The 432,995-nt window shown below is 33.7% G+C and overlaps 6 protein-coding genes across 12 annotated transcripts; 3 read left to right on the top strand and 3 right to left on the bottom strand.

Annotated features, from left to right (window-relative positions):
- Nucleotides 1-17,711: 17,711 nt before the first annotated feature.
- LOC147074532 (WD repeat-containing protein CG11141) lies at nt 17,712-41,821 on the bottom strand. Its single transcript, XM_085943417.1, has 9 exons — nt 41,499-41,821; nt 40,943-41,106; nt 36,462-36,585; nt 35,401-35,564; nt 35,183-35,318; nt 33,008-33,207; nt 30,954-31,054; nt 21,853-22,426; nt 17,712-21,108 (listed from the first exon to the last, which is right to left on the bottom strand). Exons 1-9 carry the CDS (start codon nt 41,721-41,723, stop codon nt 20,637-20,639), a joined length of 2,160 nt encoding a protein of 719 aa, XP_085799543.1. The 5' UTR covers nt 41,724-41,821; the 3' UTR covers nt 17,712-20,636.
- A 312-nt stretch (nt 41,822-42,133) lies between these two features.
- Src42A (Tyrosine-protein kinase Src42A) lies at nt 42,134-209,451 on the top strand. 2 transcript variants are annotated; one of them, XM_085943766.1, is made up of 7 exons: nt 42,134-42,717; nt 189,433-189,554; nt 190,969-191,132; nt 204,810-205,137; nt 205,889-206,067; nt 207,004-207,160; nt 208,026-209,451. In XM_085943766.1, the coding sequence occupies exons 1-7, from the start codon at nt 42,359-42,361 to the stop codon at nt 208,232-208,234; spliced, it is 1,518 nt and encodes a 505-aa protein (XP_085799892.1). In that variant the 5' UTR covers nt 42,134-42,358; the 3' UTR covers nt 208,235-209,451. The 2 variants fall into 2 exon arrangements, with proteins under 2 accessions (XP_085799892.1, XP_085799891.1); XM_085943765.1 differs by lacking the exon at nt 42,134-42,717 and adding an exon at nt 137,204-138,867 and having other exon boundaries at nt 208,026-208,863.
- Nucleotides 209,452-218,716: 9,265 nt separating this feature from the next.
- LOC147074530 (FIGNL1-interacting regulator of recombination and mitosis-like) lies at nt 218,717-236,753 on the bottom strand. Its single transcript, XM_085943463.1, has 12 exons — nt 236,581-236,753; nt 236,256-236,406; nt 235,170-235,402; nt 234,675-234,832; nt 232,340-232,530; nt 231,138-231,283; nt 225,920-226,046; nt 225,070-225,250; nt 224,671-224,878; nt 222,105-222,444; nt 221,309-221,563; nt 218,717-219,424 (listed from the first exon to the last, which is right to left on the bottom strand). Exons 1-12 carry the CDS (start codon nt 236,667-236,669, stop codon nt 218,795-218,797), a joined length of 2,709 nt encoding a protein of 902 aa, XP_085799589.1. The 5' UTR covers nt 236,670-236,753; the 3' UTR covers nt 218,717-218,794.
- A 12,678-nt stretch (nt 236,754-249,431) lies between these two features.
- Nucleotides 249,432-259,236, bottom strand: LOC147074529 (uncharacterized). The gene is made up of 10 exons (XM_085943767.1): nt 259,002-259,236; nt 258,608-258,820; nt 257,372-257,555; nt 256,935-257,170; nt 256,292-256,402; nt 255,437-255,595; nt 254,225-254,402; nt 253,241-253,431; nt 252,061-252,226; nt 249,432-249,759 (listed from the first exon to the last, which is right to left on the bottom strand). Exons 1-10 carry the CDS (start codon nt 259,163-259,165, stop codon nt 249,649-249,651), a joined length of 1,713 nt encoding a protein of 570 aa, XP_085799893.1. The 5' UTR covers nt 259,166-259,236; the 3' UTR covers nt 249,432-249,648.
- A 6,498-nt stretch (nt 259,237-265,734) lies between these two features.
- On the top strand, nt 265,735-275,460 carry LOC147074528 (protein KRI1 homolog). Its single transcript, XM_085943764.1, has 11 exons — nt 265,735-265,923; nt 266,095-266,379; nt 268,293-268,462; nt 269,571-269,731; nt 270,274-270,430; nt 271,124-271,336; nt 271,543-271,681; nt 272,249-272,319; nt 273,297-273,581; nt 274,163-274,332; nt 274,650-275,460. The coding sequence occupies exons 1-11, from the start codon at nt 265,809-265,811 to the stop codon at nt 275,290-275,292; spliced, it is 2,409 nt and encodes an 802-aa protein (XP_085799890.1). The 5' UTR covers nt 265,735-265,808; the 3' UTR covers nt 275,293-275,460.
- Nucleotides 275,461-295,606: 20,146 nt separating this feature from the next.
- LOC147074527 (glycerol kinase 5) lies at nt 295,607-364,282 on the top strand. Of its 6 annotated transcripts, none has more exons than XM_085943768.1 (12): nt 295,607-295,668; nt 297,529-297,833; nt 302,125-302,218; nt 344,370-344,539; nt 353,648-353,737; nt 355,359-355,465; nt 356,223-356,430; nt 357,357-357,588; nt 359,146-359,240; nt 360,625-360,788; nt 362,559-362,692; nt 363,135-364,282. In XM_085943768.1, exons 2-12 carry the CDS (start codon nt 297,732-297,734, stop codon nt 363,341-363,343), a joined length of 1,605 nt encoding a protein of 534 aa, XP_085799894.1. In that variant the 5' UTR covers nt 295,607-295,668; nt 297,529-297,731; the 3' UTR covers nt 363,344-364,282. The 6 variants fall into 6 exon arrangements, with proteins under 6 accessions (XP_085799894.1, XP_085799895.1, XP_085799897.1 ...); XM_085943769.1 differs by having other exon boundaries at nt 295,607-295,672; nt 363,135-364,071; XM_085943771.1 differs by having other exon boundaries at nt 295,607-295,634; nt 363,135-363,862.
- Nucleotides 364,283-432,995: the final 68,713 nt, after the last annotated feature.

Raw genomic sequence — 432,995 nt, 5'->3', positions numbered from 1 at the left:
ATAGTGTATATTTACTAAAAAATATAAGTTTACACAATGAAATATTTTTTTTTTTTTTTTGCCTTATGTTTTTTAAAAACAGAAAATATTTACAAAAGAAAGGGCGGCCCACCAATAGTTTTGATTTCAAAATTGTCCCTTTGACGAAAAAGTTTGTGAACCCCTGCTCTTAACGAACATGATGACTATCTTTGATTACCCGGCTATCTTGTAATAGATAATTTTCATCATTACCATTTTCATTCGGATCTAACTTTCAAGACGGCAGAACAATATTTTATTTCGAATAAAAATATAAATTATATTAAAAATAACGTTAAGAAAGTTAACAGAAACAAATTTGCAGCAAACAGCGATTAATATTTCAAAGTTTTACGCAACCCGAATGCAATATAAATTATAAAAATTATGTGTTACATCGCGATTGGTCACACGCGAAAAATACACTCTGATCTGTTTTCCCAAACGCGTCAAAAGAAGTACAACTTCAAAAAGTTTCGTGAAGAAAAGGGCGTACAGCCAGAAAAACCGAGCATGTCTCGAATTTTTTTCAATAGAAACTACAACTACAGTTTTCATCTTCCTAAAAAGGATCAATGCGATAGATGGATAGATGCACAACTTTCACAAATATGAATGAAAGTGACCAAGCAATAGCAAAAACCGAATAAGATGAACACTTGCCCAGAAATATAATGCTCGAAAACACAAGTAAGAAGACAAAGTAAAATGTTGTCTTCCGACCACTCTACAACATTGTGTTTCGATATGCAAAAGATGCTGTTAACATCAAACCTCAAAGTGGGTAAACTGTACTGCAAAAGAAAACTACAAGTATTTAATTTCACATTATAAAACTTAAAAAACAAGAAGGTTGTTTGTTACACGTGTAGCGAAGTTGATGGCAAGAAGGGATCAGCAGAAACGGCGATTTACATGTGGAATTTTTTAGCAATTAATTGTGCCGACTACAACCAAATAAGTTGTTTCTGACTTTTATACTCAGCCGGACGAAATCGTAATCAAAATATGGCAATGTCCTGTCTTTGGGCTCTCCAAAAAATACTTTACATGGAAGTAAGAGTCAAGCCATTCTGAAATAGAATGCGATTCAGTACACTCCGCCATCGAAAGAACTTCTTGAGACACCACCATCGAAGTGCCAGCAGGATGGTATGCTGCGGTAAGCTTGCAGGACGAAACGGAGCCCCTTATAAAGTTGAAGAAATGGGGTAGACAGATTTTTTAATTTTTTTTTCAGTCACGGAAAAAGTTTTTAAAATAGGACCAACGCAATGGATGGAACTAACATACACTGGTTGAATCTAAAGTGGATTCAGCAGAGCCAAGGCACATCTCAAGGAAAAGTATAATGATGAATTTAAAAGTATTAACCTATACAGAAACTGCCGTAAGTCTTTAAGACAACCTGTACCATATGCAGAGATCAATCCTGAGATATTACATTAATTAATCAGCGTTGCCGATATCAGACCAAGAAGGGTCTCTGCGAATCACGGTCTATGCAATTGTCATAAAAATTTTAAAATAATATTATTATATCGATACTATCGACCGAAGGTAGGTACTTGATTGAATTTGAATTTAAATTCAAATGAATTTAAGTTTTGTACTATTCCAATTGAGTTGTTTTTTGCAACCCGGGTTTTGCCTTTCGGCATCTTCAGGTAGTGTGCATTTGCCTTTTGGTGAGTGTATGCAGTGCCGACATGCACGACTCAAATTGAATAGTACAAAACTTAAATCCATTATAATTTAAAAATAATATAGTTTGACGAATGGTTGGCGACCAGCGCGTAACGATTAGGTGGCCATTCGATATAATTACCATGCTACTTAAATGTGGTAATTGAAAAGTAATTACCTAGTCAGCAGTCAATGTGTTCCGGAGAAAAACATCATTTACCACTATTATTGATCATAATAGATTGACCCAAAAATTCATTACGATAACAAACAACCGTGAATATTTAATTGAATTATCGGTTTTTATAATCAGATGCCAATTGACAGTCTATATTTAAAGAATATGTATATCAAAAGGGAAATGGAATGTGAAATAAAAAGGGAGAAAATAATTGCAAAAGTTTATTAGAGTTTTTAATATAACAACAATATAAAGGAATTGTTAATTGATTCGATACATAATAAGAAAATACTTTATTAGGTGTTTGTACTTCATAAACAATGTCTACTAAAACGAGACATTCAATCACAGTAAATAAGTTTCATACTATATATTTATCTACTATCGACAGTCAAGATTTTATCACATATTAAATGGCAAGGTAATTCAAAATTGACTAAAAAAACTAGATATTTAATATTATATTAATATCACATGAATAGTAAGTACCTAGTAGTAAATTGTAAGTTTTTAAATACAATAACATGACAATTGTATAATTTATTTACAGGAATGTGTACATCGGCCTGTACTAGAGTTATTAAAAAAATAGCAATATATAATAGAAAAGTATTAATTGCAAACTGCACATATGATAAAACTATGGTGGCGATGTGCTTTAATAATTAAATAATGTTATTCAGAGACAAAACCACATTCACCATCACAAAATATAGATATTAAATGCTGCCAAAGATGTTTAATTGTTTAAAAAATAACAATACTATTTTTTTCAAAAAATAAAAATGGTGTGTGTACTTATGTACGCGTGTTAGAAGTTATACTTCTTTGGCGTAACAAAACAAAAACAAATAAATTATGACAACAGGCAAGTTCATCGGGTGCATTGAATCGTAGAGAATTATGAATTCCACCCGATTCCGTTTCACCCAGCCAGGAGTTTCATATACTTACCTGAAAAAAAAAGAAATAGGAACATTAGACTTTTAGCTCTAAAACTCTAAAGAATGTATACAACAGCACAACATACAATTATTGATGACTAATCTCGACAACAGATGGCATTATGAGTATTATTAGAGTTTAAATCATTAATATAATGCTATTTTTCCAGAGAAGGGCTCAATTATTGTAACTATATTTGACAAGATAATCAGAAATGTCAGCAAAAACATCTCCGCAAGACAATGCTGATCGAAGATTTATACTCGTAAATTAGCTAGGTATCAAATATTTTTGTTAGTCATTACAACTAGAGTTGGGTTTCGGGAATTTCCCGACGGGAATTCTCGAGAAATTTTCGAGATTTTCAATCCCGAATCTCGAGAATTGAAATTTTTAAGATTTAGGGTAATCCCGGATCTCGAGAATCTTTTCTCGGGAATCGGGATTTCTTTATTATCAAATATTAATTGAAAAACGATTTTTCCATATGAAAAAAGTAGACAGAAAAAACAACGAGAAATAATTATATAATTTAGTAATATAGGTTAAAGTGTATAGAAATAAACCAACGGCGCTCCAATAAGCGGCCCCTTTTCTTGAGTGTGTAATTTAACAAGACAATTAAGAGCTAGTCGAAGAATCTAGGTTATCACAAGTTTTGTTTTTGTTTTGTTACGCCAAAGAAGTATAACTTCTTATGCGCGTTCATAAGTAGGTATACACACCGATTTTTTTTAAACAAAATTAGTATTATTGTTTTTTAAACACTTAAACATCTTTAACAGCATCTATATTTTGTGACGGTGAATGTGGTTTTGTCTCTGAATAACATTATTTAATTATTAAAGCACATCGCCATATTATTATCATATGTGTAGTATGCAATACTTTTCTATTATATATTGCCACATTTTTTTAATAACTCTAGCACAGGCCGATGTACACATTCCTGTAAATAAATTATACAATTGTCTTTATACTTTTACCTCTATACAAGTGCACTCGCAGAAACACTGCAAGCATTGCTATCAACTTAAATATAATTTGGACAGTATTTTGCTCAATTTAATTAAAACACCATTTAAAAATTGTGCATTTGTTTACAGGCATTTGTGTGTCGGTCTATACTAAAAATCTGACTTAATTATTTGATAATATCACTTACAACATGCTTTTCTTTGTTACAGAGAAGGGGACGGCTGCGGCTAGAGGCGAAGGCGAAAACGAGTTCAGCTCAGCCCAGAGTTCACGGGAGTAAGTTATTATTTTAATTGTTTTTGATAAACATTAACTGCATGGTTGTAATTAGAGTTGGATATTTCCCGAGAAAATCTCAATCTCGAGATTCGGGATTTCCCGAAATGATGAAATTTTGATTTCTCGAGATTCGGGATTTCCAGAAAAGAATTCTCGAGATAGATATTGGAAAATTTTAAAAAAACCTGTAAAAAATCCTAAAATCAGTGTAAAACAGAAATTCCAAAAATGTGATTTTTATTTATTTATGTAAGAAGACAAACAAATAGAAGTAGGAAAACAAAAATAATTCAAAACATTACTTATTAAATAGAATTTCAAAAAACACGGACTGTCAATCGCTGCGTCTGACAATCGCGTCGTTTTTGAGACACAAAATTCCCTGACGTTGAAAAATTGCGGTCATTTTGATCCGAAGTTGGCTTAATTGTGTTAAATGTCCCGATTAGTCTGTGAACGTTTTATGTTTTCTGTCTACTTTTTTCATATAGAAAAATCGTTTTTCAATTAATATTTGATAATAAAGAAATCCCGATTCCCGAGAAAAGATTCTCGAGATCCTGGATTACCCGAAATCTTAAAAATTTCAATTCTCGAGATTCCGGATTGAAAATCTCGAAAATTTCTCGAGAATTCCCGTCGGGAAATTCCCGAAACCCAACTCTAGTTGTAATGACTAACAAAATATTTGATACCTAGTGATAAATCCAGGGTTCTGGTCTAGCTCAGACAAAGTTCAATTCGAACCCTGGTATCACAATTTTTTGTTAGTAACTGGTAAACGATCACTTTTTATTCTTAGTATGGTTTTTTTTTTTTAGGATTTGGGCTGGGTAAAATAACGCACCGGAATTAATTTTATAACGGCAGGGTATATTTACGTCGATGTCATATAATTATTATATAGTTTTATAATTTGTTTTACGGACACAATATGTCTTTTTTTTAAAGAATTATTATAGGTTATTCATCACACACAATTTATAAGCGCAATTGATTCCAAAATTTTTATATCCCCGAGCTGGTTACTTATAATATACAATAGCCGCGAAATGCTATCGACACGCGATTTTTTTTTAATAGTTTATGTTACCGAGTACGAAATACGTGTCCCGCATCTTACTATTTTCGTCATACTCACGCCATCTTGAAATTCATCCCCAACGGTTTTTCTTGGGCGACGTTGCATATCTCCAACGGTCAAAGACAATGTTGCCGGCCGACTTTTAACATTATTTTCTATTTCGGAATCAACGCTGTTAAATTGTTTACATTTATTTTGTACGGCACACTTACGCGTTATTACAACGTAGTGTCCGTACTGCGGATTTTTTTATAGATCTTAATTTTACATATCTTACGATTTAGTTATGACGTAATACTCTTTTTCTTCTCCTAGCACTGCCTAACATTCCTCTCTTTCATTCACAATACAAGTTATTACAATCTATTGGCGTTTTGCCTACACATTCTACTGACATGTTTAAGTGGCAAAAGCCCAATTTCATTCGTCGTCTCGCATGTTTTCTTATTTATTCAGGCCTGGTCTTCCACGAACCGTGTCCTCAGCCTCAAAGACACGGGCCGTGGGACTTATTTCTGGAAAGAAACGTCCCTCTGGGTGGTCAAGGGTGCGGCTCGGTGCAGTTTATTTGACTACGAGGCCAAGGGCGTGTTCAGGCCACTCTACACCCCTAAAAGGTACTCTAGGTATAAGACCCGAAGTCCGAGGTCGTGACAATTCGACCTCTCTGGATTTTGGCGTGAACATAATCCTTGGTCTCAAATAGGCCACCGTTCCCACCACTTGACAAACCGTTGGGTATATCGTATACAGTGTTTAGTTTTACATTTATTTTAATTATTTTTAGTTCAATAATTACTCATATATTCCAGCCTCGGAATGTTTACTTTAATCAGATTTCTATTATTTATATTCAGTATTCTACAAGTTATTTCGTCAATAGACTTCTCCAGAATCAGAGTGTCTAAGGTCTAGGCGTTCGTTCTAGAGGGTGACACGATCGGGGCTATGACTCGCCACATCCAACCTATTTAGAACGTGAGTCGCGAATCTCAAGAACCGAAAAGGGAGGCAGACGTCGTCTCGGCTTGTAATCAAGCATCACTCCTAAAGGACCGATGTAGACACCAGCATGCGCCTTTTTAGTCCGCCCAGCCGAGGAGAGGGTTATTACCAATGCATTGGTCGCAATCCATGGGTTTAGACGGGACTTCCAGTTCGCTTGGGTGACGATACATACACATGTATTCGTTTACATATTTATATATTTCCAGATCTACTAAAGATCTAGCAAATACATCAGAGAAATTCAAATCGAACTTAATTCTCAGGTAGGCTATCAGGGTGTCGGGTTATATGTTTTATTAAGCCATATCGTGTGATCAGTGGACTCGCTTATCCGTCCAAATTTAATATGCAGGCATCAGTTAGACCGATGTGAGAATTGCAAACTAATTTATTCCCCCTTTCTACGGCATCGGCTCTCATCTGATCACGTGGCCATACGTCTTACCCTCTGATAGTCTAGAAGATACATTTTATAATAGTTACCTATCGAACCTAAATAGATACTAAAAGGAATCTAGCTTAATACTCTAATTTAACATCTAATCGTGGGACAATTACTTGCTTACCTAGTTTTAACTTGTGGTTTATGCATAATATTATTAATGTTATATCTAAATTAAGTATATATATTTTTTTTAACTAACAAGTAGGTATCGTCTTGACGATCTCAGTATGGTTTCTTTGATATTATTTATATGGGCATCAGATGGTGAATATTGTTTATTTTTCTTTGTTTTCACGGCCGAACAATCCTGTCAATATCTAGCTCGTGATACTGGGAGGTTGTCGGCGCAAATGGGCGTATTTTTTTTCAAGTCATCCACATATACAGCCTGTGGTTTTGGTCGTAATATGTGGGTCCGGATGCATGTTTATAAAGTTAAGTATTAGTATAATATATTATTTTTCATAATTCTAAGTGTAATCGCCTTTCGTTCCCGCGCGTGACGTCTTATGTCACTATGCAGAAGTCCGCATTTATTTTCGTAAAATTGGTTAAGTTTATATTATATTATGCTGATATAGTAATAAGTTTGATTCTGATCTCTCTCGTGCGCGGCGTCCTACGCCACAACACGAGGGTCCGGGTTTTATATTTTATGTGGTTACATACAATACGTATCGCGTCTTTCGTTTCTTTTTATTTCTTATTTTTTTTTATTACTCGTTTTTGTTAGTTATTTCGTACGTGTTTCAGTGACCTTCTGGTACGTCGATTCACGTAGAACGATCCGCAGGGAAAAAGCGTTTCGGCAGTCGGCGCCTCCCGCTACGTCTAAGTTCTTGAGGGTTTAGGTCGACAGACCTATGTCTTGTAACCGCCCTTTCATTGTCCGAAGTGGTCGTGTCCACTGTCGGATCATTTGCAGCTGAGGGGGGTGAGAGAGGCCTTCTAGCACGCCCCTTCTTTCCGCTCCTAGGGCATTTAAGTGGCTTTTTGATAGGTTGGTGTTCGACTTCTGTTGAAGGCGTCCCCTGAACGAAAGTATCTAACACGTTTTCAATCCTATCGTACGTCACTAGTCCGTCAGACGTTGCTTGCGCGGCGTGATCGTCGACGGACGTCACCTTGGCAACGTCGATCATCGAATCAGCTTCGCAGGGCACAGACGTCGTTGATTTAGCACCTTGTCGTTTCTTTCTTTTCTTCGCTCCCTTACGAGCGACCGGCAATGCTCTTGGCGAGCCTCCTGTTATCTCCTGTTCCACTCGTGACGGGTCGCTTTCAGGTCGGTCGTGTTGCGATGACGTATTCGGAGAGTGATCAATTCTCATGTCTACATCAGGCGTCTTTGACCCGAGTTGTTCTAGGACGTCGTCTCGAGGGTTGGGGTTTAGAGGAGGCGGTACCCTGGGCTCCGTCGGATCGCTTCCTTCTCCAGCGTCCGCGTTTTCGTCTCCTTCTGTTTCTACTAGTGGAAATCGCTTCCTTATCTGGTCTACGTGGAACTTGTATGGTCGCCCCCGTCGTTCCACGTAGTACATGGCACGTCCAGCCTTCCAGATTACCTGGTGCGGACCAGACCACCTTGGTAACAAACCGACGCAAATTCCAGGTTTCTGGTTAGGGTGCTCCTTGGTGTATACCATCTCGCCAACCTCGTAAGAGGGGGGTCCTGGTCCAGAGACAGGTCTGCGTCGCCTGAAGTATGCCTGTTGGTTGGCCATCACTGCTTCGTTCATTTCTTCTCTGTTTAATGCTGCTCTGTCGCTAGCACTGGTCCTCAACGGGTTATCCCAGTATCCCGGTCGACACATACGGAATCCCCACAAGACTTCCGCGGGTGTAAACCCAGTCGCTTCATTTCGTCTGCAGCGCAAGTCGGCCAGAATGTCTACGAGGGTTTCGTCCCAGCGGTCTTGGCTCGGGCCCCACGTTGGGCGCCACATGATAAATCCAGGGTTCCGGTCTAGCTCAGACAAAGTTCAATTCGAACCCTGGTATCACAATTTTTTGTTAGTAACTGGTAAACGATCACTTTTTATTCTTAGTATGGTTTTTTTTTTTTAGGATTTGGGCTGGGTAAAATAACGCACCGGAATTAATTTTATAACGGCAGGGTATATTTACGTCGATGTCATATAATTATTATATAGTTTTATAATTTGTTTTACGGACACAATATGTCTTTTTTTTAAAGAATTATTATAGGTTATTCATCACACACAATTTATAAGCGCAATTGATTCCAAAATTTTTATATCCCCGAGCTGGTTACTTATAATATACAATAGCCGCGAAATGCTATCGACACGCGATTTTTTTTTAATAGTTTATGTTACCGAGTACGAAATACGTGTCCCGCATCTTACTATTTTCGTCATACTCACGCCATCTTGAAATTCATCCCCAACGGTTTTTCTTGGGCGACGTTGCATATCTCCAACGGTCAAAGACAATGTTGCCGGCCGACTTTTAACATTATTTTCTATTTCGGAATCAACGCTGTTAAATTGTTTACATTTATTTTGTACGGCACACTTACGCGTTATTACAACGTAGTGTCCGTACTGCGGATTTTTTTATAGATCTTAATTTTACATATCTTACGATTTAGTTATGACGTAATACTCTTTTTCTTCTCCTAGCACTGCCTAACATTCCTCTCTTTCATTCACAATACAAGTTATTACAATCTATTGGCGTTTTGCCTACACATTCTACTGACATGTTTAAGTGGCAAAAGCCCAATTTCATTCGTCGTCTCGCATGTTTTCTTATTTATTCAGGCCTGGTCTTCCACGAACCGTGTCCTCAGCCTCAAAGACACGGGCCGTGGGACTTATTTCTGGAAAGAAACGTCCCTCTGGGTGGTCAAGGGTGCGGCTCGGTGCAGTTTATTTGACTACGAGGCCAAGGGCGTGTTCAGGCCACTCTACACCCCTAAAAGGTACTCTAGGTATAAGACCCGAAGTCCGAGGTCGTGACACTAGCTAATTTACGAGTATAAATCTTCGATCAGCATTGTCTTGCGGAGATGTTTTTGCTGACATTTCTGATTATCTTGTCAAATATAGTTACAATAATTGAGCCCTTCTCTGGAAAAATAGCATTATCCTTATTCTTAATTTTGAGAAATTAATGATTCAAACTCTAATAATACTCATAATGCCATCTGTTGTCGACAGGATCTTTTTTATATTTATTAACCACCCTAAAGACTGTAGGAAGGTTATCTTGTATTCCACCTGAACCTAACTATTTCTCGGATTGGTTGGCTACTAAGAAGTCGTCTAGGTAAGTGAATATTCTCAGCCATTCTTTCGTAGTCGTTCGGCGACCCAATTGGTCAGGGATGCAAACATAATCGGAGCGGCTGACAGGACGAACGGGAGACACGTGAATTGTAGGAGCTTCCCTTGATAGGCTAGTCGAACGAATCGACGATGTTGAGAAGCCATGGGTACCTGGAGGTACGCCTGGCTTAGATCTATTATTACTAGCCAGTCTTCTTTTTGTAAGACGGCTGGAACCTCGTAATGGTGAATTAGTTTGAATGGCTTTGGCTGTAGGAACGCATTCAAACGCTTTCGTTTGAAAACAGGGCATAGGGTCCCGTCTTGTTTCTTGATCAGAAACAGGGTTGAGAGAAAACTGGGGGTTGGACCCGCTTCTTCTAGAACCTCTGAGTTCTTTAACTCCTCGATCTCGAGAGTGACCTCTGCTGATTGTTGCGTTTGAAATTCTTTCGGTAAAAGTAAAGAAGAACTTACCAATGGTGGAGTCCGCACAAAAAGTATGCGGGCTACGGCTTTTTTTCTGTTTTTTTTACCAATGTTGGAGGGGGGTACCCTACGCCATCCAGACTCCCCGAAAGTCTCTTAGGCGGCCCCCAATGTTGTTGGTCGTCCAGATGCGGTCATCTCCGCTTAGAGTACGGACCCCTGGTGGAGCCCGTGCCTCCCCTCGAGAACTCCCTTTCCACAGGACGTCTCCCCTTGGGAGTACCCCGGCTATAATGTGAGTTCGAGGGCCTTCCGGGACTTTGAGCTCGGAGGAATCCTTGATAGTGCCTCCCGAGTGAAGGTATCCTTCACTGAGGACGAAATCACCTGGCGCCGAGCTTGTATAATCTCGGCGCGCTTCCCGGTAAGCATCTGAGTCATGTCCTCGCAAATTTGATTATGCGTTGTCCCCAAAACACTCTTCGATTTATTTTTGGTACAGGCCAAAATAATGTTTTGAGGTTTGGTTTCCCAATCCACTAACCATTGCATACCCTTCCAGAAGCTGTCACGTTAGGAAAAACATCACATTCTGGAGGGCCGCGATGGTCCTCTCCATCAGATGGTTAGCTGATGACGAGTGGTCATACCGACGCAACTCGTCATTTAGACCTAACTCTACGAACGCCAAGAATTGTTTTTGGGCGTTGTGCCACTCCTTGCCGGTCCCCCTGCTGAAATAAGGTACGTAACGAGGATACCTCAAACATCCGCATCTTAATCGACGCTCGTACGTTGAACTTTTCCTCCTGTAGCAGTTCTGCTTCGCTGTCTGGTGTCCATTGCTTTTAGAATATCCTCCTCACGGTCATTCAGATGTTGCGCCATAATCAATGATCACTTAGCGTTCACTTAACTATCACTTAACGGTCGTCCAAGATATTTTTTTTTTATAGTTAGAAATGAAATGTCAGTCGCAACATCTAAACAGTAAGAAAGCCAAATCCAGAAAGAAGACAAAGGAGTCCCAAACTCCCTACATAAAAAAAGGGACGCGCGGGTATGACCAGTAAATAAAAAAGGAAGAATGACCAACGACAAGAAAGAGGAAAATAAATTAGTAGATTATAACCTCACGCGAAGAAGGAAGAGCAAACCCTATCTCAAGGACTTCAAAGTCAAATTCGAATAATGATAAATGCCAATCGCGGCGTATAAATTATAATTTTAATATTAGAAATTACCCACTATCATCACTAGTCAAACTCTCTATTTAAAATATGTTTTTTTCTTCCGACCTATTTTTTTCCTCCGAAAAAATATTCTAGAGTTTCAGAAAACCATAGACTAATATAGTTTTGGAATATATCCACCGCTTGGTAGGTAATTAGTAGTAGTACCAACTAATAGCTGTACAAATATAAAAGACAATATAATAAATTGAAGAAATAATGGTTTTAAACAAATTCCTAATCTATCACTTCGAATATCCAGAGCCAGATTTGTTATGCTCATTGCGTTCACAGGATGAATGGGAAGAGAAAAGTTTATTTTCAAAATAAAAAATAATTCATTTCTTCGATTTTCCGGATTTATTATCTCCTGGAGTACCTGGGACTCAAAATTCTACTCGGTCAAAACCAAATGCTGCCTATTCGACGTTTGCATTCTGATGATGCTGCTTTACGGTAATGAATCATGGCACTTTACTCAGAGCAACCATGTACTGAGCTTCGAAAACAGATGTTTTTCGACGGATGCTGTGATGGAGTGGTATGACTTTAGGTGTGACGAGGAGATAATTGAACAAACGATGCAGTCTCTCATCACGCTGAGAGTAAAAAGGCGACTTTGGACCTGGTTCGGCCGTGTCCTGCGGATGCCAGAAGACAATCTCAACCTGGCTTGCCTGTTCTTCAAGCCAACTGGATCCCGGCGTCCTGGAATGCTGCTAAATACTATCTATAGAGTGTACACGGCAGAACTACAGGATGCTGGTATGACCTGGAACGGTGTAAGAAGACTGGCAAGGGACAAGGATTCTTGGAGCCGCCGCATGTTATCCATATGATCCAACTAAGAGACGGATATAGCCGAAGAAGAAGAAGCAATACCTTTAACGAAAATTCATCCAGATAATTTAGGTTCTATTATTTATAGAAGAATACAGTTTCCAAAAATATACTGACATTTAAACAAATAATATTATGGTAGATTTTGAGGACAGTTACACTAAATTTTATTTACCTAATTGATTTAAGAAATACATACAATTTTCATATAATTCTTCCTTTATTATATTACAATAATATTATAAATATTATCTAATGCAACTACAAAGATTATAATTATTGAAGAATTAAAAAACAAAAAAGTTTAGAGCTATGGGAAGCTATGATAAATAAAAGAAAAATATTGTATTACTAATGTTTTTATTTACATTACATTTGCACACACAATATTGTTAGCAGAATAAAAGAAAAATATAATATCAAATGGCAGTAAACGAAATTGTTGATGTTGAATAACAGACTAGGGGAAATTATTATGAAATCACAAGTGGGCCTGGATGTACCATATGGTTAAAAGGGTTGTAGCCTAGCAGACCTGAATTTATCATACTAAAGGGAGCATCCCTGAAAAAAATATTTACCGATGAGGGGTGGAATCTGTAACTAGATTATCACGAATATTATAAATCATTCACGCATCGCTTCCTCTAATATCAAGAGTCTGAAATGTCAAATTGACTAGATTTTGAATGATAATACATTTTACGATTTTTGGAAAAATTAAAAAGACGGAATCGTTAAATATTTTTTTAAATTAGTCACCTACCTACCTGGTAATATTTTTTTTTGAACCCTCCATATGTATTCTACCCTTCAATGGTAAATCCAGCTCTAGTGACACAATATGAACTTACAAAAAATTAATATTGCATTTAAAAGCACATTTTCACCCAAAATATCTTAAATAATTATTATTACAAGCAATAATATTATTAAATATTATGCTCAGTGAAAGGTACAAGTAAGTTATTAGATCTATATAGTAGAAGCAACATTTTTGTGCATTTTTTTAATATAAAAAGTATATTATAAAATAACTAGGTATAATATCAGTAGTAGTAAAATGTTATTTTTTATAATTACGTATTAGATAGATACTACAATATAATATCATATTATTATAAATATCATAAAATCACATTTTTAATGCTAGACTAGCTTATTTGATTAACCAAATGCCACGTTATAAAGTAAAAAAAATATCACTATATGCCACAAAAAGTGGGACGATTACAATCTATTTGAACATAAAAAGTTGTTTTTATCCGGTTCTATGCCTTCAGCGAATTACCTCGTTCTATGAGACCGTGATCAACAGGCTTCGAGTTATCTCATGTTGATTTTTATCTCAAATTACTAGCCACTGTCGATTGATTTGCATAATCTAAAAAATTAAACACCCAGTGACATCTGTCATAATTATGAAATACTAAGTCACAAATTATCAGTTTTACAGTGATTGTAGTAAGAGCTTCGCTCTACATTCAACATGTGTCGTTAAAAATCTGCAGCCTGTCAGATACTGCCATAGTAATATCTTAAGGCATAGAAAAGGTTAAGCAATGAATTTTATTATAATCATAATATGTCAATAAAAAAACAATCGGTAGGTATCAATCATAAATTGTTACAAGAATTTTAAAAAATAAAGCCAAATCACAATAATTAATGAATACCAAGTCTAAAGAATTAGATATTATTACAAAACAGAAGAATTACAATACACATTACAAATGACCCAAATTTAATTTGATGTTATTATATAGGAAAGTCTAAAATTATAGAAGACATCTTGCAAATTACTGTATTGTCCTAAATGTAACTGGAGATTTAAAAAAAGTATCGAAACTTTTTATTTCAATACGAATACCATAAATATAATGCGTTGTTTTAAATTTAAAAGGTTTCCGGTAAAAAATATTCACATTATTTTTATATTTTTATAAAACAATAGTGTCAAAAGAATAGTTGCCGTACAGATTAATTTGTTATGCCTAAGAAAATGGTTCAATTAAAGAGGAGGTTCAAATGATTTCTCAATTGCAGGTTTTGGATGAAGTCGTAATAAACTATTTAAAAATCGTTAACAGAGGATTGGTGGCTCATAGCAGGAAATCATTCATTGACACCTACAAAAAACTATTCATTTTATACATATAAATTACGCAGAAAATTAGTTCAGCGTCTATAGAAAAGGGTTTTAATAATAATATAACATTGATAACAATTTGGATGAAAATATAAATTATATTTTTAAGATTGGTTCTTAAAAAACACCTGTAGAATTTAATATAATTTATATTATGATTTGTAAAATGGAATTCTGCCGAGTAAATGCTGACAGAGACAATGAGGATGAAATTTTATGAAAATAACATATTAATATGTTATTTTATAATAATAATAAAATATAATAAATATAATAATAAGTATTATAATATATCGAGCAGTAGGTACCTAATGATTTAGGCGACACAGAGCATATCTGAATGAAACCGCGTGAACCGGGTATCACCGCAACTGGCCATTAGATATAATGACATTTAAATGTGGTAATTAAGTATTAATTAACAGGTCCGCAGTGATTGTGTTAAAGTAGTTGGCTAAAACAACCAATGTCATTTTGTAGTTGAAAAATAGAAAATGTGTAGAGCAGCGTGCGAATTTATGCCGGCAATCACATCAGAATTCGCCTCATGCGCCGCATGTCGAATTCGTCGATGTGATGTCATCGTCATTAACATAAACACACATTGTCACACACACAATAAGACAGCTCACAGTGAACTGTGTTACGGCAAAATTTAATACATAAAATTTGCAAGTAACTCATTCAGTGCGGCTGTTTGAATGAATCCAAATTATATATATTTAAATTTGAAAAAAACACCAAAACGGTAAAATAATAAATTAGATAGGTACATATCATTCTTTTGCTGTCTTTTCTAATGGTGTCACACTAAATAACATTAGGTACATCTATTTAGATCCAAAATAAACTGGAACATTTCAAAAAGGGAATGAAAGAACACATGGTACCTATTTATATAGATTTTCAGATAAAATATTTTTTTAGAAAGTATCTGAAGGAATTGGAAAAAAAATATTTTTCACAAAACATCCTCTGTGTACAGTGTATATTTTAAATAGTTCTTTCTTGTTTTCAGACTTGTAAAGTAATGTCATGAAAATTTTCATTAATCTTTCAGTAGCAATTATAAAATATTTAGAATTACAATATTATCTAATCACATGGAAACCCCAGCAAACGGAAAATTTAAAACAGGCACCTAATGATATTATATTATATTTATGACAGACATTACAGTACAATCATTTCGTTTTACTTACGTAACATAACTTAATTAAGTATGCATGTACAGACTCATTAATTTGTTGTATCAAGAATTTAACAAGCATTTAACATGGAAAGTTAATAGTTACTAGTGACATCTATTGACAGATTTACTAAAGAATTACATTTGATATAACACATTATTATAATAAGAAATAATTTTAGAATATAAATAGCTTTATAAAGCAAGGTAATTATTATCAAAGTAACATTAGCAGATCAAATTATAAATTTGAAACTCAATTATAATATCTAGTAAACTATGCCAAAAATTGTTCACAATGATTGCTACATTGTTGGACTATTATACTAAATGATTTAAGTTAACTATACAACAAAATCTTAAAAAGGTATAAAAATTATAATATTTTATTAACTAGTGTATATATTATGTGATTATTTTGAATTATGAATACTTTAAAATTATGATATTTTAGTGTAAAATTATAATAGATAATAATATATTGTCAGTGTAAGTGCAATACCACATAAGAACCTGAAAAATTAAAATACCTTTTCTGTCGGAATCTATTAAATGTGACAAGACACGTGTATTAAAATTTCAGAATTGACCAATTTTTGAAAAATTATATTTAAATCAATACTGGCAAAATCACATATGAACCTTGCAAAACCATATTCAGATTACGCAAAAGCTAACTCGCACGGAAACAAGGTTATAAGGTTTTACGTCTATCCTGAACATTTTCATAAATGATTCATTTGCAATACTGCACTTACACCAACAATGTTGAAAAAACAATATCTTAGATTTACACTGACAATGTTTATTTAATTTTCGTATATTTTACGTATGGTCAAAAAGAATTCCTAATATATTTAGAAATGAATTGATAATTTAAAATTTACTGATTCAGTAAATTTCTATTTAATTGCACGTTTCGTAATCATTTCACTAGATGTCCATAGTGGCATTGCACTCTCCATAAATATTTAATTGGTTTTTAAGTCTCCTCTGCCGTATCTATGGGTCTGTCAGGTTCAGCAAAAAATGGTGAAAAAGATTGTGGACAACTCTGACCTTACCCTGCAGAGTGTTACAAGAGCAATGTACAGCCTACAGAGTTGATATAGCAAGCGGTTTGAAAATATTACACAACGAGCTTGCTCTATGCTTTGAGAATGAACCGTGGCAGTGTGAAGTAAGTAAATGCTAATATAACACCTAATCCATATTTAGGATAAATTCTTTACCAAACTCGAAGTCACAATAAAATGAAGAAAGCACACAATACGATAAGACGACAAATTATACAGGTGTATAAGTTTCAGGTAATACATCTATAAGAACATTTAGTTATCATTATTATGTGAGTCACATTAGCTAATTTCACATAGGTTGTGACCAAAGAATTTGGATTATAAAAGGAGCCTTATACATTATAACTGTTATGATATTTGAAATTCATAATGAAGCGCGAAAAGCATGTTGGTAGTAATATTAACACCGCTCAGTTGAGATTCCGATTTTCTTATTCACGAAATACGGCGGCCATTTTTTAATTACTTACTCAAGTGCAGTTATAAACGGTTTTACAAAAATTTAAAGGATTTTTCAACTGAATAATAATACAGGAGGACCTCGACTTTCGCACATAATTGGTTCCTGAAAAGGTGTGCGAATGTTGAATGTTCGAAAGTAGAGGGAAGTAAAAAAAAATTAAATTGTATGTATTTTGAAATATGTATTTATCAAGTAAATATAAGATGTTTAAGAGACATGTTTAAGTGGGGTTTGCGGATGTTTCCCTTAAAAAGTCATCAAGAGTTAACTGTTTGCCACTATTCTTTTTCTTATTTTAAGTGGTAAATTATTAACTTTACAATATTGCTTAACTGCTGGCACGAAATGTAAAGTGAACCAATCTTTTAATATTAACGCAGTAAGCCCAGGGTTTTTTTTTATCTTTATTTGATTACTGGATACAATTCTTTATCCTTCCCTTTCAATGCCCTGGTATTTTCTGGTTGATAAATTAACATTGGCATCAATTTTAAGTCACCAGCCAAGTTTCCACCAAGAAGCAATGTCAATCGGTTTTTAGAAGGTTTATGCCCAGGGGCAACTGATTCTTCCTTAGATAAGAATGTACGACTAGGCATTTTTTTTCAAAATAAACCTGTGTCATCTACATTAAATATTTGGCTAGAGGAATATTCTCCATCTTCAATAATTTTGGATAATGAGGAAATAAATTCTCCGCGAAAATCAGCCGATTCTCCAGTGAATTTAATATAAACCAACCGTTACTTGCTTGAAAATTGTGTTAGAATCTTCTTTTAATCTAGCCTTCCAATCTCTGTGCAAACTAAGAGCCTTCGCTTGAATAATTGAAATATTCAGAGGGACATCTTTTTGATGTTGGTCGTCGATCCATGATGACAAATATTTTTCCATTTCATCCATAACTATGCCGTGTCTTTTGGAAACAACCTTTAAAGATATATTTCCACAATTTTGAACGTATTCCTTAATTTTTATTTTATTTTTCAAAATTGAACATAATATAGTAGTAGACCTGTTTGTATCATACGAACGTCCGATTGAAGAAGTCGTGCGAAGTTTATAAGTCCTTGATTTCTCTTTGTTCGTACCTATCAACACTGCAGTTTTTCTCTTTCTCACTCTTGTTTATAAATCTTATTATGTCTTAACCCCACGGCCAGCGCGACGTTTTAAAAAAACGTTTTTTTTTGAAATGTGCGAAATAGCGAATTGTGCGAAAGTCGAACGTTCGTAAGTCGAGGTCCGCCTGTACTTGAAATATCATAGCAGTAGTGTGAAGTTCTCTGAGAAATGACCCTGCAATGCAGTCACTGGTAGCTAAATTAATCAGTGGACCTTTTTTTTGCTACAATTTCATATATTTAGGCTCCATCTCTACAGAAGGAGATTTTCAACAATTTTGGTTTTAACCATATACAATTTTTGACCCTTAACAACTTCACTCCGGTGATGGCCATTTCTGATATTGCACATTGTTACACCCCAGAATGGTCCCCATTTGGGGATGTCTCTGTGGATCTAGAGAAGCTCGAACCATTATCAAGCCGACACATAGTAAGGGTTGATTGCGAAAATAAATGATAATAAACCGGCACCAGTACTTGTTTGCCGCCAAAATTTAATAACAACGGCAACGCCGCATTCTTGTTCAATGCTTTTAGCGTAAAATTATCACTTAAAAGCGATGCGAGATCGCTCATAGCGCTAAATGATTGTAGCAGCAGGATCGAAAGGCAAACTATCTTGGCGCGCAGAAGCAGAAGCAGCTATTTTGAAAACAGAGAGCAGAATCGATTTATCATCGTAACCGTAAACATATTCATACCGCGCTCAAAAAAAATTATAAATATGTAGTCATATAGTAATGTTAACTAAATAAAAATCGCCATTTTCGACCATTCCAGTGTTATTTGTTCACCTCCCAAGCCCCAAAATATACCAGATGATGACGATAATCAGTATACCGCCAGGAAGCAAGAAAAATGCATCTCACTACACGCATTTTGATGGGAGATGGCAACATGTTTTAAAAACTGCATGTTACTTCTGTTGTTTGCTATAAATTTTAATATCCGAGGTGCTGAGAATTAAACAAGTACAAGTGACTAGAAATCATGTTTTCCTGTTATTTGTGCATAGTTTCTGCAGTCCCGTTTCATTTTAGTACTATGTAAAATTTTGAAAATTCATTTTAAATTACGTACCTATTACAATTAAAAATCCAATTTATTTTAATACTCATTTCAATGCACAACATCATTGAAATTCCAGACCCATGTATATATTTACAGATATATCTTTATTGGCCAATACCGAGATTACACAATTTGATTGTAAAATTTTCTTATTGGTGTTTTGTTTACCCGTTCAAATAATATCACAGCAAAGAAAAACAATGTCATGTCAAAAGAAAACAAACATTTTCGATAACGTGAAAGACGCTGACATTGACATAATATGATGACATAATTTCACTGCACTACTTAAAAATTACTTAGAAATTGTTTTCACACCACCACATATCCATTAGTGATTGAAACAGGATTCAAACACGTAATTGCTTTGTAAGAGAAGATATTATAAGGTGTATGAAATGTCATTGTTATTTTCATTACAATCATTTACAATTTCAATGTTTTGTCTAGATTTATCCTCCTTCAAACACTTAATAATATGTACATTATTAAAAATAAAAATAAATCTTTTCGTGGAATAGTAATAAAAGATCATTCGAGAATAAGACCGCATTTAAAACAGAATTTACAATAGCGTAATAATTGGCCCCAGTTGCTCATCAGATTCTTGAAGGTGCCGTGTCGTGTTCGTATGCTCCAATTGAGAGGAGCGGACATAGTAAAAGGATATGTATTTAATTGATATCTTCACTTGTATTTGTCCAATCAGCACCTCAATTGGATTCAATTAATCCTCTAGTTTATTTGAAAGAAGATCATAATATTATTTACAATTAAATCAAGTTGACTTGTATGCAAAAATACACCTGTAAAAGATCAGTTAGAAGTTACTTTTCACAGCTGATTGAATTTGTTTGGTATTTTGCTTTAACTTGTTTTAGATCATTTTTCCGTTTATATTCTATTAAAAATGATTTCGTGTTGTCTCAAATTAATTTCATTACTAATTCACAATATCAAATAACAATTTGATTGATTAGTTTACCATTTAATATATTTTCACCCCATTGGTATAAAAAAATTGCAAATTCATGTTTGACCAAACTATGGCTGTGGTCAAAAAACAATTTTTGTCGATATTGACGCCCCTAGAAGCAATTGCGACTCAATGTAAACAATTAACATGACTTTAAATCTTCAAATCAGCTCCCAATCACCGTCGAGAGTTTCAGTAGACACATCGCTAACAAAACTTCCATTCGACAAGCTGTCATTTTTACTTAAACTGACCTTGATCTCTTTCAGATTCCACACGTTAGGAATAGACACGCACTTCGGAGGCGTTTCAATAAAGACAATAGGCTGTGGAGTTTTGTCATCAATGTCGATAGGTTTGCTTTTAGGGATCTTGTTGATTACTGGTACATTAATTAATTTCTTACTTGTAGTAATATTATCGCTATCAATGGCTACAGGTGTTGGAATATGTTTACTAGTGTAAGTATTCGTGTTTGACAGGCAAATTGAATTTATTAACAGAGATTCAGGGGATGGTGGCATAATCACACTCATCGTGATGGGTTCTAGGTCGAGTATTTTGGCCAATATCCCTTCTTTATTTCTTATTTCTTTTTCTATTGTTTCAGGGCTTCTTTCGTCCGGGAGTAATCTGTAATTAAAAAAATCACACTCATGATAATGAAAACCAGTAAAGCAAAAATATCTAGCAACACAGATTATTTTAAAAGAATTTTGACTCTACCAAGAGTTCATTTGTAGACAACTTCACACTAGTGCGTAACATTTATTTACCAATTTGCAGGACATAAAAAGAAAATCCGTCACGAAGAGTAGATGGGCAGCCAATAACACTACACTTCGGCATTATTATTTAAGTGAAAAATCATGTGAAATTGGTGTGAAACCGTTTATAACCGCACTCAAGTAAATAATCACAATGAACCTAAAAAATGGCTGCCGTTGCGTATGACGTAAGAAAATCAGAATGGCATTTGTAGTGTAAATAATTTCAAATATAGGACTCTATTTATTTATAGTCCAAATTCTTTGAGTAGAAAAGAGGTCAAATAATTGTTTTTAGAATTGTATAATTTAGTATCCAAAAAGTCTCATTAGTAATAGTTATTTCGTGACGAAATTAATTATTATTTTGAAGGAACGTTTATAATGTCAAAATTGACATGGTATCTAGAGAATGAATCTAATAAGTTGAGTAAGTTGCTGAAATCCGTTTTTCGTAAAAACCAAAATCTGTCAATACAACCTCAAATCCATGGGAGTCCATATGATGTTCTTAGGATTGGATATGGTAAAAAAAAATAGATTTAAAGTTCACATCTTCAAAATTTAAATATTCTAAAAATAGTATTGCAAATCAACACATATAACTTGCCTGTTTTCACTGCAAAAACTCACATCCAACAAACATGGCTTGGTCATTTTATCGGATGAATTATCACTATTAATTTGTAACTTTTTATTAAGTGGAGAGCTTTTCGGGTCAATTAACTTTTTAGATGGGGTTTTCTTAATTCTTTTACTAGTATACAAGATATCCTCTTCGTAGTTTTTAACATTAATTGATTCATATTTCTTTATATTTAATTCTCTCTCCCGTTTAAATTTCTCAGCGTTGACTGACTCCTGATTATCAGATTCATTGCCGCCTTCCAACTCTCCTTCTTTATCTCCGATAAAAGTATGCATCAGCTTCTCCAGAATGTTGATGTCAATTTCAGTGCTGAGATCTCTGAGGGGCGGCAACTCAAAGCATTCCTCCGCTTTGGTGACGCTCGAGGGTTCATTCAATGACGCAATCGTGGAGTCTTTTAAGGTGCTAAGAAACTGGTCGCATTGATAAGTCATGTCGGACAGATGTATCTGGGATTCTGTGTTTTTCAAATCTTTTATGGTGTTCACGGCAAACTGTATGGGGTTGGTCAGGGATTTTGTCATCAGATTTTCGTCTGGGAAAAATGAAAAAAATGTTCTCAGGTGAATGTGATATATTATTTTATAAAAATAAAAATTAATACAGCATGCGGTAAGTACAGTTGATACATAGTAATAAAATAAAAACAATATTTACTACATAAAATATTACAGGTGAAAAATCTACTCAGTACTATAAAATACATCTACATACAATGCTAGTTACAGAATGAGGTAGTTATGAAGGTCATAAAGAATTAATTATATTTTGCATCTAATTTAAAAATTAATCTTTTGGTTAATGATTAATATCTTATTGCATTGATTATAAGACGCCTGTGGATTTTATGATTTTAAAATACCTACCAATAATTAATAAAATTAAAATATAAATGATCATAAAACTAAAAAAACTTAACTGCAAAGATAAGTCATGCAATGAAAATAAAAAGCAGTACATATCGACACCCCCTATGTATAAGGTCGGAACTGCAAAATAGTAACTTTTCAGTAGTACGATTTCAATAAATTTTAATGACACCAAAACGTTAATTTAAATGCCGGAATCATAATTTTTTAGTTATGCCTATAAAATACTTATTGAATTTTTTTTTTTTTATATTATCGTTCGTTATATTATTTAATAAAGGCAATGAAGTCAAGATAGCCAAAAACATGCTTCTGACCATTTATGTAGGAGGTGTCGATATATTATTATTTATGTACTTTTGTGTATATTACCATCAGAATCTGAAATATTTTGATACGGGGATTGCAGATCCCGTAAAATATCGTTTTTGACAGTAATTGTGAGACACAATTAATTATAAGATGTACCCTAAATTCAGAGACGCCGAATAAGAAGAAAACATGCATCTTATAATTCATGCAATACAGTAATAATTAAAATGATAAATAAATTATTAACTGTTCTAAACATCTAGCAAATACTGCGTCAATAAAAATCATATCTCAAAAGCACGTTAACCTCACTTGAAGGGTAGTAAAAATTCAACAGCATAACAAAAATGTGTAATACACTAATATTTAAAAAAAAAACAAAAATATAATTGTAATAATAATTAAAATCAATTACTTAATAAAAAAAATTGCAATTGAATTGTTGTGGTAGTTGATTGGATATATTAAATTTATCATCAATCAAGTAAATAAAGATGCTTGTTCAACCATAAACAAGCATCGTAATTTACCAGACTTAATCAACATAAATGCACCACATTTTACTATGTACCTCGAAAATTTTTTAGAACAATTTGACGTTAATGAACTTGTGGTTAACATAGTTACATATTTTTTCTAATTATTTGTCATTCGATGGTATACAAAAAATAGGGCGAATGATATCCACTTATTTCACTAATACTGGTGAGCGCAACAAAAAGTGTTACACACCGTTCTTACTCTACCCGCCTCTCTATTATTGCGCGTGCCAAGTTTGGTTTATGTTGCACTTTTTAGTATGCTCGGATAGCCATTGAATGAACATGCACTATATTCCCTTAAGTATCATTTAAAAAAAATCTTCAATCAGGTATTGAGGAGTCCATTTCTCATACACATTTTTAACACTTATGCATTGTCATGATATGTTTATATATCAATAATATGACACCTATAATATTGGATTCTGTACAAGTACAAAAGTGTAAAAAATACAGTATTTCTATACAGTAAAACCCCGTTAATAGGAACACGGATAATTCAAAATTCGCCGTAATTAGAAATTTTCGCAAAAAAACAGTCCCGTGAACATTATTTTCATATAAAACCCTACCTTTAATTCGAATTTGGTAATTCAAAATTATTTCAGAGTCCTGGCATACAAAAATTTTCAATAAATCGTAATAAAGTACACTATTTCATGAGCCAGTCATTAAAAATTGTGACGGATTTATCTTAAAACATCATAAATTACTTATTTTAAGAAGGTAAAACATAAATTTAGTAAGTTTTCCATACAAAAAAATAGTGTATTTCCATTCCAGGCTTTTATCATCATTTTTTTTTTAAATTTATTATATGATTACTGCGTTACTCAATAATAAAGAAAAAGAAAAATCAACTTGTGCACTAAAATTATTCAAAATTCTAAAGGAGATGCTCCAACCTTACTATTAAACATTATTTGGCATGAAATAAAATGGTCAATACAGACAAAATAATAATATAATTAATACACAATTACTGTTTTGTAATGCCATAATTAATTTTCTTCAATATCACAATGAGTAGGTAATAGTTATTTGAATAAACTTGCAAATCCGTCCGCGCGATCAATAATTGTCCGGATATGCATTTGGATGATTTCACAATTCGGCCCCTTAGGGTCAAATAAACGTATATCATTTTCAACACAATCTTGTAAATTTACATTCCACTGACATTAACAAGATAGTGTTTTCAGGAGATACGCATTGAACCATGTTTGTATCCGTTGATTTTTCAAGTCTCTTATATTATTTTATGTGTAACTAAAAATCATTGAGGTAATTTTCTTTGACCATAAGGGGCTGAATTGAAAAATTAAAGTGAATAACTTCTATTTTTCCAAATTATTTAATAATACATCACAATAACAGAACGTTTGATGAACATCTGATGTTTTAGTGTATTCAAAAAAAGCTATTGACAATATAATTTAACAGAAGTTATATATCGTGGGTATTCTGCGAAAAAGCACTAAGTCAAAATTTTGCTGTTTTGACTTAATGATGAGGTAATCTTATTAAGAGTACGCTCTATAGTCTACAAAAACACACACAGTCATATCTATAAAACTGGCGAAGATAATTTATGTTATAAGTCAAAAAGACATACATCTATTCAGAGAAAAAGCACTAAATGGACTTAGTGCATTTGCTTCTCTCATTCTCAGGCTATATTCACAAAATTCTGCGTGCGAAGCTGCACTAAGTCATACTCAAAGCAATATCGCAGAAAGGAATTTGCCTTTTATATATATAAAAAAAGTTAAGACCGTCCAAACTTTCAAACTCGATTATCTCAAAACTAGTATTTTTGACTTAATGCTTATTCGCAGAATACCCACGAATTATTATATACCCACCCACGATAGCCGCGTGGCTTAAGCGCCGGTCTATAGTATCGAGGGTCCCAGGTTTGAATCCTGGGTCTGGCAAGTACACATATTGTTTATCAATTTGTGTCTGTCAGGGTATGGACCTAATAGGTTGAGCAAGTGGCTGACATCCATTTCTCGTAAAAAACAAAATCTGTTAATACAAACCTCTACTCTGTGGAGGCCCATATGATCCTATTAGGATCGGACATGGTCGAAAGAAGATATATTTTATATATATTATGGAATGAACGAATAACCAACTAAATTATAACACCTCAAAAACATACGTAGGTGTTAGAAAAATATTTCTACCAAATTGGACTTGAACTCATAACCAACGTAATCTGGTTGCTGTATTTAATTATTTAAGCTATCAATGCAATAATCATGTTGATTAATATGTCCTAACAATAATGCAACTTTTTTTAATAAAATTAATTATTAAGTTGAAAGATAGGTACTATATTACAAGGTAAGTACATAATATTATGTACATATGTAAACACAAAATTATAAAAATATAGTGCTGTTTTTGATGAAATGGTAATTCATAAAAAATCTAAATGACACAAGTAATAATATTGGTATTATAAAAAATAAATGTGTAATACTTTAAAATAATGTTTTCTGTCAATTTGCATAACAACAAACAATTAAGACAATTCTAATCAATCAACTTCAGTTATAAAAATATTTGTAATATGTAATATATTGTAATACATAAATATGCTTTTGATAAATATGTCTATTTTTGTTTTTATAACATTTTAATCAATATTATAAATAATATATATAACAATTCTATATATGTATTGATATGTATGAACTTTTAATTCACAATAAACTATTACAGCCAACGATAAATGCTAAACAGAAATATATTCTATAGCTGTTTTGGTGTTAGATAATTAAAAAATATAATAGCTAAAAATACCCACAACCATATTTTATTAAAATAATGGGTAGATACTTGTTACAAATAGCCCGGCTGCTGTGAAACATACACATAACGAACTCAATGTCAAGCATTTATATTAACACAATGCTTACGGGCCCTTTTAATTAATTTTGTAATTAACGTGTTAATTTGCATTTGAAAAGTAATTAGCAAAAACAGAATTTTGTGCGGCCCGTAAGCATTGGGTTAAGATGGATCATCGCATACATAGCAGTACGTGTCAAAAAGATCTGTCATCGGTCACTTTATCGGAAGATTATTTTTAGTATTCAAAAACATAGAAAACTTAAAACAACCTAACAATTAGGTGGTTGTTCTTAGATTGAAAGTTTTATAAGGTTTTGGTTTGTTTTTTTTTCCAAAACTAACGCACTTCTCAAGTCAGTTTGCGTTGCGCCAGGCTATTAATTAAAAGGTACATAATAAAAAATTTCAAACATTATATGGCTATTTGCCAATCAATTTTTTTAGACAGTTATGATTAGGACTAATAAGTCAATGGATTAGGTCTACTAAAAATGTCCAACACAATTTATAGAAGGCAAGTATGTCATGTAATAGATTGATCATAAAACAAACATTTTTAGCAACTTAGTAATGATAACTGATTACATATCGTCGGTCCCTATTAAAAAAGTCGGATCTGAAATTTTGTCATTTTCGGATTATTACGTAAAAGTTGTTTAAACACTTTAAACATTTATACCACAATCACAGTTTTTTTTGTTTGTTTGAAAAATTTCAAGATACTCAAGTTAAAAATGACGGATCTGCCGAGTGTCCGAATAACAATGTCGGTTCTTACCAACCGACATTGTTGGCTGGGCGTGGGTGAGCAAGATGCGTCGAATCTGACAGTTGCTGCTATGTTCACCGGACAGACGGATGTTTTTATAAACGTTTAGAAATGTTTCTATAACCCGTATTTTTATTGATTTTTATTCATTATGGCATGCAATAAGTCACAAAAGATATTTGATGAAACATCTTTGATTGCTCGTACTGAAAAATAGCATTTTGCAGATCCGACTTTTTTAATAGCGACCGACGATATTAACTAAGGGGTTGTCCATATAAATGATGTCATGCTCTAGGGAAGAGGAGGGGGCCTGATATAATGTGATGAAGGGGGGAGGGGCGGTCAGAGAAAATGTAATATCACAAAGTAAACAATATGTATATTATCATCGATAGGGGATTTAAGGATAAATATTAATAAAAAAAAAATGTTTTCTTTCATATGTGACGATGGGGAGGGTCAAAAATAGCCAAAATCGTGTGACGTCATATATGGACGGTTCCTAATATGCATTTACTGAAAGTATTATTCAATAAATATGTTGTTAATAAAATTGTTATAAGTGAAAAAAATATTATTACAAACAACTGAGCACATAATATGAACAACTTTAAATATGGTACAATGCTCAATCTATTACAAGACCTTTTTAGATTTTTTTCTAATAACTAATAATATATATACCTAACATTATTTCTGTGGAATGGTACCTACCAGCCTGTGTACTATAAAGGCTCTGACACACAGAATGCGATCCAATTGTATACACAAGATTGCATCATTCCCGCTACATACAGGGCGATATGTCGCAGCGAGCCAGTCGTGATCGCAGCGGGCAGCAATACGGTTGTACAAAATTATATAATCGACCACGCGATCTGGACAATGGCGGAAGAAATGGAGTTATTTATCGAAAATCTTCAGTTTTATCCAGTCATGTAGTTCCTTGAAACTTACACGTGACATACGAAAATATAGAAAACATCTAACTTCATGAAATTGATGCTCAATATGGTGGTACTCCCCAAATCTTTACTTTTTCATATTAATGTCATGTACCCAACATCGTCTTTTTTCTATTACTTTGTAGGGCTAATAGAAAAAGGAGTTGCTCCCCGTTCGAATTACTCATTCCGAAAAAATCCGTTTGGAAGTAACACAAAGATTTTACGCCCTTTGTGACGTTCTTATATCACTGACCGCCGCGATATATTGCATTCTGTGTGCCCAAGCCTTTAGATACAAATTAAAATAAAACAATAATAAAATAAATTGGTTCTCTATATAACTAAATTAATTAATTCCACTTAAGTTACTACAAAACATTAATGTAATGAAAAATTTATAAATAATATTATAATATAAGGTGGCATCGACTAGTTCAAATGAAAAAAACAAGGACTAATTTAACTTTGGAAACAATTATTATTTATTTCATAAATTAATGAATTTGTTTATATTTTACTCATATGAGTTTAAATTTATATAATATTGTTGGTGTAAGTGCAATATGTACCCATTTTTTTTTTAAATATTCAGGAGAGGCAAAAAGCCTCTTTATGTATTATTAATCCGGTATAATTTTGTTTTTTCAAATGCGAGTTTGATATAAGAAAACTATTGTTCGATTCTGATATTGTAATACACCAACCAACGTGTCATGTCACACTTAAAAGGCTAAAGCGGCAAGAAACATGTTTTTAAAAAAAATGGTACTACCCATGATAAATATAAAATATATTATGTTATCTAAGACTTGATATTATTTATTATTTGAAAAAAACAAAGGAATGTATTTAATTACTAAATTCTAAGAAACATGTTATATTAATGTTAAACATGATGATAATAAGTACAATTTGATAATGTGTTAGTTATGCTTGTAGAAATTGACGTCAACACAAATGAGAAAAAAGGTAGGTACTAAAGGTAAGTATACACTCATTTAGAAGAGTGAACATTTTGTAAATCACAGTATAAGTACCTATGTACAGTAATTATTATTATGTATTTGATATGAGTTGTATTAGATTGCTGTCAAATGAATAATTTTATCAATTATTTAATAAAACCAAATGTATTATTACAAAGGATTTCGCATAATATAAAATTATCAACCAACATTTTTATATTTACGAAATGATTTACATCCAAAAATATTATATGTTAATATTATTTTACAATACATATAATATATGAGGATATCATAAATGTAAGAGTTGGTGCACATATTATATTGCATGTTCAGTTTTGTATGTTTTGAATCTATTGAAAATTGAAGATGAAATGGACATTCGACTGTGTTTAGGAAAAAGGGCGTAACCCTCGATTTTTCGAAAGTGCTTTTATTAGATATTAACAATGTATACAATTAAATACATGTTTTATCAAGAGGAAGTAAGCCGCAAATGCCGAATTATTATCTAAATTCAGGTTTTAATTGAGATTAATTAATTTTTAATTTATGGAAAAAAGCATTTATCCTCAATTTTAATGATTTTTCTGTAATAACTTCTTTAATTATTATTAGATAGAAAATATATTACACCAAATCATCAATCATTATGCACCCAATGTCTGTGCCTATTTTTTAAAAGATATTAAACTAAAAACTCTCGAAAAACGTTTTTTGCCTCTCCTGTAAAATTTGTTCAGTGAGGGTTACGTCCTTTTTCCTAAACACGGTATGAATAAGACAATATCTTCTCAAATACTCTACAATACACTACAATCAGGCCGTGACACGAAACTGTAAACTTTGATGGTAATGCTAGTCATTGCTCATACTTCAAACGCTAAATGACTGTTTGTAGAAAATGACGATTGTTGAATATTGAAATAAATGGTAATAATTTGAACAAAATGTGAAGTCGAAAACCTTGATTTTTTGCGAACAGGGTTATAGCATTACATTTGAAGATAATCAATAACTAGCACTGCTATCGTAATTCGCAATTCAGGGCCACGTCCTGAATATAGTCGACCATGCACGCAGACAAGAGTTTTGTGTATAACTCAATTTAAAAAAAAAAAAAAAGGTCATACAATATAATATGTGTACTAATCCATCAATAAAGTTCACGTCTTTCATTTCTTAAATTTAAACCTACATAAATTTTTATTATTTCGTCTCATATATAAAATAAAAATATATATGTTGGTACGTTAAAATATCTTTATTGAAAGTATTGCAATTTTTGCTGACTTCAAAAGTTTATGAATACTTTAGGCTAAGAAACTGAAACCAGTTGTCATTTACATTGGTAACGTGTGTGTTAACTGTCAACTCTTAGTGTAAGGCCTGATTGGACAGCGTTCAGGGTGTAAGCAGCGTGCGCAACCCAAACGTATAACTGTGTGTGAAAATGTTCATAGACAATGTCTTATTTTTGGTTATACGTTTATATGGTGACACGTTTGAGTTGCTCACGCCCGCCGAACGCTGTCCACTCAGGCCTTACACTTAGTGGAAAAATTTTATATTAATTAAATTAAAATGTGTAATAAATAATTGGTATTTTAAACCACTTTGTCAAACTTTGTATGAAAATGAAAATTGATAAAAGTTTACTTATATGTAAAGCTACCTTATATTTAAGTACTACATTCAATGGACAACTAGGGGCACGATCAATATATTCTACTTATTAAAAAAATCTACGATAACACTTCAAATACCAATAAATCAGATACTAGACAAACCTGTCTCTAATTGGTAATCCGGGGAATACGCTAATCTCACAATGCTTCGATCGCCTTCTAATATTACAACTTCTTCTTTACTGACGGCGACAGACAATATCCTAAAACAAAAATAAAAAGAGTCAATTAGTAATAACTCTCATACCTTTGGAGACATTATGTCTGAAATGGATTGGTGAATGTAGGACATAACGTAAAAAGAGCAAAAGGGAAAGCAATACAGTAGCACCTCGATATAACAGACTAATGCGGGTGAGGGGGGTTACCGTTAAATACAAAAGTCCGTTATATAAAAACACTAATAAAATCCTGTTTATTCATCTTCAGATGATATATCCAGACACACCCGTTGTGGAGTGACGTTATGTTCGATGTCGACGCACTTGTTTTCAGTAATCCTACTTTGAAAAAAGAATCTAGTTTTGTTTGCACATTTGAAGTCTGCTGTTTTCATAATTAACTCTCTAAAATTATGAAAATTCGTGTCATATAGTTGAATTTTATTAGATGACGAATAGTTCATACATGTTATTAGATCCTCGAGATGCGATCTTATCACTGATAACTTTGTCCTTAGGCGTGTTGTTTCTTCCTAACTATCTTTACTTCCATCCTCATTTTCCAGGATCATAACTTAATCTGGTATTTCACTTTCACTCATTATATGATATCTACGGTCACCTTCATTTTCTTCTAACCATTGTAAACTCATTGAATGGAGTAATAAATGTATCCATTCACTTCAAGTAAACAAATTAAACTGCTGTGCAGCTGTGCGAATTAGCGGCCAGCGTTGCAAACGTCAGTGCTGCGTTCAGTCTACAAGCAGGATGGCATTATGACTCGAATTCGAGTGCGAGAGGTATGACGTGATTATCACGCGCAGAATATTGTTTACAAGTGGTGACATTTGTATTTAAACATGTATAACATTAAGGCGAAGTCTTCACTGAGCCTTTTTTAAAGAGGCACCTAGCGGAAAAATACGAAGCTTGCAATTTGAGACATTTTTTTGATAATTTACAATTTCAACTGTATTAATGAATACATATGTATCTGAAAACATTAAAAATAAAAATATTTTTTATTTTAAGTCAAAGACAAACTTACAATTGTAAAAAATGTAATAAAATGTGAATTTGTTCTATCGGTCCGCACCCTATTATTACATATATTTTATGGTCATATTTATTATTAAAATTTAGTTTATTAAGTTTTCTAAGCATCACCTAAGCGATTTTTGACAAATTCATAGTTTTAATATTTTTTATATCTATTTTAAAAAACATCGATTTTTATAAAAAATATAAATGTGTATAACTTGAAATCCTTTATATTTATATTAATATAAATATTTTATTTATATTTATAAAAATAATTGATTTGATATAAATAAAAAGGATTTCAAGTTATACACATTTATATTTTTTATAAAAATCGATGTTTTTTAAAATAGATATAAAAAATATTAAAACTATGAAAATGTCAAAAATCGCTTAGGTGATGCTTAGAAAACTTAATAAACTAAATTTTAATAATAAATATGACCATAAAATATATGTAATAATAGGGTGCGGACCGATAGAACAAATTCACATTTTATTACATTTTTTACAATTGTAAGTTTGTCTTTGACTTAAAATAAAAAATATTTTTATTTTTAATGTTTTCAGATACATATTTATTCATTAATATAGTTGAAATTGTAAATTATCAAAAAAATGTCTCAAATTGCAAGCTTCGTATTTTTCCGCTAGGTGCCTCTTTAAAAAAGGCTCAGTGAAGACTTCGCCTTAACAGCATGTTTTTAGCAATCCTCAAATTGACCGGATATTTTGTGGGTTATATCCAAAGTCCGTTATATCGAGGTTCTACTGTACAGTGTGATAGATGTCGGAAAACCGTTCACATTACAATGGGCTGGATTATCGCTTGTGAGTCGATAACCATTGGATAAATACTGTCATATAGTGACAATCATGAGACATTAAGTGGTTACAAGGCAGTCAAAATACCTGCTGGGGTGTTGGATGTGAGTTTACTAAATATTTTACCTTCTTAGTTTATCGACCACGGCAACAGCAGACAAAGTGTCTGGATTCAATATGTAGAGTTGGTCCTCATTGTAGCTGACGATAAATTTGTCTTTGAATATACGTAACGGCCCGAAATTTGCTTCTTTCATAGGTTTTACGGGCTTTCTCTGTGCAGGATTCAAAAGTTCTACATGGTTGCAGGGATTTGAAATGGGTTCCTGAAAACAACCGTTTGGTTACTATACAATCTGTACTATAATATTTTCATTATATTATGTCAATTATCTTTCCATTAAATACTCTTCAGATAAATGTATTAAACAAATATGCATCTTGAATTGTACATACATTATAATCCATTTATCATGTACTACTTATAAAATATTTATTATAAAAACAACGCTCTCAGAAGTCTTACATTTTACATGAAACTGATTACAGCAGTTATCAGAATTAGTATTTGAAAAACGTTAAGTGAAAACAGTGTTTAAAGTTGACTCTTATTAAATGTCAATAAAAACATATCGTCACTGTTCTGGCAGAAGACACTAATTCGAAAAAATTACATATTGAGTTAGTTATACCAAAATGTTCTTTATTTCAAACTTTACCGTCTGGAAACCTTCTTAATGAATAAACAGTCTTTATTTTAAAGTCATCCTTTTTACGATTACTTAATAAACTCACATGATAGACCATTTCAAACATTTTAACAACTTCAAAGTCAAATTACTCAAAACTAGTATTCTCCAGTTAGTGTGTTCTGCCAGAACAGAGACGATATTATGTCAGTTATTTTAGTATTAATCATCTAATAGTACTATCTTCTATCGAAGGTTGGCAACCAGCTTGCAGTACGCCTCCCTATCCTGGACCAGTCCTACCAGATCACCGATACATTAGACATTGAGCCACTTACAGAGGTTAAGTAGCCAAGAGAATCTCATTCTACCTATGCTTCCTCTACCGTCCCTTGCATTATGAATTGGAGTAAATCATACTTATACTAAATCTTGTTTTATGGATAATGTGATCAGCTTTGGATATATTCATGGTACTTCAATACAGTCACATCTCGAAAGTCTCTCGTCTTCTTATTGTCCGTTTCTTTAAAATCAACTGCGTATACGATTAGCGGGTATGATGTAGCACTTGATCACCCTCTATCGAGTACCCAGAGCTGTCTCAATTGCAGAAAAGATGTTTTATTTTTTCAAAAGTACTTCTTACCATTCCATAATGAATATATTTTAGTTATATTGTCTAATATTATTCACTGATCATGTCCATGAGCATTCCGTATCTCTACCATATATACACTCTACGAATATTATTTAGCGGTCTATCGGGATGCTGAAATTCGGTTGGCTAAAAGAACTGGCAAGCCAGGTTGAAATTCTTTTGAGGCGTCCACAGTAGGTGGCCGCCTCTACACCCTCAGTGTGATGAGAGGCTGCTAGATTCGCTCTCTAGTCATTGTCATCTTGTCATTGCTCCTAAAGTTACACCAGTGTACACCCTGTATCTGCCGCAAACGTCTGTTCTCGAAGCTCAGTATATGATTGCTCTAAACCTTCATAAGGTTCGATAACTCACCAATCAGATCAGAATACAAGCGTCGAATTGGGAACATTTGGTATCAATTTAAAACAGCTATTTATTAGGTATTCTAGGTTATTAGGTGGTTGGCCATTTATGTTCCCATTCCACTCCTTATCTCCTCACCCACCTCCTAATCCCCAGTGTTATTGTAACCAGACATTCAATAAGCAATTAGGGGTCATGAGAGACGGTGTTACAAAGAACATGCAGTTGCATCTCGACAGCGGACGCGTGCGGGCTTCTAATAGCTTTCCATCGCTTAAGTGATTGACTCAATAGATACAGACTCATTCATAAACTATCATCATCATTCATACACCCTCACATATAATCCATAAAACTGTGTCATAAAGTGCGGGAGAGTACGAACCGGGTGACCCAAAACAACTATACCGCTCGAGCGAAAGTTGAAACCAGACCACGGAGCCATCATACATCATCACAAAGGTCAGTGTCTGCCACTCTGTTCCATTGGACCTCCTCATCTTCCCTTAAAATAATTATAGTACACTTAAAAAGCTCGACCAATGACATTAAAAAATGTGTCATATTATTATAGTTTTAAATGTGATAAAAATAAAATGAGCATACCCGAAATAGAAGTGTTTGCAAAACTTCTCCTTGCCTATCAGAAGTCCATATTCTTAGACCTGGTCTGGCACAATATACGGTAACATCATTAGGTTTATCATAATTATAGTGAAATATGCCTCCCAATTTCATAAGACTGTAAAAAGATAAAAGAGAATGGTTATAGAAAGACAGATCCATGTGTATGTCAAATAGAAATAAATGGAAGAGTAACTGACCATTTTCTATCCTTCTTCCCTATTTGGTTCACGTCCCACTTAGGGCCAGTTTTATGGCAAATAATACTTCTGTATACACTTGAGACGAGTAAATAATTTTGATAGTAACTTATTTGTACAATTTCGTCCGATTCATGAATAATTTCTGAGGACTTGCAGAGGTGCTGAAATATATAAAATTAAATTGGTAATAGTTTCAGAGTAATTACCTAGTTCTATTGATTACCAGTCATTATAATTTAATTAATGCGTTTACTAAATGTATTAATAGTGATATGGGTTTTTACAAACATTTCAAATATTCAAAATTTGATTTCATACTTAATACTTTACTTAGTACCTAGGTAATAACGTTTTTATTTTATTGTATTAATTTATTATATAATTGAGAATTAACTGTATTCATTGTTAATGTGCATCTATCCTCCGTGAGTGTCATGCCGAAAAGCAAAATCAGGGTCACAATTAGAATTTCTATTCAAATTCCATCAAATAACTTATAAAATAGTATTAATTATTAGTTGTGAATTTTAGGCCGAATGGACTATTCATTTATTTTTTGTCGAAGACTGATTAATAAACAAAATATAAGAATGCGACATACTTTATAATTAATAATTTTAAATAGCCGCATAACTTTTTTTTCATTCGCTCTGCAATCTGATGCATTGCTATTTTCAGGTATGCATTGAAAAAAAACTTAAATTTTTTCTGTTCGCCTATGAAGCCATGCAACTTGAAACTAGCTCAAGTGTATGAAAAATGAATGTTAAAAATAATAGATTTTGATGGAATAATAAATGCACTATCAAAAAGCAAGAAAGTTAGATTTTTGAGGCCCCAATATGTATTAGCCCAGGGCCCTTTTAAGTTTGAATTCGGCCCTGGTCATTCATGTTGTTATTATCTAAAAAAATATTTAAAGAATAAATAAAAGGCATATTTATTTTGTTAAAACATGTCGACACATAATAGCACTTGAACCAATAGCTTAATTGGTAAAGTTCTCGCCTGAATCCATGTCCCAAGTTATGAATAGGTTATTAACTTCTTTAACTAACCATATAAAAGTCTATTTCAGTGATAACGATCAATCCACTCTTATCACCAGAGAAGAGTTTCATTCCATTCTTTGACCATTCAATGGCAGTTATTTCACTTTTATGAAGGTCTCCAATGGTATATCTGAAACACCAGAAAGGTTAACAGTACGTAGAGGTAGACCACCAGGAAATAAGACATATTTGTAAAAACAAGAAGTCCTGTTCAGAGCCACAGTAAATGAAATGAAATTGGCACCGACGACAAAAAAAAATCGGTGTGTGTACTTATGTACGTGCGTTAGAAGTTATAGTTCTTTGGTGTAACAAAAAAATAATTATTGTATTGGACCGAAACTCATCTTTGCCATGCAGCGGTTATAATCGATCCAGAAGTGCCCAATAAAAAATCAAATTTTATTGGCGTGTTATTATGATTATATTCATTTTTGTCTTAAGGGTATTTTATCGATATAGGTACCGTCGCAATAATATTATGTAAGCGAATAAATAATATTATTGCAGAATGTACCTACTATGGAAAAAAAAAATCTCAAAACCTGTGTTTGAAAAATTTAGCAAACCGCTATTTGGACCATATTTGCAAACACATGACTGTACAACTATTTTCGTGAACATTAATAATTTATTACAAATCAAAAGTAAAACATAGCCTATTTAATGGTTTAACTGAAACGTGATATTGGCTTTTGTGATGAAACATAATAATTATTATTGTCTTCAATTATTATAAGCCGCTAATAAATAAATTGACATAGGATATATGACAAATATTATCCTAAACTGTAAAAATATGTATTTTTGTGTATGAAGTGTCTAAATATTGTAAATTTACAACATACCATTGTTTGAATTATTTACCAACTCAACATTCACAAAATTTATTTATTTATTGATATATAATAATACTTACATAAATATAGCCTCACATCTTGATACACAATCTTTACAATGAAAGATAAATATACTTACACTACAATATAAATGAAGTTTTATGAATATAAATTAATAGTGTAGAACGTTATAATAATTATAAGAATGAATAATCATAATAATAAATTGTGTTGCAACTTCTGTCACACGCCAAATGCGTTACATCGGCGCGCGCAACTTTTTCATACGCCAAAAATACACTCTGATCTGATTTCCCAAACGCGCCAAAAGAAGTATAACTTCAAAAATATTTCTTAAAAACCGTATGACATTCTTAGTCAATATTGACTGACATTGTGTCAATGGTATCATTAACATAATAGAAAAATCATACATTGGAGACTTTGGTGGGGAATTTTTACATTTTAGTATAATTTTGGTTCTGACAGTTAAAAGTTAGGCTATGTATCCACCATGACCAAAATTGCAGAGGTCAATCGTTTGTCAAGTGTTTCCCAAAGGGAGTGATTCAGGGGGCAGTAATCACCTCAGAAACAAAAGCAGGGCGTTAAATATAAATAAGGCAAAAAGAAAACAGAAGAAAAAATGTAATTGCAAGTCCTGCATCATATTTAGTGGAACAAGGTTTCAGCATAGTTACAAATCTGTTAAATATAAAAATCTGGTGATTTAAGAATGCAACTGACAAAAATATAGCTGAACATTAATAAATTAATAGCAACAGATTAATGTTAGTTATATTTTTTATTCTACATAATAATTATTTTTTTACAATAAAATCTTTCGTTAATATAATCTGTAGACAGATAGATTCATAAAAGAACACAAATTTGTCACTGCATTAAGAAAGTAGATTTCCAGAGGGGCATTGTATATTTTTATTGCTGAAAAGGGGGCAGCGGGTCAAATAGATTTGGGAATCTATGTTCTAATCTAATATCTCCTATATATTATTATCCTAAGAGATTTTGGAAAACGCACCAAAAGCCCATTTAAGCGACATTTTATTGTTATTTTTACATCTTCTGTCAAATGTTCTGTGAAAATGTGTCATATTGTATAATATCTACCTATTTTTATCGTCCCTATCATCATCAATCTTGACCTATCCACTGCTGGATGAAGGCCTCCTCAGCGTTATTCGACTCCTTACTTACACATGAATTGTTATATTTATCAAAATCAGTAATATTATATTATTATCTACCTATCTATATATAATGCCATTATTATCACGAGCCTCAATTAATCCACTGCTGGATGAAGGCCTCTCTATGTTGATTGTATTCTTGACAGTATTGAATTTCTAATGTTATTTATCTACATATTGATATCGTCATCATAATCATCATCATCATCAACCAGGATCAATCCACTGCTGGATGAAGAGTTCCGCAACCTGATTCTACTACTATTGGTTTAACGAATTTGTGATATTATACATATTTCTATCCATCTTATCATCATCGACTTGAACCAATCCACTGCTGGATAATGGCCTCCCTAGCCCGAATGTACTCCTTTCTATCATATGGATTGCTGTATTTATCAAAATCGTTGATATTATATTTATCTACATATTCATATCGTCATTATCATCATTATCATCATCGTCATCATCGACCTGAACCAATCCACTGCTTAATAAAGACCTCGCTAGCCTGATTCTACTCCTTTCTGTCATATGAATTTCTGTATTTATCAAAATCGGTGATATTATATTTATTTACATATTCATATCGTCATCATCATCATCATCGACCTGAACCAATCCACTGCTTAATAAAGACCTCCTTAGCCTGATTCTACTCCTTTCTGTGATATGAATTTCTGTATTTATCAAAATCGGTGATATTACATTTATCTACATGTTCATATCGTCATCATCAACCAGGATCAATCCACTGCTGGATGAAGGGTTCTGCAACCTGACTCTACTACTATAGTATACCTATTTCTATCGCCCTTATCATCATTGATCTGAACCCATCTACTGCTGGATAAAGGCCTCCCATGCCTGATGCTACTCCTTTCTGTCATTTGAACTGCTGTATTTATCAAAATCGGTGATACTATATTATATCTATTTATATTTCCATTATCATTATGAGCCTGAATCAATCCACCGGTGGATGAAGACCTCTCTAAGTTGTTTGAATTTCTGTCGGTCATATGAATTGCTATATTTATCAAAATTGCTGATATTATATTTAACCATTCATAATATCGTCATTATCATCATCAACCAAGATTAATCCACTGCTGGATGAAGGTTATCCCAACCTAGCACTTTTTAATTTCTGTATTGATGTAATAAAAAGAATAAAAATAATAAATGGTGACATGTAAAGATGATTCATGCCTTTCAGATCCAGTGACTGCAATCATATAAGATAGGATAAGTATATACTTAGAATATCAGTCCTATGCGACATTTCTTTTACCACGGGAAAAAACTCGACTACAAATCGCAGTCCTCAGTTCCCAATGAATACGACAAAAGATTCATCAGAATCACCTCCGCCTTGCGCTACTAAGAATTTTCCAGGGTTTTTGCAAGGCGGTTTCATAGGCCCTTGCCGAATTCAAATTAGCAATACCCGATGCGGGTAGAAGGACAGTTTTCAATAAGGCATATTCTCTCAGCCGGCACAATTTTCATTTGACTAGCATCAAGTAGAGTAGTTTGCGTGCCAAAGTCTTTAAGAAACCTCGATAGTAAATGCGAGGTATCCATAAAGGCATCTAGAAAAAAAAAAAAAAAAAAAAACCTAATTCTACTCTTCATGGTCATATAAACTGCTATATTTTTTTTAATTTGTGATTTTATATACCTACCCATTTATATCGTCATTATCGTTATCAACCTATATCAATCCACTGCTGGATGAAGGCCTCTTTAAGCTGATTCCACATCTTTAGGTCTTATAAATTCCTATTCTTATCAGATATAATATGTATTGCTTCATTATTTATCAACATTTGTCTCGATATGAATGTCCCGCACCGGGAAACTATATTGTTTAAGGTTAATTTTTAATTCAAATTTTGATTTTTTTAAATATTATTCTAAGGCTGCAAGCATTTATTTTTTATAGACAATGAAACAAAATAATGTTTAAATTCATTTTTTACACTGCTAACCTTCTTCTATTATCTCAATGGGATCCGAAGGAGATTAATATCACGTTATATTGGATCGCTATTTATGATAATCATATAATATATTGCTTTATATTCGAATGATTGAGATGTATAATTATTTATCATATTTAACTGCACATACTTACACATAGGTATATTGTATTAAAATTAAAATGTCAGCGGTAGCCCATCCCGAAGGGAAAAATATGGCGCCATCTATGCATACTTCACAATTATATTAAAATCCAACACCGCCAAGCCGTCTGCAAGTCCTAGCGAGACAGACTGGCGACCGCCAGCTGGCTCAGCTAGTCTTTAATAATTATTGTAGTAAATCTATTTTTTTCTTTTTACTTGGGTACCTAGATGTTATCAAAAATAGTAATCAAAATCATGTGACCATTCTATTTTAATTATATGATATAAATATAAATAATACTGACCTCTCAACTTGCTGTGAATTCTTCGGTTTTAGTGAGTCAGGAATGTTTTCTGGAGGTACTTTTGGAACTTGAAAGACTGTAATTTGGCCATTCTTATTACCGGCCGCCACCATAAAGTCCACCGTGGACACAATTTTTACAAACGTTATCGCGCTGTTGGAAACCTGAAATAAATGAACAATAGTTAATAATGGACAATACCAGCCAAGCAAGGGCAACCTACATGCAGTTAGAATAATATAGTTATGGCGTGTAATTTGTCTATATCCAGAGGCTGGACCACAATAGGATAATGATAATAATTATGTTGTATCGCAGTTTTGTGAAATATTCTTTGATTAAAGCGTGCAAATTTGTATGATGTGAACCATCAAACAAATGATTGTACACATGTAGTTGTTTAGCAGCATAGATTTAAAAACCATTGTATAATAATTTATAAGTGAAAATATTCTTATAATGTATTTGCGCTGTTTACATTCGAAACACATTGCATATAAACGTATGTAGGTGGTACTTATTTACCTAATTAGAAAAACAGTGATCACTATTATACCTCACACCGTAGCCTTTGCAGGTCCCCTTTCTTCCTTCCATACCAATACACAAGCCCAAAATTAGTTCCTAATGCCAAGTATTCATCTGATGTGTCGACACACGTCAGATTCAAATCTTGAGGGAACAGACCAGATTGCATTTTCAATGGAATTTGGTTAATTAAATTGGTAAACGGCGCCCATTCCATAAGAACTCCTTCATCTTCACTCGATGGCACCTCCATGATTCAATTTGCTCTGATAGTGTAAATAATATGGGTCAATAATATTCACATTCTTACGTCAAACAACACTTTTCACGAAATTTTGACAGCCAACGACTGACGACACCAATTCACAGAATACAGATGATAACAAACATTCGGAAAATATTCGTGAACGTTCGTAAATAAAATGAAAGTGTGTTTAGTATTGCCATTCGAGGTGTTGAATAAATTTTTAATTTCATTTTTCTAAAAATTGTCCCCAACCGGTGTCTTGGAAGAAATATTTATTGTTTTACTTGAAATATTATAAAAAAAATATATTTTGTTTTCTACTAATAACATTTCATTACGGAACAATTATTATTTCTGTCATTTCGAAATCATTTGAAAAATCAAATTTTACTGACTGCAAGTTTTTCTGTAATGGTAATACATCTTTGGGCAGTTCTGATATGGCTGCGACTTGTGTTATTTTACTACAATATTTTCATGTTTGTTTATTTTAAATCGTTTTCTTGACCGTATTTTCGCAACGGGGGTGTGTAGTTAACAATGAAAAGACATTTCAGTTATTAAAAATTGACGGTGTTCTATGTGAAACTGTGAACTTTGATTATCGGTTGCGCTGGACGACCTCACCTAATTTGCTCAAAATGGGGAATTGCTTCAGCAGTCCCGCAGAAAAGGAAGGGAAGGATAAAAATGAAAGAGTCAATCCTTTGGAGGAAGCGCCGTCTTTCCAGCACACTCCCGTACCGACGCCGCCCCCGGATCCAGTTCGGACTGGAGTGATTCAGGTATCGGAAACAGACGTGCCAAATAGGATTTTCGTAGCACTCTATGACTACGATGCCCGAACTGACGAGGACCTTAGTTTCCGAAAAGGTGAACATCTAGAAATATTGAACGATACTCAAGGAGATTGGTGGCTGGCGCGAAGCAAGAAGACCAAACAGGAAGGCTACATTCCATCCAACTATGTTGCACGGCTGCAGTCAATCGAAGCAGAGCCGTAAGTATTTTTTTACTGTCCTTAATTACCTGTATGTATCTAAATATTAACCAATCTATCAACAGGAATATTATTCAGACCTGTAGTAAACACATAACTCATAAGTACCTACCTACTTGCTCCTACCGATCATACTTGGTAGTTTCATGTTTGCATGGAGAAGTGTCAAAAATGACAATGAAAATGTCTGGAACATGGCTTCATTTAGTATAAACCTAAATGTTTTACTCAAGACTTCATTCAATTCTCTAAAATATTCCATTTACATATACTTAATGTAATGTTTATATCATTAGACATTATAAGTACGTATAATTTGTTTGAAATATGAATATAAATCTTTGTGAAAGTCACTTTAATGTAAGCAGTAGGAAGTATGGAAGTATTATCAAATCGTTTTTTGTAAGATCACTTTCTACGTTTTTTTATTATATTTATTTTGATAGCAGAACAGTTTAATTTCCTTGTTTGCAGTGTAGGTATTCATTTAATTATAGTTGTTTTGAGCTAACTGTTTTGTCAAAGATTCTTAAAGTTAAATCATTTTCTACTTCCAATTAAGTACTTACTTAATAAATTTATTCTTTCCAAATTTTTTTTTATCACTTTAATGGGCTCAGCTTATGATCATTACATATTACATGTTATGATTATTCATTTATTTTATTTATCTCACATAACTACTAAATGAGCAATACATTTATTATATTAATAAAATTATTCAACTGTAAACCAGGTAGGTATTGTCATCTTTTCTAGTGTGCACTTAATTTTTACTTGTATATTGATACTAGGTGCTTTTTTATATAGGTATTATTTTATTTAATTACTTGGTGATACCGTTGGTTTATGGAGCTGAAGTGCACCCCGACTTCTTTAAATAGTTCTTACTTATTACTTACAATATTATGTTAGGTACACACAATAATTTTGAATGCCATGAATATAGAAAATTGTGATACGGGAAAAAAATCAAGATTAATAGGTATATTCTAATCTAGTAAATGGGGCTTAAAAAGACTAGAGACTTGATTAGTCAGTCCATTTCCCAAGTGAATCTAGGAAGATTATTGGAGAAAGACTACATACTTACATACACGTGGAAAAAAAAACTATCTTTGGAGTATCGTATGTAAATCTAGAATCATCGGTGGTCAATAATATGCCAATCAAAAGAGTATTTCTAAATTAAAATAACAGTGTCCTGGATATTCCCGTATTTTGAGAGAATGGAACTCTGGTACACTTCTAGTAGGTCATGTAGTAATTCTGCCAGGTTATTTTTAACAACTTCCAATGTACTACTTTTTAAAATTACTATCTTTCTCTAATGCGCCATCTGTGGTAAAGAAGAAATTATACAATGACAGTATCTCTTCCATCGTTGCATCAAATTAAATATAATTCGGTTGAACGGGCAACTTAATAATATCTTAATCATAGATATATCGCATTCGATTGAATTCATGGTTACTTACTCTAGAACCCATAGTTTGTAAACAACCTACAACAGGAGAATGTGATCCTAAACAATGTGTGTTTGACCGTTGTGTCATATACAAACATTCGCTGTGAAGACTTTTTTGCTTTTTCCAGAAATATTTTTTGAATAAAAAAATAACAATTTACTTTTTTATCATATGAATAGGTACAGTAGTTGGTACCTGTATTCACATAATTTGAAACATAAAAAACTAACCTATTACTTCGCAAAAATATATTCAAGAAATATGGGTACCGAGCTGGACTTGAACCGGCATCCGTCGGATTCCAGCTGATATTTTGTAATTTTGAATCAAGGTATTTCACCTTAATTCCTAGATGGCAGCATTCTGTATTACATTATATTATTGTATTGGTTCTAAAACAGGAACTAAAAATTAATATAATTGAGTAATTTACTTTAATAATTTTAACTTAACAAATTATTGACAGTGGAACGATATTATATTATTAGTTTAAAAATATAACACAATAGAATATTATAGTAAGTACTTTATACTTGATCCATGTAATTGACGGTCAGCACCATTGGTTTTGTTTGCTTAGAAGGGCACTCTCAACTAACTCGGTTGACAATGGCATTCTAAACGGATGAAATTGGTCCTGATAGTTATTTTACTACGATAATCATCCATGTACTATTTTAATTAACAGTTCATTGTTTAGACTTCTGATGGTAAAAAGCCTCTCTATGTATATTTTGAAGTATATTACCGTGACGACCCTTAATTCTTTGAAACATTTATTATATAGAATTAATTTTAAATGCTTATATTGATGGTAAGTACATTATATTATGTATCTACAAATACCTAGGTCTTCTCCCTTTAATCAATAGTAACAGTTGTCCTATTTTCCTCAAAATAGGTATTGTAAGTATTTACTTACCTACTTTTATATTGAGAATTTCACAATAATAGTCTTATCATTTGTTTTTGTCTGATTTAATATTGACAGTTGCAAAACCATTTCATATTGATATTATCTTTCAGGCAGATTATAAAATACTATTTTCATTATTTTGAAATGTAAAATTAATTGAGACTACATACTGGCTAGGATGAGAAGTGTTGTAACTTACTAGATTATCTGTATTAATTGTGATATTAATGAAATTTGAGTGCTATTATCTCATGCATTCCATTGATTAATTCTAGATTGTTGATAGTCGATACAAACGAGTAAGAACATTGTTTTTACTTTTTGAATCTAGTTTTATTCTTTTTTTGAATATTTAAATCATATATTCATTAGGTAAATAAGTGCTTGTTTAGTAGTTTGACAATAAGAAGAGATTATTTAGTATACTACCAAAATGATTATGAGGTAAGTTATCTTCAGAGTATTTACTATACTTTGTACATAATGTTATCACTTATCTATATCAAACCGGGGCCGTGATTAAAAATAAAAATAGATACTTAATTAGGTATCTAAAAAAATACCTACATACTTCACTAGATTTGCTTAGTGAAGTTATAGGTATTGTAATTTGTATTAAACTTCTGAAAGATCCAGACTGTTTAATTATATTATTGACGTACTTACCCATTAAATCAAATTTAAGAAATAGTGCCTGCTTTAGTATAATATGATAATTCATATACATTTTTAATATATTCTTTTTATACTACATAGGTACTTAGCTAATCAAGTATTTTCATAAGATTAATATATACAAATTCAATACAACCACAATTCTTCAATTTGATCCATGGAATTTTAACTATAAGTGCAAAGTAGATGTGCTACTACATACACCGAATTAACACGACATTGTTGTTTATAGGAAGATATTTTACTTCCAACAATATTGTTCGATTGTCATTCGTACTCAATATCCACCCTCGTAGTCCAATACTTACGGCACTGGATTCTCGTAGCAGGGATTCTGAATTCGATTCCCGTTGAGTTCGCAATACTTCATCTGGAAATTTTCGTGATTGCTCTCTGCCACAAATTTCATCGGCGTCTCTGGAGAGAACAATAACGTGTTTTTTTTAACATTGTTTCGAACACTACGTACCTACCTCTTTCACGTCTGATTTCATTTTGCTCACAATAACGTTTCATACATTTAACGTCAGATGTTTAGATTGGAATATTACAGCTGTGTGCAATATAAGTATCAATATGGGAAATTTAATTAAAATTTTATGTTGATATTGCTTTGATTGACGGTGTGCAAGCTACTTCAATGCGACTTCACAACTATTCCTTATTATAAGCTATAGTCGAAGTAATTAAGTACCTACTTAATATCATTGATTTTATATGTTGTTATATGAAAATCTATTAAAAAAACATTCAGATGATTAATATTAAGTACTTATTACTAATATTCAATTAAATCTGATAATACTTAGGTACTGCTTACATGATTTAATTTATTAAATGGTAGGTATTGTTGGATAACAACTTAGTATTTTAAACACAATACGTATCAAAACATGCATCATAATATTTTAATGTACAAACCGAATGTATACTATGATCAGAAATGGATAAAATTATCTGACAATGATGTAATACTTAGTTGGTATAATTTTGATTGCCTGGTTAAGCTTTATTACTTCTGCAAGCAAGTCATTAATCATTATATGTTTTATTGGTTTATATTATATTGAGTATGTTAAATACTTACCAAAAACCTACATACGGATATGGGTTACCTATATAAGTTAATTTTTTGTTATTAATATATTTTATTATCTGAATTTCTTGCATGTACGCTTGCCTCAGTTCCGCATTTGGAATTGACTAAGGATGCAGAGAAAAGTTATCAATACATTTATTTGGGAAAACATAAAATAAAGGATTAATCATACTATTTTTTTCAATAAGTACAATACTGATGTCGATGTTCTCATTTCGATACCGCATCGTTGATAATGTTTTATTCATTTATTTAAACCCTTCACTACTCTTTCAATTATTAATCTTCTCAAAACCACAAAAGCATCACACCGGTTATATTAATCTATAGTTTTTGTTCAACGATATAATTGTATTGTTTGAGAAATATTGTTAGCCATTATATTTTCAGTTGAAGTTGCACGTCATTCTTGTGTATATAGAATATACTTACATAATAATCTAACAGTGATTTTAGTCATTTGTAATATTAATACTATCGACCGAGGGTACCTAGTTGGTGGAATTTGAATTTAAATTCTAATGGATTTAAGTTTTGTACTACATATTCCATTCGACCCGGATTTCGCCTTTCAAAAAGTTGCATATTTGGTTAAATACTTAATATAACTTTTTTAAAGCCTGACATTTACCAATTATTGTGGATTATCATTACTTATATTATTAATATATCTCATTGGTCAACTCCATTAAATTCCCAATACATTGCCATTGTTTTTCCAGTATTCACGTTTTTACACCTATTATTATTGATTATTATCTAATGATCTATCATTAGGGGTTTCACTATGTATATGCGCCTAAACTGGGTATTCATGATTTGTTTGTTATATTTTTTTATTGTGATCCTTGACTTAATGGGTAGGTGATGATGATAGAGTTTTTACATATTTTATTGTTTTAATGTATTATATAAGTTGGAATTAACTGTACTCGTTGTCAGTGTGTATTTACTATTGGTGAGTGCGCATAGTGCCCGAAGATGCCAAAAAGGCGAAACCCGGGTCGCTAAAAACTACTCATGGAATAGTACAACACTTAAATCCATTAGTATTTAGTCATTTGTATCGAAAGAAAAAAAAAGTCGATACTTATCTTTTTGACATCCCTACCTGTATGTAGTTAAGTTTTATTACGTCATCATCAGATTCCGTAAAAAACACATCTCCGAGCGTAGCATAATGTACCCCCATAATGTATTTAACGACCATTATTTTGCTCAACCCCTATTTAGGGGGCGTCCGTAGAGTAGAGAAAACGGAAAACAATTCTAACACCAATAATTACGTTTATTACCTACTTATCCCGAATGATTGAAATTAACGATCGAATAGGATTCTAGCCTGGAGCCACCATCACCAATGCAATGTGCCTATGTACATCCGTAAGTACTAATTTACTAATACTCAAACAAAGTTTAGTTTAACCGTCAGAGCAAGAGTACAGTTGGACTAATCAATAAGCCATTCATTAATCACCTCTCGACTCTTTCAAACAGCTCTACCTCATTTGATTGTGCAAAAATGGCTAGTTATACTTCAAGGCCGAATTGTCACGGAGCACAGCTTAATTTTGTTAACCGGTGGCCAGTCAAGCAATCATTGTAGTTGCTGTTCCATCACAATGCGGATCCGATTTTGGGTGTAAGTAAAGCGACTCGTATGTAGATCGCGCGTGGGTTCGGCCACTGCGTGAAAACAATACAATTATTAATATTTTTTTCGCTAACTAAGTGCTCGACATCTTCTTGCCGATCACTTGAATGGTGACAACTGGTGGTTATTGTTGGAGAGCCGTTGTGTAATTTATATTAAAACACAATACATATTATAGTCAATAGGTACTTACACTTCTTAGCAGTTCATTTTCATCTGATGAAAAATATTCTATTAAATATAGGTATACTATAATATGAGGCACCAAGGCCAAACGGACTTTTATTATCGTCATATTATTATTTAGTACTCACGATTGTGTACCTAAACCCAATGATGCTCATGGCCCTTCGTCGTGGGTCTGAGGGAAGAATAAACAAGTTGAAAATAGGGGTAATATGAGGTTTTAAAAGCAATACTTATTGCTCATGGTCTCAAAAAATCTGTAGGAATGGCTGAATCGTAATTTTTAAGATCTTTGATCAACGAGTTGGGGACTTACTAAAAAAATACATGTACTTACCTATATTTATACTAATAATTATTATTGACGTCATGAAAACTAATTAAATACACAGGTACAATATTCTAAGAAAAATCTTTGTTAACAATAATTCAATTTTATTCACAGAATTCATTAGATACTATAAATAGGTAGAAAGACACTTCAGGCTATTTAAAATTAATGAAACAAGAGTTATAACGAAATCAGTCGATGAAGAATTCATTATTTTGTCACTTAAATTTACCTAGTGTTTACATGCCTATCTTCATGCAATACCCTATTGCATCATACACACGTGTATATCCCTAGACGTGCATAAGAGCCCACCATATTAGTTTCACAGAACTGAAGGGTTTTCATAAAAGTAGGTCACGCTGGCTCTACCTTACTGAATACAAAGTGGTTGGTATTCCGGCAGGGTTATTTTAAGCTGGCTTCAGTTGAACAGCAAAACTATCTGGATACATTTAAAATAGGTTGGTGCTTATGCAGATTAAGGAAACAAACTCCCTTGGAAAGTTACACATATACATATATACATATTATATACTTACATTATAATTACACAATATGCTACACAGGTTAATTGAACCAACAGATTTATGTAATATATTTCATCATAATATTATGGCTTAATCATATATTTTAAATCTCAGACTTATTTTATAAAATAATCATGGGCTATTAATATTATAAGTTCATTAATAACTATGTTTGCATTAGACAGGTAGGTACCTAGGTATATAATAGCCTAATAGGTACGAATTGAAATTTGATCAGCTAGAGTTAAACATACTTACTCATATACACCAGTAATATGAATATTACAACATTTTAGAATTTAGTACGTTAGTTGATTCGGTGATGTGTTTGCTCTTAAATTGGTCAGGTCAATCAGAGATATTCTACATATTCGCTGATCACCTATAAATGTCTTTTAGCAGCATTTTGTGTTGCTGTAAGGTATTTTTTACGGTCTATGGACATTAGTTTCATATTGGCTATATTATTTATCATTAGGCCTATCGATTGACTTTCTTTTTCAAGATAGCAATGTCTTAGCAGCATTCTACAATGCGCAGTGTGTCATCTGTGTATTGGAAATTCTAATAATTCGTTAACCGTGAATATTGAATGGATTTGGGGAGAGTGCACATTCCTAGCGAACCCCTTTTTATATTTGACATAATTTGCTATGACGGATACACGATGTACCGGAATCCCCATCTCATAGGAGGACCTCTCGCATTGGCTGCCTTTGCATACAGTAGTCAAAAGCTTATACCTATAATTCGGACAATGAATCACAACTCCGCTGACATATATTATGTATATATACATTTCATAATAATATATACCTACAAACCTACTGACCACCGGTCAACTGTGAACTGATTCTAACGTATGGGGTTATTTTCACCGTGAATCTAACTAATTACTGTTGTATCTTATTTTCGTTTCCCGTTTCCCAATAGCCTTGCTTCATTATAATGGCATTATATTAGACAATATATATATATATATATATTTAATTTTACGCTTTCCAAAATTATTTTTCCTTATCACCGAGTTACTTACGTTTACAAAAATAATCAATGATGCTGTTAGACACGGACGTTCAGTTTTAATAAGGCGGATAATACGATAGTTGCTATAATACGAACCGACACGACATATAAAACAACGCAAACACATGACAGGATGATTTGCCGCAAAATAAACCAAGGCTGAGAAATGTTCTAGTTGTGAGAGACTGTTCTCATATAATATGTTAGTATTATTAGGCTACGATTGAATGGACACCGCTACATACATTTTGCTTAACTTGCTGCGTGCCAGCGTATACGTGATTTATAATACTGAGATTCGTTCAATAAATCATTGTAAATTTATTTTTAATCTTATCAAATCATCAATCATAGGAGGTCCTCCGACATCGATAATAATTTATCATTGCCAGTGATGTGTGCTTACGCCATTACATAAATACTTATTTATACATCGTTTATTTAAACATTACTCTTCGGTATTCATATATGCATGATTAAGGACATTGGTGGTGTAGCTTCTTTTTCTCTGGCACTGCAGTCTGCAGTGAACCTTGCCTGGTTTTTTTATAGGCCTTCCAGCCACCGAACTCACTCTTCCCACACTCTGTTTTACTTCTGGATCAATAAAGTGAGACGATTTGTTTATGCTTGTGTGTCCATACATGTCACATGGCAGTCGTCGGGTTATGTTACGAGGTAGAGCTCATTATTATAGCGACGTCACCATATGCTATCATCGCAGATTGACCAAAGACCGTTCGCAAGATTCTGCGCTCAAACACCTGTGGAATCGCTGACAATTAATGTCCACGTGTCTTGATAGTCCAAAGTCCAGAGGATTTATGGTGCACCACTATTATAGATGGTACTTGTTTGTGCTTACAACTTACAACCCTCTTTTAAATTATTTCGTCGCACATACTATCATTGACATATATCGTGATCCGAAGTGGACAAACTTACATACTACAAGAAATGAAAATATAATTAATATTAAATTCTACAGGTTTTTTTAAAAAGGTTTGTCGATAGCTATTTCGGTTGTAACACCATTATCAAGACTATTCAGATAGGTCGTTTGCCTTTGCTTAAATACTATACGTGTATAGATAGAGACAGAATACATTTTCTTATTCGTTCCAGCAATATTATGAATTTTTACATTATTATTAATTGTAATATTATTAATACTTTGAAAACCCTAAGTGGGTTTTTTAAAATGGATATCGAAATTTTCAAAATTTATCAAAATTACAGTATTCGATGGTTATTTATTGACATTATTGATCAATTAAAATATTATTAGTATAATTGTGTTAATCGTGTGTTTAGATTATATTTAATAGTGGCGACGAATACATTACCAAATTTTCATTAATTATGTCATTACTTTTGGATAATTCGCGATTAATTTCCAACTGTTCAAGTAAATTTAATTTTAAACCTTTATTGTTAAAATTAAATTTACTTGAACAGTTGGAAATTAATCGCGAATTATCCAAAAGTAATGACATAATTTATGAAAATTTGGTAATGTATTCGTCGCCACTATTAAATATAATCTAAACACACGATTAAGACAATTATACTAATAATATTTTAATTGATCAATAATGTCAATAAATAACCATCGAATACTGTAATTTTGATAAATTTTGAAAATTTCGATATCCATTTTAAAAAACCCACTTAGGGTTTTCAAAGTATTAATAATATTACAATTAATAATAATGTAAAAATTCATAATATTGCTGGAACGAATAAGAAAATGTATTCTGTCTCTATCTATACACGTATAGTATTTAAGCAAAGGCAAACGGCCTATCTGAATAGTCTTGATAATGGTGTTACAACCGAAATAGCTATCGACAAACCTTTTTAAAAAAACCTGTAGAATTTAATATTAATTATATTTTCATTTCTTGTAAAATGGAATTCTACCAAGTAAATGCTAACTCAATTAATAACTTACATACTGTTTCGATACATTCGTTTGTTGGAGTTACATGTTACAGATGACTGAATATCAAACAGATGCAAACAGATTATGTAGTGTCTTTCCACTGTAATGATGTTTTGCTTAGTAAACGACCAAGTCACTCAATAAAGAATAATCGTTTATATAATTTAGAAAAACACTTTCTGAGAGAGTATATTATTATAACTTATAACCAATAGAAAAAATCTTTTTTGAAAAAAGTAAGCCACCCCGGCCGAGAATCGAACCCTGCATCTCCACGGGTTTACGCCCCATTCCGTCGCATTTAACCAATATGCTACGGCGTGACATACTAATTGCGACAAATTTTAACTATTGGTCAATTTTAATACCTACTCATCAGCGCTCTTCCAAATCAAGCTACTTTGGCAATCGATTTTTGTTTCTTAAATCAAAATAGGTAACTATTTACTATTACTTTGATTACTTACCGACGTCGTGGAATTTCTCGAATATTTTGACCAATTGACCAATAGTTAAAATTTGTCGCAATTAGTATGTCACGCCGTAGCATATTGGTTAAATGCGACGGAATGGGGCGTAAACCCGTGGAGATGCAGGGTTCGATTCCCGGCCGGGGTGGCTTACTTTTTTCAAAAAAGATTTTTTCTATTGGTTATAATAATATACTCTCCCAGAAAGTGTTTTTCTAAATTATATATGTTTAATAATCAGAATGATATATTCTTAAATCTTGTTAATTGTTCGTTGAATAAAAGAAATAGTTAATAATCGTTTAATTCATTGACCACTTTCTGATTGCGAACCGAAGTCTGTGATTGAGATAGTGTACTAACCATTAATCTATAGGATTCTCAGTTAAAACATTAATACTATGTTTTCTCTACAAATAAGTTATTTAAAATATTACTCCGCGCATTAGAAGGGTCAGATTGTATATAAATTTATTACTACAGCCGTCGTAATGGGCTCATAGTTGTAATGTGAAATATTTGGCTGGGGGCCCATTTTGCTTTTTCGTTTGAATTGACTTCTGTTAGCAGATACAATGTTAAGTTATTACAGCGCTTTGAATAGTTTTTTTTTTAATTCATGTGTTTTGATTATTATTTATGACAAAGATTCATTAGTTAAATTTTTCTTGTATCCTAGATAACTGCATAATATGATTCAATGTCTAGCCCGGATATAATATATTAAATATACCTACATATTTATATATGTTTTAAACACAACAGAACAATGACGAGAAAATCACATATTATATTATATTAGATATACTTATATTGTTACCTCACTAGGAATCGAACCCATAGTCCTCGGATAAGAGGCTAGTGACTTACGCATTGGACGATCGTGGGTCGCAATTCGTACACAACCTACCTACAAACTTATCTCCCGTTTCGTGATTTGATATATTTACTTGTATCAATGAAGCTCAGTTGTGGAATTATTTTTATTCGCGTCCTTGACCTTTGAAATATACGGTGAGCAATTATGTTTGGCAACCGATCCCGTAGTCCGATTTCAAGATTCGGCGGCATAACTATCTTAGAAATCGGGAACATCAGTTGTTTGTTCTCCCAAGGTGCAGACCTAACATGCCATTGGTGATGCAAATCGATTCGGATGTTGATATATTCCATCTACGTGAGGATAAGTATATGGGTGGACTTTGTTTCATAAATTCGTAAAGTACGGTCCACTCAGCTCATTCGGTGTAGGTACTTCCATTTAGGTATCCACATTTTTTAAATGTCATATTGTGAACGTCTTAAGTTTATAATTAATATATGTAAAAATAAATAAATTTTAATACATAGGTACTCTGTCGGACTTATACCTATAGTACGTTTGGAGCAGATAGGTATACAGTCCTAATACTTACATAAAATGTTAATTTCATGTGTTGAGTTATTATTATTTTTTTAAATACTGCTTTAAAACTTAATACCTCAATAATTGTGCATCATCATCGTATTATTATTGTACCTATTTCCTTTTATTATTGGTAATGTAATGTTTTTATATATCAATAATGACAATTCTTGCATCTTAATCAAGCCTATTTTAGCGACCACCTCGCCTTGACATCGTCTTGAAGAACACACTTATTCTTATTAATTACTTATTGTAAAAAATAAATAATTAATCGATTCCGAGGAAAAATATGCCACCCATATCACTGATAATTCTTAGAAACTATATGTATGTACGTCCTAGTGCCGCATTAATAGGCAGGTAGGGTGTGCTGTATGGACCCATAGTCTTACAATTAGTAATTAGGACACTGATTTAGATACAAACTATGTATCGTACTTATGGAAATATTTAAGCAAACATGCGGACGCGTCAACAGAATATGAAAAAAATGTAGGTACATAACGCGAATTTACAATATGCACCCTTAGGTTAAACGTTAAAAAGGCCACATCGCGGAAAATTTTGATAACATCAGTAAAAACATCAGTCATAGTTTTATTGTGAGAAGATAAAGTATCCATAGCAGAGAAAGATGCCGCATTTAGTGGCCTAACAACGTCCGTGATCGGTACGAGTGTAGTTCCACCGCACTGTAGCTGTCATCCGTAGGGATGGCACAGGAAGAAGAAGACTTTTATTTTGTGTTTATTTTTCAAATAGATTCTGATTTTTGTATAAGCGGTCCCAGATGTATATGCGAATGGTTCAAGTGTAGGTGTATCTATTCATAATTTGACAGTTATTTCTTTCTCGGCGCTACACTCCAGGACGGGGCTTGGCCTCCTTATCAAGTGTCCTCTACCGACTCCTGTCCCTAGCCAATATTTGTCAGTTTCCGGGCATTTTTAGTCTGGGTCAGTTCTCTTCCACACAGTCAATCAACCTTTTCTAAGTATGCATATATAGTTCAGTTCCTCTAGGGTCCTCTCCCGGTGAGAATCTTCTTCAGTCTCGTCTGCCATTGTTCAATATGAATCATTGCAGTCTTTGGGGTCTAGCACAATTTGAACGTGCTATCTGGACATTTATAATTCTGTTTATCAACGTTCGGTCATTTTTATTTTTTAATTTTCTAGTAGGTACTTACTTACCAATGTTACTCTACTGTATGTATAACAATTATTTTTCATTTCCGGTCGGTATGGCAGAAAAATACTTGCATAGGCACTTAGGTACCTACATACACATGTTTATTAAATAGCACCTGTCAGTGTTCTTGTCAAAGCATAAATTTAATATTACACGCAAACTGAGTCGGTAACGTCAGTATCTACTTTTGACAGTCCGTCAGTAATAATATTAGGTACCTACATATGTACTAATTACTTACGTCACAGTCATTGAAGTCAAGTAGGTACGTATTAATAATACATTAGGTTGATATCCACTCAGTGTTGTTATCTTTTTCTATTCTGATTCCTGAAACAAACTAGTACACCCAATATTTTTCCTATTTAATCATTCAAAATTATTGTATTTTGTTAATTATAGTATAACTTACCGATTGTAATATTTCATATAATGAAGTATACTTATTATTTAAAACCTCTTTTGTACAATTAATAATATTAATTACTGAATTATAGTATGGTTAGCAACACTGGGTTAACATTATTCCACTGTAACTTCGTAGATAGGTAGGCACCTACTACCTACTTCATTGAGATTTATTATTACGTACGCCGGAGACTCAAACGGTAGGACAAGCTAGCAAATTTGAATACTTACATACATTTTCTGAAACACCGAACGTCTTAGAGGGGGGGTACTTAGCGGTTATTTAACGTTTTTCGACTTCTAAATATACCAACATTTATTAACCACTTATTCCACTCGTAAATAAATAACTAATCTATATTATAATAATATTATTATAGTCGTAACATAACCAATATCAAAAATATGCCACACTTTGGAGAAATATACCTAAAACATCGTTTTATATAAGTAAAAAATAATATTTTAAATAAACGGACTAGGTAGGTATGTTAAATTTATTTGCAATTTTCTTTCTGTAAATAAATTGACATTACCTATATATTATTTACCTATTCAAAATGTAGCGCTAATAACATATGGCTATTATTGTTTACGATTGCAGATTCAATATTTTAATAGTATTTAAAGATGGCACTAGTTTCTCACGTGGTAATTTCATTATTTACCGGTAGAATAATACAGCATATCTATATGTTGATATTATGTTAGATTTAATTATATTTACGGCTCAAGTTGAACATTTTGATAATCGCTTTGTATCTAGTCCTCGTCACTGAATTGTTTGCTGCCCATCATCCACGTAACAATACTCGATCATCGATCGCCATGGCAACTGGTGATACTGCCGCGTCATGTCACCGTCATTCTCGCCGACCCCATTCCTCGAGTCTCGGCATCGCGGTGCCATATAAACGATCCGATAATTAAATTTCTATACCTCCTTAACTTGCTTCTATAAATAAATATCCGTCGGCCGCCGGCCCTACTTTCTCGCCATCATCATCAGCTCCAGCGGGTTCACAATTGCCGTGGAAAGCCATTTTCCTTATTGAGTGTACTTATATACATAGTTTTTCCCGCGACTGTCGGTAATATAAATTTATGGTTTTTTTTAATTGACATAACCACTAGGTATTTTTTTAAATTTAGTTAGTGTGGGTTTAAGTTGAGTCATATTTACTAGGTACTTACGCTGTAGGCACACACCATTCGGGTCCATGGCCGACTGCACAACCATCCTTAAGACATCTCGACCCTCAGCTCTCTCTCCTCTCCAGTCGGTCATATTCTAGCTCTCTGCCTAGATATCCGCTTATCCGCCCATCTTCTTCGGGTTTCTTCATTAACTTTACGAAGCTCTAGATCTATCGCATCTAACAAATATCGAGTCTTCGCAACCTCAAGACATTGACTACGTTGGGCTTAAATTGTAATACGCCATAAAGAAGAAATTCCTTAACGTAGACTTTAAACTTTACCCCTAATGCGGTAAAAATGAATATTCGGGACAATTTAGGCACACAAATAAAAGTATGTAGGTAAGTAGGTATCTACCCACCTAGGTTGATATATTTTAAAAATCGTATGGCTTTTTAAATTGTGCACGTGGAAATAAGACATAGGTACCTAATATGTATGTGGCTTACCTGTGTGATCAAGAATTTTCCACCTCTACGAACTTTCAAACAAATTAGGTACCTCCAGAAATCGGGTTGACTCCGAAAACAGCATCCAAGTTGCTCTGAAATAAAAAGATTGAAAATATGAAACAGCACAATTTTTCCCAAACCTTTGGGTAATGCCCGAAAAGGTTACTTTGTATGAATGTGTCGTAGTCGGGTAATTCTCAGATATGACAGAATATAGTGCGCCAGTTTGACCGCTCAGTAGCGTCAGATCACTCGGCTTTAATAATAATTGATAGTGCACATATAAATCAATCATTTTAATATTTTACCTGACAAACGTTTGTTTGTGATAGAAAATTCCAACGGTAAAAACAAACTGTTCCTCATTCATATTCCTCGTGTAGTTATTAATTTCGCTTTATACATACCTGCTTACTAATTTTCGACCCAGGATGATGGTGACTATACTATAAAATCAAACGGTGGATATATAAGATGATAGTACATCTGCAGTGTACGGCGAGATGTTGATGAATAAATACTACGGAGTTCGGCGAACCGCAATCAGTCAGCCGGGGCCGGCGAGGAATGTCGCTCGAGAAAATTGTGACCAGGCTGAGTAACTGACTCGGGCGCCGGCGCCGGCGTCGTTTTGTTTTCTTTCGAAGAAAGTGTCCGGCGACATGGACCGCTGTTGGAAGGTGGGTCGGTTAGCCAACAGATGTCGCTGGCAAACAGCCTCGCAAACAAATTATTTAATATGCAATATGTACCTACATACTGAATGTATTTATTATTTAACTTATATTAGCCGTGGTAGTATAAATACGCTTATAAATTGGTGCGAAACTTAAATTCGTCACTAAATATTATACTATCGTGTAGGGGTAGCGTGGTATAAGATAAGAGGAGGTGTTCGATTCCGACGTAAACAAATCTAAAAAAAATAAAGACAAATTTAAAATATTTTTCAAATCTGATGAATAACACAAATTCCCACGTTCATTATGTAAATATTTTTTCGGTGCAAGAAGGCAATTTCCCAGTCTTAAAAATCGAATTAATACTTCTATAATATTCATAAAATTAATAATAAAGTACTTAGGTTAATTTGTATTTTAATGTCGTTATTAAACTTTACTTCTCCCGTGCGAGAAGGTCACTTACATTATAATCATTGACTTACTAATGAATGTAGGACGTGAAGAATTAAAGGGCTATCGTGAACGAGCCTGATCAATGATCATATACATCTGGACGTTTGGTCAATCAGTGATATTTCGTAAATGCCTACATTATTATAAATATGATTGAAAATTTAACTCTAACCGCTAATTTATTAAAATAAAACAAAATATGTAGTACCAGTGCCACTTATTTGCCTTTTATTTTAATTAATACAATGCATGCGAAGAATTGACAGTTAACACTATAAAAAGAAAAAAAGGATCGTTAATGCAAATCCGCGTTCATGTCTTTACAGTGTTGATTTCCTATTGCTACCTACATAAATATACAATAGATTAATATTTAGTTGACAAATGGTTGGTTTTTACTAAATGTTTTATCGTTTACTAAAGCCTCACAGGTATTGTTTTTCCAGTATTCGATGCATGGCAGAGTTCTCTCGCGAATATCACCTGTAAGAGATCTTGGCATTACGTTTGATAGTAAACTGACGTTTAGTGGTCATATAGATACCATTTGTAAAAAGGCGCTAAAGATGTTGGGCTTTGTCTTGCGTACTTCCCGGGTCTTTTCAGATGTTACGGTAGTAAAAATTCTCTATAACTCCTTAGTAAGAAGCAGACTTGAGAGTGGGAATTATCGTTTGGGCCCCGCATCAGTTGAAGTACGGCCTTATGGTGGAGAGAATCCAAAAGAAATTTTTGAGACTCCTTTACTTTCAGCTGTATGGATATTATCCGTGGCTCTATCCGACTGACTTTCTCTCAGGTATGCTTACATACTGTAGCTTAAAATTTAGAAGGGATCCTTATTACATATTTTTTCAGACTTATACGTGGCGTAAATGTGAACTCTGCCATTCTTGGTAGTGTTGGCTTGCTAGGAATCGAGGGCATCCGTTGTTTGTTCTCCCAAGGTGCAGAACTAACCTTCCATTAGTAATGCCAATTGGGAGGGCAATAACCATGTTTAATGAAATCGCTTCGGATATTGATATATTCCACTTACGTGAGGGTGAATTTAGGTGGACGTTGTTTTATAAGTTTTTAAGATAGGGTGGATCAAAGTTCACTCTGTGTGCTTCCATCTACTTTTATTTTTATTATTTTATTTTATTACTTATTGTATTATTAACTCACATTTCTCTGTATTTTTATTTTTAAAATTGTTAACACTTATTTTATGTCATGTCGTGAACGCTTTAAATTTATAATTTGTTATGTTCATTATATGTAAAATAAATTTGAATTTGAATTTAAAAGACCGTAAAATTAAAACGTCTCGCGTCGAGCAAATATCCTGATACCTGCCAACATTAATGATATTCTTTATCACTTCAAATACAAATATAATCATCAACTGTCAATTTTGGTATCTATTATCACATAAATTTATTTTTTATTTAAATTTATCGCTATTTTGGAGCTGCTGTTGGCAATACTGTCTTTCGTGATTGGTTTTTAAAATAAGTACTTACCTAGGTGCCTACTTAAACCGTCTTCAAATTGAATAAGTGCAACCTGGAAATATTATCACGACTTGCCGTTTTCGTACGCAGCTGTCTTTTATGACGCGGAAATCAATGCTACATCTTTCGCGTACCACTGAATAATTGGCCACGGGCGGATCGCATGATCGATGATTTATGAGGTTATATTATTTATTTATAATATATGTAGGTACCTGCAAACGTACACCTTTGGATGTTTTACATGTACATTTTAAAATCGGGACACGGACATTTCGCTGTACAGTTGACCGTTTGTTCATATTTAATTCCTGGGACACTAAGAGCGCGATGCAGAACCATCTGGATTATATTGGCAGTAATGGCTAATTTATCTTAATTTATAGTTAAGCAACATTTTGGTCGCATTAATCCTTATTCCCCTCCTACTCAAATCCCCTTATTTAGTATTGTTACAAGACCAGACGATAAGCAATTATGGGTTAAAGAAGACCGTAATTGCAAACAACACTCAGTTACATCCACACAGCGGACGCGAGCGGGCTTCTGATAGCTTACCGTCGCTAGTGATTCAATTGAAAATACTGACTGATTCAGAAGTAGTTCTTCATCTTGAATGTAGTGTGACCCTCGGATACTTCTGAATACCTGCCAAGCCGTGATACCGGCTCTCATCATTCATGTCACCAATCGTCATCATTCATCAACCCCATATTATATCAAGCATAAAACAGTGTACCGTCAAATGCCGCACACCGGGTAACCCCAAACAAACAATACCGCGCGAGTGAGAGTGCAACTAGACCACGGAGCCATTTCAGTGTCTGGCATTCTGTTAAATCGCCCCCACCCCTAGATCCGGAATCCACATCAACCTTCAAAATTATACCGTATATTGCAAAAAGCGCCACCAATTTATTTAGGCGTGCGTATCTTGACCGCATTTTAAATGCTTTCGTTCTTTCTGTAGATTTACTAACTTCTACGTATTTATTATGCATGGGTACCGTAGGCGACGCAATCTACGTTGCCGATATTGGCCTCTTAAAGATAGGCGCGTATCTTAGCGACTTACGCGCCTAAGTATGGTTCTGCATCGCGCTCTAAGAATATAAACCTTTTAAAGCTATAGTGCAGTTACCAAATGTGTGCATTCTGCTGGTGTGGAATCATGTAGTACCCAATTCATAATATAAAATGCGTCTTCAAATTTTCTGACCTTTAAAATAGAAGGTACCAATAACTTACAACCGTTCACGTCGGTAAGTACCTATATGAAAAAATCTCTCTATAGCCATTTAAATATCAGCGAACCTTCTATCTGTCATTTTACCTATTTGATTTTCTCCCAGTCTAATTATTCATCTATGATATCATGGGTGCCTATATTATAAATCCTTTCACCACGTTATGTCAAAGGTCGATGATTTTCCTTTAATGTTCACTGTTTCTTAATGGTCACCAGTCAATAAAATATCGTTAGTGAGAAATTACTAAATACATCTAAAATGTGGTCAGCCCACAGTAGGTAGTCACGGCGAACCTTGCCTACATAATACATTACTTTAATTTCTTTAATCTAATAGTGTTAATAATCAATTCTTGCTGGAAGTAGATATACCTATATACTACCTAGGTAATTAAAATAAAACACATATATATATATACCTATTTACTTGCTAATTATTCAAAATCATTAATTACAGATCAGATCAGGACCGTATTCGTCCGCTTAGCAAAACGTTCTCAACTAATAATAATAATGATCGGTTGAGAATGCTCTGCTAAACGGATGAAAGCGTCCTCATGTTTGTTAAGTTTTATTAAAGAATTAATATAAGTATGTATGCTTTTGTCAACTGGAATGATTAAGTAAATAATTACTAAAGATTATACCTACTTACAAATGTGAGTATTATTCTTCATAGTCGTGACTTCATGGCTGGGGATCGTCGGGCAGTTTTCTCTGCGGCTTGGCTCCACCCACTGCATTCTAAATTGCGCAGAGTGTCAGTGGAAAACCTGTAGCGTTATTCCGTTCATCTGGAGACGGCTCTTTCTCGTCTTCTCCGGTCTTCGACGTGACCAAATACTAGCTTTTACAAGTTTTCATTGTTCCTGCGGGCTATACGATGAAAAACTTAGTAAGTTCAGTACATGCAAACCGATGAGATATCTCTAATCTGGAGCTCGCTGATGGAACCATTTATTCGTTTACCCATTCACGAGGCTCTCAGCATTCGCCTTCAGCATCACATTTCAAACGTGTCTAGTTGTTTTCTGTTTTTTGCCTTCATCGCTGAAGTCGCTGAGACATTTATATAAATTAGGAAGATAGAAATTTTAATCGCTCTTTTGCTTTTCCAAATTGGTTGCATTTTCGACATTTCATTTTGTTGTCATTGCTACTTTCCTTGGTATCAACATCGTATCGACTTCTACCAGAGATGCTCGACCCGAAGTAAACATATTCCACCGTTCCCGCCGATTTGTTGATCCGCCAAAAGATATTGAAATTTATACTGATAAAATTCGTCAGGGTTAATATTTTAATCCTGATATACGATTTCGACTAAAGAAATGTAAGTATGTAACTAAACCAATATCTACGTTATTCGGCATTTTATTTTTTGTTTTCAAACAGTGGGTTAAAGGCGCCACCGAAGAGTATATTATTTTTTGTAAGTATAGTTACCAATTTAACCATACTAAAAGCGTTCTAGAATCACTATCAAATTCGTATCACCCCTCCCTACTCTTTGGATCTATTTTATTTGGTTTACTGTGAATGTTCTCCATCGCTGGTTAGGTGCATTTACGTGCATGATGGAATTCGCGTGTTGGTCCAGCCGGCGCCTGCACGATGCAGCACCGGCGCCTCGGCCTCACCATCCTGTCTTGTTATCTCACGGTGCGCCATCGCATTGGTTGTTACCGAGAGGCCCGAAGCCAACTTTCCTTAAAACGTTCATAGCGCTTGAATTAATCGTATGCGATTATCTCAAAAACTCCGAATCCTGTGATACAATAGATTAATAGAATATAGATGTATTAGATTGAACTAGATAACGCATAGCTTTCGTGCAATAAAAATTGAACCAATTGTTGTATTCTATGTATTGAAACAATTGACAATCAATTTTAAGATTAATTGTTTTTTTCGCATGCTTAGTGACATGAAAATAATGCGTCTAGGAATAGAGCTAAATACAATACGCAGCAAAGATTTTAAAGAATTTATCGTGTACAGACGCAGCCTAAAAGTATAGCAAAAAAGGGACCTCTACGACATCTAATTCGCATAAAAACTTTCCATATTATCCATTGTGTTGTTTCTTTTTTCCTCACAACAATGGCACTTCCTTTAAACTGAAACTTGCTTCAGTGATTTTAAAATGGAAATCACCGAAGGTTCCACCTGGAAGACGATTCAACAGAGTGTATACTATACCGTGAGGCTACGGGGTGACCTAGAAATACGCAACTGTCGAGCATCAATGATTCTTGGAGGCGCACCTTTTGTCCATGTGATCCACTTAAAGAGTGGGTTTATACAAATAAAAAGGAGCCCAGAAAAACAGGCTATCCCAAAATAAGAGATGAATCGTCAAATGCTTCTCATTATGAAGTTGAATCATAGTTTATCACTTATTAGACAAGCTCACAGATTCAGCTTATCGTATCCAGATATTGCCAAGATACCTATTTAAAGAATTTCAAATGTGTAGTTATGGCATTCGTATGGGAAAATGAGACCAAATATTATTATGTTTTGATGTGATTATCGAACATATAACTATATACATATATTAAATGTTCTACACATGCGATCGAGTGTTTTAATACAATACTTACATATTTTCACAATAAACCTAAAACAATTTTGATTATGTCACCATTTATTTATATTAAATCACCGAAACAAACAATCCGTTTCCAGTAATAAAAAAAAACACCGTAACGGCGGGGGGAGGCATGCATATATTACCGTGATGTTGAACGAACACTCCAAGGTTTTAGATCGCGATATTTTCTACATACGTACAATTAAATTATTATTGCAAATGTTGTTTTGCGGGTACTGTATTCTGTGTACGGAAGCTTGGATTGAAGCGGCCTTGCCGGCGCGGGGGAGGATTTCCTATCGGCAGCTGTTTCCGGTGTTCGGCGCGATGACTTCGCAATTCGTAGACGCCCTGTCTGTCTGCATGATTGCACAATATCATCTGGACTAATGCGAAAGCCCAAGCTGTACGCACTGCTTAAGTTACATCAGTATAGTTGTAGAAGTCAACAGTTTAATTTATCAATAATACAAAACTTAAATCAATTAGAATTTAGCACTTTATTGTGTATTTAATATTATACTAGGTAGGTACTAGCGAATATTACGAAGTGGCAGTACCTACCACCTGTTAAGGTCCCTTTTTCCTTCTCTCTCATACGTTTACGTGTATATTCTGTCTTACTGTCTTTGTTCTGATGTTTCAGACTCAATTATTTGTTTGTGTCTTTTTGCATCAGTCTGGCAGATTTTGCGTAGTCTCCTGACTTGGCCGAGCACGCCACCACTTAACTCGTTCATTTCTCAAACGGCAACGCTTAAGCCGCGTTGACACGATCCAAGTTGACTTGGACCGAGCGCCCTCGTACGAGACATCTTAATACTAATTACTCTGAAGATGTCTCGTACGAGTGCGCTCGGATGGCGCTCGGCCCAAGTCAACTTGGATCGTGTCAACGCGGCTTTAGCCAACTGGTTCTGCCTCACTAATAATGTTTTTATTTTTTTAATTGATTCTGTATGTTGCCTAAGGTTACAGTAGGCTACAGCACCATATCCCTATTATAATTACCCTTAAATCTCTTGGATAACACACTAATTTCCTGATACTTCAATCATTTTCAATAATATGCTTTTATCGCACTGTGAGCACTGTGTAGTTTAAAGAAATTTATGTTGTTGGGAGTTGAGAATAAACAGTTGGTTGTTAGTTTTTACTAAATGCATTTTTTCTTACTAGTAGTGCCGTACTCTGAATCAGATCTATGTGCAGAATATGGGTGAAAGAGAGGCATAAGTGATTGACTATAGTTTTGAGAAAATATCATTTTAAATAATACAAAGATGGTTTATCCGGTTAATGACAATCTGCGATATGTATCTACCTGTTGTGATTCTTACAGCAGAACTCCACTCTTCAGCCGTTTCTTTATTTTAATTACGGTGAAATGGGGGTTAACTTATGGCCAAACCTGCTAGTATGGTGAAATGCTAAGTATGGGAGACATATTTTCATAGCAGGGATATCTGCTAATATGCAATTTCAACGAGATTCAATAAGTTTAGGAAAATTTTCTTGGTTTACTAATTGCTAGAGCGACACCCTTTACCCTCTGAAGAACCAACGAAACGAAGAATACCGCAAAAGCAGAAAATTAATACTAAAGTAACGCAACTCGTTAGTTTGCCTTGGCTTTTTGCTACCACGTTATTCTGTTGAACTTACACAATTTTCCGTTTCAGCTAATTTTAACTTCCTAACAGCCCATTGCCATAAATTTGACAATATCATGTTGCCACATTATATCAAATCGCGTTTGTAGGTATATTGGTACATTGATTTCCTATGTGGCCTAACTGTAATCCTTAATACAATAAGATTATACATAATTTGAAAACACCCGTGAGAAATATATTATTACCACTAGAAAAAACTTTTTGAAAAGCGGAATTCATACCCATGTGCACTGACCGCTAAGCTATGTGTGTCCTCTCTAATTGTGACGAAATTAAATAGCAGCTCTTATAATTCTCACTGAAGCGCTTTCTAAATTGCGTTATTGTTGTAAATTAAAATGATGTATGGTTAAATGAAGAATGTTATATTCTTTAATCTTGTGAATTCGTTGCATAAAAAATTGTTTGCATTAAGATTAATATTGAAAATGAGAGTAAATACTTTACAAAGGAAAAAATAGACTTACGGAAATCACGCGAGAAAGGTCATTATTGTTTTGTTTCTGGCGAAAGATTGAACGAACACAATTAATCAAAATTTATATTATTCAATACTTCCACATAGGCTTGGCTTGGCCACCTGCTTTTTAAATTATTATGCGTAGCCACTCGTGTTCCTATTTGTATTTTGTATTTTGTATTTTGTATGTGCTGAAATGTATTGATTATCTGTTTTCAAACGATTTATCGTCCTTGCTTTATAAGTCGATTTTTTCATCGAATGCATAATACCTATACCATTAGATTGTGCGTGATATGAAAACTGGCTGCCAATATAATTACTTAATCGCTACAGGCTTAATTTATTTATGTAGTGAGGCTCTGTAGGAATGATCTACTCACTGCTGACTAATCGAATTTTATAAAAATGTCTAATCAAACCATAAAATCAAATTTAAGTATTTCGGTTTATTAGCGCCGTCACGAACGAATTATTAGTATGCTAATTATCAGGTGGTGACATGGCCTCTTCAAGAACCAGACTAAACTAGGCGGCCCACCGAGTCCCGGGTCTGTCAGCTTGTCTTCGTCCTCTAGGGATACTTGCATGACTCGAAATAATTATATGACTCGTGCTTAAAAAAATCAATCATTTACTAACTCCTAGCTCAGCAACCAATGTTTTATTGGTCAGACACACGACACGACAGTTCCGCAGTTCACAGTTCGACAGATTCCAAATACATATTCTGATTGGATAAAAAAATCCAATTGGAGATTTTAATTTAATGCATTTGGAATCGAGTGAGACCTGCGTCGACCCACGCACACTGCAGTGTCGTGTGTATACTGTATGAGCCCTTAAAAATTTACCAATATATTATGACATACAACAAGAATATGCATCAAAATACAACTGAACTTTAAAAAGTTCAGTTTTTTTTAGTTGACACAAACTACACAATATGACTATCAAAGTATTTAACTGAATATATAAAATTAAACGTAAACGACTTTATCTACGTTTTCTTTCTTAGTAATAGGTTGCCTTTCGTGAATTTGGCTTCATGAATCTATCAATCAATTTCGTGTTAGGTAGGAAGTAATGAACTAATATATTCTGGTCACTGTACGTTTTCTGAATAAGACTATTGTTTCCTCTTGCAATTATTATTACTGCGATGTAATTTACTGCATCGAATTGATTATTTCTATGTTTGAATGTAAAAATCATTATACTTTTAATAAACCTCTATTAATATCACTAAGTAGTGAGTAATTGTAGTACATAATTATTTTCACGTAGGATGGTACCTATTTACTAGGGATTACAATCCCGGAGTATTGTAAATCGCGGAGCTCAAATTACGATCATTTGAGATCGTTACCGGACCATGATTATTTTTTTTTAATATGAATGATATTGATCCGAACGAGATGTGTTTTCAACAGGATGGCGCTATGTGCCATACGGCGACTGCAACCATTGGTTTGTTAAAATTAAAATTTGGCGAGAAGTTTATATCGAGAAATGGATCTGTCAATTGGCCTCCAAGATCGTGCGATTTAACACCTCTGGAGTATTTGATGATAAACGCCTTGGAAGCGTTGTTATTCGTGATATACGGCCGGCAGTGTCGAAAAACTGACCCAAAATTAGACATCCAGAATGCGCTTCGCGATGCCGCGGTGGCCATATGCCCGAAATCATTTTTTTAAAAAAATGATGTAAGATATTAAGTTAATTTTTATGTTATTTTTTTACAATTTCATGTTATATTGAGCTTAGAAAAAAAACTATATCTATTATTCATATAAATACTCTATCTTTGACAAAAAAAATCGGAATTTCTGAATCACGAATTTAAATAGAATCCCGGAATTGTGAACCCTAGTGCTGACACTAGAATTACTGACTCTCGGCTGTGTGCACAACATTAACTGAACCGTATCACAAGTAAACGTCCCATTGTTTTATTTGCTTTGAGTATTCAGTGTCCCGAAGGTCGTCTTATTAACATAGAACACAATTTTGGCATTTTTTTTACTATTTTTGATTCTGTTTTTGTCATAGAAATTCAAAATATAATATTATAGTGACTGCAAAGTATGTAGTACAATTATTTATTACTGTACTGTAAAAGAAATCGTCTAGAGAAAACTGCGGTTTTTCAAAGGGCGTCTCGTGATGTTACTTTTCTCAGCACATTGTGAAAGTGGCGAAAGAAACTTAATGTATGTAAATATAATTAAATTCTTACATATTGATTTGTGTGAAGGCCTATTAGACGCTGTGGCTAGTTCGGTAAAGCACAAAACAACACGTTGCGCTACTCGTAATTTTTGGATTTCTCTTATTATTAAGAGTCCACGTTTCACACTCTTACGTGGGCGTTGGTAGCACACATTGGTTGAACACTCGGCGCTTAAGACACACTGGTAGGTCACTTTTGAAGATACCTTACTATTCAGGCGCCTAAATGCACTCCATGCCAGTTTGCTTCTGCGAGCAATCTCAATATGTATTTTTGGAACATAAACATATAAATATCATTATTGATTATTAAAATTACCTCATATAGATATAGAATATCCATGAAGAAATTACAACTTTGAAGTCGCGTTCCTGAGCTAGGTTACAATCATGGACCTCAAAAATGGGGGGGGGGTTACAAGGATATAGCCTGGGGCCCGGCGTGACGGGTCGACCAGATAAGTGAAATAAACATAACAAATTTAATAAAAAAAAAAATTTACCAAGGTTTTACATTTTACAATGATTGCGCGATGAAATTTTTGATTGTTTGTCGATGCTCGGTGTCGATAACTTCATAATTCAAGTTGCTTTATTGTAGAACTACTGTAGAGCGTCACTCTGCCTTTAACGTTAGCGATAGGTAAGGGGTCGCTACAGGATGATGGGACATAGTTACAACCTACACTAATTAGATCTTTTTAATCCTGAGCTCCACATAATTCTATAAGAAAAATATCACTGATATAATCGTACACTAATGTAATTTTAATTGCTCCAGTGATCTCTAAAAAGTGCAGCGCCACATTCGTCAAATGCAACTTTTCTTCGATCACTTTCTATACACGCGAGCCCGTTTAATTCTGCCAGTGGCTCGCTAATTATTGGCAGTACCTATAATAGCAGAGTGTTTATTCTTGAGTTCGCGTTAAAAGTATAACAACAATATTGCAATCGACGACACGCTCCGCCCGGTCTATTTATAGAAGCGCACTCTCTACTGACTACTCGCTCACTGATATTTCCTTTTTGCGATAGTAGAAAATGTATTGCCATAGAAAGGAATCCGAGCTTGTACGTCTTGTTCAGCGATTGTGGATTAGAAGGCGATTATCTCCACTTATAGCACGGCGCTTGGATAACAAACTGTCGTGTTATTCATTTTACCCTTTGATTTATCAATTAATTAATCCTATCGAACGAGAGTAAATTTAATACTTCACATAATTTGAATTTAAATATTCATCACTCAAAGTTTTGTACTTTATCGTTTATAGCGAGCCGGGTTGCGACTTGCAAACCCTAATTCCAGTTGCTCACTTGCCAAATCTCGCGTCTACATTGATGTAGCTTTTGGCGACCTCAATTTAACGTCGCCCATACAAACTATTGTTTTTAAACTGATAATTAGACGTACTTAATTATATGACTAAATAGAGTCCAAACCTAATTTAAGTTTTTTATTATTATTTTGTATGATCACTTGTATAATCTCAATTACACATTGTTAGCATAGTATCCTTGGATGATACCTGTTTTTGGTGTATTTAAAAATAAATAAATGCAACCAAAACATTGACATATCGACTACTTCATGGAATAACACGGTTGCCAAAGGCTACATTGATATAGGCGCGTAAATTTTTTTGTCTTGCCTTTCTATTATTAAGTAGGGTTTGTCAAGACGCAGCTGGATTTTGCGTTTCGAACACTTGAGACTTTTCAATAATGTCTGAGAAGTCTTTTAATAAATATGTTAATATATTAAATAAACAAACAGTTGTCAGTGATATACTTACGAGAGCCATGTTATGCATAATTATTCACTATTCTCGTTAGAATCTGACCACAGTTTTCTTTTGAATTGCTCGATTACAAGAAGGCTTTAACCCTAAACTAAATTGAGACCGCATAGTAAAAAGGGTTACTACCGCAACTAACGTCACTGGCGAAATTCCTTCATTGTACAGGCAAACGCTGTGTAGTTCTATTGTAATATGAATGTGGTTATTACAGCTCGAACGTTTTTTAGTAAAACGGCAAGTATTTTTTTTGTTATGAGACTACAATAGATTTCATTACTTTATTAACATTAGCCGGATCCATTGCTGGACGAAGACCTTTCACTCCTTGCAATCTTATTGGTTCCTAGTTCTTCGCTGCCACGTTACCACTTGAAGGATTCGTCGATCTAGTGAGTTTTGGGGGTCTCTATGGCAGTTTAAAGCCCCTTGGGTACCACTGTATGACAGGGCGTTGAGCGTCCAGCGATTACCCACTAGCCGTCAGCCCATTCTTATTTCATCAGCTTGGCGACGAATACTGTTATAAAGAAGTTTTGAATAATCCTAATTTAGTAATTTTATAGACTAATGTGGTATGAAAGTTTACCACAATTATCTATTGTCGACTACCAAACATTGCTTTAACCTACATGATTGCTTTTGTTACATGGCTGGTATTGTATTCCCTCATTGCACTAGTAGAGGAAGGGTGCCTATTATGAGATACTTTTTTTTGAGACATTCTCAAATCTAAAATAAACGCATTGCAGGGTATCTATTATTATAAATACATCAAACATACTGTTTACTAATAAATTTGTAGTCATGAGATTTTTCTTTCAGCCAGTTTATTTTAGATTCACATTTTAGTGAAAAATGTCAAATAAGCTGTTCTCCAAAAAGTGTTCCTAATTTGAGATAGTCACTGTTCCTAATATGAGACTATCTCATATTGGGAACATTATGAAAAAAAAAAAAACAATAGCTGTAATTGATATGAATAATTATATATTTGTTTACATTTCACATGGTCTCATTTAATCCATATCCACCTTTTATTCAAATATTATCATAACAAAATACACAAATAAAAACATCTCCTGCTGTTAAATTACCACAATCTTCGTGACTCCATTTCAAACACCTGCGTCCATTTTTCTACTCTTGTATCTTCCATAAAATTCCAACTACAGTAAATAAATACACATCGCATTATTTTCTTCATCGTCGTCATCAGCACTATCATCTTTTCTCCACCTTCGCTTGACGACGACTCAGATTCCTCCTTCTTCTTTCTTTTAATTTATATCTAATTTTTCTTTCCCATCGCTTTTTCCATTCTAGTTTTTTTTTCCTCAGCCGTCTTTTCTTTTTGTATTTTGATTTCGTTCGCTTACTGGGTCTCGATCATCTTTGACATAACGCTTCAGTGTGCCTTTTGGTACTCCGAACTGTTTGGCAGCTTTCAGATAGCCCATTTCTTTCTTGCAAACGGCATTCATAGCTTGAAACATAGACCCGGGGTCCCAGCTTTTCTTTTTTGACGGAGGCATCTATGGACAATATAATATAAAACATACACACGTTATAAACGTTGATATGGTTTCAAAGTAAAATGTGTCCCTAATATGAGATATCTCATATTGGGCACACTCAAGTATCTCATTTTAGGCACATTCAAAATTTGACATAATAAAATTAACTATTCTTCTTCTAGAGTCGATAATGATACAGAAGATACTCAAATATAAATTTAACTACCAAACTACGTGTTTAATTAAGAAATAAGCATTGTACGATACCTTAGAGATGTTCTACGATCATCAAAAGTAGCATGCGGCAAAATTTCTTGGACGAGTGATCGACGAAAACACACATACATCACCAAAGACAGGCGCTGCACCCTGCGCACCGACAGTCGTTTGGAGCTATTACTCCTCGCTACCGTGTGACACCATCACCATATTTTATTATCGTCCGGTTTCTGAGTTATTGCTATATCTCATATTAGGCACCTATCTCATAATAGGCACCCTTCCTCTACTAGTTAGTATTGTCATTTTGTTAAGATTCTGAGTAAAGCATTAGATTAGAAGTAGGTACCTGCTGCTTAAGTTATTAATTATTATAATAATTTCATAATATGTATTACATTTTGTATTAATGGTATTATAATAAAGTTTCACATACTCTATCATAATACAGTTTTGCAACACACGGCGTTGTATTTATGTCCATCCCGTCGAATGGCGAATAATTCAGCGCGATTTGCAGCGATGGGCATTTTGCGGCTGATGGCTGGCGGTTTACATGGACAGTGCAGTAGGTATAATATAAGTGCAACTTTACCTTACTGCCAATGACTTCGTTCGCATAGTAAAGTTGCTGCCGGGCGATACTGGACGGCGGACTAGCCACTTCGACGTGTATTTTTGCCCTGTTACGTCCAAGTATACCGGGTGTTTCTAGACAATAGTTCGTAATCGTCGAATTTATTTATGCAATATGTAGTTGAAACCGTCTATGTATTAATGTATTTACTTTTGATGTTTGTTTTGCTTCAATGGATAACTCTAGTCAAAGTCTATCACGGATTAATCCAATTAATTCGCATACCCAGTAAAATATTGTTATAAGTAAATATTGATATACCTACTTAGTTGGATTCATTATTTTTTGCTATTTTCATCAAATACTTTCGTATCCCAAATTCAAACTGTGTCAGCAAAAAGGCACTGTTTACAGTATGTTATTAATTTGCAAACAATATTCAATATAGACAATACTGTTATAAAAGATACAACACCAAACGCTGTCCAAAAATTTCAAATCAATGATCCAAAAATGTCAAATACCTACTCTAATAAAATACTGACCTAGCTCAAAAATATTACAATTGCTCCATTTTCTTATGTTTTAGACAAACATGAAAAAATTAGTTTTAAAAAATCACACTTTTCTATAAAAATAAGTTCTTATTTATATATCCAGACTTTTCCTGTATTTTAGAGATCATTTGAAAGATTTTAATTTTAAACGCAAAACAAAGGCAAGCAAAATTGCATTGTTCGACTTAAATACTATAGTATTTTACTGAGTAGGTATTCTTTATGTCGCGTACGGTATTATACAATTGAATATTGGTCAAGACTTGAGTCGAATGTGAATCATTTTGGATTTCAACTAAATATTGAAAATAATCGGTAATGATAATATGTACCTATTTTCTTTTCAATGGTATTGAGTGGAAAGTCTTAATGGAAATGCATTATATTGATTAAAATAAAACACTATATGTCCTTACTTATTTATTGTACATAATTCAACAACAATCTAGACCGGCTTAGTTCACTTCAGTTGCACATTCTCAACTGATACAATCCGGCTATTTTCTTTCAGCTCACATTTTGCCAGTAAATAGCAGATCAATACGTATTTACAATAATAAAATACATCTACTTCTTTGTACCCATACTATACTTAAACGATTATCTATATGTGGCTCTGTACTCGCAAGCTCAGTACGATAGATAATAATAACATAATAATAATCTTCTCTATTATGTTAATACCAGAAACATCTACTTTTTCGATGAAATTTTCTAGGCCTCAATTATTCGTACATGTGCCTTAATGAATATGTTCAACTATTTATTTGCGAAGCAATTACATAACTTAACATTTCTAATTTTATTCCAATTATTAATTTTGCTCTGTTCCTCTTTGATATTATTTTAATCTAATATTTTCATTATTGATAACGATATTTTTGCAATGGCCACAGTCTACATTGTACACATAGTTATATTAGGCAAATGAAACCTCATATTTGAACATCTGATAAGAATGCGATAGAAATTGTTGATTCCACGCAGTCGTTCTTATCTTTGAGTAGTGATACTATAAGCAAATATTTTTCATACAACACGAATCATGCAATAAACGTCTTGTTTCCCCATTTTTCTGCGTGCCAGAATCCTTTTGGCCACATCTCATATTCATGTATCGATACTCAACTTATATAGGGAAACAACTCAAAATTTCAAGGTTTTGAGTTAATAATGCCATTCGGTCTTTTCTTTATAAGTAATTCAACAAAAAAAATCATCTAACATTTCTTCAGCGGGTCCGGTCATAAAATTGAATAACTCTTTCTGCAAGTAATCATTAATTCAATAATTATAAACAGGAATGTCTTGGTTGATTATTAATTGTTAAACTGTAAAATTTCATTGTGCATCATTGCTAAGTTCGTTTGAACTAAATAAAAAATAAACACATTCACTTTAAAAAAAAAACAAGGCATTGACATTGAAATGAGGTGAACAAAGTGTAATGAGTTGTTTCCCTATAGAAGTTGTGTATCGATATGTTTACTTAATTCAATTATTTACAAGCATAACTATTACGGCCATCATATTATTATCTTCATTAAATGGGTCGATCAAGTTCGATCTTTATTAATATTGGACTTAATTTTTGACGTGGAGGAAAACCGCAGTTGAAAATTTGTCGCGATATCGCCTGTGTTACGGTAAACTTCTCTCTGTGTCGTCAGATGCAAGCAATCACCTAAGTAGGTATTCAATAAAGTTGTCGTAAAACAGCGTGCGTGTGCTTTGCGAACATGGAAATCTTTCGAGACATTAAAAACTTTTTTTCGCGCATATCGACGCGCCACACAACCTACCTTTCACATAGTTGAATTATTATCTAACTGATTTTATGGGCAATGGCGCCACTGCAATGCAGATATTGTTGTTTTATCATTAAATCTGTGTGAGAACGATTATCTCCCTATCTTGAATATTACATCGATTGATATTTTTGACTCGTGAATGTTCTGAATACAACTCGCAGATTTTCCTCAGTATTAAGTGTAAATTATCTCTTACACACTTAATATAATAATATTTCAAAGCAACACTGACGTTCAAACTCTAATAAGTACCTACTTATTACTTTAAATGGGGTTCTAAAACCCCTTTTGTTCAATTATTTTTCGTTTACTAGGTACGTGAGAGTTTCGAATGTAAAATATATTATTTGAAATGTGTCAGATAGAAGAGTAGTCATGAAAATTTATTCGCAATGAGTACCTATAGGTATTCGGGTAGGTTACTTGTTCACAGATTCCAGGTTCTCTCGTTTCATCCAGCGCACAGTGACTAGTAAAAATATCATTAATTGACGATTTGTCTCACTAAAAAAATACTTGCTGTAAATTACCATCCTACCCATTTAAAACAAATAATATTGAGTCCAGGGAACTCTGAAATCATGGGAACTGAAAAACCTAACTGGTAAGGAGAAGCAGGCAACCGATCTCGAGTAAGGAAGAATACGGGATAAATTTAAACACGTGTCAAGAATACGTCATACGTCGAATACAGATGACTGCTCTCGGTTTATGTATTGACGCTCATTTAATATTGGTGTATTACACACACTATTGCACGTCTATAGTGCGTGGTTCATCTTCGTAGGACACTCACACATCCAAAACCCTGCGTCAAAATTTTCTGTATTGGTATAGGTACATATAGCCTATCGGAATTCTATTTATTCTCTGTTCTGTGATTGAATCTATATTGGATGATCAGGATTTAAACGACTAAAAAAGTTTTAGACATACAATTCTGCAAATTCTTATGTAGGTAAATACTTATAAGATATCATTAAACATTTATACAAGATTTGTTTTAATCGTGAAAACGTGCATAATATTAGGGCAGTTTGCCGTGCAATGTTTATTATATTTGGGTTTAATTGAATTGCAAAAGGTTGGGTAGCGCTGCTCTAGCCGGTGGCAGACAGCTGAGAGCGGAGCATCGCGGCCCTTCGACGGCGGCTGTGTCAGCATTTAGCGAACAACAATAATTCTTGGAAAGCATCTCGCGATTGAGCGAAGGGGCGCCGCTCCACTCTATTTACCTGCACATCCGTGTCTGCGCGCTGACGGATTAACAACGGGCGAATCAAACCAACAATATAGTCGTAATATAACCCTTTAATTAATTTTAATCCATCGCGATGGCGTGTCAGGTGATGTATTATTGAATTTAGGAGTACATACTTTACCAAAACCCTCGGCTTGATTATATTTCGCACGATTTTGTGACAAGCGACGTTCGATTGAAAACCTACTGCCGCCTCCCTAATCGCAGACTTTAACCGTTTTTTCGCCAGTCGACAGCAATCAACGCTCCCGTAATATATATATATATATATATATCCGTGGCGAAGGGTGGAGGTAGGCTGTTAAGATCCGCCATAAATAGTGCACAATAAACTTTTTCAGACATACATATTTTTTTTCATTGAAATAAGACTACAATTCACAGAAAGTGTTGGTTAGTTTTTAAAATTAAATTAAACCCTGAGAAACCAAGCGATATTAGATAATAGTCAAAAAATACATGTCTATCTATAAAATATCTAAAATTATGCAATTAAATCATACATAACTTTGAATATTTTATAGATAGAATAATATTTTTTATTTATTATAGTTTGGTTTAGGCAGGGCTTAATGAAATAAAAAAAATGAACCAACAATATGTGTAATATGTATTTTTAATCCAACGAAAACAAATAACTATGAATGAAAAAGTGTGCACAATTTTGTTGTATCGCCCAAATTAGGCCAAAACTATTATGGTTTCGTTTGGGCAGGGTTTAATTGATTTTCAAAAACTAACTAACACCATCTGTAAATTGTAGTCTTAGTTCAATAAAAACAAATACATATGACTAACAAAGTTTAGTGTGCACTATTTATAGCGAATCTTAACAGCCTACCTCCACCCTTCGCCACTGATATATATATATGTGTGATCAATAATTGCAACTCGACTCAAATGTTATATTATTTTCATCATGTAGAATGTTCAACTAATCGATCAATCTTCAAAATAAAATAAATACGTTAGGCGACATTTGCACTTTGTATGACTTCGTTAGATTTTTTTTTAGTCCGCCTCGTGCCCGACAATTACATTACAGTGCCTCGTTGCTTCCGCAGTGGTACCCTAGCATTCTCCGTAACCACAGCTCATGTCCAGACGGTCCGTCCAATACGTTTCATCCGTTGGCTTCCGCTTCAAGATGTTACTGTCACACCTACTAGTGGTTGTCGTGTGCGGCGAGCCTTAGATCTGATTCAATTTAAGAACTTTAAGGTTTGTTGCCCATATTGAAGACGTTACGAACAAAAAATGTAACTTTATTACACCACAAATTATTTTAACATTTTTTTAGCTATGTTGACTTTTTTTTTATTGCCAGCTCCGATCACACATTTACGTTTTCACAATTTTATTCTCGATGATTGTGAAAATAATCTGTCTAATATAAACAGTACATTTTAATATGAATTAAACTAAAATAAGTTATTAAGCCAACATTTCTCTCGTAGCTGAAGCGTCTGAATCATTTCAGCCATCTGAATACATTGTTATTTTTGGTTTTGTGACTGATCTCAGAGGTTTTTCCATGACTCGTCGAGATCACGTTAAATTTAACCAGTCAGTTATTCGTGCAAAACTGAGTTAAATCTGTCATGGTGAATGGCGTGTTGTGAATCATTAATCAAAATTAATAGTTAAAAAGAAACAGCGTTAATTTTACTGTTATGAGTTGTCAAAACTGCTCATTACGAAGATGTTTTCAATCGTACTCTGTAACCCACCTGAGTTCCACTAGCATGGTGAGAGAGCCATCAAGCGAGGATTTAATCGTGGGGGTTGGTGTAATACACAAACTTTCACATATACGGTTTATTAAGAAGAGAAAAAACTTACAATTATACAGTTTAAATTACTATAAAACATAATTACCTAAAACTTACACGGGGTGGAGTGCTTCATTTCCGCGAGTATACTAAAATTTCACTTACCAAAAACGCCTCCTAAAACAGGCACTTATGCTCCTATGAAAAGTACACCCTTTAAATCCAAGACAACGGTCATTTTATTTCAGTGTTTATTTATTTAAGAAAACAAAACATTGTAGACATAACAAATCAACATGCAGGACACACAATGAGATTTACATTATAACAAATATTAACCTAAAATAAAAAATAAAAAAACAAAAACAATTTTATACAGTAAAATAAAGTTTGAAAAACATTTCTGTCTTTCTGTTGATGTCTTTGGGGAGCGCATTGACTAGTCTCGCACCCCTCGCTAATGGTACCTGATAGGCTTGACACGAGGAAACGGTTTCGACCCAGAATATGTCATGGCTGTGTGTTTTCAGTTATTAATAAAAATCAAAAACATACAGTTGACTAATGCATTGTCCATGGCCCCCAGAAGGGTTGGCTGACAGGGCTCTAGTATAGATAAGTGAGATAAACACAGACCACAAATTTGCTCTAATAGTAAAAAAGTCGCCTGTGGCGCTATTTTAGTCCAATAATTATCAATAATTAAAATATTTGATTGTACGATGCAATTTTTAACTGTGTGCCTGTACTTGACAACTCCATAATTCAAATGGATGTACATATTAAAAATACAAAAAATCCCCAAAAATACACCTTAATTTTACCGCGTACACCATGGAAAACGCTACTGTAGCGCGTCACGCTGCCTTTACCCTTAGCGATAGGTAGGGGGGCCGCCAATCATCCTAGCCTGGGGGCCCGCTTCAGGATGTGGGGGCCATGGCATTGTCATATTACATAATATTACATAATTTGTAAATGAGGTTTTATATTGTTTTTTTCATCAATTTGCAAAGCTAAAGTCCACGAGATACTGCCAGGCACTGGCATAACGGCAATTTGTCGGCATACATCCCATACTTGTCGGCTATACGGAATACAACTCACGTTCACTGCACCTCGAATCAATCATGATTTTTATCCCGAGAAAATGTAGTTGCCTATTATTTATTCCCAGACGCTGTGCGTTTGGACTTAGCTTTGACATTGATTTATGCCATGGAGATGCAGTTTCACACATTATTATAGTCCATGGAAATATAACGTGTTTATCTATTATTTTTATAATGATCATTGTACTCAAAGACGATTGGGCTATCGCGTGTTTGTATTCCCTACTCGACGTTTATAATCGAATCATTAGATTAACTTGTTCAAGGGCAAGTAATTCAATGATCATTAAATGATAGGAACCATAAAAAATGCAAATAGCTGCTCTCAATATTGTTCCACCAAGAAAATTGTCATATACCTAAATACAATATAACAAAATGATTAAAGTACTATTGCAGGTGTTGCTCATCACCAGTTTCACTTAACAATTATGTATTACCACCGTCAGTTTAATATTTGTACCTAATTAGTTAACTTGAATATATTTTCGTGTGTGGCTGTGGCTATCATTAACAATACACCCGTACTCGTGGCATTTTTGAATCAATAGAAGTTAGGTATATAATTTATTTCGACATAACCAAAACATTTTTCAAAACAGAAGTTGCAAAGTGACAATATACAACTTTACAAGAAAGTAATTTTATTTTTAATAAGAATTTTAATGGTTTTGTCTCATATTTTTTTACTAACTATCAAAAACATTGTTATAACTTTAATGTAATCTTGTGACACTCTAAGACAGGGGAGGGCAAACTTTTTGGATGGAGGGCCAAATTCAAGAATTCAAAATGAACGGCGGGCCGCAAGTAAAATACCATTTTTAGATATACACTATTTATTATCACGAAAAATAAACATTTCAAAAAAAATTAATGAGAAGAATGAAATTGTTGTTTATTTTTTTTAATTCAGGTGTTAATTTTGTAGTTGATATTCTCAAAACTGCTTGTAAATGGGCATCGGCGATATTTGATCGTATAGAATTTTTATTGAGGTTCATGATCGAAAATGTTTGTTCACATATATAAATTGATCCAAAAATGACGAACATTTTTCTTGCATAATCTTTAAGTTGGTCGAATTTGTCTGAATTAAGGGCATTGTAAAATTTGGAGATTTTTTCACGACGATGCAATTCTCTTAAATCAGTGTCACACTGCTGATCAACAATCTCAAGTTGTAGCTTTGTCGGTACACTATCAATATCTATTGAAATCGATGTTCAACGTAGAAAATAGTGGTTACATAGTGTGAGACGAGACGCAAGGAAGACGTACTGAGATAATACATTTACGAAATAACAAATTCTTCAAATTTTTCATCTATTGTCAATATTTTTTAAAAAATTATAAAAAAAGTTATTCGTAATCAGAAGTACAATTAATGATGGCGGGCCGCAAAAAAATACCCGGCGGGCCACATGCGGCCCGCGGGCCGCAGTTTGCCCTCCCCTGCTCTAAGACAAGATGACATTCTAAACAATCTCACCCCATAAATATATAATTTTAGCCTAGAATTACTCTATAAATCCAGTTTGATAAACCGAAATGGCGTTAGTGACAATTTTTCAATTCGACAGGAAAGTAAGTAATTTAAAAAAGATGTCATATTTTTTCTCCGAATGCCAACAAATAGTTATAACCTCTGATGATAATGAAAATGATAAATAATATGCTTTGTCATATTAAGCGACTTAATTATCCCGGGAAGTTAACGTTAACAACCACGTTAACAGCGAGTTGTCGTTATATAGTAGGTACCTACTGTAAAATATTTTTAACACGTCATCCAATCGAATTGGATAATGTTCTAATCGGATGTATTTTCCAAAGTAGGGCGCAATGCTGTATGTTAAAAATATTGTAGATCACCGCCTAATGTATGGAATTGCTCGCGAGTGATATCCGTGCTATTTTGGATCAATAAATATAACGGAAACGTGTTACCTTGTTAAATATTTAGAATGGCCCTGTTAAAATTGTTCGTTTATATTCCCAGCCTCCTCTGAGTGGGCACTTTACTACTCTGTACGATTGCCATCTCAATGTATACAAACTAGTGAACGTTTATGACGCAATCGCAATTGGCTTTCCATGGGAAGCGGCAGGTGCCGTTCATCTCCAGGCTGTTAATCTTCTTCCCCGCTCGGTGCGAAAATAATTGCCGCCATTCTATTTTTATACCGGAAGCGCGCGTTTTATTTCATCGCGCTGCGCATGCGTTCGGCAGCTCGGATATCTCCCATCAGTCATGGAAATGAAAAAATGGAAACATTCAATCCGTTTTCAATGCTCAAACAGGTAGATACTTACATTATTTAATATTAGTACCAACAGTAGGTACTTACAGTTTCTAACAAGTATTATAATTAGGATTGTCAACTATTGAGATAATTTCGGTGGCATGTAGTCGGGACCACGACAGGAATTGAAATATAAAAAAAACACAGCTGTAGTTATTCTCCTTCACTCAACAATAACTGACAATTGTGTTATTGTTATATCTCTATATGAGGAAATTATGGATAATGTGTAGCATTTCGACTAAGTAGATTTTTCAGGACTAAAATCGACTGGTTTTATGACCAGAAGACTTCCAAATGATTATGATAACCATATTCTCCAACTTTGGATCGAAATAATGCTTTTAAAACTAACAACATTAAATGCAATCCGATCTTCTGCTGCTGGACGAGATTTGCCGCCTTGTTGTCATATGATGCAATTGTGCTCAATATCGACGAATTCCCAAAATTTTAAAGTTGTGTGCGTTAGGAAGAATTCTTTTGAAAACTTAGGTGATATTGGTCGGTGGATGTGTGTAAAATAATGGTATATATTACGTTACAGATATTATACAACCAGAATCCTGTACATGGACTACTCTGAGACGGTTTGCAACCCCAAATGTAATATAGCCGGATGCTATGGTTCGGTCAGAACGTTCAGGTTAACGAGATATTTGACTACTAGTCAAGTATTTACCAACTAGGTTCAAAACTACTGGTGTTATGTGCTCTATCTTCGTCCTCCATTCCCGATGTTTTGCGTTAGTTACATGTTAGATGTAGCTAGGTATGTACATTCATAACGAGACCGAAACATAAAATACGGGAGAAGGTTTTAGTTTGATAATCAAGACGTGACCTGAAGCTAAGAATAACAGCGAAAAGCATTATAATTTACTTTAATATGCGCACCTACGCACAAGTATTGTTGACTATTTATTACCTATAAAATAATAAACAGGATTTAAAATCTGATTTTGACGTGGAAAGAGGGGTAATATATTCACAGGATTGTAAACCCGTTGTTTAAGAATACAGTCATTCTCAATAAGAAAGGGAAGACAAATGTCTCATGACAGGAAATCAATTCAAAGGGACTGAGATAGCTAGTACGGGTTGCCGCTCCGGCTGAATCATGAATACCTGAATCGCAATCGTCGAACTGATATATCTCTACGGCGTATTTTTCAATCCACAACATTATAATATTCACAGTCAATCTCTTAGTTTAATACAAATACATTCGTGTACATATAACCTAAATAGATACAAAATGTAACCAACGTTCCATCTACTCTGAGGTGTACGCACATCCAGAAATTTCGCAGAAAGTGGAATGCAATACTAGATTTTTGGTTTGCCTAAATGCCCTAAATAGACACACGATGGCCGAACGGGTGAAGTGTCGGCCTATAATGTCGTGGATCCCGGGTTCGAATTCCGGGTTTGGCAGAAATAAATCACATGTTGTTTTTTAACATGTGCTTGGACCCAGAATATGGACCCAAAGGGTTAAGCATGTGGCTAACATCCATTTCCAGTAAAAACAAAAATTTTGTTAATTCTACTGTAGAGGCCCATATCATCTTAGGATCGGACATGGTTTGAAAAAATTAGACTAAAAACTGTTCGGTCGGTATTTTCGTTTATGGTATAATTATTTGACGAGTTCATTTATTTACGCAAAAGAGTAAATATTATTTAACGACTTATCTACTTTTGTAGCAAATCAACATTTGTTTTTCAAACGCTCTTCCCTTACCGTACAAATTTCCGAACCGATTCAAAACTACATAAACCTAAATGTAGTTGTGTAAAGTCAAGTCGTGTCCACCTCCACGCCTCTGAGGATCATCGTGGATGCGCCGCTAACAATTTCCTACCTACGTTTAATTTTATATTCAACAATCTTATCTCTTATCACATGACATTCTGTTATCTAGCAAGCTACGACAACGTTATATGCGTTCAATGAACGCATTAACTAAATCCCGGCTTTAACCATGACCATGATGACCACGTGACGTACTTTATAATAAATATTAGAAGAACTCATACAATACACTGATAACAAGTATGTTTGAAATAATTGTTTTCTGGGAAGTATATCAGCGCTAGTGTATAAAAAAATAAATATGTAACATTTAATTATAATTTGGGCTTGTCACACAAGCTTCCCACGTCGTAAAAACGAGTCATGTTTCCATATGCTAATTCCGCTCGCGAATATTTTATCAAGATGGGCGTTTCGGAAGAGAGAAAAAAACGTCAATAACGTTTTATTTCCGATGCGTCGCGCGCGTGAGGAGGTCGAAGACATTTTCCGATGTGTCGGCGAGCAGCTGATGGCGACCGCCGCTTCCGGCCGGGGACGCCGCGCCGCGACGGCCTTCCGGGTAACTGCGCCGGAAGATCACCGCGGCTCGCAACAACAATTCGAATGCAGCGCTTTCGGGGAATTAGCTAATTATTTTTTTATGCGTTAGCAATTTTTATCACGACCGTTTTTGCTTACGCGTCCGGAAATTCGATGCTTGATTGTCAAAAACGTGATTCGTAATAATTAATTTAAACACAGTTGATGGTGGATTTTTCTTATGACCATATTTTGTTGGTTTAAATTTAAATAAAGGACGTATGATTTCTTCCTAATAAATAGTCCCAATTTTTCGTCCAGATGAAATGTCAATAATTATTAAATAGTTGTTAGGTACTCTCAATTCTTTCCCCGTTCGAACCAAAATTCCAGAGCTTTGTTTTTATCCCTCGACTACCACTTATGCCACAAATGTAAACACAGTTTTATAGATGAGCTTACATATTTCTGAAAATATAAAAATCATATTATTTAGTAGGTGACAGTGACACTTTCGTAGTAAAAAAGATAAAAAGTGAGAGTAAAAGATAAAAAAAGATGACAGACGTTCACAGTATAAAACAAATAATAGGTATAAGTAAATAATACAAAGTATTAACTAAAATAAGCGTAAAAATAGCTTATCATGCCTATCCCCTGACGGAGTTCGACTGCTACAGTCCGCGTATGACTGATAAATGAAGCGCCTAGTTTCAAAAGCCCCTAAAACGGTTTTTGAAAAATTTTGAGTTAGATATGTATTTAGATGGATATTTTTTTTACCTGTATGATGGCCAAAGATTGAACTTTATAAAACGCCAAAAACCGTCAATACGTATGATCAAAAATTAGGGTAAATTTCAAAACCCGCTAAAATGGTTGGGTGTACTTTTCAAATACCCGTAAAAGGAAAAGCCAAAATACTCTTTTAGGATGTAACGAATTAAAAAATAAATACATAAAGTTCACAGATTTAATAGATACGAGTTTTTCTCATTTTTCTCAGAACTACCTAAAATCATTTTAGGGGCTTTTGAAACTAGGCGCTTCAGATATACTTATCTATCTTGGATGCATACTATCATTACTATCCATTCCAACGTATAAAAATGTCGGTCACGAATTCGTGACCTTAAAAGAGGTGATTGCATAGCTCAAAAGTGGAGCTTCCATTTTTCAATTTGGCAATTTAGAAGGAAAAATATTCCCAATATCATCCCTTTGTACATATTCATTTACGGAGAAATCATTAAATATTGTTTTAACGAAAGAAATTTGATCATTATACCTGTTTTTATTGTACTGGCAGTTTAGATGCTATGGCACCAGAGTGTGTATAGTGTATGCCTACCTACATGCCGTATTGGATGGACGTACCTATGTACATGCTTGGTTGATCTCGATCGTAATTATACGGCCGTATACTTTCATAGTATTATGATGCGGTTGTGTTGTAAACAAGTGGCAAAAAAATGTTGGCAGTGTCCTCAAAAGCGATTCAGCAGCAGGGAGAGGCGGTCACCAACCTTCTCGCGAATTAACCTTCGCTTCTTTCACGTGACGATTTTTACGTCTATCACTTACTTTTACGGCGTCGCAATGTTGCTGTGAATGAAAATCTCTATCGTGACTCGTGCCTCAATCTACTGCCTATCAGAAGATATTGTATGGCTGATCTGAAAAGTTAAATTAACACTACAAATAACCGATTCCACTCAATGAAGGACCATAGATAGATCCATCGTGTGGGAGTATTTTAACAGACTTTTGACGAAGATTATTTTGTGCATTTTAAGTGGTGTCCATTGGGGGTCGGGTGAAACATCTTCGCATCCAATCGAATGTCAGTCCGGTGTCTTTTAATGTTATGTAGCGCAGTCAAGACAGACGTTTTCTTCCTACACGTCGCGGTCCCTCTTTGCTCTACGGTATCTTCCATCGGTTCTGTTTGGGCATAACCTGTTAACTGCAAAATGTTGAATTTATAGGAGAGTCATTTTAAGCCTTGATCCCACATAAATTTCAGTTCATTTTTTTGTTTAAAATTGAAAAAAAAAACATTCAAAAATAAATAACTGAAGAAGAATATGACAATACTTAGATTGTCAATTATTTCACTAATTATGAAAATAATGTCACTTATCAGTGATCAAACTATGATAAGGTCTTTGGTCATGTTTTGACCAAACTAACCACTGTGTTTGTTCACATAGTCATGTCATCATATTATTACAATAGCGTTCTGAGTATTTTAAGTGAAATATAGATATCGGGTTATTACCAAATGGAAGATAATACTGTAGTGACCCAATTTTTACTCTTAACATAAAATGACCAAAAAAGCAGTTATCAGGTTATGCCCAAACAACACCGAATATCTACTTTAATGTAGAATTAACAAATAATAAACTTTGTTACATGACGTTGACGTGGTTAACGATCGAGATTCGACACTTACTCTATGTGTAACGATATATATCATATCACACACGCATATGTATATATATATATATATATATATATATAAGACATAAGCGTATGTATATAAGTTTAATTAGTTTTCTAACCTTTATCAGATATAACTGATAACAGAATCTCACGCTTATCAGACGCCTATGAGCGGTTTTCTGGTGGAAATGAAATTGGTTTTATTTTGCCATTGCGGATTTTCTTATGAGATACGTGTAGTATTTCTTCTTTCGTCCATGTCCGATCCTAATAGGATTATATGGGCCTCCAAAAATAACAAATTATTAATATCTAAAAGGCTTACTTAAGTATTTCCCTATCCTCTGCAAGCCTTTTGGCAAATAGTATATGTTTTCCGGCGAATTCCTTCATCTGGCTACTCCACCTCACGAATGTTCGCATTTGACTAAAACTTGGAGGCTTTCTGGGCGTAGGCGAACAGTGTATTCAAAAAATCGTATGATACGACTCAGACGTGCAGAGGTTAGTTCTTCCGTGACAAAAACTGGACATCGAATAAAAATATTTATGTTGTAGTAAATATATTTTTTATTTTAAAATCTAATTCTATCGAATACCACCAATCGACGTTATTAATGTTAGTAAGTACTTACAGGTTGAATATGGTGATAAGAATGGATTTATTTTCATTCATATTTAGGTTTATTATTTTAATAACAATTTCTATTCATATCTACGTAATCCTTTATTTTTATTGTTATACCTACTACAAAGGACATCAGGGTACTGAACACTAATACATTTTTCATGTTGTAGTACCTGCTTTCGTATAAAGTTAATGAACCGCGTACACAAGAATTGCCAAAAGCATTCGTCTCTCGCTGCGAGGTATTTGTCAGATATTTTCGCGTACATCCGTCGCATGGCCTTCCTCTGCCAATAAACAACAATTACAATAAACACTTAAATTGAAGGTGTTGCCCGTAATAATATCCTTTAGTAATAAAATGGATAATATAAAACATACAGTAGATACCTAAGTAATTATCGTAGTATATTCTTGGGTTTCCACCGTGTCTCCTTCTTCCTTCTTTACACGACGTTTCGGGCTCGTTGCAGAGGCCATTATCAAGAGATGATATATGCCTAAGTAATTGTATCCTTAAACGCACTTGTAAATCCTCAATGCCGGCCATTTCAACACTCAATAATAACAGTCAATTTCTAACTAAATCTACCACTTAGATTTTACGAACTTTTATTTGTCTGCTGATTTCCGAGAAGAAATGATCATTTTTCCAATGTAAAAAGTGACTCCCGTGCACATACACATTTACTTTAACAGTCGGCGCCTAACTTGTATATTTCATGAATCCCACTGCCAACAAACATCTGATCTGGGGCCTTATGTTGTAACTTGCGACTTGAAGTCGCCCGGCGACATGACATCATATGACATCATTGTGACGTACTACCGGAGTGAGTCAATAGCATTCGAAAAATTAACGCTACTCTAATACTGGCGTTATTCATTGTCCCCATACACAAATAGGTGTTTCAGCATAATAATATCTATGGTGAGCTGTGTGCATTGGGCGGCTCGCCTCGATGCGTGTATTGAGCTTACGTCACAATTACGTCATGTCGTCGGGTGACTTCATGTCACAAGTTACAACATAGGGCACGGTGTGCCGCAACAGAAGAAGTCTGTGTATCTTTTTGTATTGTTTATTACACTATATTTAAAACTCATTTCAATTGCTTTTCAGGCGTGTATACTTCCTCAAACAAATTTAAAAAATTGTCAGAAGTGTAAAAGACAGTGGAAAACATCTCTGCAATATTTTCCTCGTGTGATTATGAAATGTATCTACGAGTGGATGACAGTGGCGAAGGGTGACTTTTTGAAAGAGGTAGGCTGTGGAAGTAACCATGCTTGTCAGATATATTTGCGGGAAATAAGAAGATAACCCAATATTACTACTGATGAATAGGTACGCTACAACGAAGAAATTTCAAAAGCTTAATTGGTTTGTTATAAATAGTTCATACAAATAAGCAATTAGTTTTAATTACTTATGTGTTTTCCTAAACATTTATAAACGTAACATACGCTCAAAATATATTAATTACCTATCATCTATGAAAATATCCGTTGTTATTATATATTAATTATGTTCCATAACAATTTATAATTTAACCTGTAAAACTAGACATTTTAAAATACTTCTATATTTAAAACACAGACTTAGGTAGGTACAATATCATATATCTAAATTGTCTAATGAGTGAACTAATAAATAAATAAAAATCACGAGATAAATTATTTTATATTTTTAACAACAATCAATACATATTTATGTGATTGAATCCCATAGAAATTATTTTTTAAATTATCTTCTTATTAAGTATTTTGAATATATGTGCTCTCGCGACGTGAGCGCTAACGAAACAACTTGTACATTTGTATGCGGGACGCCAGACATTTTGAAATAATGAGAAAAAAACTTCATATTGAAAAACCCGTCGATTCACGCGAAAATAATCCTATACAATATGTGAAGCGAAACGCGGTATGTTCTATTTTTTTAAAACTTTCGAGAGATGCCATAGATGGTGCTTATTGAAATATGGGAAAAGATCGTAAAATTATGACAATTATACGATAGATGTCTTTGGGCTTATTGAATATATTATTATTTGTGATTATATAAATACGTCAACATGAAAATAAAAATTATTTTTCTTAAGAAGGTAGGCTTTAAATAATCGCCTAGTATGGAGTCTTCGCCACTGGTGGATGATCAATCCTTTCGTAAGATACGATGGAACACAGTGGTACACACCTATCATTAACAGTTTTCAGAGTTGTCAGTAGGTATTTTGGATTTCGTTTTTAAGTCGATGCTTTCGATTGACTACTATAACAAATCTGTTCCTATTTGGATCATCGTATATTTGTAAATACTAAGTTTTTTAGGGTTCATTGAAATGAAATATTAAAAAAACGGGAACAATCACAGGTAGTAGATGAGAAGTTACGTGTTTGTTTATCTACTTTAGAGATGCGTTTTGGCATACCTACTTGTTTCACAAAATCAATTTCATCCTTCTCGCTAAATGATTATCATATTTATTAATAATAACTTTAGTATATTTATTTTTTGGAGATTTTTATTTGGTGTGCCATACAACATATTCCCCTTCCCCAATTTGCCGTCAGATAAAAAAAGTTTGGTAGACACTTTTCGCTAGTATTATCGATTCTACACCTATAACATGTCTAATCATTTAAATGTATTATATAAATCCAGAAATACTTCATAACTAATGTAAGTACAAATTTAAACCTGCCTCCCTAGCTTACCGGGAAGCATCATTTTGTAAAGAATTTTCTTTGTTTTCATTTCAAACTTATATTTAAAACGACTATAAATTTATTGACGTTTTATCATGTTAATACTTTGGACGCGGAAGACGCACACGGTGCGTAATGACCAGGCGGCCAATCGATGTAATTAACGTGCATTTTAAAGGGGGCAATTAAAATCTCATTATCTATTCAGCAGCGAAAGCGTTAATCCTGTAAATTCAAAAGCCTTTTTTAAGGGGACCTTAAAAACCGTCCAATTTTAGTTTTACAACATCGAGTTGCCAGACGGTATTATGCACTCCGGTTATTTCGACGGTATTAGCATACATCCAATCAGGCTTGTACGGTATGTACCTACGCCTTTGCATTATAATTCATTAATTTTCCTCCATTTAAGGGGCGGATTATTTTGTAGCTGGTTTTTGTTTTCAATACCACAGCGAAGACTTTAGTAGACATCTCAAATTTTAATAACCGAGCTTGACAACTCCCCCGGTCAATGAAAATTTATTTGCGGTTTTTAACCAATAGGAATAGGTACTTGAGCTTGAACTTAAATTGAGCCAATGTCTTTATGGGCATAGTATGATATTAATTTTAATTTTATAATTCATACAACGCCCACGGTGGCCGCGTGGCTTAAGCTTTGGACTACCACGCCGTGGGTCCCAGGTTCGAATCCTGGGTCTGGCAAGTACACATATTGTTTTTCAATTTGTGTGTGAGTCAGGGTATGGACCTAATAGGTTGAGCAAGTGGCTGACATCCATTTCTCGTAAAAAACAAAATCTGTTAATACAAACCTCTCCTCTGTGGAGGCCCGTATGATCCCATTAGGATCGGACATGGTCGGAAAAATTCATAAGTTAGTAATTTTTTTTTTCATTTATGCGCTTACACAATAAAAATATACGTTGTTTTCGGGAATGTGATAACTGGACGCCAAGACAATTGGGCGCCGTACTGCCAAATGAAATAAATATACTTTCGTTACGATTTAATATAGAAATTAGACGAAGAATTTTAATTAGTCTCTATCTACTATTTAATAGTTTTAATTCATTTTACTCTTAATATAATGTTTGTTTTTTTTTTACTTATTTTTGCATATTTAAATTATCACCACGTAGGTATTAATTAATAACATAATAATTTAAATATAAATAATTATATTACATAATATATATTTTTTAAAGTACCTACATATAATTCACGAACGTCTATTTATTTTCGAATTTCATTCGATTGCGTGGCGCCCAGTTGTCTCGACGCCAAATCGACCTAGATACTTATTTTCTATGTTACATTATAATGACTTGGCCAATAATTGACAGTATGGCTGTTTTCTATGTATGATTTTTATTTTATGTTTTAATACTAAACTATTGTCCATGCGAGAGGTGCATGAATTAAAATAATATTATTTAAATAAAATAATCCGATTGATTGTGTAAGTATCTTCTTTTCTATCAACGTTTTCATATTAAATTCCGTTTTATAAGTCGCGTAGTATTTTCAAACGCTCATTGGTATATTTTATGACTGCAAGGATAAAACAGCTGAGCTGTCGTCGCGCTGTGTTGCGTAATGGTGAATATTGACATCGTCAACGACTCCTTCGCTCCTCCTTCTATGGAAGCAGTTTTATTATCAAACTCGGTTTCTCCTTTTAAGGAATTGCTATCATTTGTTACGATGCTCTCGGGACTCGGATAACGTGAACTCTGGAAAGATATCGGGGATATGATATCAAGCATACCTCTTTTAACATAGGTAAGTATATATTCTATAATAAGCATTTTGTTAATATCATATGTATGGTTTAATGTTTAATGCATAGCTAGTCTGTCTAGTTTTGTATGTTTTTGGATAATCGAATTTGAAGGATCCAAATCCATTAAAAATTGAAGACGAATAGCTCATTATTGAATAAGTCAAACCTGGACATATTATAATATATTATGTTCACTAACCTGTCCACGTGTAGGTAGGTACTACTCGACGATTGTATCGATGTGTCATTACTAGGGAGCGGATTTATATGCAACAAAAAACATGATTATATGCATGCACTCAAAATCATTGAAATATGCACTAAAACCAAAGAAATGTGCAGTTAAAATTGACATTTTTATGGAAAAATATTGTAAATACCCACTTCATCCAATATTACAGATAAAAAATCGAATAACAAATTAATACCTAATCTTTAGCTATATAATACAATAACAAAAAACACAAATAATCAATATAAAGTTAATCAATTACAATTTTCAAAATAGTTTGTTTACAATTAGGTACAAAAAATTGAACAAGAAATGCAAAATGTAAATGTAAACTATTGCAACTAAACACAACTTAAAAAAACAAAAACCACACACTTAACTATTCCTAAATATTATTTGCTGTTTCTTTGTCCGAAAAAATAAGTTACAATATTTTTTTCAATATTCTCTGGCATTATTAAAATTTCCGCATATCTGTCAGTATTTTGTTCATATGCAGAAAATGATCTCTCAACGTCCACAGAGGTGATAGCGCAAAATTTAAATAAAGGTGTCCGAGTTGACTTCACTTATTCTGATAAATTAATGAAATGCTCGGGGATGCCATTAAAAATGCAAGTGCATCTACCTGATTTAGTTATGTTTCGATAAAATTACAAATGCAAAAATCCCTAAAATATGCATTTATTAATGAAATATGCACTAATGTCTCAAATATGCGTTTATATGCACAATAAAATTTTATTTTTGGATTCTGCGTCTTTCGAATCGGGTTTATGTGCGACTCCCATAGCTGTGCATACACCCTAACAAAACATGCACTAGCATATAAATCCGGGCCCTAGTCATTACCACCATCAATAATTACTACATACATAGTAGATTTTAACTAAATGGACCACGAGAGAAACACATTCATATACCAAATTAGCACGAGTGTATTGTAGTGCTTACAATCGACTATACGCCAAGCGTTTCAATTATTGATTCTTGATTTCGCAAATATCTTTATGATCATTGCGCCATTAATGTACGATGTCGTATTCGTCAGTGCTCAGGACTGTGTGATATTCCTATATATAATTTAACATTTTCCCATTTTTCAAGCCTGAAATGCATGCGGGTGTTTTCTGCGTAGCTCCAGTTTTAATAACATCATTTTGAAGTCAAAAGAACAAAACAATAGGAAATAGCATTTCTGTCATTCGCATTACGCGCTGAAAAAATGGGTATTAATTAAGTTAAATGTGCACATTATATTGTATTGTGGTGGCTCTTTAAAAATATAATAGAGAACATTTATTTTTACAAAGCCTAAAAAATATTAACTTTTACATACGCAAGACATTTATTTCTCTTGACAGCGGTAAAAAAGAATGAAAGGATTAGTTACCAACTTTCTTGAAGGATTTTAGGCAATCTTTTCTGTTATTTTACATAAGACACCTTCCTAAATTATAGATGTCAGATGTTCATAATAATTAACAAAAGTTTAGATATTATTTCGTACATCCGTTAATGGGTTTTCCACTTGGTAAGATATAGTATGTATATAATTACTTACGTACTTTGTAGGGGCGTTGGGTTGTTTCATCCCAATATTTTTCAAACGTTTCGGGCCCTTCAAGGTTCACATGGGTAGGCCTGCGTAGCGTTATCAAAGCGATAATAATTCAAGCCTAAAAAAAATCCGTACGCATATAAACACAGCATGTCCGACGGACATTGTCTGCCGGTTTACATGTCGTGATTTATTTCGGCCGAGGCAAGGACCGAACCCGGGTCAACGAATCTGTGGACGCATACTTGCGCACCTGCCTGCCTACTTTTATGCTCAAAAGTGAGCCTGCACTTACTTGCTCTCGGGCAAGTTCACCGAGTCAGGTTTGCTTTATTATGTTATTCCGTAGAAGCCTCTTTCTCCTGTTGGCTGCGTCAAAAGTGCGGCGAGTCGCATTCCGGTCGATTGCGCAGTGGCCCCTGTCACTTCCTCCACACTTTTTTGCACAAGCTGTTCGCGTCTGATATAATCGGGTTAACGTCTTTTGTTCAGCTCAAAGCGTCTTGACTGTAAACTGCCCACAACACCGAACCTCGATAAAGTAAAAATAGATTTCATGTTATGTATAAGTACACATTTTTTTTAGATTTAGTCCTTTTCGTCTTTTAGCCTTTTTTTAGATTTAGTCTTTTTTAATTTAGTTTTAAAATAATCTCTTTACATCTTTAAAGCACTTATTCGGCTACATTTGAATGATAAAAATAATCATAACGAGAAGGAACACCTTTTTATAACGGTGATTTTACTAACTAGTAAAATTGTGTTTAAACACCCACGATAGCCGCGTGGCTTGAGCGCCGGTCTATGAGTCTTGTGATATTGTGTATGAGTCAGAGTATGTACCTAATAGGTTGAGCAAGTGGCTGACATCCATTTCTCGTGAAAATAAAATCTGTTAATACAAACCTCCACTCTGTGGGGGGCCATATGATCCTATTAGGATCGAACATGGTCGAAAGGAAAAAAAATGTGTTTGATTTTTTTAAATGTTTTTATTTACAAAATTAATATTAATACTATCGACTGACGATACCTACTTGATGGAATTTGAATTTATATGCTAACGAATTTAAGTTTTGTACTATACTCAAATGGAATAGTACAAAACTTAAATCGATTGGAATTTACATAATTAAATTGCTTGCTTCTGTACCACTGTATTTCGCCAAGTTTTCTTATTCGGGTGACAATAATAGTGCTACAAACGAATCCGCAATGCGATATGGACTTGCATCTAATTTGGTAATTGTTGACAAGTATAAAGACGTCAAGAATAAATTTTCTTTAACCGATTAGCTACCGTCTACGAATCGTGTTCCTTAGTAGTACTTCCTTAGTACCTAATACCTATAATTAATTGCCTTGTTTTAATAACAAAGCCGGCCGCTTCAAATTGGCGAAAATTTTAATACTATTGTAATTCGTACGATAATCAGTCACCCGTATCAGATCTATTCGTTTTGTAGGATTTTCTAATGCATATGTCTTCATTGTCTTCTGGTGTATTTCAAAATGATGTATAGGTACTTTACATTTTTAGCCCCTTATTTAATCATTAATGCAGATTTACGTATCTGCACCAGGAAAAGTAAAAGTTAATAAATAAAGGCATTTAATTTTATATATAGATATTTACTTAAAACCTAAAATTATTATAATTAAATAACGTATATTCTTTATTCTTGCTCAGTACCAAGTCATTCATTCAAACTTGATTCGATCCCTATTTTTGAATCGTTTAATTCCCCCTAGATAGGTACGAAATCTCTTCTTACTTACTCTGTGACAATTTAAACCAATTCGCTTTACATATAAATAGGTACCTAAATGTCCTGTGCTCTGTCACTGTAGATAGGGCTTCTCCTGTTTGTTTGTCCGTGACACAAAGTCACAACTGACAGATGAAATTAGATTACACGATTCGTACAATAGGGCTTTGTTTATCTCCAGTCATTCTAACTTGATTTAATTCTTAAGATTGTATCTAATTTGTAACGTCAATCAAGCATTATTTATCAATTATTATCGCTGGTTTAACAAAATGATTCACTATAGGTATAATTTACAATATGTCACGTCATACAATATTTATGCAATGCGCCCTATTATTATACCTATTTATTTTTAAGCAGTGGAATTTTAAAAATGCCAATGTTTTATAACACCGTGCAATGGTATACGGCAATGGGAAAAGTTAGTTGACTTTGAGACAATCACCATCATCGTCAGCCTGTTTCACTGCTGAATCAAGGCCTCTTCACGCTCTCCCTGCTCTTTTCGGTTTCTTGTTCTTCGTTTCCGCGCAATTCCGCCGAACCTTAATATGTTGTCGATTCATCGTAGGTACTTTGGAGCGACCGTACAGTCGTCTTATATCCCTCGGGTACCACTGGATTATCGCATAAGTCCAGCATTTAACGGCTTATATACCACCTACTTTGGCACTTGTTGTCTTGGATAGTTTCAGACCTGGTTGAACTGGACACCATTGCCTACAATTGTCTTCGGAATAATTCTGATTAAGATAATAATACATTTTATATAAATTTATTAAAAACTAATATGGATTGTTATTTTATAATATATTATCAGTAAATGTTGATTTTAAGTCCTATGGCAATGTCCTATAGTAAGAAAAGACGGAGCATCATAATGACATAAACATATTTGCTACGTAGTATATACATATACAGATTGTTCAGGCTTCGCTACCGTATTCTTCATATTGGACCTTTATACAGCACGTGGCCCCGTAAGTACCGTCAGTTTATTCGTGTAATTTTGCTATTATATCAGAATATCACATTTGTGTCTGGTTTTTCAACTATTATTTATTATACTTTCATAATGACTTTTTTACCAAGAAGGGATTAGTCGTCGAGGTGTAATTGAACGTAATTTTTATAACTATATTGTTGTAAAATATTTATGCACATTACAGGATTATGCTATTTTTTATGCTGTAAAGTAATTTGCTTGTAAAATGAAGCAAGTCGACTCCAATAAAAAGACATTTCTCATTATCAGATTTTACAGTTATCGACTATTAATAGATCGATAATTTATTATCCAATACATATATAGAAAAATTGTATATAAAGATAACGATACTATTTTAATGGGTGATGCCATTAAAATTCTATTTTTAGGTTTTTTTTATCAAGCTGAATTTAATATTAATGTTAATTTGAAAAACACTATAACACTAGAAATTAAACAAAGGTATATGAAACACAATATCACTAAGACATGCCATAAACTGTCACTTGTGTGTTAAAAGTACAGTAATATATGTTTCCAGTTTATTTGAAAATTTTGATTGGTTTATGTTATGCTCTGCTTGATTTTTACACTCAGTTTATGAAAAATATGCATCTTTGGTTTCCGCAGTGAACGCAAAGCTTCGCTAGCGGTTGCAAACAATAACAACCAATAAAATGTATTAACTGAGAAAACATTCTATCTATATAAATAGTATACTTACTTAATAATATTAATATTATCAAAATGTCTTTGGATAGTATTTTATTGGATAGATATTTCGGTTGTAAGAGCAAACCTAAACGGTTTGTCCTTAGTTACATAATGTTACTTGCAGAAAGTAAAAGATATCGTCTTTCTTATTAACGTACTTAATTATTTTTTTTTAAATAGGTTTCTATCACTACATATTCTAAAGTTTTTAGAATAATAGTATTATGTTTTTTAATTGATATATATAGAGAATAAGATAGATTATCCACTCTCTTTGTATAAGTAACATATTATATAAGCAACCATAAATCGTTTATGCATATTGTCTACATAGTGATGTTACAACCGAAATAGCCATCGCTGAATAACAAAATTTGTGGAAATTTTATGCCAGACAGCTCTAGTAGTTCATATAACGTACGGTGGCATGCGGTCCATATATGCTGTACATGTACAGCATCCAGATAAATATTCGATCTATTTATTATAATAAATAATAGTATTGCAAATTAATACTGCAATTTTGTGCTAATTTTTTTAGTGGCAAAAGGTTATATTAAACATTTAGTTATTATTTTCCGAAAAAATGTTTATAATATCACAGAGCTAGACACGTTATACTACTAAATCAGCTGTTAAGGTGTAATTGGTCACAACTTAGATAATAATATAGCAATACGATGTTTTTCAACAGCATCCCTACAAATAGAAGTAACCACAGGTCACTGATACAGAATTTGTATTAAAAATATATATTTTAGTGGTCTCTCCGCATAGTGATTTTTTATTTCGTTTGTACCTACAGTAGATATGGATAAAAACATTGACACCGTCGGCGTTGCGATTTTTCGAAGCAGGGTTGTTCTGCCAATAAACACATTCTCCGTTTAAATGTGGCCTAAAAGGTAGATTAAATCACAAAAATTCGCGGATTTTATTTGCAAATATAATTGACTTCATGTCGATAAACAATCGAATTAAAACTTAAAAGTCCTACACACATAAAGCGCGGTGGCGCCTCAACTCACAGAATTCTCTCAAATGTATCATTATCTTGGCATATTTCGGCAGAGGTCACTCACTATTAGCCGATATCGTCTTTTTGGAACGCCTTGTCGTTCATCTCTCGCTGCCGTTGTGCATCATGTCCTGCTGGGAGCTTTGCGACCTTGATGAAGGTCGCCTGAGATACCGAAGGCTTGCAGGCTATACTCCTGTTACGTGGACGCTCTCGTTATCGTTGTGATTCATGAAAGATGATGACAGTTTAGCTCATAAAAAAATATTTACCTAATGTTTTTCCCCTGTCACGTATATTAAATTGAAAATGACAGGTTAATTTAATAAAAAAAAAACCAACTGGATAATTTTACACACGTAGGTAATGCGCTGTGAAAATACCACCTTCTACCATCAAACAAGGGAATAATCCAGGAAAAAGAGTTCGAGAAAATGGCGAATATCATGACAGAAGAATCCCGGCTTATTGGTAAGATCAGCGGTGACAAAAGTGAAGATCACGTTGATGATTAACACCCTTCGTGGAGATACGGCATATAAATAAGAATACTTCTCATACTAAAATCGGTACGCCAAAATGATGTAAGGGACATTTTGCCGAAAATGGGTCAGTTACGGAGTTAGATTGTTCAGAAATTTTTATCTTCATCGTCCCAAAAGTTCGTCAGCGATCATTATTCCGCGGCGAAGTTACAACTTATTTTTGTTAGTACTTCGGAAACATAAAATCAGTGGGATTTAGCTTACCCTACCGGGTGTGTAACAGGATACGAATCTCCTGTGTGGAGAATTATGGGAGAAACTTAAAGAAGTCTTAAAGAATATGTTATTTTCATTAGTTACGTCTGTATCGTAATATGCATTAAAGTGTCACGTAAACGAAATATTTCGGGACAGTCAGCGTGCTTTGTGTCCTAAAGTAATAAAGCGAACTCTGATTCAAAACTTGTCACTTCATTCCATTATTCCCATCGTATGTCTTGTATCTATTACCGTACCACATGTCTACTGCAAACTCGATTCGCTACATCGGTTTCAAACATTATAGCTAACCAATTAATGCGACCTTCTAACACGAAAATGTTCCCCGCCGAATTCTAATTAAGATTTAAAATATTAAATGCATCGCTTAACCTCGGTGAATCCAACCTTTTGCGAGCGTTTTTACTCTTCTTCTTGGAATTATGAAATACGCGAGCGATGCGCGAACCTTCCGAAAAAATACTTTATAGCGCGGTTTATTTTTAACATCACGTTTTCCTCGAGTATATTTTCGGGTATAGTCTTTTTTTTCTCCGTGGGTAATAGCCGCCCTTCGCTTTCGTTCCTCCCTCGGATCGGTTACCATGGAAATAAGTAACAATTATTTGAAACCTGCAGTCCGGATTAATGTTTCGAAATTACACGGATGCATGTTCATGTGCATTTGAATTCACCCCAAAAATTGCATGGACCATTATTTCAATAATCACGCATTATAAAATTTGCCGTGTCCGGAAATTTGCATGTGTAAATATATTGAGACAAAATTGATCTATAAATAAAACATTTCAAAAATACAAGGGAAATATTGAAGAATATAAGTAAATGACAACTTTATTATCAAGTAGTTGTTAATACCAACCAATATCAAATTAATGTTCTTCTTGAATCTCACTGCGAAATGTAATACGTACCTACCTACAAATTTACATGCAATCAAAATTTGCACACAGTACGATTTGATAGAATGAAACTTACAGTAGGTAGTCATTTCAATGAATCGCTCGGCGGAAAAACTAACCCCCGTTTCAGACGGGACACCGGTGTCGCGCTCGTATATAATATAGTGGGCCTTTGTATTCGAATAAAGGGGCCTTTGTATTATGTTTATGAACGCCCAGAGCTAATGAGTCAACGCATAATTTCGCGATATAAATTAGAACATAAAACTGCCTGCGATCATAAAAACAGGTGTACCGGCGGCTTGAGAATGTAGCGGCCGACGGAAAAGTGTACCATACACGCTTTGACTCATTAGCTCGGGGCGTTCATAAACATAATACAAATACCCTTTTGTTCGAATACAAAGACCTCCTTATTATATACGAGCGCGACACCGGTATCCCGTCTGAAAGCGGGGTAAGTCGATACACAAAATCGTCAGCAGTGCACACAAACTGATACAATCTAATCTCATTTTTCTTCAAATATTAGCCACTTTCCAATAAACAAACCGATACCGGTGTGACTATTTTTTAGCCGATGCTCTCCGGTCTTACCGGATTAATTTCTTGGAATTACAATCCTACATACGTGTTGGTCTTCTCTAGTATCAGCCTACGTAGTTTCTACTGTCTGGATTCGATCTCCTGACTAACCTTGGAATATTACATTCTCCAGCCCTCAACTGGCGAGTGAATTAATCCACCAGTTCTCGCCCCCACTTTTACTTCCGGACGTTCGATTTCTAGGGGGTAGAAAGTATGTATGTAGGTACGTTGGCGTTAATTTCACTCTAACAAAGATTCGCATTAAAATACGTCCTAAGCGATTAAATTTATTTTTTGTCCAAAAAGTCTTCAGCGAATTTACATAAAACTTCACTTTAGACTTTTTTCATGTCCAATACGGTCGTAGCTAGTGTAAATTCAATCCAGCGAGTAGGTACTTACTTTATCTTTATTTACAAAGGTTGCTCCCTAAGTTTATCTATTGCAATCTTATAAAAAAAGTGTCGGGTAGACGCTCATGATTCACCACAAGCTTACCTGAGCAAACCGGTTTGTATCGTGAAGCCCGTGTGTATGGACGGGAAAACTGTAGCTCGCGCAAACCGAAAAGCGCTGTAAAGGGGAATGGGACGACTGGACTCCGGACAATTGGACGCCGCACTGTCGTAGACACGTATACAGCACGTAGACGAGGTATTTTAATCAGTTTCTATCTACTACTTAGTAGTTTTAATTCATTTTACTCTTAACATAATGTATTCTTTATTGCGGATTGAGAATTACCATGCCTAAGGCTTTATATAAAATAAAAAACTCTTTTTTCGTGGGAACTTAAACATATGCACGATTAAATCATTATTTACGTCTGCATATTTAAATTCTCACCAACTATTAATAAATCATAATATAATCATTTAAATATAAATAATAATATTAAATATTTTTTATAAGTACCTAACGTCTATTTATTTTCGAATTCCGTGGCGTCTAGTTGTCCCGGTGCCAAATCGTCCTAGACCCCTTGTAAAGGTAGTTTGCACAACTATACCGCGCAAGCAAGTCGCTGCCGTATAGCCGGCGCTTGTATTACAGAATTCTGTTCTCTACACGTATACAAAATTCATACTCATACCCTAAATGCCATGGCTCGATTTAACCGTAAATGAGAACCCTAAAAGTCCCCGATGTCTTGCCCAGTCCTTGTGTCTTCTGACCATCCGTGTATTGCAATTAAATGGTAGGTAATTTATTCAATTCGTAAAAAAACTATTGTCTATTCAAATTTATATTCGCTTAATCATGTCCAATATCTATGTCAGGTGAAACAGAAAGTTCAATAAAAAAAGTTCATTTGTTTTGCGCACCGTTGGAGAAGTCTTTTTATGTTTCGGACGAAATCGTCACTTCATTTAAATACGCGAACTGAATTCGATATTTTATATTGTGCCCACGATGGCCGAGTGGTTACCGCGTCGGTTTATAATGTTAAGGGTCCCGGGTTTGAATCCCGGGTCAGGCAAAAATCACATATTGTTTTTCAACGGGTGTTTACATCCAGAGTATGGACCTAATAGGATGAACGAGTGACTAACGTCCATTTCTCGTAAAACCTAAATCTGTTAAGTAACACAATCTCCATCCCATGGACACCCATATCTCAAGATCGGTCATGATAAAAAACATTATTATTGAAGAAAATACGATTTTATGCCTCTTTTCTTGTTTGGTTTTCTCGTAATCCAATACTCATAGTTAGATCATATTAGTTTATGCTGTGTCCTGCTTTTTTAAATTTGTCTCCAGGATTTCTCATGTAAATAGATTTTTTTATTGTGTTAACTGTCAATTCATAGCAGAACTGCAGTGTATTATTGATTAATTAAAACGCAATTTTTTTTCAGTACTTATTCCACTTTTATTATTAAATACATTTGGACCGGTTTCGTCCGCCTCAAAGGGACATTTTTGTGAGGATATGGGAATTAATCAATAATAAGTAGATAGGTTGATATTATATTACTATATATATATATATACTTATATTACTATAGTATACTCTAATCGTATCTACCAAACGTTTTACAGATTGTTTATAGGATAAATTCTTGTAATTTCAAACACTTTAACGTTTCACACACATTTCTTTGTATCATGCTGTCTTTATATTGTTCTGTCAAGAATTAATTAATTAACTTTGTTTGTATTATTTACCAATGAGAGAAATTTTAGGGTACTCTTTTGATTTCTTACCTACTTGACACTACTAGTTACCAGCATGGTTTTATTTGCACTGTAAGCGGTCACTTGGAGAAAGAATGCTATGCCTAGGCAGAACCCTTTAGTCATAAAGTTAACACCTTCTTCTGTAATTAGTGTTTCGTTACTTTTACAAACAGTATCCAACCCTAAGAAAATGCGACCGCTTGAATTGTTTCTGAATACATAATTTAGTTGAGATCGTTGATTTGCTTTAATAAGATCGGCTTTTAGGTAAATTCGCATGTTTGATGCTTGCATAATTGTTAACATTTCGTAAAGTAATCGGGGCCCGTTCTGTTGCAGGTTGAACTATTGGTATGGGACGGTTTTCAGCTATTAGGGCAGGGGAGGGCAAACTGCGGCCCGCGGGCCGCATGTGGCCCGCCGGGTATTTTTTTGCGGCCCGCCATCATTAATTGTACTTCTGATTACGAATACCTTTTTTATATATTTTTTTAAAAATATTGACAATAGATTAAAATTTGAAGAATTTGTTGTTTCGTTAATGTATTATCTCAGTACGTCTTCCTTGCGTCTCGTCTCACACTATGCAACCACTATTTTCTATGTTGAACATCGTGACACATTTAAATACTTTTAACTCTGCGTTGCAAGGAAAAAAAATATATGCCCACGATATGGTGAAGAGTTTGAATGGATTTCAATTAAAACTCAAGTTGTTCCTTCGACAAATATCGAATAAGAACGTGGACCACTTTCCAACTTTGAAGTTGCTGAATATACCAGAATATAAAATTGAAAAATATGGTAAAATTATTAAAGCTCTGAATGACGATTTTTTACAAAGATTTGGTGACTTCCGAAAAATTGAGACAAGTTTAGTAACAGTACGCGATCCATTTTCAATAGATATTGATAGTGTACTGACAGAGCTACAACTTGAGAGTATTGGTCTGCAGTGTGACACTGATTTAAGAGAATTGCATCGTCGTGAAGATATATCCAAATTTTACAATGCCCTTAATTCAGACAAATTCGAACAACTTAAAGATTATGCAAGAAAAATGTTCGTTGTTTTTGGATCAACCTATATATGTGAACAAACATTTTCGATCATGAACCTCAATAAAAATTCTTTACGATCAAATATCTCCGATGCCCATTTACAAGCAGTTTTGAAAATATCAACCACAAAATTAACACCTGAATTTGAAAAAATGTACAACACTTTCATTCTTCTCATTAATTTTTTTGTAATGTTTATTTTTCGTGATAATAAATAGTGTATATCTAAAAATGGTATTTTACTTGCGGCCCGCCGCTCATTTTGAATTCTCGAATTTGGCCCTCCATCCAAAAAGTTTACCCGCCCCTGTATTAGGGTCTTGGAGCGGTATGCACAATCTTAAGATTTCGATCCTAAGGATAAGTCGCCGAAAAGCATGACTTAACTATAGACAATCCTGAGTATAGAGTTAAGGAATCCTTAACCATTGACTACTTTTGTTATGAACACGCCCCCCCCCCCCCCCCCTTCTGTATTACCATTTACCACTGACAAAATAAATTCGCATGTCTATAAAACAGTCCATACACTCAAATTCATTTAACAATGTATCTCAATGTGGATATTGATAGTGTTAATTCGTTTGGCATGTACTTGCAGAATATCATTTTACTTTTATACGCCAGCCCGCAGAAATACAAGATGTCAGGTGATAGAATGACACTTGACGCTAGTGTTACCATGTTAAAAAAATATCTTGTGGTGCCTGTGGAATCACGTATAATGACTTATAACGGAAACATAAGAGTATTATAATTAAATATTAGTATGTATTTATAGTTATTGCATTTATAAAATGCAGTTGTCATATTTTTGTCATCGTTTAACAATTATAAAATAATTTACCTAAACTATAGGAAAGAGAATTTTTAAATATGGTATTATTTTCAATAAAAATGATCTTAACTAAGGACAATGTTTCTGCATAGTGTTTTCTGCTAAGGAAATTTTAGTTATGACAAATGTTTCTGCATTCCGCTCTTAATCATAAAGCTACATATTATGTACCTTCTTATGCTTCGGTATTCCGTCAATAATTTGTATTCTCTTAGCAGTCTTTCACATCACACCATCGACATCATAAAAACTATGAATGAATGTTTGAATATACCTACATCATACATTTTGATTCATACAAACTCTCTATTGCGAAATATATTTTTTTTATCAATTGAATCCATCCGCGTTTCAATCCGTGAATGCTAAATCAAATAGAATTAAACTATCAAACTAGACATAGCGTTAATGTAATTTGATGTATGTTCGTAGTTTCTCGTCCTCCAGCGGTAAATAATAAAATAATTAAACCACTCGTTTCATTCATGAGCGCACACCGGTGTCCATACAATTTATTCCCGTCAGGAATCCGTCTGACAAATTAAATCACAGGCCCGATGTTTTTATCGAATATTAAGTATAGCCGGCTTAGTATGCGCATGAAAATGTGTTGATTGGTTCATCTAACTGGCTAACATTGCATGTACACGTACCAGAGACGTGGCCTTCTCGATTTTTTTTATTCTAACGCCACGCAAGGATTTGATTCAATTGTTTTTTTTTTGTTGGTAAATTCTGGGTAGAAACAGCGACTGCACCGGGCCGAATTTTTCACAGTAAGCTTGACGCATCGCTTTTCCATGCAGCACACGACTAGAGATGTCAACACAGTACAGTGTCGATTCTTTTCCTACGGTGAGTATTGATAGGATGCGAATATAATTCGCTACTTTGATATCGGTATAACACACCTCCAATACGGCACACGTTGTATCGCTATACCTACAATTTAAATCTCTACGCAATACTATTTTTATTAACTTAGGTACTATTATTGTTTATTCGTCACAATCTAGATTCTATGATATATACTTATGCAGATTTAGGAGATGATCAATAATTAACACATGGACGCCTGCCATTTTCCGGATATACCTAATTTCTTTCTCCACATTGATAAAGAAGAATAATGAAGCAAAATTTCTGCTTGCGACATAATTATTTAAATTATTGGAATTATATAAGTATCTACGACAAAAATTAATCTAACTATGTGAATAACTAATTTTATTTCTCCTGCGGCGCTACTACCTGTTCTCAAAATCAATTTTAAATGTTTAAGTTTAAAGTTTGATTTTGCACAAATTTATCTTCCGGTCTTAGTACCTAATGTTATCTTATATATATACGTTTAAATGTGCACCACTTGAAAAATATTAAATAGATACGAATTACGTACGTACACATTGTATTGGATAGGATAGGTATATCGACTCCTTATCAAATTATGTTTAATAAGTTATTTCCCCATTCGTCGACACGGCTACCCGGAAGTGGAATAGGTTATTTTTCTCATAATTTAGGATGTGGGTATCTAATCTCCCTTTTGTCGATGGCTTATGTGCACCAGTGGTGCCAACCGTACTATAATTATAGTACAATACTATAATTTTGATTTCGCGAAAAATGTAAAATACTATAATTTTACGCGAAATATACCAAAATACTGTAATTTTAAAGGATTCAAGACGAAAAATGTTCCTGTACTATATATTTTTCAGAAATACTATGTTTTTTACGCCTTTGTACTATATTCAGCATAGATAATTATGGCAACACTGATGTGCACACACATAATATAGTATGATATTTTGCCTACATATCAATAACGTTATCTGAACAAAATCATGTTCACTAATATATCTTTCAGTATTTAAAACCAGTGGACCGTGCGGGGTGAAAAGTCTCAAAAGTACTCGCAGAGAACAACAGGGGAGAAGAAGAATGCATATTAATTGCTGGTACAGTAAAAGTTTTTAAAAACCTCTTTTGAAATGTGATCCGAAAGTTCGTACCTACTGTGAACTTTGCATTTGACGCAAGGGCCCCATTATTGTTTTCTGTATCTGTACGTATAGGCAGCGGCAATTTTCTGTAATATAGATTGTAGACGACGCAATCGATCGGAAATGTCAGCGCGAATGGGGGCCTCGAAACAGTTCAAATTACAATTTGTATTTATTACAAATTGGGTATGAAATATTGACCAACCTAGCCACTCACCAAATTTATTTTTATCGTTTATTAAAACATGTTATTTACCATAATATGGTTTCATATTTGCTTCATGTGTGCATGTGCCGTTTATAAATAAAAATAAATTGTTATTTATTTAATTTTCAAAAGTATTCTAATACATATTATTTTCTATTGTGAAAAAAGTGGTAGCCAATTAACGAAAAAAAATGCAATAGGACGAAATTGATATACTTATTGTTATGTCCAAAGTTGGATGTTACGGTTTTTTTATCTTGTAGGCTTCAAAATAAGTTAATTCGTTGTGTACAAGATACATGCTTGATTAATCGTCACTCCTGCTGTTGTCCGTGCTATAAGTAAATCGGTCTTGTAGCACAGCCGCGGCGTGATTATTTGTCTACCGGAGTGTTAAATGACACGACGCTCATCAGCAGTGTTGCAATACTTATGAATAAAGATCACTTGAGGGAAATGGCTTCGGATATTATTATGCGTGAATATTATCAGTAGATATTGCATCGGTTGGAAACAGGTGTCAGGCGCGTGCGACGGCCGGACACGATTGGGGAGCGGCCAATTGGTAACCACGGCGGCGTTAGAAATCGATTAGTCGACCGCTCTTCCGAAACACCTCCATAAGGTCAACTGCACTCATGATAACGATAACATGGCGAATAATAATTATTAATAATAATCTCGTGAGCCGCTAGCTATATATAAAACGGAAATAACAATTGAAAGATGATTTCTGTGATTAATCAAATTGATATATAATTTATTACAAGCCATAAAACACTTAATCAATATGTGGGAATTCAATGAATTGTATTTTATTCTTTTAGTTTAAACTTTTATAGACATTACATTTTTTGTGTCTATATTGTATCAATTAATGGGAATATTTCCGGTAAGCGATATCCAGTGACCGATGGAAGGCCGGCCACACGCTCATGCTTCACCACGGTGTTGCCTGCGCAAACCGATTTGCGCAGGCAAACTCGTGCGTGTGGACGGCAAAACTGTACACCGCGCAAACCAAAAAGTGCGGTCTGCATAAAATTCAACTTGCTTGAAATTTTAACTGCGCAAACCGAGTTTTACAAGCCTCGCTCAGTTCGTCGAAGGTTACGGTCTTTTTTCATTCATACTTTTTGTTTTCGTTGGATTAAGAATACATAATATTACGCATATTATTGTTGGTACGTTTTTTAAATTCATTAAGCTCTGCCTAAACAAAATCACAATAAACAAAAAAATATTATATCTAAGTATAAAATATTCATATGTATGTATGATTTAATTGCATAATTTTAGATATTTTATAGATAGACTAGTATTTTTTGACTATTATCTATTATGGCTTGGTTTTCGCAGGGTTTAATTGAATTTTAAAAACTAACCAATGCCAATTGTAGTCTTATTTCAATGAAAACAAATACGTATGACTGACAAAGTTTAGTGTGCACCATTTATGGCGGATCTTAACAGCGTACCTCCACTCTTCGCCACTATTATATATTATATTTAAGCACAAAATGCTGATATATATGCGAGTGTGTGTTTCTTCTCAATAGCCATTGTTTGGTCCACTTGGATCTGGAGGATTTGATTTCTCTTTTATTAACCAATAAACAATAGAAAAACGCTTGTGACAAAAACAAATCGTCACTTGATGACATTGCACAGGCAAAACCGCGCAGGCAAGTCGCTGCCGTGTAGCCAGCGCATTAGGCATATTTAGAATCTTATCGCTTTTGATTTTTTTGGTAGTATCTACCTACATTCATACCTATTTTATGACTTTTTTATTTTCGGCTGTATTAAACAGACAGGTGCAACAAAAAACTTTTTAAAAAAAAATACGGTCACACACCATCTGAGGACTAGAGCACGAAACCTAGTCTCAAACAGCAGTAGAGTAGGTACTGATGCGCTGACAAGTTTGCATACCTCCTTGTGAACATTTTAATCCAAACTATCGGTACTTTCTAACGAAGTGACCGCTTCCAAAGCTGTGATAATCTTATCGTTTCTGAGAAACGCATGACTTATCTACCACCACATGACATCACTGGCGATGTCCTAGCAATAAAAGGATATCCTAGCTTAATAATCACAGAAACTGGCTTGATATCAGCGTCCCACCCCTTTTCTGAAATAATGAGAAGACATATGATTTACTCCAACAGTCCAACTCATAATGCATGGAAGATAGAAGAAGATCGTCTTGGCTACGCAATCACCGTGAGTTGATCAACGTCCAAGGCGTTGGGATCGGATATAACTGGCCTATGATAAGGAAGTGTACTGCAATCTAGTGCAAGAAAGGTGGCAAGCGGCACGGCCTGCTGGATGCTATAATAATAGTATTTTCCAGTTTTTTTCTCTATTGTCATTTATATTTACTAGAAGTATTGTCAAATTATGCATGTTCAATAAAAGAATGTTACATTCTTAAATATTATGAATTATTCATTGAATAAAAAATAGTTTATTACATTATTAGCAAAGTACTGTCGTAACAAAAATATTGGATCTGACACCGGTTAGTAATTAATGAAATTCAATACTACGATTTAAAATACAATGGTTACGATTAACGCAATTTAGAGATCGCTTCAGAACAAACAGCTTTAGTTAACTTTGTCATTAATTATATAGGACATATAGCTTAGTGGCCAGATCCTGCTGGAATTAGATTCTGGTGGTTATTTCTCAGAAGTATTTTCAAATTATGTTTATTCAATAAAAGAATGTTGCATTCTTAAATCTTGTGAATAATTCGTTGAATAAAAAAAATGTTTTATAATACGTAGGTAGTATCAATTATGTTTAAAAAGAGAAATGGGTATACACAATTGGAATAAATTCCACTACAATATATGGGTATGTAGGTATAGGGAGGACAATACCAAATGAAAATACCAATACCGATATTTCCTATTGAATACCGGTATTCGTAAAATAATTGAAAAAAACAGAAGTAGGTATTTACCAATAAATATAATATGTATATGTAAAATCTCTTTAAACTATTAATATTTTATAGCATGTATCGTTGCTGGTCACCAAGGACGACGAAGGGCCACGGAGGTAAACTAGACATCGCGTAACCTGACAAAATTACAATCCTGTTATGCCTTTTATGTTAATTAATACATTTTGTTTCCATTGGCAATACCGAATATATCAGTATTGTATGATTTTTAAAATCGGTATTTCGGTATCGAAAAATACTGAGATTCCGGTTTTGAAATACCGGTATTGCAATCCCTATGTGGGTATACCTAATAGCAAGTTGGACAATGGCTACATAACAGTCTACTTATTTGTCAATAATGAATTTTCTTGCCATTTATTCAAGTAAGTGGCGCTTTGAATATTGCTTTACATTTACATAATCAGCTGTGGTTATTTTTTCGTTTTGTTTTCTGAATAATTTTATATTCATAGCGGTAAGCATACTGATTTATTTTGTCTGTGATGTATGTATGGTTATTTGGACACTTTTGATTTCGTTAGTCGTGTGATCAAAATGAATTTCTGTTGAATAATCTCATTCTGGTATTATCCAAGTATTATAATGTTTTTTTTCATCAGTTTACTAAGTTCATAGCACACTCTAAAATTTGGGTCTAATAACTCTAATACCTGACATAATTAATTGTTGGCGACCTGTTGATTGGCAAACCTACCTATACGAAAAGTCTTGGGTTGAAATTCCGTCTCACCAATTTCTCGTGGATTTTTCAATTATATTGTGTATTCTTCTGAACTTCTATTGAACACCTTCCAAAATAAACACAACAATTCGTAAACAAATCTATTAAAATCCACCAACAGCTCCCCATTGTCAAGTCTTTATTATATGATGCATTTAAAACGAATTCGTACATAAGTAGGTATCGTATGCGACTTATTTAATAGTTTATTTAAACTATTTTTATTTAATGAATAATAAATAAAATGCATTATTTTGGAAAACCATTATAAACAATCCTGGAAAATATTTGCGTGTCCAGGTGAATGGTTTTATCCTTTAAGCTACCGATGCGTATATCAGTTACAATTACGTTATCTTAGGTGTTTCAAATTCCGCTGGTGGAAGTTTATTCAGCTGTGTAGTTAATAAAGGTATAATATCACTAAGATACTAACAAATTTATTAACATTTTTTTATTCAATACTGAATATTCGCACGATTTACAATATTAGATTCTTATCAATGAAAACATATACTTACCAATAATTATAAGATTACTCTGAGCAACGTTCGCTGTCAACGAAAGTGAACCCTTTTTGCACACTTTTATTCATCACGCATAAATACATCCTACAGCAGGGATGGCGAACCTATGGCACGCGAATTTTTCATTTTGAAGAGAAAAGAAATATTGCTATTTTATATATTTAAAAAATGTAAATGTATATTTATAAAAAAAAGTTTTACAAATAAATACTTATATATGTACTTAGTAAGTACTTACTTATATAAATAATATATTAAAAAAATGATGACATAGCCATGCGTATTTTCTTCGGTTTTTCATATTATGTTTAGGTACCAATCGATGCGGAAACGGAAACGACGAAATACATCCATAAATAATCACAAATCGCATTGTATAAAAAATTGCAGGCAAATCATTTTAAAGAATAATCATTACGTTTAATGTAAATATACGATTGCATAGGTTGGTCCTTAGCATCGGGGAATTAAATATAAAAATATACAAGCAACAAACCTCATGAAATTAATTATCGGCAGTCACTCAAATATAATAACTGCTCGTTATTTTACCTCAAACATAATCTCTAAAAATGGAAAACCGTTCAGTGATGGAGAATATAATATGAAAGAAGAGTAGTTTAAATGCTTCCACGATCTCTTTGAGTGATTTGAAAAGAAGGGAAACAATATTCAAAGAATAAATGATATGCCTTCGGCTAGAATTACGGTGAAAGATAAGATATCAATAACCCAATTGTAATTTCCAAACATTCTTAATAGAACTCTTAAAAACTATTTTTTAATTTTTGGTCGAACAGTCGAAAAATATGATTTGGAAAATTTTGGCACGCGTACGTTTAAATCCGTCATCCCTGCCCTACAGTATAGTTACATCATTTCATTATCTCTTGAAAATATCCTCTGAACGAGCCCGATACGTCGAGGAAAGAAGGAGGAAAAATACACGACAATATCCTAAAAATCAAATAAGTACGATAATGTTATTTTGCTATCAGTAATCACAGTTGAAAGTGCCAAGTAAAGAATAATATCATAATATTATCTAAGTGAAAAGGGTGATATTATGTTGTCATATTTAGGGATAAGCTCTGCGAAAAGGGTAAGAAGGAAAATGGTGTGTACATATTATATGTACCCACGGGATTGGCCAACATTTAAAAATCCCGTAGATAAAAGTAACATACGCACTAATAAAATTAGGATTTTATGCACGGAATAGCACTAACGCAGGTCGCCGAATCCTTGGAATGGCTGTCCCTATTTCGTTCGGCGGGACCCGGCACGTGGATCTCCACGTGAGCACGTGTCTCCTGACAATAATTTTCACGGTCCATTATTATTTAACTTCGGACGTTTCGTTGCGCAACCAGAGTTTCGTAAATCCCCGCCGTGCGCCATTGGGCTCATTCACCTTGACTCAGTTTGTGATTAATTAATTAAATTAGCGTTGGGCGCAAATTATTTGACATTTATTTGTTGCGCTACGCTCAGAAAATGTTAATCGTATGCATTTGTTTACACTATTTTTATTGTTTTAGCGAAAAACGTTGACGTTGTCATGGACGATTAAGTAATGTGGCTGTAACAATTTTTTCAATATATCATTCAATTTTATCGCCAGCATAATATTTAAATTGTGTATATAGCCAACGATGACTAATCAATTGACAATTCAATATAAATTATGAATAGATAATATGTCTCGTAGACTAATCGCTATCATATATATTCACAAGCACCATCTTGCATCCACAAATCATGAATAAGATTTTGTATTTTTGAATCTTTCTATAGCTAAAAGAATTGTTTATACCGCAAATTAGACAATGTTTCGTTGTTTACGCTGCATGTATTTAAATATATTTACAGTAGCTTTCAAAAAAACTTATTTTCGGCGAATTCTCTAAATGCTCAAAGTACACAAATTATATTTTCCATTGAAGAGTTGAACCGATATAGCGTATTGTCATTTGTCAAGTTATATGAAGCCGTTTTCTTTGCGTATGACGCCCAGTAAAACCTCAGTTTTATTATTAACTTAGCAATCCAATGTTATACTATCATCTTGCTTCTCAATACGGCTACCAAATTTAAACACAACCCAGTTAACCATATTTTCTACTAAATTAACTAAAAATATTAACCAGTTACTTTATATTTCACATTAAAAAAAAACTATATATTTCAGGACATACGCCAACACAGTATGTCCTGGTTCCACTTCTAAATTCACTAAATCGGTTATTAATATGTTTTCTATCTTACTTTAATACGCATTTCGGAGATTATACGGGTGCCGAATGCATTCTCACTCGCACCTGTGGTTAGTTATTTGTTATTATAATTTATTATAAATTGACCAAATGCCGTAGAAGTATGGGATTATTTTTGTATATATTTTCTTTTATAGAGTTACTGTATATGGTCTGTATTCTAGTGGTGCCCTAGAGTGAATTTTAAAAAGTGTCTGCAGCAGATTAAATCGTACCATAATAATATCGCATATTGCAGCTGGTACGTTTTGTTTAATTGTTTGTTTACGCAACAATTTAATTGCATTATTAACGTTTGTGTGCGTTATTTTAGACGTCAAATTACTCGCGTAAATATAGTTACCAGTCAACGTGTATATTAATCATGGATAGTAGTTGCTGAGATATCTCAATGGCTTATTATTTTTCATGATTGGTTCTTAGAATAGAAATTTTATTATAGAATGTCGCCTACAACCGGCGATCAAAATTTCTCCTTTTCCTGCTTTTAATCTTGTCATAATACACGCTTCTTTAATTATTGGGTTAACGTTAAAATATTATTAACCTATTCACTTTCCATGATAACCGAACAATGCGGAATACATCAACGACGACTAAGAATACTAGACGTAACATAAATACATACCCTATAATTGAAAGTGAAACTGTAAAAACGACTAATGGATCCTTTGGTTTAATTAAATCGTCTTCAATTAATTTTACATTGCGCGGATTTATTGCTAACAATTTTCTTCCACACCTGTCAAAAATCATGACCATTTCAATGATTTGTTGCAACCATCAATAAATTATTACTATTCACAAAGTAGCCGAACTCGTGTAGTTTTAACTATATATTATTATGGCATAATATGATAATAGGTGGCGATTATGAGTTACATGCTAGACACACTATCCTGAAATGATTCGACAGACAAGCTTATTATCAAGCAGGAAACATGCATGATATTAAGACATTCGTACTGTAACGTCAATACAACGAATGCAGTAATTATAAACAGGTTGTCATTTTTTAAATTTCAATCGGCCAGCTTACAAATTGTAAGTTTAGCTCTGTCTACCAAATTTAATCTACCACACTAAAAATTTACAAAGTGTTTTAATACTACAATTTCATTCTCATTGGTTGTGTACATCGAAAATAATGTGTATCCCTCACCCGACTGTCACCAACAATATAAAATAAAAATAGAATCACTCCCGTGGCATTTTTGTCAAATTCTCGACATCGATTGCATATTACCTGTGAATGAATAGTTCACAAACGTCAAATTAGAAATAAGTATTACGTGATGCAATAAAAAGCACATTACTTAATCGGGCCATGAAAAAACTCGATTTATTATATTGTGAACATGGGTTTAAAAAAATAATATAACAAAAAACTTGCTCCCAGGTCTTCCGCCTATTACCGATACTTGCATATCCTTGAATTCATTTCTTTGTGAATTACTTTTACTGATTAAACTGCTCTTATGACATACCTTACCAATGCGTGGACCATATTCAAATAATTAACAGATTAGGTACATATTATTTATCATATTTTTGTTTGGTTATTTTTACGGCGGTTATCTTGGTTGGACTTTCATCGAGGACTGTTTTATTACTCAACCGCTACAGTTATAATGGCGAAATTTATCAATGTGGAATACCTGATTGATCAATGCCGCCAGTGCATTCCACGGTTCAATTAATGACAGAATAATATCATGCTTAGGAAATCGAACTTATCTCGCAAATGCATTTCGGGTAATATATTTAAGGATTTCAATACCGAATGAAAATACTTATAAGTACCAGAATTTCCTATTAAATACCGGTATTCGTGAAACATATTGAAAAAACCGAAGTATCTACCAATATATTATTTTATAATACGTTTCATTGCTGGTCTCCGAGGGCATTGAAGGGCAACGGAAGCAAACCAGGCATCACGTAACCCGACAAAAATACGGTTATGTTAAACCTACTACGTTAATTAATACATTTTGTTTCCACGTTCAATACAGAATATATCAGTATTCTCTAATTTTTGTAACCGGTCTTTCGGTATGGAAAATATTGAGATACCGGTTTTGAAATACCCGTATTGCAATTCCTAAATATATTCTAGTTAATATTATATGAATCATATTAATTCAAAATAGTCTCCTGTAATGTTTCAGTGAATTCGGTTTTCTTTGAATCTAATTGTATAGTTGTTTATACATATACCATTCTTCCACGCCCACGATGGCCGAGCGGTCACCACATCGGCTTATAATGTCGTGGGTCCCGGGGTAAAATCGTTGTTTAATAAGACAATAGACTGGTTTTTTCAACAGCTCTTCCCTTACCGTACAAATGTTAGGACTTTTCTAGAGAATGTCGATAATAACCCCCGATTCAATGCTACATGTGCGTACTTATACTATGTAGTTGTGGAAAGTCACGAAGTGTCCACCTCCTCGCCTCTGAGGACCATTGTGGATGCGCCGCGAATGATTTGTGTGGATGAACTGCTTACAATTTCCATCTACCAAGAAATCGGTAGATATGTAGTTATCGCACCGAATGAGAAATATTTATTCTTTTTTGACATCCCTACCTGCACGGTTAAGTTGAAATAATATATTATACTTATTAAACAGCGGACGTATTTAATTTAATTTTACTAGCCCCGATCTGTGGACGTAATAATATAAACACTCGTGATATAATACAAACTGTACGGATGGAATTTTTGACAGGCTATCAATGCATAAGCTAAGCTATGAAGGTCGTCCTGTTTTCCTCGCTGCATATGCAGCTGTATGTATTTACTACCCACACGTATCTATTGAAGTACCTACAAGTATACTAAACTGTTGAAATATTTTGTTTAAATTATTAAAATGCTCTGGATATAAAGTGTTGATTTGTAGTACATATCCAATGTTAAAATTATAAAATTTACTAGTTCACACTCATGTTGCGTTTATTTATTTACTTAATAATATTTTCCTTATCAACAATGTACCTATTGGTCAATGAAAGCAATTTTTTCAATACCTACTCGAGTGCGTAAAGACAGGACGTCATACAAATAATAATTATTGATAAAAAAAAACTAGTCATTCGCTATGAAAACAATAATAAACAGTATTATTATACAATTATTATTCGTAAACATGCTAATTTACTTACATACACACAATATGTGTAGATATATGTATACATTGTTTGCATTGCAAACGAGCATTTTTATCGTATTGCCACTATCAAAAAATATGTATTATTTATTAATTTTTAAATACATCATCATCGTCATTTATGGTAATACAACCCTTGGCGGGTATTGATTTTCATCAAAAACTTCCTCCATCCTGGACGATTAAGCACCTACACTCTCCAGTAGTTTTGACCGAGCATTATTATAATTTCTATGGCGCTGTCCAGCCATCTCAGTTTCGGTCTTCCTCATCTCCGGCATTCTATGCATGTGGCCGATCCAGAGCAGTCTGCATTTTCATATGCCACGTGATCTTTAAGTGTGTCCCGCGCCCCATTATATCTCGACCTTTTGAACAGTCCCAAAGATTCTTCTCTAAAATATTTATATTTCTGTCATCCTATTTTCTGAGTGCCTAGCATTCTGATCAATACGTTAATACTGGACGCATGCAAGTTACAATTTAAAAAATTGCAACATTTCTTAGAATAGTATTAACCGTCAATTCAACATTCTTCTTTGAAAATACTTTGAAAAAAGCCATTGTATAATGTAATTTAAAATATACGTTACAGAATTCTTCATTTTCGACCTTTATTTGATACGCGGGCCCTTAAGAGTAAGTATGTATTTAACTGTCTGCATATCATTTAAATGTTTATTTAAAATCTTACACTTAGGACGTACCTATCATAATCTACAATCTACATAAATTTGCAACATTTGCTTATTATTACGTACAGTTTCCGCGCTCTATATAAACGGCAAAGTAAGCGTCTGAGGGAAATTAATTAATTAATTGTTTGTATGTAAGATGTAACGCGAACGACTCGGTTGAAAAGTGTTGGGCGCCGAGTCGCCGACCGTCCAACTTTGATTGCACACTGCGACGCCGCAGTCGACTCTATTCCAATAATTAACATAATCGTAATAATTATTACGATTCGAGAAACACTTTCTATTTCGCGCCGGCTAGAGCAGGAGCCTCTAAACTTTTGAGCCATAAGCCCCAACTCTTGAGTAGCACTATTATTTAATTATTTTGTTGACAGATGAATATATATTTTTTAATTAGTTGATTTTAAATGAATTGATAGCAAGTCAATATTGTCCTTTTCATTAAAATTAGAAGATTTTCTGAATACGCCTAAACTACACCTAATAAATGTATTACGTCAGTAATAAGAGTCAACAAAGGCAACTTTTCAGAAGAGGTATTTCAAATTACAACTTGGCTAACTGGACAGCCTAGCTCCCATTGGGTGATTTAACATAATGAATTTTCTCGTTTTATTTCTAATGAATGCTACATATTTTTTAATAAGACGAAGCTGTCCACTTGAAGGGATATCCTTCTGATTCATTGTATAAAAATAGGAAACATCAAGAAACCTACGATGTCTGACAGCTTTTCCCATATCAAGATTAGGTATGTATCGAATATTCCAAAAATGACTAAAACTGAAAAGTCCTTTTGGACTACATCACATACAATAGGTACATAATATTTTTAGCATAGCATTATTTTTTTTTATTATTCAATGAATAATTCACATGATTTAAGAATGTAATATTCCTTTTATTGAACATACATAATTCCTGCTGAGTGTCATATTTTTCCAAAAAAGATTTTTTCTATTGGTTATATATTTTCTCAGAAGTGCTTTCAAAATTATGTGTATTTAGTATTATTTAACAATATATTTTTTTAAATGATTTTAAATTTATGAATGTTATGTACCTATCTAATAGTTTTTTGTAAGTTCCTATCGGTTAAATGGGTCCTCAATATTATACCTACCCTTAGTATGGTTCATGATTGAAAATGAATGTTCACAATATGTAAATAAGTATATTTAAAGCGGGAAACAGCTAAAACTGCATTTTCCTATTTTTTACTGTGACAATTTTATTTATTATCCGGTACATGAAGTTGCCAGGATAGTCACCATTATCAAATATGAGTACCCTTCTAATTACCAGATTTTTTATGACAGTATATTTCCGTCATTTTATCGTAATATAACTAATAACACATTTCATACTAGGTATGTGACTAATACTATAATTTAAAAAAAATGTATATTAAAATAATCATAAAAGCGTAGTTCACACTACTGATATCATTATTATTTATTATGAACGCATGAAACGATAGAAAAAAAACAGTGATTAAAAATAATATGACGTATTGCAATTTGATATAATTAATGTTATGTTAACGAAATTATATTCACGCAAAATAAATCAAAATATATGTTCATATGTTACAATAGGAAAGGTGAAGTAAATATAGAGCTATTACTTTCATTTTGTGGAATTAGATCTTGAAACCCATATTATATTTTGTTACTTATACTTTTTGACAGCCCTAATCATACCATTATTAATTATGAAAATCATTATAAGTATTGCATTCCGACTATGCAATGTGCGATATTAGTACCTTAGTGGTAACATTGGGTGAATTACTTGTCCTTTCTCAAATAATTTAAAAACAATAAACATATGTATCAATTTAGTAGACTTTCCTATTGATAATATCATTAGATTAAGCGAAAAATAGCCGATAATGAATCGATAAAACATTAATGACATTTTGACTGCATTGAGAAAAAATAACAAAGCAAACGATATTTACATACAAAATTTAAAGGCCGTCAACTTTTCAGAGTTTTTTTTTCTTCGTCCATTCACGCGGAGACAGTCGCTGACATTTCAACTCCCGCGGCACTTAGCCGGTTACATATTATTATTATTTATTTTATTGAAACGTTCAACTTTACTTACATAATATTATTATTTTGTGTGTATTCGCGCTGTCAATTTTGTGCGCTTCCGTTTCCACTAAAATTACCCACTTTCAATGTTGACCATGTCCTTTTATTTTCTTTTTTAGAATGTCTAAACATGTCTGTTGTCATCATCGGCTTTGAACTATAGATTGATTCTTGACACAGCTATGTCAAATAAAGCTGTACAAAACACAAAAAACGACAAACGCAGTACCTATACAATATGTTTATTTGCAGATCTATGATAGAATTGAACATAGTAATTATGGTTAAACTCTCTATTTCGAACGAATTAAGTATGAACCGTATGACGTGTTACTTGAGCAAACCCACCGGTGGCTTACACTCTCTTAGAAGCAATCCATGGACTGAATACGCATGTAGTGTTGTACTTCCGGCCATACAAAATTTATTTTCATGAAAATATATTTTATTCTTTTATATACTTACCGAATAGGCGTTTAACTACTTAATGAACGTACATTTTCATGAATAGAAATATGTTTAGTATGGCGTACGGTTCAATCTATGGATAACCTCTTAATTAATGGACTATGGGGCGTTTTCAACGCGCAGTTGATCGACCCGGCTGATGAAAGTAATTATTATGATACACTATTGAAGTATGTACATATTCTACATTATACTTGAAAGCTCCCCGTATAGCCACATTTGGGTACTATTGACGGTTGTTATATTGTGTTAACTAGTAAATCTTTCCAAGCCTTTTCTGTTCGACCGACGTAAGAAGTTGTACTAATTTGGAGCGGCGCCCTGGAGTCATGCACATCCTTATTAAAAGGTTCGATGTAACTGGTGATAAGATCAGTTGAATTTGTTAGTTACAACTGTTTAGTTAACACCACAGGCACCTTTCAGATATGACTTCAATTGGGTGTCGCGCGTTTGCAGATCAAGCGAGAATGATAAAAAATTAATTATAAATGAAATTAATCAATACGAAATCAATCGTTATAGATAGTAAGTAGTAGAAGTATTATTGTGTATTAGTTAGTTTTTCAGTTGGTGACCTACATAAACAATCCCACATGTATGTTTGAATTTAAATTCAAATTTTACTTCACATGTAAACCTATATATTAAAGAGATTGTAAATAAAAAACCTAACCTAACCGATTTCTAAACATTGTTTTTCTCTCCAGTATAATGTTTTCCAGGCGATATTCCATTTTACATTACAGTACCTACCTACAGAGGTATTTTGCCAATACCCGCAATTGAGTATTGGCAAAATTCCCCCTTCTAATGCCTTCTGGCAGATGGCAGTTTCTCGTGTTATTTTTTCAATATTCGTTTTAGGCATAGCTTTAATCTAATGGGTTGAACGAATGACTAATAACCACGAAAAAGTACATTAAAACAACCTGCCCTCTATGGAGGCGACACTTATAATATAATATGTATTCCGCTTTGGAGAGAAAATTACTAAAATTTCCCTAGTGATACAAATATGGAATTTGAGATACACATTGGGATTCCTAGACACACGACACACGAGTATGTTTTAATTTTAAAGGATATTTCTCTGCTAGATTTATTTGTCTTCCGCGAACTCAAACGGGTTTTCTTGTTTAAGTATGCAGAAATTTTACATAAATTTAATAATAATATAATTTTATATATTAGTAGACTCAATACAAGTTTAATTAAAATAATAAAGTGTTCTACCTACATGGTTTTATTTAGTCACTAGTATTGGGTTTTCTCGTATAATACTATTTTCGATACATCTACGTTATTGGTATTCTGAGAAGGGAAGTTTGAATGGATTACATGAATATGAAATTTAACCAGATAATCAATATTACCCACGTAAATATTTTCCAGAAGAAACATTTTACATGATTCCATTTAAATGAATTAAAGAATCGGGTATATTTAATAACTATATACGTGTAGGTAATGCATAATATATTATTTTAAATATGTTTTGGAATAAGTACCATCATTGTAGATAACTGAATTTATTATTAAGGTAATTTGGTTAAAAACCTACTTCCTGTAGTTTTACTATTCTCTATGTACCTAGGTACCAATGGCGGGGGTGTCTTTTGAGATGGGGCATACCCTTCAAAAGCGAATGCCTATATTGAAATTACAAGGGGTATTTTAAGATACCTTTTTAACATTTTTTGTTACGCTGGATATTCCAATTTTGAAATAAGTAGGTACATCATTCTATCGAATACTCGATGAAAGGTTTCTTTGAATGTAGTGGTGCTGTCATTAGCTTCTAATGATATTATACGTTTCCACCGCTATCTTAAAATAATGGGAAACTATTTGTAAATGTAAAGCATGAAAAGGATACTATCGAATAGCAAATTCCACACCACTCCTGGTCCTCTGTTTATATCAGGGCAGATTGGAGACTATTCTCAATAACTCAGTCATTTAATCAATCTAATCATTCTCTGCTTCGCCTTCCTTGAAGGCTACATGTGTTAAATATTATAATGATTATAATATCCATTTAATTTTTAATTAAACCTGAATAAGTATTGATAATGACTCATGTTATCCGATAATATGCATAATATGGTAAAATTGATCTCTATTTTATTATATACTTACCTACTTAGTCATTAATTTAGTCTAATCAATATATCGTATTCAAATATTTGTTTTGTTTGTATGGAAATGTTTTCTCAATGATAATTGTTTTTTTCTAAGCTAAGGTCCGCCCAGACGTGATGCCCACATATTATGTCAAAGCCTCGAAGGGCTCATTTGCGTTCGAGCTCTGTCTCGTTAGTCGGTCGTTTATTGAACTCGAGACCTTCTGGTTTCTCTTCGCTTCGACCTTCGCCAGGTTGAGAAAATTTCGGTTACAGTTATGGTCTATTAACTGTTCGTTCGGACACGCTTTGGAAAAATACGGTCCGATCGCTTTGTTACGAAGTATTTGTATCAAATCAATGTAGTATAATGGAGGTGTCCACAGTTTTGCACGCTATTTGTATGTCTGATTAAATAAAAACCTATTAACTAGGTATATCTTAATTATACAATACTGTCTCGGTTATTCATTATTGTGTATTATCAAAGATATTAAACAACATTCTGCGTGTTCTGTTTCGTTATAATTTATAATTTTACAAAATCGTTTGACCTACACAACACCACTTGGAATAAAATTAAACAATATTATTATTAGTCTGCAGTATCCCTATAATATGTTGTCATTTGTCACTAAGCGGTAGATTTTGAAGAAAATAATATTATGCATTCAATGCCTAAGGACACATTTGTTAGTATGTATTGTGAATTATGCTGATTTATCTTTTTGGTTTATACCTGGTAATTCCCGTTATATAGTTTTCAATGAAACATTATTTTTACGTTTTTAGAGGTTTTCGAATGAAATGCATAACATTATTGTATCAAGGAAAATATTTGCAATCTGTAAATAACATATATGATTGATTATTCTGACAGCGTTTAATTCGTTTTACTGAAGGTTTTCCACGTATTTGGTTGAACGCGTTTTTCGTCCGCCTAAAGCTCTTACCGTTTTTAGCATTTTCACTGTAGAAATGTGAATGTTTATTTCAGATACCACATCAATCCCCATGGCTTCCAGATATTATTCTATTATAACTCTTTGGATTTAGATTCTAAAACAAGTTTCCATATATGCTTTAAAAACCAGCTTGAAACTCTAAATCCTACAATATAATATAATCAAATACACTATTTTCTTTTATGCAATGAATAATTCACGTGATTTAAGTATGTTACATTCTTTATTGAGCATACATAATTTGAAAACACGTCAGAGAAATATATTACCATTAGAAAAGATCTTTTTCATATTTTTTATTCAGGTGAAAGTGACGAAGAGTAGGTACATATTGGACGGAGATAAACGATTACAACGAAAATGAAAACAATTACAATGTTTTATCATATTTTCATATTGTATCAAATAACAATTGGCAATTGTTATATCATTTTTAGTTTAACTCTAAAGTTTCGGAATAAACTGAATATGTTTGTTTAATTAAATTATTTTGTGTTTGATAAACTATTTCTTTTGTTCAACGAATAATTCAAAAGATTTGTAGAAGTACCATTCTTTATTTTGAAAACACCTTGGTAGGTACCTACTTACTAGAAAAATCTTTTTCGAAAAAATGCGACGCCCGTATGGACTTGAACGTGTATTAGATTTTATAACAATGTGCTTTGCCAATTGCTACGAGCGTATAATTATAGCGATATAATAACGACAAAATTAACTAGTATGTAGTTTCACGTGAAATGCTTATCAATGGTAAAGCACATTGGCGCGAATCCAGTGAGTATAGGTTCAAATTACGTCAGACAAAAGATTATTTTCTAGTGGGTATTATTATATCTGAGGTGTTTTAAAATTATGTATGTCCAATATTAGGTGTTGTATAAAAACTAATCTTGCTTATTTATCTCGTAAATGCAATTACATAACAAATCGTCACTGTTCTGGCAGAAGACACTAATTCGAAAAAATGACATATTGAGTTAGTACCAAAATGTTCCTTATTTCAAACTTTACCGTCTGGAAACCTTCTTAATAAATAAACAGTCTTTATTTTAAAGTCATCCTTTTTACGATTACTTAATAAACTCACATGATAGACCATTATTTCAAACATTTTAACAACTTCAAAGTCAAATTACTCAAAACTAGTATTCTCCAGTTAGTGTGTTCTGCCAGGGCCCCGATTTCCTAACTATCGACTCGTGTGGCACCAGACGACATGACGTAATTGTGACGTCAGCCAATCCACGCTCGAGGCATGTCGCCCGCGCGCAGTGCTCACCGCAGATAATTATTACGATGAAACACCTATATGTGTATGGTGACAATGAATAGCGCCGATGTCTGAGTAGCGTGATTTTCTCGAGTGCTATTATCACTCCGGTAGTACGTCACAATGATGTCATATGACGTCATGTCGACCGGGAAGCTTGCGCTCGCAAGTTCTAACATAGGGCCCCAGGGGCCCGATTTCCTAACTATCGTCTGGTGCCACACGAGACGATAGTTAGGAAATCGGGCTGCAGAACAGAGACGAAATATTCCATTATAGACCTAATAAGAATTCGCCAGTTTCTCGCGAACATTAGGTACGTAATCGTTTAGTGTCAAGCTTCACTGTTGGGTGATTATCTCTAATCGTTGTACGGAATCCGTGTTCTTTATTTTTAAATAAAAACATTTTTATCCATAATTATATTGACTCTTAACCGGCCCATGGTATGTCTGTTACTTGTAACTAGTATTCAGTATATTGAAGTTAAAGTCCCTCCACCAAACCCGCCCCGTACCACCCTCGGTCTTAATCGAGAGTATCACGGGAACCATCAATTGGTGATGTGAAGTATCTAAGAATTGGCCTGGGAGTGTCCTGGGAGAAGATGCCCAAGACTTAGATTGCTACGCTCAAAGTGAGCTCTGACTGAGTATTCAGTATAATATAACTTACTAGGTACGCATTATTATAAGACACTGTGCGTAAAATGAAACCATGACAAGTTCATTTCCAAGTATGTATCTTCGCTGCATCCATCTTCTCGATTATTTCCGAGAACATTTCTCGGTCAACACTTCCGAAAGAAACTCTCCTCTTGTTGGCGATGTCAACACAGTGGCCATTCAGGTGACACGACGGTACCGTTCGTCGAGGAATGCCTTTGAGGCCGCGGACAGGACTGGGTTTATTAGTAAATAAATAATTACAAGATAAAAAGAACTTTTTATATTCCACGTTTTTAAATTGTCTATAAACTTGACAATTCTATGTGTTAATAAATACTTTTTTTGTACTTGATAGAAATACGAAATAAATATAGAATACTGAAATGTCATTTTGACATTTCATATTGATTTCCATAGTAACGCACGTATATATTAATAATTTAGTTGCTAGGACCCCCTTAGCAACCAATAATAGTGTTTTACTTTTTACGACTTTTTTCCGAAATAACTTCCATACAAAACAGAATTAACTAAAAATGAAAATTCAATTCTGCTTAAAGATGGCTAAAAGTATTAAAAGAATGCATTATCATCATGTTCTGATATATTCTAAAAGCTTCAAATGTCTTGCTAGTCGGGAAGTTAGTTAAAAATCGATTGCAAGATTTGTATTGGACAAAAAAGAAAAAAATTGTACTGGACCAACAAGAATACGAGCTAATAAAAACGTGGTAAAATAAGTATTTGCCTTTTCAGTAAACGCATAGCAGTGCGGCGGGGTCCAAACGCAATAAGGGACGCATTTTGAAATATGTACATGGAAACATTTACAATTTATGCATTATCCGATCATTCCTGTCATAAAATTTTGATACTAACGGTATAACAATAAAACGAAAAAAAATATCTCAAATATAGTCTTTCAGAAAATATTAAAGTAGTCGTATTTCGAGTAATCTCTATTATGGTTATAATTACTTAATATACTGAAATTATATAAATTATAAAGCACCAATTATTGTTAACGCGACCTTGTTGGTCTCATAGAGCTGTCAATGTAAAATACCAGAGCGTTGGAGCGCAGCTCGGAGCAGGAGCACGGAGCACTGGAGCAATGGGATTTTACCCGGACCAGGGGCGAAGCCGGAGCACCTAAAGTTTGTAGTGCTCCACTGCTCCGGATGTTTTTTTATTATTAAATTTTCGTCCTAAAATCCAATGATAATAGTACCTATATTTTGACGCTTTGCTACGCTGGAATTATTTGAAATATGGCATAACTGCCGAGTGATAAATAACCTCACTTTTTTGACAAAAGAGGCAAATAATGAGAGACGATTTGCTTTCCGAAATTTTGTTTAATAGAATTAATAATGAAAATGACGATTATTTTAAAACTACTTATTTTTAACATTAATTTGTATAAGTACTTACATATAATATTTATTAAAACCCCGGATTTACCTGGAGCGGAGCAGATCCTGGAGCGGAGCTGGAGCAAGTATTAGGTCCCGGAGCGGAGCAACTCAAAAAAGGGTCCGCTCCAATACTTCATGAGTGTTGTGTATTAATTTAGTGACATGTGCCTAACCTAATATCTTTTACAAAAAAAAATAATTATTTTTATGTTGGGTATAAAATAAGGGTATCTAATTTGATGGCAGTTGAAGCTCCGTCACTGTCGATCAGTTACAAAGTTCTATGGCAAGTATATAAGTATTTATTTAAGTAAAAGTAAACACTAAACTTGGGCCGATAACATGCTGAACGAGGAGGTATATCCGAGCTGGACAATGCAATGTGTGGGTAATATAATATAATACGGATATATACCTACAGTGGAAGGTTTAGCGGTATTGTGATTTCTAGGTGAATCGGTGTTTCTGTTCTACATAATCAATAAGACGGTTTAATAAACAAAACACTCGAACAGTTGGTATTATTAATAGACAAACTCCCAAATAATTCACTTACCTATGTATGTTAACTGATTTTCATATGTATATTATAATGGTACCTACGTGTATTCCCCTTTCGGCACGTTTAGAGCGGCGATTGGATTCATATACCTAACAGGACCTACTATCTATTTAGAATTGCACTGCAACATCTAGGAAAGAATGAGGAAGAGTACACAGTAAGTAAGCCTAATAACAATCAACCGTGAAAGTCTCAAACAGTATAATAGTTTAGCTATTTTGCAAAAGACATAGGTCAGTTTGTGCATGTCCAAAAACTGTGTCATTTGACAGTAAAAAACAACTGATTTTTTTCTTTTCTACACGTATTTTATATCCGGGATAAAAAAAACTAATTTGGATTCACAATGCAAATAAAAACATCAATAACTCGGTAATTTGTACTAAAAAAAATATTTGTCGGAATGTAAAGCTCGCGTGTAGTACCTACCTACAGGTTATAATGACTTATACTTTTTATCATACTTTTACCGAACTCTTTAAAAATGTGGTACAATCATTAGACCTGGGTTTTCCTTTAAAATAAAACTTCAAAATGCATGTTTAAGGTGTTGTTATTAGGTATCATACTTCTACTGTGTGCTTTTTTATGACGACTATCATTAAACAAAACACTTTCAAAAAATAATATATGGAATGCACCACAATTGCACGGTACAACTAGGAGGATGGTTGCTTCAGCATTCTTTTCTAAAAACACATCTCAACGCTTGCTTGAAGAAAATCTAAGCATACCTACGTGATAGGAGAAAACGTTTGTCACTGTGAATATGCGTTAGGTTAGGATAAGATAGAATTCATCGGAATGCTCAATAATTGAGAATATTAGCCTTATATCTTCTTATGAGTGATAAGGCAATTTTTGAATTTTATTGCGTGTTTCTTTTTTACCTACAACTTTGCTTTGCTTTCGATTAAACGTTTTTCACTGTGATTATAATTTTTATTTATGCTAGGAAGAAAAATGTATGATTTTTCCGGAATCCGAATTTATCATAATCTTTTCTACTTAAATTGTCAGCTCTTTCACTTGGTCGCATCAATTGCCTTCCGTTCTCTTGCCTTCAGGGTCCACGACTCGACTCCGTATAGAAATATCGATAACACTAATGTTTGCACAAGCATCATTTTTGTGGCAATCAAAATTCCCCGATCCTTCCATATAGTGGTAAGGCGTGTCATCGCATTTTTTTGCAATCTGTGTGCGCCTTCTTATTTCCGCTTCGCATCCGCCCTTTCCACTGATGATAATAATTTAATCAAATTAATTAATACGCACAGCAATTGGCCGCATACAGCCGGACAATGTAATATTACATTTTAACAATGTGTATAATATTATAGTGTTGCTTATTTTAGCAATTCCTGAGTTAGTCGAGTAGAAGCTCGGTTGGTTTTTTTCTTCAAGAAAAGTATATTATATTGCATATAAGTGCGTATACCTGTGATGCGCTTAGTAAGTTGGATATATGCGTTTTGCAGGCACTGGCTGCTGAGCGGCATGTCACCGGTTATGATGACGAAAGGGGCACACGCGGCTGTGAACTGTTGACCTGTTTGCCGGTAGTCAATCGCTTAACGAACGAGCCACCTCTGCGTGTTGTCTTGATCGTGTTGACTTTATTATGGCCGCTCGTCTAATATTGCAGAATCAAACAATGGGCCCATGGCGTTCTTATCGAATTGCCAATGTGGGAGTCGCGCACACCATGATTTTGAACAAAGATTATTGAAGAAAATATTAAATAATGCTGGACAACCGACGACCCTATTGTGTGTAGATTTTTATTTCTTCTCGTCGCTTATCATTGGGTAGGCAGGCGCTGGAATTGACAGTTGCGCTTGGAGTCAAGACTTGCAAAGTTGTGTAAAATCATCTTATTTAAATTAAGGCACGGTTATTTTAAATATTCTACCCATCCCTCTTCCTAGTTACTTCCCTGTCACCTCACCATCCTACTTATAAAATTTATGAGTAGTATGGTAATAGGAATATTTTAAATACCTCCATATTATGGATACCTTTACTTCCCTGCTGTTGTCATTTTCATTTTTATGGAGAGCAGCCCATTCGTCAAATCTGTTTTATTAGAAACGGACGCTCTGCGACTAGTCAAGCGTGGGGAATAAATAGTGAATCCCAATATAAATTAAACAAGTTACCGTGACATAATTAATTATCTATTTTATGGACCTCTATATATTTTCCTGCATAACTTAGTATACTAAAACTGTAATTTGGCAAATTGAAAATGTATATGTACAGAGCCACCTGTTCATTTTTTGTGGTACCTACTTATAATTAATTCAAATACCTTATCGGTGCCTATTTTCATAATTATTATTTTGTTTCATAAATATAATGTATTTAATTGTTTACGGAAATTTGTATCGTATCAATTGATAATTAATTGCTGATAAGAATGATTATTTTTTTTCTATAACGTGTTGTAATGTGCATTTTAATAATATAATGGCTTTGTTTTATGTCGATAACAAAAGTATTGAATTAATTGTTATGTATTGACTGTTTTCATTATTGTCTTACAATTTATTTTTGTATCACATTCTTACACAAGTATCATAATCAATTTTTAGAAGATCTACCTCATAGGCATTGAATAAACAATGTATTATTTTCACGTAATCATTTACATTAACTTGTTATTATGGATACTACGTATTTTAGTATTTACCGCAATATTCAGAAAGAAGTGAAATGCTTTGCTTACTAAATAATCGTTCTTTTATAATGCGACTATAAAGGAGGGCCTTTTGAATGCAATGTTTACTGTCAAAGATCGCTCTACTTATGCAAATGTGAATCCCTTTTGTCGAATTTCCTTTCAACTGCACTTGCTTCGCAATACGCGATTAATATTCATACAATAGTGCGAATTTACGAGGCGAATCCAACGCGACCATTGTGTGCAGAACCTTTGATATTGTAGACACGTTTGATTCGGAATCAATACAACAAAGTCAAAGATTGACACAGCTGGCGGTAATTCACGAGAACGAGTTGCCTTGACATCTAAAAATAATAACATGCATTTTGCTCATATCAAAAACAAATCTAAAAGTAAGCGAAACCTGATTATTTTCAAATATATTTTATACATCTTCTGGGGTGACTCATATAAATATTTGGAATTTTCTTTTTGATTAGCCACGTAAATGATTATGTTGTTTACAAGCCTTTTGGTATCAATCAATATCAGGAGATATCATGATAGTTTACAACACAACGTCTAATCGTGCCACAATTAATTTTAAAGAAAAAAGTTTGAACAAACTACTCGTAATCTGTTATGTGAAATTTGGTTGAATTATTGTAGAATCTTGACAAGTTGATTTTCACTTTGCTATTTACTATTTTTCATTTTAGACATAATATTTAAATTTTGAAAATAAACTCATTGCTAGAAAAATGACTGTATAAATTTCTAAGAATTTATGAGTAATACGTTTTAATAGGATGGATATTAGCTACCTACTGTTTTAAAAAATATCATTTAATATTTTTATTCTTTCGTGGCATTAAACTTTGCCGTATTATAAGTATATATTCATGTCTGCCATCTGTATACATAATATTGTAAATGTAGGTACTGATCGAAATGGATTTATTTATTTTAATTATAAAGTTATTAATCAGAAATGAATCCTATCAATTATTTTTACTGGTAATTCTTGGTGAGACGGCTTGTTATTATAAATAACAGAATGAATCCGTTCTTAGTTTCGTTTGTGGAAAAATATACCTACACAAACTAATCTTTGACAAGATATTTGAGTATTGAGATATTTGAGTATATTTTTATTCACGCCTCATCTGCATTTAATTTCAAAAATGTCGCATAATTATTACGTACCTATGTTAATTTATCGTTTTGGCATAGAAACGATCTATTAAATTTACTTTTTATTTATTTATTGGTGCAATTAATCTTTGATTGTCGCTAATCTCATCCAAAGGCACAATAAATCACCGTGAATAATGTAAATAACTTCGTTGGTAAATATGTATTCATCGCTGTTTATTTGCAATAAAAACATTTCCCTATAATATAGACGCAGTTACGCAAAAACGTACAAACCCATAATTTCCCCCAATTTTTTTGTTTTTTTTTTGTTTTAGGGTCACCAAATGTAGCTATATTTTACATTACCTACGCAAAACAAAACAACGGTGTCTGTGGAATTGCTTATACGATCATTTAGAGTATTTAGACCATACAAGATTTAATTTCGAAACAAAACTCATTTAGTAAGAAACCACAATGATGCATAATAAATTTTGAAGAATTTCAAATATTTTATTTCCATGCACGCCGAGTAAGACACATTGTTGTATCGTATCTACGTTTTCCTGATTTTCTATTATTTTATTGTTAGTCACCGCTTATTGGCCACAGAAGTAGATAGTAAACAGTGTACAACTTAAATTGTATTTTATTTATTAGGTAGGTATTAGTTCATATTACGCGGTACGCCTAATAAATGTTTCGATATACTTATTGAGGTAGCTTTTCTCTGGTCACAAAACAGCAAAATGTACTCTTCCATTTTTTTTATGAAGCATATACTTTGAAATCACAAATATCACAAAAATACATAATTGTTTTTTTCTATTACTTATATAATATAATATTTGAAAAACATACCACCACATGACTTTGATTAAAAGTGTTAACTGTAAATTTCTAACAGAAAGACATCGTTTTAAATGAAATAAAACACAATATATTATTATAATGAGTAGGTACATATTTCACATAATTTAATAACAGTCGTGATCGGTTTCATCCTCAGCAATAGGATAATCAACTGATACACTCTTGGAGCTATTTACACTGAAAAATATTTGTTGAAGACATTTACACTAATTAAATACAATATTATAAGAAAATTCTTAACTAAAATATAATTCGATTACATTTAGGTTATTTATATATTATAATAACAGTATATAGTTAGGTATATAAGGATATATAAATTAAGTAGGTATAGGAAACAAGTTTGTATCATTATTAAATTGTACCTTCTCAGTCAACTTTTAGCGAAATATAGTTCTTTACTAAAAATAATTCGATTACATTTAGGTACATAGCTTCTCAGAATACATTATAATAACAGTAGGTAGTTAGGTATATAAGGATATTTATAAATTAAGTATAGGAAACAAGTTTTTATCATTATAAAATTATACCATCTCAGTCAAGTTTTCGCAAAATATATCTAGTGTGGGTTAGTGCATCTGTGTGTAACTACGCAACGATAATCAATGTGAATATTAATAATCTCTATATATATAAAAATCTCGTGTCACGATGTTTGTGGTCGAACTCCTCCGAAATGGCTTGACCGATTTTTATGAATTTTTTTATATATATTTCTTAGGTATGAGAATAGGTCAACAAGTATATTTCATACCGCTAGGTGATTAGGGTATCTCTATCCAGAAAAATTTTCTTTTATTTTTTTGACAATTTTTTTTTATTATTTGGCATAAAAAATACATATAACCCCAAATTTTCACCCTCCTACCCTCACCCTCCCATTTTTAATCGCGATTTTATTATTTTTGTATGAACAAATTTAACCGTCGTTAGTATTTCAAACAGAATGAAATTGTTTATGTTGTTGAATGACAGATGGCGCTACGTCCGAGAAGAATTCAAGAGAAGCGTCGCGTCATTTTGACATTTCATTCGAAATATCACAACGCAGTGCGTGCAAAATTTTGTACGATTTATTTTAATTTATCTATTTTTATGTGCGTGTATTACAGTGCATAATGCCAGCAAGACGCAAGGGGGGCCATTTGGGCCGTCGAACGAATAAAGCAACAAACATGCGAAATAGCAGAAAGAGCAGAAAAAACAGACGAACAAATCCAACAAGATAACAAAAACGTGGGTGTAAGCATGTTGCAATTGCGTGCATCTCAATCACAAGAGGCACGAGCTGAACAAAATCAACAACGACAATTGGAACGGAGCCAAGCGCGCCGGTTCGTAGTTAACACACGCAGAGCAAATGACCGACAACGCCAACAAGTACATCGAATATTTACATCCGCTTCGTTCCTTCGTCTCGCATTCGAGTACGAGCCAGATATTGAATATTCGGCCCATCCGAAAGTGCTGATTGGAGCTATGGACAAAGAATGTCCCCATTGTCATGCGCTCAAATTCAAACATGAGTCAGCCGGGGTGTGTTGCGCATCAGGACAAGTGCAACTACCAGAAATTGAGATACCACCAGAACCATTGAACGGCTTGCTCATCGGCACGGTTCCAGATTCAAACCTGTTACTGAAGTCCATTCGCACATTCAATTCATGCTTCCAAATGACTTTGTTCGGAGCAACAGAAATAGTTTACAATACTGCGGCAAATGGTCAACAATTCCATTCTACGTTCAAAATCAAAGGCCAAGTATACCACAAAGTAGGCTCATTGCTGCCAATGCCAAACGAACCACATACATTTTTACAAATCTACTTCATGGGCGGTGAGGACATCAATCATGTGGATGCACGTTACGGCTACAATAGCCTCAATTCGCCTAATGCCAGGCGCATTGTCGGCGAACTGGACGCCCTGTTGAATGAGCACAATGAATTATTGAAATTCTTCAAAGAAAACATGCACGAATTGCAAAGTGACAATCACGCTATTGTTATTAATTCTGATAAAACACCAGCTGGAGAGCACGTGCGTCAATTAAATGTGCCTGTTGTTGACGACATTGCTGGAATCATGGTTGGTGACCGCACATCGACGCGAGAAATCGTGATTCGAAGAAGAAACAATAATCTGGAGTTCATCGCTGACACACACCGTTCATACGACGCTTTCCAATATCCGATAATTTTCTGGAAGGGACAAGACGGATATTACATAAACATTAAACAACCAGAACCTGTCACAGGTAATTCATTCATTATGAACATCATTACTCATTTTGAATTGAGAAAGTGAATGGTTGATGTTTTTTTGTTTTTATCGGCGGTCATCGTCTACAGTGCTCTATTCCTCTTTCTGTCATAGATCCCATCCACACACAGTTACGATACATTCGTTACTTTTTATTTAACAACCAAAATATTCACTAGAAATAATTTATATGGCAGAACAACGTTTGCCGGGTCAGCTAGTTAATTTATAAAGATTAACTGACGCAAATAAAGCTGGCAATCTGAAACGGGGTCAGTTTCAGATGTTGCGTAATCTTCCAGTGGCGGGAGCATTATACTAGTCTCTAAACCTCTCGTCGGCCACAGCGGATATGGTGTTATTAAGTACGAATAGATAGATAGGTATGTGAGTAGTTAGATGAAAAATACCGGCGTACATACCTACCTATTCCTGTTCCACACCATAATAATGTAAACGTAAACAGTCCCGTCTTCTGTCAGAGCAGCAGCAACGAGAGAACGTCTCGCTTGCTTCGTTGGTTCATTTTTCAACAAGTGCATCGACACAACGCACAGTGAACACTTTATCTATTAGTAGTCAAATAACTTAAATGCTGTCAACTAACAAATCTAATTTGATATAAAATTTAAAAAATCTTATTAGTATGTGTTAGTTACTTTATGTGGGTGTTATACCTACCTCCTATTAACTTATATAGATACCTATCTGTATCTTTACAACATTATATTCTCGTTTTATCCTTTGGTAATTCATGATAAATAAATATACTCAAGCTCAACTAATAATGGCGTACGACTCAGTCGATGATCGTTGACATCCAGGGGCCTTATGTTAGAACTTGCGAGTTGTAGTCGCCCGGTCGACATGGCGTCATATGACATCATTGTGACGTACTACCGGAGTGATAATAGCATTCGAGAAAATAACGCTAGTCAAATGCTGGCGTTATTCATTGTCCCCATACACAAATAGGTGTTTCAGCGTAATAATATCTATGGTGAGCAGTGTGTGTTGGGCGGCTTGCCTCGAGCGTGTATTGGCTTTCGTCACAATTACATCATGTCGGGTGACTTAATGTCACAAGTTAGAACATAAGGCCCCAGGTCGACGATTTCCATACGCTCTCAGTAATCGGATCGATCCTAAAGAATATTTCACAGTTGGGTACGATCAGCGTGAATCGTTGGATCTGATCATAGAGGTATTAAATAAAAAGAGGGGCAAGGAATCGGCTTTCTCATACAACTGAATGAAGCAGGCCAATAATAGCCGACAACTTACGAGACATAGCGACGCGATAAAAAAATGTAGGGCATCACGGAGGTTTACTTTGGTCATTATAACGTAGGTACCCATATAATTAATAATGTTAACGTTAATTTTCCCGCAAATTGATTACCAGCCCGCTTCACCATACTTTTTTATATAACCTGCCTGCTTCACCATACTTTCATATAACCTGCCGCCCCTAGGATCTGATTATTGATATACTTCGATCTTTAAGGGGACGCTCTACAGAATTGCCCTTGAGAATTGAAAATATGATTTTTTTACATGTGGTCCGGAATTGTTGCTCTACTGGTAATATGCAAAGGTCGCCGACAATGCTTTGGTCTAAAGTAATAATAATGATCTCTTATTTAATTTAAATCATAACACTGTCAAAGTGTATAAAATATGGGGTGACCAAAAAATGATATCTTCTAATATACGTAAATGTTACTAAATTCAATTTGTTAATCAGGTGTTTGGTGGAAAACATTGCAACCAATATGATGGATAGCCACGATATAAACTTAATAATAATATATTAATAACGTTTTAACCTGAAATTGTCCGAGAGCTAAACATACGAAGGATGTTGAAATACATATCTACCTACATTTTTATTTCATGTGCTATCCAAAAAACATTATTAATGAATAGTATTTATTTTGAATATGTAAGACCTATTACATAACTATTTAAAAAAAAAATGGGTACATATTGTTTAATTCTAATGCATATTTAAAAAAAAAATTAATATAGTGATGTCTGTTTATTATAAAAGAAAGTGACTTTTTATTAAAAGAAATGAAAATATAATTAATTATATTTTCATTTCTTTTAAAATGGAATTCTACCAAGTAAATGCTAACTCAATTAATGACTTTTTATTACTTACCCGATTAGTTTAATTAATTTAGTCTGACACTTTTACAAACAAGTAACGCAACTTTACTTTTAGTTGGTAGGTACAATAATTATTAATTAATAAAAGCCAATGCAAGAAATAATTTATACTCATAAAAAATGGTCACCCATAGATTTTTTTATTCAAAGCTAGCGATCGCAGAGAACAAGACAAAAAAAACTGCCGACTTTATCGAATCAATCACCCAGGGCTGTCGAAGACGTCTTACTTGTTTTTATGATAAATTGTTTTTAATTGTGTGCAATTTGGCGGGAAAATATAATATATACAGTTGCTTACCATTCGGTTATCCCATGAGCTGGGTTTTGTTTACTCTTTTGCTGACATTCTACAGTTTTATCTGATATTATAAAAGTCACACAGTACAACAGTGTTTAAATCTAATATGTAATTGCACCGGTTTAATTAAAAACTATAACGAAATTAACATTTTAATGATTTACAGATTTTCCTATGTTATATCAACTTAATAGCAATTTTAATGAGACCAGATACATATTACGATATATCCAAAATACACATCGTCAGATAATGTGTGAAATATTTTGATAAGCAAAAAAATAAGAACAATACAAAAATAACATAACATAATCAGCTAGTCTTTTCATAATTATTTTAGATGAATGTTGTATGCCGTTTGACGCTTGGAAGTATGTAATTATTCCATCTGTACAGTAAGCTATTTTTAACTTTAAATTTTTTGACAGCCCTGTATTCGTTCGGCGGGCTTCAGGTTACGTCGCATACATGTTATGTTTGAAGGGAATAATAATAATGATATTCGTTCGACCGAGAATTGTAATTAATAATTATTGCGTTTCTTAAAATAAATCCCCGATGGTTAGAGGTTTTTGAGGTTAGACTGAATTAAAATGACGTCCTTTCAACGTTGAGGTTTATTTCTGACTAAACTATGAATGACCTTGTTCCTGTTCAGCTGAGTCTTAAGGTAACTATTCTTCTTTTACTTAAGAGGGCTGTCATTTATTTGAGCGTGGTGCCCTTTATATTTATTTTATTATGACACGCCACTTTTGTCCTTTATTTAGAAAACTGCCTACTTTGTTTTTACCGACCCGGATAAAACACCCGATTTTCTCTATTAGCAACAAGCGCCTAAAAAGATAAACTATCTGGACAGAAAAAAATTAAAAGCAGGAAAGCTTGAAAATTTTCGAATCTCACAGGCGCGGACTAGTCTCAGAAATACTCTATCTCGGCTTGTAAACTAAATAATATATTCGATATGCACACTTAGATGTGTATATAGCTTGGTGAAAGGGGAGATTCCTAAAAGCAATTCCTATTGTATAGTAAATAAATTATGTTTTGTTGGAAAAATAAACGGCTGTAAAAAAAATTCTAAAAATAAATTCTTTACCCACGCATGTGTGAACATTATATTATATATTATTATCGTCTTTAATTTTCTACAACCCCCGTATCTCAACAACTTTTCAGGAGAGGCGAAAAACAACTTTATTCTCTAGTTTTTAATTCAGAAATAATTGTTTAATAATATTTATTACATTTTAATATATCAACCTAATTTACTATTAGAGTCAATCGTAGCGTCGTGACGTCGAAACAGGTGTGCCGATCACTACAGTATTGTTTATATTACTAATGCCTCTTTCTACTTAAATGTTTTTGGATAAATTATAAGCATATCGTGTCAAATAAATATAAGAAAACACATAGGATTGTATAACTCCTGTTGGGATGGTAAAACGGTCCGAGGTGCATCGGGCTGCATTGGGCTGCAGCGTGTAGTCGCTGCGGTGGCGGCGAGTCGGGCCCCGCCAGAGTTCATTACCTCGCCCCTCGAGCGCGAGTCGCCCGCGCCAGCCAGCATCGGCTTCCGCTTACCATCCATTGACAGTCTATCGATCGACGCGACCGAGTCGACAGCTTTCGCGCCGCATTCCCGAACGATCAACTTATGTCAACGCGAACATTGCATTATCACACCGCGCGGCGACTCCAATCGAAACGTAAACAATAATATTGAAGAGAAGAGATACGTCGTGACTGACCCTTTGTCAGCGCCACCACGGTCAACGTTCTCTGACCGGGGTTGAGATCGCATCGCTCAGTCTCGATCGGAACATCCCGCTGTTCGCCCGGTCTCACTTACCCATCGCATTCACCCTGGCGACTCTTATTTTAATATTTATTATGTAATCGCTCTCGCCGGGATTCAAACGTATTGAAATAAATAAGTAATAGATTGGATTTAAAAAAAAAAAGTTTATTATAGAAGTTATGTGCGAAAATTTCGTCAAAGTCCTTCGGTGCTGCTGTTGGTCTGTGACGAGACAATTTATAATATCATAAACGGTGCGCTTCGTGTTATTTTTTTATTCAAATACCTGAGCTTTCTAGTTTAGTCAAGATATTTTGTATATAATAAATAAATGAAGATGGTAACGGAAGGGGGAGCTCTACCCGTAGTGTGGTGCATGCAAGATAACAGGCTGGTGCCGCACCAGGTGTCCGCGGTTAGACTGCAGGGCGCAGTCACCGGCGCCCACCTCGCCGCCGTTACGGATTTTTTGAGACTCGTGGCGACGAGACGGATCGTCTTGCCCGCCCAGTTCGCCGATGTGCCGTACACCCCCGAAGACGACTGTCAAAAAGACGGGGACGGCGATAGCAAAGTTCCCCGCAAACTCTCTCAGCAGCTGGAGGTCCCTTGCGTTTTCATCAACGACGGTGAGCAGAGTGACTCGTCCAAGGCCATAGAATTTCAGCCGCAGAGCGATTTCAGCGAAGAACCTAAAAAATGTGATATTAGAGTAAGAAAGATGAGCACTTTTGCTCTATCGGCACCTAGACTGAGCGTAGACTCGGCGTGCTCCGAAAGCATATACGCCAACGTCGAAACGCATAGGAAATCAATTGATAGAAAAATAGACGAGGGCGTGGAGACGACCGCCCAGCCGGATCTCATTAAAAGCTGCAGATTGCAGAGGCCATACGTGCCCAGAAAAAAACGTTCCGTGTCATCCATAGGATCTTCAGAAACGGACGATATAGAAAATGATGTGATATTTAAATCCAAACCGAAGTCTAGTCAATGGTTAAGTCTCGACAGAATAGAATACAATCCCAAGTACGTGAACACGGACCGCTTGTTGAGGTGCGGGGACAAAGCTGACTTTGTCTCGAAATGGATCACGGATCACACAAATCTAGACGAGGATATTCTCCCAGAACTCAGACGCAAGAGCCTTCCGCCGAAATCCAACGAAAAGTTTTTAGACTGCGAAGTAGCTCGGCGGCACAGCGACGGCTTATCGTGCTGCAAAGAAGATGCTGCGAGCGATACACCCCCCTCGGCCAAATCCAAATGGCACGCCTTAGTGAAGAGACATCTCCTTGCATTAAAGACTGATAAAAAGCTAAAAAGACAAAGAGCGGCTTGGGCCGGAGGGACCGCCAGAAGGCTTTCCGGCACTTCGATTCCAGAATCCATAGCATCCTCAGATCCCTGCGCGTCGTCCGTCTCCACCGACCCCTACGTCAAGCTAACAGCTCTTCCGTGAGTACTTTACTTATTTTCTAATTCTATTCATAATTTCATATTTGAAACCTTTATAACCGTTTACTGTGGCCATTCGATTCTTTCTAATGAGACTATACAATAGATTCGACATGCTTTCGGATGTTTTTGAATACTTTAAAATTGAGCAAGTGAATTAATAGAAGTGTTAACTTTTATTTTTTTTAAGTAGGTGAGTAAATGCTAATATGTACTTCCCGTAGTGCAAAATGTTCAAGTAAAAGCAAATACTTATTTAGTGAATATAAACGAGTCAATTCTAGATCGTCTGTGAGAATCTATATTGTCGTTATGTTATTATTGTGTATTTATTAATTTTTATCTACATTGAATAAATTCATAAAATAGTCTCAGCGTTCCTTTCCTTTATATTATTATTATTTAATATAACATTTGTACCTACCTTTCATATAATAAACGTTATCAAGTACCTACCTAACTACCTATAAGTAGATTATTCGTACTATTATGTCGTTTCTTTGAGTTATAATCTTATAATTTAAACAATTTGTTGCTAGCAGTAAAAATGATTTAATGCCCGATGACTTTTACTGTCGACGTCGTCGTTGTAAGCGGCTCGCGGTCCTTCGGCGACCAACTGTGTGTGATTGACTACTGATTTGTATTCCACCCATTGTCAAACACCAATGATGACTAATATTTTCCGATAAAATTACCAATACACGGTCTTTGGAAATTGCATAGGTATTTAGGTATAGCCTGTGAATCTTTTCAAATGTTTGTACCATTCTACTTTAATGTATGATCGACAATCTCTCCAACCGTGTGACCACAAAAGCATTGGTGTTTTACTCACACACATTCATATTCGCATCAAGTGGCATTTATTAAATATATCAATCAATATAAATAGATTTTTTTCATCTGGAGATCATCCCTTAGTGGAAGAAATCTCACTTAATAAGTAATACAATTATTATTCTAGCGATGTGAAAACAAACTTACTTATATCAAATTGTATTTTTTTATGTACACGGCCGTTTTGGGCTAAAAGACTATTGTATCAGAACGTTTTGTTGCGAATTGAAATTTCGACAAATTATTATTAACAAATATGTTTCTGGTATACCATTAAAAAGAATCTCCCACACGTCATGGGTATAGTTGAATAACGTAAAATGCATCGAATGCTGACTCGGCCATTAATTACTCACATTAATCAAGTATACGTACACGATAGCCTATTAATTTTGTGTAATAAACAAAAAGTTTCCCCGACCCCTGAGATAATATACTTACTATCGATAGACGCACGCATATTCCAGATACCCTTACTGAGGTGTCCAATACCTAATTAATCTGATTAGCGCCTTTGGCGGAACCGTTTGACGTTACGTTTCCGCCCAGTAACCAGGTGACTCAACTAGCCCGGCGTTTACTTTATCGGCTCGTTTTACTTTTAAATTAGATCCATCAGCATTCGGCGCGCGTCCGCGCCTCGGCTAGAAATTATTGGCAATGTGAAGAAATCGATTTTACGGATTTGCGTGCTGCATCGGTCGTACAGCGTATATAACTTTGCTCTATTCCTGTAGACCGCCATATTTTAAACACAGTTTTCTAATGTAGACATATTATATTCGCCCCGTTTATAAAAAAGAAAAAAAAATACATCAGTTTATCACTAAAAATGTGAAGTTATGGTATGTCTTCATCATTGTTATATATTTCGAATGAATCTTGAAATTATTCTAACTCATACAGTGTGATGCCCATTTAAACAATGTGCCCGATATTATTATATTATTGTAATCAATTAATGTTGTCGCAGTTATTTATAAACTAATCGTCACGTGTCCAAAAGATTAAATCAAAACTAAGAAATTGTTGTTTTTTGTGTTTTGCAACAACTGAAGGAAATACTATCTAAAATCGTGTAGTTATATCAGTACTTTACCATTTTATTAATTTGCATTTGATGATATTGTCTCAAGATTCAAATACATTTATTACATAATATGTAACGAATACCTACGCAAAATCGACCTTTTAATAATGAAAAAAAATATTCATTGCAATTAATGCAATACATATAACAAAAATCGTATTTTTACTGTTATTTATTATTATTTACTCTATATGTATTATTATTTACTTTATAATATGTATTATTATTTACTTGGGAATATATTGGTATCAAACTTCTACGTCAATCTATAAAAAATGGTTTTATCAATCTCGTTTCTAATTTACGATTATTTAGGAAAACCCTTACAAAAACCTTATGTTTGTATCTGCAAGGGGCTATATTGTTTTGAGAAAAGGACGTGCCTTTTCGTAGTCGATAGATGATTTTGGTGACATATTAAAATATACAGAATCGATCATTTTAAAGACGATATCACAACAGATCGCCCCAATTTTACTTGCGCACCCCTTCTATCCAGCTCTTCAATTCTATACTGTAAAACTCTCGTATTCATAGAAGCTTTTCTATTCATACACGGCTAAACCTATCTACTTACCAGATTCCTAGGTGTTGACAGTTTTTACTGCAATCATCCACATACGTACATTCCAGTCAATGCAGCAGCCATAATAACATTATAAACATCGTTAGCAGTGATGCAATCACATCATAAGCATAACTCTAGTATCTCGAAATTTTACCTTCAACAAAAGTAATATAAATTTTATGAGTCGGACGCTAAAATATTGTAGAATATATCTTACTGGGACTGATAATAAATAATACTTTAAAATGACAACTATTTTGACACGTGACATTGTTTTGTTCTGTGATTTATACATTTTTTTATATTACCAACGGATCGATCACTTGTCTGTTGACGTTTCCTCAATAATTCTAAACCAGATCATGCTACTTTCTTACTTAAAGATTATGCTTATCTCCTGATCGTATCGTGCACAAATACGATTTTAATATCTGACGTTGGTCGTTTACTTTTCTTTATTGCTTCCATACCTACCGTCATTATAATTTTAATATCTTTGCGTGAATCATTGAAGTATTTTGACATTTACGAGATCTTGAATCATCATTGATAATGAAGGATGATTTTTTCTTCTTCAATAACATTGCTAAGTAATTATTTATCTATTCTATGTTATGTATAATATATTGCTATTCTAATTTGATTCTCTTTCCGGTGTATATTCGAAGAATTTTAAATTAGCTTGAGTTGCAGTCGTGTAAACAAAAGTCTCCTTGAAAAACGTACACTTACATAATACAATAGCCAGGAAATTATATTAGGTACATATACTTACTCTTAATCAGTGCATTATTTATATTAATAATTAAGTAAAACATTGTGCAGTTTTATTGTTTAATCTGGCAACAATTGGCAAAAATTTGCGTGAGACTTCTACGGTTATTTGTTTTTTTAAGCATTTGGGCTGTCACCGTGCGTTATTGCTTATCCGTCTTACCTCAGCTTGTTTCAGAGACTATTTTAACAAATCGTCGCTGTAGGATTGGTTTGTGGAATAGACCAAATGTCAAATGTTCAGGAGACGAAAATAGCATATGAATGCTGTTTTCATTATAAAGCAATTTAAAGAAAAGGATGGTTCTGGTCCATTTAGATACAAAGAATCATTCTGCATTAAAAGGTCTATTTCGACAAAAACGGATATTCGACAAACCAATCCTATAGCGACGAAATTATATCTTGAGAATGGTGTCTACAACCGGTCGGAAACGTGGATAAAGGAAGGAGAAGGAATAACACTCAGTTACAGTACAAATGCCGAAAAAAATCTATTCGTCTTATAAAATAATATTAGTATGTACATTTAGTATAAGTGCGTACCTTTTCCGGATTATTTTTTTAATTTGAAATGCCACTTTTGTTTCCTATTCATTCGGCAACTACGGAAGTATGATGATGTGTTTTGGTATAATACAAGATAATATCTTTAAGGTGTCTCCTTATTCGCGTATTATTAATTTTTTTACAACGAAGGTCGACAGGTCGCATTTTTTTCATAACAGTCGTGAATGTAGGAATAAAAATTATGTTATGAACTACCTATTTAAATAGGTATGAAATTCAGTTTCACAATGTTTTGCCATTTAGATTAAATCATCGATCCCAATTATTGGTTATAAACGAACTACTTAACTATAAAAAAAACTATGTGAAATTGCTTTTAATTTACACTTTACGCGCTTCATTGACTTGGCTGTACCTTCTTGATAATAATACGTGGCAAGTAAAATTTAAATAATTGTTTACGTAATGGAGTGTAATGTGACATTTTTCAAAAAATCAATATTTTTGGATTGGATCTTTTCATCACTTAATAATGTCTTATATGTAGATGAAACACGTGTTGTGTGACACAGAAATAAATCTCAAACGTGGTGAATATATGTGAATTTAAAATAAGAATATATTGTTTGGTCGGCTGTGTCCGATTCGGAGCGGCGTACTTAACTCGAATGTGGGCTCCGTCCTACATTGTGTGCAAAAAATTGAGCAACCGCACGCCATTCCGCCTAGGAAAACCATACATTTACATTTTGTCTACACACAAACGTCAGGCGCCTACCATCTGACACGCGGGCTCCTCTTCGCAACACTGTCTCCAAAAATTATTCCGTGTAGGTACGAGTGTTGACTGATTACTCTTCCAATTATTGTTGATGTTTAATTCATTTAAAACGTATCATCTTTCGACTATCAGGCGACCATACAATTGTATACATCCCTATTTAATATCTCCGAGGAAATCGGTGCCGAAGACTCTTGACTAGGCGATTATTTAACGCTTACATTTAAAATTTTACGTTCACCTTCACTTGTAAAGAAATGTGTGATAATATTATAACGTAAAAATATAGTTAAAAATCCACTGAACCAACAAATTATTGCAGCCTATTCGACGAGTTAAAATACATGGGAGCGCTCAGTGACGTCGTTGTGGCCTTAACGAATTCTTCATAGAAAAGGATAAGCGGATTACGAGTAGGCTTACTGCAGGACCAACAATCAATAAAATGTATGTTTTAAAATAAAGATGCGGTTATAAGGAACTACTCTTAGTTTATTGTATCAGTCTGCTGTGGTATCTGGTTTAGTTTGAATAATATGTTTTATAGCACTCGCGATGGTGGAGTTGATGTGTTGAATGGTCGTGTGTAATCAATCGTGTGTCGCGGGATTGATCCGCGGTTGAGCAAATAAAAATGCAAGTTGCCTTTTTATCAGTAAAATACCAAAGATGAAACAAAATCTAGCTTTCAAGTAGGTATCGAAAGTATGTTTAACCCAGCACTTTTATTCGGTTTCCCATCGCCTACTTCTCTCATGCCTCACTGGTAGACAATAATGAGAAGTATCATTAATTTGCTACCGTCATACGTTGCTTTATATGTCATCGAGCTCCTTAATTACACTTGGTAATGTTAGACTCCGGATAGGCAAAGCTATTCATTATAAATTCAGCCAATTTCAAATTGTACATAGGTGCAATATAATTATTATATTATGCCTGAGGAAAACTCTAATAATATAATGCGTAGGGACAATTTTATTATTCCAATCAATGGATATTGTGTTTAAAGATGCTTTATTTGTTAAAACATAGTATAATTGGTGTCACTACAGTGTTGCATGCATTATTTATTCACAAGTCTTCCCAGCTGAATAAATTAACAATCTGGCAATGATTGTGATATTCGCTTGCCCAACGCACAGCGTGCCCTGTCGAAGGTACAACGCCCCGCTTGACTTATTTTTTGGCTTTTGAAACTTTGTACGAAACCCACTGCGATTGTATTATAAACTGTAGTATGAACCCATACATACACTTGATAAATAAATCAGATTCATCTGGGGAAAATGTGTCAGCCGAGTATTTATTTTGTTTTCATTTGAAAGATATTAATAATATGTAGTTTGGAATTTTCTTGAATATAGATATTATATTGTATGAAATAGCATACTTTAGTATTTTCAAAAGAATTTTTTATTCGTTTAATTTGCACGAGTGAATAAATCGCATTAAATTCTACAAAATACATTAAGGCTGAAACCTATATATTTTAGTTTTTACGCAATCTTCGTAAATGCCTTTCGTCTGTGAATAATATATGAGACAACAGTGCAGAACCCAAAATAAATTGATAACGTCCCATCCTTAATTTACTTGTAGACTCTTGCCTATTCAATTATTACACCTAGCGCTATTAACAGTTGACTGCTTATCGTAAACTGTACCTAAGATTAGACGGAGCATCATGCGAAGTTATTGTACAGGAATAAAAAATATGCCGTTGGTAAATACTTGATTGAATCCACAGTTAACCTGTTGGTACCTGTGATGAAAATAGCCAGGAGAAGAGACGATATTTTATTTTTATAAATGCACAGCTTTTTTTTATACATTTTACCGTCATTTCATGACAAGTAAGCAGCCTGGTGTTTTTAGTAAGTAGGTACCTATATATAGTTTTAAATAATATACTTAGATATCAATAAGAAACCTAAGTTTATTACTGTGATTTGTAAGCCAATTTAACTAACATATTGTATTATATGATGATTAACGTTATTCAAAAAATATGTATAGTATAGCAGAATATTGTCAAGTTTTTTACCATATTATATACATTTACTCAATAAAGTTTATTATGTGAGTGAAATACGTGTCGTTTTATATATATGTTTTATGTGGTGAATACCAAGTTATCGATGCATTGTTTATATAATCCTATCAACTCGAAGAATTGGGCAAAGACAATATCCTGACTGTTGCCACGCCAACCTTGCGTTTGATAAATCTCTCTGGAAGCATAGCAATACAGTGAGGTATGATCGACGACGATTTCAGTATTTTAGTATACTACTTTGTTTTCCCACCACCACCCGTCATGTATGTACAGCCGTGGATATGCTCGGCCGCTTTCCATGACGATATAAACGTGTCTGAAAGAAGTGATTTTAAGTGCTCATTCCGTCCCGAAACGGAGCCGCACGAGACTGATGCTACAACCATGCACCGTAATGCTTAATGAAGAAAGTTATTAAAGGAAGAGAAGACAAATCTTTTTGGACTGGCTCTGCTGTCCGCTTATATTACGTACTTATCGTGTCATGTCGCTCGCCAGTCTTCTTGTATCGTAAGGATTTTTGGCCTCACGGTGTCCATATGCGCATTGGATAATGAAGACCTAGTTTTCTTTAGTGCGCTGGCAATACAGACCTAAAGCGACTAATCATTCCCCATAGTGCAATTTATTATCGACTCTCATTGATGGAAGTAATCCCTATATAAAGCACACCGCTACACTATTTAAAAACGATACATTTTAATCTACCTAGATACATCATATTGTCGAATCATTTCTACGGCCATCTATCTACTTGTGAAGAGTTTTAATGGTTTGACAGTGATAGTGTTAGTAGTATTGACATAATCTCACCATATACTAAGTTCATAGTTGTAATTATTCTACACATATATTAGATGCAAAAGTACCTATTGCCATTGTATTAAATATATCCTATTGTCAAGATGTTTTTTTCTTCTTTGATTCAATTACAGACAAATTGTATGTTATTAAATGCGATATTTCGCAGTCTTAGACCAATTACAGCACATGTAATGCGATAACTACTCTGTTTTAATATATTCAAATTACCGATCAGCGGGGAAAAAAATGTTTTAGTCGAGGCATTGTGTGAAAATGTATAATTTTCATGTTTCAAGAAAAGTCACGAAAAAGTACAGCGATGCAATGAATATTAGAGACATTTTATTAATAAGTTTTTGATATTCTCATACTTGTTATCAATAATACTAAATCTAAAATATTATTTCATTATTCATTTTTATGACATCACTATTTTATATTTACATAATATATTGTAATGATGGTATGTGGAGGCCCATATGATCACATTACGATCGGACATGGTCAACAAAAGTGGAATAAGCTCACAACCATTTCTCTGGTCGTTCATTATTCACTAGTTTCAAGAAAATTAAATCTTGGATTCCTAATAATTAATTACCCACAACATATTGTGGTTTAATATTAACCTATTTTTTTAATCGACGAATAATTCACAAGATTTAAAAAAGCGTAACATTATTTATTAAACATACATAATTCTGAGGTATTTTCAAAAATTTAGAGATCCTCCTGACACTGGTTAGTAATTAAGGTAATTATTAATACTTTGATTTAAAATACAAAAGCCGACTCCCAAACAATAAACAAAACTTAGAAAACGCTTCTGTGAGATTTTTAAAGATACCTGTTAACTTCGTCGCAATTTTATGGGACACACAGTTTAATGGTTAGTTCACATGGGGACGAGTTCTAATCACCCCGGGGTGTCGTATTTTTTCAAAAAGATTTTTTTAGATGTTATATATTTCTCTGTATTGTTTTCAAATTATGTATATTTTAGTTTCTTTGTTATTTTTTTTTTGTTTTTACATTTTTTTCTTAGAAATAAATGTACACCGTCATAAATTAGCTATAGGTAATAATAAATAATATAGTCTCGATCATATATTTTTTTTCTATGAATTATTAATTTTATTATGATACATGACCAATTATTGATAATATCGTAATAATCGATTTGCATTTAAATGTTGTATAATTTCTTATCAATCCTTGCGCGAGTGAAGTGAGGTTGTAGCACTTGCACAACCTCGGCCTTCCGCCCCCAACATTCAAAAAGATACGATTACCCACCTATGCATCATAGTATCACAAAGAATCTATTAGTCTGTTTCTTTGGCTAATTCTTCATTCTCGTATCTTACGATATTTACTGGGAGAACGACAATCTGTTGTAAAGACTTATATCAATTATAATGACAATACATACAGTGATAGCGAGCGAATGTTCGCAAACCGATTGATCGATCGTCTCTCGCAAGCCTTGTGCCGGACTGTGCGCCTCTTTTAGTCCAATTGGTAAGACTCCAGGTTCGATTACCGGTGAGGTCACAATATAAATGTATTTCATTTTTTCAAATCTTGTGTGTTTGTGATTGTTTCACTTATATTACTAAATACTTGTATTTTACTACACTACTGTCATCGGGCCTCATGGTTTCTTGTAGTGTTATAAAAGAATATAAATAATAAAAAAAAATATAATAAGAGCGAGCGAGGAAGATTTATTTCGGTATCGATTCGCGAACGTCGCTCTAAGAGATGCGACATAATCCAGAGCGTTGGAGCGGAGCTCGGAGCAGGAGTTCGGAGCACTGGAGCAATTGAATTTTACCCGGAGCAGGAGCGGAGCCGGAGCACGGAAAATTTGTAGTGCTCCATTGTTTTTTTTTATTATTAAAATTTCGTCCTAAAATACATTGAAAATAGTATATTTTGACACTTTGCAGCACTGGAATTATTTTAAATATGGCAACACTACCGAGTGATTTGTGTAATTGAATTAATAATGAAAATGACGATTATTTTAAAACTACTTATTTTTATTTTTTTTAACATTTGTACTTATACATAGGTATAATACTTATTAAAACTTTTTACCCGGGGCGGAGCAGACACTGGAGCGGAGCCGGAGCAATTATTAGGTCCCGGAGCTGAGCTCAAGCGGAGCAACTCAAAAAAAGGTCCGCTCCAACGCTCTGACATAATCTTTATCATGCAAAATTAATATTCTTTCTGGACAATACATTAAAGAATACTAATAGTGGTTCTGGCACTAACTGTCGTGCATAACGTAAGCGTAAGTTATCAGTACCGATGATGGCCGATGGAAAAACTATAAGAATTGATTATCTGTTCGTAAATAAAACGAATTGTTTAAATGTGAGAAAATAAGATTATTAAAGTCAATGTTTTCCACTCTGATCATATGGTTTAATTGTTATATACATTTTTTCCCTTTCGTTCAGTTCCTTTTCGTTTCGTTCATTTGTGTCGTATTATCCTTTTGCGAAAACAGAATCGTTAATGTTTGCATGCTTCTATTTTGCATTATTCTGATCTATTTTCAGTTCGCATATTATTTCACAAGACAATGTCAACTGCAGCACAATACTTGCACAATACATTATTTTCTCGTAAGATGTGAGGCTCACGCCTTATTCCAACACAGATTGACGTCATGCATTTACTTGAATTGTTAAATTAATAAGTAATACAATAAGTAATTGAAACTGTTTCATGAAAGTGAAATCTACATAGGTGTATAGTGTCCAATAGCTTATTATTAACATAGATTCCTTTTAGACTGCTGAGAAACTGAGTTTTTTTAATTGTTTCGTCATTGCGATGATTTTGGCTCTACTTATTCTTCCAGCAGTATTCTGTCGTCTCTGCTATCAATCCGATTAAATCCCCTATACCTTCAATTTTAAATCAACCACTGCATTTGTTGCTTCTTATTCTTGGTGTTAACCGTTACGTCTGTTGTAGATTTTTGAGTCCCAGCTACCTGACGTCTTTTATCTTCCCCATATGACGAAATCTCAACTTCAAAATTGTCTCGAATATGTTAACGTTTTAAGTGGTCAATGAGAGTTTTGCCTGCGATGCATCTCAGTGTCCTTATTTCTAGGCTTCACAACATACATTTGGTTTTGGCTGTGTATTCTATGGCCCCGGTCTCATATTTCTTAATTGGGTTTAGCCAAGATAACATTATACCTACCTTCCTCCTCCGCGGTGGGTTTTTCCAATCGCCAAATTAATTATATTTATTTATTTTATCCTATTATAGTATTTAACATAACTAGCAAAGAATATAAGCAATATCGAATTGCACTAAGAACAATGAGGAGTTTTATAGCGATTGCGTGAATTTGATTATTATTTTAAGAATTTATTATAAAAACACTACTTGTCTAAATTCATATCATTTCAGCGATATTTGAACCTATTTGGTCATACCTCTATGGGTTGAACACAGCAATTGTCCTTCTAATTGCCAATGGCAGGGTAGATATACACGTGGGACAACATTATCTCTTCACTTAGCAGATCATACAAATATATCAATTACAACAAAAATCATTATATGCTTTGTACTTGAATGTAAAAAAATGAAACCGGTAATATATGTATTAATCGATGTTGATACGAGACAGTCCAATAATTATTAGACACATCATGATAGAATAATATACCATTATTTCCCCATAAAACTTTGGACATTTTACAGTTTATTGAACCCAAGTTCTTAAATTAAATTTGGCATTCAAATTGGCAGCCTCATTTTTCCTGGTACACCCCACACTTACCTTGAACCTCGTGTGACAATATTATTACAAGACGAAATCTTGGAACGGCCTATATTAATATGTAGCTTCAGTAAATACCTACAATCTGAATTGTTATTTATGTATACACTTCGCTTAGAGATTAGCGAGAATAGCGCAATGCAACGATTTAATTTATTCCACCTCTTATAGTGTTGCGTAACCTGCACTTGCAACATCTGTCAACGTTAATTTAGTCGCTTTTGCTTATGCTAGGTTTACACAATTTCTCTAAAAATGAGCATGTAATATATCTATGAGAATGCATCAAGACGTAGTGTAAATGTTCAACTGTTGAAGCGATGCCCTGATACGCCTTTCACTTATGCAGTTCGCCCACTCAGGCTCCTGTCTCGGAGTATAGAATAAAGACAAGGTCACGTCATTTTTCTTGGTCTAGCGTTCGTTAACCATTAATTGCTATTAATTAAATCTCCTATCACCTACACATTTAAGAATTATTTTAATTTATATGCGTCTTCCATCAGCGTGTACATATTACCTACTCACATATCGAGCCGATATTTTAGACAATTAACACACGCATTCAGTAGATAATCAATAATCTCCGGCCAATTTAACTGATATTCCAAACCAGGTATATATGAGTAGGTACTTTTATTTTATAGTAAATACTTTTTTAATTATTATATATAAGACGCTTTCAAAATGTTTAGCCGTACTGGCGCGCTACTGCAGCATAATCGATTTTTTTTTAATAATTCCAAAAAAACTTAATTGACTGCGAACACATCGATAATTGATGCAGGATAACATCGGCGATTAGTAAACTTACGTGGCTGTTTTCTCAAGCGATTACAAATTTTAACTTTAATACTGCTCTAACCTTATCGCTCAGTTAGCAATAGGCTCACCCATTCCACTAATTTGTTGTTAAAGCAAATAAAAATATAGGTACAGTTAAAAACTAACTGCCTGGTACCTATGGGTTTAATATGGTCTTAGTGATATGCTGCAATGGTGAATGTAGGTATGACCGTTATGTATTACTATGATATCACAAAATTGCCAGGTCTCTCGCTGGTGCTGGGATGGGTAGGTCATTTCATTTTACTCTGGTGGTGCTAAAATAGCTCGATCTAATTTCGCTTACATTATAATATTATATTATTATACAATCTTTCTTCCTACCAATACATGTCTCTAATCATGTACCTACCTATATATTTTTCTACGATCTTAAGTTGTACCACCCATTTTCTATGACTATTTCAATACATTGAGTTAAGATCATTATTAGATCAATCTGCCTGTAGCTTAGTGTAATCCAAGCTTAACAAAGTAAATATTACATGAGCGAACGTAATCCTTGGAATTGCAAATACCCTGCAATCTGTCGGGTGGAAATTATGTAAGACTGCCGCCTCGCATTCCGCGGGCGTTTCGGATTGTATCGGTTTCTATGGAAAGCCTTGGCACTGGAGGTTGTGTTTTTAAATCGCTGAAGCGTCGATCTTCTATTGACTGGGAGCCTTAAAATGTGACATATTATGTATACTTACCACTTACATAGATATACAAAGAAAACTTTTTAAATGTTGTTTTTTCTACATAAACGTCATTAAATTTGTAAATATTAGGTATTTCTAATATATAAATTCATTTCGTTGCCAGTATTGTACACCCGATCCTCTTTTTGCACGGTTTCGAAATAACACGGTTTCAAAAAAGTAGCGATTATTTTCTATTTACACTGATTTTTTTGCTGTAAAACGGTTTAAAAAAAAAACTAAAAAGAATAACAATACGTATGTATGTACATATTTATCAAAAAATTGTGTTGCAATGGACCGCACGCCACTGGTGCATACATATGTTGTCACCGGATACCGCCCAGATATACATAAGTACATACATGGCGCCACTAGTCAGTCACTTCGGATTCAATACGAGAGACGCGGCGCGTGCTTCGGCGTCAGCGTCATTAAATATTTCCAGCGATGAGAGTGATTTTTCGCTAGGGAAAAACAGCAGTAAACGGGCACGTTTATTGTCAAGTAGCGACACTGAATTAATAATAATGAATAAATAATAATAAAGAAATTTAATTTAAATCGAAAACTATGTATTTTTATGTATAAAATATTTTTATGTATAAATAATAAATAAATTCGATTTATTTGAGTTCAAGAATTTCGTATTTTGAGTTGATTTTAAGTAATGGAACCTATCTACCATTTTTGTATGGGCACCTTATCTTTTTTTACACGGTTTTGTTTTGCACGGTGGCTTTGGAGCGTATTCCCCGTGCAAAAAGAGGATCAGATGTATATCATAACTGATATATTATTTTATGGTTAAATAAACCTTTTTTTTACATATATAAACATGATCTGTGGAACAAATGTGACATGTTGTATTGTAAAAGAATTGACACCCCTAGAATTGTAAGACTCGGGCCAATTGTCCATCCAGCAGCAATGTATATATTATGTAATTTGCTTATTATCCCGCAATGTCGCCCACCTTAATAACGTAAACCCGGTGTGTAAAAGAGCTGCCCAAACGCATCCCCCTATTTCGTTATTCATTAGAACTATTAGCTACAGGTTTAGTCAATTAATTTTCCCTGTTCTAAATCCGAAATACGAAATATGAAATATCACACATTACATTAAATTGTAGACTACAAATTATTCATTCAATAAAATCGTACATGTTCTGTCATTGATAACTTCATAATATAATCAACTAAATGAATTCGCACCGGAGAGTATGTAAATTTAAAATTTACTTTTGTATCAATAATATATCATGGGATGATGACGTACTGTTATATATTTTAAATTGCGTATAGATCAAGTCCTGTATAATATATTCATTTGTACAATAAACACCTGTTTTCCGAACCAAAATGATTCACCTGAACAATGCCGTTTGCGTAGCATTTAATGTTTAATGGATACAGTTTTTTGTCCTCACAAATGAGATTAATTATTTAATGAACATCTTGTAAAATATTCAACTACCGTACAAGTTACGGCCAGGCATCATCCATTTACGCGCCGTTATAGGATCTCCGTTTGCATTATCTCACAAAATTTGCAATTACAATTAGTTTTATGTTCATTTAATTAATATGTGAGTAATTTATATCGGGCAATACACGCAATCTAATTATGCAGAGGTGTCGAGATGATTTCTCATTTAGTCATTGCTGTATGACATGAAAGGTGACGTTAATTGATAATGATGGTTTATAAAAAATAACTTAAACACTGCTATGCCCACTGCAATTAGGTAATTTTATAAATATGTACTTTCTCATAGAAATTTCATTTTCATTAACTTTTTGATATTGAAAGACCTGCTTCCAATTTTAATTTCCGTGTATTGAAGAAAAGGCAATAGAGACTCTTCTACTTACATCTGTGTGAGCCATGAATTCAATAAAGTATTGCGTAAGCACATTTTTATTAGTTTTGTAAACCTCCCCCCCCCCCCGTTATTTTATAAAATATAAAATCATGAGCTACCCCATTTTTCATCGTAATTAAGTAGAATGTAGGTGGCTAAATTGCTAAAGCACATTGGCCAGAATCCGATAAATGCAGATTATTTTTGCGTTATATTTTTTCAAGATTTTTTCTGTTTTTTTCAGTTATATTTATAATTATTATTAACTGTAGTGAACAAAAAACATCACGTCCGTTCGGCCTGTCCATACCGATCATTTTTGTATGATTGTTGCATTTTCAAAGGTTTAATTCCAATCAACGGATCGAGTTAAGATCTGCATTTATCCATCACTCAATGCGATGACAGTTCAGCTGATAAGAAATATGTTGCACATCAGCCATTACCATGTCAGATTTTCTCTTTCCCTGGTCCGACGTGACGTCTTCGCGGTATCTGTCTCGCAACGACGGATCCATCAAAATATGGCTCGAAATAATCGACAGGAAAGCAAGCCTTAATCATCGACTATAAGCCAAACGAACCTCGTTGTGTTGGTGGGTAATTTTTTAATTATTATCTACAGTTCCAAAATATGCAATTAAACTTCAATTACTTTTGATACCGATAAGCCTAATTTCTCCGACCCCGATGTACCATCTTATCGATCAATGCGTCACTTATTAAAAAATCCAGAATAATTAATTTGACCAGTAAACCTACAGCAAATTTCCCTGATTATAATTTGCTTAGTAAAGTTCTGTTTTAAATACAACCATTAATTATATCTGAGTGAACGCAAATCATATTACTATTGTCGATATCGAATCGAATTAACAGGGAATTAAACGTAACCGTATATAGTAAGTTTCTATCGATCTTAGACTATAGTATGAGCTGACGATTCGACTAATACAAGTGCACCGGTGACGAGGTTAAATTTAAATATACATACTATTGTAAATTCCACATAAATATTTTCAGCATTATGTAGATGCGGTCTGGTTTTCAAATTATACAGACATGAATGAAGCGACATAATATATCAGACAAAAACATTTGTAGCAGTATGTATGAGTCCTTTTCATGCATAAATAGATATGTGGTTACGTGTAAACTTATTTTACCAATAGGTATATCACTTACACTCCTTTTAATACTCAGCACTTCTACTTCAATCATTGCCTGGACGTCATGCACCTTTTGTAGTATTATGAATAGTACCACCTTCGAGACTTCACTGTATTTTTTCATTTCAAACGTTTCAACATTTAAAATAAAATAACTATTGTAATAGTTATCGTCGCATTATCTGATCGGCTGTCAATAAATATTGTTGTAATCAATTGCTGTGATTTGTTGTGCCTACTTAGACAATTACTGAGCCCTTGTCTTTATTTACTGTAAAACTTTGATTAATTAAGTAAATAAGTACTGCCGGTGTCTTATCATAATTTTTATCTTCTGTTTTCGATTGTGTCTACCATGGCTAGAATTTGCTTACCTGAAATAAGCAGGTATCGACTTCACGTAGTCGTTAAATTAAATCAATACACACCGAGTCTAGTAATCAATGTTTGAATCCTACCTATTTCCATAGTAACAAGTTAATATCATTCCTGATAAATAGTATTTGTAGAGGATTATTTAAAAACTGTAAAACATTTAATTTTACTTGTTGTATTGATGTTTTGACGTCATTCTTTTATTGTGCCGACTTAATTACCGTAAGCTGCATTGCGTGTCTCTAGTCATTCTTTTTCTGTTATATTTTAATATGTCTAACACACTAATTTAACCTTTTTCTAGTTATTAAAGATGGTAGGTAGGTAGGTACACATTTTTATTACGTACACACATCATTTTTTTTATCATTTCACACGTCCTGCATTGTTATTTAAACCGATAATAAATTACTAATGATGCGAAGACGTTACTTCTTTAATAGGGCTATATTGTGTAAGGTGGGCACGACAAACGCACGCCAAACGCACGTCAAACACGCGCGTTAACATAATTTTACTCCCTACTTTAATTATAGTTTGTCAATTTATGGCTACGGCCGTATGTTGTAGCTTAACCACTAGGGAATGACAAAAGAAATGGCGTATTTAAAAAAAAACACTACCTTATTCTTAGGTCAATAATTATTATAAAGCAATCATTATTCATAAGATGTTTATCACACTTGAATGGTCAAAGACATATCTTTATATAATAAGTATCTTTAGAATCATCTTCAAATGTGTTAATCTTGCCGATTTTTTGAATAATAAAATGCCTAATTCTTGTCAAATTTGGGATCACAGAGATTATCAATATAATTTTTTATCGTGAATATTTTACAAAAATTATCTCGTAATAAATTATACTAATGGTTTTATTAATGCGTTTAAAAATTAATAAATGTAAAAAGTCTTAACACCACTGCACAGTTATGTACCGAAATACGACTATATTCTAAAACATTAGAGCGAGAGGTTTAAAAGAATACTATTTTATGTAACAAAAATACGTTATGCAGTCATCAAATGTTTAAAATAACTATAAAGGATAATAAGGCTTTAAAATTATATAAATAGATTATCTACAACGTTTAAGGAGTGTCCAGGATCATGGTTTTAAAATACAATAAAAACTCAATTTTGACCTTCGACGAGCATGTCCCCCCTTAATGAATGAGATGTAGATTTAAAATAGTAAAGCAAAGTATGGTGTACTTATGGCCTTTCTACTTCATAAATCTAATTAGTCAGCCAAACATCTCATTCATTAAGGGGGGACATGCTCGTCGAAGGTCAAAATTGAGTTTTTATTGTATTTTAAAACCATGATCCTGGACACTCCTTAAACGTTGTAGATAATCTATTTATATAATTTTAAAGCCTTATTATCCTTTATAGTTATTTTAAACATTTGATGACTGCATAACGTATTTTTGTTACATAAAATAGTATTCTTTTAAACCTCTCGCTCTAATGTTTTAGAATATAGTCGTATTTCGGTACATAACTGTGCAGTGGTGTTAAGATTTTTTACATTTATTAATTTTTAAACGCATTAATAAAACCATTAGTATAATTTATTACCAGATAATTTTTGTAAAATATTCACGATAAAAAATTATATTGATAATCTCTGTGATCCCAAATTTGACAAGAATTAGGCATTTTATTATTAAAAAAATCGGCAAGATTAACACATTTGAAGATGATTCTAAAGATAGTTATTATAAGCTATGTCTTTGACCATTCAAGTGTGATAAAGATCTTATGAATAATGATTGCTTTATAATAATTATTGACCTAAGAATAAGGTAGTGTTTTTTTGAAATACGCCATTTCTTTTGTCATTCCCCAGTGGTTAAGCTACAACATACGGCCGTAGCCATAAATTGACAAACTATAATTAAAGTAGGGAGTATAATAAGGGCTATAAAGGATAATAAGGCTTCAAAATTATATAAATAGATTATCTACAACGTTTAAGGAGTGTCCAGGATCATGGTTTTAAAATACAATAAAAACTCAATTTTGACCTTCGACGAGCATGTCCCCCCTTAATGAATGAGATGTAGATTTAAAATAGTAAAGCAAAGTATGGTGTACTTATGGCCTTTCTACTTCATAAATCTAATTAGTCAGCCAAACATCTCATTCATTAAGGGGGGACATGCTCGTCGAAGGTCAAAATTGAGTTTTTATTGTATTTTAAAACCATGATCCTGGACACTCCTTAAACGTTGTAGATAATCTATTTATATAATTTTAAAGCCTTATTATCCTTTATAGTTATTTTAAACATTTGATGACTGCATAACGTATTTTTGTTACATAAAATAGTATTCTTTTAAACCTCTCGCTCTAATGTTTTAGAATATAGTCGTATTTCGGTACATAACTGTGCAGTGGTGTTAAGATTTTTTACATTTATTAATTTTTAAACGCATTAATAAAACCATTAGTATAATTTATTACCAGATAATTTTTGTAAAATATTCACGATAAAAAATTATATTGATAATCTCTGTGATCCCAAATTTGACAAGAATTAGGCATTTTATTATTAAAAAAATCGGCAAGATTAACACATTTGAAGATGATTCTAAAGATAGTTATTATAAGCTATGTCTTTGACCATTCAAGTGTGATAAAGATCTTATGAATAATGATTGCTTTATAATAATTATTGACCTAAGAATAAGGTAGTGTTTTTTTGAAATACGCCATTTCTTTTGTCATTCCCCAGTGGTTAAGCTACAACATACGGCCGTAGCCATAAATTGACAAACTATAATTAAAGTAGGGAGTATAATAAGGGCTATAAAGGATAATAAGGCTTCAAAATTATATAAATAGATTATCTACAACGTTTAAGGAGTGTCCAGGATCATGGTTTGAAAATACAATAAAAACTCAATTTTGACCTACGACGAGCACGTGGGCCGTTAAGTCTTTACTATGAGAAACAGCAATCTCATATAAAATTCACATTATTATTTATATTACAATATTATTTACTCCATTAAACTTATATATTTCCAAGATTGAACGTACAATACAATATAAACAATAAATGTCTTAAATAATATAAATTATACTAGATTACTTTTAAAATTTTATCAATGTTATTTGTAAATATAAAAAAATTATATTAACAATGGAAAAAAATGCAAAACCCGGGACCAGTCCCGGGATCCCGGGATTGTCAAATTGTAATCCCGAAATCCCGGTATCAGAATTTTGACTCGGGATTGGATTCCCTAGTTGGCACTACCGATACGCTCTTGTTCGCAGCCGGAGATATTATTACCAAGAAAGCAACTTACGTCAAATATCTAGCTTGAATACCAGAAGTTTCAATATGAATATAATATTATAAAATAAAATATAAATTTGGATAATTTTTGATTTAATATTTTGATTATTGGTAAACTGCCGTACTTACTACGTATTACATTACACCGTAGCTCGGTTCATCGTGAGCTGTCTTACCGGAAAAATCAAAAAAAAAGATACGTCGTTTGTGTTTCAATGCAGACGGTAATGTTCCAATCTTATTAGATTCAATAAGAACATTAATTTTATATTGATAGATACGACTTGAAATTACGAGTACCTACCTATTTTCTTCCGTCTTTCCCTTGTATTTCAGTGTTTTTTTTTTTGCATATTTTGTGGGTGTTTTATTCATACATGAATTCGATCTCAATACTATACGTCAATATTGACTACAAAATCTCACAGTGAACTGTGATACGGCCAACTGCATACGCACAAATTTCCGGACACACCGTTCTCGACTATGCGCGCTCATTTCAGAGACCACTCGTCAGCTGAATGCAGAACTATTCTTACTCACATTTGAAATTTCGCAGAAGAGTTTTTTGAAACAGCCTACTTCAGTTATTTATTATTTATGTGGACAAGTGTATGCACCATTTTTCCCTTCAATAATCCTACTTAATTATGATGCATCCATTTATCCATAAAGATAATAAATAATTTCAGTAAGTTGTTTCAAAATACTCTCTCCTCAAAAATTTCAAATGTAAGTTAGAATAGTTCTGCATTCAGCTGACGCACTGTCAAGAGATAATGTGAGAGACAACTCCGTGAGGGACAATCCATTCGGATTTTGATTTATTCCCAGGTGTGGTCTAACTATACACAATACTGAGTTAAGATTCGCGGACTATAAATAATTTATTTCAGGAAATACGGTTGGGCGAATATATTAGTTTGCATTATCTTTGGCAATTATCAGTGTATTTTATACTGGTGACTTGTTGGCACAATAGCCCCAATCTAGATGCTATACGTAATTCTGTACAAATAGCGCCTGTACACTTGCATGGATTTACTTGTAGCAATAGTATGTATTTTCAACTATCACGATAATAAAAGTGCTGACTGTCTCGCCAATCTCATTCTTCGAGTAAGCGAGACTCAATGTTATCATTTTATAGTACCTACTATTTGACAGGTCGTGTAAATCGGTTAACCTCAAAATGAGTCTGCGCGGTGTAGTTCGTTTTTTTTTACTGGCAGTTTTGCCACTATCGTTCTACTGCGCAGGCGCAGATATCGAACGAATCACAACTGTGGCGTGAAAATTCAGAAGCTTCTGAACTTTTTTGATACATGCATGCAACCTGCACGATAATACGCACTGTCAGCAGTAAATCCATGCACGTGTAAACGGGGTAAAATGCTATGTTCTTAGTGTAACTTGAGCTTGGTCGCTCTCTCCGCCTTAAGGTTATTATTTTGTAATAAATTTTACTTTTGCACTAATTTTGGGGTCCACGTATATCATTCAAGCCATCATAAACCGAAATAGGTTCAGCGGTTTCCGCATGTCTACTTAATGTACTATACAGTATGAGATATAATTATATATTATATAAAAATGTGTGTTTGACAAAAAAATATTTTAATTATGTGTAGAATTATACTAAATAACTGACAAGCGCCTACTCTTCGCCACTGCTATCCAAGACATCCTCAGCCATCAATTCCTCAGGTGCCAGTCAACCTATAACCATGCCACTAACCACTGGTAACCGGTCTTGCTGTACCGCCGCGGACTCTGTCCCGCTGCCAGTAAGTCGGTCGGCTGGCATCGTTTATTTTCTTATTTGTTTGCTGCGCTATGCAAATTCATTATTATCGACTTCTTCTCCGCTTCCGGCACGGTGACCCTTTGCACTCCCGCCTCCGTTTAAGGGCTCCGACAGACTGACTGGATTTCGATTGGATTTTGCAGACTCTCCTCTTATTGGCCGCGATTTATAACCAACCGTCTGCGCTGTTATTCCAGATTACATTTTCGTTCGATAATTTAAATTTAACCAGTGTACCTACCAGTGGCGTGCGGTCCATATATGCTATAAATACGGAGCATGCTCTAAATTAATCGATACAGTACCTAATATACAATAATATTGTGCATTTATATTGTTACATATTATAATTCGTGTAATGATTATAATGTATCAAAAAGTATGGAAATATAATATTTATTTTTTCAAGAGAATCCATACATTTAAAAGTCACTGCACGCTTCTGTTTCCTACCTTAGTTCCGATCTAATTTGTTTATTTATTGTAACACATACAAAATTTATAGTATTTATATCATATTGGTTTCCCACCCATAATACATTTTTTTATTCATCTTCAATTTCCTTCATTCATAAGGGTGGCCACATTAAATGGCCGATTTACTTTTGTTATTCCCAGAGAATGTGGTTTACATCCTGTACAGGGCTCGAAATGGACTGGAGCGCACCGGAGCGCCGTTCCTGTTCGTGAAATCGGTAAAATTGTCGCTCCGTCTCGTGACAAAAAAATACTTTGACCGTCTGAGCTAGATAGACCATAATATAATAGAAAATCTAACACTTTTATAAAATACACATAAAATTTGATAACAATATAAATAATATCTTCAGAAAATATTCGAGCGCTCCAGTTCGTAAACTTTTCCATTTCGAGCGCTGATCCTGTATTTCTCCGCCACATAGACATATTGAACGCGTAACAAGACCAAGCACATAGAGCCTGCCAGCGAAGCCACCATGCAAGGATGCAAGTAAAAAAAAAAATGGTGTATTGGTCCAGAGTCAAAGCACATATTATGTGTAACTGCCTCCGCCTTAGGTGGAGGCCTCTCATTTTGTACAGCTCGATTTTAACGTTAGCATTGTTCAGTGGGTTAATTATAATTAATCAATACCGTCTTGGACGGCCAAATACTGATAGAAACATAAGCCTCATATCGGTGCAAACTACTTTTTGGCGTGTGGTTATAAAAATATTGGTAGACGAGATTGCGTGTTAATTGGCCGATTGCTCCGAAACCGGACGAGTTTTTTGCAAGTCCTTTTCCACCGATAACTGGACCAATTCAATCGAAACGGAATTGCAGCGCTGTCATCTATCTGCATGCGGTGCAACATGAGTTTGAACGACGCGTTATCTGGAAGTGAAATTATTTCAAAATCAAGTCTTCAATCAAAATGATTTTATCCGTATCAAAATCAACATTACATTGTTATTTTTTTTTTTGATTTTCTGTTAATGGAATTACATTTTACACAACTTAAGGGCGGACGTGCTCAGCGTGGGTCAAAATGGAACTTTTTATTCTATTTTCAAAGCACGATCCATTATAAAAGCTCCATTTTGACCTACGCTGAGCATGTCCTCCCTTTATAATATAAATTTATATACTGAAATCGCTTTATAAAACAAATGCTGTAATCAACTTTGAGTCAAGAGTACCTACCCTACGCTCGACAACAGAATTTGACGTGTTTCGTCCGTATTGTCCACAAAAAGTTTACTTGTTGATTGATAAAGCACTCCCCTATATATATGTATACTACATGTTCCCCGTAATAGTGGAACCATTTAACCATGAATATGCGCAGATATGATTTCTTCTCGTGCACATGAATTAGGGCAAATGTGAGTATTTTTACGGTTGCTGTCGTTGACTGTACTTACACCAGGCATTGCTTTCTCTCGCTCGGCGTTGCTTTTTTGACATGCATAGTTTGAACCTGGATAGTACCTACAGATATTATGCCTGGTCTATATTATTAGAGGTCATGCGATAATAAGACACTTTGATACAATAATAGAATAATGAAAGATGATTTTAACGATTTGGCACGTAGATACCGGGCATAATCCATCATTATTTTGACATAATCTCCGTAAAATTTTGATAACATATTTATAAATAAAAAATCGTATATGTAGTATTGTTATCGTAAGTCATAGTCTCTAGTCGATATATGACTTATTAGCGACTGATTCAATTGGGTCAGTTCCCTGATACCGCAAAACAGAGTTACCAGTTCCTTCACATAGAGGTAAAAATTCACAATGATCGATATAAGTGTGATATTGGATTTTTAACATGAAAGAAACTAATCCAGAAAAACTTACTTTCAACAAAGCATGAATAACTGGGAGATGAACAAAAATTGAATTATTAAAAATATATGATACGAAAAGTCATCAACTAACGTTAACCCAATATAGACCCAAGTTTATATTCTTCTTCTTGTTCGACCATTTCCGATCCTAATAGGATCATATGGGCCTCCACAAAGTAGAGGTTTGTATTAACAGATTTTGTTTTTTTACGAGAAATGGATGTCAGCCACTTGCTCAACCTATTAGGTCCATACCCTGACTCACACACAAATTGAAAAACAATATGTGTACTTGCCAGACCCAGGATTCGAACCTGAGACCCACGGCGTGATAGTCCAACGCTTAAGCCGCGCGACCACCGTGGGGGTTAGGTTAGGTTAGTTATATATTATCATTCTTTCAGTACAAGAGGTCATTATCTTAGAACTGGTTGTATTATTATAGATATACTTAAAGTTCTTAATTTATTTTGGCATAAAGAGTGTTTTGTCCCACTTTCCATATATACATATACAAATACATTGAATCAATGAATGTATTTTGTTTGAAATTAATTCATTGATTTTTAATAAACTATTTCGTTTGTTCTACGAATAATTCGCAAGATTTGAGAATGTAACATTCTATATATGGAATACTTATACATAATTTGAAAACATAACATGAATAGTTAAATAAAAGAAATTGTTTATTAAATTAAAGTATGAAATAAATAAAAAATTTGAGTGATCTGGACGTCGTTCCGTAATTAAGGCATTTAATTGATAGGTACTTACCTTACACAAGATACACAAAAACCGACAGCTAACATTAATTACGCAATTTTATAAGCATTTCATGCAAGAAATACTTGTTAAATTCACCATAAATGCCCTACCCGTAGCTTAATTGGAAAAACATATTGGCCCGAATCCGGTGGTTATAAGTCGAACTCCCATCAGGTGTCGAAATTTAAGAAAAAATCTACAAATATAATTTTGCCATACATTCTTTGCTGAAAATAAGATAATATATTAGGAATTTTGTTGGATTTTGTTTTCATTGATATTTTATCTCATGTTGAATTTTTTCTCAATTTTACAAAGTTTTTCTACATACATAAAATGTAAAAAACCCATGATTTCTGTACCGTTGCGTAAAAATGTGGAAAATAAGTAGGCAACCAAAAAAATCTATTGATTAATAATTGCATTATTACAACTCATTTTGGTAAAGCTTCGTCATTTAATCACCTTCCAATTTCTTTATTATCTCTAATTATGACGTTAATCCTGAATTGTAAGCGTCTCATCAAAGAGAGAATATTACATGATATGTAAAACCCGAAAAATCTTTTGCCCCATAATCTATACGTCATTGTACCACGGAACTTTAAATCTAAAGACAACCAATTGCGAATCTGTCAATTTTCTTAAAATCTACCGATCCAATTTATTGATAACACCTCGCGGACTTGTTAAAACAATCTAATCGTAGGCACTTATTATCTTATCAATTCTGGACAAATCAAATAGGCCACTATTGAAAAACAACGTCGATAAAATTGACACTTGTATCTAGTATACTTTTGAATGTCGATCGTCGCGTATCGCAAATTTTTGATATCGTCAAAAACAATAAACGATTCGTTCATTACTAACACACATATTTTATGTTATGTTATTTATTATAGTATTTTTACTATTAATTTCACTAATTGTTCATTAAAGTCTTATGGATGATATTGCTCGTTTATGTGCCGTATATATGTGTAGAATCAAAGTGTTTTTATATATATATATATGAAAAGTGCTATTTTGTCAGTGGAAAGAATAGGGATGTTCTGCATTATTTGTGTATGTGACTCATTGTGTACTATGTACAAAGAAGATTCGAGTCTTTGTTAACGATTCGTTTCGCTGATGATCGCCTCTCGGAAGTGGCACTTTGCTGTTACCTTTTACGAGAGGGGCAAGTGTTTCGGGTTGTCGTCGTACTGCCATGACGTGACCGTGAGATGTGGGATAATACAGTTCTCGCTGTACCACTATAAACACCGTCCGAGGGACGAACAGACATGAAGTTTGCTGATCTAGTAAAGTTCGATCCTTGGAATAAAAAATCCAACGAGGAACAAATTGAGAGCTTGGTGTCTTGCAGGTAAACCGTAATAGTTTGACACACATTTGGTCTACATTTTTATTTTTGATTAGTAGAAAAAAGTACCAAATTTAAATAGCCTATAACTGCTATATTAATCGGAATTATATTTAGCTCAAAATTATATTAGACAATGACCTCCTTCCGAATCAACGCGTAGAAAAAAAATATTAATGGCACTGGTGATAGTTTGACTATGACTATAGGGACACTTGTGTTTGTGGATAATTAATTGTGTTTTCTCTACTGTCGCCATTATAGACTCCTGGCGTCGCTAATCAGGCAAATCACTTATACAGACTGTGATTTTAACCAATTGAAGTAATTACGTGTTTGTATGTACCAATTAACGGCTTGATTTCTCCTTATATCTTTAGATCTCGAAGCCATTGCAAATCTCCTCTATCGTGACTTGTCTGTCATTCACTCATCAATAGTAATTCATTTATTGTATAAGTAAGTCATTATAACAAAGACCAGCTGTATAGTATGATTATTTTGAAAAAGAATCTGTTTATTTTTACGCCTATGCAGTTTGCTAATAAACCAAGGCCATGATGATTTTGAATTTACTTTTATTGAATAATATAAGCATAACTATTAGAGGGTACCTAGTGCAATTCAAAATATATATGTACCTACTTATTTAATTACTGTACGTTTTCGCTATGGAATATTGCCGAAATATCCATAATTATGGGTCTAGCGAAATAACATGGTTTCTCGTAAGAAATACAGTGTTAATACTTTATTGGGAGATTGTCATGATCCACATTAAATTTGATTGTAAAGACATGCGAAAAAAGTTTAGTGTGATATTATTGATTACTTATACGTAGGTATATTTGGAAAAATATGTAAGTACCTACATCTATTATAAACAAGATGGGTGGGTATATAATTAAATTATTTCTCGCCTAGGTAAATATTGCGCGACAACCGAAATAGGTCATCACATCTTTAAACCATGTAAGGGTATTATAGATAATCCATTTAATATTAGGCGAACAGTGATACCAATGCGTGTCCATTAAAACGCAACTCCAGCGAGATCCTACAAGCTGAGGAAAATTGTGTTTACTTTACGAATCGTATAGTACGAATAAGTGTAATTATTTAATGCATAATCCGATTATAGAAAACAGCGTAGGTACCTACTAATAAAGTACATTGTAAAAACGTGATGCTACTAATGTTAAAACTAACTGTATAAATAAAATTGGTAACGCTAATCAAGATATATTGCGTTGAGTAAAAAGTGTTTTTCTGATAATAATGTATGACGTACGAACCTATTATTATTTTAATTAATTGAGAAACTGAGTATCATTGCATCATTCTATCTGATTCTGGGGCGTTGTTATTGTTTATTTGTTTTTTTTTTATCTTGCATTGTTATTTCACTTTCCATTATTCGTCTGAAATTCGTAATTATTATTTTACCCATCTACTTAGAAGTAATAGACATTCACTTTTCATAAAGAATAATTAATTATTTAATGCTACCGTCAGAATATTGATATTGAATTGTATTACGTATTTTTGTCCAGCATACTGCAATTCTTTATAGGGAATCTAACGATCATTACTTACAAATAAACAGTATATTAGGACAAAAGATTTAATAAATTAAATATAATATTGTTAGTATCTACAATGATGGCCTACCCCTGCTGAAAGAAACCACCCTCTTTGGTGCTACGTACTTCCTCTTAAATTGTTAAAAGAATAAATTGGCTACAAATCATTTTGCATGGCAGATTCATTTATATCCTAAGCATATAAGGCTTATACATATATATTTTCCAGGAAAACACTGACATTAAAAATGGCATGCGTTAGTGCTACATATCTAAAATATTTTATTAAACCATGTAAGATGTCAAGACCGTTTTCAAATTAGCAAAGAAAAATAATTTTATCTCCTTATTCTTTTCTTTGTATTTATATATTAGATATGTATAATATATTTATACGTGTATTGTTTACTTTGATTAAATTCATACTCCTCAGTGTCCTCTGTGGTCTCACCACGCACAGTGTATGTAATAGTTTCTCTTATTATTATTATGCATCTAAATGTCATTTTGTCAATGTCTTGAAATAATTTAGTTAGCTAATAGTCAACATTATGTTTAAAATAAATAAATATCTCCTAACATTTTTGTATTGTTTTAATGTCAACAATAAAACCATATCACTAAAATAGTTGTGATTGAAAAATAGTGTACCTACCTATTTTTATAATTCACTCTAGGTATGTATTATAGTCCAAACTCTTTGAAAACCACAGTTTATTTTACCTCGACCACGTGAACAACTTATTGTAAGCAGTCTTGGGCATAGAAAGTTGTCATGTAGGTATTACATTTTCTCGCTCGTTTATTTCGTAATGTTTTCTTTTCTACAATATTACTAACGTCCTATTCATGGATACATTTCATTCATGCTAGGCATAATATTTTGCCTACTTTGAGAGTCAGTAGTTAAGTTGGGACAGCGTACTAGATTCTTCCGATTATTTCGTCACCCCAGAGTATGAATTGATTGTAGTTATACAGAAAGCTGCACATCAACAATTTGCGCACAAATGAGCTATCGTCTTTAACGTGTTTTTTCTACGTTCTACATAAATCACAAAGGTTCACTTCATACAAAAATCTTCTACAAATACATAAAGACAATTGTATTTAACTGATCGTAGAAGAATATTGTATCTTTCGATTTGTAGAAAACAGTCACACAAAAATAACATATTCCATTGTATCTCCTTAGTTATTCACACTCATTAATATGATATTCAATGCTTTTTATAATTAAAAGGGCGAGTATTACTTAATTATGTAGTTTTAAATAGTTACACTTACACAAAAGTGCCCATTTCTCTGTTAGTGTTCTGTCTGAATTGGCTGATGTCTGCATAAATACGATCAATAATAATTATAATTGCGATGTATTAGTGCTGACTTGCCTAATCTAATTCGAAGATTGAATCCAAAAATATGCGATCGTCATCAGCAGCTTCATAATTTCAGCCACTCTATATCCACTGCCGTGTGAAGATTTATCTTGGTTGTTTCATCTTTTCTCGATCTTATGTTTTTCGTTGCCATATACTTCCACCAAACTTAATATGGTAGCAAAAAATGTATACCTACCTACTACGGTTTTACACTCTGCGTACGACATTTAAAATGCCGCTGAAATAATCTGAAACAACTATATATTGTACCTATGATATCTTTTACTTAGTTGCTTAGGTCACAGCGGCTTTCGAGTCTCATTATAACAGAGAGTTTTTTTTTTTTTTTATGGAATTATTAATAACCATATCCTTGCTTTTTCGTACAAGGTGGTTGTTAGTAATTTTGAACAATCACAAACACCCAGGCTTTGAGAAAAACACATAAATGTTTTTGTCATGACCGGGAATCGAACCCAGGAACTCTCGGGTGGAAGGCGAGCGCCTTACCCACTGCACCACGAGAGCCGCCTGTAACAGAGAGTTGGGTATTATTGTCCGAGTCACTAAGCTCTCTGGCAAGATACAATATGGAGTGAGTTTACGAAGTGGCACAAGATCGAGTGAGCTATTACGAGTGAGACTTTTGTTCTAGCTTTTTTATTTAACCCAACACAGTTAAAATAAATGCTTACACAAGTATAATTCCAGGTTTTTTGTGTGAAAAACATTTTAATATAATAAACCTTAATAATGTTACCGAGATTAAAAGTGCTTACTTGCAAGAAGTATTTTAACTGTGCGATTTTTGTATGCAAAATAATATACTTATATTATGAACAACTTATTTGTTTCCTTTCTTACCGAGTCAGCGTTATTCAAAACGGCTGACCGCCTGTGAATATATGACAATTAAATAAATTATATTAATTTGAGAACTGGATCACACACACACATATCTATTTGACGTTAATAAATTTCACAATAATTGTACATACTTTTCTCTGTTTATAGGATTTTAACGGTTCAAACTCTTCTGATGAGAAATACCAGTTTTTGGTTACTTTTTGTTGATTCAGTTACTTGCTTTTTTATTGAAATTAATGTTAGTCTACTAATTCTCACTTACATAAATTGATCAAACAAGAGATCATCGAGCAAGTTTAATAAATTTTCTAATGATAATTTTATTTTTGATATTGTAATGAATAATGATATTACATATAGCTACTCGAAAATGTTTATTCTAGGCTTTGAACGACCCTTGAGCGGTGCCTCTAATGACATTAGTACTTATATTAATTTCATTACAATTTCAAATCACGTATTTATTCATACGGAGTATATTTTCAGCCTTGCGAACGAAGAGCGTGCTCTGTATTAAACCGACACAGTATTATTGTAACTTATAACATCTCCAAATCGACTGCTTAATCTACAAACCGGCTCACTCCTTTTGGGCAAAGTGTTCAGCGGGTCTATTCTATACAAAAGCCTGCTTTTGGTCCGCTACGGCAGCTAAATAGGGTAGGAAAGTATCGAATTATTAACACTTATTTTAACAATTACAATAGGTTGACTTCAAAACTCTGAACTCTCAAAACTGTCTATCGCGGTCTAAAATTTATCACTGCCACGAAATGTGCTGTTATAACATAGTACTTATTGTAACAATTATAACTAAATTATTGTAATTGTTACAATAAGTGTTAATAATTCGATACTTTCCTACCCTATTCAGCTGCCGTAGCGGACCGAAAGCAGCCTTGTGTATAGAATAGAGCCGCAGGAAGGAGAAAAGACATAATAATTTAACTAGCGAGCGGAATTTAACAATAATACCTACACTTGGTTTTTTTTTACAAATAAGCTACACTTTGAATTGATACACTATTTTAGCTTCCCTTTTATATATAAAAGCGGAGTTGTTCCATTTATGATATTGGAAATTTGGCACCTACAGTTTGCTGATGTGTGTGAAGAACGATAACGCATTTATATATAGGTTTATGAGTTTTGAAATTTTGTGTGAGCATAGAAAACATACTTTATAACAAAATGCCATCAAAATCTCATTTGTGGTCAAAAGGTTTGCTTGTTTGCAGATTAAGCAGACGAAATGCCTAATAATTCGCGAACAATGAATTGTATGATTTAGAGAGCATATTTCTAAGTGATGCCATAGAAACTGGACACAGTATTGGGTCAGTCCCTAAATTCGCATTATATCGCATATATTTAGATTCAACATTAAATCTAACTCAATGTCGCACCTTGCGTTATAAAATGGCTCAGTTCATTGGTGACGTCATTGCCAAAGTACATTAGTAACAAGTTATGTATGCAGTCGTAAAAAAATATCTAAATTTAAGTAAGTAATAATTCTCGCACACACCCCTTTTATAGATGCAATAACAACATGTGTTTTGGAATTGTTGTTATTTTTAGCGCGTTATTTGTTATCAATAAATATTTTATCTTATCATTTATCAGTCACTTTCTTATCTATCAGTCGAAAGTTTCCTGCCATTGTAAGTAAAATAATATGTACGTTTAAAAAAAAATGTCTCGAATTTAATTTACTATCTCCCATGCTCACTTGTCACCTTATTGAATTAATGTGTGATCACGTACCTACATATCTATTGTCGAATCTGACGTTTTCAATCATTTACATAAGAGTTTTCCATAAATTTCTTGACTTACCGCCCTTGTGTTTGGTTAGACTTTGGACCCATATTCCATCAGCGTAAAATGAGTCAAAATAATTGATGCATTGAATTATTATTTTTTTAATTAAAAAATACTGCATATTTAAATTGCTGTTTGTTCTTGTACACGTATCACCACTTAAAAACGCATATGATGGTGAAAACCATTTAAATGCGATGTTGGTTCATATACAAGCAGAAGGTCTAATAGCTGATAAACTAATAATTAAAGGACACAATATTCTGGTTGAAAACAATAATTGTGTGTGTGTTTTTCTCATGCTTCACGAATTTAAAACATATAATATGTTATTATGAATAATGCGAGGGAAAAAGGCGAACTATGTATATGTATGCTTAGCCTCTTTTAAATAGCCTAGCGCCTTTTGTGAATTACTGATTTATTTTTTACATTTTTTTTTAATTCTTACGTATTGTCTGTCTCGCGGATAATATTATATTGAGCCAATTTAAATTCTCCGTTCCGCCTGCGTCTGTTGCGCAATCGGTAATGGTCAACGGGTACATGATAAGAATCCTGCGAAGCTATTTCTACGACCGCCGTGTAAATTGGACGAAATAATGGATAGGTGGTTGCGAAAAATGACACTGACGACCCGCCGCGGCACGCCTATTCAAAATAGTACACACCCCGCATACTAGTTGACGAGCACTGATACTCAGTGGCGTACCCCAATATTAATTGAATAATAACTAATTCATAATATTATAGTTACTATTATTACTTTATAAAAGTATAAGACGTATTTGTTCCGCCGGTGTTTTATTGAATTTTCAGTATTACTAATTTGTTGACGTTTAATAACCCTTTTCATGCATTTTATTAGTTTATTCGAATTCGTCGCACGGTTTACGGCTACGAGCTCATTATAGATACGCTTCGAATATGGATGTAACTTGTAATGAAAAAAATCAAATTAGCTAATAGCAATAGTACTATTATTATAACACAGTACCTACCAAATTAGAAATAACCGAAACAATCATTTGTGTTCTTTCTTTTAATATGTATTATCGTAAAGCCTTCATAATTCTATAGAAATGTCTAATGTAAAAAAAAATAGTCGGCTTAAGTAAGGGTTTGTTTACACGGGTTTACTTACTACTCACACTAATACCGCCTCCTGTAAACAAGCCCAATGTAATAATTAGCATTAGTATTCAGCCTGTTTACACGTGTCAATATTAGTGCGAGTGGGTACCTACTAAACCCGTGTAAACAAGCCTTATACGATGAATATATGTCAGTTTTGTGGAAAATTACGCCTTGGTCTGTCGACTATTACTGATTCGTAGGACCGAATGGATTCGGTTATTTTAATCGCGCCTATAGGTATCATTACTTCGACGTCATTCAGTTGTACCTACGTATACTATAATGAGGTTATAGATGATTGAAATATCTTCTTATTTGCCTCATTTCTGGGGATGTGTGATCTCTAAAATTATAGGCTGTGTCAAAAATCTACGTCTTAATTGACCCTGCACTGATCTGGTTGCTACGACAATTCTTAATCTAGTCTCTTGATGATATTGCTCTATTTGTAAGGCTTGCGTCCTTTGTATTACATCTTTGTGTTGTTTTGACATAATTTAATTGCTTACTTATATCTATTTTAAACCAGCACGTCATTGGAGAAAAATTGTCAATTTATAGGTACTATTCGCATGGCATCTTTATTTTATCGTATTAACGAAATCGATTGAAAAATGACAACTGTTTAGAATTTTTGCAGCCTTGTGTTAGTTTCGTAGACACTTTTTCTGTCGACAGTTAAATGATTATGCAAAAGTACACTTAAGTACTGCTTAAATATGACATTAGTTCGAAAAAAATGTTGGGAATTTATATTTCATTATCAACCTCTTATCAATAGCTTCTGTGAATACCATACATTTCCTGTTGCAAAACTATTCAATTTGAAAACACAAGATTTCATTAATTAAAACCTGCATTGCCTACGTTTGATCGGCTAGATATAACATTTAAATTTAATATCCAAATAAAACCACTCATACTTATTACGTGTATTTAACTAAGATAGTTAGTGAAGTTAGTATAATTATGTCTCGTGGCGCAGACGTTTTGAAGGTGCCTTGATCATCCTTTAATGAGCACTTCCAAGGCGGTCTTCATTCTGATGTGATTTGAATGCACAAAAAGCTGACCGGAAATACTCGATAATTTATAATATCATTTTAATAATTTCATACGGGCAATATCGGTTAGTCGTTTGTAAAACACATATTATTATAATTCCAACTTGATAATTAGTATTGTGAATGAATACCTTTTCCATTTGAAAATTTAGAAGCATAAATGCCATCTGGTTATCTGTATTAAATATTAAATCAATTAGAATTTAAATTCAAACTCCATCGAGTACCCTTGCTCGATAGTATTATTTTTTTTAAGGATTGGTTAACTTTTGGCCCAGTGTTTATGTATATTTAGGTGAATGGAAAGCTGGTGCTTTTTCTGCCATCATAATTTAACCGATTTAAAACAATTGAAGAAAACTTTTAAGAAAAAATATTTCTAATATTATGACTAAAACTATCGACCGTATGTGGAAACGTAAGCATTTTAACACAATTTTAGATTCAATCAATCGGTAAATTATTAAATAAAATCATTTTGCCGACACTGAAACTTGAATGTTTTATAAATGGATGGTAGGTACATATTGTTTGACAAACCGTCAATAATTTCATTATTATATATAGATAGATAGACAGTCAAATATGCCGAACCATCATTATTTTATATCATACGTCATACGTACATTTACATTATGTCGAAACAGCTGCCGTGTGTGACAGTTCTAAAGAATTCTATTTCACATTTGCATTCGATCACGCTAAAACATTGCAGAATCGCATCAAGTGATGTTACAATAAAAACAATCATAAGAACACACATTTCAGTCCCAAAATATTTGTGATAACTGAAATGAAATTCAATTGCGTTGGTAAATTAATAAATTATGAATATTCTATCAAGAAATTACGAGAGCGTAGACGCCCTCTACGCCGGCGCTCGAGACCTCTACGTCATACAAAAACTTATAAGCGTGTCACGTAGATTTATAACCTTTTTTTTATGCCAAAGGTTATTTCATTAACTTTGTGGTTGTTTATCTTGCATGACAATATTTTTTTTATTTCATTTTTTGTCAGTAACTTTTAAACCTTAGTGATTTTGTCAAGAACGAAAAGCTAAAAATATTATATTTTTGTAAACTATCGAGTGAATAATTGGGAAAAGCAATTAGAAAAAATATAGTGCCGGGCGGGACCCGAAGCCACATCATATAAAATTCACTAATTGTCATGTAACTGAAGTGCTTCTCGAATTTAATTGATATTGGCTATCGGCCTTTGCAGTACCTACCAATAAATTAGTACGTAAGTACCATAATTCCTAGCCGGCGTTACAATTTCTCCAAATTTTAGTCTTAACGTGCTTGTTAATAATTTAATAATTTTTGTTTATTTATTCATTTAAAAAGAGACATTGAGCACATAACAAATTATTAATTCAAGACGTTCACAATATGACATTTAGAATAAAAAGTACAGGTAAATCAACTAGAGCAAGGTAGAGCAAAAACAAAGCAAAAAATAATTTTAAAGAAAAGAAATAAAATAATTATATATACTGTAAAAACTAAACGATGACGCGGTTCGTCGATTGTATATGTACGTATACCTACGTACGAATACGCGGTCATCGGTTGACAGGCATTTATCATGGCTCCCCATACGCACGCACACTATTGACCGACCGCATTATTGTTTCGTTTTTACTGTACTTCTCTTAGACCATGTCCGATCCTAATAGTATCATATGGGCCTCCACAGAGTAGAGGTTTGTATTAACAGATTTTGTTTTTACGAGAAATGGATGTCAGCCACTTACTCAACCTATTAGGTCCATACCCTGACCCACACACATATTGAAAAACAATATGTGTACTTGCCAGACCCAGGATTCGAACCTGGGACCCACGGCATGATAGTCCAACGCTTATGCCGCGCGGCCACCGTGGGCGTTGTACTGTGAGGCTGTACCTACTTCATTAACTAAATACTAAATGAATAATGCATTGTCATAATATCTTTTACCCAAAATACCCTTTTACCGAAATATTAGAAAATTTTCGTTAAACGAATGAGAAATTATGACGTGCCTTATCTTCTCTGTGCATAGTAATTTGAATAACATGTATTTTAATATTCAAACTAAGATATTCTCAACACGTGGCCGAAAACTTTTGTTACACCTAACCACGGAGATGTACACGACATCTATTATAAAAGATTACATTATATTATTGTAGTAGAAGTGAACCTACAAATCATTATATTATTATGTACTATTATCGCGTAACGTGGAGCCGTTTATTATTACTTATTACGCTGCCTTTTGTAATAAATTGACTTGTTAGATTGTTGCTTGATATTACATGTTACAGATGTCGATAGGTAGCTACAAGTTGTATAAGATAATCAATGCCCAGTGCTTAGAGAGAACAGAAGCATTGCTCGGTTTCTCGGCATGAAAATAACTTGTCCAGTACAAATATTATGATTTTTTACATCTTGAAAGTTTCGTTATATCAGCGGGTAGGTAATAGACAAATTAACTTTGTTACAGATTTTCTTTTTGTTCTATTGTGTTTCAGTTCAATGAAATCTTGGTAAAATTTCATTCGTATTTGAAATATATATATATAATTTGACTGCTTTGCTAATCATTATTAATGGAATTATCTATGCACTTATAATATGTATGTAATAAATAATAATATAGAATTTATATATTATACGTAACTAGTTGGTTTCGGTTAGGTAGCTACACCCTTTAAGTTGTTATATTACTTTTATTTTTTTTTATTTTGTTAACTGTCAATTCATGGTGGAACTGCATTGTATTGTTGTTTTTATTTAATAAAACGCATTTTTTTGTAGTACTTATTCCACTTTTAATCAAGAGATTGGGACCGGTTTCGTCCGCCTCAGAGGGAAAGTGAGAAAGAACTTGAGTTGAAAATGTCCCTCTGAGGCGGACGAAACCGGTCCTAATCTCTTGATTAAAAGTGGAATAAGTACTACAAAAAAATTGCGTTTTATTAAATAAAAACAACAATTGTTATATTACAGTGTGCGAATGAAAGTATGTCTGACAAAGTTTAGTCTGCCCTATTTTTGTCGAATCTCCACTGCCTATCTCCACTCTTCGCCGCCCACGATGGCCGCGCGGCTTAAGTGTCAGCATATAGCATCGTGGGTCCCAGGTTCGAATCCTGGGTCTGGAAAGTACCTACACATATTATTTTTTCAATTTGTGGATGAATCAGAGTGTGGACCTACTAGGTTAAGCAAGTGGCTGACATCCATTTTCTAGTAAAAACTAAATATGTTAATACAAACCTCCACTCTGTGGAGGCCCATCCATATATGATTTTATTAGAATTAGACATGGTCGAAAAAATTAATAGAATATATTATATAGTAAAGAAAACAGTATACAATAGGCATATGTACTAATAAACTTTAAGTCAACAAACCGGTGACCTTGCATTAGCGTGATCTCTGTGTGTAATGTTACTTTGTTCTTCAAAATAGTAGCTATCGATCTTGCTTGTGCCTTCGCGAAGAAATCCCGTTTGATTGGTTTCCATATTATATGAATTCGAGATAAAAGTCCCAATACGCACCGAATATCTATTTATGATGGGTTAATCATTGATTTACATTTAAAATGACATATTTTAACCTTCATTAATTTTTCCCATCATAATCGTACCTAACTTTTGTTTCAATGATCATTTTTATTTTTCAACAGTTTTTTCCCCTTTCCAATTCTAATGCTTTGAATATTTACTTTTATTTATATGTTTACATGTTTCTAAAGCCCAACACTTCTTATATATATATTGTCACATACAATATTACGAGTAATCGACGAATACAACTTATAGTCAAGTGTAAATACAGAAGCACGATATGCGAGAAAATACCTGCCTATGCAACAGGCCACTGGCTCCGTCAGTTACCCTTTGATAACTCTTGTAGTAATTGACAGTTGCAGCGATGATTGTTGTGGTTTCGACAATGGAAGGTCGCTCGTGATGCTTGAACTTCTGCATTATTATCAAACGAACGAAACGGGCTGCTCGACGCCCGCGAGCGAGGGCATCTATTCTTCAATCATTGTCTGGTGTTTACTGAACCTTTCATTTTAACGTCGTCGCATCGTCTACAACTTAAAGGTTAAAAACCTTTGGATTACGTTTCAAGGGATAGAAGCACTCATTTAAAGTTAATAGACGGAAAAAAAATACTTTGAGTTTAATATAATTTTATTATTATCGGTTATATCTACTAGGATTTGTAAGATCTATCAAGCGACTGCTAGAATATGTGAGTTTTTTTCTGTTAATAATATTAATTCATTATTATGTCGACACCAGACACTGTAAAAAAATTGGTCAACATTTTGTGTGCGATCACAAGATTCAAAAATATCATTTTCGTGATCTTCAGATTCAAATTTCTGCCTGGGATTCTAATTCCTAGTACCTATTAAGACTATTATTGCTTGTGATCATTCACTTTCGTGACTCAACCAAAGTCTTTTTAAGATTGCTTCCACTGTACCTATCTGCAACTATCTAATAATTTTAATTTAGGTACGTGTACTAACTATTAACAAAATAAATCAAACCCAAGTCGTAAATTGAGCGCGTAGTATATTTCTAAAACTCTTTATTTGGTTGAGGCACGATTTTTTTTCTTAATAATTCCCGATAATTATAATTATCAACGTGTAAACTTCATCAGCGGAAGATGGCGGTCGTTCAAACACATCAAACCATCGCACATCGTGTCTTTCAGAATCAAAATAATATAAATTAAGTAGGTACCGCCGACTTTTGTACGGCAGGGTCGACGCACTCTCATGATAGCACCTTGTCGTTCCGTTCATTCGGCGAATTATTAATTTATTCGTGACTTGATTGACGTGAGATCAAAATATTGCATTGTTTCTAGGTACTCACTCATTGCACTCGTGCAGTTTGTCACCATTGATGTTTGACTCCCAACAATGTAACTGAAGGAATTTTCAATTATTTCCCGCTCTTGTTTAAGTATCAATGTCAGTCTTTTAATATTTCTTCAAAGCCGTAACACTGTTATGTAGATACGTTCAAATTTCGGCGTAGGCTTCCTTTTGATATCAATCTTAAATCGTATTGAGCTTCCCTTCATCCGGAGAAATTTAATTCTACCGATATAGATATATGTCAAAATCCAGTAAATAATATGATATTTGACTTTTTTCATTTATTCGTAGAGTAGGAGCATTTCTTGGAAATGCCCTTATAGCGCCTGTACACGTGCATGGATGTACTTGCAGCAATAGTGTGTTTTTTAAACTATCGCGATAATAACTCTACACGTAAAAGTGCTGATTGACTCGCCAATCTCATTCTTCAATAATAAGCGATACGCATTTTATAGTACTATTTGACAGGTTCTGATTAATCTCATAATGAGAGCGCGGTGTAGTTCGTTTTTTTACCGGCAGGTTCGCAACTATCGTTCTACTGCGCAGGCGCAGATATAGAACAAATCCCAACTGTCCCAATTCAGAAGCTTCCGAACTTTTCTGATTGATGCATGCAATCTTTCAACTTGCATGATAATTGGTACATATTTACACGTGCATTTTCTTGTTACGGCCGCGATAATACGTACTGTCAGCAGTAAACCCATGCACGTGTAAACGGGATATTATGTTCTAATTAGATTTTTCAGAATATTAATATTCGATCGACTGAAGGAAAGCTGTGGAGACGACGAACCCCCGAATTGAGCTGTAACGCCATGGATGAAAGAGAAGCTTCACTAATCCATACAGTCAAGAACCATAATTATTACTATCTTGAATTCTATCATTGAAAACTGTTGTCAGCTCCCAAATAGATATTATATTATTTGGGGACAGAGTATTTAATTTAACATACATATTATGAATGAGAACTTCTACGTTTTTGGGGTATTTTTGTGATTTCACTATCGCACGATTTCGTACATAAGTATGTTGTAGAAGAAAAATAATCTAATTGATTTAAGAATTGTGCTACATAATAAATTCGGATCGTTTTTAGAGACGTATAACTAACTGTCGGTTGTAGGTATATTTACCATAAGTAAATGTGCACAGTGCGTGAAGATACTGAAAGGTTAAAGCTCGTTTTTAGTGCTCCGAAAGCGTCGCTTGATCAATAATAACTGCATTACTCTGTTCCAAGTTATTTTCTGAAAATATTGTAGGTATCTGTCAATCTGTCTGTCAAATAGAAACTACGCCGGGCGTCATTATTTTTTTTAATCTTCGCACTAATCGTATTAATAATCACTTAGCCATCTTTAAATTATTATTATTGCCGAATTAAATTGAAGATAGTCTGTCACAACAATCGGTGCTATAATTAATTCGAAAGCTTTGCCGCAACAGAAAAAATCTCTATTGTAACATATATTTTTATTGGCTGCAACTCGCAACAGTGGCGTGTGCTTCATTTCAGTGTGATGTTTTTGATTTATTGCACTCGAGTATTTTTGTAAACTATTTTCGATTACATTTTGTTTGTATTCATGCACCACTCACACATGTCAGCACCTTAAATTCTGGTGTATATAGTTTCGTAATGAACGTTTAGGCAACCTACAAAGTATCGTGTGTCGAAGGAACAACATCGTTATAGCTTAGACACCAGATTAGCGATGTTCTACGTTATTCTCATGACGTTCCAACTCATTTGTAAATAAAACAATTAATGCAATCGGCTAAGATAAATTGGACATCGAATAATTCTAATTGATGACAGCTTTGTACTATTTCCATAGGAATTTTCAATGCCTCAGCAGTTCCTTTATTTATTTTATTAATTTTCGTTTCTTTGGTTATTTTTTTCTACAAACTAGTCATATTAATGTCACGTCAAATGCCGAATGTCACCAAAACCGACTCCTATGGAATAGTAAAAATTATCATGAATTAAAATTTTAATGCCACAATATTTCAGGTAAGGATATATTTCTCTGCACTTCACTGGAGATATTCTCATAAATGCAATTATATTCATCTCAAATAATCGTTGTGTAGCATGTATGTAGTGGGGCGATCTGATGTTTTTGTTACACTGAGATTAAGTAGTAGGCTGTATGAAAGTTAAACACCTTCGCTAGACCAGCCTGTGGTTAAGGGATCCCCTTGATGGCTTATATGCATCTTAATGTGTACATGTTATATATTAGTAAAATAATCTATCGCATTGATCACACTGTCCAACGGCCCAACCACTGTAGTTAAAGAGATAAATTTGAAGGATTTCTTCGGCGTCTGGTTATTTAATTATAGTATTTTGTATAATTATTGTGTATTTTAGATCTATTTGCTGGCCATTTTGTCACGCAGGCACCACAGAGCAGCGGTCCAAATCCGCACCTTTAAGTACCCAGTTGTAATGTAACGCCAATAATAATTTTATAACGATAATTTTATTTTAATGCCCCCATCGTAAAACAAGCAGATACGATGGCCGAGAGTACAGCATATTTCTAAATAAAGCGACTAACCGGTGTCTTGAGTAGATATTTATTTTATATCCAACATCGTCTAATACCCGGCGCCAAGGTTTTATGTGATGATGAAAACTATCCACTCTACAGCAGTCAGGTGAATAATAGGTAGATACGCTCTCAGCCTGATATTATCACAAACTGTGTTGGCACTTGGAAAGTAATGGAAAAACCTGACTCGTTTTGTGCCCGGCTAAGCATTTTGTCACCGTAATCACAACAGTTTTTTTTACAGCAGTAGGTATCTATTGTTGTTCTACAACGGCTTTGTGAAGTGTGAAGGTTGATTGAAATATTTCAGAAGATCGTGCGAAATGAAGCGTAAAAAATACCTACATTCTTATTAATTCCCCTCGTTGACAGTTTCATTTGAGTTTAGAGTGATTTTATTAATAAAACTGTCAGTTAATTTAACCGCGCTATATTTTGACGGGTGACGTGAAATATATTTGAGTTAGTTATGATTGTTTTCTGCCAGTAAATTGTTGCATAAAATATGTAGATGCATTTTCTTTAATGAGTGTTTCGAATTAAGCTTATATTGCGTTGTGATTGCGTACATATTTTAAAATAGTAATTTAAAAAAAAACATATCTGGGCATTGTGAAAACGACGCTCGTATTAAATATACGTTAAATAACATGCAGTTTTCTACTATACCTACTCGGAAATAAATGTCTGTCTGAAAGTGGATTAATCTTATTGGGCTTTAATTACATTGCATTTTCTATTTGAAGATCTGTCACTAAACGCTTAACTACGTTTAAATTCACTTAACAATCTTGAAATAATCACTCTAAATTATAAAAATGCTAATATAAACCGTTATCGAATAATAAAAGAATGTGTAACATTGTATATAATTTATTACTACAAATTGTTTAAGATTGAATCGATAGCTATCAGTTGTTGTTACCTTACAATATTGAAACTGAAAGGTTTGTTACAATCAGTAAACTATTAAGAATTTGACAGACTAACTATCTTCTAACTAAGGCTATACGTATAAGTAATTACACCACTATCTATCACGGCTTCTCCCATCGTTGCGGAACAGGCGAACCGTATAGTTTTCTGATTTCAGCAAGTACTTGAACGTTAATCTCTGTCCCTAACGGGTCAATATAACAGAAGAAGCGGTTTGGTCGGTGATTCAATGTATAACTGTATCGCAGATCAGCTCCATTGACAGGTCCCTGAAAGAAAAGTGACTTCTCACAAGAAGGTTGATTAATTTGATACGGGTGTCTCTATCTTTTCGCCAATGCATGCCCAACTACCAGCCAGATACTAGTCAAGTACTGTTTGTATTAATCAATTAATCAGTCAAGCAATTCAGTATTACTTCATAGGGAACGATGCAATAGTATGGCACCTACGCGATAGTATGCTGATAAATGTAAACCTATAGGTAGATATTAAATTAAAATACCTACATTCGTAGCAGAATTTTAATAGTCTTAACAAAACATTTCTAAATAATTGAGTTAAGTGCGATTCTTGCCTTGTTTTACCGTATTAATTTGAGTTTGGCTCAAGACTTGGCATTAACAATTATATATGTATAAACTGAATTTACTACACTTAATTAATAGTATAAACCCTAATTCTATCGAGTACCCTCGCTCGATAGTATTAATTGATAATGGTGTAGCTTAAATTTCAATTGATTCCTTTATCATAAACCAAACTTTACATCAATCACAATGGTTTTTCATAATTACAAAAAATCACTTAATATATATTGTGACACTTGGGCTTGTGATATTTTGCGGTAAATTGTAGAAAACTAGACAAAGTCACGATTTAAGGGATAGTTAATTGACAATGGGCACTTGATTTTCAAACAAATACATTTATTTTGATCCTAATTTAAATAAAAACACGTTTATTTGCTAATTGTACAGGTTATGAAATTGATGTTAAACTTATTGTTTGAGATTCTAATGGATTTAAATTCACATTCCACCCAGTACCATCGGTCGATAGTACTAATATTGTTGGTTGAGATTACAATATGCTCCCTCGACCCAAAAAAACAAACCTCGGGAAGCTACATCTGTGGTCGACTGAAGTTTTTCCTCTGCCTGCCTGGAATCAAAGCGCTTGTGTTGGCCCTTTCGCATGGGAAAAGCGCATCTTGTTAAAACCGCACCTATTTCAAATAAAATCAAAACAGTTTTAAATTACAATAAGACATCGATTCACATGCAATATCGATATATTATTACGGTGGTAACAATACGTATTGTATCACATGCTTAGGATACGAAAAATTATTAAATTGATAATTCTTGCCTTAAATTTCGATATTTTACATTCATGAGAAAAAAAATGTTGTGCAGGATTTAAAATTGCGGAATTTCTTTCAGTAAGGTACCCTTTCCTTCAATACGTCATTATCAATTATTTTGTTAGACCAAATATTTGATATCAAGCGCACTTCAAGAGTTTGCAATCCTGGAATCCCGCTTTTGAAATGCTCTAATCTCGAGATTAACTTTGATATTAGTATTTACGAGAACTACCTCTTACCCCGTTTTATCATTTAATATAATATTGTTGTTCAATGACTTTCATAATATATTTACACCAATATCGGTATTGGAAATTCCGTCAGGGATTGTAAACCCTGTACCTCCAGCTTGCAGTTATATTAATATCCAGGAGCAAGTCGTATTGATAGGTTAAATGACATACATATGTCATGGATGGCACTGCGTAATTTAATATAATATTTAAAACGAAGTCGTAGGTAGGTCTAGTAATATTCCTAGGCATTATTTGTATATTGTGTTTCCTTATGACATACTATAGGACCGACCACACACACCATTCGTATCGAAATTAATTGTTGGGTTTCCATCAAGAAAACAATTACGTCGAAAAGTAATCGACCGCTTTTCCATTTATAGGTGAATATTGCATCTAGTGATTTTAATGTAGCATTGTTAAAAATGAAGACGTCATTGTATTTATGACTAACTACTATATTTTTACTATCGATGATAATAATAAATAATAATATATCTTTAAACAATAGTTGTTAGATTACCATCATTGTCAACAACTGAATAGTAAAGTAGTCCACTGTTCCAAGGGGCGTTTAATCTATTTTAAGGGCGGTTCTGTCTTACATTTCGGAGATTACGGAATCTCCTCTGAACTGGCTTTTAATTCTATAATGACAATTAATAGATATTAATTAAAATGGTGCTAATATTTGATTTAAACCAATGAATCCATTTAAACCAATCACGTCCTTGCAAATCCAGTATAATACACTATGGTCATAGAGATGGCGCGTTTGTTTTATTGCTAAAAAACGCAAACATTTTAGGAAGGAGGAATGAAAATATCGCATTTTCTCACTTTGTCAAAAACTCCATTAATAAACCAATTTTCAAAACTATTTTTAATTCATACAATTAAATTGTATAGCTTTCTCAACTACTTCCAGAAACGACTTTTTTAATTTTCTTATGTATGTTATGTTGCTTTAGTAAATGCCGAAATATAGAAGTCATTATTTGACATCAGCTGGACTCGACATGGCTTTATCTGTAAAGGTACTACATTTGCTAATTTCCTGAGTGAGAATGAAACATTGTTTAAAATAATTAATTCGTTAATATATGTAGTAAAAAATACCTATTATTTATATATATATATATTATAAATAACCTACCTTATTAAAATTTCTGTTTACTCAGAAACGATAAACTTTTATGACTACATTATAATAAATTAGTAATCAGGCAGTTAATTCTATTTTTTTGATTTGTTATGGCAATATGTACTTATTTCCTATGAGTACCCGGAAATGGGATTGGCCATACAATGGCATTCGTGAATCAATGTGTACTATTACTTATTGATCTTGAGTTGTTTCCTATTATAGCAAGAAATATCTGTATAATTATGTGATCTTTACGTGAGATTAGGCGATTTTTATTGGAAGCTATGACATCCAATTTGTACCTACATAATAATTATGTACATACTTACTGTAATGTAATATTATGAATTCAATAGTTTCTTAGCGTGAATGAAACTTCTGTAATTATGGCACTACCATTGCTAAGGATAATTCGAGTCTCAGTAATGTTTATATTTTCATTTAGTCAAATAATTGTGCAAGTGTCCAACAGCAATTAAATAAATTTGAAAACCCTTAGTAATATCGATATCATGTCCATCCTCCGTTTGAATTGTTTTTATTAATATTCGGTCGGTCAGTTCCTGTACCTGGATCAAAATTTCCACGTAAATACGCTTGCCTCATTGGGCCTCAACGAATATCATCCTCGTGACTTAGGATCTGATCACTGTGAAATACTTCCGAATTCTGAATCATGTTTCTCCGTTGTTATCAGCGTTTGACCTCTTTCTGTTTTTCTTGGCACACTGGCCTAAACGATTTACTTTTGGAAACCTTCCGACTCGACGAACAGTGTATATAGAATACAACGCAAACTTTGTATATTCAATTTGAAACAATTACAGTGACGGATTTAGTCAAATAGTTACGTATATTTGACTTTAAACAACACCGTTTTGCGTAAATTCCCTATTTCGCAATGAATGCAACTTCAATTGTAATTATTCAAACAGTTTGTTTGTGATTTTAGTGTCGTCCATCGCGGCATTGAGTACGAGGAGAGGCGATACCAAGAAATGAACAATTGGTCCGGTTGATGGATTGGTATTTGTTAAATGTTTGTCGAGGTAATAGAAAATCAAATGTTCGCTTCGTTTAATAATTATTATTGAATATGTCATTACAGACGTATTGATCAAACCAGCGTTCACGTGGACGAATACCACGGGTATTTTAGTAATTTTAGAACAAAGTTTTTGTTAATTGTACGATTATTTTCGAATTGATCTAAGATTCCCTTTATATAATATCATTTCCAGACTTTACTATTTATTCTCCTCTGCTAAAATCCACCGCTTATTAAATCTAGTTTTTAAAATGAAACAGGTATGCACGTCGTTATAACATTATTTAATTTTAATCCGTTCAATAAACGCGTTGACAAACAACTCTTTCTTCGATTCTGGCAACTCGCCACATTATATTGAGAAATTGATGCTGCCATACATTATTTTCATTTTTATATCGAGTCTTTCTGGGAATGGGTGGGGCCCTGTGACGTCTCATCGATTATATTATTGCATACCAATGAAAACTAATTATAAATAATATGGTTATAAATATTGAATAAAAGTTTTATCAAAAATCGTTTTGGAATGGCTGGGTACATCTTAAAACTTATCCTATTGTAATAAATAATCACTATGTAAATTATTCCGATATCAGCGGATGTCGCCACTGCATAATCAAAACCTTATTGTAATGTCTACATTTTCAAACTTCGCGTCTTTACTTATAATATATTAACACTGGGTCGTTTTCTAATGATCATTTAACGAATAGGGGATAGTTCATAATGGCAGCAAGCACAATTAAAAGATTTTGTGGCGATGGGCGTCAGAAACACCTAAAATCGTGTGACGTCATTTATGGACGATTCCTAGCCAGGAGATCTCCTTTACCTTGCGTTCGACCGGTAATTCTGTTACTACCTACGAAGTACACACTTTGTATCATAATATGATAATATATGTATTGTTATATTATAATATATATAGTTCGCTTTACCTAACCACTAGAACTGCTGTTCCCACGAATCAATATTATTCAAATGATTGCATGTCGGGAGATAAATAGGTATGTAATTGAATGATATTCTATTCTAATAAAATGGATGATATACGTCAGTAGTCCGTGTTGAGTTTTGCAGTACGATGTCATTATGTCGCCTTAGTAGCGTGAAATCGCAGCGAACACGCCACACTTAACGTGACTTTGGCTTTATCAAGTGAAACCTAGCGTGGCTTTGCTACTGTTCGTGTTTTATACGCGTAGTAAAAAAAAAACTGAATCCGCAACTGCTTGTATTATTATTACAATATACACATCTATTCATAAAATTTAAAGATTCTCATCTGTATAAAATCTCTTTGTATAATACGGTACTCGAGAAAATTACACACAAACGTTGAACCCGATTTCCTCAAATATATGAAACAGTATATTTAATTACATAATATATATTTTATCACTATATAGGGTTTTTTTTTTCATAACCTAAAACACTATAAGAACACATATTATATGGCTTAGAAAAGAGTTTTAGGCTGCGAATATGCCAGTACGTTCTTATTGTGAGGCTCGCATTTGTCTTGAATGTAATCTGCAGACTTCATTTTTTCTCTCTGCGAGCGAAAAACTTTGAAGGGGGGGAGCGTGCCTATGAATATTTCATGGCGTAAACGTGGCCACGTGAAAGCCTCCTTGAGATCCTCCTTTTCATCCTACGTTCGTCGGACCCTTCCCCACATTGCTATCTATAGGCTGATCATATCATTCGAAAACTTGTGGTTATTTTTATCTTGAAATAAGTAATTTATTTACTATTGCTATTATTCATATTACATAATTGATGCAGTGAAAAATTAAAGACATTTAATATATTTAATAGAAGAAAGAGAAAGAGGGAGGCGAAGATTATAATTATTAGGCATTAAAGACTTAATATATTGAAAAATAATACACGGTAGGTATTACCGAAAATAATAATATGCTCCAAACAGTAGCAAGTACTTACCCAACGTATTTTCAACAGGCTTTTCATAAGCCCGACGCGGAGAAACAGCTGTTAGTGGAAAAAGATTATCAGGTAGGTAAATCGACCATGCAAATTATTAAGAGTATAGTAAAATCTTTGAATTAAGAGAGAAACCGTACTTTCTACATTTATCTCTCGATTCACTCGACTAGATGGGAAAATCTATTCCTTGGGTAATCGATTTCCCAGTAAATCCAAAACATCGATGGTAATATTTTTAAAAACTACACACCTGTCATATACTTTACACTGCACATCTTGAACGTTACAGATTACAATCGCGCTGGTAGGACTACTAACAGCATTGCCAACTAAGCATTTTTCTTGCCACATCTAGTATTGTTTAATAGGCGTCGGGCGTATAGCTTTAAATCTGGCGTTTTTCAATACCGTAAACAGAATGACAAATAAAAATAACATATTTTTTGAAATGTTAGTTTCTAGATCTAGACACTTAAAACCTCTCGGTAATAAATCATACAGGGTATTGTTACTATCAGGGTTTTGAGCCGGAACTGAACCGAAACCCGGAAAAACCCGTTATTTTTGTCCGTAACGATAACCGTAACCAAATCGGAAAAAATATCGTTTTTTTCGGCTCGGTATAATATGTACAAACTCCCCACTTCTGTTGTCGTTCAGTTATCGTAGGCGCAACACGTCTTACGTCTTACGTCTTGGGTCTTGGCCCTTGGACTCTTAAGTCACTGACTACCATTGACTCAGAGCTAACCCGAAAACCATTATTTTTTTCGGAACGAAACCCGGAGCCTAACCGATATATTATATTTTTTACTTGAACCGGAGCGAAAACCGAAACGAAAAAAAATAACGGTTCGAAGCCCTGATTGCCATTAACTGTATATTAAATCTTTCCAAATATATACAATATATGCAATACGCCACCCGGTTAACATAGCTTCGTTAAAATGAGAGTCAACAAAATCATCATAACGTTACAGATTAGTTGTATCAATGTAGATTTATCGAATAATAAAGAAGCCACTCATAAAAATCATTAAAGTTTTTATTTAAACAAATTGCTTTCAATATTCAGCGATAAATGCATTGTATATATTATTACGAAAAAAATGTGTAAAGCTCTACTACATGTTGTTAGTCATGGCAATGTTTTATTGATCGAAACTCTTGGCATGCAGTTTTTCTTCGCACCGAGAAAAACTTGAATGTGACTCGTCGTGGAGTTTCCCATTTGGCGCGATTCTGAGAATGTTTACACGAGCTGCCCCTTTTCATCATTTTTTTCATTACACTCGTGCTATATTATATCTATTTTACCTTATAGAATGCGTGATCTATTTATAACTTGGGGGTTCAAGAGGGTGATATGTGGTGCTCTGTTAAATGGAAAATAATATTATAAGAAAGTCTGTTTTTTTAAGTGTACTTATATAGTATTTATTATTTTAAGATTATTAATGCATTCAATAGCACATTGACTTGATTATTCAAAAATAACTAAAAATTGAGTCGATTGAATGATTGATATTGAATATTATAGGTATGTCGGTAAATAATTAAATATCTCAGAGATCCCATCCATATCTACCTATTAGAAGTAGATGGATATTATTAAGTTCGTCCCCTCACGTCTCTTACATTTGAGGAAAAGTTTAATTATTAGCTATAAACCTGCTTAATATTCATTGAAAACACGACTCGAGTATGGACGTGCTTTTATTTAAAATTACTTTAGTTTTCTCCATGGGGGTGTTTACATAGTGACCTGACCTATTAGTATGTTCAAAATACCTTACAACTGTTAATAGACACGTCAAATTCAGTATGGAAAATTAAATAAACAGAACACATCAACTACCTCATGGAATAACACACTAACTCTAAATTATCAACTTTTCAGGAGAGCAAAAAAACCAACCAAAAAAATGTGTAGCAAAATCCGTTTATTTTATGCAAATATTATTTAAATTATAATTTATAAAAAATATAAAAATAATAACAATACGTTGTGATACCAACTACAGGTGGATTATTATTCCATGTTATTTAAGATATTACAAAAAAATTTATATAATCATAACTCTACTTACGAGTATTATTTTTAAAAGTATTTTGGGTGTTTTTCGAGAAAAAAATCCTGCTGGCTGGTGTGGTATTTGTTTCTATGCAACAATAGCTCAAAAAACATAAAACACACTATTTTGAGTTGGTGTGTTATTCCATAAGGTAGTCGACATGTCCTTGTTAGTTTGGTGTCAGTCGATTACATTCATTTTGCGAAAATGTTACTAATCTTGTTATCTGAAGTAACAAGGGAAAATATCGTAGCATTATACATGTGCACTATCTAATACATAAACAATACATACTAAAGAATATCTAATACATATTTTTTAATTGATACGTTATCATTATAAGCAGCTTAGTATTTTTCCAACTCTCCGCTATTCTTTAAAATTGTAATGATTTTATAACAGGTCGAAATAACGAAAATTCGTATAGTTCTGAGACTATATTTTTATAATAAATAAAATTGGTAACCCTATAGTTCTTTTACTTATTATATAGCATTATTATCAACATAATAATATAAAATCTACGCAAATTCCATACAATGTGTGGCTAACTTTTGTCATCGTCGTTTGTATGCAGAAATATGCTATCGGAACCGCGACCCTAGATTAGTGGCCTTAGGTCTAATTATTTGTATTTGACCATTGTGATGGGTTAACATTCGATATTGATTGGGTGTTTTCTTTGTTACAGTTGGTATTTCCGGAAGATTAAGAGGATCGAGGCAGAAAAGAAGCTGCTATTACCTGAGAACGAACATGGCGCCTTCCTCATCCGCGACTCCGAGAGCAGACAAAACGACTTTTCACTTTCCGGTAAGCAACCTATTTCTCATACGATACCTCTGTCATTGTTATTAATTCATTGGTAACGTCTTGCGATTATGTAGTTATAGGTATAAGCCAGTTGCGATAGTGCGATACATTATCTAATATTGTAAGCTTTACTTGTCCAGGAACAATTTAATTGCAAACATAGTATGCAATTAGTTGAGTCGTTTTTTGTGACCCAGGATTCTCCTTTCAGCATCTTCTGGCATTATGCACACTGACAACAAATACAGTTAATTCTCGCTTATATAATAAAATAAAGTAAAGATAAATTTTGAATATTATATGTTTGTAAACACCCGTAGTAGATGCATTAAATACTCACCATTAATACATTCAGTAAGCGTATTAAATTTTAATTACCCGTAAGCAGTGGAACTATGTAACGTGGTAATTTTATAAAATTAACCAATGTGAAAAATACCTTCCTGCCTCCTAAATAAAAAAAAAACAAACAAAGTTATAACCCATAGTCGGTAAATTGAACGTATCAATCGCGGCACCACAATAGCGTTTTTAAGAACATTGTTAATATAAAATTTATACCTATAATACCAATGGTGACAACTGACAAGTCTTATCTATGAAAATCTTATCTTTAAAATATATATTATAACAAAGTAAAATATATTCACAATTCCATAGCGTATTACAAACGACAAAATGTCCGTATCCACTATTCAGGAATCCAAATCATTCTAAACAAAGACCGTCGGCCGCTCACGCAACGCATGGGCTTAATTGCAGTTATTTCAAAGTCACCGACAACTTGATTTCGGGTGTATGTCATGTATGTATACGCATATATGCATACAAGAGGTTTAAATGTTTAAGCTTGTTGTATTAGGTAGCGTGTATTCGTCGAAAATCAAAAACTACATTATAACTCTTTATTGTCCAGTATTTTGTTCAGTTCTCTCAGCAACCCCCCCCCCCCCCCTGTTCTGTGCAATTTTGAGAGCCATCAAGAGAGAAAGGCCCGTGATATTATTTGTTATTACATAGAAAAAGTGTATGATGTCAGTGTTTGGTCCTTCAACACTGTCCACAACGAGCTGTTGCTGATTTTTTGCTCAGTTCTCTCAGCAACCCCTCCCCCCCCCTGTTCTGTGCAATTTTGAGAGCCATCAAGAGAGAAAGGCCCGTGATATTATTTGTTATATACATAGAAAAAGTGTATGATGTCAGTGTTTTTCAACACTGTCCACAACGAGCTGTTGCTGATTTTTTGCTCACTGAGCGCTTTCGATGTTTGGGTCTAACATAATAATATGATATGTACGTACATACAGTACATACACTAATTAGAGTTAGATAATTGGTCTAATTTCGATAATGTTATCTTTATTTTCAATGTAGCTTTGTTCTTATTAAATTTGTTTGTTTTCTCCCCTGGCAGTCCGCGACGGAGACACGGTGAAACACTACCGCATCAGACAGCTGGATGAGGGCGGTTTCTTCATCGCGAGACGCACCACCTTCCGAACGCTCCAGGAGCTGGTGGAACACTACAGTAAAGACGCAGATGGACTATGCGTCAGCCTCAACAAGCCATGTGTACAGGTGAGAAATGATTGAGCACGATACAATTAATTAATCTATTTTTTAACGTCGTGCAACTGTTATTGACAGGTTATAGATTTTTATCTCCATGTGGAGGACAATGGAGTATTTGGACCTCCACAGTGTGAACGCTACTTATTTAATACATATATCCATTTATTCGCTCAACCCCAATAATTTGGATGACCGTAATGAACTTGATTATTTTGTAAGAATATCAGTAAATGTCAACGTAAATTGCTCCAGAATTTTGTATCTAACAACCATATACCCTAACCTCGCCGAATATGTATTTACTTAATAACCATGTGAATCCTGGTAGATACCAGTGGCGAATGGTGACTTTTGGAAAGAGGTATGCTGTGAAAGAAAAAGAGCACACTTGTCAGGTATACTCACGGGAAATAAGACGATAATACAATATTACTACTAATGAATAGGTACACAATAATGTCAACGTCACACTAAATCGATGAAATTTCAATAGCTCACTGACGGACGATATAGAATTTAGCAAGGAATATACATAAATTATGTATATTCCTATACCTACACGTAACATACGCCCAAAAATATCTCATCGGTAAATATTCTCAACAGCCCAATATGACAAACAACTAAACAAAAAAATAATATACTTATATGTTCTATGACTGAATTACATGATAAATAATAATTACTAGATAAAATTATTAATTATTTTTAAAAAATATGGCGTGATTGCACAAATAGGAATATTTTTTTTTAATTATCGCATTATTAATTATTATTATTTGAATAAAGCCCCAAAGCGACAGTCCTCGTCACTAAATATATAAGCTTTGCGTTATAAGGCTATAGATTCATATGAATAAAAGCAGACTGCCCCGATGCCCTTGAGAGTCAGTTCATACAATAAGCTCAGCAAATTATTCTCGAGTAAATCGATATTAATTCAATATTTGCTAGAGGCGCTGGTTTGTCACTTATTATTTATTTATTCTACATTATTCTGACGATAGATGGCTCTCATTTATATATGTATTTTTAATATCAATTATTATTCTGACGATATACTACCTATTCAATTGGTTCCCGCACATTTTTTTATATAAGTATTTAAATTTAAATACTTTCTATCTATTTTTCTTAGAAGGTAGGCTTCAAATAATCGCCTACTATGGAGCCTTCGCCACTGGTAGGTACAATCAATATTTTGAGACCCCTCCTTCAAAATTCAAAACTACAGTAGAGGAATTATTTATTATTTAATTATAAAAACCTCTCATATAATTTAATTATTGGCTTCAAATTATCTGTTACCTTATAAACGAGTAAAAATATTCTAGCTATAGGTACGTTGAAAAAAATCCTTCATATTCATTTGTAGCAGTTTCGCACGTTTTACTGTAAAACACCTTGCAAGTTATTTATTACATTTATTTAACTATGATTATTTAGAATATTTAGATTAAAAGAATCACAGAAAAACACAGTTGGTACTTCATACGTATGCTGAAGCTAATGGCCCCACCAAACCACACCCAGTCTTAATCAGGCATATAACGAAACCATACGCTTATATGTGAAACATTAGTATTTTCTATGACTGAAAATGTCTCAGGAGCAGTTAGCCAAGACTAGAGTAGCAGTAAGCAGCAGATTAGGAGCAGTTAGCCAAGACATGTCACCATGCACTGAAGTGTGCTTTAACTAAATGTACATGACTTTTACTAAGTTAAGATTGCCCATGTGAGAGAGGACCACATAAAAGCAAAATTAAAAATTGTAGTAAATTACAAAAGCTAATGCAAAACTGTTGAACAATTTATGGCGCCGCAAATTTTATGAATGCAATTAAATTGGCCTTTGTAGCGACTAGGTCGGATGGTCCCATGGGCCCAACAGCTGATTGAACCGACTTCAGCAACTCTTCCCTTCCATACATATTTTTAGACATAGGTAGGGGTACGTACGTAAAAACGGATCTTTCAATGCACCGATGTTTAAAATCTTTTTTTGTTCATTGGCTACCTACTTATTCCTTGTGTAATCGCCGTGTCCTGCAAAGAATTCATAATATGAATGATGTTATAGTACAAAAAATGTAAGTCAATCACTGTTTGAATTACATATTACGTATTATTAAAACAATACTTAATAACGTATGTACTACTTGCTATCAATTTATTCTTATCGGATGGCCTTTATAAAATCACAGTGAAATATGTTTGTCGGCTTCTACCTATATAATATTTTGGATTTAGGTAATAAGTAGGTATGTGTAAAAAATAATTTTATTGAAATGAATTTAATGAATTATTTGAGGTGCATATTTAGGTGAGCGTTACATTTTGTCATCGTTGTCAATTTTTCTATAGTTTTCTCGAGATACCAAACTTCCTGAAATCGTGTTTTTTTTATCTTATTTTCCATCGATAATATTAAGATGTTTGGCGCCACTTTTAATTTATCTTGAATTTTCTACTACAGAGACGAGTTAATGCGATAATATTGTTTTTCGTATCGCTACGTACGCCTCCGAAAACTTATCATATCTGAAAAGTAATTAAATTTATAAATTACATGACATATTTTATTTTCTCAGCCTGCGCAACATTTTTGGGAATGGACGTTCATAAAATATTCAACCCGCTACTGTAATGAAATTAATTCACATGTTTACATACTATATCTTCAAAAGACAAGGGAAAAAATCGACGGAGCTGTATATAAAGTAGTCTTACAACCGTAATAATATTACGAGGGTGGGTCAATAAGTCCTTAGAAAAGCCGACAGGTGGCGCGACTAGTACTGTAAGCGGTTTGTTTTCATGCAGCGGCACTGCCGATTCAGTATGCTGCGAAGTTTCAATCAGATTGGTCGGGTTGTTGTGTGTTTCTCGTACATTTAAAAATTGTGGAAAATGGAAAAATGGAAAATGGAGAAAATTGAGTTTAGAGCTGTTATTAAACATTTTAATATAAAAGGGTTAACAGCAAAGGAAATAAAAAATGAGTTGGATTTAGTTCACGGCATATCTGCTCCTTCACTTGCAACTATTTATAACTGGTTAAATGAATTTAAACGTGGTCGTACATCAACAAAGGATGAACCACGCTCAGGACGTCCTGTAGAGGTGACTACACCAGAAATGATCAATAAAATCCACGATATGGTGTTAAGTGACCGAAGATTAAAGTTGAGTGAGATAATTGAGGTTACAGGGATCTCAAAAGGTAGCGTCATTTCTATTTTACATGACAAATTGGGCATGAAAAAAATTTCTGCAAGATGGGTGCCGCGTTTGTTCACAGTCGACAATAAACGCAATAGGGTGGTGGCCTCTAAAGCCCTGTTGTCGCTCATGCAACGCAATCCGGATAAATTTTTTCATTGCTTTGTGACTGTAGATGAAACATGGATACACCACTATACTCCCGAGACGAAAGAACAGTCAAAGCAGTGGATTGCGAAAGGCGAACCATGTCCAAAGAAGGCGAAAACCGTAAAATCAGCTGGTAAGGTTATGGCTACTGTATTTTGGGATGCACGTGGAATTATTTTCGTTGACTATTTGGAAAAAGGAAAAACAATAACAGGGAATTATTATGCATCTTTATTGGACCAGCTAAAAAACAAAATTGAAGAAAAACGGCCTCATTTAAACAGGAAAAAAATCCTCTTTCATCAGGACAATGCCCGTGTTCACACATGTTTACGATCAATGGCTAAAATTGAAGAATTGAAGTTCGAATTGGTCGACCACCCACCGTATTCGCCAGATTTAGCCCCCAGTGACTTTTTCCTTTTCCCAAACTTAAAAAAATGGCTAAGTGGACAACGTTTTTTTTCAAATGAAGAAGTCATCGATCGGACAAATGCTTATTTTGAGGACCTTCCGAAAACTTATTTTTCTGACGGTTTAAAAAAAATTGAGAAACGTCTAACCAAGTGTATTGAGCTCCAAGGAGATTATGTTGAGAAATAAAAAAAAAATACAAAAATAAAAACTGTTTTAATGCTTTTTTCTAAGGAATTATTGACCCACCCTCGTATTATATCCATGCATTACATATTGTAATTATGGGAGATTGATCAAAGTAGACCAGAGAGACTAGATTTTATTTAAAATTGACACGTTTTTAACAAGCGACGAAAACAAAAAAAATGTTTCGACTTGCACTTTTTCTAGGTGTCTTTATAATTTACAAGTTTTTGGGCTTTTTCAAGATATGTGTCTTCAATAAATAATACATACAGAAGTTAGAAACACCTCGTAAACATAGTGCCGGACAGGGCTTCCATCCATCGGATTCCGGCGAATGTCCGTTGCGAACTTTACCACCTACACCCTTCCTAATTACGACGGAATTCTTATTTATAAATAGCCATACAATTGAAGGGCTTCTCAACGTTCTTTAATATTGGTTTAATAATAACTATGTATGTTCAATAAAGAATGCGACATCTCGTGAATTATTCGTTGAACAAAATACAATAACACTTTAAATAGTGCAGTCATTAAATAATATCTGCAAGGATATTATCTGTGTCTTCTTCTTCGATGGCGCTACAGCTCAACCGCCTTAAACCGCCCTCAACCTCCTCCACCGCCGTCCTCCAGCCGGAACGGTCCTCCACACGTCTTTTCCAGTTCCTGATTTTTAGCATCTGGTTGGCAATTTTTGTAATGTTATCACCCCATCGTGTGCGTGGCTTTACCACTGGCCTTCCCCCTCCCCTAGGTTTCCTTCGAGGATCTTCTTCAGTATCAGTGACTCAGGCATGCGCTGGACATGGCCTGCCCAGTTTAGCCTCTGGTATTATGTGTGTCATTATTAGCTTAGTGGTAAGAGCCCTATTCCGGCACACAAAAACGCAGATATTTTCTAGGATTTTTCTAGATAGATGGATTTTAAGATTTTTCGAAATTGTGTATGTTCAATATAATTCTACATTCTCAGGTCTTGGGTATACGTTTTATTCAAGTCTGTTTTCCTAATGACGTACGTTCTAAGTGATGTCAAAATACATTGTGTATCACTGTATCACTGAAGGAATTCTATTATTCTTTACCTAGTTAATTGTTATGCTTTGCGCGTCTGTAGCTAGGTTATATTATTATATTTTCTGGAAGGAAATGTCAAAAACATAACGTCATAATAATATCCTTCGATACTGAAGGGTCATGGTGAATAGTAATTAATTGTAAATAACACTTTTGATTGTTTCCTTAACCCCGTTTCATTTTTTTACTACTAAAATGACGACACGATTAAATCATACTACTTTGTCACATCAATACAATGAAACATTTTTGTTTTTCTTCTATGATCACAGTGTATTTTTTACTGAAATATAGGTATAATACCACTTTATTATGCCGGTTTTATTTTCCAATTATGTAAATTATTTAGAAGTAGGGTAGAAAAAATGTGTTATAGTCGTTTTCGTGGCTATTATCGATATGGTAACACAGTGCGAGATTTGGAGCTGTATTTCTAAGCATAATTAAACGAGTAATCGTATATATTTTTCTACGGTGTCTTCATAATAATATACTGTAACGTGTAACATATGGACGCTTATTTTTATTTAATTAATGAGTAAAAAATATTTCACAGCAATTTATCGTGTGCACAATTTGTCTACTGGCCGGCGCTCCATTGGCACGCAAGTCAAGACGATTTACTTTACAGTCTTCGGACTTTTTTTCGCGTGGAGCACCCCAGATCTGCGGACTTTTTAATCCGCAGACCAGGCTCGTTGGATTTCAAACATGTTTGATATTTTACCCTCCGAGTTGCCAGACTTCGTCCGTCGATCACTATGCAAATTCGATTTGACATTAATACGCAATCATTCGGACTGAAAAAAAATCTGTAATCGTTTTAAAAATTTTCATTGATTAATTTGTTAATTTACACATTATAAAATTAGAGATTTATCAATTATTTTTTTATTTGTATTTATGAAATTCATAAAAGAAAACGTAAAACTTGTGTTGTTTTCACTGTTATATTATTTTATGCAAGTCTACATATAAATAACACAAAATTATAGGATTATCGGAAGACATTACGATAATCGCAACTTTTGACAGCTCGACTTTTTTATTCGTTCGTTGATCAGCAGCAGAGCATAGACAAATCGGACGATTTATTGTCCTTGGACTTTTGGCTCGCCAATGGAGCGCTGACACAAGTGTGTCGTTTTTTAAATTGCATCATGTCGTTTGTATACTAACTAAATTCTGTATAAATCGATATCGTGGTGGTAAATGGTTCTAACTGCAGTTTTTGTTATTTTTTTAGATTTATTTTAGGAGATGTTCCTAACGGTTCGAATTATTATTTTGTTGTGACAGAGGCATACGTGGTGTTGCAAATTTAAAATGCGATAGCTATAATAATATGATAAAATAATTTTAACACAATAGGTGACATCGAATTAATGAACACCGTTGTGTATTTAACAGCCCACATGCTCAGCGTACGTCAAAATGGAGCTTTTATGCTATTTTCAAAGCATGATCCTGGACATTCCTTAAGCGTTGTAGATAATCTATTTACATAATTTTGAAGCCTTATTATCCTTTATATTTATTTTAAACATTTGATGACTGCATAAAGTATTTTTATTACATAAAATAGTATATTCTTTTAAACCTCTCGCTCTAATGTTTTAGAATATAGTCATATTTCAGTACGTCCATGTGAAGTGGTGTTAAGATTTTTTTATAATTAATAATTTTTGAAAGCATTTATAAAACCATTAGTAAAATTTATGTCGACATTATTATAGTGAAATATTTACAATAAAAAATTATATTGATAATCTCTGTGATCCCAAATTTGACAAGAATTAGGCATTTTATTATTCAAAAAATGGGCAAGTTTACACATTTAAAGATACTTTTAAAGATACTGATTATAAAATAATTATGTCTTTGACCATTCAAATGTGATAAACATTTTACGAACGATGTTTGCTTTATAATAATTATTGACCTAAGAATAAGGTAGTATTTTTTTGAAATACACCATTTCTATATTTCCCAGTGGCTAAGCTACAACATACGGCCGTAGCCATAAATTGACAAACGATAAATGAAGTAGGGAGTAAGATCATGGTAACGCGCGTGTTTGAACATGTACCTAACCGATTTTTTTTTAAACGGTACATTTTCAAACACGCGAGATTATTTCGAGGGCTTAGTGTCAAACAACACTATCTACAAAAGTGCAACTTTACAGGAGAGCCAAAAATCGTTATTTTAGATTCTTGTAACTCAACAAGGGAAATGTTTATTTAAAACCTAATGTTAATATTTTATAATTTATTGTGTATTGTACATTTATCTTGCTTATGATGACGTTAAAATTTATAGGGATAGTTTTTAAAAAATATGAAAACAAGGGTAACTTATGTAGTTAGCGTTAAACTTTACTGACGATTTAATAAGAAATTATAAAAGATTGACATAACGTTGTTTGACTATCATGTAGCCGTAAATGTTAAATAACGTTATCTCAAAAAAAAAAAAACACTTTTTTGTAGATAACGTTGTCTGACTTTAAGCACTCGATTTTACCCGTGTAGGTAACTACTCCGCCATAAAAAATGTTTCAAACCAATATGATACTCAACTTAATACTAATCTAATATTAGTTTTAATTCAAATGTTACTACTGGAGCTAATTAGCACCAATGTAATTTTATTTTTATCGTAGGGACTCAATCAGGCAGTGCCTCGGGCATCTATATATATCTTAACCCGCCACTGCATAAAATTGACGCTAATTATTCTTATTTTTATATTCAAAAAATGTTTACCAGTCATATAATATATTTATTTACACACACGAATAATAGACATTTGCCATCTTGCTACCGATTAATATAATATGCACAATTTCCTTGTAGCAACAGTCAGATGAATATTGATACACAACCAATGAAACTCTATCATTCTATTTCATTGGGTTTATATGATTATTAATTCAAGTTTTGTGTTATTTATTTCAAATTCCCACGCAGGTATAGGGGCAAGTTTGTATGGGTATAACTTGCATGTGCAACGGTGCATTTACGTTCGCGACATTGAACTTGTCGGCTATATTTCCATATCGAATTTCTATATTACCGAGCAATAATTGCCATCACCCGTTGGTCATTTCGTCATATAAGATTAGGCATACGATCGACACTATAGTACCAATAATTGTGACGTAATCGCACCGATACGATTTCGAATTCTGTAATTTTTTTAACTGAATAGCCCAGGGATGGCGAACCGGTGGCGCGCGAGATGATTTAGCATGGCACGCGTTTGAAGTGAGAAAAAATACCTATAATAATAATAAATGACAGATCGCATTGTATAAAAAATAGCTGCCAATTACTCTTGAAGAATAAGCATTACGTTTAATGTAAATATGTTATTGCATGGGTCGGTCCTTAGACTTTATGCGTCACATATAATATTATAACACTAACCTCATCAGGCGGCGGAGGATGCCGCGAAGCGAATCTCTAATTTTGATCGATTTACGATGGTTGACACCACTGTAGCGAGAGAATGCCTCATCTGATTGGAGCAATTCTCATGTCAATTTGTGCGATAAGAATCAAACTAATTCATACATTAACAAAAAATTTCATCTCTATCCACAAAAATGACTGCACTAAATAAGAAACAAAATCTTGATGAAGCTAGTAGTAGTAATTCTGGCAGATAGTTTCAAAATTGGTGGACCGAAATGTATGGCGTAATTGAAAAAAGTGATAAAGCTATAATACGTGTGCTATGTTCTGTGAGTGGTATCTAGAACATCATCATTTGTTTAATAGAATTTTTAAAACTATTTATTCCCCATTAAAAACTGCTTGGCACGTCCGACAGTGTATAAAATATTTTTTGGGAAATTTTGGCACGCAAAAAGGTTCGCCATCACTGGAATAGCCACCATGCGACATCTCCCAATAAACATGTTCAGCATATGAGTACTTAGTCCATTTTTAGAGCTACACACTTGGTCCAACTGTTTCTTATGTTTTCGTCGTTCTGCAAAATAGTATTTGACTGCGGCGACGGTACACTGATTCGACGAAAATGTCTACCCTTCGAGCTAATTTGTTTAATTCGTGAACAGGAAGAGTGTGAGAAAGGAATCCGAAGCGACTAGTATAAATAGGTGTTATAATTAGTTAATAGAGCTTAAAGCTCCGCTGTTTGGTCTAAGCAGATAATAACTAAATCAATTACTGCTTTTAGGCATGCTCATCCTTTAGAGATCTTCTAATTTTACAATGTTATTAATTAAGCTTGACAATGTGTTTTGGATTTATTTTCATGTCTGTTAATTGGTGATCACCATCAGCATTGTGGGGATGAGGTAGGTCTTGCAATGACACTTAGCAACCTGCACAAACAATGTGAATCATAGCTGGTCACCAAAAAGCTTTCATTGCTACTTTTGGCCACATTCATCCATCACATTGATCTAGTATCCCTCTATCTGTCATTAGAATAGTCGCCGACCTATTCTAGCGTTCGTGTTAACTGTTGCGCTAATTTAGGCAAACAGTTAACGCGATTGTAAGAATAAACACATATTTTAAGGGCACGCACATTTTGTCATATTCTCTTCACAATTAGATAGACGTTGATTCAATGTATAAAAATCGTTTTTGTTTAGTTTCAGTGATATAAGTACATACTATATTATATGTTGTTATACTAATTTACTTGAAATTAAGCTGGCATGTAAAATAAATTATCAACACAATTAAAAATATAATTGCAATGTAATATATTATATATAGTTACATACTAATTCATCCATCAAACTGCACATTTAAGGTTGGCCCACACGCTTCGACAGTTGCAGCAAAAGTTGTATCTTGTAGTGGACGAACGCATACAGTTAAATTCCACCACAAGTTACCGAAGGATATCGCAATTTTGTGACAACTTGCGGTGCGTGTGGGCCGACCCTTACAGTTTTTATTTACATCCAATTAGCTTCAATTTATTCAATATTTTCTTTTTTTTAAAACACTATCTATTGCTGAAGAGATTGTGACACACCTGCCACGTTCGTCGAAAATTAGACTGTACATTAAATAGTAATATAGCTTAATGATTAGGGTTAATATTTTCTTATAAGATTTCTACAAATCTAGTTTATTCATTAGTCTAATTTGTGTTGTAGCCATTCGTGTAGTTAATGTTCCTACATAAGTTAGCCTACCCGCCCCCAATGTATATTTTTTTTTCAAATTATCAAGTGTCTATTTTTAAGGTTTAAATTTTATATCCTTGTATTGGAAAGGATTACTATTAGTATATATGCTATTGATAACTCGTATCTCTAATAGAAGGAAGATGTCAACACCTAATCCATTTAGATTTTGTAGATTTTGTTTTATTATCCATTCCCACATTTCATTGGATTCATAATTGTTATGTTTTTTTGCTATCTTTTCGGCCTAGTTCAATCTGAAGCTAATCAATAACTATTAGTCAAAACCGACCAAAATACATATCAATTAAATCTGTCAAGTCTACGAATGAAACAAGTCATGTAGCAAAGATAAGCGCGCTACCTTCCTTATCGCTGAGTCACGAGATCGAATCTCACTGGCTAAGCAAAAAAATCACATTTTATATCTTTATAGAAACAAACTTTTTTGTCAACTGTACAAATCTTGAGTTGGCGTTGTTGACAAACAAACCAATATTTATAACAATATATATAGCTAACTGGGATTGAGCCTGCTAAGATAACTGCACACTGATAATTCATAATTATTCAGGGTAGCACCGGATATAATTGTTAGCGTAAATTCATATCCGTGTAGAATGTCAGTGACTTATGATTCGGTCCACTAACTTTTTGTATAAATTGCCACAAAAATCCGGTATCCTGCGGTGGAATTTGACTTTCGGCTGCCGCAAGACACTGCCTTTTTGTGACAACCTGCGGTACGTCCGTGTGGGTCGACCCTTGCGAGTAAACCGCGGGGGACTTTTCATTATCATTGTCAAGCAAATGTGTACCTGACATTGACGCTTTTGGATCATTGTTATTGACCTAATGCTTGAAGACCACATGTGCTTTGGTTGTAGGACGACTGCGAACGCATTTTGCATTTAATCGGTTTCGTATCTATTTACTTTTATCATCATGCCCGTATTCGCGATAAAATTGAGTGTTTATCGTAAAATTTATTGAAATTCTGAGGTTAAACGCTCGACCGTGATTCAGTTTGCTGGCGGCCGCGCATGAGACTGCATTTAGACCACTTTCGATCTAAATCAGTGTTTCCCAAACATACAAAATGCTAGTACCCCTTATATTGACATATATAGAGGCGTACTCCATTTCGACGCAACTTATGAGTCATTTTTTCAGCTTTTTTACACATATCAATCGAAAAATTGGCAGCGGTGTGAAATATTTTGTTTTAGATCTTTTGATCTGTCGATTATTATTTTTTTTCTTTCAAATCTAGATGTAAGGGATTTTTCTCTTGTCAATAACCAGTGGTCGCCGAACTGTCGCAAGCTATCGGTAGCTCGCGTACAATATGTGATTGACACAGTTAACCATATTTTTAAGGATCTTCAGCGAACTCTAGTAAAGCGCCAAATTATTTTTGTTCACTTTTCCCATAAACTTGAATCTCCGCATCAAAAATTTCGCCTGCGGCACATTTTTCTGTGATTTTGATTAAAATATTAATAGGTATAAAATGCCTGCCTAATTATAGTCGCACATTTTTGAAGTACCGTAGCACCGACAGGGTTGAACACAACGTCGACATTATTTAAAATAGTATATTATATTTTTCTCTTTAATAGTGTTAACTGTCAATTCATAGTGAAATGACTTATTCCACGTAATTTAACAATGCCGAAGACCAGCTGAAAACTTTACCTACATAATGAATCAGAGATTTTTTAAAATTGTAATATCCCATTTAAAGGAAAAATGCCAATGTTGCATTTATTAAAAAATGTCATGTAAAATCAACAATGGAATAACTGAAATATCCCACTGTTAACAATATTCTTCAAAAAATCTTGCTGTTATCATCTATTATAAACTGCAGAAAAACCCAAATATGTAGGTATATGATTTGATTTGTATGAAAATATCCCACTGTTAACAATATTCTTCAAAAAATCTTACTGTTATCATCTATTATAAACTGCAGAAAAAACCAAATATGTAGGTATATGATTTGATTTGTATGAAACAAACATTAAAGTTAAATTATCTCGCAACTAGTAATTTTGACTTATTCCATTGTTGCTTTGAAGCTGCGATATATAAATATTTATTATTTTAGCAACACTGCGCAAATCACGGATGAGTCATTTTTTTTTTTTTCGAATAACGTCACGATCGCGTACTTACCCCTTCAAAGTTTTCGCGTGCAATCAGGCGTAGCTGCATATACCACGCTTGGGGAAACACAGATCAAAACAATATGACAATGAAAATTCCATTAGAGTGTCAGTTGTATAATACTATATCATTAGAGTTTGTGTGGGTGGATAAATCATTCTTAATCCCATGCGATTTATTTTTATATTTAGATGATAGATCTACATCTCTACATAAACTGTCGTAAATTATAATTACGATCTCTGTTTTGTATACGATATAACATTACAGGTTAGATATCATTTCTGTCTCAGAATTGGTTGCATAAAGTGTGCTGAATTTTATACCAAAAACAAAGACGTCGCGAAAAACTTATATATGAACACTAAATATTTCAAAATGAAGTTGAAAGATGTGAATGAAGTCATTTAACATCACAGATTAATTTGAAGCAAACTTCAGAGATTATTCTTCTTCATTCTTGATTAGATAAAAACCAGGAAACTTGAATTTGTTTGTATTTGTGGGTGGTAAACCATTATTATTTAAATTGACAAATCACGACAACTGTACAAACCTACATAAATAATTCACAAGTATATATCAAGTATTTTAATACAAAGGGGGAATGGAAATTTTAAGTGACATTTCTACGTGATAATGACAAAATGGCCACAGATTTCTTGGAAAAGATTATTAAATTTCAACTCCATTATCACATCCCATCAATAGTAGTTTTTCTCAATTTCACCATTCTCATTCTCATCCTCACTAAGTATTACACTCACATTCGTAATGAGTCCATAGTATTAGCAACTAGTTCTTAGTAATTTCTATCATAGTTAGCGTAACACCTACTTAATAAATCAGTGCAATACTATTAAATTTAGTATACATTTCATGTAAAATAACCCTTCCCACAAATTTATTTTATTTCGATTCACCATAGTTATTGACATTAGGTATTGCACTAACTACCTTGCAAAAATAACTAAATCTTATTTTAAATAACTATTCAACTTGAAAGTAAATATTAAATATTCTTTTTTTATTTTGAAAATTAATTTTGTATTTTGGATATTTACACAATTTCGTTTTAAGTCCCATATTTATAAGTCAGCGGCGAAACGACAAAATATCTATCAAAATCATACAATGCCTTGACATCACCGTGGCTTTGCAATCCATAGTGTTGACCTTTACATTGTTGAATAAGCTCGACAATCGCTTGTCTCCTCATGTTCAATCTGTAAAGTGAAACTTTATAACTAAAGAGAGTCTTTTGCTTGTCAACAGGTGGAAAAGCCGGTGACGGAAGGCCTGTCACATCGCACAAGGGACCAATGGGAAATAGACAGAACGTCGCTCAAGTGCGTGAGAAAGCTGGGGCACGGCCAGTTTGGAGAGGTGTGGGAGGGTCTCTGGAACAACACGACCCTGGTGGCAATCAAAACGCTCAAATCGGGAACTATGGACCCCAAAGACTTCCTGGCGGAGGCGCAGATCATGAAAAAACTACGCCACCCTAAGCTTATCCAGCTGTACGCCGTTTGTACGCTGGAGGAGCCCATCTACATCATCACCGAACTCATGAAGAATGGTTCATTATTGGACTTCTTACAAGGTACTTACCTATTAAATATTTCCTATCAACAATTTATTGAAATGTTAATTAACGCTGATCGTAGTTTTTATAAACCCATATTGTGCGTAAGTTATTATATTTAATATATATTTCACAGTGACAAGGACTCAATACTTAACAACTTTATACCTAATAATTACCTTCATTTGTAAAAAGAAACATTTGACATAACATCAACAAAAAATTTGTTAAACATAACATACCTAATGGAATTGCTGGAAATAGTGAAAAGTTTCATTCATTTATTTTCTCAATTTTCTTGAATGTACTAGACTTGCATACTACTAAGGTATCAATTCCTGGACTGTTTGTTTTTAACCTTATCACTGCCACCTAATTTTTACTAGGTGGACACTTGTAGGCCAGCTATTTTTGGAATAAAATAAATCCCTTAATAAATATGAAATAGGAACAGAATGATAAATATTTGTGAAAACTTACCAAATCAACATGTTTCTCGAGTTTATCGTGAATATTTTCACACTAAAATGATAAATATTCTTTAGAAAGTATACACAAATAGTTAATTCAGAAATTATGACGTTTACTTGAACCCGCGAGTTAACTCGTCCGTGGCCTGACGCGACTTATGTGTTTTGGCGAGTTAACTCGTCCGTGGCACTTATCAGGACATATTTTATCCCTCACAGTTATAATATAATGATAATGTGAGACCATGGTATATTCTGTGCGGATTTGACAGTCAAATACAATTATTATCAATTTGCAGGTAAAGGACGCGGCCTGAAACTGGCTCAGTTAATAGACATGTCTGCGCAGATTGCGGCTGGCATGGCGTACCTCGAATCACAGAACTATATCCACAGAGACTTGGCGGCTAGAAATGTCCTCGTTGCCGACAGCAATATCGTCAAGATTGCAGACTTTGGCCTTGCTAGACTCATCAAGGTATGAATCTCCTCTGTTTAGTGTAATCATTGTATGCGATAGATTGAGAGTGCATCTTAATTTTACATGTTTTTAAAATAAATAATTGTCTATAGTAGTTGAAAGGTAAAGGCAGTGAGTTTGAGTAAATACAGTAAAACCTCGTTAATACAAATTCCACGGGACCGAAAATCGAAAAAAAAATTCGAACTACGAAATATGCTATGTGTAGAGGAAAAATATTAAAATTTTTTTATCATAATTTTCAATGACTGGGTCATGAAATAGTGTACTTTATTACGATTTATTGAATATTTTTGTATGCCAGGACTGAAATCATTTCGAATTAAAGGTATGATTTTATATGAAAATAATGTTCGAGGGACTTTTTTTGCGAAAATTTAGAATTACGGCGAATTTCGAATTATCCGAGTTCTTATTAATGAGGTTTTACTGTACTTATAATTAAGTAATCAGTCTATAATTATTATTTAAAATAGGTACCTTGGTTATGAAATTTAAAAATTTATTTAGATATGTAGGTATATTAAAAATACCATTTTTAAGTGGTATTCTACACATCATATTATCGGTACCTATACCTAAGTGCGGAAGAGTAAAATTTAAAAAAATATGTTTATTACTGCATTCCATTAATCATGACAAGACACGTTGGTTGGTGTATTAAAGTTCGACATATAGTTCTCCAGTTATTGACTTTAAACAAAACCGGCATGTGAACCATACCGCACGCAGAAGAACCGTATTCAAATAATGCAAAAATAAAACACACGTTCTATTATACTGACACAAACGATATTGTTTTAGAATTTCATTATTTTCTGACTAAAGCAGAGATTTCCCTTGTATATTGATATTAAAACTCATAGAAGGTTGGTTTCGTTAAAATAAAATAGGACATCTTTTTCAAATATGTAATATGTTTTGTATTTTCAGGAGGATGAGTATGAGGCGAGAGTGGGCGCCCGTTTCCCAATCAAATGGACGGCTCCGGAAGCCGCCAACTACAGCAAATTCTCTATCAAGTCCGATGTCTGGTCCTTTGGAATCCTCCTCACAGAGCTCGTTACCTACGGTCGAATACCTTACCCAGGTTAGTAACTTACACTTAAAATAGCATCGTTCCCTATTAAAAATGTAGATTGATGGATATTTTTTTTGATTTTACCCACTTGATCAACTTTCTACATCACAAATGAATGATTAAAAACTGTCATTTATTTTTTATATTAATCACACTAACCAAAAGGTAATCATTTTGCTGGCATTGCTATCTAAATTATGTAATATATTTTTTCCCCTTTTTAAAAAGGTGCAAGTGCAAATATGGTTCGATTTCAAAATTGGGCCACATAGAACAGTAGTATGCCATTATGGTTGAATGATAAAATGTCAAAATAATACGTTGTTTTTTTCAATGATAGTTTGGAGCCAGAGCATGGAGCTAATAGGTTAACGCCGTACATCAGTTGAGGCACGGTCTAAAAAGATCGTTGCTAGGCGATGCGCGGATTGCGGGTCGCGGGTGCAAATGACGCCTGTCAAACGAAATATTATTTGTCATATAAATCCAACATACGTCCATTTTATGTTCTGTTTATTGTTCTATTAGTACCAATAATAATATATTCATTGACATGTTTTCTTTTTAAAGTAAATGGGTAACGTTTTTAGTCATCTTTACACGATTTAAGAATTAATTGGCCCGTCGCCATCACGAAGCAAAGTGACGTGTTTCTAGCTCGACGTTCTCTCACTGAATGCGAGCGAGTCCAAAATTTCGTCGCGCCTACAGTTGAAAATTATTTGCCGTTTCACTGATGCGTCACCTTAAGAGCAAGCAACAATTTCTTGTAACAAATAACTAAGGCCTAGTTGGGAGGCGGTCAAGATCCACATTAGATTGTAGAGTCAAATTAAGTACAGTGAGTATTTACTATTGTTTTAATTGTTTGCAGGCATGACGAACGCAGAAGTGCTCCACCAGGTGGACCACGGGTACCGCATGCCGTGCCCCCCGGGCTGCCCGCCCGCCCTCTACGAGATAATGCTGGAGTGCTGGCACAAGGACCCGGTCAAGCGACCCACCTTTGAGACCTTGCAGTGGAAGCTGGAGGACTTCTTCACCATGGAAGGCAGCGAGTACAAGGAGGCGTCCGCCTACTGAGACCAGCCCTCCCTGCCGACTCGCTGCCCCGCCCGCCACCACAGACGCCCCCCGCCGCACTCCCATCACCACCCGGCACAGATGCAAATGCAGTTGCAGCACGCTCAGCCGCAGTCGCAGTACCAAATGCCACTGCAACACCAGATCATGCAGAGCCACAGCATGCACCTGCACCAGCAGCACCTGCACCACGTGCAGCAGCATCACCATCCTGCGCACCACTTGCATCAGCACGTGCAGCAACCGCAGCCGCACCCCACCGGGCAGGCTCAACCGCAGAACCAGGGCCAGCAACCGCAGTTGCAGCCGCCCGCTTACCGCCTCATGGCGTGAGCGTGCATCTGTCGCGGTCTCGCTGCACTTTTCAAGGGCGGTCATCCGTTCAGTGGTCGTGCGATAACTATGTCGTCATCTTATCATTGAAGACGTGATCTGAACCGTCTTCGACTTCTCGCAAAGTGATTCTCATTGTTTCTCCATTCTGGTCGACGCCGCATCGACGGTGGCCTTAAGTTCAGATCGCATTTGACATTCATCCGTTTAAATTATCTCTCATCATCGACTTTTCGGTATCCCACGGTTCCATCTATAAAGGAGACTGACGTTTTCATCATTTGTAGAATATTTTTAAAAAACAAAACAAACAGGCCCATTGAAATACGGTGAAAATTACAAGTGTAACTTATCTCGTCTTCGATTTCGATGAACCGTTAAAAGTGTCATCTTATTGGATGACGCGCTTGTGAATTTTTGATAGTATTAAACCCCGGTTCGTCCGTAGTATTGAGACGTTTTTATATCCACTTTTTCCCATAGTAATAATAATGACATAGTTTTCTTAAAAAAAGCTTCCCTTTACGAATCTTTAATTAATATAAGCGGTTTAAAGGTATCTCGAAAGGGGTCACCGTAAAATTAGTCACTTTACAGTTAACGATAGAATTGACTTTGTGAATGAGGATCGATGGTTATGGAAATGACATAAATATCGCATGCTATTCTGTCAGCGGAGAACACGGACGTAATTTATAATTGATTATCGAAATGAGTATTTTGAACAAAAATTTCAAGTCTTTTGTCAAATGTAATCGTCGCGGGGGTTATTAATTAGCGGGGCAAAAAATAAAGTAAATTCAAGCATCGGCAGGGATTGATCCGTAAAGTTTAGTCTCTCGAAGGCTTTCTATGACGTATTGTTGAATTGTTCGTATTTAAGTAAAAAAAGAAATCTAATCGTCGAGGGCGGATTCCGTTCTCTCGTGTTATTGAATCGGGAACGTGGAAAAATCCGAGCTCGACGTTCTTAAATTAATGTAAAAGAACTGAATTTTGTATATTTATCTGCTGTGAGGGTACGTAGATGTTAATAACATAAGTTCAAAGCCAACATTCTATAATTATTCTTCTGCCAAATTTCAATTTCAAGGTGATACAGGTTATACTCCTATAGCCTTTCTAGTACTTCATATATCTTTAATTTTAATCTCTATAAATAATATATTATCAGTTTTGATTTACAGCTATGTTGTACGCCTGATGGCTAATCTTGTATCCAATAAATTATTGAGTGTTCACTTAATTAGCGTATCTATAAATAAATATTCAATCCACACAGGTTAGATAATCGAGTTTTTATTAGAAATATCACAACACTATATTATTATTACATAATTTATAATGAATTACAAGGTATAAAAAATTACCACAAAATATCTATAATAAATAAAATAATACAAACTATTTATTTACAAATGCATTTTTTTCTATATAATACATTGTTATCAACACAATTGTTTTAAATGCACAGTGTTTATAATATGCAGCTTTTGACGAATTTTTTTATAATTCTTTTTTTTTAAATGAAATTTACTATTATGATTTATTCATTATTTACGCTGCGCGGATTTTTATATTTTTGTATTTTAATCTTATATCTTCCCTTATTGGAAACCGTAAATAAATAAATTCATTATGGTGTATTTTGTTAAATGTAACACGAATAATAATCGGTCAACAATATCAATGTATTAAACGTATTTCTAAATAATGTGCTTTCTACTAAAAAGTGTACATAATAATTATGTTAAAAAGTGTATTCAAAGCAGTGATTAAAGAATACTTCTTAACTCATGGATGTCAGTGTCACAGAATAATAAATAATTTCTTTGTTAATCTTCTTATAACGTAAATTATATTATTTATTCTCACGAGTAACCCTGCGTAAGATGTACGTGTCGAAGCATATTCCAGTTATGTTGCTTAGAACACCTTCGTTTTAATAACTGAATGTTTGTGTAAAACGTTACTGTGAAATATTAAAAAATATAAAAACTGTATTGAATACGAGTTCCTCACCATCACAAAGTAATTTAGGGTGTACAATGTGCACATCACATTATTTATCGATACATCATCATATTGTGTACGCGCGTATTATTGTAGTCTGTTGTTTTCCCGTATCGTAATAGATAAATACACGGCATGTTAATAATTATTATCAAATTCTTTATATTTTTTCCAAATATAATTAGTTAATCAATTTTTTGTATATCTGTGAATAGTGTTGTAATGTTAAGTTTCCTGGCAAAATGCTCCGTCTGCGCAAAAGGTTGAATGAACGTTTCAGCCGTCCGGCGCCAGATTCTAATTTTCACTAAACACTAGCAATAATAATAATTGTCGAGTCATTGAAGAATTTTGAACGGTCTTTTTTTATAGAATGTCCATGAATGGTTTCATTTCATCAAAAATTACATTTTTTTCATTCCTTATGAAATAAGAAGAATAATTATTCCGTATTTCGTAAAAGTAAAACACAATAAACGTAACCGGTTTACAATTAATCGTTATCATCGTAAATATTTGTAAATGTTTAATTTCTCTCTTCTCAATTTCCATAGCACTTGTATATATTTAATAAGCTGAAACATCTAGTATCTGTCTTCTGTCTGTTTATTGATGACGAAATCAAATCAACGTCCACTGTAAAGATGATAATGCATTATAATAATAATTGATATTTTACTTTTGATAAACATTCATGACTGCCGAGTGTAAAATTTGAACAGTATACTACAAATTTCCCCTGAAGAAGGTAGAGGTAATAAAATACAATAGACGTTGAACGATTATTGCAAACTTTATAGTGATCGTAGGGACACGAAGATCCTCTGTACTGTATTATTAATTAATGAATGAATTAATTGTACTTGTAATAAAATATGTTAAATAACTAAAGCGCTTAGACTAAGTTGATTAAGTAGCTGAAATTTTTTGAGCACTTTACTAATAAGGCTATGTGACCCATAGCGCTATGATAGGCTTAAATCTTATTTCGATATTATCCTTTGATAGTAATTATGTATGTATATGTGAAGCGGTTACAATGTTCTGGTGATTCTATACGTGTATCTGGTTTTGCATTATCTCCGATATAGGATTTCAAGTGCATCCCTTAGATTATTTTATATTCATATTACGTTTAAGAAATCAAAATGTATTGTATAATAAAAAAACTTTTTTTTTTTCGAATAAATGAAAGATTTTACTTGAACTTTGTATTTTTTTTACCACACAATCGACACAGAAAATATCTCTTACATCCGATTTTAATCAGGAAACTTTAAACAGGTAGCACAGTGAAGCTAAAAAAAGGTGTCAAATCTGACAATGAAGATAAAAAAAAATTCAATCAGCTGCTAAGAAAATACATTTTGAGGACACCGCAAAAATTCTTTATACACACTACAACAGTGGGTCTATTCTATGCTTATCGACCGCTAAAGTGATAAAGTGAAAAATATTATCAAACTTAGGGTAGGTTTGTATCAAAATATTAGCACTTATTGTAACAATTACACGAAGCCGGTTTTTATTGTTGCAATAAGTGCTATATTTTAACAGCACCTATCTTGCTGCTGTTAAAATATCGCACTTATTGCAACAATAAAAACCGGCTTCGTGTAATTGTTACAATAAGTGCTAATATTTTGATACAAACCTACCCTAAGTTTGATACTATTTATCAATTTAGTGTTCGATAAGTATAGAATAGACCCACAGGGATGGCGAACCTATGGCACGCGAGATGATTTTGCATGGCATACGAATGTTTTATGTTGAAGAGAAAAATTAGATAATTATGTACACAGAGGTCGGCATCGTGCCCAGAATTCACACCTATTTATGAAATGAGAGGTGAAAGAGAGTATTTTAAATAAAATTGTCCTATATGGTATGTCACAATTATACACGTCGGTCCTTTTCTAACACATGTTACAGTATTGCATAAGTCAATGAAGGAATAAGACAAGAGATACATATTATCGATGAAGAAATTTGCAAAGTCGAATGTCAACACATGATGCATAACAGATAAGACGGGGTAAGAACAAAAAGTAATCAAACCACAAAATTTATTTGTGTCTATCAATATAACATATTAAACTCCAAAATTCTTAAAAGTTTAATTTAATTTGTCTGAACAACAATTTATGTCAACAGCACTGGACCCGAGAGTATAGGTGTGGAAACGTAACTTTTTCTGTCAAAAAAGCGAAATTATCTTAATTAAAACATATTCGCAAGTATTTGATATTCAATATACGTACTTGTTGTAGGTACCATAAAACTTATGTAGTTGCACTAAAAGCCGACTGACACAAACATGATCAACTCGAAATTTGACGTAAATGAAAAATATTTGTCAAAATAATTGCTTATAATTAAGGTTTAATATATAATTTTATTAATATTGTAATTGTAATCCAACATTTGGCAGAGATGTGCGGAAGAAGTTTCCCAAGCTGGTCCAACTGGTAAGAAATAACTTCACTTCGATTCGATATCTATTCATCATACAATCAACTCAAAATATATTTTCAAGTGAATTAAATATGTATAGCGAAAAATTAAACAATACATTATACTTGATACTCCTATATTAAAATTTATTACGACCGGTTTTATAATAATCGCTGTGCTTGATCGCACTTTGGTATATAGAAATTGTACACAATCTATTTTTGAATCAAAATCTTTTTCCACCTTGTCTTTTAAGGTGGTGCAATTAATCAACTACAAAAACTGTCAGACGTATGCACGGCAATAGACCATATTTTGCTACCGTCTTTATGTAGAGGTTCACAGATCCCTGTATAGTGAACAACCTTCTACAATACTGACACACTTTGCATTCACCTCAGGAACATCATTGTATGTTTTCTTTAACAAATAATGCACAAGAATTAAGAATGTAGTAATCTTTATTGAAAGCACAACATTGCGGGTGGGTTCATTTCCCACCCATAAGTATTTTGTAAAAATCGTATGTTTCTAAATTATATATTAAATTAATAATATATAAAACAGTAGTTGACTTGTTTACGAAATTTTCAACCTAGTAAAGAACATAGGTAAGTAACAATGCCGCTAATACTTTACGTTTTTATACTTCGTACTCTTCACTTTAGTTAGGTACTAATAAAAATAATGTACGGCAATTAAAAAAGCTGTAGCGGTAGCTCATTGAACATTAAATTTGATAAAACAACTTTACGAGCTCAAATAGTTACGCTAATCTAGAAATTGCCCACAGAATTTTCAGAAAACAGAATCATTCCTTAGATTCAATTAAATTTGTCATTATTCACATTTATAGCATCACGTTAATATGATTGTAATTATTCCGTGTGATTCCTTTATAATGTTTTATTTCTGAGGAACATAATATTATTTAATTATAATAGATAGGTATACTAAAATAATTATTACAAGTATACGAAATACCGTAATTAAACATCATAAAATAGTTACCAAACAAATATGTATTTATTAGTTAGTACATTTTGTTTGTATATCGTTGCCATGCATATTCATTTTTTATGAGTAAGACATAAAATTTAAGGTAGGCTAAGAACAATAGTTGTACAGGCGGACCTCGACTTTCGAACGTTCGACTTTCGCACAATTCGCTATTTCGCACAATTTTAAAAAATCGTTTTTTTTAAACATCGCGCTGTGGGGTAAAGATATCCCCCTCTCGCTCGCTCACAAGCAAGTGCATTTCTTGTATCACTTGCATCCTGCTCGCATCCGTCACGTTGCTTGTGAGCTAGCTGGGATAGGTTTAGTCTTGCGCGAAGGAGCGCATGCAGACTTGTTGTGTTGTGCGTTTTGCTAATTTTATTCATTTGAAATATTTCACCCTAAAGATTTATAAACAAGAGTGAGAAACGGAAAAACTGCAGTGTTGATACGAGCAAAAAGAAATCAAGGACTTATAAACTTCACACGATCGAGACAAAGATGGAAATTATTAGACATTCTGATAGCGGTGAATTTTTTGTTTCATCGGACGTTCGTATGATACAAACAGATCTACGATATGTTCAATTTTGAAAAATAAAAATAAAATTTAGGAATACGTTTAAAATTGTGGAAATATATCTTTATAGATTGTTTCCAAAAGACACGGCATAGTTATGGATGAAATGGAAAAATCTTTGTCATCATGGATCGATGACCAACATCAAAATGATGTCCCTCTGAGTATTTCAATTATTCAAGTGAAGGCTCTTTGTTTGCACAAAGATTGGAAGGCTAGATTAAAAGAATATTCTAACACGATTTTTCAAGCAAGTAACGGTTGGTTTATATTAAATTCACTGGAGGATCGGCTGATGCGGATAAAGATGCTGCAAAAGAATTTATTTGCTCTATATTAGGGGTATAGTCGCACATTCTTATCTAAGGAAGAATCAGTCGCCCCTGGGCATAAACCTTTTAAAAACCGATTGACATTGCTTCTTGGTAGAAACTTAGCTGGTGATTTAAAATTGATGCCAATGTTAATTATTTATCAAGCAGAAAATCCCAGAGCATTCAAAGGGAAAGATAAAGAATTGCTTCCAGTTATTTGGAAATCAAATAAAAAAGCCTGGGTTTACTCCGTTAATATTTAAAGATTGGTTCACTTTACATTTCGTGCCAGCGGTTAAGCAATATTGTAAAGTTAATAATTTACCATTTTAAATATTTTATTTCAAATAAGAAAAAAAAGTGTTGCAAACAGTTAATTCTTGATAACTTTTTAATGGAAACACCCGCGAACCCCACTTAAACATGTCTTTTAAACGCCTCTTAAACATCTTATATTTACTTGATAAATAAATATTTTAAAATACACACAATTTAATTTTTTTTTACTTCCCTCTACTTTCGAACATTCAACATTCGCACACCTTTTCAGGAACCAATTATGTGCGAAAGTCGAGGTCCTCCTGTATTGTGTATTGAAATAGGCTAAATAGGGTAACCCCCCAGTGCAAAAATATATTGTTTGTGAGCAGTTATGTTAACAGTTAATTTCAGTTTATTTATACCGCATGTTGCATAATCGGTATGCACTAATCCAGTGTTTCCCAACGTGGGGCGTACGCCCCACCGGGGGGCAATTTGAATGTTTTGAGGGCCAATGTGCAAATCATTAAATATTTGTTACATTTTTTGTTAAGAAATGCATTTTCGAAAATATTTTCGAAAATATTTTTTTTATATTGCAACCATGACTTTTCGAGAAAATTACTGTTGCCATTCCCATCATGATATTTAGTTGAATTCGGCGCTTTAGCGCTGTAAATGATATGTTACTGAAAAAAATCGTTTTGTTCACAAACTGTGGAGATTTAAGATTAAAATTGACCAAATTAGTCCTCACATAAAAACTCTTTGTAGCTCACATCAAGCATTGGGATCGCACTATTTTTTTTCCGAGTTGTACATCTACTATAATATTTATTATACATAGGTAGGTACTTACTTACGAAAGTAAAATTGAAAATATATTTATTGCCTATGTGCATTTTTTTTATTTTAAGCAATTCATTTTTTTCAGAATTTATTAGTTAACTATGAAATTTTGATAGGGGGAGCATGGAGATTTTTGAAGCGTTGAAGTGGGGCATGGCACAAATAAGTTTGGGAAACACTTCACTAATCACATACAATCTTTCCATGCCTACCTGGCTCACAACAAATCATTTGACTGTCCGTGCTTGAATTTAAGTAAAATAAGTAGCCAAAAATGTAAAGCAGGTCCGAATTCGTGAATATAGAGTCTTGGAAAAAATCGTATTTCTACATTGAACGCGAAAACAATATAATATGTTTAAAATGTACATTAACAATTCTTTTAGGGAGTGCGTTGAGATATACAGGGTTCCGGCGGCTAGCTCAGGTGTCCATCGAACCCCGGATTCACAAAAAAGAACGATATATTTATGTTTGTTAGGTTAAATAAAACACTAAGTCTTTCTTGTGCGGGTCTTAGCGTTATATATTTTAATATTTAGTTGGACAACGTTATTTTGTAGTCTTTTACATATTTTGTTTTTACAATCAGTTTTGCAGGTCCGTACACGGTTTACAAAGGACGCTTACTAACTTTCTTTTTTTTTCTTTTTAAATTTCCCGTACCCACGCCGACTAGTAAAAAGGACTCGTGATTGGCCAAATCTGATCGCATGATCTTTGATTCGGCGAATCACGAGCCTGACCCTGGCGCCGGCGCGCGAGGATTTCACTGTTGCGCAATGCGCGGCAAAATTTATTATATTTGAATACTTATATTTAGTCTTAAAATTATCTCTTTCATCCATCATCATTTACACTTTTTAAATTAAATTAAATTTATCTTAATTACACCTCCGCCCAATATGTGATTTTCACACACCGGACGAAGGCCTTTACTTATGAATAAAAAATACTTACGTGGTTGAGCAAGGAATCAGATTAGATGTTTTATGAAGCCGTTTCTAGAGGTCAGGGTTACGTTTCGACTTATAGCTACTAAATGATTATTTTACACCGGGAGAAGCCCGCCTCTAACAGGGGTGTATCAGCGTCCTAATAAAACATTACACAAAAAGGCACCAGAATACGATCAAATTTACGCATAGGCACAACAAACATTCCAGTATAATTTGAAACTTTAGGTTAGGTTTAGGTCGTTTAGGACAATAAACTCGACTTTGTATACCTCATCATGTTAATTTGTGAAAAATTGTATTGGTCTTGTTAAGTGCATCTTTAAGAAGTAATGGCAGTGAATGAAATAGGTGTGGGATTAGAGTGGTTAGACTCTTGTTAGATGTTCGAAAAATCGGGATCGCAAATTATGTAAGATATTATTGTGTCATATTGTTTAATTTCGTGTGGTCACCAGAGTGACTATTATTTCCTGTACAGATTGCTCTGTTTGAAGACGGAGCGTTAAAAATACTCTCTTCTATACTTTAGAAGTCAAATACTTGGGTATAATGCCGACCCTTGTATGTACACATAATTTAAAAAATATTTATTTTACAGAAAAAGTTTAAGAAATAAATATATTAAATTTTTTAATAATTAAATTTAATCAAGAATAAGATTATATTTAATTTAAATTGCATAAGTCGGTGCTTAGGTTTTATGTATCACACATAATATTATCGCACTGACCTCAACAGGCGGCGGGGGAAACTAAGTAGGTAATAACTCAATAATATTTTTTGAACTTTGTTAAATAAAATATTTAAAACTATTTTCTTTCTATGAAAAACTGCTTGACATGTCAGACAGCCAAAAAATAATATTTGGGAAATTTTGGCACGCGTACGTAAAAAGGTTCGCCAACCCTGCACTACAACATCATTTATCTTAGCTACGATTTTATAGTGTTATGAACTTGAATATTAGCTGAGATTGGGGGCGTAGATTTATACATGAAAAAAAGGGGGGTCCGTAGTTCCCCAGATCGACGTTGTGATGTCCGTAGCCAAGAAAGATGTATAATGCCGGGTCCACACTGGCAACATGTCGCGCGACAACCTCGTTAAATTTTACGATAATTATCATAATTGCTTAAGAAATTTTATGATAATTATCATACTTATCGTAAAATTTAACGAGGTTGTCGCGCGACATGTTGCCAGTGTGGACCCGGCATAATGCTAAGACTAAAATGGTGAATTTACTTATGCAGTCATCACAAATGAATTCAAAATAGCATTGATTTTACTTGTGTGATTAATTTGCATCTGTGTTTATTTGTGTCATTTATACATATCGTCGTTGAAACTAGAAAATTGTGTAACTCCAAAAACACTACTTTACAGGAGAGACAAAAAACATTATGGTTTCCTATACAAATGTATGGTTTTGGAGTGAAATCATCCATGATTTAACAATGATACAATTTTTCTGGAATTACAAAATTTCCAAGACGGATAGATATTATCAACGGCCACTAGATGGCATTCAAAGTCAATTTTCGATTAAAACGGAGTTACACAATTTTCTAGTTTCAACGACGATATGTACATGTCCATTTTACTATGCATTTTGACTGAAATTATTGCATTATGCAGTGTATTGAATTTTCAAGAAAAGCCAATATGTATAAACAATTTGACAAAGGAAGTTAGGTAATAAAAGACAATAATTATAAACGCAATAATTTATTTTTTTAAAGTAGGTATCGAGAATATAACATTTTAACAAATTAATCTGCCAACAGATAATTCATTCGTTCAACAAAACATCGATTACAGTTTTAACATCAACAAGCTTATTTCTATTTTCACGGCTAAGTTTAATTCCTGTGCACAAATTCTTCAAACTCTGTGAATCTTCTTTGAGCCTAATTAAAATATCAGAAATATGACTATCTACATTATTACAATCTTGCTGCTTATCTGTAAAAACATCACAATCAATGCTGCTAAAGATATCATCGTCTATATCGATAACATCTGAAATTTCTTTTATAGGCGGTAGAGCTTCACATTTATGTGTAAATTTTACAGGCATTGTTTCATTTTGCATTTCTCTATCGCAGTTTTGTTTAATTTTCAACTCAAATTTCTTAAATCTCTCTTTTAACTTACTATTCGGCAGCATTATCATCTGGACCACATGTATGTTGGGTGTGTTATGTGTAAAATAGCTGAACGCTTCCATACTCATCACCCGGACAATGTCTTCGTTACTCTCGAGCAGAGAGTAAAATAATTTTGCCATCGACATTGATGTAACTTTTTTATACTCATCATTTGCGATGTCCACACAAACAATAGATTCAAGTAAATCTAAACCAGCGATTTGAACACACGTTGATGACTTTGTTATGATTTGTAAAAGTACATTGAATATCTGAAAAACAAAAAATGTAGGTATCTTATTTATTTTTCTATTAAGCTACAAAGTCACGGCTGAGGCATTTGGCTGTACATTTATACACCATTATTAGATTTATAATATAATATTAATGATCACAACAACAAAAACAAAAAATACTGTGCTATAAACATCTCAAGATTAAGTGGTAATTGTAAATTTTGACATCTTAAATTTTCAAGCAGCCTGATTGTTTAAATTTTACAAATAAAATTCATCGTGTGCCAGCTCAAAACACATCATAATTTTTAAAAAAGAAGAAAATAGACATATGAGGTGTCTAATTACAAAAAGCGACAAGTCCACAATTCAATATTTTCGGGAAACAACGTTTTTATGTTTCAAGCTTTTGTTTTAATGTGAGATTATTTTTTCCGTTGTATTCTATGTCGAAATTAGAACCAAATGGCAATTTGTTTCAGCCGATAAACTCTTAAATGTAGTAAATATAGGCAAAATAAAATTGGACGTAGCGCTATTTGTATCTCACTTTTTAATTTACTCCGCATAAGGCACATATTTCCGTGGCACTGTCATGAGTTTACCAGATGCTACAGCATGGGAGACGCCCTTTTCAATATTGAACGTTCCCTTATTGGTTGACTTAAACACGCACGAAATCAACCAAGCTTTAAATAATATGAAACACGGACTTGGCGCTTTTTGTATTAAATCGAGACTTAAAATATTTTTTTTCGTAGAGTTATGTCGCGTTTTGGAATATATAGATCAATACATATTGTGTAAAATTATACAATGAATACGTGCGTATTTTTTTCTCGAATTTGACCAAATGTGGACTTATCGCTTTTTGGAATTAGACGCCTCATATTTATTATATTACAATAATGACACACATCGACCCCGATTCTGAACCATCGGTTGCGGATTTAAATTGTAACTGGTACATTAAATTAAATATTATTTTTATTGGTCAAACATCAGTTAACAACCATTTCTCTTTAAAAAATATGTTATGAAACAAGTCCTCGTGAAGTCAACAAGATCCTCAATTAATTGTAGTCGATTTAAAAAAAATATATATATATTGAAACCATATGAAGGGTAGGCGGAAAGAAAGATCATTGTTATATTAATTCAGTTTTGGATAAACTGAAAAAACTTAATTATGTACATACTTCTTTATTATATTATTTTATTAAACTCAAAATTAAAAGTTCTTAGATACCAGTTTAATATTAATTACAATCACAACTCACTCTAGTTAAATATATATTATAGTTTTGGAAAGAAAGAGAAAATTTTATAATTACAGTATAACCTCGTTTTTACGTGCCCGGAATTCACGTTTTCCCGGCAATTGCGTGTATTTTTTTCAGTCCCGATGTATTTCAGTACATTTAATACCCGCATTTACGTTTTTCTTTCCCGCGATTTACGTCGGAAATATTCAAAATATGCGAGTTACGCGCACTTGACAATGATTGGGTCGTGACATTCGAACGATTTTTTGATAAAAATTTTAATTGAATGTTGTTTTTTAATAAAACGTTATTTTTTAGAAACATAAAATTTAAATGTTCTTTTTTTTAATACCCCACCTTTTACATTTTCCCTCCAATTAGGTTTTTTTTCTTCAGTCCCTTAAAAAACGTAAAATAGGGGTTATACTGTATAAATATTCTTTGTCAAATGTTTGTGATAATGATCTTTCTTTTGAATTTCAATGTTTTCTTTCTGAAGTCAGTGATTGGACATGATTTTTATTATTTTTTTCTAAGTATGCCATCTAATAGCATACAAAATTCTCCACAAGATGGCATCATTAACTCAATTTACGATTTTTGTGGATCTTTCTTTCTGCATGCCCTTCATATTATCATAATGTACCAAACTTACAACTTTCCAATGTGAATTCGTAAATTGACTCGCCATGTTAGAAGTAAGTTTACATAACAGAAACACATATTCATTGAACCATTCGACTCCTTCGACATTGCATTCTTTTTTGGAGACATATTTTTCCATCTTTTCGTTTAATATAGCACATTCCCACGCTTTTACGACATTCAACGTAAGCGAAGCAAAAATGCTTTCTCTGTTTTCCAAAAACATTTCACCAGGCACTGATGATGTCAAAGTGAGGATTTCTTTCTAAATTCAGAATCAGAAAAAAACACATTTTTTTTTAAATAATTAGCAGTGAAACAACTAAGTATTAAAAAGTAGCTGATTATTACATTACTGTTTCTTTTCAATGTCCGTTTACTGTATAATGTATAGGTCGGGCAAACGTCAAACTACCATTCCATAGCAGAACAATTAATACAGTACAGTGCAGAGTTTAAATTATTGCTCACAATTATGGTCTGCAATTTCCCATAAACCATTTGACTGACTTGATAATGTTTAGTTAATTTATTTGCAAACTTATTGTCCTTATAACGAGGCTAAAAATCTTGTTCAATAGTAAAGTTTATTGGTATAATCAAAGAGATTAAAGTACTGTCCAACCTCTTTGCGTATAGTTATACATTTAGACCTGAATGTAAATTATCAGAGTAAATTTCTAATAACATAACATATCGCATAACAATACACACAAGATAATCACATCGTGTAAAATGTATTGAAAATCGACAAGCTTTAACTGATTGTCTGAAGCCACCCAAATACAATATATCAACTTTCTTACCAATTCATGATAATCTTCTAAAGAAACTTTTGTCGCATTTGTAAAATTCTCAAGCAAAGTGTTTGTTTTAATGCAAATACTTTTACAATCCAATATTTGTTCTTCCTTAGGTATATACTTAAGACCGATAGCCTGCCATAGACGGGCGTATTCCAGCGGAGGATACTTTGAGTGCACCTGAGACTTGGACTTGTTCGGGAGTAAACAATATAGTTTTCTTATATGATGTGCAATAAGTACATTCTGCGGTGTGTTCTTCAACATCCCTGATTTTTGAAGAGAATGAAATAGTCTTATGAAATAGTTAATCTGATCGAGACAGTACTCTGGTGAACCATAACTGAAAAAAGGCAGAATACGACTGATTATAACATTAATTGAGTGTATAAGTAGGTACCATATTATAAAAATGCAGCATTCGCATTTTGCGATTTTTTTCATCCAAAGTGTTGAATTGTAGTTGAATGTCAATTGATAAGTGAGAATGAAATTTCAACAAAGTTGATCAACTTGTTTGTTTTACTTGACGCCATCTTGATTACGACTATCGGTTAAAATTCAATGATACGTGGGAATCCCACAGAAGATATTTGTGTCATAATTATGTTCCCTCTTTTCTCATTATGCGAATGAATTTAATGATCACACTAAAAAAAACACCATGAAAAAGTATTGTTTTAAATGTTATTATTCTACAAGCAGAAAATAGAGGATAAAGCCATGCATATTTCGTTTTATAAAATATTTGTGATCATATGTAGCAATTTTTCAATATTTGAATTTAAATTTATTATATTTTTTTTTTCCGACCATGTCCGATCTTAATAGGATCATATGGGCCTCCACAGAGTAGAGGTTTGTATTAACAGATTTTGTTTTTACGAGAAATGGATGTCAGCCACTTCCTCAACCTATTAGGTCCATACCCTGACTCACACACAAATTGAAAAACAATATGTGTACTTGCCAGACCCAGTATTCGAACCTGGGACCCACGGCGTGATAGTCCAACGCTTAAGCCGCGCAGCCACCGTGGGTTAATTATATATCATAAAATATATTTGGTAAAACTTTCTATTCGAGTTTGCAAGTGACACATTGTATTGCATTTGTGCATACGTTTTGCAATCTACGTTTGCCATCATATTATAATATGTCAGTGATGAAGGGTGGAGGTAGACTGTTAAAATCCTACATAAATAGTGCACACTAAACTTTGTCAGACATACTTTATTATTTGTTTGTTTTCATATTTGTTTTCATTAAACTAAGACTACAAATTGCAGATGGTGCTGGTTAGTTTTTAAAATTCAATTAAACCCTGCCTAAACCAAGCCATAATAGATAATAAATATTCATCTATCTATAAAATATCTAAAATTATGGCATTAAATCATACACAATTTTGATATTTTATAGATTAAAGAATATTTTTTTATCTACGATGGTTTGGTTTAGGCATGGGTAACATGAATTTAAAAAAACTAACCAACACAATCTGCAATATGTACATGTACCTACTCAAACATATAAATATGACTGACAAAGTGTACACTATTTTTATCGGATCTCCACACCCTGCCTCCACTATGATGGTTCGGTTTAGGCAGGGTTTAATTGAATTTTAAAAACTAACCAGCACCGTTTCCATTTTGTATTCTTAGTTCAATGAAAACAAATAAGTATAGCTGACAGTATGTAGTGTGCTTTATTTATGTCAAATCTCCAACAGACCACCTTCACCCTTCATCACTGATACATATAATAATATGTGAGATGGTCAAAAGTATTGATGGGTGAATCAAAGATATTCAATATTGCAGATGACACCAAATACAGTCGAACTTGGTTATTACAATCACGAAAATAGTGAGATCTCAGATGTAATGGGAAAACATTCGTAGACATTTCAGTTTATGATTTTCTCCATACATTTATTCACTTTTATAACGAGCTACTTCTCGGGTATACCGAGCAAAACTGTTGACGTGTTGATTGTTTAAAAAGCAATAAAATTCGACCGGGCAGTTAACTAGACCGATGCCGCCGGGATCGGAGTACGTTTATGACACTAGTTAAGTGTCTAAGTAGGTACCTAATTGGTGTTTTCGCCGACAACATTGATAAAGTATCCACGCATATGGTTGAAATTGCATGTAAAAAATCCAAGCTATGTGAAGTCAGTAGGTACCTACCAGCGCCGGCGGCTCAGCACCTCATTACAATAAACATCTTATTTTGTAGTTTATAAATGCCATGCTTGTTTCGGGGATTTTTACGATGGTTTTCAGATTTTTTATGTTCTATGCTTAAATAGAACGTGGCGTGAAAAATATTATATAACGATATAACGAGTAATGCTTATAACAAGCAAATTCAATCAGTCCCATCTTCCTCGTAATAACCAAGTTCGACTGTACATAAAATTACAATAAACATGAAATAACAATAAGCGTGACAGCACCCTAAGAATTGTCAAATTGAATTGTAATTCTTTATATCATAAAATTGTAAGTATGGGCTGTATGCAATTGATTCCTCAGTTGACGAAATAGGTTATTCTTACCGAGATATTATATACCACAAATCGAGGGCCAGTAAATTACTCCAAATGTTCTGTTGCAGTATGGCTGACAGCATTAATTTTTCAACGGTTTCCAAACTATAACATGACACGGTTAAAGCAGCACAATGAATAAGAATATGATCGTACAGTGATACATTTTCCATTATACTTTCAGTGACTCTCAATGTTTTTTGAAGTTCGGAATTACCTGAAATTAAATATGTGACCAGTAGTGAATACGATGAGTTCACAATGAAAAATAAACTCTTAATAATGTAGGAAAAAAATATTGATACGCTTCAGCCAATAAGACAGTGTTAATGTATTAAAATCAACCATTTAGGTTAATCAAATTGCATCTACATTAATAAGATTTTTATATACGATTCTATCACTTACATAATGGAATTATTTGAAATAGGCAGAAAATCACATTGCTATTTTCCGAGTCATCAGTCCACTGACACCTCCTTACTTCATCCGCCTTCAATAATAGCTTCATCACTGATGCCGTCAACATCAAGCATCCAAATTCCAAAGATTTATCACCGCTTAGTGTTTTTATACACTGCATGAAACTCTGAAACAGATATATTACAGTGGCAAAGGGTGACTTTTGGAAAGAGGTTTGGTAAGAGACACAGCTGCAGTCATAGACAATAATATTATACGCAAAAGTTTTAGGCTTGGCGATCGGAGCATACCATATTGCATACAATGCGATAAACAGACTGAGGTCACGTGACGTCCATACAAAAAAACATCACCATTCCTCGACGAATAATACAATAAATACGTTAAGAAAAAAGACAAATGCACGCTATGACATATATTTTAAACCTTTAACAGATTGTTCTGTAATCTGTATATATTTATCATACATTCCTACATATACAGCATACAATTGAATATTGTAAATATGTCAATATTCAATTAAAAATTATTTTTCTTAAGAAGGTAGGCTTTAAACAATCGCCTAGTATGGAGTCTTCGCCACTGATATATTAGGTACATAGAACACTTACCATGTTTAAAATGACATAATTTTCAACCATGAACGTGAATTCTGATCGATTCACAGCAGTCCTAGCTTTTTTCCCTTTCCTCTTTAACCTTCCAAATAAACCAGATAAGTACATGTTTCGATCCCGTTTCACGCATGAATAAGTATGTGGTGATATGAATATTACTCACAAATCAGTTTATGTTATAAGTCACTTGTACTCATTAAATCCAAAATGGTACTTACTCTCCTAAAATGGCAGTCCGGTAAAAGATTAGAAAGTAAGGGTTCCGCTCCAACTGTTATATGAGAAGTAATTCCGTCAATCAAAGAAGCTTTGATGCCCAAATGTTTTAAGTGCGGCTCAGAAAATCTGTATTAAAAAAAAAACTGGGTTAGTCATCAGAATACAATACATAGTATCTTATTGAAAATGAGAATACAGTGATTTTACAGTAGTCATCACACTTTACGAAAGCTCGGAACAATCGTATACTAAGTTTCAAGAATTAATGCTTGCAGCGGATACTTTGTGTGTGTGCCATGACTTCAAGAGTAACGAGGAGACAAGAAGGCAGACACGTATGTCAGTATGTCTATTGATACCGATAGGACACGGCTTGCACTCTACTAATATAATCAACGGCCAGCAGCAGTGATTTTGACAACCATCCCTTCCTCATATGAATCTGCAGCATTAATATTTGAATGTATCGTGCACAATGATATAATATATATTCGTGGTTGATAATATCATGATAGATATTTTTGAATTAAACATTGTTATGTCGTGGTGTATGTATTAATAATGCGTGAACATTAGAGGTGGGAAAACTGGTCGATTTTGAAGACTAAGTGTGACGCTAAAAAACAAACGTGGTCATCTCCATCACATGTGAAACTGAGTAAATCAACTTTTTTGTTTTTGTGGTTAATTTGAACCCGTGAGTTAATAATTTCCTAATTTATGATTATATTTTATTTAAAGAATACGATTTAAACAATGCTCAATAATCGCGGATCCTTAATAAACAAGATATTTACGATTTTATGTTGGAGATGGCTATGTTTGTTTTGTATCATCTGGATTTGACATAAATACTATTGGAGATAGACAGTTTTGTTTTGTATTCGATCGGTTTGTTTTGTATTCTTACAAACAGGGTTGTGTTAAAATGGGTGCCGGACGAAATCCCGAATGTCAAAATCCCGAATGGCCGAAATCCCAAATGGCCGGAATCCCGAAGGACGAAATCCCGAAAAATAAAAATATATAAACAGTATTAATTTTCAACCAGCGGTTCCCCAATAGGCGGCGCTTTTTCTCGATTGTATAATTAATCTAGATAATTAAAATAGTAGTATTAAAAACTATTATTAATTATGGAATGAAGCAACAAAATAATTTTCAACCAGCGGCACCCCAAAAGGGGGCGCTTTTTCTCGATTGTATAATTTAACTAGATAATTAAAATAGTAGTATTAAAAACTATTATTAATTATAGAATGAAGCAAAAAAATAATTTTCAACCAGCGGTACCCTAATAGGCGGCGCTTTATCTAGAGTGTGTAATTTAACAAGATAATTAAAATAGTTATAATACAAACTATTAATATTTATGGAATCAAGCAACAAAATAATTTTCAACCAGTGGCACCCCAAAAGGCGGCGCTTTTTCTCGATTGTATAATTTAACTAGATAATGAAAATAGTAGTATTAAAAACTATTGTTAATTATAGAATGAAGCAAAAAATATTTTTTAACCAGTAGTACCCCAATAAGCGGCGCTTTTTCTAGAGTGTGTAATTTAACAAGATAATTAAAATAGTTATATAAAAACTATTATTAATTATGGAATGAAGCAAAAAAATAATTTTCAACCAGCGGTACCCCAATAGGCGGCTCTTTTTCTAGAGTGTGTAATTTAACAAGATAATTAAAATAGTTATATAAAAACTATTATTAATTATGGAATGAAGCAAGAAAATAATTTTCATTCCATAATTAATAATAGTTTTTATATAACTATTTTAATTATCTAGTTAAATTATACAATCGAGAAAAAGCGCCGCCTTTTGGGGTGCCACTGGTTGAAAATTATTTTGTTGCTTGATTCCATAAATATTAATAGTTTTTATTATAACTATTTTAATTATCTTGTTAAATTACACACTCTAGATAAAGCGCCGCCTATTAGGGTACCGCTGGTTGAAAATTATTTTTTTGCTTCATTCTATAATTAATAATAGTTTTTAATACTACTATTTTAATTATCTAGTTAAATTATACAATCGAGGAAAAGCGCCGCGTATTGGGGTGCCGCTGGTTGAAAATTATTTTGTTGCTTCATTCCATAATAAATAATAGTTTTTAAATAACTATTTTAATTATCTTGTTAAATTATGCAATCGAGGAAAAGCGCCGCGTATTGGGGTGCCGCTGGTTGAAAATTATTTTGTTGCTTCATTCCATAATAAATAATAGTTTTTAAATAACTATTTTAATTATCTTGTTAAATTACTTACTCAAGAAAATGCGCCGCCTATTGGGGTACCGCTGGTTGAAAATTATTTTGTTGCATCATTCCATAATTAATAATAGTTTTTTATATAACTATTCTAATTATCTTGTTAAATTACACACTCTAGAAAAAGCGCCGCCTATTGGGGTACCGCTGGTTGAAAATTATTTTGTTGCATCATTCCATAATTAATAATAGTTTTTTATATAACTATTCTAATTATCTTGTTAAATTACACACTCTAGAAAAAGCGCCGCCTATTGGGGTACCGCTGGTTGAAAATTATTTTGTTGCATCATTCCATAATCAATAATAGTTTTTTATATAACTATTCCAATTATCTTGTTAAATTACACACTCTAGAAAAAAACGCCGCCTATTGGGGTGCCGCTGGTTGAAAACTATTACTGTTTATATTTTTTTATTTTTCGGGATTTCGGCCTTTGGGCTTCCGGCCATTCGGGATTTCGGCTTTCGGGATTTCGGCATTCGGGATTTCGGCCCTTCGGGATTTCGACCGGCACCCGAAAAAAACAACATTATAAATGTATATAACTTATTTCATATTTACAACTAACACTTCATAATTTGAAAATTATAATTGGGTTTATGAATTTATTTTGAGTTTTATGATATTAGAATTAAAGGTAACTAAACAAACATAACAATATTTTTGAATAAAAATATATAAAAAAAATAAAGATGACTGAACCAGTTTACACGATATTATGCAGCTTTAAAACTGAACATAAAATATGAACAGCCAAGGCACAGCCCTGAGGTGCTAACTGTCGTAAAACGTTTGAAAATCAAAATTTACTTACCGTTTTTCAGTCTTCTTTGAACGTTTAATGGTATAATTTGATCTGGTTAACTTTCGTGCATTATCTGGAGACACTATTTCAAACTTTATTTGGATTATTTTCCATTCTTTGACAATTATTTCGCTTAAAAACTTGAAGAGCACATCGTATACACAGAGAAAACTTTTTGCTGATGGGAGTCATCTTGATAAAATGCCACGACATGATTGGCCATTTTGAAAAAGTGCTACGTCGTTATTGGCCAAGACGAATGTGACCACGTTTGATATAAAAAATCAATGGATATGACTAAGTTTGAAAAAAATCACATCTTTTATTTGAATTTTTGAAGCAGAAATTGAGGAGATAGCCATGTCTTAACTAAATAATATTATATAAAACAACACAAGCAATCATACCAACCAAAAATCTCAAAAAAGTCATTGACTGGAGATGGCCACGTTTGTTTTTTAACGTCACAAGTATACTTACTACCAGTATTAAAAAATACTTAGTATCGAAACTTGTTCCAAAATACTTACTTGTATTTGAAATATCGGCTATAATAGAATCGTTAAAATACATCCGCTTTTCGAAAAGTCCCATTTTCGAGACAGGTACAGCTGGAACTATGGCACTAGTCACTCCTGTTTCAGTAGAAAATACTGAAGCATTAAAAGCAGTGGTTTCATTTATCTGTAAAGCATTTTCATTTACAGGTGGAGCTATATTTTGCCTGGCAAATTCAATATGAATAGTTGGGTGCTTGCGCTGTAAAAGTTTCGTCAAATTTGACATTGACTTGTATGAATTTTTTATTTTACAAATATTACAGATGGCATAATTTGTAACTATTTCTTTGGAACGATTCCACACGAAACTTAACCTTTTAGTAGTCATTTTTACACAAATTGTTTATTAAGTATAACATAATTATTATCCATTTATACAATCACGCATACAATTTGAATTCAGTTTATGTTTATAAGTTCCAATTAATACAGTAAAAAATCGAGAAACTCTACGTGACAAAACCAGATAAACGCGTAGTCAGTTAGCGTTATCAGAACTCGAATACTACTACATATTTCTGGACTTGCGACTGACGTCAACTCGATGTAAATGTCATACTCAACTGAAACTAAAACTAATTCCGTAGTATTACTAAACATACGCGAGTCGCGACGTCCGAGATGATGATTTCATACGTAGCAAGACTACGAACTAGCTAGCAGACGGCGAGATCTCATACCATGCGTCGAACTCCGGGACTTGAGACTAACGCCAACTCGATAAAATCTCATACTCAACTGAAACTAAAACTCTTAAAACTAAAACTAAGACAAACTCAATAGTATTACTATTAAAACGAACATGTGACCATTTCTGTCCTTCACTATACCAACAGAGGAGAAAGGGAGAACAATGACAGTTGAGTATAATATCACGGCTAGACATACGTGTATCATGATATCTCGCTCGCGCGCATTTAATATCAATAGCGTTGAAAGTCAACCAACATCACGGAATGGCGATGATATCATCGAATGCGTTCGAATTCGAACATCTAATACGTTTCAAGTTTCTTGAAACAAGTTTATTGGGCCACAAATACTTAGTATGGGTAGTTTCATCCGAAACTTAAGTACACAAACCGGTGATAGTATTTCCAACTCACCTCTAGTGAACATACTGTCACCCTTTTTATGTATCGATACCGATTCACTTTGTGCTATAGGATTGCGTTTCTTACAATAATGCATTTATATTTATGTATGTATGATCTGGCATGGCAGGAGACGCGAGAGTTGGCGATGGACCGAGGTAAGTGGCCTGAACTTGTGCTTGCCCTATTCCCCAATGCTGGGGTGTGACAGGGTGAAGTATTAGTAGTAGTGAGTATACCTACCCTTCATTTTATCTTATCAATGATATTATAATATATAGGTGTCTACCAATATTATGTATTAAGTCAGTTTGTTTGAAAGCATTGTTATAATGCAGAAATGTATTTCTTTATAATAAAGGATTTATTGGTGGTGTGGAATACTAGTTTGTAATATCTAACCCCACCATCTGAGAAGTACTAGAGCCGCCACTGGGTACTACAATATTATTAATACAGACAGAATACAAACTGTTGAATGGTTGTCAGCAATTGGACAAAGTGGTTCATGTCAAGTGACAGAAAGCCGCTGAATATTTCACTCAATTTAATCAATATTTTGATTATAAAATTAGCCATCTTCAATGTTCTGGAAATTGTTTTGTCATCATGAGTCTCCTAAAACAAAATAATGAAATGCATACTTTATTCGTTAGCGTCAACTTTTACTACAAATAATGATCAATACATTTTTACAAAAAAAGAAAATTTTGACATTTTACCACTTTCCAATGGGACAAATAGAAAATTTGATGGCAGGCAACAGAAAAATGGTATGGAGGGGGTCCATTTCAAAAAATTAACCATACTAATTTATTATTGATTTTTTAAGGCGACAGGAGGGGGCAGGCTTAACAAAATCTAACCAGTATCATTGACTTCCGCATTTACCCCATCTACTACTTACAGCTTTTTATCGTTTCAATTGTGGACCCTCACACTTTTCCAAGTAGATACCCCATACCCAGACACTCCGTACTTTAAATGTAGTGATGAACACCTCGCCTGCAAGTATAACTACATGTACTCGCCTACAAGTCACTGAGACGTGTCCCATGCAGAAGTGGTTACTGAATGCATGTAGCCTAACGGTTATAATTATTAGAATTGCTAGTGTTCATTTAAGTTTTACGTTTTCTTTTATGAATTTCATAAATACAAATACAGAAATAATTGATAAATCTCCCATTTTCTAATGTGTAAATTAACAAATTAATCAATAAAAATGTTTAAATCAATTACAGATTTTTTTTCGGTCCGAATGATTGCATATTAATGTCAAATCGAATTTATGTAGTGATCGACGGACGAAGTCTGGCAACTCGGCGAGTAAAATATCAAACATGTTTGAAATCCAACGAGCCTGGTCTGCAGATTTAAAAGTCCGCAGATCCGGGGTGCTCCACACGAAAAAAAAGTCCGAAAACTGTAAATCGTCTGACTTGCGTGCCAATGGAACACAGGCTTTACATGCCTTGAAACCCCTCTACCAGGTGGAGCCTTTTGTGGTTTCCTTAAAAAAGGCTGAAGCAAATTCCGGTCTGTCGTAAGTATAATTTTTCTATACAAAATCAATCACAATATTATTATCCTTGACGGTTTGTATGAAAATTAGTAAACAGGGCTTTTCTTTGTTTCACTTTTGTTAATTTTTAATAGGAAGTAATTACTTACAGTGATTAACAAATTGAGGTGGTTTTGAACTTCTTGGCAAAGATATTTTGTAGCTTTGTGATGAACGTATTTATCCTTCAGCCAACCGGCATACTTCTCACAAATTTTCACATAGCCTTTCCATTCTTCGGCAGTAGTTTTCACATCGAGAGCAATCACAACTTCACCAATGTCCACTGTCGCATCCAACACTGCAACAATTCATGATCAATAATTTTTCGAATCGTAGAATGGCAGACAAAATATGCTAGCTCCATATTTTGTTTCTATCTTGGTTATGTGACTGTAGTATGTTTTAATGGTATCCACCTCATAATTTGTCTGCTGTTCAAATTTGGAATTAAGCTCATCACAGTATAAACAATACCAGTGGCAAGGGGTGAAGGTAGGCTGTTAAGATCCAACATAAATTTTTTTTTTTTTCGACCATGTCCGATCCTAATAGGATCATATGGGCCTCCACAGAGTAGAGGTTTGTATTAACAGATTTTTTTTGCGAGAAATGGATGTCAACCACTTGCTCAACCTATTAGGTGCATTAAACTTTGTCAGTCATCCTTATTTGTTTTCATTGAACTAATAATTGCAGATGGTGCTTGTGTGTTTTTAAAAATCTATTAAACCCTGCTTAAACCAAACCATAATAGTTTAGATATTATGCTATGAGCGATCCGAGAAAAATGAAGCACATTTTTTCATTTATACTCATTTTTGTTTCATTGAATTAAGAATACGTATTACAGATAGTGTTGGTTAGATTTTTTAAATGAATATTTTTTGACTATTATCTATTATGACTGGTTACGCAGGGTATAACTCAATTTTAAAAACTAACCAACACTATCTGCAATTTGTAGTCTTATTTCAATGACAACAAATACGTATGACTGACAAAGTTTAGTGTGCACTATTTACATTGAAACTTAACAGCCTACCTCCACCCTTCGCCACTGAAAAATACTGAATGATATGGCAAATGTAAGTATGTAACATTTTCCATATGACCTAGTTAGTACTCTCACTTAGCGAACAACATATATTAGTAGAACCACAGCGTTATCAATCGTATCCTAAGAGGAAGAATAATATAGACATATCATATTGTCCGACTGTATGTGTCCCATTTCTATGTGTTTGAATACGTGAATAGGTACTACAAATATGTACAATGGAAACTTGATTATCTGGACTAATAATACCTAGGTTTTTACGGTGTCAACACACCTATAACGCATTATTCTGTTTACGATTTTCTCATTTTGGTTACTTAACTATAATCCAGTATAGCTAATCGTGTTTATAAATCCTCCGTTAAATAATATTTAGTGAACTATTTTGTTTTAACCCAAAAATAATGTTTTAGTAAAAGACAATAATTCCACTTGAAACTCAGAAATAATGAGAACTGAAATACTTAACGGGTGTGGAGAACCAGGCAACCGATCTTGAGTGTGGAAGAATATGGCATAAACTTAAATACATGTCAAGAATACGCGTTCGGATTCGTTCTGACAACTGCTCTCGTTTTATGCATTGACGCTCATTCAATATTGGTGTATAACACACATTCAAAACCCTGCATCAAAATGTAGTGTATTGGGATATAGCCTATCGGAATTCTATTTATTAACCTGTTCTGTGCTTATAACTCATAAGTTGATTTGGCTAGCTCGATATTTAAATTCTAATATATTCTATCCTACTCTAATTCATATTTTTCTCACTATGTCCCAACCTTATTTCTGCCAAGCCCCACTTCAACGCTTCAAAAATCTCCATGCCCGCCCTATGAAGATTTTATAGTTACGTAACTAATTCTGAAAAAAAAATGAATTGCTTCAAATAAAAAATGCACAGAGGTAAACTATTTTTAATTTAACTTTCGTAAGTAAATATGTATATTACGTTACATGTACAACTCGGATAAAAATTAGTGCGATCCTTGTGCTATGCTTCGTCTTCAAATGATTTTCAAGATGACCTTTTTGCCCCCCCCAAAACATTCAAAATGCCCCACGTTGGGAATCACTGATGTAAGTGCTTCTGAAATCTTTCTCTGTTGCACTCACATGTTTTTTGTCCAGTTTAGCTACCATTTTGATACATGATTATTTTGAGAGACATCACTTTTAGTGGTTGTATTTAAAATATTTCAGTTATTCAGCCACTGCTAAAATGACCATCGGAACGAAGACTTAACTCATTCATCGCTGACGGCACAGCTGTTGTGTCCTCATAGGGGGCCATTAGATATTATTAGCATGTTATTTAAATGTGGTAATTAAATGCTCCGCGGCGAAGCGATTGAGAGAGAATTAAAAATAATGAAATTTACCTTCTACAAAAACGGACATCTGTTCACATTCGGATAAACCAAATTCAATATGAGTCGATAATACGACAAAGTATAACACTTGAAGCTCGTGACATTTCTTGAAGACTCTCATGATGAGAGTACTAATATGTTGGAAATATGACGAATAACAAGACTCACTAAAACAAAAAAGTGTTTTGGTTTTATAATGTCACATTTTCTACAACCATCTCGTCACAAATCATCACATTACACAAAAAAAAATTAAAACAAAGTGTCTGGATATCAAGGAAACTATTACCAGGACACGTACTGCCTTTCAATGACTTTAAGGCTTAGAGCCAGTATTCTAAGATTCAAGACAAATACAATAAAATGGGACATTCTATGCAATAGAAACATCAATAAGATTATAATATCTTGCTATCTTCCCAGGGTCAAAAGCAGTGGATAAGATTAGTTAAACGATCTGTATTATTATAATCATAACACGGTAGCCATAAGCAATAATATTACCTATTCTTGCAATGCAAAAACACTTCCAACAGAATCGCGGCAATACATTTTGGTACATTTCGAACAGTGTCAAGTTTCACGGGGGCCAGTTCTATGACACGGTTCAAATTTAAAATCACCATTTCCAAAATTGACAAACAAATTTGCAAATTTTTACGGAGTGTTTCTTCATCATTCGCCTGGGATATTTGTGAATTATTTTTGTTTAAAATGCTTCCAATGGTAGTAAATGTCTGTGAATAAAATAGTGATATATTAATAACATGATTTATTAATTGAAGAATCTGTCATAATGACTGCATGACCTTTTATAACTTTTTTTTAGACCAAACCTAACCTAACCTGATCTACCCCAACCTCGTCTAACCTTAGTGTGTGATAATCATGCATCAAAATGTATGAAAATATCAAAATTTAAATTAACAATTATTGGATCGAAAAGCATCTCTGGAAAGAGAAAAAGGTATTTAATATAATTGTCTGATTTTCGTTTATAACGAATTTCGTCTGAATTGTTTCCGCCAAAAAAATTGATAAATGATCATGCGGTCATTTGCTTTCAAAATTCAATATTTCTCGTCAACAAATTTTTGTGTCAAACGTGGTTCTAATGCTACTTTTTTCCATAACATGATGATGAAGATATATGGACAAGTCATGAGAGGTTTGATCAAAACTCATATACGTAGAGACTACTTACATACATTGAGAGAACAACATACCAATTCGAATTATTTTATTAGGTAATTGTGCTGCAGAGGTGGACATGAGCTTTCATATATATATTTTTTTTACGAAAACAGTTTATTTGTAGACAATTATAATAAATACCTTTTTCTGTCGGCGCATCGACTTTTCGATCCAATAATCGTTAATTGAAAATTTGAAATTTTCATACATTTTGATAAACCATTATCACAAACTAAGATTATATTATGAGGTAATATTAGGTTGGGGGAGGTTAGATTAGGTTAGGTTATGTTGTGTTAGGTTAGGTTAGGTTTTGTTTGGTCTAAAAAGAAAGTTGTAAAATGTCATGTCCACCTCTGCATCACATTTTATTATTATAACAAAGTTTAATCTCACATTGCTGATGCATTGTTTTGATGCCGAGAGACATACATCTATCACTCGAGTTTTGTGCTCCAATATTGAGATTGATTGGAATTTTTCGTTGAAAACGTTCTTGATGAGAGTAACCAGTACTTCTGCATTATCTGTTTCTTGGATGGAGTTTTACACAGCGGTTAAGGGTCATAATAAAAGTATTTAATTAAGCCAACAAAAATAAACGATTATATTATTATGTTATATAAGAATGTGGTTATTTTAGAGCATAACTTTACAAACATGAGTGTTTTTGACAACTGTCAGTTGTCAAATAAATATGGCAAAATATTAAAAGGATATTAGTATTGCAGTGATGTGGTCATCATTATATGGTTCATCTGGGAATAAACTATCATCCGCTGAAAACAAACTGGAATTTAATAAATCCATTACAAATTACATTGATAACCAACTTTTAAACTGAAACGTCAAAAAGTGAAAACATTTTGTTTCGCGCCTGTTTATTCGCCTGAATTTTTTTAGTGCTGCCAGAGTACTAGTTAGTTTTCCGTACTTTTGATATTTAATTATTAAAATAATAACGTAAAGCGGAGCAAAATTTTAGACCTCTTCTATTTCAAGTGCCACTTTTTTGAAGCTCAGACTGATAATTTTGGACGATACCCACCTTTTAATATGTTCCTCATAATGATGATGAATAATTTATAATATATTATTATAAAAGGCAAGAATATCATTGTAATCAAAAAGATTAGACTGTGCAATGTCTTTGATTATAATACTATTCTTCATAACGACGTTGTTTGTCAAAAAATACAGAAGCCGAACTTTAAATACTGTAGCAGGCTTAGATTATAGAAAAATGGTAGCAGTATTAAAATATCTAATTTTATTGGAAGACGGATGATAAAATTTCTTTGAAGAAAGTATTCAGCAGATCGTATAATAGGTACTGTAAAAAAGAATAATGTAATGCAATGTCAAAACCAAATTTATAAATAATAAACTTACTGATGTATTAGATACATAAAAGTTACCCACCTTTTATCTCGATGGCATAGCGCAGCGGTCGGCCAACCGCGGCTTTTTGTCCACTTAAGTGTTACGCCGAATGTGCGAAATTGACTAGGTATTACATGAAATGTACTAATTCATGTAATAGTCAAGCCTGTTGCCTTATTCATGAATTAGGTAAATTATCTGCTGAGTGCGTGAATTCGCCAGGGTATGGAATTCTTAAACTGTCAACATGACTACCTAGAAAAAGTAAATTTAATACGGATGGTTTTATTAGTCATAATTAGACATTTATAATATTAATATTATTAGGTTAGGTTAGGTTTTGACACCTACGGTGGCCACGCGGCTTAAGCGTTGGACTATCACGCAGTGGGTCTCAAATCCTGGGTCTGGCAAGTACACATATTGTTTTTATATTTGTGTGTGAGTCAGGGTATGGACCTAATAGGTTGAGCAAGTGGCTGACATCTATTTCTCGTAAAAACAAAATCTGTTAATATAAACCTCTACCCTGTGGAGGCCCATATGATCCTATTAGGATCGGACATGGTCGATTAGGCTAGGTTAGGTTTTGTAATTCTGAATTCAACTGAATGCCCATTTTGAGGTTAGCTAACAAGTGTCAACAAACTATCAAATCATACTATCACAAACAAACAATCGAGCATTGCACGATTGATACCCAAGCACGAATCAAATCGCAAAAATACCTTTTAATAAAATTCTTCCGTTATCATATTACAGTTCTAGATTTTTTTGGGCATAGTAAATGGATATGAACGTCATTGTAGTTATTGATTGGTATATTTTTATATATGTTACGCCGAATGTGCGAAATTGAATATTACATGAAATGGGCAAAATTTTGCCTAAATCATGAAAAATGCAAGCCCGTTGTCTTATTCATGAATTAGACAAAATATCTGGAGAGTGCGTGAAATCGGCAGTAATTTTTCTGCCTACTTCATGTCTTGGACAAATTAGATACTAGCGCTACGGTGGTATTTTTTGCAACTAAACTAAATGTGTGAAATGCTCGTCGATTGGTCAAAATATACGTATATTGTCTATGGTCGAAATAGGTGGTCGCGCTCCGGTGGTATTTTTTGCAACTAACCAAATTTGTGTCAAATGTCATTGATTATAATATAAAAATATACCAATCAATAACTAAAATGACGTTCATGTCCATTTACTATGCGCAAAAAAACTAGAACTATAATATGATAACGGATGAATTTTATTTAAAGGTATTTTCGCGATTTGATTCGTGCTTGGGTATCGTACATGCAATGGTCGATTGTATTGTTGACACTTGTTAGCTAACCTCAAAATGGACATTCAGTTGAATAATTCAGAATTTCAAAACCTAATCTAACCTAACCTAACCTAACCTAACCTAAGCCAACCTAACCTAATAATATTATATTATGTCCAATTATAACTAATAAAATCATCCGTATTATATTTACTTTTTCTGCTGTCATGTTGACAGTTTAAGAATTCCATGCCCTGGCGACTTCATGTACTCGGCAGAAAATTTACCTTATTCATGAATAAGGCAACAGGCTTGACTATTACATGAATTAGCCAAAATTTTGCCCATTTCATGTAATAGTCAATTTCGCACATTCGGTGTAACATATAGTCAATGACATTTGACACATTTGGTTAGTTTGATTAGTTGCAAAAAAACACCACCGGAGCGCGACCATCTATTTTGACCAATGCATGAGCATTTGACATACCTATTTGGTTTAGTTGCAAAAAAACACCACCGTAGCGCTACTATCTAATTTGCCCAATGCATGAACTTGACTTGACTTTGGATCTTCCTTAATGTTTTGGGGCTCATCTACGCTAGGCATCATCCCCTTCGTCTCTATTCTTGGTCTCTTTTAAAGGTTTCTCTTGCTTCTACGTGGTGATGTGATTTATCCGGTCCTTGATGAGGGCCGGGAGATGCTCTGCCTCCAGGGTCAAGTGTTGTTTTCTCTTCGGATCCATTCTGTGGCGATGTGAGTTTCCCGGTTCTTGAGGAGGACCGGGAGAGTCTGCTGTCTTCTGGTACAAGTGTTGTAGTAATAACGATTTTGAAAAATAACGAGATTTTCAAAATTAATTAATAAGAGCCTGGCGCACTCTTCGTTCGGCCACCGCTACCTCTTCTTTGCTTCGCGACGATCTATCTTGGGCTCCGTGGTTTGCTGTTTGACGTCGGCGATGGTGGTTCTTCTTTCTCGGCTTTCTTTTCTTCCACCCCTGTTGAGGGGTGTTTTCTTATTCAGGTTCAGGTTCTAATTCTAATGGGCTGTCGTGGTCTGGGTTTGTCCGGCTGATTTGGTTGTCTAGTTCGGCTTGGCAATTGGCCGCTCTTCTTGTGATGTCCATTATGATTCGTTTCGCTTTTGGCGTCGAGAAAAATTTTTCCTCGATGCCCATGAGTTCGTATAATTCTGAGGCTGTTGTTGGCAGTTCGATCGTGTCGTTCTCGACTATGTTGTTAAATGCTTTGTGGATGCCATCAAGGTATTGTTTGGCAATGATGTTGGTCTCTGAAATATTGAGTCTTGTCATCAAATTCTCCGTGGCGTCTGCGCGTCTTATGTCGGAGTCAGTATTCGGGTTGTCGTCTGTTTCATGGTTGTCGTCTGTTTCCGGGGATATTTGAGTGTTTCCGGTCGGCGATATGAAAGGAGACCCTGCTGGAGTGAACAGGCTTTCGTCGCCGTCGCTGCTGAGGTCAGCATCCGGTATATCCGGGGTATCTCTGGTTACCGGTGTATCTGTTGTTGCGGTTACCGGGGTGACCGCAATTTCGATTTCCGGGGTCTCGGGTATCTCTTCGTATGTCGGGATGTCGACTGCGTCCACTTCCTGAGGCTCGAGTGCACTGAGAGGTCTTGGAACTAGGTAGAAAAATTACTGCCGAATTCTTGCAACTTGGCAGATATTTTGCCTAATTCATGAATAAGGCAACGGGCTTGCATTTTTCAAGATTTAGGCAAAATTTTGCCCATTTCATGTAATAGTCAATTTCGCACATTCGGCGTAACATAATCATATAAAGTAAGGCCAGTCCAATTAATCTTGACTACGTCATGGTATGTCACCTTATCTATGTCACCATGTACACCTTATACTTATAATATAATGTTTGTTTTATTTATGTTTTATGTATATTTTATGTATGTTTTTAAAAGGCGTAAGGTTAAAAATGATCTTTCACTGACGCATGTTATGACGGGAAATGTTGGGGTAAATCGTTTTGTCGCATTTTGATACGGCATCAACAGCATTTCTGCATGGAGTGACTGCATTTGATTTATCGAACATTTTATAAGTACTTACCATAATTTCAATTCGGCATTTAAAATTGCAAGATTTGTTGAAGGCATATCACGGTCATAAAATTCGCACAGCTCACGAAATTCTTGGAATGCACTTTCGGTTGGAACATCTTTTCCGTTTGGTAGAAGGGTTATAAACTGCTTCAGTACTTCACGATGTCGCATGAAACGTTCATTGAGGTGATTTAATATTTGGTCAATAAATGGAACCAAGATAGTTCTCCTGAAAAACTCTTCCATGAATCAGCTGGAACATTACACCTCAGTGTTTGTTTCGATGTAAGTAGTTCGCCGCTTTTTTATTTCAACATTAAAGTTATTGGCTTTTGCACACGCTTCATCGCAATTGCCAAATTCAAACTGTGTGATGTACAATGAACATAAAAAACTTTTGGATATATGGCGGATATAATATGAGATTGGACACCATTAAACTTCCCGCTCATTGTTATGGCACCGTCGTAACCTTATCCATGTAAATATGACAAATCGATTCCATAATAATTATGGAAATTTTCCAATAGTTTGTTAGATAAGCTTTCTCTTGTGGTGCTTGTTACAGGAACAAATTGAATGAATTATTCACAAATTTTGTTGTTATTTTCATCGTCTGTGTATCTAATACACAAAGACAATTGTTGCGTTGTCGAAATGTCACAAGTTTCGTCGGCAAGGATTGAAAAACATTTTTATTAAATTGGAGGCATAGTGGCGGTAACCGTTGAGCGTGTCATCAGCGACTGGTGTATTGGAAGTAACTAACAGCAACCATGCCGGACATGTGCGCCTAGCATGCCAAACCATTACTCAAATAATATCAGCTGTGCTACCCGCTTGGTCTAGAGCAGTGGTTCTTAACCTATTCGAAGTCACGGTGCACTTTTGATCATAAGAAAAAAAAGCGGTGTACCAAAATCAATCGTCTTTTCCTTGAATGCTTGTGTTAATGTTATTTAAGTAAATACTTAATTAAAAGTATCTGCTAAATATGCCATTTTAGCACACCAATCATCATCATTCTGAAGACGTTTTACAAAATCATCCATACTTTGTTATCCATCCTTAATTTTGGAAAAAAGATTAACAATTCATTCTTAAGTTCTATGAATTGGCATAAAATTTTACCCCTAGATAACCTAGATAAAAAAGAAAAAGCAAACATTCGTACTTAGCTTCCACAGAAATGCAAAGTTTTTTAAAAATGCCTGTTTTTAAAGGTCTGGATTTGATGAAATTTACCATATTTACAGCTTGGTCTAGTATAGGTTTTAGTGCTGCGGTAATGTTTTCGAAACTATAGATTCCCTGTGTAAAAAAAAACAGTGCGTAGATAGGTATAATATTAGGGTTTCTTGTCTTTGCGAGGGTAAAAAATCCTTTAAATGAGCGTACCATTGACGGAGCACCATCCATACAATAATATTTTAAATATAATTGTTCTAAATATGAAGAAATTAGAATCAAAAACATCTTGTCATGTCGTACGCTCGGTGAGTTCTTTGTAGAATTGATATTGATTCACTATTTTGTTTTCATTTATGAAACGAAAACCTGTGAGGCCAACGGAAAATGTGTGCGATCGATTCGGCAACATCGAAATCACATTAGATCTTTCATCGGCTTTCATAATTTCACGAAGGACTTTTTCGGTTTTCACTATTTCGCGGATTTTTCTGCTTTTCTCATTATTTTCGCGGTGCACTTGCAACAAGCCAGCGGTGCACCGGTTAAGAACCACTGGTCTAGAGCTACAATATGTATGCCGAATTCCACTGAAAAAAATGTTTTTTTTTAAATTTACACCACCACCGACTGTGGTGGGCATGGCCCCAACATCATGAATCGGGCCCTTAGGCCAGGATGTTTGGCGGGCCCCCTTGCCTATCACCAGGGTTATGGGGCAATGTGATGTTCTACAGTAGTGTTCCCAAATGGTATTCCGTGGATTTATCTATATTTTTAAATAATCCCCTTGAATTATTGATTTGTCGGACCTCATATCATATTATTGATCGTTATCATACTATGAACCACTGGTCGCGACCCCCTCTTGTGGTAGCCAAATACCATTCGACCATTCGATATTGGATAAAATAACCATTTTTATTTTTCTAGAAACACTAAAAATAATTAATTGTAGTAGGTATAAAATGATACACGTGAATTATCATGTAGTTACGTATACAATATATTATATTTTCATCATACTACATATTTTTTATGTTAATTTTGATGAAGTAGTATAGCACCACATGCGATTTTTTTATAATACTACTTATAACAAAATTTCTGGTGTGTGTTTATCTCACAATTGGACGAGCCGCCCCCAGGCTGTAGCCCTGTCAGCCCACGGTGGCCATGTCAGCCATGGGCCATGGTGATGGGTGTAGTCGTTCTTTTCGCCGAATTTTTATTGTCGAATTTGGATTTTTGAATAGTGAAGTTCCAAAATATTTATTGAAAATGGAAAAAAAAGTATTATTGCATTTAACTTATACACAAACCTACCCAACAGAACACAGCCTAATTTCTCGTTTATCGGACTTTTGTCTATAGCACTTGGTGTAAACCACTACGGAATTCGGTTGGACACCGAGATTTTTTTGACATTTCCATTTCCGACATAGTGTTTCGAAATTGTTGTGTTAGAATTTTTTCTAAATAGGGTGCTGGTGAATTTGAAATCATTGTTTGCCATGTTATTGGCTATTGGCTTTCAATTTCAATGTTTTTGAGGGGTGCCAGGGCCCCTCCCCCCCTGGGTGCGCCACTGATTGCCACTCAAAGGTCAAACATGTGGAGAGGATATTGCAAATAATGCTGTAATTGAGTACATGGAAAAACATTATAATATTCCACTCGATTAAATTGTGTCAATTTCAACAGACAGGGCGAAAAGTATGACCGGCGTAAGAAAAGGGTTTGTTACTATTTTGAAAGAAAAAATAATCACGAGATACCTACTTACTTACCATTTCATCATTCGTCAAGAAGCGCTTTGTGCGCAGACATTTCCAGAAGAAATTTACAAAGTTATGGAATTTGTGATTAAGATTACTCCAATCTAAAGCTCTTAATCATCGCCAATTTAAAGATTTTTTTATTTTTGAAAAGAGCGGTGTTTGATGCACAGTGGTACATTGTCGACAGGAGATGATAGTTCAGTAGCGGTCCGTATTTATTTTAATTATGTAATATATTTTAGAATTTACTTTGTCTAGAAAATATTTTGTAGCCATTCTTACCTATTGGCAGCTGTATAATTTTCGCATTGCACCTACATATTTAGCTGTTATATTGGTATGTAATATTTTTTTAAAATAGTGGTATGTACCTACTTGTCTTGAAAATAAAATGCTTTTTGTTGGTACAAAGCATTAATAGTTATTTAGAATAACAATAACACATTTTATAACTTTATTAACTATATAATGTTTGTGGACGTATTAAATAGGTTAAATTTATAATTGTATATATTATCATAAATTTCTTTAATATTTACACATGCTGTCTTTTCCACTTTCTTGTTATATTAGTTGTTATTTGTAATTAAGATATTTTTATATTTTGTATTTATTATGTATTATGGCGCATTGGCCAATAGCTGTAATGCCGTAATACTCTTTTTATAAATAAATAAAAAATAAAAAAAATAATATCAATAGCATAAATGAAAAAAACCAGCGAAAGAGTACCGGCCTTTAACTAATCCCCCATTACCTGTAACTAAAATTCCATGAATGTGGGAAACACACCATTACCTACCAACCTATTTATTAAATGTAAAAATAAAATGATAATATTTTTAAGCAATATTATTTATAATCTACTTAGGTATATTATATATTTTATAGCATTAAATTCGAAAACCAAATCCGACAAATAAAAGTCTACTTTTTATATACAAATAGGTAATAGTAAACGTGGGATTTCTGAAATTTATTGCAAAAACGTATTATAAAAATAACGGCATTTCTACAAGATAGCACAGCATTGCAACTAAGCTAATCTACAAGTACGATATATTAATAAACATAGGTAATTGAATTAAAATTCATTATCATTCATATTAACGAATGATACAATTTTATGACAAAATTTTTAAAACAACTTGTCCCGTGTAGATAATGATAAGGAATATCTTTTTTTATCAGGGGAGATGAAAAAAAATAACCTAACGTAACATAACCTACCTACTAAATCTATCATTTGTATACCTAGTAAAAATTATCAAACAAAAAGCATCTCCCCGACAGAAAATAGTTTTCCTTTAATTATATTTTTGACACGTCAAATCAAATAATGTTAAAAACGTGTACTTCAGGTTCTTATGATAGTTTATTATACCACACAGAATATTAAATATAAATGACAACAAAAAAAAAACACGTGAAACTACAAAATAATACGAGATACCACTGGATTATTCATAACGATACAGCAAAATACAGTCAATTTTTTAATACGTTTCTTGGCGTATCAGGTTGTATTTACACGCAGCTGGATTTCTCAAACGCTTCCTTGATTGTCCTAGTTGAGATTCCGTCACACTAATTATGGAAACATTCATTATTAAAAATAAAAAATAATAAAATAGTCGGAGCAAAATTACGACCTTCCTCACTTGACACTTATCGTGTTGATGGTTTGTACGGAGATTAAAGCATTCGTGAAGAGTCATTATTTAAATCGCGGCGTCTGATTGGCCGGTTACGCAGAAAGAGTTTTACCAGAACAAATTTATTTTCAGAGCGGATTTAGCCAGTCACCTCGATATCTATTTTGATTTTTTGAAGAAACATAGAAGAATTTAAAACTCTCGCCTAGAACAGAAGATAGATCTTACGAAAGAGCTCCTGCGTACATTCAAAACTTTTTTTTTTTGAAAAATCGCTCAGAGCGGTGCTCTATGCCTCAATTCTGAAATTTACATTTGCTATTTCAAAACAATAAATTTAAATATGAGAGAAGCTCTTCTAACAGGTTTCAGGAATTCAGAAACAGCAAAGCGACGTTAGTCTTCGTTAAAAAATAAAACCTCTTAATGCTACGGTAACAGAATTATTTTTTTCTTCCGTTAATGTTTACATTGGCAACTTTGAAATGCAATTGCTGGATTAAAAAAAAAAAACAAAGAATTATGGAGCTCTAAATTTGAACATATCTGTGCTGATATGGACATATTCGAGAAAAACAAATATGAACATGGTTCACAGCACAAGTAGCTTGCTTTGAAAAACCTGGAGAAGGAAGGCATGAAGATTTTTAACACCTGGAATAGTATTCTTGACTAATATGAAAAGTTAAAAAAATAGCATTTGCTATTCTTTCCTTTTCTGGTTCTACATATTCATTCGAACAATCTTTTTCAAGCATGAACCTTATCAAGAGTAAATTGAGAAGTCGTCTTATTGATGAGAACCTGGAATCGTGCCTAAGATTATAAACAACATACAAACCTGACTTACCTTAACTTTTCAAGGAGATGGAAGGCCATTGTCCACATTAGGTGTTTGTCATGATTTAATTTTATGGATACCTTACTAACAATTTAATTTTTATCAATAAATAAGATCATTATTAAGTATGATATTAAGTTTTATTCAGTGTACCCAGGGCTTTTTTTAAAAAAAAAAAGGTGCCGGAACTCACTTCATGTCAAGCTTTTTACTAAATAAAATTATATTCAAATGTCACTTAAATGAAATTTAAAGGAGCTATGCCACGAAGCGAACAAAAAAAGGTTGATTTTTACGATAATTTTTTATTTTAGTCAAAACAAAGCTACAGAAACAATAAAATACATACATTATATTTGAAATATATTGTACAAATAAGACTAAATAAGACTAACTTTAAAATATAATTGTAAATACATATGTAATGTATTTATTTATGAACTTGAATAAAAGTTTAGAGTGATTTCCAAAGTTTTTTCCAATTCTCGTCTGATACATCATCTCGATTCCTTTTCTTAGTGTTAGAGTCTAAGGCCGAATGTCTTCCTTTAAGTAACCACCTATCAACATATTTTGAAGGATCGAAAAGTGTCAAGGGTGGTCCCACGAGTTTGATGAACAAGAGTGCCGAAACTGTTTTAGTGTTTAACGAAGCTCTTGTTGGGGTAATAATAAGATTCATTCTGTCATCGTTTCTGTTTTGAGCTTTTTATTTGCGGAATCGGCGCCGCTGCCGGTGGTTGAGAAGTAACAGGAAATTTTTTTCATATTTAAACTTGGGGTTGCACTAAATAATATATAAAATAGTTGCACAACACGTAATCGTAACACAAACTGACTAAACAAACGTAAATAACAATATACGCAGATGCTGCCATGCGATAAACGTCAAACTGTCAAAATCATAATACGCAGCATACGTATGAAGCTAGTTACATACGCATGTTTGCTATTTAAACTATACGGTTACTTCACTAACACTAACACGCCAACATTCAAAATGGCTTCCACCTGTACCTTATTTTATCATTTTAACGAATTATTATTGTAATTACTTAAGCGCAAATATTTTTTCGTTTAATTGATTTTGAAATAAAACCGTGAAAAAAGGTGCCGGAACGCCGTTCCACCGCGTTAAATGGAAAAAAAAGCCCTGAGTGTACCTATAGTTTAATTAAGACTTAAAAACTTTAATTAAAGTTTAAGCAGTGTACCTACATATTAATATATAGTTTAAGTTTAAGAAATTTGGCTCTCAAAAGAAATCTCAATCGTTGTACTGTTGATATTTGGCTCTATTGACTAATGAGTTAGCCGACCACTGGCATAGCTGGACGCAATATTGCTTTGCATGAAGGCTTTCTATTTAGATTGATATTGCCTCTGACTTGCTCGTTACTGGTTCACCTGTATAAAAGTAAGTTGGTTCACTGGCTAACTCTACATGTCCCAGTTTTCACATCAGTCGCACAGTACATAGTGATGATAACCCTGGCTCAGGGAATTCAGGAAAATTTACAATTACAAGTCGTATGATCCATTATAAACTTAGTGAATTATGTCTTGTAGTGAAAAATGAAGAAAAAACAATAATTTTCATCCTTTTTATTGCATTACGTTGTAAAAACAATAAGTTGTAACATTCAATTGATATCCATTTCTCTCGTATACTCTTATCTTTCAGGCACACACTCCAATCGCACTAGAGTCCGATTTCTATAAGCTGCCGTACACGTCATCATGGTTATTTTATGAACTAGTTACTAGTGGAACAAATTCCACCCGTTTCAGCATCTTAACACTGCATTACGTCCGCTCCCTGCCAACTCCATAGTCAATGCAACGATAGCGACGCGATGACGTTGATACCGGATGAAGGTCTCCCACAAGAGACCACCTCAAAGGGCGGACCGAATGAGATACCCGGGGTTCCAGCGGCTAGCTCAGGTGTCCATCGAACCCCGGATTCACAAAAAAAAGATATAAACGATTGGAGTGTAAATAAAACACGGTCTTTCGTGCTCGTAACGTCGTCTTCTTATATTTTTCACATTTTCTTTAAACGTTTACATATTTTGTTTTAACAATAAGTTTCGCAGGTCCGTACATGTTGGAAAAGAGACGCTTACTAACTTTTTTTTCTTTTTCAAACTTCGCGTACCCACGCCATTCTACAAAAAGGACTCTCGTGATTGGCCAAATTTTATCGCGTGATGTTTTTTTGATTTGACGAATCACGAGGACCACCCCGGCGCAGGCGCGTGGAAATTTGGACGTTGCCGACAAGCGCGGCAAAATTTATTATATGAATACTTATATTTAGTCTTAAAATTATCTCTTTCATCCATCATCATTTATACTTTTTAAATTAAATTAAATGTATCTTAATTGCACCTCTGCCCAATATGTGATCTTCACACACCGGACGAAGGCCTTTACTTATGAATAAAAAATACTTACGTGGTTGAGCAAGGAATCAGATTAGATGTTTTATGAAGCCGTTTCTAGAGGTCAGGGTTACGTTTCGACTTATAGCTACTAAATGATTATTTTACACCGGGAGAAGCCCGCCTGTAACAGGGGTGTATCACGAACCATCATCTTTCCCATAACACCACAGCCTACGTCCACTCTTCGCGGTTCTCGCAACCCTCAGCCGAGCGGAGCCCGCCTCCTAAAAATTCAAATTCGTTCACGCTCCCGCCAAAACACAGACGCAGTCTGCCGTAAACGGCCGCTCGCGCCGCCACTAGAATCTGTGGGTAAAACAGAGAAGTTCGCGACCGACAAAGGAACAGGACGCCGCGATCTGTCAGTTGGATGGGCGCGAAAAGCTCTCTCTTGCACCTGACGCCGAACGAACAGCACCGACCGCAAAATCCCTCTCTCGCATCGGACACCGGACAGCTAGCATCGCCTCAGACGTGAAGCCAAGCCAGCATCTCCAGATTCTCCAGCCCAGCAAGCATCTCTGGCCTCGGAGTTGGACGCCGAGCGACAAGCACCTCCAGCCCAGCCAAAAGACGGCATCGGCAAGCCGCAAGCCCTGACTCTCTTGCCTCGGACCCCAAGCATAAGCATCTTCCGCCTTCAGCAGTGAAGCCAATAGCCAGCAAAAACCGCGTCTACAACCGCCAACGACAATACCCTGCAAATAACTAACTGCGACAATATAATAAACACCCGCCTCAACAGCATACATGTGCGTTTCTCTCATTCCACCCCGCTTCTGGCCTGCTAGTGATATGGCCTTCACCATTCTCCTCGACGGAGAAAGGCCGGTATCAACGTGTACACAGCATATAGAAATCGGAGTCTAGTTTATTAACACGCCTGTAAGAAAAAAATAAAAGACGGATCTTCGTAATATCAACATAGCCTTTTAATACTGTGATACATATTACATTCCTTTATTACAACAAAAATATAGATACACCATGCCCCCCCCCCTAACTTGGACAAGAGCTATGAAATGTTAATTGTTTCAGTAACAAATCATCTTATTACATTATTCCCTCCAGGATATGAGTTCATACTTTATACATACAATAATATATTACAGAATGATGAAAATTGTCTTTATCGCGGTTGCTGATGAGTATCTCGATACTGACGGATTTTATCAGGATGACTTAAAAACCACATCCATAAATTGTCTATGCAGATCTTCGGTTGCTTTTCCAGTGTTTTCTGTTGAATGAAGAATATAATAATATAATACATAAATGATAATATAAAATACAAAATTGGTTCTTAGTATTTTATTTATAACGGAACTAAATTTCGGTACTGTTCGGTTATCAGGAATACAGCGGAAAACACATTTTGAAAATAGCCGATAAACTGGATTATTTATTATGTTAACCTAACCAAACCTAACCCAACCTAACCTAACCCAAACTAACAAATAATCCAGTTTATCAGCTATTTTCAAAATGTGTTTTCCGCTGTATTCCTGATAACCGAACAGTATCTAAATTTCTAGTCGATATACCTGTATAATTAATGGATAGTTTACAAATATCATTGGGTAAGGTGAATATTATAATTTGGTGCCGTTGAAAAAATGGTAAAAAAAAGAAATATAATAAATGTATGTGTTATTGAAAAATTGATTTTAGTGAAGGCATTAGTCGTGAAATGAGACGCCACTTATGCAAATGCACAAATCTAAGAATTTAGGCATTTAGGCAATCGTTATGACGTTTCAAATAATCATTTTTGGTGTTCTAGAGTTTTACAGCGCTCTATACAAAGATGACACTGATATCAATTCAGATCTTCCGATGAACGGAGAATATGGAGATCCTCTTCCCGAGGTTACTACAACAGAGGTGGAATATGCTATAATGTGCATGAAGAGTGGGAAAGCCCCGGGAGAAGATGGGCTGACTATCGATGTTCTCAAACGGGCCGGGAGGACGGTGAGCGAAGTGCTCGCACGTCTGTTCACGTCTTGTCTGCACGAAGAGAACATCCCAGAGTCATGGAAAAATGCCTCCATTATTATTCTCCATAAGAAAGGAGACACTGAAGATCTGAAAAACTATCGACCAATCAGTCTACTGCCAATTCTGTATAAGGTTTTCACGAAAATACTCTCAAACCGTCTCGAAACAGTTTTAGACGAGAACCAACCAAGAGAGCAAGCCGGATTCAGAAGAGGCTACAGTACTATGGATCATATACAGGTCGTCAGGGAAATCATAGAGCGCTACCAGGAGTACAAACTGCCATTATATCTTGGTTTTATAGACTATGAAAAGGCGTTTGATTCCATCAAAAAATTCTCAATTATAGACGCCCTTAGCAACCAAAGAATTTCCAGACGCTACATAAACATATTGAACAGTATATACAGTGATGCCACAGCATGCGTGAAACTCCACAAACGGTCGTGTAAATTCCCCATTAACAAAGGTGTCCGGCAAGGTGATACCATTTCACCTAAACTATTCACTGCTACTCTTGAGGACTTATTTAGGAAACTTGATTGGGAGGAAAAAGGTGTTCCAATTAATGGAGAGCACCTCAGTCACCTGCGTTTTGCAGATGATATTGTTATACTCTCACAAGATCCGAAAGACCTCCAAGGTAGAATGCAAGAACTCGCGGATGTCAGTCAAACGGTTGGTCTAAAGATAAATGTCTCAAAGACAAAAGTGATGAGGAACTGTTTTTCGGACCCTGCGATTATCTGTATTTCTGGCACCCAACTCGAGCAAGTCAGCAGCTACGTCTATCTCGGACAGCAGGTGTCCATAGACGGAAGCATGCACGATGAAATTGCTCGAAGAACAAAGCTGGGATGGAGTGCTTTCGGACGTCTGAATAGTATCTTCAAGAGTGACCTACCATTATGTCTTAAGCGTAGGGTGTTCAACCAATGTGTGCTACCCGTGCTCACGTATGGCTGCGAGACGTGGACCCTCAACACGAGAAATGTCCAAAGGCTAAGAGTCACACAGCGAGGCATGGAGAGGTGCATGTTGGGCATCACGCGAAAGGACCGTAAGAGAAACGAATGGGTTAGGAAGCAGACAAGAGTATGCGATGTAATAGACGTTGCCAAACAGCTGAAATGGAGATGGGCGGGGCACATTGCTCACCGAAAGGACGGCCGCTGGACAAATGCCGTCATCCAATGGTATCCAAGGGGTACGAAACGGCCACAGGGTCGCCCTAAAAGCCGCTGGATTGACGAACTGGTAAAGTTCGGTGGAAATACGTGGCAGCGAACGACACAGGACCGAGAGAGTTGGAGAAAGCTTGGGGAGGCCTTCATCCAGCAGTGGATTGACCCCGGTTGATGATGATGATGAAATTTCAACTAAACATGCTTTTTTATCATCATTTTCTTGCTGGGATAACTATTTTAATGTTTTTTTTTTCGAATGTATGTGTAGAAATTTTTAGTGTTTTTGAAATGCACTACATATAAAGTTGTCAACCGAACGATTGGGTTTCATTGATGTTTACATTTGTAATTACCTTAAAAACGACAAAGTTTTTAGCAAGCTTTTGAATTTCACCATCGGCATTAGCATTTCGTAATTTGAGTTCATAAAGCTTATTGTCCAATAAATTATCACAGATAACCGGATAGTCAGTTGGCCCACTCCAAATCATCTTGCACAGCGGCGCTATGGTTTCTTTTCTGTAAATAAAAAATATATTGGATGAGTCCATTTTTATTCTTTATTAGTTCAGATAGTATAATTGAGTCGCTTAGTCGCCAAACCCGCTCTGGGCAATTTTTCAATAAAATTAGTTTAGAATGTACGTATGTGCTATATCGAGGTGCCAGTTTTAAATTCCGCCCTGATTCGTCATAAAATCAAAATGAAAATTGACTTGAGTCGCCAAACTCACTTTATGATAAATCACAGGTTACTAAATCAGCTCTACATAGCCGACCAATCAGACGTCGCATACGTTTAAATCGTTATATAAACGTCACCAATACTAGTATCAACATCATCGTAAATGCACAAAAATTTCATGATTTACTCGAAACTCAAAAAAGCCTCCAGAGTGGGTTTAGCGACTAAGCGACTTAATTCAAATATTTTGATTATTTCAAATTATTGACTGCCACTTTAATACATGCAGATTTCCTAATTTTCTGTTTCTTAAAAGATTTTTTAGCTATGTGACGTTTATGGCCTTTCAGTTTTAGGAAAGAATACACTCAAAAGTCTGACTCTGAAAGATATGATACTTTCGGTACAAAGTTTGGTCATTTTCAACTAAATCGTATATAACATACTTGCTCTGAGTGTATATTCATTGTTATTCAGGTGATAATTTTTTACATTCATAATTTATTCATCTACATTTGTATAAGTATGTATAATATAAGCATATTTCAGTTATAAATATGTATACCCTAGATTTCACACGCTGTGCATTGATTTTATGTATTAAATTAAGACACACATTACATTTAATTTAATAGACAATAATAACTTTCACAATGCCAGGGCTCATTTCAGTTCCTCAACGATCTCAAAGACATCTGCAAGTCACAGGTCTACTCTGTGTTCTCCAAACTATAAAATAAATATCAGTTTGATCTCATTTCTGGTCAGAGACGACTCAGTAAATCAAGGCACCAAAACTGGTCAGAATTATTAAGGAAAATAGTTTTACAACACAAAAAATTCGTAACCTTTCTTTCATTAATTTTGAGATAGCCAAATATTGTTGGCGGAAGACATTCTTTTCTAATGATTCCACATCTGATAGTGACAACTCAATTTTCTTAGCTAAGTCCAACACTTCCATATTCTGGTCAACATTAAACATATTTCGTAACATTTCCATCACAGACTGATTTTCTTTTACAGGGCTGAATTGAATCTGGAAGAAGAAAAATATTAGATATAATATTAATATGTAGTAGAAGGGATAGTACGTAATAAATGTAGCATTTTTACTAACCCTTCATTCCAACGCTTTTATCATTGGTTGCATATTAAATTATACTTATTGTGTAATTTAAAAAATATCTTTAATCAACTAATACCGTCAAGTTGTATAATATATACATATATTCTTCTTTTATTCAATAAATAAATAAGTTATAGACACACAAGATGAATGCAGCATTCTTTGAATTTAAAAAAAACCAGTGTCTGAGCATTGCCGACTCAAGTAGAAAGCCGATACATTCACAGCGACTGGTCCTACCTTTTCCGCCCCTCCCGTTGTTATCTATGGATGACCTGTCATTGTTCTATAGAGTGCTCATACTGACGCGTCTGTCGTGTTCACATTTGGATAGATGAGTGTTACATGATAAATAATACACTAGCATTAACACACCTTCTACAAATGTAATGCATAGATCAATGCTACATATTTTTTTGGAAATCGATATTACCAACGGTTTTTGCGTGAAGGACTAGTCTGACTTTGACAGCTGATGAATAACAGGAATGTATATTATTTATAAATAACACCAAGCAATCTGGGATCTGATATTGACAGCTGAACAGTGGACCACTCGTTGCTTGTGCAAAAAGATATGCCCAGGCTTTATTAATCTAAAGATGGCGCTGGTCTGAGGCAATTCAAATTTGTGATTTTTAAATAAATGTTGACAAACCATGTCGAGAATTTTAACATGTTAATTAATAATGAATAGACTTACTGCTCTCGATTTGTGCGCAGAAATGGCAGACTGAAGATCGTTTATAGCAGCCATTGAAAATTTCAACAGGTTATCAACACACAATTGGTCTCGTTGGAGGCACATGTGTAACATGATATTGTGATTCAACGCCTGCTGAGTGATGACTTCGGTTTCACAAAGCTTATTGTGAATGTATCTTGAGATGAAAATTAAAAAAAATATCTGTTATTAAATATTCATAATTTTGAAAACACTTCTGAGAAAATACATTATAACCAATAGAATAAATCTTTTTTGAAAAAAGTAAGAAACCTCTCGGGTTTCGCACCCATGCACATAGACCACTATGCTAAAGGCACCATACTTAATTACTACAAATTTTAACTAATGGCTCTTAATAGTCTTTGAAGTACTTTCCAAATAGAATTACTATTGGCGATCGGCTTTTGTATTTAAAATCAATGTAGGTATTACTTTAATTACGAACCGACGTCACGAATCATTCCAAGATTTTTTGTTGTAACTTACTTGAACTTGCTAATAATTTTTAATTAACCATTTTTTTTATTCAACGAATTATTCACAAGATTTAAGAATGTAACATTCTAATTCGAGGGCTTAATGGCAAACAACACTATCTACAAAAGTGAAACTTTACAGTATAGCCAAAAATCTTTATTTTAGATTCATGTAACTCAACAAGGGAAATGTTTATTTAAAACCTAATGTTTATATTTTATAATTTATTGTGTATCGTACATTTATCTTGCTTATGATGATGTTAAAATTTATAGGAATAGTTTTAAAAATATATGAAAACAAGGGTAACTTATGTAGTTAACGTTAAACTTTACTGACGATTTAAGAAGAAATTAGAAAAGATTGACATAACATTGTTTGACTATCATGTAGCCGGAAATGCAAAATAACGTTCTCAAAAAAAAAAAACTTTTTTGTAGATAACGTTGTTTGACTTTAAGCACTCGAATTATTAAACATACATTATTCGTATACATAATTATGAATTATTCGTTGAATAAAAAAAATAGTTAATCCGTTATTAGTTTGGTGTAAGTATATTAACTTAACCATTAAATCCAACTTAAAAAGTTACTCACATTTGGATCAATATTAATGTCAAGTTTCAAATAAGCAGGACTTCAAGGAGTGTCTGCAAGGCTATGTAACGATAAATATACTTTATTAATATAACTTGAGAGTAGAACTCACTTAGTTTTTTCAAGTTTCAATAGAACTTCCCCGAGTAGAAGTTGTTCACACTGTTGATTTATGAATTTCTGTATGGCTAAAGTAATGTGCTGCTGACTAAATATTTCTATGTCTTTTTCTAAAACTTCCACCAGACCGGCATTCTTAACTTTTTCAAACCTAAAAGAAACACAAACTTTATTAGAATTTCAGAAAATGAAGTATTTAGTTACATTTTTTTTTTATATTATATTTTATCTATTACGCGAGTGGAGAAATACGAGATTAGAAGTGTTTGTCCTTGGCGAAATAAAAGTAACAATGAGGCAGCTTAGAATACTACTTCATTGTTGGATTTGTTTTCTTAAGGCTATACCTCAGTTGAGGCACGACCTAAAAAGATCGTGGCTAGGCGATGCGCGGATGCAAATGACGCATGCCAAACGAAATATAATTTGTCATATAAATCCAACATGCATCCATTTAATGTTCTGTTTATTGTTCTATTAGTAACAATAATAATATATTCATTGATATGTTTTCTTTTTAAAGTAAATGGGTAACGTTTTTAGTCATTTTTACACGATTAAAGAATTAATACGCCCGTCGCCATCACGAAACAAATTGACGTGTGCTTAGCTCGACGTTCTTTCTCAGAATGCCAGCAAGTAGTGAGCGAGTCCAAAATTTCGTCGCGCCTATAGTTGAAAATTATTTGCCGTTTCTATGATGTATCGCCTTAAGGATGAACACTTAGAACCTTGTAGTGGGTATTAGGCTCGCGATTAGTAAATGATAAAAAAATAAATATAATACTTGATATAAAGGCTTTTACAGCATTCAATTTCTTTTTGTTATATTAAAAAAAATACAAACTGCGAGTTGTAGCAACAATCCATATCGTAACTGTGAATATATTTAAACTGCTCCAGAATCCCATTCAAGGCTGCTTTACTTTTCATATAAAACCATAGTCCTTCTTCTAGTCTACAGAAAAATGTTATAATCAATATCATTTATTAATAATTTTAGTAACACTAGTACGAATTATACATTGACATTAATTTACTAGTGACTAGATCTACCGATATAAGCTGTCTGCAGAGTGGCAGTGCTGCATGCTAATATGTCGCATATCATTCAATAAGTACATAGTTATACCGTGATAGGGTTAGTTTTAAATTTGAACAGCAGACAATTTATGTTGGTAAATCTATTTGATCATTAAATAAAATACATACATAAATGAATAATCAACGCACAATAATTTACCAAATCAAAACAAAAAGCCCTTCGACCCTAGTGCAGGAATTGCCAACCCTACCGACTAAGTCGACGATATAATATATTATAATATAGTACTTATTCTGTCTATTTAAGTTATATAAGTTTCATTGGAAAAAAATGTGCCCACCATTCCATTTTTGGCTATGAAAATAAGGTTGGGAGCTCCTGCACTAGTGTATCAAGCGCAAAGATTATTGGCGGTTCAACTCTTAACTAATTGATAGATCCTTACTTTTTACAAATATCTGTAACCTTCAATTCTGCCACATTGGAATCGTCTCCCAGATCATTCATGGTATTTTGTAAAATAGAAACAGAATCGGGCGCAGTCTCCAGTCCATTTCTGCCATTGCCGGACACATCATCAAATTGCCGTGTCAGATATAGCTTGAGATATGTTTCCAGAAGTTTTGTTCTTTCGTAATATATTTCCAAAGGTTTCTCGGAGAAGAACAAATTGTCACCGGACTTGGTGAAAAAAGAAATACATAAGTAATATAAAATATAAAATGGGGAAAAAAGAACCACCTTCTAAACAGGCTAAATAAAATCATAATTCTCTGCTTAGGAATGAAAACAGTAATTAAGATTCTTATTTTTTTACTTTATGCAGATATTTCGATTTTATGTGATTTTATTATCTAATTTTTCATAATATTGATGGCATACCTTATTAGCTGTACTACAGATATTCAAAACGTCTGCTATATCTTGAAAGTATTTGATTTTTTCACTTTGTGATTTATTAGCAGTGTCCCGACACTCCCTCATGGCATCTTCCAATTCAACAGTTTTACGAGCCAACTTTTCATTACAGCTGTTTAGTTGAATCGTTATATCAGAAATGACTTTCCTGAAACGGTAATTAATAAAATTATTATTTTGACTCTTGAAAGGCATTTTTTTTGATAAATTTTCAGTAACTAATTCAAAAACAATCAATTCGCAATCTCTGTTGATTAAGATGTGAAAAAAGCATAAAATAATATTTTCGACACGGTGATTTGACAGACCAAAATGGTGAAATGTTTACAGAAAATGAAAAATCGTAAAAAACAATGTGTTAAAATGCGATATGTAAACAGATATTCTTATAGTCTTCTTTATAATTGCAGTGGAGTGGTAGATTGAATGCCCGCACCTAAATCCGTGAGTTGCGAGTTCGCCAATGTTCTTTACCAATTAGCTACAGGTGTCCTATCTAATTACGACGAACTTATCTAGGAATAAAAGAAATAATTTATTAAATTATTCTTTACTAAAAGAACCCATAATAGCCTCAATAGGCTACATTAGCACAGCGTGCCCATATCGTTCATCTATCATGTAAACTTGACTGATCATCTGAATCTGAAATCTGATTTTTAGAACAATTACAAAGGGATAAACAATAGATAATACTAGCGTATTTTATAAAGATCTATATTTTTACCGAAATGTGATTTACAAGTTTTAGATGATAGACCAGTGTTTCCATCTTTTTCTATGCTGATTATAGTACAAAGGCGTAAAAATTATAGTATTTCTAAAAAATATATAAGTACTTAGTACAGGAACATTTTTCGTCTTGAATCCTTAAAAATTATAGTATTTTGGGATATTTGGCGTAAAATTATAGTATTTTACATTTTTCGCGGAATTAAAATTATAGTATTGTACTATAATTATAGTATGGTTGGCATCACTGTGATAGACTGACATTATGTTCTGAATAAATCGTTTTTCTTCTATTTACTACAGCAATGTTTTACTTAGTACAATTTAAAATTTAATAACAGAAAGTAGATAATATATTGGTTGACTTGATTTGAAATCACTGAACTAATGAGGTACAATGACATCATTTTGTAATCATCCGTTAGGACGGAAGCCGGGAGACAAAAGTTATTAAACAAAATTCCTTACTTGTCTTGGATTAAGATTGTGTTTCGCATATTCTCCTGTTCTTTCAATAGCCCTGACATCTCTTCTAAGTCTTCCAGTTCCATATTATTTATGTCCAAAGCATCATGTATAGAAGGGTCGGATATTCCATTATATTTTTCAAATATTGCGCCTACTTCTTCTTCTAAATCAAAATGATTTAAGACTTTTCCAGTTTCCTCTAATATGGCGTACCTGTGAGTAATACTCGTGTATAACAAACCAGAATATTGAACAAACATAATTAAACATATTTTGTAGGTATCTTCAGTTTAAGTAGTCTCATAGACCTCATTTGAAATAACTGAATTATTAAGTAGGTAAAATTTTAATAATAAATGTTGGAAATTGAATTAAAAATTAATCAGTTGCTTACTCTGCTCTGTCATCAGAAGACAAACAGTTGTTGGAATCAATATTTTTGTAAAACCAATTCAATATTTCGTTGCCATCATCTAATAACCAACCGAATGACACATCGACACTACCGATATTTAATGATTTTAAGTGGTCTTGAAAGGAAGCCTCGTCAACATCCATCGTTATATGTTTAATAAAATGATTTTATAACTTTAAACTTTGTTTTCCTGCTTTTTCGTCGTTTAAATACTGACAGAAATTTGAATCTTGACATATAAGTGTTGCAAGCTCCAAAATAAAATCTAAATGTTGTCATGTCGATTTAATGTTGATCGTACTTACAACAGCTGTCGTTTACCCCAAATTAGCCGTCGGCTAATTATTATTTTCCTATGTTTAATTCAGACAACGTTCATTTCTTTTGTATAGTGTTTATTCTTCATATGTGGCCTGCACACACACAATCTTGTCTGCGTGAAAGCCTCGTGTGCGCGGTGTTGCACGGGATTCGGGAATGACAGTGTGTCTAAAGTGTGTAGCGAACAGCGGAAAGAGTGGGGTTGGTCGCGTCCAATCTTTCACACGTGCCGTACATCAAGTCGTTTTTTAACACATTTTACCACGTTTAATCTTTCACGTGTGCCGTACGTCAAATCATTTTACTACGTTCGTCACAAATGAACGTTCGCAATTTCTCTCGCCAATTTATTATGGAGGGGGTCTAACGGGGTAGTGCATGCGTGCATTTGACACTGTATCCTGATAGTGTTGCATAGCCTCTCCTACTCAATTCCTATCTCTACATCCACGTGGTGAACCCTGGAAATCAGAGCAACTACACCTAAGATCAGGTAGTCAACCCTGGTGGAAGGTGTAGTCAGGGCTAACGGAGAAGGAAGAAATGGCCCTCCGAAAAGGGGGTTGGGCGTGGGGCTAACAACCTCATCCCGTAAAAAACATATTGTTACGAAACCACAACAACAGCCTCGGAAACCGGACACTAAACTCAAACAACCTGGCAAACGCTTTAAGGAAATACGATTTGGAACATGGAATACATTATCACTCCTTACAGACCAACTTATAAAATACCAATGTGATATTACGGTCCTACAGGAGATGCGATGGATAAGTCAAGGAGTGATGGAGAAACGAGACTGCACAATTTAATACTCTATAGCTGCCATGATAGTGAACATCACTTTGGGACTGGATTCATCGTAAGCAAACAAGTGAAACATTTAATTATTGGGTTCGAACCAGTCAACCCAAGGATCATGCGACTACGAATTAAAGGAATTTTCTTCAATTACTCATTTATAAGTGTACATGCCCCCTACAGAGGATAAGTCGGATGAGGAAAAAGAGGACTTCTACGATGCATTAGAAAGCACGTACAACAGTTGCCCGAATCACGATGTGAAAATAATATTCGGTGATCTAAATGCCGAAATAGGACGGGAGGAGATCTACACTGCCATTGTCGGAAAACATAGTCTTCACAATGAAAGTAATGACAATGGTACCCGACTAATTAACTGTGCAGCGTCACTAAATATGGTTATTGGTAGCACAATGTTTCACCGTAAGGATTTATATTATATAAGGGAACTTGGAAATCCCCGGATGGGTGCACAATAAACCAAATAGACCATATTTTGATAGACAACAGGCACAGATCGGATCTAATGAATGTCCGGACATACAGAGGGGCTAATGTAGACTCAGACCATTTCCTAATGTGTGGAAAAGTTAGAGCAAAGATCTCAAAACACCAAAAAGGAAATGGGAGCAAGAGCAAAACCCTTTGACACAGAGAAACTGAAGATTCCGCAGGAACTGGTTCGGTACCAGGAGAGCTTGAACACTCACCTGAGCGACAATGTTGAGGTTGGAGACCATGAAGAGGTGAATCAATACTGGGAAGAGTGCAAGACTGCCATAGTATCCTCAGCTAATGATACCTTAGGACGCCGAAAAACAGGTGAACGATCAGAATGGTTTGACGAAGATTGCCGCGAAATCACTACGAGAAAGAATGAGGCTTACCTAATTATGCTGCAGAAGAAAACACGGGCATCAGACGATGAGTATAAAAAGCGCCGGCGTGACGAAAAGAAACTACACAAGAAAAAGAAACGTGATTCTTTTAAAAAGGAAATGATCCTACTCCAAGAACACTATAAAGCCCAAGAAAGTCAGCTGTTCTATAAAGAGGTAAATAATGTTAGGAAGGGTTTCAAGCCTCGTATCACAATGTGCAAGGATGACGATGGCATGATACTCACAGAAAAGCACCGTATTCTTGCCCGGTGGGTGGGTTTCTTTGATCAACATTTAAATACCCCCCATAATGATGCCAGCAACACTAACATTAATACTCATGACCAGGAATCAGTACAAAGTGGCATGGATGATAACAAAGAACCACCGACATTAAATGAAGTAAAAGTGCCATGTCAAGGTTAAAAACAAACAAATCGCCTGGAATAGATAACCTACAGAGTGAATTAATAAAATGTGGGGGAGAAAGCCTGCTCAAACATTTGCATAGCCTAATCCACCAAGTATGGACTTCAGAAAAGATGCCAGAGGAGTGGAAAGATGGGCTGATTTGTCCCCTGCACAAGAAAGGAGACCAACTAAAATGTAGTAACTACAGAGGGGTGACACTCCTTAACTCTGCATATAAACTGTTTTCGATTTTGGTATTCCAGCGGCTGGAACCCATTGTAGAAGGAATATTCGGGCACTACCAAGGAGGCTTTCGACGAGAGAGATGCTGGGTGAAGCTTCAAGCGGAAATATCCGAGTCATTTATATCACTGAATGGCCTCAGGCTAGGTGACGCTCTGGCATGCCTTCTTTTCAATATTGCGCTAGAAAAGGCGATACGGGATGCAAATATTGATGCGCGTGGCAGCGGCACGATATTTACTAAGCCTGTCCAGCTGCTGGCATTTATGCCGATGATATCGATATCATTGCCGTATCAGAATTGGTACTGAAAAAGGCATTCACAGCACTAGAAGCCTCTGCCAAAAGAATGGGTTTACAAATAAACGAGGCAAAAACTAAATACATACCTGTCTATGTCACACCACGAGAAGTCGCACCAAAGTTAGATATTGGTGTATACAAGTTTGATACGGTCGACAGTTTTATATACCTCGGATCTCTTGTAACTCGACATAATGATATTACAGAAGAAATCAACAAGAGAATCATGTCTGCGAATAAATGCTACTTTGGCCTGTTAAGACATTTTAAGTCCCAAGTCCCTCAAGACATGTAAAATATGGATTAGGAGATCGGTGATAGTGAGGATGAATCTGTAATCAAATGATGAACCACTGTTCATTCTTAAATAATTTTTAAAATCATCGGGACCAAAACACCGTCTACCTATTAATAAAGTCTTTAACCCAGACTTTTCGTTTTTTGTTTTGACTTAAACTTATACCTACTTGCGCCTGCACAAGCTCAGCTAGTATAATAATTCTTCTTTGTATAGCCATTTATAATGTACAAATTAAGTGTGTACTATCTTACTGATGTAAGAATGTAATGTACTGAAGTAATGAAGAGTAAGCAGTGCTCGAAATAGAAAATTTCACGAACAAGAACGCTCTATAATTTAAAAAAAATGTGTACATACTGTTAAATTATCTGTAATATAAAAAATATCTCTTAGTTTTACATAATGTAGGTACTTACTTTATAAATCGTTTTCATCATCATCTTCACCCAATACGCTATCGGCTATATCTATAACAATCAGTGGTAAAGTTTACGAAGTCATTTACTAAAAAATAAACTATTCATATTAACATTGATTGGAGTAGGAAACATAAAAATATATAAGTAATGGACAAACCAATGCAATTTCCCATTAGTTTCGTCAATGTAACTAAGTGTAGATGAAAACACTTTGGTTAAACCAAGATACATGCTGTTTTATTCAAAGCTCTGATTTTTCGTAAATTGAAAAATTTTGGTGAGGTAAACTATTTTTTAATAAAAATCAAAATCCATCATGTACAAGCACGTGTAAAAGCAAGGACATGTTTCGTAATAAATTAATTTTAGGAAAGTTGGTTATACTCAAGATTTACGAATGAAGCATTATTTATTAAATATTCATAATTTTAAATAATCTCATAAGTATAGATACATATTAGAAAAAAATATTAAAATATTTACACCACGTGGGCATGTGAGGTTAGGTTTTTGATGTTGAAATTGTTATTTAAAGGAAATATTTTATATATATTGTCCGAATTCTTCGATGATTTTATTTAATTTTTTTTCCATCTACCTATTTTTATTCGTCAACATTTCTGTCATGAATTTTTGCAATGTTTGCTCAATACAATAATATATGGATACTTACGTATATATTTTCTGAGATTGTATGAAAATGCAATTAGAGAAATATACCTACAATACTCTCCGTCACAGAACACGAGAAGATGTTAACAACAAGATGTCAAAACACCGGTTAATGGTATTAACAAAGAATTTTCGACAATTTATAAATATTATTACATTAACAATAACCAGTGCTGGATAAAGGTCTCATGGTTCCACCATCCCTCTCAAATTTATGTACCTAAGTAAGTATCTACTTATTTTTTCACTGCAAAGTATTTCCGCCGCATTTAATCAATTCATAAGTAATGACAGTAAAATAAAAAAATAAGAGTAGCTCAGCTTGATATATGTGACACTATTGGAGTTTAAATTTGCTCGATGTCTCTAAAGAAGACGCCCATATACGAAAAAATCGTACAGAGACCACTGATGTTTTAATTTACTTCCACTACACGATTTAAAACCTCCTTGTATGCATACCACTCCATACCAATGGGGCGAAACCTTATTTTTTGCATACCACCTAATAACGATATAAGGTTGACCAATGAGTGGCCTCGATTTTCTAATAATCGTCAATCTATAAGTCGAAACTATGAACACGTGAAGCCTACCTATGTAAATTTATCTGCTAAAAAGCTATCCTATATCTATATTAATTTATGCTAAGTTAATCGGATAGTTATGGATTTGTCTGTCTCATTAATTTCTCTCATTTCATTCAAAAACATATTGTGACCACTTTCCATCACGTATTGATTACAAATGTGCTCAAGATCAAAACTGGTTGGGTTCCCCCGATTTACACTCTTACGCAAGTCAGCTGAGTTATATGGTTAACACCAAAGAGTCGAAATTCCAAACCTTGGTAGATACCTACACGTAGGTAAATTAATTATTCACTTATATAATACTATTCATATTTACTATTTCTGTATAACAAACAAATAAATTATTTTTTACAGTATGTCAATGTAATTACATATTCCATGTGTTTTAATTGAAAAACCAATCCTGACAGTATGGATTATTGTACGTTATTTAAAGTACCCTTCATAAATGAATTCTTTTGTGATTTTTTCTGCAAGTAAAAAAAACCTTGTTGAACAGCAGAGATACTATTATCTTAGTTAGACTGTCTTAGAGAATAAAATAAAATACTACCTATTATGTCATATTGTGTTATTCAGAAGACCGAAGAGAGCCATAAATCTAACCTTCTAAGGGGTGCTTTCTTTAAAAAAAAATAGAAATCCATTGATGGAAAAAAATATACCTAGATGCATTTCTAAGAACAAACTTGCCTTGCATGCATTTGTATCAACATATTATTGTGTATGGCCCATTCAAAAATGCAGGGATCCTCAATCTGTAAAATTGTTGTTTAAACTTTTTTTTTAAATTTTTTTTTTTAATATTTTTATATACCAATTCATGTTCCTCAATTTCAACACAATCTGAACCGGAACGCCATATTAAATATTCCGATGAGGTTCGAGAATTTTAGAAGGAACGCTGTCCTCGAGGATTCCACGAGAAGGAACGGTATCCTCAAGGATTCAACGAGCCGGAACGGTGTCTTTGAAGAATCCACGAACCGGAGCTGCGCTCCGGTGCGTTCTGCTCCATTTCGAGCGCTGAGAGTAAGCTTGGTTTGAGCAGGCTTAGGATGATAAATAATGGGTGGAAGTCAGGCGTGGGGGGATCTCCTTCGCCTTCTTGTATACAAATAAAGCTAAACTTGTTCATGCGTTATATTTTGGTTATGTTGTGTGCCGAAGGATTCGATTGAATTGTTTTATCTCAAGAATGGTTTGTTTAAGAAACTGTGTTTGAGCTAAATGTCAAAATGCAGTGTGTCAAAATAACACACTCACATACACTCCTACTAAACCATTGAATTGTTCTACGCTCCAACGACTTCACGATCACGCCGTCATGAACGCGCGATATGCCTTTAGGCGCGCGCTCCTCAAAACATGCGCAAAACGTTGTGCTATCAAGCAGGATATAGTTGACATGTAAATTTTAGCAGAAGACATCTGTGATCTGACACGTGTGATATTACGCGCTCAATAACGGGTTCCTTCGCGTACGCTCCTGAGCATGCGGTAATGAATGTGTGTGTAAAGGCCGCTATTATTAGAAATGCATGTCACTGGCATGAAGTTATTGAAAGGACACTTTTATTAAGACTAACTACAAGTCTTAATATTTATGTATTTAAATGAAATGAACTGTACCCTTAGGAATAAAGGCAGAAAATTTTTATTTTACCTTACCGCTGGGAATAAGGGAATATATAGAAAATTTCATGTTATGGCAATACTCAATCAATTGATTGGGCAATTTGGGCATAGATTAATATACTTATTACTTTTATCTTGTCTTTTAATTATGACGTTTGTTTTGACATGTGGGTAAATCGTAATTTACATTCATAAAAACAATGGACGGAACATTATTTGACGAGGATGAATCGGAAAACGAAGTCACATTCAAAGCAAATTCGGAATATGCCAAGAAATACAACGTATTACGACGAAAGGAAGAATTACTAAAATGTGAGGTTAAAACATAAGTGATCTAAGTTCACATTCTGCTATGAATATACCCACCAAGTTAAAATTGTTGCTGCTCTATTTGATGTTCTAGTACTAACTCGTATGTTTTAATTTATACTTTGACCTATAATATAGAAAATCACAATTTTATTCCTACCCATCTGTTTTCAGTGAAAAATAAATATGGAGAGCAAGCACTCCCTGACGAAGATTCCAGCAGTTCTGATGATGAACCCGTCGATGTCACCCTCACAGACGAGTTTGAGAAGGACTTCTTTAAGACGTTATCATGCTTGAAAAACAAAGATCCGCGAATTTATGATAAAAATGTCAAGTTTTTTGGAGAAGACGTTTCTAAAGATCCAAAACAGCAAGTTAAAGAAAAACCCATTACCATTCGTGACTATAACCGAAAATTGATTCTAGAAAATAATGGAATTGTTAGTGAAGACGAAGGTGAGTTCATGATTAAAATTTTTGTGTATCATTTTATTGATTTATTATAGCCTATTACAGACCGACATGCACCTTCCGGCAAACAAATTATACAATTGTTTGAAAAATGGTAACTATTTGCGCATACATTTTTTTGTACAACATTTTCTACTCAGCTGAGTTTATAATCCACACAATAGGAAATATTTGAGGGAATGTAGGTCACCACTGACGTCAACCACACTATACATAACACTAGTATTAATCTTTAAATGGGACCCCACCTCATATCAAAGATGGTATGATTTATAAACTAACGTAAGTTGCCAGACATATATGATATGAGCAGGAACTCTAAATTGTCATATGCAATTTGAAGTGTCTGTTGAAGTAAAGTTGGCCATAGGCCATACTTAACAGACTTGAAGTTGAATGTTGTTTCATCAGTAGGTTACTTAAAGTTATTTACCAAATATAATAATATTATATTTCACTTTTTTAAAATAAGAATCACAAGTCCCAAGATTAAACCTAGACCGATGCCGTGGGTTCTTTGACGACCTTCTTGTCCACCGAGCTGCAAAAGACTTGCAAAATGCGCGAAAAGCAAATATGTATAGGTATAAATTAAACCAAACTAAACAAAAGGCTTTTCGATAAACGTTTCCACTTGCCAATACAATCTGGGATATTATGTATGATGTCATCGGTGTATTTGCTTTAGACACATCAGTGTGTATGTTCCCTGTTGAATACATGGAAAGGCTGTGATAATTGAGTTGTTCTGTTTAATTTTAGTACTAGCTGAAGTACCTGGCTTCACACAGGGTTGCTTCATTGATCGATATACATTTATCTTACATACCAAAACAATAATAATTACATTCATCTATATTTATTTTCTATATAAATAATTCTGACTAACAAGTCATGAAATTAAAACAGAACATGAAATTAAAATCGAATTAAAAATAGTATTATAGCGCCTGTACACATGCATGAAATTACTGTCGGCAATTGTGGTTATTTTAAACTGTCATGACAATAACTGTTTACACGTAAAAGTGCTGACTGTCTCTCCAATCTCATTCTTCAAGAGTAAGCGAGTGCGATGTTGTCATTTAATACCTGCATTAGAGTGATTGGGGCGAACATGCCGGTAAAAAAACGAACTACTCATTTTGAGCTCCGATTTTCAATACAACCTGTCAGCTATCTATTAGTATAAAATGATAACCTCGCTTCTCACTTACTCTTGAAGAATGAGATTGGAGAGACAGTCAGCACTTTTATGTGTAAACAGTTATTGTCATGACAGTTTAAAATAAGCACAGTTGCCGACAGTCATTCCATGCATGTGTGCAGGCGCTATTATGCAAACTCTTGATTTGTCCTACAAATTCATATTTGGAATTGGCAGGAAAAGTAATCTGAACAAATTGTTTTGTTTTTTGTTTTTTGTTTGTAGATGTCAGTTTGGGCCATGTTTGGGCCAAGTAGGAAATCAAACAAACATATTTTGAATGTTATAATACTATAGATTATTTCTTCTAATACTCATTTCATTTGAGTAATAATTAATAAATTCTCATAGTTGAATGATTTTTTTACAAGCTTTAAATACGTATTTGCTATCAAGCCTTTTCCATTATGCTAATAATTAAGACTTGAGATTAAGAAAGGAGTCTTCGTCACTGTGATACATTCCAATAATAATGGTAAATCAGCACTTTAATAATACCACTGATTTTTCTATCTTGATTGTGTTGCGATGTACAGTTTTCATACCTTGTCTAATTGGACATGGACACAAAATTGCATTGCATGCTAGATTTTTTTATACTTAGGCTCCATCTAGTTGAGAAGGTTGTCTTCAATGTGTTTGGACAAAACTTAAGTACATCAATATTTGATTTTACAACATATCTTTTTAGAAAATGGAGAAGACGCAAACTATGAGAGACCGGCTTCTCCGTCATATGTCCAAGAACAATCGATACTTAAGAAGTCAATATCAAAAGCGTTAAAAGACGAAGACGGTGACGCTGGTGATGACAAACTCGGAGGGCTCTTTAGTAAAAAGAAGAAAACTAAAATACAGGAGGTACATATAACTCTTTGGGGGTGATGAGGTGGAGGAGAGAGAAGGTCGGGGCTTGGAGGTTGTGATTGGAGAGTTTATTTATCGTTACAAGAATAAGTGAATACAATAATAAAGATAACAGCGTGAAGTTATAATCGCAGGTATGGATGTACTGGTGAGATCGATGTGATCGAGAGATTGATTATATTAATGAACTGAGACTTGACTCGAGTCGAATGATGGTTGACTATGTCGAGCGAAGGACTCGTGACGATAATACTGCGTCGGGTGCCAGACTTGAGTGAGTGAGGATTCATGGATTGTCCTTCTTATTTATACTAATGCAGTCCATATATCACAAGAGACATTGTCGCAATTATCAAATCATAACAGACCGTACTGATCTAGTTATGATTGAGGAAATGTTGACAATCATTATCACTCAATCGTTTTGTTTTGACAATAAAACATTCATATTAGAGTATGTCACTCATGTAATGCTGAGTGGTATGATTGCTACAACTCAAATGCAATTCTATTGTTCTCGAGCAGCGTCAACAAAGCCATTTTATGTTCCATGCAACATAATGAAACCCATTAAATATTTCCTGGTTAAATACCTTGAAAGTTACATTTACCATAAAACAACTAACTGCATATTGCATAAATGCTAACTATTTGAGGTATGAGATGATTATCATGCACAGAAAATTATTTAGAACCGGTGACACTTGGATTTAAAGGTGTGTAACATTGACAAGATGTTTTTAACAATTTTCATAATTGACTGGATATTTTCTCGGTTATATCGAGGTTATACTGTACTGTCAATGGAGAGCTCTTTGGAGTTGGATGGTTTTGCCAAATTTTCTTTGTCTTCTGTAATTATGAATAGTGAATACTTGGTGAAGTTAAAATAGTGTCCCCTATTAATCGCAATTAAGCTACCGCCATTTGGATTTCAATGGGTGTGTATAAATAATGTTCTCTGAAAAAATATTCTTCTCAAAACAATAATGGGTATTTTTTTATAAATATTGCATCCAGTAGCAGATAATCAGATTTCAATTTGATTCAGTTGAGAGTCCATTGAAGCCTCACTGACATGTTTTTTATTTCCCCCTTTTAGGAAGACGAAGAGAAGGGTTATCGGGAATGGTTATCGGGACAATCTAATCATCTGGACGATGGCACTGAAGAAAATGATTTGAAACCCTTAAAGGAATACTGGTCTGACCCTAAATTAGGAGAGGATGAAGCATTTCTACGAGACTATTTCTTGAATCAAAGGTAAATAATGGAAACAAAAAACAATGTTATAATATCGTCACTGTTCTGGCAGAAGACACTAATTCGAAAAAATGACATGTTGAGTTAGTTATACCAAAATGTTCCTTATTTCAAACTTTACCGTCTGGAAACCTTCTTAATAAATAAACAGTCTTTATTTTAAAGTCATCCTTTTTACGATTACTTAATAAACTCACATGATAGACCATTTCAAACATTTTAACAACTTCAATGTCAAATTACTCAAAACTAGTATTCTCCAGTTAGTGTGTTCTACCAGAACAGAGACGATATGTACCTACAATTCTTTACAAAGATAACCTAAAATTCTAGTATTATCGTTATCTTATTAATCAGAAGGTTGCAAATTAGTAAGTTTAGTGGGGCCGTTTTGGCTAATTGTTGATCTTATGTAGTATTTCAGATGTCACAATATTGATTAATTATGGTTTCTGACGGTCAATTAACTATCACCAAACATATTTTGTTTTATTGCATTCAATACATAAGCCAAAAATTTATATTAAATATCTTTCTTGCAGATTTAGAGAGAATACGGATGATAGAATTCCTAGTTACGAAGAAATAGTGAACGATCCAGAAGATGAGGACTTTTCTGAAGATGAGAGGCTTGTTGGCCAACAAACCGAATTTGAGCACAAATTTAATTTCAGATTCGAAGAACCTGATCAAGATTTCGTAAGGAATTTGTATTTATTTCTTATTCCGCATTCAATAACAATTTTATGATAACCACTGCTGAATATTCTATTCACGGCATTTAGAAGTATTTAATAGATATCAAATGACATGCCTCTCTAGTTTTAAGTACGGTGGAACCCCGAACTACCGTTCTCGCATAAATCATTTTCCCGCACGGATTGTTCATTTTTGAAAGTCTCGTCAAAAACCCTTAAGAACAATGTTAAATAATCCCGCATTTTCCTCGATCTATCGTCTAAATATTATGGTCCCGTCAGAAATATTATCCCGATCGACCGTTTTTGTTGAATATTTTTCATTTCGCTTTCGTAGAATTGTTTATTTTACATACTACAGACCTTTCAGTCAGGTTCAGACAGATCGGTCGGCGCTCAGGCTTGCCTCGCATCTCGTATCACGAATTTTTATAATTCGCAACTAAAATACCCCCCATGAAGATAACTAGAACTCTAGCTGAGAAACTGAAAATAATTCAAAACATCAAGAAAACCAGGAGAAAAACGAGCTTATTAGTATTTTTTATATATCCTGCATTTATCATTTTCTTCTTAGGGTCCCTTGAAAACCGTAGAATCGGGGTTTCACTGTACCTATAATACCAACATAATCATAACCTTTGTTTTGAAGCATTTATCTTCAAACTTGATATTAATTACGGTTATATTATAGATAAAAAGGTACCCACGTACTTTAGAACATTCTTTGAGGCGGAAGGATGACAAGCGTTCGCATAAGAGAGCCGAAGTGAAAGAGAGGAAAGCTGATGAGAAGAGACGTAAAAAAGAAGAAATCAGCCAACTTAAAGCTTTGAAACTGAAAGAAATACAGGAAAAGATTGTCAAATTGAAAGAAATCACCGGCAACGAGCAGCTTGCATTCAATGTAAGTATTTTCATTAAGTTTTGTATTATTTCTAAATTTTATGCTGTCATACTTTTAAAAATTGCTTCACTTAGATGAGATGGTTATATAAATCTCCTTCCAATTGGAGATACAATATAATAAATAAACATCTATAAAAATGTGGTTAACTTTAAATAAATGTTCTTACGTAAAGCAAAAATTTGCAAAATATAATTTTTTTATAGGATGAAGATATCGAAGGGGACTTTGATCCGGATGCTTACGATCGTAGGATGAAGGAATTGTTTGATGCAGAATATTACGGGGATGCAGCTGACAACAAGAAGCCTGAGTTTCCTCAATTGGACGAAGAGCTGGAAATCGGTGATTATATTTATTATTTACTAAATCACAACATAATTATAGTACATAATATGTATGTTATTTGTCAAATTATTATCTAGATTTTTGGAAGAATCATATTTTATTATGTATCAACCTGTTTCTTATAATAAATTAGTATATGTATCTCAGCAGGTCTATTCACTTTAGCACGTTTGCATTATTTTCATTGGTCCAAATTAACACAGAAGGGATTCGATAAACAAAACAGTTATCGGCGGTTATCTCTAATTCATAATACGGCGAAAATTTAGGTTGGTAGACAGATAAAGCCGAACCAGCAGCGTCTAGTCGGTAATGAGAAGAACACAAGAATTTTGTATTGACACGTCAGACATATCAACATTATACGGACCTAATAGTTTGAGCAAGTGGCTGATATCCATTTCTCGTAAAAACAAAATCTGTTAATACATACCTTCACTCTGTGGAAGCCCATATGATCCTATTAGGATCAGACATGGTCGAGGCACAGAAAGTAGGCGAAGCTAACATGTTTATTGTTTAAATATGGTACTTTTATATCATGTTTATTAATATTTTTTTTAGATAATTGGGAAACTTGGGGTGATGAGAACCCTCAACACGTAGACCTGCATTGTGAAGATGAAGATTTTAATGTGAGTTATGAGATTTTATAAATCATTATTCAGCTTTCAGCACCAAAAAAATTTATGAGACAAAGTAAAAATTGTATAGATTGATTGATTCTATTTGAAAAACACTGATCTAATCAAGTCTTGAAAAAAAAACCAATTATAAGTCCGAGTGAGAAAGCATTAGACACGCTTATATCTCCGCAACATGCGTTAGAGTAAGATAGAATTTCTTCTGCTGAATTAAATGTTTTGTGTACACATCGCCGGTAAATATTGATTTGGATGAATAGGATGCGTACTACGTGTTGCTGAAATTTATTGTTTTTGTGTTCAATATAAAGTTAGAGGTAATTATTTTTAGTTAATTTAGTAGAAAATAAATATGGTTAACTATGTTGTGTTTAAATTTGGTAGCCGTACTAAGAAGCAACATGATGGTATAACCTTTCATAGTTAAGTTAATAATAATAAAATTGAGGTTCTACTGTGCGTTATACGCAAGAAACACAGCTTCATGTTGCCGAACAATACTCACTCTCTTTATATTATTACTCTGAGGATCTAATTAATAATGATGGTTGATCGGATAAAAAACTTCTTCTAAAACTAATGCAAGGTGTTTTCAGCTGAGTGCAGCTCTGATAATTAAATCACAGAGCACACAAAATGTGAAATCTGCTACAAATGAACCTGCGATGCAAAATGGCATAGTAACCTTATTGTCAGTTTCACTTTTATGTATCGATAGGTTAGTACACAAATAATGTTTGCCCACTTATTACCATCATATAACATAATGCTGTAAAATTTTTTACATACAAATAGGTTTCAAGAGAGGATACATTGTCCCATTCAAATACATTGTACATCCATTTTACTTGCGATTCATAAAACATAGACAACTGGCCATTCGACACAATATAATATTATGTACATTAACTTCTCACTATAGAAGAAGAATTTTGTTTAACGTCTTCGGTAATTTCCTCACTTTTTAGATGGATTGTGACTACAAACCGAGTACATCAAAGAAGTCAATAGTAGAGGAGGCAAAAGACGAGCCTCTCGATGGTAAGCGAAAGCGCAAGAGGAAGAAGAACAAATTGGCGGATGCTTTAGCGCAACAAAAGCCCATTTTTGACCCTTCAAAAACTGACAAAACGTTTTCTCAATACTTGGACGAGTATTATAAATTGGATTGTGAGGATGTGATTGGTGACATGCCCTTCAGATTTAAGTACCGGGAGGTACCTGCGCTTGATTATGGCTTGACCACAGCTGAGGTAAATAATATAAACCATGAAGAGTTATTTTTTTTTTTCGACCATGCTATGAGCTTGCACTATTAAATTTAGTCTAAGAGTAAGATACATTTCATATTATTTTTTAACAATTTTTTTTTACAATGTCCAATCCTAATAAGGTCATATGGGCCTCCACAGGGTGGAGGTTTGTATTAACAGATTTTGTTTTTACGAGAAATGGATGTCAGCCACATGCTCAACCTATTAGGTCCATACTCTGACTCATACACAAATTGAAAAACAATATGTGTACTTGCCAGACCCAGGATTCGAACCTGGGACCCACGACGCTATAGGCCGATGCTAAATGCGTGCGGCCATCGTGGAAGTTTCTTATTTCTAGATTTTTATTTTTTTCTAAGTTTCTAATTTTAATGTGTCAATAAGTTTTCCCTGCAATGCAACTGAAGATTGATATATTATTATGTTAACAATCTATACCGATTCTCAAACCTCTGCTTCATTTCTAGTATTACAAAGATCCCATAAATTCTTTCTATTATTATATTTTTTCCTACTAGTTATTTACAGTTTAAAACTGTCTCTTTGTAATCTTTCAGATTTTGATGGCCGACGATGATGAATTGAACAGATGGTATCCATTGAAGAAGACATTCCAGTATCGGCCAGATCATAAACAGATAAACGACCAAAGAGTACTGGAAAGGAAAGCCAGGAATCTTCAATTGAAGATGAAAATTTTACCCAGTTTGTTTAGGAAACAGGAAGAGTACGTTGAATGCATTTTATTAATTATTTTTCAACTCCCATTGAGTCAATTCTTTTTTCAGTGATTCATATTCTTGAACTCATATTTTGTTACCTAAGTGTAGAATGTTATCACCGTATAGACCTCCAAGAACTCATGACATTTACCAGTCTCCGTACTTCTTTTAGCTGGACCAGATTATATTTCTTTCAGAAATTATTATGTATTCATTTTCTTTGGAAATTTCACTCTTTAACACAATAAGAACATCTTATTTTTGACGTGTTACAACGTTTGCTGTATTTAAATCTTAATAATATAATGTATTTTATTTTCAGAGATGACGAGTCAACTCCTGTTCCGTTGACAAATGGTGAAGAATCAACAACTTCTAAAAAGAAACGAAAGAGAAAGAAGAAGAAAAATAATCAACAGGCTGAAATGGAAGTCATCGAGACTGTTAAAATTGATCAGACAGATAAAAAACAAAAGAAGAAAAATAAAAATAAAAACCCTGAAACGTCTGACATTCTGTCTATTGACCCGACTGTCACAAAAGAATCTAATGCAGTTGACAGTAATGAAGTGTTAAATAAGAAAAATAAAAAGAAGAAACGCTCACTTGAATGTGGTACAGAAATTGAAAAGCCAGTTGATAATAATATTGAATCTGAAATCAGTCACAAAAAACGTAAAAGGAAGTTGGATGAAGAGCAGACTTTGATTCCTGAAAATGATGCACAGCCACCCAAAAAGAAGAAAAATAAACATTTGAATGATGTCGTTGACCCCAGCACTGTCGTAAATGAAAAAAGACACGGTAAAAAGAAACATAAAGGATTCAATAAAAACAAAAGCCATTCTTCCGATAAAAATGCATCCAAAAGTGACCCTATGAGTAATCTTACTAATGAGAGACTTCAGGCATATGGACTAAATCCTAAAAAGTACAGAAACTTTATGAAGTTTAAAAAATTCTAATTTTTTATGTTGTGACGATATTTTCCTATGCCGGCTCTATGAAATTGTACTATGTCCACAAAATAATTAAAAGTAATGTTTATTACACGGATTATTTTAATTTGTACGATTTTTGCAATATAATTTGAGATAATTCTGCAATAAAATATTATGTTTATTTACACATTATATATTTGATTTTTTTTACTGTCAATCCGTAATTATCCAATATGTAATAATTAATATACAGAATTTCAAACACATCATTATCTAATTCTATTTTATTTGTAAGGATTAAGTTACTCTTTCAAATTGTCATCTTTCCACATATGTGTAGTTTCGGCCTCTCTTCACTAGCCATGGTCTTAAGCCATCCGCACACGCAGAAAGTAAAATCTGATGAACTGGTTGGTGATGGAACTCATAAACTGGCCAGCCATATCTGCACCGGTTTAAAATAACATCTGATGGCCAGTGCCCATGCGACGACGAAAGTGACCAGGACGTCCTACATTTACTCCTCGATTTTCCAATTTTTAGCAAGGAGCCGCACAACCTGAACTTTTTATTACAGATGGCAGATGCGGATATTCGAGACCTTCCTGAGACCAAGGCAAACGAGGCTGGAAAAGATGCACTTTTTAATTTCTGTATTGATGTAATAAAAAGAATCAAAATAATAAACGGTGACATGTAATGATGATTCATGCCTTTCAGATCCAGTGATTGCAGTCATATAAGTTAGGATAAGTATATGCTCAGAATATCAGTCCTATGCGACATTACTTTTAATATGAGAAAAACGGCTATAAATCGCAGTTCTCAGTTCACAATGAATATGACGAAATATTCATCAGAATCACCATCGCATTGTGCTACAAAGAATTTTCCAGGGTTTTTGCAAGATGGTTTCCTAGGCCCTGGCCGAATTCAAATTAGCATTACCCGATGCATGGTTTTCAATAAGGCATATTTCTCAACCGGCACAAGTTTCATTTAACTAGCATCAAGTAAAGTAGTTTGCGTGCCAAAGTCCGCGAGGTATCCATAAAGGCATATAGAAAAAAAAGACGAACATTGCATACCAAACTTCGTCAGTCAGTAGTATTTGTTTTAAAATCCAATTCAACCCTGCCTAATCCAAGCCATAATAGATACAGTAAATGGATTAACCAAATTTACGTACCTACCACAGTGTGAAGAACACTGCTATCGACGTTTTCTGATCAAATTTAAGTCTTCTTATTGTGCCATCCCCTAGCGGAGGTCGGCCACCATCAAGGCGATCTTATCTTTGTCGTCTGCTACCCGGAACAGTTCGGTGGAGCTGCAGTCGTACCAATCACGGAGGTTCTTAAGTCACAAAATGCGGCACCGTCCTCTGCTACGCTTCCCATTGATCTTTCCTTGAATGACAAGTTGGGGAATGCTGTATTTTTGTCCTCTCGTAATGTGGCCGAGGTATTGTAGTTTCCTGGTTTTGATACTACGTAGAACTTCTCGGTCCTTCCCCATTCGATTGAGAACTTCAACATTTGTCACCCGGTCAGTCCAAGGAATTTTGAGGATGCATCTATACAGCCACATCTCGAAAGCTTCAAGTCTCCGTGACATCTCTTGGTTTAGCGTCCATACTTCCATACCATAGAAAAGAATTGAGAGCACATAACAACGTACCATACGCAGTCTCAGACCTAGGTTAAGATCTCGATTGCTAAGGAGGCGTCTCATTTTGAGAAAGGCGCTCCTTGCGGTCTCAATTCTAGTTTTTATTTCCTGAGACTGGTCCCATTTCTCATTGACCCATGTACCTAAATATTTATAATGGGTCACACGTTCGATTGGTTCGCTGTTAATGACAAAATTTGTGTTGGTGTCTGGTGTCGCTGTTTTTGATACTAGTAATAGTTTTGTTTTCTTGAGGTTCATTTTTAAGCCATAAGAATTACTGACCTCATTAACCTTTTCTACCAGTTGATGTAAACTCTTTAAACTATCAGCAATCAGCACAGTATCATCGGCATATCGTATATTGTTAATATGTTTGCCATTAACCATAATACCCACCGATTCACCTTGTAAGGCTTCCTTGAAAATAGCTTCCGAGTACATGTTAAATAGCAAAGGTGACAATATACACCCCTGTCTTACACCGCGACGAATTTTTACCTCTCCACTGATTTCGTTTTCAATCTTAATATTCGCTGTTTGATTCCAATATAAGTCAGCTATCAGTTGAATGTCTCTTGCATCGATGCCTTTCTCCTGTAAGAGTTCGAGAAGTTTAGGATGCCTAACAGTATCAAATGCTTTCTCGTAATCGATGAAACACATATAAACATCAACATTCACATCTAGGCATCTTTGCACCAGAACATTCAAGCTGTAAAGTGCTTCGCGAGTGCTCAAACCACTTCTGAAGCCAAATTGTGTGTCATCCATGTCTTCTTCGCATTTATATACAGGTTATTATAATACAGGTGTACGCTCCAACTGCCGACAAAGATGACGATGTTATAGAAGAATTCTATCAACAGATAAATGAAATTCTAAAATCGACGAAAGATAATAAAGTTACCTTAATTATAGGAGATTTCAACGCAAAGATTGGTAAAGGTAAAAGTGGAGAGTTAGTAGGAGAATTTGGTCTAGGACAAAGAAATGATCGAGGAGAAAGATTACTACGATTTTGCCAGGAACAGTGTATGGTTGTTTGTAACACATTATTTAAACTTCCAGCAAGGCGATTGTATACTTGGAATACCCAAATTTAAGTAGGTAAGTAATATTTTAATTTGAGATAATCTTGAACATACATAATTTGAAAACATCTGCACACTGGCGCGAATCCAGCGGTTACGGGTTCAAGTCCCGTCGGGTATCGTATTTTTTCTAGTGCGTATTTGAAGGAGATGTTTTAAAATGATCAATATATTATAGAATGATACATTCTATAATCTTGTGTCTTATTCGTTGAATAGAAAAAATAGTTTATTAAATTTGACATATCTATTAGTATTGTCCAAAAATAATTTTTAAACATAGGTTAAGTAGGCAGTGGCGTACTCAGGATTTAATATTGGGGGGAGCCCAAGGAGAAGAATGTAGATTAGTCCCATAGGCTCTTTTTCTTCACAGCCTAATTTCTTGTTTATCAGTCTTTTGTCTATTGCACTCGGTGTACCTACACCATGGTCCCCACATTCTGAAACGGGCCCTCAGGCTAGGATATTTGGCGCCCCCCCTACCTACCGCTAAGATTAATGGCAGTGTGAAACACTACATTAACGTTTTTCAAATTGTGTTTTAGTTTAAATTAAGGGTACTTATACCAACAGTGAATTATTGGCGATTTTTAATACATCTACTTTAATAATGGAGCTATCGAGTATCGATACATAATAATCAAAAAATATATTGCACAATTATATAATTGAAAATGTTCATGGCCATGAAGTATAATAGCGACTTTTTTACTATTAAAGCTAATTTATGATGTGTGTTTATCTCACTTATCTGGTCAACCCGACATTAGCCTTCTCCAGCCATGACCTACAGACCACTCCGGAATTCGGGTGGACACCGAGAATTTTTTGACGGTTCCGTTAGGGATTGGGTTTCTAAAAAACCCAATATTAGTGTTACGAAATTTTTGTGTTAGAAATTAAAATCTAAGAATTTTTTCTAAATAGGGTGCTGGAGAATTACAAATCATTTTTTTGCCGTGTTTTTATTTGTCTAAGCCCAAAGGTATAGTTTATTGGGTTTCAATTTCAATGTTTAAAATCATTCTGATATTTTTCATGTTTGGGGGGTGCCAGGGCCACTTGTCCCCCCCCCTGGGTGCGCCACTGTAAGTAGGTACATATTTAAAAATTGTGGCCCACCACTGCTTTGAACTATAATAGGCGTTCATCTCTCTACCATTTTTAGTTATACAAGGTAATCATAATCGATGTCCTCAATGATTGCGTTGATTTATTAAGTAATACGGTGAATTCATTTACAAAATCCTTTTCGAATTTTCTATTGTATCTGAATCTATAGGTACTTAATTGATAAATTTCTTTCCATGCAATGATTCTGACAGTTAAAAAAACACATTAAAAATTTTGAACTTTGACCAGAATTCTCTCACCTCGCAATAGTTTCTTATTTATGTACTTACCTACCTAATCAAAAAATGATTCATTCCATCCAAGGCCCCAAACATTATTTTGGATCCTAGTACATTCAATTAAATAATGTGGGTATATTGTATTTAAGTGAATGGTGACTCAGGTAAATGATCGACTCAAATTTACATAAATTGTATTTATAAAAAAATAATTTGACGTTAATTTACCTAGGTACCTACCAAAAGAAAATTGGTGGGTATTAGATTTTTCCTGTACAAAGTCCGCTAATCAGACATGGACACGTTTCTTCACAGCCATTGTAGGTATATTATTTCTTCACAATATTTTAATAAAAAGAGAATGCAGTGCCCGATTTACCATGGGCTCAAAGCCCAGGGCTCCATGAGCCCGAAAAATAACATCACATACATACAAACTATGTTCGCGCTTACATAATAGGTACAAGTTAATTTTCCTGAATCTTCTCATATGAAAAGAAATAGGTATCCTAAAAAACTATCGCGTTTTAATATATCTTTACATTGAATTCTATTACCATTTCTTCAAGTGAATGTGAACGCGAATTTTCGCAAATGAATCTAATTATTACCACAATAAGAGCTTCGTTGAAGACCAAAACAGTTTCGGCACTTTGTTCATCAAACTCGTGGGATCACCTTTGACACTTTTCGATCCTTTTAACATTTAAATAATATATAATATGACTATATTAGGGGGGGGGGGCTCAATCGGTGCTGCAAGTATGGCCTCGTAATTACGACCATAGATAATATACATTACGACTGGTTAAATTCGCCTCTGCCTAGCTGCGATCTAAAAATAGCGGCAATCGGAAATCCGAATGATGGCACTACTTCCTTGTGGGTAGGCATGTAGTACAATGTACATATTATTATAATACACATCGCTATCACATTGATACTTTCGTTTCGTTTTTGTTGAAATCAGAGAAAAACGTGGCTACGGAAATGTACCAAATGCGAATGACGGATTGAAACATACATTCTATCGGTTACAAAAAGTTTAATAAAAAAAGAAATTTAATGACACATTAACATGTCATTAAACATGAAAAGTACTTATTTAAATGATATTATTATCATTTATACACAGGGCCAGCTGCCGTAGATAGGGCGGACCAGGCGACGGCCCGGAGCATGGCCCCCACATTCTAAAGCGGGCCCCCAGGCCAGGACGCTTGGCGGCCCCCCTACCTATCGCTAAGGTTAAGGCTAGTGTGATGTTCTACAGTAGTATTCCCTAAATAGTATTAAACGGAATCTCAGGGTTTCACAACGTAAAATTAAGGCCATACCGTATATTTTTAGTGGTTTTATGTACTTATATTTAAATAAAATCACTTGAATCATGCAGACATAGGCATATAATATTTCAAAAATAGTTTTATTCGTGAGCAAACACTTTAAAATAATTATAAAATTTGATATACATATTGTGAATTATCAATTTATTATAATTATATCACATCAAATCCCATCATACAGCCAAATAGTTTAAAATGTTGAAGTAAAATAGTGTCGCAGACGACTTTTTTTACTATTGACGCAAATCTTATCTTTATCTCACTTAACTGATCGACCGACCACACCGGGCCCTACCTAAGCCCGGTCCCCCAGGCTTGAGCCCTGTCAGCCACGGCTCGGAGTGTTCAGAAGGCGTCAAAATTTCTAATACTTTGAAGAAATAATAAATTTGCATTTCACTGGATCTGGGAAGAATACATAACACACTCTCAGTACCTACATTATTCCACAGTTAAATATTAATCACATGTCATCTATTCACATCAACGTATTTTGTAAAATTGAATATTTTTCGGGGAATTACAGAGGCGAAGCCCCAAAATTTAATTGCATAAATAAAACATTCTCCAAAATCCATAAAACTGTAACTATCGACTCTAGTCCAGAATCCAGATATCCAATTAATTATTTTTAATCCGGACCGGAATAGCCGCCAGTAAACGGACATTTTATTTTACTATAGGTATTATACCAAGGTTTCTTAACCTTTTTACATTCGCGGACCACAAGGAAATGTTTTACGGACCATCAATGCTGGTCAATAGGTGTAATCATTGCTCATTGGATTAATAGGTAGGTACGATTATGATCAGAGAATAATTAATAATTTATTTAAATGTTCACCCAGCGTGATAGAATCAGTGTCGGTACCTTGTGAAGGTCGAACATGAAGAAATTGGATTATCTTTGTAAGCGAACCCCAAATAAATTGTAGATTTTAGGAAATACGCAGATATAAAATGTCATTTTTTCATGATCACATAAGTTATAAAAGAGTATTATTCTTAGAGCAATAATACTAAAGAGACAGGATATTGTCCAGCTATATGTGGCCGTTTTCTTTGCGTATGTATGACGCACATAACCTCTTACTTATGAAACGTCATACCATCTTGCTTCTCCCTACGGCTATCACATTTAAACGCAACCACATTTTCTAGTAAATTAATAAAAAATATTTACCACACTTTTTATTTTACACAGAAACTATATATCTAGGTATTTATTTCAGCAACCGTACTTGCAGTGTTTGCCCTAACAGCATCCTAATATTTACAGGCTTAACGTCCTAAAACCTAATTCTTTCATTTATATGTTTTCTACATTCCTCTAACGCATATTGCGGAGATTATACGCGTGCAGAAAGCTTTCTCACTTATTGATAGTTTTTGTTCAGGCTTTGGCAGTTTTGTAAATTTATCAAAACGTTGATACGACACTGGTGATTTTAATTGCGTGACTTGTCTCGTTAACCTCTTGCACTCCTTGATATTATTAGGTACTCTATATTCTTGTCGTTTATAAAACATAGTGTGACATCTGCCCCACAGTAGGAAATACTGCACACAAAGAAAAAATGAATATTATGTTTATTCCGTCGCGGTACTTACTTCGTTATAATTTATCCTTTTGGTTCGTTTTCGCTGTGTTCTGGATAACTTCACGACTCATGAACATTCATAATAACTAATCATTATTCATTGCATTTGCTATGTAAATTTAGCTAATATGCATACACATAAATAATTACTATATTTTTTCACAATAACTATCAAAAATATGTGAGTAATTATTATCGTGTTGCCTTTTTTAATAACGCCAAGGTCTAAAATCTAAGTACCTACCTACATACATAACTAAGGTGCCATTAAAATTGTTCGTATTATTTTTGAAAACGTACAAAAAATGGAGGATTTTTGATGAATGATAAAAAAAGGATCTGATGATTGTTGCATCTGACCGCTTTAAAAATTTACATATTAAAACGACGATATTTTAAATAATTAGGTACACGATTTTACCAAGGTCTCGACCAACAATTATAAAAAATATATGATTTAGTAAAAAAAAAAATCACTAATGGGGCAAAGATAATATGACGTCTTAATCACAGAATGAAAAACTAATGCTATACAGCGTACCCACTGTTTTTGCTAGTCTGCAATATCGATATAAAAACATTATATATAATTATCTCCCTGTTATAATAAAAGCTAATTGATTTTAAGATTGGCAGAAAACCCAATATTAAATTTAACTTATTAATACGTAGTCAGTTATTACCAACCGGGTCCGCGGGAACCTGGGTCTAGTTCTAGAAAAGGTTTTCCCAATAAGTATTTACATCTTGTAACCATTTTGATAATAATATGCTAAATGTAAGGTGACTGTGACTCCAAAGCATTAAAAATATGTGGAGGATTTATCAGGACAACACCCATTCACGTGCTACAAGCGGAACTCAGCGTACCTCCACTGAATGTCAGGAGATGGGCACTAGCTACCAAGACATGGATGAAGTGGAAATCTATAATAGATAACCCCATATTGGCAAAGGTAAAACTCCTATACGAGCTCGTTGAAAGCAATACATACTTTGAGAAACGAAAGCTCCCACTACTGGTAGGAATCCGTAAAGCCACAGAAAGTTGGGAGGTATTAAATACAAAATGCCTAGGTATGTATTCGCTGAAGAGGCCAGTTGGTACCTACGACCTCAGCTCTGTTATCAAACTAGATGTCAAAGGAATAGACAAACCAACACGGAGCATAGTATCCGATAAAGCAAATAATGCTCGTCGAAAAATGCTGATAGAGAGGTACGCAGGATGGATCCACCTTTATGCAGATAGGTCCAAAGATGAGAATAGAGCAGGAGCAGCTCTTGTGATACCAGAAGTAAGTATAAACAAGAGCTGGAAGCTAAACCCAGCAATACCAATAATGACGGTGCAGCTCATCGCGATAAACGAAGCAATTAAATACACTTTAAGCGATGATTTCTCGGCGCAATCCGCTGTCATATTAACTCCAAAAGTGCTTTACAACATCTTGCCGCAGCAACTCATGAGCTTAAGTTAATACTGAGGCTAAGAACAGGGCACACAGTGGGCAACAGATTTGATGTCCTCATGGGAAGAAGCGAATCGCAACTCTGCGATGAATGTCATGTTAGAGGACATTGTACATACATATAGCACTACAGTGCTCTAAATATGAACTTCACAGAGTACAGCTGCGAATTGCGGATATCTATGAGAATGTCGACGAATTGACGACGGAAGAGCTAGGTAAAATTGTAAAGTTATTTAACAGAATAGGAGTGAGGACCTGATCGACGGATCCCCTTCTAGAAGAGAAGAGGCGATATGACAGCGAGTCGCAGCGTAGGTCAAAATGGTGCTTTTGTTCTATTTTCAAAGCATGATCCTGGAATACCTTAAACGTTGTAGATAATCTGTTTATATAATTTTGAAGCCTTATTATCCTTTATATTTATTTTAGACATTTGATGACTGCATAAAGTATTTTTATTACATAAAATAGTATTCTTTTAAACCTCTCGCTCTGATGTTTTAGAATATAGTCATATTTCAGTACATAAATGTGCAGTGGTGTTAAGATTTTTTACATTTATTAATTTTTAAAAGCATTTATAAAACCATCAGTATAATTTATATCGACATTATTATAGTGAAATATTTACGATAAAAAATTATATTGATAATCTCTGTGATCCCAAATTTGACAAGAATTAGGCATTTTATTATTCAAAAAATGGGCAATAGTAACACATTTGAAGATAATTTTAAAGATACTCATTATAAGCTATGTCTTTGACCATTCAAGTGTGATAAACATCCTTTGCTTTATAATAATTATTGACCTAAGAATAAGGTAGTGTTTTTTTGAAATACACCATTTCTTATGGCATTCCCCAGTGGTTAAGGAACACTGAGTAGCGTAATGCCTCGGTAATTTATTGTCGCGGCTTAGAGGGTCACCTTTTTTAAGAAGTGTGATGATTTCACCGTTCACCCAGTCCCTTGGGCAGCGCTCTTCTTCCCACACCTTTGTCATCAGATGAAACATAGGGTGCAGGATTGCGCTCAAGCTGTACTTGAGGAATTCAGGATAGATCCCGTCTCCCCCCGGTGCCTTTCCGTTCTTGTTTCACAGCCGATTTTATCTCGGTGTGCCTGGGCGGGCAATCGGAAATGTCGGTCGCTCGGGGAATGTCTAAATGTAAAGCTTCCGCAGATATATCAAAGGGATCCAAAGGGGGTGGGCGGTTCAGCACTCCACAGAAATGATTCTTCCAAATCTTCTTGACGCATTGTGCGTCAGACTCTATTGCTCCACTGGGACCACGAATGGCTCCGGGAGTCAGTGGTCGCCTGCCGCAGACTTCACGGGTGATTCGGAAGAGTTTCCTGGTGTCATTTCTGCTTGCTGCCTCCTCTGCCGCTTCAATTTGCCAGTTCATAAAATTGCGCTTGTCCAACCGCGCGGATCGTTTGACTACCCTGTCTTGGGTCTGGTAGTCAGTCCGGCAGTCCTCGGTTCGGTCGGGGTCTGTCTCCTCGTCTCTCAGGGCTTTCAGCCTGGCTCGTTCACCAATTTCAACCCACGTTTCGTCAGACATCCACTTTGGCTGCTCACTCCTTCTGGTACCAAGGACGGTACGAGCCGACGACACAATCGCACTCTTTATGAGGCTCCAGTACGCGTCTATGAGGTCGGGTTCAGATTTGTGCCGCTCGTAGATACGATTTACACTATCTCGTACAGCAGTTTCGAAGTCGATCCGAATTCTTCGGCGTCGGAGCTTTTCAACGTCAATAATTCGTTCGCGTTTTGGAGGCCTCGCCTGGCGACTGAGTTTTACTCGGATGTTTCCAATGAGTAACTCATGATCACTATGGATATCGGCGCCTCTGTAAGTACGCATGTCGAGAAGTTCCTTTCGGTGCTTCAAGCTGTACAAGAAGTGGTCAATCTGCCTCCTCGTGCGTCCATCAGGAGACGTCCACGTATATTTGTGAATGTCTTTGTGGGGAAAAACAGTGCCTCCGATTGCGAGCTCATTCAGAGTGGCGAATTCTACGAGCCGCTCACCATTATCGTTGGTGTCACCGAGGCCGTGTCGTCCCATCACTGTAGGGGCCAAGCACCGGGTCTGCTCCTACTCTCGCATTATAATCCCCCATTACAATCACGCGGTCTCTTCGGGAGATGGCGGAGACTGCCGCGTGGAGAGAATCGTAAAAAGCATCCTTTATCTGCGCGTCGGCATCCTCAGTGGGGGCGTAGCACTGAAAGACGGTCAAGGAGCTACCAGGCGTCTTGAAGGAGGCACGTATCAGTCTCTCCAAGATTGGTTCCCATTTCAAGAGGCAACGGGCCGCTCTCTTTGATATCAATACTGCCACTCCCTGGCGATGGTATTGCTCCTGACCTGAGTAGACAATAGAGTAACCCTCAATCAACTTTCTCCCGGCTCCTTTCCAGCGCACTTCGCTCAGCCCTAGGATGTCCACACCGTAGGTATGCATGATGCGTGTGGCGTGCAGGTCCTTTTCGGGGGTACGCAGGGTGCGAACATTATATGTCTCAATGCGCATACTCGAGTTGTTAGAGAGGATTACTCTACCCGTTTCATTGTCCATTTCCATGCAAGGTAGTCATTTTACAGAGCCGGTTGTCATCCGAGGCTGCTGTGTAGGTGTTTTGTTAATCTGTTTCGTTTAAGGAGGCAAGGTGATTAGCCCAGCGCTCCCGAGGCCTGAGCCACGAGGGCCCTGAAGGTCGGCTCGACCAGGTTTTTCTGTCGGGGATTTCCTTCCCTTAGCCAGAAGGCCAGTTTTATGGCGCCGGTCACTCGCCCTTTGCCCCCTGCTGTTAGCTACAGCTTACGCTGCATTGCCCGGAGGTCGCCGCGGGGAGGCCAGCAGATGGGACTTGCTGGCAGTTTGGCATTTCCCAACTTTTGCTATGAACACATCTACTGGCGTCAATGTGTCCACTTGGGGCCGACCAGCCGTTGACCACCAAATACCTAAATATAGACATTAAATAATACAGACACCTTTTTAAATAGTCAACAATGTACCTAGGTACTAATACAAAAATGAAAAATATAAATAAACAAGTTTTTACTACTTATATTATATCTATTCATTTTAAAATTAATTTGTTTTTCATGCGACGAGTGTGCTTGTTTATTAGCACAATCAATTTCAATGGTAGTCACTCCAAATTCATCATCGTTCATTCACAAATGGATTCTATCACGGGTCCCACATCCTTAAGCGGGCCCCAAAGCCTGGATCTTTCAACCAGATATTTAAAATATTTAATAACCTTGAAGTAAAGTAGCGCCGCAGGCGACTTTTTACAATTACTAAAATACTCACGACCTGACGGTGCTGAATAACTCTAATGGTCCAGCCACATTCTCTACCAACAATGGGGAATCTCACATTGATGTCACTTTGATATCCAATGGTTCTGCCGGACGCGTCGTGAACTGGACTGTCCATTTGGAAGCGTCAGCAAGCGACCACCGTCTGATCACGTTCGCCTACAGGACCGAGAGGGGCCACGCGTCTCTCGCTCCACTTGTGAGCGAGTCACTGCCGAGGCGTTTCAGGACCAAGGGAACCGACTGGGTACGTTTTGACCGCGAGTTTGCTGAGGGTCTGGACAGGATGGCCTCACGCCCTCCGCCAAAGGACATGCACGCTGCGGCTGAGGACCTCACGAATCTCATTATTGAAAAAGCGGAGGGCACTATCGGAAGGACGACCCCGAGACCGCCGAACCTCGCACCCTGGTGGAAGCCGAGACTGACAAGACTGAGAGACACGATGAGGAGGGCCAGAAGGGCCTTACAAGCAGCGCGAAGATCGCTGGAGGGGCCGCTGCACGCGGACCATCCGCTTGCGGTCACCTACAGGACCACTAGACTCAAGTTCAAAAAGGCAATCAGTAAGGCTAAGAAGGTGCACTGGAGAGAGTTCGTCACTGAAATGGGTGGCAATGATCCGTGGGGCCCCCCCTTCCGCGTGATGAAGCTGGGCTTACGGCCCGGAAAAGTCATGTCGGCGGTACGGCGCCCCGACGGATCGTTCACCAATAGCTCTGAAGAGTCCGCCACAGTCCTGTTGGATGCTCTTATCCCGCAGGACAACGAGTCGCTCGACATTGACAACGACCGATTTCAGCAGCTTCGCGTCTATGCGCTGCTCCCCTTAAACACTCCGCGATCCGCAGCCACTACCATGTCCGAGCTAGGAATCCTGTTTGCCAGCCTCCCGATTGGCAAAGCCCCGGGGCTTGACTGCATAGATAACGCGCTAGCGAGAAGGGCGTGGTCTCTTACCTCACACGAGATCACGCAACTCTACAAAGAATGCATGAGTAGTGGCATATTCCCCGACTGCTGGAAAAAGGGTCATCTCACGGTGATCCCCAAAGCCGGCAGTCGCCCTCCTTGTGACCCGAAAGCGTATAGACCGATTACGCTCCTTCCCGTCTTCGGGAAGATATTGGAAAGATTGATAAACAGCAGGATTGAGTCCCACCTGTCGGAAAACTGTCCAATCTCGCAAAGACAATTTGGGTTTAGACCCGGAAAGTCCACCGAGGATGCGATTCGCTTTGTGATCGATTCTGTGGAGAGCTCTGGCAAGGACCTCGTTGCCGGGATTTTTCTCGACATAGCGGGCGCGTTTGATACTGCGTGGTGGCCCTTGGTTCTGGCAAAGCTTAGGCTGAAACAGATCCCCGGGGACCTCTTTGCCTTAGTTCAAAGCTACTTCAGCAATAGGGAGATAACCTACGACTCCGGCCCCAGCCTGATTCACAGGAGGACCACCATGGGGTGTCCCCAGGGCTCCGTCCTGGGACCCCTTCTGTGGAACATTCTGTTTGACGACGTTCTGTCCCTGCCACTGCCTCCGGGCTGCTCGCTCGTTGCGTACGCCGACGACTTGCTCCTGCTTGTTGGGGCGACCAGCCGACCGGTACTTGAGCGTGCAGCCACGGACGCCTTGGGCAGAATCCTTAATTGGGGGTTGCTGAACAAGCTGACCTTTGCCCCGAGCAAAACGGAAGCTGTCCTCCTCAGGGGTAGTTCTCGGGTCAACATAACTCGACGGCCGCCCACGGTTCGTTTTGGCCAGACCTCAGTGCGTTTCTCCGAAAGGGTTACGTATCTGGGAGTAATTCTTGATGACAAGCTGTCTTTCGTTCACCACGCCAAGACGGCCGTCTCTAAGGCCAATTCGGCCTATCAGAGAATGGCCCGAATGGCGGGCAGCAATTGGGGACTTAAGCCTAGAGCCCTTAAGGTTGCATACGGCGCAATTTTCATGGGAATTGCCGGTTACGCCTCCAGCATTTGGCATTCTCGAGTAAACTCCTTAACTCTCGTGAGACGCGCACTATTAAGCGGGCAGCGACTTGCGCTGATCTCGCTTACCAAAGCCTACCGCACAACTTCTACTGACGCGCTTGCCGTACTCGCGGGGGTGCTACCCCTCGATCTGCACGTCCAAGTCAGAGGATCGATCACCCTCCTCTTGAGGGGGATCAGCACAATACTCGCCGGTGTCCATCTGACACCACCGCAGAGATCCGAGGACGTTCCTTACAGGAAGACTGTAAGTGACATTGTGTACAAGACCGCATTTGCGGCATGGCAGGCGAGGTGGACCGCCTCCCCCAAGGGGCGGCACACTTACCGTTTTTTTCCAGACGTATTCTGCAGGCACCAAACTAGAAGACTCCAACCTTCGCACTGGATTAGCCAGTTCCTCACCGGCCATGGCAACTTCGCCGCCAGACTCCACGAGTTTGGCTTGATAGTAGATGGGCCGGGTTGTACCTGCGGGCATGACCACCAAGATGTTGAACACATCCTCTGGGATTGCCCGCTTATGGAATTCGAACGAGCGGAGCTGTTTGCCAGGGTCCGTCCTCACACGGGCCCAATTGGTCATGGAGATCTGGTAGCAACCGAGGCCAACTTTGCGGCATTTGAGAAATTTGCAGCGTCGTATGGGGAGCGGGATAGTCCCGACTCTTCTGTAGACTCATCCATTTCAATTCGTGACACTCAGTATGCGGGTACACAAAGCGCTTAACGTCAGCGGACAGCAGAGCCAGTCCAAAAACAAACATTTTCTTTCTTAACTTTCTTCTTTCAGCACTACGGTGCATGGTTGCAGCATCAGTCCCGTGCGGCTCCGTCTCGGGACGGAATGAGCACTTAAAATCACTTCTTTCAGACACGTTTAAAGCGTCATAGAAAGCGGCCGTGCATATCCACGGTTGTGCATATATGACGGGTGGTGGTGGGCACTTTAACGTAATTACTAAAATAATGTGAAAAACCAAACCAAAAACTCAGGAAATAGATTTTTGTTTGCTTCAATATATCTGGCGTAGAAATCATTTAAAAGTGAAGACATGGCGTACTTTTTTTTTTTTTTTGTAATTTTGATTTCCAAAGCTCCAATTTTTTTATGAATACCTTCACTTTGTCTTTTTAAATCAGTGAATGCATTAGTGGTCCTTGCATTGATTTATTCACTCTTTTGTTTTTTTTATTTCAACCAAATAGACAAGTTTAACAACAAAATTATCGTTCCTAAACAAATTTGCCTCAAATTTCAAAATTATGATTTGACCCATTTATTTCATTTTTTCACGAGATAGCCAGCGTGCTTCACAATAGTATAGAAGTGAGGTATTATAAAATTAGTCTCCATACTTTCAGACAGGTTTGAAAACAATCTTTTATAGTACTGTTTGTTTGTGTATTTTATAACTAGCGGCCGTTTTATAAACTATGCATTTGAAAACTACAAACTTGTGGCTACATTAATAATTGTGTTAAAGTTTTCGCGCCTCCCTTTGCAACACTCCGCGCCTCCCAGTTTGGATATCGCTGATGTAGGTACTTAGTGGTTTAGCGAGGTTTAAAACAACATTTGAATTCCTACAAAAAAATTGAAATACACCACCTCTAGTCCGTTTGATTCTAGAACAGTATGTATAGTGTAAGTTAGAGGTTAGATATTATTCGGGCGCACGAAGCTAGGGATGCGAATACGAGGGAAAGAATTCATCAAAGAGAATTTCTGTGAACAATTGGAAAAACGGAATTTGGTGTTTCTCGAGTTTTTGTTGGGTAGCACACCTGATTGTATTTCTGACTAAGAAATAGTTCCCACATATAACTAAATAAGTACATATTTTATTCTAAAATATCAATATTATGTGTACCTATAACCATGAAAAATTCACTTTGCATAAAAAAGCTCATCACCTGAATTCTGTAAGTACGGATATTTTTGGTCGAAAGAACTCATGGTAGGGGAAGAAAGGTTTTCTCTAAAGAGTCTAAAGGAATAGAAACCCCCACCTCGGTAGTGGATATAGGTAAGTACTAAGTTTATTGCTTTCAATTTTTTATTAATAATAAATTAATAATAAAATAATAAATTATAATGGCATTCTTGCTCTGAGTAACAGATATTTTTTTGATTGGTTGGTTGATCAATAAATAACACGTTAACGATGGCCAATGTGTCACAAGCCCTTTTCACAGCAAAAGCACAGCACCAATACATTAACTTGCATAATGTCGGTAAATTATTTTATTACACAAAATATAAATACTGCTGTTTTTTATGTTTGGCAAGATTCAAATCAATTCAGCAGCATGGCATTGAATATATTTAATGCGTTTTGAAATGTCTTTCACGCATTCCATATAAAATGCATTAGGCTTTGGTTCGTAGTTATCACAGTATTGTGAAAGCGGAATGGATAGGTATGGAATGTTTTGTATCTGAAAGCAGCGCTCGAAATGTACCGGATCGCAGCTCCTGTTCAAGAAATCCAAGTTAGTATAAAAATAATAAAACTTCTCCTTCAGGTAAGTGAATTTTCAACATAGGTACCTACATACATTATAAAAAGCAGACAAAATTCAAAATAATCAAAATACATTTTTTATAGATAATAAAAAGAGTAGGTATTTGTACTACAGGAGATTGTTTTAACAATATAACATTATTTTTTTATCGTAATTATGATTCTCTTCATAATTTGGTCAATGCAAGATAAAATTTCCAATTCAATATTTTCGGTTGCTCTTATTTAAAAAAAATCGCGATCTGGGAACACTGCACTGATGTTTAGTGAACAATTTAGGATAAGTAATTTTTTATTATTTGGTAAATATATGGATGAAAATGACAAATAATTCACTCTACCAACGATAAATATCATTATTGCAAATCCGCAAACAAATGTTCACAGAAAAACAAAGATTCATATCTGGATCAATACATTCGTAGTGACAGAGTACAAACGTAGTCTTGAGAATGTACCATGAGAGAAGCCGGCCTGATCGCCAGTTTTGAGAGATAAATTTTGCGACTAATAATTATTATAATAAAATTGTATATTTAGTGAAGCTGTGGTATAAGTTGTTTCGCATGCACTGTACATTCATAAAGAAAACTGCTAGTGCTGGGGCAGACTATGACCGGCGTATGCCAGAGACGTGGGTAGTAAATGGAAAATAGATCCGTCGGGATGCTAATGTGAAGAGTGGTTCAAGTATCCTACTCAATGTCGATGGCTGAACAAGGGGGGCAAGGAACGGCGGGTATTATGAAGGAAATCGACGGAAGAAAACAAGGTTTGAATTGAATTGGACTGTGGTAGTACGGTTGAATTGGAATCACCTCCCAAACGTTGATAATTATAAATTACACTACTTAACCAAAATCTTTAATTTAAATATTATTCGAAGTAGTCGGACGGTATTAATTGAAAATTGACAATGTTTTTAGTAGATATTGTAAGTACAATTTTGACGGCTCCGTACTGATGAGAGCTGCTTAGCCTATCTTCAGAATAGCCTGTCACAAACTGATTAAACGTCAGCTTAATTAGTATTTAGTACATATTTAATTGGTTAGAATATGTTTGACTGGAAAAGTATTAACGTCACTTTCTTACAAATTATATTATTATCAATTATTATAGTACTTCTTTTAAAAATTTATAACATAGAATCACTTTTGGTTTTAGTATTTATTCAGAGTTCACAGAGATTAGTCAACAATAACAGAGAATTCTACAAACGGTACACGAAAACAAGATAAAATGACTCGCTCGACCAAATAACCAGATAAATTTTCCAAAAGATTAGTTCAGTTCAGGTAGGTATCACATTTGACAACTAGAAACCACACGTATCACCATAAATGAGTCTCGATAGTGTAAGGTGCTTAGTTTCAAAATACAGGACTTGTATGATCAAAAGGGTCAGAGCTAATCAGACTAAGCTGACTGGCTGTAAGACTACCTAGGATCCCACAATCATCCGTCATGTATGTAATGTATGTACAACCGTGGATGTGCACGGCCGCCTTCCATGACGCTATAAACGTGTCTGAAAGAAGAGATGTTAAGTGCTCATCCGTCCCGAGACGAAGCCGCACGGGACTGATGCTACAACCATGCACCGTAGTGCTTAAAGAATGAAAGACTGTGAGAGAAAATTACGGAGTTAACATAGAGTTAAATCCTAATCCGTCTACATGGCGCTTGCGGCGTCCAGTCAATGGGCAGCGCCATCTATGGGTCTCTTTTCGAAGTCACGCCACAACACACTAAAATACTATCGAATATCGATCCATGAAATTGAATTTCATAATAATATATTATATTTTAGTTAGGTAGGTATCCGTTATTGATGTTTGGCAACTAATTAATGCTAAAGGGTATGCTAAATGCTGAAATGCCAAACGAGGAAAATCCAGAATTATTATCAAAAATAAAAACAAATGAACAACCAAAAATTTCATTGATAATAAAATTTGTATTGTCAGGACAAGCTTGTTATTTACATGTATGTTCTCAGTGTTTACACTGTTTCGTTAAATATGCGGAAAAAAGATTTAATTTATTTAACTAAATTGAATTTGCGTATCGCCATTGAAATTTGCATCAAAGAAACATAAAAATAAATGTATATACTCACTGTCGGTCAGAGTTTACCAACCGGTGTGCCGCAAAATATTATTGAGTAGGTCGGTACCTATAGGAAAATTCGAGCGTCTTCTTCTCTCAACTTCTTCTGATACAATATCCTCTTCCCACTTCTGGTTCGCGACGGATATACTCAGTGCTCAGCCATAGTGGCTTGGCGGGCGCGACGCGGCGGCGTCTTGCGAAACTCAAACGTATAACCGTGTGTATTATGCCCCAAAAAAGACACTGTCTATGAACAATTCACACACGGTTACACGTTTGAGTTTCGCAAGACGCCGCCGCGCCGCGCCCGCCAAACCGCTACGGCCGAGCACTTAGGGATCCAGAAATAATTCTGTTCTGTGGGCATACTGCATTCGTATGCTATGACGGCCAATAATTTCCAGTCGGAGGGATACGTATTGTAATCTCATAACCCGTTTACACGTGCATGGATTTTATCGTATTATCGCAGTAATACACGTGTAAACACGTATTGTCATACAAGTTGCAAGATTGCATGCATGAATCAAAAAAGTTCGGAAGCTTCTGAATTATCATGCGGCAGTTGGGATTTTTTCGATCTGCGCCTGCGCAGTAGAACGATAGTGGCGAACTCGCCGGCAAAAGAACGAACTACACCGCTAGAGACTCATTTTGAAGTTAACTGATGTTTACGACTTGTCAAATAGTACCATAAAATGATAACATCGCGTCTCGCTTACTCTTGAAGAATAAGATTGGAGAGACATTCTTACAGACAGGTCAGTTTACGTATATTATTATCTATGGTCAGCACTTTTACGTGTACACGGTTAATTGTCACGAGAGTTTAAAATACTATCGCTGCAAATAAATTCATGCACGTGTACAGGCGCTATCATAAAACAATTAACGAGCATATTAAAAATGCATGGCATGTCAAATCGTGTTCAGTTAACAATGCTTATATGTAATTCTGAAATTAGATACTTACATATTATTATGTGCTTATAATTTATTAAAACATTGATTTTTTTGCAAGAATCTGTTGGTACATATTACCTACATATTATTATTTTTTAATCAAAATGAACAATGTGGCCATAATAAAAAAATGCGCCTAGCCTGAGAGCCCGAGTTCAGGGGGACTCATATTGGCGGGTCGGGCGCATAAGTGAGATAGACACACAACAAAATGCTTTACTAATAACGATAAAGTCGATACTCGACAATTCAAGTGGGTCTATTAAATACTACAAAAAACCACTACATATACATGTACACAATAATACTAAATGTCCCGAAGTAGGTTATATAAATCCGACATAAATAATAGATATAACCTAAATTTTGTCAGTCATACTTATTTGTTTTCCTCAAACTAAGAAAACACAATTGCATATGGTATTGGTTGGTTTATAAAAATCAATTAAACTCTGTCTAAAGCAAACCATAATAGATATTACGTAAACAATATTTTTTTTATAATGTACAAAATACCAACATGTATATTTTCAAGCAAATCTGGTATAATATTCTAGCATTTTTATGAGAAAAACACTAGATTTAATGCCATACGCCAGATGCGATTTTTACAAGCTAGCTGGTGCCTATACAGATACAGTATTATAATTATTATACAAATGCTAGATCTGGAGCGAAAAACGCTAGGTTAGCAACTCTGACTGAACGACATATTTTTCTATCAATTATATGAATAACAACAGTTAAATAAAATAAAAAACGCTGATAACCCCTAATCAAATATTACTTTAATCAAATATAAATTTAATACATTTTCAATCAAGATAAAAGCAACTGTGTAATGATAGTCGAGCGCGGACCATCGCGGTAGAAGGTTGTCAGCCATTGTTTCGTAATATTATTTTTTGGTTCGTGAGTTTCCCTCTACAACACAAATAAAATAATTTATTTACAAACAAAAAAATAAAAGTGTTACAATTGTGAAGTACCTACAGTGTTTTAATGAAATATATTGTTTTATTTATTTGAACTTTTCAAAACTGGAGTTATCGAGATTCGAAAAGAAAACAATAATACATATTATGTACTTTTATCATTTAATGAACTTAGAACTCTACTTATTAATCAACTCCATTTATATGAAACAAGAAATACATAATAATAATCCTTATCTACCAGGAAAATTAGATTTAGAATAAAAATATAATAATCATAATATATCGTCATTGCATTTTTTTTTTAAATTTAGTATCATATAGGCTTTAACTTTAATTGATATTATTCAATATTTTTTTATTTCATAGTTATTATTGTAATTTAATAATTTATGTCGATTCAAAACATATTTTATAATAAAATAATGGCCTCAACTCAAAACCAATGTTTTGAGTAAATTCAATTTGCAATAAAACAAATTGTCCAACTTTCATATATTAGGTAGATATGTTATATTATACGTTATTTGAACAGTGTAGGTGTGTGAGATTTAAAAAGTCATATTTGTATAACATGATGTTGATATGGGTTAAGTTAATATTATATTAATTTTTGCTATCATTCTTATTATTTCAAATTCGAGTAGGTATAACCCAAAAACCAAAATAAACGGCTGCGACCAATATAAGCTCTTCATTTTAATAAAGCTACCAACGTTTTTATTCACTCTGTTCACTGTTTTATGACATCTTCAAATTGAATAGGTATACATTTAAATCATAAAAAAATAACATCATCAATCAGGGCTGGATTTGTTATATTGTTAATGAACAGGAACCCTCGGGGTTTTTCAAATATAAATTTTTAAAGTTATATTTCTTTGGGCGCGTTTGGGAAATCAAATCAGTGTGTATTTTTGGCGTGTGACATGTAACACATAATTTATTTTTTCACACGAAAAAAATGCACTCGATTGGATTCGAACCACCGATAGTTCGGTTATCAGCCGAACGCACTACCTTTACGCCACAGTATGATACTGCAATCGTGACGATTATACAGTATAATATTACAGTTTAGAATTGTTCCGTTGCCTAGGCAGAGAATTTATTATTGTCGGCCATTTGCAATTCCTTACGTTAACAAACTATTAAACGTCAGAGTGACAGTTGGTACTTCAAAAATAAAAACAACGAGAAACCATTAAGTATATAATTTAGTAATATAAGTTAAAGTGTATAGAAATAAACCAACGGCGTTCCAATAAGCGGTCCATTTTCTTGAGTGTTTAATTTATCAAGATAATTAAGAGTTAGTCAAAGAATCTAGTTTATCACAAGTTTTGTTTTAAACCGATTTTTCTGTGCCTGCAACTAATTCTCAAAGCGATGACATACCTACTGTTGAAAATTTAAAAACAATACCTATCTAATCAATACTGGCTAAAACAATAAAATAATTGAATTCTGCGAATAAAAAAGAAATCTTGTTTTTCGGGGACCCCAATATACCTATGTCACAGAGCATCTTCAATAAACCTTTATCTCATCTTCATAAATTCAGATCAATCAGTGTTTTCCAAGATAGAAAAAAATAGTTTCCCAATATGTAACTGTCATTAAAATAATAAAATATACATATTTTAATGTTTTGGTAAGAATCGAGGTAAAAGTTTTCCACAATCTTTATAATGAAGCTTTAGAATCTTTAGATATAAGTTTAGCTGAATTAGGTGCATGTACATTGACGACGTTTGTTATTTTAATCGACTGTGTTAGTAACGTGTAAAAGTGTTATAAATTTATCGCATGTAACGTGTTGTTTATTTCCAGCAAAAGCATTGATACCAGTACTCTATTGAGATAATTAAAAATTTAAAAAAATAAAGTGAAGTTTTCCATTTTCAAATAGTGTTTTTGGTGCGAGTCAAGTGAGCGTTTCTGGAACTAAATTCCGGGATCGATTCTGGCGCCACATTCTCTCCGTTCCCTTCAACGTGAAGTTAGTGCGGACCACTTCCCGTTGTCAATGCGGCATGGATGTCAAATATGTTGCATCTCTGGACGTCGGGACGTCAACTGTCGTGTGTATTATCTTCAATTCAAACGCACAGGTTGTAGGGAAAGCCTGCGATACTGTGAGTAAATAATATTTATTTTATCAAATATATTCCATACTACAACTGTCACTGTTATGTTTTCTTTCAACACTAGAATGACATTTCACGGCCGCATCGAATTATAATATAAACATTAGGTACATTCATTCAAAATATTCCAATATTCTTAGTTTAAAATTAGTAATGTTGCTATAAGTAAAATAAATAAATAATAGTAGTGCTAAATTATTTATTTTATGTTAGATTTAATAAAAAAATATTTCATGATTTTTTAAAGTACTTAAGTATGTACCTAACAAACATCGTTAGTTTCAATAAATCAATTTTAATTTCTATTGGAAATTGATATATTATGTGTGCATTAAATTCACAAATAAGTCGTAAATTATTTTTTATGCTTGAATCTTTGATAGGGTTCGGATTGTATTAATCATGCTTTAAAAAATGTTATTTATCAATTCATCATTCCGTTATTAATTGTTATAGCAACATTAAATTCTATCCACATTAATAAAATTGAATATCTGTGATTAAAAATACAGTTTTTATTACCATTTTATTACCATCACCCGATTAATATTGACAAAACTTACGCAGTTAGTAGGCATATAAGTACATTATATTGTTAGTAACAGTTTAATAGAGTTTCATCTTGATATGTTATTCTAGATTTCCGAAGTTAAGATAAAACTTTTCGAAAATATCACACATGCAACAATTCATTACGAGTATGTATTAGTGGTAAAAGATCGCGCACCAGCATTCAACCGTTGTCGATATCATTGAAACATCCAAATCGAATAAGTTTCTTTCTTTATTATGTATATCTGTCTACTTTGTACTATCCTATTTCACGTGGATGAAGCTGCGGGCTATAGCTAGTATAAATACACATTGTCAAAAAGTCTAAATTAATGCACAAAACTTAGCACGTGTATTATGTACTAAACATAAAACCATGTAAGCTGATAATATGTGGTATATCTAACGTGACCATACGTCCCGTTTCGAACGGGACCGTCCCGTTTTTAGGAAGCCTATCCCGTTGACCCCAAACACATCTTCGGGACTGTGCCTGAAATGGCCCGTTTTCAGAAAGAGAGCATCCAACCCACGGTAACAATTTCAAAAAAGCGTGAAAAATCAAAAAAATCGATAGAAAAGTAGCGGTAGAAAGGGTATTTTCTCTTATTTAAAAAAAAAACAGAGTTGCAAGTCACGGTTAAAGCAATGTTAATTACCAAAGTAAATTTTAATAAGCCCTGCCAAGAATTTCATTCATATTTGAAATCAAAACCAAATAATCTACTTTGTACTTCAGAAAAATATAAGACCACATAAATTGTTTATTTTCACTTGTTCATTCCTGTTCTTATGCCTTTTCTTGAATACACATATTATTACATAAAAATCAGTCATATATCATAAAAATCAGTAGATTAGATAGAGAAAGATCAGTAGATTTGAGGAAAAAAATAAATGGTCACGTTAGGTATACCTAGTATTTAGTTGGTAATTACTAGCTAGTAATAATTGTTAGTTAATATTATCATTTTCTAGCTTCTACTAGTAAAATAAACCTTATCTATCAGTACGTGGCGTGAGTAAGTCACAACATGTTATTCTGATAGTTGTATTTTTAAGCTTACTGTACAGTAGTAATTGAATCGGCTAATGTGTTTCGGTTAAAAATTTTAACAACACTGATTAAGTTATGTCAACTTTAAATTTGGAACAATCTTAGTCCGTAGTTGCAACTTCCGATTGCGTTTTTAAGCAAATCATTTGTTACAAGCCTAATATCCCTCTGTAGTTGAAGAGTTCATATTAAACTCATTGCTTACCACCCACACAATGAGTGAATGCAATGGCCAAGTGAAATATTAAGACACTCATATTATTTCATCTCTCATTAGTGTTCACAACACAAAAAATAAAGTAATAATATGATACAGTCCAACGTTAGTACGATAAATAAATATATATGTACTCCGGACCGGTTTCACGCCCAAAATCCGAGCCCTGGATCATGTATTCATATTAATGAAACTATTAATCTAAGAAAAACGAATTAACGTCTATAATCAATCTTACGGCTGATAATTTTATTTGCTAAAGTCTGAGTTAGACGATAGCGATATTTCAATTGCACCGTCAATTTTAAAACATTTATCAATCGCTAAAGTCTAGGCGAGGGATTGTGTTTTGATAATTAATATATTTATCATTATATTATCTCAGTATGTATTAATAGTTTTCGAGGAAATTCATACGACTATTTTTTAATTGAAAAATATAATCCTTCAAAAAATGTTGTAGGTGGGTACATAGTACATACATACTTAATTACTATTAAATTTAAACATGAAATAATACGTAGAGAAGATATAAACTACCCATCTCAATAATAATTATTGTCTAGGATACAAGATTATTAAGCATTTGTTGAACAATTTTGAACTCTAGAATCTTTTTGAAATATGTAATCTTTTTTGTCATGTCAAAAACGATATTAAACGCATTCGCCACTATTTGATATTCACACAGTCATATCCCTCAACAGCCCATGTAGATATTAATTTGTCAATATTCATTGCAAACTAAACAAATAATGAATGAAGACATTGACAGGGTTTTATTATTGCCGTGACTGAAAAACTGCGTACTCTAGAAAAAAAGTCCAGAAAATAATAAATAGTCCAAAACCGCCATCAAGTGTAATTTAGTAAGGTGGCTCTCGTGGTGCAGTGGGTAAGGCGCCGACATTCCACCCGAGAGTTCTGAGTTCGATTCCCGATCATGACAAAGACATTTATGTGTTTTTCTCAAAGCCTGGGTGTTTGTGATTGTTCAAAATTACTAACAACCACCTTGTACGAAAAAGCAAGGACATGGTTATTAATAATTCTATATAAAAAAAAAATTAGTAATCATACTTTACATTCAACCGTAAACGGTACTGGGTTGTGTGAACTGACGCACTGAGCTCTGCAATTTTATTAAGAAATTTATTGATACACCTGTGGTTATCTTCTCTATGTACAAAATTATAAATACATTAAGGGATTGCAATCTAGCAAAAAATTGTCAATCTGGAATTAAAATTTAATCAGTATTTTATTTGTACTGAAAATGCAGGTAGATTAAAACCTCCGATGTGACAATTTTGTCAAAATGTTTTTTATGTGTTTCGATTCATTATAGTGTTAAATCGCATTGTTTAGTTATACGCTTGAATATTCTATAATATACCACCAAAATTAAAATATAATTTAATTAAAAAACCTTACATGTGACGTGTCTCATTTTAATAAGACCGTAATACCTATGTACCTCTAAAATATTATGTGGTCATTACACCGAAGCTATTCCAAACACTCTATGGTGAAGAACCCCTTACAAAACGTTATTTAGATAAATCAAATCATTCACAGACTCACAATAATTTGTACTTATAGAATTGTTTCATGAAAAAAAACAATTTTGTCACATCGAAGGTTTTCACAGGTCAATGACGATAAGTGAATAAATTTATGTACATACTTTTTCTCAATTAAATAAAATGATTTCAAAGAAAATAAATAATTGTGTATTTTTTTTTACAATTTGAAGATAATCAAAGTACAGTAAAAGCTACAGTTCCCATAATTATGTCACGTAATAATGTTTGCAAAAATTTTGATAATAGATATAACCACTGATTCTGAGTTCCCTGGATATAACAAAAGAGTATATATTTTTTTTATATAAACAACCGTATAATTACATTTTAAAATATAACAAAGTCGACAGAGAATTAAATCGCCGTAGTCTTCAATTTGTCGTTATTATTATTTAGAAACTTCAAACTTCATATACATCACTCATTTCATAATTCACTACAACATGCTTTTTTAACATTGACTTGATAATTTATTATGCACAACTAATTCCAAAATCTCGGGAATTGTTGCTAAAACAAATAAATGTAATATGAGCATAAAAATAAATTAATGCAATTTTATTACTAGGTCTATATAGATCCACCAGTATAAGTTATCCGCTGAGTGAGGGCGCCACATGCTATTCTTTTTATACTGTGATGAGCTTAGTTCTAAGTTCGAACACAGGACGATTTATGATGGTATATCTATAGGTACCACCCAATATAAAAATGTGTTACGAGATAAATCTAAATGTTTTTATAATTATTATTCAATAAAATGTAAATAACTACTAGGTAACAAGTAAACATAATATAATGTATCAGTCTTCGGTATTTTTTTTAATATTTCTTAAGTGTTTTCTTACTGTATTTATATTTTTTCAGGTGAACCTATTGTTTCCACAACCTGGATTTATTGAAATTAACCCAGAAGAACTATGGGTCACCATAGTTGCTGTAATTAGAACCGCTATCAAAGGTAAGAAATTCTCTTTTGATATTGTTTTTGAATTGTATACAATTTTTTGTGGATCGTCTGTAGATCGACTGTTGGATAAAAGTCTCACATAGATCCCTCCACTCCTCTAGGAAATTCATTAGCTATTATGTCTAATGAGATATATTAATTATTGTACCCTCAGTGGCGAATGGTAGTGGTAGGGTGTGGAAATCCGACAAAAATTGGGCACACTTTGTCAGTCATTCTTATTTTTCATTGACAGCACTGGTTAGTTTTTCAAATTAAATTAAACTCTGGGCTGAGGAACCATGCCAAAAGAGATAAAAAAAATATTGTTCCGTATATAGAATATCTAAAATTATTTATACACATAATTGTAGATATTTAAAAAAAAACTAACCAATATCACCTGCAATTTATATTATTAGTTCAATAAAAGCGAATAAGTGACGCATGAGCGACAAATTGTGCGCTATTGATCTCCAAAGCCTACCTCCATCCTTCACCACTTGATTACCCCTAATACTTCCTACCTCATTACTTCCACTACGAAACCCCACAGATTCCCATGAACATTCTCCATGCTCAGATACTCTTTGCTTTCATAATGCCGGTAACCACATGGTCTGCAGCTATATCTATTTGAGGTGTGTTTACGTACCAGTCGCTGTGACCTGTGGAACCCACAACCAATGTGTTTCAATAATGATAAGTGATTGAGTAAAAAGCGATAGCTATAATTTTTTACTGAAATTGTCTTAAATTGAACATTTGTGTCATTATAGTCATTAACCCTCGACATAAAGTCACCGTTACAGTTACAAAATTATTTTTCAATTTAGTCTCTGGTAAACAGATTAGATGCAATGAATATTTTTTACTAACCTTAATTACATATTTACGTAGTATTATGAGGTCATTGTCTCTTAATTAAAAAAATATTACACTATGGTTGTCGTTATGCATTTAACTAGAGAGAATAATTCTCAATGTCAGACATTTTTAACAACCATAAAAAAGGAACACTATGCATGTAAAGCAGTAATTTATTATTTTAGGTATATATTTTTTAGTTTGCATTTTTTGCGAAATGGCAACTGGCATTTTACCACTGACATATCCACTATAAAAATAGAATAAATTGTGAGTTATATAATATTACTTAACTAGATAGTGTCTAAAATTTATCACTTTTAATAATATTATGTAACTATAAATTGTCATAAAATGTGCATCTAACTAATAACTTCAATGATAGTGGAGTAATAATAAATTACCGTAGTCTATAATAATTGAGATATTGTTTATTGCACTAGCTTTAAAAGAATAATGATTGCTGATAGCAGGCGTATTCTAGCATATCACTTAACATCGAAAAATAGTTAATTGTGATAAATATATCACATTTAACACTTTACGTATTCTGGCAGTTAATTTTGCAAAAAAGTTAACTGTCTGACCTGTCAAAAGGTGATATCTTCTCTATAGAACGAGACAGAGTAATATATTGAGAATTGAGACGCAAGATTCGACTGTTTTAGTTTGTCGTGAGAACCAGACCACAGAGTCAGCCTCATCATCACTAAAGGTCGGTGCCTGGCATCCTTGGTATAACCCCTCCAGCATCTGAATCATTCGCAGTCCACTGAAAAGCGCCACCAATATATATATACCTATAAGTATTCAACGAATCGGCATTATCCGGTTTCTATCTATAGAAAAAAAATTGAAAAATCTTATAATTATCTTCTTATTGAAGTCTTTCCAAAAACTAGTAAAATCTATCACGACTTAAATAAATTTTCTCTTGGCGTTCACTGCTTACAAATTTTTCTCAATGTTATTAGGTCGAGATGTTTTTTTTCACGTCGCGCGCAGCCCTATTTATTTTTCTAGCCTCATAATCTTCAATTATTATTCTTGTCTGTATTGTTTATATACGTAATACTTGGTTACAGAGAAAGGAAGAATGGGGTGTATAGTGAGAGAGGTAATCTACATGTGTAGGGAATCTTTTTATTTATGTTTTCATCACTTTTTCTAATTTAAGCTAATTAAAATTGGCAGTGGCGCACCAGCTGAACAGGGCATAGTTGAAATGAAAACAGGCCACTTATTGTTATTTAAAAGAAAATGTCAAATGCCATCCAATATACATTGAAATTCGTATTTGAAAATACGTTTATTTTAGCATCATTTATTCAAGAAACAATATTGGTATTTAATCTATGGTTAGTACCTATATATTATTAATTGCGCCCACGTTGGCTTGGCTTGTAGAACGGCCGCCGTTTTAGTATGAATACGAAGCCATGGCTGATAAAAAAAATCACATTATTTTTTCAATGTGTATTTGATCCAGTGCCCACAACATATTCAGACAATGACACGAAACTATAAATTTCGATCGTAGTGCTGGTTAGTGCTCATACTTCGAATGAAATATGGTAAACTGTCTGTAGAAAATGATGATGAAATAAATAAATCGAAAATCTCTATGAATTGCGAACAGGTTATCACATTGCATTTGAAAATAATCAATAACTTAGCACTACCATCGTAATTCACAATTCATTGTCACGACCTGCATATTATAGTAGTCATTGGAAAATAGCTATCAACTATATCTATCAATTTGTGAACGCATATAATATAAATTCTAATGGATTTAAGTTTTGTACTATTACTTAAATGGATTAGTACAAAATTTTAATCCATTAGAATTTAAATTCAAATTGCATCAAGTACCTTCAGTCGATAGTGTTAATATGTCCATAATATAGTCTCTTTAGGATGAAACATGGTATTTTTTTTATTACATTATGTATCGATTTAAGGAGATCACGAATAGAATTTATTGATTATTAAAATGCATAGATAGGAACCTACTTCAAAACACACTTTGTGACATGCTAATATGCTTATTATGCCTATATTTTTTTTTATTCAAACGAATAACATACCTGCATGATTAAGAATATAGTATTCTTTATTGAATAAAAATAATTTTACACAAAACCTCAGAAACATCAACATATTTATTATTAGAAAAACATATTTGTACCTACCTAGCGGAACTTGGATTTGCATCAATCAAATTCTGGACAATGTCATTAACCATATAAAAAAATCGGTGCAATAATAATCATGACGAAATTTAATAATTTAGCAATCAACTTAATGTTTTATGCTCCGATTAATAAACAATAATAAATGCATAAATAAATAATCTATGTGTATATCGAAAATTGATGTGAATATAAATGTTATGACGAAAGCATAATTTAAAAACGTCAAAATCAAAATTATTACCTAATCCATGCATGTTTTAAAAAAACAACTTTTCGTTTAAATCTTTCGCTTTTTATACGAGTGCCTCAATGCAGCCGCGTAATTTCTACAAATATTTTTTTTTTGCAAAACCAGGGCTTGAAATGGACCAGAGCGCACAGGAGCGCAGTTCCGATTTGTTAAGTCTCCGAAATTATCACTCCGTCTCGTGGACAAAACAATTTGATTGTCTGAACTAGCTTGGCCATATAACACAAAATCAAACACACTTATTTTTATAAAATATACAGCAAATTAGAATATAAATGTGTTCATATTTTCGGTAACTTATCGAGCGCTCCGGTTCATGAAATTTTATATTTCGAGCACTGTAGCAAAACATCTTAGGTACAATTAAATAATAAGTATTGAACCTTTTAAATTAGTGCATTTTGCAATGCACAGTTTTTAGATCAATAGCTTAAAACTATTCTAGTGTTTACTTAAATTGTATATTTGAAATTCACCGTTGTTGTTGTATAAATCAAGTAATTTTAAGAATTATTTCATGTAAGTACCTACCTAAATACTAAAATTATCGGGAAGCCTTGTTTTTTTTTAATTTGGGGTGTTGTAAAAGAAAAAGTTTGATAAACACTGCATTGAACAATTACAATTATAAATAATACAGTTTAAATACAAATCAATGATTAAACAAACATTAATACACCATCTTCATAGATGAGGATTGTTTGTGTCTCTTCCACTGCGACCGTTCACAGCATTAAACCATTTCCCCTTGAATAACTCCCGACATTTACCTTGCATTGTTTCGCTATTGTAGTAAAACCAGATAAAACGGTTGCTCAATTTTTCTTGCAACGCGTAGGCCAAAATCATGAATAATTTATGAAACTTATATATACCTACTGTGAAAGAGCAATTAATACTAGTCACCTTGACCGACAACTTTACTATAACATCTCGGCATGCTACGCTTGTCGATCCGTGTGTATTTATTTAAATTGAATTCAATAAATTAACATGACGGTCGATGATTTAATTATCATTCAGTCCAATCCACCACATTTGTTTATTAATATTTGTGTGAACGTTTAAATATTATAAGTTTAAGACGTTCACAATATAAGATACAATATTACTGTAACAGTTAAGTTTTAAAATGTGTTTTGGCCACCATCTTGATATCTCATGGAATTCTAATTATTATTGAAAAATGTCAGTTTAACTTTAACATTAACTTAACCTTGAAATTGCGTAGATTACGATTTCTTCTACTGCGCACGAATTACTTAGAGTACATTTAATTTAATTGTCGTCACCGTTATTTTTTCCGACTGCTCTTACATGAAGCCTATTACATCGTTTCCTCTTCGCAAAATATAAAAATAGAATTAGATGGCAATTTATAGGATTTACAATTTCTACCACCATCTAGGTTTTTATAGGCCTCCAATTTCAAAATTAGTATTCAGCGGGTCTATTCTATACACAAGGCTGCTTTCGGTCCGCTACTACTAAATAGGGTAGGAAAGTATCGATTTATTAACACTTATTGTAACAATTACAATAATTTAGTTATAATTGTTACAATAAGTTCTATGTTTTAACAGCACCTCTCTTGGCTGTGATACATTTTTAGACCGAGATAGACAGTTCTGACAAATTCAGACGGCTATCTTTTTGTAATTGTTACAATACGTGATAATAATTCGATACTTTCCTATCATATTTAGCTGCCGTAGTGGACTGAAAGCAGGCTTGTGTATAAAATAGACCCGCAGCTCCATAAAATATATGTTCAAACCGAAAATCAATCAAATAAATTTATTATAGAAATTGGGTTTTTCTCCGCTGTTTCGAAATGTAGTGCTCTTTAACTGCTCAATTCTTCAAAATTACGCTTAGGATATGCGCATTTTTATTTTGTCAAAGTTCATGCTTTTTTATACAAAAGTTCACATTTTTTTACTATAGGTAGGTACCGCCGGAATATGATAAAAACATTTTTGAACATTTTTGTAGGTATAAGGATTACTTTGTATAATAAAGTTAAATAATACCACTATCTATTCTAAGGTTTAATGAACTTTCAATGCAGGTAGCTACGACTAGAGATGTCAAAAAAGTAATAATGCCTTTTTACTGATACGAATACTAGGTATTGAGACATATTAATTGTCCTTCAATGTCACATCCATATTATGTTAAATTAAATTTTCTACTTGTTAGAATAAAACATTATTTTCGATAATATCATATCGAATATAGATTATAACAGAAGCTTTTAAATAGCTAGTTACATATTATTAATTATTATGCATTCTCAAAAATGTTGAATCTTCTTTCAGATGTTTGCCTTTTATGATTTCTTTATAAAATTCTATACTTACCTACATTGTTATGTAAAAAATATAAATCTAGTGTATTGTTTTTTATGTAATCACTTTCATGCGTTTAGGTTCCATTTCTATACAGGAAGGTTTTCTTTTTTAGGTTTTAATACTATTTACTATTATTTTCGACCCTATTATGAATCACCGGATCCGTCATCCATGACACCTAAGATGACGGTGTTTAAAGCGAATGCTGAAACATTTTATGTATTTAATAATTTAAATTTTATTTTTTACGATCATGAAGCAAGACTTTCGACATGTTGTCTACTCGATTTCTTATTATATTCGTTAAGGAAAATAAGACGAAAAATAAGATAAATATTTATATCACTGTGAGTAGGTATAGATACAATTTTATAGTTGTGCGATCTTATCTTTGTGTCAAGGTTTTTATTGCATTTTGATATTTTAAAAATTCAATTTTATCCTTTAATTTTGATTTTTCGTATATGTAATTATTTTGCTGGTTATTTAAGCAAGCATGCTTGCAAAATATTGTCACAAATCGTATTAATTTGAGATATTTACCATTTTATCCGTCTGATGAACAGATTTATATGATATTCCATATTTTAAATACGTATTGATTATGCGATATTTTGAAATCCACAAACCCATTTAGATTTAGATGTTTTAAAATATTCTGTTCCCAATAACTAAGATTGATTTCCAAAGAAATTATTAATTCTAATTCAGTTGGTTTTCATCAACAGTTGGCATAATTCCTTGAAGAACTAAGTGATCCATGGGTGGTACCTACCCTCGTCTTCTTGCCGTGTCTCTTGCGTGCATTGGACATCAGTTGGTCAGTTACATGGACCGCACAGTTTAGTCTCAAAAAATTTATTGACCATAAGTAGTGGTATATACTTATTTAGAGAAAACTAAAAAAATCTTGATTTATGATTTTTAATGTATATTTGATTTTCTAACGCGGTAAGTGGTAATTTTACTTATGCGATCATCGCACTGCATTATTGAAGAATCTGGAAACAAAAACGGTAATATCTATTTTCATAAAATCTTGGCAAGTCAACAAAATTGTATAAATTTCTTTATTATAAGTTTACCTTCTAAACAAAAAATATCATTTTAGAATAGATTTTTCAGAAAGTATACTTATACAAAATAAATATGACAACTTTATTGATATGCCAACATTTACAACTTTTACAACGACAACAACGAGAATAGAAATTGTCGCTTTTGTTTCCGACGTTTTTTATTTCATGATGAACAGTTGCATTTCAATGCGTGTACTTGCTATGGGATCATCGCACAAGTAAAATCACTGCCACTCAATTCAATGAGTGCGATCATAGCAGACACCGTATCGAATACGATAATCGCATTGCAATATTTAAACCAAAAATCTGCAAACCGGCTAACTCCATTTGGGCAAATTGTTCAAGAAATAAAAAAAAACTTAATAAACATAATTTAACTATCGAGCGGAATTTAACAATTCCAAAAATACACTAGGATTTAATTTTCAAATTAGCTACACTGTGAATAATTACTACTCTATTTTAGCTTTCTTTTTATATAGAAAGAACATTTATATAAAGGGCGGAGTTTCTTTTTTCTTTTTTCATTTTTTATTTCTTCTTTTTTTCTGTCTTGACAGATTTTGTTTTTACGAGAAATGGATGTCAGCCTTTTGCTCAACCTATTAGGTCCATACTCTGACTCATACACAAATTTAAAAACAATATGTGTACTTGTCAGACCCACGATTCGAACCTGGGACCCACGGCGTTATAGTCCAACGCTTAAGCCGCGGCCATAGCGGATGTCGTTGTTTCATTTACGATATTGAAAATTTGGCACCTGCAGTTGGCTGTTTTGTGTGAAGAACTATCATGCATTTATGTATAGGTTTAGGAGTTTGTGTGAGCATAGAAAACATGCTTTATAACAAAATGCCATCGAAATCTCATTTTTGGTCAAAAGTGGAGTTAGCTGGTTTGCAGATTAAGCAGTCGCATAGTAAAAATACACAAAAGGGATGATCGCATGCATAAGTAAAAGCACTACCAATTTTCATAACATTCGCACGCATTCAATTCGGTTGCGATGATTTCATTATAAGTAAAATCACCACTTTAACGTTAAATTAAAATTAAAACAGCCGAAGCATGAAGTAATTTTTGCGCTACATAATTATCATGCTAATTAAATTACACATAAAAAAATCTGTATACCTACTAACTATTTGATAAATTTTAAGCGATATTTTTTATTCATGTTTTTTGTTCATGGTAGTTTTTTTAAATATTGGTAATCTCCTTTTACACGTAAAGACCTTGAGTGATTCTGATTACAATCTTTGCTTACTTTTTCACCAATATTTTTAATAATCAGTGCAAAAAGCTATTTTTCAATTTGCGTGTTACATAAATCGTCTATTTTTTGCGATAGCATACCAAATCCTTGAAACGATATCCAATACTATAGTATTATATTATTTAGCTGAATTAACCATTGGTTTAAAATATTAATTAATAACGCCATAACGGATGAAATTATGGTCCCTTCAAAAAAATATGAAAACAAAATTGTTTTTATTTAATCCATAATAGCCTTATATGATTAACAACAAAGAAAAATATATATATTATATGTATAGGATATTGCTCTTCTTTGTCAGGGTGTCATGACTCTCATGACTGAAAATCATGTCCTGGATGATTTTCTTATCTGGCAGCAGCGTTCGAAATGGAAAAGTTTACGAACCGGAGCGTTTGACAGTTTTCTGATGATATTTACATAGTTATCGAATTTTATGTGTATTTCATAAAAATAAGTGTGTTAGATTTTCTATTAAATTGCCTATCTAGCTCAGACGATCAATTAATTTTTTCCCCGAGATGGAGCGATAATTTTACCGATTTCACGGCGCTCCGGTGCGCTCCGGTCCATTTTGAGCCCTGTCTGGCAGCCTTCACCGCGGTTCGACGTCACCCCGTCATTCAGTTGGAAGTATACCCCGTGTCAGTGAAGAACCTGCGACTCTCTTGGTTAGATCCGTTTACTTGAAGGGATTTATTCCTCGCACTCCACGACCTGTGACTTGGCCAAAGATACCAGTTTGTCAAGGTTTTCATCTTCCCAAATGATCTCAGCATTCGCCTTATTAATTTCTGTTTCTCATAATTTAACCGTCGATGTCGTCGAAGCGTCGAATATGTTTATACAAATTGGGAAGACTAGAGTTCTTACTACGCGCGTTTTAACAGTACGATGAAGCATATTATAATATTGTGTAAAATTGCATGCATTTAATAGTACATCTCTATTTAAAAAAAAGCACTTATAATTTTAATGAAGAGTTTCATATAAAACATATTCCTATAAACTAGCGATCGTCACTAATAATAATATTATTTAAAGGTAGGTATTATATTATAGTTTACATGATCATGACATATTGATTCTATGATGACATATACATATTATGTCGTACAAACTCTACAGATTGTTCAAACTAAACTTCCAAATATTCTCCAAAGATTTTTCAACCTATATACTTAAGGCATTAATTATCAAACATTTTACAAAAAAATCAAGAATAAAAACCTAGTCGTGTTATGTAATGGAATTATGCTATTATGGCGAGGAAAAAAAATAAGAACAAAGGTCGAATACGATATTTTCAGAATGAAATTAGCAACGTTAATCTTTCAAAACCGGTAAATCGGGTTTATTAAACTCGTGGAAATTTGATCATGTGTTTTAACCCCAATCAGGTTCACCCCTCCCATATGTGCAAAATGTGCATCACTCGAGGGCGGTCAACTTTATGAGGGTGGCCTGACAATTCGTCAAGCATTTTTTTTAATAATAATTTTCAATTTAATGTAGGGTAGGTGACCGCTGCCGTTCAAAAAAATATTCTCCCAACCAATCACCTCTTATAATAATCAACAAAAACTATTACTTATATAAGTAAATCCACGAATTTTCGCTAGGGTGATCAGAACATTAAAGAAACATAATTTCTCTTATTTTACCTTTTAAATATGGTTACTGTAATCATAGATGTTTTTATTTTCCGAGGTGTCCAAATTTAAAGTCGTGCTTGAGACCTAAAGTTCTCCTATTCCGGCCATATTATTACCAATGTTAAAATATATATCTGTAAACTTACATTATTATCTAGCATACTAATTAACAATGATATAATGTTGTAATACTATAAATATTTCCCCAAAAACTGGGAGATATATTTGTATATTATATAGTTGTATCGTAATCATATTTTATTAATATTTTTAGAGGTATAACTAAGTAAAAATGATCATTTAAGTATACTGGCATTGTAATAATAAATTAGGAAGAAGAATATTTTCAAAAATATACATTATTGTATTCTTAATTTGTATTTACCACTGTTTATTTCCCTTGTATTTAAACCGATAGGTATATTTATTATTTTAAAATTTATAATGATAGGTAGATATATATTTTTATAGAAAATGATTTTCACAGTAGGATGTGTTTTTACAACAACTCTACTAAAAATACCAATTAAACGATATTATTTGTAAATTATAAAAAAATGTGATTGGGTCATCGATATATTTTATATGTCGCACCTGGGGAATAATAGTGGCACCACTCGAAAATCTTGTTTTTGCAGGAGAGCAGTTTGAATATTTTATTTTGGTATGTTAAATCAGTTTTTTTTAATTTACTTTATAATAGCGTGAAGTTGGCACACTTGAGTCATCTCAGTTTGAATGTTATCCGCAATAACAATGGCACAATAATCATTGTGCCACTATTTCTGCTTGAATTCAAGTAAAATGTTATAATATGATAATGACAAAAATGCTTTTAAGGCCACCATTATATTTTTAAGAATTATGCCGCTATTTGTGCGGATAGAAATGAATGAAATGATATCTTTGAACATTTCTGCATACTTAACTCAAAAATGACAAATTTGGACTTGTGCCACTATTATTCCCCTGGTGCGATGTATTCTGTTAACTTCTACTTATTAACTATCATAATAATAATAATTAAGAGGTGAAATTATTTGAATTTGTTTTTCTATCGTTAATTATCGAATAATAATTTTACTTATAAGTTAATTACTGAAAATAGAATAATTGATATAAATTAAAAACTTAATTTCGCCGGATTTCTTTTCTCAAAAAAGAAATCATCTACACGCCACTACAGCGACTTCTAGTTATCGCCAAGATCATGTTATCGGACAGTATGTCTCCACAGGTTTCGTCCCACCCACATTTAGTGACGGATTAAGACCCTCTCGGGTCCCTAGTTATCACATGCCCCCACAAACAGCGTAATTGCACTACTAAAAATCCTTTCTATTAAGTTAAAAGCACCCCCTCCCCAAATTGCGGGCCCCTTCGCAAGTGTCTATCATGCCTATGGTAATCTGCTATTGGCCACATCGTAAGAGCTCGGTGCGTTTCAATTCGTAGCTGGATGTACCGCAGGAATGATTACACAAAACATTTCGCATGAGTTTCGTACATCGGTTTCCTATGGAAAGTAATAATTGAAGACGCTTGGATGAGTTGTAATCTTAACCAGTTCTTCGCATTTTTTAAAAGAAATAAATTAGCTCTTGTAACTAGTCCGGGGGTTTCCAACTGGTTTTAGATCACGAACACACAATATAATATTATCAAAAAAAGAGTGGCGGGCACATTTTTTATGTTTGCAATAAAACTTCCATACTTTTAGAGAGAGAGGGCAGTATATAATTATTGTATCTACTAATCTTAGACTATAATATTATACTCGATACTTGTACTAATAAATTTTATTGGCCTCAATATTTTTTTGGTTGTGCAACCACATTTTTTTGAAAGTTAATAGACAGCGTCCAAAGACATTTTTTTTTCAATATATGCAATGGAATAGAATATAAATTTTTATCAGAATATTATACCTAAGAAAAATAAGGGTAAGTAGGATTAAATATAAAAAAGGTTTGTCTCATAATTTGATCATTTTATGAAGATGTCAAGTATCTTTTTTTTTTAATTTTTCACCAAAAGTAAAAGTTCCTATGATTTGTTATCATATACAACAAACATTTGAATTTTGTCAAAATGAATCTTTATTATCTGGACTTGCCAGCCGAACTGCGACGCGAATCCTGCTGGGTGTTGTATTTTTTGTATATTGTATATAAAATAATGGTACAAAAAACAGCGTGTTGATTTTTAAGCAAATCTTGTATAATTTTCTAGTTTTATTATGAGGACTTTGTAAGTTGTTGGTATCGAAAAACGTCAGATTTATACGCCAGATCAGGCTAGGTGCCTATTCAAAAATGATAGATCTGGCAAGAAAAGCGTTTAAATCATGCTTGGAAGACGCACGTTTTGAACAAATCGGATGGATCAATTTATATTTAAATGATCCAGTCTATGACACAATATATTTTATTGTAGGTAAGTTTTTATACTAAAATATTATTAACCTTCAAATGTGTGGCAATAAAAAAATAATGGTTTATATGACCCAGAACAACTATGGACCCAATAAAACACAATTATTTAGCGTTGAAGCCTTTAGCTGGTAATACAGTCGTTATAATAATATTTAACAAATTACGTAGGTAAGTCAAAAGTCGCTTATTTTCAAATTGTACTAAAATACGTGATTCCAGTACCCATATAAAAGTTAGTAGACGAATTATACTGGTAAACAACCTCTACTACGATTTACTGAGTCATTCCAGATCAAGATTTCTCTCAAAGAAAACTAAAACATACCTATACAAAACCTCACCCTGCAGCGGTGCTACACAAACGACCTATATGCTGCAGGCCTGACACGGCGGGAGGCGCAAGAGTTGGCGATGGACCGAAGGAAGTGGCACGAACTTGTGCTTGCCCTATGCCCCAATGCTGGGTCATGACAGTGTGGAAGAATAAGGAAGGTATTGAGAAGGGTGAATGTAGGAAGACTCCATTGGAAGGCATCTAACTATCCAAGAGACTCTTCTTCAATGGATCAGAAGAAAAGAAGATTCGGTTGACCTAGACTGGAATGGTGGTTGGACTGTATCAAGAGAAACACAGCATCTTTTTAAGGCAGTGGAGTGAGTTTACGGTAAAAAAGACTACAATGTTTCTTGGAGGTGGCCAAGAACCATTTTGGATTATGTTGTTCCTGACGACAGTCTAACCTGATGATCTGCGACATAAAAATGTCACAATGTAGGATTGTTCTTGTATCTTTATAATAAGGCATAACCCATAGGTACTAACTAATATATAAAGTAAACAGTGTCGAATCGTGTTTCCCATTTTTGGTGGAATACTTTTATCTAACAATATATTTACGGAACACTTATCGATAAAAAAACATTAATTGTTTTTTTAGACCAGACACCTCTTAATTTTTATATCAGTTAACAACACGAAGCAATGTATGTAACACCGCAGGCATTTAATTGGTGTGCTATAGGAGGACACCAGCCAATCAGTGGCACCCCACAACTAAATTTCAATAACGCGCGGGATTTTCTTCTTTTTTTTAAACTCTGAATTGTGAGGCACTGTAGGTATCTTGTTTATTTCATTTGAGTTCCCAGGACCACTGGCCGATATCGTTCCGACGATCCTGGAAAATAATACTCTACCCCAATCCCGGGTAAGCCTCAACCCAGATGTATAATGTCCCGGAAAATTAGAGACCACCGACCCGATTTTTTTACCAAAACGGGGAGGAAAAGGGAAAAAACTCGTGGATAGAAATAACGTTTGATATTGGTTTTAGATGAAATTTAAATGGGCATATTACTAGGGTTGGGGAGAAAATATCTAAAAAATAAATATGGATGGTAGGATAATATACCAAACTATTTATGCATGAAAAAGGATTCAAACGTGTAGCTAATGTGCATAACAAAATTCGGTTATGATGAATACAGCGGATAGCACATTTTGAAAATAGCCGATATACTTACTGAATTATTTGTTAGGTTAATCTAACCAAACCTAACCTAAACTAACCCAAACTAACAAATAATCCAGTATATCGGGTATTTTCCAAAACGTGTGTTTCTGCTGTATTCCTCACACCCGAACTGTACCGATATATTTATATTTTTTCTGACTAAGAAATACGATTAAATCATCGCACCAAATCTAGAATCAACAGGAAAATGTATATTATTATTAAACATTTCATACCAAAAAAAAAATCGTAGACTAACGACCCATCTCAATGATAGAATCATTTCAATGTTGCCATTAACAAAAAATCCCATGTAAGTTGAGAAAATAAGCTAAATAGTAAAAAAATGCTAGATTTTCTCACAATTAAAACATGTCTACAGAACTTGGTTATAAAAATATTGTTTTCACAAGAACAAAGATTAAATATGAATGTATTATTAATGCGGGTACGAAATTTAGTAATTTGAATTTAATATTGTATGTAGCATAAGATACATAAAGGATAGCATATTGATTTTTAAGAACAACTGGTACAGAATTCTAACTTTTTGATGAAAACTCTTAAACTGTTTGCGATAACGAAAACACTAGATTTAACGCCATATGCCAGATACGAATTTTCCGAGGTATAATCATATTCAGAAATGCTAAATCTGGCAAGAAAAATATTAAGTTGGGAACGCTGGCATGCTTTAATATTAATTTAATAATTATTGTTATTGTTTATTTTTATACGTTTTTGCACTATTATATTGTTGCCTTGAATATTACAAAATACTCAACCTTGCCATTTTACACATTGTATACATTTATTTGACGATAATGGCCAAATTAGTGATTTATTTTCTATCGTATATGGTTCTTTCCGATTAGTTATAATTTTGAAATAAATACAGGGCTACATTAAGTGATATATAAATATTGTTGTTGTAGGCGTATTTTTATTTTTTTATTTTAGAAAATTGTAATTTTTGTCATCAAATGTTTAAAATAAATATACAGTATAATAAGGCTTCCAAATTATATAAATTCATTATCTACAAAGTTTAAGGAATGTCCAGGATCATGCTTTGAAAATGCAATAAAAGCTCCATTTTGACCTATGCTGAGCATGTCCCCCCTTAAAAAAATCATTATGGTGATTAAATCGCAATCCATATAGCAGAATCGTTGTTCGCTGTTCATCGGTATTTGTTATTATTTATTATAGACAGGTATTAAGCAGGTTTAAAATTAATTTTCTTGCAGACGATATTTTATTTTCAATAAAATTATTTCGCACATTATAGAAAATTGCAGGACTTCGAACCGGAACTGAACCGAAAACCGGAAAACCGTTATTTTGTCAGAACCGAATTAAAAAAAATATCGGTTTTTTTCTGTTCAGAACATGTTCATGTACGTGCGTTAACATGGTCTTACTCCACACTTTCGTTTGAAATATGTGTCAAATTCAACATACTCTCATTATTTATAATATATTATTTTAATAAATTATGGCTAAGCGCGGTGCAGCATTACCATTGGTTTCGGAGGGTGGTGTCGGGTAATTGTACTGGTACCATAAAATGTTCTAAAATGTATTAGAAAATATTTTTTTAATACAAATAAAAACGTTTAAAAATGAATCACCCAGAGCTGAACCGAAAACCGGAAAAACTGTATTTTTTTTACTTGAACCGAAACGAAAAAAGATAACGGTACGAAGCACTGGAAAATTGGCAGAAGAAAATAACAATTAAATTTGATTCATGCCGCATATAATAGAATCTCAATAAACTTTTTTTTTGCATTGCAATTCTAAATTATTACATTTAGATACATTCAGGGTTAATGCGATAATCCATGATAATATATTATGCTAAGCTTTGCATCCACTACATAACATTACGAAATATTTTTTTATCGTTAAACACATGTTTCGGTTACATTGTAAATGTTATCGAAGAAATAATATTAAATGAAAATATATCGCAAAAATGGTTTAATATTTTTTTATATAGTCGTAGGTATGTGTGTCTAATATTTTAGGAATATAAAATGAGTGGCTCGCCGCAAGTAAAATATCTACTATTTTTAGACATAGGTACATTATTTATTATCATGATAAAGGAATTTCAACATTTTTTATACTCCAATAATAATTTAATGCTAATTTTGTAGTCCAGATTCTTAAAATTGCTTGTTCATTTTTTCAGAGTTTTTATTGATACCTACTCATAATTAAAATATTTTTGTTCTGTTATGTAGGTTGATCCAAAAATAACCAACATTTTTCGAGCAGAATCTTATTTGACCGAATTAAGGAAGATTTCTTCTCGACGGTGCAATTCATGTACTTACTTACATTGAAATTTTATTTTTAAAAAGGCGTTAAAATGTAGAAAAAATAAGTTTTTTCAGAAAGCTTGCGGGTCACACATAAATACCTGCAGTTTGCCCAGGCCTGTGTTAAATAATATATATTTTAAGGTACGTTTATCTGTGATGGCCTTAGAGACGTAGAGACTCGAGGCACTAACAGATTTTGAGGCTCCCACGATGTTACCCACCTAACTAAAAATAATTATCTATGAATATGACACATACCTAACAATGTTAGTATTTTTTGTTGTTGTGTACTTACGTATGTATTTATTTGCGTGTTTATGTTTATGGGAATATTGATATGATTTGGATAATATGTTTTTACCTACTCAATTTGTGAAAAATTTTCACAGTTTTTAAGATTTTGGTATAATTTAATATTTGCATGACTGGCGGTGTGAACTGTTTCGAGGCCCCCTTTTTAAGTCTTCTAACGAATCGATTGTGTCATGTGGAAGTGGGCCCCTAGGCCAAGACCTTTGGCAGACCCATCAAGCTATCGTTATGGTTAAGGGCAGTGTTGTAGTACCTACTCTACAGTAGTATTTTTCAAATTCTACACAGGAATTATCATTTAAGTATACTTATCAATCATCATCAAATCATAATGCACAACCATATATTTAAAATATCTTACAGTTCTGAAGTAAAGTACTAAGCGACTTTTTTTTAGTATTGGAGTAAATTTGTGATGTGTGTTAATCTCACTTAGCTGGTCGACCCGCCACTCCTGGCCGCTCATATGCCCGGGCCTTAGGCTAAAGCCCTGTCAGCTGCCCCCCTTGTGGAGATCATGGTCATCTGAGTCAATGATAATCGACGCCGCTTATAAACCCATCTACCCACGTAGATACTGACTTATTTATATGAATTAGAAAAAATGTGAAATGGATTATTAATCCTAATCTATATGACGTCACTATTATAAATTTAATGATATAGAAGTGTATTATTATGTTACAAATTTAATAATTACTTTAAATTTATTAGTAATCCTTCATTATCTCCGAAATAACTTAAATAATACGTCTCGACATGTCAAAATATTATCGATTGCTGAAATATAATCCTCGCTATTACAACATATTTCGAGATAATTATATTTTTGTTGATAGATTATTTATATGGTATTGAGATCAATAAAAGTATGAACAAAACTGATATAAAGCGAAATTAATCCACCACTAAAGCTCCATTTATATCTACAGACACACAACGTGACAGACACGACAATATTTATTATTTTTGATTGCATCATTACACATTCAAAACCGGTCATGTGCTGCGCTGAGAATTTCAATGAAAGCATCCTAAAAGATGCACATTAATGGTTTTTCATCGGTATTATGATTTTTAAAAATGTAATATCGGTTTATTTTTGTATGCATATAGTCGATTAAAAGGAGGAAAAATCTGCATGCCTGTTTTATTTAAACCAACATCGAGAGATTGACTTGATATACACATAGCCGGCTTTAAAGGAGCAACCACGATATAATATTACGAGTAGGTACATAATATATATAATGACAGTATAACATTGAGATGAAAAGATGACGCGCTGTTCGTAGTATTTCACGTGCATCTACTTAGTATTTGTAATTTATTTACCTACCTATTTTATTTTGTCTTTGCCTTGTAGTCCGGTAGTTTTTGTTATGTATTTTTAATTGTTATATTTATACATGACATTAATATCAATTGTATCCGGCCACTTGTATACAATACAACAGCTCATGGTGAACTGTGATAAGGCGAACTGCATATTATGTATTTTTTCCTGACGCGGCTGGTGAATACTCAATTAAATAGGATCTTTTTGTTCATAAACAAGTAGCAAAATTTGACATACTAGATAAAACCACACAAATGCGATGTCTGTTCATTTATAAGTAAAATGTGTAGCAATTTATAAAGAATACGTGTATTAAATAAGGCGCTAAGCACCAAAAAGTAGTATTACCTGTAGTTACAAAATACCGAGTCATTGCAGTAAAATTTCATGAAGCAGACATTTTGAAAAATGTAGTTTTACAGTGTGAAGCAATCACGGCAGCTTCTATAATTTTAGGTATTAAGAACTCGCAAGTGTCAATACACCATCGTCAGCTATTTTATATTGAATGCCGTTGACCACTGCAGTGCTACTTACACCATTATAAATAAAACACGCCAACGGACTTACAACGTCGACAGGTTTAATTATTTTGCTCTATTTTTTTTACTTGCTTGAGGTACTTAGACTATAGTTGAAGTTATTGGCGTTGGTATGTAGAACATTTTTCTATAAAAATGTCAGTTTTTATGTTTTTGGTACTTAGCGCCTTAATTAATACACGTATTCAAGTATTATTGGTGAAATAAATTTTAATACATGGCCACACGGTTTACTACTTGACATGAGGAAGGTATGATCACCCAATACATTATATTGTTTATATACAAGCGGACTTTCTGGCCAATTAAATATATTTACTGATAAAAGCCACACAGATACGATGTTTATGCAGTTTACTAAAGGCCAAATTACATTCTCGCGTCGATCGTCTGCTACGATCGACACCCGATCATTAAATGTAATTTTCGATCATTCACTGGAGTCGTGGTGAAAATTGAATAATTCGTATTGTTATGTATATATTGCAAAAAGGTATCACACATATACTACCAATCTCAAGTTTTTTAAGATAGTGGATCTCGCCCAACAGAAACGATTAAGATTCTTTAGATCTTTACTGCAAATCCTTATCAGAAACAGATTTACAAAGCTCACCAAACCAGTGTCACTCTTGTACGAAATGCGAAATCAACAACATGTTTTTAAATATTTATTCTTAGTTCTTATTTATAGCATTATTATGTTATTATTTGTTATAACCTATAACGTAGTGGATCAAAATATATAAACTTTATTATAAATTAATATTGTATTCAATATCCGCAAACCGATAAGTAATAGTATTTTTTTGCTCACGACTCAAACGAAAATCTGCACAGTTGGGTCGACGATAACCGTGTGTTTGAGGCTCGATAATCGTCGACTCAATTGACACCGATCGTCGATTGGGTTATGCGCGAAAAATGTGAATTATTATTCTATTTAATCTATTTTGACAACGATTTTAGGGCACGAAGCAAAATGATATTTCACGATTGGGAGCAATCAGATCGTCTTGAAAGTCTGGCGGTGTAATTTTAGCTTAAGGGGACGTTCTACAGAATTGGCGTTGAGAATTGAAAATATGATTTTTTAACATGTGGTCCATAATATCTGGTCTACTAGTTAATATAAAAAGGTCGTGTCAAAGTTGTTTGTGTCAATAAATTTGCTCTATGACTCAATCCCACTCATATTTCATGTTATATATTACTCATGTTTGCTACAAAATCCACCCAAGTTATCAGTACGTACTTGCACAGGTTTGATTAAAAACTATGATGAAATTAACATTTTAAAATTATTAATTCATAGTATTATTTTGACAGCCCTGTTTTCTGATCGGCGTACATCTTGCAGGTGTTTATAAAATAATAATAATGTTCAGCGGCAGACAATATCAATAATAATGATAATGTTTCTTGAAATAAAATCTCCGATGATTAGTGATTTTTGCGAAAAGATCGATTTAAATTAACGTACTTACGACGCCGAGGTCCTTTTTATACTAAATTATATTTGAATGTCAAGCTCTTCAGCCCCCCTTTAAGGCTATACCTCAGTTGAGTCATGGTCTAAAAAGATCGTGGCTAGGCGATGCGCGGATTGTGGGTCGCGGGTGCCAATGACGCATGCCGAACGAAATATAATTTGTCATATAAATCCAACATGCGTTCATTTCTGTTTATTATTCTATTAGTAACAATAATAATATATTCATTGACATGTTTTCTTTTTCAAGTAAATGGGTAACGTTTTTAGTCATCTTTACATGATTTAAGAATGAATACCCCCGTCGCCATCACAAAACAAATTGACGTATTCACACCTCGACGTTCGCTCTCCGAATGCCAGCGAGTCCAAAATTTCGTCGCGCCTATAGTTGAAAATTATTTGCCGTTTCACTGATGTATCGTCTTAATGAAAAACAATTAAAACTAGATACTTGTTTATAATTTAATGAGTAATGACAACCGCTTGGGCAGATACAATCGAAAATAGTCTGCCTGCGACGTGCCATCACTTGACTAGTTGTCGTGTCTGGTGCGTTGCGTGTCTGGCACGTTGGGTGTTTATATATATTAATGGTTATTAAAAGGCTCTATGCAATACCTAGTGATTTTGTATCAGAGAATCAAATTTACCGATGATAATGATAAGCCGTGATTATAATGTGATTTGTCATTAAATATTATTCAACTTACAATTAATTTGATATTTTTGTTCTATTCATTAGATACAGTTTTATACAATATCACTAATACGACTCTGAAGATTGAATGTGAGATTTTTATCTAAGTACATTAATGTTCATTTCTAATAATCAAACTGAAAAATTTCATGTGTTGAATACATACAATTATTTATCACCATAATGTTATTTTAATCGTTTTAAAACATGTTATTCTAAATCCTTCTAAGTCTAATATAATCTAACCTTTCATTGTTATATTGGAACTTAATCGATGTTATTGGGGGAAAATATAGATAATAATAGATCGAGTGGGCATACGGCGTCTTTATTAAGCAAGAAATGGAGCCATGCTTTGTAACTAGGTGGGGGCAGGTTATGTTATTGCGAGAATAATAATTATTCACTGTAATATTAATTACTTACTACTGATTTTCCTTCAAGCCGAGTGACGCAAATCACTGCTTCTAAAACTTTTCATTATACGGGTCCTTAAACCTGAATTATAAATAGTGATCAACAGTATCTCAACAATGTTAAATCATAACAATGTATAAAATGCACGTATAAAAATACCGGATGCCAATAAAATGAGAGCATGTCGTAGCGCCCTACTCATCAAAACATAGTAAATTACGTAGGCAATTATATTATTAGAAAAAGTTGAAATTATCTGAATTCGAGAAGTCAACTAGGTCAATTGAAAGAAAAACATAACTTTTTTAGTCGAGGCAAAAAACGTAATTACCTATATCAGTTAAAACGCATGCAATTTTAATTGAAATGCGTGTCATATTGTTATGCCGTAACAAATTACGTAGGTAGCTAAATAAACGAACGGTGAACGAAAACAATAATACACAGAAGGTAAATATCTTTTTTTTTCGACCATGTCCGATCCTAATAGGATCATACAGGCCTCCACTGAGTAGAGGTTTGTATTACTTAACTGATTTTGTTTTTTACGAGAAATGGATGTCAGCCACTTGCTCAACCTATTAGGTCCATACCCTGACTCACACACAAATTGAAAAACAATATGTGTACTTGCCAGGATTCGAACCTGAGACCCACGGCGTGATTGTCCAACGCTTAAGCCGCGCGGCCACCGTGGGTGTAATTATCTTTACTAGTTGATTTAATCATCATAAAAACCTAATAAGAAATTGAAATTAAAAGAAGAAAATTGTGTTAGGCAACAATAACTAATTTCGCTTCGGTCTAATGAAGGTGCTTCGTTCTACGACGTTGAACCGACACTTGAAATGCATCTTGTACAAAACACTTATAAAACTAATTGTCATGTATGGCTCGAAGACCTGCTGCATTTCCAAAAACATGAAAAGAGTGTCATCTGAGTGGAGTGGCTGCGGCGTGGTATTTTCTGACCCATCAATGACATACAGTTGGGGTGGAGATGAAGTGACCTACTACGAGATATACGGCACATCGTACAGTCGATCAAATTGGGTTGCCGTATATGGCCGAGCCATGAGCATAAGATATACGAGTCAGGCATCCCAAAGAAACTGAAGGCCAGAAGGCAAACGAACACCTGGTCAACCTCGATAAAGATGGAGGGATAGTGTCGAATTGGGTTTAAAGACCTCGGGAAGAAAGCGCTCGAGAAGGCCAAGACCCACATAGGATTGTAGCGTCATGAATAACGAACTTGCCGGCCTAGGAACCTGCCTCACAATATCATTGCATCATCATCTTGACTAGGGTTTCCAATCTCGGGATCCCGAACTATTTTTGATACCTATGAATTCCGGGATTGGTAAACATAATCCCGAAACTTTCGGGATTGGTTTTTATTATCAATTTTTATGGAAAATAAAATAAAAACGAAAATATAACAGAAAAAATACTTTTAATAACACATACATACATTAGAAATAAAGTGAGTTTGAATGAAGTTTGATTTATTTATTACCCGTGCGTTGCCAATTCATTTTATTTTTTCACATAAATTAATAAAAATGAATAAGATTGTAAAAAAACAATGCTTCTTTAATTAGGTAAGTACAATAAGTAAGTACGAGCTACTTTTTCCATTTTTGTACATGATAAAAATAATTATTTTTTTATTTCCCCACAGAGATAATTTGTTAAATAATAAATTTAGCATGTTGGAATTTATTCATTAGTATATTAAGTACTTACGAATTTTAAAATAAAATATCATTTTTGCTCCTAAGCAAATCATAAATGGACAACCTCTTCAGGGTGGTAATATTATGAGTATCTTAAAAGACATTATGAGAAATAGTTTTTACATTTTTTCAATCTAATGGGATCTTCCCCTATTGAATAAATAAAACGTAGGTATTATAACGCAATGATCTAAATGTATGAAAAAATAGACTATACTGCAATGGCGATGGGTGGAGGTGGGGTGGATCCACCATAGATAGTACAGACTAAACTTTGTCAGTTATACGTATTTGTTTACATTGAACTAAAACTATAATTATTTACAGATATATTTTTTAAATTCAATTAAACCCTGGGGAAACCAAGCCATAATACGCATCTGTCTATAAAATATTTTAAATTATGCCATTAAACCATACATCATTTTGGATATTTAATAGATAGAAAAATATTGTTTACTACTATTGTTTGGTTTAGACATAGTTTAGTGAATTATAAAAAACTAACCAACAACCTGAGTGTAATAATATGTATTCTTAGTTCAACGAAAACAAATAAGTATGAATGAAAAAGTGCAATATATAAACATATTAGGTATATTCTATTAAAATGTCAGTAGTAGCAATCGGCGATTGCCAGGTGTTCTGCTAGGCCTATCAGTCTGAAGTGGTGTCAGACGATATTGTGAAGGCCAGACTCCAGAATAGACTACGCATAGGACCCCAAATTTATATTGGCATTGACGACTTGCAAATCAGCGAAATGTCAAACTGTCTGAGGTGAATGAAAATCCATCCCGAAGGGAAAACTATGGTGCCGTCTATGCATACTTCACAATTATACCAACACCGCCAAGCCGTCTGCAAGACCTAACGAGACAGATTGGCGACCGCCAGCTGGCTCTGCTAGTCTCCTATATATTATTATCCTAAGAGATTTTGGAAAACGCACCATTTTTAAAAAAATTAAATAAGTACCATTTTGTTGATTTTCAAACTATTTCAATTGATTTTTTAGAGTCCCGAATTAACTTCAATTTGAATCCGGCACAATCTGATAAAATTCGGCACAATCACAGATAATATCATTTTTAAATCGCGTTTTATATCCGTCACCATACATTTTCGCTACTATACTGTCTATCTACCGCAAATTAATTATATTGTCACTTAATACTTTCTATATAATCGATGTTTCACAAATCAGAATGATTATTCCACAAATTTATTCAAATCTGAAATCGCCACATTGGTGTACTACGAGTTTTAACAAGAAATAAATGGATATTTCCTTACTAATTACTACGAAAATATAATCTAAAACCACGTCACTGTCTTTTATCTGTCAAACTAATAGACTAATGATTATCATTTGTTTTCTTTCGCTTATTAGCTGACGTGTCAATATATTTTCAAATTTAGAATTTGTGAAAATCCAAGAAAACATCGAACAGTCCATCCCGAAGGGAAAACTATGGTGCCGTCTATGCATACTTCACAATTATACCAACACCGCCAAGCCGTCTGCAAGACCTAACGAGACAGATTGGCGACCGCCAGCTGGCTCTGCTAGTCTCCTATATATTATTATCCTAAGAGATTTTGGAAAACGCACCATTTTTAAAAAAATTAAATAAGTACCATTTTGTTGATTTTCAAACTATTTCAATTGATTTTTTAGAGTCCCGAATTAACTTCAATTTGAATCCGGCACAATCTGATAAAATTCGGCACAATCACAGATAATATCATTTTTAAATCGCGTTTTATATCCGTCACCATACATTTTCGCTACTATACTGTCTATCTACCGCAAATTAATTATATTGTCACTTAATACTTTCTATATAATCGATGTTTCACAAATCAGAATGATTATTCCACAAATTTATTCAAATCTGAAATCGCCACATTGGTGTACTACGAGTTTTAACAAGAAATAAATGGATATTTCCTTACTAATTACTACGAAAATATAATCTAAAACCACGTCACTGTCTTTTATCTGTCAAACTAATAGACTAATGATTATCATTTGTTTTCTTTCGCTTATTAGCTGACGTGTCAATATATTTTCAAATTTAGAATTTGTGAAAATCCAAGAAAACATCGAACAGTGATGTGACATTTCAAATAGTATATAGACATTTATTGCAATATTATATTCATTGCTAATAATAATAATAATGGAGAATTTTAATAGGTTCTACTATCGATGAATAATTTCAGATACAATATAGGATATTATAATAATATGTATTACATACTACTATATAAAATATAGGCTTATCCTGATATAGTATGTGATTGTATAATTTTTACATTTAGATAGGTAGGTAATACGTGACGTTTATTTATTACAAATATCCTCATCCAATCCTCACTAATTACTACAAAACTATAATCTAAAATCTGTTTAATCACTGTTTTTTATCTGTCAAACTAATAGACTATTGATGGTCATTTGTTTTCTTTTGCGAACGTTTTCATTTGACGTATTGGAATTCAAATTTAGAATTTGCAGGAATAATCAAAAAAATGTGACATTTCTATTAGCACCCATAAATAATCAATTTCAGTCACGACATTTATTGTTAAATACTTCTATCAATAAATTGAATAATTTCAGACTTAATAAATAAGAAACTACATTATATAGGCACATATTACGCTTTTCTCAATATTATGGTAAGTCGACGCTGATCTGACAATAGTATCTATCTGCAGTTTTGGCGAATTCTAGGTGTATTTTGTACAAAATGGTGACGGATCGAATGGAACTATAATTGTTCTACAAAAAAAAAATCCTAAAATGCTCAAATTTGACGTGGAAAATGATGTCTATCTGCATCGAAGTGTCTAGAAACTAAAAAGAAATATTATCTATCTGCTTGATTTATTTTATTATGACATTACAATATCCATACATCTTTAAATGACTGTTTTAGTACTAATATTAAATCATTTCACTTGAAAAATAAAACTAATACTGATACCGACAAAAACAGTTTTTTGAACCCCCTAAAAAATTGACTATAAATTTCAGATAGATACTATTGTCAGATCAACGTCGAAGTATCACATACTTCCATATATAATATATAGGTAGTTATCGTGATTCAGTAATAATTGTATTATTTTTACATTTAGGTAGGTAAATGAAATTGATGTGACGTTTAATACAGGTAGGTAATTAAAAATTAATGATGTTTATATATTTTATAATAATAATTATTGTATATAAAATTACAGTAACCTTTCTTCTTCTTTTATATCATTAGTAACTATTAATACGTACTCAATAAAAATAACATTCTAATAATGCTTCTTATTATGCATGTTGTTTGCTATTTTATCATTTATCGCTTATAAGTGAAATATAATATACTTCAATATATATAGTCAATTATGACATTTTTATTACACAATTAGGTACAATATGTAAGTGGATAACTGCTATTTTTTCCACTTTTGTACATGATAAAAATAATACTTTTTTTATTTCCCCACCCAGATAATTTGTTAAATAATAAATTTAGCATGTTGGAATTTATTCATTAGTATATTAAGTACTTTAAAGAATTTTAAAATAAAATACCATTTTTGTTCCTAAGCAAAGCATATGGACACACCGCTTCAGGGTGGTAATTACGAGTATCATAAAAGACATTATGAGAAATAGTTTTTACATTTTTTCAATCTAATGGGATCTTCCCCCATAGAATAAATAAAACGTATTATAACGCAATAATCTAAATGTATGAAAAATTAGACTCTCCCGTAGTGGCGATGGGTGGAGGTAGGGTGGATCCACCATAGATAGTACAGACTAAACTTTGTCAGTCATACGTATTTGTTTACATTGAACTAAGACTACAATTTACAGATGGTGTTGATTAGTTTTTAAAATTCAAATTAACCATGGGAAAACCAAGCCATAATACGTATCTGTCCATAAAATATTTAAAATTATGCTCTTAAATCATATATCATTTTGGATATTTAATAGATAGAATAATATTTTAACTACTATTGTTTGGTTTAGGCAGGGTTTAATGAATGAATGAATGAAATGAATGACGTGTAATGTATGTTATTAGTTCAACGAAAACAAATAAGAATGAATGAAAAAGTGCAATATATAAACTTATTATATTCTATTAAAATGTCATTGGTAGGAATCGGCGATTGACAGCTGTTCTGCTAGACCTATCAGCCTGAGGTGGTGTCAGACGATATTGTGAAGACCAGACTCCAGAATAGACTACGCATATGACCCCAAATTTATATTGGCAGTGGCGACTTGCAAATCGTAAAATTGACAAATCGGCGAAATGTCAAACTGTCTGAGGTGAATGAAAATCCATCCCGAAGGGAAAACTATGGCGCCGTCTATGCATACTTCATAATTATATTAATATCCAACACCGCCAAGCCGTCTGCAAGACCTAGCGAGACAGACTGGCGACCGCGAGCTGGCTCTGCTAGTATATAATTATATTGCTTACCTCGTTTGAAAATTTGTGTTTTATTAGACACTATGGTTACAAGTAGAAAAATTGCTACATAATTTTCCCTACCTAGTACCATATGAAGGGGTGGACAAGTTTACGTATCTCGGATCCAGCCTAAATACCCATAATAAGACAGCAGAGGAGATAAAAATCCGCCTTACCTCCGGGAATAAATGCTGGCATGCCTGCAAGCGACTGGTGGGGTCGAAAATTCTAGTCCGAAGAAGTAAACTTCTAATATATAAAACAATTATAAGGCCAGTGGTCATTTATGGCTGTGAGACTTGGTGCTTAACTCAAAACGAGGAAAATAAATTAGCTGTCTTCGAGCGCAAAATACTCCGAAAAATCTTTGGACCCACGTTGGAAAATGGGAACTACAGAATAAAAATGAACCACGAGTTGGAAGAGCTGATTGAACAGCAAACAATCATCAGATACTGTAAGTCCCAAAGACTACTATGGGCGTGAAATGTGGAGATAATGTCTGAAGTTAGAGCGCCAAGGATCATGACGAAGTGGCTACCCCAACGGAAGAGACCCAGAGGTCGTCCAAGAAGGAGATGGGCTGACGCCGTAGAAGTGGACTGGCTTCATATAGGAAGACCCGGTAACTGTAGAAGTGTGACGAGAGACCGGAGTGAGTGGAGAGCGGTTGTGGAGGAGGCCAAATCCCACCCCGGGATGTAGCGCCGTGGAAGAAGAAGAAGAAGTAGTACCTATCGTAATGCTTTTGTGCTAGTGGCGAAGAATAACACTCGGACTTAGATTACAAAATATGAAAATGTGGTCTCCTGTATATTTTTGTGTATAAGTGTATTTTTTTAAATATCGGAAAATTTCAAGAAAATGTAAAAAATACTATTAATCATGATTTAAAAAAAATACCATTTGAAAGCATGGTACCATGGTACCTATAATATTTCTCACAAATAATTTAAACACGTCAATGGTGTAACTAGCAATTCTTAATGGAAATACGATGCATATTACGAGGGTGGGTCAATAAGTCCTTAGAAAAGCCGACAGGTGGCGCGACTAGTACTGTAAGCTGTTTGTTTTCATGCAGCGGCACTACCGATTCAGTATGCTGCGAAGTTTCAATCAGATTGGTCGGGTTGTTGTTTTTTATTTTCGTACATTTAAAAAAAAAATTTGCTTGTTTACAAAAATGGAGAAAATTGAGTTTAGAGCTGTTATTAAACATTTTAATATAAAAGGGTTAACAGCAAAGGAAATAAAAAATGAGTTGGATTTAGTTCACGGCATATCTGCTCCTTCACTTGCAACTATTTATAACTGGTTAAATGAATTTAAACGTGGTCGTACATCAACAAAGGATGAACCACGCTCAGGACGTCCTGTAGAGGTGACTACACCAGAAATGATCAATAAAATCCACGATATGGTGTTAAGTGACCGAAGATTAAAGTTGAGTGAGATAATTGAGGTTACAGGGATCTCAAAAGGTAGCGTCATTTCTATTTTACATGACGAATTGGGCATGAAAAAAGTTTCTGCAAGATGGGTGCCGCGTTTGCTCACAGTCGACAATAAACGCAATAGGGTGGTGGCCTCTAAAGCCCTGTTGTCGCTCATGCAACGCAATCCGGATGAATTTTTTCGTCGCTTTGTGACTGTAGATGAAACATGGATACACCACTATACTCCCGAGACGAAAGAACAGTCAAAGCAGTGGATTGCGAAAGGCGAACCATGTCCAAAGAAGGCGAAAACCGTAAAATCAGCTGGTAAGGTTATGGCTACTGTATTTTGGGATGCACGTGGAATTATTTTCGTTGACTATTTGAAAAAAGGAAAAACAATAACAGGGGATTATTATGCATCTTTATTGGACCAGCTAAAAAACGAAATTGAAGAAAAACGGCCTCATTTAAACAGGAAAAAAATCCTCTTTCATCAGGACAATGCCCGTGTTCACACATGTTTACGATCAATGGCTAAAATTGAAGAATTGAAGTTCGAATTGGTCGACCACCCACCGTATTCGCCAGATTTAGCCCCCAGTGACTTTTTCCTTTTCCCAAACTTAAAAAAATGGCTAAGTGGACAACGTTTTTTTTCAAATGAAAAAGTCATCGATCGGACAAATGCTTATTTTGAGGACCTTCCGAAAACTTATTTTTCTGACGGTTTAAAAAAAATTGAGAAACGTCTAACCAAGTGTATTGAGCTCCAAGGAGATTATGTTGAGAAATAAAACAAAAATACAAAAATAAAAACTGTTTTAATGCTTTTTTCTAAGGAATTATTGACCCACCCTCGTATATCACATTACTTTTATAGCGCCTGTACACGTGCATAGATTTACTTAGTGCATCATTAGTGTGTTTATTTTAAACTATCGCGAAAATAACTGTTTACACCTGAAAGTGCTGACTGTCTCGCCAATCTCATTCTTTAAGAGTAAGCGAGACGCGATGTTGTCATTTTATAGTACAGGTCGTGAAAATCGGTTTACCTCAAAATGAGGTGTACCTACTTCGTTTTTTACCGGCAGGTTCGCCACTATCGTTCTACTGCGCTGGCGCAGATATAGAACAAATCCCAACTGTCGCGTGAAAATTTTTTCCATAGTGCTTTGACTATTATTACCTACTCCTATTGTTAATGCCGAAATTGAAATACCATCTTGTAGTACTCGGTTCGATGTACGAGACTGCATTGCCAGTTTAAAAAAAAATCAAAAATGTGATATATCTTGTTCTTCACCTATACCCTTTACTTGGTATCAATTTCGTAATAGGTTTTTGGGCTGTTTCCGCGTGTTCTTCTCCCTGTCCTCAACGTATCGGACTCGTTGCAGAGGCCATTATCAAGAGATAATGTATTGAACTATATTTTAGGTGTATGAAAGCCAAAGTGTAATAATAATAAATTGTCCCAAATATAGTTTCAGTTTATTCGACACTGACGAGTCTTAGCCAATAATGCTATAACATGTCTTGGCATAATTGAATTTATAACGAACGTACCAATAAAATAATAAATATCAAATTATTTATATTTACCCACCATAAAACGACGACTCAGTCGTGTATTGATCTATTATCATAATTTTGGTTTTGAAAACCCAGGGATCTGTTTTCACTTCGACATGTTTATGGAGTAGATCTATTTGATTGCAGGAATGAGGGAAAATGATTGTAGTGATGTTTGTGTATTTATATAGAGTCGGATAGTTTTTTTTCATATATAGAGACACGCCCTTCCCAGTTCTCAAGTGACCTGCGCATTATACATTATGAATCATAATTTTATTCTGATTTCCACAGAGAAAACAATAGGCGAGAGCACTTACCCTTGTCGAACACCTTTATTTTTTACACCTTATTTTAACACCTTATTTTTACAATTTAAAAACATGTCTCAATTACACGTTCGCATAGCTTCGATCGTATAGATTTTCTATTAGATAAAATATAAGATCCAGTACACCCATATCTATCAAAATGTGCCACATTATGTACTACAAAATATACCTACCTATTGAACTTGAATTGTAGCCTGCCGACACGATTTATTTTACCGGTAAACGGTTAATTAATATATAGGTAATGAAGGATTGTTAACGTATATAGGTACTTAGTTCTTACAGTTATACTGTTATTAACAAAATTTAGTTTTATAAGGTTATGCAAAAAAAGACCCCACCACCATTTAAACTTTGAAACGGTGAGCTTTTTATTATTATTATTATTATTATTATTATTATTAAGCTACGAAGTCGATGATGAACGAGACGATGGTGGCCGCGCGGCTTAAGCGTTGTACTATCACGCCGTGGGTCTCAGGTTCGAATCCTGGGTCTGGCAAGTGCACATATTTTTTTTCAATTTGTGTGTGAGTCAGGGTATGGACCCGATAGGTTAAGCAAGTGGCTGACATCCATTTCTCGTAAAAAACAAAATCTGTTAATACAAACCTCTACTCTGTGGAGGCCCATATGATCCTATTAGGATCGGACAATATGGTCGTAACGAAGTCTCAATTGAGTCTTGAGCTTATTCATTGTTTCGCATACTATGGCACTTACGACAAACTAAAACGTGTTTCGGTGATTTTGATTGGGATAAACAGGTGGTTCCATCTTGAAGAAGAGGTATTCAACATTTTTGGTTTTTTTACAAAGATATTCAATAAAGTGAATAACTATATTAATTAATGTCTACTCATATCTAAGCGCCCTGCTTTTTAGCTCACCTTGTACATAAAAAATTGCTGTGTGAAAAAATAAAGGTAAGAACACGTTTGAAACCATATAAAATTACTAGATCGTGTATTTATGATAATTATATCAGTTTTAATTGCCAAGTACAAAAGGTCACTTATAATATGTTGTGGTTAATATTTTTACTGCATCTGTCGTACACAACATAATAAACTTTACTGAAGTATGATAAGATATATTATATAATATTAACTCACATTTTTCTCATCGAATCAGTATAATACCAACATAACAACATCAAATACAAGATATGCATGCATTCAAATGAAGTATTTCTCGATATTTAAATACTAGACGAAAAAGCTTTCAGTTAAAATAGCAGAAATTACTTAAAATCATACTTACTTCAGCTTATCACCCAATACAGTTAGGAGCATAGGACAAGATTACTAAAAGTTTCTGCTACTTCCCTTAGCCCAGTCCCATGCACCTTGCCCCGTGAGACCTGCATATATGTAGCATCGCTGCAGGTTGAGAGAGGGTCTGCCACATCGCCACAATTCATCCGGTTACTCCTGGGTCACAGCCTCGTGGGGCACTTTTTCGTAATCAAATTTCAGGCATCAATTTTCAAATCTCAAATGTCTATATCCTTGTGGCTTTGTAACATGCAATATCTTATAGTCTCATATATAGGAGTGCATGCAGTATGCACGCGTCGACCGACTAGTGTTTGATTCATAGAGTGCAGCAGCGATGTCCATGTGATAAGTCTGTTGAATGCATCTTCGCCATGTCCATTCGGATCCCATATTCTGTTGAAATATTACTATCATCGGTAGCAGTAACACGTAGTATGTATTTTATATGTATAAATACAAAATTCCATCCTGAATACGAATTCGAGCTTGCAATTGTGGCAATCGCTCGCTGGTAGTGGTTGTGATCGAGAAATCTCGAGAAATAAATTTTCCGAAATTTCAAGAATTTTCATTTCTTGAGAAATCATCAATGACATTAACGAAAAATTAAAAAGCTCTCGAATTGGGAAAATTTTCCGTGAAAAAATATTCTGGCCGGCGGAGCCATGAATGGAATATCTTTTTAACCGAAAAAAGCGTAAAAAATCACTTTTTTCGGCAGGAAGAGGTAATTTCACAAAATGTCAACTTCTCGAGAAATCACAAAATAAAGTTGAATTCTCGAGAAAACAATTAATAATAACACGCGGAGATATCTCAGATCGAGGGAGATTATGAATACGTCATGTTCGTAAAGGGCAAAAAATGTATAAGTATATTTATTCAAATCTTGTAAACTTGGCTTAATGTTAACCAATATTTATTTTTTTCAATTTCGATATCTAAAAAGACTCCATATTTATGGAATGCATTTTTCTTCCACGATTCTTTAAGGATTTTTATGGTAATAGCTTTTACTTTTTTCAAAACAGTGCGAAATATGAATTTAAAAAAAATCATCGGTTATGTTTTGTCAAAATAAATCCCAGTCAAAAGACCATTATTAGTTTGCATTATTATTTTTGAATTATTTAATAAAACGCAAATGTTTTTAGTAGTTACTCCACTTTTAATAAATAAACCTGGACCGGTTTCGTCCGCCTCAGAGAGACATTTTCAACCGAATAATATTTATAAAAGGTATTTACCAAAACAAATTCAAAATATGACACAAATAATTTACCAATACATTGTATTATCCGTCCAATAATACTTTGTCAATAATAATTAAATTTAAATTAATGATGATGATAATAAATGTTGGTCACAATATTGTTCTGGAATAATGAGGGGGGTGGGGGATTGCACTGAATGAATACGTGTAATAAATATTATGGAAGTCTTCCAGCTGGCGGAATTCCTTGTAGCCCATGCCTTAATTCGACCATGACTTGTCGGCGCCGTCACCTTATTTTCCATGTATGATGCGGATATACCTAGTATGAAATACCATAAAATATATACAATGCGTGTATCAATTACCTACATATTAACATGGTCTACGAATGAAATCAATGTTATATTGATTAGCGGTTATTAATAAATTATCAAGTATTATAAAATTGCAACATGTGTAACAGAATACTTTACTTGCTTGCATAAATTAATGTAGCAAACCGAAACAGAAACGAGGTTTATTTTGATGATCATGGTGTCCTCCGACTTTATATAGGTACACTATAAAATGACGTAAGTAACAGCTGTACTGGTTTGTTCGTTCTAATATATAATAATGCTAAATTCGTTGACATTTCTGTCAAAGTTCAAATTTGATAGCGCGATATCAAAAACGTGTTCATTTGTTTTTCATATCTTTTCAAATTTGTAGTAGCGTTCTAATTTCAAATTTTATATTTTTAAAGTTGCTATCGAATGCGTTAAACAAAACCTCTATATTAATATTATAAACTAAATTAAATACTAATTATAGTAAAGTGAAGCTGAAAAAAATGTTCACGGGGCAAACAATAATTAGGTTGTCAATTTTTTCAACAGAGTTGCACTCGGGCATCGAACATCGTAAAAACTTTGAGTTTTTGTCGACATAATTTTACTCGCAAACTGCAGTGTGAATGTTTAGATTTTTGAACATACAATTCAATAATGTTTGATTTTTGCAAAGCTAAATATGAAAAGTTTACTTCCTGTTCATTTAAAATCAATGTATAATGATTTTAAACGAAAACAATGTTTACTCATAATATATTATTTTGCCAGGTAAATTTATAATGATTCAGGTGAAATTTGAATTTCAATCTGAAGTTATATACGCACGGATATTAGAAAGTTAATCATTTTTCGCAGGCAGGTCTTCGTCGTTTACAGATTTTCCATCCCGGACGATTCATTACCGCTGTTTGCAAATTACTTTGGCCTAGCATCATCAAATCACCTGTGACGCAGCCGAGCCCACTCAGTTTCGAATGTCTCAAGGCTTGTCTTAAATATGGGGAAATAATGCCGAAATAAGCAAGTTATAACATAAACAAAATAAATGCCATTTCGTATTTTTTTTATTTTAATATTTAACAATAAAAATAAAACAGAGAAGGAATTTAATATAATATACTAATATCTCAATCAGTTACAACTTTCAATGGTTTCCTATAATATAATGCTTAATTATAATTAATAGACATTTTAAAAAATCTAACAAAACTATTGTTTTGCTTAATTTTATTATTGTGTACGTATTTTTAATATATACCGGTATTTTGACCTCTAAAAATATTATTACTCCATCTACCAAAGCAATCTAGCGGAAAAATATGAAGCTTGCAATATGAGCTAAATTAATAAATACTTGTTTAAAATATTTGTTTTTCAAAGTCAAAAATAAATAAAAGTTATAAGTACTTACACATTTATATTTTTAATGAAAACGATTTTTTTTAAATATAATTAAAAAAAACATTAATATCTACTATGAAATAGTAAAAATTCATTTGTACGTTAGAGAAATTTAAAAAACAAAGTTTAATAAAAATAAACTCACCATAAATTATTACGTAATAATAAGATGAGATTCTATAACGAATCCACATTTTATAACGTTTTTTTTTTAATTGTAAGTTTATCTTTGACTTTGAATAAAAAAATATTTTTAGATACTTACGTATTTATGAAATGAAATAGGTACTTTATTTCTCACATTGCGAGCTTCGTATTTTTCCGCTAGCTGCCTCTGGTAGGTGAAGTGTTCACCTTAATACGGCTCTGTCACTAATTTTCATAGATTAACTTTATTTAAACATCAAAATATTTTCTCTTATAGGGTTGAGATGCAGACTGGTAATTATTGTAACCCTGACTCAAATCCGCTTCCATGATTTATATTTCAACATATTTGTTTTTTTCCCATCTATAGGTATTCTATGGAATTAAATCTCTGTTGCGTATTATTCAATGTCTCTGATATGTCATTATTTTGTTGTGTAAATATGATAATGCAATCATTAACACGTATCTACTGTTATTTATTGTTTTTTGATACGCAATAAAAAAGTTCATGGTTCGGTTATGTTGATTGTAGATTACCTAGAGGTATAGAAACCAACTCGAGTTATTTTCTCACTATCTTTCATTGTGATGCTAACCCATGGCCCCCACAAGGGGGGGCTGACAGGGCTCTAGCCTAGGGCCCGGGCTTAGGAGTGTCGAAGAGGCCTGTCGACCAGATTATGAGATAAACACACAACACAAATTTGCTTTAATAGTAAAAAAAGTAGCCTGCGGCGCTATTTTCCTTCGATAATATTATTACTTAAATTTATATGGTTGTACAATAAAAAAAATAATTGTGTATCGACACTCGACAACTCCTTAATTCAAATGGATGTATTAAAATATACCACAAAAAACACTAAATATACACATTAATTTTACCGCGTGCGCCATTTAGAAAACGCTACTGTAGAGCCTCACACTGCTTTTATCCCTAAATATAGGTAGGGGGGGCCGACAAAGATCCTAGCATGGGGGCCCGGTTCAGGATGTGGGGGCCATGTACTAACCATATCGTTTAATCGGTGTTTTCGGATACTCATTAAGGGATTATGAGTTATTTATGACTATCATCTACCGTGTATAATGTAAATGTAATAGCGTAAAATAAGTCAAGCATTAATGATGTTCAGGATTTATTATTAGATTAGTTTTTTTATGATTATTATGTTAAATAGGTATATTACTCAGTGGATAGTGGTAGAGGTAGGCTGTTAAGATTCGACATAAATAGTGTACACTAAACTTTGAGTCAAACGTATTTGTTTTCACTGAACTAAGACTACAATGTGAAGATAGTGTTTGTTAGTTTTTAAAATTCAATTAAACCTAAAATTCAATAATGGATAATAGTAAAAAATATGCGAGAGGTATCACGTCATTCGAGTCATAGTGCCGTCCTGCTCCAGACTGGCGTTTACAAAGCTGGCCGCTAGTTCATACAGCTGCACAGCAATTTAATTTGTTTATTCGAAGTGAATGAATGCATTTATTACTCCATTCAAATGGTTAGAAGCAGATGAAGGTGACCCTGGGTATCACATCATGACAAAAGTAAAATAGCAGACAAAGTTATGATCTTGGAAGATGGGAATGGAAGCGAAGATAGCGAGGAAGAAGAAGCACGACTCAATGAACGTTTTTTTTTTTATCATTTTCTACGTGTCTACACATTTTCGACTCATGTCAAAATCGCGTCTTTTTGTTTTTAGCGGTTGGCACTAGTTATTTTCTATAAGAATGTTGTCTTTTATCTATGGTCTACAGGTTGGGTTCTGTTCAAAATATCATCTATGGACATAATATCGCAAGTAATTTTAACGTACGCACACGTAGAAACAGTTAGGATCAATTCAAAATAGGTACTAATACATTAGAGTTGGCACTCTCTATCATTGAATTTACAGAGGTGGTGATCGTTCAAAATATTCTGCAAAATAACGAAACCATAGACTATATTTGTTGCCGTGATAGCGTGATAGTACGCGATGTGCATCTCAATATAATCACAACTTTAGGTTGTACAATCGATTTGAGTTCGATTGCTCGAATATCTGATTCATTACAATACCAATGGGTACTTCTTGAATTCATTTGAATATTTTAAACAATGCAGTACCTACCTGCGTTACCTTTTATTTACAAACAAAGCAAGAATAGCAGGCACGTCGATAAGTATCTTTATATTAACCGGTAGCGGTGATATTGTTACCTGTCATTCATTATAATCATTATCCTTATCAATCACTATGTGGTATGTTTAATCTAATCTTTCAAACGAACAGCTCGACGGATTTCACCGTACTCAAAGTAATAATAGGTACCCACCTACACCGGGTTCATAATTTCCATCACATTATTACATTACGGCATTACGCAGTGTGCCTGCTTGCCCACTCGTAAGAGAAAACAATCATTCAATTTTCTAATTTATGCGCTGCAAATAATTTATATTGCTGTGATATTATCACATCATCCTGGCGTATATCCTATTTACATAACGAAGGCCAGAGCCGCGCCAAGGCTGCGTGCCGCCCGGGTGCCAGTCGAATATTCCAATAATTTAAAAAAAATATTTTCATCAAAATACTGTGAGTATACTGTGTGTGAGTAACGATTTAAAATAATAAAACCAAGATTTATTAAAAAAAAAAAAAAAAAGTTAAACATGGAACATGCTTTGCCCACTGATTCTCTGAATGCTGGTTGTCCAAATTCGAAAGAAAATTTATTTGTCAAAGTAACCGAATCCAAAGGACTCAAACAATTTTACTTTTCTGAAAATTATGTAATTACAATAAGAAAACTAAATAATAATAATAACAGATGATCAATACGTCGCACAGAATGTAGGCTACTGACGGTCAAATGAAAATAATCGGCGCGCGTAAGTAATCGGGGCGGGGCACGGGCCGCGGGTGGGCTACGCGTCTATAGTTTTTCTACGTCAATTTTTCGTAACGCTTTTGCGTCGAAGATCATGAGTAAAACACGTTCAATGTTAATATATCTAGTAAAGTAAGAGATAATTATGCCGCAGGCGTCATTTTTACTATCCGTGAAAAAACTTATGAGACAATTAATACCTTTTCTTCAAATGCAGTAAGTAGTTTTATGGCGCCCTGTCATACAAAAAATATATTTATGTTTGCAGAAACGCTTTATTTATTATGGTACATATTATAGTGGCCTATCTTATTGAGACTTTGAATGAATGCTTTTCGGTGGTTCTGCACACAGATGTGATACGTAATTAGTTAATATAGTTATATTTTTAATTTTAGCTTTAACTCTTCGATTTTCCCCCCTATTCTAAGCACCGCCCTTTGGCAGTAGGCAACGTAAGATTTTATCCAACTGCCTCGATAAAGGTGGTCGGGACACATAAATATAATATATAAGAGAGAATATTATTTCAAAACGTGTGGATATGACGTGTGTGTTGTAGGTGTTCAGGTAGGGATTCCGAAAACAAAATGGGCTGGGAATCACAGAATTAGATGAACCTGTCAATGACTGCTCGTTGATGTGCTTGGCCACCGAATTTAATTGAAAGATAGTAATAATGTGTGAATATGTCGATATTTTTGTAAAACAACGCACTTAACCCTGTAGTAATTATGTGAAATATTTTCTTGTCCCGAATTAGACATTGAAACAAATGTTTAGATATGGCCGAGTAGTGGTTTTAAGTACATAGAGGCTCAAGGCGCTGAGATGCGCTGCTTGGAGGCCCTCTTACAAAAATGTGCGATAAACAGCCATTGGGTATTAGGTACATAGGTACGTCGACAGGGTTTTTTTTAAACCTTTGGTTGTATTTCTACAGTTAGATTATAAAAATACGAATATTTTTAATAATATATTGATACTTTCTGACGAGCTACTCCGTCGTTTGCTTAATCACTGCGGACCTGTTAATTACTATTTAATTAACATGCTAATAATATCTAATGGCCAACTAATTGGCAACGCACCAGTTGCAAAGCAAATAGAGATTCAAACCTGGGCTTCGAACCGGAAAAACCGTTATTTTGTCGGAACGAAAATCGAAACCGAGCCGGGCGAAAAATCGTGTTTTTCTGTGCAGTACATGTTCAAACACGCGCGTTAACATGGTCTTACTGCCACTTCAGATGTCGTTTAGTTGTCGTAGGCGCAACACGTCTTACGTCTTGGCCCTTGGACTCTTAGACTCTTGGATCACTCACTACCATCCACTCAGAGCTAAAAGAGCGAAAACCGGAAAACCCATTATTTTCTTCGGAACGAAAAAAACTGTTAGAAGCCCTGATTCAAACACCGAAATTAGATTTCAAAATTAATCTCACGTTGTATACGAGAGAGCCCCTTTTGTTTTTGACTTACTCAATTAAAACGCTTTAAAATGTAAATTATCTCAAATTGCAAGCCTATTTTGTATTTTTCCGCTAGATACACCTAGAATCTAAATTCTAGATCTAGAATCTTTATTAAGTTACCTACCAATTGATAATAAAATATTTTATTGAAGTATCGTTTATGAATATAATATATTGTATTTGGCTGAAATGTCAATCTCTCAAATTTTGATGTTATCATATTTTCCAATCTATATTACGTTTTTATTCATATATGGCATGGACCATACAAATATAATATGAATCTGCAGATCATGGGTCTGAGCATAACCCGACGATTACAATCTTTCTCAAAAGAATCGTGGCGTGGTTAGTTCACGTGTTGGTGGCGAATGGCGATGGTATCAATAGGATTCTGTGATAATGGATGCGCTCAATGTATTTTTGTATTATTGGACTTGACATTTTAGAGTATTGCAAAGTGCTCGCAAGAGAACCTTCGTAATACTTACGGCATCAATCGAACAAAGTGCCATAAGTTTCAGTGTGATAATAAATTGTATTTAATTGGGAAATTAAATACAATACATTGATTGGCCAATTAATAAATTTACATTGTACATTTATATCTATGTAAACTATTTAAATTACCATTATTTGGTTACATGCAATACTAACTGGCATATATCCACAATATTTCTGACTACGCTAGGTATGTGAAGCAATTAATGATAAATTAACATTAAGTAACTAAAACCTATACCTGTCGTCCTACACAAACGAGTGAGCGATTAGTTGCTAACGTTGGTTAATTATTATTTTTTTTGTTTACTTAGCTCATCGGCCCTTAAAGTATGGTACGCGACGTTTCCGGAAACTTGTACGTATGCAGTTCGCCGTATCACACCGTGAAATGTTGTATCGGAAATATATGGTCGTAGGTATAGACCGTCCAACCTATTTGGGTACTGACATAAAATTCATGTCTAAAAAAATACGGTTCAATCGGTTTACACTTTACAGGAAGCCAGCAGCAAACAAATTCTTAAAATAGCCGATATACTGGATTATTTGTTAGTTTAAGTTAGGTTAGGTTTTCATTTTTGAATTCATGAATTTCGCCAAAAGCAACAATGAAAATTGAATTAATGTTCATATTGTATTTAATAATCGATAAGAAAGCTCACGGCGAACTGTGTTACGGTGAAATGTTTTACGTACAATTAACATGTAACCGATCCGCGCAGGTCGTGGACAGGGAACACAGAATTAATGGGAACTGAAATACATAACGGGCGTGAAGTATCAGGCAATCGATCTCGAGTGTGGAAGAATATGGGTGAAACTTAAACACTTGTTAAGAATACGTCATTCTAAGCTTGTTCTTCGTTTTGACAACTGCTCTCGGCTTATGCACTGACGTTCATTCAATATTGGTGTATTTGAAGGTAATAATATAACACACACTATCGCACGTCTATGTTTTTTTATTTTCGTAAGACACTAATACATTCAAAATGTAGTGTATGGGGTATACCCTATCGCCTATCTGAATTCTATTTATTAATCTGTTCTGTGGTCATGGACAACGGATGCTATTCACCTAATCAATCGAAGACTCGTGGCACCCATTAATTGGTGCAACTATTGTGAGGAGGTATGAGGATGATGAGGTAGGTAGATGGACTTCAATGGATCGAAGGTAGATGCGTGTTTGAGTAAATAACAGTTTATTCCCCTCAACAATACTTGAAACAATTCTTACAGACAATATATTTAGTATTTAAGATTAAATTGATAAAGTTAAATTATAATGGCGTGTTTTTATGAGAAAAGTTGAACTGAATGCGACGAGCAGAGATTCGACTATAGGTTACAAGGATTTGACGACGTGTGTTATCAGATTCGTAACATTCAATGTTTATTTTAATATTATCAAGCGACATCCCTAAAAGAAAATACATAAAAGGATTCGAATCTATAATATTATGTTCGTTTGGCCACGCGCATTTGACAACAATCTGTAGATGTGACAGGTTGCAATAATTCGTAGGTGAGCCATACATATATGTGCAGACCAGGTTTTCATTTTATATTCAAATTGCTAGGTGTCAAGGTATGGATAATGCACCAGGAAAAGTATGGGGGTCCACGGTTGAAACGATGAGAAGCTGTATGTGGAGTAAATGCGGAGGTTAGTTACACCTGCTAGATTGATTGTTTTTTATATTTTTTCAAAATGGACTACCCCTATTACATCTTTCTGTGTTTATATTTATTAACACTAGCAATATAGCGTATGTTATAAACTAATCACAAGTATCGACACTGACAAGTGATAATTGGTATTTTAACTACTTTTCTCGTGACGATAGGCATGAGTCCTCCAATCTGATCGTGTAATTGGAGCATACGTTTTTTTAATGTTAATATACCTACCCTTTTCAAAACGTTCGCGATTCACTACGTTTAGAGTTGGGTTTCGGGAATTTCCCGACTGGAATTCTTGAGAAATTTTCGAGATTTTCCATCCCGAATCTCGAGAATTGAAATTTTTAACATTTCGGGATTTCTTTATTATCAAATATTATTGAAAAAACGATTTTCTGTAATGAAAAAAGTGGACAGAAAACACAAAACGTTCAAAGACTGGTTAGGGCATTTAACACAATTAAGCCAACGTCGACTCAAAATGAGCGCAATTTTTGCAACGTCAGGAAATTTTTTGTCTCAAAAGCGTACGCGATTGTCAGACGCAGCGATTGACAATCTGTGATTTTTTAACAAAAAAACATTTTTATGGAATTTGTCTGTTTTTACACTGACTTTAGGATTTTTACAGGTTTTTTTTTAATTTCCCGATATCTCTTCTGGAAATCCCGAATCTCGAGATTGAGATTTTCTCGGGAAATATCCAACTCTAGCTACGTCTTGCCAACCATGATGGTTTTAAAGAATTACACGTTGGTTTAATATAATATTTTATCATAGAACCAGCGTCGGCTACAAAATTACCATGAATGTTCTTATTTTAGTTTATTAACAGTTTTTTCAAGTGTTGTTTTTTTTATTTTGTCCTCAGCCGCTAAATTAACGTCCAACCAAATAAGTGCCCTCGGCCTGTCCGTCCAGCGTGGCAGTTTCATCACGTGGGATCGCATCACCGGAAAGAATTTCCACAATTTCATCACCTGGAAGGATATCCGCGCCGACAAACTCGTCAAGGAGTGGAACAGATCTTTCACATTCACCGTGAGTACATTTTTATACATAGTCTAATGTACGCGGCGTCATCTTTATGCGACATATCATCTTCAATCCAATGTCCGAATCGTCCCAGATACCTACTTACTACGATTTTGATTGCGTTTAGCCATCGCAACGGTCTTAGTCCAGCATTAAAACTGATAAAAATTAATATACTTATCATATAATTGGGTCTCGTTGTGCAGTAATAGATCAATAAGCATGATGACAATCATATAAAAATTTGACCAGATGTTGCTTAACCATACAGTATGCAATTAATTTCCATCGAATTTGAGAGTAAAAATGAAAAGGATGACATTTTAATTCTAAAAGCTGCTCTTTTAAAAGCGGCATTTTGCCTACCGATGTCTGATCCTACAAAAATGAGGCCTCCGCTGTGTAACGAAATAATGATCGCCACACTTTTAGATACGCTACTAACATTGACTACAACACTAATGTAACAAAATAGCATTTGGTAAGCGGCGCAACTTGGCCCTACGGTCTATATACTCTGTCTATGGTTTAACAGAGTGGAATTGATAGAATGGTCACCTTCACACGTCGCGTCCGACCTGACACGTCTGGATTTTTTTTACTTCTGATATAAAAGTGAAAGCCACTTAAGTGATGAATGCGTTTTGATCTTGAGCGTCGTAAATTATAAACTGTCAATCTATTTATTTTTCGTGACGGAATTGGAACGCATGAAATCGCTTAAAAATAATTAAGTAGGTACCCACTACTTACCTGGTCAAAAAAAAAAAAATCAACGTGTTGATTATTACTTCAAGGCTATAAGTAACGGCGTTTTAAAAATTACAAACTTAAAATCCTTTATTTACGAAATAAATATATTTGAAAAAAGTAGATACATATCGCACCGTGAGTGTAAAACCAACGTATGTGCAAATTACATAGTTTGGAGATATAAGGGTTTGAAGTTTTCATTTGGTCAGGATAAATAGAGTTTCTAAAATAAAACCATAATATTTGGTGTATGTATACATTATGACATGTTCTTTTATTAATTTTATTTTTTTTTCATATAAATCCATCAAGTTTACAAGTTTTAGCAGTTGCTATGTTTTTACACTTTCATGATGCATAGAAAATGTTGATATTTCGCAGTTACCTGAATTGCAGTAAGATTTTTATTGGGAACTTTGGTAATACCATTATAATATAATATATTATATTATTATTAAATAAATCAAAAATGATATTTACCTATAATATTTTGATATTTTAAGCTTACTAACTATAATTTATTAAAATAGATGCATACAATTTTAAACCAAAATAAAAATAGCAAATTACAATAATTGTAATGTTTTTATAATTAATTTTATCGACGTCAATTATTATCTGAATCTGTATTTAAATGTGTAGATGAAAGTTTTTTTTATAAAAATTGTGGTGTATTTCTGGTATCACTTTTGATGAACATAGGGAAATCAAGTCATTTAATTTTGCTTCGGAGATCCGAGGTGGTTTTATAAATGCTTTGTGTAGTTGAGGTTGTACTGATTGACGTCCACCCTGACGTTTTCTAATATTTATTACATCAAACACTTCTGTTTCATACTTATTTTTTATAGAACAGGCAATAAGGATTGTTTTTCCTCACTTCAATAACGCGAATGTCTACCCAACTAACCTTTTTACTATTTTCGTTGAGTTGAAAATTATTGCCCATTTCATTTGCTAACTTGTGAAAATCAAAAATCTCGTCAGTGCCAATTTCCAGTGAATCACTGGAATCCACTGTATTGGTATATAAATTGGAGCTGACTTTAAGACAATTTTTTTGTTTCTCTACGCAAGAGTGTTATAGAGTCACCCTCGTTCTAGGTGTGTCCTACGACCAAAAAGTTGTGTGTGATTTTTGGGATATTAAAATTCTGGACGGCGTATAAATACATTGCTGTAATAAATTTATTTTTATTCTGTCCGGCACAATTATCCGAATAAAAAATGACTTCCTTCCCAATTGATTGGTCTTCCAAAAATTTTACAACTCAAGAACCAATTGCATTGGCCCCTTTGTTTGTAGTCCCTTCATGCTAAACAAAACAGTAACCATTTTTATTATTAATGTGTGTAAGATGGTAAAATTATAGGTTGAAAGTTTTCTTTTATAATATAGCACTGATATCTGGGCATTTGGTGTTGATAATACGGCCTGCAGATTATAGCAACATACTATTTTATTCGTCTTTCGCCTTCTGTGTTCTCGATAATTGTTTATTTTTTTTGATGAATGTCATATATTATTTAACTTGAATTATATTTTTCTCTTCGCTACTCCAATTTATATATTTTTCACAAAAGTCACATAGGTCCTTCTTTGGTTGAAAAAAGCCTATATTATAATGGGTATTGTTCCTCTTGCAAACCAGCAGCTTCCTCATATATATCCAACATGGGTTCTTCAGCATCAGGAAATGTACTTGTCACATTTTTGAAAATCTGTAACATTGCAAAAACAAAAATATCATAGATCTGATTGATATACTGTTGTGTAAATTGAAAGAGTTTAATATTGTAGGTGCATAAAATAAATACATAGGTACATAAGATAAGTCGATAATAATAAGTTTCATAACAATAATAATATTAAGGTTAGTTTTGTATATCATTTTAGTATAATATTTATCACAAAGTCTTACCTTTTTAGAAGTTTTTCAGCTTTTAAAGCTAACTCCACCATCATTCGAATCCTTAAACTCATATTTGATAAAAACAAAATACACTGCACTACATTACTTGAATCAAAGGAAACAATAATGTGTTGTAGAATACGTCTGGATGCCTTATCATATCAAAGTCTTAACACTGAATCATTTCAATAATTGCCTGCTATCACAATAATAAAAACAATGCCACATTGCATACACCAAAAGAATGCGTCTGATGCTCGGGTTTCACAATTAGTCATGGTCCATGGATAATCATTTGCAAATACTATGGTTTTACATTAACAATGGAAGTAAATCTTTGTATTGTAAAACCCAAATATCTGTCTTTTTAATGAAAATTTTTAAGTTTGCAGTAACTTCAATTTTACATTATCAAGTTTATGACTTTTGCAGTTGTTTTGCATTTAAATCTCGAAATTGAAAAATTTGCACTTGCTATGGTTTACACTCACGGTGCGATATGTAGGTATAATTAGGGTTGGGTATTTCCCGAGAAAATCTCAATCTCGAGTTTCGGGATTTCCTGAAATGATGAAATTTTGAATTCTCGAGATTCGTGATTTCCAGAAAAAAATTCTTGGGAATTCTCGAGATATCGGGAAATTTAAAAAAAATCAGTGTAATTTTTTTTAATTTATGTAAGAAGACAAACAAAATAGAAGTTGGAAAACAAAAATAATTAAAAACTACCTCTAATAAGAGAGAATAAAAATGGAATTTCAAAAAACACAGATCGCTGCGTCTGACAATCGCGTACACTTTTGAGTCACAACATTCCCTGATGTTGCAAAAATTGTGCTCATTTTGAGTCGACGTTGGCTTAATTGTATCAGTCTTTGAACGTTTTGTGTTTTCTGTCCACTTTTTTCATATAGAAAATCGTTTTTTAAATTAATATTTGATAATAAAAAATCCTGAATCCCGAGAAATGATTCTCGAGATTCGGGATGGAAAATTTCGAAAATTTCTCGAGAATTCCCGAAACCCAACTCTAGGTATAATCAATGGTATGTCTTCTGTCGTGTCGTGAAGTGGAAAAGTATAAATTGCTGTTGAGTGAAAGGTGATTAAGTTTTATGGAACGTTTTATTAATAGTAGGTACAGTGCACACAGTAGAAATAATTACAAAATATTATTAATATGTATGTACACTAATTGTTTACGACGGCGAATGCTAATAAAAACGTATTACATATTATTTTCAAATACAACAGTAGCGGCTCGCAACCCGGCTCGCAGAACGTATGAGGACCCAGAATGATTATGTTTAAACCCACCGAGGATTTGTTTTAAAATATTATTTCGAAAAAAAAGTACGATATTATTTTTTTTGAAAAATATTCGGTTTGGATAATTATACAATAAATATATTAATTATGTATCTACTTATATTTTATTAAATTATTCTTATTTTATGACGGACTTTGGAGTCATCTTGCAAAATTTTGCATATATGATTAATCCACCATGAAGTGTTAAATCAATAGAGGTGTGCTACTTAAAATCTCAGCTGTGAAAAATACGGATCTATTTTGAGGGATTTATTTTGGAACTTTCTGACGAAGCGAGAGCCTCCTGCGCTTTGAGATTTCCACCATTTTTTTTTTAACCGAGGCGCATAGTTGCTAGGCAGATCTCTCAGCCAGAGTTGAGGCAATCACAGATACGAAAGATTGTGTGTATTGGTGCATTTGTGAGGCAACGGGCATTGCACGACGTCTCCAGAAACTACCGTTTGTCTTGCTTACGCCTACTTATTGCGCTCATAGCGAAAAGAGGACAACATGCGTATACGTTGATGTCGATTTAAAAATTTGTTAAGCACCTGATGCGGCTGTGTGAGTTTTGTCTTCGCCTCAACTCTTGTTAATACATCTATCTATACATCAGTCCCGTGCAGCTTTGCCTCAGGACAAGGAAGTGTTTAGTGTGGCACCGAAATCTTTTCACTTTACGTGCAGGGCTTGAAATGGACCGGAGCGCCGTTCCGGTTCGTGAAATCGGTTAAAATTTAATAACTATCTTAATATCCTCAGAAAATTATCGAGCGAAAACGTTTCGAGCGCTGCATATATGTTTTTATACTTTTTATAGCATCATGGAAGGCGGCCGTGCACACATGGCGGGTGCTTATACCTACATGGCGTAACTCAAATATATCAATATATTTTGCGATTTTTAGAATGCTTTAAATAAGTAGATAACATTTATCTCCGCTACCACTGGAAGATCCTATTTTTTTACCAACAAGAAATTAATGGCTCTATGTTAGAACCATCGTGGGTCTATTCTATACAAAAGGCTGCTTTCGTCCGCTAAAACCGCTAACTGGGGTATGTTTGTATCAAATTATTAACACGTATTGTAACAATTACAATTAGCTGGTATTAATTGTTACAATAAATGCTATATTTTAACGGCATGCCCCCTGCCTGTGCTAAAATTTAGAGCATGAGCGATAGAGAGAGAACGAGAGAGAGAGACAGTTTCGACTGATTAACTGATTACAATTATAATATTTCAATATAAAATGTATGTAACAAATACTAACACATTATCACGTTAGCACGTTAGCGGTCGATAGTCGCCTTTTGTATAGAATAGACCCGCATATCTTGTAACAGCGATTTTATAACAGTGTAAAGATTAGCGGGGACTGGGGACGGAAAGTGTGGGGGTTCTTTAGTTCTGCAGATCACCATAAAGACATCCGCGCCCATGATATTGTAGTAAAGCTATGGTTGACAGTATTCTCTGGGACTCGAGATGCATAGTTTGGAAAATACCTGAGCCTAGCTCTTAGGTTTCTAAACTTTTTTGCATCATAATTTTTCACGGCGCTCTAAGTCGACTCGTTTTTGATCAGTTTTTGCCAAAATATTTTTTCGAACATTAATGAATATTCCGCTGTGCACATTTTGGTGACTCCTGGCTGGCCATTGTAATTATCATGTCAAAATAGTGCAGTGTCATAAAAGCCTACTTAATTAATCTGTCAATCTATTTTCGACGTTGCAAGGCAGTCACGTCTTAGATACCTATTACAGGCTATTACTATGTGGAATTAATTATTGTTAATGTATCAATGCAAGAATCTAATCACGTAGGTAAAACACCTTTGGTTGCGAAAAACCTCATGAATGTCATCATCTTAAGGGTAAGCTCTACAGAATTGCCCGTGAGAATTGAAAATATGATTTTTTTATATGTGGTCCGGAATTGTTGGTCTACTAGCAATATACAAAGGTCGCCGACAATGCTTGTGTCAAATGTAAATGGTCTCTAAATTAAATTTAAATCATAAACACGGTCGACGTGAAGACAGAATGGGGTGACCAAAAAATAATATCTTCTAATATAGGTAGGTACGTAAATGTTACTAAATTCAATTTGTTAATCAACTGTTTGGGAGAAAGTATTGCAACCAATATGATGGTGACATTTTCAATTATGTGGTTGCCACAATATAAACTTAATAATATATTAATAACTTTTTAACCTGAAATTGTCCGAGAATTAAACATACGAAGGATGTTGAAATGCATATCTACCTACATTTTTATTTCATGTGCTATCCAAAAAACATTAATAATGAATAGTGTTTATTTGTAATGTTTAGGACCTACGTATTAAAAATAATAGGTATTGTTTAATTCTAATGCATATTTTTTAAAACTTAGAATTTAGTGTCTGCCTATTATAAAAAGAAAGTGACTTTTTATTGACTGCGCAACTTCACTTTTATACTAGTGAAACAAGTGGTAGGTAGAACCATTATTGCATGTAAAGGCAATGGGCGAAATAATTTATATCATGAGTGCCTAAAAATAATTATTAACATACAGTCACTAGATACATTATTTTTTTATTAGTCCATCCGACTGGCGGGCGACGCCAGGGCTGTCGACGCAATTAATTATATTGTACTTTTTAAATTTTATTTATAATATATTTTATTCAAGTTTTGTGCATCTAATGCCGGGTCTACACTGGCAACATGTCGCGCGACAACCTCGATAAATTTTACGATAATTATCATAATGGCTTAAGAAATTTTACGATAATTATCATACTTATCGTAAAATTTAACGAGGTTGCCGGCGACATGTTGCCAATGTGGACCCTGCATAATATCCACTGTGGTTCACGTAGTGGAATGGACCTGTTGTTTCTGGGGTCAACTAATTCAAGAAGTAAACACCCATGATAGAATTTTTCTAGTATTAGTTGCATTATATTCCAAAACTCATTTTGGATTTTATAAATGGAAATTTCTTGGTGTACATAGTAAACAAACCTACGAATAAAAAAAGACAGGAAGGAACATACTGATTCATCGCCATAAAAACTGGCAACCAAATTCGCCATTTTGGAAAGCGATGACTTTGCGAAAACAAATATCGTGTGGTCTGCACGTGTGCGGTAAACTTAAATAGGTAATTTTGTGTATTTTATGTTTGTGTATCATGCATTGTTGGCCATATTTTCCGGTCTTTCTTGATTGCCGTGACACAATATGTTCCTTCCAGTCTTTTTTATTCATAGAAAAAAAACAGTATGTTGTATTAGTTATATAACGTATTATGAATCTGTAATAAAATAATACACAATTAAAATATTTTCAAATTGAAAAAAAACACATTTTCATAGCTTTGAGCCGTGCTCACTCATGAATGTCGAATATTCTTCATTTAGGTAAGTATATACAAATTTTGATGTTATCTTGCAAATTAAACAGGTATCTGACCTTTTCACTATATTATACATGTACCTACATGCAAATGTATTGTTTTCAAATAATTGATATGGATTATATATCATCGTATTATTTTCTCGAAATCATAAACATACTATAATAGTATTTGAGTATCAACCTACGCTCAATTTGAATTAGGTAATAATAATACTATGACGAAATTAACATTTAAAAAATATTAATGCATATAATATTTTGACAGCCCTGTTTTCTGATCGGTGGACACGTGCAGTTGTTTATCAAATAATAATGTGTAAGACGGCCGACAATGCCAATAATATTTTTTTTTTTTTAAATAAAATCTCCGATGATTAGTGATTTTTGCGAAAATATCGATTTAAATTAACGTCCTAACGACGCCGATGTCCTTTTGATACTAGATTATATTTCAATCTCCTCCTCTTGAGCCCCCTCTTAAGGGGGAGGCTTCTACCTACCAGAGGCACCTAGCGGAAAATACGAAACTTGGAATTTCAGACATTTTTTTGATAATTTACGATTTCAACTGTAGTAATTAATAATTAATAGATATTTACCTAAATACGAGCTTAAATATTGGGACCATACCTAAATAAGATTTCATATACATAAAAAGGATTTCAAGTTATACACATTTATATTTTTATAAAAATCGATGTTTTTTAAAATAAATATAAAAAATATTAAAACTATGAATTAATCAAAAATCTGTATGAGAAAAAATTTAAAACTTAATAAACTAAATTTTAATAATAAATATGACCATAAAATATTATAATGTAATAATAATGTAACTTTGTACGTAAATATGTAACAAATTCACATTTTTTTTACAATTGTAAATTTATCTTTGGAATTATAAAAAATATTTTTCTTTTTAATATTTTCAGATACATATTTATTAATTAATACAGTTGAAATTGTAAATTATCAAAAAAATGTCTCTAATTGCAAGCTTCGTATTTTTCCGCTAGGTGCCTCTTTAGGTACAACCCTCCCCCTTAATTAAAACATTTTAAAATGTAAATTATCAAAGAAATGTCTCAAATTTCAAGCTTCGTATTTTTCCGCTAGGTGCCGCTGTTAAATGGAGTATTTACCTTAAGCCCAAAATCAATTACATACGAATCTGCTTCATGTATGTATTATATTGTGCTAGTATTTTATGTCAGGTTTGGAGGCCCCCTTTCGAAATTTAGAGTATGCGTCAATTTGTTTTCAGTACCTACTCTCTGATGGCTTATCGCACAGTATAAATCACACATCCGAAAGATGCGTATGTTAGTACATCAATTTGTTTACTCTAATTACCTAATTAAATCCAATAAAACCAACTTTGTATATTTTCTATAAAATAAAAGCAATATTATGAATATGTTGAATGTTTTATATATTTTTTTATTAAATGTTTAACGACATAAAACTTCGATCTTGGAGGCCTCGAAATCAGTGAGTGCCTGCAGCCTTCTCAATTTCGGCTGTCCTGTCCTCAGGTGATTGATGAATAGTCCGCCTTGCTGATAAGTCCTCCTGCATTCTATGCGCGCGCATGACTGATCCAACACAGTCTCTGCATTTTAATATGCCACGTGATTTTTTCGGCCATCTTGCTAAAACCTCTAATAATAATATATTTTACATCTTTCTATCTATTATTGTTTTTGTGATTTCAGGGAATCAAATATGCCTCCTATATGCTGTACATGCTGACAAGAAACATACGATATCTTGCGGCTAGTGTTATTAAATTAGCCAATGTTCAAGTAAGTAACCCTTATTTATATTTTATTTAAAAAAAAAAATATTTATAACATTGTGTTGCCAATATAAAATATTTGTTTCACTTCAATAAATTTTACTTCACTAATGACATCTAGTGATGGATTTACAAAATATGTAATAAAATACGATTTGGTACTGAAGATATTCCATTCATTTTCAATTCATCAATACGTATTAGAAGAATATAGGTAGGTACATTATTTGGAAACACTTCATAAATATCTATTGCCGGACAGGACTCCAATCTGCATCAATCGGATTCCACACAGGTGGCTTAATTTGTGTGAATCCAGAACCCTGCATCTATTGGATGATAGATGTAGGTTTGAGTCCTGTCCGGCACCATTTTTTTATTTAGATTTTTTGTAATTGGTATATTTCTGAGGTGTTTCCATAAATTATATATGTTCAATAAAGAATGTTACATTCTTAAATCTTATGAATTATTTGTTGAATACAAAAAGTAGTATGTAAGATGAATATAAAAATGTGTTTACATTGAATTCTTTTTGGATGCTGAGCCTGCGACTGGCGCGTTTGAGTTACCTGGCCAATCGATATAATTAACATGTTATTGAAATGTGCTAATTAAAAATTAATTAACAGCTCAGCAGTGAATGTACTAATAGATATTAATAAAAAAGAATTAATGTTAATTAATGGTAAATTTTCAGCAAATTGTATTTAATTGCATGTTTATTAATTTTGTCAGCAGTTCTCCGTAAGTAGTTGCATTACACAATGAGTGTAAACAAATTGTTTGCATCTGTGTAAGGAAGACTGTGTTATTGTATCTACCAGTTAAGTTTCTTGAACACTGGAGCCATCTGTATACAGATAATAGTAGCACACTGTACTGTGCTAAAACATCTTCTTGGCTATGTAAGGAAGCGCTGTTGGCGACTAAATGGGAGGAGCTTGTTAGTTTATAATGGAAGTGCGGTTAAAAACGGGAGAAGCATGTTAGTTGTTCACAGTTTTAACACGTAGCCAAGAGGATGTTTTCGTACTATAGAAATTGTTGCATACAACAGCTTATACTAAACTCTAAAGTATTATTTATATGCATTGTTAGTCTCAAGGAAATGTCTTCATTCAATTTTATCTACGGCCATTACCTTCCATTATTTTAATCTCTTTGAGTCTCTTTCTATCCTGTCCACCCATCTCAGCTTAACACATTCACTGCTGACTAGACTAATTACCACATTTAAATATCATGCTAATTATATCTAATGTCCAACTAATGGTTACGCGCCTAGCGCGTCTTTAGCACTGAAATGATATTATGGTTGTATATTTTCCACAGCACTCGAAATGGAAAAGTTTGCGCTCAACAGTTTTCTGAAGATATTTACATAGTTATCAAATTTTATGTGTATTTCCTATATGGCCTATCTAGCTCAGATGGTCAAATTATTTTTTTCACGAGATTTTTACCAATTTCATGAACAGGAACGGCGCTCCGGTCATTTTAAGCCCTGATTTTCCATTCATGAGATGATAATAATATTATTATGACCTGCCAAACAGAGAGAGATTATAATAATTATGGAGGTATAATTATTTTTTTAATATATGAATATGTGTTGTATTTTCCAGATTTCTATGCGTCTGTTATGGGCATTACAAAACAATAATGCATTGCGATGTGCATCTGAAAGGGGAAATGCTATGTTTGCAACTTTAGATACGTGGTTACTATTCAAGTGAGAATGTTAATAATTTAATCCTAATTGTCAATTTAGTTTTCACTGGTGTTGATAGATGGCATTAATTCATTATTATTGAATTAAATATAATTACATTAAGATTACATGAATACAATTAATTATATTATTACAGGAATTATGTATGCATATAAAATGTATCTTTGCCTAAGGTAAAGATACCACTGAATGACATAAGAAATAATTATTTTTATTGGGTATAAATATTTGAAACTAATTTTTCATTTATATTATCCAAGATAGTTCTTTAATATTATTTTTTTTATTGACTAATTACAATGTGTAGTGGCTGGTTACGACACAAGATGTCACAGTCCGTCAATAAGTTCTTATGAATCCCACTTACCATCAACTGGTAAATTCATTTTCTTCCTTTAGTCTTAGATAACGTGTACGTCTTTCAGAATCATTTCACGGTTTACAACCATAATAACCAAAATATAACAAACTTCAATGGCTCCAAGTTATGAATGAAACCTTTTCGGTAATGTGTAAATAAAAAGTGTAACTACATGTGAATATAAGTTAATTAAAAAATCTAAGTCTTTCTCTCCAACAAATCACCGTTTAATAAAAGTCTCACACTTTGACAAAGCAATAAGAAGTTATATGAAACTATTTATAATCATATATTTTATATGTCGAGGTATCGAAAAACTGCAAAAATTAATCTAATATAAGACGTGTTTACGGAGGATTAACACTAAATAGAATAAAATTAATATATTGATTCCAGATTGACGGGTGGGCGTTCCTTCGTGACAGACTACTCGAGTGCGGCAGCCACGGGAATGTACGACCCGTTCACGCTGGGCTGGGCCGACAGGATCTTGGGAATCTTCGGCATCGACTCTAAAATGTTCCCGAGGGTTGTTGATTCCGCCGGAGACTTTGGGCACGTTGAAGAGAATCTCTTCGGTGCTCCCATCCCAATAAACTGCTGTGTAAGAAAATATATCCTGGTTTAAATATATTTTTTGCCCCGTTAACACATGACTAATGTTGATATTGATGAAAATGTAGTATTCTCCAGCACATTAACCTAGGAAAGATTGAGTGTATACTTATCGTAGAAAGATAGAATCTCCCATTGGTATTACAGCTGTTCCGGTTAAGAGTCAATTGAGTGAAGATTGTTCTGATGGTGGCGAACCTCCGATAAGAGATGGAAGAAAAAGGCGAGGAATATTTTCATTACCATTTGCGCTAATCCATCTGTCTAATTTAAAACAACAGAACAAGAATCACAGTCCAAAAATTACTTATATATTATAATAGAAAATATATCATCATCAACTGGGGTCAATCTACTGCTGGATGAAGGCGTCCCCTCTAATCGGTACCTAGTTTTTCTCTCCCACGTACGTCCACCGAACATTATGAGTTCGTCTACCCAGAGAGTTTTAGGGCATCTCCGTGGGCGTTTAGTGTCCCTTGTGTACACCACTGTATGATGGTATTTATCCAAAGACTATCCACTCGCCAAGCAACATCTTTGCCCAATACCATTTCACCTGTTTAGCGACCTCTATCACACACTTGCTTTTCCCTCCACAACCCACCACGTTTCCACACCCGTTATGCAGGTGTATACCGTGGCGTAACAAACGATAGGCGCTCTTCAATGTTATGTCGAAAGTGTCCCAGGAGCAACTTCCCAAGACCTTGATTGGCGTGCACTAGAGTGTGCGTGATTCATACTTCGATAATATCGATAATATATTATAATGTATTACGGTCAATTCTCGATGAGAAAAGACTTATCGCTCGCCGTAAAATACCGCAAACTTTTTAAAGGCTAAACTTAAAAAATTACTAAACTTATTTTTTCGTAATTATAGTGAATTTCATAAACATTAATTTGTTCCAGATTGCAGACCAATCGGCATCCATGTGGGGTTCATGTTGCTTCGACCCGGGTGATGTGAAGCTCACAATGGGAACAGGCAGCTTTATCAATATCAACACGGGCTCCAAAGTGCACGCCAGCGTCCTTGGCCTCTACCCTCTCATCGCTTGGAAGATCGGCAAAGAGATTGTCTACATGGTGGAAGGCGGAAATAATGATACAGGCTCGCTAGTGGATTGGGCTCTTTCAATAGGTAACTGTCACACAATATCTACACAAAGTATTATATAGAGCAGTGATTCCCAATTTCTTTTTTGTTTGGCAGAACACTTGAGGCATTTTGTAAAATCTTGAGGAACCCCTATGGCTTATTTATATGGATGACACATTTTATTTAGATACAGAAAGGTAAATAATTATAAATTAGGTGTTCGGAAAATGTATTACAATGGTAACTTACCGGACTTTACTGTTTTGTTTCACCGGGAGGTATTAGCATGGCGGTACTGGGTGGGTCGTGAATATCTATGAAATGAAATGAATATCTATTTAAAAATATATTGAATATAGAGACTTGTATTTCGGTTAATTATTTCACCACAATACCAAGAGATGGCAGTGTGTGTACAATATAGTAAATTATTTAAAACAATCGACCGGGTTTAGTACAGTGTGTACATACACTCATTTTCTATGGCCGGTCTTGTGTGCATCTAATTGTAGAGCATGTAAACGTGCTTATGGCATACATTCAGTGAAGTAGGTATATATTATATTTTATTATTTCTTTGTGGCTAGCTCAACTGGATACATCCAAAAGAAATGTTATAATTCAGATAAATATACCCATAAACATTGACCAAATTGTGTTAGATCAACTCCGAAAAGTTAATTCACTTCCTTAATTTATGACTCCTAAGCAATGCATTACTTCCGTACCTGCATGGGACATCATTACCGATAAATAATAATTGAAAACATACATTTTTAAAGAGTGTTATTAATTTATCGTCTGCATTTATAATACACAAATTATTTGTGTATTATAAATGCAGACAATTAGATAGACAAGCAGATAGTTATTATCATAATGTTCCAAAATGATTTTAAATTATTATACTTTTTTTTTATTTTTCTAGCAATTTTTGGAGAATTCTCAGAGAATCTTGTTTAGGAATCACTGCCTTATTACCACCATATGCATATAACGTCAAATTACCTTCAAGCTAAATACTGCCAATTTGCATGCATGAACGCAAATATCAAATCCATTGGTTAGTGACATCACATTCGAAACGTTATACGTGAGCAGTATTGAACGTTATAGTATTGCGCGAGCACAAGTGATTAGTTACGATATAACTTGTTTTGATTTACCATCTTACAGTGAGATAGTGAAAAAACTTTGAAAAATATCATGAGACAATTAAAATAGTGTAGCAGCCAAATGCTCAATACAATGTATCAGCCTAGTGAGCGTTTGTTTTTGTACACTTGAATATTATATTGCAGATAAATTCTGTAATTTCTCGCTGGCTTTAGACAATCTGTTCTTCAGAAATATGGTGCTGTCCTATGTCTATATAATACACGTGTTTTTGATTGCTTAAAAGTTTTTGTACACTTGAACATTATATTGCAGATAAATTCTGTAATTTCTCGCTGGCTTTAGACAATCTGTTCTTTAGAAATATGGTGCTGTCCTATGTCTATAATTATGTATACATGTTTTTGATCTCTTAAAATTATCACTTACAATAATTACATAAACATATTGATAAATAAAGTATATATTTTTTTTTAATTTCAGGATTAATCAATAACCCAAAGGAATCATCGGGGATGGCGAATATGGTAGAAGACTCAGATGGTGTTTTCTTCATTCCAGCTTTCAGTGGATTAGGGGTAAATTAAACAACACATTTACATACATATTGCATTTCAGTAGCTCTCTAGTTTTATCAATTACCATTGAATTAGAATATTTAGGGCTCAAGTGACAGCTGGAGATTTGATCTGTCTACCTGTACCTATCTAGTGTGGCTACATTACAATTTGGTATCCCAAACAGTGACGTCCCGTCAGTGATAAAATGCCGCCCCTAGGCAGCACCAAAAAGCTGCCTCATTTTGTATACAGTATTTTTATCATCCTTTCATTTCCTTCTCAATTTGCCGCCCTTCAAGTAACTGCCGCCCCCAAGCGACGCTCAACCTGCCTACCCCCACGGGACGTCACTGGTCCCAAACATACATCAATCATTGTCATTTTATATCAAGCCTGTTCACTTGTCATAGCAGATACTCTATCAATTGGTAGTTAAATACCTGGGAATCACCTTAGACCGGACGCTATCCTAGCAACACTGCATTAATACCAAAATGAAGACAGAGGGAAGGAACAGTATCCTGAGAAAGCTAAACGGCAATACGTGGGGAGCTCAACCACATACACTCAGGGTCTCAGCCCTTGCACTATGCAACTCGGTGGCCGAGTACGCCTGTTCGGTATGGCACAAGTCTGCGCACATGAGACATGTGGACACTACGCTTAACGAAACCTGCCGGATCGTGACAGGGTGCTTGAAACCTACGCCTGTCACCAACGTTCGCCTCATAATAAAGCTGGAATATTATAACAGATTTGTTTGAAAATCAACATGCTGTAAAACTAAATTTGCATTCTTAGAATAGTGACCCTAAGGGTGTCTGCAACCCAAAGCTTGCAAGCTACCAAAAATTCATGTTTGAGCGGACAGAGCAAGTTGTCATGCGCTGACTATTAGTTAGAGTAAGATGCAAGCTAGATCGGGCTTACTCATAATTATTGCCAGGTCATTTTCGAGACAAATATTAACTGAGCATATATCGGGTTAAGTCCGCTGATATTAAACAGTAAGTTTTAACACTGGCCGAGTCGCTGAAAATCGGGCGTCATTTTAAGAAGCATATGATTCATCCAGTAGTATATCAATGGTTTCGACATTCTCAGCGATTATAACTCTCGAATGAGCTAAAATTTTATAGCCAACCATTTCTGTATACATACACTCCATCTGTTAATTTAGTATACCTATCTATGATCTGTGTTACATACAAAATGATGACTAATCTTTTAAAACATTTTTAATTTTAAGAAAAGCAATTTTCTGCTGTTTTACTTATTTTATTACCCTATCTGGTATATTTTTGTGAATGGCAAGACTGATCAGGACCGCAAATGTGAGTTAGTAAATAGATATAACCTTTAGATCTTTGAAGTGTTATAATATAGTTTTTTCTTCTTCCAGGCACCAATTAATGACCATACGGCAGCTGCCGGTTTCATTGGCATGAAGTTGTCAACGAAAAAAGAGCATCTAGTACGCTCCCTTCTTGAAGCTATAGTTTTTAGAGCGGTCCAACTTTACAAGTGCACACTCAATGAAACATCTTATGACCTACATACATTAAGGTCAGTACCACTCTGATGTTCCTCAACAGGATCTCTATGACTTTTTATATCAGGATGATTTGAAAATTATTAACTGTGGAAAAGTAAATTCTGCAGTTCTAGCTTGTCTGTGTGTGTAATCTGTATACCGAAAAATTAAGAACATCAGCTTGCCATAAATGAATCGAAAGTCAACAATTCCGAAAGTCAACATGTTCCCTAAAATTTTTACACCTACGGCTGGTATAAATTGGAGAAATATGAGAAATATGTAGAAGAAAAAATTATTATTAATGTTGTACTCGTATTTTAATGGTTTTTAAATCTTATATTATAGCATAATATTATGTATATTCATTACAGATTGATTATTGTGATTGCGAATACAAGAAATATACATGAAAATTTAATTGTTAATTGAAATAATCACAAGAATAGGTAGGCAAAAATGTGGGCGATATTTAAACGGTTATGTATCAAAAATATTTATATTTTATGTCTGTATACCAAAATGACATCAAAAGACAACTTGATTAGTTTTTCCGGGTCTAGGACGATTTGGCACCGGACAACTGGACGCCACGAAATTCGAAAATAAATAGACGTTAGGTACTTATAGGTACTTTAAAAAAAAATATTCAATATTATTATTTATACTTCAATGATTATATTATGATTTAATAGTTGGTAAGAATGTAAATATGCAGACGTAAACAATGATTTAATCGTGCATATGTTTAAGTTCCAACGAAAAAAGAGTTTTTTATTTTATATAAAGCCTTAGGCATGGTAATTCTCAATCCGCGATAAAGAATACATTATGTTAAGAGTAAAATGAATTCAAACTAGTAAGTAGTATATAGAAACTGATTAAAATACCTCGTCTACACGTGTCTACGACTGTGCGGCGTCCAATTGTCCGGAGGCCAGTCGTCCCATTCCCGTTTTTCCTTATTCTCGACTATCAATTGCGCATCGATTGCCGACTTCCATGAAGGGATTACATTTTTTGAATGAGGATCTGCATGGAATTATTGGCATTTGCATTTTAAAATGAGGGACAACTATTTACGTATCGACAGCAATTCGTAGACCGGCGGTTGGGGAACACTGAAGTAAAAAATACATAGAGTAGAAAAGCACCAAGCACACAAATCATTTAGGCTAAGGCCACATAGGCAGGTGCCTTGCTTGGTGGCTACGTGCTAGGTGACATATCCTAGCGAACGAACGCACTCTATACTATCGCAATGGCTACATTGCACGCTTCGCACCTCGCTACGTGATTATTAGTCACCTAGTGAGTCTCCCGGCGAACAAATGTGTTGGTTATTTTTATTGTGTCACCAAGTGATTTTGCAAGATGGCACATGTTTCTTCAGTATGACAAACCTCAAACACCGTATATTTTTAGGTTATGAATAATGATGCATGGGATGAATTGACATTATGCATCCAACAAGTTCGAATTTGAGACTTAAGAAATTTTAAACTTAAATTCTGAGAAGTAAGTTTCTGGTTAGTTTTGAGAGTGACATATCGTTGTTGACTTAAGCGTTCCCAAATGTCAAATGAATTTGTACCTAAGCACCAAATGTGGCAATAGTGCTTTTGGTAGACAAGCATAGCACCTAACTCGGCACTAGTGAAGCACCTACCTATATGGCCGAAGCCTAAAGAGCTCAGCGTTTGTATGGATGCGCCATATGTAATTATTCCATATTTTCAATTATTACGACCATATTATGTTTGGAGAATAAAGTCTATAATTTACAATTAACTTTCTTCCAGGGTGGATGGCGGAGTATCACATAATGATTTTGTCAGTCAACTGATCAGCGATATGACGGGGCTGAGATTAGAGAGAGCCACCTCATCCGAGATTTCTGTACTCGGATGCGCTTACTTGTCAGGAATTCAATGCGGTAAGCATAATTTATTATTGATTTATATCATACATACACCATGAAGCTTTGGAAATATCAAAAGGATATTTAATAAAAAATTGCTGATGGACATTATTAAAATGATAATGTCGGCTAAAAGGGTTGAAACTTTCAGCTTCAAAAAGATTGCTATGTCTTACGGCAAACGCATACATCATGTCAAAAACCAACCAAAAAAATATGACTGCCATCGACAGATTTTTATTTTGTTGCAATTCATTTTTTGCAAATATGCATTTGTGTTTCTATGGTTGGTATCAATGTCATTTTGCAGCTTGTGTCTTCCGGTTCGTATGACAAATGAGAAGATCACACACATTGCTATGAACACCAATTTTAGGGTATTAACATATTAAGTGTACCTAATTTATACCATGGTAAATGGATTTCTGAAACGATAATACATTATTGTTTATTGCAGGTATGTTCAAATCCAAAGAAGAGATCTACAAACTCCGGCAGGTGGAACGGACATTTATGCCGCGAGAGCACATCGGTCACTCATATATGAGCGTAATGGTCCGCTGGGAGGAGGCGCTCAAAAGGTTTGGAGGGTGGTACGGCCGCCGCAGGATGACTAGTTCCATTTCGCCCACCATATCCACAAAACATCCCCAAATGATTGCGTAGCGGTGGTCTCGCGGCAGACCCACACGCCGTCCGCCAAACGAAATTTACACCATCGCCAAAACACTGCTCACAAACAAACGCTCAGCGTCCAGTCTGCTGCTTTTACTCATGGTCATGTTTGTTTTCGGTTGCCGAGATATCAAAAGTGACAATATTCATAGTTGAGATTCTGTCATATTATTTGTAAATGAACATTCCGCGATTTTGAAAAGAGAATTATGATATCTGTGGTTACTTTGTGGATTATTTCCATATTTATGGTTTACTATTCTTACTGCTTCAAAACGTTAAAAACTTCATAAAGTAATGAAATAAAATACTTTCCTGTCTCTCTAATTGTTGGTCAAATAAATTTTTAGTTTAATTATACCAAATACAGATCAAGAACATTTATGTAAACAATGTTTTCCATCCACAACTAAATACAAAAATAATTACAAGATAAAAAGAACTTTTAATATACAACGTTTTTGAATTTTGTTGAATCATATTAACTTGACTTGACTGGCTTAAACGATCAAAAAAAAAATGTACTTGATAGAAATAATACTGAAATGTCATTTTGACATGTCATATTGATTTCCATAGTAACGCACGTATATATTAATAATTTAGTTGCTAGGACCCCAGACCCCTAGCAACCAACAGTGGTGTCGAAATAACTTTTCATACAAAACAGAATTAAGTAAATATGAATTCAATTCTACTTAAAGATGGCTAAAAGTATTAAAAAATGTATTGGCATCGTGTTCTGAATTATTCTAAAAGTTTCAAATGTCTAGCTAGTCGGGAAGTTAGTTAAAAATGGATTGCAAGATTTGTACTGGACAAAAAACCACCGGACAAATAAGAATACGAGCTAAGAAAAACGATGTAAAATATGGACATTTGTATCTAAATATAATTTTTTTTTGTAGAAATGTTTAACGAAATTGCATCAAAAAAGGTTTCCACAATGTGACTAAATAAGATATGTAAGTGAATGGAGTAGATGGCTGCCATTATTTCATAGTAATGACATTGTTGTCTTACTATACCTCGTTTACACGTGTATGGATTTACTGCTGACAGTAAGTATTATCGCGGCTAAAACACAAACACCATGGTGAGATTCATTTTGGGGTTAACCGATTTTTACGATCTGTCAAATAGTACCATAAAATGACGACATCGCGCCTCACTTACTCTTGAAGAATGAGATTGGAGAGACAGTCAGCGCTTTTACGTGTAAATAGTTATTGTCACGATAGTTTAAAATACACACTATTGCTGCCAGTAAATCCGTGCACGTGTAAAGGCACTATTAGGCTAATGATTAAATCAGTTTCAATTCATTCACAAATCATTTCACATTGTATGTATATCCATTTATAGGAAGTTCACACTTATGTCCGGAGAGATATAAATACAATGCATTTAGTGTAAGAAGCCAAAAGAAGTTTTATCGAATGCTTTATCATTATTTTGATGATTAATTTAGTACAAATGAAAGGTATATGTGAAGAACATGATTGCTATGTCACATTTTTGATTTTTTTTTAAACTGGCAATGCTGTCTCGTAGATCGAATCGAGAACTACAAGATGGTATTTTAATTTTGGCATTAACAGTCATAGTCAACATTATAGAGCATTGAAAATTATCATACAATGGCTAAAAACACGAAATGTCCATTTCGTTCAGGGTAAAAACATGTATTGTCTATGGTCTACATTCATTCATAGTGCTTGGGAATCATAAACCAAAAGTCTCCCCTTGTGAAATGCCAGATGAACGGATGAGCACTATAAGCAAGGTCAGATAAAAACCAACGCCTTTTAGATATCTTATTATTTTCTTCTCCTGTACCCTTCAAATGGCAGTATATAAGTAAGTGACCAAAGCATTATGTCAACAATAGGTGGCCATTTTTTTTTCTGCTAGTATTTAAATCATTGAATGCTGCCAAGGAAGAGAATATTATTTTTTATAGTTACCAATTCAAACATGTTCCTTCTATATTGAGTCGGAGCGTAAATGTATGAAAGTGAAGCTTAAAGTCTACTAAATTTCAAATTTTGATATAGAAAGACACGTATTGATTGTTAAAAATGTCATAATAAAGTAAACTTGATCATAGTGAAAAAAAAATCTGCAAATATCATTCGGAGAGAATGTAGAATACATATTATTATCATACTATGATAGTCTACAATATTACCAATGACTGATATAAAGCTGTCTAATATTTCTATCAAATGTATCATTTACTAGATTTGCTTAAATTTCTTTTAATAAATAAGCGAAGACTCAAACCGTTATAATTCTATGAGAAATACTATTCCAAATTTTAAAAAATATTGAATTTTCTATTTATCTAAATTGCTTTTATCCTATATTGGCATGTTTATATTAGATAAAATTGAACAATGTACATATAATAATATTATCATAGTTAAATCATAATGATAACTGGCCTAATATTTGCAACAAATACATACACAGATTTTAATATTATTATTTCTGTATCAATTACCGTTATTTTTCTGTTATGTATTTGATTTTAGTATTAATTATTATAATCCTGTTGAACTATTTCTTAGGAAGAAAGCCTTCAAAATGTACAAATGAATGTGTGTTTTATAATATACAGTATACTTACAGCTAGCACTTTATTTTCAACACAAAAATGGTTTAATTGATGTTGGATATTATTATCGAATTCATTTTCTGATCAATTTTTTTTTATTCATTGTTGGTAGTCTTGACAACTCGCAGATTTACACTGACTGTCATAAGGTATCTTCAATATCTAATAAATAACTATTACACGCAATGATCAGAAAATAAAAATTATCTATTAAATGTTACACCAACCAGTCCTTATTTATATTGTATTTTGTATTAATTATTGTCTGTCTTAACCTTCAAAGACAGCCATTGAGTGTTCTTCAAGTCATATCAGACAAGAATAGAAACATTGACTGTCCAAACAGATTCAAAGTGTTGTTTTTTATGACAGTCAGTCGAATAAACGAACTTTTCAACTCCAAAAGTAATTATAGAAAGGTCAGTACATTACTAATCGATCAACGAATGTATGGTAACATTCTTTTAAACCATTATTTAGAAAGAAATCATCTATATATTATATTTTATTTACACTTTGCTTAAAATAAGAAATTTTAATTGTAAATGTGTTCACTATTACAGTAATTTTGACGATATATTGTACAAGTCAAGAATGAAGGTTGCTTTAAATATTTAGAATTAGATATTTTTGATAATTTTATGTTTCCTAATTTTTCAGTTTCACAGTGCCTATAACCAAGTTAGCCGTCTAAATCTGGCATTAGAATGTATGCACATTTTTTATACAGTTAGCAAATGAAATTTGACATGCTTGCCAATACGATAAGTCGAGTTTCGTAAAATTTGTCTTCATGTTTATGCGACTTCTACATCATGTCTCTGACGTCATAGCGGTGTATGTAGGGTAAAGCACTCGAGTAGGGGGTTAGAGGCATGGGAAGATGGGATTTTTTGTTCCCCAGACTGCTGCTATGATATCAATGTATCAAAGTGTGATGAGACACAATTGAAAGTGTGATAAAGACTGAAATTAGTATTTTGTAGAGATCAGGGTTAGAGCCTGCTATGTGACTAACTTGATTTTGATTCTCTGGTTGTGATGAGCACTTCAACAAAATCTTTTATATAATCATTACCACAAAGCATTAAATTATGCTAATCCATTTCATTGGGGTATTGACTATCAGGAGACTGCAATTTGCATCAATATTGAAGCAGGCTACAGATCTTAGTTACAGCTTTATTGAATTAGTTCGCCTTAGAGGACAACAATAAGGTAGTAAAAAGACTGTTTTAGTGACTTTTACATGTTTTATTTTCAGTACCTATGTAAACAGCGTAACCCAAGTGCAGTCTATTCTACGTTATTATCTCAATAGTTCGAACACCTGCATGTTTACTTTCTACAAAAATTTAAATAAAATTAAAGTACAGTATGATCTTGATTATCCGGACGGATAGAGATAACGTTAAATCTGGTAAATAGTAAAACATCTATTTTACTTCCAAAATACACCCTTTTGATAGCGATTTTTGAAAATTCATAAGTTGCACTGATAATCAAACAATACTAATGGTCAAAAAAAAAAAATCGGATAATCGAAGTACAGGTAACTGACGTTCCACTGTATATAATTTCTTTTTTAACTGTGCTATACATAGTTTACTTTAAAGCATTTTCAGAAAGCCTAAGCTAAGCCAAGCCAAGAAACACCAAACTGATTCCTATCATTTTAGTACAAACCAGATATTATCACCACAAACTTACAATATATATATATATATATATTACGTAGTATTCAGTAATTATATATTTTTCTGTAACTATTACAGTTTAGTATGCCTTTAGTATTGTTTTCATGTAGGTATCCCTCTCCTCTGACCGCATGCGTAGACCAGTTTCTTATTTGAATTTAGCTACTACGCATCCTGCGTAGAAGAGTGTTAATGAGCATATATGAGATAAAGATACAATACTTACCAACATATTAAATTGATTGATTTCTTTATAGTTTTTCAACCTGACAATTGATGCATAATATGATATATCCAAGTCTAATATCATCATTGTTCAAGACAGCACTTTCAAAAACTTTGTTGAAAAGAATGGATAAAATTTTATTTTCACTTGTACAATAATTAACATTTTTTTTAATGAGAGATTTAATGTACAAAATTATCAGAGAACAATAATTGATGAAATGGTAAGCAGTTTTGCATAGTTACTTTTAAATCAGATTAGTATGTGGGCAGTGTTACCACTATGCCAAATTAAAAAATACATTGTGATACAAGACAAATCCTCTAAAATACTTTCCAAATGCTGGAATAAGTATGTATTAATATTTTATTTTTTGTTTTGTTTTCATATGGGTAGCTAATAATATGAATAATATATATCATTTTTGTATTCGGTGTAAGCAAAGCTATTGTTAAGTTGTATAATATAAGAACAAAATATTTTTGAAGAATAATAAAAAAAATGGAATTGAATATCTACTATTATAATAATAATGTTATTTTATTTTAATTCGTTGTACCACACGACATCCACTAGTCTCTTCCTTCTGTCTTTATACTGGCATCCCGTACCTCAATTATTGTTTTATTGGTTTTTGTCTGTTGTCTATTATGTCGATATAGGTACTGGATTATTTTGTTAGGTTAGGTTATCATTCTTGAATTCATAAATTTTCCCAAATTGGCTATGAAAATTGACGCTGTTCCCTCCTGGCTTCCAGTAAACAGACTTAAACCATTTTATTTAATATATTATACTATTTTTTCTAATGCCTACCCAAAATAATTGGAACAGTACAGAAGATCTAGGAAACTAAACTGGAGAAGATTTGTCAGATAGGAGCTAGTGGACAATACTTTTGGAGAAGCCAAAATCCCGCTCTTTGATGTGTTAAAAAACAGATTAAACCTATAAATTATTTAAATATATCATTGGTAGGTACATCTGAGAAACCAAATTTTTTAACAACTTTTTAATAACACGAAATGTTCAATGAGCACACATTTTATTGAAGACGTATAAATTTTTTATAATAATTGAAGTTTTCTTTTTAGATAGGTACCGATTACCTATTGATTAATAATTAAACTGGAAGTGCCATGAGCGAGTTAACTCGCGATTTCTTGACAACATTATGTATATTTTGTCACGTACCTATCAAAACACTTTTTATCATTTTAGTGTGAAAATGTTCACGAAAAATTCAAGAAACATGTTGATATGGTTTAAGTAATCTGTCATATGTATTCTTAATTCAACGAAAACAAATAAGTATGATTGAAAAAGTGCTATTTTTGTTTGTGGATTTCCCATAGCATACCTAAACTATTTTGGTTTGATTTAGGCAAGGAATTGAATTTTAAAAACTAACCAGCACCACCTGCAAATTGTATTATTAGTTCAATGAAAATAAATAAGTGTGACTGACAAAGCTTAGTGTGCACTATTTATGTAAAATCTTAACAGCCTACCTCCACCCCTCACCACTAGTATCCACATAACCTCAAAAAAAAATTTAACTCGCTCCAACATAAGGTCGTATTCGGGAATGGGACGACTGTCCTCCGGACAATTGGATGCCGCACTGTCGTAGACACGTATACAGAACGTAGACGAGGTATTTTAATCAGTTTCTATCTACTACTTAGTAGTTTAAATTCATTTTACTCTTAAAATAATGTATTCTTTATTGCGGATTGAGAATTACCATGCCTAAGGCTTTATATAAAACAAAAAACTCTTTTTTCGTTGGAACTTAAACTTATGTACGATTAAATCATTATTTACGTCTGCATATTTACATTCTCACCAACTATTAAATCATAATATAATCATTTAAATATAAATAATAATATTTAATATTTTTTTAAAGTACCTATAAGTACCTAACGTCTATTTATTTTAGAATTCCGTGGCGTCCAGTTGCCCCGGTGCCAGGGCTCGAAATGGACCGAAACGCACCGGAGCGCCGTTCCGGGTCGTAAAATCGGCAACATTGTCGTTCCGTCTCATAGAAAAAATAATTTTACTGTTTGAGCTAAAATGGCCATAATATAACAAAAAATCACACACTTATTTTTTATAAAACACATAAAATTAGATAACTGTTATTTTCATAAAATTACCGAGCGCTCCGGTTCGTAAAATTCTCCATTTCGAGTGCTGCCCGGTGCCAAATCGTCCTAGACCCTATTTTAACTGCTACGGGGCCAAAACACCCGATTCACTCTAGCCAGCTGCTAACTAGGAAATTATAAAGAATTTTTAATCGATTATTTATTCGAAAGCTTTTTAGTGATAGGCAGTTATCGGAAAAAAATAACATTATTTAATAGATAATAATTATAGAGCTGTGCCGTTTAATGGCAGATAGATATCTAGTTATTATGGCGCTGACTTCAAAACGGCTTCAAAAGTAAATCAAGTTTGCCAAAGCTAACCTTGAAGTGGCTTTTTACGTTAATAATGGACACAGGCTGGCAACTCGCATAACCGGTTTGTTATGCAGTCAATGTCGACTTGTATAGGTAATAAATAAATGTTTATTATTTTCATACAACTCTTATTATATTTAAATTAAATAAATAAAGAAATTGTACCATAATTCTGCGTAATAAATAAATCGTGATCGTCTATGCGTAGGAAAAAGGATTTTCCAGACAGGACCAAAACAGGCGCGCATAAAAGGGGGCGTTTCGGGTCCGGGCATCCACCCAGAAACAGAAAAAATATAAATTATTTAGGTAAATAGAATATTACTTCTTCTTATTCTTCGTCAGAACCTCATGACTGAGGATCGTGACCCGGATATTTGACTGTCGAACAGCCTCAATAGGTTGGTCCTACTCTCTCGGTATTTTACGACACACAAGACCTGTGGCCACTGAAATACCGGTGGCTCGCATAAATTGGGGCATCCAATTTTTGCTTTAATAATATTCCGATACGGATTCAATTTCAATTTATTTATTTTTACATATTGTGGACATTACAAATTATAAGTTTAAGACGTTGACAACATGGCATGAAACATTATTATAAAGAAGAAAGAAAAAGAAAAGTATTAAAAGGGAACATAATATAAATATTTTATATGTGAAAATACAATTATACATATTATAGAAGTTCAAAGAAGTGCACCGAATTTGCTAAAGAGACCCTATTTGAAGAATTTATAAAATAGCGTCCACCTAAACTCACCCTCACGCAAGTGGAATATATCAACACCCGAAGCAATTTGGTTGAGCATAGTTATCGCCCTCCTAATTGGCATTACCAGTGGCAGGTTGGTTCTGCACTTTGGGAAAATAAACAAATGATGCACCCTATTTCTAAGGTCAGGGACACATAGGTCAACACTATCCAGACTGGCAGAGTTATCATGTATACCTCGTATAAGTCGATTGTCTAAAACTCTAAAAGAGAAGAAGCGTGGACGTTACAAACGAACACTCAGGATGATAACCATTTTATGGATGCGACTGCTCGCAATAACCCTTAGTTATACTTTAAGGTCAGGTGTTTATCGCAAGACTCAAAAATACGGAGTATCTTAGCATTGGGAATGTATTTGGAAAAGTGCTGCATTCCGCGGTGGAAGCGACGAGAAGTATTAGGCGGAATAAATGTGAAAGTCAATAGCACCTGCTAACTTTTTTAATCCCGCCCACGTCCGCCCTCTTAAAATCAATAAAGAAATATAGGTATCGATATTTTTTCAAACTTGACCCCCTCTAAACCATTTTTCTGCGTGCGTGCCTGGACCAAAAGAATGCGGCGTAGTATAGGTAATTATCAAGTACCTAGGTACATTTTTTTTCGACCATGTTCGATCCTAATAAGATCATATGGGCCTCCACAGCAGATTTTGTTTTTACCACTTGCTCAACCTATTAGGTCCATACTCTGACTCATACACAAATTGAAAAATAATATGTGTACTTGCCAGACCCAGGATTCGAACCTGGGACCCACGACGCTATAGTCCGACGCTAGGCGGTTACTGGGCCACTATAATAGGATTTGCAATTCCAAATCCCATGCTGATTTATTGTGACAGTAATCACGGGATTGAAAAATCTCGAATCTCGGGACATCAGGTCAGGGACATGCGCCCATTATGATGGACAACCGTTGAAACACCTCGCAACGGCTGGTGGGTGTGTATAAATAATTAGTTCATACTGTGTTCATAATAGTTAAGTGCAACTAATAAAGACATGTGATATCATGAGGGTTTTAGAAGCTTATTTTTAAAAACATTTTCTCCATCACCTGATATCCTGGTACTTATATAAATTTCTGACGCCCTATGTAAAATTTGCTTCTAGATTCAGCCCTGGTTCCGGGAAGAACCAGGAAAGATGCAAAATCCGGTATTTAAAATGAGATAATAATAAATAGTATCTACATTCATACGAAACTAGAGTTGGGTATTTCCCGAGAAAATCTCAATCTCGAGATTCGGGATTTCACGGAAACGAATTCTCGAGAATTCTTGAGATATCGGGAAATTTAAAAATAAAAAAACAAAAATACTTCAAAACATTACTTATTAAAATGGAATTTCTGTCAATCGCTGCGTCTGACAATCGCGTACGCTTTTGAGGCACAAAATTCCCTGATGTTGCAACAATGGCAATCATTTTGAGTCGACGTTGGCTTAATTGTATTAAATGCCCCGGTCACATTTTGAATATTTTGATTCGAATGATTTGAATATTTGATAATAAAGAAATCCCGAATCCCGATAAAAGATTCTCGAGATCCGGGATTTCCCGAAATGTTAAAAATTTCAATTCTCGAGATTCGGGATGGAAGATGTCGAAAATTTCTCGAGAATTCCCGTCGGAAAATTTCCGAAACCCAACTCTATACGAAACTATAATATGTACCGGATGGTTTTATTTTGAGATAGGTACGCCATACAAACGGTGTTATTTTATCTATATAAATACCTACGTATGCACTAATTAAATTAAATGCCTACTACAAGGTCATGGCTGGAATATTTTAGCTATTAAAATAAATTCAATAATAAAAACAATACATATTCAACTAGCACTTATTTCGTGCGAATATTCAATGTTTTTTATGTACCTAAACATAGGATATCAATCTACTTAGGTACTATCAAATCATATCATAAATTAACAATTACGTATTGGATTAATATACAAAGTTTCTCTTTTTAAAATTAAAATTTAAATTAATTTATTTACTCATATGAAGCGAACGTGAAACATTATAAATAGTATTGCTTGAAAACCAGCGCTGGAAATGAAAAACAATTACCAACCGGAATACGTGTCCGCCTCTTGGGTTTGTTCATTGCCGACTCAAGTAGAAAGCCGATACATTCACAACGACTGGTCCTACCTTTTCCGTAAAATCGATATTACCACCGGTTTTTGTGTGAAGGACTAGTCTGACTTTGACAGCTGATGAATAACAGGAATGTATATTATTTATAAATAACACTGATAGTAAAGTTAATATATTTGATTTGAGAATTTTTTATAATTCAATTTGAAACGTGAAAGGGTGAATCAATATGCCAAGCAACCTTGGATCTGATTTTGACAGCTGAACAGTGGACCACTCGTTGCTTGTGCAAAAAGATATGCTCAGGCTTTATTCATCCAAAGAAGGCGCTGGTTTGTTTCTTTGCATTTTCTTGCACATTGATTTGGCAAACGATGACAGATTCATTCATTTTAGATGTGTTCTTATATACTAAAGTGAATGTTATATTATATTATGAATAGGTATCTTATTTTGTTTTTTAGACTTTAATTGCTGATTCGCATTTACTTACATAATAATATTATTAGAGGTGTTAATTTTATAAATTTATTTAATTAATTTTTATACGAGACGCTGAAGGCAAGGGAGCGGAAAGCAATTGATGCCTTCAAGATGTGCTGTTGGCGCCTAATGCTTCGTATTTCTTGGAAAGAGAACAGGACGAACCAGTAAATCATCCAGAGACTTGTAACGGCTCTCGACAATATGTCTGAGATGCATTCTGCAGTTTTTTCAACATATTGTTCGGCGTGGCCCAGACAATCTGGAGGTTGGTCTCCAAGGAAGGCGAATCAAGCGATTAAGTTATGGAACTGACTAGGGCGCAGCATTCACTCTTACATAAGAAAAGCAAAGAATTGAAGGGGGTGGAAAATCTTGGTCGCTCAAAATATGACACAGTTCAAAAGTGGTCACGATCCTAAGTCATGAGGGAACTACCAAGAAGAATTTAGTGAAGTGATATTGATATTATATTTATAATATCACACTCAATTGAATATTTGAATTATTATTGACGTGCGCGACGTTAATAATCGGTAATATAAGATTGGTTACTTATGTGAGAAAAACGCTTTGTATACGGAACGTGATGAAATGTGTCGCTAATGAATGAGTAAGATTTTGTGAATAATTATATTATGTCTAATTAGCGTGACATTTTTTTCGCTGCAACACTTGTGAAGGCTCTGACCATTCATGTATGGTTTTTTCTTGTAATCATATGAAATGAATGATCGTAGTGAACCCTGGATAATGAAGGTTTAGATAATCAAGCGTCTACTGTAATACCAACAGTGACGTCCCGTGGGGGTAGGCAGATTGAGCGTCGCTTGGGGGCGGCAGTCACTCGAGGGGCGGCAAATCGAGGAGAATCGTTAGGTATATATATAGAAATGGCTACCTTAACTTACTAATAACGGAAACTATCTTTCCATTAAAAAAGTCAGCTCACTGGTTGGAAACAAAATGTATTAATTAACATAAAACGTTTAACAGGACTGTAATTTTTTGTCGGGTTCGCGATGTCTAGTTTACTTCTGTTTACCTTGGATGTTACGTCCTTGGTGACCAGAAATGATACGTGCAGATTTGCGAATTATATTTGAATTATAGGTAAGTACATGCTTATCTAATTTAAAATGTAACCAAATATTTTTGCTAGTCAATCGTGAGTTTTGGAAGTTATCAGGTAAATTTTTAAATATATCTGAAACCGTGGATTCGCAATATTGTCTATTGAAGCAGAGATGGCATTATTAGATTTGGATGACATATTTACTGACTTTACAATAAAAAAGGCCAGGATTTTCTTTTATTTTAATATTTGATAAATACACTATTAATTAATAGTGTTTGTAATTATGATTAAAAATATTGGAGTCATGAAAAGGTGATAAAAAATACTGTATAAAAAATGGGGCGGCATTTTTGCGCTGCCTAGAGGCGGCATTTTGTGTAGGGACGTCACTGAATACCAATCAATTAATTATCTTATTGCTAGTCATCGTTATTGACATTATAGTTGCATATTTATTATAATTGGATTATTTACAGTCACGTAGGTAATAACTAATAAATAACTATTGATTCTTTATAAAGACCAGTTGCGACACGATTACAAATTACCATGATATCTAATAATTATGTATCAAGAATAGTCATGTACTATTAGAGTAGGCAAGTTATACATGCTTCGTGGTTACAAAAAAAGGAAAAATAATAATATAAGTTTGTAGTCTCGTAGACATGAGATTTTTCGCCTGACGCACTGATAAAGTATGCATTCTCTAAAGCAGGGGTAGCCCACTAGTGGGCGTTCCAGCTTTCATTGTGGGCGGTAGAGGGTTTAAAAACATTTCCATTACCTATGTTTTCATAAAATTCCCCGTGCCAATTTTAAAATTCGCAGCATCAGCCTCAGGGATCTCATTAATAATTTAATTCATTAAATGTAATTTCATCAGACTTGATACTTCTTTGTATGCAAAGTATAAATTTAATAAAAAGATAAATTTGACTAAAGTAAGTTGTTTTATTTGAAAACTTTGCGAAAGTCTGACATAAAGTATTTGGTAAGTAATAATTATTATTATACGCTTTAACTTGCTGTAACTCTGCTTTATAAATTTTATAAAGTAAAGTTACTTCCCTACTTTATAAATCACCATTACTGTGGAACCGGTGGACGGTTAGAAAATTTTACTACTAACAGAGACACAAAAGTGGGCGGTAGGTATAAAAAGGTTGACTACCCCCGATCTAAAGTCTAAATGACAGTATACATATTGTGTTGATTTTGATTACAGTTTTTTTTTATTCGGTTTCTTGTCGCTCACTCTCGAGTATTGTGATTCTTTTAATTGGCCTAGCCTCCTAATAGGTATTCCGTAACCAGCGACCCGTAGCTAGAGTTGGGTATTTCCCGAGAAAATCTCAATCTCGAGATTCAGGATTTCCCGAAATGATAAAATTTTGAATTCTCGAGATTCGGATTTCCAGAAAATAATTCTCGAGAATTCTCGAGATATCGGGAAATTAAAAAAAACCTGTAAAAATCCTAAAATCAGTGTAAAAATAGACAGATTCCAAAAAAATATGATATTTTTAAATTTATGTAAGAAGACAAACAAAATAGTAATAATAATAATAAATAAGTAATAATTCAAAACATTACTTATTAAAATGGGATTTCAAAAAACACGGACAATCGCGAACGCTTTTGAGACACAAAATTCCCTGATGTAAATGCCCCAATCAGTCTTTGAACGTTTTGTGTTTGCGGTCCACTTTTTTCATATAGAAAATCGTTTTTTCAATTAATATTTGATAATAAAGTAATCCCGAATCCCGAGAAAAGATTCTCGAGATCCGGGATTTCCCGAAATGTTAAAAATTTCAATTCTCGAGAATCGGGATTGAAAATCGCGAAAATTTCTCGAGAATTCCCGTCGGGAAATTTCCGAAACCCAACTCTACCCGTAGCTGTTCTTCGCCTGGTCTAACCATCGTCGTGTAGACTGTAGGCGATCCATCTCTTCTGCATAGGCCATAGTGGTCATAACCCATAGTGAACACCATAAAAAAGTAAAAAGATGGAAATAGAGTGATGTACCTATTAATTGGCAGGGCGAACGTTGGGCTATATTGAGATGGCACTAATATAAAAAGCTAAGGTGCAATATTAAATACAGTAGGTAGTAATGTGTTTACATACTTACTATTTTGTAGTAAAATGGATGGGACGGCATTTTAATTCTACTTATGAGTGGCCCTTTATTTAGGGTAATTTATCAAAGAAATAAAAGTTTTCGTATCATAATATCACTCGTATAGCATAGGATATAAGTCGTAAGTAGATGATATCATAGCAATATGAGCACAAAAACACAATCACACAAGATCACTTTCTCAAGAAATTGTTTGGTAGAGCCTGAACAGCTTGGTGGATGGGAAAAAGTAAAGGTTGAATTTCTCCGCACTCACACAAAGAAGGATACTCAACATAACATTTATTAGTTACCTATATAGTTTCAGTATGATATTTAATTCCATGTTTCGCAATTCCGTCATTAGATGTCGCTTATTATTACAGTAAACCTTAACACGGTATGATTATTGTATTGGTATTATAAATTTATTATAATGTAGGTACTTATCGACAATGTATGGATCGATATCAATAAAATATTCTCGTAATGGAATTTCAAGACAATTTTCTTGTCAGTCTTTGATGAGGTCGTCCATAATAATAATATAAGTAATGGGCCAGTAGAGTTAGCAGTAATTGACGTCTCGTTGAATCCAGACTAGGTACTCGAGGATATACTTATGTATTCTACATAGTTGGGAGATAATGCAACTATACAAATATTTAATCAATCGATCGAATAATTGACTGCTCCATCGATAGAACTTACCTGAGTATCAATAATATTTTAGTATCAATGTAATATTTTTTTTTAACTTTTTGTACAAGGTGGTTCTGTTATTCCACAGATATTTTAGAATTAGTCTGTATTCAATAGGTACTGTTTCATTCTATCCCTTATTACTTTAACTTTTTTCATTTCCAGAATTAGATATTTTGTAGTTTTTGGAGGTCAATTTCGTGATTATATTGTCTGTACAGAGCTCCGAGACCGCTAGTATTGGCCAAACTTTAATAACATGCCACACTGCTTGAGACGTGTTGCCATCACGTGGATAGTAATCATCGTTCTTCAATTTGAATTTACCCTCAGTGTTCCTAATTAAACGTCATAACGACATCTGTAAAAATAAATAATAGTTAACGTGAACACAAACTTTTTTCAACAAAACTTCCTATACCTAGATATAGCAATCACATTGGGCAATATTGATTTCTTAATCTATCATTGAGAGCTTTTAATTCTTCGCTAAGGTATATATTTGGCTTAAGTTAAATATTTATTCGTTTGCTAATGCGTTTAAATGAAAACAGTTTATACTATTACCACTAATGTCTATTGATTTGAAATATTTGAATTAAATATTGTCATAGACATCTTACATCACACAACCACGGCTCATGATACACAACAAAAAGGCTCGAGTTCGCCTCATTATTTTTTTTAACAAAACATTCAATGAAATCGAATTTATTAATGACAATCAAATCAAATTCAAAAAAATACAGCACAATGAAACAGCGGCTAATCAGAACTCACACACAAACCTTGTATGCAAAAGCAAGACAAACGTAATTCAAAACAACAATATATCTGTGAGAATCGAATGAGGAGGTAGGCAGGTGATTTAGTTGAGGCAGCAGCGGTATAGATTTATTTAGAATACGCAGCGTTACAATGGTAGGAGTAAGGCTACAGACTCACAGCATTGCAGTGAACAATTGATAAAAGAAATCTAATTGGTGATTCTAATCGGATGAAATTGGAATCAAATAAGACCTGCGTCGACGCACGTCCACTGCAATGCCATGTGTCTGCAGCCTAAGATAACGATACGTATGAGTATCACGGTGAGCTCGTGATTAGACCAAGCCGCGATCCAATAGCGACGACTATAGATCTACTGTTAACGATAATATTGAGAGCGAATGACGATAGACTGTGTCGAGTGACCAGACTCGAGGTGAGTGACGAGTTATGGATCGTCCTCGCTATTTATAAGTACACATGAAATCAATACATTACAAAAGTCATCATCACAATTAAATAAATCATAATAGGCACTGTTGATCTAGGTTATGATTGAGGAAACTGTTGAAAATCGCTTCCGCCACTACGATTTTTTTTGTTTTGAAAATACAACATTAAAATTGAAGTATGTCACACCTGTAATGCTGAGTGGTATAATTACTAAATTTTTGATTTGTATATGATCTGAGACATTTGATTTAATTTTAAAATATAGGTACCTACTTATTTCTAATAAAGTGGACATATTCTTGATTATTGTATAAACAAAGTTTATTTGACTGTTATTATAACAGATTTTTTAGAAGAATGAGATTTGTTTATTTAAAACGTGTTGCTATTTAATTTTTTGTTTAACTTTTAATTATCAGAAAAAATATCTTTAAATCTTTATTACGATCAATGCTTTGTAGGTACTTAATTTATAATACATAATTCTAAAATTACATAAATATACCTAATTGCATTACCATTGTTTCATTTTTATTAATTCAGGCATTACCTAACCATTTTTGTATTCATTTTGCAGTCCTTGAAACGTGTGAAAAATATGTTTTTTAGTAGATGCTATATTATTATTGTTTGTCAGCAGTATCCAACCATTTTAATCTCTCATCTAAAATATATACCTACACATTATGCAAAAATTTACGTGTGTCGTGCGACACACCTTCTAAACGAAATATTCTCAATCGCTGAAAGGAATCTTGTTAATTGAATAATGGCATATTCGCAAAATATCTAGATATTTAAATATGATTAGAAACAAAGTGTGTCAGTAAGTAGAATAATATGTTAATTTTATAGTTCTGTATTACTTTCCACTGACAAAAGATGTTCTCATACTTGTTTTCATTAATTATAATCGGCACTACAACTTTTACAAACCAATGTGGGTCCGCGTTCATGAATAGGTACTCTGTAGTTATAGCTTCAAGGGTGATGTATCACTTTCAGGCGCGCACACAGAAAAATGGTTTGGAGGGTCCATTTTGAAAAAAATATTAAATTAACTTATTTATTAATTAACTTAAATTATTTAGGTACCTGCATCATAAATGTTTATAATGCAATCCGCAGTACTAAGGAGATAATAATTTTAATATGATGTAGGTATGTGAATAACAAAAAACACAAACCTTGAAAGACAAAATCGACAAAAAGTATTTTTCATCATTCAATAAAAATGATAATTATTTTACCGACATATATTATTTTAAAGCAGTTAGTCGGAGTGAGTCATATGAACTTTTAGAAACACTTTTTGGCGCACACAGAAAAATGGTTTGGAGGGGGGGGGGTCCATTTAAAAAAACATCCATAACTTATCTTTCAATTGATTTTTAAGCCAGGTTAAACAAAATCTTGCAGTAATAATACTGACTTCCACATTCACCCCGCCTACGACTAGTAGATTCTCGTCGCTTCATCCGCGAAATACAGCACATTTCCAGATACATTCATCATACCTAGACACTCCACACTTTGACTCTAGCGATAAACTCCTGACCTACAGGTGTAACTAAGGGTGTTCACCTACGCGCTGTTGAGAGCTGTCGCATCCACAAGTTGCTAGCAAATAAAAAGTGCGGTATCCCGCGGTTGAAGTGGCGAGAATCCATAAATCGTAGTCGGTGTAAATGTGGAAGCCAGTGGCACTTGCTATATGTTGTTAACCCCGCCCCCTACCCTGCATTAAAAATCAATAAAAAGATATTATGGAATTTTTTCTAGATGCACCCCCTAAACCATTTTTCTGTCTGCACGCCTGCCATACAATGTTTCTAAAAGTTCATATGACTCACTCTGGCTATAGTCCAAAACTGTTTTAAAATAATATATGTAGGTAAAATAATTATTAGCATTCAATTGAATGATGAAAAATACTTTTTGCCGATGAACTTGTTTCAAGGTTTGTGTTTTTTGTTATTCACATATAAATACATCATAATAATATTTGAATTAATAGTATCTCGATTGCCTATAAACATATACGTAGGTGGCTAGTTGATATATTATGTAATCTTATTTTCATTGCCAAACACGGCTGAGGGTGGTTTATTTATCAATGTGAATATTAGCTTGATATAACTATTGTATTACATCTTCATTATTTATACATGTAGGTACAAGCGGCCCTCGACTTTCCGTTGTTTTGTTTATAAACTTGTCAAGAGATTGTTGAATACCACCAAGGCCTGAACAAAAACGATGCATAAGTGCGAGTGGGAAAGTATTCGGCACCCTTATAATCTCTGCAACACGCGCTAGAGTAAGACAAAAGGTTTACAGATGTGGGAGATGGTTTGCTACGGTGTGGCCGACAAATCTTAGCATATTGCTTAGCTAAGCGTCGATAACCGTGTTGTTAAAATTGCTATTTTTTGTGTTAAACATAAAGTCAGTGGTAAATATTTTTAGTTAATTAAGTAGAAAAGATGGTTCTCATGGTGTGTGTTGTATTAAAATCTGGTAGCCGTACTGATAAGCAAGAAGATGGTATTACGTTTCTTAGGTAAATTGATACATGTTCGTGATAATTTATTTGTATATTATTATAATATACAAAAAAATAACCTAGTGTTTCTTTAAAATAACATAAATTATGGATATAATTATTTACCTAATGGTTGCATTTTGACCGCTTAAAAATACTATATAACGTAAAAAAATAGAAAATTAGATTTTAATTCTGAGGGTCTAGTGCGAGCACTTTGGGCGAGCAGTAGCGAAATGGTCTATGGTCTCAAACATGTGTGTACGAATGCGTTTGCTCGCCCACAAACCAAACGCACGGCACGCAGCTTCATTTAGCAATGCAATGGGTGGCGTCTAGATGTATCTATAGTCTAAGAATACCACCCATTTACGTATTTGAGTTTGAGAAGGTGATGGGGAATGGAGGAGAGAGGAGCGAACGCATGGAAGCGCACATGATCAACAAAAATCTCAATTTTAAGAAATGTACGATATAGCGAATTATGCGAAATTCGAGGGCCGCCTATATTATAACATTTTACCGGGCATTTTGATGGTATAAAAACTACAGTATCTAGATACCTAATCAGGATAATATTGTATTGCTCTTCTATTGAGAAATTACTAAAAAAAATAGACTAGGTACTAACTTTTTAGTAAACGTAACTCTATAATCTGGGTACCTATTCGATAGCCATGCATTGATGATCAAAGGATAGTCAACGTATTATGACGATGCTGTATTTACAATGTGTTTACTTACCTTACATTGTTTTACCTTTAAAATGTAGCTTAATCTTGCTATTTTAACTTGTTCTTATTCGACGGTCCAGGAAATATTTCTGAGTTTCCTTTATAAAATTAGTTTTTCGAAGACTTATTTTTATTCTTCGTTTAATTATTGAGTTTGCCGCCTTTCTACTTCAACAGACCATTGTTGAATTTTTGAGGCGTTTGATACTCATCCTAGGCAAACATTGAAGGTGTACTTTTCTTCTTATTTTCTTTTCAAGATTTACCTATTTTCTCTTTTAACAACGACTCACAGGTATTATTAGATATTATTTCTGACAGCTCATATTATTTTTTGTATCGTATCTATGTAAATAGGTAGATACTTCATAAACATAGTACGTTACTGGGAAGACTTTGATCTCACACAAAAACTGTTATTTCAACATAATTCAAGTATGAAAGTATAAACATAATTATTAGGAAATTACAAATATACTTGCGAGTATTGTGTACCAGGCTCGCCTCAAGGAAGTAGGACGCCCCGCGTATAATCCCAACAAGCCACCCTTCTATCAGTTAAAAAAAAACATATTATGATAGGTACATTAAATTAACGTTAGAAATTTATTCAATTTTTACGATTTTCTATGAACATAAAAAATAAATAATTATTTTTCTCCCATATTTTTTCACCCCTAGAGTGCATGATCTAACTACCCTTACGGGAAACCAACCGGAAGAGTGATAGGGGTTTGCGGATATTGAAGCGGTATTAATTAGGTAATAATAAAAAGTTCATATATTTTAATCCACTTATTAATAACATACCTAAGTAAAATTATAATAATAATTTTATAATAATTATTAACTAAGAAGTTTGAATACAAAATAACAGTTGCTGGGGGTCTATTCTATACTTATCGATCCCTAAGTGATAAAGTGATAAATATTATCAAACTTGGGTAGGTTTGTATCAAAGTATTAGCACTTATTGTAACAATTACAATAAGGTGGTTGTAATTGTTGCAATAAGTGCTATATTTTAACAGGACCTCTCTTGGCTGTGATAAAACATAGAGCGAGATATACAGTTTTGACTGTTTAGACGGCTAACTTATTTTAACAATAATTATAATACCTCAATACAAATATGTAATAAATACTATCAGCTTAGCGGTCGATAGTCGCCTTGTGTAGGTATATAGAATAGATCCGCTGGGGCTGCTTCCAGTACAAGAGTAACGATTTGATCAGCTTAAGATGTCTGTTTCTGCTAAGAATTTGCGATATAGATCTAAACCCGTCGGGCGAGAGTCGATATGAACAAAAGAATTTCGACTGCTTCCTGCCGTCGAGAATCTAAGTGTACCCATTCACTGCGGACTTTTTAATTAATATTTAATTACCACATATAAATAACATGCTAATTATATCTAATGGCCACCTGATGGGCAACGCACCAGTTGCAGTTCTTGATATTCTATTGATACTACTCTTGATGCCTACTATAATAATATACTCTTGATATTAGATTAAGTTAGATAGAGCATTGGAAGAAAAATAATAATATGGTTAAGGGCAGACGTGCTCAGCGTAGGTCAAAATGGAGCTTTTTTATATTTTCATAGCATGATCCTGGACATACCTTAAACGTTGTAGATAATTTATTTATATAATTTTGAAGCCTTATTATCCTTTATATTTATTTTAAACATTTGATGACTGCATAAAGTATTTTTATTACATAAAATAGTATTTTTTAAACCTCTCGCTCTAACGTTTTGGAATATAGTCATATTTCAGTACATAAATGTGAAGTGGTGTTAAGATTTTTTACATTTATTAATTTTTAAACACATTTATAAAACCGTTTAAAAAAAAATTCGGTTAGGTACATGTTCAAACACGCGTGTTAACATCATTTTACTCCCTACTTCAATTATAGTTTGTCAATTTATGGTTACGGCCGTATGTTGTAGCTTAACCACTGGGGAATGCCAAAAGAAATGGCGTATTTCAAAAAACACTACCTTATTCTTAGGTCAATAATTATTATAAAGCAATCATTATTCGTGGGATGTTTATCACACTTGAATGGTCAAAGACATAGCTTATAATAAGTATCTTTAGAATTACTCGTATCTTCAAATGTGTTAATCTTGCCCATTTTTTGAATAATAAAATGCCTAATTCTTGTCAAATTTGGGATCACAGAGATTATCAATATACTTTTTTATCGTAAATATTTCACTATAATAATGTCGATATAAATTATACTGATGGTTTTATAAATGTGTTTAAAAATTAATAAATGTAAAAAATGTTAACACCACTGCACAGTTATGTACTGAAATATGACTATATTCTAAAACATTAGAGCGAGAGGTTTAAAAGAATACTATTTTATGTAATAAAAATACTTTATGCAGTCATCAAATGTTAAAAATAAATATAAAGGATAATAAGGCTTCAAAATTATATAAATATATTATCTACAATGTTTAAGATATGTCCAGGATCATGCTTTGAAAATAGAACAAAAGCTCCGTTTTGACCTACGCTGAACATGTCCCCCGTAAGAGACGTAAAAAATCATAATTACTAATATATTATAACTATAATTATCTGAGACTTCCGCAGACATTGTTTTAGCGATTCACAGCCGTGAATCGCGCACATTGGTTTCGCGTTTTCATGCGATCTTGAATGTACGTAAGCATGTATGTAAATGCGACTGTAACGAATTGTAAACAAGACCAGAGAAATTGCACGCGACATCGCGTTGTAATAATTTTCAATTCAATAAAGCAACTAATCTACCTTGCTTAAGATCACGGCTTGACATTTTTCTCACTCGTTGTGGCTGTGGCCACGCTTGATCGTTTATGAAAGTAGACAAAACTAATTATGCATTTTCTTCACAACACTGTCGGCGCGCGAAACTCGACAGGAATTTTAAATTTTCGCTCCTCAGTTAACAAACAGTCGGCAACTGTCAGAGTTGGGTTTACCGTTTACAAAACGATATTATTCTAAAATATGTTTGTGTTCTAAATTTAAATTTAATTCATTTTAAAATAAATGATAAAGTTACCTAAGTAGGGAGAAGTGATTCAATTATCTGAATTGAAAAGTATTATATTTATCCGAAAGAAGATTTATAAGGTACATACTGACATGTTTTTATCAATTAATATGTGTCTCGTCATAGTTTAGTGTTGGTGTATAAAGGCTACCCTGTGCGTATTACCAAGCCTTGTTATTTTTACGTGTGTGGGTGTGTATCAAACTAAGGTATTGTGTTTATTATATTTTTATTGTTTTTTTTAAGTTTATACCTACACTAGTCGTGAAACGACCCGTAATCAGCACGGCCGTATTTTTTGTGAATTAAATTTAAAGCAATCGCTGTTTTCTATTAAAACAGAAAATCCGATAGCCAAAAATTTACGTAATTATAAGCATTTCATATTTAAAAATGACTAGTTAACTTTGTAGTAATCAGATAGAATGCCCGTAGATTAATTCGTAAAGCACATTGGCGTAAATCCAGTGAATACAGGTTCAAGTCCCATCAGCCGTCGTATTTTTTCTATTCTGTAAATATAATATATCTGAGATGATTTCAAATTATGTATGTTTAGTAATGTCCAATAATTAACCAAACTATTTTTTCGGTTACTGTGATTTTAAATGGCCATAAATTCAATTCGATAAATCGTGGATTTTTGAACATCGTTTTAAACACAATATAATATTATTTTCATCGAATGTACTTGTTTTATTCCCTGGTTGTACGAACAACATCTTTGTAACGCCTTTAAGACCAGCTATGATTTTTTGGAAAATGATTCAAGACAGTCAAAATGTCTCAGACAAAATTTATGACTCTGACATTAAAATTCGCGTTCTTCACCACTCCTGGTTACATGTAAAGTATACGTACATATTACATTAAATTTGAGGTGTCTTATTGAAAAGGGATGGTCGTATAGCATTGAGATCAAAAAAATATACGTACTGTTCGTGGACAGTAATGTTGCAATTTTATTATTTTCAATAAGAACATTAATTTTATATTGATTAATGATTGGTTTCAAGTATCTGATTTTTGATAATAACACTCATGATTATCAGGTATTTGATAGGTACGATTTGATACTTATAAGCAGTACTACCAGAATTTCATATCAATTATACAATATGATTGTATTCCTAATTTATTTAATTATCTTACTATTCCCTTGCATTTCAGTGGATTTTATCAGTATATTTATGTATTTTTTTAGACATGAATACCATACAGTCATTTATTTCCGATACATACAACACCAAAATGTACAACAGTCCGATAATGATCTATCCTGTATGGTTTTGCAAAAAAAAAAAACAAAATATTACCGACGTATTTTGAAGGCTTACGACTAAATACATTCGTATGAATTGTAATATTGTTGTTTATTATCTTCTAACATTCACCGGTCTTAATGCGATGTCGGAATTTCATGTTTATAACATAAATATTATACTTTTGAATTATTTCAAAGTTGAGGTCATTGACAAGACTTTATTTTCAAGTTCAGTAAATATGTAGTTTTTCCGCAAAGGACTACATCGTATCGCCGTAAGCCACAGTGTGGAAAACTGTCCGTTGGTCGTTGTCGTATAAACGAAAACGATAATATTTCACAATCTAGCAGCATCACTGTGCTATTGAAGGTATGATATTTAGTTATACTAATACCATTAAAAGTTAGTATATTATATACCTACCAGTGGCCTGTGGTGCATACATGCTGTGCATGTGGTGCATACCTTACTAATTATTCCAAGATATGCTCACGATGTTCGAGCGGTAATATGTCGGCTTATAATGTTGTGAATCCCGGGTCTGGCAAATTTACATGTTTTGTTTTCAATATGTGTTTGGACTAGAGATGGGAAAACCGGTCGATTTTAAAGACTAAGTATACTTACTACCAGTTTAAAAAAATACTTAGTATAGAAACTTGTTCCAAAATACTTACTAGTATTTGGAATACTATATAGAGCGTTTGGCGTGCGTATGCGACAAAAGTTTCATACTCAACTGAAACTAAAACCAACTCCATATTAGTTTTGAAATACGTATCGGCTCAGGGAACTCAGACTGTGTATCGGTTTCAATAGAATCGCTAAAAATATGCTGAGCTCCGCTTGTCGAAAAGTCCAATTTATTATATAATTTTAAACACATTTTAAATTTATTAGTTGTTTTTTTCTGTTATGTTACAATATTATTGTTAACACAAATGAATAACAGTGATTTTTTTTTAAATTTTAAACATGTTTTGAGCGATCATAACAAGCCTAAGCCTGTGCGTCATCTCACCACTGTGCTGCGACACAAAATGTATGACCTATTATTCATACATTCGAACGCAATTTACTAATAAATTAAAATATACCTATATTCAAGTGCTATCTCGTTCGCGCGCATTTAATGTCAATAGTGTTGAAAGTCTACCAACTGGCGAGTGCACAGAACAGCGACTCGCGATGATATCATTAAATGTTTTTCGGAATAAGTTTATTGGGCCACACATACTGAGTATGGGTAATTTCATCCTAAACTTGAGTACACAAACTAGTGACAGTATTTCCAACTCACTTCTAGTTTGGACCGAAAGTATTGATTGACCTATTAGTTTGTAAAATCTGTTAATACAACCTTCATTCTGTATTGTCTGATACGATCCTTTTGAGATCGAACTTGGTGGAAAATAATATGTAATACATATTATTATGATAGCAAAGGAACCATACAATCAAAAAATAAATTTAATAACACAATTTTTGCCTGGTACTGTTCCATATAAAATAGCAAATATGCTGTGGTGTGGAACTTGCTATTTGGTAGTATCTTTTTAATGCTTTATAGCGCCTATGCGTCATGAATTTACTTGCACCAATAGTGTAAATTTTAAACTATCGCGATAATAACTATTTACACGTAAAAGTGCTGACTGCCTCGCCAATCTCATCCCCCAAGAGTAAGCTAGACGCGATATTGTCTCTGTATGGTACTATTTGACAGATAGAGAAACTCGGTTAACCTCAAAATGAGTCTCTTCGCGGTGTAGTTTGTTTTTACCGGCAGGTTCTCGTTCTACTGCGCGGAAAGTGCAGATATCGCACAGTCTAATTGTCGCGTGAAAATTCAGAAGCTTCGAAACTTTCTTAATCCATGCATGCAATCTTGCAATTTGCACGATAATTGTTTACACGTGCATTTTTTGTTATGGCCACGATAATACGTACTGTCAGCAGTAAATCCATGCAGTGTAAACGGGTTTATTACACACAGTTTCCCATTCTTAGATTAAAGTTCCCATTATTTTAAGACAGGGTTTTCAACGTTTGATTTCTTTAATAACTAATAACAGCAACACTACATTAATTTGTTTTCAAAATCTGTCATTCAGTAAAAATAATTTATTTAAAAATGGAAATATTCAGTATGATTAAAAATTACAAAAATGTTTAAAATGGTATTTCATAATATAAATATATTAGGATACGTTGTTTCGGGTATAAATGTCTACGTACTTCTTTTAAAATTATTACAAAATGTTACACACATAAATTACAATTTGTTTTGGACTCTTAATCCTGTTTTGATATCTTACTATGTAGAAGCATATAATTATGTTTTATTGAAATGAACAAATCAAATTATTGGCAACTATAGCGCGAAAAATAATGTAAAAGAATTCGTAAAAAATGGCATTACAAAAGAAAGGAATCTTGATATTATCAACAACGTTTTATGCAATAATATGCATTCAAAGATTTTCCAGTCATAGAATAATAATTTCTTTTATTTTGTTAACTGTCAATTCATGGTCGAACTGCATTGTATTCTTGTTTTTATTTAATAAAACGCATTTTTTTGTAGTACTTATTCCACTTTTAATCAATAGATTAGGACCGGTTTCGTCCGTCTCAGAGGGACATTTTCAACTACTTTTCAACAGTTGAAAATGTCCCTCTGAGGCGGACGAAACCGGTCCTAATCTATTGATTAAAAGTGGAATAAGTACTACAAAAAAAATGCGTTTTATTAAATAAAAACAACAATAGAATAATAAATTATTGTGGGCGAGGAAAAAATGCTGCCGAAGTATTCCCCGGACACCGAAAGCAACGCGAGATTCGAAACCGCATTATACGATTTAAGAGACAGGCGCTTTGTCACTGTTTTACTGTGAGGATAGTCTTGTGACCAGGGAACACAAACATAAAGACGGTGGATTATCTTCTGGGTGTACGATTCTCAAGTATAGATAAAACGTGAGAGAAACTTAAACACAATAATAATGTTAAAGAATATGTAATGTTCAATATTAATTTATGTCTGTATCCATACTAATATATTGTATTACACTATTACACGAACGCGTAAAACACATCACAGGATAAGTAAAAGAAAATAAAAAATGGTGCGAATGACAGGCTGAAACATTGACATATTCCAACAATTCCAGAATATCTTTAATCGTACCAAATCGATATTTTCTTCCTCGGATTTTTTTATAATTATGGGTACAATTGGTATGCACATCGCTGATTGATATATAGCCTCAGTGATCGAAATGGACCGGAACGCACCGGAGCGCCGTTCCGGGTCGTAAAATCGGCAACATTGTCGTTCTTTCTCGTGAAAAAAATAGTTTTACTATTTGAGCTAGAATGGCCATAAACAAACAATCGAACACACTTATTTTTATAAAACACAAATAAAATTAGATACCTATGTGAATATTTTCAGAAAATTGACGAGCGCTCCGGTTCGTAATATTTTCCATTTCGAGTGCTGCATAGCCTTTTTGTATTTATGGACAATAATAAAAACACAAAAAGTAGTTATAGAAAAAAATGTTTATTGTTTATTTATACCAAATAAAACATTGGGTGAACAAAATAGATTAGAAACATAATTATAAAAATGATCCATCTTGAAGTAAAGTGAATGTTCCTGACAAATATACAAGAAATGAATACAATGACATAAAATAAAATAATTACTTTTCAAGAAGCATATCATATTTGGTGGTCTTTATGGATGTATGGTTTTAAATCTTATAATCTCTCAAACTTATTTTTATAAGGTTTGATCATTGATATACTACTAGATGAGGAGTTCCCATACAAGTGTCATTTTAAAAATGTACCACAAAAGAAGATATTACGAATATCGTCTTATAATATTTCCTTGTAGGTATAATGCGTTAAGACCGTTAACATGGGTTCCCGAATTTCACCCGTATTGCCCTGGCTGTAAAACTAAATTTGCGTTCTTGGAATAGTGACCCTAAGGGTGTGTCTGCAACCCAAAGCTTGCAAGCTACCAAAAATTCATGTCTGAGCGGACAGAGCAAGTCTTCATGCGCTAACTATTAGTTAGAGTAAGATGCAAGCTAGATAGGGCTTACTCATAATTATTGCCAGGTCGTTTTCGAGACAAATATTAAGTGAGCTTATATCGAGTTAAGTCCGCTGATATCAAAACAGTAAGTTTTAACACTGGCCGAGTCGCTGAAAATCGGGCGTCATTTTAAGAAGCATATGATTCATCCAGTAGTATATCAATGGTTTTGATACATAATTCTTTCGAAATTGTGTTGTGGGACTGTCAAGCATCGACATGCTTCGTATTACAAAACACCTCTCCTCCCTATTGTAATACAGAAGATCCCTTATTTCGGCAAGTGTTCGTATTTCCCCCAGCATAATCGACACAAAAGCTCGTAGCTTACAATATAAATCACGGGCTACCAAACTTAATCACATTTTCTTATACTAAGTCCACGTTCATAACATTTCTTTCACGACTTTTTTATTGTAGGTACCTAATTATTATTTTAGTATACCTACTCTGTTTACAGTCAAACATTACACTTCTACTAGTCTCTTGAAATGATTATCTTGTCTAATCGTAAGGTTTTCTCCCGGATATATTGTTCATTACCTTATATTGAAACTGATTATTCCCACATTCATCATAATTATCTAAATTTAAAGGGAGGAGGCTAATCAATATTTAATTTATAAAATACTCACATGTATTTGTACACATGAATACATACAGTATGTATTAACACACCATTTTACAGATAATTCCACATAAGAAAATATGGAAATCCGTTTGAAGAACGTCCATATTCGACAGTATTTTATTCAAGGCACCGATTAAGTAGGATGTGATAATCTTAGAAAACATCGAGAAAATTGATATAATATTAAAGGTGTCAATTTTATGAAATAATTTGTCAAATTTAAATTCCTATATATTTAGTTTTCTTGACACGTCAGACAACGCATTTTTGATGTGACTTTTCCATTACCTTCGTGTCAACCGTACGTTTATATTAAATGAACACAATGGAGACATCAATAATATATTCTGAACGTTCAGCAGTGCAACAAGTATATCGCTTATTATTTTCTGATTTTGGGCCTTAATCCTTTGCGATATCCACATCATAATCTTCTTCTGGAGGATTACCCTCACTAAAACTAGTGCATGTTTCGCATCGGTCTTTTAGTGGTTTAAATATTGAAATATATTGTTTCTTCAGTATGTCTGTGAACTTCTTCCTAGCTACAGCAGTATTACCAGTTTCCTCACACCATTCCATATAAACTTCATGCATATGGAGCACTGATTTAAAATAAGGTTCAATATAAACCCGAGAACTACAAGAACTGCAGTAATGGCTAGGCGCTTTTGGAATCAAGTCGAGCCATTTCAAAACTGAGTCTGACTTTAAAGGCTTCTTTTGGGAAAGAGAATTATTCGATAGAATGTTTTTATTTTTAGTAAAAGGTTCAACATTAATTGTAGCATCTTCCGTATTATTAATTTTATCTGAATCTTTCATCCATTGATTAAATGTTTCTTTCTTTATTGACGTCGTTGCTAGAAATAGATCCCTACAAACACGTACCTTTATTCCATCGTAATTAGGTAAATAACAATCATATCCGAAAACCTTTCGTGGTGTTTCCGTCGATGTATCTGTTCTTCTTCTTACAGGGGGTCTAAAAGTGACCAGTTCTTTAATATACGCCTTCTTTTCACTCCATGTTTTTAATTCCCAAATATCCTCATGTATTTTTTTTCTTCCGTCTTCGCTTATTTGTTCGCAACTAAAACTACGTTGAGTGGAACGTTTACAAACAATATGACAACACTTTTTTGGTAGCAATTTTCTTTCACTGCGCTCCACAGGGAGGTATACATTTTCTTCACGTTTCAGTCCTTGATATTTTTTACCATGCATGCGTAAACTTTTATTTGATATGTTGAATACTGCTTCGGTTGTTACTGGATCAACTTCTGTATTTCCTACACCCATTGAAGAGCTGCCTAGAATATTATTTAATTCGTTAACTTCCATATTATTATTATTTTAAGATTTAACCTAAACAGACTGATTTTATCGGTATCCTTGATACTAGGTATTGCAGGTGTAAAAAAATCCTTTTTCTAGACAAATCCAGTGGCGAAATAAAGCAATCATCAGTGACACCTGTGGATATAAAATAGTATTACAAATTAATAACGTAACATTTTTGGGAAAATATTTGATCATAATTAATTATTGAATTATTATTGTCATTGGTTCTATACTACTGCGTTGATCGCCGCTAGCTTCAGATTTAAAAAAAATTAGAAACATAGTTATTAAAACGTACTTACTAACCTATATCTATTTTGTTTGATTCCGCTGGATGCAGTTAGTATAATCTCGTCATTTTTCGTGTTGTTTAAAACCATTCTCAATAGTTTTATGTCTTTGCTTTCCATGACATTAAAAACTTATTAAATGAACCTAAAAATATATACAATTATTAAATTTAAAGTAAGTTACCCAACGTATAATAAAATGAAAAAATAAACCCACTTTTAAAGAAAAAACATGGGTAGATACATAATATGGGATAATAATATAAAAAAATCTTAATTTGACTAAAATAACTCAACAATGAATACATTTAATTCGTACCTACTACATAACCTTAAACTGTGTACACTACAAAACGTTACCAACATATTATAGATGGATCGATTTCTATATAAAGTGTTTTACGTCACAGCGCTGATATTGTTACGTCACGTGGGTTTTGTGTATTGATTTGTCATAGCAGATACTCAGATAGGATACAGATCATTGTTATACTACTGGATGAATCATAATATGCTTCTTAAAATGACGCCCGATTTTCAGCGAGTCGGCCTTTGTTAAAACTTACTGAGTAAGCCCGGTCTAGCTTGCATCTTACTCTAACTAATAGTCAGCGCATGACGACTTGCTCTGTCTGTTTTGCGTTGCAGTACCCTTAGGTTCACTATTCCAAGAACGCAAATTTAGTTTTACAGCCAGGGCAATATACCTACAAGGAAATATTATAAGACGATATTCGTTAGATCTTTTGTGGTACATTTTTAAAATGACACTTGTATGGGAACTGCTCATCTAGTAGTATATCAATGATACAGATAGATAGGAATTAAAGCTTTCGTTTTTTTATTCTCCCTACCACAATACATATACATGCTCTTTGTCTGCTTCCGCAAAGGTTTAGGTATTTTAATGTTACCGGGGTAGTAAATGCGGAGGGAGGGTTTTAGTTCCAGAAACGACCGTGGTGACGTAGACGAGTTGATATAGAAGTCGTACTGTAGAGTTTTTCTTGCCAGATCTAGCGTTTTTGAAAATTCATCTAGCTTTCAAAAATTTCATCTGGCGTATGGCGTTTTTCGACACCGCAAAAAGTTTTCATAAAAAGGCCAGATTTTCTTGAAAAACAACATACTACTATCTCGTGCCGTATATTAATTATTATAGCGATAAAACACCGTACTTACAAACATTAATTTTTAGTTATATGACTTAATCAATTGTGAAAGAATAAATGTGTTCTCGCAAAAACAATGATAATAATTGTGACTTATTTTTTGAAATATAAATTTTTTACATTTACAAAAATTTTGAATTTTTTTCTGCCATTCGGCTTATTTTATTACCCTAAATTACGTTTAAAATGTTGGTACAAGTGAATAGTATTGTCAATTAATTAATAAGTATTATATAAGCATTGAAGATATTAATGATGCACATCAATATTTGATGGGTGATGGTTAAATGGAATAAGATAAATCATAATAACTAAGAAAAATAACAATTTACCTTGTAAAAATCAATACTTCAACGTACAAAACACGTCCACACCAGCCAGAACACAAAGCGAAACTGACGTCAAACGTGACGTCACATATCCGGTTTACAGGCGCATTTATTTTTCGCGACTCATACCTGGTTCACATGGCCGGTTTAAAAGATGCAACATAATACTGTGATATTATACACTTATACAGCATGGCAACTTTTATTCAAATGAACCTCCCAATAATTTTACTTAACGTAGGTATACACATAGCCGGTTTTAAGAAACGGTGTGTTGAATTTTTGCATTTTTTTCGAGCACAGACATTAATGTCACGATAAATTTACAAATAGCCGAGTTTCAAAGTGCAACGAGATAATAATATGTATGTAGATACATAAATATACACATACTTAAAATTTAGAAGGGATCTTTATTTAGCTACATATTTTTTCAGACTTATACGCGACGTACATGTGAACTCTGCCATTCTTGGTGGTGTTGGCTTGTGTGTCTCTGATAATTACCTTAGGAATCGAGGGCATCCGTTGTTTGTTCTCCCACGGTGCAGAACTAACCTGCCATTAGTAATGCCAATTGGGAGGGCAGTAACCATGTTTAATGAAATCGCTTCGGATATTAATATATATTCCACTTACGTGAGGGTGAATTAAGGTGGACGTTGTTTTATAAGTTTTTAAGATAGGGTCTATCAAAGTTCACTCTGTGTGCTTCCATCTACTTTTATTTTTTTTACTTATTTTATTTATTTTCTTATTTTATTTCTTATTTTATTACTTATTCTCTGTATTTTATTTTAAAAAATTATTAACACTTATTTGATGTCATGTCGTGAACGCTTTGAATTTATAATTTGTTATGTTCATTATATGTAAAATAAATAAATTTGATTTGATACTTAATATATTTTTCACTGTAGTTATTTTTTTGCAATGTCCGATCCTAAGAAGATCATAATAGTATAGGCATCCACAGAGTGGAGGTTTGTATTCAAACATTTCTGTTTTTACGAGAAGTGGATGTAAACCACTTGCTTAACTTATTAGATCCACACCATGTCCATACTCTGAATCCAAAAACACATTGAAAAATAATTTGTATTTGCCAGACTCAGGATTCGAACTCGGTGACATTATAAGCCAACGCGTTAGCTGCTCGACCATCATGCACGTCGAAATTATTGAGCTATTTTTATTTCATGTATAAACGGAAATGTATCTAAGATGTAAATTGACAGTGCATAGGTAGTATAATTAAAAAATGGTTTCGAAATGATTGACAATATTTTGCAACTCAGCTGAATATGTCTGTCTGTATGTACATAATGCATTATACAGATTTAATTAAAATTCCACTGTTGCTGTATGTAAGTGTTGAAATAGATTAAAAAACACTAATGATTACATAATGAAATTTTTGTGTCAAAATAATGTAAAAACACATTCACGGACTGTTAGCAATTTAAATATGAAACACTTAACGATATAAACAGTTAATTATTATGAAGTTTATTATCGCAAGGACTGCCTTTCTCAAAATGCCTAGGTCTGAGACTGCATAATGGCGTATAAACGTCAGTTCTGTTGTCCGTTCAGTCGAGGTTTTCGTTTTGGTCCGGTCAGTTTTGAAACGGCAGTGTATTTTTTTATCAGTTTAGTTGTCCGTTCAGTCTTAGTTGACAGTTTAGTTTAGAAATAGAGATATAAACTAAAAATGAATATTATTTTTAAATTAACTTTGGTTGGTAATAATATTTCAATCGAAATTAGAAATGTAGTATGAAATATACGGCAACATAGCTATTTTATTATTTACACGTCAACTTAACTGGACACTCTAATAACGGATACGATAACTGATGGAAAATCCATCCTGTCTCGTCTCCATTTTGGTTTCAGTCGGCCGCTTCAGTTTTGCATTTACATGTCAGTTTAACGGACAGTTAAACTCAAACGGAGACTGATTGGACAGTAAAACTGGTCGTTTAAAAGCACATTGTTTTTTCAATCCTTTCTATGATACGGAGGTATATACGATAAACCAAGAGATGTCACGGAGAGTTGAGGCTGGCAAGATGTGGCTGTATAGGCGTATCTAAAAATTCCTTCGATTGACAAATTCTGACGTTCTCAATCGAATGGGAACCGAGAAGTTCTGCATATTATAAAGACCAGAAAACTACAGTACCTCGCCCACATTTTATAAGAGGACAAAAGTACAGCATTCCCCTTGCCATCCAAGGAAATATCAATGGTAAGCGTAGCAGAAGACGATGCCGCATTTTGTTGCTTAAGGCTATACCTCAGCTGAGGCATGGTCTAAAAGATCGTGACTAGGCGATGCGCGGATTGTGCAAACAACGCGAGCCGAACGAAATATAATTTGTCATAAAAATCCAACATGCGTCCATTTAATGTTATGTTAATTGTTTTATTACTAATAATAATAGTATATTCATTGACATGTTTTCTTTTTCAAGTACATTCGGAACGTTTTTTAGTCATCTTTACACGATTTAAGAATATATTCCTCCGACGCCATCACAAAACAAATTGACGTTCTCACAAGTCGACTATCGCTCGCCGAATGGCAACGCGGCCGAAATTACGTCCCGCATAGTGTTGAAAATTATTTCCCGTTTCACTTATGTACGCTCTTAAGAACATCCGATGCAGATCCATCGAACTGTTCCGGGTAGTAGATGATAAAGCACAGACTGCTCTGATGATGGCCAGTCCCTGTTATGGGATGGTGAGATAAGAATAAGAATGAAATTTACTGATGAATTAATCAATAGGATTGAATGCAAGATGGCGGCATCTGGAAGCAAAGTGGAAATATCATAATTATAGCCACATAGAAACTTCAAAACCCTATTTTATCTCGATATGTGAGAAATATATTTAAATTTGACACATTAACATATTACAAGCTACAGTAAAGGTTGAATAATACTCATATGTATATATTTTAATGTTTTTAGAATCCTATTATTTCTTTTATCTTTCATATTGTCAACTCAATTTTACAACGTTGAATTTAAAAAACGTCAATTTTAAAATTCAACGTTGGGAAATTGAATTTTAAACCTAATAGGTATGGTGCATATAATTAATTAGATTTATTAGTTCTCGTATAACGTAATCGTGATATTATTTGGTTATTTTGTAAATGGCAAATTAATAGTAAACAACAACTCATTAGCGGATTCAGAAAATGGTAGGTATTAGTATTTTTACCATATTTCAAACACAATAAATTTAAAACATAATATATTATAATAAAACATGTAGGTTTCATCCCGTACCTATTAAAAACGCAGAGTTAGGTACATACATAAAAATCGAAAGTTTCGAAGTTTCAGCTGAGACTTATTTAGATGTACGTACATTTATGCACTATTATTACATTTATATAAGGTTAATGATTATAAAAACAACAAAAGATAAGTATTATTCATAATGGGAAGGTACATAATTATTAGGTGTTACCTTCAACCTTGTCGTATTATGATTAATATATTTTGCTGGTTACATTCTTTCAGAAAAAGCTTTGATTAAAAAGTCCTCTTCATTACGTATATGGAGCTTTTATATTATAAATATGAATCCAAAGCTAAAAAAAGATTTTTTTCCAACGTCTAATTGACACCACTCCAGTGGGTCTTCTATTCTATACGCAAAGCTGATTATCGACCGCTAGAATGATAAATATTATCACTTTATCATATTATGTATTGAGGTATTATAATTGTTACAATAAGTTAGCCGTCTAAACACTCTAAACAGTCAAAACTGTCTATCTCGCTCTAAATTTGACACAGCAAGCGCATATATTCTATACACAAGACTGTTTTCGGCCTTTACGGCAGCTAACTAGGGTAGGAAAGTATCGAAATATTGACACTTATTGTAACAATTACAATAAGTTAGCCATCTGATCTGTCAAAACTCTCTACCTCACTCTAAAACTTATCACAGCCAATAGAGGTGCTGTTAAAACATAGTACTTATTGTAACAATTACAACTAACTTATTGTTACAATAAGTTTTACAATAAGTGCTAATACTTGGATACTTTCCTACCCAAGATATCGGCCGAAAGTAGTCTTGTGTATAGAATATATGTGCAGGCGAGGTGCTGTTAAAACATAGCACATATTGTAACAATTACAACTAATTTATTGTAATTGTTACAATAAGTGCTAATAATTCGATACAAACCTACCCTAGATAGCTGCCGTAGAGGCCTTCAAGCAGTCTAGTGTATATAATAGACGCGCAGATCACATATTATTATAACACAGTGGCGAAGGGTGGAGGTAGGCTGTTAAGATCCGACGACAATAGTGCAAATTAAACTTTGTCAATCAAGCGTATTTGTTTTCATTGAACTACGACTACAAGATGTAGTGTAGATAGTGTTTGTTATAATTTAATTAAACCCTGCCTAATCCAAGTTATAGTAGATAATAGTCAAAAAATATTCGCTTTTTTATAAAATATATAAAATTATGCCATTTTTTTTTATCGATTATGATTTGGTTAGACAGGGCTTTCAAAAAAAAACTAACCAACACCATCTTTATTCATTCATATGACGTATTCTTAATTCAACGAAAACAAATAAGTATGACTGAAAAACTGTACACTATTTTGTCGGATTGCCCATAGCATACCTAAACTATTATCGTTTGGTTAAGGCAGGGCTTAATTAATTGAATTTTAAAAACTAACCAGCACCATCTACAAATTGTATTCTTATGACAAATGTGTATGACTGACAAAGTTAGTACACTATTTACTTACGTCGAATCTAAACAGTCATTTAAAATCAATTAAAAATATATATTAATAAATAATATATATTTTTTAATGGATCCCTCCCTCCAACCCATTGTGTATACGCGCCTTTTTGTAATAGAAGATTGATTTCGATAATGTTTTGTCAATCCAAATCTATTTTAAAAAAAAAACACACACACATAATAATATCGTTATGAGTGTTATCTCTTGATCTTTTACTTACCAGATCTACCATTTTTTGTGTAAGCATCTAGCTTGAAATAAACGCTTCTGGCAACTGGCGTTAAGTTTGATCTTGCGAACAGCTTTTAGTCATTCGTCCTCCTTTCGTGTTTTTTCATCTGGTAACCCTAAATGAATGTACCTATAATATTCACATAACTCGTTTGCGTCGTAAAAGAGTCACTTATTTTTAATAATCAGGATGCTTATCTATTTTTTCGCTGATACACATACAACAAAAAATACAATATTAAATTAGTCGATTTTTTTCTAGCTTGGAGAACTGGTTATGTCGCCAGTGTAGGTGGCGTACCAACCCGCTCACTGACCGTCTATTGTATAGTCCCAATCTGATTATATTTTTTATTGTAAATTACATATATTATAGCACACGGTCAATTGCCTATATGCAAATTGTGCGAAACCTGTCAGTAATAAGTACAGGCCACCATTTCTCGTCTGTTGTGACATGGTACACTCTAAAAATGGTGTGGAGACGTGGAAAGCATGTGCAAAAAATATTATTAATGCAACCAACAGTCTACAGACAGTGACGTCCCGTGGGGGTAGGCAGATTGAGCGTCGCTTGGGGGCGGCAATTACTCGAAGGGCGGCAAATCGAGGAGAATTATTAGGTATATATAGAAAGCTACCTAAACTTAGTAATAACGGAAATATCTTTCCATTAAAAAATTCAGCTCACTGGTTGGAAACAAAATATATCTATTAATTAGATAAATACTATACAATTTTCAACAGGACTTTATTTTTTTGTCGGGTTCACGATATCTAGTTTACTTCCGTTGACCTTGGACGTCACGTTCTTCACAGTCACTCGCGAGTTATGGAAGTTGTCAGGTGTGTTTTTAAATGTTTCTATCTGAAACCGTAGACTCGCAATATTGTCTATTGAAGCAGAGATGGCATTTAAGTTAGATTTAGTAGTATAGGTACCAAAGGTTACCTTGTTAGTAATGTATCCATAGAACATAATTCTTAGATATTGGAGTCATGAAAGAATGATAAAAAGTACTGTATAAAAAAATGTGACGGCATTTTGGCACTACCTAGGGGCAGCATTTTGTCTAGGGACGTCACTGCCTACAGATGCCTATATCTTCCGATTAAGATCGAAAAAGGTAATTTACCAAAGTTACACATGGATATAACCTGATCAACTTCTGTCAGCTTGGCCTGGTCGGGTTCAATGTGAGTTACCACTGTGGGAGTCGTTGACGTGTCGTAGGTCTAGGTGTTGAGGATGATGGTGAAGAAGTCGAAGATGGATGCAGTTTTATTCGCAGCGTAAACAGTAGGTACACTAGTATATTACAGTAGTTATGTTACAATACTTAAAATACTTATGATAATGTTCCGAGGTCCGAATCTCGGTACAATGAGATGTTGTCCGAAGCGATATAGAGACTGCGGTATTTATATTCGAGTGACGTCTCCGATGAATTATTATTCGCAATTTATACAATCAAAATAATATTCTTTTTATTGAAATATTCGATTCGGTATTATCTGGAGTTTGCGTTAAAGGATAACTGATTAAATGAAAAATGGATATTATGCAGAATTTATTATCCCGGTCAGCTCCTTACCGAGTTTGCTATACACACCATGGAAAATAGATATTTAATTTGTAATTTTATATCTCTACATGCCTATTAGTATCACCTATTTAATTTTGTGAATTGAAGAATGTTGAACCTTAAATTTTTCACAAAATCTGCACGCACACTGCGGGCTTTAGAAAACCTATCGCATTTCAAAATAAACGAATTTTTAATACGTTCGACATTCGATATGTCATTAATAGTGTTTATGTTTTGTGACGTTAGGGTTAGAATAATAAAAAGTATTTAAAGAAAGAAATAATATTTTTATAAACATTGTCTGGCAGGATTTACGTATTTGGCACACTAGTAAAACGTCTTTGTTTATATGTTGATGGTTGCCAAACCTGATGCGTCGGATAATCAACATTCTATTTTATTACTAATTTTTATGTTTTGAGAGGTCAAAATTATTAATTGATTTTATAAAATGCCACTACATATTATTCTTCAATCTTATCATTGTGACAGAGATTCCCAAACGGGGTATCACGAGCTGTATCAGAGGTTCTGTAAGAATTGCCAGATTTAGAAAAATACAATTTATACCCCCTTTCGTACCTAACGTAGATTATTCATTGTTATTATTAAAGTAAAATATAAAAATTAAATTTATAAAAGAAATATAATATATAAATATTTAATATAATAATATATAATCACTACGTCATGTTGGCCATTCGGGGTAAAAATCTCAATTTATCTGCTTGATTTTGATAATCAGAATTTTAAAACTTATTATTTCGATGTACCTAGTCATCCAAGCATTTTGAACATATTAGATTGATTTAAGAGGAGATATAGGTACCTAGCTTGCCGGCAACACCGAGTTTAGTCCCGATTAATTGAGGCTTTCCAGCGATTAGGAATGCATAAATTATAATTATATTATATATATTTTTACGGCGTTTCGAAAACTTGTGTTATTAAAAATCTATCTAACATAATATAGAGATACTTACGACAATTTCAATTGTTAATTTAAATGTTATATTTTTCCTGAATTATCATAGTTCTGTTTATTGCTGTTCTTTTACTTCATGTTCTGTTTATTCATGGAACCTAAATAAACGATTCCCTTATTTGCATTTCATTTTATTTATTTAAGTTTAGAATCCTTTCTTTCGCCTTATCCAATTCAATAAGCCTTCTTCCTGTCTTGCTGTCTCCTATACATTTTCATAATATGTTTTCTCTCACGCGTTACAGATAAATCAAGATTAATATATAGGTATAATGTAACGAAAACGATAGGCTTATTAATTCATCTTCTATGAAGTAAGGTAAATACATAGTAATACTAATAATAGAATAATTATAGTAATATGATGGTTGATGAATACTACTGACACATCATAATACGACCAAGTCAATAAAACACAATAGCATAATAATATTAGCATTCCATTTGGCCATTTTAACCATGATTGGAAGTTGTTTTACCTTAACATAGACCTACCTTTTCGTTCGAAGCAATGTGTGTGGATACTTTTATTTATGCAGTAGTTTATTTCGAGCGCTCGCGACATACGCACGGACGTAATATAAACCTCGCGATTTTACAGTGACATTTTTCCTCTAAATAAGGGTAGGTGACTTTTGTAAATTCTTACAAAGTATAATGATGGTCTGAATATAATAAATATTATACTTAAAAGACTTACAAAACAAGTGATATACAATTAAAATTGATTTAGAAGCAAGTTTTACATTATTTATAAATAAATGAAAAAGGATTCAAACAATTAAATGCTTTGTATAATAAAAAAAAGCATTTTATTCTTTTTTCCATAAATTTTATGAAATTTTGCAGGTAGGTATACCTGTACAATGTCCTGTATTTTATTTTATTGAGAAAAACAATATTATTAGTGTTATAAATACATATAAAACATAGTGAAAGCAGTGTTTTGTAACAAATGAATACCAGTGAAGTTTCCACAGGTAATAGATAATATTACATAGAATTAAAATAAATAAAAAGGAGATATTATACAAGTGCACCAGTGACCAAATTGGAGAAATCGTTTTCAAAGATAAATATGCGATTGTAAATTTTATTATTGTACATAGGTAGGTAACTGTTTTCAATGTTCTGTAAAACAAATAAATTAAAAATCCTTACCGAGTCATGTTATATTACTATTCCATGAAAAATTATGATATCTTTTCATAGTGTTTGAAGGATGACAAGCCAAGCCAAAATATTCAAAATATATTATTATGGTTACTATGAAAATAACAACGACATTTTATATAACACATCCATGGGATTCTTGGAAATATAACTCTTAATATTATTATCTATTCACACAAACTTGTTTCATGTCTTCAATGTCACAATACGTTTCGCGTATAAATATATTGTGATGATTTGAAAACGGTTTCTAACTTAGTTTTCATTTATTTGTTACTTTTGCATTTTCCCGTTTAATCTGCAGCACCTAAAAAATAAACGGGTAAGTTAACAATTTTATAATAATATATCGATATATTATCACTGTTACTGAAAATATTTAATGTTTAGAATATGTAAGGGTTTTATTTATCGATTATATAAGTAATAACTTAATGCGTAAAATATCTGACGAATAATGGCAGTGTTTTTCCGTCGTGTCCTTGTTCTATTGTTTTTGGTTGCTATGGTTTCCTGATCTCCTATTTTCTGCCTGTCGCCAGTGTTGTCATCTCTGCTGACACAAATTTTAGACATTAAATATTCTGGCCTCAGAGATATCATTTTTTTTGCATGGAATAGGAATAATGTACGAGGGTGGGTCAATAATTCCTTAGAAAAAAGCATTAAAACAGTTTTTATTTTTGTATTTTTTTTTTATTTCTCAACATAATCTCCTTGGAGCTCAATAAACTTGGTTAGACGTTTCTCAATTTTTTTTAAACCGTCAGAAAAATAAGTTTTCGGAAGGTCCTCAAAATAAGCATTTGTCCGATCGATGACTCCTTCATTTGAAAAAAAACGTTGTCCACTTAGCCATTTTTTTAAGTTTGGGAAAAGGAAAAAGTCACTGGGGGGGCTAAATCTGGCGAATACGGTGGGTGGTCGACCAATTCGAACTTCAATTCTTCAATTTTAGCCATTGATCGTAAACATGTGTGAACACGGGCATTGTCCTGATGAAAGAGGATTTTTTTCCTGTTTAAATGAGGCCGTTTTTCTTCAATTTCGTTTTTTAGCTGGTCCAATAAAGATGCATAATAATTCCCTGTTATTGTTTTTCCTTTTTCCAAATAGTCAACGAAAATAATTTCACGTGCATCCCAAAATACAGTAGCCATAACCTTACCAGCTGATTTTACGGTTTTCGCCTTCTTTGGACATGGTTTGTCTTCGCAATACACTGCTTTGACTGTTCTTTCGTCTCGGGAGTATAGTGGTGTATCCATGTTTCATCTACAGTCACAAAGCGATGAAAAAATTCATCCGGATTGCGTTGCATGAGCGACAACAGGGCTTTAGAGGCCACCACCCTATTGCGTTTATTGTCGACTGTGAGCAAACGCGGCACCCATCTTGCAGAAATATTTTTCATGCCCAATTTGTCATGTAAAATAGAAATGACGCTACCTTTTGAGATCCCTGTAACCTCAATTATCTCACTCAACTTTAATCTTCGGTCACTTAACACCATATCGTGGATTTTATTGATCATTTCTGGTGTAGTCACCTCTACAGGATGTCCTGAGCGTGGTTCATCCTTTGTTGATGTACGACCACGTTTAAATTCATTTAACCAGTTATAAATAGTTGCAAGTGAAGGAGCAGATATGCCGTGAACTAAATCCAACTCATTTTTTATTTCCTTTGCTGTTAACCCTTTTATATTAAAATGTTTAATAACAGCTCTAAACTCAATTTTCTCCATTTTCCATTTTTCCATTTTCCACAAGCAATTTTTTTTTAAATGTACGAGAAACACACAACAACCCGACCAATCTGATTGAAACTTCGCAGCATACTGAATCGGTAGTGCCGCTGCATGAAAACAAACCGCTTACAGTACTAGTCGCGCCACCTGTCGGCTTTTCTAAGGACTTATTGACCCACCCTCGTATCATTTGAGAACCAGATTTGATTTACTAAAATGTTGAAAACAATTATTTAAAATTTATAATCGTATATTTAACTTTGAAGTCGATTTACACAGCCCAATTATAATAATTCTAAAATATGGTACTTTGCGTATAATTCGTAAAAGTTCTAACTAAAATCAAAAGAAAGACTATTTTTATAGTACCTAAGTTTGTTTCTGTGATATTATTTAGAGGGTATTAATATAGGCAAGGAATTGATTTAATTTTAATTATGGAATACAATAAAGTTAACTACACCGGATATAGCTTTACTTTAATAAATAAATCTCAAGTCTAAATTTAATACTCGGATGTAATAAAATAACGAATAAGTACTTAATACGCTAGCATATTGCATATTTTATAAATTCTGAGCTAGATATTTTTTATTGCCCGTATTCTTTTATAATACATAATACCTCGTTTACACGACTGTACATATAATCGCGGCCATAACAAAAAATGCACGTTTGATCACTATTATCGTGCATGATGCAAGATTGCATGCATGGATTAAAAAAGTTCAGAAGCTTCTGAATTTTCACGCGACAGTTGGACTGTGCGATATCTGCTCATCTATTCTATACACAAGGCGGCTATAGGCGGCTATCGACCGCAGCTTATCATATTTGTATTGAGGCGATTAATTATTACAATGATTTAACCGACTGAACATTCAAAAAGTGCGATGTTTCTCGGCACCTCTTTTGGCTGTGTTAACTTTTAGAGCGAGATAGACAGTTTTGACAGTTTAGACGGCAAAGTTATTGTAACAAAATTATTATAATACCTCAATACATAAATATGATAATATACCCTCGATAGCCGCCAATAGCAACTTTGTGTATAGAATGGATGCGCTTGAATGAATGATAGAATGATTGTCGCAGACTTACATAGTGTTTCACCTCTTTTACACACGACTGTGTTTAGGAAAAAGGGAGTAACCCTCGATTTTTCGAAAAGTGCTTTTATCAGATATTAACAATGTATACAACTAAATACACATTCTGTAAAAAGGAAGTAAGCCGCAAATGCCGAATTATTATCTAAATTCAGGTTTTAATTGAGCTTTAATTAAGTTTAATTTGGGGAAAAAAGCATTTACGCTCAATTTTATTGATTTTTCTGTAATAACTTCTTTAATTATTATTAGATCGAAAATAAATTACACCAAATCGTCAATCATCATGCACCCAATGACTGTGCTTATTTAAAAAAATATATTAAACTGAAATCATTCAAAAAAACGTTTTTTGCCCCTCCTGTAAAATTTGTTCTGTGAGGGTTACGCCCTTTTTCATAAACACGGTCAATAATATAGGTAAACTAATTGCACCAAATTTATAATTTATTTCAGAGAATAGATGAATAGGGATGAATATAAATGTATTGTATGTTAAATTATAAAATAACAATAAACCGATAAGTTTAGTGTAATAGATAATTCATTGGATAGAAAGTATTCTAGTAAATCCAATAGCAACCAAGGCATTATAAAAACTATCAGTTTCCCACAAAAAGTCGACAATCTAATGGCAGTGGCTTTCCATCAGTTGAGGTTGTTCATTTTCAATCGAAAACCATTAAAATTGATGCAGTGAAATGCAAACTCGTACTAGAATCTAGATATAAGTGGGAAAATTACCATTTTACACATATCGTGAGAGATATTATTTCAACTTTCTTCTACAATTAAACCATCGCATGCTCTATTAATGCAAATAAGTATGTTACTATATGAATTTAGTAGAGATTATTTTAATTTGTTTTTATTCGTACACGGGCAATCGACCGTTGCGGGAAATTATAAGCGTGGACAGTGTCACAGGTTTCTTCATAAAATGCGATACTAAACAAAGTTACTATGATATTACCTAATAAACATGGCTATATCTCAGTTGAGGCACGGTCTAAAAAGATCGTGGCTAGGCGATGCGCGGATTGCGGGTCGCGGGTGCAAATGACGCATGTCAAACGAAATATAATGTGTCACATAAATCCAACATGTCTCCATTAAATGTTCTGTTTATTGTTCTATTAGTAACAATAATAATATATTCATTGACATGTTTTCTTTTTAAAGTAAATGGGTAACGTTTTTAGTCATCTTTACACGATTTAAGAATTAATACGCCCGTCGCCATCACGAAACAAATTGAAGTGTTTCCAGATCTACGTTCTCTCTCCGAATGGCAGCGAGTCCAAAATTTCGTCGCGCCTATAGTTGAAAATTATTTTCCGTTTCACTGATGTATCAAATTAATGCGGATTTTAGTGTTTTAACAATTTATATTATTTATTTATTAAAAATTTATTCAAGTTTACTGACAATTTAATTAGCCATATTACTTAATGATTGTTTTCTTTTCGTCGATTCATAAACAATGCAAAAATCAGAAATTAACAATTCAGAAACCTTGTGTATTAAATAAAAAAAATGCAATTCAATTGAAAAAATGTTCGCAAGTGCAATTAATTATCTACATTTATAAAATTCAAAATATTATGTTTGTTTGTCCCAACCGACATTTACATATTATGAATAATAAAACATACGAAGTTTGTTTGTCCGAATTACCTTCCTGCCAATTCCAATTTTGAATTTTCATATTTGTATAATATTTTGGAATCGAGTATAATTTGATTTTCTTTTGTTTGACTTCACTGTCAGAATTATTTTCATTTTGACATGTTGTATGCCTGGGTATGTATGCAATATTGAATAATATTCTAGTGGATTTAAGTTTTGTACTATTGGTAAGTTTAAGTTGTATTCTCAAATGGAATGGTACAAAACTTATATACATTAAAATTTAAATTCAAATTCCATCAAGTAGCCTCGGTCGATAGTTTATTGTTTGTCAAGGATTTAATGTATATCGACCGTTGAAGCGACCTCGTACAAAGACGGGTACTAAGCTAGTAATGTAATATAAATGTTACGTTATATACATCCGAAGCAATCTTTAAACCATGTTAGTCTTAATATCATTTAGGCATTATAATATCACAATTTTCGATCCTAAGATGATCATAATGACGTGTGACTCAATATAGTGAGGGTTTTATTTACAAATTTTTGTTTTTACGAAAAATTGAGCTACTTGTACAATGTATTAATTAGGTCCATACACACGTTAAAAAACAACATATTATTATGAATTTTCCTGGCCCGGCATTGTAAGCCGGCACGCTACCGATCGGCCATCGTCGGTGTTAATATAATTCCTTAATTTAGAACTTAAAAAGCTGGCGAAGTGTGAAAGATCTCCGACAGCGTAAATATAGATACCTACATAGTTTAATGGACTCACCCGGACAGTGAACAACGTGTCCCTCTCGGTCCAACTGTTTTTATATGGTTTTTCAAAACATGTCTGTATACTATTGCACAGATACAAGTTAATTGCAGACGAATATAATCCATAAGAATCTTTTACTTTTTATTACAACCTATTCAATAAAATTTTCGCTGCGAAACATGTTCCATTATATACAACTTGATTGGTGATTTTTTTAGTTACCTACGATTCATTATCAGTTATCAGTTATCACGAATATTTTAAAAGTAATTTGCCCATTTTTTTTCCATTAGGCATGTATAAAAACTACAGGGTCAATAATAACTCGCTTATGACCTAAGCTCAAAGCCAATAAATAGTTAATAAAAACCATTAGATTGTTTATGTGGGTATATATTATATTGATGTAATAATGCGAAGTTGCTTTTTTCAATGTAAGCCACTTTTTCCACGTGCTTTTGTGGTCAGGGGCGCAACGATATTTTCTATTGCAAACTAACATTAAATTTCATAACGGAATTTTCATGACGCAAATTTAATATTTCTGCACGCCTTTACGATGCAATTTATTTATAAATTACCACCTGCAATCTAACTATGCGACAGATGCATATTAGTCCTATTTAGGTTACGTATGTAATAAATTTGACAGAATTGAGAAATACGAATAATTGACAGCTATCAAAATAATCAAATATATCCCACACAGGGATCAAACAAATATAATATTATGTATATCGTTTTTGTTCATACCTAAGGATAATAATTAACCTGAAGTTCGGTTGAGATTGAATTAAAACACCATATTACTATACTTGCACTTCTCAATTCTGCCACTATGCCATGGTATCGCTAGTTACATAAATATAATATAGTAGATTTTAATCATTAACATATAATTTGATAAGTTATTTTGAATTTGTAGGAGATATTTTTCAATGGCAATGTTTTTTTGTATTTAATCATTTCTTCTATAAGTACTTAAAGCTTTTTTTATTTAAAAAATATGGGTTTTACTTGATATTATTTATATTTATATAAGAATTGTCGAAGTATTGTTACAATTACAGTATTCAAATGTAATATCATACGTTGGTACCTACTTTGGAATTAATTTAATTTATCATCTATTTAAATATTTATTTAAGACATGTCTCCATATCGATTCATTGAAACACTTCCATGAAATTAAAAATTTATACGTGTGAGAAAGTAGGTGCCGCTACTGATTAATATTTCATAACCCTCCCAAACTGCAGAACGCGAGTTTATCATTCTTAATAGTGTGTATTATTGTCTACAGGTAAAATGAGCACACCCCACGCTCCAGATAGAAAAACAGAAGAAACCAGTGATTATTTAGGCGGCGGATTGTCAGCTGCTAGTGATTTTATTGTGGAGTTTGACAGTGGTGATTTAATCGATAGTGAAATAAAACATAACGGCGACACCAGAGCGCCGATTAGTGCGACAAAAAAGATCGACAGCCCCGACATTTTGGAGATAAAAGTGTCGCCATCCAACGGAAACGCGAAAACCGACAAAATGGGAGGATTTGAAAATGGAATTGTCAACGGACACCCTCCTGCGGCAGATGGAAAAGGTATTTATCAACTTAAACTATTTTTGTTTCTTTGAAATTTGAAGTGATAAATTGTTTAGATAATATTTGTAAAATGAAGCTTACAAATCTTACGATGTTCTTTTCGCTTTCCCGGTGAAAATAAATATAGCCATTCGCTCTTTTTTTTTAATAATACATATTTATATCATATCAACGAATTAAACTGTGCGAGAAATACTTTACCACAATTTTAAGCGTTAGCCCCTGAATATACGTGTGTACGAAGATTCCTAAGCCGCATCGAGTAGAAAGTGAGATTTTAACATGGAACATGTTTTACTCATGATCTCCGACGCAAAATCGTTACGAAAAATAGACGTAGAATAACTATAGACGCACAGCCCGCCCGCGCAACCCGCGCTCCGCCCCAAATACATACGCGCGCCGATTATTTTCATTTTACGTTCAGTAGCCTACATTCTGTGCGACGTATTGTTCGTCTGTTATTATAACTTCTTTAGTTTTAATATTGTAATAACATAATTTTCAGAAAAGTAAAATTGTTTGAATTCTTTGGATTCGGTTACTTTGACATATAAATTTTCTTTCGACTTTGGACAACCAGCATCAGAGAATCAGTAGGCAAAGCGTGTTTCATGTTTAATAATTTTAGCCGTCAGGTTTAAGTAACTATCATCTGTGGGGCCAGATTTTATAGTACCTAAATATTATGTAGAACGATAAATAAACTTTAAAAATATAATAGTAAAATCAAAATATACCGCATGAAACGAAAAATCATTTGTAGGAGAAATGACGTTTCATTTTTTATTGGACTTTTTGATGTCAGGGCAATTTGAATAGGTACTGTATTTGAGGTAAAACCTATTTCTGTCCTTTGTTTTTATGATTAAGAAAGTGGAAATCTTGGTTCGCAAAGATAGGTTGGCGGATTATAATCAAAATCCCTGCCTGATTTACATCATTGCCAACTTAAGAATATATAGTAAAAATAAGATTCACTTCACTTAGGTATTTAAAATATATTGATAATTTTCTAAATATTTCTAATTTCCGTCTTGGCATAATCATTTATAATAAGATATTTGTTTGTCATCGTTGCTTAAATAAAAAAAATGATGAAATTATTTATTATTGATAAACAGAGAGTTACGCGCGTAGAGAAACCGAGTTTTCGTGTTAACCAAAGAACAAAATATATTAAGTGTATGTACTGTATGCTCATAAAATGTCTATAGACATAGACCGTGCCAATAAAAAAATCGTGTTATCGAACTGGTTTTACGTGAAACAAGCAACCACTTCATCTATCTATTAAAAAAAAATCTAAATATAACTTATATCCTGAACCCAATATGACCTAGTAACTAGTTGGTAAAACGCCCGTCTCTGAAGCCATGGCTTTGATCGCTCGAAAAAATACATCATGTTTTTTTTTCAATGATTGTGTGATCAATTGCATGGCACAGCACTCCTCGTCTATATCCTGAGGGTTTTCTTTCCAGTTGGTCACCTCAGCCTCTTTCCGTCAATTTTGATATTGTCCGCATAAATTCTCCGGAGGCGGCCTAGAGGCCTACCGGGGTTATCCATGATTTAAGTTTTCCCTCTCGGAAAAAAAGTTTGTATTAGTTATTCAAAAATATTGAAGAAAACCTTCTTCTAAACTCTACAGAAATGGAGCCTTAAACATATAATTGCAATTAGACAAAAACTGCTTAGAGTTCTGTACTAATTTTCATAAAAACATTTGTTGTTTTTTGCATACAAAAATAGCAATTAATTATGTCAAACTGGAACTCGCTTCAATGATTTTTGTAGGGAAAGCGTTCTTCTTATTATTTGGTCTATCGAAAGTTGGCGCCCAACCTGTAGTACACTTTACTATCTTGGACCAGTCCTCGGACATTAAGCCACTTATAAAGATTAAGTAGCCAGGAGAATCTACATAATAATTACGTTGCTACTCCCTTCTAATTCTCCTCCCAAAGTTGGAATAAATTATTATACTTCTCATTGTACAAAATTTGGCCAAAGTATGGAGCTTTTCTATGCTTGATAGTTGCTACATTGGTTTAATGGCTCAAAAAGCTTGACTTGAAACCTCCGTATTGGTAATCTGATCTGCCCAGGATATCTTAGAAGCATAGAAGGCTCCATCTGCAAAACTTTTTTGTGCATGTATCTAAGTAGTTATATACTGATATATTGTGTATTTATTTGCGATGCCCATTATTTATAATTTCAATTAGAAAATAAACACGCCAATAATAGATAGCCAAAACATTCATATTTTGATTTATTCATTCGATGTTTGCTATGCGAAAAAATGTCTTGAAACTTTTCCCATTATATTGGCACTTTGATGGATATAATTGCTTGTCCTGCCTTTGATGTTTTTTGGTATCGTGTTATTGTGTACACCGAGATCGAATTACGATGGTATTGCTAGTTTTGATTATCTTCGAATACAATACAGTAATATGCTCGCAATAAATGAATACTTATTTTTACGTTATTTTTACGTTTCTTTGAAATTATTACGATTTACATATTTCAATATGCAACAATCATCACATTCTACAAACAGTTTACCATATTTTATTTTTTTAAGTACGAGCGTTCCGTAGCTCTACAATCGAAGTATACTGTGTCGGATCATGGCCTGACAATAGTGGGGCATTGGTGTAAAATATGTTAAACTAAACTTTTTTTAGAGGCAATATTATAGTCTCACGCCAGAAATTTAGCAAAAAATCAGTTTTAGACAAAAAAAAACTAAATGTCAACATGTATTCCGATCTCTCGTATTTCCGTATTCCTAAAAAATACGTAGGTTGTTTACCCACTATGTCTATTCAAAAAGTTCAAAAATTATAATAATTATTATATAATAAAAACACCTTGAATTTTATTATTAGCGAAATATTTCAGGAAGTCTGTTTAAATATATATTATTCAGGTGTATTGTGTTTTTATATATGATAATATTATATCGTTTTATTTGTATTATTAAAAAAAATGCATATTAGTCAATACAAGCTTCTGGCCTATGTACTTACATATTATTATAAATTTTTATCATCCAATTCATTTTTTCAAGAACAACGAAATAACATTGGACACTTCCACCTCACATAACATGCATCTGAATTGATTAAAAGTAATAATTTATATTAGTCCAAATCAAGCACACACATCTGTCAGTGGTCCCGAGACAAATATGCGAGCGCAATCATTTGTTTGAAACTAAAACACGTTCACACCACCTCCATCCACACCATATGTAAACACTGTTATTAAATTAAATGTAGTTTGGACAGTATTTCAATAATAAACTTGCCCGCTTTAATCAAAACAATATTCCACGAGACCACGTGTCACTACTTCTAATGAATTCCCTCAAACATGGGCACAATTCTTAGTACTTTACAACCATTTTTAATCCGCGGTAGAAAAAAGTACAAAAAAACTTAAACATCTGTACCTACTTATCAAAACATTGTGTAATATTTAATATTACCTGTGAATATTTATTTTGTAAACAGTTTTTATACAAGTTTTAATACAATATTCATTCTAACATTGACAATTTGGAAAAAAATCGGTGGGTTGGAGCGGACAATTTTTTGAGTTGCTCCGCTCCAGCTCCGCTCCGGGTAAACAGCTTTACCCGCATTAAAAATCTTAAAAAATAAGTGATTTTGAAATAAGGGTATTATTCGTCCTTTTCATTAAGTATTAATTATATTTAAAAAAATCTTGACAGCAAATCGTCTTTCAATATCTGCCTCTTAAAAAAAGTAAGGTTATTATTTATTATTCTGCCGTATTTCAAATAATGACAGTGTTGCAAAGTGTCAAATATAATATTTTCATTGGATTTTAGAACAAAAACTTAATAATACAAAAAAAACAAATTTTCGGTGCTACGGCTCCAGTCCAGCTCCGGGTAAAACCCGATTGCTCCACTGCTTCGTACTCCTGCTCCGAGCTCCGCTCCAACGCATAGAAAAAAATAATTTAACATTGTTCATTTTGTTGGTGAATATTTATGAACATACCTAACTTAGTGTGAACTGGACTATACTTGCATCAGAACAAAGGCAATGTTTTAAGCATACGATGTTAATTTTAACGTAGGTATGTACTCATTTCCAAGGTTAATTGAATACATTCTTAAATAACTTGATAAAAATTTACATATTATAATTAATGTTAAATTTATTGACGAGGGAAATATTTATCGTGAGTGCAATAATTTCCTGCACATTGATCTCAATAATAATTTAATATAAATAGTAGAATAAAATTCGCATTTTAATACACAATTTATACAAATTTAATTAAAAACAACTCTGCATGTTGTACTACTTTATTATTTTATTTCATTTAAATATAACCCCAGCGGTGGCCGCGCGGCTTAAGCGTTGGACTATCACGCCGTAGGTCCCAGGTTCGAATCCTGGGTCTGGCAAGTACACATATTGTTTTTCAATTTGTGTGTGAGTCAGGGTATGGACCTAATAGGTTGAGCAAGTGGCTGACATCCATTTCTCGTAAAAACAAAATCTGTTAATACAAACCTCTACTCTGTGGAGGCCCATATGATCCTATTAGGATCGGACACGGTCGGAAAAATATTTTATAAATATAAAACCTATTATACCAAAATTTTATAATTTTTTCTAGACTGGATAGGGACCTATATATTATGTAAAAATCCTAGGTACATTTATAAACATGTACTTACTTACTTACCTATTTATAATAGGTATGCCAGATATAGAACAGATTAATAAATAGAATTCCGATATTCTATAACCCAATTCACTACATTTTGACGCAGTGTTTTGAATGTGAGTGTCCTACGAAGATGAACCACACATTATAGACGTGCAATAGTATTTGTGTTGCAATTTCAAATACACTAATATCGAATGAGCGTCAGTGCATAAAACGAGAGCAGTTGTCAGAACGAAATACAAGCGTATTCGTAACAGGCGTTTAAGTTTATCCCATATTCTTCCACACTCGAGATCGGTTACCTATTAACTATTATGCTATTCACCACAGAATTTATATACACGCAAGAAAATGATAGTTATGTAGGTACCTATGTAATTACCTACCTTAGTAATATATTATAGTGAACACCAAGCGATGCATTTTATAAATCATCACAAAAACCCTGAAACTACTGAAACGAAGAAGATACGATTTAAAATAATATGACTGTAAGGAAAGACTAACTACTGTGATCAGGGTTTCCAACTATTTCTGAAAGAAATCCGGAATACTTATATATATTTAGAAAAATAGTATAATGGCATTACAGCTATTAGCCAATGTGCCATATTAAATAATAAAATGCAAATTAGCTACAAAATTATAAACAATATGCAATTATAAATAGTCATGAATTCGATAAAAATATACTTAACAAATTATTACTGATAACCATGGCCCCCACAAGGGGGGGGGGGCTGACAGGGCTCTAGCCTGGGGGCCTGGCGTGGCAAGTCGACCAAATAAGTGAGATAAACATACATCACGAATTTGCCCTAATAGTAAAAAAGTAGCCTGCGGCGCCATTTACCTTCATTCATGTTATTATTTAAAATTATGTGGTTAGACAATGCAATTTTTAATTGCGTATCGATACCCGACAACTCCATAATTCAAATGGATGTAGGTAATAAAATATACAAAAAAACACTAAATATATTAATTTTACCGCTACTGTAGAGCGTCACGCTTTTATCCTTAGCCATAGGTAGGTGGGGGGCGCCAAAGATCATAGCCTGGGGGCCCGCTTCAGGATGTGGGGGTCATGCTGATAACAATCGATATAAAACCAGGAAGACGACGAAAAAATAAGTTCTTATATTATGCATTATCGAAGTAAAGTTATAAAAAATATTTTTATTTTAACCTATTTAACACTTCCACAAACATTATAGTTCATAATAAATCAACCTTTATGGTGCCAGCAAATATGTTAATTGCACGATACACAGCATCATGAAACAGTAATAAAAATAAATTTCATGTTTTTTTAAGCTTTTCTTATCATTTTTTTTCCACAAAAGCGCTTTTTCTCCCTAAAAAATCTACAGAGTAGAACATATAGCTCAAAGAAGAGAATTACTTGACAGCATTAGTCATCCACTGTCCCAAGTGATAAGAAATGTCAAGATGGTCCTAAACGTCGCTTTGTTGATAAATTAATGGAATTAGTTTGGAGAGGTCTTCGTCCAGCAGTGGATTGATCAAAGTCCATTGACTAGTTGGCCTTAGCCAGCCCCTGATCCAGGTTGATAATTTCTTGACTCTTACCAATCTTTAATGACAGTTGAAGGTGATGGATATTTTCTTCGAACCGGCAAAATATAGTACATTTTTCAAAATTTGGTTTTTTGGTTTTTACAAAATAAAATTAAGACACCGCTCTCAAATAAAAGACTCTCATCTAATATAAAGGACGAACGATCACCATAGTTATAATACTCTAAAATTCCATAAAATGTTGTGTCCCGATTGTGGTGTAACCGTGATCTAGTATTGCGGTTTTTTCCGGGACGGTTGGCAACCCTAATTATGACTGGCGTTTATAAATTAGTTTTAGGCCACAATAGGTGAGGATGTTCAAGTAAATCGCAATTTTTCAGTTGAACCTATTTCTACCTTTGTTTTCATGCACAATTATTCATTTATTTAGCGCGGCGTATTGTCCATTATCTTATTTATGTGTAACAGGGTGTAGTGTTGAATTAAAATCGCATGCATCTTGAATGAAATAATTTGTGTTTTGTCTCGGTTGTTGCCAGAACAAATCCAATTTATCTCTCTGTATCTAGATTTAAACATACCACTTCAATACAAATTGCTTTCATTGTATTTCATCACGTAAAATGTTGCTCCAACCTTGTCAAATATATACACGTTTTCTGTAACTTTTAAATCAATCACTTCAATAACTTGAGAAATAAAATAGGTGCTTACATTTTTTTTATGTATCTAATGCACAATATTGAGCAACAAGTTACTGCATTATACATGTGTGAATCTTGCTTAATAATACGTCTTATATTATTGCATTATTTTCGTGATTAATTATTACCTGTACCCTAACTCAAATAAAGGTAGTAATTATTATTATAGAGATTGGTAGGTAAATCAATAGATTAATGTCTATGGACATGTCCAAAAAATCATGTCTAGGTACCTACATAATATACTTACTATGACACGGTGGTTAAATAAAAAATAACTGATATGAAATTGGATTGGTGGATTTGGTAATCATTATTAATTAATTAGTCAATATATTATTTCCATAGCAAATATACTTACGCAATATATGGCAACATTTGTAAGAGTCGAGATAATTACTAGTGTCAAAATTTGTGGAATGCTAATACCCATGTGTTAGATGAAAAATAAATTATATGACGAATTCATAGTTCCCTACATACCTACTCCATTTAATTATACTTTTATCAAAAAAATACGTTGAAGAACTCTTCATTAAAAGTAGAGGTTGGGGGGGAAGTCTGGTCTCGTGAATTCTAGAGAAATAATCGGAAAAGGCCAATCTCGAATCTCGAGAAATTAATTTTCTGAAATTTCGTGAATTCTCATTTCTCGAGAAATCATCAATGAGATTCACGAAAATTTTTCACCAAGTTAAAGTGCATATGAAAATTTGATTTCTCGTTTAAAATAAACTACTTCTGATTCTGAAGAGATTTTTTGTCGGAAGAGCTAAAAAAGGTTTCGAAAGTATTATTGGTCTGATCTCTGGGCTCGAAATGGAACGGAACACACCGGAGCGCCGTTCCGGCTCGTGAAATTATCGCTCCGTCTCGTGGAAAAAATATGTTGACCGTCTGAGCTAGATAGACGATAGAATAGAAAATCTGACACACTTATTTTTATAAAATACACATACGATTTGATGACTATGTAAATATCTTCAGAAAATTTGTCGAGCTCTCCGGTTCGTAAACTTTTCCATTTCGAGCGCTGTCTGATCTCTCAACTTTCATTGTAAACGGAATTTGTTAAATTTGACAGACGAAAAAAATTGACCGGCGGGAAGATCTAAAAAATAAAGGTCGACAAGAAGAGATAATTTCGTAGTGACGACAATTTCTCGAGAAATCAAAAAAAACAATCTTGAATTCTCGAGAAAAAAATATGCCTGATTTTGAGAAATGAAAAAAGTTGTGAAATCATATTCCAAGAGTTTTTCTCGGGATAGGGACGTGTGGCATAAATCGCACGAGAAATCTCGATGGCCAATAATTTTTATTGTGACTCTCGAGTTAATTTTCGATGGCAATTTAAGCCATTTAGGATTTTTTATGTCTTTTTTCTACATTTGCCATAATTATAGCGAGAATTCCGACCGTTAATTGATAATAATTGAAATGTTATAGTACCTCCGTATTCTGTGGTATAGATATGATGTGTTAAACGGAAAACAGTATCAATACAAAATGAGAATAAAACTGGACGCGAAAAGTAAGGTAACTCAACTACAAAACGAATTTCTTCCAGTGAAGTGAAAAAAACAATTTTTTCCGCTCTAAACAATACATATAATATATCTAAGTCATCAATACATTTTAGGTAGTTAAAAACAATATGAAATTCAGCACATTTTTATGTACCTAACACTCAATGGAACTAGTTTCACATGTACCATAAATCGATCTGGGTACTAACTGTAGACAGACATATGGGCTTAAAGACGTCAACTTAACAAAATGATGCTGCTGATTGAGCAAGATTTCTTGGACACACCCTGTGTTGGGTTTGATGGAGGTGTTCAAAAACTTTTTATTATTTACAACAAAGAAGTTACATTGGGTGTAAATCTTAAACATACATCGCTATGGAATGGGCGATGGAGCATGGCCGCTCGGTAACAAAATTAATTGTTTACATAATATTGGTATATTTCTGAATATTGACGCGGAAACGCGGGAATTTTGAAATAAATAAAATTTAGCTCGGTCTGTTTAGGTCAAATAATTACAAGATAAAAAGAACTTTTTATACACAACGTTTTTAAATTTTCCGTTGAATTATTATGCACAATATGCTCAAACTTGTACTTGATATGAAGTAAATAAAAAACAAACAAACAAAATATAGAATACTGAAATGTCATTTTATTGGCACCGTGTTCTGATATATTCTAAAAGTTTAAAATATCTAGCTAGTGGGGAAGTTAGTTAAAAATTGATTGCAAGATTTGTATTGGATAAACAACCACCGGACAAACAAGAATACGAGCTAATAAAAACGTTGTAAAAAATATTTAGTTAGATCGCAATAAAAATAATGCATCAGAATTTCGCAATGGTAACAGTACGTACAGTCCAACAAACTTATCCAAAGAACGGTCAAAAATGGAACTACGAACTACCATACGGACGCCATTTTGAAAACGTCATTCGAATGTCAGATTCTGTCCAGTTGCGAGTCTTGATTGGGTAGTTTTCAACAGTGGCTCCCCCATCCATTCTTTAGGTAAGTTTGTAGGTCTGTGTATTGTTTTATCCATTTCAAATTATTAAATTATTGCCAAATATCGTTTTATGTAGGTATTTAATTTGGTTATATTTTTATTCTATTGCATCTAAAAGGCACACTGTGATGTTGATATTTTCAAGTTGCATAGTTTACCCAAACGCCACAGATGTATCTTTATATAAATAATATTGTACCTCTTCAACTATGTATTGAAGTATGATAAAAGAAGAATCGTTTAATGTTTATTCGAACAAAATTCGCCAATTTACTTGGTCAATACTAATAATACTTACGCAAAAAAGAAACAAATGTAATAAATAAACATGTACATATCTAATTAGCACTGTATACAGACGTACTATGCGGTCAGATTCTTTAAAAAACTTTCAAAGTCAACAACTTTTATTTTGGCTGTATTATGCTATAGATAATTTTATAAAAAAATAATGATGACACAATCATTTAGGTCATTATGTTTTTTATATTAAACTACCAGTAATAAATTATTCCAGACATAAATGATTTATAATATGCTTGCCTGCGGGTTCGAGGAATTATATGTTGACATTCTTCTTCTTGGTTGTTCTCTCATGGATCCTCTGCTTCTCCCAAGGCAGATCGAAGACTGCCCCAAGAAAGCTCCTTCACTTGACGTTCTCATCTGCTTCGCTTTCCGTGCAGGAAACCTTCAGAATGCGTCTGAAACATATTGTCGAGAGCCGTTCCTTTATCTGTAGTCTATGGATGATAGACTGGTTCGTCCTGTGCTTTGTCTAAGAAATACGAATCATTCGCGGCCAACACCATATTTAGAAGGCATCAATAATTCCCTTCCGCTTCCTTACCCCAAGGGTCCATGACTCGATACCGTATAAAAATATAGAGACCACCAACGTTTGTACAAGCATCATGTTCGTGCAGCGCTCGAAATGGAAAAGTTTACGAACCGGAGCGCTCGACAAATTTTCTGAAGATATTTACATAGTCATCAAATCTTATGTGTATTTTATAAAAATAAGTGTGTCAGATTTTCTATTCTGTGGCCTATCTAGCTCAGACGGTCAACATATTTTTTCCACGAGACGGAGCAATAATTTTACAGATTTCACGAGCCGGAACGGCGCTCCGGTGCGTTCCGTTCCATTTAAGCCCTGTGTTCGTGGCAATTGAAATTCTCCGATCCTTCCATATAGTGGTAAGACGTGTCATCGCATCTGTAATCTGTGTGCACCTTCTTATCTCTGCAACACATCCGCCTTTTCCACTAATGGTCGATCCCACACACCTATATAAACTCGTCCAATGTGTGTTAGTTTTGGAGTATTCTTGCTGCTGGTTAGTCTGATCGATAACCATTAACTTGTTCTTATTTCTATTAACGGCCCACGTGCTCGTCGTAGGTCAAAATTGAGTTTTTATTGTATTTTCAAACCATGATCTTGGACTCTCCTTAAACGTTGTAGATAATATATTTATATAATTTTGAAGCCTTATTATCCTTTATAGTTATTTTAAACATTTGATGACTACATAAAGTATTTTTGTTACATAAAATAGTATTCTTTTAAACCTCTCGCTCTAATGTTTTAGAATATAGTCATATTTCGGTACATAACTGTGCAGTGGTGATAAGATTTTTTACATTTATTAATTTTTAAACGCATTTATAAAACCATTAGTATAATTTATTACGAGATAATTTTTGTAAAATATTCACGATAAAAAATTATATTGATAATCTCTGTGATCCCAAATTTGACAAGAATTAGGCATTTTATTATTCAAAAAATCGGCAAGATTAACACATTTGAAGATAATTCTAAAGATAGTTATTATAAGCTATGTCTTTGACCATTCATGTGTGATAAACATCTTATGAATAATGATTGCTTTATAATAATTATTGACCTAAGAATAAGGTAGTGTTTTTTTTAAATACGCCATTTCTTTTGTCATTCCCCAGTGGTTAAGCTACAACATACGGCCGTAGAAATAAATTGACAAACCATAATTGAAATAGAGAGTATATTATGCAGTCTTCAAATGTTTAAAATAACTATAAAGGATAATAAGGCTTCAAAATTATATAAATAGATTATCTACAACGCTTAAGGAGTGTCTAGGATCATGGTTTGAAAATACAATAAAAACTCAATTTTGACCTTCGACGAGCATGTCCCCCCTTAATAAGGAGGCCATATTTACGACTCTCTTCCTCTACCAGGTGTAGCAGCTGTGTGAGTTCTCATTCATTAGCAGAGATTAGCGTGGTATCATCTGCGAACCTTAAGTTATGTATTTAATGACCACCAATTTTTATTCCGCCTCGCTAATATTCTAGGGCTTTCCGCATTAAATGTTCTTCATATATATGAATAAATGGGGAGATAAAACACATCCTTGACGAACTTCCGAATATTATGAATCATTTTAACGGGACGAATTTGATATCTCCATAAAAGCCATGACCTACGTTTAGAATCATAACGAGAATGGTAGGTAGAGCTTTTTATATAATAGACCTTGTCGGCACAATGCAAAAAAGGCCTTTGAAATGTAGGGTCCCGACGCACGCCGTGGTCCATATTAGCAGGAAGGACAGAGTTGTGAATGTCGAGGATTGGAAAGACATTATAAATCTAATTCTGTTGGAAGCAATGACAATAGTTGGAAGTCATTAAATTCGATATAAGAATAAGATGCCACGCGCCTGTCGTCAATGTTCAATTCACGGAGCATTTCAATAGAATGTCTTCATTCAATGATCTTTCAAACCTTTCTCTCCCTCAAAATAACTACATGCAAACTTATGTGAATGATGCGATTCTCTTAATTCAAGGTAACAATAAAACCCCCTTGAGCAGCTTTTAGCAGGTTATTTTTGGCAATTACCTGTATGGAGAGACCACAATAAACCAGCGCTTGAAATAGAAAAGTAGCGCTCGATAATTTTCCGAAAATATGAAGGTGTGTGAGTTATTTTGTTATATAATTCCTACATACATACCTCCCTTACACGAACAAATGCATTAACATATTTTAATTATCGGATATGCACTACCTACGATTATATTAAAGATTTGTCAGGCAGATTTTTCAGGCACCTCATAAGACTGGTGGCATATTGCTTAAGCTTAAAGGTTCATTACATCGTAAACCAGTTAAAAAGTAGTATTTTATCAAGCAATAAAGTAAAAAGTATTAAAAGAAACTTGTTTGTGGTCGTCACTGCAGTAAGTTCTGATTGAGAAAAAAAGATGGTTACTATAAAACATATTGAAGAAAGCCTTGTCAATAGTGATAAAGCCTAAATATAAAGGCTATACTTGAGCTGAGGCATGGTCAAAAACGACCGTGACTACGCGTCGCACAGATTGTGTAAAGTACGCGTGACGAACACAACATAATTTGTCATAAAAATTCAATATGCGTCCATTTAATGTTATGTTTATTGTTATTTAAGTAATAATAATAATATATTCATTGACATGTTTGTTTTTCGAATTTTAAGAATTAATTCCTCCGACGCCATCACAAAACAAATTGACGTGCTCAGATGTCGACTATCGCTCTCCGACTGGCAATGCATGCAAAATTACGTCCCACCTATTGCTGAAAATTATTTGCCGTTTCACTGAAGAATGCTCTTAACATGAACCTATTAATTTTAACGAGACATTTGAAGGAAACTTTACTCTGTAATAGACGTGCCCTCAAGTACCCCAAATATATTATGAAATTGAACTTAAAAAAAACAAGTTACTTTGTCAAATGATCAAATTACCGGCAAGCAAGAAATTAGAATGCTTTGTATTATAGCGCTTATAAACGTGCATGGATTTACTGGCACCAATAGTGTGTATTAAGTTAAACTAGTAGCGCCTGTACACCTGAATGGATTTACTTACACCAATAGTGTGTATTCTAAACTGTCGCGATAATAACTGTTTATACGTAACAGTGCTGACTGTCTCGCTAATCTCATTCTTCAAGAGTAAGAGAGACGCGATATTGTAGTATGGTATTATTTGACAGGTCGTGAAAAGCGGTTTACCGGCAGGTTCACCATTATCGTTCTACTGTGCAGGCGTAAATATCGCACTATCCAATTGTCACATGAAAATTCAGAAGCTTCTGAACTTTTTTAATCCATGCATGCGATCTTGCAATTTTGACGATAATACGTAAGTACATTTTTTTGTTATAACTGCGATAATACATACTGTCAGCAATAAATCCATGCACTTGTAAACGGGGTATTATCTTACGAGCGCTAGACGAGTATTTTTACACGATTGACCATCATTATTAATTTAGAATATTTAGATGAAACATCGTTAACATTATTATCATAATCGTACAATACATTATAATCAAAAATCACAATAGCCCACCACCATCGTTTTTGGTAGCCGGCATTTTTCAATGTGCAGAATATATATTTTTCTATTGGTATAAAATAATAAAATTCTATTACACTAAAACGTTTTGTAGTGCAAATGGTCCAAACTCTTTATTTAATATTAATTAGTGTAGAAACAGACTATTTAAAAAATTTAATATGTTTTTTTGTTCAAGGTGCCGTAATTTAGTGCTAAAATTTATAACCCGGAAAGCCAACTTTTGAAGCTATTTTTTTTATGTTCGTAAATGTCAGCATTTTGTCCATTTTATATTATTAACGCTCCAATCCGTAATAAATTGAATTAAATTATCATCATAGACCCATTATCATCGTGTGTCTATGTTAAGAACTATTTGTGGTGTCTACGTTTGCTGTCATAAATTATGAAAAAAGGAAAATGGAGGATATTTATTTATTAATAATGAATTCCTGTATTTAACACAAAGTCATCAAAACAAAGAAAATAATTGTAAAAATAGTGTCGACTCTCTTATTCGTCCAGAGCCAGAAGAAGGTTTGTTAATATGTAGGTTTTTATTCTGTGACTGTAAATATGCCAGCTCATTAAAAAATATACATAATTCATTTTTTATTATTGTCAGTGGTGTAGGCTGGGCCGGATTTACCATAAAAAGGGGTGTAGCCTAGGGTGCCTTGGTGCGATAATTACAATTTAAAACATTTATGAAAAAAATGAGACAGACAATGCAGCTGCTACGTCAGTCAAAAAACATGCAATATAAAACAAAAAGGCAAGAATACGTTTTGCACAAGACGGTAATTTTGTAGAAGTCCGTTTATATTTTGTTTTCTGGGGGCGCCCGATATATTGTGTTATCCCCTTCAAGCGTAAATCTGATTCCGAGTGGTAGGTCTCCATACTCAATACACTGGTTTAATAAAGCAGAAAAATGTAATAAACTTGTTAATATTCTACAATCTACATAGGTAGTGATATTATGTGAAGTAGGCTGTGAGGAATTAGGAATTATACATTACCTACAGTATCTTTCATTTAGAATAATAAAGTGATCTTTGGATAGTGATTCCCAACCAGGGTTCCGTGTAACCCAGAGGATCCGCTAGCATGTGCGGGGCTACGTAAGTATTGCGAAAGTACAACTTAGGTATTACTTTTCTGCAAAGGAAACATTTATGTTGAACAAAGGACACGTTCTGTGATTTTCGAGTAATGGTTGATAAACAACTTCATATAAAGTTTAAAAAAAAACAAACGTATTACTTAACACAAAATCAAATATATCCAAAGATAAATTATTATATTTATATATACTTAGGTGCAATGTTTGTTTGTAATCAGTAAGCTGTAAAGTAAAACAGTTTTTTAAGAGTTCCTTCTTCTTCTTATTGTGCCATCCCCTAGCGGAGGTCGGCCACCATCAAGGCGATCTTATCTTTGTCGTCTGCTACCCGGAACAGTTCGGTGGAGCTGCACTCGTACCAACCACGGAGGTTCTTAAGCCACGAAATGCGGCGCCGTCCTCTGCTACGCTTCCCATTGATCTTTCCTTGAATGACGAGTTGGGGAATGCTGTATTTTTGTCCTCTCATAATGTGGCCGAGGTATTGTAGTTTCCTGGTTTTGATACTACGTAAAACTTCTCGGTCCTTCCCCATTCGATTGAGAACTTCAACATTATTTGTCACCCGGTCAGTCCAAGGAATTTTGAGGATGCGTCTATACAGCCACATCTCGAAAGCTTCAAGTCTCCGTGACATCTCTCGGTTTAGCGTCCATACTTCCATACCATAAAAAAGAATTGAGAGCACATAACAACGTACCATACGCAGTCTCAGACCTAGGTTAAAATCTCGATTGCTAAGGAGGCGTCTCATTTTGAGAAAGGCGCTCCTTGCGATCTCAATTCTAGTTTCTATTTCCTGAGACTGGTCCTACTTTAAAAAAAGAGTTCCTACTTTAAAAAAAAAGGTCGGAAATCACTGCTCTACGGTAATATCACATTTTATTTTATCATAATAGTCAAGATGCTGCTGTCTTGCAATTATGTATAAAGCGATTGACAGTTATTTTGAAACGCAAATATTAAAACAAAATGTAAATAATTCACACATTTATTACCTATCTATATAGTAGTAAACCCCGTCTAAGGTCATGGTTGAATGATGCATTATATAGCTAACCAACTATTCATAAAACTCACAATAGGCACTATGGTATTAATATTCTTTGTTTATATTCAACAGGCAAGTTCCTTTTGTATGACAATCTTTACCATTCCATTATGATTGGTAATATACTATAGAGACATTTTTTGTAGTCATTCTGGTAATTTTAATATGCAAATTTTAGCGATAACTTTAAGTTTGGTCCACAAAAACAAATTATTAAGTAGGTACCTATTATATCGTGTATATTATTTTGACGGCCATACTTTTGGTCGTCTCGGAGGATTGCGAATGATTTCGGACCTCATTATTGCGAATGCGCCTGACACCAATGTCACCTTGAACTGATTTTAAATTAAAAAAGCTTTTCAGATGTAATGACAAAAAAATGAGTCTCAAACAATTACAAAAATCTATTTGACTATTCATTAATCATCACTAAATTTATTTTTAAATTACGTTTAAAATTTAACTAACTCAAAACTTCATGTGAGTCAACATGCCGACGTTAATTCAATCACATCTAACTAGAATTAAATTAAAACTGAATTTAACTACGTCTAACAACTGTCGACCAATCTAGAGTGTTACCTCACACTCCTGCGGCACTCCTCCGAAGATGAGGGATGAGAGGTACGTGATAGAGACAGGACCAATATATAATAATAATATATTGTTAATGGATTGCAAACATAGATGGATAATATAAAGTGACTGCGTAGCCCACGTTTAATGAGTCATAATTCATACATTTTTATCAAGACTAAACAGTTTACGTTTATAGATTATGGCATTAGATATTTTAATTATTATTAGTGACTACATAAATAATTATGACTCGACTGTGGAACGCAAGTTCTTATTTAAATTCTGGAAAGGAAATTAGAAAAAAAAACTACAAGCAATCAGCGCTCGAAATGAAAATTTTTACGAACCGGAGTGCTCGATAATTTTCCGAAAATATTAACGCGCGTGTTTGAACATGTACCGTTTAAAAAAAATCGGTTAGGTACATGTTCAAACACGCGCGTTAACATCATTTTATTCCTTACTTCAATTATAGTTTGTCAATTTATGGCTACGGCCGTATGTTGTAGCTTAACCACTGGGGAATGCCAAAAGAAATGGCGTATTTCAAAAAACACTACCTTATTCTTAGGTCAATAATTATTATAAAGCAATCATTATTCGTAGGATGTTTATCACATTTGAATGGTCAAAGACATTTATCTTATAATGAGTATCTTTAGAATTATCTTCAAATGTGTTAATCTTGCCCATTTTTTGAATAATAAAATGCCTAATTCTTGTCAAATTGGGATCAAAGAGATTATCAATATAATTTTTTATCGTAAATATTTTATTATAATAATGTCGATATAAATTATACTGATGGTTTTATAAATGCGTTTAAAAATTAATAAACGTAAAAAATCTTAACACCACTGCACATTTATGTACTGAAATATGACTATATTCTAAAACATTAGAGCGAGAGGTTTAAAATAATACTATTTTATGTAATAAAAATACTTAATGCAGTCATCAAATGCTTAAAATAAATATAAAGGATAATAAGGCTTCAAAATTATATAAATAGATTATCTACAACGTTTAAGGTATGTCCAGGATCATGCTTTGAAAATAGAACAAAAGCTCCATTTTGACCTACCCTGAGCATGTACCCCCTTAAGCGTTTTATGTAAGTATATGAAACAAAAGTATTATCTATTTTTTGTTTAGTATATATTTGTCAAGCACAGACGGTCAAATAAAATAACAGTGGTAAACAAATTGTATTCACGATTGGCATACAAATGTTGTCAGGGCCGCCGGCGAGAATCGGGTTAATATTTACTACACATCAAAAATATTACCTTTTTATCATAATTATTTCGCATAAACTATACGATACATAGACTTAATAATAAATATCGTACCGGAACCCAATATTTAATTTTTCCACTAGACGGAGCCGTGCTCTGGCGCAATCCATTTCGAGCCTTGACAAGCCAAATAGATAATGGATTTTAGGTATTAGATTATTACTATTAATTAATTACCTACTGAAACATGTTGACATGGAACATTTTCAGTTACTTGGCTGAATACAATAAAAAATGTTCAGTCAGGCCAATTCAAAATGTCGCCAAGTTGTGCGTTGTTGTGGAATTTGTATAATATTACAAATCTAATATTCACTGTATTCTTAATCTCAATGTATTATCATACAAATTATTGTTAAAACTTATTTTGTAGTGTTTCTAAAATGCTGAGGTCCGTTTGAAATTCAATTGAAATATAAAGTATTAGGTATGTCATATTATCAAATTACAATTTGAATGCATTTTAACGTTCAAATTAATTTGCTTAAACGGATCTAAATCAGGTCTCGAAATGGAATGGAACGGAAATCCCCAAAATTATCGCTCAGTCTCGTGGAAAATATAACTTGACCATCTAAGCTAGATAATCCATATAACAAAAAAATCTAACACTTATTTTTATAACATATACTTACACACATAAATAACATAGATAACTTACTATGTTAATATTTTCGGAAAAATATTGAGCGCTCCGGTTCGTAACATTTTCCATTTCGAGCGCTGAAGGTAAATCATCTAACTTATATAAAATAAAGAACATGCAAAACGAGTATCATCTCATTTGGAGTGATAATGAGATGATAGTAAGTATTTACATGTAGATATCAACCTTGAACAAAAATTCTCAAGCATTTTTTATATACTTAGGTACTAATGGTCTCCTGTATTATTATATCTAGTATCTAAGTATATGTAATTGGATAATGGCGGACTATTATTAAATTGAAATACTATGGAACAATATGGGGTGATTACAAGGCGTGGGTATTTTTCTTTGAAATAACTAGTAGGTAAGTACCAATCATTTTTATACTGGCAACGGCGTCCTGCGATATTATTAAAGTTAAAAAAACTACAATAGTATTGGTTATCAGCAGCGGCGATTTTCTTTGACGCAGATAACGTAACCGCATCGTCAGAATATTTTAAATGGGGCTTCGAAACAGTTCAAACCACTCATACAATTATTATTAAATAAATATACTTAAGGTGACGCATCAGTGAAACGCCAAATAATTTTCAACTGTAGGCGCGACGAAATTTTGGGCTCGCTGCCATTCACTGAGAGAATGTCGAGCCAGGAACACGTCACTTTGCTGCGTGATGGCGACGGGTCAATTAATTCTAAAATCGTGTAAAGATGACTAAAAACGTTACCCATTTACTTTAAAAAGAAAACATGTCAATGAATATATTATTATTGTTACTAATAGAACAATAAACAGAACATAAAATGGACGTATGTTAGATTTATATGACAAATAATATTTCGTTTGACAGGCGTCATTTGCACCCGCGACCCGCAATCCGCGCATCGCCTAGCGACGATCTTTTTAGACCGAGCCTCAACTAATGCATGGCCTTATCTCAAAAAGATGCGTAGGTATTTCTCACAAATTGAGTACCAACCTTTACAATACTGCCCTGCTAAGTAAAATGACAGTGTTTTTGGTTGTAGTAAAATTATTGGATTGTTTTGACATATTCTTTAAATATACTCTGTCTATTTACTTAGCATATGAGAATATTAGCCAAGCATAAACAAGCGTATTTAAAAGGCTTTTAAAATAATCACCCTAACAGACACATAAGTAGGTACTTGTATACATAAAATAAACCACACATATTATCATAGCATCATTGTCATCATCGATAATAATAATTTTTAGTTATAGGATTTGTTTCTAGGAAAGAGATATAGATATTTTATTTACGTGTAGTAGGTACGTCGGTAGTTGGAATTTATGGTTATCAGTCCAGGGCTCGAAATGGACAGGAGCGCACCGGAGCGCCGTTCCGGTTGGTAAAATCCCCAAAATTAGCGCTCCGTCTCGTGGACATATTAACTTGACCGTCTGAGCTAGATTTTCCATATAATATAAAACCTAACACATTTATTTTATAAAATACACATTGAAACGTAATAAGGATTCACCTACATCTACCATGGCTAAAATAGATATTAATCGTACGTTTAACACATCCGGATCTAGCTCTATGCAAAACAGCGGTAAAAACATGAGGATCTCATCTCCGTAGGCTTTTAATACCTACCAACAGTTGGTCGTGGGCTTCCACGCAGTCTTTTGGTTATAAATCTTCCAGCGTCCAGCACTTAGTATTATGAGGAAATAATCAATTAATCACAAATTATTATAGGGGCGCCACTTGGCCTGACTCCTCTCCTGGCATATTACTATATAAGGAACAAATCAGGTCAAGAAAATAATAAACTCATTTGAGGATGGTCCAAAATGGACACTAAGCAATTTATTGGTACTAGAAAAACCACGCGGCCAAAACCGAGGTAACATTATAAAAATTACAAAATTAGGTTCGTAACCAATGCCAAAAGCCCTAACCACACTACCAGAGACACCGGGGGAAGGTTAATACAATTTAAGAGATAGGAGTCTAGTCCTTTAAACATAATTCGATACTATAAATACCGTAGAATCTTGTCGCCATCTTGATTGGCAGGCTCGCCGAGCAGCCTGCTCGAGAAACGTCTTTCCTTGCTCGTGCCTCACTATCAACTGTCCGCTATCTTCAGAGTAAAGCGTACGCCTAGCTGCCAACTTAAAAGTTCTCCCGTTCGCAGTATCGCCAATCTAGCGACGTCTCAAAAATCTTCATTGAATGTTGCAAGTGTTTAAACGTCTATTATTCACAAGTCTTGTGAAAAATAACGTTACAACATGCAATTAGATCGAGCGCTCCAGTTCGTAAAATATTCCATTTCGAGCTCTGTATCAGTCAGTGCATCGGGCCTCCACGCCCCTAAGCCCGCCACTGCCTATCAGCTAGCTGCTAGACTAAGCTAATAACTGACAATTATTACGAAACCTGCAATTATATACAATTTACTAAAAAAAATCGTTGTTTTAATTAAAATATGTAATTTTTGTAACGTTACAATATTAAAGTACGATGTGATATAAATAAAAAGGATTTCAAGTTATACGCATTTAATTTTTTTTAAATAAATATCAAAATACAACGATTAAACCTATGAATTATTCAAAAATATATTCTACCTATATTATATATATTATAAAACTTCATAAACTAAATTTTGATGATAAACATAACCATAATAATATAATATGTAATAATTAAGTACATGGAATCTCAAAGAATTAGCATTTTATATAGTTTTTTATTGTAAGTTTAACTTGACTTATTGCTTATTAAAACACTTTAAAAATGTAAATTATTATCGAAAACTTGTCTCTGAATTTTGTGCAGTTTTACGAAAAAACAGTTTTATTTTTCAACATTGTTCCATTTTAGTGAAAAAGTTTATGTCAAATGCTGCCTTATTTGATGATTTTTTTAAAAATCCATCAACATGAATAAGTTGCACGGGGGCAAGTCCGAGGAATATGGAGGATGATGAAGCAACTCAAAGCACAGTCCGATTTATGCAATTTTCCCGGTTCAGCGATAAATTCGTGACTCTTCAATCTTGAACTCGTCTTTCAGACTATCGAATAATAACCGATATCACCTTGCTCTTTTCCCAAGTAATCAATCATCGCAAGACATAATGGCCATCAGCTTCCCAGCCGACAAGACGGTTTATCAGCACACTTTCACCAGTATGTGTTGATTGTTTTGACTACTGCTTGGACTGGGAGGTGTAGTAGTGGATCCAAGTTTCATCATAAATTATGAATCGACTTGGAAAGTCTTTTGAACTGCTCCAAGCCCTGCGCTGAAATGTCCAGTCGAATGCGTTTTATGTCGCTTGTCAACAATCGTGGCAACCATCACGCTAATCTTTCCATACCAACATAATACCATAATATCTGCATCCTCGAAGTCTCTCAATTTCATACATAATATCCCCTCGTAGTTATCTCAATAAATTGTGAATCCAGAGCGAATTCATCTTCAGACTTAGTTATGGCCTGGCTGTGGCGAACTTCATCCACCCCGGTCGTAGTCGGCGTGGATTTCATCCAACTTGGCTTTGATCGGCGCACCGTTTCTATCTTCTTAAAATACAAATCTTTTATGGTGGCATATGGAAGTACCTAATAAAGAGTAATGAGCAAAGCTCACAGGAAGCGGTGTTGTGGAGGTCGCTAGGAGTTTTACGGTGCAATATTCTCAGTTTGCTCCTCGTAAAATCTCTGGCTACCTCCACACTTCGCCACACCGCTTCCTGTAGGATTTCTGCCTAAGGCCCATGAATGAATCGATCTCCATTATTTTTATTAGCCTTAACACTGCATCGCTAGCTGATGGTGAGTATCTTCTTGCACCTTGGTAAACACCTGCAAAAGCCCGATAATAAAATGATGCAAATTCAACACTGAGATGCCTGCACCGCGAAGGTCAGTGGCTAGATCAGGTTTATAAGGTAATTTACCATTGGCAGTAGAGATAATAGAACCTCGTTTTTATTGATAAATAATTTTATGATTGCAAGTCGTATGTAAGTTGACCTGATCTCTAAGGGTCACCCAAGACGTCTTGCAATAACATGCAATTACGTATTGCAATAGCATTCTAATCATAGTGTGTATAAACCTATCTCACTTTTTTACCTTATTAATAAAATATTGATGAACAAAAATTATTACATTATTTATTATTGATTATTCAGAAATCAATACACGTATTTTTGTAGCCGTATTAATTACCTATATTATGTAGGTATTTCCAAGGTAGGTATTCCATGATATTATTGACAATATGAATTTCTATCCCATCATAAATCCTTGGTATTATTTTTATATCAAGAATTTATGAATGAAATTTATTAATGAATTTATATTATTG

This window comes from Rhyacophila brunnea, unplaced genomic scaffold (genome assembly GCF_057557595.1).
Source record: "Rhyacophila brunnea isolate RB1 unplaced genomic scaffold, BYU_Rbru_1.0 scaffold_16, whole genome shotgun sequence".
Lineage (NCBI taxonomy): Eukaryota > Metazoa > Arthropoda > Insecta > Trichoptera > Rhyacophilidae > Rhyacophila > Rhyacophila brunnea.
This window is presented reverse-complemented; position numbering and strand designations above follow the sequence as displayed.

Excerpts from the sequence above, each read along its gene's own strand:
- LOC147074532 (XM_085943417.1), bottom strand. The coding sequence starts at position 41,723 with ATGGAGGTGCCATCGAGTGAAGATGAAGGAGTTCTTATGGAATGGGCG. Across the intron at positions 35,319-35,400 it reads GGGAAGAAGGATAGAAAATG|TCTTATGAAATTGGGAGGCA; the intron begins GTCAGTTACTCT and ends ATCTTTTTACAG. Across the intron at positions 33,208-35,182 it reads TGCAAACACTTCTATTTCGG|GAACCCATTTCAAATCCCTG; the intron begins GTATGCTCATTT and ends GGTTGTTTTCAG.
- Src42A (XM_085943765.1), top strand. The coding sequence starts at position 137,741 with ATGAAGATGGTAACGGAAGGGGGAGCTCTACCCGTAGTGTGGTGCATG. Across the intron at positions 191,133-204,809 it reads TCAACAAGCCATGTGTACAG|GTGGAAAAGCCGGTGACGGA; the intron begins GTGAGAAATGAT and ends GCTTGTCAACAG. Across the intron at positions 207,161-208,025 it reads CGGTCGAATACCTTACCCAG|GCATGACGAACGCAGAAGTG; the intron begins GTTAGTAACTTA and ends AATTGTTTGCAG.
- LOC147074530 (XM_085943463.1), bottom strand. The coding sequence starts at position 236,669 with ATGGATTTATTAAATTCCAGTTTGTTTTCAGCGGATGATAGTTTATTC. Across the intron at positions 232,531-234,674 it reads GATGTCCGTTTTTGTAGAAG|TGTTGGATGCGACAGTGGAC; the intron begins GTAAATTTCATT and ends GAATTGTTGCAG. Across the intron at positions 224,879-225,069 it reads ATTTCAAATAATTCCATTAT|GTAATTCCGAACTTCAAAAA; the intron begins GTAAGTGATAGA and ends ATTTAATTTCAG.
- LOC147074529 (XM_085943767.1), bottom strand. The coding sequence starts at position 259,165 with ATGGATGTTGACGAGGCTTCCTTTCAAGACCACTTAAAATCATTAAAT. Across the intron at positions 258,821-259,001 it reads TCTTCTGATGACAGAGCAGA|GTACGCCATATTAGAGGAAA; the intron begins GTAAGCAACTGA and ends TATTACTCACAG. Across the intron at positions 255,596-256,291 it reads GATTGTTGCTACAACTCGCA|GTTTGAAAAAGTTAAGAATG; the intron begins GTTTGTATTTTT and ends TGTTTCTTTTAG.
- LOC147074528 (XM_085943764.1), top strand. The coding sequence starts at position 265,809 with ATGGACGGAACATTATTTGACGAGGATGAATCGGAAAACGAAGTCACA. Across the intron at positions 265,924-266,094 it reads AAAGGAAGAATTACTAAAAT|TGAAAAATAAATATGGAGAG; the intron begins GTGAGGTTAAAA and ends ATCTGTTTTCAG. Across the intron at positions 274,333-274,649 it reads TTGTTTAGGAAACAGGAAGA|AGATGACGAGTCAACTCCTG; the intron begins GTACGTTGAATG and ends TTTTATTTTCAG.
- LOC147074527 (XM_085943768.1), top strand. The coding sequence starts at position 297,732 with ATGGATGTCAAATATGTTGCATCTCTGGACGTCGGGACGTCAACTGTC. Across the intron at positions 355,466-356,222 it reads GATACGTGGTTACTATTCAA|ATTGACGGGTGGGCGTTCCT; the intron begins GTGAGAATGTTA and ends TATTGATTCCAG. Across the intron at positions 360,789-362,558 it reads TATGACCTACATACATTAAG|GGTGGATGGCGGAGTATCAC; the intron begins GTCAGTACCACT and ends ACTTTCTTCCAG.